The following is a 560,538-nucleotide window of genomic DNA, read 5'->3' on the forward strand; positions in this document are numbered from 1 at the left end:
AACGCGACTCCGGCGGGAGGGGCGGGGGAGCGTCTGACATTGGTAACCAACGGCAACAGCAGCAGCCGGAGCGTCAGCTCAGTGCCATTCAGAGCGGCAGCCACAATTCCATCCATGGACACGCTTGCATCAGGCAGGAGTGTGACAGCTGGAAAAGGTGAGCATTTATTTGATCTAAAGTGCTTCTATTCGTCACTGTAATGAAGCAATGGTGGTGGAACAAAATTCCAAAGAAAACAGCTTTTCTCCAGCTTGTATTTGCCCCCGGCCTGTCTCCTGTTCTGTGCACAAGAAGCAGAAAACCCAAAGGGAGACGCAAAGGATTTCTCAGAACTGGCTGTGACAGTAAAAGAAAGTCACAAACCTACAAACTTTGAGTGGAAGTGAGATGTTTGCATACCTTGACACATACTATTGCTGCCAGAGCTGCAAACACTCAACTTTGCAATTTTCAGACTGGCAAATATTGAGGGATCTCTGTTGATTTCAGAATCGCTGCCCCCAATATTAAGCCAGCGTTTCTTGTTCAAACTCCAGGTTTTCAGATCCCCAACAGCAGAAATCTCGGGCCACCTCAGAAGGACCAGCATCCCCGTGAGGTAACAATCCCAGACAGCAGAAGGATTTTCCTGCAAAAGGTAGGTTTTGTGGTGAGTTTCTGCACATTTCAGACACCGTCATGATGTTGATATTTACATATAATGCGTATGTCAATAAGTCTAGCAGCTCTATAGAAATGATGAATAGTTCAGTACTGCTGCTACTAGAAGAAGCTACTTACAGGAGAATCAGTGGCTGAGGTGCTCAGTCCTTGCTTGGCACACTCATGGTGGACAAAATTATACACAAAAAGGCGGATGCAATAAAGTGCACGTAAAAAAACATGTTTATTTATTTATTTATTTATTTATCTGTTTATTTATTTATTTTTATATACCTGCTTCTATGAAAACAAAAAAGTCATGGGATAGGAGGTGATGTCCTTTCGTGGATTACAAACTGGTTAAAAGACAGGAAACAGAGAGTAGGATTAAATGGTCAATTTTCTCAGTGGAAAAGGGTAAACAGTGGAGTGCCTCAGGGATCTGTACTTGGACCGGTGGTTTTCAATATATATATAAATGATCTGGAAAGGAATACGACGAGTGAGCTTATCAAATCTGCAGATGATACAAAATTATTCAGAGTAGTTAAATCACAAGCAGATTGTGATACATTACAGGAGGACCTTGCAAGACTGGAAGATTGGGCATCCAAATGACAGATTAAATTGAATGTGGCCAAGTGCATATAGGGAAAAATAACCCTTGCTGTAGCTACACGATGTTAGGTTCCATATTAGGAGCTACCACCCAGGAAAAAGATCTAGGCATCATAGTGGATAATACTTTAAAATCGTCGGCTCAGTGTGCTGTAGCAGTCAAAATAGCAAACAGAATGTTAGGAATTATTAGGAAGGGAATGGTTAATAGAACGGAAAATGTCATAATGTTTCTATATCGCTCCATGGTGAGACTGCACCTTGAATACTGTGTACAATTCTGGTCGCCACATCTCAAAAAAGATATAGTTGCGATGGAGAAGGTACAGAGAAGGGCAACCAAAATGATAAAGGGGATGGAACAGCTCCCCTATGAGGAAAGGCTGAAGAGGTTAGGGCTGTTCAGCTTGGAGAAGAGACGGCTGAGGGGGGATATGATAGAGGTCTTTAAGATCATGAGAGGTCTTGAACAAGTAGATGTGACTCGGTTATTTACACTTTCGAATAATCGAAGGACTAGGGGGCTTTCCATGAAGTTAGCAAGTAGCACATTTAAGACTAATCAGAAAAAAATATTTTTCACTCAACACACAATAAAGCTCTGGAATTTGTTGCCAGAGGATGTGGTTACTGCAGTTAGTGTAGCTGGGTTCAAAAAAGATTTGGATAAGTTCTTGGAGGAGAAGGCCATTAACGGCCGGAGAGCACTGTTAACCCACGATTGGACACGCATTTTCGATGCGCTAGCCTTACCCCTTATTCAGTAAGGGGTAATAGCGTGTCGAAAACGCGCGTCCAACCCCCTCGAACCTAATAGCTCCCACAACATGCAAATGCATGTTGATGGCCCTATTATGTATTCCTGCGCGATTCAGAAAACAAAATGTGCAGCCAAGCCGCACATTTTACTTTCAGAAATTAGCGCCTACCCAAAGGTAGGCATTAATTTCTCTGGGCACTGGGAAAGTGCACAGAAAAGCAGTAAAAATATCATGGCGATATTAAGTCGGAGGTCCTGAAAAAATTTGAAATAGGCCCATGGCTCGCGGGTTGAAAACCGGACGCTCAATTTTGCTGGCGTCCGGTTTCAGAACCCGTGGCTGTCAGCGGGCTCAAGAACCGACACTGGCAAAATTGAGCGTCAGCTGTCAAACCCGCTGACAGTCGCCGCTCCTGTCCGCTCTCCCGCGATTTTTACTGTATCGGCCCGAATGTTAGATAAGTCTAGGCTTTCCAGAGCCTTTGGCATGAGGTCTACTAATTCGTCTTGATGACATGGTTTTCTGTATTCAATGATAGATTTCTGAGTAAGGGTATCGCATTTGGGGTAATGTATCTTGAGGTTTGCAAAGATTAGTCAGTGATCTGACCAGGGAATTGGTAAAATTGTGGGAGCAGATGCATTTTCTACTTGAGAATTGATGAATATAAGATGCAGTGTATGACCAGCTCTGAGTTGGAAGATGTATAATTTGCTGAAAGCCTAGAGCATACATGGTGGATAAAAATGATTCACAGTTGGAGGACAGTGGTTCGGCATCCACATGCAGGTTAAAGTCTCCAAGTATAATGGTATGGAGATCTATATTTATGTTGTTAACAATAAATTCTATTAATGGAGAGATATTAACTTCTAATAATCCAGGAGGGTCATAAATTAAACAAATTTGCAAATGATTTCATTTTAGTAGAGTAATTTTGAAACAGGTGGGGATGTCCACTGATTGAAGGGCGTTTAAATTATTTTTTTATCATCATCAATAAACCTCCGCCTCTTTTATTAATTCTGGGAACGGAGTAAATATCAAATACATTTTTAGGCAATTGGTTTATCAGCACAGTATCTGATTTCTTGAACCATGTCTCTGTTACCCCACAGAAGTCAGGTTTGTTTTCTAGTATAAGATCTGTAAAAACCGGTATTTGTTTTTTAATTTTATATTTCTTCATTTTACAATCAATTGAAGCTTAAATTTTCTTAAATTTATCACAGGTTATTAAAAACATTTTAAGGTATACACTTATAAGAAAACAAAAGATATATATTACATTCCTCATTATAATTAATCCAATTTTTACATAATCATATTTTCTTACTCCATATATTTTATTACACAATTTTCAACCAAAACATTTTTCCATATATCTATACTCTTTCATTGATTTTATCTACCTGTGTCTAATCCACATTTGAATCCAAGGTACACATTACCCAAACATTATCTAATTATTAACATTAAATACACAACTAACTGGAATTACCCTTACTTTTACTGGAAAGATCACGTCATATCACATATGACTGGGTTAGATGGGTTTTGGGGTAGAGCTGGTGGTACGGATCATTTTACTTTGAATAAATTGTGTTAACTGATCAGGTTGTAAAAATACATAAGCATTGCCCTCAGACTTTATGAGGCATTTGCATGGGTATTTCAAGATAAGTAGCATTCCCATTTGAATTATTTGAGACTTCAGCACAAGAAATTGTTTTCTACATCTTTGTGTTATTGGCGCTAGATCAGGAAATAATTACACTTTGCACCCCATAAATTCCTTAAATCTATTCAAGAAAATTTTTTTAAAAATCCAATCTTTATCTGACTCTAGCATAAAGGATAGTATTAGAGTATAAAACCGGTATTTCTTTTTACAAGTGATTGGGCATTGATTAGTATTAACGACAACATTGAAAGCCCCAAGATTTTTGAATTAGTGATTAGGGGAACGGGAATGAGAACTCTCGATCTATGGCATAATTGTGATTGGTTGGTTTTAAATTTAGGATTCAGTCTAGAGAGAGTAATAATCGTGGGTATTTGAGTGTTTGCCATGATGGTAGCTGGCAAGCAAATTGACCCAGCTGGGATGAGAAGTTGTTTTAGATCTATTGATTAACAGACAGTGGATGAGCAAATCTTAGAAGTTTGTCCAGCAAAGACAAGATGGAAGCGGTACAGAGAAGGGCGACCAGGAAGGTGGAGGATCTTCATCGCATGACGTACGAGGAGAGATTGAAGAATCTAAATATGTACACCCTGGAGGAAAGGAGGAGCAGAGGTGATATGATACAGACTTTCAGATACTTGAAAGGTTTTAATGATCCAAAGGCAACGACAAACCTTTACCATAAGAAAAAAATCAGCAGAACCAGGGGTCACGATTTGAAGCTCCAGGGAGGAAGATTCAGAACCAATGTCAGGAAGTATTTCTTCACGGAGAGGGTGGTGGATGCCTGGAATGCCCTTCCGGAGGAAGTGGTGAAGACCAGAACTGTGAAGGACTTCAAAGGGGCGTGGGATAAACACTGTGGATCCATAAAGTCAAGAGGCCGCCAATGAAGAGTGGGTGACTCGCCAGAATGATGGCTACTGCCTGGAGACAATACCCTTATTCAATAAACATACACATGGTTACTGTGACTCCAACATCACTCTAAGCTTCAACAGCAAGAGGAAATGTGGAAAAAAGGATTTGCACTCACAAAGACGGGAGTAGCTGGCTTGTTACGGCGGTTACTACCCCAAACCAAATATCCAAATTACTACCTCCACCTTCCTCTATTCCTGATGCCTTTCAACTAGCTTGATCACTCCATTCTTATACTTCACTTCAATGCATATCCAGCATAGTTCTCTGCTTCAACAGCAGGGGAAAAGAAAAACTGTTACTTCACACATCCAGCAGAGCTCTCTGCTTAAACGGCAGGGGAGAAGAAAAAAGGATTCACACTCACAAAGCGGGGAGTAGCTGGCTTGTTACGGCGGTTACTACCCCAAACCAAATGTGCCTGATACTTCACTTTCAATGCATATCCAGCATAGCTCTCTGCTTCAACGGCAGGGGAGAAGAAAAAAAACTGATACCTCACGCATATCCAGCATAGCTCCCTGCTTCAACGGCAGGGGAGAAGATAAACAACCAATAAGGGCTGTATAACATAATCTGGGTAAAAACAAATAAGCATGGGTGTAGCTTGCTTATTGCGGCGGTTACTACCCCTACTACCTCTAACTACTCAAGCTAGATATTTCACTTGGATGCAGCTCCATCATCGCTCTCTACATTAATGGTGGGGGTGGAAGGGAATTAGAACCAAGAGCTAAGAGAAACAGATAAGTATGAGAGAAGAAATGAGGGAAGCTTGCTGGGCAGACTGGATGGGCCATTTGGTCTTCTTCTGCCGTCATTTCTATGTTTCTATGTTTCTATGTTAATCGGGGACAAAAACAAAGGGGCAAAACTAAGGTGCAGGCCCCTTAGTCACGCTCCTTCGGTGCGCGACGCCCGGCATGCGGCACCTCCGACCCTGTGCTGGTGCTTTTGGCCTCCTCGTTGAGTTGATGACGTGTTCACGACAGTGTCAGTGTAATCAGCTGAGGGGGAAGGGCACTGCGGATCTCACCAGGAGCCGAGGATCGTTGCCAGGAGCAAAAGCTGAGCAGGGAAAATGGTAATCCAAGCCTCAGATGAGGCAGAAACATGTGTCCAAACTGTGCATGTTTTTTAATGCGCACATGTCCATCTTTTCTGGGCACCTGATGCAATGTGTAAATGAGCTGCTGCGCTAAAATGGACACAGTAGGGATAAATTGTGTGTCTCTTGCACATACATGGCATCCAGTACCCAGGAGTCGAGAATGTGTACTGGTTGGGAAAACAGATGCTCAATTTATGAGCATCCATTTTTCCCGCGGCAGCTATTTTATTGGCACAATCGTGGGCCCCAAAATAATTTTATTAAGTCAAGACTTTTTTTTTTTTGCATGATGCTTTCTGTGGTTCTTTCTACTTAGTATCGTGACAATACTAAGTAGGAGCAACCACAAAAAAGCAGGTTTTTTTTGTTTTTAAGTTGAGCCCTTGACGTGTGTGAAGACTTTATGCCTGCTCCAGGGCAGGCATAACATTTTACGGGTTAAAAAGTGTGCCTCAGGCGCATGGGGATTTTTTGCATTGCGGGGTAATAGCTAATAGCCTCATCTACATGGCATTTACAAGTGAAGAGCGCTATTAGCTACGCCTTTGTTTGGACACACGTTTTGGACGCGCTGATGACCTTATTGCATTAGGGATTATGGATGCGCGTCCAACTGCTCATTAAGCTGTGCACTACGCTGGGTGCACTTTATTGCATCGGCCCCAAAGCTCTGTGACAGGAAATAGTAAAGCTCCTAAGCTTTTCCTAGACTAAAAGCGCCCCCTGCAGGGCACAAGAAGCACATTCAGCACCATTCATTTCATTTGGCTGATAATGATCAAATCGGAGATTATTTTCCATGCTAGGAAAAAGAACATGGACCGGATTAGAAAGAAAATACATTCTTTTTTATTTAATTTGAACTGGGGCCAGATCCCATGTCTTTGGAAGTCTGTGCTTTTTTATGATGAGTTTCTATTTTTCTACGGCTGCAGCTAGATAGGATTGAAACAAAACTGTTTTGTTTTTTTTTTAGCTCCACACAACATATAATGGATTTGTAATTGTTTCTCAGAAGCACTCTCTCTGGAAAATGAGGCTAATGGCGCAAATGCTCTGTTAGAAAATGAAGGTGCTTTGCTTAGCAATCAGTGCAGCACTTTTCTCTATTGGTTAGGCTTCTCTGTACTTCCACCTTTCTTTGTTTAATGGCAGATGATAGAACATGGGGACATAGTAGATGATGAAAGGAAAAGACCAGTTGATCATGTTCATAAAAGTTATGTTTCAGTTGCCAGCCACAGAAACTTGAGCACCTGTACTGGATAAATGAGCACATGAGGCCCCAGTCATAAATCCCGTCTCTCCCACCAAGCTTTGTGATAAACCAAAGAGGCTGGTTGGCAGTTCACAGAGGTATAAATCTGATTCCCCTCCACTTCTTACTGGGTGAACAAGTCACTCATCTCCTTGTGCTAAAACTTAGGACTTCATTTACTAAGCTTGTTTTTTTTTTTCCATAGACCCAGAATGGGGAAAAACACCTTAGTAAATCAGATTGTAAGCTTTTTGGTGTGGGAATAATGAAAGCATAAGAACATAAGAAATTGCCATGCTGGGTCAGACCAAGGGTCCATCAAGCCCAGCATCCTGTTTCCAACAGAGGCCAAACCAGGCCACAAGAACCTGGCAATTACCCAAACACTAAGAAGATCCCATGCTACTGATGCAATTAATAGCAGTGGCTATTCCCTAAGTAAACTTGATTAATAGCCGTTAATGGACTTCTCCTCCAAGAACTTATCCAAACTCTTTTTGAACCCAGCTACACTAACTGCACTAACCACATCCTCTGGCAACAAATTCCAGAGCTTTATTGGGCGTTGAGTGAAAAAGAATTTTCTCCGATTAGTTTTAAATGTGCCACATGCTAACTTCATGGAATGCCCCCTAGTCCTTCTATTATTCGACATGGAGAGTTAAGGAGTCCCAAATATAAAAGTCAAAGTATGCTAATGCAGGAGGCGGTTGATCAGACCGCTGTATTCCTGACAGGGAGCCAGAAAGCTGAGCTGCACAACCTGTTTAACAAGAACATGTTTATCCTACACTCCACCCTTGATCAATCATTCTCCAATGCAGGCACCACTGCATACGAAGCCACTGTAGTGGTATATTTACTTTGACGTGCTATTTTATGCACTCGATAGGTAAGATAACATGTACACACTAGGCACAGGAGGCATACACACATTGCAATAAGGATAGGATGAAAAATCCAATTCAGAGTCATTGTGGCAGTAGAGGAACGTTCGAAAAACACATCCCACCAAGAATGAGAGGTGTCTTTTATCAATTGTTGTTGTAAATGTAGTAGGCGTTCCTTGGCAAAGTCCGCTCGAAGCAGGGCACCAGTTACAGCAATGTCCATATGTCTCAGGGTCTGTTTCAACGAATCTGAGGTATTCAATACCTTTTGCAGTTTAGTCAAATCCAACAATGGGGTCTTAAAGAATGATAAGTCCAACTTTACCCCCAATTGCGCATCAGCGATGTCCATTGGTGGTAAATAATATTGTCGAGAACCAAAAGTAAACCAAGTAACATTATACAGGCATCCTGTAAAAGTCAAATTATATACAAATTATATATAAAAGTCAAATTATATTTAGTCTCACTAAATCCAACAAAAGAGATCATATAACACCAATTCTAAAGAAGCTCCACTGGCTCCCAGTCAAATCTCGAATCCTGTTTAAACTTCTATCAATCACCCACAAAGCCATATTCAACAACACTCCACTGGACCTCAGAATCCCTCTTCAGCTTCACACGTCTTCCCGACCGCTAAGATTAGCACAAAGAAGAACTCTACATGCACCTCCCATGAAAACATCTTTAAGTAAAAGAGCTCTATCCACAGCAGGCCCCAAACAGTGGAATCTGCTTTCTCCGGAGCTAAGGCTGATACATTGCCCCAACACGTTCAAAAAAAGACTCAAGACATGGCTATTCGGTCAAGCATTCCCTTAACTTACTTAGTCTTCCACAGCTCCCATAGACTGTTTTCATACTGTTGACGTCCAGAACCTATGCTCATGTTTTCACTCATCAATAAGAAATTTCTCCCTCCTCCCCCCCTCCACGAACAACCTTCCTTCCCCCTCCCCCCCATTAGCAAACCTCCCTCCCCATGCGCTAGTCTCGCTCTAATAGTGCATACTGCTACTGTTCCTAGTTATGTTATGTTATATTATCCAAGTTGTTCACTCCCTTGTTCATTGTAAGACATATGTTGTCATTGTTTTCTACTTGTTATAATGTAAACCGGAGTGATAATTAATTCTGTTACCTGAACTTCGGTAAAAAAAAAAAAGTTATAAATAAATAAATAAATAAATATACACATACAGTTTCAGGGAATGGAATTATGAAACCAGTTACATTATCAGGTAATATTAGAAGGCTACAGTGTGCCAAAGGTTGCTGCAACGAGCAATCATCGGGTAATGTGGAATACATTAAAGGGCAAGCCAATCCCATTAGTGTAGGGGTACATATTGTATTGTCAATAGTGTGATTATTCGTGGACCGTATCCAATTGTTAGTATGTAAATCTTGTATTAGCACACTTCCTCTTTCAGGAAGATAGACTGGGAAAGGAAGTGATGTAAATTTACATACAGTATCTGTTAATGTATTGGAGGCGTTATAAAACGTGATTTGGCCTGTACACCAATTTGTGTCGCATATCGTATACTGTGGCTGTGGCAGCCAGCCTACAGGATATTGGTATGGTACATATGATTGGAACAATTCCTTCCAAATAGGAGAAATACTCATGTATAGTTTGGTTTGTATCATCTCTATCTGTTGTTGTAGATACAAAGCTTGCATACAGGATTGTGTCCAATTAACAAATGCAGTCAGATTATGTCCCATTTCCCAAGTGGCATTCCACCCTTCTATAACCAAATCATTATTTAAATGCAAATACTTCTGCACATACTATTGCTTGTGTGCGCGGTCGGGAATCCAATTTGCAATAATGTTAGTGATGAGGCCTGTATCCCCTCAGGCCGTGGCAATTCTGTTCGCTAATACCTCTATGTCCATAGTATTTAATGCTCCCATTCCTGTACCCAATCCTCCCAATAGTGTATCATACCATGCTCGTTTATATCGTGTAAGTTTGGGTCGGTGGGGAAATGTTATGTTAAATTTCAACACATGTTTTGTAACATATGGTATAAAAGGAATGCATGTCTCGGGGAATCGGACCACCAGCTGGGAATGACTAGTAACTTCTTTTATAGGTAGCATCATCCAAAAGTACCCAAAGCGGGCCCGATTTGTAATTACAGTAGCATTTCCACATACATTGCACCCAGTCATTAATACTAGTAAGTGTCATATTGAGTGATTGGATTGGGGTGGAATTGCATATCTTCTCCTTCCACATAGCTCGGCTATATTGTAGACAAGGAGCTGAATAGTTACGACACTGTATGGCGGTGTAACTGGCTATAGAAAACTGATCCCCGATGTGATACTTGACGAGTAATCCAGTGATTTTGTCCTGTGTTGTCTTTGCTTTCACTACTTTTGCAGTTGTGGTGATGTTCCAAACCACACAAGCATCGTATGCTTTACATGTGAAATTATCCTGCGTCCGAGAGGAGGTGCTGTTCTTCCACTTGATAGTCCCCCGTCCGGAGGTTACTTCTACAGGCTGATATAGGGTGCGCACCATACCAATGATGGCAAAGAGGTTGATCGCCATAAATGGGAGGTGCAAGCCAACTTGTAGCGAGAGAACCCATCGTTAGTTATTCCCTTAGTTTACATCGGATACTGGGTACCTGTATCCAATGTTCATCTCCTTCTGGTAGTACAGTTAGTACTGCATCTTTGCCAACAGCTAAAATTTCACCTTTCCTAGGTTCTCTATGAGGTGTGAAGATCCATATTTTAGCTCCTGGATGTAGTTTACTTGGATTGGAGGTGCTTCCAAAGGCACCTTGTCCTCGGGGAGTGGAATTGGGAATTCCCCATACCATTTGGTCTGTTACATAGGGAATAATAATCAATTGTACCATTTTGGTTTGGGCAGGAACGTAAATTTCTTTATTCGTCAAGTTGTGATACAGTACATATATGGGACCACGGTAGTCAGAATCAATGATTCCCCCCAATACAGTTATGCCTTGTTTTGCCCAACTAGATCGAATACACAGCCATCCAAAATATTGCTTAGGGATGCTGCACCCAATCTGTAAATCATACAATAAAGATTCATGGGAGGTATCACTATAGCGGTGGGATTGGTTACATCATATCCCGCAGCTTCATAACTATTTTGGCGAGGCAATTCGACATTTCCTGAAGCCGTGGCCCAGCAAATGATATTTCGGATCTGAGTAGAAGCGAGTTCCTGATTATATAACTTCTGGAAAGGAGTCTTTCTGTCCTTTTTTAAAGGTCTACTATTTAGCAGCTGTAGAGCTGTGAACAATACAGATTTCCACCCCTTCATGGTGGCAGATTTTGTAAGAGAGCGTAACATAGTTTTTAATAACCCATTCATACGCTCAATAAGGCCGGCAGCTTGTGGATAATATGGAATGTGAAAGATCCATTCAATGTAGTTGTCTCTAGCATATTGCTGCACTAAGTTACCAGTAAAGTGAGTCCCTCTATCGCTCTGAACTTGTTTTGGTATTCCATAATACCGACTCATTTCATTTAAAAGTTTTAACGTAGCTTTCTGATTAGCCTCTGGTGCAGGCGCAGCCATCATGATTCCACTAAATGTATCTACTGCCGTACATAAATATATATCTCCTCCACATTTCATAAAGGGCCTATAAAATCTATTTGCCAAATAGTGGCAGGACTTAAACCACAATGGATATGCCCCTGTTCAATAGCTTGTGGTGACCTTGGATGTGTCAACTGACAATATTCACATTGTGTGAGTATGTTTTGAAAATCAGGGAGGGATCCTGGTATCCCTCTGGCTTGGGCCCACCTGTGAGTAGCTTCCGCCCCCAAGTGGCCACTTTTTTCGTGTGCCCATTTCCATAGCCCCTGCTCGTTTTTGGTTGTGACACTGGCTCGGATTTTTGCATGTTTATCTGCAATGGAATTGTACAGATTAGATAAAGAAACATCTTTCACATGTGCGTCTACATGGAACACTGTAATATGCTTTTTGTGACACTCAGCCCAGATATTTTGCCAAATGTCAGCGCCCCATACCGGGCGGTGATGTATCTTCCATTGATCTTTATGACATTTTGGCATCCACTGAGTCATTCCTTTCATGACTGCCCAACTGTCAGTATAAATGTGGCAATCCGTTTACCCTTTTTGTAAAGCCATCCATATGGCATAAAGTTCAGCAAACTGGCTAGATTTGCCTTTCCCTTCCTCCTGACTTACTTCGTTTGTATGGGGATTATACACTACAGCCTTCCATAATTGCTCGGTTCCCTTCATTCTAGCCGAACCATCTGTAAACCAAGCATGTAACTGCTGTTCTTTGGGTAGTTGGTCGAATGGTACCCCGGTAGTAACTGGAGAAGGAGGAATATCCAATGTTTCTATCTGTTCTTTTTCTTGATTAATAGGAATTTCCGCTACCTGTTCATGGAGCATGGAGTGCCCAGCCAAGCCTGATTTCGCCCTGTCCTGGATATACCATTTCCATTTTACAATGGAAGCTTCTTGCGCATACCCTATCCGATGGGTATGTGGGGTGCTGTGTACCCACTGCATAATTGGGATTAAAGGGCGCAAAAGGATTTCATGGTTCTGAGTTAATTGGTGCGTGTCTAACAAAGCCCAGTAACATGCTAGTAACTGCTTCTCAAAGGCTGAATACTGCCATGCAGCATCAGGTAATTTCCTGCTCCAAAACCCTAACGGTACTCGTTTACCGTCTTGTTTCTGCCACAGACTCCCGTCCGCATGACAAGATGAAAATGAAACTTGTAATTCTACTGGCCCCTCCCTGATAGGCCATAAGTCTAATGCTGTTTGGATAGCTACCTTAGCCTTATCAAAAGCATCTTGTTGTAATCGTCCCCATTCGAATTTTTCCTTTTTTCGAGTGACTTTATACAATGGGGACAATATTTGCCCCAAATATGTAATGTGCTGTAGAGATGTGAATCGTGTGCCCGATCATCTTAACGATCGGGTTCGGCTAGAGGGGGGGAAAAATCTGATTGTGGGTGAAGTGAATCGGAATTGGTTCCGATTCACATCGTTATTGGTTCCGATTCACATCGTTATTTTTTTTTTAGTGAGGCCCGACCCTTTAAAATTAACCCCTTACCTTCCCCCACCCTCCCGAACCCCCCCCTAAACTTTTTACAATTACCTGGTGGTCCAATGGGGGCGCGGGGACCGATCTCCCGCTCTCGGGCCATCGGCGCTATTTTGGCTGCCACTCAAAAATGGCGCCGATAAAAAAAAAAAAAAAAAACCCACCCGACCCTTTAAAAACGACCCCTTAGCTTCCCCCACCCTCCCGAGCCCCCCAAAACATTTTAAAATTACCTGGTGGTCTAGTGGTGGTCCCGGGAGCGATCTCCCGTTCTCGGGCCGTCAGCTGCCACTCATAAAGATGGCGCCGATGGCCCTTTGCCCTTACCATGTGACAGGGTATCTGTGCCATTGGCCGGCTCCTGTCACATGGTAGGAGCTCTGGATAGCCGGCGCCATCTTTAAATACGGCGGCGGCCATCTTTACGACAGCGGCTGCCATCTTTAAATACGGTGGCGGCCATCTTAAAGATGGCAGCGGCCATCATTAAAGATGGCGCCGGCCAGCCAGTTCTCCTACCATGTGACAGGGGCCGGCCAATGGCACGGATACCCTGTCATATGGTAAGGGCAAAGGGCCATCGGCACCATCTTTATGAGTGGCAGCCGACAGCCTGAGAACGGGAGATCGCTCCTAGGACCATCACTAGACCACCAGGTAATTTTATAATGTTTTGGGGGGATCGGGTGGGGGAAGGCTAAGGGGTCGTTTTTAAAGGGTTGGGTGGGGTTTTTTTTTTATCGGGCCATCGGCGCCATTTTTGAGTGGCAGCTAAAATGGTGCCGATGGACCGAGAGCGGGAGATCGGTCCCCGCACCCCCACTGGACCACCAGGTACTTGTAAAAAGCTTTGGGGGGGTTCGGGAGGGTGGGGGAAGGTAAGGGATTCGTTTTATAGGGTCGGTGTGGGTTTAGGGGCTTTTTTGGTGTGCCAGTTTTCCCCGCCCTCCCCCCTTCCCCGATTTACGATTTTTGACGATAAATCGGGGGAATTTCTATTGTATCGCGACTCTTAATGATTTTTGACAATTTAAAATATATCTGACAATTGTTTTATATCGTCAAAAAACGATTCACATCCCTAATGTGCTGTCGCCAGAATCCAAATAGTCCTATAAACTTCTGGACTTCTTTTTGATTCCGCAGCGGGGAAAACAACAATATCTTATCCTTTGCCTTTGGTAAGATTTCTCTTTTATCATTCGACCACTGTATCCCCAAAAATTTCACAGTGTTGCTAGGTCCTTGTATTTTATTCTTGTTAATTTTCCAACCTCTATTCTCCATATTTTCTACTACTTGTGCTAGAGCTATCGCACCTTGCTCTTCTGTATCCCCTTGTATCAATATATCATCAATGTAATGAGTTAATTGTATGTCTTTTGGACAATCATACCTTTCTAAATCTTCTGCCACCTTCCGGTGACATAAGGTAGGGCTTTGTAAGTATCCCTGAGGTAGTCTAGTGAAGGTATACTGTCATCCTTCCCACGTGAAGGCAAATTGTTCTTGGTTTTCTTTATAGATAGGAATTGTGAAAAAAGCATTTGCTAAATCAATTATGGCGTACCACTTCCCCGAATGTTGCTATATCTGCTCTACCAATGTTACAATATCGGGGACCGCAGCAGTCAGAGGGTCCGTATTTTTGTTCAAAGTCCTGTAATCTACTGTCATTCTCCATGAACCATCGGATTTCTTCACTGGCCAGATGGGATTATTCCAACCGCTAGTGGTTGGAATTAGCACCCCCGCTTCCTGTAAATCCTTAATTGTTTCTGTTATCTCTTTATGTCCTCCAGGTATCTGGTATTGCTTTTGGCATACTGGACCCCTTGTTTTAGGCAAAGCTATTTCTGGTCCTACAGTTGTACCCACTATTATTGTTCTGGATAGATATACTGGTCTATTGTTTTCAAATGCTACTTTCTTACTTGGCGCCTTTCCAAACACCATTTGCCCACATGTTGTATTCAACTTAAGTCCCTGTAACAGATCCATCTCAATTATATATTCCTTAATGGGTACAATTACTACCTTAGCTTGAGGAATTTTGTATCCTCCCACGACTAAAGAAATTATGGTTCGTTTTCCTATCACAGTTTTTCCTCCGAGACCCGCTAATTCTACCTTTTGCCCCCCATGTTTCTTGGGATTTCCAAATATTAAAGTGGCCTCCGCCCCCGTATCTACTAAAGCCATCACCTGCTGTTCCCCATTTCACCATTGTATTTCTAACCCAATATGGGGGCGATTATCCACGGTGACGGCAGCAATTTGGGGGGGTATGGCCTTTTTCCTAATGTGCCCAGGATAAGTCCGGATACAGTCTGGTACTATTGGCCTCCTGAGGTGGGGCGCTGGGTTGTACGGACTCAGACTCATTTATGAAGGGGTTTGTAGCATTTACCTCTTGCTCTTTTTTCTCTTGCAACAATTGGTTCATCTTGGTTAGTAACACTTTTCCCCAGTCTTCCTCCCTTTCCGCGTAAACTTTCTTTTGTTTACCCTTGCATTTTTGCAGATACAATTTATACATGTCTTTGGTTGGAATACCAGCTATTTTCTCTTAAGCCACTCCGGCAGCTATCAATGCTGCAAACATATCTCTCCTTGACACCCATGCGTCCGTATCTCGGTTTCGGAGATCCCTGTATCCCTTTCGAATACCTTCTCCTCTGTCACATACTTCGCCTTTAAATGTGAAAGTCTTATCATTGCGCTCTTGTATCCCTAAATCTAGGACCTCTCTGATTGCCCAAATCAAATCTCCAATTTTCTTCCCAGCCGTATTTAATAGCAAGGTCAACATAATGGACCTGTGTGCCGGGATTACGGTACGCATAATCTCTGCCCAAGCCGTACCGGGAAGGGGTAGGTCCAGGAAATCTCCCTGCAAATTCCTCAGATACCATGTTTGCATGGTAATTTCTTTGGTACGCTGTATGATATCATGCATATTATATAATGGTTTGTTACTGACGGGCCAATCTAATACAGTGCTATACCTTGTTTTAGTGGCAGCGGCAACTACTCGAAACAAGTCCGTCATGTCCCCTTGCCAAACTACTGTTCTGATAGCTGCCCTTACCTCGGGATCGGTAGAAATCATAGTGAATCTTTTAACATCTTTTTGATGAATCATAATGTCTCCCACCCCTGATTCATATAATCTCACTAGCCAGCGGTCAATAGGTTCTCCTGGTTTTTTCCCCATGCGATCCAATATCTCACTTCTTGTTGGGTGAAGTCCTCCATTACTTGTGTACCCTCCTGTTCTATAGCTCTACCATCTCTGGTCTGCTTTAATTTACGCCTGACTATGGGACAGGCTTGCTCTAGGGGGGAGGGGGTATTAATGCCTCCTCCTCACTGTCCGTAGAGTCCCATATGTCCTTGTCCCATATCTCTGGATCCCAGTCATTTTTCATAATACATGCTCGTATTTTGGAATGATTTACTCTTCCTCTTCGTTTTCTATAATTGTGTTGTGCTACCCGCACAGCGGCTCGTTTGGCCACCGTCTGATAATGTTCTGCCTTCTGTTTAAACATCTCTAAGTGACACCTAAGCATAACATTATCTTTGAGGAGGTTGTCTATCTCTCGCTCTAGTTCTACTAATTTCTCTTGCAACATGCTTTTTTGTTCATGACATTTCCTATATCCTGTTAATACTACCCATCCTCTCCGTCCCACTGTCCCCAATTCTTTTCCTTTTATTACGGGGACCTGTTGGAGTTGATTTACAATATCTAAAGGTTCTCATCCTATATCCCAAGCCTCCACGAGCCCTGTATTCGTAGCCCATTCCTGGGCCAACATTTTATACGGGGTTTTTTCCCATCCAGGAATTTTTAGATCCACCAGGCTTGGTGGTTTGGATGTCTCTCTTCCGTTTTTCCTTTTAAATAGAGACATCCTGTTCAGTGACGCCAAATGTTGGGAATGAGAGAGTAAGGTATTCTGACACAATATCTATGACATCATTTATTAATGTGACATCATGGTAATAGACGTTATTTACAGAAAGTTATTTACATACCACACGATTGCATATGCCATCCAGCACCCTTCGTGTCATCAGCCTTGTATCGAGGAGTCGTCAGGTTAGCAAAGGCGAGAAGGGAGTTTTCAGTGTCCAACACTCTATATGTCTATAGAGGCAATATCTCCTACTCCCGCCGGACACTGGAAAGTCCTGCTCTTTTATACCGTGCCGTAAACAAGTGTGCGTGCGAGAGAGAAATGATTGATCACTATCCCCCCATGTTATGTATCAACAGTTGCTACTACCCATTCGGACTCATCCTGTCCTGGCATGTAGGCGGTTGATCAGACCACCGTATTCCTGACAGGGAGCCAGAAAGCTGAGCTGCACAACCTGTTTAACAAGAACATGTTTATCCTACAGCACCCAAACAAGAGCTGCATGATTATGTAGTAACAGGAAGTCATACTCTCTTTTAGAATCATCCTAGTAAGAGCTACATTGGTATCTTTACACTTTTTTTAAAGAAATACATTTCAAAAACTGTAAACAAAATGCAGAAGTCCAGGCTCTGAGTCCTAATCTGAACAAATTGTCTTTCTCATGGAAGCCACAGAAGGCTATCAGGGCATTCTCGCTATCAACAGAAGGATAAGTGATAGACTGCTCTGTTGTCAATCTCCTAAACACTGCTCCCTGGGAACAGCTGCTACTTTGCTGGTATTGTGAAAAGTGCAGCACGATTTCCTACCTGCTGGCTCACTGTCACCACATGCTAGGGATTTAGCTGTGCAGTAGTTGGTTCTATAGCTTTCTAACTTCCATCTCCACATGTGTCCTCTTATTTTCACATTAGAAAGGAGCAGTGTATATTCAGCTGGCCTTCTGCCTGCAATGCCATGTGCAGTGCAAAAGATGAGCCAGACCATAGCAAGCCACAAAGGAACTTTTCTCCACAGCACACTGACAGGCCGATACAGTAAGGAGCGGTAGGAAGAGCTGCGTTAGTGCCGGGCGCACCTGCGTTTGCCGCATGCACAGTCCTGCTCACCTACCGCTCGATACTGTATTTAAATAGCTTGCAAATGCAAGCCGCGTCCAAGAAGCGTCTGTGACGCGTTAGGCCCGTGCAACCCATTTTACTGTATAGGCGCTTAATACAGCGCCTATACAGTATCCTGGGTGCGCTGGTACCTGTCATTACAAATGTCATTTCAAATGACATTTGAAATGACAGGCACCAGGAAGTGGATCCCAACTTTAACCCATGAAAACTTATTTTTTGTTGCTTTCAGCCCCTTCCCTTCTCTGCCGTCCTCCGGAGGGGGCAGCCAGTGGCGAAAGCAGCTTGCAGCGGTCCCCCCCCGCGCAGGTCCCGGTTCTCCATGCTCAGCCCTCATCTGAAGATTGTGAAGTCAGGTAAGAGCCAACTGTTCTGTGCCCTCTCCAGTCACGGCGCGAGCGGAGCGAAGCGAAGCGTACTTTCATTGGCTTGAGCGCCCTTCAATTTAGGCGCTCAAGCCAATGAAAGCACATGGACGGGCGTGCGTGACGCATGCCGTGAAGTCACACCCGCCCGTCCATGTGCTTTCATTGGCTTGAGCGCCCGTCAATTTGGGTGCTCCAGCCAATGAAAGCACATGGACGGGCGGGCGTGACATCACCTGCCCGTCCATGTGCTTCATTGGCTTGAGCGTCCGTCAATTTGGGCGCTCCAGCCAATGAAAGCACATGGACGGGCGGGCGTGACATCACCCGCCCGTCCATGTGCTTCATTGGCTTGAGCGCCCAAATTGACGGGCGCTCAAGTCAATGAAAGTACGCTTCGCTCCGCTCGCGCCGTGACTGGAGAGAACACAGAACAGTGGGCTCTTACCTGACTTCACAATCTTCAGATGAGGGCTGAGCCAGGAGAACCAGGACCTGGTGGGGGGGACCGCTGCAAGCTGCTTTCGCCGCCGGCTGCCCCCTCCGGAGGATGGCAGAGAAGGGAAGGGGCTGAAAGCAACAAAAAGTAAGTTGCTAACATGTCAAGTCGCTTCGGGAGGAGGGGATTTTACGTTTTTAGGTTTCCTTTTGGGGGAAAGTTTGCCGTCTACCCTTACCCCTGCCTCTAACGCAGAGGTAGGGGTAGGCGGTAAATTAGCAGGTTAAACGCGCGGCAAAACGGCAGGGTAAAAAAGCGATAGTCGGGGCGCGCGTTACTGTATGGGAGGGAATAGCTAATTCGATCGTTTACATGTAATATACATGCCGCGGGCGGAAGGGGTTACCCAGTGATTTAAAGAGGCGGTAAGAGTAGGTTAAAGGGGATAGTGTATCGCGGGTTGGACTAATGCGGCCGAAAAGTGAGTAGAAAGCGGTTTAGGAGCAGGGTAACCGCGGCCGCACTTTACTGTATTGACCTGTTAGAAAGATAAAAAGCAACTTTGTTTTGTTTGTTACTCTCTGCTGTTGGCATTGTCTCTCTCTGAGAAAGCGGGCCACCTTGTGCACTTTTGGTTCTCTTCTAGCCCTTGCACTGAATGCGTGTGCAGTGACATGAAAAGTACGGCAACAGATAAGGACCCTTGGTCCACACAGCCTGCCCATTTGTGCCTGGCTACTGGGCTTACTCAGTCTGTGGCCTTAACATGTAATGTACCAAGAGCATGTATTAACATAAGTAGAAATTTTCATTTATTCATATTCTTTTTGTATCTAATTAAGATGCACAGTTTGCCACTCTGGTGGATTTGGGATCCTACATTTTCCAGGCTGCTGCAGTGTAGAGAGTATTTCAGATTCAGATGGGTTGGTAATGCCTAGCGTGGTGTTCAGGGGTTCTGTGTAGTTTCTATGAGATGAGGTAAAGGACAACTGAGACAGGAGAATCAGAGGCTAGGACTGGGATGTGTGTGTTTACGTGTGATACGTGGAATAAGTGATTATTGCTCTATGCAGGTTATCCCAGTCAACACAAGTTACCCTTTTCTTGGTCTCCATCATTCAGCCACTACGAATCCTCTGTTTTCTTAGTTTCTAGTCAGATGAATCCAAAACCAATGGGTTATGCACCTCTCCCGGCAGATGAGATGGAGCAAAGTGACATCACAGTGTCAGCGAGCGGGGAGGCCACCCTCCATCCTGGGCCCCCGCAAGAAGTGAACACCATCTTAAATAATAAAAAAGAAACGGAACTATCATCAGGAGGTGAGGGGAAATGGGTGACTGCGATGTGTGACCATGCCCCTCCCCCGACGTCAACTCTTTGTGCTTCATTTACTATTTTTTCTTTTACGTTTTCTGTTAAGTAACCTTTTTTCAAGTTCCTACCTTATGCCTTTGTTAACAATTTTATTATAAATGTTCTCTGTATTTGACTATGGAAATATTTTTTCCTGCTTTTTCTGTTTTATGTAAACCGGTATGATTTGCATTTTAATGTAAGAATGTTGGTATATAAAAATTATAAATAAATAAATAAATAAATCGCAGTATATATCTACTCCTGCAGTGACATCAGCCCACCAGTATTCTCCAACTCCAGCAGCTGGTGGACATGCATCTCCCTACTGGGGATTGCTTTAAGTTTTAGAAAGAGAAAAGAAGATGGAAATGAATTTGCCCATTCTCCTGTGGTGATACCTTATGGTCCCTCTCTCAGTTGAGAATTCCTTAGGTGATTTCCGTGGTCCCTCAGATGAGTGCCTTGGTCCGGTAGCTGATTTTTCAAACTGGCTTGGACTTAGCTGTAAAAAAAAAGAATAAAACTGAAAGCAAGTGGGTGCAGGAAGCTGAGTGCAGTGATGAAGGTTTATGCCTTCTCCTCCCCACAGCCGGAGACCGACCTTGTGCTCAGCTGGGATGGGCTGAGCTCAGGTAAAGGTATTTAAAAAAATTGGTAAAGAGAAGGGGAGTTGAGTAGGGATTCCCCCCCCCATGGTCTTTGTGCTTGGCATGCGATTTGACAATTGTTCCCCGCCTCCGGTGGAGTTCAGGGGATGGGAGCAGCCTGGCAGGTTGAGGAGCCCTTGCGGCTAGGCCCCGCTCCAAGGCTCATCTGGTTCGCCATGTTTTTGCACATTTTTTATGTGCTGCAGACTGCCCTTTTCCATCGGATCGTTCTTGTGCGCCCGACTGTGCAGCCTGTTGTACATTTGGTTGGGCTCCTAGTTGGGCGCATAAGAGTGCCATTACCCGCTATTAATTAATTTGACAGAAAATAGCCACTGCTATTACTAGCAATGGTAACATGGAATAGACTTAGTTTTTGGGTACTTGCCAGGTTCTTGTGGCCTGGATTGGCCACTGTTGGAAACAGGATGCTGAGCTTGATGGACCCTTGGTCTGACCCAGTATGGCATGTTCTTATTCTCCTGACAATAGAGTCCCTCACTAGAAGCTGCTGCTTCTTTTTGTGGGATCCTCTGTCACTCTTGTGGTCTCTTCTATCCCAGGACATACTCTTCCACTCAAGCCATATAAAAGCTGTGTAGTGGAATCTGGTGGTTAGGAAATGCTTTTCTGCTTTACTTCTTTCAAGGGTACCATAGCCCATCTGTTTTATATTCTGAATGTCATTGGAGGCAGTGGTGAGTAAAATCCTATCATTAAATACCATTGTTTATCTTTTTAAAAAAAAAAATTGAACACTCATTAGCAGTTCTTAAAGCAGACTGCTATAAGGTGTACATTAAAGACAAATCCTAAATATGCCAAGACCAAACCTTAGATATTGATAAATAGTTGGCTGTATTTCTGTTGATCATTTCTGTTTCATTCCAACCTTCAGGTTTTCTCACCCTTTAGGGAGTGACTTTGGGAAGCAACTCTTGTGCCTGGAATGTAGAGATCTGGAATCTCGTACTTTATTTGCTATTTTCAACCCAAGGAATCCACAGAACTGTAGAAACGAAGGGGGAATTTCCCCATTGCTCCACAGATCATACACCCTAAACAGTAGCTATAAATTGCATCAGTAGCATGGGATCTTCTTAATGTTTGGGTAATTGCCAGGTTCTTGTGGCCTGGTTTGGCCTCTGTTGGAAACTGGATGCTGGGCTTGATGGACCCTTGGTCTGACCCAGCATGGCAATTTCTTATGTTCTTATGTACCAGAGCGCCCATTTGAGTGCGCACACATGTGCCTTTTTTATGCGCATGCACACGCATGCACATTTTGTGCACATTATCTGAGTGTCCTGGGGAAGTTCAGTTTGGACACTTATATAGGCACAGTGTTGTGCGCCTTATCTGTAAACGCCTAATTTTTTTTTGGGTGCACTATGGTCATGTGCCTGTTAGGGCTTATTGACAGACTGATGGCGCCCATACTGAAGAAACCTAAGCGCCTTGCCCTATGTGTTGCTTGTTATATTCAGGCATCCCAACCTGGCGTTTCCTCGAATTTGTGTCAGCACAGTTTGGAGGCTCAGGGAGAATTACTTGCTTTTAATTTTACTGAACCTGGTTCTTCCCAGCCTGGTGCAGGAATGGGAGCTACCAAAAGGGTCACCTAATTTGGAGCTCTCCTAACTGGTACTTGTGACTTGGATTGGCCACTGTTGGAATCAGGATACTAGGTTTGATGGACCCTTGGTTTGACCCAGTATGGCATATCTTATGTTCTTATGTTTGTCAGCAGGGGAATGTAGTTCAGTGGGCACAGGATAGTTGCCCCTTGGTTTTGACATGGATTCTTCTCCCTTTTCATGGGTAAAAATTTTTCAAAGACTGCACTCCTTCCTTCAGGTGCAGTTCCCCAGCTCCAGCCAATCTTGACAGGTCGGGGTGAAATCCAGCACTCTGGATGCTACGGGTAAGCATCGGGGTACGCCTGTAGCTGGTCTTCCTAATAGGGACTCAGATGACATGAATGATGAGACTGATCCTTACTTCTTGGAGGATGGGGAAATTCCTCCGGGATTGGAGCCCTATATAACTGTGTTGAGGTTCTTTCATAAAGATGAGTTATGGGCTCTGATTTCCCAGACATTGAAGATGCTGAGAGTTCCTGGGGCTGAGCCAAGGAAAGATCCTATTTTGATTTCCTTGCATAAAGCCTCATGCTTCTTCCCTGTTATGGAAGCCATTCAAGAATTAATTGGTCTTGAATGTGACGCCCTAGAAGTGAATTTTAAAGAGGATCGAATCTTGGAAGGACTGTACCCTCTGGATCCAGTTGCGAGAGAGCAATTACGGTTTTCGAAGGTGGATGTGCTTGTGTGTTCTGTTACCAAGTAGACGATTATTCCTGTAGAAGGGGGGAGCAGTCTTGAAGGATGTGTAGGATAGGAGAATTGAAGCTATCCTTAAGCAGGCCTTTGAAGCAATGGCAATGAATTTGCAGATAGCTTCCTGTTATTCCCTGATGGCTTGCTCTTGTTTATTGCTATCAGGAGATTGATGAATCTAGTGTGAATTTCAGGGCAGTGATGGAACCAGCAGCCGCCTTTTTGGCAAAAGCTGGCTGCGATTTGATCCACACTTCGGCCAGAGGGGTTGCTTCAGTAATAGCAGCTAGGCATCAGTTATGGCTGAGAAATTGGTTGGCTGATACAATCTCAAAATCTAACCTTACAAAGTTGTCCTTTAAAGGCTCACTCTTATTTGGGAGCGAGCTGGAGAAAATGGCCAATAAGTGGGATGAGTCCCTGGTTCCTCGATTATCAAAGGAAAAAAAAAGGCGCTGCGATCCTTCATCATGCGAGGTCATGCTAGTGGGTTCAGACGTTTTTGACTCTACTGAGGAGTGACTTTTCAAAAGACTCAATCTTTGGGTAGATTTCAGTCCTTTTGTCCCAGGCAGCCCAGATGGGGCGCAGGCTCAGGTAGTGGATCACCCCGAGCCTCCCAATGAAGGTGTGCTAATCCACCTCCAGGATCAAGAGATAGGAGGTTACATCTTTCTTTTTTATCGGCGGTGGGTCGAGATCACGACAGACCAGTGGGTGCTGGAGGTGATAAGGGATGGCTATGTGCTGGAGTTTCACAGTGTGCCTCTGGATGTGTTTATGGTGTCTCCCTGCAACTCTCCACATAAGAGACAGGCAGTGGAGGTTATGTTGTCAATATTCCTCAGGGCTGTAATTCCAATGCCCACATCTCAAGAAAATAGAGGCCAATATTCCATTATTTTGTGGTGCCCGAGGGAGGGTTCTTTTTGTCCCATCCTGAATCTCAAAGGAGTCACCCGTCATTTGCGTGTGACTCATTTTCACATGGAAACCTTGCGCTCAGTGATAATGGCAGTACAGTCAGGGGAGTTTCTGATGTCTCTGGATCTGTCTGAGGCATACCTGCATATTCCCTTCTGGCTAGAGCATCAACAATTTCTGCATTTCATGATTCTGGGAAGTCATTATCAGTTTCGAGTGTTACCTTTAGGTTTGGCCACCATGCCCAGAACCTTTTCCAAGGTTGTGGTGGTGGTAGCAGCAGAATTGAGAAAAGATGGGATCCTGGTGCACCCATACTTGGATGACTGGCTGATTCAGGCCAAGAGTCTGTAAGAGAGCCTCCGGGACTCGCACAAGGTAATCTTGTTACAGAAGCTAGGTTGGGTTGTGATCCTGGCCAAAATCAATCTTCAGCCATCACAGTCACTGGAGTATCTTGGTGTTCAGTTCAACATGAAACAGGGCAGGGAGTTTCTGCCAGAGGGCAGTATTCAGAAGCTGATGGTAAAGGTGCGTCTATTGACGAACACAATATGCCCAACAGTGTGTTCCTACCTTCAGGTGCTTGGATTGTTGGCGGCAACCCTGGAGGTGGTGCCATGGGCGAGGCACACTCTGCTATCTTGATGGAGCCCACAGTGAAGATTATTTGATGAGGCTTCACCTGCCGACTGAGGTCTACTCTTAACTGCAGTGGTGGTTAAAAGTGGATCATATAAGAAAAGGGGTTTCCGTAAGATCACCAGACTGGCTGGTACTCACGACAGATGTGAGCCTCCAGGGTTGGGGAGTTCATTGTCAGGAACTGACAGCACAAGGGCAGAAGAGTGCAGAAGAGTCTTTCTGGAACATCAATTGGCTGGAAGCCCATGCGATCCAGTTGGCATGCTTGCGGTTTGGCGACAGATTGCAGGGTCAAGCAATCCAGATAATGTCGGACAGTGCAACGACAGTGGCGTACATCAATTGGCAGGGAGGAACCAAGATCCAACAAGTGTCACAGGAAATAGCCCAACTTATGGAATGGGCAGAAGTGCATCTTCAGGAGATCTCAGCCTCGCACATTGCAGGAAAAGATAATGTAAAAGCAGGAGAATGGGAATTTACAAGCAAAATATTTCATCTAATAGTGGCTCGCTGGGGCCTTCCTTTTCTAGACCTGCTGGTGACTTTTCGCAATGCAAAAGTTCCTCGATTCTTCAGTTGCAGGAGAGATCCAAAGTCCTTGGGCATCGATGCACTCATGCAGGAGTGGCCGGAGGGCAAGGTGCTATATGCTTTTCCCCCTTGGCCCATGTTGGGAAGAATGGTTCGGAGGATCGAGAGTCACAGGAGGATGATGCTTCTGGTGGCACTAGATTGGCCCAGGAGACCATGGTATGCAGATCTGGAAAGGCTCCTGGTGGAATCTCCCCTCCCGGTTTCCACTGCATAGAGATTACTACGGCAGGGGCCTGTTCTTCACGAAGATCCAAATCGGTCTGTTGTTCACTAAGTTCCAAATCGATTTTGTCTTATGGTATGGCCTTTAAGGGTCGCTCCCTGTGACATAGTGAGGGCAAAAGCGATCGGCGCCATTTTGAAACCAGTCCAGCAGCACCGGCACCGAGGGTATGATTGAAGGGATGGCTCCCGGACCCCCCGCTAGACCACCAGGTACATGTAAAAGGTTTTTGGGGGGGTCGGGAGGGTGGGAGAAGCAAAGGGGTAATTTGTAAAGGGTCTGGATGGGTTTTTTTTTATCGGGCCATCGGCGCCATTTTTATCAGTGGTAGCCAAAATGGCGCCGATGGCCCGAGAGCGGGAGATCGCGCCAGGACCCCCCCCCCCCCCCCCCCCCCCACTGGACCACCAGGTATTTTAACATTTTTGGGGGGTTCGGGAGGGTGGGAGAGCAAAGGGGTCATTTGTAAAGGGTCGGGGTAGGGTTTTTTAAATCTGCTCAGGCCTCACTAAAAAATTAACGATGTGAATTGGAATCGGAACCAATTCCAATTCACATCGATCCGATTTTTTTCTCCCTCCATCCGAACCTGATCGTTAAAACGATCGGGCACACGATTCACATCTCTAGTTACCAGTGCCCTTGTGGAGTCTTAATCTAATTTTGGATTTTTAGTGGGCCCTACTTTTCGACTGATATATAACCTTTCTTTGAGGTTACTGTCCTTAAAAACAGTGTTCCTTGTGATAATTTGTTCTGTTCTTTGAATATCTGAACTATAGGCATTGTCTTGCCAGGAGCCATTTCTACAAGTGACTCTAGGGGCAATACAGCTGCATACTGTACCTTCTCTTTTGCCAACAGTGTCTCGAAATTTCACTTGAATTCGTCTATTTCCCTGCTGTCTCTGGACAGGGAAAGAGATGCGGATAAATATCACCTGTTACGGGCCTTGAATATCAAGAGGCATATTTTGAGGTATTTAGAGGTTTCTGAACCTCTCAGAAATACGGACCGGATGTTTATACTTCATAGTGGGAGCAAGCAGGGTGAGCCGGTTTCACAGGCTACAATAGCCCACGGTCGCATATGTGGATGCTGAGCAGCTGTTGACTAGTCAGATTAGGGCTTATTCTACTAAGGCTCAGGTTAGATTGTTTTCTCCCATCGATATTTGTCAAGCTGCGACATGGTCCTCTCGTCACACCTTTTCCAGGCATTATCACCTGGATGTGTAGGCCCGGGAGGATACAGCCTTTGCACGTGTGGTTTTGGCTGGATCGCAGGCAGCCTTCCATCCTATTTAGGAGTAGCTTTGGTACATCCCACTGGTTTTAGATTCACCTGTCTGCACACTAAGAAAAAAGAAATTACTGCTTACCTGATAATTTTATTTTCCTTAGTACAGACAGGTGAATCCAACTTTTCACCCTTGGCGCCAGGTCATACGTTTCCTAAATTTGGAAGAGGAGGAGATCTCGCCTATTTGTCCCCTCTACATGTTGCGACCGTCGCTGCCCGACGTCTCCACTCCACCCACCTTACCGCATTGGTGACTCCCTCCGGGGTTGATGGAAGGCTGGCTGCCGCAGCGATTCTCTTTCGGCCGTCCTCGTCCGGCGTCCCCCAACCGGCCCGACGCTGCAATCCGCCATGTTGACTGATGCCAAGGGGCGCGTGCGCGGCGCAGCCCCGCCTCAAGTACCAGAAGTGGCGCGAACCTCAGGGGCGTCCCCCTGAGATGATGTCATCCGCTTCAGATATTTAAAGGTCTCTGAATTGCTAACAATTCGAGTTAGCAAGGATAAGGATAACAGATAAGGATTCGTTCTATCTACGCTACTCTGCCTCCTCGGACTTACCAGGGGTACCCGCTCCTCGGGGGCCTTGCTCTCTCTCTTACTTTGTAGGTTGCAGTCTGGAACTGGTACTCGCTCCTCGAGGGCCCTCGTTCCCGGACTTCTTCGGAATTCACTTCTGCCTGGAAGTCATCGCTGCCTACTACATCTGTGAGTTACCATCGCTTTCTCAGAGCTTTCCCTGGAACCAGGTACTCGCTCCTTGAGGGCCTACTTCATTCCAGCTCCTGGGCTTCTATGAGACATTGTGTGAGTGTTACCATCAGGTTCTGTCGATGAACTCTGCATACCCTGCCTACTCACTATATTTCAGTTTCTCTAAAGCTCAGCCTCCAGGGATGCTGTTCCAGTATCTGAGGGACTACAGCCCAACCGGGCATTCCAGCTCACTACTGCCACCTCTGGTGGTTCAGTATACTGTCTAATAAAAGAACTAGTGTGTGTCTGTCTCCTAACTCTGAGCCTGACCGGTGGTCCCTCTCGGGATCTTCCCCCGGGGGCATGGTCATCTGCCATCGGTCCAAGGATCCACCCACAACTCTCCTAAATAATAACACTACAGTAATTCTATTCTGCCCAGCTGTACCTTTTCTTCGGCCCTCAAGGACTGGCGTGTGTGTAACCTGATTTCTCTGGTGCATCTATGGTGTGAAGAGGAGGGGGAGGGGGTGGCTCCATTCTCTATGTTAGTTGAGGATTTCAGCATTGACCAGAGTTCGGAGGCCCACTACTCACGGCTATGTCAAGCTATCTGTGGGTGAGTGCCTTTAGATCGCCCTCTTCGGCCCTTGAATCTAACAAAGCTTTTCCTGGGATACCTCCTCAAAATCCTCTACTTCCTGATGTTGGTCCTGACTGTTCTCTTGAAGCTTCATATTATGAACTCTTGTTCTACAGTTTTCTTTCCATTAAAAAAGGCGTGATTCCTGTGCATTAATACCTTTCAGCTATTCCTGAGTATTGAAAATGTTAATGGAGGTAATTAAATATAAAGGTCGACTCTTATATAACCAACTTCATTATCAGATTTCAATTCTTTTGTAAATTTTCTTTGAATTTCTCCTAAGTAATCTACACAGAAATCTCTTGCAAGTATTGCCTCTATGATGTTTTAGCAATGACATAGGCTGAGATAAGATATAATTTTCTTTTGAAATATTTTCTCTGTTTGATTGAGGATTATCAAAGTGTTATGACATGCTATTGTATTTCATGTGCAAAGTGAATTTATTTACTTTGTAAATGTTACAAATTTAATAAAGAGATAATAAAAAAAAAATCATGAGAGGTCTAGAGCGGGTAGATGTGAATCAGTTATTTACTCTTTCAGATAATAGAAAGACTAGGGGGCACTCCATGAAGTAAGCATGTGGCACATTTAAAACTAATCGGAGAAAGTTCTTTTTCACTCAACGCACAATTAAACTCTGGAATTTGTTGCCAGAGGATGTGGTTAGTGCAATTAGTATAGCTGTGTTTAAAAAAGGATTGGATAAGTTCTTGGAGGAGAAGTCCATTACCTGTTATTAATTAAGTTCACTTAGATAATAACCACCACTATTACTAGCAACGGTAACATGGAATAGACTTAGTTTTTGGGTACTTGCCAGGTTCTTGTGGCCTGGTTTGGCCTCTGTTGGAAACAGGATGCTCGACTAGATGGACCCTTGGTCTGACCCAGTATGGCATGTTCTTATGTACCCAATGCTCAAAAAGAGCATCAGTAAAGCCGATCTTAAAACAAGTCCAATTTGGCATTGATGATTTTAATAATTATCGACCAATTTCTAAACTACCTTTTTTTTTATCAAAGATCTTAGAATGTCTTGTTTTAACTCAACTTGAAGTATTTGTGGATAATTAGATTTTAAATCCTCATCATTATGGATTTAGACCTGCTCATAATATGAAAACCTTGCTGTTGTCATTAGTTCACATTTTTCTTAGGGTTTTTGGTCAGGGCCAGGAGTATTTTTTAGTACTCCTGGACCAAACAGCTGCTTTTGATTTTGTTGACCATACATTGTTGCTGGAATGACTTAACCAAATGGGAATTGGTGATACTGTGTTGAAATAGTTCTAATCTTTCCTAACTGGTGAAACCCAAGGAATTGTGAATGGTGGCCACAAGACTTCTGTTTTTTTTCAATTAAGGCAGGTGTCCCACAAGGCTCTGCCTTTTCAACCTTGCTATTTAATTTTTACATTGTGCCTGTATGTAAAATCATGGCCGACCTGGATGTAGGCTTTAAACTTTATGCTGACAACATCCAGTTCTTTGTCCTGATACAGGGTTCATTTTATGATGCCATCAGTCAAGTTTCCATTTGCTTAAAAAGAGTAAGAACATGGGGGTGGGGGGTCACATGACGGGATGAGCTAAAGAGGACATTTCTTCTTGAGCTCCGGGTGCCCCATCCCTAAATCAACTATTAATCTGCAATCTAAAGAGCTTTTTCAAGAAAGGAACCCGAGTCACCAGCAAGGCATATGTTGATTGTGCCATATATGCAAAAATCTCCATCAGATATGCCCATTAAGGGATCAAAAAAGGAGAAAGAAAAACCTCAAGGCTCAGAGGCAAAAATGGTAGCCTCGCCGGCAGCAGGAGAATTAATGGACATCAACGACGCTGCCCTTGCCAGTATTAAAGCCGTAGTGCTATCCGCGCTGGAAGAAAAACTCACCAGCATATCTACTCAGCTGGAGGTTAAACAAGCCCTCGCAGACATGAATCCATAGAAACATAGAAATGACGGCAGAAGAAGACCAAACGGCCCATCCAGTCTGCCCAGCAAGCTATGCACTTTTTTTTTTTTAATTTCTCTCATACTTCTGTTACTGTTGGCTCTTAGTAACCTTTTGGTTCTATTTCCCTTCCACCCACACCATTAATGTAGAGAGCAGTGTTGGAATTGCATCCAAACGAATATCTACCATAGTTAGGGGTAGTAACCACCGCAATAAGCAAGCTACACCCATTGCCTTTGTTTACCCAGACTATGTAACTCAGTCCTTGTTGGTTATTGTCTGTATATAGATCCACCTTTCTACGTTCCCCCTGCCGTTGAAGCAGAGAGCTATGCTGCATGTGTTTTGAAAGTGAAGTATCAGACTCTCTCCCCTGCCGTAGAAGCAGAGAGCTATGTTGGATATGCGTGAAGTATCAGACTTCCTCCCCTGCCGTAGAAGCAGAGAGCTGTGTTGGATATGCGTTGAAAGTGAAGTATCAGACTTTCTCCCCTGCCGTAGAAGCAGAGAGCTATGTTGGATTTGCTTGAAGTATCAGACTTTCTCCCCTGCCGTTGAAGCAGAGAGCTATGCTGGATGTGTGTTGAAAGTGAAGTATCAGACTTTCTCCCCTGCCGTTGAAGCAGAGAGCTATGCTGGATGTGTGTTGAAAGTGAAGTATCAGACTTTCTCCCCTGCCGTTGAAGCAGAAAGCTATGCTGGATATGTATTGAAAGTAAAGTATCTGGCTTATTTAGTTTGGGTAGTAACCGCCGTAACAAGCAAGCTACTCCCCACTTTTTGTGAATGCAAATCCTTTTTTTCCACACTTCCTCTTGCCGTTGAAGCTTAGAGCAATGTTGGAGTCACATTAACTGTGTGTATGTTTATTGAATAAGGGTATAATCTCCAGGCAGTAGGCATCATTCCTGTGAGCCACCCACTCTTCATTCACGTCCTCTAGACTTGATGGATCCACAGTGTTTATCCCATGCCTCTTTGAAGTCCTTCACAGTTCTGGTCTTCACCACTTCCTCCGGAAGGGCATTCCAGGCATCCACCACCCTCTCCGTGAAGAAATACTTCCTGACATTGGTTCTGAGTCTTCCTCCTTGGAGCTTCAACTCGTGACCCCTGGTTCTGCTGATTTTTTTCCGACGGAAAAGGTTTGTCGTTGTCTTTGGATCATTAAAACCTTTCAAGTATCTGAAAGATTGAATCATATCACCTCTGCTCCTCCTTTCTTCCAGGGTGTACATATGTAGATGAAGACCCTCCACCTTTCTGGTCGCCCTTCTCTGGACCGCTTCCATCTTGTCTCTGTCTCTTTGGAGATACGGTCTCCAGAACTGAACACAGTACTCCAGATGAGGCCTCACCAAGGACCCGTACAAGGGGATAATTACTTCTCTTTTCTTACTCGATATTCCTCTCTCAATGCAGCCCAGCATTCTTCTGGCTTTTGCTATTGCCTTGTCACATTGTTTTGCTGACTTCAGATCATTAGACACCATCACCCCAAGGTCTCTCTTCTGCTCCGTGCACATCAGCCTTCCCCCCCCCCCCCCCCCCCCCATCGAATACAGTTCATTCGGATTTCCTCTTCCCATATGCATGACTTTGCACTTCTTGGCATTGAATCTCAGCTGCCATATCTTCGACCACTCTTCCAGCTTCCTTAAATCCCGTTTCATTCTCTCCACTCCTTCCGGCGTGTCCACTCTATTGCAGATCTTAGTGTCATCCGCAAAAAGACAAATTTTACCTTCTATCCCATCCGCAATGTCAAGCTGAAGAAGGATCTCAGTCCTAGAAGACGGCACAAGCAGTCAAATTGGTGGCCCTAGAGCATTCCCTGGCAGCGAATGAAGAAAAAATTGGATGACCTAGAGAACAGATCTAGGCGGTCCAACCTGAGGTTCTTAGGGCTTCCTGAAACCATCGAAGATAGGAACCTTAGTACCTTCCTAGAATCATGGCTCCCGGAAAGCCTGAATCTGCCAGACCTGCGCCAGTCTTTCTCTATTGAAAGAGCATATAGACTTGGGCCCCGCAAAGAGAAGGAGACGAGATCACAGATCGTGATTGCAAAAGTTTTAAAATTTGCACACAAGCAAGCTATCAATCAGGCTTATCGCAAGAACCTAGATCTGAGCTATAATCTGTAGAAAGTCCATATTTTTCAGGACTATTCAGCCTGCGTGACATCGCTGTGGAAGAATTTTATCCCAATATGCGATCAGCTCTTTAAGCAGCATATTAAATTTGCCCTGCTCTTCCCTGCAAAATTAAGTCTGGAAGGATGGGCAAGCTAAAGTGTTCGACTCTGTCCAAGAGGGGCAACTCTACATCGGTACCATCAACAGTTAAGTATCAGGCACAAATACCCATTAAATGTCTGCGGCAAGAACTATGATTTTCTCAGGCGCTTGATGTGGGCTCTTCATCTATAAAGAACTAGGTGGATATTCCTCTCGGACATAACGCACAGTACCTAATCAGGCACGAGCGGTTAAGCCCTACTCTGCTGCAGACAGAGGCCCTGACTTTCGACTGGCGACCTTTGTCACCTTGGCTGCATGATTAGCCTCCATCTTGCTGCTCTGAGCGTTGGCCTGATTTGGACGACCCAGACAGTGCCTGAATGGTATAGGACCCGAAGATGGGATGGCCAGAAGCACAGAGAAGGAGGTTTTTTTTTTCTGCCTTTACCCTTTTTGTCTTTTTTCTTTTTCTTTTTTATGTTGTCACTACTGAGGCTCTAGTTGCTTTCTGGACTCTAATGTTTAGTGGTGCGCAGACAGTCCTATTTACTCTGCTTTGGGGTTACAGTGCGGGAACTCGAGATAGCATCGCAGTTATGCTCTATACAGGGATATGGAGGGGGGCACCCGTTCCCGTCTTATAATGCCCCAACCAGCCCATATAGTTTGGGGACCTTTTTGAATCTATTGGGGGAGAGGGAGGGAGGTGGGTTTCAGTGTCAAGAAACATCCTATTTCCACAATTTCTTTATCTAATCAGTATAACTGCTCAGCTTGGAAAAAATAGAACAGAGCCCAATGTTATATAAGCTATGAGATCCTTATATGGGATGCGATCAACGGATTGTTATTTATTTTGGGCATACGGAATGGTTTTGCTGCATGTGGGGCTGGCTGGGGGTCCTGCATGGGTTAAATCTCTAACATTATTCTTTATACCCACAGAACCAATGTCTTGCTCTAATGTCAAGTGAGAATACTCATATTATTTCCTGGAACATGAATGGTGTAGGTTCCCCAATAAAGAGGAAGAAGGTGCTATAGCATCTGAAGAAGTGCAAGGCCAACATTGCTTGCATTCAAGAGACCCATCTGTCTGATTCAGAATCCAAAAAGCTTCAAAGGGATTGGGTCGGCTCCTGTCTATATTCGGAAGTGAAAGGCAAAAAAAGAGGGGGGGTCGCTATATTAATTCACAAGAATCTCCAGTTTCAGGTACATAACTCTTTTCGTGATGCGGAGGATAGATTCCTGTTAGTAACGGGGCTACTTAAAGGATATCCAATTTCTTTATGTTCACTATACGCCCCAAACAGCTACTCTCACTCCTTTTTTAATTATGTACTACATCAATTGGTTTTGAATGCCCAAGGATCAGTTTTGGTGGCAGGGGATTTTAACTATGTATTAGATCCATCGATAGACAAAAGCCCCCCAGGACCCTGTCCTTTACCATCCAGAGAAAAAGGAGTTGCATTCTTGTTAAAGAATACAATTTACTTGACCCATGGAGGTCGCTGCATCCGGTAGAGAAAGATTTCACTCACATATCTCGTGCCCACTCTTCCCTTTCTTGAATCATCTACATATTGATAACACAGGCAGACTTTGCAATGGTAGCCTAAGCTGAGATTAGATCACAGGCGATTTTGGATCATTCCACAATTAGGCTTGATCTCCGCCTGGGGAAGTGGGACTCTGGGGAGCGTATTTGGAGGTTCCCTAGTTATTTAAAAGATGACACAGATTTCCAATCCTATTTGAAGGAAAGGTGGCACAATTAGGCTTCCTTTACACAGCATGCTGACTCCCCTCTTTCATTTTGGGAAGCTGGGAAAGCTGTACTAAGAAGTGACATTATAGCTTATGTAGCTAGGCATAACCGGAGGATACACCAATCCATCCTAGATCTGGAAAAGTGTCTAAAAGTAGTAAAACGAGCCATGGTGACCCACCCCACAAAAGAGACAAATAAGGCATACTTTGAAATCTTATAAGAGCTGAATCTTTGCTTACACCAAAGATCGCTGAAGGTCCTGCAGGCCTCAGAGCTTAATTTTTTATGCTTTGGGAATAAGGCAGGGAGGCTCCTGGCCAACTTAGTTCATTCTCACAAACAAAAATCGTACATTGAATGCATGAAAATGACTAGCAGTCACACAGTCACAAAGAAATGTGAGATTTATGAGATCTTCTGCAAATTTTATGAAACCCTTTACACTGACGATTCCCTAGGATCCTCCTTAGACGAAGAAGCCTTCTTTCACAATATTTCCCTCCCTAAAATAAATGTAATACAATTGTCCTTTCTTAACAAACCCATACAAACGGAAGAAATTCTCTGGGTTATAACTACTAGTAAATCGGGCAAAGCCCCAGGCCCAGATGGGTTCGCCTACGACTTTTACAAAATATTAAAACCACAATTAGCAGAAACCCTGTCTACATATTATGCGAAGGCATTAGAAAGCAACACTCTCCCACGTGACTTTAACACAGCTCACATCATAGTTCTCCCTAAACCCAGTAAAGATCCCTTACTTCTCTCCTCCTACAGACCTATTTCTTTCTTGAATTCTGACTTTAAAATATTGGCAAAGGTGCTGGAAGAGAGAATGAGCGTTGTGCTTCCCCAGCTTATTTCCATACACTGAGCGGGCTTTGTAAAAAAACCGAACAGCTAAAACTCATATTCTTAAACTATTAACCACAATCTCCCCTGTACAGGAGAAAACCTGTTTGGGGATAAGATCCAGGACGCAGTGGCCCAGCTTAAATACCATCATGAAACCCTGCGTCAACTGTCACCTCAGATACACCTTCCGTAGCCCGTAGGAGCACAAGTAGGGACACTAGAAAACAATTTTTTTGACCATGTAGGTACTATCCTCCTACATCCCATGCTCAGACAGCTCAGGCCCCTCAGAGAGGACATACCCATCAACAGAGGACTCCTAGAGTGCAGCCAGCTCCCCAAGCTGGTCTTGCAGCTGGATTTTGACTCCTATCCAGAGAGCAGCAGTCACCCCCCCTGATCCCACAGCCCAGTTCACCAATGGGAGGCCTCCTTTGCCACCTCACAACTAATTGGCGCCCAATTACCGCAGACCGATGGGTACACACCATCAATACCCACGGTTACCTCCTAAATTTTTCAGCAGTACCCCCGAACTCCCCACCCATTCCAGCATGGAGCTGGGATGATCACACACTAATGTTTGAGTCAGAACTCTCAACCCTTCTTTATACCAGGACCGTAGAACCGGTTCCCTCGACTCAGCAGGGGAGAGTGTTCTACTCCTTGTATTTTCTAATCCTAAAAAAGACCGGCGGCCTCCGACCTATTCTAGATCTTCGTGCCTTGAACAGATTTCTCCACAAAGAACAGTTCAGAATGGTGTCCCTGGGTACCATGCTCCCGCTCCTTCAGCAGGGGGATTGGCTCTGCTCTCTGGATCTTCAAGATGCTTATGCCCATATTGCAATCTTTCCTCCTCATTGAAAATACCTACGATTTGTAGACGGACAAAGACACTATCAATACAAGGTACTGCCATTTGGCCTTGCCTCGGTGCCCCGAGTGTTCACAAAATGCCTGGCAGTTGTGGCAGCACAGTTATGCCTCAAGGGTGTCCATGTCTTCCCTTATCTGGATGATTGGCTTATAAAAAGACTATCCAGAGAAGGAGCTCCTGACTCCCTCAACTTCACCACACGACTTCTCCACTCATTGAGATTTCTGATAAACTACCCGAAATCCCTCATGACACCGTCTCACCATCTCTCCTTTATTGGAGCATGCCTAGACACTACAGTGGCCAAGGGGTTCCTACTCAACGACTGCGCAACCACGCTGTCCAATCTTGCCAGCTCAATATGTCGTCGGCACGTAGCATCGGTTCGCCAGCTACTCACGTTGCTAGGCCATATGGCATCAACGGTCCAAGTTACCCCAATGGCTCATCTAGCCATGAGAATGACACAATGGACCTTGAGATCTCAGTGGAACCAAGCCACTCAGCCACTCTCATCCCTAGTCCACATTACCAGCCAACTTCGTTTATCTCTTGCCTGGTGGACACAAGGCCAACTTGCAGAAAGGTCTTCTCTTTCAGCAATCAACTCCTCAAGTGACCTTGACCACGGACGCCTCCAACCTAGGTTGTGGAGCCCATGTCGAAGGCCTGCAAACCCAAGGGATTTGGACAAAAGCCAAAGCAAACTGTCAGATCAACTTCCTAGAGCTTCGAGCAATGCGGTACGCCCTTTATACATTCCGGTATTGCCTGTGCAACAGGGTTGTCTTGATTCAAACAGACAACCAAGTAGCAATGTGGTACCTGAACAAACAGGGGGGCATGGGCTCTAACCTGTTCTGCTAAGAGGCGGCGAGAATTGGGCCTGGGCCCTGTCACACTTAATACTACTGCGTGCCACTTACCTGGCAGGCACACAGAATGTAGTAGCGGACCGCCTCAGCTGGACATTCCAGCCCCACACGTGGTCTCTGAATCCCTTGGTTGCGAGCAGGATCTTCCACCGATGGGATCAGCTGGACATCGGCCTATTTGCGTCCAAGCTGAACTGCAAAGTGGAACGATTCTGCTCCCTACATAGGGACCAAAGAGCACTAGCCTTGGATGCCTTCACCCACCCCTGGAATACAGGCCTGCTATAGGCGTACTCTCTGATTCTGCTAATAAGCAAGACTCTTGTGAAACTACAACAGGACCGAAGCTCAATGATACTCATAGCCCCGTATTGGCCATGCCAAGTCTGGTTTCCCATTCTTCTTGACCTCTCTGTCCAGGAACCCATTCGCCTGTGCACGGAGCCCAACCTCATTACACAGAATCACGGCAAGTTGCGCCACCTGAACCTCCAGACCCTGTCTCTAACAGCCTGAATGTTGAAAGGTTGATACTACAGCCCCTCAACCTTTCTAGTAACGTATTTCATGTCCTAGTAGCTTCACGAAAGCCTTCTATGTGAAAGTCTTATCGCTTTAAGTGGAAGAGATTTACCTTGTGGTGCACACAGAAAGGCATTGATTCCTTTTCTTGCCCCACGCTGAAACTCCTAGACTATCTCTGGCACCTTTCGGAATCTGGTCTCCAGAATTCCTCCATACGAGTAAATCTGAGTGCCATCTCCGCTTGCAATTGAGGAATAGGGGATGCCCCCATATCGGCTCAACCCCTTGTGGGTCGCTTCAAGAGAGGCTTACTACAGCTTAAGCCTCCTCTATGCCCACCAGTCATGGCCTGGGACCTCAACTTGGTACTTGCACGGCTCATGCGTCCTCGATTTGAACCCCTGCGCTCCTGCGAACTCAGATACCTTACATGGAATGTCATTTTCCTAGTAGCCATTACATCCACTCGCAGGGTCAGTGAGTTGCAGGCCCTTGTAACCTACTCGCTGTATACAAGGTTCCTCCATGACCTGGTGGTTCTCCGCACTCACCCTAAATTCCTACCTAAGGTGGTAACTGACTTCCACTTAAACCAGTCTATTGTCTTGCCCACTTTCTTTCCAAGACCTCACACTCACCCGGGTGAGCGAGCTCTGCATACCTTGGACTGTAAGCGTGTGCTTGCCTTTTACTTAAACTTTCCAGCAGAGTACAAACAGGCTGCAGAATTCTGGGTGTGGGGCTAGCTCTGTGGCACAGTTGTTCAGAGTGAGAGTCAGACTCCTATGAACAGCTTCTAAAGTACAGGCCCCTGTTCTGCAAAAGTTAGAATGCAAGAAATCCTGTAAAGGAGTAAGTCTCCACAGGACAATGCCAAATATTCCAGCTTGCCCCAAGATTGTATTCCTAACATGAGAAGTTTACCACAGGACAAATATCTCCAGGTATTCAGGCTTATGTGAGATTCAGGAATTTATGTTGAATTTTGATAAATTGTGTTCCCAAGGCAAAAGAACTGTGAGAGTCTGCAAAGATCCAACCATTGAACTTTTTTCTTCACAGGAAAAATTCAGAATAAACCAGACAAAGACAGGCAAGATGGATACCACATGGTTTGGCATTAAAGTGCTCTAGTCTTGAATGAGGCGACAGGGTTCACAAAACAAAAGATACTGTAGGAACCATGTCAGCCAGTCAAGTCACATGATCTGACTGTTATGCTCCGCAGCCGCAGGCGGCTGCGGCCGCTGTTGCTCACCTCTTTGTTTGCTGCCTTAGCTCCATTAGGGAAACTCGCAGCCTCTGCCAGCTACCACCGGCCTTCCACTCTCCGTTCTCGGGCCTCCTTGAGCGGCATGGCCGCCGCCAACCACCATCTTACCCGCGGGGTTCCCTAGGCGCATGCACGCACTCCCCGACCTGCTTTAACCACGTCATGGCAGGAACCTCGGGGGCGTCCTCACCAGATGACGTCACTCAACCTGGATAAAGCTCACCAGCCCAGACAGACAGCGACTTGGCAATGAGTTCATTTGCTACAACTATCTACTCTCTTTGCAATGCTGTTCCGGTTCCTACTTCCGTGTTGGAGACTATCAGGTACCCGCTCCTCGGGGGCCCTATCTCGTCTCTTGGCTATCCGCTCATCAGAGGGTCTTCACACGGATTCCTGCCTGCCTCGCTCCCCGAGGCTTCTCCGGACTTGCTACTGCCTTCAGTCGCTGTGAGTATTACACTGCGGTTCCTGTTGTATTCTCTACATGGGAACTCTCTCCGGTGTACCCCGCTCTGCGGACCACTACCGTGACCTCCCACCAAGGGCCCCTCTTGTATACCGTCTCTACGGACCCAGTGTACTTTAGTGACTGTACTTCTACCGGCACCCATGCTACTCGGGTAGTTCTATTACTATTTGTCTACTACAGTTCCCAAGCTGAGTGTGACATCAGCAGCTGCGATGTCACTCCGTGGCCCACCTCCAGGGATCACTCTCTCTCTCATTCTACCCGCTGCTGTATCCCATCCCGCAGCCGAGACTCCACCTCCTGACGGTGAGGCTCAGTGGGGCTCCTCCCCCTGGGCGATTCCACCTCTCGTCTCGGTCAAAGGGTCCACATACTTACAAATCCTAACACTGACCTTTCTCTGCATATTGTCCTGTTGGTTTATAAACTCTTCTGAGATTCCCAGTTGGCTCTCTTTAATGTTTTAAATGCTATTGGCCACCCTTTGTAGCATCAGACAAAATGCACTAGGAGGAAATAATGAAACAGATCTGAAGTTTTTCTCCGATGCAGAACATGCTCTAGTTTGGACCTTGTGGTTCCCACTGACCCCCCCCCCCCCCACCTCCAACTGAATACCAGGACATTTTCACTGTGGAATCTGGAACAATTGTAGTGCTGGAATACAATGTTTGATGTGTTCTAGGAATGGAATGGAATAGACTTAGTTTTTGGGTACTTGCCCGGTTCTTATGTCCTGGATTGGCCACTGTTGGAAACAGGATGCTGGGCTTGATGGACCCTTGATCTGACCCAGTATAGCATTTTCTTATGTTCTTCTTATGTTCTTATGATATATCTGACCCAATAACAGCTCAATAAAGTGATCGCTGTCATGCTATATCCCAGAAATATTGCCTTGTGAAAAACAGGAGCAGAGTCTTGCTGTCAAAAACTTGTATCACTCTGATGAGTAAATATTGACCAAGGTGAGGAAATGCTGAACAAAAGACTTGCCAACAAAATATTTTATAAACTCCATTCAACAGCATCTGACCATTTACATCCCCTCCTGTCTGCCTCCAACACTGAGGAGCCCGGCAGCCTGTGTGTCTGAGGCTTGATCCCCACCATCTTCAGAGCTATAGCCAAGTTGCAAAACAAGACAGAGGCACTCACTCCAACTGATCTAATGCAAAAAGTTTCTTGTAATTACAAAGGAGGGGTGGGGAGGCAGGAAACTAGCTGGCTCCAGCATTTCAGCCTCCCTGTGGCTTGGCTAGGGTTACTTTATGCATTAGATCAATTAATATTTTATGCTTTATGCATTAGATCAACTAGATCAACTTTATGCATTAGATCAACTTTATGCATTAGATCAACTAGACAATAATGCTTATGACACATTTTCAATCCCATGCAAGTCCCGAAGAGGAGGAGGTCTACTCCTTATTATAAAAAAAACACTTCTCTATGAAAGTGATTCCACACAATTTCCCAAAACAATATGAAATATCTCTCTTTGACTCACAAAACCTACAAATATGCCTAGTATACTGCCCACCCAAACTTCTAGATAACAATATCTCTCCGCTCCTGGAATTCCTAATAACAAACATCAGCACGAAAAAACCTACTATCATTCTTGGCGACTTCAATCTTCACACAGATACCAATCCCAGATCACAAAATTGCCAAACCATGCTAGACATGCTATCAAGTCTAAATTTCAACCTACAAGTGAACAACCCAACACATAAAGCAGGACACACACTGGACTTGATTTTCACTAATAACTATTTCTCAGAAACATCTATTTCATACAGGCCAGTACCATGGTCCGATCACTTCCTCTTACAATGCAAGACGCAAGCAAACATCAACAACACGGCAACAACAAATGATTCACGATCTTTCAAATACCGACCTCCTTTCCAAACCAACCTTCTCCAACAAGAACTTGGAAAACAACTAGCAAATCTAGACATCTCAAATACAAATAATGCTGTCCAATCCTGGTTCCAAATCACAGAAGACACCGTAAATAATATAAACCCTGAGAAATTTAAACAACTAAAGAATTGCAGAGAACAACGGAACCCATGGTTCAACTCTCAATTAAGAAATATGAAATCCAACCTCAGAAAAGTTTAAAAAGAATGGCAAAAAACAAGTGCCCTGAAACCCTGTAGAGATACCGCACACAACTAGCCGCTTATAAAAAAATGATTCTGAATACTAAACGTGACTACTACAGTCAAAAGATCAAAAAATCCACCAATAACTCCAAATCCCTTTACAACATAGTAAACAACCTCATCTCTGAAAACACCAAATCCGACACAACCGAAAACAAAATTTAAGCCAGGACTTAGCTACGTTCTTCAAGAACAAAATAACCAAAATAACCGATGCCTTCAACAACTCCTCGGTCAAAGAAAACCAAATATCTACAACAAATATAACACCATGGTCTAATTTCGAACCTATCTCCACCACGGAAACAGAAAAAATGCTAAGAAAAATAAACCCAGCCGGACATACCATCCCCACTCGAGAGCTAAAGGAAATTGCTCATTCCGTAGCACCAACAGTAGCAGCAATTATCAATAAATCTCTCAAAGAAGGTGAGCTACCAGTAAAGTAAAAAATCGCAACAATCAAACCAATACTAAAAAGGAAAAACCTGAACCCAGACGACTTGAACAACTACCGTCCGATATCAAATTTACCCCTACTTGCAAAAATGACAGAGAAAGCGGTCCTGAAACAACTCAATGAACACCTCGATAACTACAAAATACTATATCCCACCCAACACGGCTTTAGGAAAAACCTCAGCACATAAACTCTACTACTCAGTCTATCCAACAATATACTAAGAGGCTTTGATAACAAAATAAGCCATCTACTAATCCTCCTCGACCTTTCCGCAGCATTTGACACAGTTGACCACAAAAGGCTAATATCAAGTCTAGCAAACATAGGGCTCTCAGGCAAAACTCTTAGCTGGTTCACTTCATTCCTAAAAGACAGATATTTCAAAGTCTCCATCAATAACAAATTATCAGAAGCCATCCCCCTTGAAACAGGTGTGCCACAAGGGTTGGCTCTTTCGGCCACACTCTTTAATATTTATCTACTTCCCCTATGCCAACTCCTATCAAGCCTAGGCGTAACTTACTATATGTATGCTGACGACATACAACTCCTCATTCCAATTACTTCCACCATCGAAGATGCACTGACACTAGCTGCCTCTCATCTTGAGTCGATTAGAAATATGCTGAACCACCTAAAATTATGTCTAAACATGAGCAAAACCGAATGCATTCTAATATAAAGAAAAAACTCAGGATCAAAAACCACCCCATCCTTCCAAATAGACAACATCTACATACAACTTAAAGACAACGTAAAAGACCTCGGGATTTGGATTGACAGTTAACTAAACTACAAAAAGCACATCACAACAAAAACAAAAGAGGGTTTCCATAAACTCCAAATACTTAAACATCTAAAACCGATGCTACACCACCAGGAATTCAGAACAGTCTTACAATCTTTTATTTTCACCAGCCTCGACTATTGCAACTCTCTCTTGATAGGTCTACCTAAAGTGGCCTTAAAACCACTTCAATTATTACAGAATGCCGCAGCTAGAGTCCTATCGGGCAAAAAGAAATCAGACCACATCACCCCTGTGCTCAACAGTCTACACTGGCTACCGGTAGAAAAAAGAATTGAATTCAAAATACTAACAATATTACACAATGCTATATACAAAGCAGATAACACGGCCCTTGACAATGTCATACATATACACAGATCGCAATGTACGACTAGAACAGCAAGTCAAGTACAACTAGAAATACCATCACTACCTTTATTTATTTATTTTTCATTTTTATATACCGATGTTCCTGTAAAGAATACATATCGCACCGGTTTACAAGGAACTGAACAGTCGCCTCCAGGGCGGAAATACATTAAAACAGTCGCCTCAAGGCAGAATACATTAACACAAGTATACAGGAAAACTATTAAAGAGAACTTTCATAAACTCAATTAAATGTAACTGGGAACCATAAGCCAAGCTATCCACCTTTAGCCAAGCTATCCACTGGGAACCTTTAGCCAAGCTATCCACCACAAGGAACAGAGCCATATCCATTGTGGGTCCGAAATTATGGAACTCACTACCAGAACACTTGAGCTCACAAAGCAACATTAAATCATTTAAAAAAAGAGCTCAAAACATGGATATTCAGTCAAACATTCAAGGATGATATTGGTTAATACCACATAACATTTTCTAAAGCATAACCTTTTTCGGAAATGTAATATCACCCCTAAGACGATGACACAGAACATTTTAAGCTAATAATGTTTTCGAAAAAACTTATTGATCATCACCCTGACTTGTTCACCCAATATACAAGGTTTGATCAGTTATACCCTATTATAAACGTTGATGTTGTTTATTATAAGTAGTTTTTCTGGTTTCAGTTTACTGTTAAATGTAATAGGTTGTTGTACTTGTAAACCGGAGTGAAGGCTGCTAGCTATACCTCGGTATAAAAAAACTCTTAAATAAAATAAATAAAAAAATATAAGTGCTTCTGTACAGTATGGCAACTTGGAATTACCAAATGTCAGAAAACATGCACCCTGTCCAGCAGAAGTAATAACAGGGCAGAGTGAGAAATTAATCATAAAGATCAGTTTCTATCAAGAGTTATACAATCATAATTCCAGTATAAAATATAACCTCTCCTAAAGAGTTTCACTCCATTTTTTTCTCAATGTTCTTACATCTTATTCATGGGCTTTAACCAAGAATTGCAATGAAACTGAAGGCTTGTGATATCCTGACTATGAAAGTGACTGCAAAATAGCAGCTGAGAATCAGGTTTGCAATCTACATGCATCCTGAAGACTTCTGTAGAGGGGAGAGGGAAGACAGGCATATGCACCGAAGCAACCATGAAAATGTGGCTTACAGTAGGAAAGAAAGCAGTCTCATCACATAAACCTGTCCTTTAGAGAGGTACAGTCACTCCTCTGCTTTATGTGTATCATTCGTGACCTTTCAGACACGCTAACATGCTTTAGAATTTGGGCAAAGCCCATTATCCCAGGACAAGCAGGATGATAGTCCTCACATATGGGTGACGTCACTGGATGGAGCCCTATCATGGAAAACTTTCTGTCAAAGTTTCTAGAAATTTTTGACTGGCACACTGAGCCCACTGAGCATGCCCAGCATGCCATGATCCCTCGAGCCACAGGGGTCTCCGCTCAGTCTTCGTTTTTCCGCGTTTTGCCTCTCACTCTGCCTCAATGCCTTGGAGTGAGAGGCATTGAGGCGTTTTCCCTCAATGCCTCTCACTCCAAGGCAATCCCCACTGGTAATGGTGCCGGGTACCGCGCCACCACAGGGACCTGTGGAAGAGCCGGTTCTACCTTCTCTGCCACCCCCTATAGCTGCTCTGACCTCATCAGCTATACAGGAGGAACTGGACGGTTTTATCCACCAGGCAGTCAAAGATGCTCTACAAGACCTTCAACCTTCAGGACCGATGCCTGCACCGACGCCATCTCAACCATCGATGCCTGTACCGATGCCACTACTGATGCCCGCGCCGATGCCGCTGCCGGACCTTTCAGTCTTCGCACCAATACTCTCGAAGCTTGATGCCCTCATCGGTGCTCTCCCGATGCAACCCTTACCAATGGCACAGAAAATGCCGATTCCCGTTAGTGAAGACGATGCCTCCGGGGCTTCTCCGATGCCCGACCCGTACCTGGGCCATCTGGAATTTCTCGGCCAAGAACTCCGGTGTCTCCATTGATGCCATTTTTTCCTCCATCGATTCCACCGCAGAAATCATCAATGCCATCGATGCCTATGTTCATACCTCACTCTACTCCTCCATGACGTCCTTCATCAGACACCTAGGATGACGGAGACACTGATACTTCATCGGAAAATATACTGTCTGAACCATCCCCACCTGAAAAAAGAAGGAAGTCACCACCAGAGAACCTCTCCTTTTCAAATTTTGTAAAGGAGATGGCTGATACCATTCCTTTCCAACTAGTGGCAAACGAGGACACGAGGCAAAAGACCCTGGAGGTTTTGCAATTTGTTGATCCGCCTAAAGAAGTTTTAGCAATACCGGTCCATGACGTCCTGGTTGACCTACAACATAGGCTGTGGGAGCACCCCTGTTCAATCCCATGAGTGAACAAGAGAATGGATGCCACCTACCTAGTACAACATATACCAGATTACCAAAAGTCCCAACTCCCACACCAATCTGTGGTGGTAGAATCCGCCCAAAAGAAGTCAAAGGGGGATCCATCAACACTCATCTATACCTCCTGGCAAGGAACAAAAATTCTTGGATACTCTTGGCAGGAAGATTTTCCAAGGTTCAATGCTTGTCTCCAGGATAGCATCATATCAATTATATATGATCCAATATCAACACAATCTATGGAAGCAGATGCAACAACTGTCTGAGTCCTTACCTCAACAATATCAAGCTCAGTGAATAACATCATACACAAAGGTCTAGAAGTAGGCATGCATGAAGTCTGTGCAGCCTATGACAGTTTTAAAACCTCGTCCAGGATGACGGCAACTGGAATTAGTGCCCATAGGTGGGCCTGGCTGAAGGCCTCTGACCTCAGGCTTGAGGTTCAGGAAATGTTGGCAGATCTGCCTTGTGCTGGTGACAACCTTTTTGGGATAAAGGTTCAAGATGCAGTGGCGCAGCTAAAAGAGCATTCTGAAACTCTGCACCAACTCTCCACTGTTCCACCAGAAATGCCCTCTTCTGCAAGTAGAACAGTGAGATAGGACACCAGGAAACCATATTACAGGCCACGAAGGAATTATCCACCAGCACCCCATGGTAGGGCATCCAGACCAGCACAGAGAAGTCAACCTAGACAACCAAGAGTTTCTAGGCCTCAGCCTCCACCTTAGACAGGCCCAACATCAGGATTTTAAAAACTCCCAGAGGACAGCAGCCACTGCACCAACCCAATCCCAGATCTACCAGTGGGAGGTCGGGTCTCTTTCTTTCAACCCAATTGGTCAAACATAACAACAGATCAATTGGTACTATCCATTATAACACAAGGTTACCGACTGGATTTTCTCACAGTACCAAACAACTCTCCACCAAAGTCTCTTTGGATGCACATAGATCATATCCCTCTCCTGCAAACAGATTTATCCACCCTACTGAGAGCCAGTGCCGTGGAACCAGTTCCCCGACCTCAGCAGGGCAGAGGATTCTACTCCCGCTATTTCCTCATTCCAAAGAAAACAGGAGGCCTACGTCCCATCTTAGACCTCCGAAATCTCAATAAATTTCTCCGAAAAGAAAAATTCAGAATGGTCACCTTAGGCACAATGCTTCCCCTTCTTCAAGCAGGAGATTGGCTCTGTTCTCTGGATCTACAAGACGCTTATGCTCACATTCCAATATTCCCTCCTCATCGCAAATTTCTGCGCTTCCTGGTGGGGCATCAGCATTTCCAATACCGGGTTCTGCCATTCGGACTTGCCTCAGCACCCCGAGTATTCACAAAGTGCCTAGCGGTGGCAGCGGGCCATTTGCACAAGGAAAGTATACACGTCTTTCCTTACCTGAATGACTGGCTAATCAAAAGTCAGTCAAAACAAGGAGCTCTCAACTCTCTCAGGCTCACAATCAATCTGCTCCACTCATTGGGATTTCTAATCAATTACCAAAACTCCCACTTCATACCAATTACCAAAACTCCCACCTCATACCAGTTCATCGGAGCAGAGTTGAACACCACAATATCAAGGCTTTCCTTTCAGAGGAACGCGCAGAGACACTCTCCACATTAGCAAAATCTGTGCACACAAAGAAACTTGTGACAGCCCATCAGTTTCTAACTCTGCTCGGCCACTTGGCCTCCAAAGTCCATGTCACTCCTATGGCCAGATTAGCCTTGAAAATAACCCAATGGGCATTAAGATCACAGTGGATACAAGCCATTCAACCACTGTTGTCTCCAATTCAAATAACCCACAATTACGTTCATCTCTCCTCTGGTGGGCGAACGCCCAACAATCAGTTCCGCAAGTGACTTTAACTACAGATGCATCCACCTTAGGTTGGGGAGCACATATAAGCAATCTCCAGACTCAGGGTACTTGGACAAAACTCAAAGCAACATTTCAAATCAATTTCCTGGAGCTTCGAGTTATACATTATGCTCTATATGTGTTCAAGGACTGCCTTTCACACAAGACTGTTCTTATACAGACAGACAACACGGTAGCCATGTGGTACCTGAACAAACAAGGAAGCATAGCCTCTGCCAAGAAGCCGCACAGATTTGGGATTGGGCCCTGACACACTCCATGTTTCTCTGGGCCACTTATCTAGCAGGCAATCACAACGTAGTTGCAGATCGCCTCAGTTGTCAGTTCCATCCCGACGAGTGGTCCCTGGATCCTTTGGTAATGACCAGAATATTCCAACGTTGGGGCTAACCAACCATAGACCTCTTTGCATCCAAACTGAATCGCAAAGTGGACAGATTCCGCTCCCTATACAGGCAGACCAACAATTTTGCCAGGGACGCCTTTGCAAGCGCAAAGGCGTCCCTGGACTTCAGGCCTTCTATACATGTATCTTCTGATACCGCTGATAACCAAAACTCTAGTGAAACTACAACAGGACAAAGGGACAATGATACTCATAGCTCCATATTGGCCTCAACAAGTATGGTTTCCCATACTTTTCAACCTTTTGATCAGAGAACCAATTCACCTGGGCACAGCTCCCACTCTCATAACTCAGGATCAGGGCAGGTTGCGCCATCCCAACCTTCAATCCCTATCTCTAACAGCCTGGATGTTGAAAGCTTGATCCTGCAACCACTCAATCTTTCAACTAATGTGTCTCGTCACTTCACGTAAACCTTCCATACGAAAATCCTATCGTTCTAAGTGGAAAAAATTCACAACGTGGTGTGCACAGAAAAGTATTGACCCCCTTTTCCTGCCGCACATCATCTTTATTAGACTATCTCTGGCACCTTTCAGACTCTGGTCTACAGACTACGTCAGTAAGGGTACACTTAAGTGATAGCTCAGCTTACCATAATACAGTAGGGGATGCTCCGATATCAGCGCAACCCCTTGTCAGTCGATTTTTGAGAGGTTTACTTCAGCTTAAACCCCCGTTACGGCCACCAGTCACAGATTGGGACCTTAATGTAGTACTAACGAGACTCATGTGTTCTCCCTTTGAACCCATGGATTCCTGTGATGTTAAATTTCTTACATAGAAAGTTCTTTTCCTAGTCGCTATTACATCTGCTAGAAGGGTTAGTGAGTTGCAAGCACTTGTCACATACTCACCCTATACAAGGTTCCTACATGACCGAGTGGTACTCCATACTCACCCAAAATTCCTTCCCAAGGTAGTTACGGAATTCCACTTGAATTAGTCCATGGTCTTGCCCACATTCTTCCCAAGACCTCACTCTCACCAAGGTGAGAGGGTTTTGGACTGTAAACGTGCGCTTGCATATTACCTAGACTGCACTGCAGTCCATAGGAAATCCACCCAGCTTTTTGTTTCTTTTGACAAAAACAAACCGGGTAAAGCAGTGGGCAAACAAACACTCTCTAACTGGCTAGCAGATTGTATAGACTTCTGCTATGAAAAAGCAGGCTTTCCTCTCCAGGGACGAGTAAAGGTGCAATGGCAACCTCAGTCGATTGCTGACATATGCAAGGCTGCAACATGGAGCTCTCCACACATTTGCAGCACATTACTGCTTGGACAAGGAAGGACGACAAGATTCAGCCTTTGAACAATCTGTTTTAAAGAACTTATTTCCAGTATAATCCCAACTCCTTCCACATCCAACCTGCTGTGACTTCAGGCTGCCTCATGTTTTCCAACAGTACCAGTTGTTGTGCCTGTTGCACAAGTTGTTTGATGTTGGTCCAATACAAGAATGACTCAGCCTGTAGCTTGCTAATCACCCATATGTGAGGACTGTCATTCTGCTTGTCTTGGGATAAAGCAAAATTGCTTACCTGTAATAGGTGTTATCCCAGGACAGCAGGATGTAGTCCTCACAAAACCCACCCGCCACCCCGCGAAGTTGAGTCCGATATGTTTTATTATTTTATTTTCCTAACACTTATTGCTGCACACGAGACTGAAGGGAGACCCCTGTGGCTCGAGGGATCATGGCATGCTGGGCATGCTCAGTGGGTTCAGTGTGCCAGTCAAAAGTTTCTAGAAACTTTGACAGAAAGTTTTCCGTGATAGGGCTCCGTCCAGTGACGACACCCATATGTCAGGACTACATCCTGCTGTCCTGGGATAACACCTATTACAAGTAAGCAATTTTGCTATCCACCAAAATGATTGACTTCCTTCACCAATGACTGCTTCACATTTCAGCTCATCCTCACAGTTTTCTCTAGCAGCTCACAGACTCATGGGGCAAATCCACCATGGGCTGCAAGTTTTGTTTGGGGGAGGGGGTTGCATTTTACAGCTAAACCTGAAAGCATTTTTTGCATAGCCCAAATAATTGGAGCAAAGTGTAAAACTGTTAAACTGATGCAGCAGAGCTGTCCTGTGCTGTCTGGGATCCTGTACCTGCAAATGAGGCCACACAGTAATGAACTAACAGCAGACTGGCAGAAGCATGTATAGTGCCTCTTACCTTCCCCTGGAGGATAGTCTTCACTGATTTCCCCAGTAATTTTAGGCATGGTCAGACAATGGTACCATGATTCACTTTAAAATGTTGTGGGGTGTCCAGTCCACAGGGCTCCATTGGCTGCCCCGTTAGATGATAGCTATATGCGCCACTGATGCAAGCAGTTTCACAGCCCTGGCGGTCCATGTGAGGCTGGTCAGGTTCTCGGCCAGCATTGGTCTTCCTCCCACGTCTGCAACTTTCACTGCCCTGAGGAAGCTGTGGCACAAAAGCTGGGCCACCGAGATGCTACCGGGTAATGTCTGATCTGTCTACAAAGGAGGGGGCAGCAGCACTGTCAGTGCCCGGGGCAGGAACAACCTAAATCCTCTGCTGGGAATCTCAGTAATTAAAAGTTATGTCTAAAGTCTGACCCTTATTTCTTTATGAAGTCTCGCCACATCGGATGTACAGAATACCAGGCCACAGACAGACCTGTAGAAAAGCAGAGACACACTATCGTTCATCCCCTAATACTCTTCTTGAAATAGCACATGACCAGAGATTATTGTTACCCTGACATCATCTATTCTCCCACAATGGGACATTTATACTAAGCTATCTGTTTCCTATGGCAGCATACATTTAAAGTTTACCCACACACACATTGTTAACGGTCAAAGAGTAATAGGTTTTACACTAATTGCATCTTATATCTTAAATTCGTGGTTTTCTATTCTACTCTGACATCACAAGTTCTTAATATCAATAAACCTTGTCAGCAGAGTCCACACGAAGGTAATGTGGGATTAACTGCTATCCTGAATACTCATGGTTTAAAACCACCATAAAACTCCAAGTTCAGCATTTAATTCACGACTGCTAAAACTATGATTTAGATAAAATCATTTCATTAAACATAATTTTCTAATACCATGCAAATGTTCATATAATTCAGCATCGCACATCTTTATATTAAAAAGCACTGGTATTACATTGAATGAATCTGTAAAACACAATGAAATATTTTTCATGATCAGCATCTCACGGCACTCGGCAATTAATACTTCCCTCATGTATGTCAACATAATTAAAACTTCCATTTAATGGAATAGATAAGAACCATAATTTTATGTAAGATAAAATCCGTGCAAAGTCCAAAATGATCTTGTTGGAAGGCAAAGGTTGAAGCTAAGCTTTCAGTTAATATTCTGACCAGTCTCATTTATTAAAATGCTGGAAGCTTTAAACATTAGCCCTCTCTGTGTATGTAAAACATGAGGCGGCCAATATTCAGTAAGCCAGTTAGTGGACAAGATATCCGGCTAAAGCTAGCTGGAAAACTTGTCCATATATTCAGCAAGATAAACATCCCGCTGAATATACTCAGCTGATGTTATCTGGCTGCATGTTTGACTGTAATTGGTTAGGTTTTTTATCCAGCCTTGTCTGTCCAGATAACTTCCTACTTATCTGGATATCTTCAATAGATATCTGATTAGGTACAGCTGTCAAAGCCTAAATAAATAAATAACGAGGCCAGCAGCCCAGATCCCCTTCCTCCCCCACCAAAATGTTAGACATGGCCCTCTTGGGCCGTGCATCCTGCATCCCCCAAACCTCTCTTACATATTAAAACTGCTTGGGTTCACAGGTGTGCGGTTTAGGCCCTCCCTGCCCCAGTTTTCTCAAGCAATGCTCATCGGGCTGCCTCCCCTCCCTTCCCTTCCCCACCTCTACCCACCTGCAGTGCTGATGTGGCGTGGGGCCTCCCCTTAAAATAACCTGATGGGAGCAAGATACACACTCCCTCACTTCCAGCTATCCAGTTAAGTAAGAAGTTGTCCAGCCAGACAAGGCTCTGAAGCCGGTCTGAACTTATCTGGCTAACTTATCCGGTTACAACTAAAAATCATCTAAGTTAGGTGGATAAGTTAATCATGCCCTGGAACATCCCCACAACACTTCTTTTTTTTATCCTGCTAATTTATAGGTGGATAAATGGCCATATATTTAAAAACTAAAAAAAAAAAAAAAAAAATGCTAAAATTACACAATGATTTCCATGTTCCTGCAGAAGTAAATTGTGCTTTGTAACCTGAGGGTCTAGTTTAGCCAGGATAATGTCCATTTTAGAAACAGAGACAGCCAAAACATGGCTGAATTGCTCCTTGAGTTCCCATATGCCATCCACAGTTACCACCGCTGGTTTCGTAAGCTTGCAGGATATCTCGCCCACTTCCAGATTAATGGAGGGGTCCTGCCCCAGCATCAAATTCAATGGCAACAACACCCTGAGCATCCAAAATAGGCAATGATATCACTCCTCCATTCAAGCTTGGAATGAAACTGGGGAAAATCGAACAAGCCGAAGTGAACAGGGATGTGACAAACTCCTCCACCCCCTCCCGCACAGGCGCCGAACTCGCATCATTGATCGGATGCGTTGAGTCTTTGAGGCGGCAGTGTGTCTTGCACCCGGGGGCTGAGGGAAACCTCCTCCCCTAGCTGGATTGATGCTCCCTCAGCAAAACCAGCAATGGGGGCATCCCTGGCTCAGATGCTTTGAACATGAAAGACTGGATAGACTGCTGACAGGGTGAGTGAGTGGGCTCAGCAGGATAAACCCTCACTTTAGCAGCCATAGCCAAAGGGAAAAAAGAATAAGTGAGAACCGAAGTACAGGGGCAGCGTCTTCCCAAGTAACCTCTTGCGGCCATCTTGCTCTGCCCCCTCCACCCGAGCTCTTATACTTAATTTTTAGGAGCTATCTTAGAATTATCATTGGCGGTATGGACAGGTATTCTCTCTTTTTGGTGCTAGGAGAAGGGTTTGCTGCCTTTCTTTTATTTGTTTGGGGGTGTTTTTGCATTTTGTATTGGTTTTAGTGTGTGTGGTATTTTAAAATAGTGCGAACTAAAAACAAAACCCATCCACCTGGTTTAGAAACAGCCCTCCTGGGATTTCTCCTACCACTGGTGGGCCGCACTGGACTTCCCTTTAACTTGCTGTGTTGTGGGGGCCTCAGAGAGATTTCCAGTCACTCCTGCCCTGCCAGGCACTCCAAAACTTCACCGTGTACCAGAATGGTGCCAGCCTCTTGTTTAGGCAGCACCTTTATGAGAGAGAGCACCAGCAGGGCAGGAGTGACCTGGGTATCACTCCTGCTCTTGTTATGTTCGGGTTTTCGTGTGCCCTTGGGCCTTGGCCCAACCCCAGACGAGTCCAGGACCGAACCGAGGGTTGGCGGTGTGTCCCAGCATGGCGGAGACAAGGTCTTACCCTCTGCCAGCCTGCAGGCTCCCGGATCCAACAAGAAAATGTTGGTAAAATGAACAGTCCTCCGACCGTTCCCAGCCCTTTCGGACCTGCCGCTTGGCAGATGGAAGCTCTGGTGATAGAAGACATCTGGGACTAGTGAAGATGAAATCTCCAGGCAAGAGGAATGTCCGAGGCAAGGATGACTCTTACGGACCTTGGAAAATCCAGACGAGACAAAAAGGACTTGGAATACTTAGGCGAGACAGGTGAGCACTGTTCCTCAGGGCGCCCTACACAGCCCACTACTCAGCGCGGACCCAATGGGCTGGTCATGGACCACCCTGTTCTTTATGCGCCCTACTCAGCCTAAGGAGGCTGGACACGGACCACGCGGGAGCGGGGCAGGCTCAGGAACGGAATCCAGCTGGCAGGGGCTCCAGTGACCAGAAACAGGAACCAGACGGAACGGATTTACCCTCGGAGAGGCCACCTGGAGAACTCGGAGAGCTGGAACATTGCAGGAACAGACATCAGGAAGATCAGGTACGTCAAGGACCTCTAGCCATCGAGGACATCAGGACTTCAGGAACATCCGGAGAGCAGAGACGGAGGACGTTAGGAACATCAAGACATCAGAGACCTGGACGAGGACCTCAGGAGATGAAGACATGGAACAAGAACCGATGAGACATGGAGCTCCAACAAAGAACATGAAAGACCTGATGGAGCGCTGGAAGATAAGGACTTCCAGGAGCGAAGTAACTCCGATGCAAGGCAAAGGTGGAATGCAGGAGCAGCCCTTTTTTAGGGCTGGCGCAGGAAATGGTCTCTAGGTGGGGCCCAGGGCATATCCGGCCTTGGGCCCTTTAAATATTGAAGAGAGGTGCGGCCGCGCGCCTAGGGATGGAAGCAGGAAGCTGTGCAGGACCGTGGACAGCGGCCCTACTCCGACGTCGGCGTGGAGAAGCAGGGCTAGGCCGAGGAGCAGGCCCCGACGTCAGCAGTGGCTCCCGCTGCTGCAGAAGGATCAGAGGGCAGCTCTGGCCGCCAGGCAAGCCCGAGGACTGCAGCCTCCGGCCGCGAATATGACCATGATGTCGGCAGCAGCTTCAGCCATGGATAACCATGGCGGCAGGCCTGCCACGCCGGGGAGGAAGCCTGCAGTCCGCGGCTCCCGCCGCTGAGAAGAGGAACGTGGTGGGCGGCCTCCAGGCCGCAAGAGGCCAACTGAGTCCGAGGCTCCGGCTGCGCAGAAGGCCCAACATCGGCTGCAATGGCGAAGGCAGCAGTAAGGTGAGGGACCTGCTCATGGGAGAAGTCCGCGGCAGGATTCATAACAGCTCTGGGCGAAGGGGCCCCTGCATTGTGGTAAGTTAAGAGGCGATCAACAGGGGCTGCGGGGAAAACCCCGATGGGGTGTTGTTTTGTTTTTATGCTGGCATGAAATGAAAACCAATAAACAAAACACTACCGTATAAAATGAAAACCAAACATTTCTTTTTCTTATATTTTGAAATGAAATTAAGAAATACTGTTTTTTTTTGTTTTTTATATTTTAATATTTATTAATTTTCAATATTCACTTCCAGCAAATATAATACAATGCGTAGATTATCATCCATCATATAATTTTTAAACAATAAGACTTTTCATCTCTTACTCAGTCATTCATAACATTTTTATCTACTTTTCCAAGAAATTGGGGGAGACATTAAACATGGCGGTTTACAAGAAATTTTTACATATTTTGCAAAAGCATTTTGACCGTCGTGAGAATGTAACAGAAACTTCTATATTAGCTACGATAACTACAGGTTCTGGGGGTTACTAGGCTCAAGAAACCTCTGTAATTGGGCAGGTTCAAAGAAAATATATTTCGCATTTAGATGCTTGATTACACATTTGCTGGGATACCTCAGACTAAAACTGGAGCCCTTGGCCACAACATCAGACCTGAATGCCAAAAATTCTTTCGTCTCTCTTGTGTCATTCGAGATATGTCCGGGTATATCCATATTTTACTCCGATAATATACTTCCTATTTCTCATATATCTCTTTAATATAAGATCCCTATCTGAAGGAAAAGTACATTGAAGAAATAAGGTCATTCTTCTCTTAACTTCTGTTTCGGTGGACATTTCCAGAATCTGAGTCAAATTCAATACATTTTCTTCTTCCTGAGGTGGTTCTTTCCCTTTTTCTTCCTTATTCGGTAGATAGTATACTTTTGAGATCACTGGTAATCCCTCAGCCGGAATCTTCAGAATCTTTATCATGTACTCCTTCAGCATATCGTATGCAGATATCTCTTTTATATATGGGAAATTCAAAACCCGAAGGTTCAGATATTTAATTTGATTTTCCAAGTTCTCTAGTTTCTTCACACTTATATTCTCTACTCTCATAGTCTCAAATTGAGCTTTTTCCACTTTCCTCCTGTCATGGGAGGGATACGGACCAGAAGAAAACTCTTGGAAACCTTTGGCTAATATCATGGACAAAGAGATGCTTCATCAATTTCATCGATCCTCAAAAACCAAGACCAGGTAGGGGGTCTGGAGGGTACTGTTGCATCTGTCGGTCTCAGATGGCTTTGACCTCTGTGCCTCACCTTTCTTCCTTCTCTCTCCTCAAGCCTTGGGAAGATGGCTGCTGCCCCGTCTTCATGCTGCTCTCTCCAGTGACCCCGGAATGGAAACGGCGACATTGTTCGCCATGGATTTCCTGAGGACCTCCTAGGGTGTGTGCGTGCACGCCACTCACGTCTTTATCCACATCATGGCAGGAACCTCGGGGGCGTCCCTTCCAAGTGACATCACGCCATCCAGATATTTAGCCTGCCCTTCATTTGCTAACAAATCGAGTTAGCAAGGATTGGATTGAATTGCCTCCAGTCTAAGCTGCTCTGCTGCTTCCTTGCTGCCACTGGAAGTTGTCTCTGCCCTCCGGGCCTTTCACCTCTAACCTGGGTACCTGCTCCTCGGGGGCTTTCTTTCAGGTGCCTATCTGGGGTACCGGGTACTCGCTCCTCGAGGGCCTGCTCTCCCTGCCTTGGTGCCTGCAAACCAACTACTTCTGCCTGCCAGGATCTTCATTGAATACAGCCATCTATTCAGTGAGTAAAGTAACCTTGTCAGCTTGTCTCCCCTTCAGCTTCAGCGCTGCGAGTCTACATCTGGGACTCTCTCCTCTACCCAGCGCAGCCTACCATCATTGGAGTGTGGGACGGGTCTCCTCTGCCGAGGACCCCTGGACTACTCTACTGGGTTACCTCACTGCTGCCACCCCTGGGCAGTACCACCAAGTTGTACAATAAACACGAATTCTCTGCGTGTATAGAGTCTAGCGTAGTACTGCCATTCCTCATGGGGCTCCTCCCCAGGGGAGTGGCCATCTCCACAGTACCCAAGAATCCACTCAAACACCTCGAAACCATAACACTGGCTACCACGTCAGTTTGAGTGCATATCATTGCTATTGTGGCTTTTCATCACCCTCACAATGGCCTTCCCATTTCCAATCATCCTTTGGTCTCCATATTCATGTGGGGCATGCTTCACCTCCCACCGCCAGTGACAAAGCCACCTGTACCCTAGGATCTAAACATTATCCTAGAGCAGTTCATGATGTCTCCCTTCGAGCCTTTAGACACATGCCACATAAAATACCTCACCTGGAAAACGGTATTCCTGGTGGTCATCACATCAGCTGGGAGAGTGAGTGAATTGCAAGCCTTGATTCACTTCCCTCCTTATTTTGAGTTTTACCACAACAAGGTTATCTTTCGACCTCATCCCACCTTCCTTCCCAAGGTGGTCTCCGCTTTTCATCTTAATCAGACCATCACACTACCATTCTTCATGCCAAAGCCTCATTACAATGAGCGAGACCAACTCCTGCACTCACTAGACTGTAAACGAGCTCTAGCTTACTATAAATAAAAATCTCAATCTCCTTCCAGACCTTCTCAGCTCTTCCTTTCCTTTAACCCAAATGACCCTGGTCAACCAGTCTCTAAGAGAACCATTACCAGTTGGTTATCACAATGCATTCAGTTCTGCTATGACAAGCATTCAATCAAACTTGACAAGAAGCCTCAGACACACCAGATACACGCCACAGTAGCATCAGTTGCCCACTTGAGAAAGATTCTGTTACTGGAGATCTGCAAAGCAGCTACTTGGTCCTCCATTCATATCTTCACATCACACTATTGTCTTCAACAACAAGCGGCTTCTAATGCGGCACTAGGCTCAGCAGTCTGGTCAACCCTTCAAAACCGATGAGACTGTCTACTCTTCCTAAGGGTTGGTGTCCTGACCTTCTAAAACATACTACATGGACACAACCCAGAAGCTTGGGATTCCCAGACAGCATGGCTAATTCAACCCTGCTATCAACGGGAAAAAGCAAGTTTGCTTACTGTAAATGGTGTTTCCGTACATATCAGGTTGAATTAGCCATGCGATCCTGCCCTCCTCCCTAGGCAGTCACACAAAGAACAGTTCAATTGTTACTTCTTGCTTGGCTACAAAGAGACTGAGGGAAAATGGAGGTTTATGCAGAAAAACTCACTGAGGAAAACTCCACCTACTTCCGGTCGCATAGATGCTCCCAGACAGCATGGCTAATTCATCCTATCTACGGAAACACCATTTACGGTAAGCAAACTTGCTTTTCTCACCTCTGAAAGAGGGAAAAATTGCATATGATTGAGAGCTGCTCAGATTTTTATCTTTTTTCACAGGGATGTCTTGCTGAATTTGCTGAATTTGTTGGCTCTGACCCTGCACACGCTCGGCATGGCCAGAGTCTTTTGGCTCAGATCCTAAACATGCTTAGTGTGGCTGAAGGTCAATTTTAAGTTAAGTGTCCTGTTTCTTCCCCCCTATATTCAATTCAAGAGAACATAAAGAAGGTAAATGCAGCTGTCAAGATTCCCCGTTTCTGCATGGAAAATCTGAGGTCCAGTTCTGAGATCTGTCATAGCAATGATACACAAGGGAGAGTTCTTGGCATCTCTCGCCTTGACAGAGGGGTAACTGCACATAGCTATCAGGCCGGAGCACCAGAGATTCCTGAGATTGATGGTCCTAAGGGAACTTTTTCGGTTTTGAGCCCTTCCCTTCAGCTGGCGACGGCTCCACATATCTGTACCAAGGTGATGGTGGTGGGGGTGGCCACATTGCAAAAGGGGGTGTGTGTTAGTGTATCTGTATCTGGATGACTGGCTCATTCATGTGAAATCAGAGGACCTCTGTCGACAATCAGTACAAAAGGTATCGATGAGTTTGAAGTCTCTAGGATGGGTGGTGAATCGAGCAATGAGTCATTTAGTCCTCTTTCAAATTCTGAAGTATTTGGGAGCTCAGTTCGACATGCTAGTGGAGAGAATGCTTCTCACAGAGAAAGATTGCTAAAATTGCAGAGTCAGGATAGGCTTCTGCTAGAGCTTTTGGTGCCCAGGGTCTGGGGCTATTTACAGGTCCTGGGTTCTGTGGCATCGACATTGTAATTAATGCATACGGCTTTTGTGCATATGTGGCCTCTGTAGGAGGCTCTTCTCATCTGCTGGAATCTGTTATTGGAAGAGTTTCATCTTCCTCTTCCATTAGAGGGGGAAGCCAGGGACAGTCTTTCGTGGTGGCTTACTGGCACCAATCTTGTGGTGTAGAACTGGAGGTTCCAAATTGGGTAATAGTCACTACAGATGCAAGCATCTCCATATGGAGGGCAGTATGACAAGATCAGTCAGCACAGGGTCAGTGATCAAAACAGGAGACCTCATTGTCTATGAATCAGTTAAAGGCAAGAGCAGTGCATTTCGCGTTGCTTACCTGTCTGCCAAGGTTACACAGCTATCCAGTATGGATCCTGTCAGATAGTGTGATAATGGTGGCCTCCATCAACAGTCAAGAAGGAACCAATAATCAAGCAGTGGCTTGAGAGGCCCGGGAGTTGATTCTCTGGGTAGAGCAGCAGTTGTAGCAGCTGGCAGCATCTCACATAATCAGAGTGAACAAATTACAGACGGATTTTCTCAGTCAGATAAAGTTTGACTCCAGGGAATGGGAGCTGTCGATGCAGCGATGTGTCTCATTCATGGAAGATGGAGGTATCCTGACCAGAGAACACCAAGGTGTTGCAGTTTTACAGGCGCTGAACAGAACATGGTACAGAAGGAATCGATGCTCTGGTTCTGCCGTGCACTCAAGGGATTCTTCTTTGTCTTCCCTTTGTGGCCTCTGGTGGACAAAGGATCACAGGTATAGAAAAAAATCCGGGTAATGTGATCCTGGTAGCTACAGAGTGGCCACATCAATCATGTTTCCCAGATCTGATCAGCATGGCCATAGATGGGCCGCTGAGGTTTGGACATCGGTCGACTGTTTTACACCAGGGCCCAATATTTTTGGGCCAGGAGGCTCACTTCTGTCTCGCGGCTTCGCTTCTGAGAGGAGGCAACTGAGTTACAGAGGATATTTCAAAGCAATTATTTCTACCTTATTGCAGGCTGGGTGATCTTCTTCATCCTTGACATATGTGCGAATTTCGAGGATCTTCCTGGTCTGCTGTTGATGGAGTGTAGCCTCAGCCTGTTCAGGCTATGGTGTCGCATATTTTGGCTTTTCTACAGAAAGGTTTTGGTCAAGGGACTGGCCTTTAACTTTCTGAGAGCCCAGGTAGCGAGTTGGGTTCTCTAGGTAAGGTGCAAGGGTATCCTCTGTTTGCACATCTGGATGGTATATGTTTCCTCTGGAGAGCTAAGAACTTGTGTCCTCAGGTGTGGAACATTTATCTGTCTTGGAATCTGAATTTAGAGAACTTGGTTTGAACCTCTAAAGAGAGCTACGGTTAAGGGCTTGACTCTTAAAGTGGTTTTCTTGGTGGCTATTTGTTTGGAGCTCCAAGCATTGTCATATCAAGATCCCTTCCTACGGATGTCAGATTCAGGGGTATCAATGCAGGGTGTCTTCTTTTCTGCCTGTGGTAGTCTCGGCTTTCACTTTAGTTGGACAGTGGAGCTTCCAGCTTTTCTGGATTTTGAATTCCTCTATGCCTTACGTGGGGGAGCTTAGGCTCTTAGATAGGAGGCATGCATTATTAAGGTATCTAAAGGTCATTTATGATTCCTGTAGATCGGATCACCTCTTTGTAGATCAGATCACCTCTTCGTACTGTGGTTTGGTCCAAAGAAGGGAAGTAAGGTGTCTAAGGCTACAATTGTGCAGTGGCTGAAGGAAGCAATCAAGTTGACTTAAATTTCTAAAGGGCGCCTGCTGCCGGGGAGTTTAGGGGCACACTCAATGCATTCTCAGGCAACTTCCTGGACTGAGTCACAACAGATGTCTCCTCATGAAATTTGCTGGGTGGCTACTAGAAAGTCATTGCACTAGTCGTTAGCTAGGCATTATCGCTTGGATATCGGAGCTCTGGGCTTCCATATGCTTTGATTAGAGTGTTCCTCTCATCAAAGCATATGAGTTAAGGGGAGCTTAGGTACATCCCAGGAGTCTGGACTGATCTGAGTACGTACAGGGAAAGGAAAATTGGTTCTTACCTGCTACTGTTTGTTCCTGTAGTACCACAGATCAGTCCAGAGACCTGCACAATTACTGGGGGGAGAGTCTACCACTTGTACTGTTGTTTTGTATGTAGTGCAAAGTTGTTGGAGGTTTTCACTGCTGATTGCTTATGTTAAAATTTGAGAAATGAGTTTTTCATTGTCTTTTTGTGCAACTTCACCTTCTTTTGGCACGTTCGAGAGGAGGGAGTTTATTTAGAAATTTGCTTAGAAATGTATGGTTGTTGCTGCATCTTGGCTTGGTTACAGGTCAATGCTTAGGGTGATACAATGGGTTATGTACAGTGTCAGTGAAACTTTCTATCTGCTGGCAGGGAGGCAAAACCCAGGAGTCTGGACTGAAATGTGGTACTACAGGAACAAAAATTAGCAGGTAAAAACCAATTTTCCTTTTACAGTTCAGTAGTAAACTCGTAGATCCATCTTACTCCAACTTCATTTTTACGACGTAGATTATAGCTCCAGGATTTTAAAGCATACTCTGCTCCCCAGCATACCTAAAGTCCATTTTGGACCTGATTCTCTCAGACACAGAATGGGAGAAAGGCTTCTGTGAATGGTTCCTTTGTGTCTGTAAGGCAAATGCTTGGTACAATTGGACTTGTTTAACCAGCAGATCAGCCTTGTACCTCTCTGTGAGCCAGATGTGCTGAGTGTTGTTCTCATAGACAAATAATGGGAAAGCCCGTAGTCTATCAGGCCCCATCTCCTGTTGTTTAAAGTAAAATATTGATCTGAGAAAGTGGAGAATATTGATTTTAAAAAGGGTTATTCTTTGCAAATAACTAAAACTTGGTTCTTTATGCCTTATTGATATAAATCTAAATGACAGTTGACACACTACTTAAATTTAAACCAAACAAGTGTAAATTATGTTTGTACTTTCTATTATTACTTTTGGTTTACATTTATGTTAATAACTGACATGTTCTGTGATATACAGCTCACAATTAACATTTCACCTGAAAGTTTGTGCTTACCCTTTCTTCCTGGAGATTGTCGAGAGTCTTAAACTGTTCTTGGTATGCAAATATATGTTCATTGAATAAGAGTATAAAGGCTATTACTCAGTGACTCATTAGTAATGATTAATGCCTTGATTACTATTCAAATTGGTCTTATAAATGTAAGAGATTGTGCAGGGCACCTCTCATAGCTGTATTCAGTATCTGATGAGGTCCTTGGTAACATAGCATACTCACCTGAAAACATGACAGTAACTTGGAGAAAAGCATCTTCAAAGCCCAGAATCCCTCTAAGTGACCATGAAATCATTTTTGTGGCTCTGAACATTATTTTTGTACTAGTTTGCACTGGATTAATTGTGTTCTCGTGGATGGTAATTAAGGATTTGCAGACAGGTGAGTAACATTTCACTCTTACATACCTCCCCCCTAGATGTTCCTACTTACAGCCCGGTTGAATTAATGCTGAGATTTCTTTTTATACTGTACTCTTAAACCCTGATCTACCTTCCTAATGGCTAAGAAGTTCCATTGGGCTGAAGGATCATCTCTAGTGTTCATGGATTATCCAGCAGCTGAATAAATATTACAACAGTTTACCAGACTGTTTAGCAAACTTTTCACTCCAATACGCACTTTCCCTGAGCCCTCTTCCTGTCTTAACTTATGTCTACAATGCATAAAGATTGTTTGTTTGCTTGAAAAATTTATTTTCCTCTGTAACAAACACTTACCAGATTTACAAACACTAGATAGGATGTGATGCTTTCGATAGAAATTATTAATACTTTCCTAGTACTAAATCATAGTAATGATGGCAGAAAAAGACCAAAATGGTCCATCTAGTCTGCCCAGCAAGCTTCCCAAGGCAGTCACTGCTGCTCCGTGCAGGTTTCCCCCATGTTTCTCTTAAGGTTAGTAACTGCTGCTCCATGCCAGTTAAGCTTTTTTATTTATTCCCATCCTCTAGCCTTTTAGGGATCCACAGTGTTTATCCCATGCCCCTTTAAATTGTTCACAGTTTTAGTCTTAACCACTTCCTCTGGAAGGGCACTCCAGGCATCCACCACCCTCTCAGTGAAGAAATATTTCCTGACATTGGTTCTAAGTCTTCCTCCCTGGAGTTTCAAATCGTGACCCCTAGTTCTACTAAATTGTTTTCAATGGAAAAGGTTTGTTGATGGCACTCCCACTTGTTTACATTGTTGGGGGTAGAAAGGTTTTGACAATGGGCAATTCTAGTAGTGAAAACTGGGTTAGAAGGCACTAACTATAAGCCTGGGGAAACTTGAAGGCTCCTAATACAAGGACAGAACAAAAGAATTTGAGCCTGAATCGAGGAGTTAAGGTTTATCTGAAAATACAAGTTGCTTTTTGGACTTGATATTATTAATGAAAGACCTGTAATGCTTCACAATCATATATAATAGGCTTAGGTGCAACAGAAGGAGCTGTAGCCTAATGGTTAGATTAGTGATCTGAGAACCAGAGAGACTGGGTTGAAATCTCAATCCCACTTCCCCTACTGATACTCCTTATAACCTTGGGCAAGTCATTTTTCTCTTGTTGCCTCAGGTACACATACAGATTGTAAGCTGCTTTGGACACAGACTTATTGCATCTGTAAGCCTATCTTCAGCCTTATTTGGAAATGTGAGCTAAAAATCCAGAATTATTATTCATTGCAAAGAAAAACTAGGAATTATTCCTGTGCTGTTAACTGACCTTGGTATTGTGATGAGAATAGATTCAGAGCTCCTCAGCCAGGGTCCCTGTTTAACCAGCAATGTCTTAGTCCATGAGAAACCTTATCCCCATGACGGCAGTGCTCTGTTAATTAGCTATGACAGCATCTCAGTAGTAAATGACTTTCAAAACTTTGAAGACTTAAATATGAAATGAGAAATAATGAAAAACTTGATCCTTTGGGTTTTGGCTGTCCTACCTGCCACCTGACTTGCTAAAGCTTGCTCTAGTAGATATTATGAAGGTTTGTCATTTTTTGAATGCAGTTACTCTAATGTTTCGTAAAAGTAAACAGTGAAACATTGTTTTATTGCAGCCCTACTTTCTTATTGACATTTGTGCCTTTGTTTGTAAATAAAGCTAACTGCTGTGGTTTTGTTTATTTCTAGCTAATTACAACGACACTTGCAGTAACAGTACAAGCCATGGAGTCAGAGGTGTATTTAGGATCTTAGCTGGAGCAACATATGGACCAAGTTTGCAGAACAAATCTTCTCTGGATTTTAAGGTTCTTGCCTTTGATGTCCAAAAATTGGTAGGATCCATTCATTTCAACTCTTATCATTTCAGTGTTTACATGATTAGAGGAAAATATATTTCTAGAGATCCATATTCAAAAGCATTTGCCTAGATAATTTAGAAATTATCTGGCTAAATGGAAATTTGGCCACTTGTCCTGCTAAATTCTTACCAGATAATTATTTCGCTGGCTAGAATTTGACTGGATAAGTCAGGAGTGGTCCAGAGGCATTTCAGGAAGGTTGTGAGTTAGCCGGATAACAGATCCATTAGGCTAGCCAGGTATATTTAGCAGCACAGCTGCACCCCTGAATATACTGCACAAGTTAGCCAGGTAAGTCTTATGCGGCTAACTAGCAGAGCCACAAAGCAGCTGAATATGGACCAGGTGGTGCACAATATTCAAATGCCTGATATAAGTATTACATTTTGCCTGGTTAATATTAGTTGTTTTTTAATTTTTTTTTTAATTTTTATAGACGAATGAAATCTTCCAAACGAGTGACCTGAGGAATGCATACAAATACACGGAAGTGTTACATTTTCAGTGAGTATGTGATGTTGTAAGCCAGGATGTGCCTTTGATAAACTCTGCTCCCTGTACGTACCCAGATTAGTCCAAACTCCTGGGTTTTGCATCCCTGCCAGCAGATGGAGACAGAGAAAGTTTTACTGACACTGCTACTGACACGTGTGCCACCTGCAGTTCCTCAGTATTTCTCTGTCTCCAGCAGATGGTGAATAGTGCAAAACCTGCAGTTCTGCAGTCCGGAGAATACTTTGATTTTGTGAGCCTTCCAGCCAGGGGCTTTTTGGGTCCTGTTGGATCCTTCCTTGTCTGATTGAGGTGGATGAGCTGGAGGTTGGTGACCTTTTTGTATGCTCGCTCCATTGTCCTATGGGGTGTAAATCTGGTGGTCCAGATTCCTCCCCTTCACGAGGCTGCTAAGGTGGCTGTGGACTCAGGGCAGCTGAATTTCTCAGTCAGCCTCTTTTTGTTTGAATTTGGCTGATCTTCCTGAGGTGCTGGATAGCTCTGTGTTCCATGCTGAGGAATGTTTATGTTAAAGTTTGTTTAAGTTAAAAAACGAACAAAAAAGAGTGCAGAAGGAAGATCTAGCCAGACAGGGCCTTGGTAATTTGAGGATGGCTCTCTGCTTTTGTGTGGTTGGCGGCAAGGGGAGAGGGTGCATTGCAGGCTCAGCGAGGGGTTTCCCGCTGAGTTCTTCATGGTGCGCGGCTTGTTGTGCTGCTCATGCGGCACAGCATCAGTGCGTCTGAGCCGCATTGGTCTATGTGTGGCTTGCGTTTCAGGTGGAGAAGGGCCATCGATGGCCCAGTAGCCGCCAAGAATCATAGAAGGTCTCCCGCAGTGGCTGTCCCTGCCCGCCGGGGTTCGGAGTGAGTTGGGGACTATCTCCGTTGGCGCAGGAATGATAGCCATTTGGTACTGTCTGCACGAATGGAAGGGGAGAGTATTTCCCTCTGAGGCTTTCTCCGGTCTGCACGAGCTCTGTGGAGTGGGTCGAAGAGAGGTTCCCAGGCTTCCAAGGTTCCCACTGCTTGGTGGTTCAAGGAAACCATTGGGTCGACGTACATACTTGCCGGGCATCAGGTGCCTGAAAGTTTGAGAGCACAATGTATGGCGGAAGCTCAGCTGGTTTCACCACAGGAAATTTGTAGAGCAGTGACTTTGAAGTCAGTGCATACTTTTGCAAGACACTACCGTCTAGATGTGGGGGATCCGGTGAGAGTGTTTTGCAAGTGGGACTCTCCAGGTCCCACCCTAAGTAGGGGGCTTTGGTACATCCCAGGAGTCTGGACTGATCCGGGTACATACAGGGAAAAGAAAATTGGCTCTTACCTGCTAATGTTTTATTCTTGTAGTACCACAAATCAGTCCAGAACCCGCCCGATCTGTGGAGGTGGAGAGTTATCCGCTCAGCTAGATTTATTGGGATGGAGTACAGGGTTTTCATGTTATGGAATACAGACTTGTTATAAAAGTTTTTTCCCTAAATTTTGTGATATTGTTGCTGTTTCTAATGGTTTTTTATGCTTGGGTACAGGCAATACTGAGAAACTGCAGATGGGACATGTACTTATGTAGCAGTATCGGTAAAACTTTCTCTGTCTCCACCTGCTGGCAGGGATGCAAAACCCAGGCGTCTGGACTGATCTGTGGTACTACAGGAACGAAAATTGGCAGGTAAGGAACAATTTTCCTCTATTTGATCTTGTCGAATGTAAACAGCAGCATTTGCACAAGTTGGGTGAGGCTGGGCATTTCCTAGATTCTCGTTAACTCCACCAAATCACTTTTTTTACCCTCCATGCCGAGATCTTTGTGTATAAACTTTATGCATAAGTGGAGTATTTTTCTGACTGTATCTGATTATACAGCTAATAAATACCTCCTATGTATGATATACATTCCTTATCATAGTTTGTGCCTGATGCTGATTTAACAGCTTGTGACTTTTACATATGAAATATTGCATTGCTCGGTGTGTGTGCCAATTGCCCTCTAAACCCAGGCCTATCAGAAAGATGGTGTTAAAAGAATACAGTCACTCATAGGGCCTGGTAGGATATCAGAATCCATTTGTAAATTAAATACAGGAATCTTTTCAGACATTGTACAGAAAACAGGACTAACCACAGTGTGCCAAAGTTGCTGCTATTTCAGTGTCAATGTTTTGGCTCGAGCGTTTCCAAATGAGTTACCGCCTGAATTCCAAATAATCTTTCTTCCACTCGGGAAACAGAACACAAGCTCAGCAAACTTTCAAAAACTCCCTGTCTTCTTACTAAAAGTGTCAGCATTGATTATCTTGATTCAATGCCCCAACACAAGTAAGCAGGAGAAACATAAGAACATAAGAAAATGCCATACTGGGTCAGACCAAGGGTCCATCAAGCCCAGCATCCTGTTTCCAACAGTGGCCAATCCAGGCCATAAGAACCTGGCAAGTACCCAAAAACTAAGTCTATTCCATGTTACCATTGCTAATGGCAGTGGCTATTCTCTAAGTGAACTTAATAGCAGGTAATGGACTTCTCCTCCAAGAACTTATCCAATCCTTTTTTAAACACAGCTATACTAACTGCACTAACCACATCCTCTGGCAACAAATTCCAGAGTTTAATTGTGCGTTGAGTAAAAAAGAACTTTCTCCGATTAGTTTTAACTGTGCCCCATGCTAACTTCATGGAGTGCCCCCTAGTCTTTCTACTATCCGAAAGAGTAAATAACCGATTCACATCTACCTGTTCTAGACCTCTCATGATTTTAAACACCTCTATCATATCCCCCCCTCAGTCGTCTCTTCTCCAAGCTGAAAAGTCCTAACCTCTTTAGTCTTTCCTCATAGGGGAGCTGTTCCATTCCCCTTATCATTTTGGTAGCCCTTCTCTGTACCTTCTCCATCGCAACTATATCTTTTTTGAGATGCGGCGACCAGAATTGTACACATTATTCAACGTGCGGTCTCACCATGGAGCGATACAGAGGCATTATGACATTTTCCGTTTTATTCACCATTCCCTTTCTAATAATTCCCAACATTCTGTTTGCTTTTTTGACTGCCGCAGCACACTGTACCAACGATTTCAATGTGTTATCCACTATGACGCCTAGATCTCTTTCTTGCATACTGGTAAAATTTCAGGGAGCAAGCTGTGAAGCAGTATGCTCCCAGCAAGTTAGTGCTGGAACTGCAGCCTGTGACAAACCTGCCCAGTTCACATCTCCAGACTGGTCCTGCAGCTGACTAGATTCTGATTCCAATGTGATTTTCCATCAGTGTTATGCTAATATGGCTAGTACATACATTAAGCTGGATTCTGAAATTTCAAACATTTCCACTTTAACTTATTGAAAACCATTTCCTACAAACTAATCTTTCAAATAATGTAAGTAGCAAACAGAATAACAGTGTATATGGCACATAAGAGGAGACAGTCTTGTTAACACTGTGGCCCTGGTGCATGGCATTGGGCTCACTAGAATTTCTTGAAACGCACACAAGGTCAGTTTTGCAAAGCTTACACAGGAAGTTTTCCAAGCTGAGAGCAAATTGATTTCTTGGCAGACAAAAGAACACTTCATTTGCAGGTAACAACCAGAATAATTGAAGTTGGAGAAATCTACAGCTGGGTCTGGATTCATCAAAGGTTTTCTCATGTGATTTTGGGAAAAACCTTTGATAAGTCAGGTCTATTGTATGACTATTTGATTGGCAGAGAAAATTCAATCTTGGTAGTGGTTGGGGAGCTCAAAGTTAAAGGAGTAACATAGTAAAGCAAAGGCCATGAGTTCCTGTAGCTTTACCACAACAAATCTTGTTGTCAGTCCAGCTGTATCACAAGCATGCTTCTGGGTTATCCATTATAAGCGCATAGATAAAACTTCTATATGTGTATTATGTGCAAGTTGATGTCTTCTACAGAGCCTATGTTAGTCACCATCTCATTTGTTCTATGTATTGAATAAATAATAGGGATGTGAATCGTTTTTTGACGATTTAAAATATTGTCCGATATATTTTAAATCGTCAAAAATCGTTAGAGCCGCGATACAATAACAATTCCCCCGATTTATCGTCAAAAAATCGTAAATCGGGGGAAGGGGGAGGGGAAGGGGGAGGGCGGGAAAACCGGCACACTAAAACAACCCTAAAACCCACCCCGACCCTTTAAAATAAATCCCCCACCCTCCCGAACCCCCCGAAAATGCCTTAAATTACCTGGGGTCCAGAGGAAGGGTCCCGGTGTGATCTTTTACTCTCGGACCTCCTGTGCGTTGAAGAAATGGCGCCGGCGCTACCTTTGACCTGTCATATGACAGGGCAAAGGTAGCGCCGGCGCCATTTTGTTTTTTTGTCCCCCGATGGCAGGAGCGTAGGAGATCGCTCCCGGACCCCCGCTGGACCCCCAGGGACTTTTGGCCAGCTTGGGGGGGCCTCCTGACCCCCACAAGACTTGCCAAAAGTCCAGCGGGGGTCCGGGAGTGATCTCCTGCCTTGAATCGTTTTTCCGTACGGAAAAACGATTCGCGTGCAGGAAGTCATTCCCGGACCCCCGCTGGACCCCCAGGGACTTTTGGCCAGCTTGGTGGGCCTCCTGACCCCCACAAGACTTGCCAAAAGTCCAGCGGGGGTCCGGAATGACCTCCTGCAGTCGAATCGTGTTGCCGTACGGCCGGCGCCATTTTGCGCAAAATGGCGCCATTTTCCGTACGGAAAAACGATTTGCATGCAGGAAGTCGTTCCCGGACCCCTGCTGGACTTTTGGCAAGTCTTGTGGGGGTCAGGAGGCCCCCCCAAGCTGGCCAAAAGTCCCTGGGGGTCCAGCGGGGGTCCGGGAGCGATCTCCTACGCTCCTGCCATCGGGGGACAAAAAAACAAAATGGCACTGGCGCTACCTTTGCCCTGTCATATGACAGGTCAAAGGTAGCGCCGGCGCCATTTCTACAACGCACAGGAGGTCCGACAGTAAAAGATCACACCGGGACCCTTCCTCTGGACCCCAGGTAATTTAAGGCATTTTGGGGGGGTTCGGGAGGGTGGGGGATTTATTTTAAAGGGTCGGGGTGGGTTTTAGGGATGTTTTAGTGTGCTGGTTTTCAATTTACACGATTTACACGATATTTAAAAAACCCAAACTGCGACGATCCGATTCTCTCCCCCTCCCAGCCGAAATCGATCGTTAAGACGATCGATCACACGATTCACATCTCTAATAAATAATTCCCTTTTTTGGACCTGGCTAGATGTGCTACACATTTTTCGTATAGACACAAAATGGAAAACCCTTTAGTACCTTAGGCCCATTGTGAATGATTTCTTTAACATCCTACAAGCCCAGGATGCTACTTATCCCTGCTTCTGTCAAAACACTTTTGTTTAGCTAGCATTCAACTGATTTGTGTCTTAATATTCTCATGAAGAGACTGTTAGTAGTTTGTTCTGTTTTGTTATATGTTATTTATTTTATTATATGTTTTGTTATATGTTTGCTATATGTTGGAAAATTAAACTAAAATAAGATTAATAAGAAACCATTCTGGTTCTCAAAGGAGATAGCTGAAATAATAAAGGTAAAATGAACAGCTTTTCAGAAGTATATAGGATCCCAAAAAGAAACCAGAGAAGAATACCTGGTGAGACTTAGAAGGAAATCAGAAAAGCAAAATGTCAAGTGGAGATCCGAGATGGCGCACTAGCGTTCCGGCTGTGAGCATTCTCTTTGCGTCTTGTTAGTTTTTTCCTGAATGCTGCTTTCTGCACGTAAGCAGAGGGTGAGAGAGTGTGTTGGCTCAGCTGCTCTCTCCTCCACCCCTCTGACTGGTCCTATGGATGCTCATGTCCGAAGGGGAGCTTCTGCTCTGGGAGTTGGCTCGCTGGAGGAGAGATGGGCGGAAGTTGAGCTCGATCCCCTCCCTGAGCTATCGGCATCTTTGTCCTCAGAGAACTGGACTGCCCCTGTCAACCCTGCAGAGGCACATGTGCAGTCCCAATATCGAGATCGGGAGCCAATCAAGGATTTGAGCGGCAACCGATCTTGTTCTGAGCCTGAGGGACTGCAGGAAAGTGTCTCAGCCTTGCAGAAGACCTTCGATGAACCAGGGGAAGTTGCTGGTCATGCTGCTCTGCAGCAGGCTGGTGGAAGCCTAACTGAATCCCACAATTTCATCCTGTTGTGCTGGTAAGGCCTGCTATGTTCAATTTGGAGGTTATCTGGGAAGCAATTCAAACTTTAAACTCTAATATCATAGCTCAAATGAATCCTCTCTTTGAGAGTGTTAGAAATTTGGACTCTCTTTTAAACAGTGTGGAGAAAGAAACCAGGGAGAACAAGGAATCTTTTGGAATCTCTTAAAGTTAGATCTGAAAGCTGTTTAGGTTTACAACAAGCATTAAGAAAGGAAAACCAGGATCTGCAATATAAATTAGAAAATATGGAAAATCAAATAAGAGGAAGAAACCTTCGGTGTATCAATTTTTCCAAAGTACCACAATTCCTACCTAATGATATGTGGAAAAGGTACTTAATGGAAATACTTAAGATTTCTGAACAGGTTCTTCCTCTAACTTTAAGGGTATATTATATTCCATCCTTTAAGAAAAGACCTCCTGACATCCACCTTCACTCCCCCCCCCCCCGCTCAATCCCTCTCAATCGCTGCCCTAACTCTTATTTTGTCCCCCCTTACTCCCCATTCTATTCAGGCCCTCTCACGATATAGACCTCCTTCCCCTCTGCTTTCTTACATCAACCTGAATTACATACCATCATGATCACAATGCAATTTATGACAAATAAACAGTAATCCACGCACACAGGAAACTTTATAACAAGAGACCTGCCATTCACCCTAGATCCCTAATCCCAATCATAATTTCCCCCATGACCCAACTGCTCGGCCTCTCTTTATTCTCTCTTATACTATTCAATGCCCAATCCCTAGTGAAAAAGACCCCAATCCTACAAGACATCCTAACAGACCACATTCCCGACATATGCGCCATCACAGAAATGTGGCTCAAGCAAACAGACATAGTCCTAACCAACCAGCTCCCAACTCACATTTATGACATCATCTCTGTCCCTAGGATCAAAAAAGAGGAGTGGCCTTCTACTAGCCACAAAGAAAGAACTCGACATCAAACTGAAAGCTACTCACGCAGCCCCTAACTATGAAATTGCCTACTTCAAATCCAATCAACTCCAAATCTGCCTACTATACACCCCACCAGGTATCCTAGAATGCAATGCCTCCCCCCTTATTGAATTCATCACTCAAAACATAGACATAAACACCCCTGCCATCATCCTAGGTGACTCCAATCTACACATTGACACCATTCCCTTAACCCCTTCCTGCGAAGCTATCCTCAACTCCCTCTCAGCCATAGGTTTTAAACAAATCATTGACTCCCCCACTCACAAAGCAGGGCACTCCCTAGACCTAATCTTCATAAGCACACACATACAAACCTCAAAACCCCCCTCTTGTACTCCTGTTCCCTGGTCCGATTACTTGCTAATTCATGAAAACCTCTCCATAAACACACCACCCCACTCCTCTCCCAAACACCTCCACTATTCAATTCAGAAAACCATGGAAAACAGATGACCTGACTGAAGCGCTCCCTCCCGCACTAAACAACTTATACTTAACCAACACTAATTCCACCCTCGCCACATGGAACACCATCACAAATAACATTGCCAACCAATTCTGCCCTCTAATAACCAAAGACATAAATTCCTCCAAGCATAATAAAAACACTTGGTACTCACCAGAACTAAAAAAACCTAAAACAAAACCTCAGAAAAATCGAAAAGAAATGCCGAAAATCCCACACCCCCAGCCTTCTGACCACATATAGAACCACTCTACACAACTATAGAACAGCAATCCTCAAATCAAAGCACGATTATTACTCGAAGAGAATACATGAGTTCCAATTCAACACTAAAGCCCTGTCTCCAAACTACGTCTCCAAACTCACAAAAACATCATCATCACTAATACCAAACAATGAGTCCAAATCAAAATGCAATGAACTTGCCCTCTTCTTCAAAGATAAAGTCACTAACATAATGGCCAAACTCGCCCCCACCACAGCAAACAAAATTACCCTACCTAAAATCCCAAACGCCATCCTTGATGAATTCGAGAATATCTTCTCCTCAGAAATAGAATCACTCATTAGAATAATCAACCCTGCATCACATCCAGCCGACGCAATCCCAATTAAACATCTAAAATCTATCCCAAACATCATAGCCAAACCCATAGCAGACATCATCAACACATCCCTGTCTTAGGGACATGTACCAACTGACATAAAAGAAGCCCTAGTCAAACCCATTTTTAAAAAACCCCAACTGAACCCCTCAGAACTAAATAACTTCAGACCCATATCCACCCTCCTTTTCCTTGCTAAAATTCTGGAAAAAGTAGTAAACAATCAACCAACGGAACATTTAGAAAAACACAACGTACTACATCCCTCCCAATTTGGCTTCTGTAAATTTTTCAGCACAGAAACACTATTACTCTCCCTCACTGATACCATCCTCACAGGTCTTGATAAAGGACAACCTTTCACCCTAGCTATGCTAGATATCTCAGCAGCCTTCGACACCATTAGCCACAACATCCTCATTGACCGACTAATTGAAATTGGACTATCTGGCATCACACTGCAGTGGTTCATCTCATACCTAGAAAACAGACAGTACAAAGTCAAAATTGGCAAGAATGAAACCGAGCCCATCAAACTAACTCAAGGCATCTCACAAGGCTCCTCTCTGTCATCCAAGCTCTTCAACATATATATGCTCCCCTATGTAAACTCCTAACCGACCTAGGACTCACCTTCTTCATATACGCTGATGACATCCAAATCCTCATTCCCATCCCTGAATCCATTTCCAAAGTCTTACATCTCTGGGACAACCTCCTCACCTCCATTAAGCAACTCCTCAATCAAATGAACCTCGCACTCAATACCAACAAAACTGAACTCTTAATAATAAGCCATAAATCCAATGATATAATCCTCCCTGAAACTTCCCCCACACCAAGTAAAACCCCCAATTACAAAAGAGGTCAGAAACCCTGGCGTCACAATAGACAATGAGTTAAACCTAAAAAAATTCATACACTCAACTATAAAAGACTGCTTTTACAAACTCCATGTGCTAAAAAAAACTAAGGCCCCTCCTCCATCAAAATGACTTCAGAACAGTCCTACAGGCACTCATCTTATCCAAATAGACTATTGCAACTCCATACTAGGATTCCCAGCAACCTCCCTAAGCCCCTGCAAATGCTTCAAAATGCCACCGCCAGAATCCTCACAAACACCAGAAGAAACAAACATATCACCCCTATACTAAAAATACCTGCACTGGCTCCCTATACAACTCAGAATACACTTCAAGAGTCTCATGCTTATTCATAAAACACTATACAACCAAAATATAAACTGGTTCAACACCTCCATCCACTTTCAACCCCCCTGAAGATCCACAAGATATGCCAATAATGGCATTATACCCATAACCTCTCCCAAACTCACTAATCTATCCTCGACGTGGGAAAGTGTACGTTCCCTTACCGGCCCCACCATTTGAAACACAATGCCCCTTGACTTAAGAGTTGAATCGAACACTCAAAACTTAAAAAAAAAACCTGAAAACCTGGCTCCTTAGACAAGCCTACCAATAACTCCCTCACGCACTCGCACTCAGACACACAAACTCTTCCCCCCCCCCCCCCCACAAGAACGTTTCCTGAAACTGTTATCCCCCCCATAACATGTTCCTCTCTGCTTTTGGTCTCGTATGTTCCTGTTAGGAGCGCGGAGGCATATTCCCAGCTCAAGGGAGGATGTGAGCCCTTGGATCACAGGGCGGCTCATGGAGGAGCCCCAAGACACACCACGAGAGGTGCGCAGGTATGAGCACAGGTGGAGCAGGAGCAAGGCTGGACTGAAAGCAAGGCGAGGATTATCCAGAACAGGAACAAGGCAGGCTCAGCCCTCCACTGGACCTACACGCACCAATGAGACCCAGCAATGCAATGCTGGTCTCAAGAGTAGCCCTTCGGCCACTCAATAGCCTTTCCAGACCCGCCACTTGGGAATGACGAGTGCATAAGGCAAGACAGAGGCTGAGGCAGGAACATGAAGACTTAGACGAAGACACAGGATACTCGGAGAATTCATAGACTTGGATACTCAGAAGTCTCAGATGAAAACTTGGATACTCAGAAGATTCAGAGGACTCAGGCAAGGACTCAGGATACTCAGAAGACTTGGACAAGGATTCAGATTACTCAGAAGACTCAGACAAGGATTCAGGTTGCTCGGAAGTTTCAGGCAAGGATTCAGGAGTCAGGTGAAAGTACTGGGTGAGAACTGCATCGCAGCACGTCCTACAGAGCCGCCCGTGGCTGGTCGCTGTTAGGTTTTGCTCCTCCAGAGGGGGAGGAGTTAGCAATCTATTGTAATCTGCTGCTGAATACTCCTGTAGTGGGAAGAGTAGCAAACTATTATCAGTCACCATGCAGAGTTGCAATCTGTTAGGGGCTGGCTCCCATGGAAGGAGGAGTGTAGCAATCTGATATGCTCCGTAGGTGGAACTAGCAATCTTGTTATGATATAGACTGATGAGATGGCCATCTGTACCAGCGGAGTGCTAGAGAGGGTACTCAGCTGGAAAGGAATGTAAATAGGTGAATCCTTGGGCTGATGGCAGATGACAGCGTCCCCAGGAGGATATCCTGAGAGGGACCACTGGCTAGGCTTGGGTATGGAGACAGACACAGATAGTTCTTTTATTAGACAGGTTAGTAGAACTACTAGAGGTGGCAGTAGTGAGCTGATATGCCCGGCAGGGCATATCAGCTCACTACTACTTCAGATACTAGAACGCAGTTCTAGTATCTGAAGTCCCTCAGATACTAGAACTGCAATCCCAGGGTTGCTGAGCTGTAGAAAGACTAAAGATAGTGAGTAGACAGGGTATGCTGTATACATAGCCAGTAGTAGATGACAAACTCACATAGGTTCTTAAGGAGGCTCAATAGCTGGAAAGAGTTAGGACCTCGAGGAGCGAGTACCTGGTTCCAGGGAAAGCTCTGAGAGAGCGGTGGTAACTCACAATTGTCTGCATCTGCGATAGCTTCCAGGCAGTAGAGAATCTTCAGAGTGTTCAAGAACATGGGCCCTTGAGAAGCGAGTACCGGTTCCTATTATAATCTGAAATAGAGAAAAGAGAGCGAGGCCCCTGAGGAGCAGGTACCCCTGGTAAGTCCGAGGAGGAAGAGCAGCGTAGAGAGACTAGTGAGTCTAAAACAATCCCCGCTATCAATCCTTGCTAACTCAAATCGTAAGCGAAAGTGAAGACCTTTTATGTTGGAAGCGGATGACGTCAATACAGGGGGACGCCCCTGAGGTTTGCGCCCTTGCTGGTACATACTTTGGAGCGTGCGCCCTACATCATCAGGAACATGGCGGATCCGCAGCATTGAGCCGGTCCGGGTACGCCGGAGAGAAGCGGCATAGAGACGCCGCGGCAGCAAGCCATCCATCAGGCCCGGAGGGAGTCACCACAGAGGTAGACAGGGTGGAGCGAGGGCTCAGAGCAGCCACGAATGCAACAGTCGCAGACCACGCTGAATGCGAAGCTGGCGCCAGATGAGGTAATGGAACTTGAGATTGGAACATGACGAAAATTCAGTAGAGGTCTGCACCGGGGCGCGCCCTAAATAGCCGCTTGTGGCTGGTCACGGACCACACTGGAGCGGAGCAGGTTCTGGCAGAGTCTTAGGCATGGATGGATGCAGGCACAAGGGATTCCGAAGACTAGGACAGGATTCTAGGAAGTAAGGCATTAGAAACAAAAGTCTTCTGGAGGCTTGCACTGCAGATGAGAAGAAGGCCTTGTACCATGAGGCGCCCTACACAGCCCCCCATGGGCTGGTCATGGACCATGACGGTGGCACTACAGGAGAGGTGGACAGACGAGGGACCTGGGAACTGGATGAAGAGCTGAAGATGAGACGGATGGAGTCAAGACAGGAACATCGAACATCAGGAACATGGCACCTTGGGACACGGGACATCAGGACATCTGGACACAGAACAGCTCAAAAATTGAAAAATTTGCAAACAACCCAAGAACACTATTTAACATAATAAAAAATCTGATTAATGATAAAAAAAGAGGCGCCCCAAACCCCACAAGAGAATAAATGTAACGAAATAGCACACTATTTCTCAGACAAAATCACAATCCCAAAAACGAAGATCCCGAACTAAACAAAACAGGAAATTAAGATGCACGAAAGAGATGTGACACAATGGTCCACATTTGACGAGGTATCCAAGATCGAAATGGAATCCATGCTAAAAAAATTTAAATCCAGCCCCACATAAAATCAACACCATTCCCACCATGGACATTAAAAAACTAGATGATACAGCTTCCCATACAATAGCCAAAATAATTAACCTATCCCTTAGCGAAGGATCAATGCAGACTTACTTAAAGGTGCAATAATAAAACCAATACTGAAGAAAAAAAAACAGTGACCCAAATGTCTTAAGTAACTACAGACCAATTTCAAACCTACCTATGCTTGCTAAATTAATAGAAAAAATGGTACAAAAACAACTAGCAGAATATCTAGACAACAATAGCATTCTTTCCCTGTACGTACCAGGATCAGTCCAGGACACCTGGGTTGTGACTCCGCACCAGTAGATGGAGACAGAGCAAAACTTGTGGGCGGAGCCATATATGCCCCTGTGCCAGTCACAGCCCCTCAGTCTTACTCTGTCTCCAGTAGATGGTGCAGGTCCGGTCACAGCCCTGCCTGCCCTGATTCTGGTAGTTAGTCAGGGTTAGGGTTTTTCTTTTGTGATCAGTTCTTGAGCCTAGTTAGTGGTTTTTTTTGCCAAATTGGGGTTTGTTCTTTTTGATTGAAGAGTCAGATCCCGGCTGCCCTGCCTCCCAGGGGGGTTGAGAGGTCCTGAGGGGACTACCCCCCCCTGGTCGAGGCCGCTGCTAGGGTCGAGGACCCGGCTCCACAAGTAGCAGCGTCAGGGGTGACACCGGGGAGCCCGGTTCACTCACCCCTGCAGGTACAGGGCTCCAGGACCCGGGACAGCGACAAGCGTCAGTAAAAAAAAAAAAAAAAAAAAAAGGTTTTTGCTTTTGTTTTGTGTTCGGCCGGCTCTCCGTTTTCCTTGCGTCGCCGCTCGCCGCTCCGTTCGAGGGGGGTGCCGCTTGCAGGGGGGGAGGGCGCCGAATTAATTAATTAATTTTCTATTTCTGAAGCGCATCTTGGTCTTCCTGCGTTCGCCGGCGGCCGCGCGGCTCCCCATGCCGGGCCTGCGGCTCGGCGCGCGCCTACCTCGTGACGGTTTTTTGTTCTTCCGGCGTCCCGGGCGGGGAAGGGCCGTCCGGGACCCCTCGGGGGTCTCGCTCCCGGATCGCGCGTTCGCCGCCGCGGGTTGGAGGCGCCATAGGTAGGCCTCAGGACCGGTTCCCGCGGGAATGGCGGCCATTTTGGCACAGAAAGAGAAATCGCGCGGGATGCGCCGGGGGATTCGGCCTTGCCTCCCGCGTTTTTTCCCCACTGCGGGGCGCGGCGGGAGGGGGCTCCTCAGAGGGGCTTCGGTCCGGGGAGGTTTCCGGGGCCGATTCTTCTGGGTCAGGTTCTTTCTCGCAGGACTTTGCGCTATTGCTACGAAAGGTACTTGGTACTAGCGTAGCAAGCGCAGCCGAGGCGGGGATCCCTACAGAGGGTCCCCACAAGCTTACTCCACGGACGAGGGCTGCGGAGGGCGTCCAGGAGCCCTCAAGGGGGAATCGGGCCCCTCGGGGCATGCCGCAGGAATCGGATTCGGAAGATTCCCCCGTGGAGGTTACTGATTTTCCAAAGAGCCCCTGACGGGGGCCGAGGAGGCGGCGGCGGATGGCTCCGCCCAGCCCAGCACGGGAAAGGGAGTACAGACCATGGAAGGGGATGACCCCAAGGTAGTCCGACTGTTCCACAGGGAGGAACTATTGCCCCTTATTCCGGCCATCCTCCAGGAGCTGGGGATAGAGGCCCCACCTGTGGTGGTCCGCCAAGAGGCCAACATGGATCCTGTTCTGCTGGGCCTTACGGGTCCGGCAGTTGCCTTCCCGTTTCATTTTCTTCGGATATCTTCTTCTGCGCAGGGGATACTCCGGAATTAAGATTGGAGGTCAGCAAGGCCATGATTAAGCTCTATCCGCTCCCAGAGGAGGCGCTGGACCTTCTCCGTCTTCCAAAGGGGGATTCAGCGGTCTCCGCGGTGACAAAGATCTACTATCCCGGTCACAGGAGCTACGGCACTCCGGGATATCCAGGACAGGAAGTTGGAAGTGCAGCTTACGAAGATTTGAGGTATCCGCCCTGGGGTGCGGGCCACCATCTGCACTAACTTCGCTATGAGAGCTAGTCTGCGCTGGGCCCAGGACCTTCGGGCGAAGGCGGGCCTGTCTGCGAAGGAGGCTTCTCAGGCAGATAGGTTGGAGGCGGCGATAGCATATGGAGCGGATGCCCTGCATGATCTGCTGCGTACATCCGCTAGGTCCATGGTGGCGGCGGTGTCTGCGCGTCGTCTCCTATGGCTGCGCAACTGGGCTGCGGATGGTTCGTCCAAGGCTCTCCTGGGGGGCTCTGCTTTTCAAGGGGAAATTGCTGTTTTTGGCATGGAATTGTGTGATTTGATGTTTTCTCTGGAAGAGAACAGGGCATTTAAACTGCCCGAGGATAGACCAGATCGTGGTCATCTTTTCCTGCCAGATCCCGGCTTCGGGGACCCAGGACATCGCCCCTTCAAAGATCCACCGGCCCTTTGTGTAGGCCGTCTTCCTCTCGGAACCTTCAGTGGTAGCAGTCCTTTCGGGGAAACGAGTCTTCGCCATGAAGTTCGAATGGTCCATCCCTCGCCGCGCCGGCAGCACGTCATTCCACAGGTTGGAGCGCGGTTAACGTTATGTTTCGAGGAATGGACCATAGTGACGTCGGACCAGTGGATCCTCGACGTGATAAGACACGGCTACGAGTTGGTTTTTTGCTCGCATCCCAGCGTACAAGTTTCTGGTCTTACCCTGCAAGGACCCCAAGAAAAGGGCGGCGGTGCTGGACTCCATCCGACGATTGGAAGGCTTGGGGGCCATTTCCCCCGTCCCTGTCGATCAGCGAGGCAGGGGCAGGCACGCCATTCACTTCGTGGTTCCCAAGAACGACGGCACGTCACGGCCAATCCTGGCTCTAAAAGGGGTAAACAGATGCCTTCGTGTTTCCCACTTCAAAATGAAGACAATTCACTCGGTGATAGCGTCGGTGCGTCCGGGCGAATTTCTGGCGTCCCTAGATCTCACAGAAGCGTACCATTCACATGGGCATCCAGCAGGTTCTGCAGTCTAGGAAGGCACTACCAATTTCGAGCACTCCCTTTTGGGCTCGCGACCGCTCCTCGGACATTCACGAAAGCGATGGTGGTAGTGGCAGCGCGGCTCCGTCGGGAAGGACTCCTGGTTCATCCTTACCTGGACGACTGGTTGGTCCGGGCAAAGTCAGAGGATCAGTGTCGGCGGGCGGTGGCCAGAGTGTTACAGCGCTTGCAGTCACTAGACTGGGTGGTCAACTTCAACATGAGTCAACTGACTCCCACTCAATCCTTGGAATCTCTGGGAGCCGTATTCGACACGAAGCGGGGCTAGGTGGTCCTATCTCAAGATCGGATATGCAGGCTGCAGTCTCAAGTGCGGCGTTGGTTCGCCCTCAGCCGCCCGCGAGTGTGCGATTACCTGACGGTTCTGGGATTGCTGGCTTCAACGCTCGCGTTGGTACCCTGGTTTTCTACCTACCGCTCCCATTCGCGGGCCAGGCGCGGTCCAGCCTGCTCTGGTGGCTGGATCCCAGTCATCTGTCCGGTGGAGTGTCACTTCTTGGGCCCAGGTGGACGATGGTGACCACGGATGCCAGTCTCTCCGGCTGGGGAGCAGTTTGCCTAGGGAAATCGGTGCAAGGATTTTAGTCAGTCGCAAGCCCGGTGGCCTATCAACCGTCTGGAGACCAGAGCGGTCCATCTGGCTCTTCAAGCCTTCCTACCGGTGCTCTGGGGAAAGGCAGTCCGAGTTCTTTCGGACAATGCGACTACAGTGGCCTACATCAATCACCAAGGCGGGACGAGACGTCCGCGGGTGGCACGGGAGGCGCAGTCCTTGATGGCTGGTCGGAATACATCCTCAACAATGTCGCAGTATCTCATATTGCCGGGGTCCACAACGTCCAGGCAGATGTCCCCGCCTGGATTCCGGCGAGTGGGAGCTGGCGGGAGAAGCGTTTCTCCTCATCTGCAGGAAGTGGGGGGTTCCCCACATGAATCTGATGGCCACGTGGCACACCGCGAAGGCTCCGCGATTGTACAGTCGGCGTCAAGAGAGGGGAGCAGAAGGCGTCGACGCGTAGGTGCTTCCCTGACCGACGGTTCTCCGTGTTTCCTCATGGCCCATGATCGACAAGATGCTGCGGCGCATAGAATTGCACCCGTTCAACGTGATCCTGGTGGCGCTGGAGTGGCCGCGCCGCCCGTGGTTCGCAGACCTCTTCAAGTTGTCGGTGGCGGCTCCCCTTCGTCTACAGGGGTTCACGGGGCTGCTTCATCAGGGCTCCGTCTGTTTGGAGGATGCGGATCATTTTGTCTCGCGGCATGGTTTTTGAGAGGAATCGGTTGCAGAGAATAGGTTACTCGGCCGCGGTCATAGCTACGCTGTGGAGTTCCCGGAAGCAGTCTATGTCCCTGGCGTATGTCCGGGTATTGGTACTCTTTGAGGAATGGTATGTTGAGCGGGGTTTGAACCCCACTGTCGCTGCCGTTTCCGATATTCTGGTTTTTCTCCAGGCCGGGCTGGCCAAAGGCTTCGCGTGCAGTTCGCTACGGGTCCAGGTGGTGGCGCTTGGTTGTTTGCGAGGGAAGGTCCGGGGAGCCTCCCTGGCTCTTCACCTGGATATCGCCCGTTTCCTGCGGGGGGGCTAAACACCTCCGTCCTCCCTTGCGTTCACCTTGTCCGTCTCCGCCGTAGGCTCGGCACCGTTGGAGCCCTTGAAGCGCGCTACGGTCCAAGCTCTCACGTTGAAGACCGTATTCCTAGTGGCGGTTGCTTCGGCACGCCGTGTTTCGGATTTACGGGCGTTGTCATGTGTTTCGGATTTACGGGCGTTGTCATGTAGGGAGCCGTTTATGCGGATCTCTGACGTAGGGGTTTCCTTACGGGCTGTTCCTTCGTTTCAGCCTACGGTAGTGTAGGTTTTTCACGTGAATCAATCAGTGGAGCTTCCCGCTTTCGCGGTCAGGGAGTCTTCGGACCCGAAATCGAAAGAATTGCGAAAACTGGATGTGCGGAGGTCACTTCTTCACTATCTAGAAGTCACTGATCCTTTTCGGGTGACGGATCATCTGTTTGTCCTGTTTTCGGGCCCACAGACAGGTTCTGCGGCGCCTCGCACAACGATCGCCCGTTGGATCAAAGAGGCCAGTGGCTCAGCGTACCTAGTGCGGATAACTTGCGCCAGTGGGTCTCAAGGCTCATTCGACGCGGTCCCACGCTGCGTCTTGGGCGGAATCTTCTCAGGTGTCGCCTCAAGTGATTTGCAGGGCGGCTACCTGGCAGTCATTGCATACCTTCTTCACACATTATCGGTTGGATGTTCAGGCTACTGAGGCCGGAGGGTTTGGAGAGAGGGTATTCCGAGCGGGACTCTCTGCTTCCCACCCTCGGTAACTTAGCTCTGGTACATCCCAGGTGTCCTGGACTGATCCTGGTACGTACAGGGAAAGGAAAATTAGTTTCTTACCTGATAATTTTCGTTCCTGTAGTACCAAGGATCAGTCCAGGATCCCGCCCGCAGTGCTACAATCAAATAACGGAGAGTCCGCTCATAGTTCTTTAAGATTACAGCTCTCTGCTTGTTTCTTTCGCTCTCCCGGTTGGGGAGTCTGGTTCCCGTAGGGGTTGATATTGTTTCCATTTAAGTGGCGGGTTTTGCTAGTTGGCTATGGTTGCCTTATTGCTTTCTACTTTGACATTACGTATGACTGAGGGGCTGTGACTGGCACAGGGGCATATATGGCTCCGCCCACAAGTTTTGCTCTGTCTCCATCTACTGGTGCGGAGTCACAACCCAGGTGTCCTGGACTGATCCTTGGTACTACAGGAACGAAAATTATCAGGTAAGAAACTAATTTTCCTTTATCCCTCACAACATGACTTCAGAAAACATTATAGCACCGAAACATTACTAATCTCTCTAGCAGATAATGTACTACGAGAATTTGATAGAGGAACACACTACATTATGATATTATTAGACTTGTCAGCAGCATTTGACACAGTAAACTATATCATACTACTAAAAAGGCTAGAAGAAATAGGATTACAAAACAAAACAATTGAATGGTTCAGATCCTACCTAAACAATAGATTTTTTCAAGTACAGATAAAAAACACAATGTCAGACAAAATCGAGTTAAAAACAGAGGTACCCCAGGGTTCAACACTATCGGCGACACTATTTAACATTTACATGCTGCCTCTATGCCACCTCCTGACAGGACTAGGTATCATACATTACATATACGCTGATGACATTCAACTAATTTTACCAGTAGATGAAACAATTGAAAAAACATTAAACCTAGCAATGATGTACCTAGATATAATTAAACAACTACTAAACCAAATGGAGATAGTAATTAACATCGAAAAAACAGAATTTATACATCTAGAATGAAAAAACATTGAGTTGATTCAAAACCCCATCAAACTTAAAAATGAGCAGAAAGTGGAGCTAGCCGAGAAAGCTTGAAACCTAGGAGTAATAATTGACACGGAACTCAACCTTAAGCAACACATATCACTGAAATTTAGAGAAGGCTACGCCAAACTAATGGACCTCAGGAAGCTAAAACCCTTATTAACCCAAGCACACTTTCGAACAGTTCTACAAGCACTTATATTCGCTAGCACAGACTATTGTAACACACTATTCCTGGGATTACCGTATTCAACATTAAGATCATTACAAATCTTACAGAACTCTGCTGCCAGAATACTTACTGGAAAAAGCAAAAGAGATCACATCACTCAAACACTTGCCGAACTACACTGGCTGCCAATAGAACAAAGAGTGCAATATAAAACACTATGCACAATTCACAAACTAATCAACGAAGAAAAATCTGATTGGCTAAACACAGCGCTACGCTTACATGTCCCCCAGAGAAATCTAAGATCAGCCAATAAAGCTCTACTAACCATCCCCTCGGTCAAGTCAGCAAAACTGACCCAAGTGAGAGAGAGAGCAATATCCTTAGCCGGCCCAACATTATGGAACACAATGCCACTCAAAACAAGATTACTGAGAGATTTAAAACTCTTCAAAAAAAAAGTTTAAAAACATGGCTTTTTAAAAAAGCTTTTTACAGTGAGAATGGAGAATAAGAAGTATAAATGAACAAGCAAAAGAACATCTACACACAGCACAAAGTCACCTAGTAGCGTAATTGCATACTTTATTATTTTTCTCATAATTAAATACTAATATAAGAGATTTGCAGTATAAAGTATAATACTTATATGGTTATCCTATTAATTAATCATATAAATGTAAAACTTCCAGATCACTTATCATATACCTTATGCTTATTTTTTTTAGTTTCTGTTCCATGTAAAGGCATCGCCTATTAGTTCTGAGTTAAATGTACACCGATACGATGTGCAAACGGCTGTCATTATATAAAAAAATGTTAAATAAATAAATAAATAAATAAATAAATAAATAAATAAAAATAAATACCTTATATTATTAAAACATGTAACCGAAAATCTATTGGCACTTTGTTAGATAAATTTTAACCAAACTTATTTTTACATGCCGCTCTGAAAACCGTTGCGATGGTACTTTACTAAACGACGGTATAGAAAAGATTTTATATAAATAAATAAATATGGACATCAGGAGAACTGGACATCTGGAACATCAGGAACGGGAAACAGGCAACAAGGGAGCTCCGACGAGGGATGAGACCAGGAACATCAAGGAGACGAAGTTCAGGAATATGACAGACATGGAACGAAGATCCATCAAGGCACAGGAAGACCACGGAGGACCTAGATCCAAAGAAGACCACAGATGCTATGCAGACTGGATCCAAAGGCCCTGAGGAACAGAAAACAAGAAGGAAGTCAGTCTAGCAAAGCCATGAGGGATGAAAACAAGGAGATGCCGAAGGTCCTCAAAAGAAGTTTATTGAAAAACAATTAATCCGTGAAAGCCCGACTCTAGGCCTGAGTTTTGCCCAGTGAAGGGCTGCTTCAGGGGCTGTTAAAACCAGGTTTTGTAATTAGACAAGAAGCATTTTAGTTTCCTCATACCTCATTTAAAAAGGTCATCAACAAACATAAGAACATAAGAAAATGCCATACTGGGTCAGACCAAGGGTCCATCAAGCCCAGCATCCTGTTTCCAACAGTGGCCAATCCAGGCCATAAGAACCTGGCAAGTACCCAAAAACTAAGTCTATTCCATGTTACCATTGCTAATGGCAGTGGCTATTCTCTAAGTGAACTTATTTTATTTATTTATTTAAAATATTTTCTATACCGTCGCTAAGTTATATACCATCACAACGGTTTACATGTAGGCACATATTTAATGTAGGTAAAAGTGTACTATAGTACATTCTAACAGGTACCGTCAAACGTTCGGTTGCAATATATCATTAGACAAAATAATTTTTAGAGAAGTGGGTCATGACCGAGTGTACTGAAAGTACTTTTACGGGTAAATTTATCATACATAGGGGCAGATTTTAAAAAGTTGCGCGTATCTTATCATACATAGGGGCAGATTTTAAAAAGTTGCGCGTATCTTATAAAATCAGGCGTACTTTTGTTCGCGCAGCAGGCGCGAACAAAAGTACGCCTGATTTTATAAGATACGCGCGTAGCTGCGCGTATCTTATAAAATCTGGGGTCGGCACGCGCAAGGCTGCGCAAAATCGGCAGCCTGCGCGCGCTGAGCCGCGCAGCCTGCCTCCGTTCCCTCCGAGGCCGCTCCGATTTCGGAGCGGCCTCAGAGGGAACTTTCCTTCGCCCTCCCCGCACCTTCCCCTCCCTTCCCCTACCTAACCCATCCCCCCGGCCCTATCTAACCCCCCCTTACCTTTGTTGGCAAAGTTACGCCTGCTAGAAGCAGGCGTAACTTTGCGCGCATCGGCTGGCAGCCCCGCTCTGTCCTCTGGTCCCTGGGGCTGGTCCGGAGGCCTCGACCACGCCCCGGGCCGGAGCCACGCCCCTGGACCTGCCCCCGAAACGCCGCGTCAGTAGGCCCCGCCCACAACACGCCCCTGACACGCCCCCTTACAAAAGCCCCGGGACTTACGGGCGTCCCGGGGCTTTATGCGCGCCGGCGGCCTATGCAAAATAGGCACGCCGGCGCGCAAGGGCCCTGCGCGCGTAAATCTGGAAGGATTTACGCGCGCGGGCCTTTGAAAATCCGCCCCATAGTGTTATCAATATGCTAGTTGTGATGTGGGGTTCATAGACTACTCTACTGTATTGTCCTAAGTACTGTGTGTCGGTGCTTATCTGCTTATTCCTGAATAATTTCTATTCTCCCGTCTCCTTGTAAAATGCCTGTTTAAAAAGCCATGTTTTTAAACTTTTCTTAAATGCCTGAGATCACTTTGTAATCTGATCTCTGGAGGCATTATGTTCCAAATTGTGGGTCCTGCTAATGATAAGGCCCTTTCCCTCACTTGGGTTAGTCTTGCTGTTTTAACTGAAGGGATGGTTAGGAGTGCTTTATTTGCTGATCAAAGATTTCTGTGTGGGACTGGTACCCGTAATGCTGTGTTTAGCCAGTCTGATTTCTCATCATGAATTAGTTTATGGATTGTACATAGGGTTTTGTATTTAATTCTGTGTTCAATCGGTAACCAATGTAGTTCCGCTAGGGTTTCGGTTATGTGGTCCCTCCTCCTTTTTCCGGTTAGTATTCTAGCTGCTGTGTTCTGAAGTATTTGAAGTGGTCTTAATGTAGTATTTGGTAGTCCTAGCAGCAGGGCATTACAGTAATCCATGCTGGAGAAAATTAGTGCCTGTAGAATTGTTCGGAAATCATTTTGAGTTAGTAGTGGTTTTAGTTTTCTGAGTACCATGAGTTTTGCGTATCCTTCCTTTACTTTTAGTGATATGTGCTGTTTTAGATTGATTATTATTGTTATTATTCCAAGGTTACGTACTTTTCCAGCTAGTTCAATTTTCTGGTTGTCTTTGAGGATTATTGAGGTTTGGCTGATTTCAGTATTTTTCCGTTCTAGGTGTAGAAATTCTGTTTTATCAATATTAATAACAAGTTCCATTTGTGTCAGTAGTTGTTTTATAATGCTTAGGTACATGTTAGCTAGATTTAATGTTTTCTCTATTGTGTCATCTATAGGTAGAATTAGTTGGATATCGTCAGCATAAATGTAATGTATAATTCCTAGTCCTGCCAGTAAGTGGCATAATGGCAGCATGTATATGTTAAAAAGGGTCGCAGACAGGGCTGATCCCTGCGGAACCCCTGTTTTGAGGTTGATTTTTTCTGATAATGTGTTATTGATCTGAACTTGGAAAAACCTGTTTTTTAGATATGAGCTGAACCAGTTTAATGTTTTGCCTTGTAGTCCGATTTCTTCTAATCTATTTAGTAGTATTTTGTGGTTAACTGTGTCGAAGGCTGCCGATAGGTCGAGCATTATTAGAATATAGTGTTTACCGCTATCAAAGCCTCTTAGAATGTTATCTGTTAGAGAGAGGAGCAATGTCTCAGTGCTGTAGTGTTTTCCAAATCCATGTTGCGATGGATACAGTATGTTATTGTCATCTAGGTGTTCAGATAGCTGTTTCTGTACTGTTTTCTCAATTAGTTTAGCTAATAAGGGAAGATTTGATACTGGCCTGTAGTTGTTCAGGATAAGGGGATCACTGTTTTTTTTCTTAATGATTGGTTTTATCATTGCTCCTTTCAGTATATCTGGCATTGTTCCTTCTTCAAGGGATAGGTTTATGATTTTAGTCAGTGTATCGGTGACTGTGTTAGCTGATTTCTTAAGTTCAATAGTTGGTATTGCGTCAATTTTGTGTGGGGCGGGGTTTACATTTTTTAGCATTTGTTCCACTTCCATTTCAGATATCTCAGTGAATGATGTCCATTGGTTGACATCTCTTTTTTGCATTTTGATTTCTTGGTTGGCAGCGTTTGGAAGTTTGTCTCTTAATTTAGTAATTTTGTCACTGAAAAATTTGGCAATCTCATTACATTTTGCTTCTGGTAGGTTTTGTGGTGATTCTTGCTTGGTTAGGTTCGAAACTATTGAGAATAGTGTTCTTGGATTGTTCGCAAATTTTTCTATTTTATTGCTGAAATATTCTTTCTTAGCATTGAGTATTAAATGTTTGTAAAGAGCTAGCTGTTTTCTGTATTTGGTTAAGTTATCGGTAGTTTTGTGTTTTCTCCATCTTTTTTCCATTGATCTGAGAGTCCTTTTTGCATCTTTTACTTTTACATTGTGCCAGGGGTTTTTTTTGTCTTGGTTCTTTTTCCTGTATTGATTTGATGGGGTTTATTTCGTCAGCTATTTTTTTGGTTGTTTCTAACCATGTTTCTGTGGCAGAACTACAGTTCCTGTAGTCAATATCAGTTAGTTTTTCTTCTAGTTTGTCGTTTAGTTTTTCGGTATTAAAAGGTGGTCTGTATTTAAATTCTATAGGTTTATGATTTTGTTTGATTTGAGGTTTAAGGAATTTTACATCGGAAAGAATAAGGAAGTGGTCAGACCATGGAATTTGTGTGTATTCAGTTTTACAGTGTTCTAAACAGCTGTGGTTAATAAAGGTGAGATCCAGTGAACGTCCAGCTTTATGTGTTGATTTGTTGGTTATTAGTGAGAAGCCTAATGCTGTCATAGCGTCTAATAGTGTTTGGCATGCATTTGTTAAAGGGTGGGCGTCCATGTGGCGTCCATGTGAAGATTAAAATCTCCTAGCACTATGTTTGGTTTAGAGATGTTTAAGTGCGTGGTAAGAACTCAATTAGCGGTGATATATTTAATTCTAGGAGGCTTGGTGGGCAGTAAATAAGGCATATTTGTAAATTGTTGGTATCAAAAATGGCAATTTCATGATTTTGGGGGGGTGTTATTTGGATAGGTTTGCATTTAAAGGTTTTTTCAATATTAATAGTAGGAGACCTCCTCCGCGTTTATTTATTCTGGGGACTGAAAATACTTCATAATTTTTGTGTGCTATTTGATTTTTTAGAACTATGTCTGTTTTTTTTAACCATGATTCCGTTATTGCAACAAAGTTTGGTTTATTGTCATACAGTAAATCCGTAATGATTGGCACTTTCTTTGCAACTGAATGTGCATTTACTAAGATGAATGTAGCATGATCAGTTCGTTTATTGCAGAAGTTTTGGAAATAGCAGGTAATGGACTTCTCCTCCAAGAACTTATCCAATCCTTTTTTAAACACAGCTATACTAACTGCACTAACCACATTCTCTGGCAACAAATTCCAGAGTTTAATTGTGCGTTGAGTAAAAAAGAACTTTCTCCGATTAGTTTTAAATGTGCCCCATGCTAACTTCATGGAGTGCCCCCTAGTCTTTCTACTATCCGAAAGAGTAAATAACCGATTCACATCTACCCATTCTAGACCTCTCATGATTTTAAACACCTCTATCATATCCCCCCTCAGTCGTCTCTTGTCCAAGCTGAAAAGTCCTAACCTCTTTAGTCTTTCCTCGAAGGGGAGTTGTTCCATTCCCCTTATCATTTTGGTAGCCCTTCTCTGTACCTTCTCCATCGCAATTATATCTTTTTTGAGATGCAGCGATCAGAATTGTACACAGTATTCAAGGTGCGGTCTCACCATGGAGCGATAGAGGCATTATGACATTTTCCATTTTATTCACCATTCCCTTTCTAATAATTCCCAACATTCTGTTTGCTTTTTTGACTGCCGCAGCACACTGCACCAACGATTTCAATGTGTTATCCACTATGACACCTAGATCTCTTTCTTGGGTTGTAGCACCTAATATGGAACCCAACATTGTGTAATTATAGCATGGGTTATTTTTCCCTATATGCATCACCTTGCACTTATCCACATTAAATTTCATCTGCCATTTGGATGCCCAATTTTCCAGTCTCACAAGGTCTTCCTGCAATTTATCACAATCTGCTTGTGATTTAACTACTCTGAGCAATTTTGTGTCATCTGCAAATTTGATTATCTCACTCGTTGTATTTCTTTACAGATCATTTATAAATATATTGAACAGTAAGGGTCCCAATACTGATCCCTGAGGCACTCCACTATCCACTCCCTTCCACTGAGAAAATTGCCCATTTAATCCTACTCTCTGTTTCCTGTCTTTTAGCCAGTTTGCAATCCACGAAAGGACATCGCCACCTATCCCATGACTTTTTACTTTTCCTAGAAGCCTCTCATGAGGAACTTTGTCAAACGCCTTCTGAAAATCCAAGTATACTATATCTACCGGTTCACCTTTATCCACATGTTTATTAACTCCTTCAAAAAGGTGAAGCAGATTTGTGAGGCAAGACTTCCCCTGGGTAAAGCCATGCTGACTTTGTTCCATTAAACCATGTCTTTCTATATGTTCTGTGATTTTGATGTTTAGAACACTTTCCACTATTTTTCCTGGCACTGAAGTCAGGCTAACCGGGCTGTAGTTTCGCGGATCGCCCCTGGAGCCCTTTTTAAATATTGGGGTTACATTTGCTATCCTCCAGTCTTCAGGTACAATGGATGATTTTAATGATAAGTTACAAATTTTTACTAATAGGTCTGAAATTTCATTTTTTAGTTCCTTCAGAACTCTGGGGTATATACCATCTGGTCCAGGTGATTTACTACTCTTCAGTTTGTCAATCAGGTCTACCACATCTTCTAGGTTCACCGTGATTTGATTCAGTCCATCTGAATCATTACCGATGAAAACCTTCTCCAGTACGGGTACCTCCCCAACATCCTCTTCAGTAAACACCGAAGAAAAGAAATCATTTAATCTTTCCGCGATGGCCTTATCTTCTCTAAGTGCCCCTTTAACCCCTCTATCATCTAACGGTCCAACTGACTCCCTCACAGGCTTTCTGCTTCAGATATATTTTAAAATGTTTTTACTGTGAGTTTTTGCCTCTACGGCCAACTTCTTTTCAAATTCTGTCTTAGCCTGTCTTATCAATGTCTTAGATTTAAATTGCCAATGTTTATACATTATCCTATTTTCTTCTGTTGGATCCTTCTTCCAATTTTTGAATGAATATCTTTTGGCTAAAATAGCTTCTTTCACCTCCCCTTTTAACCATGCCAGTAATCGTTTTGCCTTCTTTCCACCTTTCTTAATGTGTGGAATACATCTGGACTGTGCTTCTAGAATGGTATTTTTTAACAATGACCACGCCTCTTGGACATTTTTTACTTTTGTAGCTGCTCCTTTCAGTTTTTTTCTAACAATTTTTCTCATTTTATCAAAGTTTCCTTTTTGAAAGTTTAGCACGAGAGCCTTGGATTTGCACACTGTTCCTTTTCCAGTCATTAAATCAAATTTGATCATATTATTTATTTAATTTATTTATTTAACATTTTTATATACCGACCTTCATGAAAGAAAATTCATATCAGATCGGTTTACAGATAACATGAGGGGAATAACAAAGTCAACCATATAACAAGAAATGAAAGTTACATATAACTTTCATATTATGTTACATATAACTTTCATATTATGTTACATATAACTTTGTTATATGTTATGTTATGTTATGTTATGTTACATATAACTTTCATATTATGTTACATATAACTTTCATAATATAACCCATATTATGATCACTATTGCCAAGTGGCCCCACCACCGTTACCTCTCTCACCAAGTCCTGTGCTCCAGTGAGAATTAGATCTAAAATTGCTCCCTCTCTCGTCGGTTCCTGAACCAATTGCTCCATAAAGCTATCATTTATTCCATCCAGGAACGTTATCTCTCTAGTGTGACCCGATGATACATTTACCCAGTCTATATTGGGGTAATTTTGAGCTGTAAGACATCCTGGTTGAAGGTTTCCGAGAGTTGTAATGGCTGGAGGATTATGCACTCAACATCCAAGCCATGAGGGCCAGGGCCTGGAGGTTCAGGTGGTGCAGAGTGCCCTGGTTCAGTGATATGAGGTCAGGCATCATCCCAAGCAGGATGGGCGCGCTCACCGACAGGTCCTGGAGAAGTGGGAACCAAACCTGCTGAGGCCAGGAGGGTGCCACGAGAATCATGGTCCCCCCATCCTCCTGAAGCTTCAACAGAATCTTCGAGAGGAGCAGGAGAGGCGGGTACATACAGGAGGCCCTGCCCCCAGTGACGAGAGAAAGCATCGCAGCCAGATGGCCATTCCCTGCTACTAGGGAGCAGAATCTGCTCACCTTGTGGTTGAGAGGGGATGCAAACAGGTCCACATCTGGCGTACCCCAGTGGTGGAAGAGGCCAGCCACTACTGCAGGGTTGAGGGTAGAATCTAGGTATGTTCCTAATAGGTGTCCACATTTGCAAGATGCCTCCTTGTTGTCAATCTCCAGAGTTGCTATTGCCAGATTGCAGGAAATAAGGAACAGGGCCTTTTTCTGTATAGTACCACTTTTGTGGAATGGCCTCCTGGAGAAGATCCGGCAATTACAAGATTGTAGCACCTTTCATAAGCAAGTAAAGGCTCACTTATTTTGTGAGGCTTTTAGGTGAGTTACATGCTGGTTTTGTTGATTTGTTTTTATGTTTTTAAAATGTTTTTTTGTTTTATAATGTGTATAAAACAAACATTAAGCTCTGGAATTCATTTCTAGAGGATGTAGTTAAGGCAGTTAGTGTAGCTGGGTTTAAAAAAGGTTTGGAATACTTCCTGTAGGAGAAATCCATAAACTGCTGTTAATCAATAGTGTATAGCCACTTCTTATTGCCAGCATCAGTAACATGGGATCAGTTTCATGAGTACTTGCCAGGTACTTGTGACTTGGATTGGCCACTGTTGGAGACAGTATATTGGGCTTAATGAACCCTTGGTCTGACCCAGTGTTGCGTGTCCCGGACCATCCTCGCTCGTGGCTGTGGGCAGCCATCTACGCCTCCTCTTCTGTTCCTGGCTCCTCTGCGGACCTCCTCAGCTCCCGGCGGGTCTCCCCGCATGTGCCGCGGGGAGACACCGTCGTCCAGCCTCCTGTGGGCCCTGGCTTAGGCGTGCGTCCGCGCCTCTCACACCTTTAAAGGGGCCACAGTGGGAAATTAGCCCGCAGCCCCGGATGATGACATCATTGGGCCCTGCAATATAAGCAGGGCCCGCTACTAGTTCCTTGCCTTGTCAGCGCATACAACAGAGATGTTGCTGGTACGCCCGTTTCAGTCCAGCCCCTCGTTGACTGTTTCATGTGGGGTCTCCTCCAACTGAAGCCCCCTCTTTGGCCTCCAGCAGCATCCTGGGACCTCAATCTTGTGTTGTCGAGACTGATGTGGCTTCTTTTTGAGCCTCTGAGTCTGTTGCGCCCGTTGGTCGCAGATGGCTGTGACCTCTCATGCTCACCTCTTTTTTTTCCTGCACCATCAGTAATGGGAAGAATGGCAGCCTCCGCCAACCAATGCCAACATCCCGGCATCCCTGGGACGGCATGGGCGCTGCCGACCGCCATCTTACTTCCGGAATCACCAGGGTGTCCCCTCCCGATGACGTCAACCCCCTGGTGTACTTAAGCTGACTGACCCCTGCTAAGACGAGTTAGCAATGAGTCCTCTCGTTGTTAAATCCACTCTACTCTTGGATCTCTTGTTCCAGTTTCTCCTCGTGGCATACGGACGCTCTGGGTAACCACTCCATGGGGGCCCTTTCGCATCTTGGCTATCCGCTCCTCGGAGGGCCTTCCTGCCTTGGACACCTGACCCACTCCTCGGGTCTCTCCTGAAATTTCCTTGTGTGAGTACCTTCTTCAGTTTCCTATGATACCAACTTTGCTGAAGTCTCCACGGTGTACCCCGTGCCTTGGGCCACTACCGTTCTTCAGCACTTTCGCTTCTACATATCCTGAGCTACAGGGTATTGCTGCTGCTGCTCAAGATCCTCTACTTGGTTTCTGTATCTCAGACCTCATCTACCTCGTCACCTACAGTACAGCCATCTCGGCTTACCCCGCTCTGTGGGCCACTACCGGATCTGCATTTCTGAGGTATCTCCATCAACCTGAAGGAACCTCCTGGTGTACCCCACTCTGGAGGCCACTACCAGACCTTCTCATCTGCAGTACCACTCTGGGTATATCTTACTGCTCAAGAACTATGTTTATTGCATTTCCCGCTCCTCGGGTTATACCTTATCTTTTCTCTCTAATAAAGTCTCTCTCACAGCTTTGTCCTACATCGCTGAGACCGTGCCCACCGGCAGTGAGGCTCACGGGGTTCCTCCCTGTGGGCGGAGACATCGTTCATCTCGGCCCGGGGTTCACAATTTCCTACATAACCATAACACAGTCCTGTGACCTGAAGTTCCTCATTTGGAAAGTTATGTTCCTGGTGGCGATCAGTGAGCTTCAGGCCCTGGTTACTTACACACCATACATGAAGTTCTTCCACGACCGTGTAGTCCTGTGTATGCATCCTAAGTTCCTGCCCAAGATGGTGAATGATTTCCACATCAATCAGTCAATTGTTTTACTCACCTTCTTTCCGAGGCCTCATTCCCACCCTGGGGAACGTGCTCTTCACACCCTGGACTGTAAATGGGCGCTAGCATTCTACTTAGATCGCATGGCGAGTCACAGAGAGTCCACCCAGCTCTTCGTGTCATTTGATCCCAACAGGCTGGGTGCAGTGGTGGGTAAGCAAACCCTATCAAACTGGCTTGCAGATTGCATCGTCTTTTGCTATGCGCAAGCAGGCCTTCAGCTAGCCGGCAGGGTGTGCGGGCCATGGAAACATTGATGGCCCATTTGCATGCAGTCCCCGTCGCAGAAATTTGCAGGCTGCAACCTGGAGTTCTCTCCACACATTTGTAGCTCACTACTGCCTTTACAGGGATAGCCATCAGGACAGTGCCTTTGGTAAGTCCGACCTGCGCAACCTGTTCCAGACCTGAACCCAACTGTCTCCACTCGTGCTCCTTGTGGAACCAGACCGCCCCCTGTTTTCCCCACAGCGCCCCAGTTGTGTTGTGCCCGTTGGCACCTTGTTCGGCCGCTGTTGGTCTCTCTGGTTGAATGGGGAAGTCTGGAGTTCTGTACTTACCCACATGTGAGGACTAACATCCTGCTTGTCCTAGGACAGTGATGGCCAACCTTTTGAGCTCAGTGTGTCAAAATTCATTTAAAAAACGAGCATAACTCGGGTGGTGTGTCACTTCTAGAAAAATCCATAATTTTGTGATATTTGTAGCTCTAATAACAAAAAGTAATAATTTTAATATATGTACTGTATTTATTAATAAAGCAAAAACAAATAATTCTTTACCTTACCTGCTTAGTGACTTTTTTGTTGCTGAATTTCATTGGCTAAATCTTCAATTAAAACACTCTCTCCCCTTCCACCCCTCCCCCCCCCACACAAACTCTTACTCCCCTGGATTTTCTCATACACACTCCTGCTCTCACACTCACTGGCTCTCTCACATACACACAAACACACACACCCAGGCAGGCTCCCAGTCATATACACACACACACACTGAGCCCCAGGCAGGCACCCATTCATTTTCACACCACTCCCGCTCCATCCTCCAGGCAGGCACCCATTCATTTTCACACATACACTCCCAGGCAGAGTCCCATTCATACACATGCACACACTAAAGGCAGACCCCCCTCTCTTTTGCCAGCAACCTCGGAACCTCTCTCATTCCTCTGCTGCCACTGTCACTGCTGTCACATGGCTATTGGGGAGGTGCCGATTTGCTGCTACTGACACTGAAGCCCATTCTGCTGCCTCCTCTGTGCAGGCCCCATGGGCTTCCACTTTCTCCATGCTGATCTCATACATTGCGAGATCCGTATAGACAAAATGCTACTCTTGCATATTCCCAAAGATTACATGTGCCAATCAGTAAAAAGTAATTTATTTATTTTTTTTACCTTTGCTGTCTGATCTTAGTTTTCTAATTGGTTGGTCACAGGCTTTTTTCCCCACCTTCCCTTTCTTATTTTTTTTTGCCAATTCCTTTTATATTGTCTTTTTTTCTGTTTCTTTTCTCTCCATCTTCTTCCCTCAAACATTCAGTCAGGTTCTCATTCTCACATGCATTTCTCTCTCTCACACACACTCAGGCTCTCACTGTCACATGCTCTCTCTCATATAACCATTCATACACACAGTCTCTCACTGGCACATGCTGTCTGACTCTCACACACCCAGGCTCTCTCTCACTCCCACATGCTGTCTTGCTCAAGCACAGGCTCTCCCTGTCACATGCTGTCTCTCTCACACACATAGAGGTTCTCACATGCTGTCTCTGCAAACATTCAGGTCCTCACTCTCACACACAATCTCTCAACTCATCTCATACACGCGCACACACACACCCTCTACAGACCCTCAGCCTCTCTCTCACCTCTGGGCCTCCTCTTCACGGGTCGCCACAGGATGAGCTCTGCAGCGGCCCTAATCTTCTCGGGCCGCGGTGGCCCTGCTACTGGGCCTCTTCCACTTCTCGGGCCACTGCAACTTGGGATTCACGGCGGCCTGTAAGCGCAAGCGCTGCTTCTCTTCTGCACGTGCTGATGCTTCTCCTCCTTCCTGCCCACGCGGCTCCGGCAACGTTTACTTCCGGGGCCGCACAGGCAGGAAGGAGGAGGAGCATCAGCACGTTTAAATGCAATCTTTTTCTTCGGGCCGTGGTGATGTGAGCTTCACCACGGCCCTGCCTATTTGCCTGTTGCTGCGCCGCATGAGCCTCCCTGTGCCCGGGGGCATTTGGGGGGGGGGGGGGGGGGTCCGGAGGGTGGAGGGATACTAAAAAGCTAACTTTAAAGGGTCGGCGCAGCCGATTAAAAAAAAAAGGCTCGGCGCAGCCTATAAAAAAAAATAATAATTTCCCGATAGTCCACGAAACGCTGTGCGTGTCAGCAAAAACGTCTCGGCGTGTCACCTCTGACATGCGTGTCATAGGTTAGCCATCACTGTCCTAGGAGAAAGCACAGTTGCTTAACTTTAATAGGTGTTCTCCTAGGACAGCAGGATGTTAGTCCTCAGGAATCCCGCCAGCCTCCCCACAGTGTTGGGTTCACCTTCGGTTTCCTGTTTTTGTTTTTCGCTCGTATTTTTGCTATGTTACAAGACTGAAGAGGGACTTCGCATGGATGCGTGGATAGTAGCAGGTAGGGCATGCTCAGTCTGCTGGCCAAAGGTTCTAGAAACTTTGACAAAAGTTTTCCGTGCCTGGCTCCATTGGATGATGTCACCCATGTGTGAGGACTAACATCCTGCTGTCCTAGGAGAACACCTGTTACAGGTAAGCAACTGAGATTTCTACAGTGCTAAGACAGCATGGAACAGTTTCAAAATGCCACAGACACTGTGTCTTCCCTCATTTGGGAGGGAAGACACAGTGTCTCATCAGACCTTCAAGCTTTACATTCTGCAGCAGATACAAGGTAGATTTTAATTTATATGTTCCCTTCACATTCTTTCTCTCCCAGGAATGGCAGTGTAATCGTTGTATTCAACATTTATTTTGCACACCTGATATCAGATGAAAATATAAAGACTGTGCTGGTCTCGGGCATTGAAGCAAATGCAAGTGATCTTCTGAAGACCTTCAGAATTGACCCGAGCACCATAGTGATCACAGGTAATTCTCAAACACTTTACAATTCCCCCAGATTTCTATAGCATGGGAAACCAAATCTGCAGTTCCTGTTCATACCCCTGATCAGTCCAGACAAGTGGGATTCGCATCCCTACCAGCAGATGGAGGCAGAGAACTAAAAGCTTTGAGGCCCTGCTACATAACCGAGAGAGAAACCTGCAGTCCCTCAGTATTTCTCTGTTTCCAGCAGGTGGTAGAGGTGCAAACCTGTAGTTAAGAAAAAAGACAGAAGGAACAGAAGAAGAGAAGTTAGAAGACGCTTCCTGAAGTGTTAGGTTCCTTTGTGGGCCATCCCTCAGGTTGAGCAGGGCAAGCAGGGGTTGGTAATCCCTGATTAGCTTTAGCCCGCAGCAGATCCAGGGGTCTGACATCCAGGGGTCCTGGTTACCTTTTACCCCCTGAAGGCTGCTTCCCAGAGGTGTTGCCAGCAGCAGGGAAGTCTTCCTTTTTTCGCTTGAATTTCTTTCTTGCTGTGGCTGCTGTTTCTTTAAAAAAAAAAAAGTGTTACATTTTTCTTTCAGCAGCAACTGTTGGGGTTGTTTCTGGTTTGATCATCAGGGCAGGCCCGGGCTGGGGAAGGGAGCAGTGTAGCTCCTCTGTTTGCGACTTCGGGCTGCTCTGGGAGCCAGAAGCTGAGTTGGGGCGTGTTCTCCTCCTCTTCCGCATGCCACGATCCCCTTCTCTCCCGTGCGCCACTATAACACAGCTTGTGTTACTCTCTGCAGCAGGCCTGGCCACATGGAGATGAGATGGCTCCAACAGCATTTTCCCAGCACGGAAAAGCTTGTTGGGCCAGTTGCCTGGCTCAGGGACAGCTGAATGCAGCGGCCCTATGCCGCGATTCATTTCTGGAGAGGAGGGGGCCTTCCGGGGGGAACGAGCCCCAGGTTCCCAAGGCCCTGTCAGGATCAATACTGGGAACCTAAATAGCCTGTCAGGCAGGAGAAGGCCTACATCTGGGACCAGGGACTCTCCTCCCCTGTTATCTCCAGCGATCCTATCCCCGGGGGGGTGGAGGAGGTGCGAGCTCTGGGCCAGACAAGGGAGAGGATGACGTACAGTTTTCCTCAGAATTTGTCTTGTTTATGCATAAGGCTTTTTCAACCAGGAAAAGCACTGGCTATAAAAAGGCATTTCTGTCAGGTGTCTTGTCCTGCAAAGAGGCCGAGAGGCTCCTTGGCCAGGTAATCAGGGGACCTCCTTCACAGGCTGGGCCTGTACCATCCTGAGGGGCCTGGCAGCTCAGATGATTTGGACCTGGATGACCTGGAAGATAGTCTTAAGGTTGGTCCGGGGGTGGATCAGGATGACCCAGCAGATCTCATGGTAGATGTCAATCAGGATGGGGATAGGGACAGGGACATGGCTGATCTGGAAGAGGTCCCGATAATGGAGGGAGATGACCCATGGGTGGTTCTTCTGTTCCGTATGGAGGAGTTGAGGCCCCTTATTTCACATGTTTGGAAGGAACTGAGTATTAAGGTGGTCCAGGAGGAGTCTGCAAATGAAGGGGTGGATCCTGTGTTAGTTGGACTCTGGGTCCCACCAAAAGCCTTTCCTCTCCCTAAAAAGATCAAGAAGTTGGTGAACTAGTAATGGAACTTCCCAGAAGCAAGCCCCAAGGTAGCTAGAGCCATCGCAAAGTTTTGTCCCCTCACGGAAGATAACCTGCAGCTGCTGGTATTGCTGAACTCCTCTGCAACCTCACTATGCCCCCAAGTTTTTTGTTTTCTTTTCTAGTTAGAATCTTCTCCTCCTCTCTATGCCATCACTGTTTACAACCCTTACCCCTTCCCCTGTTCTATGTACTTTCTATCTTAGTTATGATGTAAACCGATATGATGTAACCACTAATATCGGTATAAAAAAGCTGTTAAATAAATAAATAAATAAAATAAATAAAGGTGCATGCTTCAGTCTCAGCGGACGCTAACGAGACCACCATTCTGGTTGAGGGTTTGGCAGCGTTCAAGGCGCACAGGACTGTAAGCTAGAGATTCATCGGGAGAGGATGTTTGAAGTCTCGATGCTGAGCTTGTGAGCGACGATCTGTGGAAGTCTGATGCAGAAGGCCTGTTCATGCTGGGGCCAGAAGTCTCAGAAGTCTGCAGCAGATGCTGGTGTTAATAGCCAGGTAACTCAGGTGGAGGCCGGGGTTGCATATGAGGCTGACGCGCCTTATAACTTGAGCTGGACTTCGGCCAGGAATATGGTCGCAGCGGTCTCGGTGCAATGTCCGCTGTGGTTGCGGAATTGGTAAGCTGATATATGGTCCAAGTCTCAGCTCTGTAATCTTCCCTTTAAAGGAGGGAAAATTGTTGTTTGGAGAGGATCTGAAACAAGTGATGAAGGTTTTGGGAGAGTCTAAAGGGAATAAGCTGCCAGAGGATAAGATGACAGTCAGGAAGTCTTTTTCACCTCGCCCTAGGTTTCAGGAAGTGTAGAAGTTTTCATCCCAATAAGGGTTCTGCACTGTCTTCGGGGGAACAACCAGGGGGTCGGTAGGCAACAGTCCTTTCAAGGCACCTGTAGACTTCCCTGAGAGAGCTTCGACCAGGAGGCTGGCGGCGGTAAGGCTTCTTAAGTTGGCGGTGGAAGGCCATCTATCACAGTTTTATGAAGATTGGACCAGGATTACCTCAGACCAATGGGTCCTAGTGGTAATAAGGAATAGCTAGAATTTTTTCACCCCATCATGGAAGCTTTCATGGTGTCTTATTGCAGTGGCAAGGCAAGCAAGCAGCGATTTGGAACACATTATGTTGCCTTCAGTTGCTGGTATGATAGTACCAGTTGTGGCCAAGGAGCGTGGTCATGGGAAGTACTTGATTGATTGTGTTATGCCAAAAAGGAAGGAGCCTTTCGTCCCATCCTCAATTTGCAAAAGGTGAAATGTGATACTGTGAGTTCCACGTTTTTCCATATGGAAACTTTGCAGACGGTGATAGTGGCAGTTCATCGTGTGGAGTTTTCCAGGCCTCGCTGGACATGACGAAAGCCTATCTGTACGTCCCATTCAGGAAGAACATCAAAGTTGTTATGGCCGTCGGCAGTGGCAAACCGTGACCGGGGCCGACCATCATGGCCGCCGGCCGTAGCGGTCCGCGGCGGGGACCGGTAACTCACCCGCGACATCGGGGGGACCCGGAGGCTCCTGATGGAGCAGGGAGCTCCCTCAGACGTTCTTCTCGTGGCCTCGGCCGCTGCCTGGGCCAGCCGTGGAGCCCAGCAGGGCTGAGATGACTCCTCCTCCTTCCTGGTTGCTTACGGCCGCACGCGCGGCTGAAGAATAGATTTAAAGGGGCCATGACAGGAAATGTCGTGGCTCCCTTCTGAAGCTGCTTCCTCTTTTCGGGTATTTAAGGCAAGGTCTGCCTCTCAGACCTTGCCTTGGTATTGAGGCTCAGTTCCTGGTTTCCTGTTTGGTGTTCTGGATCCGCTTCTCGTCCCGCTTCTGCTCTTCTCCCCGTTGGATTGATTCTTTGGCTCCTGACCTTTGGACTGGTGTTGGTGACTTCTCTGGCTTCGACGTGGACTGGCTCTGGACCCTTCTCCCTCTTGTTCCTGGATTGGCTTCAGATCATTCTCCCATCTGCTCCTGGACCGGCTCTCAACCTCTCTCCGGACTTCGACCCTTGGATTGGACCATTCTTCAAACCTACTCCCCGACTTCTTACGACCTGCTGGAGGCGCCAGCCGTCTGGAAACCACGACCTGCAGGAGGCGCCTGCATCCAGACCATCTTCATTCTTCAGGGAGTCTCCTAAGTCCCAGCGGCCGTGCCCCTATGGGCTCCTCCTGGGGGGGCCACGAGCTTCCAGGGTGAAGTCTTCAGCTCTACCTCTCCAATAGGCCTTGCCATCCAATGGTAGGGGCTGACAAGGGTTAACTCCCCTCTCGGCAGCGCTGACTCTACTTCAGAACAGGGGTCCACTCTCCAAATCATAACAAAAGTTTTATTTATTTTTATTTATTTTTAATTTCCTTGTTTTCTAATTTCCTTTAATTTCCTTTAATTTTTATTTTATTTAATTAAATTTTATTTAATTTCCTTGTTTATTAATCTTCTTCCTTATTAATTACTCTGTTCTATAATTTCAATTGTAAAGCGCCGTTGCTATTTCATGTTAAATGGAATCCGATGTGATGTTACGAAACGAATGTCGGTATAGAAAAACCCTCAAATAAATAAAATAAATAAATGTTATGGTCCTGGGGCGACTTTTCCAGTTTTGAGCCCTTCCATTCAGTTTGGTGACTGCACCTCACATGTTCACAAAGGTGATGGAGGTGGTGGTAGAGATTCGCCACAGGGAGGGGATCCTAGTTCTTATCTGGATGACTGGCTTATCCAAGGGAAATCGGAGGAGGTATGCTGGCAGTCTGTGCGCACGATGATGCATATGTTGTGGTCCTTGAGCTGGGTGGTGAATTTGGCGAAGAATCACTTGAACCCTACCCAGATGCTGGAATACTTGGGGGCAAAGTTCGATACTCAGCTCGGCAGAGTGTTTCTCACCTCAGAGAGGGTTCGGATGCCAGGGCCCAGGGTTTAGGATTATCTTCAGGTCCTGGGTTCAATGGCATCTATGTTGAATTTGGTACCATAGGCTTTTGCCCACATGCGCCCTATACAGGGGGAATTACTGTCGCGCTGGAACCTGTTGTCGGAGGAGTTTCATCAGCCTTTACTGCTGTAGGGTACTTCTAGATCCAGTCTCTCGTGGTGGCTGTGTCAGCCCAATTTGGAGAAAGGGATGGGACTGGAGTTTCTGGATTGGTTTATAGGGATCACGGATGCCAATCTCATTGGGGGGCGATCTGTCAAGAACGAATGGCACAGGACTATGTTTGCCAGTGGAAGAATCCAGGTCTATCAGTTGCTTGGAAACAAGAGCAGTGTACAGGGCATTGGTGGAATTCCTTCCACAAGACCAAGGTCAAATTGTCAGAGTGTTTTCAGGCAATGCAACAACGGTGGCTTATATCAATTGGCAAGGGGGAACGAAGAGTCTTACAGTTCCCAAGAGCCCAGGACCTTTTTGCCTGGGTGGAGTGACATTTGCAGGAGATAGCCACTTCGCATGTTGCGGGAGTGGACAATGTGCAAGCGGACTATCTCAGCAGGCAACAGTTAGACCCGGGAGAATGGGAGCTGGGGCAGTCCCTGTCTGGATCTGATGGCATCAAGAAGTAATGCCAAGGCAGCAAGTTTCTTCAGCCGCAAACGATAGATCACAGCCGAGGGCATAGACATTCCGGTTCTTCTATGTCCGACAAGGATCCCTTTGTGACCGTTAATAGGTCAAGTGTTTAGGCACATCGAGAGGCATCTGGGCTTGGTGGTACTGGTGGTGCTGGAGAGGCTCCATCTTCTGTGGTTTGCAGATCTGGTTCAGCATGCAATTGCCGGGTCCCTGAAATTGGCTCATTTGCAGGGGCTGTTAAGGCAGGGTCCTATTTTCTCAGATCAGGTGGATCACTTTTGTCTTGCGACTTGACTTTTGAGAGCAAGCACTTGCGACAAAAATAATATTCTGAGCCCGTGATTTTCAAGGGCTCAGTTTACAATTCCTTGTGGGTTCAGGTAGCAGCCTTGGGGTGTCTCAGAGGCATACTCCAAGGAAAAGGTCATTGGCCTCACATCCGGATGTTATGAGGTTTCTGAAGTGGGTCAAGCATCTGGGTCCGGCATGGAGTTTAAACTTGGTCTTGCGGGTGCTTTTCGGGCCTCTGTTTTGAGCCATTGAGGAAGGCGTTGTTACCCTGAAGGTGGTATTTTTGTTGGCGATTTGTTCATTCAGAAGGATCTCGGAGCTGTAGGCTTTGTCCTGTAGGGTATTATTTCTGAAGATTTCTGATAAGGGGATGTCTGCGCATGGTATCCTCATTCCTATCTAAGGTGGTATCTTCGTTTCACCTGAATCAGACTGAAACATATAGAAATGACGGCAGAAGAAGACCAAACGGCCTATCCAGTCTGCCCAGCAAGCTTCACACATTTTTTTTCTCATACTTATCTGTTTCTCTTAGCTCTTTGGTTCTATTTCCATTCCACCCCCACCATTAATGTAGAGAGCAGTGATGGAGCTGCATCCAAGCGAAATATCAAGCTTGATTATTTAGGGGTAGTAACCGCCGCAATAAGCAAGCTACACCCATGCTTATTTGTTTTACCCAGACTATGTTATTCAACCCTTATTGGTTGTTTTTTCTTCTCCCCTGCTGTTGAAGCAGAGAGCTACGCTGGATATGCGTGAAGTATCAGTTTTTCTTCTCCCCTGCCGTTGAAGCAGAGAGCTGTGCTGGTTATACGTGAAGTATCAGTTTTTCTTCTCCCCTGCCGTTGAAGCAGAGAGCTATGCTGGATATGCGTGAAGTATCAGTTTTTCTTCTCCCCTGCCGTTGAAGCAGAGAGCTATGCTGGATATGCGTGAAGTATCAGTTTTTCTTCTCCCCTGCCGTTGAAGCAGAGAGCTGTGCTGGTTATGCGTGAAGTATCAGTTTTTCTTCTCCCCTGCCGTTGAAGCAGAGAGCTGTGCTGGTTATGCGTGAAGTATCAGTTTTTCTTCTCCCCTGCCATTGAAGCAGAGAGCTATGCTGGATATGCGTGAAGTATCAGTTTTTCTTCTCCCCTGCCATTGAAGCAGAGAGCTATGCTGGATATGCATTGAAAGTGAAGTATCAGGCTTATTTGGTTTGGGGTAGTAACTGCCGTAACAAGCCAGCTACTCCCCGCTTTGTGAGTGCAAATCCTTTTTTCCACATTTCCTCTTGCTGTTGAAGCTTAGAGCGATGTTGGAGTCACAGTAACCATGTGTATGTTTATTGAATAAGGGTATTATCTCCAGGCAGTAGCCGTCATTCTGGCGAGCCACCCACTCTTCATTGACGGCCTCTTGACTTTATGGATCCACAGTGTTTATCCCACGCCCCTTTGAAGTCCTTCACAGTTCTGGTCTTCACTACTTCCTCCGGAAGGGCATTCCAGGCATCTACCACCCTCTCTGTGAAGAAATACTTCCTGACATTGGTTCTGAGTCTTCCTCCCTGGAGCTTCAAATCATGACCCCTGGTTCTGCTGTTTTTCTTTCCTACGGAAAAGATTTGTCGTTGTCTTTGGATCATTAAAACCTTTCAAGTATCTGAAAGTCTGTATCATATCACCTCTGCTCCTCCTTTCCTCCAGGGTGTACATATTTAGATTCTTCAATCTCTCCTCATAAGTCATTTGATGAAGACCTTCCACCTTTTTGGTCGCCCTTCTCTGGACCGCCTCCATCTTGTCTCTGTCTCTTTGGAGATACAGTCTCCAGAACTGAACACAATACTCCAGGTGAGGTCTCACAAGGACCTGTACAAGGGGATAATCACTTCTCTTTTCTTACTCGATATTCCTCTATGCAGCCCAGCATTCTTCTGGCTTTAAGTATTGCCTTGTCACATTGTTTCGCCGACTTCAGATCATTAGACACCATCACCCCAAGGTCTCTCTCCTGCTCCGTGCATATCAGCCTTTCTCCCCCCATCAAATACAGTTCATTCGGATTTCCACTCCCCATATGCATGACTCTGCACTTCTTGGCATTGAATCTCAGCTGCCATATCTTCGACCACTCTTCCAGCTTCCTTAAATCCCGTCTCATTCTCTCCACTCCTTCCGGCGTGGAAGGAGTGTGAAGGAGTGAGAAGGAGTGTGAAGGACTGTGTGAAGGAGTATGAAGGAGTGAGAAGGACTGTGGAGCTCCTGCCTTCCCAAATTGGTCTGCTGAGTCTCCGGAGGCAAAGGTCACAAACAGTTTTCAGCAGTCGGATCATTTGTTTGGCTTGTCTGGAGGTGCCAGAAATGGATGCAAGGCCTCCAAGGGCATGATAGTTCATTGGCTGAAGGAGGCTATTGTTTTGGCCTACCTTTGTAAGGAGAGAAGAATTCCAGAGGGGTTGCATGCGCACTCTACTAGTGCGCAGATAGCGTCATGGGCCGAGAATCGCCACAGAAGATTTGTAGAGTGGTGACATGGTTACTGTTTAGATATTCAGGCTCCAAGCGAGCCAACCTTTGGTGAAAGTATGTTGAGAGGGGCTCTTTTGCGGGCCCGCCCAGTGTAGGGATGTGTTGGGAACCCTGGCAATCCGCGACTCGGTCCCCTTACCTGCCTCGGCAGGCAACGGCTGCGGACTCCCCTTCTGACGGCGCAGCCTGGCCCCGAATCGCCTAACGGCGTCTCTCCCACAAGGCTTAGCACACCACCGACTTCCTTCCAGCATGTGCTTCCCTAGGCGCTCACGTGCGGGACATGCCAATATTTAAAGGGGCCATGGTGGGAAGCTTCGGCCCGGCCCCCGAAGATGACGTCGCAGCTCCAGGCTATTTAAGCCCGGCTCAGTTTCCTGCACTTTATCTTGGTAACAGGTTCTGCTCGTCTGAGTGTGTTGTTGCTTTGATCCTGAGTTCCTGCTTGTTCCTGATCCTGATTTCTTGCTTGTTCCTGATCCTGATTTCTTGCTTGTTCCTGATCCTGAGTTCCTGCCTGTTCCTGATCCTGAGTTCCTCCGTGCTCCTGATCCTGAGCTCCGCCCCTCGGACTGTTCTCCTGGTTCTGACCTCGGTTTGGCTTCCTGACTCCGCTTGTCTGCCGCCTGTCCTGACCTTTGACTTGTCTTCCCGTATTTGCTTGCTCGCTGCCTTCCCCAACCTCTGGCCTGGTTCACCGTGCTGCCTGTTCGCTGCCAGCCCTGACTCCTGGTCTGCCCACGACTTCCCCTGAACTCCACCTGTCTCGACCTGTACCTCCTGATGCTGCTTCATAGAAACATAGAAACATAGAAATGACGGCAGAAGAAGACCAAATGGCCCATCCAGTCTGCCCAGCAAGCTTCCCTCATTTTTTCTCTCATACTTATCTGTTTCTCTTAGCTCTTGGTTCTAATTCCCTTCCACCCCCCGCCATTAATGTAGAGAGCGGTGATGGAGCTGCATCCAAGTGAAATATCTAGCTTGATTAGTTAGAGGTAGTAGGGGTAGTAACCGCCGCAATAAGCAAGCTACACCCATGCTTATTTGTTTTTACCCAGATTATGTTATACAGCCCTTATTGGTTGTTTATCTTCTCCCCTGCCGTTGAAGCAGGGAGCTATGCTGGATATGCGTGAGGTATCAGTTTTTTTCTTCTCCCCTGCCGTTGAAGCAGAGAGCTATGCTGGATATGCATCGAAAGTGAAGTATCAGGCACATTTGGTTTGGGGTAGTAACCGCCGTAACAAGCCAGCTACTCCCCGCTTTGTGAGTGTGAATCCTTTTTTCTTCTCCCCTGCCGTTGAAGTTATGCTGGATATGCGTGAAGTATCAGTTTTTCTTTTCCCCTGCCGTTGAAGCAGAGAGCTATGCTGGATATGCATCGAAAGTGAAGTATCAGGCACATTTGGTTTGGGGTAGTAACCGCCGTAACAAGCCAGCTACTCCCCGCTTTGTGAGTGTGAATCCTTTTTTCTTCTCCCCTGCCGTTGAAGTTATGCTGGATATGCGTGAAGTATCAGTTTTTCTTCTCCCGTGCCGTTTAAGCAGAGAGCTCTGCTGGATGTGTGAAGTAACAGTTTTTCTTCTCCCCTGCTGTTGAAGCAGAGAACTATGCTGGATATGCATTGAAAGTGAAGTATAAGAATGGAGTGATCAAGCTAGTTGAAAGGCATCAGGAATAGAGGAAGGTGGAGGTAGTAATTTGGATATTTGGTTTGGGGTAGTAACCGCCGTAACAAGCCAGCTACTCCCGTCTTTGTGAGTGCAAATCCTTTTTTCCACATTTCCTCTTGCTGTTGAAGCTTAGAGTGATGTTGGAGTCACAGTAACCATGTGTTTGTTTATTGAATAAGGGTATTGTCTCCAGGCAGTAGCCATCATTCTGGCGAGTCACCTACTCTTCATTGGCGGCCTCTTGACTTTATGGATCCACAGTGTTTATCCCACGCCCCTTTGAAGTCCTTCACAGTTCTGGTCTTCACCACTTCCTCCGGAAGGGCATTCCAGGCATCCACCACCCTCTCCGTGAAGAAATACTTCCTGACATTGGTTCTGAATCTTCCTCCCTGGAGCTTCAAATCGTGACCCCTGGTTCTGCTGATTTTTTTCTTATGGTAAAGGTTTGTCGTTGCCTTTGGATCATTAAAACCTTTCAAGTATCTGAAAGTCTGTATCATATCACCTCTGCTCCTCCTTTCCTCCAGGGTGTACATATTTAGATTCTTCAATCTCTCCTCGTACGTCATGCGATGAAGATCCTCCACCTTCCCGGTTGCCCTTCTCTGTACCGCTTCCATCTTGTCTTTGTCTTTTTGTAGATACGGTCTCCAGAACTGAACACAGTACTCCAGGTGAGGCCTCACCAAGGACCTGTACAAGGGAATAATCACTTCCCTTTTCTTACTCGATATTCCTCTCTCTATGCAGCCCAGCATTCTTCTGGCTTTTGCTATCGCCTTGTCGCATTGTTTCGCAGACTTCATATCATTAGACACTATCACCCCAAGGTCCCTCTCCTGCTCTGTGCATGTCAGCCTTTCCCCCCCCATCGAATACAGTTCATTCGGATTTCCGCTCCCCATATGCATGATTTTGCACTTCTTGGCATTGAATCTCAGCTGCCATATCTTCGACCACTCTTCCAGTTTCCTTAGATCCCGTCTCATTCTCTCCACTCCTTCCGGCGTGTCCACTCTGTTGCAGATCTTAGTGTCATCCGCAAAAAGACAAACCTTACCTTCTATCCCGTCTGCAATGTCGCTCACAAAGATATTGAACAGGACCGGTCCCAACACCGATCCTTGCGGTACACCACTTAAAACCGCTCTCTCTTCAGAGAAGGTTCCGTTTACCATCACACATTGTCTTCTGTCCGTCAACCAATTTGCAATCCAGGTCACCACCTTGTCACTCACTCCCAAGCTTCTCGTTTTATTCACCAGTCTCCTGTGCGGAACCATATCAAAAGCTTTGCTGAAATCCAAGTATATGACATCGAGCGCTCTTCCTTGATCCAATTCCTTGGTTACCCAGTCAAAAAGTCAATCAGATTTGTCTGACAGGATCTTCCCCTGGTGAATCCATGTTGCCTCTGGTCCATCAATTCTCCGGACTGTAGATAGTTCACTATTCTCTCTTTCAGCAGAGACTCCATTACTTTTCCCACCACCGAAGTGAGGCTAACCGGCCTGTAGTTGCCAGCCTCCTCCCTGTTCCCACTCTTGTGAAGCGGGACCACCACCGCTCTTCTCCAATCTCTCGGCACCACTCCCGTTTCTAGGGATCTATTGAACAGGTCACACAGCGGACCCGCCAGAACATCTCTGAGCTCCCTCAATATCCTTGGATGAATCCCATCAGGCCCCATGGCTTTGTCCACTTTCAGGTTCTTTAGCTCTTCCCACACATTTTCTACTGTAAAAGGATTTTCATCTATTCCACTTCCCTCCAGTTTCTTGTTGTGTAGAGATGGTCCTTCTCCAGGGTCTTCTTTAGTGAACACAGAGCTGAAGTATTCGTTTAATATATCTGCCATTTCTTCGTCTGTCTCCACACATTGATCATTACCACCTTTCAATTTCACTATACCACTTTGGACCTTTCTCTTTTCGCTGATGTATCTGAAAAATGTTTTGTCTCCATTTTTTATCTCCTTGGCAATCCTCTCTTCTGCTTGATTTTTTGCCAACTTGATTGTTTTCTTCGTCTCCCTCAGTTGATACAAATATTCTTCTTTGTGCTCCTCCCTTTGGGATCCTTTATATTTCTTGAATGCTGTTCTTTTAGCTTTAATTTTGTCAGCCACCTCCTTTGAGAACCAGATAGGTTTCAATTTTCTTTTGCTTTTCTTTATGTTTCTAACATATAGAGCAGTTGCCTTGGTGATTGCTCCTTTTAGATTGGTCCACTGCTGATCCACATCTCTCTCGTTCTCCCATCCTTTTAGTTCTTCCTCCAGGTACTTTCCCATTTCCTCAAAGTCTGTGTTTTTGAACTGTAAAACTCGGGTCTTTGTGGTTCTTTTCCCTATTCTATTAGTCTTCTCCTTGGACTCCTCTCCACGAGAAGACCCACACTTAAGTTCTTCTGGCCCCGGCACCCAAGGACTCAACCTGCAGGGAACGAGGTCTGGTATAGATGAAGCTCCAGCTGGGTCTTCTCCACCAGTACCGCCTCCCGGCGACGAGGACCACTGGGGGCCATCTCTTGGTGGTGGTTCCAACCCTTGTCCTGGCTCAAGGGTCCACACGCCCAACAGGATGCTTTGTTACATCCTACTTGTCTGGACTGATCTGGGGTACGAGCAGGAAAGGAAAATTATCTCTTACCTCCTAATTTTCATTCCCCGAAGTACCATAGATCAGTCCAGAGATCCAGCCCCTTAATGTTCTCAAGACTGTTACAACAAGTCCGTGTTCTGGCATGCTTACTGGGAAGAACTGTCAGAATGTATGTATACAGAACCTAAAGAAGCTTGCCAGGTTGTGGTTAGCCCCTTGGGTTAATTTGTGGTTTTTCTGTCTGGGGGGCTCCAACCTTTGGGTTTGGTGTTCGCACTCATTTAGGGGTTTGTTGAGGAGTTACTCTACAATTGGCTTGGGTACAGGTCAATACTATGGGACTGCAGGTGGCACTCTTGGTTATGTAGCAGTGCCTCAAAGTTTTTAGTTCCCTGTCTCTATCTGCTGGTAGGGATGCAAAACCCACTTGTCTGGACTGATCTGTGGTACTTCAGGAATGAAAATTAGAAGGTAAGAACCAATTTTCCTCTTTTGTTTCTCATCACGTTCATGAGTCGTCTATGACAGCATATTTCTCACTAGGGAGAAAGCATTACACCATTGCTTGCAGTTTAGGAAAATGATTCATTGAAGGAAAGGGAGTGGAGAAGAATTAGGAAGTTTTGCCTCTGTACGTTTCTGGGAATCAGGAAGAGATGATAAATCTAACGTCTAACCCAGGCCTGCCACTACAGCTGTTAGGAACCTCAGCCCCTCTGGCCCGTGACCAGGTCCCCTCACCTGTGCCAGCCGGAGGCCTGACTCTGCTGCGGCCACTCCCAGCCACCAACTTCGACCACGGCCTGCTCTTGCGGCACCCCGAACGCCGCCAACTTCAGCTCCTCATGGTCTCCCCTCTAGGAGTGTGTGCCGAGTCAAGGGATTTAAAGGGCCAGTGGTGGGAAAGTTCCCCGCAGCCCAGGCTGATGATGTCAGACTAGGCGGGTATTTAAACCCTGCCTCTCTGATCCCAGTTTGCCTTGGCAACGGGTCCTGCTCTCCTGAAGAGTGTGAGTTCTCTGCATTCGTGACTCAGCCTCGCCTCCGGTCCCTGCCTTGCTTCTCATCCCTTGGATTGCTTTCTCGGTTCTGACCCCTTGTCTGGTACTTGACTCTGCTTGATCTCCGCTTGCCCTGACTCTTTGCCTGGTACTTGACTCTGCTTGATCTCTGCCTGCCCTGACTCCTTGCCTGGTACTTGACTCTGCTTGATCTCCGCCTGCCCCGACTCCTTGCCTGGTGCTTGACGCTGCCTGATCACCACCGGCCTCTACCCCTGCACTTCTCCACGCTGTCTCTCTCCGCCTGCTGGTTCCACGCCCGGGAAGACTCGCACCTAAGTCCTGCTGGCCTCGGTACCCAAGGGCTCAACCTGCAGGGAACGAGGACTGGTATAGGTGGAGCTCCTGTTGGGTCTTCCCTCCCAGAATTGCCGCCCTGGAGGTAGCAACAACCTCACCTCAGCTCAAGGGTCCACTTTTCCAACAGATTGCTGAGGCCATGAACCCAGCGGACCTATCCGGCCTAGAGGCCATTCCTGGCCTAGCCCAGCGACTGCAGCAGCAACAGCAGTGCTTGGATGTGTTAGCTGCCACCGTGGAGCACCTGGCGAATCGACTAGATTCCAGTCCCCAGCTGGCCCCAGTTCCAGCACCCATGTCTCCCGCAGCGAACCTCCATCTGCAGGCGCCACCTCGCTATGCAGGAGATCTCTGGCAGTGCCGTGGCTTCTTAAACCACTGTTTCATGCACTTTTCCTTACAGCTGGTCCAGTTCACCAACAACAGAATCAAAACAACCTTTATTCTGTCACTCCTGGACGGCAAGGCACTCTTGTGGGTTTCCCCCCTCTGGGATCGAGGCGACTCCTTGCTTCAGGACCTCCCATGCTTCGTCCAAGTGTTCATACAGGTCTTTGATGAGCCTGGAAGACAGTCTACAGCCTCTTCCGAGCTTCTGCACTTACAACAGGGGTCACGCCCTTTGCTGAGTTATGCAGTAGAGCTGGGGTGACGGGAGGGATTTGTCTTCAAGAAGTAAGGACGAGCTGGCTGTCCGGGACCTTCCAGAGGACTTAAAGGCTCTGATTGACCTTGCTGGTCAGGTCGACCGAAGACTACAGCAACGCCTCGAAGAATTGCACCCCTCACGCAGGCCAGAGGTGCGAGCTCCTCCTTTTCATGACCCATAATGCCACCTACCATGACGTTGCCCAAGACACCCCTTATGGAGGAACCCATGCAGCTGGGACGGAGCCATTTGACCCCTGAATAAAGGCTGTGACGGTGTACTTTAGGCCTATGCCTGTACTGCACTGGTAAAGGCCACTTGGCCCAGTTTCCCAAGAGGCTGGGAAACGCCAGAGCCTAGGAGTCAGCGGAGAGATGACCCTGGGCTGCACCAATTCTGCTCCCCAATGTATTGTGCCTGTGACCTTCTGCCACGCCCATGGGGACTTCTCTTCCTGGAAGGATCAACCGCACTACCACTCCAGTGAGACTCCGCACCGGGGTTCTTCACAAAGAGGAGCTCACCTTCTTCATTCTGGATAAAACGATTCACCTGGTAGTATTGGGTCTTCCCTGGCTCCAGAAACACTCCCCTCGCATTGAATGGCAGATGCTGCAAATAGCCTCTTGGGGTCCTCTGTGCCATTCTTCCTGCCTCCAAGAGGTGTCTTGCCCTGGTCTTCTTGTGGCTACTACCCCACTTACCTTGCCTTTGCAGTACGCTGATTTTGCAGATGTTTTTTCCAAGGAGAAGGCCAAAACACTCCCTGAACATCATCCCTTTGACTGTGCGATCGACCTCCTTCCAGGTCCATGCCCCCTCAAGGGTGAGTCTACCCCCTATCACTACCAGAGACTCAAGCCATGTCCAAGTACGTTCAGGAGAACTTCGACAGGGGCTTCATCTGGTCATCCACATCACCAGCGGGAGCTGGCTTCTTTTTCGTGGCAAAAAAGGATGGGTCATTGCGGTCCTGTATTGATTACCGTGGGCTGAACACCATCACCAGGAGAGACCGGTACCCACTACCATTCATTCCTGAACTCCTGGATCGCCTACAGGGGGCCAAACTATTCACGAAGTTGGACCTCCTAGGGGCCTATAACCTTGTGTACATAAAGCTAGGCGACGAATGGAAGACTGTCTTTAATACAAGAGACGGCCACTATGAGTACTTAGTGATGCCCTTCGGCCTTTGTAACGCACCAGAGGTGTTCCAACACCTTATGAATGAAGTCTTCCGGGAAAGGCTCCACTCCTACGTCATTGTGTACCTTGATGATGTACTGATATTCTCCAAGGATCTAGCTTCCCATCGCAAGGAGGTCAGACAGGTACTTCATTGCTTACGGGACCACAAGTTGTTGCTAAACTAGAAAAATGCCTGTTTGAACCGGAGGCGCTTCCCTTCTTGGGCTTCATTATCTCATCCACAGGATTTCACATGGACCCTGAAAAGGTTTCTAGCACCCAGAATTGGCCCCAACCTACAGGACTCCAGGCCCTCCAGTGTTTCCTCGGGTTTGCCAACTTCTACAGGCACTTCATGCTGCAATACTCGGCTCTCCCCGCTTGTTCCCCGGACTGCTGCCTCCTGTGTGATCAGCACTTAGCCGCCGGGGTCCCAGGAGCCTCCTCGAGCCATGCGGCCGCCCTCAGACCCGTTTTCCTCCGCACGCAGCCTGTGACCCACCCCTCCGAGAGCGTCATCACCGGGGCCGGAGGAAACTTTTAAAAGCCGCGCCGACTGCAGGTACCTTCCTTCTCGGCTCTCCTCGCTTGTTCCCTGGACCGCTGCCTCCTGTGCGATCGGCACCGACCCGCCGGGGTCCCAGGAGCCTCCTCGAGCCATGCGGCCGCCCTCGACCCCGTTCTCCTCTGCACACGGCTTGTGACCCGCCCCCCCAGAGAGCGTCATCACCGGGGCCGGAGGAAAATTTAAAAAGCCGCACCGATCGCAGGCGTTGCGTGCCGAAGGGGCACGACTAAGGGGCCTGCCCCTTAGTGTGCCCCTTTGTGCTCCCCCTCTTGCTCCCCCCTACCCCACAGTCCCTACCGCCCAGCTCCTTTCCTCCTCTCCCTCCTTGTCCCTTATAACTTTTTAGCCTCTCAGCGCTTATCTGATTAAACCATTGTAACTAGAACCGTTGCTATAACTCGCTGCCCCCTGCAGATATACCCTCATTAAAGTACAGTACCACTATTGTTTACCTCTATCTTACTACATTATTCGCCATCCCTAAGGTAATCCAGCTTTCCATTGTTAATTGTACCTCTATCCTACTACAGTATTTCTATTGTTAATTGTACCTCTTTCTTACTACAGTATTCACCATCCCTAAAGTAATCCAGCTTTCCATTTTTAATTGTACCTCTATCCTACTACAGTATTTCTATTGTTAATTGTACCTCTATCTTACTACAGTATTTCCATTGTTAATTGTACCTCTTTCTTACTACAGTATTTGCCATCCCTAAGGTAATCCAGCTTTCCATTGTTAATTGTACCACTATTGTCACACCACTATTGTTGCACCACTATTGTTTACTACTACCTCTCCTCTGTTACATAGTTGCACCACTATTATTTACCTCCATCTTACTACTGTATTTGCCATCCCTAAGGTAACCCAGCTAATTATTGTTATCTGGACCTCTACAATTCAACTTTCCCCACTACTTTGTCCCTTCTCTATTCCCCCCCTCCCCCCCGGCTGTCTATCACTGCTATCACTGCTCTCAGTTGTTTCCTTGCTCCCTCTCCCGGGTCCTATAATGACAACCTACCCAATCCCCCGCATTCACTACCCTTCCCACAGACCCCCATTTCTCCCTCATATCAACTCTCCCGCTCATCGCAAATCCCTTCTCCCTATCCTCATCTCCCCCCTGACACAGCTACTAGGACTTACAACCCTAACCATGGTTCTTGTCAATGCTCAATCTCTCTCTAAAAAAAACCCAATCCTTAACAATCTACTACTTGACTGCAAGCCTGAAATTTGTGCCGTCATAGAAACCTGGCTCAAGGATTCTGACATTGTCCTCTTTAATCAGCTCCCACGCTCTCTTATGATATCTTCACCATCCCTAGACCTAAGAAAAGAGGAGGAGGCCTCCTTTTAGCAGTTAAAAAGCATCTAAAACTCAAACCTGTCAACATTGACACCACTCCCAGATTTGAAATTGGCCTGTTCAAATCCCCTGAACTCCAAATCTGCCTTTCTATACCTCCCCCTCCCCCCCCCCCCCCCTGGCCTTCTAGACCTCAACCCTTCCCCTCTTATTGAATTCATTTCTGACAACATCAACATCGAAATCATACTAGGAGACTTTAATCTCCATGTAGACTCCTCCCCCCTCTCATCGTCCTGTGAAACCTTACTTAATTCACCCCACGTCATTGGCTTTAAACAACTCATCTCTTCCCCCACCCATAAAGCCGGGCACACCCTAGACCTTATTTTCATTAATTACTGCATCCATTTGCCTAACATACCCTATTGCACCCCTGTTCCTTGGTCAGACCATTCCCTCATCGAAATCCTACTCTCCATAAATGCCCCAACCATTTGCAACCCTGCACAAAGTACCACCATTGTCTTCAGAAAATCCTGCTCCAGTGAGGACCTAATCTCAGCTTTCTCCAACTCTCTGTCCAAACTCGACTGCACCAATCCTGAAGCTGCACTTGCCTCGTGGAGCAACCTCACCCATGACATTGCAAATGATTTATGTCCGGTCACCAGCCGAGACTTGCACCCAGCATCAAAAAATAAAAAACCATGGTACACCGCTGAGTTAAAAATAATGAAAAATAATCTCAGACGGAGAGAGAGAATCTGGTGTAAAGACCCCTCACCTCAACATGCTTCCATCTACAAATCTGTCCTGCACTCCTAAACACTCTCCACACTTAAGTCCAAATGCGACTTTTATGCATCTAAAATACATGAATACATGTACAACCCCAAAGACCTTTTCTTCTACGTTGTGGATCTCACTAAGTCCTCCCCTCCCCCCACCCCTGACAACTAAGCTAGTAGCAAATGTGAAGAACTAGCACTCTACTTCCACAAAAAAATAGCAAACATCCTCCTCAGATTCCCCCTCACCCCATCTTCCACTCCTCCTGGTCCAAGCTTAACCACTGCTATCCTTGACTCCCTTGACCTTACCTCTTCCAAGGAAATTGAATCCATTCTTAAAAAGACTAAACCTGCATCCCACCCCACAGACACCATCTGCACCAAAGCACTCCTAACCATTCCTAACACTATCGCCAAATCTCTAGCTGACATCATTGTTGCATCCATCGCTGCTCGATACCCTCACTCCGCCCTCTCTACCTCTGTGGCGACTCCCTCTGGGTCTGATGGACGGTTTGATGCTACGGCTTCTTCTTGCCTCTCTCTCCGGCGTCCCCGGACCAGCACGACGCTGCGGATCCGCCATGTTACTGATGACGTAGGGCGTGCACGCATGCTCTGATTGATCTACCAGCAAGGGCGCGAATCTCGGGGGCGTCCCCCGAGATGACGTCATCCGCTTCCAATACAAAAGGTCTCAGTATTTGCTAACAACTCGAGTTAGCAAGGATTGATAGCGGGGATTGATTTGGACTCGCTTCTCTCTAAGGCTTTAAACAACTCATCTACTATTCTGCCTCATCTACTACTCTGCCTCCTCAGACTTACCAGGGGTACCCACTCCTCGGGGGCCCCACTCTCTTTTCTTTATTTCAGATTGCAGATAGGAACCGGTACTCACTCCTCGAGGGCCCATGTTCCTGAACACACTGAAGATTCTCTACTGCCTGGAAGCTATCGCAGATACAGACAATTGTGAGTTATCATCGCTCTCTCAGAGCTTTCCCTGGAACCAGGTACTCGTTCCTTGAGGGCCTAACCCTTTCCAGCTACTGAGCCTCTTTAAGACCTTATGTGAGTTTTGTCATCTAGTTCTGGCTATGAACACAGCATACCCTGTCTACTCACTGGGGCGGATTTTAAAAGGAGCGCGAATAGCCTACTTTTGTTTGCGCTCCAGGCGCAAACAAAAGTACGCTGGATTTTAGTAGATACGCGCGGAGCCGCGCGTATCTGCTAAAAACCTGGATCGGCGCGCGCAAGGCTATGGATTTTGTATAGCCGGTGCGCGCCGAGCCGCGCAGCCTACCCCCGTTCCCTCCAAGGCCGCTCCGAAATCGGAGCGGCCTCGGAGGGAACTTTCCTTTGCCCTCCCCTCACCTTCCCCTCCCTTCCCCTACCTAACCCACCCGCCCGGCCCTGTCTAAACCCCCCCTTACCTTTGTCGGGGGATTTACGCCTCCCAGAGGGAGGCGTAAATCCCCGCGCGTCAGCGGGCCTCCTGCGCGCCGGGACGCGACCTGGGGGCGGGTCCGGAGGGCGCGGCCACGCCCCCGGGCCGCCCCGGACCGTAGCCACGCCCCCGGGCCCGCCCCCGGAACGCTCCCGACACGCCCCGAAAACGCCGCGCGGTTCGGGCCCGCCCCCGGCACGCCCCCCCCCGACACGCCCCCTCCGAAAACCCCGGGACTTACGCGAGTCCCGGGGCTCTGCGCGCGCCGGTAGGCCTATGTAAAATAGGCTTACCGGCGCGCAGGGCCCTGCTCGCGTAAATCCGCCCGGTTTTGGGCGGATTTACGCGAGCAGGGCTCTGAAAATCCGCCCCACTATCTATAGTTTCTCTGCAGCTCAGCAACCCTGGGATTGCTGTTCCAGTTCCTGAGGGACTTCAGCCCTGCCGGGCATATCAGCTCACTACTGCCACCTCTGGTGGTTCTACCAACCTGACTAATAAAAACTGTGTCTGTCTCCATACCCAAGCCTAGCCAGTGGTCCCTCTCAGGATATCCTCCTGGGGACGCTGCCATCTGCCATCGGCCCAACGACCCACCTATCTTCTTTCCTTTACAGCCGAGTGCTCTCTCCAAACACTCCGCTGGTAACAGATTGCTAACTCCTTATGGAGTCTCTAACAGATTACTAACTCCTCCCTTCTACAGGAGCAAGATTGCCAACTCTTCCTACCACGGGAGCATATTCATAACTGATTGCTAACTCCTCCCCCATCAGGAGTCATCAGCATCAGTTTCATAACAGATTGCTACCTCCCATCTGCTTGCTCCTCCCATCAGCATAGCAGATCCTAACAGATTGCTAACTCCTCCCCTCTGGAGGAGCAAACCATAACAATCATCAATTGCTCCCTCTCCTTTGGCACAGTCCCAGATACACTCAAGCATGCAGTTGTCAAACCCCTGCTCAAAAAACCTTCGCTAGACCCCAATGACCCATCCAATTTTTCGTCCTATCTCAAACCTCCCATTTATTGCCAAAATCATGGAAAAGGTAGTCAATACCTCGAAAGCAACAATATCCTACACCATTCACAATTTGGTTTTCGCAAGCACTTCAACACTGAAACCCTCCTTCTCACCCTCTCTGACCACCTCATCAGAGGCATGGACCAAGGTCACTGCTACTTTCTTGCCCTACTTGACATCTCCTCTGCGTTCGACACAATAAGCCACAACCACCTCCTCTCCCGCCTATCTGACATAGGCATCTCAGGCTCAGCCCTTCTTTGGTTTAAATCCTACCTTTCCAATAGACAATTCTCTGTCAAAATAGGCAACGCTGAATCTACTCATTAATCCCTCTCCCAAGGAGTTCCAGAAGGTTTCTCCCTCTCATCTACCCTATTCAATATTTACCTCACTCCCCTCTGCCAGCTCCTATCCGACCTTGGCCTCAAATTCTACCTATATATATATATATATATATATATATATATATATATATATACCTAGACATCTCAAACCCAAACACAGCACTAACCTCATGGCACAGCATCACCGAAGCGGTAGCTAATAAACTATGCCCTCTGACAACCAAAATAATCAATCCAGCTGCAAAAAATAAACAACCCTGGTTCTCCAATGATCTCAGAAAACTTAAACAAGACCTTAGACAGAAGGAAAATAAATGGCTCAAGACCCCTTGCCCTGGTACTCTTACGGCCTATAAATCTGCTCTTCACTTTTACAGGAATGCAACTCTATGAACAAAAAGAGATTTTTATGCTACCAGAATTCACGATCTCATTTTCGACACTAAGGCCCTGTTCTCATATGTTTCAGAACTTACAAAAACCACCATCCCGGCCATTCCGGACGACCAAGCTCAATCTAAAGCCAATGATCTTGCAACTTTCTTCCAGAGCAAAATCTCCAACCTTCTTACTAGTCTACCCCCTAGCTCTACCCCTCCCCCCTTTTCCAGCTCTTACATCACAACTACGACTGCATCTCTCAATTCATTTGAACCCACTTCCACCTTGGAGATAGAAAACATACTAAAAAAATGAAACCCTCCACCCACCCTGCTGACCATATCCCATCTAAGCTTCTTCTATTGGTACCAGACACCATCGCCAAGTTTTTGACCGACATCATAAATTGCTCTCTTTCGCAAGGAATTTTCTCCGACGCCCTAAAACTCGCCACCATCAAACCCTTGCTTAAGAAACTGAATCTGGATCCTAAGAACCTGAACAATTTCCGCCCTATTTCAAATCTTCCTTTTGTCGTGAAAATCATGGAAAAATTAGTCAACGCTCAACTCTCAGAATATCTCGAAGACCACAAAATACTCCACCCCTCCCAATACGGATTCCGCAAATCGCTTAGCACTGAAACACTCCTCATCTCCCTCACAGACCACCTCATCATGGGCTTAAAGGGCACTCCTTCCTGCTGGTTCTCCTTGACATCTTGGCGGCCTTCGACACGGTGAACCATAACATCCTCCTAAATCGACTTTCTGACATTGGGATAACTGGAACAGCCCTTAGTTGGTTCGACTCTAGGGATGTGAATCGTGTCCTCGATCGTCTTAACGATCGATTTCGGCTGGGAGGGGGAGGGAATCGTATTGTTGCCGTTTGGGGGGGTAAAATATCGTGAAAAATCGTGAAAAATCGTGAAAAATCGAAAAATCGCAAAACCGGCACATTAAAACCCCCTAAAACCCACCCCCGACCCTTTAAATTAAATCCCCCACCCTCCCGAACCCCCCCCAAATGACTTAAATAACCTGCGGGTCCAGCGGCGGTCCGGAACGGCAGCGGTCCGGAACGGGCTCCTGCTCCTGAATCTTGTTGTCTTCAGCCGGCGCCATTTTCCAAAATGGCGCCGAAAAATGGCGGCGGCCATAGACGAACACGATTGGATGGCAGGAGGTCCTTCCGGACCCCCGCTGGACTTTTGGCAAGTCTCGTGGGGGTCAGGAGGCCCCCCGCAAGCTGGCCAAAAGTTCCTGGAGGTCCAGCGGGGGTCAGGGAGCGATTTCCCGCCGCGAATCGTTTTCGTACGGAAAATGGCGCCGGCAGGAGATCGACTGCAGGAGGTCGTTCAGCGAGGGTTCCGGCGCCTCGCTGAACAACCTCCTGCAGTCGATCTCCTGCCGGCGCCATTTTCCGTACGGAAACGATTCGCGGCGGGAAATCGCTCCCTGACCCCCGCTGGACCTCCAGGAACTTTTGGCCAGCTTGTGGGGGGCCTCCTGACCCCCACGAGACTTGCCAAAAGTCCAGCGGGGGTCCAGAAGGACCTCCTGCCGTCCAATCGTGTTCGTCTATGGCCGCCTCCATTTTTCGGCGCCATTTTGGAAAATGGCGCCGGCTGAAGACAACAAGATTCAGGAGCAGGAGCCCGTTCCGGACCGCTGCCGTTCCGGACCGCCGCTGGACCCGCAGGTTATTTAAGTCATTGGGGGGGGTTCGGGAGGGTGGGGGATTTAATTTAAAGGGTCGGGGGTGGGTTTTAGGGGGTTTTAGTGTGCCGGCTCACGATTCTAACGATTTATAACGATAAATCGTTAGAATCTCTATTGTATTGTGTTCCATAACGGTTTAAGACGATATTAAAATTATCGGACGATAATTTTAATCGTCCTAAAACGATTCACATCCCTATTCGACTCCTTCCTCAGTAATAGAGGATTCAAAGTCAGTCAATAACAAAGAGTCCCCATGCATCAGTTCCCCACTAGGTGTACCTCAGGACTCTTCGCTATCTCCCACGTGCTTCAACATCTACCTCCTTCCCCTCTGCTAATTGTTAACAAATCTAAAGCTGAAACACTATCTATACGGTGATGACATGCAAATTCTGATTCCTATAACTGAATCCCTGACAAAAACACTTAAGTTTTGGGACAACTGCCTCCAATCCATCAATCTCCTCACCAGCCTCAATCTGATTCTCAACCCTGCCAAGATGGAACTCCTCCTCATTTCACCGGAAAACGATACTCTCCAGCTGAACCAACCCAATACCCTAATCACTCAAGCAAGAGACCTGGGAGTAATAATCGACAGCCATCTGAACTTAAAGAAATTCATCAATCACACCACCAAGGATTGCTTCTATAAACTTCGTGTTAAAAAGAATTAAACCTCTCTTTCATTTCCAAGACTTCAGATCAGTTCTCCAGGCCATCCTGTTCTCCAAAGTAGACTGCTGCAACTCCATTCTGCTTGGTCTTCCTACCGCCACTACCAAACCGCTTCAGATGCTCCAAAACGTGGCCGCTAGAATCCTGACGAACACCAACAGAAGAGAACATATCACGCCCATCCTCAGAGATCTACATTGACTTCCAATAAGCTACAGAATCCTTCACAAATCCCTTACCACGATTCATAAAACCATTCACCACCAGCTCCCCATTGACCTGCAACTCCCACTCAAACTCCACACCTCTTCAAGACCCATTAGGGAAGCCTACAAAGGATCCCTGCACGTCCCTTCTTCCAAATCTACTCATAGAAACATAGAAACTTAGAAATGACGGCAGAAGAAAACCAAATGGCCCATCCAGTCTGCCCAGCAAGCTTTCGCACTTTTTTTTCTCTCACATACTTATCTGTTTCTCTTGGCTCTTAGTAACCTTTTTTTATTCTATTTCCCTTCCACCCCCGCCATTAATGTAGAGAGCAGTGTTGGACCTGCATCTAAGTGAAATAGCTTAATTTAGTTAGGGGTATTAACCACCGCAATAAGCAAGCTACACCCATGCTTATCTGTTTATTCAGACTATGTAATTCAGTCCTTGTTGATTGTTGCCTGAATATAGATCCACCTTTCTTCATTCCCCCTGCCGTTGAAGCAGAGAGCCATGCTGGGGCTATGCATTGAAAGTGAAGTATCAGTCTTGCTCCCCTGCCATTGAAGCAGAGGGCTATGCTGGATATGCGTGAAGTGTCAAACTTCCTCCCCTGCCATTGAAGCAGAGAGCTATGCTGGCTTTGCATTTAAAGTGAAATATCAGACTTGCTCCCCTGCCGTTGAAGCAGAGGGCTATGCTGGATATGCGTGAATTGTCAAAATGTCCTCCCCTGCAGTTGAAGCAGAGGGCTATGCTGGATATGCATGAATTGTCAAAATTTCCTCCCCTGCCATTGAAGCAGAGGGCTATGCTGGATATGCGTGAATTGTCAAAAATTTCCTCCCCTGCTGTTGAAGCAGAGAGCTATGCTGGATATGTGTGGTGTCAAACTTCCTCCCCTGCCGTTGAAGCAGAGAGTTATGCTGGATTTGCGTTGAAAGTGAAGTATCAGGTATTTTTTTGGTTTGGGGTAGTAACCGCCGTAACAAGCAAGCTACTCCCCTGCTTTTATGTGGTTGCAAATCCTTTTTTCCACATTTCCACATTGCCGTTGAAGCATAGAGCCATGTTGGAGTCGCATTATTGAATAAGGATATTCATCTCCAGGTAGTAGCCAACATTCCCTCAAGCCACCCCCATGCTTCTTGTCTTCATTCACATCCTCTAGACTTTATGGATCCACAGTATTTATCCCACGCCCCTTTGAAATCCTTCACAGTTTTGGTCTTCACCACTTCCTCTGGAAGGGCGTTCCAGGTATCCACCACCCTCTCCATGAAGAAATACTTCCTGACATTGGTTCTGAGTCTTTCTCCCTGGAGTTTTAAATCGTGACCCCTGGTTCTGCTGAATTTTTTGCAATGGAAAAGGTTTGTCATTGTCTTTGGATCATTAAAACCTTTCAAGTATCTGAAAGTCTGTATTATATCACCCCTACTCCTCCTTTCCTCCAGGGTGTACATATTTAGTTTCTTCAATCTCTCCTCATAAGTCATTTGATGAAGACCCTCCACCTTTTTGGTCGCCCTTCTCTGGACCACCTCCATCTCACCAGAGAATGGGCCTTCTCAACAGCGGGACCAGCCATTTGGAATGCCATCCCTCCTGATCTCAGACAGGAACCTTGTCTTTTGACTTTCAGGAAAAAACTTTAATCTTGGTTGTTTCATCAAGCCTTTCACCCAACCTAGGCCGGCATCAACACTGCCACAGATCACATACTAAATCCGCCTTTTTAGGGCACGCTACCTTGAACAATGCTTTTACTTTGTTATAGTTATCGAGTTACATCTCAACCTCTGGTTGCTTCTCCTTCCTAGTTCCATTACCCCTGTTCATTGTAACTTTTGCATCTGCCATCCTCTTTGTTGTTGTTGTTAATCCCCGTTCCATGTAAACCAATTTGATATGATTGTATCATGAAAGTCGGTATATAAAAGGTATAAATAAATAAATAAATATATGCCGATGACGTCCAAATCATCATACCAATTCATGACTCTATCTCCGAATCTCTAAAATTCTGGGAGAAATGTCTCGCTTCCATTAACACCCTACTCACGAATCTCTACCTCGCCCTAAACACCACTAAAACTGAACTGTTCTTCATATCCCAACACCAAATTCTAAAACCTTCCCTTGCAAACGACCCGGCATATAGTTCCATCTCCTCTCAGCCCTTTGTAACAGATCTTGGTGTCCTGATTGACCAGCAACTGAACCTGAAAAAATATATCAACACTATCCTCAAGGAAGGTTTCTATAAGCTTAATGTTCTGAAAAAACTAAAACCTTTACTCTATACCCATGATTTCCGTCATTCAGGTCACCCTCTCATCCAAAATGGACTACTGCAACTCCCTACTCCTAGGCCTCCCCTACTCCACCGTAAAACCGCTTCAAATGCTCCAGAATGCGGTCACGAGAACTATCACAAATGCCTGTAAATCTGACCATATTACCCCTATCCTTAAAGACCTTCATTGGCTCCCGATCCCTTCGCCCATCCTCTATAAAACCCTTACTATTATTCACAAATTCATCTACAGACACAACTCCAACTGGCTTGATGAGCCGTTCCGTCTCACTCTCTCTAACCGCCCTACCAGAGAAACCAATAAAGGAACCCTCCACATCCCTTCCCTCAAGAAGGCACACCTCACCTCCACAAGGGACCGAGCCCTCTCCATTGCTGGTCCCATCCACTGGAACTTACTACCCACAAACCTCCGACTTGAGCCTTGTACCATCAAATTCAAAAATAAATTAAAGACCTGACCCAGATTAGATCCCCTACGTCTTAACCCCTTTGCTGCATCAGTACGTGATTTGAACTTATCTATTAAGTTATGTTACATTGTTTAACATGTTATTTTCTACAGTCTGATTTCTTGTTTGCCAGTTTCCGGCTATTTTTCTCCCCTGTTCTCTGTAGTCTCATCCCCTGTCCCTGTTTGATGTGTTTTCCACCTTCAGTTCGGATGTAAACCGGTATGATATAACCACTAATATCGGTATAAAAAAGCCTTACATAAATAAATAAATACTCCCGGTTGGTAGCACCCCTTACTACCATCACCAAGAAGGGGGCCAATACCAGACAATGGCCACTCGAGGCGATAACCACCTTCGAAGACCTGAAGCGTGCCTTCCTCCAAGACACCTGCCTGTGGCACCTGGACCCCACACGCCCATTTGTGGTGGAAGTAGATGCCTCCAACACAGCTGTGGGGGAAGTCCTGAGCCTACATTCTCAGAAAGGAGCCCTACTGGCCTGTTCTTTCTTCTCCCGGAAGTTCACGCCCGCTGAGAAGAATTACAGCATTGGCGACAAGGAGCTTCTAGCCATCAAGATGGCATTCGAGGAGTGGCGGCAGTGGCTCGAGGGGGCTCAGCACATCATTCAGTCTTCACAGACCATAAGAATCTTCAATACTTCAGCCACACCCAACGATTAAATACCCACCAGGCCCGTTGGTCATTATTTTGCAGCAGATTCAACTTCTCCCTCCGCTACCAACCGGCCTCTAAAAATACTCGGGCTGATGCTCTCTTGAGAGCCTTTGAGGCAGAAGACTGTCAGTTTCCCAGTACATTATTGACCCAGCGAAGGTGCTTCTCGCTGCCACCCAGACTGCTCCGTCAGGGAAGATGGTAGTGCCTCTTTGACTCCGACAGAAGGTCCTGTCCTGGGCCCCCAATTCCCTCACAGCCAGATACCCTGAGAAACCCCGCACACTTGAGTTGCTGCAATACTACTACTGGTGGCCCCAAGTTGAGAGGGATGTCAAGGCCTTTGTTGACTCCTGCCCAATCTACACCCGACAGAAACCCCTTGCTGGATGACCGTGGGGTCTACTCCAACCGCTACCTTTTCCCAAGGAACCATGGACCTATCTATCCACGAACTTCGTGGTGGACCTGCCATCCTGCAATGGTCATCATGTCATTTGGATGGTCGTATATAGGTTTTCAAAGATGGTCCATCTCACCGCCCTTCCCGAACTGCCATCAGCCTCGGAGTTGGCCCACCTATTCACCCAACATAACTTCCGACTACATGGACTTCACCAGCACATTGCGTCGGACCGCGGAGTGCAGTTCACTGCTAACTTTTGGCGCTCTTTGTGCAAGAAATTTGGGATCCAGCTAGACTTTACCACAGCGTATCACCCGCAGGGTAAAGGCCAAGCCAAACACACTAACTGGACCCTAAAGGACTTCCTATGCGCCTTTGTGAACAACAGACAGGACAACTGGTCCTCACTACTCCCATGGGCCGAGTTTTCACACAACTCGAACGACCATTCTTCAACTGGCTCTTCGCCTTTCTTGGTGGTCTATCGTAGGCAACCAGCTCCGCCACTTCCCATGACCCTTTTGGTGCCATCGCCTGCTATGCAGCTTACCGCCAAGCAACTGCATACCCTTTGGACCCACACACAGGACCACCTTCGGGCGGCCGAGGAAGCGGAAAAAACGGCCAATAAGCACCAGTGGCCCGCGCCTTTCTTCAAACCTGGAGATCGGTTATGGCTTAGCACCCACTACATGTGGCTTCAAGTACCTTCGATGAGACTGCCCCCCCCCCCCCCCCCAGTATATCAGACCCTTCTCCATCACAGAACGAATCAGTCCGGTCACCTACCGCCTGAGGCTGCCCTCCTCATTAAAAATATACAACATGTTCCACGTCTCACTCCTTAAGCCCCTGGTGTCCTCCTGGCAATGCCGGAAGATTCCGGAACCCCAGGACCTATCTGCTGAAGAAGAAATCTATCAGGTAAAAGAAATACTGGACGTACGACGTCATCACAGGAGATGGGAATACCTAATTGCATGGGAGGGTTTCGGCCCCGAAGAAAACACTTGGGAGCCCGCCTCCAACATACTCAATAAGGCTCTTGTTCGCCAGTTTCACACCATGCATCCTGACACACTCGGGCCTTCTAAGTGTAGGCATAAAGGAGGGGGTACTGTTAGGAACCTCGGCCGCACTGGCCCGTGACCAGGTCCCCTGCCAGCCGGAGGCCCGCTCTGCTGCCGCCGCTCCCGGCCTCTGACTCTGTCCGCAACCTGCTCTTGCGGCACCCCGAACGCCACCAACTTCAGCTCCTCGTGGTCTCCCCTCTAGGCAAGTGCACGTGCCGAGTCACATGATTTAAAGGGCCAGCAGCAAGAAATTTCCCCGCGGCCCGGGTTGATGACATCATGCTATGCGGGTATTTAAACCCTGCCTCAATGCTCCCAATTCACCTCAGCAACGGTTCCTGTTCTCCTGAAGTGTGTGAGTTCTCTGCGTTCTTAATTCCTGCGTTCCTGACTCATCCTTGTTTCGTTCCTGATCCCCAGCTCCAGCATTCCTATTCCTTGCCTCCGGTCCCTGGTTTGCTCCTCGTCCCTTGGATTGCTTTCTCGGTTCTGACTTCTTGCCTGGTACCTGACTCTGCTTGATCTCCACCTGCTCTGACTCCTTGCCTGGTATTTGACTCCGCTTGATCTCTGCCTGCCCCGATCTCCGTCTGCCCTGACTCCACTGCCATATCGCCACTGGCCTCTACACCTGGACTTCTCCGACGCTGTCTTTCCCCGCCTGCTGGTTCCACGCCCGGGAAGACCCGCACCTAAGTCCTGCTGGCCCCGGAAACCCAAGGGCTCAACCTGCAGGGAGTGAGGGCTGGTATAGGTGAAGCTCTTGTTGGGTCTTCCCTCACAGAACTGCCTCAGCGACGACGAGGACCTCCAAGGGTCGTCTCCTGAAGGTAGCAACAACCTTGCCTCGGCTCAAGGGTCCACTTTTCCAACACAGCTGGCCACAGGAAATGTAGTATATGCTGAAGAGTGCAATATCTTTCATTTATAGAATATATTGGAGGGTGTCATATATTTTTTTCATCTATAAGATGATAATTTGTAAGGCAATAGACCTCTTATTTAACCAAGAAGTGGAACAAGGCAGACACATCAGAAGAGAATTGAGACATGGAAAGTAAATAGAAGGTATCAAGGCCAGTTAGCCAGACCTAAGATAAACCTAAACTCTGTCTTTGCTCCTCAGGCTACCCAGTACTGGCACTGCTGCTGAAGCAGCCTCTTTTTCTAAACTGCCTTTCTTCTTGGAAAGGACCCAAGGCAGAATATAACACACATTCTTGGGCCAACAGTTGCCTATTTGTTTGGTCCCTGCCAGTTCCTTGGTTGACATCCCTATAAACTTGGAGCCTGTTTGTAATCGCTGCTTTAGGCTGCTTTTTTTTTTTTTTTTTTGCTGTGGTTTTGTGTGGTCCTCTGATTTCTATGAAATACTGGGAACTGGCCATGATGGAGCTCCGAAGAATGACGGCTAGGAAGGAATAAACAGAAAGACATTGCAGAGATGTCCTCCCAAGTATTCTATATTTTCCGTGGCAATATCACAGCTTAGCTACAGTTCAGTTCTCCACTAATTCTCATTGTACCGTGCAAAACTATTCAATGCCTATGGATAACACCAGGAAGAAAAAGCTTCTTTTCCCATGTTTAACAGCTGGGCTCCTTCTTGTCAGTTTAAAGTAGGATCATCTATTCCTCATTTTTTAAAGAGGATGTGCTTGAGGTCTTGGTTCTTTTGTTTTAAAATATTGCATTAATAAGTGCTGGGCTGAAGATATGAAAAGCTGAACTACCTCAATCCACAGAGGAAAAATATAGTCTAGTAGCATCAGGAAATCTCTCCCTACACTATACTTCCAGTGCACCTTAATCCTACTCTAGAAGACCCACCACTGGCAGGAGATGATTATGATCTGCACCAGTTCTAGTGGATTTCCCATGTGAAGTTTTCTCAGAATATAAGTGGTCTTTATGAAATGCTACCACGGTTACCCAGTTAGCACTGTTAATGCTGTCATTATCTCTGCTGCTGCTATCTGCTTTTATTTTGGTTTTCTTCTCATGCTTTTCTGTCCTTTTACAGCAACCCAACAAGAATTCACTACAGCTAAACCTCTCACAGCAGCAGGTAAGTGATGGGGCTGTGCTGGGGGAATGCTATATCACCCCATAGGTTAGGGGGGTAGCCATGTTGGGAATGCATCATGTATTGAGAACAGAAGGCAGAGCTCCACTGATACCCCTCCTTTACGCCCCCTCTTAGCAGGCCCGGGTTTACTTGGGTGGCCCTGGTGAAAGGTTTTAATCAGATCCTTGTCCAAGATGTTGTGGGTTGGCTCCCAGGCTTTCTCCTCGGGGGCCACTGGGGAGGAGGCAAGACACACCTTCTGTGGATTCAGGATGTACCGGGGATTCTCAGATGTCTCTTCAAGCTCGGCGGCTCGAGACAGTGCGTCAGCCTGGACGTTTTTGGAGCCGGGGCGGTATCGTAATGTGAAATTAAATCTGTCAAAAAACAGGGACCAACGGGCCTGCCTGGGATTTAGGAGATGAGCCTGACTGAGATAGGCGAGATTCTTGTGGTCGGTATAAATAGTGATAGGGTGGTTGGCTCCGTCCAACCACTGTCTCCATTCTTCTAGGGCTAGTTTCACCGCCAGCAGTTCCTTATGCTGTAATTACACTCTGCCGGAGTAAACTTCAGAGAGAAGTACGAACAGGGAAGGAGTTGTCCCGTATCCATATGTTGACTCAAAACAGCACCGGCTGCGATATTGGAGGCGTCCACTTCCACGATAAATGGCCGGTTCGGATTAGGATGGCGGAGACAAGTGTCTTGAAGGAACGCCTGTTTAAGCTCCTTGAAGGCTTGGCAGGTGGAGGCAGGCCAGTCCGTCGCATTGGCCCCTCTGCGGGTAAGGATAGTTAGTGGGGCCACAATGCGTGAATAGTTGGGAATGAAGTGTCGGTGGGTAGCGATCCTGCTTAGTGGTAACAGAGAAGAGTAAAAGAGTGGGAACAGAGAAGAGGCTGGTAACTACAGACCGGTTAGCCTCACTTCGGTGGTGGGAAAAGTAATGGAGTCACTGTTGAAAGAGAGAATAGTGAACTATCTACAGTCGTGAGAATTGCTGGACCAGAGGCAGCATGGATTCACCATTGGAAGATTTATTTATTTATTTATTTAACATTTTTCTATACCGACCTTCATGGTTAAATACCATATCAGGACGGTTTACATCGAACAGGGGTAAAAAAAACTAGGTAAAGGAAGAGACAAAGTTACATTAAACGAGGACCGTGAACTTGGAAGCTTAGGTAGCTTGAAGAAAAAAGATAAAGTTAAGTTAAAAGGAGAAATAACAAATTCCGGACTAGAGATAGTTCAGATTAGAGTTAGTCCACATGTTAGAGTTGGTATCCATGCTGTCCAGGTAATCAGAGGAGGGGAGGTATAATTGATCGTGAGTAGATAACGTCTAATGTGTATCCCAAGGTTCTGGGAAGGCTAGGCGGAACAGCCACGTTTTGAGTTTTTTCTTAAAAGTTAGCAGGCAAGGTTCCAGCCTGAGTTCAGCAGGGAGGTTGTTCCAGATAGCTGGGCCTGCTGTCGAAAATGCTCGGTCCCTGGATGCAATGAGTCACGTGGCTTTGGTTGGAGGGGCTTGTAGTGTTCCTTTGGATATTTGATCCTGTCAGACAAATCTGATTAACTTTTTTGACTGGGTAACCAAGGAATTGGATCAAGGAAGAGTACTCGATGTCATCTACTTGGATTTCAGCAAAGCTTTTGACACTGTCCCGCACAGGAGACTAGTGAATAAAATGAGAAGCTTAGGAGTGAGTGCCGAGGTGGTGGCCTGGATTGCAAACTGGTTGACGGACAGAAGACAATGTGTGATGGTAAATGGAACTCTCTCTGAAGAGAGAGCAGTTTTAAGCGGTGTACCGCAGGGATCGGTGTTGGGACCGGTCCTTTTCAATATCTTTGTGAGCAACATTGCGGAAGGGATAGAAGGTAAGGTATGTCTTTTTGCGGATGACACTAAGATCTGCAACAGAGTGGACACGCCGGAAGGAGTGAGAGAATGAGACGGGATTTCAGGAAGCTGGAAGAGTGCTCGAAGATATGGCAGCTGAGATTCAATGCCAAGAAGTGCAGAGTCATGCATATGGGGAGTGGAAATCCGAATGAACTGTATTCGATGGGGGGAGAAAGGCTGATGTGCACGGAGCAGGAGAGAGGCTGATGTGCACGGAGCACGGATCTGAAGTCGGCGAAACAATGTGACAAGGCAATAGCTAAAGCCAGAAGAATGCTGGGCTGCATAGAGAGAGGAATATCAAGTAAGAAAAGGGAAGTGATTATCCCCTTGTACAGGTCCTTGGTGAGACTTCACCTGGAGTATTGTGTTCAGTTCTGGAGACCGTATCGCCAAAGAGACAGAGACAAGATGGAGGCGGTCCAGAGAAGGGCGACCAAAAAGGTGGAAGGTCTTCATCAAATGACTTATGAGGAGAGATTGAAGAATCTAAATATGTACACCCTGGAGGAAAGGAGGAGCAGAGGTGATATGATACAGACTTTCAGATACTTGAAAGGTTTTAATGATCCAAAGACAACGACAAACCTTTTCCATAGAAAAAAAATCAGCAGAACCAGGGGTCACGATTTGAAGCTCCAGAGAGGAAGATTCAGAACCAATGTCAGGAAGTATTTCTTCATGGAGAGGGTGGTAGATGCCTGGAATGCCCTTCTGGAGGAAATAGTGAAGACCAGAACTGTGAAGGACTTCAAAGCGGCGTGGGATAAACACTGTGGATCCATAAAGTCAAGAGGCCGTCAATGAAGAGTGGGTGGCTCGCCAGAATGACGGCTACTGCCTGGAGATAATACCCTTATTCAATAAACATACACATGGTTACTGTGACTCCAACATCGCTCTAAGCTTCAACAGCAAGAGGAAATGTGGAAAAAAGGATTTGCACTCACAAAGCGGTGAGTAGCTGGCTTGTTACGGCGGTTACTACCCCAAACCAAATAAGCCTGATACTTCACTTTCAATGCATATCCAGTATAGCTCTCTGCTTCAACGGCAGGGGAGAAGAAAAACTGTTACTTCACGCATATCCAGCATAGCTCTCTGCTTCAACGGCAGGGGAGAAGAAAAACTGATACTTCACGCATATCCAGCATAGCTCTCTGCTTCAACGGCAGGGGAGAAGAAAAACTGATACTTCACGCATATCCAGCATAGCTTCAACGGCAGGGGAGAAGAAAAACTGATACTTCACGCATATCCAGCATAGCTCTCTGCTTCAACGGCAGGGGAGAAGAAAAACTGATACTTCACGCATAACCAGCACAGCTCTCTGCTTCAACGGCAGGGGAGAAGAAAAACTGATACGTCACACATATCCAGCATAGCTCTCTGCTTCAATGGCAGGAGAGAAGAAAAATAACCAATAAGGGCTGAATAACATAGTCTGGGTAAAACAAATAAGCATGGGTGTAGCTTGCTTATTGCGGTGGTTACTACCCCTACTACCCCTAACTAACCAAGCTTGATATTTCACTTGGATGCAGCTCCATCACTGCTCTCTACATTAATGGTGGGGGTGGAAGGGAAATAGAACCAAAGAGCTAAGAGAAACAGATAAGCATGAGAAAAAAAATGTGTGAAGCTTGCTGGGCAGACTGGATGGGCCGTTTGGTCTTCTTCTGCCGACATTTCTATGTTTCTATGTGTCTATATTTCTATGACATCACGCATCCCGATACAAATAGCCTACGTGATTGCTAGCCGTCGAGTTAGCAAATGTTTCCTAACGGATGGGATTCGCTCTTCATACCTAGCTACTCTGCCTCCACTATTGGACTACTCTATTTGGGGTACCTGCTCCTCAGGGACCTCTCTCTCTCTTCTCTTTCGGTCACTGTCTGGAACCGGTACTCGCTCCTCGAGGGACCATGATCCTGGACTCGCTACCTGGACTTCTCTTCTGCCTGGAAGACACCGCTGCCTATACCATCAGTGAGTTACCATCTACTTCTCTCAGAGCTGTTCCCTGGAACCAGGTACTCGTTCCTCGAGGGCCTGCCTTTAATCCAGCTCCTGTGCTCCATACCGAGAGACCACTGTGTGAGTACTATACCAACGAGGCTCTATTCTTGAACCCTGCATATATTGCTTGTACTCACAATCTCAGTTTCTCTCCACTACAGCACAGCCATTGTGGGATTGCTATTCCAGAGCCTGAGGGACTACAAGCCCAGCCGGGCTACATTCCTACTCACTACCGCCACCTCTGGTGGCTCCTCAATACTATTTAATAAAAGATCTAACTGTGTGTCTGTCCTAAAGCTGAGCCTGACTTGTGGCCCCTCATGGGACTTCCCCCTGTGGGCGTGGTCAGCAGCCACAGAGTCCAGAGGTCCTTATAAACAATAACAGGGTGATACCGGGGAGCCCGGTTCACTCACCCCATAGACGGCTGCGACTTCTCATGCTCACCTCTTTTTTCCCCACTCCATCAAGTCTGGGAAGAATGGCAGTCCCTACCAGCCCATGCCGACCTCTCTAGCGTTCCCGTGACAGCGTGGGCGCTGCCGACCACCATCTTGGATCCGGAGTTACCTAGACGTGCGCGCAAGGGCCTCATTTGAACACATCATGGCGGGAACCTCGGGGGCGTCCCCGCTCAATGACGTCAACCTGCCAGTGTATTTAATCTGACCTGCCCTTGCCTTTCTTGAGTTAGCAAGGAGTTCCGTCTTGCTGAATTCTCCACTTCAAGGACTTCCTGTTCCTGACTCAGTCTTGGCATACAGACGATCTAAGTACCCATTCCTCGGGGGCTCCCCTGCGTTCCCGGCTATCCGCTCCTCGGAGGGCCTTCCTGCCTGACTGCTACTGAACCTACTTCTCTGGTCTATATTTCGCTCCAGGAACCTCTTACTGTGAGTACCTCTATTGACTTCTACTTTACAGACTGCATTGAAGATTCCACGCGGTGTACCCCGATTCTCGGGCCACTACCACTTTCCTTCTGTGGGAGTCGTTCACCTTCCTGCTCTACAGAATACCTACATACCATCTACAGGAGCCACTTCCAGGTTCCGGCATCGCTACCAGTCCTTCAACATCTGACTGTACAGACATCCACTACCGGATCTTCCCTGCTGTGTCTCACTCTGGGTAATTCTCATTGCCCAGGACTGAAAGAACATTTCCATTTCTGTGGAGACTAATTCTTCCTTCCTATTTAATAGTCTTCATCCCTAGCTGTGTCCCACTTCACTGAGACTGTGCCTGCTGAAGATAAGGCTCACAGGGTTCCTCCCTGTGGGCAGAGACATCACTCATCTCAGCCCAGGGGTTCACATTCTTCTTTAAACATAGCAGACCGTGGAGGGGGAAGGGAATTCTCCTCCTCCCTTATCCCTGCAGCAGGGGGAGGGGGCGGGCTGATGGAGGACTTGACATTCGCGGCAGAAGAAACCCCGGGGGAGCTTTAGAATCCTCCTCCTCCTTTTCCTCCGACTTTATTCTGCTGCTTCACAAGGCTTTTAAAGCCAGGAAGACAGCTAAGAGGCATTCGAGAGGAAGCTCTCTCTCTGCTCAGCAATTGGCCAAAACAGGGATCCAGGCCATTAAGAGACCCAGGCCTCCGGAGGGGGATGGGGTCTCAAAGTTAAGCGCCCCCCTTTGTACTGCCTCGTCCCGCCCGGTGGAGGGCTCCTCCTCTGAGGTTTTGGAGCCAGAGGAACAAGAACCATGAGGGTGACCAGGACCATATTTCCATTCATGGTCCCCACATAGTTGAGGAGGATGACCCTAAGATGGTCCTCCTCTTCAGAAAAGATGAGCTAGGTGCTGCGGTCCGGTCCGCAAAGCTCATGTTCTGGCCCTTACCTCGAGGGTCTTTTCCAACTGGGAACGAAGCGGAGTTGGGACCTGGGCTTCCCCGCGGGGGAGACGGCATTGCTGGCCTGCCTCTAGGTGCGTGCGCGTGGCTGCCCCGCGCTTTTCTAGGCAGTTTCCCGCCCGAGGGTGGCTCCACCCCTGGTCTGATGTCAGACGCGGCGGCCTACTTAGGGTCACCGCGGACACCTGATCAGCGCCTTGCAACAGGGTTCCCTTGGTCCCCCGTTGCCTCGAGCCCCAGAGTCCACCAGCGCTCTGGCTACTCCGTTCCTGCCTGCCTGCCTGCCATGCTGGTACTCGCCTTGCTCTTTTGGCCGGGTTCCTGCCTGTCTACAGCCCCAGCCGGGTTCTTGCCTGTCTACAGCTCAAGCTGGGTTCCTGCATGTCTACAGCCCCAGCCGGGTTCCTGCCTGCCTCGTCCAAGCCTGGTACTCACCTGTTTCCACTCCATTGGCTGTCGTACCTATCCTGGGTGCAGTCCCGAGCCTCACCTAAGTCCCAGCGGTGGGGTCCCTACGGGCTCCTCCCAGGGGGGCTCCGACTTCCAGGGTGAATCTCCTAAGTCCCAGCGGCTGGACTCCCAAGGGCTCCTCCCGGGAGAGTACCAGCTTCCAGGGTGAAACCATCCCCCACCTGTCCGCCAGAGGTCTGCCTCCCGGCCTGTTCAGTCGAGACCAGTGAAGCCCTTCCCAAGTCTCCTGTAGGCCGGCCCAAGGGTCCACTAGTCCATTGATCACAACACTAGGCCCGATTATTCCCATGGTTCTGGAGGAATTGGGCATTGACACCCCTCAGGAGGACTCTCGGATGGGGGTCATTGTTCCAGTCATGGTGGGTCTTTGTGGTCTGACCCGGTCTTTCCCTTATCATCTTTCTGTCACTGACTTGTTTCAGGAGTGGGACACTCTGATTTAGGTTTGAAGGTCAGTAGAGCGATGGATAAGCTGTACCCCTTGCCAAAAGAAGCCCCTGATCTCCTCAGATTTCCCAAGGTAGATGTGGCGGCATCAGTAGTCACCTAGAAGACCACCATCCTGGTGATGGGCATGACGGCCCTCAGGGATCTCCAGGATAGTAAGCTTGAGGTCCAGCTCAAGAAGATATTTGAGGTGTCAGTGCTTGGAGTGCGGGCTGCCATGTGCAGCAGTTTTTCCTTGAGGGCAGGCCTTCGCTGGGTAAAACAATTGCAGAATAGCACGTCTCTTTCAGAGGAGGAGGCTGTTCAAGTTGGGCAGCAGGAAGTTGCGATTACTTACAGTGCAGATGATCTGCTACGGATTTCGACCAGGTCTATGGTTTCAGCTGTCTCTGCCTGCAGGCTACTCTGGTTGAGGAACTGGTCTACAGATGTCTCCTCCAAAGCTCATCTGGGCTCTCTGCCTTTCAAGAAAAAGCTAATCTTCAGGAAGGACTTAGAAGACATGATTCAATTCTTGGGGGAGAACAAGGTCCATCGGCTACCGGAGGATAGGCCCAGGATGAGAGGTTCCTTTCCTCCTCGGTCACATTTCCGGGGGAATCAGAGATTCCGATCTTCCCAGTCATCGGGCTCCTTGTCTAGGCAAACCTCCGGAAGACAACAGTGCTGATCCCCATCCTTTCAAGGGCTTCGCTTCAGTAGAACCGTGACCCCCCAATCTGCAGGAGGAGTTAAGTCCTCCCAATGAAGCAAGGCTGGTCCATTCCTCTGTTCCAGTTGTAGGAGGCAGGCTGTCTCTGTTTTACGAGGAGTGAACCAAATTAATTTCGGACCAGTGGGTCCTCAGTGTAATAAGACAGGGCTACGCTTTAGATTTTGCTTGGCGCCTTCGAGACCACTTTCTTGTTTCCCCATGCTCATATGAAGAGAAGCGTCAGGCGGTGCGGGACACATTACAGTGCCTACTCAAGCTCGAAGCCATTATACCAGTTCTTCCTGTGGAACGGCAGAAGGGCCACTATTCCATTTACTTAGTGGTGCCTAAGAAAAAGGGCACATTCCGGCCCATCCTCAATTTAAAAAGGGTCAATAGGTGTCTTCCAGTTCCACGGTTTTGCATGGAGACCCTGCGGTTCGTTATTAGAACATAAGAATATGCCATACTGGGTCAGACCAAGGGTCCATCAAGCCCAGCATCCTGTTTCCAACAGTGGCCAATCCAGGCCATAAGAACCTGGAAAGTACCCAAAAACTAAGTCTATTCCATGTTACTGTTGCTAGTAATAGCAGTGGCTATTTTCTAAGTCAACTTAATTAATAGCAGGTAATGGACTTCTCCTCCAAGAACTTATCCAATCCTTTTTTAAACACAGCTATACTAACTGCACTAACCACATCCTCTGGCAACAAATTCCAGAGTTTAATTGTGTGTTGAGGGAAAAAGAACTTTCTCCGATTAGTTTTAAATGTGCCACATGCTAACTTCATGGAGTGCCCCCTAGTCTTTCTATTATCTGAAAGAGTAAATAACCGATTCACATCTACAAGATCTAGACCTCTCGTGATTTTAAACACCTCTATCATATCCCCCCTCAGCCATCTCTTCTCCAAGCTGAAAAGTCCTAACCTCTTTAGTCTTTCCTCATAGGGGAGCTGTTCCATTCCCCTTATCAATTTGCTTGCCCTTCTCTGTACCTTCTCCATCGCAATTATATCTTTTTTGAGATGCGGCGACCAGAATTTTACACAGTATTCAAGGTGCGGTCTCACCATGGAGCGATACAGAGGCATTATGACATTTTCCGTTTTATTCACCATTCCCTTTCTAATAATTCCCAACATTCTGTTTGCTTTTTTGACTGCCGCAGCACACTCCAACGATTTCAATGTGTTATCCACTATGACGCTTAGATCTCTTTCATGTGTGGTAGCACCTAATATGGAACTTAACATTGTGTAACTATAGTATGGGTTATGTTTCCCTATATGCATCACTTTGCACTTATCCACATTAAATTTCATCTGCCATTTGGATGCCCAATTTTCCAGTCTCACAAGATCTTCCTGCAATTTATCACAATCTCCTTGTGATTTAACTACTCTGAACAATTTTGTATCATCTGCAAATTTGATTATCTCACTCGTCGTATTTCTTTCCAGATCATTTATAAATATATTGAAAAGTAAGGGTCCCAATACAGATCCCTAAGGCACTCCACTGTCCACTCTCTTCCACTGTGAAAATTGTCCATTTAATCCTACTCTCTGTTTCCTGTCTTTTAGCCAGTTTGCAATCCACGAAAGGACATCGCCACCTATCCCATGACTTTTTACTTTTCCTAGAAGCCTCTCATGAGGAACTTTGTCAAACGCCTTCTGAAAATCCAAGTATACTACATCTACCGGTTCACCTTTATCCACATGTTTATTAACTCCTTCAAAAAAGTGAAGCAGATTTGTGAGGCAAGACTTGCCCTGGGTAAAACTATGCTGACTTTGTTCCATTAAACCATGTCTTTCTATATGTTCTGTGATTTTGATGTTTAGAACACTTTCCACTATTTTTCCTGGCACTGAAGTCAGGCTAACCGGTCTGTAGTTTCCCGAATCGCCCCTGGAGCCCTTTTTAAATCTTGGGGTTACATTTGTTATCCTCCAGTCTTCAGGTACAATGGATGATTTTAATGATAGGTTACAAATTTTTACTAGTAGGTCTGAAATTTCATTTTTTAGTTCCTTCAGAACTTTGGGGTGTATACCATCCGGTCCAGGTGATCCATACTTAATTAAAAAAATAAAACAAATAAATATAGAAAAATCACACATATCTAATTTGAAGACCAGAAGCTTGCTAGCCTCGACTTGAGAATTAAAATAAAACATCCAATTCTATATATGTCTGTTTCAAAAGTTCCATTCTTAAAACTGACTAAAATGTCTAAAAAGGGAGTATTAAAACAATTAAAATTCATAGAAAACTTTAAATTGTTGTCCAATGTATTGATCCATTTATAAAAACCTTGAAGAGTGTCTGAATTACCTTTCCAAATCACAAAAATGTCATCTATGTACTGTTTCCAAAGTAAAATATTCTCTTTGTACTGATGTTCTAGCAAATATAATTTTTCAAATCTAGCTACATAGAGGTTGGCGATAGATGGTGCCATGTGTTATGACTGGAAAAATCCGGAAGTGGATCCTTGGACCGGCCGACGCAGGAGGACGGTCGGAAGGCAGAACACTCACTGGTCAGACTGGACTTCACCTGGAAACCCGTGACCCCTCCAGAGGAGCTGTGGGAGCCCGCGTTGCTAGGGCTTAGGAGTCTTTGCCCTGGAAGCCCGAGGTCCCCCCAGGAGGAGCCCGTAGGGACCCGGACCGCTGGGACTTAGGAGATGGACCAGAAGAGTGGAAACACGAGCCGGAGCCAAGGCCGGCGGTAGACAGACAGGAATGAAGACACGGACCGGGGTCGAGGCAGGCGGCAGGCAGGCAGAAGTCAGAGTCACGGACCGGGGTCGAGGCAGGCGGCAGGCAGGCTGAAGTCGGAGTCACAGACCGGAGTCAAGGCTGGAGACAAGCAGGCGGAAGTCGGAATCAGAAGGACAAGCGAAATCCAGGAATCAGGCAGGCAGGCAGGCAGGAGTTGAAGACAGGCAGGCAGAATCCGGAGACGAGCAGGCAGAAGTCAGGAACCAGGCAAGTAGGAACGGCAACTAGCACTCGTGAGAGAGACCTCGTTGCAAGGCAAAGTAAGAGTTCCCGGGGCCTGTTTAAATCCCCTTACCGGCGTCTGACGTCATCTGGAGGCGTGTCAGCACATCCAGGGCTGCTTGCTTAAAATGCCGGCCCTCGCGCGCGCGCGTTCCCCTCCAGAGGGGCGGAGTCTTCGGAGACGTCTCCCTCGTGGAGACGCCGCTGCCACGCGGCTCGGGAGGCCCAGGACCCGGCGTTTCGCGGCGCTACTGGAGGAGGTAAGGGCCCGGTCACTAACCTAGTGACCGGGATCGCAACAGTACCCCCCCTTTTACGCCCCCTCCGTAGAGGACCGGGCTTTCCGGGATTGTCCAGGTGATATTGGGTCAGCAGGGACTTGTCCAAAATATTCCGTGCAGGCTCCCAGGAGTCTTCTTCAGGACCACAACCCTCCCAGGCTAGTAAGTACTCCCATCAGCGGTTACAGAAGCGCACATCCCTTATTTCATGTACCTGTTAAACAGGTTCTTCAGGTGAAGTGACTGAGACCGCATCATGAGTAAGTCGATGAAAGCGAGAGTACACTACAGGTTTCAAGAGAGATACATGAAACACGTTGTGGATGCGTAAGGATGAGGGCAGACAGAGTCTATACGAAACCAGTCCTATTCGTTCAGCCACGGGAAACGGAGCACAGAACCTGGGAGCCAACTTGCGGGAACGACCTGGGAAGTGAAGGTTCTTGGTGCTTAGCCATACCTTGGTGCCAGGCAACAATTCAGGAGCTGGACGTCGGTAGCGATTCGTATCTCTTTGTGCTCTCCGGGCTGCGGTAGTGAGTCGCCACTGTAGAACTCTCCAGAGTCGATGAAGTTGCGTGGCTACTGTCTGAGCCGCTGGTGAAGGAACATCCACAGGAACTGGAACAGGAGACCTGAGATGGCGTCCGAAGACAGTTTGGAACGGAGACTGGCCCGTAACAGAATGTGTGTGATTATTGTAAGCGAACTCGGCCCAAGGCAACAGGGAGACCCAATTATCTTTTCTCTCAGAAATGAAGCTGCGAAGAAATGTTTTGAGAGAACGATTCATCTGTTCTGTCTGCCCATTGCTCTGTGGATGGAACGCAGTGGATAAATTCATTTGTATTCCGAATTTCTTGCAAAGGGCGCGCCAGTAACGGGCAGTAAACTGAGGCCCCCGATCTGAGACAATGCTCTGCGGGAGACCATGAGCCCGGAAGATATGCTGCGTAAACAGCAATGCCAGTTCTGGTGCTGATGGAAGCTTGGGCAGAGGAACCAAGTGAACCATCTTAGAGAACCGATCCACTGTGACCCAGATTACTGTGTTACCTTCTGATGGAGGTAAATCCACCACAAAGTCTGTGGCGATGTGGGTCCAAGGTTCGGTGGGTATCGGCAAGGGTTGTAGGAGTCCCCAGGGTCGTCCAGTGAGAGGCTTCTGTCTGGAACAGGTTGGACATGCTGCAACATACTCTTGCACATCCTGTCGCACTCGAGGCCACCAGTAATACCGGTTCAGGAGGGTTAGCGTTCTTTCCCGACCGGCGTGACCTCCCGTGAGGGAGTCATGGGCCCACTCTAGGACCTTCCTTCGGTCTCGTCGAACAACCACTCTCCCTTGCGTGGATACACTGGTGCTGGCAAGAAAGATCCTGGCCGGATTGATGATGTACTGAGGAGGATCATCCTTTTCCTCGAAGATGGTGTTTCGTGATAAGGCATCGGCCCGAACATTCTTTGAGGCAGGCCGGTATTTAAGAACGAAATCAAATCGACTAAAGAATAGTGACCACCGGGCTTGCCTGGGGTTAAGGCGTTGAGCTTGTGACAGAAACTCGAGATTCTTATGATCAGTATAGACAGTGACCTGATGTTGGGCTCCTTCCAGCCACTGTCTCCATTCTTCGAAAGCCAATTTAATGGCTAAAAGTTCCTTATCGCCTATTCCATAGTTGCTTTCGGCAGGGGAGAACTTTTTGGAGAAATAGGAGCACGGTAGCAATCTCCCGGTGCTGGAGTACTGAGAAAGTACCGCTCCCACGGCCACACTAGAAGTGTCTACTTAAACTATGAAAGGACGCAGCGGATCTCCAACAGAAACGCCTTTTTCAAGTCCTGAAACGCTTTACACGCTTCGGAAGTCCAGTGTCGGGTATCCGCCCCCTTTCTAGTTAGAGCAGTCAGTGGTGCCACCAGTCGCGAATATCCAGGTATGAAGTGTCTGTAAAAATTCGCGAAGCCCAGAAAACATTGTAACGCTTTTAAACCAACAGGTTGAGGCCACTTCTGGATAGCGGATACTTTTTCGGGATCCATGCTGAACCCTGTAGCGGAGATAACATAACCCAAGAAGGGCACAGAGTCCTGCTCGAATAAACATTTTTCCAGTTTTGCGTACAGGTGTTGATCCCGGAGAATCTGGAGCACTTGTCGAACCTGGCGTCGATGAGTGTTCAAGTCCTGTGAGAAAATGAGGACATCGTCTAGATATACAATGACACATGAGTATAATAGTTCCCTAAGGATCTCATTCATGAGATGCTGGAATACTGCTGGGGCATTGCATAAGCCGAATGGCATGACCAGGTACTCATAGTGTCCGTCCCGGGTATTGAAAGCGGTCTTCCATTCATCCCCGGGACGGATACGGACCAGGTTATAAGCCCCTCTTAAGTCCAACTTTGTAAATACTCGGGCCCCCTGAAGTTTGTCTAGTAGTTCCGGAATTAATGGTAGCGGGTAACGATTCTTTTTAGTAATAGTATTCAAACCCCGGTAATCGATGCATGGCCTCAGTGATCCATCTTTTTTAGCCACCAAAAAGAATCCCGCCCCGGCAGGCGACTTAGACGGGCGGATGAATCCCTTGGCGAGGTTTTCTCTGATGTATTCAGACATAGCTTTAGTCTCTGGTTGAGAGAGAGGGTACACTCTCCCGCGTGGAGGACTTGTACCAGGAAGTAAGTCTATGGCACAGTCGAAGGGACGGTGTTGAGGTAGTATTTCCACCTTTTCCTTGGAAAAGACGTCAGCGAAGTCTGCGTAAGGCGCTGGGAGTAGGGCCCCAACGTGGGCCAAAGGAATGGGTGGAACCACCGCAGTTTTAATGCAGGAATGAAAACAATGAGAACTCCACTGGGTAATCTGAAGGTCGTCCCAGCGAATCACCGGTGAGTGTTGCTGCAACCAGGGCAGGCCGAGGACTACCGGGTGTACCGACCTCTCCAAGACCAGGAATGAAATTGTCTCTTCGTGTAGCAACCCAGTCTGAAGTGTAAGCGGAGTTGTAGCAACAGAAATGCTTCTGGGCAAAGGAGTACCTTGAATGGAAGTAACCCGCAGTGGTGGTTCCCGGGGTTGTGTGGCTAACTGAAGTTGTTGGACAAGTGTCCGGGTGATAAAGTTCCCTCTGGCTCCGGAGTCAATAAGAGCCTGCGTCTCGAAGGAACCCCCAGGAAACTTTAGAATTATAGGTACCGTATATTGAGGAGCAGCATTAAGACAGCCCAGGAGACACTCCTCCATTTCCCCTAGGCGCGAGCGTTTTCCGCCCGTTCCTTACATTGCGAAAGGAAGTGTCCCTTTCCACCGCAATACAGACACATTCCAAGGGTCCGGCGGCAACGTCTCTCCTCCTCCGTCAGAGAGGTTCTTCCTATCTGCATGGGTTTTTCGGAGGAAGGTTCGGCTGAAGCCCCCGTGGATCGAGGACTCGGCGTGAGCGGCCTCAAGAAGGCGGGAGCCAGAGGCGTCATGCGTCGAGGAGGGCGTACCTCCCTGGCCCTCTGTTGCAGGCGTCAGTCTATGCGTCCAGCGAGTTCAATGAGGGCGTTAAGATCCTCGGGAATGTCTCTGGCAGCTAGTACATCCTTGATCCGACCCGCAAGACCTTCAAGAAAGATCCCACGGAGAGAGTCATCATGCCAGCCCACTTCCAGCGCCAGCGTGCGGAATTCTAAGGCATATTCAGCCAAAGTGCGTGCTCCTTGTCGGAGTTGCAGTAACTCTGAAGTGGCCGAGGTCTGACGAGCGGGCTCATCGAAGGCTGCCTTGAAACTGGCCACAAAGTGATCCAGGTTAGCGAGAGTAGCGTCATTCTTCTCCCACATTGGTGATGCCCAATTCAAAGCCCTGCAATCCAGTAAGGAAAAGATGTATGCCACTTTGACGGAGTCAGTGGAAAATTGATTAGGGAGTAAGGCAAACCGCACAAAACACTGGTTTAAAAAACCACGACACGCCTTAGAGTCCCCCGCGTATCGGGAAGGAGCGGGAAGCTGCGTAGGCGTCTGAAGTGTGACGACCGGAGCGGCCGCCGGTACTGGAGCTGGAGAGCAGGGGGTTCGGCATCCATGCGGGTTGCCATGCGCTCCACCGTGGCTACCAAAGAGTCTAGCACCTGCTGCTGTTGTACCAGCCGTTGGGCAAGTCCCGGAATGGCCTGGAGCCCAGCGAGGTCTGCCAGATCCATGGCCTTGCAAACTGTTATGACTGGAAAAATCCGGAAGTGGATCCTTGGACCGGCCGACGCAGGAGGACGGTCAGAAGGCAGAACACTCACTGATCAGACTGGACTTCACCTGGAAACCCGTGACCCCTCCAGAGGAGCTGTGGGAGCCCGGGTTGCTAGGGCTTAGGAGTCTTCGCCCTGGAAGCCCGAGGTTCCCCCAGGAGGAGCCCGTAGGGACCCGGACCGCTGGGACTTAGGAGATGGACCAGAAGAGTGGAAACACGAGCCGGAGCCAAGGCCGGCGGTAGACAGACAGGAATGAAGACACGGACCGGGGTCGAGGCAGGCGGCAGGCAGGCTGAAGTCAGAGTCACGGACCGGGGTCAAGGCAGGCGGCAGGCAGACAGGAATGGAGTCACTGACCGGGGTCGCGGCAGGCAGGCAGAAGTCGGAGTCACGGACCGGGGTCGAGGCAGGCGGCAGGCAGGCTGAAGTCGGAGTCACAGACCGGAGTCAAGGCTGGAGACAAGCAGGCGGAAGTCGGAATCAGAAGGACAAGCGAAATCCAGGAATCAGGCAGGCAGGCAGGAGTTGAAGACAGGCAGGCAGAATCCGGAGACGAGCAGGCAGAAGTCAGGAACCAGGCAAGCAGGAACGGCAACTAGCACTCGTGAGAGAGACCTCGTTGCAAGGCAAAGTAAGAGTTCCCGGGGCCTGTTTAAATCCCCTTACCGGCGTCTGATGTCATCTGGAGGCATGTCAGCACATCCGGGGCTGCTTGCTTAAAACGCCGGCCCTCGCGCGCGCGCGTTCCCCTCCAGAGGGGCGGAGTCTTCGGCGACGTCTCCCTCGTGGAGACGCCGCTGCCACGCGGCTTGGGAGGCCCAGGACCCGGCGTTTCGCGGCGCTACTGGAGGAGGTAAGGGCTCGGTCACTAACCTAGTGACCGGGATCGCAACACCATGGGCGACCCCATAGCCACGCCCTTTATCTGTAAAAAAAATTGTTATTAAATGAAAAAAGGTTTTCTTCAAGGCAATTTCTGCCAATTCAATTAAAAACTGATTAGGTATTCTCTTATGTGTGTTGTGTTCTCTAAGTTGTTGTATATTTAAATCAAGAGCAGCATCTTGTGGAATGTTTGTATATAAGGATTCGATATCAAGTGTTACCAAGATGATTTCTCCAGCGATGTCTTTAAAATCATTTAAAATAGTGATAAAATGAGCTGAGTCCCGGATGTAAGAAGGTATATTCTTAACTTCTGGTTTTAAAAAAGTGTCAATTAAAATGGAAAGAGGTTCAAGTAGAGAACCATTGCCGGATATAATGCCTACCGGGGCGATTGGTGAGGGATTTGTGGATTTTAGGTAAAACGGAAATGGTGGGTAGTACAGAAAATTTGACAGTTAAAAATTCATATTCCTTATTTGTTAAAAAGCCATTGTCTTTTGCTACTGAGAGTAAATTGTCAATGTCCTGTTTAATCATTGTCGTTGGATCCTTTTCCAAGGCGTTTTTGCACTGTACTTTTTGCTCCTTGATTCATTTCGTCTTTCCCTTCACTTCAGCCTGAGTGTTCTTTATGATTTTGCTCCCTCATGTGTTACCTGTTTTCACACATTTCAATGTTTTAAACATCTTTAAGTTTTGTTTTAATTTTATTTATTTATGTATGTCCTGTATTGTTTACATTGATTTTATTTATTTATTTTAGCCCCTGAAGCAGCCCCGGTGTGGGGTGAAACTCGGCCTGAGTCAGGCACATACACATATTTTTGTCTCCATTCAAATAAAGCTCAAACTTGGACAACTTTCGGCGGCTAAACTACATATTTGCCTAAACGGCTTTCTTAGATAGCCTACCCTCTTGTTTTTTTGATCCTGGAACCAAGAGTTGGCCAGTGGCGATCGAGGCTCAATAGTTGATAAGCTGGGTGGAACAGCACCTAGTCAGCTTGCAGCCTCTCACATCACTGGGGTCGACAACGTTCAAGCCAATTTTCTCAGTTGTCATCGACTCAATCTTGGGGAGTGGAAGCTCTCCAAAGAAGCATTCTGTCTCATATGTGACAAGTGGTCCAGACCAAGCGTGGACTTGATGGCAATGTTTCGAAATGCCAAGGCCCCGCGCTTCTTCAGTTGGCGCCGGGAGCCAGGAGCGGAAGGGTTTGATGCCCTGGTTCTCACCTGGCCAAAGAACATCCTACTGTATCTGTTCCCACCTTGGCTTCTAGTCAACCTAACGGTGGAAGGACCCCATAGGTTTCGGGGGCTCCCGTATCTTCTACATCACGGGCCCGTTTGTTTGGAAGAGGCAGATCACTTTTGTCTAGCGGCATGGCTTATGCGAGGCAACGACTGAAGAGCAAAGGTTACTCAGACGCGGTGGTGGCTACCCTTTTGCATTCAAGGGAAACCTCTACTTTCCTGGCCTATGTCGGGGTGTGGGGGATTTTTGAGTGTTGGTGCATAGAGCACAAGGTGGAGCCTACTCGGGCTTTGGTGGCTGATATCTTGGCCTTCTTGCAAGCCAGCCTGGCTAAAGGCTTACCTTGCAGCTCTGTAAGGGTGCAGGTAGTGGCCCTCGGTTGTTTTTTTGGTAAGATACGAGGTGTAGCCTTAGCCGCACATCCGGATGTGGCTTGTTTTCTCTGAGGGGCAAAACATTTGCATCCTCTGGTCTGGAATCCTTGTCCTTCGTGGAGCCTAAATTTGGTTCTCCAAGCTCTGTTTGTGGCACCTTTTGAGCCTCTGAAGAGGGTGACACTAAAAGATCTTACGTTAAAGGTGTTTTTTCTCATGGCTATTTCTTCAGCTCGGAGGTGTCAGAGATTCAGGCTTTATCCTGCAGGGAGCCCTTTTTAAGAATTACGGATATGGGAGTCTTTGCGGATGGTTTCTTCCTTTCTCCCAAAGGTGGTATCCTCCTTTCATTTGAATCAGTCGGTGGAACTCTCATCCTTTCCAGACTTGGACCGCTGTGATCCCCAGTCTAGAGATCTGAGGAAGCTGGATGTGCGTCGGATTCTGTTGCGTTATTTGGAAATTACAAATAGCTTCCGCATGTCGGACCATCTTTTTGTGCTGTGGAGTGGCTCCAAAAGAGGGCATAAGGCATCTAGGGCTACGATCGCCCGCTGGTAGAACTAGGCTATTGGTTCAGCGTACCTGCTTCATGGCCTGCAGCTTCTGGTCAGCCTTCAGGCGCATGCTACCCGTTTGCAGGCAGTCTTGTGGGCGGAGTGTCAGTAAGTTTCGCCGCAAGAGATTTGTAGGGCGGCTACTTGGAAGTCTTTGCACACCTTTGCTAGGTATTACCGGTTGGATGTCCAGGCCCCAGGCTCTGGGGGGTTTGGAGAGGGTGTGCTTCGAGTGGGAATCTCAAGGTCCTACCCACGTAGGAGAGCTCTGCTACATCCCAGGAGGATGGACTGATCCGGGTACGTACAGGAAAAGGAAAATTGATTCTTACCTGCTAATTTTCATTCCTGTAGTACCACGAATCAGTCCAGAGTCCCACCCATTTGAGCGATGGGATAACGGAGAGTCCGCTCGTTCAGTATTTCTTTGTTTTTTTCTGCAGATTAGTTCTCAGAGTTATAATGGGTTCGGTTCCCACTTAGCATTCGTGACCAGGATGTTTTTGGCGTTGCAGGGTTTCTCCTCCCCCTGTCCATGAGGGGTTAAAATTTTTGTTTCATGTAGATTTTAATTGTTCTGCTTTGATACAGTGTAATACTGATGGACTGTAGGTGGCACATCAGGGTATAGGGCAGAGTCAGTCAAAACTTCTCTGTCTCCATCTGCTGGAGGGGAGGCAAAACCCAGGAGTCTGGACTGATCCGTGGTACTACAGGAACGAAAATTAGCAGGTAAGAACCAATTTTCCTTTCCCTAAACTGCAGTAACTCTCCCTACACTGTACTTCCAGTGCACCTGAATCCTACTCTAGAAGACTCCCCACTGGCAGGAGGTGATTATGATCTGCACCAATTCTAGTGGATTTCCCATGTGACATTTTCGCAGAATATAAGTGGTCTTTATGAAATGCTACCACGGTTACCCAGTTAGCATTGTTAATGCTGTCATTATCCCTGCTGCTGCTAACTGCTTTTATTTTGGTTTTCTTCTCATGCTTTTCTGTCCTGTTACAGCAACCCAACAAGAATTCACTACAGCTAAACCTCTCACAGCAGCAGGTAAGTGATGGGGCTGTGCTGGGGGAATGCTATATCACCCCATAGGTTAGGGGGGTAGCCATGTTGGGAATGCATCATGTATTGAGAACAGAAGGCAGAGCTCCACTGATAAAGCAAGCACAACAAAATCCACATTCCCTAAACTACAGTAACTCTCCCTACACTGTACTTCCAGTGCACCTTAATCCTACTCTAGAAGACTGGCAGGAGGTGATTACGTTCTGCACCAGTTCTAGTGGATTTCCCATGTGAAGTTTTCTCAGAATATAAGTGGTCTTTATGAAATGCTACCACGGTTATCCAGTTAGCACTGTTAATGCTGTCATTATCTCTGCTGCTGCTATCTGCTTTTATTTTGGTTTTCTTTTCTCTTTTTTTTTAATTCTTTATTTATTCATTTCCATTTACAAAGTAAATCCCTTGATTTGTATCCAATTTTTACATTGAACTTTTTAGGAATACAATAGGTTCAAATACAATTTAACAACATAAAACAGTTATTCATAGTTTACCTAGTTTCCAGTTACTAAATATCTTGGGGAGCCTGATGAGCAAGCCATTTATATCAAGGAAACAATTCCTAACAAAAATATGACAGAAGTAATACAGACACTTCTCAAATTCCAACAAAATTCAATTTGAGGGATCCGCCTCCCCTCCCTGTATTCTATGTTCTTCCAAAAACCTTTCTAAGTCTGAAGGATCATAATACACATATCTTATACCATCCACCTTCATAGTGCATTTGCATGGAAATCGTATAATAATCTGTATCCCAAATGTTCTGGCCAAACCAGCTAGGGCAATAAACTTCTTTCTTCTCAATTGGGTATCCTTTGCTACATCAGGATAAACCCATAACTTCTGGCCTAGATAGAGAAAGGATCTATTTTGCATAAACTGATTTAATACTTTATCCCTGTCCGAGAAGAGGGCAAATTTAACAATTAAAGTTCCCCTTTTTTCTATATGTGCACTATATGATAGAGATGTGAATCGTGTCCTCGATCGTCTTAACGATCGATTTCGGCTGGGAGGGGGAGGGAATCGTATTGTTGCCGTTTGGGGGGGTAAAATATCGTGATATATCGTTAAAATCGTTAAAACCCGCTAAAACCCACCCCCGACCCTTTAAATTAAATCCCCCACCCTCCCGAACCCCCCCCAAATGACTTAAATTACCTGGTGGTCCAGCGGCGGTCCGGAACGGCAGCGGTCCGGAACGGGCTCCTGCTACTGAATCTTGTTGTCTTCGGCCGGCGCCAATTTCCAAAATGGCGCCGAAAAATGGCGGCGGCCATAGACCAACAGGATTCGACGGCAGGAGGTCCTTCCGGACCCCCGCTGGACTTTTGGCAAGTCTTGTGGGGGTCAGGAGGCCCCCCCAAGCTGGCCAAAAGTTCCTGGAGGTCCAGCGGGGGTCAGGGAGCGATTTCCCGCCGCGAATCGTTTTCCGTACGGAAAATGGCGCCGGCAGGAGATCGACTGCAGGAGGTCGTTCAGCGAGGGTTCCGGCGCCTCGCTGAACAACCTCCTGCAGTCGATCTCCTGCCGGCGCCATTTTCCGTACGGAAAACGATTCGCGGCGGGAAATCGCTCCCTGACCCCCGCTGGACCTCCAGGAAGTTTTGGCCAGCTTGGGGGGGGGCCTCCTGACCCCCACAAGACTTGCCAAAAGTCCAGCGGGGGTCCGGAAGGACCTCCTGCCGTCGAATCCTGTTGGTCTATGGCCGCCGCCATTTTTCGGCGCCATTTTGGAAAATGGCGCCGGCCGAAGACAACAAGATTCAGTAGCAGGAGCCCGTTCCGGACCGCTGCCGTTCCGGACCCCCAGGTAATTTAAGTCATTTGGGGGGGGGGTTCGGGAGGGTGGGGGATTGAAGGAGGTAGGATTTGGCAAGGAAATGTTTAAGTTATTTGGGGGGGGGTTCGGGAGGGTGGGGGATTTAATTTAAAGGGTCGGGGATGGGTTTTAGCGGGTTTTAGTGTGCCGGCTCACGATTCTAACGATTTATAACGATAAATCGTTAGAATCTCTATTGTATTGTGTTCCATAACGGTTTAAGACGATATTAAAATTATCGGACGATAATTTTAATCGTCCTAAAACGATTCACATCCCTACTATATGATGATTCTATCAAATCGGTAACATTCAGGGTAGACTCTTGTGGTGGCAGGTTGAGATTTTGATTTCCTTCGCTCAAAAAATATGCACATTTAACTAACGGAAGATTATCAGAAGAAAATGACAAAACTTCAATAAAATAATTTCTAAGCTGTTCTACTGGGGAAATCATTTTACATTTGGGAAAGTTTACAAATCTAAGATTTGAATAATGAACCACATTTTCTAAATTTTCAACTTTTCTAGATAAAATATTTTCTCCCTTTATTATTGATGTCTGTACCTCTTTTATCTTAATAATATCTGTTTCTACCTTCTTAAGAGTCATCCCATTATTTATTACCATAGGGCTTAAATTCAACAATGATGTTTGCACATCTTTAATATTAACATTCAATTTTTCAACATTCTTTTGTAAAGACATTATTGCAGACCATAACATTTCTTAAGATACCTGTTTAGTTTCACCAGGCTTAGCATTAGGGGTAGATGGCTTTCTCAATAAGTTTATAGGCTCTTGTTCTGAAGTCTTCCCAGAAATAGGGGCTGGCGTGCCTCCTCCAGTTGCCATAGATCTCCCATTGGCTACTCAGTTCTCTGATCCTTCATTTGAAAGGATGGGGGTGTCCCCCCCACCTTTCCTGGCATTGCAGTTTTCCCCTCCTGAGCTTCCTCTAACGGGTTCACCGCAATATACTCTGTCCGCAATAACGGTGAACCTAGGCCAATGGTTTCTGCAATGCTCATTGGTGGTACAGGAGTTGTTGGTACCCCGGGACTAAGACTTACTTCTCCCGACAACGGGGTTACTTGCTCAAAATCCCCCATTGTAATGGGACACTCCAGGGTCATAATAGCTGTAGGTGTGTAAAATCCTGTTAAAGTTGTTTGTATTGGACCCGGCCTGGCAGGGGTAGAGGCATCCTGCCTGACTTTGCCTTTTCTTTTTGTATGAGGCATAAATGTTAAAGTAATAAGCAAGATAACACTTTAAAGGGTTTACTCACTCTTCCGTCATTAACATCAAGGTATAGGAGGCAGTAGGGGATTCTCGGTCTGATACCAAAATTCGTGGCAGCCTTCCTGCCTACGCCGGCCTAAGCCGGACCAAGCCGCGCGCCCCTTCGGAGCACGCAGCTTAGGCAGCGCACGCCGACAGCGGCGGTGCGCCGACCACTGCCCAATTTGTAGGAGCGGACGTCACTCCAGCCTCGTTCCCGAGGATCATGTCCTCTCAGGTGTTCCGGGGCTACGACCTGCGATGACCTGGGTCTATCGAGATAGCGGCGAAACCTGGAGGCCCCTCTCACCTCCGACTCAGGCTCTCCAGGTAATACAGTGTCCACTGCCCAATTTGTAGGAGCGGACGCTCCGGTGACGTCACTCCAGCCTCGTTCTTGTTCCCGAGGATCAAGTCCTCTCAGGTGTTCTGGGGCTACGACCCGCGATGACCTGGGTCTATCGAGATAGCGGCGAAACCTGGAGGCCCCTCTCACCTCTGACTCAGGCTCTCCCTTGGTTTTCTTTTCATGCTTTTCTGTCCTTTTACAGCAACCCAACAAGAATTCACTACAGCTAAACCTCTCACAGCAGCAGGTAAGTGATGGGGTTGTGCTGGGGGAATGCTATATCACCCCATAGGTTAGGGGGGTAGCCATGTTGGCAATGCATCATGTATTGAGAACAGAAGGCAGAGCTCCACTGATATAGCAAGCACAACAAAATCCACATTCCCTAAACTACAGTAACTCTCCCTACACTGTACTTCCAGTGCACCTTAATCCTACTCTAGAAGACCCACCACTGGCAGGAGGTGATTATGATCTGCACCAGTTCTAGTGGATTTCCCATGTGAAGTTTTCTCAGAATATAAGTGGTCTTTATGAAATGCTACCACGGTTACCCAGTTAACACTGTTAATGCTGTCATTATCTCTGCTGCTGCTATCTGCTTTTATTTTGGTTTTCTTCTCATGCTTTTCTGTCCTTTTACAGCAACCCAACAAGAATTCACTACAGCTAAACCTCTCACAGCAGCAGGTAAGTGATGGGGCTGTGCTGGGGGAATGCTATATCACCCCATAGGTTAGGGGGGCAGCCATGTTGGCAATGCATCATGTATTGAGAACAGAAGGCAGAGCTCCACTGATAAAGCAAGCACAACAAAATCCACATTCCCTAAACTACAGTAATTCCTGTCTCTTCTCCTATGAGCTCACCAAAAGCAAAGTTTTCCCATCAGCAGGTAGGTATTGCCTCTAGATGAAGGATCAGCCCAAAGACTTCAGAGATCAGCAAATATAGATACGAGTGAATGTTTCCAGAGTCTGCATGTTCTAAGAATGTCGCATTTTCAGCTACAAATTGTTCTTGTTAAAATTCACCCCATTTCTAAATACAAAGAAACAGCAGGGGATTGAGTCTAACTGTACTTCTGCCACTTGCATTAGATATTTTCCACTTCTCAGCACTTGAAACATGATGTTGCCACACTACAGCACCCAGCATGCTTGCATGTTAACACAGAAAAAGTGCAACAGATCAGGTGTCTGATTCTGCATGTCACTGTTGCACTGAACACTGATTCGTTTAACCATAGTGTGAAAGAGTGTGCACTTCCCTCTGGCCACCAGATGGCGCTGCCCATTTGTTTTCTGTATTCTCTGCACTGAGAATTAAGGGTCAGCAGACAAGCTGTAGGTGAGACTTTTACATTGGACTGAGTACATCTGTGACAAGTTTCCTAGTTATCCTTTCTCCATCATTTCTATGTATTCAAGTCAACTAACAATTCCGTGCACTGACCATAATGCCAGAATTTAATATAAGGACAACATAACCCCAGAAAATCTGCCAGATTCCTCCAGATCAAAGTATTTGATTCCCCTTAAGACTGGAAGGTAAGGGGCTCTCCTAGCTGGAAAGGAATCTCTCACAATGCTTTTTTTGAAATACAGCAAATGAGCAATGCCATTTACTCAGCACAGCTCCAAAAATTTTCCCATGTTCTCTTCTTTCTGTATCTCTTAATCATTAATCCAAGAACCACAGGAGAATACTTCAGTTCTTTCTATATTTATTGGTAATAAAGCCAATGCAGGCAATTAAACTGTGGAGTAATTAAGACTGGAATACTTCCCTGGGGATATGGAGTCATATACTGTACTGACCCCCGCTACAAACAGTGGCTTTTATGCCATTGGGCTAGTAGATTTTGCTTTAATGATATCAGGTACTTTGCTCAAATGGATTCCTCCAGGATCTGGTACACAGACTGAGGGGGTCCTGACCCCAGGTTCAGCGAGAACCTGTCTGTCACCAAGGACAGAGCCAGTGTTAGATTTAGGCACAGACTACCTGAACTGCAGTTAGGACCCAAATTATGAGGGGGCCACTGAACACAAAAAATTAATCCTTTCTTGTTTTATAAGTTCTGGTAATTCTGTGGGGATCTCTTAACTTTGACATAGTTTAGGGCCTCACGTTTTCAGAGCTGATCTCTCTTCATTGTGTAATGCTTATTTTCCTTCCTTATCACAGTGCAGTGTCTCCCGTCTTTTAAGCTTTGCGCTGATGCTGTTACCTGCGTGAAGCAAGATCTCTTTTGTGATGGCTTAGCAGATTGCCCAGATGGACTGGATGAGGCTGAGAAAACCTGTGGTATGAACTGAAGGATGCACTCTTTCCCCTTTATTACCCCACTAAGTGTAACTTTTACCGCAGAGCGACAATTTACAATGGGAAAAAGCTGGGACACTTTCACTGGACACCTTTGGGGGTAATATTCAGTCACTGGCCAATTACAAAGTTAGCTGAATGAACGTGTCTGGATATTCAGTGGTGCAGCCGCACTATAGTATATAGCTGGCTAGCTTAAAGACAGATGGATAAGTCTTGCGCTCAGGGGTGGACCCTTGTCCTGGGGCAGAGATAGAACGCCTCCTGAAAGGGAACAGGAGGTAACTGGCCCCAGGGAGCGGAGCACTGAAGGAGACAGAGGCTAGGAAGAGCTTCACCACTGGAAGCCCGAGGTCCCCCCCGGGAGGAGCCCATAGGGACCCGGGCCGCTTAGACTTAGGTGGGCTTCGCAGGGTTTCCTGGGAAGCCCACCTAAGTGCCCACAGACACAGAAGGAGGGCGGTCAGGTTCGAGCTGGAGCAGGGAGAACCAGAACAGAGTTGGTGATGACAAGGCGAGGAACAGAGCCAGAATCCGGAGGCAAGGTCAGGCAGACGAAAGGTCAATGTCCATAGGTCAGTCCAAGGAATGGTCAACGAGGCAAGGGTCAGATACCGGAGGTCAGAGGTAGTCAGAGGCAAGCAGAGGTCTAGAGGCAGGTGGCAGACAGGCGAGCAGGTCTGAAACAGGCTGAGGTCTAAAGGCAGGCGGCAGACAGGCGAACAGTTCCCTGTACGTACCAGGATCAGTCCAGATGGTGGGTTATGTCCCCCGTCCAGCAGATGGAGTCAGAACAGACTTCGAGGGACGTCACCAGTATAAGCCAGTGCACCCTCTGCTGGAGCTCAGTATCTTTCTGACTCCAGCAGATGAGAGTTGGGGGCATCCACGGCTCCCCCAGGCTGACAGGGCTTTAGGTTTTTTTCTACTTTCTTCTCTTTCCTCCTGTCATGTGTTTCTGAGCTATTTTGAATCAAGTTTAAAGTCTGATGTAAAAAAAAAAAAAAAAAAGTGCCCTAGCTTTGGAGGCGTGTCTGTCTTCTCTGCCTTCTCGGCTTGCTTCCTCCGTTGCGGGTGGTAAATTTTTAGGGGTTTCTCTGTGGATTTCTTCTTTTTCAGGGAATTTTTCTTTGTTCCAGCAGCGTCCCGGTACCCCATGGCTGCCGGTGGTGCCGGCCTCGCCATGTGGTGGTAGTCGGTCCCGCGGCCTATTTTTGCGGGGTTTTTAGCCTGACAGGGCTTCTCTTCGGCGCTGCAGGAATTTTCTTCGGCGGGTTGCGTAGGCCCTCCGGGCCCCCCCCCTCCCCCGAGGCATTTTTCTGCCTTACCCCGGCGTTTTTGGTCATGCCGCGGCCGTCCCGATGCGCGGCCTGCGGCGAGCCGGGGTCCCGGATTTCGCGGGAGGGGATTTGCACGAGGTGTCTCCCGGGTGGGGAAGGCACCTCGCAGCCGCTCGCTTCATTTTCATTCCTCCCCTCCCCCCGGCACGGGCGGCGCGGGCCAGCCATTTCGCCGCCGTTGGCAGGAACGGCGGCCATGTTAGATTTGCAGCACATTGCTGCAGCTGAGGCGGCATTAGAGCGGAGGGATTTTCGGGAGGTCTCTCCCCCGAATTTATCCCCGGAGGGGGGATTGCCAGTTCCAGAGCCATCGGAGGTCCCCTCCTCGGGCCCCCCTCCCAGCTTGCCGCGTTTCTCGCCTGAATTCATCCTGCTTATGCACAGTGCGTACTTGCAGGGGTTGGGGTCCCCGGGGGTTCCCTCCAAGACCCCCCACCGGCCAAGACCCCTCGGGTTTCATCGGCTCACCCTGGTGCGCCCCCCGACCTGGTAGGCTCGGTGTCAGGGGCCCCGGGTCCGCTTCCTCGTCCTCGGGTTGCCCCGGGAGGTACAGGAGCGGCTTCTCCATCAGGGGGAGCCTCCCCAGATCCTTTGGATTCTGCGCTGTCGGATTTGCTGTCCAAAGGGGACGACCCGCTGGCGCTTCGTATTTTCCAGAGGGATGAACTGAACGATCTGATCCAGCAAATCCTTCAGGAACTGGACCTGGATCCTCCACCGGATCCGCCGCTCCCGGTGGCGCCCGCAGTCGTCACATCGTCCAGGAAGGGGGACCCGGTGCTCGCCGCTCTTCGTCCTAGGCCTCGGGCTTTTCCCATCCATGATTCTTTCCTGCAGCTCCTCACCAGGGAGTGGGATACTCCTGAAGCCTTGTTGAAGGTTACGCGGGCCATGGAAAAGTTGTACCCGCTCCCAGAAGATTTCTTGGATCTCATTAAGGTTCCCAAGGTAGATTCGGCCGTTTCGGCGGTCACCAAGAGGACGACGATCCCGGTCACGGGCGGCACGGCGCTCCGGGATACACAGGATCGCAAACTGGAAGTCTTCCTGAAGAGAGTTTTTGAAGTTTCCGCCTTGGGCATGCGGGCAGTTATGTGTACCTCGCTGGCCCAGCGGGCCAGCCTTCGGTAGGTCCAACAACTACTCACTTCGCAGTTGTTACCTCCAGAGGAGGCCACGCAGGCTGACCGCTTGGAGTCCGCCATAGCCTATGGCGCCGATGCCCTTTATGACCTCTTTCGAGTTCAGGCGCGGTCCATGGTATCGGTGGTGGCGGCCAGAAGGCTTCTCTGGCTCCGCAATTGGGCGGCGGATGCATCTTCTAAGTCGAGCTTGGGCTCCTTGCCGTTCCGGGGCAAGTTCCTTTTTGGAGATGACTTGGACCAGCTCATCAAGTCGCTAGGGGAGAATGCAGTCCATCGGCTTCCTGAAGACAGACATCGACCTTCCAGGGCGTTCGCTTCTACCCGGACCAGAGCCAGAGCGCAGAGGCGCTATAGGTCTTACAGGCAGTCTGGGGCCTGCGCAGGCTCTTCCAGACCCCAGGCCTGGCCCCGGTCCTTTCGGGGCCAGCGACCCGCGCGGGACGGCGCCGGGCAGGGTAACCCCCCGCCAAAGTCGTCCCAATGATGCCAGATGCACCCACTCCTCCACTCCCAGGATAGGAGGTCGGCTAGCAGACTTCTACGAGGAGTGGGTAAGGATATCCGCAGACCAGTGGGTCCTGGACACCATAAGACACGGCTACGCATTGGAGTTTGTCCGCCCTCCAAGGGACCGGTTCCTCTTCTCTCCCTGTGGCTCAGATCTCAAGAGGGCGGCGGTGCAACAAACCCTGGATTGGCTGCAGAGCATAGGGGCCATTTCCACCGTCCCCTTTGGCGAGGTGGGCTTGGGCCACTATTCCATCTACTTCATCGTACCAAAGAAGGACGGTTCCTCTCGGCCCATCCTCGATCTGAAGGAAGTCAACAAGTCTCTGCGAGTCAGCCGGTTCCGAATGGAGACACTGCGATCCGTGATTGCGGCGGTTCACCAGGGGGAGTTTCTGGCCTCCCTAGATCTGACGGAGGCCTACCTGCACATTCCCATCCTGCCGGCGCATCATCGTTTTCTCCGCTTCAAGATCCTGGGTCAGCACTTCCAATTCACGGCCCTCCCGTTCGGCTTGGCGAAAGCACCTAGCATGTTCACCAAGATCATGGTGGTCGTGGCAGCAGCCCTGAGGAGGGAGGGAATATTAGTCCATCCCTATCTGGACGACTGGCTGATTCGGGCGAAGTCCTTCGTCCATGGACAGGCCTCGGTGGCCAGGGTGGTCCAGGTCCTACACTCCCTGGGTTGGGTGGTGAACTTCTCCAAAAGCTCCCTTGTTCCCTCTCAGCGCCTGGACTTCCTGGGGGCCAGTTTCGACACGCTCCAGGGCAAGGTGTTCTTGCGCCCGGACAAGGCTCAATCATTGCGAGAGCATGTCTGTCGTTTTTCAGCGTTGCCGGAACCCACCTCCTGGAATTATCTACAGTTGCTGGGAGTGATGGCCTCCACCATCGATATGGTGCCCTGGGCATTTGCACATCTGCGTCCTCTGCAGGCGTCTCTTCTCTCCAGGTGGAAACCCGTGTCTCAGGATTATCAAGTGATCCTTCCCCTCCCACCAGTCGCCAGGGCCAGTCTGGACTGGTGGTTGATCCCGGCGAATCTGGCACGGGGAGTCTCTCTCGAGGTACCCAATTGGGTGGTAGTCACCACCGATGCCAGCCTCGTGGGCTGGGGCGCCGTCTGCGACCGAAGCGCCACGCAGGGGACGTGGTCCCCGATGGAAGCAACGTGGCCGATCAACCGCCTGGAAACCAGGGCGGTGCGTCTGGCACTACAACGGTTTCTTCCACTGGTTCAAAACAGAGAAGTACGGATTCTCTCAGACAACGCCACCACGGTGGCTTATATCAATCGACAAGGGGGCACAAAAAGCAAGCATGTCTCCCTCGAGTCGACCCCCCTAATGGAATGGGCGGAGATGCATCTCGTCCGGATCGCGGCCTCACACATCGCCAGGGTGGACAACATCCAGGCGGACTTCCTCAGTCGTCAACAACTGGATCCAGGCGAATGGTCTGTCTCCGACGAGGCGATGCGGCTATTGATCCAACGATGGGGCGCGCCACACTTCGACTTGATGGCAACTGCCACCAACGCCAAGGCGCCACGTTTCTTCAGTCGCCGGAGAGAACACGGCGCGGAGGGGGTGGATGCCCTAGCCCTGCCGTGGCCGGCTCATCGGCTGCTCTACATCTTTCCCCCGTGGCCCTTGGTGGGCAAGACGCTCCGCAAGATAGAAGATCAGCGGGGACCTGTGATTCTCGTCACCCCGGAGTGGCCGCACCGGCCTTGGTTTGCGGATCTTCTCCAGCTGGCGGTGGACGGGCCGCTACGTCTAGGTCATCTTCCTCGTCTACTGCACCAGGGTCCAGTATATTTCGACCAGGCCAAACTCTTCTGTCTTGCGGCATGGCTTTTGAACGGCGTCGCCTCCGACGCAGAGGATACCCTGAGTCGGTAGTTTCAACGATGCTGCGGGCCCGAAAATCTTCGACTTCTGTTGCTTACGTACGAGTCTGGAGAATTTTCGACATCTGGTGCTCTACCCGAGGGATTAGACCCACGGAGGCATCGGTTCCGTCAATCCTGCAGTTCCTTCAAGATGGTCTGGATAAGGGGCTCGCATATAATTCCCTTCGAGTCCAGGTGGCGGCCCTGAATTCCCTTGCGCAAGTGAATGGTTCTCTTCTTCTGCAACCGGACGTTGCACGTTTCCTCAAGGGGGTCAAGCACATACGACCTCCAGTGCGGGATCCTTGTCCCTCCTGGAGCCTCAATCTTGTACTTCGGGCCTTGTCAGGGGTGCCTTTCGAGCCAATACGTGGAGCGACCCTCAAGGATCTTACTCTCAAAGCGGTCTTCCTCGTGGCCATCTGTTCAGCGCGTCGTATCTCGGAGCTGCAAGCATTGTCCTGCAGGGACCCTTATCTCAGATTTACAGATTCCGGAGTCTCTCTGCGCACCATACCGTCCTTTCTCCCGAAGGTAGTCTCGTCTTTTCACTTGAATCAGACTGTGGAGCTTCCGTCCTTTGGACCCAACGAGCCCTGGACTCTTCGTCTTTTGGATGTCAAGCGCACATTGCTCCACTATTTGGAGGTGACCAATGACTTCCGGCTCTCCGATCACCTCTTCGTTCTCTGGTCGGGTCCGAAGAAGGGGTGCCAGGCCTCAAAGACAACGATTGCGCGATGGCTAAAGGAAGCTATCTCAGCATCCTACATTGGAGCAGGGCGAACTCCTCCTCGCGGGGTTATCGCTCACTCCACCCGCTCACAAGCTGCGTCCTGGGCGGAAACTCGTTCCGTCTCCTCACAGGAGATTTGCCGGGCAGCGACGTGGAAGTCGCTGCACACTTTTTCACGACATTATCGACTACACCTGGCTTCCTCATCCACTGGACATTTTGGCGGCCAGGTTCTCCGAGCAGGGCTTTCAGGGGCCCACCCGGTGTAGGGAAGCTTTGATACATCCCACTGTCTGGACTGATCCTGGTACGTACAGGGAAAAGAAAATTATTCCTTACCTGCTAATTTTTGTTCCTGTAGTACTATGGATCAGTCCAGATGCCCACCACTTTGGGTTTTCTTGCTTCTGCTCGGGTCTGCTCACTGTCGATAACTTCTGTATTCCTCAGTTCGTTCTTATACCTGTTCACAGCTCCCTACAAGTTGGATGCCTTGCCGCTAGTTGGCGGTTTATTGTTATCTATGGTTAATTCCTGTTTTAATGTATGTTAAGTGACTTGATTCAAACTCTTTCGGGTCCTTTTGGGCTTTGCTATACGTGATACTGAGCTCCAGCAGAGGGTGCACTAGCTTATACTGGTGACGTCCCTCGAAGTCTGTTCTGACTCCATCTGCTGGACGGGGGACATAACCCACCGTCTGGACTGATCCATGGTACTACAGGAACGAAAATTAGCAGGTAAGGAATAATTTTCTTGTCTGGAGCAGGCTGAGATCTTGAGGCAGGCAGCAGATAGATGAGCAGGTCTGGAACAGGCTGAGGTCTTCGAGGCAGGCGGCAGACAGGCGGCAGGTATGGAACAGGCTGAGGTAGAGGACAGGCGGAAGACAGGCAGATGAGTCAGGAACTAACTGGGGTCGTAGACAGCTGGCAGACAGGCAGGCAGGTCAGGAACAAGCCGAGGCCACTACCAGTAAGACAGTCCGAGGGTAACATAGAAACATAGAAATGACAGCAGAAGAAGACCAAACGGCCCATCCAGTCTGCCCAACAAGTTTCACACTTTTTTTTTTCTCATATTTATCTGTTACTCTTGGCTCTTAGTAACCTTTTGGTTCTATTTTCCTTCCACCCCCACCATTAATGTAGAGAGCAGTGTTGGAACTGCATCTAAGTGAAATATCTAGCTTAATTAGTTAGGGGTAGTAACCGCCACAATAAGCAAGCTACACCCATGCTTATTTGTTTACCCAGACTATGTAATTCAGGCCTTGTTGGTTGTTGTCTGTATATAGATCCACTTTTCTTCATTCCCCCTGCCGTTGAAGCAGAGAGTTATGCTGGACATGCATTGAAAGTGAAGTATCAGACTTTCTCCCCTGCCGTTGAAGCAGAGAGCTATGCTGGATATGCGTGAAGTATCAGTCTTTCTTCCCTGCCATTGAAGCAGAGAGCTATGCTGGATATGCATTGAAAGTGAAGTATCAGACTTTCTCCCCTGCCATTGAAGCAGAGAGCTATGCTGGTTATGTGTGAAGTATCAGTCTTTCTCCCCTGCCGTTGAAGCAGAGAGCTATGCTGGATATACGTGAAGTATCAGACTTTCTCCCCTGCCATTGAAGCAGAGAGCTATGCTGGTTATGCGTGAAGTATCAGTCTTTTTCCCCTGCCGTTGAAGCAGAGAGCTATGCTGGATATGCGTGAAGTATCAGTCTTTCTCCCCTGCCGTTGAAGCAGAGAGCTATGCTGGATATGCATTGAAAGTGAAGTATCAGGCTTATTTGGTTTCGGGTAGTAACTGCCGTAACAAGCAAGCTACTCCCCGCTTTTTTGTGAATGCAAATCCTTTTTTCCCCATTTCCTCTTGCCGTTGAAGCTTAGAGCAATGTTGGAGTCTTAGAGCAATGTTGGAGTCGCATTAACCATGTGTATGTTTATTGAATAAGGGTATTATCTCCAGGTAGTAGCCGTCATTCCCACGAGCCACCCACTCTTCATTCACGTCCTCTAGACTATGGATCCACAGTGTTTATCCCATGCCCCTTTGAAGTCCATCACAGTTCTGGTCTTCACCACTTCACTACCAGGGAAGGCAGATAGACGAACACAGGAACAGGCAGGACTCAGGAATGAGGATGCAGGAACAAGTCTGGAATGGAGCTGGAACAGAAGGATCCTGGAACGAGACTAGGAACAAGCGCAGTGACAACCTAGCATACAAGCCGACCCGATTGCCAAGGCAAGGAAGTGAAGTCAGGAACTTCCTTATATTGTAGATCAATCAGGGCGCGCCGTGGAACCTAGGCCCGCCCTCGGCCCTACAAGTATTGGGGCAGGCTGTGCGTGCATATGGGTGTGGCTAGCATGGAGGAAGACGTTGAACCTCGGCGTGAGGCCTGGTGCACAGTGGAAGGCCTGGCGACCATCGCCGCGGGACACCGGGGCATGGCTGGGCTAGCCACTATCGCGAGGGAGGTCGTCCCGGTACCCGCTGAGGAACTATGCAGGTGAGCAGTCCCATGCGCGGGACAGCAGTGGGCACGGCACGTAACAGTACCCCCCCTTCTACGCCTCCCCCTACGCGGCTGTGGTTTCTCAGGGTGCATCCTATGGAAGGACTTTAGAAGATCCTTATCGAGAATATTTTGAGATGGTTCCCATGAATTCTCATCGGCCCCATAGCCCTCCCAGGCTAAGAGATATTCCCACTTGCCTCGGCGTCGCTGGACATCGAGGACCTCTCTTACCTGGATAAACGTGTCTGCTTCTGCAGAGACACAGGGAGCAGGAGGGTCTTTATGAGGGGGCCAGGAGAGAACCAATGGCTTCAACAGGGACACGTGGAACGTGTTGTGGATACCCAATGAACGAGGTTCCTGGAGTTGATAGGAAACGGCTCCTACTCTTCTGATTACCGGAAATGGTCCTATGTATTTGGGAGCCAGGTGGTGAGAGGGTAGCTTTAGGTGGATGTGTCAAGCACCCAAGCATACTTTCTGGCCTGGACGAAAGTGTGGAGCAGGTCATCTATGAAGATCAGAGGTGCACTTGGCGCATTCTGCAACTTGCGCCAGTTGCTCCTTTACTCAGGTCCAAATGTGGCAAATGGTTTGAGCCATGGATTGAGCCGCTGGAGACGGAACTGTCAGAGGTACAGGAAGAGGCAGTTGGGGCTGCCGTCCGAAGACTACGGCAAACGGAGATGTGTCGGTGGCTGCTGCAACATGAGTGTTGTGCGACAGCTCAGCCCAGGGGAGGAGCTCCGACCAATTGTCTTGCTGATCATTAACGTAGGAACGTAGAAATGTCATCAAGGTCCGATTGGTCCTCTCGGCCTGTCCATTCGCCTGAGGATGGGAGGCCGATGTATAGTTCAGGGTAATATTGAACTTTTGGCACAAGGAACACCAATACTTGGCTGCAAACTGTGGTCCCCGGTTGGACACAATCTCCTTGGGGAGTCTGTTAAGATGATATTCTTCAGAAAGGGGCGGATTTTAAGAGCCCTGCTCGCCTAAATCCGCCCAAAACCGGGCGGATTTAGGCGAGCAGGGCCCTGCGCGCCGGTAAGCCTATTTTACATAGGCCTACTGGCGCGCGCAGAGCCCCGGGACTCGCGTAAGTCCCGGGGTTCTCCGAGGGGGGCGTGTCGGGGGCGGGCCCGGTCGTCGCGGCGTTTCGGGGGTGTGTCGGCAGCGTTTTGGGGGCGGGTACGGGGGCGTGGCCGCGGCCCGGGGTGGTCCGGGGGCGTGGCCGCGCCCTCCGTACCCGCCCCCAGGTTGCGGCCCGGCGTGCAAGGGGCCCGCTGGCGCGCGGGGATTTACGCCTCCCAGAGGGAGGCGTAAATCCCCCGACAAAGGTAAGGGGGGGGTTTAGACAGGGCCGGGCGGGTGGGTTAGATAGGGGAAGGGAGGGGAAGGTGAGGGGAGGGCAAAGGAAAGTTCCCTCCGAGGCCGCTCCGATTTCGGAGCGGCCTTGGAGGGAATGGGGGTAGGCTGCGCGGCTCGGCGCGCGCCGGCTATACAAAATCCATAGCCTTGCGCGCGCCGATCCAGGTTTTTAGCAGATACGCGCGGCTCCGCGCATATCTACTAAAATCCAGCGTACTTTTGTTTGCGCCTGGAGCGCAAACAAAAGTAGGCTATTCGCGCTCCTTTTAAAATCCGCCCCAAAAAGTCTAGCGAGTTCCAGGGCTGAAGGGAGACCCGATAAAGGGATAAAGTGTCCCATTTTCGAGAAGCGGTCGATAATGACCCATATCACCGTGTTGTTCTGGGAAACAGGCAGATCTGTAATAAAATTTGTAGAAATGATGGACCACAATTCAGTAGGTGCTGGGAGAGGCTGAAGCAAGCCACAAGGCATCCCTGTGGGTGATTTTTGCTGAGCACAAGTAGGGCATGCGTCCACATAGTTTCGGGAATCTTGTATCATAGTTGGCCACCAATAATGACTTCTCAGCATCTCCAAGGTCCGGGCATGACCGAGGTGGCTTGCCAGTTTGGAATCGTGAGCTCACCTTAACACGCTCACTTAACCGGCGAGGAACAACGGTCTTCCCAACTAGAACTGTGGTAGTAGCCGCCAGAGTAATACAAGTAGGGTCAGTAATGAAACTGGGGACCTCTGGAACGTCCTCCGGCTCAAAGGATCTGGAGAGCGCATCGGCACGCTTCCTGGACGGAAGCAAAGGTTGAAGTTAAACCTCTCAAAGAACAAAGCCCACCGGGCCTGATGGGGGTTCAGAAGTTGAGCATCTTTGAGATGTTCAAGGTTCTTGTCGTCCGTGTAGCTGGTAAACTTAAGTTGCGCCCCTTCCAACCAGCGGTGCCACTCCTGAAGCACCAACTTGACCGCAAGGAGTTCGCGGTCGCCAACTGTGTAACATTTCTCCGTGGGGGAAAACTTATGAGAGTAAAATGAGCAGGGTACTAGCTTGCCTGTGGGAGAATGTTGACTCAGGATGGCTCCGGCGCTGACTGCGGAGGCGTCAACTTCCACAATGAATGGACATCTGGGATCGGGGTGGTAGAGACAGGGACCGGAGCTGAAGGCCTCTTTAATTCTCTGAAAAAGCAGCAAATAGCTTTTGGCGTCCAAACTCGGGTGTTAGCAGTGAGTGGGGCAACTATCGAAGAGTAGTTCGCAATGAAGCTCCAGTAATAATTAGTGAATCCTAAGAAGCGTTGTAGCGCCCAGAGGCCTATTGGCTGAGGCCAGTCGTGGATTCCCTGAAGCTTCTCTGGGTCCATCAAGAATCCCCGATCAGAGATGATTTATCCCAGGAAGGGTAAAGCGGTTCTGCTCAAACAAACATTTTTCTAGCTTTGTGTACAGGTGATTCTCCCTCAGACGTTGGAGAACAATGCGGACGTGCTCACAGTGTGACTCTATATCTTTAAAAAAGATCAGGATGTCATCGAGGTAGACGACTACAAAATTGTACAGGAGATCTCGGAAGATTTCATTCATGAGGCGCTGAAAGATGGCTGGAGCGTTGCATAGCCCAAAAGGCATTACCAATAATTCGTAATGGCCATCTCTGGTATTAAACGCCGTCTTTCAGATATCATTGGGTTGAAAGCGTACTAAATTGTATGCACCTCTCAGATCCAATTTGGAGAAGATTTGTGCCTCTTCCAGACAGTCGAACAACTCGCTGATCAGGGGTGACGTGTAGCGATCCTTACGGGTTATCACGTTGAGACCCCAGTAATCAATACAGGGATGGAGTCCACTGTCCTTTTTCTTTACAAAGAAGAACCCCGCTCCTGCGGGGGAATCAGGACAAATGAACCCTTTTTCAAGACTCTCCTTAATATATTCCGACATGGCCTGGGTTTCAGGCTGAGACAACGGGTAGGTTCTGCCTTTGGGAGGCACGGTGCCCAGCAGGAGTTCAGTAGGACAGTTGAACTTGCGTAATGGGGGTAAGGGATCCGCTTTCTGCTTAGAGAACACATCACTGAAGTCAGAGAACTGTGGAGGTAAACCTGGAAGTGTAACCGATTTCAAAACAGGTATCACGGGGGATACTGGATACAAACAAGTCATCAGGCATTTTGGGCCCCACTGTACCAACTGCAGGGACTGCCAATCAAACTGAGGTTCTTGGGCCTGGAGCCAGGGGAGCCCCAAATGGGTAGAGCGTTTTAGGACGTAGAAGGATGTTTCCTCCTGCTGCAAAATACCTATAGTGAGATGGATCGCCACTGTCTGGTGAGTAATGAGACCTGGAAGATGTTCCCCCTGGATGGAGGCAATACGAAGACTCACCTCAAGGGTTGAAGAGGTATTTTCAGAAGTTTGACGATGTCATCCATTATGAAACTACCGCTCGCTCCGGTATCGATTAGAGCAGTGGTCGCGAAGGTGTGGGCCTTAACGCCCAAGGTTACAGGAAGCAAGAGTTGAGGGCCAGAAACAGTCGCGCCCAAGCTCAGGACCCCCGCCGGGCTCAGATGTTGCAATTTTCCGGACGGACCGGGCAAATTTGCAGACGATGTCCAGAAGTGCCCCAGTAAAGGCAAAGCCCTTCCTTCCTCCGACGGAGATTTTCGGTCGGGGATAATCGCCCACGATTCACCTCCATGGGTTCCACGGTGGAAGAAGGTGGTAACACCGGGTTCTTCACTGGAGAGTGAGATGCACTTGTGGAGCGTGCAGCAGAAGGGCGTGGAGCCTTTACTTCTAGGCGTCTTTTATGAATATAGTGGAGTTTAGAACTCTAGCTACTGTTAGGTTGGTAAGAAGACTGCCTGCGGGCACTCTACCTCGAGGGACTGTCTCCTGCCCTTAAGGATAAACTAGCCGTCTGCAAGATCCCTGTATCTCTGGAAGACCTGATCTCCTTGGTCGGTAGAATCGACTACCGCCTTTGACAATGGCATCAGGAGGTAAGGGTCTTTCGACCTCCTGCCCTACAACCACCCCGTTCGGCGAGTCCTTGGTTGAAGGCCTTACCAGCAGCCCCTCAACCTCCCGAGGAGCCTATGCGGCTGCCTGACCCCAGAGGAACATCTCCAACACAGAAAATATGGTCTCTGCTTCTATTGCGGCGGTTCCGGACACCTTCTTCAGACTTGCCCTGGGCATCCAGAAAACTTCATAGCCTGAGCCCGGCGGGAGTCCCGAGCTTGGGTGCTACAGTTTCTGGCCCTCAACTATTGCTGCCGATCTCCCTCCTTAGGGAGTCATGTTCATTCACCACCACTGCCCTCGTGGACACTGGGGCGAGTGGCAATTTCATTATGGAAGAAATCATCAAGCTCCTTCACATACCAGTCCAACCACTGGAAGTACCACTACGTATTGCCTCAATTCAAAGAGAACCTCTCCCTGATCGGATCACTCACTGTACCATGGCCATTCGCCTCACTGTTGGGATCCTCCATGATGAGGAGATCTCCCTTCTGATCTTGAAATGATCAACTCATCCCATAGTCCTTGGACTTCCTTGGCTTCAGTTATATGAACCCCACTTCAACTGGCAATCCCTGCAATTCACCCAGTGGTGTCCTCGATGTCAAACTCACTGTTTAAGGTAAGTGTCTCCATCAGTGATAGTTCTAAGCTCTACAACCCTTCCTGGGTTACCTGCTCCATACTCAGATTTTGAAGATTTGTTCTCCAAACAAAACGCTGATATCCTGCCTCCACTCCGGAAGTTTAACTGCCCCATAGAACTCCTACCTGGAACCATGCCTCCCAAGGGCAGAACCTATCCTCTTTCTCTCCCAGAAACCCAAGCGATGTCAACAAAAATCAAGGAAAATTTGGCCAAAGGGTTCATAAGACCTCTAATTCCCCGGCAGGTGCCAGATTCTTCTTTATACAGATTCTTCTTTATAAAGGATGTAAAGGATGTAAAGGATGGCAGTCTAAGACCATGCATAGACTACAGAAGGTTGAATGCAGTAACCCATAAGGACTGGTACCCACTGCCACTTATTAGTGAACTGTTGAACCACCTACATGGCGCACAAATCTTTACTAAACTAGATCTATGGGGGGCATATAACCTAGTACGGATCCAACCGGAAGACATATGGAAAACCACCTTCAACACAAGAGATGGTCACTACGAGTATGTAGTAATGCCCTTCGGGCTTTGCAATGCCCCTGCAGTCTTCCAGCGGCTAATGAACGAGATTTTCCAGGACCTTTTGTACTCATTTGTCGTGGTGTATCTGGATGATATATTAATCTTCTCCAAAGACCTGAAGTCTCATCGTTCCCACATTCAAACAGTCCTCCAACGCCTTAGAGACCATCATCTCTATGCTAAATTGGAGAAGTGCATTTTTGAGCAAGCCAGTCTCCCATTCCTAGGCTACATCATCTCCAGGCGTGGGTTCACTATGGATCCTGACAAACTCCAGGGTATTTGAGATTGTCCTCTACCAGTGGGTATCCAAACCCTACAAAGATTCCTTGGATTTACAAATTACTATCGAAACTTCATCGCCAATTACTTCACGTTGGCCACTCCACTCACCGCTATGACAAGGAAGAGATGTGACCTTCGAGTCTGGAGCCCCAAGGCCCAATCAGCCTTCCGTGCCTTGGAAGAGGCCTTCTATACCGGCCCGTGTCTACGTCACCCTGATCCTAACCGCCCCTTCATAGTTGAAGTCGACACATTCGCCATTGGAGCAGGAGCGGTCTTGAGTCAATACTCCACCAAGGGAATCCTAGTTCCATGTTCTTTCTATTCACATAAATTCTCCTCCTCAGAACAGAATTATACCATAGGGGACCGTGAACTCCTAGCAGTGAAACGTGCCCTCCAGGAATGGAATCCCTGGCGTGAAGGGCGCAGCACAAATTCACAATATTTACCGACCATAAAAATCTGGAACACTTAAAGGAGGCCCAGTTACTTAACCCAAGACAAGCCCGCTGGGCCCTGTTCTTTGAGCACTTCAACTTCGAGCTCCGCTATCGCCCAGCGGTGAAAAACCTCCGTGCAGATGCACTCTCTCGCTCCGTCGAGCCAGAAGACACACCCGAGACTCCCAGGCACATTATTAATCCAGCTTGCATATCAATTGCAGTCACCACCACAGTACCAGCCGTCTCCGTGAATGCGTGCTCTGTTGGGCTCACGATTCCAAGTTGGCCGGTCACCCCGGCTGAGCCCGGACTCTCGAGATGCTCCAAAGGCTCTATTGGTGGCCTGGTATGACTAAGGACTCCCGAGAATACTTGGACTCCTGCCTGGTTTGCGCACAGCAAAAACCCCTGACTGGCCGCCCATGGGGGCTTCTTCAACCACTTTATGCGCCCACCGAACCCTGGTCAAGTCTCTCCACAGATTGTATTGTGGATCTGCCTCCTTCAAAAGGAAATACTGTTATCTGGGTCATCATTGACCGCTTCTCAAAAATCGCCCGCTTTGTCCCCTTACCTGGACTCCTATCAACTCCAGAGCTAGCTTGACTCTTCTTAATCTACATATTTCATCTGTATCGACTACCACAAGAAATCGTCTCCGATCGTGGCCCTCAATTTGCCATTAAATATTGAAGGTCTCTCTGTAAAAAGTTCAATATTACGTTAAACTTAACATCAGCCTATCATCCGCAAGCAAATGGCCAGGCCGAGAGGACTAATCACTCTTTGAAAACCTTCCTGCGATCATATGTCAACAACCAGCAAGAAAACTGGGCTGACCTCCTGCAATGGGCAGAACTATCCCATAACACCCATATCACCTTTGCCATGGAAATTTCACCCTTTGCTGTAATCTTTGGCCATCAACCGCGCCTATCCCTGCTGGTCCCATTCAGTGTACCCTCACCTGCAGCCCAATCTACAACACAAACCATACACCGGCTCTGGAACCAAGTAATGGAGCGGCTTTGCCAAGCAGCTGACCGGGCCAAATGCTTCACAGACACCCATCGTCGGACCACGCCTCTGTTCCTGCCTGGACAAAAAGTCTGGCTTAGTACTAAGCACATCAGGTTACAACTGTCTTCCCAATGGTTAGCTCCCAAATTTATTGGTCCATTTCCCGTCCTTCGATGCATAGGAGCAGTCACCTACCAGCTAAAGCTTCCAGCTTCCATGGGAATTCACAACACGTTCCATGTGTCACTACTCAAACCGTTGGTCCTATCTTGGCCTTCCCGAAGGCCTCCTCCACCTACGCAACATGCAGCAGAACCTGAAAACACCTTACAAGTCAAGGAAGTCCTGGATGTTCGACGCCGTCAAGGCCACTGGGAGTACCTCCTGTCGTGGGAGGGCTTCGGCCCAGAAGAAAACTCCTGGGAGCCTTCTCACCATATTTTTGACAAAAACCTGCTCTTGGACTTACACCGAGATCATCCAGAAAAACCCAGACCGGTAAGGGGGAGGCCTAGAAGTGGGGGTACTGTTGCACGTCCCGGCCGTGTGGGTGCCGCGACTGGGCCTGCTCACCTCATGATGCCCTCGACTAGCTCCGTTCTCACCGCTGCTGCCAGCTCCCACCGTCCCCATCGCTCACCAGGCCCTCTCCGGCTTCCTCCACGCCGTAAGCCTCTCAGTGGAGTTCCCATCGGGGCCCCACGTCTTCGGCTACCTCGGCCCCGCCCCTAGGCACGTGCATGGTCGACGTGCTCTGATTTAAAGGGCCAAGCACGGGAACACCGATGGGGGTGCAGATTGATGACATCACTTGAAAGCCCTATATATAGTGAGGCCCTGTCCCCAGGACCTTGCCTTGACAATCGGGTCGACACCGTAGTGTAGTAAGCTTGCCTAACCCTGCGGTCCAAGTGTCTTCTTGTTCCAGGATCTCCTTGTTCCAGCGACTCCTTGATCCAGTGTCTCCTTGTTCCAGTGTTTCCTTGTTCCTGAGACTCCATGTGTTCCTGTATCTGTACTCAGGTAGTACCTCCTCGGACTGATCTCAGGTACTGACCTCGGCCTGCCTGACCATTCTCTTCGTCTGCTGCCTGGAACTGACCACTGCCTGCCTGACCATTCTCTTTGTCTGCTGCCTGCAACTGACCCTCCCTTGCCTTGACTACGCTCGGACTGACCTTGGAATTAGACCCCTGCTTTGGCTGACCACTTCTGGACTGATACTCTGGCTCTGACCCTTGTGCTTCACTCGGACACTCTCTTCTGTCCTACTGAGGCTACCAGACCAACCTGCTTGGAATCCACCCACAGCCTTCACCTGACCAGACCCGCAGGTGCTGCCTGCCTCTCCCGGAGAACCTTCCTGAACTGTTACCTCCCTGAGGTCTCCGGAGCTTCCATTTCGGGTCTGGTCTATCATCTCTACATCACCCACGCACCCTTGCTCGTGGTGGGCACACCCCTCCACTATCTCTCCGGGAGACCATCCGAGGCCCACCTAAGTCCAGGCGGTCTGGATACCCAAGGGCTCAACCTGTGGAAACCCCGGACTGTTATTGGCGAAGCTCCAGCTAGCCTCTGTCTCCTCCTGTGCTCCGCCTCCTGGTGGCAGGCGCTCTCTGGGTCTGACCAGAGGGCCGTACCAATCCTGCACCAGGCCAAGGGTCCACCTCCAGCGCAACAGCAATATGCTGGCATCGTCATGGATGATTATCACGGATTCATTACTGGTCCTATAATGTTTCTTCAGCACTTAGTTATTTTTTTTAAATTGAAGACTTAAGTACTATAGACTATTATCTCTACAACAAATATTCTGTTCATTTCTTCAGCAGATATAATAATTGTATTTACAAGTACAGAATACATTTTCCACCGTGAGTTTTCAAACTGGTTTCAGGCCTGCTTTAGACTAAAAAAGGAACCATCTTCAACCATAGTGGAAGCATTTAAAGCTGTTCTGAAAGTGGTTTAGTGGGAAGATTAAATGAAGGCTGTAAAATAAACCGGAGCTTTCCTACTTTGCAGCTACTCTGGGTGTCCTAAAGTGAACTTAGAAAAGCACGGTGAATCCACTAGACCAAAAATTTAGAAAAACCCTTATAAAGCCTAATCTTTGTCCAGATCGTGTCCATTGAAAGTTAGTGCCTGGCTGTCCTTCCGTGTCTAGTGCTGTATTTCCACCTTCGAAGGTCACACGCTAACAGAATGCACAAGCTGCATTACCTGATAGAAAGCAAGCCAGAGAAAGCTGCTTTTTGGGAGCAGAAAGCTCCCTTATACATGGATGGTACTGAATTACTTCTTGCATCTGTGATCTCTTTCCCAGGTACCCCATGTGATGGAAGCTTTATATTGACTGCTTCCTCAGGCTCTTTTCACTCAATCAATTATCCAAAACCTTACGAGGCAAACACCGTGTGTCGCTGGATAATACGGTGAGTATCCAGACTGAAGATCCTGCTGGTTCCAGGAGTTATCTGCAAGACTGAAACAAGAACCTGGTAACTTCTTGAAAATTTGTGAAGGAAATTCTAGTAACCGTGATTCCTTTTCATACCCCGATCAGTCCAGACAAGTGGGTTTTGTATCCCTACCAGCAGATGGAGGCAGAGACTAAAAACTTTTCAGGCACTACTACATAACAGAAAGTGCCATCTGCAGTACCTCAGTATTTCTCTGTCTCCAGCAGATGGTGGAGGTGCAAATCTTCAGTCTGAATTAGAAAAAAAAAGAGAGAAGAAAGGTTTTCAGGAGAGGTGTTACATAGCTTCGTGGACAATCCCTCAGGTTGAGCTGGGCAAGTGGGGAGTTGGTAATCCCTGAGCATCTTTAGCCCGCAATATCCAGGGGTCTGAAAACCAGAGATCCTGGTTCCCTTTTTTCTCCTGAAGGCTTCTTCCCTGAGGTTTTCTCCAGCAGCAGGGAAGTACTTTATTTATTCTGCCTTGGGTTTCTTCTTTCATGGCCGCTGTGTCTTTAAAAAAAAAAAGCAAGTGAGTGAGCGACTGGCCTTTGGGCTGAGCAGGAGCATAGCGGACATTCAGGGGGAAGAGGCTGAATGTTTGCGCTGGCCGGTGAGTTTTGACAGTGCTTTTAGCTCTTATAGAGTGTCGGGGCTGTGTACTCAGCAGCAAATTTGTGCCGTGATCAGGCCATTTTAGCGTGGCAGGCAGTTTCAGGCGCCTCCGAGTGCAGGAAACTGTGTCGGGCCTATGGCACCAGTCGTGTTTGGCTTGATTCAGCCATGCTATGCCTGGAATGTGCTAGGGGAGGGGAAGGTTCCTCCTAGGGCGTGACAGGCATTAGACGAGCCACTCATGCCGAAGGCCCTGACAGGGAAAGCCCAGGGGGTGTTTGCAGCCTGGCAGCTAGGATGAAGGCATGCAACAAAAGACAAGCAAACTTGGGAGCCTAGGGATTCCCCTTCCCTGCTTTCGCCTGCAATCCAGACCGGGTTGGATGATCAGGGAGAGGATGTTCAGGCTGAGGGATCTGTGCCTGATAAAGGGGACGATGATGTAGAAGATTTTTTCCACAGATTTTGTCTTGCTTCTTTACAAGGCCTATCTGGCCAGGAAAAGTGCAGAAGGCAAAAGGATGCTGAATCATCAGCCACAGCGTCCATCTAAAAGATCTAAGGGGGTCCTCAAACAAAGGATTGGGGAACCTGCTTTGCCATTTGGGCCATCCTGATGGGGATTTTGAATCAAAGGAATCAGATGACTCACAGGATGGGCTGGGCAGGGCCAGTGCTAGCTTTGTTGCTGCCCTCCTCCCGCCCAGCCCCACAATTCATTCAGTCTCTGTCCCAGGCCTGTCAAATAAAGCCCAGCTCCCTCCACCAATCTATATTAAAATTTGACACCTATCCATTTCTCCACAGAACCCCTGGTCAAGGGAAGGGTATTACATAACCTAGGGAAACCTTACAGCCTTGCACACACACCACTCCCCACACTCCCACAACCTCTATAGTCACACAAAATTTAATTAAGCACTTGTAACAAAGTTTACATGATAAAGAACATTCACAAGTACAGTCTTCTTAGGCAAAATATCACTTTCACTATATATATTATTTTTACATGCCCTGCTGTGGTGCCAACCAGAAAACTGCATAAAAGACAGTTGGAACTCCTATGGAATTTATAATGGCACCTCAGAAAGCCATGAATAATCAGAATTACCATTACAATATAGTAAACTTCCCATACCAAAACAATCCTAACTACAGCACTCAAACAGTAGCAACCTTATCTAGAAAAAGGCAACACTGCAAATATTACACCAGGCCCTAGAACACTTATACATGTCCTATTAGGAAAACAGAACAAGCCAGGCTGCTATAGATCCCCATCCAGAAACTACATGCTAGCAAAATAGCTCTCCTCAGTCACATAATCAGATTCCCTGTATGTACCCAGATCAGTCCAGACTCCTGGGTTTTGCCTTCCTTCCAGCAGATGGAGACAGAGAAAATTTTGCTGACATTACTACATAACCTAGTGTGCTACCTGCAGTCCCTCAGTATTTCTCTTTCTTCAGTAAATGGTAGAGGTGCAAAACCTGAAGTCTGGAAATTAGGTTTAAAAAATAAAAAGTAAAGATATATATAGATAGATAGATAGATAGATAGATAAGAGATGATTGTTGAACATTTCCACCCAGGAGGTTGGCCAGGTCCTGGTGGGACCATCCCTCCTGGTTCTGAGGTGGATGAGCAAAGGCGTGGGGACCCTTATTTAGCTCGATTTTTTCCTGCCAAGGGTAGACATCTGGTGGGTCAGTTCCCCTCCCGCAGAAGGACTTGTGGAGCCTGCTGCCACGTTTCACCTTAACGGGAAGTAGCCTTTGTCTGTTTCTTAAAGTTAAAAAAAAAAGGGAGCTTGTTTTCTTTTTGCTGCTGGAGACCAGGGATCAGAGTGGAAGCCCGGCAGGGGCTCGGCTGCAGCGGCTCTCGCAGCATTGTTTAGGATCCTCTTGCGGCTGACTGTACATGTGGTCCAGGCAGGCTGAAAGCCCCATGGCAGTAAGTGCACCGCATGCGGTAATGCGCATGCATGGCTGTCCCATGCAGGATTTTGTTCCCTCTGCCTCTCTGGGGAAGAGGCATTTCAGGAACAACCGTGGTGGCGTCAGGAAAGCAGCGAGGGCCTAGGGAGCTCACAGGTGCATTGAGTGAAGCAGCAAACCCTGATTAGCACGGGAATGATGGCCATTTTGCCTTCACTCATGGCTGTTTCAGAAGCTGCGAAGGGGGGAGGGGGATCACACTGTGCCGCAGACATCTCAAAAATGTTTGAGATGTCTGCTCTAGCCAAATGTGCTGCGGTGTACAGCAATTTTATGCTTTGTGCTGGTCTGCGCTGGGTACAGCAGTTGCAGGCGGAAATGTGATATCTGCATCAGAGGCGAAGCAAGTGGAGTGGCTACAGGCTATGGTAGCCTACGGAGCCGATGCATTATATGACCTCACTAGCGGGACCCGGCCACGCATTGCAGTGGCAGAGTCAGGTTCTTTACCCTCCCTCCCCCTTCCCCTTGCTCATTTACCTCAGTCACTCATCCTCCTCCCCCTTGGTCACTCACCCCCCCTTCCCTCCCCTGTCCCCACTCCAACTCTCTCCCCTCACACTCACCTCTCCCCTCATTCTCCCTCCCCTGAAATGTATGCTTTCTTAGGTAAGAGGACCCAGACTGTAAGAAGCAGCTAGGATGCCGATTGAGAAAAAAACACCGAAATAGAAATTGGTGGTGGTAAACGTGGTCCGTCAGTGGGAGGTTGTGCGTGTTCTGTATCAAAATAGGGGAGTGCCTAACCAAGTTAGCACTCTCTATTTAGTTAATTGTTTTGTAGAGGGCTAATTTGGTGCCTTTCCGAGATCAGGGACGTTTTGTGTTTGTGTTTGTGTGTGCCTTCCGTCTTTCCACCCCAAAAGAACCCCACCATAAACCCCGGCGAAATACAGTAACCCACCCTCCCACCCCCCGCGAGAGTTGCAGAATGGCCGAAACACCCCCCCCCCCCCCCCCCGAACACTCGCGCAAGAAAATAACTACGGCCCCCCACCGTGCAGCCCCCGGATACCTCTGCAAACAGTCAGTCGGTGGAGCGAGTGTTCGGTTCGGAATCGAAGTCTTGGGTTCGGGCCGTCAGCTGCTAGCAATGAAAATGGCTCCGACAGCCCTTTGACCTGACTATGTCACTGTGGAGGAGTAATGGGAGCGCTAGGTTCCCTGACATAGTAAGGGCAAAGGTCCGCTGGCTGCCAGTCCTGAAAATGGCATCGACGGACCCTCGCACTTACTATATCACATGGGCTACTGCCGCCATTGTTGTCTCCGAGTGGCATAGTAAGGGAAAGGGCCGTTGGCGCCATTTTGATTGCTGGCAGCCGATGGCCGTAGTGTACGTGATGTGTCCCGGACCGTTCTTGGCCCCTCGCTGGAGCAGCGCGGACTTGTTTCCGCGTTTGTGTGTGTTCGGAGGGTGTGGGCAGTAAGTAGAACAGGCATGTGCATGGGGGGTGTGAGGAGGGTGTTTTTGTGTGAGTTCGTAGGGTGTGGGAATTGCCAACATGTGACATGTGCGTGGCCCCCCAGTGTAGCAGCCTGAAATTTGGTGCGTTTTGGTGTGTTTTGAGAGGGTGTGTGAAGTGTCCAACTGGCATGTGTGTGTGTGTGTGGGGGGGGGGGGTGTGAGGAGTGTGGATTTCTGTGTGTTCGGAGGGTGTGTGAATTAAATACATTTGTCATGTGTGTGGGGTGTGTGAGTGTTTGTGAAAGGTGTAAGAGGTTGTGCTGACGTCTGACGACCACCAGATGTCACTGTTTTGTGGAACCAATTTTTAAACCTTTTTTACCTGTCACAGGTGTGACATATATGTAATGTAAGTACAGAAGAACCTTCCCGTATGCGAAAGGAAGGTTGTGTCCAAATTTGAAAGCAATCGGTGCAGTGGTTTCTGAGATTAGTGATTTTGTACAAACTATTTAACATTTTTATTTATATAGATTAGAACTTTTTCCAGAACGATGATGTCAATGGAACTGGTCGGTGGACGTTTGGTCCAAGTCTCAGTTAGGAGTGTTGCCTTTTAAAGGAAAACTACTCTTTGTGGAGGACTTGAAGGAGCTGATGAAACAATTGGGAGAGAATAAAGGACATAGATTGCCTGAGGATAAGCCAAAAAGGAGAAAAGAATCTTTTCGTACGTGTTCTCGCTGTAGGGTGAATAGGCGTTTTTGGCAGAATAGAGTTTCAGGGGGTGCTCAGAGGCAAAGCACTGGGAGACAGCAGTTCTGGAGCTAGTCCTTTTGAGGTCAAAAGCTGAACAAAGATGGTTCTGGCCAGGGTGCTGGTGGAACCAAATCCACCACTCCTCGGTTCCAGTTATAGGGGATTGGTTGACTTTTTTATGAGAAGTGGTCCAAGATCACATCAGACCAGTGGGTCTTAAATGTGATAAGATAAGGATATGCTTTAGAATTTGCTCGCCCACTAAGGGACTTGTCCATGGTCTCCCCTTGTGCTTCCGTGACTAAAAGGTGAGTGGTACAGTAAACCATTAACTGTTTACAGATACTGGGGGCCATTGTTCCTGTCCCCCTAGAGGAGCGAGGGTGTTATGAGTGCACCCAGCGGGCCCTGGAAAGGGACACGGAGGTGCGATCACTTGCTCCTGAGAGAGAGAGTGAGCCCTTGGCTCACGGGGCGACCCAGGGAGGAGACCCAAGACATACCCCGAGGGAGGTGAGCATGTACAGGCATGGGCAAAGCAAGAACACAGGAGTAGGAGGAAAAGGGTCAGCCCCCCGCTGATCCAACAGGCACCTGAGAGGTCAGACGGAGGCAGAGGGCTGGAGACAAGAGACAAGGAACCGGAGTAGACGGCTCCGGATCCTAGAGTATGTAAGAGAGTCTGAATACATGAAGAAGACAAGAACTCCTGGAACTTGGAAGAGACGAGGACTCCTGGACTAGGGTGAGACGAGACGAAGCTCTGGAGACTTAGACGAGACGAGATGAGACTCTGGAGACTTAGATGAGATGAGACTCTGGAGACTTGGATGAGAAGAGAAGAGACTCTTGGAGACTTGGACAAGATGAGACTCTTGGAGACGAAGGAGAGATAAGATTCTTGAAGAATTGGAAGAGACGAGACTCTTGGAGATGAAGAACAGATGAGACTCTTGGAGATGAAGAAGAGATGAGACTCTTGGAGACAAAGAAGAGACGAGGCTCTTGGAGACTTTTGGAGACGAAGAAGAGACGAGACTCTTGGAGGCTTGGAAGGTGCTGTCCCTCAGGGTGCCCTACACAGCCCAATGTGGACTGGTCTCGAACCACCCTGTCCCGCTGCGCACCTTACACAGCCAGGGGGGCTGGTCATGGTCCATGCAAGCACAAGATGGAGAAGAGTGTCTGGGCAGCACTTGGGAGAAGTCCAGCCGGAAGAGGATTCCAGTCATCTGAAGATGGACACCGAATGAGGCAGATTACTCCTGAGAAGGTTGGCTGGAGACGGTCTGGGGGACAGTAAGGCTGCTAACGGATTCTTCAGGATCAAGGTGAGGAGTGAAGGAAATTGGTGCACAAGAGAAAGGTACCTCAGGTGCTAACCATCTGGACATCTGGACCCCTGGACATCTGGATCTCAGAACGAGTAGACATCTGGACATCTGGGCTTCTGGACATCTGGACAGACAGACAACAGGAAGAGTGGGCTTCTGGACAAGAGAGATCAGAAAGCCTTAGACAAGAGGACGAACGGACATCAGGTCGAAAGATGTCTGGACACCTGGACATCTGGATCTCTGAACGAGTGGACATCTGGACATCATGAGGACGATCCGATGAGGGATGAAACCTGGAGCGTCAGAGACAACAGGAACAAGAAGACATAGAACATGAAGTCTTCTGGACAGGAGCAGCAAGATGGACCATGATTGAAGCGGTGGAACTCCATGGATGAAGGAGAAGCTCCTTGGAGTGTGTAATGAGTGGGATGGAACTCCATCTGAAGGTCTTGAGGAACTGAAGCAGGGCCTTTATATAGGGCAGGACCAGGAAGAGCCCTGAAGACGTCATCTGGAGGGCAAACGAGTACTTCCTGTCTCTGGCCTTTTAAGAAGAGGAGAGGTGCGTGCCCACCCCTAGAGGGAGCCCTGAGGAAGATGGGAGGAGCCAAGGCCTGCAGCGGCATCCTGCTGCATGGTGGAAGAAGGAGAAAGCCGGAGGCAGCTCCTGCTGCTGAAGAGGAGCCATGCTGGGGCCGCCTGAAGAAGAGGACGAGGCGGCGGCGGCTCCCTGCCGCTGAAGAGGATTCCGGTGGCGCATGGGTCGCAGAGGAGGAGGGAATCCTGGCGGGGGATTCCCCCATAGGAAGAGTTGGCAGCACGGCTCCAGCCATGCAGGAGGGAGCAGCAGCAGCAGTGGCAGCAAGGCCACGAAGATGCAGGGAGGCACGGCTCAGCGGCGGTCCGGGCTGTGCGGAAGTCGGCAGCGTCAGGCCAGCTCGGAGAAAAGGTTAGGGCCTGTCCGTGGGATGGGGTCTGTGGCCAAGATCATAACAGAGGGTTGGGAAGGTATTCCATTTAATTCGTGGTTCCAAAAAAGGAGGGGACCTTCTGTCCAATTCTGGACTTAAAGAAGGTAAACGTGGCTCTCAAAGTTCCTCGATTTTGGATGGAGACCCTGCACTCAGTCATTGCAGTGGTGCCCAAAGGAGAGTTCTTGGCTTCCCTGGATTTGACTGAGGCATACTTGTACATAGCGATCTGACCAGACCACCAGAAGTTCCTGCGGTTCATGATCTCGGGACACATTTTCAATTTTGTGCCCTTTCATTTGGATTGTCTACTGCTCCAAGGACCTTCACCAAGATGATGGTTGTAGTGGCACTGGCTCTCACGAAGGAGGGCATTCTAGTTCACCTATATCTGGACGATTGGCTAATTCGAGCAAAGCCAGAGGTCCTTTGTAGACAGGCAGTGGCATTGGGGCTGCAGTGGTTGAGATCCCTGGGTTGGGTAGTAAATCTGTAAAAGAGTCATCTTACCTGTTGCGATCCCGGGTCATGCTCCGGGATCTCCATTCACCTCCGGTCTGCCGAACCCGAGACGCGGCCACCTGAGACGTGGCCTACCACGACGTCCCTCCTGCGAGGGAAACGCCGCTGGCAATCCACAGCTGGCCCTGCCACCTAGGCACGCGCGCGCAGGGGCTCTCTGTTTAAAGGGGCCAGCGCGGGAAGACAGAGGACGCCTCCCTGCTGACGTCAGACGTTGCCGGGTTATTTAAACCCGGCAGCCACAGCTAGCCAGTGCCTTGCAACGAGGTTGACTCTTCGGAGTAGCTAGTTGTGCTTCCTGCTTCCCAGTTCCTGCTTGTTCCTCTCGTCTGATTCCTGGCTCCTGACCTTGCTTCGTTCTTCGACTCCGGCTTCTGCTTCCATCCCTGGTTTTGGCATTCGATATCTGACTTCTGGCTCCCAACCTTGGCTTGTTCCTGGACTTGGGTTTCATCTCTTTCCACTGCCGCAAGTACTTGTTCATCATCGCCCGGAGGGTACTCCTAAGCCCCAGCGGCTCGGGTCCTCACGGGCTCCTCCCGGGGGGGACTGCGGGCTTCCAAGGGTGAAGTCTCTTCTGACCTCCTGGGCGTCTTCTCATCGTTGGATTACCTCAGCAGGCAGCCCTTCTGATCCTTGGTTGCATAGGATCCACCTAAGACCAAGAGGCCTGGGTCCCTACAGGCTCCTCCTGGGGGGACCTCGGGCTTCCAGTGGTGAAGCCGTCTTCGAAGTCTCTTCTCAGTGCCGCCTCCCAGCTGCGACGCCCACTGTGGGTATCCACAGCATGACATCTGCAGTCTCAGCCAGCCCAAGGGTCCACGAACATAACAGTTTGCAAGGTCATGGACCCGGTGGTCCTCTCGACCTTGAAAGCCATCCCGGGAATTGCACAAAGGTTGCAACAACAACAAACTTGCCTCGACTCACTGGTGGCAACTGTGCAGAGGTTAGCAGACCGGGTGGAAGGAGCCGCCACTTCCGGTTCCCCTGTACCGGTAGCCATTCCTAATGCAGGGCCGTCTGCACCCATACAGATGCTAGCACCTTCGCGGTACTCAGGGGACGCGAAGATGTGTCGCGGATTCTTGAACCAATGTTATATCCGCTTCAACCTATTGCCAGCGCAGTTTCCCACTGACCAGATCAAAACGAGCTACATTATATCCCTCTTGGATGGGAGGCCATTGGCTTGGGCCCCTTCCCTATGGGAGTGCCAGGATCCACGCTTAGCCAACTTAGTTCAGTTCATCACTTCTATCCGACGGATTTTTGACGAGCCCTCCTGCGGACTCACGGCCGCATCTGAATTACCCCAGCTACGGCAGGGTAACAGTCACTTGGCGGAGTATGCCGTAGAGTTTCAGACCCTAGCTGCCGAGATGAATTGGAGAAGCAATAGCCTGCATGGCATATTCCTGGAGGGGCTCTCTCCATGACTTCAGGATGAGTTGGCGGCCAGAGATCTCCTGGATGACTTGAATGATCTTATTGCCCTGGCCGGCTGCGTAGACCGCCACATCCAACGCCAGTTCTGGGAGAGGAGACCCACTTGAGAACTCGGGAGCTCCGGAACCACGCTTCCCCGAACCAGGCATTCTCCTTCGGCTTCCCCGGGGCTGCACGATGCTGAACCCATGCAGTTGGGCCGGGGTCTGATTTCCCAAGAGGAGAGGAGAAGGCGCTGGTCCCATGGCCTGTGCTTTTATTGCGGCGGCAAGGGGCATTTTCTTACCCACTGTCACGAGCGTCTGGGAAACGCTCGGACCTAGAGTCAGTCAGGGAGTTAACTCTAGGTAACACTACCTTTGCCTCCCCATGTACTGTTCCAGTAACCTTGATTCTCCCAGACGGGAACTTCAACACCGTAGCCCTGGTGGATTCCGGAGCCGGGGGGAACTTTATCCTCCGGGACCTGGTAGAGCAACTCCAGCTTGGGGTCTAACCTCAGAAACCCCCCTTACGTGTCTCTTCGATTCAGGGGACCCCACTTCCTGGAACCATTTCCACTCGTACTCAGCCATTAATGCTCTGCACTGTTCTCCTACACCTCGAGGAGATCTTGTTCCTCATCTTGGAGAGATCTATACATCCAGTCGTGTTAGGCCTGCCATGGCTTCGGAAGCACTCTCTCGTGATCAATTGGGACTCCCTCCAGATTACATCCTGGGGGCTGACCTGCTTTAAGGAATGTCTGTTGTCCCGGCCTCGACCGCTAATACCACTCTTGACAACACCACTAGCGCTACCACCCCAGTACCATGCCTTTCGAGACATATTCTCAAAAGAGAAGGCCGAGCTACTCCCCGAGCACCGGCCCTTCGACTGTGCGATCAACCTGATCCCCGGCACCATGCCACCTCGAGGGAGGGTCTACCCACTATCACTCACAGAGACCCAGGCCATGTCCGCCTATATCAAAGAAAACTTGGACCGAGGGTTCATCAGACCGTCCAACTCCCCAGCCGGAGCCAGGTTCTTCTTCGTCGGTAAGAAGGACGGGTCCCTCCGACCCTGTATTGATTACTGCGGCCTGAACAGCATTACACGGCATGACTACTACTCGCTACCCTTGATTCCAGAACTATTGGATCGGCTACAATAAGCCAAGGTCTTCATGAAATTGGATCTTCGGGGGGAATATAATCTGGTGAGAATTCGGCCCGGTGACGAGTGGAAGACCACATTCAACACAAGAGACGGCCATTACGAATATCTCGTCATGCCCTTCGGCCTCTGCAATGCCCCGGCTGTGTTTCAGAACCTCATGAACGAGGTACTCAGGGAAATGCTGCACACCTCAATGATTGTTTACCTTGACGACTTCTTAATATATTCCAAGGACTTGGAAGCGCATTGCCAAGATGTCTGTCAAGTACTTCAGAAACTGCGAGACAATCGGCTTTATGCCAAATTGGAGGAATGCCAATTTGAACAGGAATCATTACCCTTTCTGGGGTATATTGTATCCTCCACAGGGGTCCATATGGACCCAGAGAAGGTTGCCGCTATCAAGAATTGGCCTCAACCCATGGGAATCAAGGCACTGCAGCGGTTCCTCGGCTTTGCCAACTTCTACCGGCAATTTATCCCCCACTATTCCAGCATGGTGGCCCCCTTCTGACAGCTCTTACGAAGAAGGGGGCCAATGCTAAGAATTGGTCGGCCACGGCCGTACAAGCCTTTCAGGATCTGAAGAACGCCTTCCTCCAAGACACCTGCCTCTGGCACCTGGACCCTCAACGCCAATTCATCATGGAGGATGACGATATAGCTGGAATATACAATGTGCAAACGGATTTTCTCAGTCGACAACAGCTGGATCCCGGAGAGAGGGAGTTGTTGGAGGAAGCAATCTATCTCATCAGTTACAGATGCGGCAAGCCCCACATGAATTTGTTGGTAACTCAGCAAAATGCCAAGTCACCACGCTTCTTCAACTGAAGAAGGGAAAGCGGAGCAGAAGGAGTCGATGCCTTGGTGCTTTCTTGTACGTGTTTCCGCCATGGCCACTGGTGGACAAAATATTGCGACGAGTAAAGATTCATCCAGGAGAGGTGATTCTAGTGGTGCTGGTGTAGCCTCGGTGGCTATGGTTTGCATATCTGGTCAAACTAACGGCGGACGGGCCATTGAGGCTCACCCATCTATCAAAGCTTCTACACCAAGGTCTATTATTTTCAGATCAGGCAGCTCACTTCTGTCATGCGGCTTGGCTTTTGAGAGGAAGCATTTAAGAGGGAAAGAGTATTCTGAGGATGTCATTTCCACGCTGCTGCAAGCTAGGAAGACTTCCGCCTCCTTAGTGAATGTGAGGGTCTGGAGAGTTTTTGAGTCTTGGTTTACAGAGCAGGGGGTTGAACCTATTCCATCCATGGTGCACATTGTGACCTTCTTGCAATGAAGGCTGGTGAAGGGTTTGGTTGTTAACTCTCTCAGAGTTCAGGTGGTGGCATTGGGCTGTCTTCAAGGCAAAGTGCAGGGAACGGCTCTGGTTGCACATCCTGATATGGTGCGTTTTTTCCAAGGGGGGGAGGCGAAGCATTTGCGTCCCCTGGTGTGGAAGTTGTGTCCCTCCTGGAGCCTTAACTTGGTCCTTAAAGTGATTATGCAGCTTCATTCAAGCCTCTTAGAAGGGCAAGTATGATAGATCTCACCCTGAAGGGGGGTTTTCTGGTGGCAATTTGTTCCGCTAGAAGGATTTCGGAACTTCAGGCTTTGTCACTTAGGGATCCCTTTTTGAGGATAAGAACAAATGAAAATGCCATACTGGGTAAGACCAAGGGTCCGTCAAGCCCAGCATCCTGCTTCCAACAGTGGCCAATCCAGGCCACAAGAACCTGGCAAGTACCCACAAACTAAGTCTATTCCATGTTACCATTGCTAATGGCAGTGGCTATTCTCTAGGTGAACTTAATAGCAGGTAATGGACTTCTCCTCCAAGAACTTATCCAATCCTTTTTTAAACACAGCTATACTAACTGCACTAACCACATCCTCTGGCAACAAATTCCAGAGTTTAATTGTGCGTTGAATAAAAAAGAACTTTCTCCGATTAGTTTTAAATGTGCCCCATGCTAACTTCATGGAGTGCCCCCTAATCTTTCTACTATCCGAAAGAGTAAATAACCGATTCACATCTACCCGTTCTAGACTTCTCATGATTTTAAACACCTCTATCATATCCCCCCTCAGTCGTCTCTTCTCCAAGCTGAAAAGTCCTAACCTCTTTAGTCTTTCCTCATAGGGGAGTTGTTCCATCCCCCTTATCATTTTGGTAGTACCTTCTCTGTACCTTCTCCATCGCAATTATATCTTTTTTGAGATGCGGCGACCAGAATTGTACACAGTATTCAAGATGCGGTCTCACCATGGAGCGATACAGAGGCATTATGACATTTTCCGTTTTATTCACCATTCCCTTTCTAATAATTCCCAACATTCTGTTTGCTTTTTTGACTGCCGCAGCACACTGAACCGACGATTTCAATGTGTTATCCACTATGACACCTAGATCTCTTTCTTTGGTTGTAGCACCTAATATGGAACCCAACATTGTGTAATTATAGCATGGGTTATTTTTCCCTATATGCATCACCTGCAATTTATCACAATCTGCTTGTGATTTAATTACTCTGAACAATTTTGTGTCATCTGCAAATTTGATTATCTCACTCGTCGTATTTCTTTCCAGATCATTTATAAATATATTGAAAAGTAAGGGTCCCAATACAGATCCCTGAGGCACTCCACTGTCCACTCCCTTCCACTGAGAAAATTGTCCATTTAATCCTACTCTCTGTTTCCTGTCTTTTAGCCAGTTTGCAATCCACGAAAGGACATCGCCACCTATCCCATGAATTTTTACTTTTCCTAGAAGCCTCTCATGAGGAAATTTGTCAAATGCCTTCTGAAAATCCAAGTATACTATATCTACCGGTTCACCTTTATCCACATGTTTATTAACGCCTTCAAAAAATTGAAACAGATTTGTGAGGCAAGACTTGCCCTGGGTAAAGCCATGCTGACTTTGTTCCATTAAACCATATCTTTCTATATGTTCTGTGATTTTGATGTTTAGAACACTTTCCACTATTTTTCCTGGCACTGAAGTCAGGCTGACCGGTCTGTAGTTTGCCGGATCGCCCCTGGAGCCCTTTTTAAATATTGGGGTTACATTTGCTATCCTCCAGTCTTCAGGTACAATGGATGATTTTAATGATAAATTACAAATTTTTACTAATAGGTCTGAAATTTCATTTTTTAGTTCCTTCAGAACTCTGGGGTGTATACCATCCGGTCCGGGTGATTTACTACTCTTCAGTTTGTCAATCAGGCCTACCTCATCTTCTAGGTTCACCATGATTTGATTCAGTCCATCTGAATCATTACCCATGAAAACCTTCTCCATTACGGGTACCTCCCCAACATCCTCTTCAGTAAACACCGAAGCAAAGAAATCATTTAATCTTTCCGCGATGGCCTTGTCTTCTCTAAGTGCCCCTTTAACCCCTCGATCAACTAACGGTCCAACTGACTTCCTCACAGGCTTTCTGCTTTGGATATATTTTAAAAAGTTTTTACTGTGAGTTTTTGCCTCTACAGCCAACCTCTTTTCAAATTCTCTCTTAGCCTGTCTTATCAACGTCTTACATTTAACTTGCCAATGTTTATGCTTTATCCTATTTTCTTCTGTTGGATCCTTCTTCCAATTTTTGAATGAAGATCTTTTGGCTAAAATAGCTTCTTTCACCTCCCCTTTTAACCATGCTGGTAATCGTATTGCTTTCTTTCCACCTTTCTTAGTGTGGAATACATCTGGACTGTGCTTCTAGAATGGTATTTTTTAACAATGACCACGCCTCTTGCACACTTTTTACTTTTGTAGCTGTTCCTTTCAGTTTTTTTCTAACAATTTTTCTCATTTTATCAAAGTTTCCCTTTTGAAAGTTTAGCACGAGAGCCGTGGATTTGCACACTGTTCCTCTTCCAGTCATTAATTCAAATTTGATCATATTATGATCACTATTGCCAAGTGGCCCCACCACCGTTACCTCTCTCACCAAGTCCTATGCTCCACTGAGAATTAGATCTAAAATTGCAAAGCAGGATTTCGGCAAGCAGCGCAGTGGCGCTGAATTTAGATGAATGTGGCAGTGCGGTGGCGTCCATAAAAACAGCGGACGGAAGAAGAGACTCGCATGGTGAAGCAGCATCGCCGAACAAGTAGGCTATAGTATTACTCATACGCCAGTAGAAGAACCTGAGCGGGACTTGCATGACAGCAAAACTTCGCCTTATCGAGGGAAGTACTTTTTCCACATATTTACATGAATATATATAAAAAATGGAAAAATTATAAAAATAACAAAAAAGACTGTTTAAGTTTTATAGGACCAATGATTAAAGATGACCCAAAGTGGCTGAAAACACAGGCATAAAATGCATGCAGTCCACGGGTGTTATGACGGTCCTTAATAAGTTAGTAACTGAATTATATTTAGAAAAACACACACATTAAATTTGATATAATACTGTACAACGTGTTTTTCAGCGGTAATTGAAGTCTCCCATTATTACTGCACTACCAATTTGGTTAGCTTCCCTAATTTCTCTTAGCATTTTTTTTTAAATTCTTTATTTATCATTTTTCACTTACAGCAAAGGAAATTATAATAGGTATAATTACAGATTTCTGAATATCAGGTAAATTAAATTTAAAAATAAGAATTATTTCCATACATGAAACAAATTGAAAATCCAGTTTCTTCTCTTGGAACTCAAAGTTAAAAAGTAACTCCAACGTAATTACTACCTTTTAACAATTCTGTCTTATATTACATAGCAATCCCCTAATACTCAAGGAGGCAAAGAAAACAAAGTGAGAGAAATTTAAGAATTAATAATACTTCATAGCATTAACATAGGACTAACTGGAATCATAACTTTACAATGTCCCTTACTAGTCAGCCGGGGAAGATGTAATTGGTCTACGGGCATCTATGAACTGACGAAGCTGATCTACTTGAAAGAAAATAAAGCATTCATCTCCCTTCCTTAAAGTACACCTGCAAGGATAATGAAGTATAAAGGTGTTGCCTAGAGATACAACATCCTGCCTTTAGGATAGAAATTCTCTCCTTCTAATTTGTGTGATTTGTGCTAGATCTGGATATATTCTTATGGCTTGACCATAAAATAATAAAGGAAATTTTCTAAAGTAATTTCGCATAACTCCATTTAGGTCTTGCACAGTTATAAATGCCTCAAGTAATGTACTCCTTTCTAGTACATCTGTTTCGGAATTTTCTAAGAAGCTGGTCAAATTCATCGGGATAGCTGGAGCAGAAGCAGACCCTGTAGTAGAAGGTCTGTTATTCAAAAACTTGCAAAAATTAATTGACTGCATATTTTCATCTGTATATCCCAGACCTTCCCTAAAGAGTCTCTTTAATGTCAGAAAAGGAATTTCTCCAGCTACTTTAGGGAAATTCAGGAAACGTAAGTTCAAATGCCTTATGTTGTTCTCTAAGACTTCTAAGCGTCTAGAACAAGCCATCTGTTTTCTCACGACCGCTGCGTTTACAGCCTGAAGAGACTAAATTTTGCTTTCAGCCTCTGAAACTTTATTTGTGGTCTCAGTGGCTTGTAGTTGGATTTCAAGTATTCTTTGTTGAAAATTGTAATTTAGAGAGTCCATTTTATTCTCAAGTCTTTTCATAGCTTGTCCTTGACCAGCCATTAAATCCCACAGTGACTCAAGCGTCACTGCCTCCGGTCTAGATATTGAAATTGGGGACTCACCATCGACGCCGGGTGGTGTTTTCATTAAGGCTCCATCTGGTAATGCCTCCTCCTTTCCCCCTCCAAGGCAGGCCACCAGCTCTGGATTCCTCCGGGTTCCCGCTCTGATCGTACTACTGCCTTCTCGGGCGGGCTCTTCCACACTCAGCGTCTGTTCCGGGTCAGCTTCCACCCCCCCCCCCCCCCCCCCCCCCGTCGCACCGGCCGCGTCATCGACCTGCGACTGGGGAGTGACTCGGTCGGGGTCACGCTGCGCCGGAGGCGGCCTGGCATCAGGACTGAGAGACACCTCATCCGCAGGAGCTCCCCGCTCTCCCCCGCAGGGGCTCACATCGGAGTCTCCGGCTCCCTCGTTGAAATCCAGCTGGCGCATATATCACAGGATGTCAAGTTGCCCCAGAGGTGGTAAAGATTCCGGTGGAAAAATCCTTACTTTACCTTTCCTTTTCGAAGGCATAACTTTGATGCTAAAAAGTAAAAAGGAGAAAAATCGGGCAGCTAGCGATCAGCGTCCTGCCTATGCTGCCATCTTGCCTCCTCAACACTCTTTCCAGTCTTTCTCTTAGCATTTCACTGTCCGTCTCACCATCTTGACCAGGTGGACGGTAGTATACCCCTATGACTATAGTCTTCCCTGACACACAAGGGATTTCTACCCATAAAGATTCAATTTTATATTTAGTCTCATGCAGGATGTTTATCCTGTTGGACTCTATGCCATCCCAGACATAAAGCGCCACACCTCCTCCCGAGTGCTCCTCTCTGTCATTGCGATATAATTTGTACCCCGGTATAGCACTGTCCCATTGGTTATCCTCTTTCCACCATGTCTCTGAGATGCCAATTAAGTCTATGTCATCATTTACTGCTATACATTCTAATTCTCCCATCTTACTTCTTAGACATCTGGCATTAGCATACAAACATTTCAAAGTTTGTTTTTTGTTTGTATTTTCATTCTGCTTTTTAATTGTTAGGGATAAGTTGGAATTTTTTAGCCCAGGTGAGTTTTTAGTTACAGGCACTTGGACTACTTTTCTAATTATTGGAACCTCACTGTCGGGATGCCCTAATTCTAATGCATCATTAGTATCCTTTAAAGATACCTCTCTCCGAACCATGCGCTGCTGAGCGACTGTCGGCTTTCCCCTTTGTTCTAGTTTAAAAGCTGCTCTATCTCCTTTTTAAAGGTTAGCGCCAGCAGTCTGGTTCCACCCTGGTTAAGGTGGAGCCCATCCCTTCGGAAGAGACTCCCCCTTCCCCAAAAGGTTCCCCAGTTCCTAACAAAACTGAATCCCTCTTCCTTGCACCATCGTCTCATCCACGCATTGAGACTCCGGAGCTCTGCCTGCCTCTGGTGACCTGCGCATGGAACAGGGAGCATTTCAGAGAATGCTACCCTGGAGGTTCTGGATTTAAGCTTTCTACCTAAGAGCCTAAATTTGGCTTCCAGAACCTCCCTCCCACATTTTCCTATGTCGATGGTGCCCACATGTACCATGACAGCCGGCTGCTCCCCAGCACTGCCTAAAATCCTATCTAGGTGACGCGTGAGGTCCGCCACCTTCGCACCAGGTAGGCCTGTTACCAGGCGATCCTCACGGCCACCAGCCACCCAGCTATCTACATTCCTAATAATCGAATCACCAACTATGACGGCCGACCTAACCCTTCCCTTCTGAGCAGTAGGCCTTGGGGAAATATCCTCAGTGCGAAAGGACAATGCATCACCTGGAGAGTAGGTCCTTGCTACAGGATCCTTTCCTGCTGCACCTGGTTGGTGCTCTCCCATCATGAGACCTTCTTCCTCCAAGGCAGCACCAGGGCTGCCAGTCTGAAGTTGGGACTTGACTACTATGTCCCTGAAGGTCTCATCTATATACCTCTCTGTCTGCCTCAGCTCCTCCAGGTCTGCCACTCTAGCCTCCAGAGATCGGACTCGTTCTCTGAGAGCCAGGAGCTCTTTGCATCGCATGCACATGTACAACTTCTCACCGGTGGGTAAAAAATCATACATGTGACACTCGATGCAAAAGACTGGGAAGCCCCCCTCTTGCTGCTGGACTGCTGCCTTCATCTCAATTTTGATCAGTTCCTAGTTAAGTTTTAGGTTGCTATGGGAGTAGGAATTTGTCTAACGTCCTTTAAATGTATTAATGAATTCACTATGTGTCTGGTAGTGGCCTACTGGGGTCTGATCAAATTCTCAATAAAGTTTTTGTTGATGTTTTTTTTTTTTAAAGTGGCACCTGCCTATAAATTAAGGGATGAGCTAGGGGTGGGTGGGCAAGGGGTGGGAGGGTTGGGTAAATACAAACAGTCTATCTTCAGTTAGTCAGCCTGAGTGACTCACTGTTCTCTTGATTAACAAATGTTGGTCCCTATTCAAACCCAATCACACTACCTCAACACCTTTCCAAGGTGAGTAACTGAGCTGAACTATTCAACTTTTTTACTTAGGTATACACTGCTCCTAGCTTATTTCTATCTTCTGGCTACTTTTGGGTGGGGGGGGGGGGGGGTTGGGGTTTTTTTTTCTCAATACAAGCACTCAGTTAGTATTAAATACAAACACTCAGTTCTTTAAAAGTCTGGAGAACACTCAATTCTGCAGACTTTTAAAAATAAACACACTACCTACTGCTACCTTATTGACTGACTAAAAATACAAAGTCTAACTTGTTTATTCAGTGCCTACCTACTGCTACCTTATTGACTGACTATTTAAAAATACAAACAGTCTAACTTGTTTATTCACTGCCTTTCTGACTATTAAAGGCACAAACACACAAACACACTAAATAATATTCCCAAATAGTTAACTTTGCCCCAGTACTTTTAAAAAAGACAATGTCCCAAGCAAAAACTTACTGATTCCTTTCAGCCACCAGCAAGGTGATCCTCTCCTCTCAGTGTTCCCACTGGAATGGATTCCAGAGTCTCACTGCGTGCGGTTCCTTCCTTCCTTCTGAAGGTTCCTTCGAATAATAGAAGGACTAGGGGGCATTCCATGAAGTTAGCAAGTAGCACATTTAAGACTAATCGGAGAAAATTCTTTTTCACTCAACGTACAATAAAGCTCTGGAATTTGTTGCCAGAGGATGTGGTTAGTGCAGTTAGTGTAGATGGGTTCAAAAAAGGTTTGGATAAGTTCTTGGAGGAGAAGTCCATTAATGGCTATTAATCAATTTTACTTAGGGAATAGCCACTGCTATTAATTGCATCAGTAGCATGGGATCTTCTTAGTGTTTGGGTAATTGCCAGGTTCTTGTGGCCTGGTTTTGGCCTCTGTTGGAAACAGGATGCTGGGCTTGATGGACCCTTGGTCTGACCCAGCATGGCAAGTTCTTATGTTCTTACTCTACTAGCTCCTGTCTCCTCGGACCTGTTGTGGCTGTCTCGGACCCTTCTTGGACTCTTGTCCCTGACTCAGGTACCCGCTCCTCAGGGGCCTGTGTGTGCTCTCTCCGGAGACTAGCCCTGCGCCTTCCAGGAACTCTACCAGCTGGCTCCCCACTCCTAGGGGTTGCCGCTGAGATGCCCTTGCCACTTGGGAGACCCTTCGCTGTGCTTCCATGCTCCTCGGGGCAGTGCCTATGTTCTACTACAGAGACTGAGCTTCCCCGCTCCTCGGGTCAGTGATTACGTTCCACTCCAAAGACAGTCCGCGTGTAACTACAGACAGACATCGTGTAACTACAGCAATGGTTATTTTTCCCTATATGCAACACCTTGCACTTGTCCACATTAAATTTCATCTGCTATTTGGATGCCCAATCTTCAAGTCTTGCAAGGTCCTCCTGTAATGTATCACAGTCTGCTTGTGATTTAACTACTCTGAATAATTTTGTATCATCCGCAAATTTGATAACCTCACTCGTCGTATTCCTTTCCAGATCATTTATATATATATTGAATGCACCGGTCCAAGTACAGATCCCTGAGGCACTCCACTGTTTACCCTTTTCCACTGAGAAAATTAACCATTTAATCCTACTCTCTGTTTCCTGTCTTTTAACCAGCTAGTAATCGACGAAAGGACATCGCCTCCTATCCCATGACTTTTTAGTTTTCGTAGAAGCCTCTCATGAGGGACTTTGTCAAACGCCTTCTGAAAATCCAAATACACTACATCTACCAGTTCACCTTTATCCACATGTTTATTAACCCCTTCAAAAAAATGAAGCAGAGTAGCGATGGAACTCGTTGCCAAGTCGGCTAGCAGGAGAAGAACCCAGATCCAATGATATCATCAATCATGGACGCCCTTGAGGTTGTCACCGTAGCAACTTCAAAAGAAGTTGCTACGGTGACAACCATAGGGGTGCACCGAGGAAGGCCCAAAGTCGGCATAGATGGCGGTGGCGTCCAGGCTGCCACGAGGGACCATGAGATATATGGCGGTAGAGGCTGGCTCCTGCTGCGAGCAGGCCCAGAGGGGGAAGCAGGACAGTACAGGACATGATTAGGCACAGTCGCAGCCGTCTGTGACCGATGGTCATAACAGTACCCCTTCTCTTAAGCCCCCCCCCCCGGGGGTTTGGGTTTGCGAGGATGCGTGGCATGTAACTGCCGGATGAAGTCTTTGTCCAAGATATTGGCGGCAGGTTCCCAGCTGTTCTCCTCAGGCCCAAAGCCCTCCCACGAAAGGAGATATTCCCACTTTTTATCACGTCTTCTAACATCCAGGACATCTCGAACTTGATATGTGATGTCTGCTTCTGAGGACAGTGGTTGAGGTTCTTGTGGTTTCTTAGAAAATCCGGAGAGCACCAATGGTTTCAGTAGAGAAACGTGGAAAGCATTGTGAATCTTAAGTGAGGAAGGCAGCTGGAATCTGTAAGTGACTGGACCCAGATGATGGAGCACAGTGAAGGGGCCACTGTATCTGGGAGCGAAGCAAGCCGAAGGCAACTTTAGTCTGATAAACCTGGTGCTGAACCATACTTTATCACCAGGTTGGAATTGGGGTGCTTTGCGATGGTGTGCATCAAAGGACCTCTTCGATCTCTGGACAGCCTGCTTGAGTAGCTGTTGGGTATTGTGCCATAATTATGCAACTCTTGAGAGGTGGACTGCACTACTGGTGAGGCTACGGACAGCGGGAGCGGTAATGGTGGCAATGGCTGGCGTCCATAGACCATCTGGAAGGGGAACGAGCCGGTGGACGCAGACTGATGAGAGTTCAGTGCAAATTCTGCCCAAGGAAGGAGGTCAGCCAATCGTCCTGCCATAGGCTCATGTAGGCCCGCAAGAATTGCTTTAAGGTTCTATTAGTCCTCTCGGTTTGCCCATTGGCTTGAGGATGGTAAGCCAAGATAAAATCTAACAAGATGTCGAATTTCTTGCAGAGAGATCTCCAAAAGCATGCAGTAAATTGAATCCCACAGTCCGAGAGGATATGCTTGGGGAGCCTGTAGAGCTGGAAACACATGCCGTATGAACAGCTTGGCCAGCTGTGGCACCGAGGGAAGACCGTGTAGAGCCACGAAGTGGGCCATCTTAGAGAAATGGCTGATGGTGACCCATATGGTGTTTTACCATTGGAGACAGGCAGATCCACAATAAAGTCCGTCACAATATGTGTCCAAGGCTAGCTTGGAACGGGAAGTGGTTGTAAAAGTCCCCATGGTCTTCCTGCTGGAGGCTTATGACGGGCACACGTAGGACAGGACTCTACGTAGGCTTGCGTGTCCTTCCGTTTAGTGAGCCACCAATAGCACCGCTGGAGTGTAGAGTTCTGGACTGGTCCGGATGTCCTGAGGTCAAGGAGCCCATTGAAAAACCCTCCGTCGTAACTAGTGAGGGACTACTATCTTTCCCAGTGGAACTGGAAAGGTGGCAGCCAGAATGACTTTGGCAGGGTCTTTTATGTGCTGCGGGGTATCAGGTACATCCTCTGCGATGAAGGATCTGGAGAGAGCATCGGCGTGACCATTTTTACTGGCTGGGTGGTAACGCAGCAGGAAATTGAATTGGGTAAAGAAGAGGGCCCAACGGGCCTGGCGATCATTTAAATGCTGAGCATGATGTAAATACTCGAAATATTTGTGATCTGTGTATACTGTGATCTGGTGTTGGGCTCCCTCAAGCCAGGGTCACCATTCCTCAAAAGCCAGCTTGATGGCCAGTAATTCTTTATCCCCAATGGTGTAATTACGTTCTGCCGGAGAGAAGCACCAGGTAAAAAATGAGCAAGGGTGCAGAGTATGGGTGGTTGAGTATTGGCTCAGAACGGCTCCTACTCCAACGTCTGAGGCATCGACCTCAACTACAAAGGGTCCCGTAGGATCCGGATGACGGAGACATGGTTCCTTGAGAAAGGCGGTCTTAAGATCCTGGAAGGCAGTCATGGCTTCGGGCAACCACTGAGAGGGGTTGGCCCCCTTGTGAGTCATGGCCGTAAGTGGTGCAGTCAGAGTAGAATAATAGTGAATAAAAGAGCGATAGTTATTGGCAAAGCCAAGGAATCTCTGAAGGGCCTTGAGGCCAATAGGCTGAGGCCAATCGTGGATGCTCTTCAATTTCTGATGGTCCATCCTGAATCCCTGGCTGAACACCACATAGCCAAGGAAAGGAACAGTCTCTTGCTCGAAGGAGCACTTCTCGAGTTTGGCAAAAAGTTGGTTGTCTCGCAGATGCAGGAGAACATGAGAGACACCCTGGCGATGGCTTGAAAGGTCTTGCAAGAAAACTAGAATGTCGTCGAGGTACACGACCATGCACTAGTAAAGCATATCTCTGAAAACCTTGTTCATCAAGTTCTGAAATACCGGGGGAGTGTTGCAAAGACCGAATGGCATCACAAGATATTCGAAGTGGCCGTCAAATGTGTTAAAGGCGGTCTTCCACGCGTCACCTTTGTGAATCCGGACCAGATTGTAGGCTCCCCGGAGGTCCAATTTGGAGAAAACTTTTGCTTTTTGAAGCCTGTCAAATAGCTCCGAGATCAGAAGCAGTGGGTAGCGGTCCTTTAGAGTGATTTCATTTAGGCCTCAGTAATCGATGCAGGCATGGAGGGAGCCATCTTTTTTCCCTTCGAGGGCCGGATGAAGCCTTTGGCCATGTTCTTGCGGATGTACTCAGACATGGCTTGGGTCTCAGTCTGAAATAGAGGGTAGATCCTACCCCGAGGAGGCTCTGTGTTGGGCAGCAAATTAATTGCACAATCGTAGGAGAGGAATGGGGGTAGAGTATCCGCGGCCTTCTTTGAGAACACATTGGCAAAAGAAGCGTATTGCGGTATAAGGCCAGGAAGAAAGAGCGAGGTAGTCCCACAAGGCAGAGGCGAGACGGACTCTAGGCACTTCTTATAACAGGACGAACCCCAACGAGAGAGTGGTAGTGTAGCCCAGTTGAATTGCGGAGTGTGTTGCTGTAGCCATGGCAGTCCTAGGACCACAGGATGAATGGCTTTGTCCAGTATATGAAAGAAATGGTTTCCAAGTGTTGAGTCCCGGTGCGAAGCTGAATGGGAGCCATGATGTGGGTAACCTCACCAGGAAGAGGTTCTCCATGGATGTATGAGAGTAGTAATGGTACAGGGGAGCAGATGGTGGGGATCCGCAGATGTTCCTTTAGTTGTTTTAGTATGAAGTTCCGACCAGCTCCGGAGTCCACCAATGCCAGGGTGTGGAACTCCTGGTTATCCATTTTAATGGAAACAGGGACAGTCAATGTAGGAAATGGTGAAGTCAGGCCTAGGAGTAGTCCTCCGGCAGAACCTAGGCCTGGGAGTTTTCCGGTCAGATGGCATGAGGCTATGACTTGTCCGGATTGGCTGCAGTATAGGCAGAGGCCGGATTGCTGGCAGCGACATCGTTCCTTGGAGAAAATCTACTCCGGCCCAATTGCATGGGTTCATCCTCTGCATTACTCTGAGCTGTGTTCATTCTGAGTGAAGATGAACATCGAGTTTGAGATGAAGGGGATGGAACAGCTCCCCTATGAGGAAAGGCTGAAGAGGTTAGGGCTGTTCAGCTTGGAGAAAAGACGGCTGAGGGGGAATATGATAGAGGTCTTTAAGACCTGAGAGGTATTGAACGAGAAAATGTGAAGTGGTTATTTACACTTTCGGATAATAGAAAGACTAGGGGGCATTCCATGAAGTTAGCAAGTAGCACATGAAAGACTAATCGGATAAAATTCTTTTTCACTCAACGCACAGTTAAGCTCTGGAATTTGTTGCCAGAAGATGTGGTTAGTGCAGTTAGTGTAGCTGTGTTTAAAAAAGGATTGGATAAGTTCTTGGAGGAGAAGTCCATTGCCTGCTATTAAGTTGACTTAGAAAATAGCCACTGCTATTACTAGCAACAGTAGCGTGGAATAGACTTAGTTTTTGGGTACTTGCCAGGTTCTTATGGCCTGGTTTGGCCTCTGTTGGAAACAGGATGCTGGTCTGACTCAGCATGGCAATTTCTTATGTTCTTATGAACCTGAGGTGGACTTCCGGGACATTCTGGACTCTTGAGAGCGTTCTTCTCAGACGGCGATCGATATGTCCAGTAAGGTCTAACAAGGAGTCCAACAACGCAGGCAATTAATCTGGGGGCTCAAGCCTTTGAGGAAGATGGAACGTAAACAGTCTGGGTCCCAGTGAAGCTCTGAAGAAAGGGTTTGGAACTCAATAACGTAGTCTGTTAATGAGCGAGAGCCTTGATGGAGATGGAGAAGTGAAGACCTGGAAACAGCTCTTTGACCTGGATCTTTGAAGATGGAACAGAAAAGGGCTAATAACCCCGGGAGTTCACGAAGGACCGGGTCAGCATGTTCCCAAAGAGGTGACGCCCAGGCCAAGGCCTTACCATCCAAAAGGGAAAGGACGTAGGTAGTCTTGGTGATAACATCTGGGAAGTAAGCTGGTTGCAGGCAAAAGTGCATATTGCATTGATTCAAGAAACCCATGTACATAAGAGGGTTCCCTGAGAAGCGTGGAGGTGCCGGCAAGGGCACGGTAGGCCGTGGAGTTGGCATTGAGATGGAGGTACTGAGCTTGACAGACATTGTGGTGGCAGTCACAGTGGCGTCTAAGCGGATGCTCAAGTTGTCGATGGCCACTGCCAGAGACTCCAGGAATTTCTGCTGTTTGCTGATTCTTTGCGCCAGGCCAGGGATGGCCTGGAGGGCCAAGACCTCTGCCGGGTCCATGAAATTGGCAATCTGTTATGATTTGAGGGTTTTGTGGGCCCTTGGCCCGAGGTGGAAGATGTAACCACCTGTGGGGAGGTTTGGTACAGCAGGAGCTCTAGGAGAGCCTAGGTTCAACCGGCGTTGAACGTAGGCACTACCCCGAGGAGCGGGGAAGCACAGACTGTCTCTGGAGTAGAACGTAGGCACTGCCCTGAGGAGCGGGGAAGTACAGACAGTCTCTGGAGTAGAATGTAGGCACTGCCCCGAGGAGCAGGGAAGTACAGACAGTCTCTGGAGTAGAATGTAGGCACTACCCCGAGGAGCAGGGAAGCACAGCGATAGGTCTCCCAAGTGGCGAGGGCATCTCAGCGGCAACCCTGAGGAGTGGGGAGCTGGCGAGTAGAGTTCCTGGAAGGCGCAGGGCTAGCCGGAGGAGCGGGGGAAGCCAGGAGACCAAGTCTCCGAGGAGAGCACACACAGGCCCCTGAGCAGCGGGTACCTGAGCCAGGGTCCAGAGTCCAAGAAGGGTCTGAGACAGCTACAACAGGTCTGAGGAGACAGGAGCTGGTAGAGTAGCGAAGGAACTCGTTGCCAAGTCGGCTAGCAGGGGGTGAAGGCAGTGCTTAAGAACCCAGATCCAATGATGTCATCAATCAGGGACACACTTCATCGAACCCATTCCCATTCTCCGATGACTATTTATTTATTTATTGGTTTTTATATACTGCCGCTCATCAAAAATATCAAGTCGGTGTACATAGAGCAAGGAAATACGCCTGGGTGTTTGACAATAAACGAGTTAGAAAATAGGGAAATTAAAATATGATATGAGGATATATTATAACGAACATCGGTAAGTAGTCATTTACAGAGTTAAATGATAATTATAGGGAATAACTAAAGAACATGGTAACATAATATGATATAGTATAACATAACTAAAAAGCATCGAGAATGTGGAGTAACAGAATAACAGGATATATACATATTGCTATGTTTTAGAACATAAGATTAGGAACTCTTACGTACAGTCTGAAACTTCCACCAGAAATGAAGATTCAGAATGTGTTCCATGTCTCACTACTGAAACCGCTAGTCCTTAGCGAGTTCTCCAACAAGACACCTGAACCTACACCTATAGATGCAGAAGAAGACATTGAATATATGGTAGACGCTATCCTTGATGTGCAAAAGAGAGGCAGAGTATGGGAATACCTTCTGTCATGGGAGGATTATGGACCTGAAGAAAACTCTTGGGAACCTTTGGCAAATATCATGGATAAAGAGATGCTTCAGTAATACCACAGAATGCATCCTCAGAAACCAAGACCAGGTAGGAGGTCTGGAGGGGGCCCTTTGAAGGGGGGTACTGTTGTGTCCGTCAGTCTCAGATGGCTTTGACCCTTATTTATTTATTTATTTAGAACTTTTCTATACCGACTTTCCAGTAACAGAATTACTGATCAATTCGGTTTACATTTTGAACAATAACAGTGACAAGTAAATGTCTTACAAAGAACAGGTATAAATAACTTGGAAATAAATATATGGGGTTAATAACAAGAGATATAATATACATTGCCTAAGTAGGCAGAGTTTTGGACTGCCAAGGAGTTGAAGTTGAATTGCATAATTCTTTAGAGAATTCTTTGTGGTGTTCTTAGGTTATTCTTAGGGTATTCATAAATATATGGGGTTAATAACAAGAGATATAATATACATTGCCTAAGTAGGCAGAGTTTTGGACTGCCAAGGAGTTGAAGTTGAATTGCATAATTCTTTAGAGAATTCTTTGTGGTGTTCTTAGGGTATTCATAGAGGGTTCAAAGAATTTTTAGGGTTGTACTTGTCTGGTACTTGTCTGGTTCTTGTGTAGTTCTCTTGTAGGTTATTGAAAATAACTGAGGATCTTGTTCTTGTGTAGTTCTCTTGTAGGTTATTGTCTGGTTCTTGTGTAGTTCTCTTGTAGGTTATTGAAAATAACTGAGGATCTTAAATAGTTCTCTTTATAAATAGTTCTCTTTATAATTCGATTGGAAATGACCTAAAGGGGACCTTGGCAGAGATAGTTCAGCAGACTGATGTTATGGAAAGGCTTGGTGGAAGAGCCAAGTCTTAAGTCTTTTTTTGAAGATAATGTGGCATTGCACTGATTTGAGTTCCGGCGGGAGCGTATTCCAGAGTTTGGGACCAGCTGTGGAGAATGCTCTTTTGCTTAACGTTGATTTCATTCGTGGTATCTGGAGATTGTTTCTGTAGGCTTGTCTCACTGGTCTAGTAGAGGTGTGGAGTTGGAGAGGGATTTTGAGCTTCAGTGGGGCCAGGTTGTGTATTGCTTTGTGTATTGATGAAAGCACTTTGAAGAGTATTCTGAAATTGACGGGAAGCCAGTGTAGGCTTTTTAAGATGGGTGAGATGTGGTCTCTTTTGTTTGTCTTGGTTAGGATCCTTGCCGAGGCGTTTTGCAACATCTGTAATGGTTTTAAGGCGTTTGCGGGGAGGCCTACTAGAAGAGAGTTGCAGTAATCTATTTTCGTGAGTATGATTGCTTGTAGAACCAATCGGAAATCCTGAAAATGGAGGAGTGGTCTAAGTCTTTTTAACACTTGTAATTTGAAGAATCCGTCTTTTACTATATTATTGATGAGAGCTCTGTAATTCATTTGGTTGTCAAGTATAACTCCTAGATTTCTGACTTGTGGTGACAGTGTCAGTTGAGTGGTGAGGTTGGTGCCGGGAAGTGAGTGAGTTCCATCTGGAGAAATGAGTAGGTATTCTGTTTTGTTTTGATTAAGAATAAGATTTAGACTTGTGAGTAAGTTGTTGATGGCTTGTTGGCATGTATTCCAGAAATCTAGAGTTTTTTGGAGAGATTCAGGTAGGAGGTCTGGAGGGGGCCCTTTGAAGGGGGGTACTGTTGTGTCCGTCAGTCTCAGATGGCTTTGACCCTTGTGCCTCACCTTTTTCTCCACTCTCCCCACTAGCCTTGGGAAGATGGCTACCGCCGCGTCTGCAAGCCGCATCCTCCGGCATCCCTGGAACGGCTATGGCAAAGCCTTACGCCATGTTTCTCCTAAGGGCCTCCTAGGGTGCACGGGCGCATGCCACCCATGTCTTTATCCACGTCATGGTGGGAACCTCGGGGGCGTCCCTCTCGAGTGATGTCACGCCATCTGGGTATTTAGCCTATGCTTGTTTGCTAGCTCGAGTTAGCAAGGATTGGACTCGTCCGGTCTACTCTGCCGCTTCCGTGCTATCGCTGGAAGCCCTCTCTCTGCCCTTCAGGGTATTCTCTAACCTGGGTACCTACTCCTCGGGGGCCCTTTGCTTTCTTTCAGGTGCCTTACTGGGATCAGGTACTCGCTCCTCTAGTGCCTGCTCTCCCTGCATCGGTGCCTGTTACCATCTACTTCTGCCTGGTGGAATCATCAACCTTACAGCTACCATCTAGTGAGTAATCTAATTCTCAGTCTGTCTCATCTACAGCTCTGCCATGCTGGGAAACCTACACCTGGATCTCTCTATACCATCTTGGTGGACTGCTACCTCTGGATCACCTCACTACTGCCACCTCTGGTGGTACACATCAGCTGTACAATAAAAGACAAAACTCTGTGTTTGTGCATCCTGAGTCTAGCCCAGTTCTGTGGGTCCCCACGGGGCTCCTCCCCGTGGGCATGGTCATCTCCCACAGTACCCAAGAATCCACTCAAACACCTCGAAACCATAACACTCTTCGGGGCATGGTGGGATGAGCTCCACCATGGCTCCGCGGGCTCCTCTTCTCTTAGGGCCATGGTAGGATGAGCTCCACCATGGCCCGGCAGGCTCCTCTTCTCATCGGCCTCAAGGGGGGAGTTGGCACTGAAGTGGGAAAAGTTATGTGTGGGAGCACATGCGGGATATTTTCAGGGAACATTGTGGCGGTGCAGTATTTCCTCTTCAGCCGCCGGCAGGCTGAAGTTTGCGGTGGCTGGCATCCTCTCTTCCTCTTCAGCCCTGTGGCCTCTTTTGCCACCACCGCCTCCCTGGATGTGCTGCCCCATGCAAATGCACGGTATTCACACCCAGTCAAGCCGGGCCTGGGGCTGGGTGTTGATCTGGGGGATGATCCTGGAGACGACCCAGCAAGCAACATAGTGGGTGGGAGCCACATTGGGGACAAGGATCTTATGGACCCAGACAAGGTTCCGATTACAGAGGGTGATGATCCACGTGTGGTTCATCTGTTCCGCAAAGAGGAGTTGAAGCCCCTCATTCCCCAGGTGCTAAAGGAACTGGGTATTAATGAGATTTAGGAGGAGTCAGATAATGAAGTGGTGGATCCCATGCTGGATGATCTGCAAGGCCCGCCAAAGACTTTTCTGCTGCCTAAGAAGGTTAAGAAACTGGTGAACTGGGAATGGGATTTTCCAGAAACAGGCTCAAGGTGGCCAAGATAATGGTGAAGTTATACCCTTTAATGGCGGATGCTTTGCAGTGGTTAGTCTTGCCTAAAATGGATGCTGTGGTGTCAGTGCTCACCAAGAAGACGACTTTTCTGGTGGTGGAGTCGGCTGTGTTAAAGGATGCTCAAGATCATATGCTGAAAATACAGCTGAAGAGGATGTTTGAGGTCTCGGCTTTGAGTCTAATGGCGGTGATCTGTGGTAGCCTCATGCAAAGGTCCTGTTTGCGCTGGGTGCAGAAGTCTCAGGAGAAGAGCTTAACCGATTCCAGTGACATTAGGCAGACGGCCCAGGTTGAGGCTGGGATTGCATATGTAGCTGATGAATTACATGATTTGATCAGGACCTTGGCTAGGAGTATGGTTGCGGCAGTATCAGCGCACCAACTTCTGTGGTTACGGGATTGGTCAGTGATATGTGGTCCAAGTCTCAACTCTGTACTCTTCCTTTTAAAGGAAAGTTTTTGTTTGGAGAGGATCTGGAGCAGTTGATGAAGCATTTGGGGGAGTCAAAGGGGAACAAGCTGCCGGAAGATAAAAAGACTGGCAGGAAGACTTTCCCGGCTCATATCGCGGCTCAGGATGTGAGACAGTTTTGTCCCAACAAGAGCTCTTCAGCATCCTTGTAGAAGCAGAAAGTGGGAAGGCAGCAGTCCTTTCAGGGTTCCCAAAGACCCCTCAGAGAGAGTTCCTGTCAAGGCACCGGAACTGTTTGCAGTGAATCCAGGTTAGTCCACTCTCCCAGGGAGGCTGTCAGGGGATGCCTAACACAATTTTACATGGAGTGGACCAAAATCATTTTGGGCCAATGGGTGTCAGAAGTGATAAGAGACAGCTTCACTTTAGAATTTTCTCACTCCATCAGGGAAGTTTTCATGGTCTCACATTGTGTGTCCCATGAAAAGCAGAAAGCCATTTGGGAGATGTTGCGTCACCTTCAGCAATTGGGTGTGATCATTCTGGTGCCATCAACGGAGCAGGGTCAAGGGAGATACTTGCTTTACTTTGTGATTTCCAAAAAGGAAGGGACCTTTCGGCCCATTCTTGACCTGCAGAAGGTGAATGCGGCACTGCAAGGCCCCATTTTTGTATGGAGATGTTACAAACAGTTTTAGTGGCGGCCATCAAGGAGAATTTTTGGCTTCGCTGGACTTAACAAAGGCATATTTGCACATTCCCATACTTGCAGATCAACAGAAATTTCTTTGTTTCATGATGCTGTGGCAACATTTCCAATTTTAGGCCATTACATTTGGTCTAGTGACAGCGCCACACACTTTCACAAAGGTCATAGTTGTGGTGGCAGCAGCACTCCGAAGGGAAGGGGGTCCTAGTTCATCCTTATCTAAACGACTGGCTTATCCAGAAGCAAAGTTGGAGGGCGCATGTCATCAGTCAGTTCGGAGGGTACTGGAGATGTTGCGATCTCTGGGCTGGGTGGTGAACCTAGGGAAGAGTCACCTGGTTCCAACCCAGTCTTTGCAATAATTGGGAACGAAATTCGACACCCGATTGGGCAAAATGTTTTTGACTTTAGAGAGGATTCTGAAGTTACAGTCACATGTGGTCCGGCTTCATCAAATGCCAGTGCCCAGGACCTGGGATTATCTTCAGGTGCTCTGTTCTATGGCATCTACACTGGATTTGCTGCCATTTATTTATTTATTTATTTATTTATTTATTTATTTATTTAAAGAATTTATATACCGGGGTTCCTGTATAGTATACATATCACCCCGGTTTACAAGGAACCATAACTATCGCTAAGGAACCGTAACTATCGCTTCATTTAGCGGTTTACATTGAACATTTAGTGGTTTACATTGAACCTTTGCCCATAATCATCTACTCCAGAGGGTGCTTCCATCCTGTTGGAATCCATTGTTGGAGGAGTTTCAACAGCCCTTACCGATTCAGGGGGTCTCCAGATCCAGTCTCTCATGGTGGCTGTCTCGGCCCAATTTGGATAGGGGAGTGGTTCTGGAGATTCAGGACTGGCTCGTGGTGACATAGATGCCAGCCTCAGATGTTTGGGAGTAGTCTGCTAAGGGCGGATGGCACAAGGACTGTGGTCACTAGAAGAAGCTGCCTGGTCTATCAATCGCTTAGAAACAAGGACGGTGCACAGGGAATTGGTGGAATTCCTTCTGCAGGTTTGGAGTCGAATGGTCAGATTGTTTTTGGAATATGCAACAACAATGGCGTATATCAATCGGCAAGGTGGGACGAAGAGTCGAGGTGTGGCTCCGGAGATTCAGAAATTGTTTGTCTGGACAGAACAATATCTGAAAGGGTTTGTGGCATCTCATGTGGCTGGAGTGGACAATGTACAGGCAGATTTTGTCAGCAGGCAGTTATTGGATCTGTTATGATCCCTGCCCGCGGAGCTACTCTCTGCGAGCAGGCTTCTCACCTTACTCAGTCGCCACCAGCGCTGGACCCGCCTTGCGGCAGTCACAGCCTGAACTGCCGTGCTGCCGACCTCCAACGTGGCCTAGGGCCGCTGCTGCCAATGCCCTCCAGCTCTTCTTGCGACCTGCCTCCGCCGCAGGGAGCCGTGACTTCATCGCTGGGGTCCTCGTCGGCCGGCAGGAGGCCGTCCTGGGGCCTCCCTGCTCTGTTTCCTTCGTGCAGCTGGGCGCCGCTGTCCATGGTGCTTCCTGTTCCTTCCTGCTTCTTCTTAGGTGCCAGCGTGCGCCTCTTCTCTGCATTTAAAGGGCCTGTGGCCGGATATGCCCCGGGCTCCTCCTGATGACAGTTTCCTGCTTCAGCCCTATTTAAGGGCCTCTCTTCAGTCACTCCTGGCCTTTGGATCGGGTTTCACTGTGTCTTATGACTGGTCCAGGTCCTCCATGGTCTTCTCCTGCTTTGACGGCTTCGTCTTCATGTTTCTGATGTCCTTCGTCCAAGTCTTCAGTCGTCTTTATGTCCCTGATGTTCTTCGTCCAGGTCTCCAGTCGTCTTCAGATTCCTGATGTTCCTCGTCCGTGTCTTCAGATGTCTTCATGTTCCTGATGTTCTTTGTTTGTACCTCCTGATGTCCGACGTTCTTCCTGTCGCCTTTGCCTTTGCCTCTGCCTCCATGCCTTGGTTCCCTGATGTCCACTTTCCTGGCGTGCCGTTGTCCTGGTCCGCGACCAGTCCCACGGGTGGGCTGTGTAGGGCACCTCACGGTACAAAGGCCATCCTCATTTCTGTAGTGCAACCCTCCGGAAGACTTCTGCTTCAGTCTTAAGTTTTAATCCTTGAGAATCGTTGAATCCTGTGCTTGAATCCTGTCCCGGTCTTCGGAGCCTATTGCAATTCGTGTCCGTCCATGTTAAGACTCTGCTTGAACCTGCTCCGCACCAGCGTGGTCCACGACCAGTCCCGCGGGTGGACTGTGTAGGGCATGCCCCGGTGAGGCCTCTTCAGTATCTTTGTCATGTTCCGGTATCAACTTCCATTATCCCTCCTAGAGTCTGCTTTGATCCCAGCGTGGTCCGCGACCAGTCCCGCGGGTGGACTGTGTAGGGCGTGCTGCATCACAGTCTCGACCCAGCACTTTGGTCCCATGCCTTGAGCCTTCGTCTACAGTGTCCCCGCTTCAGCCTTCATCTACAGTGTCCTCACTTCAGTCTTCGTCCCAAGTCTTCTGTGTTCTAAGGACTCCATCTGCCCTCGTCCTCTGTCTGGCCTGCCGCCTCTTGCCGTACCCAGCGGCAAGTCCGAAAGGGCTTGGAACGGTTGGAGGACTGTTCATCGATCAACACTGCGTTGTTGGTCATCCTGGGGCGTGCAGGTCCGGTAGAGGGTTGGACCTTGTATCCTTGTCTCCGCTTCAGCCTTGTTCTGCTCTTCGTTACCCATGCTCGCATCAGCTCACCTCCCGCGGTGCGTCTTGGGGCTCCTCCCTGAGTCATGCCATGGCCCAAGGGCTCACAACACCTGCTTCAGAAACGACCGTGCCCTTGGTTCGTAACAGTAGCCGAGACTGCGCTCATAACAGGATCCGAAGGCCCTCAAGCCTTCGGGTCGTAACAGGATCCAGGGGAATGGGAGTTGTCAGCAGAAGCTTTGGGACTCGTTTGAGCCAGGTAGGGCACACCCCAGCTAGATTTAATGGCAACACAAGCCAATGCCAAGGCAGCACGGTTCTTCAGTCACAGAAGAGAGATAGGAGCCAAAGAGACTGATGCTCTGGTTCTTTCGTAGTTAATGGGAATCCTGCTGAACGTGTTTCCTCAATAGCCACTCGTGGATCGAGTGTTGCGGTGCATAGAGCGACATCCGGGCAGGGTGGTTCTGGTAGCGCCAGAGTGGCTGTGGTATCCATGGTTCACGGATCTGATTCAGCTCCCTATGGACAGGCCCCTATAGTTGACTCATCTGCAAGGCCTGCTCAGGCAAGGACCTATCCTTTTGGATTGGGTGGATTGCTTTTGTCTCGCAACTTGGCTTTTGAGAGGAAACATTTAAGATCCAAAAGGTACTTGGAGTTGGTTGTGGCTACATTGCTACAGACAAGGAGGCCAGCTACCTCGCTGGCTTATGTCAGAGTATGGAGAGTGTTTGAGTCCTGGTGCATGGAGGAAGGCCTGGATCCGTTGCGGGTGGATATCTGCACATCATAGCTTTTTTACAGCAGGACTTGTCAAAAGGTTTAGCCTACAATTCGATTTGGGTGTAAGTGGTGGCTTTGGGTTGTCTTTGGAAGAAGTTACAGGGAAGACCTTTGGCTTCTCATCTAGATATCATACGTTTTTTCAAGGTGGCCAAGCATTTGCGTCCACCAGTGAGAAGAACATGTCCACCGTGAAATCAGAACTTGGTTTTACAATGTCTTTGTGGTCCTCTGTTTGAACCTTTATGGAGGGCATTGCTGAAGGACCTCACCTTGAAAACAGTGTTTCTGGTGTCGATTTGTTCGACCAGAAGGATTTTAGAGCTTCAGGTGCTATCCTTTTCTGAGGATTTTGGAGGATGGAGGGACTTTGCGTATAGTACCTTTGTTTTTACTGAAAGTGGTTTCTTCTTTCCATTTCAACCAGACAGTGGAATTACCAGTATTTCTGGATTTGTCTACAGAGCAAGCACATGCGAGAGAGCTTCACTTATTGGATGTGTGGCAGACCTTGATGCATTATCTTAAGGTCAAATCATCTGCTTGTCAGGGGGCGCAAATAAAGGGTAAGCCACTATTGCTCAGTGTTAGAGGAGACTATTTGTTGGCCTATCTTTGTAAAGGCCGGATAGTTCTGGAGGGATTGCAAGTGCATTTGACTAGAGCACAAGCGACTTCTTGGGTGGAGTGTCAGTTGGTGTCACCTCAAGAGATCTGTAGAACGGCAACTTGGTCTTCCCTTCATACTTCCAACAAGCATTACCGCTTAGATGTGGGGGTGCCAGAGGAGATGAGCTTCGGTGAGAGTGTTCTGAGATAGAGTTTTTTGGTGCCCTGCCCAGTATAGGGAGTTTGGGTATATGCCACATGTCTGGACTAACCTGGGGTATGAACCAGAAAGAAAAATTGTTTTTTACCTGCTAATTTTCATTCCTGAATTACTATGTATTAGTCCAGAGAACCATCCCCTGGTTCTGAAAGACTGACAGGATTGTGATAACTGTTCTGCAGAGCTTATGATTTTTAAATGTATATAGTTGGAGTTTTTAGTACTGTTAGGTTTCCAGGTCCTTGTTGGATGTGAGGGCTCTATGTCAGGGGGCCCCAACTGTGATCGCTCTGATAGGGGTCATTGTTCATTGAATTTGAGTTTATGGCTCTACTTGGCTTGGATACTGGTAAATACTGAGGGACTGCAGATGGCGCTCTCGATTATGTAGCAGTGCCTCAAAAGTTTTTATTCTCTCCCTCCTTCTGCTGGTCGGGATTCAAAACCCATTTGTCTGGGCTGATTCCTGGTATTTTAGGAACGAAAATTAGTAGGTAAGAACCAATTTTCCTAAATTATGTAAAACAGGACAGATATCATCCAAAGTGCTGGTTACACTCAAAACCCATATCACATACCAGCTGTGCATATCATACCGCCAGCCTCAAATTCCAGACTCAGTATACATTACCTCTCAACAGCTTGAGATAAAGATCACATCGAGCCAGCTATAAACTGTGCTACAGAATAAAGAAAATCACTCTAGACATTTGCAAACTGCGTTTCCGCTTTCTGATAATCTATTGAGTGCTCAGCAGATCAGGATCACTCTTGTGATCATCCATCTGCTCTGTGTAACACATCACCTATAAGTGAAGGAGACCTTTTTTAAGAGAAGAGTTGCATATAATTACAGTTTACGTATTACTGGATTGGAGAAAGGCAGTTGCCTGTTTTATCTTTTCCAGGGTGAAGGATGGCTCCTCCATCAAACTGAACTTCAGCTCTTTTGACACTGAAACCTTTATGGACACTTTGAGCATTTATGAAGGCTTTGGACCAAGGAAGATTTTGAGAGGTAAATGTCTGATAGGCTGGCTTTGGGGCCAGGTAGAATATGCACAAGAACTGCATTTGATACAGAGGGAGAGCTCGCCAGCTAGATCTGAGAGAAACGCATAGGGGCTAAAATGTGCACTCATGTTTCACAATGTGTATACTTTTAGCTGCATTACAGACATTTGCAGGGTGTGTTTAGGTCAGTGGAGTAAATTGTATGTGCATAATAGAACTTTGCAAATGTACATGTGATGTTTCCTCCGTGTATTTCACCCATAGCTATATCAGGTGGAATGTGCATGGGTACTTTTGTGCCAACATTGTGCAAGTGAATAGCTTGTTTTTGAAAATTACCTTACACTTAATGTGGATGTCTACACAGTATAGGCAGCTGAAAGGAGCACCAGTGAGATACAGTCTAAGCTGCAGAATCCCATCAGACCCTTCCCCTTAAAGGCACCAAAACTGCTGGAGTCATTTCAAGCACTGTAGAATTGCCATGCTCTTACATACAGTTTTCCAAGCCAATTTATGTGCGTAAGTTTTCTTTAACAATTTCCCTGCAAACTACCAGTGGAACACTACTTCTGAATGCGATGCCTTAGCTGCTTATTTTTACCTGCATATCGGGCAGCCAATTTTATTAAAGGCCATTTCCATGGGTAAAGAGAGTCTGTGGAAGGAGGGTAAAAGGGTGAGGTGGTGGATGCATGGAACAGACTTCCAGTGGTGGTGATGGAGATAAGGATAGTATCTCAATTCAAGAAAGCATGGACAGGGGATCTCTGAGTGAGTGGTAGGGATGGTGGCGATGGGCAGACAAGATAGGCCATATGGTCTTTTTCTGCTGTCATATTTCTGTTTCTAATTTGCTACTTTACCTACAAAAATGTCTTTAAAAAAATTACCATATAAATTACATCAGTTTGGAAAACAAATTTATGCACATAAGTTTACATTGAAAATTATCCTGGGAAGTTTTCCTAAACAAGTTGCAGCTGCTTATTTGTGTGGGGCATTTTTCTGTGTAAATCAACGCCCCAGAGCGCCTCTCCACCCACCAGATGCATAAAATTACACACGTACTCTGTGTGTGTGTGTGTGTGTTGTGTGTGTAAATCCACTTCCCAGAGCGCCTCTCCACCACATGCATAAAATTACACACATATAGTATGTGCACTTGATCTTCACCAGGATCATTTCTGTGGTTACAGTACTGATTTACCTGCAGAAGTGTTTTGAAAATTAACTCTCCATGTTCACTGTTGCAATGACTGCAAACAGAAACAATATATGGGAAGTTAGCACAAAAGAATTATAAAATTAATTACAAGCGTGATTTCTTTTACCACCAAAGTAGTATGAAATAATCCCTACAAATAGGAAGACATGGTGGAATTTGTCCCTATCATGGTGAAAGGGAGAAATACAGATGAGAAAAGTGTATTGAGCCTCAAGGAGATTCCCTCTTGTATATCTACCAGGATTTTGGTTAATATGACTAATGATATTAGTTTTCCAGTCTTAAGACTACATGACTTTAACTTTTTGCTTATGTTTACCATCCTTAGCTTCACTGTGGGGTAAAAATCCTGGCACGGTGCGAATATTTTCTAATCGTGCAACAGTGGAATTTCTTACGGATGACAAGGAAAATTACAATGGTTTTTCAGCATTATATTCATCCTTCAATGCGAGTGATCTCAGCAGTAAGTGTGCTATTGCTGGCTATTCCTTATCCACTGATCTGAGGTTTCCGACAGTAAGATCAATTGTCAGGTAATTTTCTGAATTCTGAAAATTCAGATTCCAGTGGGAAAATGCAACATTTATATCATCCACATACAGCATCCAAGTTTTGTTATCTTTATTATTGCACATTTTATAATATTGTCTTGTGCAGTGAGTAGATGATGTATGGGGAGGGAGGAGAGTTAATGATTTCTGACAGTGGCATAGTCTTAGTATCACTACACAAACTAGTCCTCCTGACTACCAGACATCTGATGTTCAGGGTAACCAAAATAATTTTGAAAATATACAAATTCACCAGGTTCTTAGGCCAGACCTGTGCAAATATATCTCATGAGCTTCCATTATAGATATCCTGAACAACAGACCTGTATGGGAGTTGCAGGGAACAGGTCTATCTGCTCGTTAGCTTGCCGTAAGACATGTTTGTCAGCCTTTTTTCACTGTACTCATCTGCAGATGAAGAGAAAATTAACTGCACTTTTGAAGATGGGTTTTGTTATTGGATGCAAGATCTAAGTGATGACGGTGAATGGGAGAGAATAAGTGGGCCCACGTATCCCCCCACTACTGGGCCCAATGATGACCATACATTTGGCAATCAGTCGGGTAAGAACAAGAGTTCATTTTCATGCAATGTGTTATAAAGCCTCAGTGAAGAGCGGTTATCAGCAGGACTGGGATAAGGTAATTAGTGAGTCTTCCTGTATGGAAGGAAAGATAAAGCTTCTCTTTCTTTCTTGTAGTCTGGTAACCCTTAACATTTCATACTTCATACCTAGGCTTGGTGTAGTTTGCACCTTTATAAGTCCATGCTTATCGCAGCAATCATTTTTGGAGAATGTTATAGGTAGGTACAAAGGCTGACCTGAAATGCCACAAGCAGCTCTTTGCAGCTGGAATATGGCAGCACATCTGATTTTTACTCACAAGTCCCACAAAAGCCTGCCCTCAAAGTAATGACACTTAACATCACATGAAACCTTTCTGTAACTTTCTCCGCAACAGCAAGAGATGACCCAGAAAATGTCTATATTCCCTAAAAAAAACCCTGAACTCAAAACTTTTTTCCAATTTCTGCCTAGATAAGGCAAATAAATAGATTTAATGGAAATTAATTCCATGAAAGACTTGGCAGTGACTTTCAGAGCAATGTAAAAGATTCATTTGTTGCTATATTTCCTGTCTTCCTGGGCTAGATCCAAGCTGACAGGACTGAATGATGTGTTCCCATGATTTCAGCATTGCTGGTTTCCTCTGCACTTAGGCAGGTCCCGCCACACATGGGTTATGCACCTCTACCAGCAGATGGAGATGGAGTAAAAGCTGATGTCACAGACATATAGCCCCACTCCGACATCAGCCTTGCCAGTATTCTCCATCTCCAGCATTTCCCTTCTGGGGAAAAAACTTAATAAAAGAAAAGGAGAAAATGGGAACATTTTCAAACACTACTTGAGCTCCTGAGGTGAGACCAGTAGGCCCCTCAGTTGAGCATTTTCAGTCCAGGAGCCTGCCTCATGGTAGACTTAAAAAAATAAATAAATAGAAGTGGATGGAGCCAGAGGGAGTGCTTGGCAGTGAAGGTTTGTACTCTCTCCCCCCTGTAGCCAGAGACCCGTTCATTTTCTCAGCCAGGAGGACTGAGTTCAAGCACAAAAAAAAAAAAAGGAAAAAAGAGAAGAGAGCTTACGGAGGTTTTTTCCCTTCCTTATTGGGTCTTCTTCCCTCGATGTTAAGTGTTCGGTGTCCTTTCCCTCCTTCCCTCTCACTTTCCTTAGTGTAGAGCAGGTAGTTCAAGCTCAGCAGGTTGAACAGCCTTGTCTAGGCCCCACTCTTAAGGCTGTATTTTCTTCAGCCACGTGGAGGGTCATAGCGGTTTTCCCACGCGCCAGAGTGTGTGCACGCTGCGTGGCAGTGCACTGACGTGAACGTGCAGGTGCACATGTGCTTGTGCGTGTAAGATCATGATCTATGTAGAGCAGAGGTATAGTGGCAGCACATACTGTTTTAGGCGCATACTGAGCAGACACTGTCTGAAAGCATACTGAGCTCACCGAGCGCCTACTGAGCACCTGCTGGGCACTTGCTATCTGGGCACATTCTCACTTTGTTTGGGCGTTAAATGTTTTAGCGTATACTGTTTAGATGCTTAATGTACGAACGCATCCTGTCTGGCACATCTTGCCAGAGCGTATTCTGTCTGGGTACATACTGTCTGAGCGCGTAGTGTTTGAGTGCATTCAGTACAAACGCATTCTATCTGGTCGCATGGTGTCTGAGCGCCTACTATTTGTGCACTTACTGTATGGAACCGTGGCCCTTTGCAGGCTTGTGATGACAGTTCTCCCAGAACAGTTATGGTGCCAGGGACATAGAGGTTTCAGTATCTATATAGGCTGGCCTAGAAGTTAAGATTCCAGTCTTCAACCTTGCAGCTGATGCTGGTTCAAGCCCCATTGGGGATCCTTTCTGGACAAGCAGTTTTCGCAGGAGTTTTCAAGGGAACCTGCTCTAATGAAGTCATATAAGGACAGTTTGCACTGTGTGTATGCTGTAATTATCTTTATGTGGCTTGCCATATAAGGGCAATGGAGCCATCGCCTTCTCTGTGTCTGTGTCAGCGCTGGTTGGACAAGATCATTTACCTACTATGGTTTTTTGTTGACACTAGCCATCCCCTCAGTCTTAGTGGAGAAGAATATTTTATTTATTTATTATTTATTTAAGGTGTTTTGTATACCGTCATTCGGTTTCGCCATCAAAACTGTTTACATAAAAATGTAACAAATTGTTGTATGTGCTGTTACATATACCAGTTATTTCTTGCATCATTAAATTCTTGCATCGTTGTTACATACTGCAAGTTACTTCATACATACTGTTGCGTACTCCTTCTTATTTCTTTTTCTTTCTAAGGTCGTGTTATCTACATCATATATATATATTCTTCTGATTTCCTATTTTTCTTACCTAGGGTTATATACATCAGGTAACATTCAGTTCCATAGTGCTAGTTGAAAGGTATTACATATTGTTACATAACAAAGGTATTACATAAAGGTACATAAAGGTATTACATAACTGTATTACATAAAGGTACATAAAGGTATTACATAAAGGTATTACATAAAGGTATTACATAACTGTATTACATAACAAAGGTATTATATAACTGTTACATAACAAAGAAAGTTGAAAGGTATTACATACTGTTACATAACAAAGAATATATCTCCTTCTTCTTGACTTCCCGTGACCGAAATATATACGAGAGATATGAGTCAGTCTAGCAGTGTTAGTCTTGGATCCATCCTCCCTTTCCTCGTTGGAATCCCAGGATCTTCAGATATTTTCTGCAGGTCACCCAGCAGAGACTCGGGGTTCCCACTTTTCAACCACTGCATGCAAGCGCCGCGGTGAGGTAGTCCTGGTAATGTTCAGGAGGATGTGCTTGAGGATATGTTGGATGCCTCCAACAGGGATTTGAGTTTCCCCCTTCTGGACAAAGGGGAGATTCCTCCAGATTTGGAACCACATTACACTCTGGTCTTTCACAGACTTGAGTTGCCAGGTCTGTTGTTTCAAACTCTGGAGATGTTCGATTTGGCTGGGAGTGATTTTATTTATTTATTTATTTAAAAACTTTTCTATACCGTCACTAAGTTAGGTACCATCGTAACGGTTTACAATGAGGCACAAATATTAATATTGGAAAAGATTATGAATTCTATCATTATACATGTGCCAAGACTTTACGGTAACAAAGTAGTAATAAAAAAAAACAAACTCATAATTGGATGTGTTATGTTATGTTCATTTATTTTGAGCGAGAATAAAAGAGAAATTATGTCATCTTATTCTAGATATTTGAGATTAATGATTAAAATAGAATATGTACCCGTGTTGATTTGGGTAGTGTATTTAGGGTGTGATGCCAATCGCTTTTCTTTTTCCCCAGTGTTCTACTCTCCTTTCTCTTTGTTGTATGCCTGTTTGAATAACCATGTTTTTAAATGTTTTCTGAAGGTTTTGATGTCTCTTTGTAAGTGGATCTCGACGGGCATGGAGTTCCATAGCATAGGACCTGCTAAGGAGAGCGCTCTTTCCCTTACTTGGGTTAGTTTGGCTGTTTTGATTGAGGGAATGGACAGTAAGGCTTTATTAGCTGATCTCAGGTTTCTGTTAGGGACAGAAACTTCTGTTAGGGACAGAAAATGCTGTTTGGCTGTATTCAGCCAAACAGCATTTTCATTATGTATTAGCTTATGTATTGTATAAAGGGTTTTATACTGTATTCTTTGCTCAATGGGTAGCCAGTGTAATTCCATCAGGGTTTCCGTGATGTGGTCTCTTTTACTTTTACCAGTCAGAATTCTGGCGGCCGTGTTCTGCATTATTTGGAGTGGTCTAATTGTTGTGTATGGTAAACCAAGTAGGAGGGCATTACAGTAATCCGTGCTTGCGAAATCAAGAGCTTGTAACACTGAATGGAAGTTACTTGTCAGTAGAGGTTTTAATCTTCTGAGGGTCATGAGTTTGGCGTATCCTTCCCTTACTTTTAATGATATGTGTTGTTTTAGGTTCAGTTCTGTGTCAATTCTGTTGGTGTGTCAATTTTGCTGGTGTGCAGCAGGAGGACCCTTTACTGGTTACCCAATACGAAGTGTCATGTTTTCTTTCCTCTTCTGGTGTGATTTTAGGATTGACTGTCCTTGAATGGAGCGCCTCTGAGCATAATTTCATTGGAGGGCGCATTTTGGCTGTATTGTGCCTCTTAATTGAAAATGAGGGTGCTCTACACGATGCTCAGGATAGGTTTGAGACTTAGGCAGGTCTTGCGGGCATGGCGATGTATTTGCAGATTGCATCCTGTTGCTCCCTGATAGTGCGAATTAGTTGTGTCTCTCTAGAGTCAAACAAGGATAGAGGTTCGAAAGCAGTGCGGAACCGGGGGAACCGAATTCTTAGCCAGTGCAGGCTGTGACATGGTGACAATCTCCAGGTCCAGTCTCACAGTTACCCTTTTTGGGTTTTTCTTTTCTGAGGCATCCTCCGGTACTGGAGTTCCTCGATCTTCACAATGAAGGTTCAAAGACTCACCTACTGGCTCAGAGGTGGATCCAGATTAGTCGGACCACTAGGTCTTTGACAAAAAGGATGGCTATGCTTCTATAATCTCTCTCTGCAACTCTCTACTAAACAGAGTGCCGATAAGACTACCTTAATAAGGCTGTTGGACTTGAAGGCCAACATGCTTGTTCCCAGATTGTAAATTTAAAAAAATGAAAGAGAGAAAATTGTGGGCCACTGTCCCCCTTTTTCTATCATTCTTAAGGAAGCTGAGCATCATTTGTGTTTGATTCATAACGGAGAAAAATTATGCGTTAGAGAAGTTTCTCATGTCTTCGTTTCTGATGGAGGTGTTGCGGACGTAACGGTGGACCCTTGAACTGGCCTGGCGGAGTGGGCTGGAAGAAGAAGAGCACTCCGCTGTGACGAGGTAGGCCGGAAGGCAGAGCCAAACTGGACGTAGAGCCAAAGTCTTCATCCTGGAAGCCCGAGATCCCCCCGGGAGGAGCCCGTGAGGACCCGGGCCACTAGGACTTAGGTGGTAGCGAGGCTGGAAGAAGAAATGACGTCTTCACCCTGGAAGGGCTGAGATCTCCCCCCCCCCCCCCCCAGGAGGAGCCCGTGAGGACCCGGGCTGCTGGGTCTTAGGCGAAGGCAGCGAATAGACGAGAAGACAGACCAAGGTCGAGGCGGGTGGCGGACATGGAGAGTCAGAAGCAGGCTGAAGTCAGGAAACGGAAGCAAGCCAGGAGGAGTCCGGAACGGAAGCTGAAGATCCGAAGCTGGAACTGAAGCGGAAGAAGGAGCTAGAACAGAAGATCCGGAGCTGGAACTGAAGCGGGACCAGGAACAGGAACCAATGGAATATCCAGGCAAGGAAGAGAACAGCACACTTCAGCTAACACCCAGCAGGGAACCTCGTTGCAAGGCAATTTGCTCAGTCAGACGCCGGACTTAAATACTTGCCGGCATCTGACGTCACTCCTGTGGGCGGCCCACGGTCTGGCGGGAAAAGCCCATTAAAAGGTACATCCTTGCGCACGCGTGTGCCTAGGAGAGGAGGGGCCTGGTTTCGAGGCTCGGCGGCGTCTCCCTCGTGGAGACGCCGCCGCGAGAAGGCCTGAACAGGCCCAACCAGCAGCGGGTCCTGTCGTTGATGGACTGGGGAAGGGAACACGAGCCCAGCGAGCAGCGGGTCCCGTCGTCGGCACCCCGGAGGAGGAGGTAAGGGCCCGGTCGCGAGACTTGCGACTGCAACAGTACCCCCCCTCTTACACTCCCTCCTAGAAGGACCAGGTTTACCGGAGTGATGCAGATGAAATTGATGAAGCAGGGATTTGTCCAAGATGTGACGGGCTGGCTCCCATGTGTTTTCTTCAGGGCCACACCCCTCCCAGGCCAGCAGATACTCCCATCGCCGATGGTGAAAACGGACATCCAGAACATCACGAACTTGATAGATTGGATCAACCTGAACAGACGTGTCCATGGGATCTGGAATTTTATGATGATACCTGGATAGAATGAGAGGTTTTAGCAAAGAGACATGGAACACATTATGAATGCGCATGGAAGAAGGAAGACGCAGACGGTAAGACACCAAGCCCACTCTTTCTGCAACACGAAACGGGCCACAGTACTTTGCAGCCGATCTTCGAGATGGGACCCAAAGTTGTATGTTCCTGGTGCTGAGCTAGACTCAATCGCCGGGAAGAAAGACTGGTGCAGGTTGGCAGTGTCGATCTGCCCACTTTTTAGTTGTGCATGCCGCCTTGGTGAACTTGCCTTGGATAGAGACCCAGAGAGCGTGCAGCTGTTGAGCAGAGAGTTGAACTGCTGGCGAGGAACTAGGCATGGGCAGAGGCAATGGTGGTTTGAGTTGCTTGCCAAATACTGTTAGAAAAGGCGATTTCCCCGTAACTGAATGGGTATGGGTATTGTAGGAGAACTCAGCCCAGGGTAGTAGTCTCACCCCGTTGTCCTGTCTTTCATTGGCGAATGTGCGGAGAAACGTCTTCAAAGAACGATTGGTCGTTCCGTCTGCCCATTACTTTGGGGGTGAAAGGCTGTGGACAAATTAAGTTGCACATCAAACGTTTTGCACAATGCCCTCCAGTAGCGAGCGGTGAACTGGGGTCCTCGATCAGACACTATATCTTGCGGGAGTCCACGAATTCAGAAGACATGTTGTGTGAAGAGCTGAGCCAGTTCTGGTGCAGATGGTAATTTGGGAAGTGGAACAAAGTGGGCCATCTTGGAGAAGCAATCCACGGTTACCCAGATGACTGTGTTCCCTTCAGAGGCAGGCAGGTCTACCACGAAATCTGTGGCGATGTGTGTCCAGGGTTCTACAGGTATGTGCAAAGGTTGCAGCAACCTCCATGGTTTTCCAGATCGCAGTTTTTGTTTAGTGCAGGTGGGACATGAACTGACGTTGGCGCGGACATCTTGCCTTATGGTGGGCCACCAGTAATAGCGATTTAACAAATCAAGTGTTCTTTCATGGTCAGCATGGCCGCCTGTAAGGGATTCGTGGGCCCAAATCAGAACTCTCCTTCGAGAACGTCGTGGAACCACAGTCCTCCCCAGAGGACTTACAATTGTACTGGATAAATTAACTTTTGCAGGATCTAGAATATACTGAGGAAGTTCCCCCTCCTCCTCCAACTCCGAAGTACGAGATAATGCTTCTGCTCGCACGTTTTTGGATGCGGGCCGGTAGCGAAGCACGAAGTCAAAGCGGTTGAAAAATAGAGACCAACGGGCTTGCCTAGGATTTAAGCGTTGTGCCTGACATAAGAACTCCAAGTTCTTGTGGTCGGTGTAGACTGTGACAGGATGCGCAGCCCCCTCCAGCCATTGTCTCCATTCTTCGAAAGCCAGCTTGATTGCCAAAAGTTCTTTATCTCCTATGCTGTAATTACATTCGGCTGCAGAGAATTTCTTAGAGAAGTATGAGCATGGTAATAATTTCCCCAAACTGGTGCTTTGGCTAAGCACGGCTCCTACTGCTATATTGGAAGCGTCCACCTCCACTATAAAAGGGTGAAGGGGGTCTGGGTGACATAGGCAAATATCCAGTAAAAAGGCCTTCTTAAGGTCTTCAAATGCCTGACAAGCCGCCTCCAGCCATTCCACGGCATCGACCCCCTTTCTAGTGAGTGCAGTGAGTGGTTCCACCCTGAGGGAGTAGTGAGGAATGAAGCATCTGTAAAAGTTTGCAAAGCCAAGAAAACGCTGCAAGGCTTTTAATCCTTTAGGACGAGGCCAATCTTTAATAGCTGCCACTTTCTCGGGATCCATCTGGAATCCGGTTGCTGATACAATATATCCCAGAAAGGGAAGAGACTCCTGCTCGAACATGCATTTTTCCAACTTAGCATTTAAATGATTGTCTCTGAGGATTTGCAAAACTTGTCTTACGTGTTGTCGATGCGACTCCAGGTCCCGGGAATAAATTAGTACTTCATCCAGATATACAATGACTGAAGAATGTAGTAGATCACAAAGTACTTTGTTCATTAGGTGTTGGAAGACTGCCGGGGCATTGCATAACCCAAACGGCATGACAAGGTACTCATAATGCCCATCCCTGGTGTTAAAGGCAGTCTTCCACTCATCACCAGGATGAATCCGGACCAAGTTATAAGCACCTCGCAGATCCAACGTGGTGAAGATCCTGGCTCCTTGTAACCTATCTAGGAGTTCAGGAATCAACGGAAGGGGGTAGCAATCTCGCTTGATAATGGCGTTAAGGCCTCTATAGTCGATGCACGGCCTCAGGGAACCATCCTTTTTCCCTATAAAGAAAAACCCCGCCCCTGCAGTAGATTTGGAGGGTCTGATGAACCCTCTAGCAAGGTTCTCGGCAAAGTAATCCAACATAGCTCGTGTCTCTGGCAAGGATAATGGATACACCCTCCCAAGAGGTGGCGAGGTTCCCGGTAACATTTCAGTCACACAGTCAAAAGGACGATGTTGTGGCAGAATCTCTGCCTTTTTCTTGGAAAATACATCTGCAAAGTCTGTGTAGGGTGCAAGCGGTGAAATGGAAGTGTGCTAGAGGGAGATGCATGGTGCACACGGAATTTTGAGACAATTGGTGAAACAAAAGGGACTCCATTCCACAATTAGTAAAGTGTCCCAATGGATGACTGGAGAATGTAGCTGTAACCATGGTAATCCCAGTACCACAGGGTGGACGGCTCTCTCCAAGATGAGAAAAGAAATTTCTTCCAAATGCAGAGCTCCGGTACGGAGAGTGAGAGGAACAGTGGAGGCAGAGATGTTTCCTGGAAGGAGTGTTCCTCGGATAGAGGTAATTCGTAAAGGAGGTTCATGTGGAAGGATGGGAATTCGTAGCTGTTGTACCAGGTCTGCCAAGATAAAATTCCCACCTGCCCCAGAGTCAATGAAGGTGAGAGTCTCAAAAGAACCACCAGGATATTCCAAAGTAATAGGTACCGTACATTGAGGAGCAGAGTTGACACAGCCTAGGAGCAGCTCCCCAACACATCCTAGACTCTGGAGTTTTCCGGGCGCTCCTTACATTGGGCTAAAATTTGGCCTTTGTTGCCACAGTAGAGACATAAGCCCAAAGTTTGGCGACGTCGCCTCTCTTCAGCAGATAATGGAGTACGCCCCAACTACATGGGCTCCTCCACTGAACCCTCAGATTGCGCTGCTCCTTGGCTCGACCCCGATGTCATGGGTCTAGAGAACACAGGGGCTAACGGCACTGTATGCCGAATCGGGCGCCCCTCCTTTGCCCTGTGTTACCCAGCCAAATCAATGACCTCATTAATATCGTCAGGAATATCCCGAGCTGCCAATTCATCCTTGATATGTGCCGACAGGCCCTCCAAAAAGACTCCTCGTAGACTATCCTCCCACATCCTACTTCTAGGGTGAGGGTACGAAATTCAATAGTGTAATCTGCCAAGGAGCAGGACCCTTGTCGTAACTGCAATAGCTCCGATGTGGCTGTAGATAAGCGTGTGGGTTCATCAAAGGCTTGTTTGAAGCTGGCTATGAACTGCGGCAGGCTGTTTAGCAAAGGATCATTACGTTCCCACATGGGAGAGGCCCAAGTCAGCGCCTTCCCATCAAGCAAAGACAGGATGTACGCCACCTTCACGGAGTCTGTAGGAAACTGGTTGGGTAGAAGAGAGAACCTGATGTAACATTGGTTCAAGAACCCTCGGCAAGCTTTAGCCTCTCCAGAGTAGCGAGATGGTGCCGGCAGCTGAGTAGGCATGTTCACACTAACCACAGGAGCAGGAAGTGACCCCTGGGGAGGTTCTGGATGTGTGGCATCCAAACGGTTCACCAAGCGTTCCACAGTAGCCGCAAGAACATCCAGGCAATGTTGCTGCTGCTGCAAGCGCTGAGCCATTCCAGGGATGGCCTAGAGGCCAGGTATATCCGCCAGGTCCATGGCCTTGCAAACTGTTGCGGACATAACAGTGGACCCTTGGACTGGCCTGGCAGAGTGGGATGGAAGAAGAAGAGCACTCTGCTGTGTCGAGGTAGGCTGGAAGGCGGAGTCAAACTGGATGTAGAGCTGAAGCCTTCACCCTGGAAGCCTGAGATCCCCCGGGAGGAGCCCGAGAGGACCCAGACTACTGGGACTCTGGTGGTAGCAAGGCTGGAAGAAGAAATGACGTCTTCACCCTGGAAGCCCGAGATCCCCCCGGGAGGAGCCCATGAGGACCCGGGCCGCTGGGACTTAGGCAAAGGCAGCTAATAGATGAGAAGACAGACCAAGGTCGAGGCGGGCGGCAGACATGGAAAGTCAGAAGCAGGCTGGAGTCAGGAACCAGGGAAGCAAGCTAGGAGGAGTCCGGAACAGAAGCTGAAAATCCGGAGCTGGAACTGAAGCGGGACAAGGAACTAGAACAGAAGATCCGGAGCTGGAACTGAAGCGGGACCAGGAACTGAAGCAGAGGATCCGGAGCTGGAACTGAAGCGGAACCAGGAACTGAGGAAGACGATCTGGAGCTGGAACTGAAGCGGAACCAGGAACTGAAGCAGAAGATCCGGAGCTGGAACTGAAGTGGGACCAGGAACAGGAACCAATGGAATATCCAGGCAAGGAAGAGAACAGCACACTGCAACTAACATCCAGCAGGGAATCTCGTTGCAAGGCGATTTGTTCAGTCAGACGCCGGACTTAAATACTTGCCGGCATCTGACGTCACTCCTGAGGGCGGCCTGTGGTCTGGCGGGGAAAGCCCTTTAAAAGGTACCTCTTTGCGTGCGCGCGCGCCTAGGAGAGGAGTGGCCTGGTTTCGAGGCTTGGCGGCATCTCCCTCGTGGAGACGCCATCGCGAGAAGGCCTGAACAGGCCCGACCAGCAGCGTGTCCTGTCATCAGCGGACCGGGGAAGGGAACATGAGCCTGGTGAGCAGCGGGTCCTGTCGTTGGCGCCCTGGAGGAGGAGATAAGGGCCCGGTCGCGAGACTTGCAACCGGGACCGCAACAGGAGGCATGGCTGTGCATTTCCCAGGAACATCAGCATTTCCTGAAATTGGTCATTCTGAGACATCATCATTTTCAGGCATTGACCTTCAGGCTGGTGGTTGCGTACATGAACCTTCTACAAGGTCATGGTGGTAGTACTGGCATCTCTGCGTAAAAGAGGCACGTATCTAGCCTTAGACACTGGAATATTTTGACATGTGGCCAGTGTTGAGCGTCGCAGTCAGGAGTTCATTGTTCAATTCCTGGGGTCGATAGCGGCCATTTTGGACATTGTCCCTGGTCCGTAGGCATGCTTGCAGCCTTATAAGCACACATTCCTTTCTCAATGGCATCTGCGCTTGCAGGAGTGTATAGTGTGATTTCACTTGCTCCTGTCAGTGAAGGTCCAGTTGCAGTGGTGAATACAGGCAGCTCATCTCAGGGAGGGGATTTCCCTGGAGAAACCGGGCTGCAAGGTTCTCATCAGATGCGAACCTGCTTAGTTATAGAGCTCCCTATCAGGAATTGGGAGCATGTGTACTCTGACTGGCATGTTTGTGCTTCACCGAGTGGCTGGAAGCTCGTCTAGTCACAGTACTGTCAGACAATGCATAGACAGTAGCCTACATCATTCATCTAGGCAGAACGGAAGCCTTTCCACTCATGTTAGTGTGTTGGGGTAATCTAATCTTGCGAAAGTACCACAATTCTTCAGTCGGTGGTCCAAGAGTGCAAACGTTTGGTGCTTCCATTCAAGTGTGGCCACAGGGTAGGATATTATAAGTCTTCCTGCCAGGAACATAAATAGACAGCATCTTTCTCAAGATTGCTATGCAGACCACAATCATACATCTGATATCTACAGTTTGGCTGTGGAAGCCGTGTTTTTTGATCTACAGAGACTGCTAGTGGGCAGTGCTCCAGGGACCCTTTCACTTATTTATTTATTTATTTATTTATTTATTTATTTATTTATTTATTTAAAGTCTCTTTTATACCGATAGCCGTTCGCACATCGTATCGGTTTACATAAAACAAAAAACTTTTGGGCGGAGCCCTTACAAGTAACCGAAGAATACAATTAACAGGAAGAGTGGATAATACTTAAAGGCATAACAAAATCAATAATCATTAATTAAATAAATAAATAATGATAAATAAATAACTTAATGATACAGATCAAATTTGCCTTATGGTTTGGCCCTTGAGAGGTTTGGTTGCTGAAGTGTGGTTATTCTTCTGCAGAGTATTCTATCTCTCTGGCTTATGATACAGTCAGAGTCCTTCCAGGCCTGGGGTGAGGAGCGGGGTTCTCACCCTCTCAGAGAGAAATTCATTTTCTTTTGGAATTTCCTGCCAGAAGGTTGGCTTAGAGGCTAGATCTTTACCATCCTGAAGGTTCAGGCAGCAGCTCTCGCTTGTGACAGAGGGCGAGTCTTTGTTGGACTGGAGGAGTCCCGGTTCATGAGGGAGATAACTGTATTCGGCTTCCCTTGCAGCTACCAGTGCTGCTGCGGAACCTTAATCTGGTCTTGACTTTGGTGAGTCCCACCTTTCATCCATTGTGTGGATGTTCCTTGCAGCTACTTACCTTTGCTGGCAGTTTTTTCTCATGGCAATCTGGTCAGCATGTCAGGTTTCCGAGCTGCAAGATCTTCTTGCCATCTTCTTGCTTGTGCGTGACTTCTTGCCGGCAGTGGTTTTGGGGAGTTTCAGTTGACTCGCTCTATTTCCCTTACCACGCTGGAGGAGGTTAGTGATGAGAGTGGGTCTCATTTTTTGCATACCTTGGATATCAAGTGGCTTCGGATGAGGTACTTGCAGTTTTCTGGCTCTTTCAGATAGTCTGACCGATTGTTTATGCTTCATGGTAGAGATTATCAAAGGGGATTCCAACAAAGTGGGAAGCTATATTTCAGATGCTGAAATTTCTTTCTCTAAGTAACTTAGAAGGAGAAAATAACCAACTCTCTGCACACGATACTGCTGGAGCTCTAGTAGACTGCACTCTAAGATTTCCTGGGCAGTGACAGGATATTGCACAACTTCCAAGTATATTTGCTTAGACATTCAGGCTGCGTGGTAGACTTCAACAGTGTTTTTCGTGCGCTTTCAAAGGGGTCTTCTTGCCGTGCGTCAGTGCTATGAGGTGGTCTGAATGGAAGTATTTTATATCATAGAACACATACATACAAACTTGTAAAAGCAAAACTTAGTTTACTGAATATGACAAAAATTGTATAAAGATCAGCAAAGACAAATATCAAAAGTGAATATCAATAATAAGCACAGAGCATCACAATAAGCACTGCATAGATTAATCAAAGCAAATAGTTATTGCAATAACAAAGCTAGGACTAAAGAAACATTTTTTACAAAGAGTACTTCCCTCATAGATCTTCCTTTCTATGAGCCAATGTATTCTGTGAAATGAAAAACTGTATGGGCCTGGGATCTTCAGGAACAAGTAGCCTGCTTGTGTCCATGGCTCATCCAAAGAACACTGCCAAATGCAATTCCTTATATTCTCATTTTCTGGCTCTAATCCAGCATCTGCAAGTGTTGTGTTCTGACTTGCAATCATAGCTCTGACAATAGCCATCTGTAGCTTGTTAAGCTATGGCTAATTAAAACTCACAGTTACAATAAGATTTATGGCCTGGATATGGCTGTCAAGGAGGTATCCTGTCACTACCAAATCCAGGCACCGGCTTTCACTGGCCATATCTGGCCGAGAACAGATGTGTTCCTTGCTCTTAAATCAGTGCCTGTTACTGAGCAAGAGAAGTAAAGAAAAACAGTATACAATTTAAAAATGTCTTATACTAAGCTGTGCCATATATATTAATCCACATTTATCAATTTATTGGTGATTGCCTAGATCCACTATTAACCCCACCTTCGCATATAATAATCTTCTGATCCACTTCACTAACTTCCTGAATAAATGTCCCACAGGCACAAACGTGCACGCTTACTTGACGCTTAAGACCGTATTCTGTTTGTGCACGCACTTCTGCGGTCTGCTGGTGTGCGCATATTAAAGCACTTTTTGAGTGTATAGCTGAGTGTGTATTGTATTGTATAGCGCCGATGTCAAAGAAGTTGAAGCGCTTAGCAGTTTGTGCTGCTTGCCATATAAGGGCGATATAGCCAAGGCTTTCTGCAAGTTTGTGTCAGTGCTGCCTGGATCCTTTCTATTGATTTTGCTGATGCTGATCCATCCCCTCGGTCAGAGGGGTGTGGGCTGTAGGTGACACAACAAGGGTGTTCCCTTCTTTGGTTGATCCCATGACAGAGATGTCTCAGGAGATATTTGCTTGGAAGCCTGGTATGGACACATTCTCCTTTTTCTAGAGGGAATTTTTCCATAAACTACATCCTTTTTTGCAAGGGCACTCTTCAGAGCCTGTAATACCTCCTAAATCAAGATCGCATAATTAGGGTCTCCACTTGTTCATCACTGCATGTAAGCGTTGTGGTGCAGTAGTTCCTGATGATGTTCAGGAGGATGTGGATCAAGATCACACTGATGATGATTTGGGTTTCTCCCCCCTGGAGGAAGGGGAAATTCCCTCGGATTTAGAACCACATAGAACTCTGCTCCGTTACTTTCATAGAGATGAGTTTGTTATCTCAGACTCTGAAGACACTTGGGGTAGCTGGGAGTGACTCTACGAGTGTACAGAAGAAGGACCCCATATTGGTCACCCTACACAAAGTATCATGTTTATTTCACCTCCTGGATGCAATTCAAGAGTTGATTGACCTTGAATGGAGTGTGGAAGAGACAAGCTTTAAAGGAGGGTGCGCCTTGGCCGGTTTATATCCCTTGGATCCGATGGCAAAAGAGCAGTTGCGATTCCTGAAGGTGGATGCGCTATTGTGTTCTGCTACTAAGTGAACCACTATTCAGGTGGAAGGAGAGCAGCTCTAAAGGATGCTCAGGATAGAAGGATTGAAGCCATGAGGCCATGGCAATAAATTTGCAGATTGCCTCTTGTTGTTCCCTTATGGCTAGAGCGAGTCTGCTTCTTTCTCAGGAGTCTGAGGGAGCGAGATTGGATAACAAAATGGTAGTGGAACCAGGATCCACCTTAATAGATGATGCGGGCTGTGACTTTGTTCACATTTCTGCCAGAGGGGTTGCTTCCCTGATAGCAGCTAGGTGTCAGCTGTGGCTGTGAATTTGGTCCTTGGACACCACTTCTAAGTCCAATCTCACAAGATTTCCCTTTAAGAGTTCTCTTTTATTTGGCAGTGAGTTGGAGAAGATGGAAAATAGATGAGGGAAGCCCAGGTCCCTTGTTTGCCGGAGGATAAGAAGCCAGCTTTGAGCCTATTTGGGCACATGGCAGCTCTTGAGACTATAGGCAATTTCATCGTTATTAGGGGTTGTCTACTCAGAGACCTCATCCCTTCAGTAGGTCTCAGTGCTTTCACCTCAGAAAGCCTCAGAAGGATGCAGGCTCAGGGAGTGGAGCCTCCCAATCTTCTCAATGAATGTTTTTGGACTCACATGCTGGGGCAGGAAATAGGTGGGCGTCTATCTCGAGGTGGGTCTAGATCACATTGGACCAATTCATTCTAGATGTGGTAAGGTATGGCTATGCTCTCAAATTCCTTCGCATTCCTCCGGATGCCTTTATGATTTCTCCATGCAGCTCCCTTCAGAAGAGGGTGGCAGTGGAGGCTACCATAAGGAAGCTATTGGACTTGAAGGCCATAATTCCTGTTTCTGAATCTCAAGAAAATATGGGCCGCTATTCCATTTACTTTCTTGTACCCAAGAAAGAAGGGTCCTTTCGACCCATCCTGTATCTCAAAGGAGTCAATCGACATTTACGAGTGACTCATTTCTGAATGGAGACTTCATTCTGTAATAATGGCTGTACAATCAGGGTAATATCCCACATCTTTGAATCTGGTGGAGGCATATCTGCATATTCCCTTTCATCATGAACATCAATGGTTCTTTTGGTTTGCTGCTCTGGGATGTCATCGTCAGTTTCAGGCCCAGGCTAGCCACTGTGCCCAGGACCTTCTCCAAGGTCATGGAGGTAGTGGCAGCATCCTTGCGCAAGGATAGCATCCTTGTTCACCTGTATCTGGATGACTAGTTGATTCAGGCCAAGAGCGTGGAGGAGAGCCACCTGGCTTCTCGTAGGTTGGTCTCCTTGCTGCAGGATCTAAGCTGGATGTGAACTTGGCCAAGAGCTGCCTACAGCAATCTCAGACGCTGGAGTATCTCGGCATTTGTTTCAATACAAAGCAGAGCAGAATGTTTCTGCCAGAGTGTCACATTCAGAAGTTGATTGCTCAAGTTCGACCCTGAGAAGGACTTCCCCTAACATTGTGGTCATTTCTACAGGTCCTGAGTTTGATGGCAGCCATGTTGGAGGTTGTACCCTGGACAAGTGTGCATATGCAGCTTCTTCAGCGCACGTTACTTTCCCAGTGGAGTCTGCAGGCGAAGGATTATGCAGTGAGTCTTCATTTACCATTGGAGGTGAGTATCCAATTGCAGTGATAGTTACTGTTGGATCATCTCAGGAAGGGAGTTTCCTGGAGACACCAGATTGATTAGTGCTCACGATAGATGCGTGATACGATTCCTCCTGTAGCTGTGCCACAGGAGGCATCTCACCTTTTTCTGGAGGCCGCTCCGAAGCCAGGGCCTCGCCTGAGCAACCATCCGGATCCTGCTTCACGGCCTGGGAGGCCTTCGGTGTTGTTCGGGGCCTGCTCTACTGCAGCCTGGATGCTCTGGTGTGGACCATGCCCTTCTCCTAAGGGGCAGGCCCGCGGCTCCTCTCCACTTTTATAGAGCCAGCGAGGGACGGCCCATCTGGACTTCTCCCAGGGAGTTGCCTGCTCCTGGGCTATAAAAACCTTGCTCCAGCACTCATGCTATGCCTTGCATTGGCATTACACCTCTCTGGATGTCTTCTCTTCCAGCGCTCCATCAGGCCTCCGTATTTGCTTCAGCTTGGTGTCCGTGTCTTGCATGCCCTGATGTTTCATGATGTTCCTTGGTTTTTGTTCCTGACCCTGAATTTTTAACTTGCTTCTGACTGCCGGTGTGCCCTAACCTGCTTTAGACTGCCGATGTGCAGTACATTTCCCTGGACTGCTTTGTGCAGCATTTCCTTTCCTGCACTGGTTCCGCTCCCGCGGATGTGGGACAGGGTGGTCCATGACCAGACCAGTCATACTGGCTGTGTAGGGCACCCTGAGGGACAGTGCCAACGTCAACCTTCCTACTTGTTTCAGAGTCTACGCCTACAGTATCTTGTTTTAGAGTCTACGTCTACAGTCTATGGTTCCCGCGTCTTCGTCTATTGTTTTTGAACATTCATCTGCCCACGCCCTGAGTCCGGTCTGCTGCCTCTTGCCATCCCAGCGGCAGGTCCGAAAGGGCTGGGAACGGTCGGAGGTCTGTTCATCACCAACACTCCACCTGTTGGTTCCAGAGGCATGCAGGTCCGGCTGGGGGTTGGGTCCACGCTACACCTACCCTTGGTGCGGGATCGTGCCAGGGGCCCAAGGGCACACTTTCTCTAATGGGGACCACTCTCCTAGCACTCCCCGGTAACAATGCGAGCCTTCTGGGTTGAGAGGGCTCATTGTTGTAAGTTTCTGGTGCAAGGTCACTTGAAGGACTGAGCTACAAAGTCTGGGCAAATAAGCATGGGGGTAGCTTGCTTATTGCGGCGGTTACTACCCTAAACCAATTAAGCCTGATACTTCACTTTGAATGCATATCGAGCATTGCTCTCTGTTTCAATGGCAGGGAGAAATGTGGAAAAGAGGGTTTACATTCAAACAACATCCAACAAGGCATTGATCTGTGCAATCTGGGTAAACAAGCATAGGGGTAACTTGTTTGAGGAGGCAGTTACTACCCTGAAACATTAAGCCTTATGCTCACCTTTGATGCAACTCCAACATTACTCTCTGCAACAATGGCAGGGGGGGCAGGAAATTTGAATCAAACAGTTACTAACAAGGGCTCTGAACTTGGTGATCGGTGAAACAGATAAGTATGGGGAAATAAGTGTGAGAGCTTGCTGGGCAGACTGGATGGGCTGATTGGCCTTTTTCTGCTGTCATTTCTATGTTTCTATGAATGCTGAGGAACAGCAGTGGAGCATCAATTGCTTGGCAGCACTGGCAGTATGGCTGGTGTGCTTGCAGTTTGCCACGCATCTACAGGCTCGGGCAGTCAGGATAATGTCTGATGTTCTACATCAGTCATAATGGCAGAACCAGAAGCCAACAGTTGTCAGAGGAGATAGATGCGCTCATGGTATGGGCAGAGTAACATCTTCAAGACATCTCCACCTCCCACATTACCGGAAAGGACAATATAAGGGATGATTTTGTCAGCAGGATGAGCTCAGACCCAGGAGAATGGGACTTAGCGGACGAAGCCTTTCAGCTCATAGTGGCGCACTGGGGTTGCCCATATCTAGATTGCTGGTGACTTCCAGCAATGCGAAGGTTCTGTGGTTCTTCTGTCACAGAAGAGATCCAAAAGTGCTGGGTATCGCTCTCATTCAGATGTGGGCCGCAAGGCAGGGTGTTATATGCTTTCCTGCCCTGGTCACTGATAGGCAGAATTGTTCAAAAGATTGCAAATCAGGTGAAACGGTACTTTTGGTTGCTCCAGATTGGCCACAGAGGCTGTAGTGTTGCGTCCGTCGTTGCTCAATGCCCTCACTCCGCCCTCCTTACCTCTGTGGAGACTCCCTCCGGGTCTGATGGACGGTTCGCTCCCGCTGCGTCTCCTTGCCTTCTTCCTCCGGCGTCCCCGGACCAGCACGATGCTGCGGATCCACCATGTTCCTGATGACGTAGGGCACGCGTGCGCTCCGATGTATGTACCAGCAAGGGCGTGAACCTCGGGGGCGTTCCCCTGAATTGACGTCATCCACTTCCAATATAAAAGGTCTCAGTATTTGCTAACGAATCGAGTTAGCAAGGATTCGTCCAAGCTACTCTGCCTCCTCGGACTTACCAGCGGTACCCGCTCCTCGGGGGCCACACTTGCTTTTCTCTATTTCAGTTTATAAATAGGAACCGGTACTCACTCCTCGAGGGCCCATGTTCCTCAACACTCTGAAGATTCTCTACTGCCTGGAAGCTATCGCAGATACAGACATTTGTAAGTTACTATTTCAGAATACAGATAGGAACCGGTACTTGCTCCTCGAGGGCCCATGTTCCTGAACCCTCTGAAGATTCTCTACTGTCTGGAAGCTATCGCAGATACAGACAATTGTGAGTTATCATCGCTCTCTCGGAGGTTTCCCTGGAACCAGGTACTCGCTCCTCAAGGGCCTAACCATTTCCAGCTACTGAGCTTCTTAAGACCTTATGCGAGTTTTGTCATCCAGTTCTGGCTATGTACACAGCATTCCCTGTCTACTCACTATCTATAGTTTTCTCTACAGCTCAGCAACCCTGGGAACACCGTTCCATAGAAACATAGAAATGATGGCAGAAGAAGACCAAACGGCCCATCCAGTCTGCCCAGCAAGCTACGCACGTTATCCTTTTTTTTTTTTTTTTCCTTTTTCTCTCTCCCACCTGTTACTATTGGCTTCCAGTACCCTCCAGCCCTAATTCCCCTCCACCCCACCACCAATGTAGAGAGCAGCACCGGATCTGCATCCAAGTGAACATCCAGCTCAATTAGGGGTAGCAACCGCTGCAACAAGCAGGCCACACCCCTGCCCCATACTCTTACCCACCCCTGGTTTTTGTTTTTTTTTTGGAGATGGCAGCCCTCCATCCTTCCGCTTCGTGAAGGTGGAACACCAACCACTGGCATCCCGCTCCGTGAATGCCTCTGTGGCTACTGCCACTCCGTGCAGTGTTTCGCTGCCTCCCCTTTATTCACGTCCTCTAGACTTGATGGATCCACAGTGTTTATCCCATGCCCCTTTGAAGTCCTTCACAGTTTTAGACTTCACAACTTTCTCCGGAAGGGCATTCCAGGCATCCACCACCTTTTCCGTGAAGAAATACTTCCTGACATTGGTTCTTAGTTTTCCTCCCTGGAGCCTCAGCTCATGACCTCTGGTTCTGCTGATTTTTTTCTGACGGAAAAGGTTTGTCGTTGTCTTTGGGTCATTAAAGTTTTTCAAGTATCTGAAAGTCTGAATCATATCACCCCTGCTCCTCCTTTTCTCCAGGGAGTACATATTTAGATTCTTCAATCACTCTTCGTATGTCATCCGATGAAGACTCTCCACCTTCCTGGTCGCCCTTCCCTGAACCGCTTTCATCTTGTCTTTGTCTCTTTGTAGATACGGTCTCCAGAACTGAACACAGTACTCCAGGTGAGGCCTCACCAAGGACTTGTACAAGGGGATAATCACTTCCCTTTTCTTACTCGATATTCCTCTCTCTATGCAGCCCAGCATTCTTCTGGCTTTTGCTATCGCCTTGTCGCATTGTTTCGCAGACTTCATATCATTAGACACTACTACCTGTCTAATAAAAGAATTATCTGTGTCTGTCTCCATACCCAAGCCTAGCCGGTGGTCCCTCTCAGGATATCCTCCTGGGGGCACTGTCATCTGCCATCGGCCCAGGGATCCACCTATCTACATTTCTCTACAGTTGGTGCCCTCTCTAAGTACTCCACTGGTACAGATTCCTAACTCCTCCCTCTACAGGAGCTAGCTCATAACAAGATTGCTAACTCCTCACGGAGTCTCTAACTAGATCGCTAACTCTCCTTCTTTAGGAGTCATCTCTAATCACTATCTGTTTGCTCCTCCCATCAGCATAGCAGAGCCTAACAAGATTGCTAACTCCTCCTTCCACAGGAGCAGATTTGCTACAGATTGCTAACTCCTCCTTCCACAGGAGCAGATTTACAACAAGATTGCTAACTCCCTAGCAGATTTACAACACGTAGTATGCTGATCTACAGAGATTGTTGGTGGGAAGTCCCCTCAAACTGCCACTCCAGAAGGATCTGTTGTGGCAGGCACCCATTTTATACAATGATTCGGGTCGATTTTGTCTTACAGTTTGGCCCTTGTGAGGACTCGGTTGTTGAAGCATGGCTATTCTGCTGCAATGATTTCCACTTTGCTTCGGGCCAGAAAATTTTCTAGGTCACTGGATTACATTAGAGTCTGAAGAATTTTTGAGGTCTGGTGTGAGGAGCTTGGTTCTCAGCCTCTCAAGGTGGAAATTACATTAATTTTGGAATTTTTGCAGGATAGATTCCGTAAAAGCTTGGCCCTTAACACATTGAATGTTCAAGTGGCAGTTCTCACTTCTTATAGGGGGCAAGTCACTGGTGGGCCTTTGTATTGCTTCCAGATGTGTCTCGGCTCTTGAAGGGAATTAAACATCTTCGTCCTCCATTGCAGCTACCGGTTTCTCTGTGGGTCCTTAATCTGGTCCTGAATTTCTTGGCAGGTCCTAATTTTCGGCCATTACGTGGCCTCTCCTTGCGGCTGCTTACCTTGAAGACAGTTTTTCTAGTGGCAGTCTGTTCTGCACATCGGATTTCTGAACTGAAGGCTGTTTCTTCTTGTGAGCCTTTTCTGCATGTGACTCCGGGAGCGGTGACTTTTCTGCATGTGACTCCGGGAGCGGTACAGCTTCGGACTGTGCCTTCCTTTTGTTGCGTTCATGCCTGTTCTTGCCCTTGCTCCACTCTCTCTACCTCTGAGGTGACTCCCTTCGGGTCTGATGGACAGATGCTGCCACGGCTTCTCCTCGACGTTTCTTCCCGGAGTCCCCGGGCTGGCCTGACGCTGCGGATCCGCCATGTTCCTGATGATGTAGGGCGCGCACCAAGTTTGTACCAGCAAGGGCGCAAACCTCGGGGGCGTCCCCCCATAGTGACGTCACCCACTTCCAACATAAAAGGGCTTTGCTTACGCTTACGAATCGAGTTAGCAAGGGATTGATTGCAGACCCGCTTCATTCTCCGCTGCTCTGCCTCTTTGAACTTACCAGGGGTACCCGCTCCTCGGGGGCCCTGCTCTCTCCTCTTGTTTTCAGATTGCTAAGATGGGATCCTGTACTCGCTCCTCGAGGGCCTATGTCCCTGAATGCTCAGAAGACTCCTTACTGCCTGGAAGTGATCGCAGACGTGAACATTGTGAGTTTCCTTTCCAGTTGCATATAGGAACCGGTACTCACTCCTCGAGGGCCTATGTTCCTAAAATCTTCCGAAGAATCCCTTCTATTTCAGAAGTTATTTCATATACAGATATTGTGAGTTCTTATTACAGTTTGCCTAGAAACCATTACAGAGATAATTAACTGTGAGTTACCATTGCTCTCTCACAGCTGTTCCTGGAACAAGGTACTCGCTCTTCAAGGACCCAACTCTCTCCAGCTACTGAGCCTTATTAATATCTATGTGAGGGTATCATCTACTTCTAGCATCTTCTGGCAACAAATTCCAGAGCTTAACTGTGCGTTGAGTGAAAAAGAACTTTCTCCGATTAGTTTTAAATGTGCCCCATGCTAACTTCATGGAGTGCCCCCTAGTCTTTCTACTATCCGAAAGAGTAAATAACCGATTCACATCTACCCGTTCTAGACCTCTCATGATTTTAAACATCTCTATCATATCCCCCCTCAGCCGTCTCTTCTCCAAGCTGAAAAGTCCTAACCTCTTTAGTCTTTCCTCATAGGGGAGTTGTTCCATTCCCCTTATCATTTTGGTAGCCCTTCTCTGTACCTTCTCCATCGCAATTATATCTTTTTTGAGATGCGGCGACCAGAATTGTACACAGTATTCAAGGTGCGGTCTCACCATGGAGCGATACAGAGGTTCTACTACCTGTCTAATAAAGAACTAATAAAGAACTATCTGTGTCTGTCTCCATGCTCCAGCCTAGTTGGTGGTCCCTCTCTTGATATCCTTTTGAGGGTGCTGTCATCTGCCATCGACTCAAGGATTCACCATTCTACATTAGAGTTCTCATCTCTCACACTTCAAGAGCTGAGTACAACAAACTTCTACCTTGCAGTCTACCCTCAACTGTTCCTAACATCTTCTTCCTCAGGAACTGTATCATAACCAATTACTACTTCTTAGCAGGAACCATACAGAGGGGCCTTCACCTCCCTTCAGGGAGACTCTCGTATATCAGGTTGCCACTCTGTGTGGAGATCCATAACAGATACTATTTCTTCCTCTCTGGAAGAACAGATCTTAGATGGTTGCTGACCTCTCCACTCTGGGGAGCAACTCCATAGCAGCTTCTATTACAGATTGCTACGCAGCAGTCCTAACCTATAACAGACTGTTAACTCCTAGCAGACACTCTAATTCCGCCTCCTGACGGGGTGATTGACAACAGATTGCTAACTCCGCCCTACTGGCGGAGTGACCACTCACAGATTGCTAACTCCTCTCTTCTACAGGAGTCAGAATTACAATAGATTGCTAACTCTGCCCTCCTGCCAGGGTAAGCCACAACAGACTGCTAACTCCTCCCTTCTTGAGGAGTGAAGCATAACACCTTGTTGCCAAAAGTGGTTTTGGAGTTTCATTTGAATCAGTTTATTTCCCTGTCCATGTTGAACAGGGACATCCTTTAATTTATAGGCAGGTGCCACTTACAAAAAAACCAAAAATAAAAAACCTTATTGAGAGTTTGATCATTCCCCTGTAGGCCACTACTAGACATATAGTGCATTCACTAATACATTTAAAGGACATTAATTAGACACATTCCTGCTCCCATAGCAACCTAAAACTTAAGTAGGAACTGAACAAATTTGAGATGAAGGCAGCAGTCCAGCACCTTCCCTGTCTTTTGCATCGAGTGTCACATGTATGATTTTTTACCCTTTGGTGAGAAGTTGTACATGTGCATGCGATGCAAAGAGCTCCTTGCTCTCAGAGAACGAGTCCGATCTCTGGAGGCTAGAGTGGCAGACCTGGAGGAGCTGAGGCAGACACAGAGGTATATAGATGAGACCTTCAAGGACAAAGTAGTCAAGTCCCAACTTCAGACTGGCAATCCTGCTGCTGCCTTGGAGGAAGAAGGTCTCATGATTGGAGAGCATCAACCTAGTGCAGCAGGAAAAGATCCTATAGCAAGGACATGCTGTCCAGGTATTGCATTGTCCTTTCGCACCGAGGATATCTCCCCAAAGTCGGCCATCATAGTTGGTGATTCGCTTATTAGGAATGTAGACAGCTGGGTGGCTGGTGAGCGTGAGGATCGCCTGGTAACATGCCTACCTGGTGCGAAGGTGGCAGACCTCACGCTTTATGTCCGGGATGGCATAGAGTCCAACAGGATAAACATCCTGCATGAGACTAAATGCACAATTGAATCTTTATGGGTAGAAATCCCTTGTGTGTCGGGGAAGACTATAGTAATAGGAGTATACTACCGTCCACCTGGTCAAGATGGTGAGACTGACAGTGAAATGCTAAGAGAAATTAGGGAAGCTAACCAAATTGGTAGTGTGGTAATAATGGGAGACTCCAATTACCTATTTTGAAACACGTGGTATTTAGAAACTTAGACAAATTACAACGCTGTGTATAACAATATTTTCACATATTCAAAATATGAGTTTAAGGACCGTCATACCACCCACTGTGCTCACAAGTTAACTTGTATTTCATGCACTTCATTGGGGTCACTTTTAATCATTTGGTCCGAGTAGCTAGCATCAAAAACGTCAATGTTCAATTTTTTGTTTTTTTGTACAATTTTTTCGCTATATATTAAAAGGTTTCAACTTCCCTCCGACTAGCTTCAACTTCCATCCGACTAGCTTCAAGACCAATTTACCTGTGGGTCAGTTTCTGAGATTGAGGAGACTGTGCACAGATCAAGATGATTTTAAAAATCAGGCTGAGGACATGGCTAGCCGTTTTTTACAACGAGGTTACCCGATGCAATGCATTAAAAAAGCTTATCGGCGAGCACTTTACTCTAATAGAGAATTTTGTTTTTGCCAAAAAATCCTGAACCAGGATCAAACCCACAGACCATGGTATTGAAACACACTCTTCTGTCGGCTCCTATCAGCAGAGCCATGAGAACACATTGAAAGATCATTCAGCAAATCCACCCCTTGTTAAATCAACCCCTGCGGATTGCGTACTCCCGGGGTAAAAACATCCGAGATCATGTTGTACGCACAAGTTGTTCTAAACCCATTTTGAATAAGGAACCCGTTAAGGTCTGTGACAAGTGCAACTTCTGTTCATTAAAATCTTCTCAGACTCACATTACTATACCATCGGGCAAAATCATTATGCTACCTGAATTTTCTTGTCACTCAACTCATGTTGTTTACGCCATCTTCTGCCCATGTCCATTGATTTACGTGGGCATGACAAAAAGACAAGTCAAAATTCGTCTCACTGAACACAAATGTTGCATTAATACTAATCGAGTAGAGGAACCTCTAGTCGCACATTTAAAGAATTAGGACATGAGTTTGATGACATAAAATGGACCGTTCTGGAAATAGTTAATCAACATTGGAGAGGCGGGAACTGTGTGCAGACATTAAGACAATGTGAACAAAAGTGGATCTTTCAATTGAAATCAGTCACCCCTGGTGGACTGAATAGAGACATTGAATGGTTTCATTTTTGGTGATTGCCCACCTAAATCAGGAATCGACTGTCAGGTGGACCTCAAAGGCAACCTTATTTAAAATCAGACCGAACCGAGCCACTCCACCGCTAAAAACTTTAAGCGGGGAAATGGTGTCAGGTTCGGTAAGTCAGATTTGTCTAATTGTTTTTCCCACCTGCAAGTACACATCGTTAAATATCGTTTTTAAAGAAGTTTCAAAGAAGTAAAAACGCTGTATTAATTTGTTGAAAATTACTTTAATTATAAGTTTTCATATCTTAGAAAAATTGACGGACCTACCAGCATCGCTCAAGTTTCTTGCATGAATTGGCACCGCTCAAAGATCTGCCTGTATCCCCGGGAAAAAAAAGGGGAGTGCTGGATTAGGAGAGTCTAAACGGATGTCTCTGAAGCAGCCTATGTTGCGAAACGCGCGCGTCGGACGAGTGACCCCGACAGCTACGAATAAGGGAAGTTGAAACCTTTTAATATATAGCGAAAAAATTATACAAAAAAACAAAAAATTGAACATTGACGTTTTTGATGCTAGCTACTCGGACCAAATGATTAAAAGTGACCCCAATGAAGTGCATGAAATACAAGTTTAACTTGTGAGCACTGTGGGTGGTATGACGGTCCTTAAACTCATATTTTGAATATGTGAAAATATTGTTATACACAGCGTTGTAATTTGTCTAAGTTTCTAAATACCACATGTTTCAATATAAGTTTACTCTAATCGTGGGATTAGATATTAAGAGAATTTTTGTATTTAGACTCCAATTACCCCAATATTGACAAGGTAAATGTATCATCGGTACATGCTAGAGATATAAAGTTCCTGGATGGAATAAATGACATTTTTATGGAGCAATTGGTTCAGGAACCGACAAGAGAGGGAGCAATTTTGACTGGAAGGGGGACAATAAGCAAATCCACGACTCTCGTGCTTCTTTCAAAAGGGAAATTTTGATAAATTGAGAAAATAGTTATTGAGAAAAATAGATAGAAAAAAACTGAAAGGAGCAGCTACAAAGGTAAAAAGTGTGCAAGAGGCATGGTCATTGTTAAAAAATACCATCCTAGAAGCACAGTCCAAATGTATTCCACACATTAAAAAAGGTGGAAAGAAGGCAAAATGATTACCGGCATGGTTAAAACGGGAGGCGAAAGAAGCTATTTTAGCCAAAAGATTTTCATTCAAAAATTGGAATAAGGATCCAACAGAAGAAAATAGGATAATGCATAAGCGTTGGCAAGTTAAATGTAACAAATTGGTAAGACAGGCTAAGAGAGAATTTGAAAAGAAATTGGCTGTAGAGGCAAAAACTTACAGTAAAAACTTTTTCAAATATATCTGAAGCAGAAAGCCTGTGAGGGAGTCAGTTGGACCGTTGGATGATCGAGGGGTTAAAGGGGCACTTAGAGAAGATAAGGCCATTGCGGAAAGATTAAATGATTTCTTTGCTTCACTGTTTACTGAAGAGGATGTTGGGAGGTACCTGTACTGGAGAAGGTTTTCATGGGTAATGATTCAGATGGACTGAACCAAATCACGGTGAACCTAGAAGATGTGGTAGGCCTGATTGACAAACTGAAGAGTAGTAAATCACCTGGACCGGATGGTATACACCCCAGAGTTCTGAAGGAACTCAAAAATGAAATTTCAGACCTATTAGTAAAAATTTGTAACTTAGCATTAAAATCATCCATTGTTCCTGAAGACTGGAGGATAGCTAATGTAACCCCAATATTTAAAAAGGGCTCCAGGGGCAATCCGGGAAACTACAGACTGGTTAGCCTGACTTCAGTGCCAGGAAAAATAGTGGAAAGTGTTCTAAACATCAAAATCACAGAACATATAGAAAGGCATTGTTTAATGGAACAAAGTCAGCATGGCTTTACACAAGGCAAGTCTTGCCTCACAAATCTGCTTCACCTTTTTGAAGGAGTTAATAAACATGTGGATAAAGGTGAACCAGTAGATGTAGCGTACTTGGATTTTCAGAAGGCGTTTGACAAAGTTTCTCATGAGAGGCTTCTAGGAAAAGTAGAAAGTCATGGAATAGGTGGTGATGTCCTTTCGTGGATTACAAACTGGCTAAAAGACAGGAATCAGAGAGTAGGATTAAATGGACAATTTTCTCAGCGGAAGGAAGTGGGCAGTGGAGTGCCTCAGGGATCTGTATTGGGACCCTTACTTTTCAATCTATATAAATAAAAATGTTAAATAGTTTGGACAAAATCGCTAATCTCAGAAACCACTGAACCGATTGCTTTCAAATTTGGACACAACCTTCATTTTGCATACAGGAAGGTTCTTCTGTACTTACATTACAGATATGTCACACCTGTGACAGGTAAAATGGGTTTAAAAAATTTTCCCAGAAAACAGCGACATCTGCTGGACGTAAGCGCCATCTGTTACAGCTTACACTAACACACGCTACACTAATCATTTCGCCAGTCCAGGTCCACGTTTCACTTCCATTTTAACACATTCGCGCACTTTTTTCGCCGGAAGATAACTATTTCCTTTACAGATAAAATACACCCACCACCCTCCTCACACCCCCCACACACATGCCAAATTGATTTACTTCCCACAGCCTCCCAACACACACATAACCACCCTCCTCACACCCCCCAAACACATGCCAAATTTATTTACTTCCCAGACCCTCACAACACACACAAAACCTGACAGAAGTCCGGGAAGCTTCAGCGGGGGCCAGGACCAGTCCGGGACACATCTTCTGCACTACGGCCGTCGGCTGCCAGCAATCAACATGGCGCTGACAGCCCTTTCCATTACTATGCCACTCGGGGACACCAATGGCGGCAGTAGCCCATGTGACATAGTAAGGGTGAGGGCCCCTCGGCGCCATTTTCAGGACTGGCAGCCTGCGGACCTTTGCCCTTACTATGTCAGAGGACCTACCGCTGCCATTGCTCCACCCCACTGACATAGTAAGGGCAAAGGGCCGTCGGAACCCGTTTCAGTGCTCGCAGCCGACGGACCAACGCCAATACATCGTTCCTGGACCGCTCCTGAATGCCCGCTCCACCGACTGACATTTTAATCAGGTCTCGGGGGGGTCTGGAGGGTGGGGGGTGGTAATGAATTTATTGCGAATATCTTGGGGAGGGGTCACGAGGGGGGGGCAGGTTTCATTCATTCAGCAACTCGGGGGGGGGGCAGGGGGGGCTACTGTTTTTCACGGGGCTGGGGGGGGGGGGGGGCAGGAGAGTGTGGGGTGGTTAGTTTAAGAGAACTTTTCTCATAGGGTTGTTTTTTGGGGGAAGGGGGAGGTTCACACACAAATACATACACTAAACTTGCACGATCTCGGGAACGCACCAAAATAGCCCTCCCCAGACCACAAAACAAATTTGGAAGTGCAAATTTGGTTAGGCACTCCCCTATTTGGCTACATAACGCGCACAGACGTCCAGGGACAGACCACATGTAGCACCAACAATTTTAATTTCCCAGGACTTGGGAGGGGGAAGGAGGGTGGGGGGTTATTATTTGATTTAAAGGGTTGGGATTGGGGGTTGTTTTTTTTGGGGGTGGGGGGTTCCCACAGAAATAGAAAGACAAAGGTTTTCTGATCTGAAGGGTAGTCAGTAGGCGGAGGAGGTGACAGTGAGGGGAGGGAGAATGAGGGGGAGGTGAGTGTCAGGGGAGGGAGAATGAGGGGAGAGGTGAGTGTGAGGGGAGAGAGTTGGAGTGGGAACAGGGGAGGGAAGGGGGGGTGAGTGACCAAGGGGGAGGAGGATGACTGACTGAGGTAAATGAGGAAGGGGAAGGGGGAAGGGGGAGGGAGGGTAAAGAACCTGACTCTGCCACTGCAACGCGTGGCCGGGTACCGCTAGTATATTTATAAATGATCTGGAAAGAAATACGACGAGTGAGGTAATCAAATTTGCAGATGATACAAAATTGTTCAGAGTAGTTAAATTACCACCAGATTATGCTAAATTGCAGGAAAACCTTGTGAGACTGGAAAATTGGGCATCGAAATGGCAGATGAAATTTAATGTGGATAACAGCAAGATGATGCATATAGGGAAAAATAACCCATGCTATAGTTACACAATGTTAGGTTCCATATTAGGTGCTACTACCCAAGAAAGAGATCTAGGCGTCATAGTGGATAACACATTGAAATCGTCGGTTCAGTGTGCTGCGGCAGTTAAAAAAAGCAAACAGAAGGTTGGGAATTTTTAGAAAGGGAATGGTGAATAAAATGGAAAATGTCATAATGCCTCTATATCACTCCATGGTGAGACCGCACCTTGAATACTGTGTACAATTCTGGCCTCCGCATCTCAAAAAAGATATAATTGCGATGGAGAAGGTACAGAGAAGGGTGACCAAAATAATAAGGGTAATGGAACAGCTCCCCTATGAGGAAAGACTAAAGAGGTTAGGACTTTTCAGCTTGGAGAAGAGACAGCTGAGGGGGGGATATGATAGAGATGTTTAAAATTATGAGAGGTCTAGAATGGGTAGATGTGAATCGGTTATTTACTCTTTCAGATAATAGAAAGACTAGGGAGTACTCCATGAACTTAGCATCTGGCACATTTAAAACTAATCGGAGAAAGTTCTTTTTCACTCAACGCACAATTAAACTCTGGAATTTGTTGCCAGAGGATGTGGTTAGTGCAGTTAGTATAGCTGTGTTTAAAAAAGGATTGAATAAGTTCTTGGAGAAGTCCATTACCTGCTATTAATTAAGTTGACTTAGAAAATAGCCACTGCAATTACTAGCAACAGTAACATGGAATAGACTTAGTTTTTGGGTACTTGCCAGGTTCTTATGGCCTGGATTGGCCACTGTTGGAAACAGGCTGCTGGGCTTGGTCTGACCCAGTATAGCATGTTCTTATGTTCTTATTTTTTGCGTACCTTGAATGTCAAGCGGCATCTGATGCAATTTTTGGAGGTTACTGAATCTGTCCAGTAGTCTGATCAACTGTTTTTGCTCCATGGTGGAGGTAAACAGGGGGAATGGGTGACATAGACAACTATAGCCCGTTGGGTTAAGGAAGTCATCACAACCACCTAAGTGAATGCCAAGATTCCTTTGCCAAAGCAGATTAGACCACATTCCATGAGGGCTCAGGCGATATCGTGGACGGTGATTCAGCAATTGTCTCCTGTTGAGATTTGCTGAGCAGCGATATGGTCATCCTTATACATCTTTTCCAAGCATTACTGTAGTAGGCCAGATTGACAAATTAAAGAGAAGCAAATCACCTGGACCGGATGGTATGCATCCTAGGGTACTGAAGGAACTAAAAAATGAAATTTCTGATCTATTAGTTAAAATTTGTAACCTATCATTAAAATCATCCATTGTACCTGAAGACGGGAGGGTGGCCAATGTAACCCCAATATTTAAAAAAGGCTCCAGGGGCGATCCGGGTAACTATTGACCAGTGAGCCTGACTTCAGTGCCGGGAAAAATAGTGGAAACTATTCTTAAGATTAAAATTGTAGAGCATATAGAAAGACATGATTTAAGGGAACACAGTCAACATGGATTTACCCAAGGGAAGGCTTGCCTAACAAATCAGCTTCATTTTTTGAAGGGGTTAATAAACATGTGGATAAAGGTGAACCGGTAGATATAGTGTATTTGGATTTTCAGAAGGCGTTTGACAAAGTCCCTCATGAGAGGCTTCTAAGAAAACCAAAAAGTCATGGGATAGGAGGTGATGTCCTTTTGTGGATTACAAACTGGTTAAAAGACAGGAAACAGAGACTAGGATTAAATGGTCAATTTTCTCAGTGGAAAAGGGTAAATAGTGGAGTGCCCCAGGGATCTGTATTTGGACCGGTGCTTTTCAATATATATATAAATGATCTGGAAAGGAATACGATGAGTGAGGTTATCAAATTTGTGGATGATACAAAATTATTCAGAGTAGTTAAAGCACATGCAGATTGTGATACATTACAGGAAGACCTTGCAAGACTGGAAGATTGGGCGTCCAAATGACAGATGAAATTTAATGTGGACAAGTGCAAGGTGTTGCTGTTGCATATAGGGAAAAATAACCCTTGCTGTAGTTACACGATGTTAGGTTCCATATTAGGAGCTACCACCCAGGAAAAAGATCTAGGCATAAGGTGGATAATACTTTAAAATCATCCGTTCAGTGTGCTCCAGCAGTCAAAAAAGCAAACAGAATGTTAGGAATTATTAGGAAGGGAATGGTTAATACAACGGAAAATGTCATAATGCCTCTATATCGCTCCATGGTGAGACCGCACCTAGAATACTGTGTACAATTCTGGTCGCTGCATCTCAAAAAAGATATAGTTGCGATGGAGAAGGTACAAAGAAGGGCAACCAAAATGATAAAGGGGATGAAACAGCTCCCCTATGAGGAAAGGCTGAAGAGGTTAGGGCTGTTCAGCTTGGAGAAGAGATGGCTGAGGGGGGATATGATAGAGGTCTTTAAGGTCATGAGAGGTCTTGAACGAGTAGATGTGAATCGGTTATTTACACTTTCGAATAATAGAAGGACTAGGGGGCATTCCATGAAGTTAGCAAGTAGCACATTTAAGACTAATCGGAGAAATTCTTTTTCACTCAACGCACAATAAAGCTCTGGAATTTGTTGCCAGAGGATGTGGCTAGTGCAGTTAGTGTAGCTGGGTTCAAAAAAGGTTTGGATACGTTCTTGGAGAAGTCCATTAACGGCGATTAATTAATTAATGTATGTATTTATTTAATTATTTTCTATATCGACATTCATGACACCTGTCATATCACATCGGTTCACATCGAACAGGGGTAAATTAACATTAACTTAATCGTAGCTAGGAAGCTAATAATAGAGTTAAGGGAAGAGGTGAGTTATAGTGAACAAGGGTTTCTGGAACTTGGAGGATGGAAGGAGAAAGGAGAGAGGGACAATTAAGTAGTAGTCTAAATATTGAATAACCGCGGAAGGGGACAGATGAAATTTGTTATGACAACAATATACATAGGAAAAAAATATACATTATACAACACTGTATGTAACATTAAAGATAATAGGTTAGGGATAGGCTTGTTTGAACAGCCATGTCTTAAGTTTTTTCTTAAAGGCCAGCGGGCAGTGTTCCTGGTGTAGGTCTGGAGGCATGACGTTCCACAGAGATGGCCCAGCTGTGGAGAAGGCACGTTCCCTGGTGGATGTGTGGAGAGTGGATTTGGTGGGAGGGGCTTGATGGGTTCCTTTATAGGCCGTTCTAACCGGTCTATTTGAAGTATGGAGTTGTAGCAGAATTTTTAGCTCGAGCGAGTGCTGATTGTGGATTGTCTTGTGAATAATGGTGAGAGATTTATGAAGGATTCTGAAGCTTATGGGGAGCAATGGAGATGCCTGAGGATGGGTGTAATGTGATCTCATCGGCTAGAGTTGGTTAGGATTCTTGCAGCGGCATTCTGGAGCATCTGCAAGGGTTTTGTGGTGGTTGCGGGGAGGCCAAGAAGAAGGGAGTTGCAGTAGTCGATTTTAGAGAAAAGGGTAGCTTGGAGAACCATCCAAAAGTCAAAGAAGTGGATGAGAGGTGTAAGTCTTTTCAGAATTTGTAGTTTGTAGAAGCAGTCTTTAGTTGTGTTGTTAACACATTTTTTTAAGTTCAGTTGGTTGTCCAGTATAACACCGAGGTCTCTAGCTTGGGCAGTTGTAGCAGTTAAGGGGCCAGGGAGGGAAAGGTTATTGTGGTTCGGGGAAATGATGAGGAGTTCAGTTTTGGCCGTATTGAGGACGAGGTTGAGACTTGTGAGGAGGAGGTTGATGGAGTGAAGGCAGTTGTCCCAGAACTTGAGGGTTTTGGGGAGGGATTCTGTTATGGGAATAAGTATCTGCACGTCATCGGCGTATATGAAATGAGTTAGATTTAGTTTTGCGAGAAACTGGCAGAGGAGCAAGAGATAGATATTAAAGAGGGTGGGGATGAGGGAAGAGCCTTGGGGTACTCCAAGTGTTGAGCTGATGGGGGGGGGGGGATTTTTTGTTGCTTATTCTGACCTTATAGTATCTGTTGCTGAGGAAGGACTCAAACCATCTGTGGACAGTACCTGAGATACCTATGTCTGAAAGGCGGTTTAGGAGGAAGGAGTGATTCATGGTATAAAAAGCGGAGGAGATGTCGAGCAGTACCAGTAGGCATGGTTGTCCTTTGTCTAATCCCATGAGGAGGGTATCCGTGAGAGAAATTAGAAGGGATTCTGTGTTTAGGAATTTACGGAAACCAAACTGAGCGGGGTAAATAAATTTACTTAGGGAATAGCCACTGCTATTAATTGCATCAGTGGCATGAGATCTTCTTAGTGTCTGGGTAATTGCCAGGTTCTTGTGGCCTGGTTTGGCCTCTGTTGGAAACAGGATGCTATGCTTGATGGACCCTTGGTCTGACCCAGCTTGGCAATTTCTTATGTTCTTATAGTTGTTCAGGCTCAGGAGGTCGCCGCCTTCACATGGGCAGTGTTGACTGGACCGTGGGCATCCTTCTGCTGGGTTCGGGAGTAGCTTTGGTACATTTCACTTGTGTTGCTTGACCTGCCTGAGTGCAGAGGAAGGAGAATTGCTACTTAACTGATAATTTCCTTTCCTCTAAGGAAAGCAGGTCAATCCACAACCTGCCCTCAGATGCCTACTTGCCTTTCATTTGTCCCTTCTTGTGGACAATGCAGACTGTTATTCTGTTCATTCATTGAAGGACTGGTAAGTGACATAAACAGCCTCTGAGATCAGTGCATGTTAATGCTTTTGGTTGAGTTCTGTGTTCCTGATTGTGTGGAAACATGGCTGGTTGACTATTAATAATCATGTTCTTGTATATCCAGTTTGTCCACAGTTCAGCTTTTCTAGAGAATACTGGTAAGGATGATGTTGGGGCAGGGCTATATGTCCATGATGTCAGCTTTTACTCTGTCTCCATCTGCTGGTAGAGGTATATAACCCACTTATGTGGATTGATCTGCCTTCCATATGTGAAAGGAAATGATCAGGTAAGTAGTAATTGTTCCTGTGCATCATTAATGCAACCAATATTCGAGCTGTTCCTTGTGATAGTAATATTTATGAGTGTTGATCAGTCACAACTGGAGAATTAAAATATGACACAGAAAAGGAACAATCGGAAGGCCTAAAAGAGCAAATGGAGTTCACTTTTCAGTGGGTATTAGGTTAAGCTGTGCACATCTTCAGGCAGGGCAGAGCATGTTCCAGTATCCTGTCTCCAATAGCGGCCAACCCAAGTCACAAGTACCTGGCAAGTACCCAAACATTAAATAGATCCTATGCACTAATACCGGCAACAAGCAGTGACTGTTCTCCTAGGACAAGCAGGATGGTAGTCCTCACATGTGGGTGACATCATCAGATGGAGCCCGGCACAGAAAACTTTTGTCATAGTTTCTAGAAACTTTGACTGGCAGAATGAGCATGTCCAGCCTGCTGCTATCCGCGCGTCCACGTGAGGTCCCTCTTCAGTCTCTTCTTTTCCGCGGTGCAGTAGTCTCGCAGTTGTAGAGTTCCAAACTCTTGCAGCATTCTTTTGTGTTTTTCGGGGTTTTTTCTTCTGCGTCGGGTCCGCAATTTGCGGTCAATTCCGGACTCCATTTCTGGGTCCCTGTCGATCATCGACCGCCCGCGGGGCTCTTTTTCAATGGCATCATCGGGTTTTCGACAGTGCCTCCAGTGCCCGCGGACCATGTCCATCATGGATCCGAATGAGGTATGCATCCTCTGCCTGGGGGCCTCGCACGATGTCCAAGGGTGTCATTTGTGCAACCACGCCTAAGGACCATGGGGAACCGTCACTGTCTCTCCCCCTGGCAGTCCTGCATTCCAGTACCCCTAAGGATCGCATCTGGACGTCCTTCTTGGCACCCTACCGATGCAACTGGTGCCCAAGAGGCCCCCGATGCCTCCTCTTCTACAGATACCCTCCACCAGAGCGATCTCGATTCCTGGAACCTCTGAGGAGGATGAGGCCACTGGGACCGGGAACCTGTGCCCACGGTTCCCCAGGCCGCCACGGTTTCCCCCCGGTGTACCACAGCCAATGCCCAAGGGCCCATCGATGCCTTCGGTGCCCAAGCCTGGTGCCCCTCCTGGTTCCCACCCTCAGCGTCCGGACCCTAGTGAGGAGGAGGGCCCCTATGACCCGTGGGGCAATGATTCCTCGGACGCATCATCCAAGTTCTCCAACGACCCCCTCTTGGAGCCTTCCCCTCTGGAGGAATGGCATCACTCCCCCCCGAAGGACCTATTTTTCACCAGCTTCATGAGAGCAATGGCAGAGGCCATTCCCTTCCAACTCCTGTCGGAGGAGGACTCCCGTCATAAGATGCTGGAGATCCTCCAGGTCATCGATGCTCCCAAAGAGGTTGTGGCAGTATTGGTCCATGACATCTTTAAAGAGCTCCCCCTCTGCATATGGGAAAACCCAGTGTTGGTGGCCTTGGGGAACAGGAAAGCTGATGCGACTTACCTGGTCCAACAGGCAGTGGGCTTTCAATGGCGGAACTGAAGGCCCCGCTTTGCCCACCGGTAACCCCGTGGCATCTTAACGTCCTTGCAAGGCTCAAGTGGCATCCTTTCGAGCCTCTCAAATCCTGTGCCCTGAAGTTCCTCACCTGGAAAGTTATGTTCCTGGTGTCGATAACTTCCGCTCACAGGGTTAGCGAGATCCAGGCCCTGGTTACGTACTCTCCTTACACAAAATTCTTCCATGATTGTGTAGTGCTGCGCACGCATCCAAAATTTCTGCCCAAGATGGTGACTGTTTTTCACATCAACCAGTCAATCATCCTACCCACGTTCTTCCCATGGCCTCACTCTCACCCGGGGGAACGAGCTCTACACACCCTAGTCTGCAAGCGAGTAGTCGCTTTCTATTTAGACCGTACTAGGAGGCACAGACAGTCCACCCAGCTCTTTGTGTCTTTTGACACCAACAGGCTAGGAACAGCAGTGGGGTAGTAGACCCTATCCAATTGGCTAGCAGATTGCATTGCTTCTGCTACGAGCAGGCAGGCCTCCAACTGGTTGGCAGGGTGAAGGCTCACTCTGTGCAGGCTATGGCAGCATCAGTGGGCAATCTGCATGCAGTCCCTGTTGCTGAAATCTGCAGTCCGTGACCTGGAGTTCTCTCCTTACATTCACAGCCCATTAGTCACCAGGACAGCACGTTTGGCCAGTCTGTCGTGCACAATCTATTCCAATCCTGAACCCATCTGTTCTCATCGTGTCTCGGTGTGATCAAACTGTCCCTGTTTCCCACAATGCTGCAGTTGTGTTGTGCCCGTTGGCACCTTGTTTGGCCACTATGGGTCCCTCTGTTCTCAGGGGGTTGTCTGCAACTCTGTAATCACCCACATGTGAGGACTACCATCCTGCTTGTCCTAGGAGAAAGCACAGTTGCTTACCTATTTATTTATTTATTTATTTTTTAATTTTTATATACCAATGTTCCTGTATAGCATACATATCGCACCGGTTTACAAGGAACTGAACAGTCGCCTCAGGGACGGGATACATTAACACAGTCGCCTCAGGGGCGGAATACATTAACACAGGAGGACAGGAAAACTTTAAGGGAGACATTCGTAAACTCAATTAAATGTAACTGGGTGCCAAACTCGGAAACATAAATACAGAGGAGCACCTGTTCTCCTAGGACAGCAGGAAGTTAGTCCTCAGGAATCCTGCCCACCTCCCCATGATTTATTTTTATTTTATTTATATATACTGACATTTGATCTCAATTGAGATATCACACCAGTTTACATTCAGATACTGTAGGTATTTCTTTATCCCCAGAGGGCTTACAATCTAAGTTTTTGTACCTGAGGCAATGGAGGGTAAAGTGGAGTGACAGCAGGCTTTGAACGCTGGTCTCCTGGTTCATAGTCCACTGCTCTAACCACTAGACTATTCCTCCTCCTTTATGATGTTGGGTTCACCTTCGTTTTATTGTTTTATTTATTCGCTCATATTTTGCTATCTTACGAGACTGAAGCGGGACCTCACGTGGACATGTGGATAGCAGCAGGCTGGGAATGCTCAATATGCTAGTCAAAGTTTCTAGAAACTTTGAGAAATGTTTTCCGTGCTGGGCTCCATCTGATGATGTCACCCACACATGAGAACTAACATCTTGCTGTCCTAGGAGAAAACCTGTTACAGGTAAGCAACTGTGCTTTTCCTATTGATTGATAGCAGTTTATTTTATTTATTTATTTATTTATCAAGTTTTAAAATACCATCATTCGGTAATGCTATCACAATGGTTTACATATTAAAACAAGGGATATGAAGGTTTACAAATAACAAAAAGGGAGAAATAGATAAGTAATACAGAGATTATCATCAGGGTAAAAATAAGGTAATGTACAGTCAGATTAAGGTATAGCAGGTAAGGTAAAGAGGAGTAAGGTAATAAAAAGTATGGGAAAGGTTATGTTCTCAGCTGGAGATGGTTTAGAGTTAAGTTGATCTTGGTAACTGAGCATGTTTTCAGATCATTTGAGAGTTCAGTTGATGAGATGATGTTGTGAGAGTTAAGGATTCATTATAAGCTTCATTTATGGACTTCTCCTCTAGGAACTTATCCAAATCCTTTTTAAACTCAGCTACACTAGCTGCCTTAACCACATTCTCTGGCAGTGGATTCAAGGCTTAATTGTGCGTTGGGTGAAAAATAATTTTCTCTGATTTGTTTTACATGTGCTACATGGAGTGCCCCCTAGTCCTTGTATTATCCAAAAGAGTAAATAATCATTTCACATTTATCAGTTCAAGTCCTTTCATAATTTTGTAGACCTCTATCATATCCCCCTCAGTCATCTCTTCTCCAAGCCATAGGGGGAGCCATTCCATGTCCTTTATCATTTTGGTTGCCCTTCTCTGTACTTTCTCCCGTGCAGCTATATCTTTTTTGAGATGCGGCGACCAGAATTGCACACAGTATTCAAGGTTCATTCTAACCATTCAGCGATACAGAGACATTATGACGTCCTCAGTTTTATTTGCCATTCCCTTCCTAATAATCCCTAAAATTCTATGTGCTTTTTTGACTGCCAGATCATACTGAGCCAATCACTTCAAAATAATATCAACTATGATGCCCAGATCTTTTTCCTGGGTGGTAACTCCTAACATGGAACCTAACATCGTGTAACTACAGCATGAATTATTGTTCCCTATATGCTTCATCTTGCGCTTGTCCACATTATATTTCATCTGCCATATGAATGCCCAGTCTTCCAGTCTCACAAGGTCCTTTTTAATTTGTCACAATCCGCTTGTGATTTAACTATTCTGAATAATTTTGTATTATCCACAAATTTGATAATCTCACTCATCATATTCCTTTCCAGATCATTTATAAATATATTAAAAAGCACCAGTCCAAGTACAGATCCCTGAGGCACTCCACTGTTACCTTTTTCCACTTTGAAAACAGACTATTTAATCCTACTTTCTGTATCCTGTCTTTTAACCAGTTTGCAATCCACAAAAGGACATCTCCTCCTATCCCATGACTTTTTAGTTTTCGTAGAAGCCTCTCATGAGGGACTTTGTCAAATGCCTTCTGAAAAATCCAAAACTACCATATCTAGATGTTCACCTTTATCCACATCCTTTGTATTGTTAGAATGAATATTTTCACTCCTGTCATCAGCCCTTTGGGATAGGGATTTGTTCAGCTGGCTAATGATATACAGGACACATGTGGTAGCAGCCTGAAATTACCAGCCTCATGCAAACTACCACCAAAGAACCAAACAATATGAGCCCTCAGAGTTGGCCTCTGGATGTTGACAATTTACCGTGTTTTATACATCTGGTGAACTGGATTTAGCCATTCCTGCATAGATGAATATTTCATTTTACATTCAATTATTGGTAGACTTGAGGATATCCTCTGGTTGCCCACTCCCAGTGGTAAGCCGAAATGGATCTTCTCTTTGGGAACCGCCAGGTGCTTCCTAGAGATCTGAATTGGCTACTATTGGTGACAGGATGCTAAGCTCAACAGAACTTTATTCTGACCCAGTACAGCATTTGTTATTTTAAAAAAAAGAGGACATCATTGAATATCCGGCTATGGTCAGTGGATACCAGATAGGTGACTTATCGTGTTAAGTTTTTAGCTGGATAACTCAGTTGGAGAATGGGCACATTGGGGAGGAGTCGAGTTAGCCAAATATGTTATCTGGCTAACTCTGATATTCATAGTTAGCAGGATAACTTATTCACTTGCTCTGGCTGGGCCACAGTCTTAATGTTAGCAGGACAGTCGGAAACTTATCTGACTAACTTTAAGAACGTTAATATCTTGGCTAAGTTAGCCAGGTAAGTGTATCCTGCTAACTTACTGAGCGGCTCAGTGTGGATCCTCTTGATTTCTTAATACTTAATGCTTTCATTTTAGGTGGTTGATGCATGCTACAGTTGCCTGAATCCCTTGCTGATTTGCCTGTAATATGGTTCTTCTTGTACAGGGTATTATATTACGACTCCCATAGGACCTGGAATTGGCCAGCGAGTCAGACTGACAAGTCTGCCCATACCTCCTGCCCTGGAGCCGCTCTGCCTTAGCTTCTGGTAGGTTGCTGACATCTGCTGTGGAGATCAGTATCTGATTATTAGTGTTTAGCTGCAACTTTAAATGCTCCTTTGTTGAAAAGTTCCTGTCATAAAATGCAAAGCTAAGGGTGATTTTTTCTGGAGCCCACACCAGACAGTTGGATAGTAGGAAGGCAGTGAAAGGGTCTTCAGAAGTCCTCCTGCATTCTTACCCCAAAGTAGCAGATTGTGTAAACAAATTTCCTTGTACGTACAGGGCCGGTGCAAGGGGATTGGGTGCTCTAGGCACCTTCAGCCTTGCCCCCCCCCCCCCCCCCCGTCGTGCCACTCCCAGCCCTGCCCCCGGTCGCAGCCCCTCCAGGGGCAGGGACCACATGCTGCCACTCCCCCACACTCCCACACTCCCAACCTCCCCCCCCCCAACCCCCCCAAAAATACTCACAAAACACCTGGTCCGGCTGCCACTAGTAAAAATGGTGCCGGTGGCCTTCAGCCCCTACCATGTGACAGGGGCTACCGGTGCCATTGGTTGGCCCCTGTCACATGGTAGGGGCTGAAGGCCACCGGCGCCATTTTGGTTAGTGGCAGCTGAGGCCCCGGGAGTGGCAGATTGCTCCCGGACCCTCCGCTGGACCACCAGGGGGGCGTCGGGACGGTGGCATGACAGGGGTGAGGCGAAGGCTGGTCAGAATTTTGAAGGGACACTTTTTGCCCTTTCAAAATTCTGCCACCTGAAGTGGCCTCAAGCACCCCCTCTTAATCTGGTGTGCCACCTGCTTCTCTTCAGTATTTCTCTGTCTCCAGCAGATGGAGGTGGCGCAAAACCTGTGGTTCTGTACCCGGTTTAAAAAAAAAAGAAAAAATAAGGCAAAGAGAAGATTGTTAGGTCTAGCCTCCCAGGGGTTGCTTAGGTCCGGGTGGGACCATCCCCCCTGGTTGTAGGCATACAGCGAGCAGGTGCTGGGGTGATACCTGGGGGATCGGCTCCCTCCCCTTCAGCCTGCAGCCTGCAGCCACTGTCTTGGTATCAGGGAAGTATCCCTTTTCTTAGAACTTTTTGGGTTTAAAAAATAATTAATTAATTAATTTAAAAAAAACCAAAAAACTAACTTTACAGTTTTGCGGTGGCAACGAAGGTCGAACTGTGGTGGGGGGAGGCCCGGCCTGCATGAAGGTTCGTGTGTGCAGCTGGGAGAAATTTGAAGGTGGTCGCAGTTTCCTTCCTCTCTCTTTCTCGCCCCCCCCCCCTCATTTTCAGCGCAGGAGGGCATACTGCGTTCAAATTGCTGCTCTCTGTGAGGCACACGTCTCCTGAGCCTCTCGTCCCCCAATCCCTGTTCTTGTTGCCTCCCCAGTGGGGAGGGGGCTTCTGGGAGTGTGGCAGCAGCTTCAGTTCTGCTGCGGTCAGCCGCGCAGGCACAGGGTGCTCCTGAGTCTCGGGCCAATCCGTTCCCCCTCAGTGTGGGAACTGCGGCCATTTTGGATGCCTTCCACGTGGCTGAGGAGAGAGCAGCAGGCGGAGGGGATCTCCCTCCTCACTTGTTTCCCGTGGACATGAGACCCGATGAGACCTGGGGGGCCTTGGGACACTGGAAGAGGCAGATTTTGAGCCTGTTGAAGGGGAAGGAGGGGGTCCCTCAGGGTTTTCCCCAGAGTTTGTCCTCCTCATGCACCAGGCCTTTTTAGCCAGCAGTGCTTTTAACTGAAAAGGGGCCCCTTGGAGTGAGGGGAGTCATGAGCCCCCTTGCAAGTTGCCCAGGCCAGGGGATACGCCGGCCACTTTCAGCCTCTGTACTGTCCAGGCCCTGTGGTGCGGGGGGTAGCGCAGGAGGTCTCATTGGAGGGCTCAGTCCCGGATTCGCACTTAATTGAGGCATTTCCTCCCCCGGTGGATCCGGATGTTGGAGATGATCAGGTGCAGTCACCTACCGTGGAAGGGAATGACCCTAGGGTACTGCACTTATTCCAGCGCGAAGATTTGGCACTCCTTATTCCACATGTCCTAACGGAGTTGGGCATGCCAAGCACAAATACTGTGGATTTGCTCATGGCGGGCTTACGGAGTCCGGCGCAAACCTTCCCTTTTCACAAGATGATGAGGCAGAAGATGGTCCGCAAGTGGGATACTCCGGAGACGGGCCTTAAATTCAGCAGATCCATGGACAAGCTGCACCCGCTGCCAGAGGATATGCTGGAGCTGCTGAGGCTCCCCAAGGTGGACGCATCGGTTTCAGCTGTCACTAAGCGAACTACTATTCCAGTCGCTGGAGCGGCAGCTTTGAAGGATTTACAGAATCACAAGCTAGAGGTCCATCTTAAATGAATTTTTGAAGTCTCCGCTCTGGGCATCAGAACAGCGGAATGTAGCAGCTATATGCTGCGGGTCAGTTTGCGAAGGGTTCAGCAGTTACTGAGCGCCAGGAATCTCCCTCCTTAGGAAGCAAAGCAGGCGGAACAGTTGGAGGCCACGGTAGCCTATGGTGCAGATGCCCTATATGACCTTATGCGTACCTTGTCCAGCACCATAATATCGGTCGTTTCGGCAAGGAGGCTTTTATGGCTGCGAACTGGGCAGTGGATGTCTCCTCCAAGGTGTAGTTCGGGACATTACCCTTCAAGGGAAAGTTCCTTTTTGGTGAGGATCTGGAGCAACTGATCAAGCAACTGGGAGAGAATAAGGTACATAAGCTTCCAGATGACAGGCCGAAGGGTTCAAGAGGCTTCCCGCCTCGCTCTCGTTTTCTGGGCCAGTGACTTTTATGTCAGAGCACAGCTCAGGAGACAGGACAGAGGCAGGCTTCGGGGAGGTCTCAGGCTTGGTCCCAATCCTTTCATGTCCACAGATCCAACCGAGACTGACCCGCCTCGGGAGCAAGCGGCGCCAAAACATCACAATGAAATGCAGCCAACCCATTCCTTGGTCCCGCTCTTTGGGAGTCAGCTGACTCTCTTTTACCAGGAGTGGGTCAAAATCACATCGGACTGCTGGGTTCTAAGCATGATAGAACATGGTTACCCATTAGAGTTTGCTCGATCACTGCACATCCTGTTCCTCGTGCCTCCCTGTGGCTCCCCAGAAAAGAAGCAGGTCATCCAACAGACCCTCCTCCGACTCAAAGAACTAAGGGCCATTGTTCCAGTGCCCCACCAAGAACAAGGCCAGGGAGATACTCTATCTACTTCGTAGTTCCTAAGAAGGAGGGATCTTTCCGCCCCATCCTGGATCTGAAGAAGGTCAATGTAACCCTCAAAGTGCCCCGCTTTCGGATGGAGACTCTCCGTTCGGTGTTAGCAATAGTGCACAAGGGGGAGTTCTTGGCCTCCCTGGACCTGACAGAAGCCTACTTGCACATCGGGATCCACAGGGATCATCAGAGATATCTCAGATTTATGATCCTTGATCAACATTTCCAGTTTTGCGTCATGTCGTTTGACCTGGCCATGGCTCCCCGAATCTTTACAAAGGTCATGGTCATGGTGGCAGTGACTTTGCGTAGAGAAGGGATTCTGGTCCATCCCTATCTGAACGATTGGCTGATTAGAGCAAAGTCACAGGAGTTGTGCATGTAAGCGGTCAACACAGTGTTACTCTGTTTGCGCTCCTTGGGCTGGGTGGTCAACCTAGCCAAGAGTCATCTCACTCCTTCCCGGATCTTGGAAAGGGTTTTTCTCTTGGAAGAGAGGATTCTCAAGTTGCGAGCTCAAGTCCAGAACCTGATGCAAATTCAAGTGCCCAGGGTCTGGAACTATTTACAGGTTCTTGGTTCCATGGCATCAACTTTGGAGCTCATCCCATGGGCCTTTGCTCACATGAGACCTCTTCAGAGAGTGCTGTTGTCCCGTTGGAATCTGTTGTTGGAACAATTTCATCTCCAGCTCCCCCTTCCAGAAGTTCCCAGATCCAGTCTCCTTTGGTGGCTGGCGCCAGGTCATTTGGAACATGGTGTGGACCTCGAAGTACCTCAGTGGATAGTGGTGACCACCGTCACCAGTCTCTCTGGCTGGGGAGCTGTATGCCAGTCTCAAGCAGCACAGGGAGAATGGTCTGCAGAGGAGGTGACCTGGTCAATCAACCATTTAGAGACGAGGGCGGTGAGACTGGTTTTGGAGAACTTCCTTCCCCTTCTGCGCAACAAGGCAGTGCAGGTCCTATCGGACAATGCGACCATGGTGGCTTATATCAACTGTCAAGGGGGAACCAAGAGCCATGCAGTAGCTCTGGAAGTGGAGATGCTAATGTCCTGGGTCAAAAGTCATTTGACAGTGCTGGCAGCCTCCCATATAGCGGGAACCTCCAACATTCAGGTGGATTTTCTCAATTGGACCCTGGAGAATGGGAGTTAGAGGAGAGCGCTATGGACTTAATCTCCCACCAGTGGGGTCAGCCGCATGTCGATCTAATGGTGACCCGTGGCAATGCCAAGGCGGAGCGATTCTTCAACCTCAGAAGAGAGCACAGAGCGGAAAGAGTCAATACGCTTGTCGTCCCTTGGCCTCAGGAGGTCCTCCTCTATGTGTTTCCTCCTTGGCCCTTGATCAGCAAGGTCCTCAGGAGATTAGAACCTCATCCGGGCCGGGTGATCCTGGTGGTTCCGGAGTGGCCGCGTCAGCCATGGTTTGTGGAACTGATCAACCTGGAACTGGACGGACCCCTGCGGTTCGGTTATCTCCCAAATCTCCTGTGTCAAGGCCCTATATTTTTGGATCAAGTGGATCGCTTTTGTCTTGCGGCCTGGCTTTTGAGAGGAGGCAGTTGAGAAAGAAGGGTTATCCAGAGGATGTTATTTCTACTCTGTTACGAGCCCGGAAGCCCTCTATGTCCATGGCATATGTTCGGGTGTGGAAAATCTTCGAGTCTTGGTGCAAGACACAGAATGCGGATCCTCGTCAAGCCTCAGTGACCATGATCCTCTCTTTCTTGCAGAATGGCCTTATGAAGGGCCTATTGTTCAACTTTTTGAGGGTTCAAGTGGTGGCCCTGGAATGCCTGACAGGCAAGGTTTATGGCTCTTCACTTGCGGCTCATCCGGATGTGATACGTTTTCTTCAGGGAGTGAAGCATTTGCTTCCTCCTGTCCATCGGGTGTGTCCTTCATGTAGTTTGAATCTGGTCCTTAGGGGCTTGTGCGCAGCACCCTTCGAACCACTTAAGAAAGCCACCTTGAAGGATCTGATGCTGAAACAGTATTTTTTGTGGCAATCTCTTCCGCCAGAAGGATCTCGGAGCTGCAGGCTTTATCCTGTTGAGAACCGTTTTTAAGAATCTCTCCTTGTGTACGGTCTCGTTCTTTCTTCCGAAGGTAGTGTCGTCTTTTCATCTCAGTCAGTCGGTAGAGCTCCCAGCCTTTTCAGACTTGGAGTTCAATTCTCCTCATTCCAGGGATTTAAAGCACCTTAGATGTGAGAAGAGTTTTATTGCACTATTTGGAGATTCCAACAATTTACGACTGTCAGATCATCTTTTTGTATTGTGGCACGGTGCTAACAAGGGACAGAAAGCTTCTAAAGCTACATTAGCATGTTGGTTGAAGGAGGCGATTGCCTCTACATTGGGGCGTGCATTCGTTTGCAACATATTGGCAATCCGCAACGTATATGCCATATTCGTTGTATTCGTGGGGGTCACGAAACATATGGTGAACCCCCACAAATACAACGTATCACTAACAAATAAACTCCCACCCTCCTGATCCCCCCAAGACTTGCCAAAAGTCCCTGGTGGTCCAGCGGGAGTCCTGGAGCGATCTCCTGCATTCGGGCTGTCGGCTGCTGGTATTCAAAATGGCACCGATAGCCTTTGCCCTTACTATGTCACAGGGGCTACCGGTGCCATTGGTCGGCCCCTGTCACATGGTAGGAGCACAAGATGGCGCCGACCATCCATTGCTCCTACCTATCCATTGCTCCTACCTATCGGTCCCATTTTGAATACCGGCAGCTGACGGCCCGAGTGCAGGAGATCGTTCCAGGACCCCCGCTGGACCACCGGGGAATTTTGGCAAGTCTTAGGGGGGGTCAGGAGGGTGGGGGGTTGTATTTAATTAAATTTAAAGGGTTGGGGTGGGGTTTTTTTTTGGGAAACTAATACATATGTAACTAATGAACGGATTGGGGTCCCCTGAGAACGGATGCAACGGATTTGGGTCCTGACGAATACAAATACCGAATGGGACGAATTCGTCCCTGCTGCACATCCCTACTCTACATATGTATCTCAAGGTCGCCCTGTCCTGGAGGGTTTAAAGGCCCATTCCATACGTTCGCAAGTGACGTCTTGGGCAGAATGTCAATTTGTTTCTCCTCAGGAGATTTGCAGGGCGGCTACCTGGAAATCTCTACACACCTTTCCCAGGCATTACCGCCTAGATGTTTAGGATCCCGAAGTCTGTCATTTTGGCAATCGAGTTATTCGAGCGGGACTCTCGCAGCCCCGCCCTGTCTAGGGAAGCTTTGTGAAGTCCAGGAGTCTGGACTGATCTGGGTACGTACAGGGAAAGGAAAATTGGTTCTTACCTGCTAATTTTCGTTCCTGTAGTACCACAGATCAGTCCAAACGCCCGTCCACTGCAGATATTCAGTTTACTGTGTTCGAGTGTAACTAAGAGTCCGCTCATCTAATATTTTTTTCATGCTTGCCTGATCTAGGGCATGCAGTCCTGCAGTCTTAGCTGCCAAATTCAATTGCTTTTTTTGTTCCTCATCCTCTGCTTGTTGTGGTATTGAGGGATACCGTTCTTGAGTTCTTGATTGTTCAGTTATTCAGTTGTTGTTTTTCTGCTTGTGTACATAATTTCTGTACTCAGGGCCAGGGTAACAAGAACACTTAGACTCAGTAAAAAGGTATAAAGTAAATTTTATTTGACATTATAAGTGTTCCTGGGAGATGCTGTATACTGGGTGCCCTTTGTCTTTCAAAACAACCAGCATCTCATCGAATGCAGGAAGTAACCCTTCTTTTATAGTTAAACATACAGTATTGCCAAAACTTCTAGAATCATGTGACTGCCCAAAGACTCATTTACAGAGACACATCATGCTGTTCACATGACAACCTATCCCTGAACTGCCCTGACAGGTTTTTCAGGTGTAGCTCATTTGCCATCACTTTCTAGATACTCCTTCTGTCCAGTAGATGATCTTGTCCAGTGAGGGTTCAACAGAATAGTGCCTGAAGCTCTCGCTGTTGGTTTCTTCTGATCTTCCTTTGATCTTCTGTGTTGTGTAAACAGGTAGTAGGTCTGTGTTCTGAATAGACAGTAGGCCTGAATTCTGTTGCTGGTGCCAGGACTTTAATTAAAGCTGTAACCTCAGGAAATCTTCATTCACCTGGCTCCTGTTACTAGAGATAGGCATCTGTGAATCACAAGCTTGTATGTTGGTTTCGTGAGAACCAAGCTTCCTTGTATTATGAGTTAAATATTGCCATTGATGCCCACCTGGCCTTTAATTATAGGCTTTGCAGAGCATACAAGTTTCCCAGATCTTCCACATTCTTGAGTCTAAGATGGTCAGAAGGTCACTGTATTTCAACAGTGTCAGTGTGAATCAGTCAGCGAGGATTCTGGGACTGGCTGAATGAGCCAAAGTTCTGAACCAAAGTTATCACTTGGGTATTGATCAATACTGAAGAGAAGCAGGTGGCACACTGGACTAAGAGGGGGTGCTCTCGAAGTTTTTCTCTGTCTCCATTTTCTGGAAGGGAGGCAAAAGCCAGGAGTCTGGACTGATCTGTGGTACAACAGGAACGAAAATTAGCATTTTTAAAGATGGCGCCAGCCGACCACTGGATGGTCCGCGCCATTTTTAAAGATGGCGCCGGCCATCCAGTGCTCCTACAATGTAACAGGGGCCGGCCAATGGCACGGTTACCCTGTCACATGGTAAGGGCAAAGGGCCATCAGCGCCATTTTTATTAGTGGCAGCCGACGGCCCGAGAACGGGAGATCGCTCCGAGGGCCCATTCGACCACCAAGTAGTTTTAAAACGTTTTTTGGGGGGTTGGGAGGGTGGTGGAGGCTAAGGGAGCGGTTTTAAAGGGTCAGGGTGGGTTTTTTGTTTATCGGCCGACAGTCCGAGCGCGAGAGAACACTCCCGGGACCCCCGCTGGACCACCAGGTAATTTCAAAACATTTTGGGGGGGGGTCGGGAGGGTGGTGGAGGCTAAGGGAGCGGTTTTAAAGGGTTGGGTGGGTTTTTTGTTTATCGGATCGGGCGCAGCCAATAAAAAAAAAACTGATCGGGCCGGACGAAAAAAAATGCACGATTTGAATCGGAACCGAACCGATTCCAATTCCGATTCACATCTCTACTTTTTAGGGCTTCAGGCAATCCGTTACACCCTCTGGGCGTTCCGGGACCGGTTGTCACACAAGGAAGTTCTGATTCAGATGGACAACCAAGTTGCGATGTGCTATGTCAACAAACAGGGAGGCATGGGATCGTTCCTCCTCTGTTGCGAGGCGGTTCAGGTGTGGTCCTGGGCCCTGTGACCGGGGATTTTGTTAAGAGCAACGTACCTGCCTGAGACTCTGAACGTACTGGTGGACCAGCTGAGCCGCTCCTTTCAGCTGCACGAGTGGTCCCTAAATCTGGAGGTAGCGGCCAGAATGTTTCATCGGTGGGAAACCCCAGATGTGGACCTCGTTGCCTCCCCATACAATTACAAGGTGCGCAGTTTCTGCTCCCTGTTGCCGGGGGGGGGGGGGTGGACATTTGGTCAGCGACGCCTTTTCCCTTCACTGGGGGAGGGGCCTTCTGTAGGCATACCCTCCTCTTCCGCTCCTCTTGAAGACCATACTGAAGAGTGGCAGCAACCAGCATAGCAAACTAATGCGCACAGGGAACCTGTTGCTGAGGCAAGGGACGCTGGTAGGAGGGCACCTACATGAGGATGCCCCCAGTGTGTTCACGCCAAGACGCATACTTTAAGCCCATTCTGAGTGGGTTCTGTCATTGGCGTCTGGCAGCATCTTTTCCCGACATCGTGGCTGGAGCCAGGTAAGTGCATCACTCTCTTGAGCCTGAGGATCTAACAGTTACCCCCATCCCGGCCCCTCACAAGGGTCTAATCATGTTTTCTTGGGCCTGAGTTTAGAAGGGGGCCGTTGGTGAAATTCATGAATTTATTGGGGAGCTTAGATGTGAGCGGCAGGCTCCCAAGAATTTTCTTCTGGCCCATAACCTGCCACCATAACCTTTCCAAGAGATGAACTAAAACAGATTCTTCCACACCCACTTGGCATTGAGGATCTCTGCTGTTTCATATTATCATCTTCAATGAGAATAGCTGGGGGCTTGGGGGGAGACCTTGATGGCTAGGACAGAACTGCAGGTTTCAACAGTGATACATGGAACATGTCATGGATTCGAAACTTGAGTTTATAGGTTACATTCCCCAGTCACAGTGCTACTAGAAAGGTCCCATGAAGCGAGGGGCAAACTTTAAGGATGGCAAGCGGAGTTTGAGATTGCGTGTACTGCTCCATACCAAGTCTCCCAGTCAGAATTGTGATGCTGGATGTCATTTTCTGTCTGTCTGCTTTTTCAGTTGGGTGGTAGCTTGTTCCAAGAGTCAATATGTAATCTGCCAGAGATTGTGCAGCTTTTGCTTCTTGAGATTGGCTGCTGGGCAAGCTACTGTGCTTCTGTGGACAGAGATGTTTGCAGGTGGTATCTGAAGACCAGGTAAAAGGAAGAAGCCCCTGTGGCCTGATTTAAGAACATAAGAACATAAGAAATTGCCATGCTGGGTCAGACCAAGGGTCCATCGAGCCCAGCATCCTGTTTCCAACAGAGGCCAAAACCAGGCCACAAGAACCTGGCAATTACCCAAACACTAAGAAGAACCCATGCTACTGATGCAATTAATAGCAGTGGCTATTCCCTAATTGATTAATAGCCATTAATGGACTTCTCCTCCAAGAACTTATCTAAACCTTTTTTGAACCCAGCTACACTAACTGCACTAACCACATCCCCTGGCAACAAATTCCAGAGCTTTATTGTGCGTTGAGTGAAAAAGAATTTTCTCCGATTAATCTTAAATGTGCTACTTGCTAACCTCATGGAATGCCCCCTAGTCCTTCTATTATTCAAAAGTGTAAATAACTGAGTCACATCTACTCGTTCAAGACCTCTCATGATCTTAAAGACCTCTATCATATCCCCCCTCAGCCGTCTCTTCTCCAAGCTGAACAGCCCTAACCTCTTCAGCCTTTCCTCATAGGGGAGATGTTCCATCCCCTTTATCATTTTGGTTGCCCTTCTCTGTACCTTCCCCATCGCAACTATATCTTTTTTGAGATGCGGCGACCAGAATTGTACACAGTATTCAAGGTGCGGTCTCACCATGGAGTGATACAGAGGCATTATGACATTTTCTGTTTTATTAACCATTCCCTTCCTAATAATTCCTAACATTCTGTTTGCTTTTTTGACTGCTGCAGCACACTGAGCCGACGATTTTAAAGTATTATCCACTATGATGCCTAGATCTTTTTCCTGGGTGGTAGCTCCTAATATGGAACCTAACATCGTGTAACTACAGCAAGGGTTATTTTTCTCTATATGCAACACCTTGCACTTGTCCACATTCAATTTCATCTGCCATTTGGATGCCCAATCTTTCAGTTTTGCAAGGTCCTCCTGTAATGTATCACAGTCTGCTTGTGATTTAACTACTCTGAATAATTTTGTATCATCCGCAAATTTGATAACCTCACTCGTCGTATTCCTTTCCAGATCATTTATATATATATTGAAAAGCACCGGTCCAAGTACAGATCCCTGAGGCACTCCACTGTTTACCCTTTTCCACTGAGAAAATTGACCATTTAATCCTACTCTCTGTTTCCTGTCTTTTAACCAGTTTGTAATCCACAAAAGGACATCACCTCCTATCCCATGACTTTTTAGTTTTCGTAGAAGCCTCTCATGAGGGACTTTGTCAAACGCCTTCTGAAAATCCAAATACACTACATCTACCGGTTCACCTTTATCCACATGTTTATTAACCCCTTCAAAAAAATGAAGCAGATTTGTTAGGCAAGACTTCCCTTGGGTAAATCCATGTTGACTGTGTCCCTTTAAATCATGTCTTTCTATATGCTCTACAATTTTGATCTTGAGAATAGTTTCCACTATTTTTCCCGGCACTGAAGTCAGGCTCACTGGTCTATAGTTACCCGGATCGCCCCTGGAGCCTTTTTTAAATATTGGGGTTACATTGGCGACCTTCCAGTCTTCAGGTACAATGGATGATTTTAATGATAGGTTACACATTTTAACTAATAGATCAGTAATTCATTTTTTAGTTCCTTCAGAACCCTAGGTTGCATACCATCCGGGCCAGGTGATTTGCTACTCTTTAGTTTGTCAGTCTGGCCTACTACATCTTCCAGGTTCACAGTGATTTCGTTCAGTTCATCTGACTCATCACCCTGAAAACCATCTCTGGAACTGGTATCTCCCTAACATCCTCCTTAGTAAACACGGAGGCAAAGAATTCATTTAGTCTTTCTGCAATGGCCTTATCTTCCCTAAGAGCCCCTTTAACCCCTCTGTCATCTAATGGTCCAACCAACTCCCTCACAGGTTTCTTGCTTTGGATATATTTTAAAAAGTTTTTATTATGAGATTTTGCCTCTATGGCCAACTTCATTTCAAATTCTCTCTTCGCTTGTCTTATCAATGTTTTACACTTACCTTGACAATGCTTATGTTTTATCCTATTTTCTTCAGATGGATCCTTCTTCCAATTTTTGAAGGATGTTTTTTTGGCTAAAATAGCCTCTTTCACCTCACCTTTTAACCATGACGGTAATAGTTTTGCCTTCCTTCCACCTTTCTTAATGCGCTGCACCTCTAGGATTGTATTTTTAAACAATGTCCAAGCCTGTTGAACACTTTTAACCTTTGCAGCTGCACCTTTCAGTTTTTTTCTAACTATTTTCCTCATTTTATCAAAGTTTCCCTTTTTAAAATGTAGTGTTAGGGCTGCAGATTGTCCCCCTTCCAATTATTAGTTTAAATTTGATCATGTTATGATCACTGTTGCCAAGTGGCCCTACCACCATTACATCTCTCACCAAATCTTGGGTTCCACTAAGAATTAAATCTAAAATAGCTCCCTCTCTTGTTGGTTCCTGAACCAATTGCTCTATGAAGCAATCATTTATTACATCCAGGAACTTTATCTCTCTAGCAAGTCCTGATTTTACATTTACCCAGTCAATATTGGGGTAATTGAAATCTAAACAAACAAACTGGGAGTCAGTAGATAACCACAGAAATAATCTAGTAACAAAAATTGTGGAAATCGCAATATTGTAAATGTTAGCCTAAGAAGGTGTCAGCAAGCCTGACGTTATATGTCTTTATAGCAGACACTAACCGGTCTACTCAATCATCCACCTTCATCATTTTTTAATGCTTTAATACTACAAAAATTATTTTTATAGAACTTTTTTCTTTTTAATTAAAATTGTCCTCCATGGAATTCAAAGTGTATCAGACTCTTATCGGACAGCTCATTCTTATTGCCCTACACGGGCCGGTGTTTCACTTCCTCAGCTTCGTCAGGGGCACATCAAAAGATGTTTTAGCAAGAGTCAGTTACCTACAATAACCATATAATAATTAATTTATATATCGAAAGAGGAAAAAATAGTACTTATCTTAATAGAAGCAAGGCTACCGTTCAAAATGGACCTCACGTCTCAGCCATCTTGTCAAAAGGGATTTGGAGGAACTGAAACCGAGGTTCAAGGCTCTTTAAATTCACCTGAATTCTGACGTCAATGACCTAGGTCAAGTGTGGTTGAGATATCATGAATTGAACAATGAAAAATCATTTAAAGAGCATAATCACCCCAAAAAAGCATGCAGTTCTAATTCATTATTTAACCCAATTGGATACACAGTATTAAGTAGGGATGTGAATCGTTTTTTGACGATTTAAAATATCGTCCGATATATTTTAAATCGTCAAAAAATCGTTAGGGCCACGATACAATACCAATTCCCCCGATTTATCGTTAAAAAATCGTAAATCGGGGGAAGGGGGAGGGCAGGAAAACTGGCACACTAAAACCCCCTAAAACCCACCCCTGACCCTTTAAATTAAATCCCCCACCCTCCCGAACCCCCCCCCCCCAATGCTTTAAATTACCTGGGGATCCGGCAGTGGTCCAGAACGGCGGCGGTCCGTAACGGCCCCCTCAATAGAATCGTGTTGTCTTCAGCCGGCGCCATTTTTCAAAATGGCCGCCGCAAAATGGCGGCGGCCATAGACAAAAACGATTCGACGGAGGAGATCGTTCCGGACCCCCGCTGGACTTTTGGCAAGTCTTGTGGGGGTCAGGAGGCCCCCCCAAGCTGGCCAAAAGTTTCCTGGGAGTCCAGCGGGGTTCCGGGAGCGATTTCTCGCCGCGAATCGTTTTCGTACGGAAAATGGCGCCGGCAGGAGATCGACTGCAGGAGGTCGTTCAGCGGGGGTTCCGGACCGCCGCTGAACGACCTCCTGCACTCGATCTCCTGCCGGCGCCATTTTCCGTACGAAAACGATTCGCGGCGAGAAATCGCTCCCGGAACCCCGCTGGACTCCCAGGAAACTTTTGGCCAGCTTGGGGGGGCCTCCTGACCCCCACAAGACTTGCCAAAAGTCCAGCGGGGGTCCGGAACGACCTCCTCCGTCGAATCGTTTTTGTCTATGGCCGCCGCCATTTTGCGGCGGCCATTTTGAAAAATGGCGCCGGCTGAAGACAACACGATTCTATTGAGGGGGCCGTTCCGGACCGCCGCCGTTCTGGACCACCGCCGGATCCCCAGGTAATTTAAAGCATTTGGGGGGGGTTCGGGAGGGTGGGGGATTTAATTTAAAGGGTCGGGGTGGGTTTTAGGGGGGTTTAGTGTGCCGGCTCACGATTTTAACAATTTTTCACGATAGTTTACACACCCAAACGGCAACAATACGATTCCCTTCCCCTCCCAGCCGAAATCGATCGTTAAGACGATCGAGGACACGATTCACATCTCTAGTATTAAGTCTATATATCCAGCGCTGTTCAGCTTGCAATAAAAGGCGATGTCGATCTCCCCCACGCCAATGCGGTAATATATGATCTATAGCACAGAAACATAGATCAGCAAAAGTATGTTTATGTTCTTGACAATGCAATACCAGCGGTTCGTCTTCTCGATTGTTTTTGATATTAGAACGGTGTTCTATCATTCTGGTCTTTAAAAGACGCTTAGTTTTCCCAACATAGAGTAATGAGCACGGACATTGAATCAAATAGACCACCATCGAAGAATCGCAGGTAGTGTCATGTTTTAAAAATATTTTATATCCTGAAGGTAACAATAATAGGGATGTGAATCGTTTTCCATATCGTCTTAACGATAGAAATCGTGTGGCAGGGCAAGAAAATCGTCTTAGGCACGATTTTTTAGTTAAAAAATCGTTAAAAATCGTTTTTTCCGATTAGTGCGCACTAACTCGAGTTAGTGCGCACTAACGGGAGTTAGTGCGCACTAACTGGGAGATAGTGCGCACTAACTGAAAATGATACAATTTGACACTTTTCAGGTCAGTTAAAGTCAGTTTAGGAATGAATATGTATTCCTATTGGCTGCCCTCTTATTTATTCATGTTACCAAGTTTCCTACTGACAGTATATGGGGGATGGGAAATGGAAACAGTTGGTAGCTTGACAAAACAAGTAATGTGATCAGTCAATGTGACTAGAACTTGTGACCTAACCCTGATACCAGGGGTATTGTGATCTTCCTGCACACAGTGCCCTATCCCTATTAATACCAGGAGTGTTGTGATCTTCCTGCACACAGTGCCCTATCCCTAATACCAGGGGTGTTGTGATCTTCCTGCACACAGTGCCCTATTCCTGATACCGGGGGTGTTGTGATCTTCTTGCACACATCCTGATATCAGGGATAGGGCACTGCATGCAGGAAGATCACAACACTCCTGGTATTAATAGGGATAGGGCACTGCATGCAGGAAGATCACAACACTCCTGGTATTAATAGGGATAGGGCACTGCATGCAGGAAGATCACAACACCCCTGGTATCAGGGATAGGGCACTGTGTGCAGGAAGATCACAATACCCCGGAGGAGTGAGGGTCAGGCAGCTCCCCCCTGTCTGTGAAGCCAGCCTCTCACTAGTAATGCAGGGAGGGGGCTGTCTCAGACTTCACCATCCTCCCCCCCCCCCCCCTTACCCACACACCATTCACTAGCTGGGACATGGGGGAAGTCAGGAGTGAGGGTCAGGCAGCTCCCCCCTGTCTGCGAAGCCAGCCTCTCACTAGTAATGCAGGGAGGGAGCTGTCTCAGACTTCACCATCCTCCCCCCCCCCCCCCTCACCCACACACCATTCACTAGCTGGGACATGGGGGAAGTCAGGAGTGAGGGTCAGGCAGCTCCCCCCTGTCTGCGAAGCCAGCCTCTCACTAGTAATGCAGGGAGGGAGCTGTCTCAGACTTCACCATCCTCCCCCCCCCCCCCCTCACCCACACACCATTCACTAGCTGGGACATGGGGGAAGTCAGGAGTGAGGGTCAGGCAGCTCCCCCCTGTCTGTGAAGCCAGCCTCTCACTAGTAATGCAGGGAGGGAGCTGTCTCAGACTTCACCATCCTCCCCCCCCCCCCCCTCACCCACACACCATTCACTAGCTGGGACATGGGGGAAGTCAGGAGTGAGGGTCAGGCAGCTCCCCCCTGTCTGTGAAGCCAGCCTCTCACTAGTAATGCAGGGAGGGAGCTGTCTCAGACTGGTATCAGGGTTAGGGCACTGTGTGCAGGAAGATCACAACACTCCTGGTATTAATAGGGATAGGGCACTGTAAGAGATGACTGTAGTAGATTGAATAAAGATCTGATGTTTCTGCTCTCCTCACACCAAACAAAAACAACACACAAGCAGAGAAGCCCTTCTTACAAAGCTGAGCTAGTGAGTTAAGTAGGAGGAAAAGTAAACATACTGGTGCCAGTGTGGCTACTTAAAAAATACACTTACCAACAATCAATTACATATATTTGAACTGTGTACAGTTCCAGCCAGGACCACCTTTCTAAAATGCACAGTGATTGGCAAATTCAACATGCACTAGCATTTCAGGTGCCTGCTAACAAAAATAATAAACAAACAAGTTCTAGTCACGTGAGTACTGATCATTACATTACTTTTTTTGTCAAGCTTCCAACTGTTTCCATTTCACATCCCCCCAACCATATTGGTAACATCAATAGATAAGAGCACAGCCAGCCAATAGGAATACATACATACATATTCATTCCTAAGTGACCTTTACTGACCTGGGAAGTGTGAACACTTTGTTTCATTTTCTGTTGGTGTTCGTTAGTTTCCAGTTCCATTTCCCATCCCCCCAACCATCACCTCAGTGGTAACCTTGGTAATATCAATAGATAAGAGGGCAGCCAGCCAATAGGAACACATATTCATTCCTAACTGACCTTCAGTGACCTGGAAAGTGTTTATTTGTATCATTTTCAGTTAGTGCGCACTAAATCGAGTTAGTGCGCACTAACTCGAGTTAGTGCGCACTAACACGATTTAACGATTTTTAACGATAAATCGTTAGAATTTCTATTGTATCGTGTTCTATAACGATTTAAGACGATATAAACATTATCGGACGATAATTTTAATCGTTGAAAAACGATTCACATCCCTAAACAATAATTGATCTTGAATAGACATCGATGATTGGCACACAGAACAGGTGTGACATGGGTGATGTGATCCAGAGGTATGACTAGGTGGAACTGACGTCACAGAACTGTCAGATTTTACTAACAGATTTCTCAAGTTTGCAGCGCGAGAGAAAGTGATACGTGGTGGAAGATGAAAAATCTCATGTACTTGTAAAACATGCCAATATTTCAGAATTGACTCTCGAATTTTTGAAGCAGCAGAGGAATAGGGTAAAATGCAAGTCTGACGTTCAGAGTCATCTACTGTACATGGAAGGAACAGGTAATCCCGATGAGAGTATTTTGCACGAAGGTAAGCCTTCCTGATACATGACCGAGGATAACCTCTTACAGCAAAACGTTCATTTAATATTTTGGACTGCATTTCAAAATCTGCTGCTGATGTACATAGACGTCTCAGACGAATATACTGACTTACCGGCAAGTTTCTCTTTAAATTCCTTGGGTGAGCACTAGTATAATGAAGGTAAGTATTTGAACAAACAGGTTTACGGTATAATGAAGTAACAAATTTCCTATCGATCAAAGTGATATGAATATCCAAAAATGTAATTGTTTGTGAATCAATTGAAGCAGTGAATTTCAAATGAGAATTACAGGAATTTAACCAAATCAAAAATAATTGAAATGTCTCCTCATCTCCTCTCCATAGAACAAAAACATCATCGATGTAACGCTTCCAGGAAACTAATTGTTGCATAAATGGATGGTTAGTGAGCCAACTGTTCTCAAAATGATGCATATACAGATTTGCCAAATCTGGGGCCATGGATGCCCCCATAGCCGTGCCACATACCTGTAAATAAAATTCTTGATTGAAAGCAAAAAAATTTTTCTTTAAAGCAATCTGTAGAAGTTGTGACAAAAAGTCAACCACACTTGACCTAGGTCATTGACGTCAGAATTCAGGTGAATTTAAAGAGCCTTGAACCTCGGTTTCAGTTCCTCCAAATCCCTTTTGACAAGATGGCTGAGACGTGAGGTCCATTTTGAACGGTAGCCTTGCTTCTATTAAGATAAGTACTATTTTTTCCTCTTTCGATATATAAATTAATTATTATATGGTTATTGTAGGTAACTGACTCTTGCTAAAACATCTTTTGATGTGCCCCTGACGAAGCTGAGGAAGCGAAACACCGGCCCGTGTAGGGCAATAAGAATGAGCTGTCCGATAAGAGTCTGATACACTTTGAATTCCATGGAGGACAATTTTAATTAAAAAGAAAAAAGTTCTATAAAAATAATTTTTGTAGTATTAAAGCATTAAAAAATGATGAAGGTGGATGATTGAGTAGACCGGTTAGTGTCTGCTATAAAGACATATAACGTCAGGCTTGCTGACACCTTCTTAGGCTAACATTTACAATATTGCGATTTCCACGGTAATTGAAATCTCCCATTATTATTGCACTGCCAAATTGGTTTGCTTCCCTGATTTCTTTTAGCATTTCATCATCTGTCTGACCATTTTGTCCAGGTGGACGGTAGTATACTCCTATCACTATACTCTTACCCAACACTCATGGTTATTATGGTATATCCCTGTTCAAGGGAATAAGAAGGCCCACTTGACTTGGCATTGATTAAAGTACGAGTGCAGGAAGGTCTTGAGGGATTGGTTTGTACATTCTGCTAACTCATTAGTCTGGGGTTGAAAAGCGGAGGAGAAATCTAGGATAATCCCACATTTTTTATATAAGCTTCTCCAATAATGGGCAGTGACTTGGACACTCTGGTCTGAAAGAATGTGGCAGGGAAGGTCATGTAAGCAGAAGACATGCAGTACAAACAACTGAGCCAGTTCCAGGGCTGAGGAGAGTCAAGGTAGAGGGACAAAATAGGCCATTTTGGAGAATCTGTCCACAATTATCCAAATTGTAGTGTTGCCCCCTGATGGGAACAGATCAGTAATAAAATCAGTAGCCAGATGCATCCATGGTTCTTCAGGAGTGGAAAGAGGTTGTAGCAAGCCCTTGGGTCAGGTTTGGGAACTCTTGTTGGCTGCGCATGTGGGACAAGAGTCTACATATCGCTTGATATCCTGTTTCCAGTTAGGCTGCCAGTAGCAGCAGGAGAGGAGCTCTTCAGTGCATAGGACTCCTTGATGTCCGGCCAAGGGAGCATCATGAGCCCAACTGAGCACTCGTTCTTGCAGACGTTAGAGAACTATGGTCTTCACCATGGGTATGGTGGTGGCAGCAGCAATGGAGATCCTGGCTGGGTAGGCAGAGTAAAAAGGTAAGCTGGCCAGGTCAGAGAGCCGAGGTGACTTAATGAAGAGCCACTGAGGTATTGGACAGGCTGAGTTAAGTAGGCTGAGGCTTGGATGTTTTGTAATCAGTGAGGAGGTAACTGGCAAGGTGATGAGCAAGGCTCACTGAGGATCCCTGGTGGGGAGAATAATACATAGCAGGCTGAACCTTGTCATGGGGAGACTGCACTACAGCAAAACCAATGCAGTACCCTCCCTTTAAGACCCCCTTCTCTTGGATCCCATTTGCCATTGGGGTTGTGGTTGTATTTACTAGGTTTCCTTGAATTGCAGTCAGTGGTGTCCAGAAGGGAGACAAAGGTGCTTGGAATAAAAGTGTCTCTCTGAGGCAGTGGTCTTGAACCAGAGCTCTCTTGGCACTGAAGCACAGAATCAAGTTGTCTGGGACGCTGAAACAGTGGATCAGGTTCTCTGGGGCATTGAAGCATGAAATTGAGTTCTCTGGGGTGCTGAGGTCCTGAATCAGGGTTTCTGGTGTGCTAAAGTGTTGAATCAGGTTCTCTGGTGCACTGAAGCACTGATTTAATGTCTCATGAGTGCTGAGTTATGAGGCCAGAATCTCTCTGGCATCCCTCCAGCATTGGACGCTGACTCGAAATGTCTCCAAGACTGGACAGCTGGCTCGGAGTCTCTTTGGTCCTGAGTCAGCTGAAATGGCCGAGTTGGACTCCTCCTGGAGCAAGTTGGCTGGAATGGAATCCCTCAGAAGAAGATCTGCTGGCCTGGGCCTCTCCTGGAGTGGAGTTAATGAAATGGATGAGTCCTGGAATTGTGGCAGAGCTGAGACCAGCAGGATTTCAGTTGGAATTACTATTCCCTAAGACTGGGAAGATAAGCTAGGATGTGCAGAAGGCATTAACGATGTTTTCTCATTGCAAAATGACTGAACAGAGGCACAGGACTTCCCTGGAGACTGAATTGCACCAGTGGTGGAAACAGCAATCTGAAGTGGGTTATGTGTAGCAGAGTTGGAGTTAGGAGGGATCCAGAGAAGGCCAGTTTGAGAAAGGTATACATTGCTTTCCTATGAGTCAGAGCTGATCTTGTTAGCAGTTTGCTACATGCAGCTGAAGACAGCTCTCTTTGTCTCAAAGCTTCTGCATACCGAGGTAGTGGTTAAGGAACTTGATTACCCAGTGCATTCTCTCACTCCTGATTGCCTGGCTGGATCTAGAAGCCAATTTTGCCTTAGCAGGTAAATTTTTAAAAACTTTTCCTGGCAGTTTATGGCTGTGATTTTCAAAGAGGTTGTCCTGAGTATTTCTTGAAAAGTAATTTTCCTGCTTTTAGAATCTAAGGTTTCCTTAACAGGAGCTGACTTAGAAACTATGGGTTTCAGAGAGGTTGGATGTAGAAGCTGATTTTGCCTTTAGAAGTAAGGTTTTAAACTTTCCTTGGCTAAATTTACTTGTGTCTTGGTGTGCTGTGGTTTTCAAGGGAGCTCAGTTGGTTGCAGAACAAATTAGGCAGGCTCTGTCAGGAAGCGTATACCCAGGTAGGCATTTACATTTCCCCAGGTGGGATTGAGGAAACCACATCCCACACAATCTGGAAATATGGGAGAATTTTTAGCTAGTCATATGCTGCACTTCCAATAAGCTGGGGTCTACAGTGCAATCGTATCGTCAGGGTGGGGTGCAACACAGGTACTACAGGCATTTACAGACACAGTGTTGATAAAACAGCAGTCTTTAAAGTCCCACAATCCAAAATTAGGAAAATGACAAGCAATGCATTCTAGATAATGTGAAGGATTCCAAATTTGGCAGACAGGACAAACATAACGAGGTATAGAACCTGAGAAGGCTTGAATTGCTGGGGCAGGAACAGTGTCAGTAATAGAATGATTAAAATCTGTTCCAGACTCACCAAGTTGGCAGGAAGCCTTGCATCCCAAGGGGGTTGTTTGGCCTCTTCATTCTGTCATGGACTGGCAGGTTGGAGTTGGGGCACCCCTGCAGGAGCAGTACAGGACTCCTAGCCAGCACCATCCCCCCAGGTGTATCCCTTGGGTTCTGGGGGCCGGTAGAGCTTAACTCCTGCTGAACATCATGGCAGTAGCTGGATACAGGCATTGGCTGGTAGAGAACAAACAGAACAAGAATAGGACAGGGCTAGAGATGTGAATTGGTTCCGGTATCGTGTTCGTAGAACCACGGGAAATCATTTCCCGTGGTTTTTGTTCGGCTGTCCCGAGCCGGAAAAAAAAACCCCACCCTGACCCTTTAAATCTAATTATTTAGAATCCCCCACCCTCCCGACCCCCCCAAAACTTTCCTAAAGTACCTGGTGGTCCAGCGGGGGTCCCAGGAGCTCGCGGATTGTTGGCTGCCAGTAAACAAAATGGCACCGATGGTCCTTTGCCCTTACCATGTGACAGGGGCTATCAGTGCCATTGGCCAGCCCCTGTCACATGGTAGGTGCAATGGATGGCCGTCGCCATCTTAAAAAATGGCGCAGGCCATCCATTGCTCCTACCATGTGATGCGGCCGGCCAATGGCATCGACAGCCCCTGTCACATGGTAAGGGCAAAGGGCCATCGGTGCCATTTTGATTAGTGGCAGCTGACAGCCCGAGAGAGGGAGATCGCTCCCGGGACTCCCGCTGGACCACCAAATCCTTTAGGAATGTTTTGAGGGGGTCCGGAGGGTGGGGGATTCTAAATAATTAGATTTAAAGGGGTGGGTTTGGGGGGGTTCTGTGTGCCCTTTCTTCCCCCCCCCCCCCAAAAAAAATGATAAGAAAACCACACAAAAATTTTATGGGGTTTTCCTATCGCTTTCGGGGATCCCCCGATACTTGACAGATTAGAAAATATCAGGGAGCCAAAAGAGGGAGAGCGGACGACCCACCGAGTCCTGCAGGCGCCGGCAATTGTGAGAACTGATCGCAGCTGTGAGGGCTGCGTGTGCCGGGTGTCATCAGCCTGTGCTGGGGCTTTAAAACCCCGAGAGAGCCAGAGTGTGTTGGAGCCGAAAGAGGGAGAGCGGAGGACCCACCGAGTCCTGCAGGCGCCGGCAATTGTGAGAACTGATCGCAGCTGTGAGGGCTGCGTGTGCCGGGTGTCATCAGCCTGTGCCGGGGCTTTAAAACCCCGAGAGAGCCAGAGTGTGTTGGAGCCGAAAGAGGGAGAGCGGAGGACCCACCGAGTCCTGCAGGCGCCGGCAATTGTGAGAACTGATCGCAGCTGTGAGGGCTGCGTGTGCCGGGTGTCATCAGCCTGTGCCAGGGCTTTAAAACCCCGAGAGAGCCAGAGTGTGTTGGAGCCGAAAGAGGGAGAACGGAGGACCCACCGAGTCCTGCAGGCGCCGGCAATTGTGAGAACTGATCGCAGCTGTGAGGGCTGCGAGTGCCGGGTGTCATCAGCCTGTGACGGACTATAAAATCTCGCGAGAAGCGGCGCTTAGTCGCCGCTGGCGCATCGCCTAAGCCGCGCGCGCCAAAGGGGCGCGCGCGGCTTAGACCGGCTTTGACTGTCTTTGGCTGGTTGGTGTCTGAATCCTCCTTAAATTGGATTTATGGGGCGGAAAAGGAAGGCCAGAGCTTATACATCTTCTCCGGTCACCCCCAGAATCGGACCGATGGACACTCTTCTAAGCAGACTCAATAGGCCATCAGAGGACGTGGATAGAGACTCTTTTGAAGTCTCATTAAGTCCTGGCCTGAGACCCACACCCTCCCAACCCCCGGGTGCAGCAACCGTGGAAGGATCCACAGGAAGTGAGACTGCAAACGTAAGTAGAGCTGAAACCCCTCCCGAAGTGAAGGGAGCGGAAGCTCTACACCATTTGTCTTCTTTACAACAGGAAGGTGAAAGTGGAAATATATCTCCACTTCAAGTAAGCATCCAAGCTGTTGACTTGGATGCATCCAAAGGTACGTTAGGGGATCTTTGGAGGATGTTATTGAGACTTGATAACAATGTTACTCAGATGAACTCCTCTCTTTCAATGATGGTTAATAACAATAAGGTATCTATTGCTGAACAGGGTAAAAAATTATTGGATATAAATGAGAGAGTGAATAATTTGTCAACTAATGTTCAAAGTATACAGAGTGTAGAAACAATACGAGTAGCTGATAATGTAATGTTGCATAATGACATTGAAAATTTGGAAAATTTAATGCGGATTAAGAACCTCAAATTTGTTAATTTTCCATATACAAGACTATTATCCCCATATGAAATGTTTGTTAAATATCTTAAAGAAAATTTAACCTGTAGAAATGAGGAAATACCTCTTATATCTAAGATTTATTATTTCCCATTTAAAGTTGATAAGCCAGGTGGACTGGAGGACATGCAGTCCCCAGGCATATCAACTTTTCTAGAAGAATCCTTAGACATAGTAAATAAAAGAACAACTTTGTTTGTCTCTTTTGTTCAGGAAAGGGACAAGGAGTTTATTTTTGAGAAATCTCTAAAAAACCGAGAAATGTTATTTTGTGGTCAAAAGGTGTATACCTTTCCTGATGTTTCCAAAGCTACACAGGCTCGCAGGAAACAGTTTTTAATGTTGAAAACTAAAACATTAGAGCTAGGGACAACTTTTTATTTAAAGTTCCCCTGCCGATGTTTTGTTAATTACCAAGGAAATAAGTTTATTTTCTCGTTACCTGAACATATGGAGAAATTTATAAGAGATAAAGAACTTGAAAAATTGAATCAAGCCTCAGAAACTACAGTGGGTTAGAAAAGTAATGTGTCCTCCTTATCTCCATACTTAAAATTTCCTAAGAGTTTATTGCTATTTGGCTCCCATTATATTTTAAATAGTGCAATAATTGTATAATTTTGTGGAAATTTATTGTGAGTTTATGTAATTGCACATTTATTTACTTTTGATTGTGTAAGAAAATTATTAATCATGTAAGAATGATAGAAAATATCGTACGATATTTTCATCTGTCAGAAAAATGATGCACATCCCTAGACAGTACTACACAGGCAAAAATAAACAGGAAAGCCCAACAAGGCACAAGGCTAGCTAGGAGAACCTAACAGGCCTGATCACCACAAGGTGAGGCTGAAAGGCCCAGGAGGCCACAGAACAAGGCAAGGAGGCCAGGTAGTCCACAGAGCAAGACAGGAGGCCTGGGTAGGCCACAAGGTAAGGCTAAGTAGGGCTGAAGCTTAGGCATTGTGTAATGAGCAAGGAGGTAACTGGCAAGGTAACGAGCAAGGCTTGCTGAAGACCCCTGGCGGGGAGAAGACTGCAGTATGCTGAACCTTGGCATGAGAAACTGCATCACAGGCAAAACCATGACACAAATCCTTTGAATATTGACCTCCTTATTTTTATAGGACATTTGTTGTTCAAACTATTGCTTATATGTGATTCATATACTAATTATGTTCTGTATCCACAAAGACCAATCTGACTTGGTGAGGATCTTTGTGTTTCCACTTTAGGTATCACATGTACGGCCTTCAGGTTTATCGTTTAAGTATTGCTGTCACCAATGGACAAGGCACGGAAACAATTGTGTTCCAGAAAGAAGGAAATTATGGATTCTACTGGAATTATGGACAAGTCACATTAAATGAAACATCACACTTTACGGTTTAAGTGATTTTCCGTCAATCAGTATAAATATTTTTTAATGCATCTTTAATGTAATCTCTAGCGCTTTCCATCTGCTGTTCAACAAAGATAAATGCTTGGTTATCTAAACTTGATTTATCTAATTATCAACCATAAAGTGCAAAGACTGAGAGCTTTGCTAGTAGAGTGAATGAATGACAAGATGGATGGGTGGAGAGAAAAAACATCCCTTGGTCCTCAATGGCCAATACTCAGTTGGCATGTGGGGAAGTGAAGAAGGGACTGGATTCTAGCAAATATGTGGAGATAAAATGGGAGCCGGATGGATAAGCAGAAATTAATCTATACTTCTTCCTTGTAGAGCTGCATCGCAATTGAAGAATAACTGGAATTTTTTAACTGGAATTTCAGATTGCCTTTGATGCCACTAAAAACCCTGGTTTTAGTGACATCGCATTGGATGACATTGGCCTGACAAGTGGATGTTGTAATGACAGTGCTTATCCACAGCCAACTCTGGTTCCTACCACCCCTGCCATTACTGTGCTCCCTAGTAAGTAAGCCACACGTTTGTCACTGAATATGTGGTTGATTCCCCAGTCTTTCATTCTCCAGGCTGTGGAATGCAGGTTTTGTTATTCCACAAACAATCATCTGCAAGTCTTCTTAGTATAAGACCCAGGCAAAAGAAATGTGCTTCAGATTATTGGAACAAACCTGCAACTTCTCCCACTTGTGTGCTTGAAGTTACTGTATGACTCAATGCTTTTAAAGGCATCTTTGTTATTAAATCATGGTGAATAGATTGGTACTAGTTTTAATGTGTTAAACATCTTTCAGATGTGTGCTTTATTGCTATTCTGTTCCATACTAGGACTTTTGACACATACTCTCAGATAGCCAAAGCCTTTCACTTGAGTCCTTTACTGTGACTCACAGTCACCTACAGACTAACCTTTCAGATTGTCCCCCTGCTACATACATTGTACACTAGGCGTACTATCCACTAGGGATGTGCACAATTTTTTTTTCGGTTCGTTTTCAGGTTCGGGGTGGGCCATTTTGGTCCACTCCCTGAATCCGAAAACTTTTTTAGTTTTGTTTTCGGAAATGAGTAAAAAAAAACCCCCAAAAACCCACCCCAACCCTTCAAATTTACTTAATTGAACCCTCCCCACCACCATCCCGATCCCCCCCCCCCCAAGACTTACTAAAAGCCCTGGTGGTCCAGCAGGGTCCCAGGAGCAATCTCTCCATCTCGGGCCATCGACTGCCACTAATAAAAATGGTGCCGGTGGCGCTTTGCCCGTACCATGTGACAGGGGCTACCGGTGCCATTGGTCAGCCCCTGTCACATGGAAGGAGCAATGAATGGCCCGTGCCATTTTTTAAGATGGCACCGGCCGTCCATTGCTCCTACCATGTGACAGGGGCTGACCAATGGCACCGGTAGCCCCTGTCACATGGTAAGGGCAAAGGGCCACTGGTGCCATGTTGATTCCTGGCAGGCCCGACGGCCCGAGAGCAGAAGATCGCTCCCAGGACCCCCGCTGGACCACCAGGGCTTTCAGTAAGTCTTGGGGGAGGGAATCGGGATAGTGGGGGGGCTTGTAATTAAGTGAAATTGAAGGGTTGGGTTTTGTTTTTTTGTTTTTTTAAATAAATGTGCCTCTCCCCCCCACGCTAACCAGAAAAACAAATTTTTCCCGAATTTCGGGAAAAATCCGTTTCGGGATTCGGGTCTCCCAAACCAGGATGAATTAGGCAATTTAGTTGCAATTGCCTAATTTATTCTAGACGAATGCACATCCCTACTATCCACAAACCAGTCGGCACAGCAGCATTCAACGGATATAGCAGAATATCAATAATTAATATTTCAGGGTTTCATAAACTACAGCACTACTCTTTGTGAATCTGGAACAAGAATACAATGTTACTCCAGTATATCAGCTAAAGGAAGGCAGCAAAGCAATTGAGTAGAGATTAGTGAATATTTAAAGAAACAAGCTTTAGGATCACTAAGCATGTTGATGTTCTTTCAGTTATTTGTATACAAAATGATGAGAATGTGCCTTGGTCTTATCCTATAATGAGAAGATACTTCTGTACAGGTTGGGTTGGGTAATATACATGAAGCCAAAAACTTAACGGGGATATCCAGCGGCCAACTTTAGGACAGCCCTACAATGGCTAACTATGGTCCGCCCTGAAACGTCTCTGAATTATGCAGCTAGAAATATCAACTTCAAAGTTTTTATGAGTCAGTATCCACCAGTGAGGCCTGCTAGAGTTTTCTTTTAAACAGAAAAGCTCAGATTGCTTGGCCGTGTTCCAAACAATGATTTTATCATTAGCAGACTTACAGAGATAGTTACAATGTTATATTACAATATTCCTGCCTAAACATTATATTGCAATGTTTAGGCAGGATTTTGTACCACTCATCTGAATACCAGCACAGTACCATCCTATTCCTTGTTGAGTTTGAAACGTTTTCCATTTGAGTTTCAAGCATTTTGAAGTAAGCAGATTTGAAACTTAAATGCAAAGTATTTCAGCTCCAACTCAATAAAAGTTCAATGGGGACTGGACTGTAGATTTTATTGCTGTTCTCCATTCAGGCAAATTCAAATGCTAATAGAAGCAGAACTAAGAGATTGTACAAAAGAATGCACATTGATTGATTCATACTGGAAAACACTAAGTACAGAGAGAGCATTATGCACTTGTGTGGTGCAGTAAACAGCACCTTTGGCAAGAGAGAGGTTTCTGTCGTTCTATCTTTGCTCTGTGATCATAATCCTTTCTTCTAGCAAAGTACTTTATAATGATGATACTTGAAATCTCATGACAGAGTACATGTGCCAATGGTGGTGAATCAGGGATGAAACAGAATGTAGCAGATTTACTACAGGACACCTGCACTGAGCTCCTTTGACAGATGTGGGATTGTAAATTAAATGAAACGCAGTGAATCGGTTTCTTTTTACTGAACAATTCATAAATATGAAGCTGTAGTGAGGGCAGGAATGGCACCTTAATATAAAAGGCTTCCTAACAAAAGGAGACTAGAGAGGACACTCTGAAGACTTCTAAAAGTTCTGAAGAGAGCCATTCCCTTAACCTGTCCAAACCACATCTGGAAAGATTTGAGACCTAGTTGGAGAAGACCAACGTTTTACATTTCCTGTCCCACAAATTCATTAACTGGATAAAACTTGCCCATACAAAAAAAAGGCAGTGTGAAGCTATTCTGGGGGCATAGCTTATGCTTAGCTGGGAACTGCTGATATTCAATACTACCTGGGTTAAATGTAGCCGCATAAGTTTGCTCGGAGTTGAGAGCAGGTCCAAAGTTTTTCAGATAAACTTTCATGGATCACTTCAACCTTAACTGGTTATAATTATGGAATTTGCTTCCTTCCGAATATTTGAGCAAATTTTACCCAGATAAATTCACTTGAGTAATTTACTGCTCACCAAAATTGACCTCACAGAGGCGAGGTCAAGCACACGTAGGGACTGCTGCAATGCTTGGTTCATGGGGAAATGCTTTGTGTTTGCTACAGCACGATCACGATACATGAGGAGACCTTCTGACTATTGATCAGCAACTGGCTGCTCTGACCATGAACCTCTTAATTCATCTTCATCTCTAATAATTATGTTACCTTTACAAGATTGTGTCTGCAAAATTGCATATCTCCATCATTTTTATGGACTAAGTGCCAAAGTTTGCTACATCTCAAATGAAAATGTCTCCAGAATAAAACATGAATATTCATATCCACAATCCTCATAAAACTGTTATTCCCTGAAGCAATATTATCTAATTGTCTATAAGTTACATTGAGTGATCAATTCACAAGTAGTGATCAATTCACAAGTAGTGGTGAAGTCTAAAACTGTGAAGGACTTCAAAGGGGCGTGGGATAAACACTGTGGATCCATCAAGTCTAGAGGACGTGAATAAAGAAGAGGCAGCAAAACACTGCACGGAGCGGCAGTAGCCACAGAGGCATTCACGGAGCGGGATGCCAGTGGTTGGTGCTCCACCTTCACGGAGCAGAAGGATGGAGGGCTGCCATCTCCAAAAAAAAACAAAAAACAGGGGTGGGTAAGAGTATTTTATTTTATTTATTTAAAAGTATTTCTATACCGTCTTTACAAACAGTGTTTAGTCAAAACGGTTTACATATATCAAAAATAAAATGGAAATAAAAGCAATTAAAATTAAAATAGGAACAATGATGATTGAAAGTAGATTGACGTATAAAATATAAAATTACAAAAAATTTTCATTAATATAAAATAACAAATTGTTTAAAATAAAATAGGTAGCATAAAGAAATCAATAAACAGAACAAGAGAACGTTGGGTGCCTAACTGAATATATGTGTTCTGGAAGTGTGGAATGATTATTTAGTGGGTGGTATCTGAAATGCAGTTCGGAATAAGTGAGTTTTTAAAGATTTTTTGAAATGCTTAGGATTAGATATGGATCTGATGGGGTCTGGTAAAGCATTCCATAGAATGGGACCTATGACTGAGAAAGCTCTTTTTCTAGTAATATCAAGACGGGCTTGTCTGGGTGAGGGAATGTCAAGAAGGTTTTTTTCCAACGATCTTAAGTGTCTAGTCGGTTTGTAAATTCGAAGAATGGAGCATAAAGTGACTGAATTAGGAGTGTAGATAAGAGAATGTATAATGGACAAAATTTTAAATTGTATTCTATATTTAACTGGTAACCAATGTAAAGACTGAAGTATTTATTTATTTATTTATTTAACATTTTTATATACCGGGCTTCATGCAGGATTGCATATCAGCTCGGTTTATATTGTAACTGAAAAAAGACATGCATAAAGAACGCAATTTACATAGAACAGGGACTAAAAAACTTGGAACGAATACATGGGTAAAATTAACTTAACATAGTATAAAAAATGTGAAAACTGGAAATTATCTTGATTGTGAAGTGTTATGTTTCAGGTTTGATTGAGAGTCTATGGATGGAATGTTTGCTAGTGCGTGGAAGATGAGGTGCTTTATTAACATGATTCGAACGCTTGAAGTATTGGGGTAATGTGGTTTTTTTTTGAGGAGTTTGTTAGGATACGTGCTGCTGCATTTTGGATTAGTTGGAGTGAGTGAAGTGTGTTTTCTGGAAGACCTATATATAGAGAATTACAGTAATCCAATCCAGAGAAAATGAGTGATTGAAGAATAGTCCGAAAGTCGTGAAAAAAAAGTAAAGGACGTAGCCGTTTTAAGAGTTGAAGTTTGTAGAAGGAGTTCCTAGTTAACATGGATATGTGTTGTTTTAATGAAAGGTCTGTATTGATAGTTATGCCTAGATTTTTTGCAGATTTTGAAATGGGGATGGTTGTTCCATTGAATATAAGTTGAGAAGGGGGGGCCTATAGATGAGTCAGTGATTGATGAGAGGTGAACTATTTCTGTTTTTTTTGGATTTAGTTTCAGATGATTATGGGATAACCATGTATCAATGGTTGTAAGATATAGTGATACTAATGATAGTGTGTGGGTCCAGGAGATGTTATATGGTACCATGAACTGTATATCGTCAGCATAGATTTTGAATTTTATATTTAAAGAGGCTAATATACGGCAGAGAGGTAGCAGATAGATGTTGAAAAGAATAGGAGATAAAGAAGAACCTTGTGGAACACCTGATGTAATGGAATATGGATCAGAGGAATAGTTGTTTATATTGACTTGTTGGATGCGGTCTGATAGAAATGAAATAAACCATTGTAATACAGTACCTGTAATGCCTATAGATTTAAGAATGGAAATGAGTATTTGGTGATCAATGGTATCGAATGCTGCTGATATATCCAAGAAAACAATGATGTGATCCGTGTAAGAGTCAAAAGCCCAGAATATAGAATCAAAAGAAGTTAGGAGAAGGGTTTCAGTGGAGTGACCTTTGCGGAATCCGTGTTGATTTGTATGTAATATGTCATTTTCTGATAAATAGTCTGATAGCTGAGTATGGGGCAGGGGTGTGGCCTGCTTGTTGCAGCGGTTGCTACCCCTAATTGAGCTGGATGTTCACTTGGATGCAGATCTGGCATTGCTCTCTACATTGGTGGTGGGGTGGAGGGGAATTAGGGCTGGAGGGTACTGGAAGCCAATAGTAACAGGTGGGAGAGAGTAAAAGATAAAAAAAAAAAAAAGGATAGAGTGCGTAGCTTGCTGGGCAGACTGGATGGGCCGTTCGGTCTTCTTCTGCCGTCATTTCTATGTTTCTATAACCTTTCCGCTTTTCTCTTTCAGCTGATTGTGGAGGTCCCTCTGAACTCTGGGAATCAAACAGCTCCTTCAGTTCTCTGAATTACCCCGAGAAGTACCCTAACCAAGCCTTTTGTGAGTCCAAGACCTCTTCCAGTCCTCAACTGCACATGAGTAGAAATTCCCTGCAACGCCTAGATCCAGATGTTTATCTTCAATGCTTTTGCTGTTTATTGAATTTAATATCTAGAATACTGTTTATTAGGGGTGTGCATGGAAAAAGATTTCATGTGTCATTTCATTGTGCTTTTTCCATATATATGATTTATTTGGTTTACATGGTTTGAGCCATTCTATATTTTACAGCACACGCACTTTACTATTCATGACAATGCTTGGTCTTTACTAGATTTTGTGACCATTGCATGCTGAAATACTGTAGCACATGCTTAAACAGCATTAATAAGATTTTTTTGGATTTTTGTGTGATTTTCAGATGTGAAATGACAGAAGACAATATAAGCATTATTAATGTTTTCCTTGTTTAAAATGACAGTACACTCCTAATGGTTTTCTTTGTATCATTAAGGAATCAATTTAAAGGCCTGACACTGTCCCAGAACACCTTTTGCACAGAGTGCATTTTTTAACTTTTTTTTTCCCCTTGTTTTGCTTTAATTTTGCCCAATGCTTGAGTCTTGCCCTAAATCCTCTGCTGACCCAGGTGCACAAATTCCTGAGACACGTTTTTTTAACATTCTGTTTGCATATTTGATATAAAACTAGCAGCAAACAAAAATAAATCTTCTTTTTCTTTGTAATTCTTCAGATTTGCCCTGTGACCGGAGCAGTTTCACCATTGTTTCTTCTCACGTTCCTCTCCAGGCGTGTGGAACTTGAATGCAGATGCAGGGAAGAATATTCAGCTTCACTTTAAAGATTTTGATCTGGAAAATATTTACGATGTTGTTGAAGTCCGAGATGGAAAAGGGGCAGATTCTCTGTTTCTGGGTAAATACTGAGAGGATCCACTTTCTAAGGCTTTCAAATGTTCTTTCCAGGGCCCTAAAATGGCAGAAGGTATTTTGAAAGGAGAATTCTTAATTCTGCTGCAACCTGCTTAATACTTACCTGAATGTAACTAGCCATAAGTTACCAATGAAAAGGCATGAGATGAATACACAAATGCATAAAATGACTTAATTTTCAATGTATCTTGCATTAAAGATTGCTGAAAATATTTCAGCCACAGTCTGATAAAGAACCTCCTAATGTGTGGAGATGCAGTGTACACCTTGAAATGAAGACTGGAAAATTCTGCTGATGTTGTTTGTTTGTTTATTTATATTCCTGTTCATACCCCTGATCAGTCCACACAAGTGAGTTTTGCATTCCTACCAGCAGATGGAAGAAGAGACTAAAAACTTTTAAGGCACTGTTACATAACTGGGGCCTGGATTTATCAAAATGCATTAAATATCGCCTGTGATAGAAAAAGGGGCATATTTTATGGTAATAGGCAGTTTATCACAATTAGTGCTAATACCTATGTGAAGAGCTAAGTTACTGCAACTTGTGATAACTTTTTCCTAACCACTGGAGGGACCATGTTTTATGAGAGAGAGAGAGAAAGAGAGAACCTAGCCATAATGCCTGCACCCTAGATAGGTATTTATATCTCTATGGGAGGTCCACCTAGTAACTCAAGGTGAGGTTTAGGTATTAGTGTAGGGGGTGAGGGGCCACTTTGTCATTCAAATTGAGATGTACGAACAGAACAGTGCTCTCTTGTGAAGATTTGATGACCCTCGGAGTGAAGAAACTCACTCAAAGATGATATTTGTGCAATGTTCTCTACCTATCTAGGGTGAGGGCATTATGGCTAGGTGCTCTCTCTCTTTCTCTCTCCCCCCCCCCCCCCCCCCCTGACGGCCTGGATAGCTAGGCTGGTACTCCGGGAGCTTCAAAGCTACTAACACAGGCCTTTGAGAACACATCACAAAATGCAACGCAACCTTTCGCACAGCTTAACACTACTGAAAAAGGTGTAGCTAAAATCGGCATTAAAGCCGTGCAATAGGACTTCACAAAATGGTTAGCCCATTCCCACCCCTAACTCCTCCTCTTTTTCGGATTTGCATTGCACCATACGTTATGGTGCTATCGCATGCGTTAAAGGCATTTTCGCATGTGTTAACGGCACTTTTCGCATGCGATAAGCCCTTAATGCATGCAAAAACGCCTTATAGCATTTTGATAAATGACCCCCTGAGTGTGCCACCTGCAGTCCCTCAGTATTTCTCTATCTCTAGCAGATGGTAGAAGTAAAAACCTGTTTCCATCAACATCTATTTATTGATTTATCTGCATTTAACGCACGCCTTTCCATGGGAACTCGATGAGGAACATAATAAATACAGAAAACTTATTTCTCCTAGGACAAGCAGAATGGTAGTCCTCACATGTGGGTGACATTATCCGATGGAGCCCAGCACGGAAAACTTTTGTCAAAGTTCTAGAAACTTTGACTGGCACACTAAGCATGCCCAGTATGCCACCATGCCACTATATGTGCGTCCACATGAGGTCCCCCTTCTGTCTCTCTTTTTCCGTGGTGCAGTTGCCTCGCGGTTCTGGAGCTCTGCTTCTATTGTGTCCGTTCCATCGTTGGGACCCCCTTTGCAGTCGGTTCCTCTCCTCGGCGCAGTAGCTGGAAAATATTTTTCTTTCCATTTTGCGGTCGATTCCCAGTATCCCACTTCTCGGTGGCCCCTGGTCATCGACCACTCCCCGGTTATTTTTCATGGCATCGTCCAGCTTTCGCCAGTGCCCCCAGTACCCACAGACCATGTCCATCACGAATCCACATGAGGTTTTCATCCTCTGCCTGGAGGCTGAGGGTGTCAGCTGTGTGATCAGATGACCTCCAAGGGCCGTCATGCATGCTTGGACAAAATGGAGAAACATTTTGGTTCCAAAAAGTCCGCTCCATCCACACTCGCGTCGGAGTCCTCAATACCCGGGGGTCAAGGGGAGCTTCTCAATATGCTCTCCCTCGCTATTTCTCCAAATGCAGCTTCACAGGACTGAGGGAACGGTGAGCGATCTTTAATGATCTCACTGATTTCCAGGACTTTGGGATCCTCAGCTTCCTCAGCACCAGGGAAAGACTGTGCTGAGTACTGTGGGAGATCCCGCAAGCATCAATACTGGTCGCCATTGGTGCATGGCTCTGGTTCCAGTGAGGTACTGGCAGTTGCCGTACCGCCTATGAAGTGACCCCATGATCAGAGGCCCCATTCTCCAATATACCCTGGAGTCCCAGGTGTTCCCCACTGACATTGGTGTTGGGCACCGTGCCTTCTCGGAGAACCGAGGAAGCACCGGTGACGCCTCGTTCCCCCTCCCTCAGTCCTGGCTTCACCGGACTTTCAGGAGGAGTTGGACTGCAGGGTTCAGAGTGCTGTTCTCTGAGCTCTGAAGAGCATTGAGCTACCACCGGCCCCCATACTGGTGCCCGAGCCTGCACCGTCTATCTTGGCGCCCCTGCTTGAGCATCTGGGCCGATTCCACAACCCTCGACTGGTGAGGGAGATGCCGCCTTTTGAATCCCAAGGCCTTTCGAATCCCAAGGCCTTCTCCACACCCTCCTGACGCAACCAGTGCCTGAGGGACCTTCAGTTCCCCAGCAGCCACTGATGCCCCCCTTGGGTTAGATCCCTATTATTGAATCCTCCGAGAAGGAAATCGTGGCTGGTGCCACATGTCCGAGGTCTTGGTTCCCCGAGCCTTTGCCTGAGCCCTCTGGCCTCCAGTGGCCCCCAGTCCCCCCATTACCGGGGAAACTGTCAATTCCCGCTGGTGCCTTCGAAGCCTTCAGAGCCCAGGGCTAGGGTCCTCCACAGGCCTTGCCCGCGCCAGCCTCGCAATGGCTTTAGTGAGGAGGAAGGCCCTTATGACCCGTGGGAGGATGATTCCTAGGAGTCTTCATCCGAATTCTTGGACTAGCCCCTTTCCGAGCCTTCCCTGCCAGAGGAATGATGTCAGTCCCCCCCCAAAGGATCTTTCCTTTGCGGGGTTCATCAGAGCAATGTCCGAAGCTATTCCCTTCCAACTGCTCACGGAGGAGGATGCGCAACATAAGATGTTGGAAGTACTCCAATTTGTCAACGTTCCTAAGGAAATCGTGGTGGTTCCCATCCATGACATCTTTAAGGATCTTCTTCGGATGTGGGAACACCCGATCTCCAGTCAATAGGAAGGTGGACACCACCTATTTGGTACAACAGGCCTTGGGATTCGAAAGGCGGCATCTCCCTCATCAGTCGAGGGTTGTGGAATCGGCCTTCAAAAAGGCCAAGCGCTCCCGTACCCATGCCTCTGCCCCTCCATGGCAAGAACATAGGGAGCTCAATGCTCTGGGTAGAAAGGTCTTCCAGGGCGCTATTCTTATCGCCCATATTGCCGCCTACCAGTTGTATATGACCCAATACAACTGGAACCTGTGGAAATGAGTCCAGGACCTCGCAGAGAGCTTGCCACAGCAGCAACGAGTTGCTCTCTGCCATTGTCCTGCAGGGTCTACAGGCTAGCAAACATGAGGTGAGATCCACCTACGATGTGTTTAAGACAGCGGCTCAAATAGCCACCGTGGGCATTGGTGCCCATAGAATGCCTGGCTCTGGGCTTCTGACCTCCATCCAGAGGAGCAGGAGAAGTTGGCTGACCTCCCATTCACAGGTGACAAACTCTTTAGGGATAAGGATGGGATGCAGTGGCTCAGTTGAAGGACCACCACAAAACCCTCCAGCAGCTCTCCGCCTGCACTTCGGATGCCCCTTCCTCTGCCAGGAAATCTTCCAGACCAAGTTCCAGGAAGCCGTTTTACAGGCAGAGGAAATATTATCCTCCTGCCTTTCAGGCTCACACTCTGTGCACTGGCTCCAGGGGCCGCTCCCATCAACAGCAAGGACCTAGGCCTCAACCAGTGACCCAGCAAACCCCGAGTATGGGTTTCTGACTGGCGGCGAGGGAGCATGAGTCAGCCAAGTGTACTCCCAGCACCGGATCCCCCAGTAGGTGGTAGGCTTATCTGCTTTGCCAACCACTGGAGGGCCATCACTTCGGACCAAAGGGTCCTTGCCATAGTCCATCAGGGGTACTAGCACAATTTCAGACAGCTTCCAGAGAACTGTCCCCGTGATCGTTTTGGAGTTTGTCCGCCCAGCAGGTCATATTCCGGACAGAACTCTCCGCTCTTCCCACTGCAGGAGCGGTAGAGTCCGTTCTTCACCCTCAGCAGGGCCGAGAGTTCTATTCGAGGTAATTCCTCATTCCAAAGAGAAACAGAGGCTTGCGCCCCATTCTTGACCTCAGGGCGTTGAACAAATTCCTCTTAAGAGAAAAGTTCAAGATAGTTTCTCTGGACACTCTGATACCCCTCCTCAATAGAGGAGACTGGCACTGCTCCCGCGATCTCAAGGAAGCTTACGCTTACATAGCTATCTTCCCCGGTCACAGAAAATACCTCCGCTTTGTGGTGGGGAAGGCTCACTATCGGTAGAAGGTACTGCCCTTTGGCTTGGCCTCAGCCCCTCACATCTTCACCAAATGCCTAGCCATGGTGGCTGCATACCTTGGGCATCGTGTGGTGCACGTCTTCCCATAACTAGATGATTGGTTGATCAAGAGCAGTTCCCATATAGGAGCGCTGCACACTTTAGCCCTGACCATGCAGATACTTCAATCCTTGGAGTTTGTAATCAACTACCCAAAGTCTCATCTCTGCCTGTCTCCCCAATTGGACTTTATAGGAGCCAGGCTGGACATGGCACAAGCGAGAGTGTTTCTACCCCGCGATCAGGCTCTTGCACGCACCTCATTGGCAACTTTCGTGCGCAGCAGCCGGCAGATGAGTGCCCGCCTTCTGCTCCATTTGTTGGGCCACATGGCGGCTTCGGTCCATGTTACCCCTCTTGCCCACTTGTGCATGCAAAAGGCACAATGAACCTTGTGGTCGCAGTGGCAACTTGCCTCCCATGACCTCGAGACCTGTCTCTCAGTCACAGAAACTCTGAGGGCATTTCTGTCTTGGTGGAAAAACCTCTCTAATTTGGAGCAAGGAATTCCCTTCCAGGCTGCCCCACTTCAAGTGGTCCTCACCACCAACGCCTCTTCTCAGGGCTGGGGAGCCCAGGTGGACGGCCTTCACACTCAGGGTCTCTGGACCACTCACGAAGCCCACTGTCAGATAAACCTTTTAGAGGTTTGGGCAATCAGTTACGCCCTCTGGGCGTTCCAGGACCAGTTCTCACACAAGGAAGTCCTGATTCAGACGGACAACCAAGATGTGGTATGTCAGCAAACAGGGAGGCATGGGATATTTCCTCCTCTGTTGCGAGGCAGTGCAGATGTGGTCCTGGGCCCTGTCATGGGGGATGTCGCTATGAGCGACATACCTGCCTGAATGTACTGGTGGACCAGCTGAGCCGCTCCTTTAAGCCACACGAGTGGTCCCTAAATCGTAGTTAGTGGTCAGAATTTTTCATTGGTGGGAAACCCAAGATGTGGACCTCTTTGCTTCCCCGTACAATTACAAGGTGCGCACTTTCTGCTCCATGTTGCCAGGGAGCATACCCTCCTCTCTCGCTCCTCTTGAAGACCCTACTGAAGCTTCAACAGGACAGAGTGACCATGATCCTTGTGGCACCTTATTGACCTGACAGATCTGGTTCCCTCTTCTTCGGGATCTGTCAATCAGGGTCCCCATTCGGGTGGGGACTGCGCCCAAGCTGATAACTCAGAAACAGGTCACCCTGTGCCATCCGAATCTCTGGGTGTTGGCCCTGATTTTGTGGATGTTGAGCGCCTAGTTCTTCAGTCCCTGGAACTCTTGGACAGTGTCTCCCAGGTGCTGGTGGCTTCTAAAAAGCCTTCCACCAGGAAGTCTTACAGTTTGAAATGGAGAAGATTCTCCACCTGGTGTGCAGAGCATGGCTTGGATCCATTCCCATCCCCCCTTCCCAAGCTGTTGGACTACTTTTGGCACCTTTCCGAGTCTGGGCTTCAAACCAGCTCAGTCAGGGTTCATTTTAGCGCTGTTAGTGTGTACCATCGAGGTGTCGCTGGCACACCTATATTGGTGCAGCCTATAGTAGGTCACTTTATGAGGGGTCTGGTTCAATTGAAGTCCCCTCTTTGGCCTCCTGTTGCATCCTGGGACCTCAACATTGTCCTGGCATGGCTCATATGACCTCCCTTTGAGCCGTTGTGTTCCTGCGGACCGAAGTTCCTCACCTGGAAAGTTATATTCCTAGTGGCGATTACTTCGCCTCGTAGAATCAGTGAGCTTCAGGCCTTGATTACATATCCACCATACACAAGGTTTTTTCATAATTGTGTAGACTTGCGTATGCACCCTATCTTCCTCCCTGAGGTCAAGACTGATTTCCACATCAATCAGTCCATTTTTTTACCTACCTTCTTTCCCAGGCCTCATTCCCTCCCAGGGGAACAGGCTCTTCATAGTTTGGACTGCAAGAGGTCCTTGGCTGTGTATTTAGAACACACGCCGGTCACAGGCAGTCCACTCAACTCTTTGTGTCCTTCAACACCAATAGACTGGGAGTGGCAGTGGGTAAACAGACTCTATCCAACTGGCTAGTAGATTTCATCGCCTTCTGCTATGTGCGAGCGGGCCTTCCGCTGTCAGGCCGAATCAAAGCTCACTCTGTGCTGGCTATGGCATCGTTGGTGACTCATCTGTGAGTGGTTCCTGTCGTTGAAATTTGCCGTGCAGCAACGTGGCGTTCCCTTCACACGTTTGCGGCCCACTACTTAGAGAAAGATGGTCGGCAGTACAGTGACTTCGACCAGTCCATCCTCCTCAATGTCTTCCAGACTTAAACCCAACTCTCCCTGCCTATAGCTCCTGGTTGGGTGCCAGAGCATCCTCTGCTAGCCAACAGTACCACTGTGGTTGTTGTGCCCATTGGCAATTTGTTTTGGTACCTATTGGCCGCATCCTGCTTGTCTTAGGAGAAAGCGCAGTTGCTTACCTGTAACAGGTATTCTCCTAGGACAGCAGGATGTTAGTCCTCAGGAATCCCGCCTGCCACCCCACGGAGTTGGGTTATCCTTCCGTTTTGTTGTTATATTTTTTTCGCTCGTATTTTTTCTCTATGTTATGTGACTGAAGGGGTACCTCGTGTGAAGACGCGGATAGTGGCATGCTGGGCATCAGATGATGTCACCCGCATGTGAGGATTAACATCCTGCTGTCCTAGGAGAACACATGTTACAGGTAAGCAACTGCACTTTCCTCTTCATCCAGGCAAGCCAGTCCACATCAGTGGGATGTGCTGTCGGGCAAGGAGCTTCCCGGGAAGAGTCTATGAATTGCTTGCTTCAGAAGTCTCACTCCTTAGGACCTAGAAAGCATTTGAGGGGTCCTTGTCTCCTTCCAAGAGGAAGAAAAGAAGGAGGCAGATGAAAGAAGTAGAAGTTGAGGACAGGGATCCTTCAGGAGACTCAGATGGGGAGTCGGAATCCTCGGGGGGGGGGGGGGAATCCCAACAATCCATTAATAGAATAGGGGGAGATTCCCCTGATGCTGAGCCTCATAGAACTATACTGCGGCTTTTTCACAGGGACAAGATGTCCGGTTTAATTTTGCAGACCTTGAAAGCCCTTGAGTGTGAGGAGATCTTGCTGGCAGCAGCCAAAGATCTGAAGCCAACCCCTGTAATGATCAGCTTGCGCAAGGCATCCTGGTTTTTTCCTCTGTACAAGGATAGAATGGAGTGTACTTGAGGCCAATTTTAAAGGAGGTCACTCCTCAGTGGAATTGTATTCTATGGACCCTAAAGCAAGGGAGCAACTCCAGTTTCCTAAAGTGGAGACATTATTCTGTGGGGTGACAAGGCGGCCCACCATTCCAGTGGACAGAGGTGCAGCTTTAAAAGACGTTCAAGATCGGAAGATTGAGGCTATTTTGAAGCAGGCCTTTGAAGCAATGCTTGCTGTTGAATGGTGGCCAGGACCAGGTTGCAATTAGCCCAGGAAGCTCTGGAAGAGAATGGCCCATATGTGGAGCCAGGAACTGCCTTCCTGGTGGATACTGGCTATGATTTGGTGCGCACAGTGGCTCAAGGGGTGGCTTCGGTGATTGCAGCTCGAAGGCTTCTGTGGCTACGGAATTGATCTGCTGATACTATTTCAAAATAGTGCCTTACAAGGGGTGCTTGTTGTTTGGGGAGGAGTTAAAGAAGATGGCAGATCAATGGGAAGAGTCAAAATTTCCTCAGTTGCCAGAGGATAAGAAGTCGACTCCCTGGTTTTCTCAAGCCAAGGGGCAATTTTGGAGCTCTCGGCATTTTTGCTCCTCCAGAGATTCGAGTAGTCAGAGGTCTCGGACATTTAGGAGATCTCACTCCTTTCAGCCAAGGAAGCCAGCCAAAGATGGCACCTCCAGCTCCAGTTAACCCTGTATTGCTCCCAGTGAAGTTTTGGGGGTCCATCCTCCGGAGCCACAGATAGGAGGTCGCCTGACTCAATTTTATCGGAGGTGGACTCACATTGCTTCTGACCAGTGGGTTTTGGAAGTGGTGCGTGATGGATATACTTTGAAACTTATCCATCCTGTCTGACACTTGGGCATGTGCTCATATGCATCCTCTGCAGTAGTATCTCCTTTCTCGATGGAATCCCCAGTCTCAGGAGTACAATATGATGCTGGCCTTGCTGCCAGAGATGAGGCAGAAGCTTCTCTGGAAGTTGAGAAGGAAGCATCTAGAAAAAGGTATGGATGTGGAGTCTCCCGACTGGTTGCTGGTTACCATGGATGCGAGTCTCCAGAGCTGGGGAGCAAACTGTCAGGAGTTGGTGGTGCAAGGAGAGTGGACTCCTGAAGAGGCGACTTAGTCCATCAATCAACTGAAATCATGGGTGATTCGACTAGCCTTCTTTCAATTCGTGGACCGGTTAGAAGGAAAAGTGGTGAAAGTTATGTAAGACAACGCGACTGCGGTGGCGTACATAAATCACCAAGGAGGGACTCAAACTCGAAAAGTCTCTCTAGAAATGGATAGCCTTCTGCTGTGGGTGGAACTTCATTTACAGGCACTGTCAGCCTCCCATATAGCAAGAATATCTCAGTCATCACGAGTTGGATCCAGGAGAATAGGAACTGGCTCCTGAAGTGTTTTGTCTTATTGTGGATTTCTGGGTGTGTCCTTTCCTGGATCTAATGGTGACTCGCAAGAATGCAAAAGTGGAGAGATTTTACAGTTGGACAAGGGATCTTCAAGCTCTCAGAGTGGATATCCTAGTCCAGGCATGGGCGCAAGAGAAGTTACTCTATGCATTTCCGCTGTGGCCCATGATCAGCCGTTTGTTGCAGAAGATAGTGTGACATCCAGGCATGCTTCTGGTGGCCCCGGATTGGCCGCACAGGCTCTGGTTACATGGATCTGCATCATCGTCTGATGGAGGACCCTTGGCAACTCTCTCTTCTTGGGGTGCTGTTATAGCAGGGACCAATTTTTCATGACCATCCGAATCAGTTTTGTCTTATGGTTTGGCCCTTGAGAGGTCTAGACTCTTAAAGTGAGGTTACTCGGGGGCAGGGAAACGCTTTTCAAAGCATTCAAGTTTTGCACCTCCTTGGCATATATTCACGTTTGGCGGATGTTTGAGCATTGGTATCAGAATCATGCTTCTTTGCCCATTTGGCACCTGCCCTTTAATCTTGGAATTTTTACAAGAAGGTCTGAGTAAAGGATTAGCCTTGAACACACTAAAGGTGCAGGTGGCTGCTATAGCGTGTTATCAGGGCTGCATTTGGAGAGACTACACTCTTCTCACCCAGACATAACTAGGTTCTTGAGGGACGTAAAATAACTTAGACCTCCCTTGCGTTTCCCGGTACCCTTGTAGGATTTGAATCTGGTTCTCTCCTTTCTGGTGAATCCAACTTTCGTCCTTTCTGTAGTATTTCCTTGCAGTTACTGACTCTGAAGATGGTGTTTTTGGGCGCTATTTGTTCTGCAAGGTGGATTTTGGAATTGCAAGTCTTGTCATGCAGAGATCATCTTTTGATTATCACTCCGGATATGGTGCAGATTTGGACAGTACTTACCTTTCTTCCGAAGGTGATTTCGGAATTTCACTTAAACCAGTCAGTTGTGTTACCATCCTTTGAACAGGATATGGATGGTTAGGAATACAGGAAATTGAAGCCGTTTGACATGCGGCCGGCACATTTTACATTTTCTGGAGGTTGCGAACAAGTTTCGGAAATTGGACAGGATTTTTGTTCTTCACCGGTGGGTGAAGAAGGGGGAGGCAGCTTCTCGGGGCATGGTGGTTCATTGGATTAAGGAAGAAGTGTCAGAAGCCTATGTGAATTCCAGGAAGCCTCTTCCAAGACAAGTCAGAGCGCATTCAATTTGGGCTTAGGCAGTTTCCTGGGCAGAATTGTGTTTGCTTTCTCCAGCAGAGATTTGTAGAGTGGTGTCGTGGTCTTCTTTGCATATGTTTGCCAGGTATTACTGACTGGATGTGGTGTTTGCGCCTCAGGCAGCCTCCCGCTCTTTGGGGAAGTAGCTTTGGTACATCCCATTGGTGTGGACTGGCTTGCCTGAATGAAGAGGAAGGTGAAATTACTTCTTACCTTATAATTTCCTTTCCTCGAAATAAGGCAAGCCAATCCACCTTCCCACCTGGGGCTGCCTTAAGGTGGCCGACTTTCTTCTGTGTTGTTAGATCTTTGTCCAGAAAGGAATGAGTTTCCAGGATATTTCATGGAGCTGGACTCCCCCAAATTGGGTAAATGAGTTCCGTTCTTCTTCTAAGATACTCTGAATGTCCTAAGGAACTATCATTAGTGGAGCTGAGTCCAATGTTTCATTGATGTTAAAAAAATAATCCAGAAGGTTACGCTGAATAGTGTTTGTAGAATGCAATATTATTGTTAATGTTTAGTGGTTAGTATCCACAGTTTGCTTTTGAAGAAATACTGGCTGGCTGGTGTCTGAGTAGAGCTATATGATGGTGATGTCAGCGAGTCTTTGTTCTCCATCTCCACCTGCTGGTTGGAGTGCACAACCCACTGGTGTGGGTTGCCATGCCTTACTTTGAGGAAAAAAAATATTCAAGTAAGATATAATTTTGCCATTTTAGTTAGATTACATTTTGTATAGATAGACCTTCATTTTCAGTTTTTATTATATTTTTCCTGGAAATTTAAATATTCAGTGGAAAAATAACTTTGTTATAACACAGAAAAGAAAAACTGCACTGATTTTTTTTGTTCTATCATTGAAAATCCCAGGAAAAATAAAATAAAAACTGAAAACAAAAGTCCCTATCTAAAGAGAGAGAATATCGTAGCTAGGTTTATATATTGTATAGAGCAGGAGTGGCCAATTCCAGTCCTCAAGAGCCACAAACAGGTCTGGTTTTCAGGATATCCAAAATGTAATATACATGAGGTAGATGTTCATGCACTGCCACCATTGTATGCAAATCTATCTCATGCATATTCATTGTGGATACCCTGAAAACCTGGTCTGATTGTGGCTGTCGAGGACCGGAGTTCGCCACCTCTGATATAGAGCAAACGTTTTGGTCTAAGTAGAGATGAATAGAAAATTTGAAATTGTTGAATTTTAGCCTGACTTTAGTTAGACAAAATTATTGGGTTTTCCTCAGATTTCAAGGAAATATTCAGTGAAATCTATCCAACAGATCTGGGAAAAACCCAATCAAATTTGATGCCAATTCACCGATTTGTTTCAGTCAAAAGTTTGGGGCATTCAACTTATTTTTGAAAGTGAATATTATATACAGTCCGATAATCACATAAGATCCTTGGACAGCCCTTTTCTGTACTCTCCATCTATAGAGTACATTCAACTGGGGGTATCAGGTTAAATAAATAAAATTTGGCAAATTGATGCACCCAACTTGTGTTCTTTCCATGGGTTCCACAAACTAGTTTGGAAACTTGTTTTAAGTTCACGCTTTGGGTTTAAGTTGCTGAGATGTTTCATTTATCAGCTACTACAGCCCTGCACTATAGACATGCAAGGGAGCTTTGCCTATCAGATGAAGAATATTTTAGAATTATGGACAATTGCTTAAATGTAGCTACGGTATTTAAATAAACACTTGGAACTCAGTTTTTTCAGCCTGCTTCAAAAGTTTGAAAAGGAAAATAATTTCCATGCATTTGTCTGTCAGAGGAACTGGTGCTGAAAAGCAGTCAAACGTGCATTAATAACCCTGAGGTTTTTTAGTCTCGCTTGTTTTGCATCTTTTTCTGCAGATGTACTGCCTCTGGATTATTGTTTGGAATTTAATTTATCACAAATTATTTTAATTACATTCTGGTTTACAGACATGCTTTGTATTCATGAATATGGCTTTTCCCTGTTATGGGTATGCAGAATTGTTTAATAAAAAAGGTTTATTTGCTTGCTGGAAAAAACCTGTAGCTTCACGATCTCCTTTCTGGATTATATCTCAGAAAACAGTTAGGTAAAAACATGAATTTTACAGAAAACATACTAATTTATAATTTCAAAAAGAGCAAGCTTTGCTAGAAACCTCTTTTATTATAACGTATGTAGAAAAATATAGATGAGACCTTTTTATTGGATTAACTTAATATACTAATGACTAACTTTCAAAAGGTATGCACCTTCATTAGCTCTATTGAAAAAGGAGGCAGACATGAAGGGGGTAAAGCTCTTGAAAGCTTGTGACCATCGTAGTGCATTAGTGCAATACAAATGTCTCACTCACAGCTTATTAGTTATGTTTCTGTGTATTCAGGTGGACTAATGTGGCAGCTTCACTGCTTTTTACTGGTATGCAGAAAGGGTGTCTTGGTTCTGACATTCTGCTTTTCCTTGTGAGCAGCTGTGTACACAGGGAGTGGCCAGGTGCCAGATGTGTTCTCCACAACGAATCACATGACGGTGTATCTCATTACTGACCAGTCAGGAACCAGAGGTGGATTCCTAGCTAATTTCACTACAGGATACCGTCTTGGCATGCCTGGTATGTGTATGTCATTCTGAGGCTGGTGTTGAATTTTATCATTTTTCTGGTATAACAAAACTGACTATATTTTGTTTTAAAAAATGAGCTTCCAGTAGCTGGCAGTTCCCTGTACGTACCCAGGTCAGTCTAGAATCCTGGGTTTTGCCTCCCTCCCAGCAGATGGAGACAGAGAAAGTTTCACTGACACTGTATATTACCCAGTGTGCCACTGATCTGTGGTACTACAGGAACAAAAATTAGTAGGTAAGAACCAATTTTCCTATACTATGATTAAATTCATTCCTTTCAAGGATGTTCCACCACAGTGAGACTGGAATAGATCCAGCTCTCAGGCTTGTCCCTTTTCAAAAACCCACACTACCTCCAAGTAACAGGAAGAAGTCGTGTTTATAAGAATATAATCCATAATTTGATTGAGCAAATATTAAATATTGCTCAATGGAAGAATTCTTCCTGTTGAAGTATTTAATGGAGTAATCCCTTCTCGCAGACTGTGAACACTGTGTTCGTCTGGTAGGGTACAGTTAGGAGCTGTGGTGCCACATGCAGGGACTTGCCACACTACATATTTAGATAACTGGTCTCCATTTGTCATTCTAGCTTAGCTGTTCTAGGATAGGTCTGTTTTTTTTTAGGATATTTTGGCACTTATATATCCGAAATGAAAGTCTGTAAAACATATATTCCCCCTGCTGTAACCTGGACTTTATTTTTTAATTCCTAATATAACTTGTGTTTTTTCTTCTCCTGTACAGTGTTATGTACACTGATGGTGCTCTGTAAATGAATAGTGTTGGGTTGCTTAAGAAGAGAACATGTAGATGAACACATTGGATTTGTCCTTTCAGAGGGTAGAGGTTTAATGCCGAGTCCTTCTCTCTGTAAATGCAGGAAGTTCTATGGCTGATGCTATAGCTCCCAGGTTCAAAAGCCATTTCTCTGTATTCCTCCAATACTGTGCCTCTTGTTCAGGAAGGGGGAAGCCTGCTTTCATGAGTATCTACTTTGAGGTCCATATTCAGATGCAGTCCGGCTAGCAAATTTAGCCAGATAACCTTATCAGACTAACTTTGAGGTATATTCAATAGTGAAACTGATCTATTAAATATAGCTGGCTAACTTAAGGTTAGGAGGATAACTATAGCTTCCTAACTTTAGGACAGTTGTTTGGACTGATCAGACTAACTTCTGGCTAACTCAACTCCTCCCAGTTACACCCCTGGAATGCTCCTAACTTAGCCGGCTGAATTCTAGCAGGTTATCTTATTAGCCAGCGAGAATTTAGCTGGCTAAGTGCCCAGATATTCATTTAGCTGGCTAACCTCTGAGTTAGTAATACTAGAGAGAAAATAAAAAAATTCCCAAAATATTTAAACAATATCACAACTGTGGGAATCATATTTCAATTAACATCTCTTATAAACATATCACTCATCATAACTCCAGTAACTCATAATGTCAAAGTATCTATAAAGTTGTTTATTAAATATCAATACAAAAGATTCTGTTTTTTTCACTTTTTTAAAAATATTAGTTCCACAATTTACATTATATATTATGTAAATATCACTGTAAGTTGTCGCTCATAAACCTTAAAGACACACAAAAGTCATATATTTCACCACTAGACATAACCGTGAACATGTATTATATGTTAAAATACATCAAAAATACCCTATAAGTACCAAATCCCAATCCCCACATTCACACACATATACTCATCAAGCATTTCACATTCACATACTCATTCATATAAAAAGATCACTAGAATCCTCATGTGGAACTAGGGGCTGTATTGTGAAGAAAAAGTGATTTAAGGAGTACCCCTGAGGAAGCCCACCTGGGCAAAACAAGGCACCTTGTTGGGATACAGATGAAGATTGAAGAAGGGTTTTTTAAAAAAATTCTTAAGAAAAATATTGCTGTAATAGGGTTGTAGTGATTAATAAGTAAGGGAAAGTATATATATTGTGTGAGGGGATTATATATGGTGATCTTTTTATATGAATGAGTATGTGGATGTGAAATGCTTGATGAGTATATGTGTGTGAATGTGGGGATTGGGATTTGGTACTTATAGGGTATTTTTGATGTATTTTAACATATAATACATGTTCACAGTTGGTTATGTCTAGTGGTGAAATATATGACTTTTGTGTGTCTTTAAGGTTTATGAGTGACAACTTACAGTGATACTTATTTACATGATATATAATGTAAATTGTGGAACTAATATTTTTTAAAAAGTGAAAAAATAGAATCTTTTGTATTGATATTTAATAAACAACTTTATAGATACTTTGACATTATGAGTTACTGGAGTTATGATGAATGATATGAGAATATGTTTATAAGAGATGTTAATTGATATATGATTCCCACAGTTGTGATATTGTTTAACTTCTGAGTTAGCCAGCTAAATGCTTTTGAATATAGACCTCATCACTTCTAAACTGGCAGTAGACTACCAGCTTCTGTCTCTTTCTGTGCACTTAAAGAAGTTGCTTAAAATCAGTGCACACATTGCTACATAAAAGACTTGCATGACCACTGTACCAATTATTCTCCTGTTGGTATCGTTTTTCTTGTATATTTCCTCGTGCTTGTGGAAATGCATGTCTTTGCAATAAAAATGATTTTGCAAAAAAAAAAACAAAAACCCCACAATTCCATTAAGAACCTACATTTTTCTTGCATTGGATAAATGACTAGTTTTCTCCTTTCCTCATTGTTTCACAGAGCCCTGCAGACAGAATGCCTTTCAGTGTGGCAGTAAGGAATGTGTAGCGCTTGTCAATCTGTGTGATGGGTACCAGCACTGCAGAGATGGCTCCGATGAAGCAGAATGTGGTAAGGAACACAAAGAGGTTAGACTCTGATAAGGCTTGTCCTGAGAGTAATATCACCCACCCAGAATGCCAAGGAACAAACACACGAAATTAAACTATGGAATTTAACTATTTTAATATTCAAAATACCACATTCCTGTCATACCCCGGATCAGTCCAGACAAATGGGTTTATGCATTCTTACTAGCAGACAGAGGCAGAGAACAAAACTTTGAGGCACTGCTACATAATCGAGAGTGCCACCTGCAGTCCCTCAGTATTTCTTTGTCTCCAGCAGATGGTAGAGTTGCAAACCTGTAGTCTGGAGTTTGAAGAAAAAAGATAAGAAGTGGATTTGGCTCCCCGAGGTGTTAGGTTCCATGGAGCAGGGCGAGCGGTGGGTGGGGGGGGGGGCGGTTTGTAATCCCTGTCTGGACTCGGCCCTTCTTGACAGGAGGGGATAGATAGCCAGGGTCCTGATTCTCACTTACCCTCTGGGCCCTTCTCTCCCTTGGTGCGCCTGTCTCCTCAGCCTCCTTTCTCCAGAAGCAGGGGTGTAGTTCTTTCCCCTTTTTTATTTGTGGCCTGTCTCTTTAATTTAGTTTAAAAAAAAAAAAAGGAAAGACTTGAAGCAGGGAGACGGGCAGCAGTGGAGGCTCTGTGCAGGGCTGAGGAGTGGGTAAATATTTGTTTTCCTGCTGAGAGGCAGGCCAGAGGGAGCGGGCTGAATGCCTGCCTTCATCGGGGTCGGGTAAGTGCTGAGTTTCAGCACCAGAACAGCGGTGAGTGTGATTGGGGTGGCTCAGTTTATTTTTAGGCCTGACCGCGTGTGCAAGCTCAACCATCCTGACATGCCGGCTCCCACCAGTGCAGCAAACTTTGCCACGACTGCGGATTGAAGCAAGCTTGCCTCGATATGGCCTCGTTTTGCCACAAATGTGCCTCAAGGAGGGGGAGGGGGACCTTGGCAGGACCCCTGGGAAGCGGCACAAAGGTGCAGGCGGCTGGGACGGCCCCGGAGGCTCCGGGGGGGGGGGGGGGGGGGGTCAAAGGAGCCAGCAGCCATTTTGGCAGCACATGCTGAAGTGCAGGCTGCCATTTCTGAGCCTGCCTGTGGGAAAGGGCCCTGCTGGTGGCAGGGGACGGGGAGGGGCTCATGAAGAAGCCGATCAGGAATCTTTCTCCTCGGACCAGGAGGCTTTTTCCACATAGTTTGTGCTTTTCCTTCGTAAGGCTTATTTAGCCAGGAAGGAGCTAGGGGCAAAGAGGCCCTTGCCTAGGAAGTCCTGGATGGCCAAAAAGGCTAGAGAGCCCGCAGAATCAGGAGGGATCCTGTGTAAGGTGGGATTCATATTCAATGAATCGCCCTGGAGGAGGGCGATTCATTGAATAGCCTGGATGATCCTGAACAGCTTCAAGGGGTCTGGTGTGACTGGACAAGGACCCTGTTGGTGCCCTAGGAGATCCAGGACAGGACCCGGACCAGGATCCATTGGATGCTTTGAGAGACCCCATACAGGATCCAAACACTCAGGACCCGGATGCTGTTCCAGTCATGAGGGAGGACCCACGAGTGGTTCAGCTGTTCAGTAGGGAGGAACTGGGTCCGTTGATTCCCCAGGTTCTGGAGGAGCTTCGGATCAAAGCCGCCCAGGAAGACTCGGACAAGGAAGGGGTGAACCCGCTCCTGGAGGGATTGTGGGGAACTCCTACCACTTTCCCATTGCCGAAACAGGTGAAGAAGTTGGTGGATCGGGAGTGGGAATCTCTCGAGGCAGGCCTGAAGGTTGCTAGGGCTATGGGGAAATTATATCCCTTGCCGGAACAGAACTTGGAGTCATGGAAAATTCCCAAGGTGGATGTAGCCATGCCGGCGGTTAGTAAAAAGACGACCAACCTGGTAATGGGAGCGGCAGCTCTCAAGGATGTCCAAGATAGGAAGCTGGAGATCCTACTCAAGCGGCTTTTTGAAGTCTCTGCTTTGACCCTTCGGGCAGCAGTGTGCAGAAGACTGATGCAGAGAGAATGTTTGTCCTGGGTGCAGAAGGCACATGGCAAGCGTTCAGGAACGGCGTCTGAAGCAGTGCAGGTGACCCTTTTAGAGGCGGGGTAGCCTGTGTGGCTGATACACTGAATGACATGGTCCGGACTTCTGCCAGGAGAATGGTCTCCTTCGGTATGACAACACAAAGGGTCAGGATCGCCAAATCTTCTTTAACGTAATACGTAAATCACACACAATAGAAGAAGTAATAATTTATAATGGTTTTTAAGCATTTATTTGTGCAATCACATATTAAACACCTGTCTAAACAATTAAAATCTCTCTAACACACACACACACACCCTCACACACACATTACACATAAAACCATGTTCATACGCAAGCTCATTACATTTTCATAAATGCTTTTAGACAATACAAGTTGTTAATTCATAATCAATTCAAATAAATGAATATTATGTAAATTTATCCAAAAAACATGATATTCTGAAATCTACTCCTTATTCAAGAAGCACAGGATATTTAGAAAACAAATCCACAAGTCCTACAAAGATCTTTGTTTCACCCCCTTATCTTGAGGGCTTCCTCAGGGACGGACTCAACACAAAACGTTCTTCAAGATATCTTCAATAGAGAGACTCCAACGGAATAAAATTGATCTTACTATTCCTCTCAGCAATGTGACTTCTCCAATCACTAAAGCTTAATAAATCTTCATTGTCAATTTCAACAAGGTAATTCAGGAATCCACAAATATCTGCCTCCAATAAATTTCCTCACCAAATAGAGATGTCAAACTGCGACAAAAAATCACAGACAAATCTCATAAGATCTCATATACCACTGGCCATCCGTTATCGAGTGTTCAAAAGTGCCACTGCATACACAAACATCAAATGGATGTGAACAATTTTTCAAATAATTTTTCAAGAGATTACGACTAATTCACCGTATCAAATCCGAATGTTAATTCACCATCCGGAACTGACGTATTCCCATCAATTCGAAAGAGCGCTCTTTCGAATCGATGGGAATACGTCAGTTCCGGATGAAAATAGGCCTCTTTGGAATCGACGACATTGGCTTACATCAACCGTTAAGGTGGAACCAAGAATCAGGCAGTGGCTCAAGAGCCCCGGGAGTTCATTCTCTGGATAAAGCAGCACTTGGAGCAGCTGGCGGCGTCTCATATCAGAGAAAAATTTAGACCCCAGGGAATGGGAGCTGTTGGAGGCAGCGATGTGTCTCATTCATGGAAGATTGGGGGTATTCCCATATGGACTTAATGGCAACCAAAGTGAACTCCAAGGCCGCTCCGAAATCGGAGCGGCCTCGGAGGGAACTTTCCTTCCACCCCCCTGCACCTTCCCTTCCCTTCCCCTACCTAACCCACCCCCCGGCCCTATCTAACCCCCCCCTACCTTTGTCGGCAAAGTTTTGCGCGTGCCGGGCCAGCTGCCGCGCTCCATGTTCCGGTCCGGGGGCTGGTCCAGAGGCCGCGGCCATGCCCCCGGAACGCCCCCGGGCCTAAACCACGCCCGCGGCGCCACCCCCGAAACGCCGCGTCACTCGCGACACACCCCCGAAACGGTACGTCACTCCCGGCACGCCCCTGACACGCCCCTCCATGCAAGCCCCGGGACTTATGCGCGTCCGGGGCTCGGCGCGCGCAGGGGGGGGTTTGGGGTAGGTTTTCGGGGAGTACGCGCGTATCTTATGCGCGTACCCCTTTGAAAATCTACCCCATTGAGAAACATTTGGGCAACACGTTCTTGGTAGCTCCAGAATGGGCATGTCGACCATGGTTCCCAGATTGGATAACATGGCCATAGACAGGACGCTGAGGTTCGGACATTTGTCAACTCTTCTCCACCAGGGTCCAATATTTTTGGGTCAGGCGGCTCACTTCTGTCTCGTGGCTTCACTTCTGAGAGGAGATGACTGAGGCAGAGGGAATATTCCGAAACAGTTATTTCCACCTTATTGCAAGCTAGGCGACCTTCTACATCCTCGGCGTATGTGCAAATTTGGAGGGTCTTCGAGTCCTGGTCTGCCGTTGATGGAGTGCAGCCTCAGCCTGTTCAGACTACAGTGTTGCATATTTTGGCTTTTCTACAGTATGGGGCATATTTTAAAACTTACGCATGCGGCGTACATTTGTGCGCGCAACTCGGCATGTTATAAAATCAGGGATCGGCATGCGCAAGGGGGTGCACACTAGTGCACCTTGCGTGCACTGAACCCTCGGGGAGACCAGTTGGCTTTCCCTGTTCCCTCTCCCCCTCCACTTTCCCCTCCCTTCCCCTATCTGTCCTGCCCCCCAGCCCGAAAAAAAACCCCCGTACCTTTGTCTCAGAAGTTACGCCTGCCAGCTGACTGCCTGCGCACGATCCTCCAGCCCAGTGGCCTTGCAGAGGCCTCTGGCCACACCCAAGACCGCCCCCGCCCCTACCCGCCCCCGGACCACCCATTTTTTCAAGCCCCGGGACTTACATGTGTCCCGGGGCTTTATGCGCGCCGCTGGGCCTTTTGAAAATAGGCCCGGCATGCATAACCCCCCTACGCGCGTAAATCCTCCTGGATTTACGCGCGTAGGACTTTTAAAATCTGCCCCTATGGTTCTGGTGAAGGGACTGGCATTTAACTCTCTGAGAGTCCAGATAGCAACATTGGGTTGTCTTCAGGGTAAGGTGCAAGCTGTCCCCTGTCTGCACATATGGATGTTATAAGGTTCCTTCGGCGAGCTAAGAACTTGTGTCCTCAGGTGCAGAACATTTGTCCATCTTGGAATCTGATTCTAGTTCTTAGAAGATTGTGTGAGGTTCGGTTTGAACCACTAAAAAGGGCCTTGTTTAAGCCCATGACTCTTAAAGTGGTTTCTTGGTGGCTATTTGTTCAGCAAAGAGAATTTAAGATCTCCATGCACTGTCGTGACGAGATCCCTTCCAACAGATTTTGTGTTTGGGGATATCTTGATGCATGGTGCCTTCTTTTCTGCCTAAGGTAGGCTTGGTGTTCCATCAAAGACAGACATTGGAACTTCCAGCTTTTACAGATTTGGATTCCTTTATGCCTCACATGGGGTAGCTTAGGCTCTTAGATGGGAGGCGTGCATTATTGAGGTATCTAAAGGTCACTAATGATTTCCCTAGATCAGATCACCTCTTTGTACTGTGGAGTGGTCCATATATGGGATGTAAGGCATCTAAGGCTACAATTGCGCGGTGGCTGAAGGAGTCGATTTACATTTCTAAAGGGTACCTGGTACCAGTGAGATTTAGGGGGCGCACTCCGAAGCGTTCTCAGGCGACCTCCTGAGCTGAGTCACAACAGGTGTCTCCGCATGAAATTTGCAGGGTGGCTATTGGGAAGTTGTTACACAATTTTGCTAAGCATTATTGTTTGGATGTTGGGGCTCCAGCTTCATGTGCTTCAGTGAGAGTGTTTTATGAGTGGAACTCTCCACCTGAGTTAAGGAAAGCTTAGGTACATCCCAGGAGTCTGGAATGATCTGGGTACGTATAGGGAAAACAAAATTGGTTCATAACTGCTAATTTCATTCCTGTAGTAGCACAGATCAGTCCAGAGACCGACTGTTTACTTGAGGGAGAGTCTGCCACTCGTACTGTTGCTTGGTATATAATGCAGAGTTATTAGAGGTTTTCAATGCTGATCGCTTATGTTATTGGGAAATGAGTTTTCCATTATCTTTTCGGGCAACTTCACCTTCCTCCGGAGGGGAGAGAGTTTACTTAGAAATGTATGGTTGTTGCTGTCATCTTGGCTTGGGTACAGGTCAATACTGAGGCACTGCAGGTGGTACACTGGGTTATGTACAGTGTAAGTGAAACTTTCTCTGTTGCCATATGCTGGCAGGGAGGCAAAATCCAAGAGTCTGTACTGATCTATGGTACTACTGGACCGACAATTAGCAGGTAAGAACCAATTTTCCTTTTCTTGTTGTTCACAGTATTCAATAGCCCTTGCTTATTTTAAAAATAGATTAACAAAGCCAAAACAAAGAAGCAAACCAGTGAGTAGCACAGATCTGCTCTCAAGCTAGATAAAGGTTTAGAGAATCTCTCATCCACATTGGATGGCCATGGATATGCAGCCCTCTTGGGGTTGATGACTTGGAAGAACATCTCTGGTGCTCTGATTACAGTAAGAGGGAGAGGAGAGATGAGAGACGTTACGTTAGCAGCAGTTACAGAGGGTAGAGTAGGAGATAAAGTGAGTTGTGTAATACTACACATAGGGCCAATTGGAAAGGGGATTTCAAGTTTGTTATAGGAGTCCTCCTGATTAATCAACAGAATGTGCGCTGTCTCCAAGAAGTGATAGTTGCAAGGTGAAGCAAGGAAATTTTTGGTTCCTCAGTAATATCCAGAGGAGCCCAAATATGTCCGGATCTAAGTTACAGCAGACTGCAGGTTGTCTGCATGCTGGTCTTTATAAGAAATACTCCCTTCCTCTGATACTGACCCAGAAGCTCCCTGGAATGCTCCCTGAACATGACACAGGTTTCCACTGTAGATGTGGATGACAGCTTATTACGCGCCCTGGCCCGCAGCTGTCCTGCGCACAGGCCCGTTGGTTCCACAACGGGTTCCGAGACAACCTCCCTTGCGGTATTTGCCAGCCCTGCTAGGCCCCGGCGTCCCACGGCGGCGGTCGCCGGGCCTTCCACTGCACGCCAGGCTTCACGCCGAGGCTCAGCATCCTCTGCCATGTTAGCCACGCCCCTACGCGCGCGCGGACCGCCCGGACTCATGTAGGGCTAAGGGCGGGTCTTAGCTCCACGGTGTGCCCTGATTGATCCTTCGATATAAGGAAGTTCCTGTCTATGCTTCCTTGCCTTGGCAATCGAGTTCGTTTATTCTAAGATTGCCTCTGCGTTTGTTCCTGCTCTTGCCTGTTCCTAGTCTCGTTCCAGGATCCTTCTGTTCCAGTTCTGTTCCTGACTTGTTCCTGCATCCTAGTTCTGTGTCCTGCTTGTTCCTGTGTTCGTCTGTCTGTCTACCCAGGTAGTACTCTCGGACTGTTTTACTGGTACTGACCTCAGCTTACTCCTGACCTGCCTGCCACCTGCCTCAAAGACCTCAGCTTGCTCCCGACCTGCCTGCCGCCTGCCTCAAAGACCTTAGCTTGCTCCTGACCTGCCTGCCTGCCTGCTTCAAGACCTCAGCCTGCCTTTGATCTCATCAGTCCTCCGGTACCTGACCCCTGCATTACTGACCATTCCTCGGATTGACCTCTGGATCTTGACCTTTGCCTGCCTGACCTTGTCTCCAGATTCTGGCTCTGTTCCTCACCTTGTCATCACCAACTCTGTTCTGGTTCTCCTTTTTACAACCAGCCTGCAACTTTGAACCCGATTGCGCTCCCCCTGTCTCCGTTGGCACGCTGGACTTACATTCTCTCAGGAAACCCTGCGAGGCCCACCTAAGTACAAGCGACCCGGGTCCCTACGGGCTCCTCCCAGGGGGACCTCGGGCTTCCAGTGGTGAAGCTCTTCCTAGCCTCTGTCTCCTTCAGTGCTCCGCCCCCTGGAGGCAGTGACCTCCTGTTCCCTTTCAGGAGGCGTTCTGTCTCTGCCCCAGGACAAGGGTCCACCCCCGAGCACAACACAGCTCATTCTCATACTCAGCATACAACTGTCCCATGATACAATCTGTATGGTTTACTTTCTACAGCTATTTTTCATTAGGTGTGCTTTTTTTTTAATCAGTTGAACAATTACAAAGCAATACAGGAAGTGAAGTTAGCAAAATAGGAATTGCGGTTATAGTAAAATATGTTGCAGTTAGAATGGTGATGGTTGTAAAAGTATAAGCCCTGGATACCCTCTATCCCCCCCACCCCCACCCCCAAAACTTAAAATACTGCACAGCATCTCTATGTCCCCTACATAAACAATGCAATCCCGTTCACAGGAACTGTACAGCCTGAATATCTGTGGGAATCCAGTTATATATTTCCAATTTTACTATTTCATTGAGTCAAAAAGATACAATAATATACCAGTGAAAGTCTATGAGTTCCTCGCTATACAAAGGTAATTGCCTTCATATGCATTATTAAAGCCAAATAATCATTCACAAAAGCCATACAAAGCTAATTAGTTCTGGAAACCTTGTGACTCTATGCCCCCAAATCTAATTATTTTTAAGAGCTGCTCTACAATAATAATTCAATAAGAAGAAATACTCAGCTCACAGGTTTGTAAATATAGTGGTTTAGACCTCCGATATTCTTGCCCTTGGCATGTATTTACTTGAACGTTGTTTGACCTCTCCTTTTGTTCCACGTACAGTACGACTCATTAATGGCTCCATGAGCACCAATGGGCTATTGCAGTTCCGGCTTCAGGACGAGTGGCGCTTGGCCTGTGCAGATGATTGGAATGACCAGATCTCAAATAACCTTTGCCATCAGTTAGGACTTGGGTAAGTAAAAGCTGTGCTCTGTCCTCTCCCCTGTAGATAAGAGGCAGGAATAAGTGAGGCCTGCGTGGAATGGGAAGCAAGAGCAGGGAAGGGAAGCGGGCCGGGGGGGGGGGGGGGGGGGGCGGTGAGTCAGTCAGCCTCATGTATGTTGCCTCATTGCTACTGGTGATAAATTTAAATTACTGAAAACATTAAAAACAAATAAAGCCTTGGGAAGTAAATGGTTAATTCAATAGGAACACAAGATGGGTTGTTTCACAGCAGTAACTATTTGATCCATTCCATATGGCCTGCTCTTTTATTGGGTACTGAAGAAGCAGGGCTAGAGTCCAAGGTGCCAGAACAAGGGCAGAATCCTAATGTCAGTGGATAGAGAGAGGTTGGAGTAAATATACAGAAAAAGGTAAAAGAGGACAAGGGATGAAAGCTTCATTTATAAATACGATGTGGGAGACAGAAGAGAGGCGTGGATGGGCAAAGCCAATTTTAAGAGTAAAAGTAACCATGGAACATGGGAGCAGATAAAGCCCCGTGCACATTCCCAGGAGGGAAGAGATTTTGAAGGAATCAGACCCCTCATCAGTGCACATTTGAAAGGCACTTCATTCACATACATGTATGTAGATTCCTATTTTTTTCTTTTCCCCTTTCCCCCTTCCCCTTTCCCCTTTTTCCTTCTTTTCCCCCTCCCTCTTTCTCCTCTTATTACTGTATCAACACTTCTGGGTTTCAAATATTTCTTGATGCTCACTTTTCTTCACTCTGTGTCCCCTTGATCCTCTCTGTATAGGAGATGCAGTGATTTTATCAACCTGCTTCTTACCATTCATATACCATAACTCAACAGAATCAGCAACAAGACTTGTCTCCATACCAATATGGCAAAAAATGCTTCTAAACTACAAAAATGACGCCCACATATTTAAATGTGACGCCCACATATTAAATGTGACCCCCACATGTTAATTGTGATGCCCACATATTTAAATGTGACGCCCACATATTTAAATGACGCCCACGTATTAAGAAACCTACATTGGCTCCCAATCAAGTACAGAATCCTATACAAAACACTAACGATCATTCACAAAACCATCCACAAGCTCACCCCACTGGAACTCAACATTCCACTTCAACCACATCTACCAACCAGACCGACAAGAACAGCATACAAAAACACTCTCCTAACAACATACATCAAAACCTCTCTAAGCAAACGAGCCATGTCAATAGTAGGTCCAGCACAATGAAACTCTCTACCGCCAGAACTCCGCTCAGAACATTGCCCAACCAACTTTAAAAAAAGACTAAAAACATGGCTATTTGAGCAAGCGTTCCAATTATGATAACAACAGACCTCAACTCCATCACACTAGCCTTCATGCTAAATTAAGACTATCCAACCATGCCACCCTTACATTTTAATAACCCCTCGCTACATCAACTTACCCCAAAGTTTTATGTCGCTCATATTAAATATATGCACCCAATAATACAAATATGTGTTTTTCCCCCTTTATTATGTTCCAAGTTTCCCCATGTATTCTGATCCAAGTTTTATGCCCTGTTCTATGTAATTGCATTCTCACATGCCTGTTTTTCAGTTACAATGTAAACCGAGACGATATGTAAAATTTTACATGAATCCCGGTATAAAAAAATGTTAAATAAATAAATAGATAAATGCCTCCTCGACCAATGGGAGGGCATATGATTTATATGAATTTGATAATTATTGAGGAAATAAAAGTTGCTGTTACAGTATTTAACATTTTTTGTGAGGTAACAATTTATGTTGCAATAGGTACTGTTCTAAGCGAGGTGATATTATAACTGTATCTTTACATTTTCTTCAGGATCCCATGGCTCCTAGATGAACATATGATGTATACATTTCTTTTAACAGGAGCCTTTGAAACTTTCTTGCTGAACATTTAGAAAGTGGTTTTACTTTTCCAGACCATATGTTTTCTATAAAACTCATATTCTTCAAAACACATGGAATTTTCTGGAATTCCTGGATGCTATATTCCCTGTGACACTAGAGAAAAAGTTGAATCCTTGTTATGCTGAAGGAATGTAAAGTAGTATATAGGTATCAAGGTACACCAGCATTTATAGAGAGAAAAACTTGTAATGAAATAATCCAGTTTCTTGCCTCAGTCTACTCTGCAGGATCTGGATTCTTGTTACTATACTCTGTATAGGAGATGGCTGCATAAAACAATGTGAATTAGGGATGTAAGCTATCTACCAGAATTCACAGAAGTTCATTTTTAGGGGAAAATTATAAAAACCAGTGTTCAATTTCTAAAACAAGTTTTAAAACTCAAACTCACCTCTTGATCAGGAGAAGATGATGTGACTCGCGCACACTCTACACTACAGCACTGCCCACTGACCTCATGAGTCAAATCCCAATTTCATCAGAGAACACACTCAACTACCTCGGAGCTCAGTTCAACACCAGGCAGGGCAAGGTGTTTCTCACGGAGGAGAGAATGAACAAGTTATAGTCCCAAGTTCGCTGCTTGTTGGCATTGAGGGTACCTCGAGCCTGGGATTTTCTACAGGTACTGGGGTCATAAAACGAAAAGATGATCAGACCTTCTGAAATCATTAGTAACCTTGAGATACCGAAGCAAGGCCCTGCGGACATCCAATAACCTAAGCTCTCGAGCATATGGCACAGAAGCATCCAATTCTGGGAAAGCTGGAAGCTCGACCACCTGAATAACATGAAAATTAGAGACCACCTTCGGAACAAAAGAAGGAAACGTACGATATTTGAAGGAAGGGTCTCTGCACGACAACGCCTGCAACTCCGAAATCCTCCTGGCGGAACAGATGGCCAATAAGAAAACAACCTTGAGAGTGAAGTCTTTAAGATTTGCTCTCCGAATTGGCTCAAAGGGAGCATCACACAACACTTGCAGAACTAGATTAAGGTTCCAGGGGGGACAGACCTTATTAAAGGCCATCAGGTTGCGCTGGGTTTACAGGCCCACTCGACTCGAGCTTGGGTGCCTTCGTGGGCAGAGGCTCAACTGGTGTCTTCGCAGGAGATTTGCAGAGCGGCGACTTGGAAGTCACTGCATACATTTGCGAGGCATTACCAATTGGATTTGGGAGATCAAACTAGCTCCCGGTCCTTTGGTGAAAGTGTCTTGCAAGCGGAACTCTCCAGGTCCCACCCTCTCTAGGAAGCTTTGGTACATCCCAGTAGTCTGGATTTATCTGGGTATGTACAGGGAAAGGAAAATTGGTTCTTACCTGCTAATTTTCGTTCCTGTAGTATCATGGATCAGTCCAGAACCCACCTGGGTTGAAAGGGGAGAGTCTTCCGCTCAGCTATAATCCTTTCAGCATATTTCTTTTCTTTGTTTGTTCAAATTTTTTACCGGTTTTTATCAAGTTGTTATCAAGTTTTTTGCACATAATGTTTTTGGCTTGGGTACAGATTAATACTGAGCTACTGCAGGTGGCACCAGGGCTTATCAAGTAGTGTCAGGGAGGCTTTTCTCTATCTCCATCTGCTGGCAGGGATGAATATACCCAGGAGTCTGTACTGATCTGTGGTATTACAGGAACGAAAATTAGCAGGTAAGAACACATTTTCCTTTTAGTGGGTTTTTAGATTGCAACCACTCTGAATCATATAATACATTATCAGCTTTGCTACCATATGCTTGAACTTCAGTGGGAGCACTGAGAGGAGAGGATCACCTTGCTGGTGGCTGAAAGGAATCAGTAAGTTTTTGCTTGGGACATTGTCTTTTTCAAAAGTATTGGGGCAAAGTTAACTATTTGGGAATATTATTTAGTGTGTTTGTGTGTTTGTGCTTTTAATAGTCAGTAAGGCAGTGAATAAACAAGTTAGACTGTATTTTTAAATGGTCAGTCAGTAAGGCAGCTAGTAAGCAGTAGTTAGTGTGATTATTTTTAAAAGTCTGTAAGGCAACTAGGAAGTAAAAAAAAAAAAAAGTAGCCAGAAGCTAGAAATAAGCTAGGAGCAGGGTATACCTAAGTAAGAAGGTTGAAAAGTTCAGTTCAGTTACTCACCTTGGAAAGGTGTTGAGGTAGTGTGATTTGGTTTGATTAGGTACCAGCATTTGATTATCAAGAGAGCAGTGAGTCACTCTGGCTGAGTAACTGAAGTTAGACTGTTTGGATTTCCCAACCCTCACACCCCTTGCCTACCCACCCCTAGCTCATCCTTTAATTTATAGGCAGGTGCCACTTTCACAAAAAAAAAAAAAACCAACAACAAAAACTTTACTGAGAATTTGATCAGCCCCTTGTAGGCCACTACCAGACATATAGTGAATTAACTAATACATTTAAAGGATGTTAGTTAGACACATTCCTACTCCCACAGCAACCTAAAACTTAACTAGGAACTGAATAAAATTAAGATGAAGGCAGCAGCCCAGCAGCAAGAGGGAGGCTTCCCAGTCTTTTGCATCGAGTGTCACATGTATGATTTTTTTACCCGCCGGTGAGAAGTTGTACATGTGCATGCAATGCAAAGAGTTCCTGGCTCTCAGAGAACGAGTCCAATCTCTGGAGGCTAGAGTGGCAAACCTGGAGGAGCTGAGGCAGACAGAGAGGTATATAGATGAGACCTTCAGGGACATAGTAGCCAAGTCCCAACTTCAGACTGGCAGCCCTGGTGCTGCCTTGGAGGAAGAAGGTCTCATGATTGAAGAGCATCAACCGGGTGCAGCAGGAAAGGATCCTGTAGCAAGGACCTGCTCTCCCGGGTGATGCATTGTCCTTTCGCACCGAGGATATCTCCCCAAGGCCTACTGCCCAGGAGGGAAGGGTTAGGTCGACCGTCATAGTTGGTGATTCGATTATTAGGAAAGTAGATAGCTGGGTGGCTGGTGGGCGTGAGGATCGCCTGGTAACGTACCTACCTGGTGCAAAGGTGGCGGACCTCACGCGTCACCTAGATAGGATTTTAGACAGTGCTGGGGAGGAGCCGGTTGTCGTGGTACATGTGGGCACCAACAACATAGGAAAATGTGGGAGGGAGGTTCTGGAAGCCAAATTTAGGCTCTTAGGTAGAAAGCTTAAATCCAGAACCTCCAGGGTAGCATTCTCTGAAATGCTCCCTGTTCCACGCGCAGGTCACCAGAGAGGCAGAGCTCCAGAGTCTCAATGCGTGGATGAGATGAAGGTGCAAGGAAGAGGGATTCAGTTTTGTCAGGAACTGGGGTACCTTTTGGGGAAGGGGGAGTCTCTTCCAAAGGGATGGACTCCACCTTAACCAGGGTGGAACCAGACTGCTGGCGCTAACCTTTAAAAAGGAGATAGAGCAGCTTTTAAACTAGAACAAAGGGGAAAGCCGAAAGTCACTCAGCAGCGCATGGTTCGGAGAGAGGTATCTTTAAAGGATACTAATGATGCATTAGAATTAGGGCATCCCGACAGTGAGGTTCCAATAATAAGAAAAGTAGTCCAAGTGCCTGTAACTAAAAACTTACCTGAGCTAAAACATTCTAACTGATCCCTATCAATTAAAAAGCAGAATGTAAATACAAACAAAAAACAAACTTTGAAATGTTTGTATGCTAATGCCAGAAGTCTAAGAAGTAAGATGAGAGAATTGGAATGTATAGCTCTGAATGATGACATAGACTTAATTGGCATCTCAGAGACATGGTGGAAGGAGGACAACCAATGGGACAGTGCTATACCGGGGTACAAATTATATCGCAGTGACAGAGAGGAGCACCCGGGAAGCGGTGTAGTGCTTTATGTCCGGGATGGCATAGAGTCCAACAGGATAAATATCCTGCATGAGACTAAATGCAAAATTGAATCTTTATGGGTAGAAATCCCTTGTGTGTCGGGGAAGACTATAGTGATAGGAGTATACTAACGTCCACCTGGTCAAGATGGTGAGACGGACAGTGAAATGCTAAGAGAAAGTAGGGAAGCTAACCAAATTGGTAGTGCGGTAATAATGGGAGACTTCAATTACCTAGGAACACTGGTGCAAGTAGAAAGATACAGTTCCATTCAATCAGTAAACTGTATTTTTATTGTGAACATTCATAATACATTCACTGTGGCAACTCCGTTAGTGTGACAGCAAGAAGCTTAAAGTCCCCCGACACGGTCCCGTGTTTCTCGGTGGCTGCATCGGGAGGGACCAAATGATATTCAAAATCTGAAATAAAATATGAGTAATCAGGAACGGAACAGAAGGCTGCCATATGTATATAATAGTAATAGTTCACATACCTTATACAAGACCATCAGGAGCGCGAACGCCCGCTGAAGTCAACTCATATTTAAAACTCTCAAAATGGCGCGAAAGAACAGGCTCTCGCGAGATGCTGGGAATGACAGAGGAACACCTGTGATCATATTAACATATTAGACAGAATGGCTAATAAAACAGATACCACTCTATATCCTTATTAAGACCATGGGGGGAAACTGAGTTAAGGATAAAGATCCATCGCTGCTCCCTCCGACCTAGCATACAGGCGAAATCTCCTCCCCGCGGGGACGGCGAGACCACCTCCAATACCTGGAAGGAGAGATCAGCGATGGAGTGTCCGGCATGTGTCCAATGAGCCACTAAAGGTTCATCAATCCTGGATAATCTGATATTAGAACAGTGTTCTATAATTCGTGTCTTAATCATGCATGAGGTTTTCCCCACATAAACCAATGAGCAAGGGCATGTAATCACGTAAATTACTCCTTTTGTGCAACAATCTGACTGGGAATGTAGATTGAACACACGTCCTGACCCAGGGTGTTTGAAAACTGTGGAGGTCTCAGTGCATCGGCCACAGGGGCTATGTTGGCCCCTAGTCCGACGTAAGTCTTGTACAGGCGCCAGCGATGTGTGCACAAGCCGGTCTCTCAAATTTGTGGCTCTTTTAAAGGTGACACGTAGGGGACCATGCATTAAATCAGTAAGGGACAGGGCTGACCAATGGCGTTTAATCATGTTCACAATAGACCTTCCAATGGTAGAGAAAGGGAGAATACAGTTAAAGCATACATCATCACACTGTGTGGAAGAGCTGAACAGCCAGTCCCGGTGCGTGTATAACGCACGTTTAAAGGCTCTTTTCACAATTCGTGTTGGGTAGCCCCTTTCAACAAACCTGGTGAACATGCTTCGGGACTGAGAGAGAAATTCCTCCCGTGTAGAGCAAAGGCGACGGAGCCGTAAAAATTGCCCCGTAGGTATATTATCACGGAGTGCCCAGGGGTGACAGCTATTATAAGCCAGCAAAGTGTTCCGGTCAGTGGTCTTACGGAAAAGAGTGGTCTCGAAGCTGTCCCCCTTCCAAGTGATCCCCAAGTGATTCCAAGTGTCCCCCTTCCAATCTCTCCTTCCAGGTATTGGAGGTGGTCTCGCCGTCCCCGCGGGGAGGAGATTTCGCCTGTATGCTAGGTCGGAAGGAGCAGCGATGGATCTTTATCCTTAACTCAGTTTCCCCCCATGGTCTTAATAAGGATATAGAGTGGTATCTGTTTTATTAGCCATTCTGTCTAATATGTTAATATGATCACAGGTGTTCCTCTGTCATTCCCAGCATCTCGCGAGAGCCTGTTCTTTCGCGCCATTTTGAGAGTTTTAAATATGAGTTGACTTCAGCGGGCGTTCGCGCTCCTGATGGTCTTGTATAAGGTATGTGATCTATTACTATTATATACATATGGCAGCCGTCTGTTCCGTTCCTGATTACTCATATTTTATTTCAGATTTTGAATATCATTTGGTCCCTCCCGATGCAGCCACCGCGAAACACGGGACCGTGTCGGGGGACTTTAAGCTTCTTGCTGTCACACTAACGGAGTTGCCACAGTGAATGTATTATGAATGTTCACAATAAAAATACAGTTTACTGATTGAATGGAACTGTATCTTTCTACTTGCACCAGTGTTCCTATGTACTTGCTTATGTGCAAGGTTTGCTTCTGCTCAATATTAGACTTCAATTACCCCAATATTGATTGGGTAAATGTATCATCGGGACACGCTAGAGAGATAACGTTACTGGATGGAATAAATGATAGCTTTATGGAGCAATTGGTTCAGGAACCGACGAGAGAGGGAGCAATTTTAGATCTAATTCTCAGTGGAGCACAGGATTTGGTGAGAGAGGTAACGGTGGTGGGGCCGCATGGCAATAGTGATCATAACATGATCAAATTTGAATTATTGACTGGAAGAGGAACAGTATGCTCTCGTGCTAAACTTTCAAAAGGGAAACTTTGATAAAATGAGAAAAATTGTTAGAAAAAAACTGAAAGGAGCAGCTACAAAAGTAAAAAGTGTGCAAGAGGTGTGGTCATTGTTAAAAAATACCATTCTAGAAGCACAGTCCAGATATATTCCACACATTAAGAAAGGTGGAAAGAAGGCAAAACGATTACCAGCACGGTTAAAAGGGGAGGTGAAAGAAGCTATTTTAGCCAAAAGACCTTCATTCAAAAATTGGAAGAAGGATCCAACAGAAGAAAATAGGATAATGTATAAACATTGGCAATTTAAATGGAAGACATTGATAAGACAGGCTAAGACAGAATTTGAAAAGAAGTTGGCTGTAGAGGCAAAAACTCACAGTAAAAACTTTTTAAAATATATCTGAAGCAGAAAGCCTGTGAGGGAGTCAGTTGGACCATTAGATGATAGAGGGGTTAAAGGGGCACTTAGAGAAGATAAGGCATTGGCGGAAAGATTAAATGATTTCTTTTCTTCGGTGTTTACTGAAGAGGATGTTGGGGAGGTACCCGTACTGGAGAAGGTTTTCATCGGTAATGATTCAGATGGACTGAATCAAATCACGGTGAACCTAGAAGATGTGGTAGACCTGATTGACAAACTGAAGAGTAGTAAATCACCTGGACCAGATGGTATATACCCCAGAGTTCTGAAGGAACTAAAAAATGAAATTTCAGACCTATTAGTAAAAATTTGTAACCTATCATTAAAATTATCCATTGTACCTGAAGACTGGAGGATAGCTAATGTAACCCATTATTTAAAAAGGGCTCCAGGGGCTATCCAGGAAACTACAGACCGGTTAGCCTGACTTCAGTGCCAGGAAAAATAGTGGAAAGTGTTCTAAACATCAAAATCACAGAACATATAGAAAGACATGGTTTAATGGAACAAAGTCAGCATGGCTTTACCCAATGCAAGTCATGTCTCACAAATCTGCTTCACTTTTTTGAAGGAGTTAATAAACATGTGGATAAAGGTGAACCGGTAGATGTAGTATACGTGGATTTTCAGAAGGCGTTTGACAAAGTTCCTCATGAGAGGCTTCTAGGAAAAGTAAAAAGTCATGGGATAGGTGACGATGTCCTTTTGTGGATTGCAAACTGACTAAAAGACAGGAAACAGAGAGTAGGATTAAATGGGCAATTTTCTCAGTGGAAGGGAGTGGACAGTGGAGTGCCTCAGGGATCTGTATTGGGACCCTTACTTTTCAATATATTTATAAATGATCTGGAAAGAAATACGACGAGTGAGATAATCAAATTTGCGGATGATACAAAATTGTTCAATAACAAGCAGATTGTGATAAATTGCAGGAAGACCTTGTGAGACTGGAAAATTGGGCATCAAAATGGCAGATGAAATTTAATGTGGAAAAGTGCAAGGTGATGCATATAGGGAAAAATAACCCATGCTATAGTTACACAATGTTAGGTTCCATATTAGGTGCTACTACCCAAGAAAGAGATCTAGGCGTCATAGTGGATAACACATTGAAATCGTCGGTTCAGTGTGCTGCGGCAGTCAAAAAAGCAAACAATATTGGGAATTAATAGAAAGGGAATGGTGAATAAAATGGAAAAAGTCATAATGCCTCTGTATCGCTCCATGGTGAGACCGCACCTTGAATACTGTGTACAATTCTGGTCGCCGCATCTCAATAAAGATATAATTGCGATGGAGAAGGTACAGACAAGGGCTACCAAAATAATAAGGGGAACGGAACAGCTAAAGACTAAAGAGGTTATTATTTTTCAGCTTGGAGAAGAGACGGCTGAGGGGGAATATGTTAGAGGTGTTTAAAATCATGAGAGGTCTAGAATGGGTAGATGTGAATTGGTTATTTACTCTTTCGGATAATAGAAAGACTAGGGGGCACTCCATGAAGTTAGCATGTGGCACATTTAAAACTAATCGGAGAAAGTTCTTTTATACTCAACACACAATGAAACTCTGGAATTTGTTGCCAGAGGATGTGGTTAGTGCAGTTAGTATAGCTGTGTTTGAAAAAGGATTGGATAAGTTCTTGGAGGAGAAGTCCATTATCTGCTATTAATTAAGTTGACTTAGAAAATAGCCACTGCTATTACTAGCAACGGTAACATGGAATAGACTTAGTTTTTGGGTTCTTGCCAGGTTCTTATGGCCTGGATTGGCCACTGTTGGAAACAGGATGCTGGGCTTGATGGACCCTTGGTCTGACCCAGTATGGCATGTTCTTATGTTCTCTAATGTGCAGCAGCATCCCCAGCATCTGGAACTGGGTGGAGGAAGTGCTCTAAGTATACTACCCTAGTGTCATCAGTTTGCACTGAAGACAAGAAACTGACACTTGTCTACACTTTACTCATTACTAGAGCCAGAAACACTGGGGCCCAGGGCAGAAACTATGGAGGGGCCCAATCAGCGACAGGTGCCCTGAAGATCTGCTTCTGTGACATCACTCATTTTCACCATGAGCTTCCTTCCGCATTTGCCTAGTTTCCCCCTTCCCCCTTCTCCCTCCCATCCTAAGCTAGGCCTACACATTATAACACCAGAATGAAATATTCCCAGAAACACACAGTTCTACTCTGCAGAAGCTGTCACTGGAAAGGAATAATAGAGAACGCTCCACAATAGATAGGCACATGCTTCATGTATGTGGAAATCAGAAAAAAGAGACTTCCTGCATCTTGCGAGAACAAGTGAGAGTACAGGTCACTTCAAAAATTGTTTTTGAGGAGTCTGGCATGCACTCAATAACTGCCTTGGTAGACCTATGGGCATTAGTACAACACCCTTTTAATCTGGCAAATGGTTATAGATAAAAAAATCTAACAGCTAGGGAAAGACAGTAACAGAAGGACATCCAGAATGTACAATTAACTCATGTCATCTTTCCATCTCAAAACAACACACAAGGAAGCATTATCTTTTACACCTACCCAGCAGAACTTTATTCCATGAATCCCAAACAAACATGTGATCCTACAAGGCATCATGGCAGATCTTCACTACCGCATCCATCAGCAAGTATTTTGTGTATGGTGTGAAAGCTGGTTGTGAGTGTTATGCTTATCTAAAATTGAACCCAGAATGCAGCGGGGGAGCCACAGACCCTGTGAAGGGAGTGCATCTGCTGGCAGGACATTTGTCTACTTTCATTTTTCTGTAGGAAGAGTTACTGCAGCTGTGAGTTCCAAATTGCATTCCTTGTTCAATAGATAACATGACTGTGCTGCCACCAGTCAGCAAGGAAAAGAGGACATTTAACAAATCAACCCATTGTATTGGATACAAGGAAAATAAATTTACAAAACGGAAGGTGTTATAGTAGCTATCACGTTCACAGACTAAGTGACTTTCACAAGCACAGAAACTGTCATATTTCAGTCCTGAGGGACAGGGATCTCGGGCAGTTCTCATCTCTTCCTTATGACTTCAGGCTACAGAAGAAAGATTACTTTTTTAGCTGGTGAGTTGCACATTAACGGCTACAATACCATTTTACAACAGAGGACAATAGCAATTATTAAACTGCCATGTTAATTAGTGCCTACTTAGGAAATATCCTTGGTTTTGTGTAGACTCTCTTTATAAATTATATCATTTTCACACAATTGCTAAAAATGCTTTGCTTATTGCAAACATATAATTTAGTTAAACAGAGGTTTGGAAGTAAGCATTACAGTTTTTCTTAATTTGGAAAAATGAGAAGGTGAATAACTTGCAGTGATGTCTTCCTTTTTTCAGAAATTCAAACAGAACAGTGCCTCTGGTTTTTGATGGAAAAGGTCAATTTCTAAAAGTCAGCAGAGCCGAAAATGGCAGCCTGACACTAACCCCAAGGTAAGTGGTAGAGTATGGCCCTTACGTTCGTTCCCTCTTCCCAGCTCACGGTGCAGGCAGTTGCAGGGCATTCACACATTTTCGCAATCTTTCCTGCAAGCCCCCATCCCCAGACACTGAATCCCTCTCCTGCTGTGCCTCATTCATGTCTCACTCACATGAAGGATTCAGTTCAGGGACAACATTGTGGATGTCTACATGGAAGAAACATTATTCCACTGATTTTTTTCAGTTTCTAGACTCCTGTCCTGCTACTCTCAGCCATAAAACACACTGATAATAAGGGAGCACTGCCATGGCTCAGGTGATTGGGTATCCAGTTTACTTCCTAATGGCCCTCCAGTGAGGCCAATTGGAAACGTTCAATATTTCTCAGATTCTTTAATATGTGACAGCAGAATGTGTGGCTACGATGCAGAGAGCCCAGGATCAGCTCCCTGAGCTGGTGCACTGGGCCATGTCACATCACATGCCTGAGTATTCGCACTATTTGCAAGACTTGTTACACTGATAAGGCACTCCTTAAAGCTTTGATATCTCCTTTACAGATGTTGCTGCTGGCTATAGAGATGTCTTATCAGCCACCCCCATATATATTATATTCTAGCCATGGACACTGATAGGTATTAACTGAAAGATGAAGACATGCCTGTGTCTTACTGGTTAGGCAAAGGCATTAATGTAAATAAGCAGCCAAATTGAACTCTTGTTCTAATGGTATTGACCCATCAGTTCCTTCTATTCCTGAATGTTGCATACCTTTAGCCTTGTGCAGAGTACCATAAGATTTGTGTGCAGTATAAACCTGCACGAAAGGAAAAGGGGCCAGAGGCTCAGAATACAAAGAAAGCCAGTATGGGGTTTACTGAGAATGTATAAGAAACAGTAATTTGCAGCCAGTAATTCCTTGAAACATCCTGTCCTGTCTGCTGAGAGAATGGAAGCAGGAGCACCTGGCACTGCTGCACAGCACCAGGGAGACACAGGCACCGCGTTAGGAGCTCAGCAGCCTGACTATACCTCATGCAGAATCAGAGGGGGTACCCAGAAAGGAGGCTAGAGGGGCTAGGATGGCTCAGGTGAGGAGGAACTTCACATCCAGCCAGCCCTTGTTCTTCTGCCACCCTGGGAGGAATAGTCCTGTGCTTTATAGCAGTCAAAGCAAGAGAAAGCAGAGAATGCTTAAAAGAAAAAGCAGGTAGGACTCAAGCATGTGACATTAGGGACAGCTGCCCAGATGAAGAAAAGGCAGAAAGAGGAACACCACTTACATACATTGACACAGAGAGATCCTGGCCAATCAGGTTAGGACAGGGAGTTGCCCCTGAACAATAGATTTGCAGTCAGATCCAGGAGAGGAGGAAAATGCCCCATTCTGAAATGGCTAATTCTGTTTCTAGATTTCTCGCCTCAAAAACTAGACGGGGTTAGCAGTGTGCAGCTGGGTCAAGGGAAGCTCTTAGCAGGCTCCCAATCAATAGTTGGCTAACTGCAGATTCCCTTATAGCTAGCTCAAATGCAGCCACAAGCTAAAGGAAGCACAGCCTAGTTGTTGGCACGTTGGACTGGGAACCAGGGAAACCAGGGTGCAAATTCTGTTGCCGCTGCTTGTGACCTTGGGCAAGTCACATCACCTCCATTTCCTCAGGTACTAACTTAGGTCCTCATTCACTAAACATTTTTCCTATAGACACAGAATGAGAGAAAAGTCTTAGCAAATCAGGTCCCCTGGGATAGGGAAAATACCTCCTGTACCTGAATGTAACGGGCCTGGAACTACCAATGAAAAGGCGGGAGCTAAATCCACCTTAACTAAAGAATAAAATTCATTATTTAGAATAAACTGACATCTAGTGGTCAATGCACTGAAACAGTTTTTAAAAAAATAACATAAGTAGTTGTCAGTCCAAGTCCCAGATACCTAACAAATCCCATAAAGTAGATCTAATTCCTGTTACTCCCAGGGATAGCAGGAGCTTTCTTTACGCTCCCTGGCTAATAATGTGTTATGGACTTTTCCTCCAGGAACTTGTTCATAACTCTTTTAACCCCTGCTATGCAAGTCGCTTTGTCCATGTCCTCTGGCAACAGATTCCACAGCTTGTGTGCTGAGTGACAAAAGTACTTTCTATTTGTTTTAAATCAGCTGGTTGTTAGTTTCATGGAGTGTCCCCTTGTTTTAGTATTATTTGAAAAGATAAATCATCACTCATGATTTTATGAACTTCTATCATGTCCCCTCTCAGCCGTCTCTTTTCCAAGCTGAAGAGTCCAAGTGCTGTGATCCCAGTCACGGCTCCCGCAACCAAGCCTTTACCTGCTCCACCAGTCCCGATGATTGGCCGGTCCCCCCGACGCGAGTCTAGACAAGCACAGGCCTCTCACTGCTGCGGCGTCTCCATGAGGGAGACACCGCCGAGTTCCCGGACCTGGCCCTGCCCACCGCATACGCACGTGCGCGAAGAAGCAGCTTTTAAAGCTGCAGGCGTGGGAAACCTCGGCCGGCCCCCAGAGTGACGTCAGATGCCAGTAGGGTATTTATACCCAGGCCCTGTACCAGGAAACTGCCTTGCAACGAGGTTCACTCCAGTGGGAGTATCTAGTTGCTGTTCTGTTCCTGCACCAGCCTTGATCCTGCTTCTGTTCCTGCTCCAGCCTTGATCCAGCTTCCTTTCCTGATCCAGCTTCCATTCCTGATCCAGCTTCCATTCGCTAATTTCTATAGGCAATTCATTCCACACTACTCCCGCAAGGTGGCTCCACTGACAGCGCTTATGAGGAAAGGGGCTGACGCAAAGAATTGGCCTTCAGAGGCGTGCCAGGCATTCGTGGCTTTGAAAGAGGCTTTCTTGGAGGACACCTGCCTTCATCACCCAGATCCCCTAAGACCATTCATTGTGGAGGTAGATGCCTCTGATCTCGCTGTGGGCGCAGTTCCCTGCCAAACCTCTAAGAGCGGGAGGTTAATTCCATGCTCTTACTTTTCCCGAAAGTTCTCTGCTGCAGAAATAAACTATGGGATCGGTGACAAAGAGCTACTGGCCATCAAACTGGGATTCGAAGAATGGAGGCAATGGTTGGAGGAAGACCAATACCCCATTATAGTATTTACGGATCACAAGAATCTAGAGTTCTTGTGTCGGGCCCAGCGCCTGAATCCCAGACAAGCCCGCTGGTCCCTGTTTTTCAGCCGCTTCAATTTCTCTTTGCATTACCGACCAGCAACAAAGAATGTACGAGCAAATGCTCTATCTCGCATCACCGAGCTGGAAGAGGAGAGTAGCCCTCCCCGGTACATTCTAGACCCAGCAAGGGTCAGTATGGCCAGCACTATGGTCACACCTGGAAGCAATATGGTAGTACCCCGTCGTCATAGAAGGAAAATGTTGTCATGGGCTCATGACTCTCTCACTGCCGGGCATTCCGGTAGGGCTAGAACTTTAAATCTTTTGATGCAATACTACTGGTGGCCTCGCATGAGGCAGGATGTCAACCTTTATGTCAGTTCATGTCCCACCTGTGCCAAACAGAAACCCCTACAGGTCGTCCATGGGGATTGCTCCAACTTCTACCAATTCCCGTGGAACCCTGGACACACCTTGCCACGGACTTTGTAGTAGACTTACCCCTTTCTGAAGGGAAGACCGTAATTTGGGTAACAGTGGACCGGTTTTCTAAAATGGCCCACTTTGTTGCTCTGCCCAAACTGCCTTCAGCTCTGGAACTGGCTCAGCTCTTCTTACAATACATCTTCCGAGCGCATGGCCTGCCATCACATATCTTTTCAGATAGGGGCCCAGAATTCCACCGCAAGATATTGGAGAGCTCTATGCAAAATGTTTGGGGTCCAGTTAGATCTCACCACGGCGTTTCACCCACAGAGCAATGGACAGGCGGAATGCACTAACCGCTCACTGAAAACTTTCTTACGAACCTTCGCCAATGAAACTTAAGACAACTGGGTGACCCTGCTACCATGGGCTGAGTTCTCTTATAACAACCATACTCATTGTGCCACAGGTCAATCTCTCTTTCTGCTGGTGAATGGGAAACAACCCCAGATACCTTTACCACTGCCAGTAACAGTCCCCTCACCAGCTGCCCAAATGACAGCTCAACGACTTCACAAACTCTGGAACATGATCCAGAGTAAACTTCGGCATTCAGCAGCATCAGCAAAGCGGTTCGCCGATCGCCATCATCGACCGGCTCCAGTTTTCCTGCCAGGAGACAAGGTTTGGCTAAGCACCAAAAATATTCATCTTCGCTTGCCTTCCAGATGCTTGGCACCCAAGTACTTCGGACTTTACAGAATAGCAGAGAGAGTAGGTGCGGTATCTTACCGACTTTGGTTGCTTTCCACAATACGGATTCATAATGTATTCCATGTTTCCCTTCTCAAACCAGTAATTCTCTCCAAATTTCATCACAACCCACCCGATTCCTCGGAGACGCCCTCTACGACTGACACGATATATCAGGTCCGTGAAGTATTGGATGTTTGCTTCTATCATCGTAGATGGGAATATCTTCTCTCATGGGAGGGATGCGGTCCTGAGGACAATACTTGGGAACCTGCCCACAACATCCTGGACAAATCGCTTCTTCTTCAGTTCCATCAGGACCACCCTGGGAAGCCTGGTCCTCCGAGGAGGGGGCGTAAGAGGGGGAGTACTGTTGCGATCCCGGTCGTGGCTCCCGCAACTCGGCGGCGTCTCCACAAGGGAGACACCGCCGAGTTCCCGGACCTGGCCCTGCCCACCGCATACGCACGCACACAAGGAGGCAGCTTTTAAAGCTGCAGGTGCGGGAAACCTCAGCTGGCCCCCAGAGTGACGTCAGACGCCAGCAGGGTATATATACCCAGGCCCTGTACCATGAAACTGCCTTGCAATGAGGGTCACTCCGGTGGGAGTATCTAGTTGCTGTTCCATTCCTGCACCTGCCTTGATCCTGCTTCTGTTCCTGCTCCAGCCTTGATCCAGCCTCCGTTCCTGATCCATCTTCCGTTCCTGATCCAGCCTCCACTCCTCCTCCAGCCTTGATCCAGCTTCCGTTCCTGTTTCAGCTTCCGCTCCTGCTCCAGACCTCCATTCCAGTTCCAGCCTTGCCTTGCCCTCGGACTGTCTTTCTGGTTCCTGATTCTGGTTCGTCTATTGGCTTCCCTTGTCTGCCGCCCGCCCTGAAATTAGACCATCCTACATGCTGCTGACCTGTCGTCCCTGGAGACCTCTCTTAAGTCCCAGCAGTCCAGGTCCTCACGGGCTCCTCCCGGGGGGACCTTGGGCTTCCAGGGTGAAGCTCCTGTTTGGTCTCCCGGCTTCGTGCCACCTCCCAGCCATTCCATCTCTGTGGAGTCTCCTGCACGTTCTGCCACCGCTCCGCACGGCCGGCCCAAGGGTCCACTACCCCAGTCATAACACCAAGTCTGCGTAGTCTCTCATCATAGGAGAGAAGTTCCATCGCCTTTATCATTTTTTTAGCCTCTTCTGCACTTTTTCTAGTTCTGCAATGTCTTTCTTGAGTTGATGAGATCAGAACTGCACACTCAAGAGTCGGTTGTACCATGGCTCAATACAGAGGCAATATGATATTTTCCATTTTTTTCTCCATTCCTATCATTTTATTTGCTTTTTTGATCGCCACTCCAGCAATTGAGATACTCATTTTGTTTTTTAATTACATTTTGCTTCTTAAAACATTACTAATTATTTTTGGTGCCTCATAAGGTTCTCTAGCTGTCTCTGTCATCCTCTCTCCTTCTGAAAAGGCCAAACTGTTAACATAAAAGTGCAGATGTTCTGACTGAGTAAAATTAAAGTTACTTAAAATGTCTCTTGGAAAAAGGCTTCCTAGCGTTGCACAGGAAAACGATTATTTAACTCCCTGATGCAGAGAAGACACACATGAGAATAGTACCATATAGGGATACAAAATATACTACTTCTCATTTCTAGAGCACTGCTAGACATAGGAAAGGAAAGGGAGTTGTAAGCTTGGTATAGATGTTAGTAGATTTTAGGTCATTGCAAGGTAGCTCTGCTGGATTTGGTGGTAGGGGAATGGTTTGTCATCTCAGTTTATGGGTTCTGTGCAGTGAGGTGTTCCCCTCCATGGGTATTAAGTGAGCTGTTGTAAATTTCTGGCCAATGAATGCAATGCTGATTAATAGCTGCCCTTCTCTTCCAGTGACCAATGCTTCAATCATTCTGTGATTCATCTGCACTGCAACAATAAACGTAAGTAAATCTCCTTCTGGGTAATAAAACAAAGCTCTATCTTTCATTCTATGTAACCTGCATTGCTGGGAAGTATTTGCTATCCAAGGAAGCAGTGAGATGCATCCATAACCATTTTTTTAATCCTTTTTTTTTTCCTGTCCAACTAAGCGTGTGGCACAAGGTTACTAGTCCCCAAGACCAGTTCTAGGATTGTCGGTGGAAGTGATGCTACTGAAGGCGCCTGGCCATGGATAGTCTCACTGTATAATGGTGGAAGGCCTATGTGCGGAGCATCGCTCCTTAACAGTGAGTGGCTGGTGTCAGCAGCTCACTGTGTTTATGGGTAAGGTTCATCTATCTCTCCTTTCTTCGCCATGACACACATCCTTTATCCTGAACTTGTAACCTTTCCTCTTTCCTTTCATGAGGGAACAATGGTAAAGAAAGCAAGCACATCCACAGCTACTGAGGAAATTAATACTGAAGATTACAGTCTTCCCTTGAACATCTGTGAAGCCAATAGTGAAACACTACTTAGCCAGATTAGTAGCATTTATCTGGCTAAGTACATAGCCTGATAATCAATGGGCAGGGAATGAGCAGATTGGGGAAGCACTACTTCCTGTTAACTGCATAAGTGCTGAGTTAATCAGATCTAACTTAGCCAGATATAACTTATCTGACTAAGTAGAAACTTATACACGGATATCCAACAGCATAGCCATGCTGCTGAATATTCCATTTAACTTAACCGGACAAATCTTATTCAGTTAACTTAACATTTATTCTCCCAGGACAAGCAGGATGGTAGTCCTCACGGATGGGTGACATCATCAGATGGAGAGCCCTGTCATGGAACACTTTTGTCAAAGTTTCTAGAACTTTGACTGGCACACTGAGCATGCCCAGCATGCCACTAACCCTGTGGCCATATGGGGTCCCCCTTCAGTCTCTTTTTTTCCACGCAGCAGTTGCCTTGCGGGTCTAGGAGCTCTGAGAGATTTTCTCTCACACTTTTCCTAATGGAATATTCAAAGTTTATCTTCATATTTCCCCCATCACCGGGGTCCCCCATTGCATACCGAACTCCTCCGTCATTAGTAAGTCAATACCGCGTTTTTGCATTTTTTCTCCATTCCTGGCGGTGTACTTCTCGGTACCCGACAGCCACCGATCACGCGCTGCCCATTTTTTTCAATATGGCAACTGGTTTCCGTAAGTGCCCCGAGTGCCCGAGGACTATGTCCATAACGGACCTACACGAGGTTTGTGTATAGTGTCTCAGGCCTTCCCACGACGTCCGTCAGTGTCCAAGTTGTGCACAGATGATCCCCAAAGGCCGGCGCGCCCAACTGGAGAAGATGGAGCACTTGTTTGGCTCCATGCGCTCTTCTCCATCGACCCCAGGTAAAGGTGCGGTGAGTCGAGGGGGCCCATCTTCCTTGGACCCCTCTCCATCGACACCTCACCAGAAGGACAAAGGAGCGGATAACCGTCTGTCACCAACGTCGACCCATTCCAAAACCTCTGCATCATCGTCCTCGGTGCCAGAGAAGGATTGGGCCGAGCACTGAGGGAAACCGCCACCGGCACCAATGTGCATCACCGTCTGGTGTCGGCACCAACACCGGAGCGGCATCAGCCTCGACCGAGTCACCTCCGAAGAGGGCCCGGGAAGAGGAGCCCCCATCCTCCTCTGGAACTGGGACTCCGAGGCTTTCCCCACTGGTAATGGTGCCGGGCACTGAGCCTCCACATACCCCTGTGGATGCTCCGGTGAAGCCTAGCCGACCTCCTACCCTAGGCGCCGTGCTATCCACGTCAGCCTTTCAAGGGGAATTGGACCGCATGGTCCAAGAGGCAGTGCTGAATGCCCTTTAGGGCTTCCAGTCACCACCGGCGCCGGCTCTCATACTGCCGCTGGAACCGGCGCCTTCGATGTTGGCTCCACTCCTCGAGCGCTTAGACACCCTCATCGGTGCCCTGCCATCGATACCCATTCCATCGGGTTCTTTGCCACTGAGCCAACCAACAATCCATACCCTGGTCTTGATACCGATTCCGGGTTCTTCGGAAGAAGAGGATTTGGGCCCAGGCCAATCTCCTCTACAGAAACCACTGATGCCAGAGCCAGGGCCAGGACCATCAGGTCTCCCAGTGTCTCAGCGCCCATCACTGGCACCGGTGCCATCGGTGCTGGTGCCACCGGCTTCGATACTAGTGCCACCTATTTCGATGCTGCTTCACCGTCCATCGGTGCCACCTTCCCACCCTCTCGGATTTGGGTTTCTTCCTCCATCTGTAGGTCTGGTGGGTGAAGAGGAGCCTCCCTATGACCCATGGGATGATGCTTCCTCTGAACACTCCTCACAAGTTTCTGAGGAGCTTCTTTTGGAGCCTTCACCCCCGGAGGAAAAACACCGCTCCCCTCCGGAAGACCTCTCCTTTGCCAGCTTCATTAGATGTCTGAGACTATCCCATTCCAACTGGAAACGGAGGAGGATGCTAGGCACAAAATGTTGGAAGTCCTACAAATTGTGGATGCTGCAAAGGAAGTAATGGCAATCCCTGTGCACGAGGTTCTTTTAGACCTCTTGCCTCCTGGCAATCCCACCAGCTATCTTTCATCGGAGCAGACCTAGACACCACCTTGGCCAAGGCATTGCTCCCCAGAGAACGCACAACCACACTATCCAACCTGGCCAGCTCAATCCTCCTGTTATGGTTATAAGGTGTTGGAGCGGATTCTTGGGTACTGCGGTGATGGCTACTCCCACGGGGAGGAGCCCTGTGAGGAACCACAGTACTAGGCTAGACTCTATACACGCAAACACAGAGAAGTTATATTTATTGTACAGCTCGATGGTACTGCCCGGGGAGCAGGCAGCAGTGAAGGTAACCCATTGAAGTAGTCCAGGGGTCCTCAGTATAGGAGACCAGTCTCACACTCGAGTAGGATAGGCAGTGCAGCGTAGCAGGGCCAGGTCCCGGATGTAGATTCAGAGCGCTGAAACTGAAGATGAGACAGACTGAAAGAGTTTGTACTCACTGAAGCAGAAGCTGTATGGTTGAGGTCCTGGCAGGCAGAAGTTGTTCAGTGGCAGGCACCAGATTAGGGTGAGCAGGCCCTCGAGGAGCAAGAACCCGGTATCCCAAGATAGGTACCTAAAATAGAGCAGAAGGGCCCCTGAGGAGCGGGTACCCAGGTTAGTGAAGAGTTACCCCGAAGGGCAGAGAGAGCTTCCTGCGGCAGCTGGGAAGCAGCAGAGCAGCTTAGACCGGAGGCAAGCCAATCCTTGCTAACTCGGTTTGTTAGGAAACGAAGGGCAGGTTAAATACCAGGATGTGATGACGTCACTCGGAGGAGACGCCCCCAAGGTTCCCGCCATGACGTGGATAAAGACGTGGGTGGCGAGCGCGCGCGCACCCTAGGAGGCCCTCAGGAAAATCATGGCGAACACCGTCGCCATTGCCGTTCTTGCGACGCCGGAGAGAGCGGCATGAAGACGAGGCAGCAGCCATCTTCCCAAGGCTTGAGGAGAGAGAAGGAAGAAAGGTGAGGCACAGAGGTCAAAGCCATCTGAGACCGACAGATGCAACACTGCCATTGTCAGACAGCCTCTGCTCGTCTGCTCCTCACGTTGCTGGGACATATGGTATCAACGGTCCACATCACCCCAAAGGCTCGCCTCGCCATGAGGGTGACACAGTGGACCCTGAGATCTCAGTGGTCCCAAGCCACTCAAAAACTCTCAGTGGTCGTCCAGGTAACCAGCCAGCTTTGACAATCCCTTGCTTGGTGGACAAGGGAGTCCAATCTATGCAAGAACATAAGAACATAAGAAATTGCCATGCTGGGTCAGACAAAGGGTTCATCAAGCTCAGCATCCTGTTTCCAACAGAGGCCAAACCAGGCCACAAGAACCTGGCAATTACCCAAACACTAAGAAGATCCCATGCTACTGATGCAATTAATAGCAGAGGCTATTCCCTAAGTAAACTTGATTGATAGCCATTAATGGACTTCTCCTCTAAGAATTATCCAAATCTTTTTTGAACCCAGCAACACTAACAGAACTAACCACATCCTCTGGCAACAAATTCCAGAGCTTTATTGTGCGTTGAGTGAAAAAGAATTTTCTCCGATTAGTCTTAAATGTTTTACTTGCTAACTTCATGGAATGCCCCCTAGTCCTTCTATTATTCGAAAGTGTAAATAACCGAGTCACATCTACTCGTTCAAGAGCTCTCATGATCTTAAAGACCTCTATCATATCCCCCCTCAGCCGTCTCTTCAAGCTGAAAGCCCTAACCTCTTCAGCCTTTCCTCATAGGGGAGCTGTTCCATCCCCTTTATCATTTTGGTTGCCCTTCTCTGTACCTTCTCCATCGCAACTATATCTTTTTTGAGATGCAGCGACCAGAATTGTACACAGTATTCAAGGTGCGGTCTCACCATGGAGCGATATAGAGGCATTATAACATTTTCCATTTTATTAACCATTCCCTTCCTAATAATTCCTAACATTCTGTTTGCTTTTTTGACTGCTGCAGCACACTGAGCTGACGATTTTAAAGTATTATCCACTATGATGCCTAGAGCTTTTTCCTGGGTGGTAGTTCCTACCTTGCACTTGTCCACATTAAATTTCATCTGCCATTTGGATGTCCAATCTTCCAGTCTTGCAAGGTCCTCCTGTAATGTATCACAAACCGCTTGTGATTTAACTAATCTGAATAATTTTGTATCATCTGCAAATTTGATAACCTCACTCGTCGTATTCCTTTCCAGATCATTTATATATATATTGAAAAGCACCAGTCCAAGTACAGATCTCTGAGGCACTCCACTATTTACCCTTTTCCACTGAGAAATTTGACCATTTAATCCTACTCCCTGTTTCCTGTCTTTTAACCAGTTTGTAATCCACAAAAGGACATCACCTCCTATCCAATGACTTTTTAGTTTTCTTAGAAGCCTCTCATGAGGGACTTTGTCAAACGCCTTCTGAAAATCCAAATACACTACATCTACCGGTTCAACCTTATCCACATGTTTATTAACCCCTTTGTTAGGCAAGACGTCCCTTGGGTAAATCCATGTTGACTGTGTTCCATTAAACCATGTCTTTCTATATGCTCTATGATTTTGATCTTGAGAATAGTTTCCACTATTTTTCCTGGCTCTGAAGTCAGGCTCACTGGTCTATAGTTACCTGGATCGCCCCTGGTGCCGTTTTTAAATATTGGGGTTACATTGGCCACCCTCTACTCTTCAGGTACAATGGATGATTTTAATGATAGGTTACAATTTTTAACTAACAGATCAGAAATTTCATTTTTTAGTTCCTTCAGTACCCTAGGATGCATCTTACTTCTTAGACTACCCTTACTTCTTAGACTAGCCTTTCAACCACCAGAACCTCAAATAACATGGGCTCCCCAGCCTAGGCTGGGGAGCCCATGTCAGTGGTCTTCAAACACAGCGAGTGTGGGCCAAAGCTGAGATGGACCACCAGAACAATTTCCTGGAACTCTGGGTGATATGGTATGCCCTCTTCGCTTTCCAGGACTGCCTATCCAGCAAGGTTGTCTTGATTCAGACAGACAACCAGATAGCCATGTGATATCTAAACAAACAGGGGGGCACGAGCTCTTACCTGCTTTGCCAGTAGCATTCCATGCTACTGCGAGCCACCTACCTAGTGGGCACAAAGAATGTGATGGCAGACCGTCTCAGCCAGACTTTCCAGCCCCACAAGTGGTCCTTGGATCCCTCTGTCACGAGCAAAATCTTTCATCAGTGGGGTCAATCAGACATCGACCTCTTTGCGTCCTACCACAACCGCAAAGTGGAACGATTCTGCTCCCTGCACAATAGCCGCAGGATACCAACTATGGATGCCTTCGCCCACTCCTGGAGTACGGGTCTGCTGTATGCGTACCCTCCGATTCTGCTCATAAGCAAGACTCTCGTGAAGTTACGACAGGACCGGGGCTCAATGATCCTCATAGCCCCGTATTGGCCGCGCCAAGTCTGTTTCCCATTCTTCGCAACCTCTCTGTCCAGCAGCCTATTCACCTGGGCACGGCACCAAATCTCATAACGCAGGATCAGGGCAAATTGCGCCATCTGAACCTCCAGTCTCTGTCTCTGACAGCCTGGATGTTGAAAGGTTGATTTTACAATCCCTCAACCTTTCTGCTGATATCTCACAGGTCCTAGTAGCTTCACGAAAGCCTTCTACACGGAAGTCTTACTGGTCGAAGTGGAAGAGATTCTCCTCATGGTGCATGCAAAAAGGTCTAGATCCCTTCTCCTGCCCCACGACAAAACTCCTGGACTACCTCTGGCACCTCTCGGAGTCTGGTCTCCAGACTTTCTCTATCCGGGTACACCTAAGTGCCATAGCCACTTACCATTGGGGGGATAGGGGATGCCCAGGTATCAGCGCAACCCCTTTTAAGATGCTTTACGAGAGGCTTACTACAACTGAAGCCTCCACTACGTCCCCCAGTTGCGGCCTGGGACCTCAATGTTATGCTGGCATGACTCATGTGACCTCTGTTTGAGCCCCTTCATTCCTGCGGGTTGTGACATCTCACTTGGAAAGTTATTTTCCTTGTGGCGATAACATCCACTCACAGAGTCAGTGAGCTACAATCCCTGGTAACGTACCCGCCTTACACAAGGTTCCTCCATGACCGGGTGGTACTACGCACTCACCCTAAGTTCTTACCAAAGGTAGTGACTGATTTCCACTTGAATCAATCCATAGTACTGCCCACCTTTTTTCCGAGGCCTCACTCTCACCCAGGTGAGCGGGCTCTGCACACCTTGGACTGTAAGCGTGCACTCGCCTTTTATTTAGACCGCACTGCAGCCCACAGGCAGTCCACCCAACTCTTTGTCTCCTTTGACAAGAATAGACTCAGAGTTGCAGTGGGCAAGCAGACCCTGTCTACCTGGTTGGCGGACTGTATTGCTTTCTGTTACCAGCAAGTAGGCCTTCCGCTAGAGCAGTGGTTCTCAACCCTGTCCTGGGGACCCCCCCAGCCAGTCGGGTTTTCAGGCTATCCACAATGAATATGCATGAGAGAAAATTTGCATGTTATGGAGGCAGTGTATGCAAATTTTCTCTCATGCATATTCATTGTGGATAGCCTGAAAACCCGACTGGCTGGGGGGGTCCCCAGGACAGGGTTGAGAACCACTGCGCTAGAGGGACATGTGAAAGCACATTCAGTCAGGGCCATGACAATGTCAGTTGCACACTTCCATTCAGTACCCATTGCTGACATCTGCAGGACTGCAACTTGGAGCTCTCTCCACACCTTCGCAGCCCATTACTGTCTGGACAAGGCTGGTAGGCAAGACAGCGTCTTTGGCCAGTCTATCCTATGTAATTTGTTTCCAGTGTAAGAACCTAAATCTTCCTACCTAGGGCCCACTGTGAATTTCAGGCTGCTCCTTTGTTGCTAACATCACCCCTGTTGTTGTGCCTGTTGCACATTTTTGGGTGCTGGTTGGCCCGCTATGTTCTCAGGCAGCCTGTAGCTTGCTATTCACCCATCTGTGAGAACTCCATCCTGCTTGTCCTGGAGGAAAGCAGAATTGCTTACCTGTAACAGGTGTTCTCCCAGGACAGCAGGATGTTAGTCCTCAAGAAACCCACCCGCCACCCCACGAAGTTGGGTTCACCTACGGTTTGTTATTTTATTTTTTGCTCGTACATTTGCTTTAAAATGAGACTAAGGGGGACACCGTGTGGCCACAGGGTTAGTGGCATGCTAGGCATGCTCAGTGTGTCAGTCAAAGTTCTAGAAACTTTGACAAAAGTGTTCCGTGACAGGGCTCCATCTAATGATGTCACCCATCTGTTAGGACTAACATCCTGCTGTCCTGGGAGAACACCTGTTACAGGTAAGCAACTCTGCTATTTTGAATAATGGGCCCCTACATTTTCTAAGCAGTCAAAGTAAAAATAAAAAAGGGAAATGTTATGCAGAATGCTGAGCAATTCTAGATCCATTAAACAAAGTCAAAAGCAGGGTTTGGCACAGTGTGAGATTACTAGATTCAAATCCCCTAGAAAGGACAGAGAGGCTACTCCATTTATTACGAGGCATACAGAAATATCATGATCTATAATTGGATTCCTAATCTTCGCTATGAGACATTTTCAAGCTGACAAGGCAACTCCAGAGCAAACTGGTAGGAGTCTGCCAAGTGCCAGAGGGCTGCTGTGGTGATGGTGCTATATGTGAGCTCCTTAATGGCCGTCAACATGCCTTGTGTGTGGCTTCTGTCCACAAGATGAGGGATTTTTTTCATGTTTTTTTTCAGCATAATTCTTGAAAGAAACAACTTAATTTATGTAATTAGTTCTCTAAAATTGTATTTTTCATGGCATACATCAGTTCACCATAAGAGAAGTTAATTGCCTTTAAATTAAATAACTTCCAAATATGTGAAGCAAAGCTCAGAGGAAAAGTGCTGGGTACTGCCGCTCAGTGATTTGGATTTTATTTTTTTGTATCCATCAATGTGTCGAAAATCATTTGATCTCATTATTGTGATCTTTTGAACTTCATGCCTTAAATGGGAAGAAAACCATTGTAGAAATGTTGGTCTCTTAAGCAGAGTCACTGATCATTTGTATGGAAGGAGGGGAGCTGCTGACTAATTGCAGGGCATATTTTAACTTGGCTTTTTAAAGAATGATAAAAACAAAGGTAATAGTTGTTCCATAAATGCATTGTTGTTTTAGCACTGTAAAGTAAATCATTCAGCATTGGCTGCATTCCAGGAACCCACCAATGATTCCATGTTCTGAAACATCAAGCCTGTGGCACTGTTAGAAAAGCTGAAGTGCTCTCCAATTATTCTGCACTATCCCACCTAATCAGATAGAAAATACAAACTATGCACTGTGCCAAGAGCTCAAAGATTAGCACAAATAAAAATTCGTCCATCCAGACCATCCTTTGATCACAAATAAATCCTGAGTTTTCTCTGTGTTCCCCAGAAGGAATTTCCCGCCATCTCAGTGGAAGGCAGTGCTTGGTCTGCACTCCCATTTAAATCTGACCAGTCCTCATACAGTTACTCGGTCTATTGATCAGATCGTCATTAACCCTCACTATAACAAGAGGACAAAAGACAGTGACATCATTCTGATGCATCTTCAGCAGAAAGTGAATTACACAGGTAAGAATTTACATCAACTCATGGCATCTAATGGGGTCCAAACTCTAATGGGGTCCAGAGTCTAATGGGCTCAATACAGAGCCCTCATTAGGTAAAGCATCTGGTCACTTCCAGAGCATCTGTTTAAATATTTCAGTAAAATCAGCAGCTTTCTGAGGGAATCCTCACTCCAGGGTATGGTTCATATGTGTTATGCATTCATGTTTTTTGTAGTGGCCAGATAGATAATTGTACATGAATACATGCAAAACCGTGTCTTGGCCTTTTGTTGTTCACCATGTTTCCTACTTACAATCCACCACTGGGATTGATTTTTGGGCCAATGATCACAGTGATGACCCAGGATAGTAAGTCAGGTAGCTTAGACTCTGTCGCCATATTCATAACATGCAATAATAATGCGTCCCTCTTCTAATAATGGTATCACATTATAAAGCATTTATAACATACACATCATTGTCAAAGAATTGCCCACAAAATTTGAATATTTCAAAAGGTTTCCAGATTTTTAAGATTAATTCAGTTGTTCTGTGTGAAAGTTTTGTTTTAATAGATCTTCAACCAGTGAACATTCACATTAGACTTTGTGTAATCTTTCAAATTAGAAATATCAATGAGCCTTAGAACATAAGAAAATAGGACTTGCCATACTGGGTCATCAAGCCCAGTATCCTGTTTCCAACAGTAGCCAAACCAGATCACAGGTACCTGGCAGGATCCCAAGGGATAGCTAGATTCCAAGCTGCTTATTCTAAGAATAAGCAGTGGATTTCTGCAACTCTTCCTTAATAATGGTTAATGGACCTTTCCTGCAGGAACTTATCCAAATCTTTTTAAACTCAGCTAGCTTTCACCACATCATCTGGCAACAAATTCCAGAGCTTAATTAATCAATGAGTAAAAAAATATTTTTTCTTATTAGTTTTAAATAACTTCATTGTGTGTAGTTTGGTCTTTGCACTTTTTGAAAGAGTAAACAACTGATTAACATTTACTTTTTCCATTCCACTCATTATTTTATAAACCTCTATCATATCTCCCCTTAGCTGTGTCTTCTCCAAGCTTAAGATCCTAACCTCTTTAGCCTTTCTTTATAGGGGAATTGTTTCATTCTTTTTATCATTTTAGTTGCCCTCCACTCTACCTTTTCTAATTCTGCAATATTTTTCTTGAGATGTGGTGACCAGAACTGCACCCAATACTCAGGATGAGGTTGCACTATGGAGCGATACAGAGGCATTATGATGTTCTCTGTTTTATTCTCCATCCCTTTCCTAATAATTCCTAGCATTCTATTTGCTTTCTTGGCTGCTGCTGCTGCACACTGAACAGAACATTTCAATGTATTTTCAGTGATGACACCTAGATCCTTTTCCTGAGAGGTGACTCCTAATGTGGAACCTTTCATTAGGTAACTATAAGTTCAGTTCCCTGTACGTATCCAGATCAGTCCAGACTCCTGGGTTTTGCCTCCCTTCCAGCAGATGGAGACAGAGAAAAACAACAAAAGCACCCCCCTCTTAATCCAGTGTGCCTCCTGCATCTCCAGTATTTCTCTGTCTCCAGCAGATGAAGGTGGTGCAAAACCTGCGGTTCTGAACCGATCTTAAGGGTTAAAAAAAAAAAAAAAGAGAATCAAGCAGGACAAGAAGAAATAGAAATTCCTCCCAGGGGTTGGCAGGTCCTGGTGGGACCATCCCCCCTGGTAGCAGGTATTAGAGGAGCAGAGGTTGGGAACCCAATTTGCTCGTGGTCTTGGGCGCATGGGGTGACAGCCTGTGGTCTGGCTCCCTCCCCCTCCAGCTTGGATCCAGAGAAGCCTTGCCCTCTTTGCTGCTAAAGTTACTTTAAAAAAAAGAAAAGAAAAAGTGTACATTGCGCTTAGCTGCATGGCAGCAGCAGTCCTGTCACTGGAAGCGGTCGGAGGTAGGGCACATGGGCAGGCTGCAATAGAGGATCCCGGGTCCTGCTCTTCAGTGATCCTTTGTCTGCGCCTTCTGCGCACTCGCATTCGCACCGGCTATGCCATGTGCTCATCACTGCTCTGCTTGCGGGGAGCCAGCTTCCCAGCTCTCCCGGGTGGACCTTTGCTCCCGCTGCCTCCCCAGAAGGGAGGGTTCATCAGGGGCGGCTGTAGTGGCAGCTGGGAAGAACCAAGGTGTAGGCAAGCTGCACAGTATCCCGGAGAGTGAGGCTGCCCCATTCCCACTGAGTGCGGGAACAGCAGCCATCTTGAAAACTTTCAAGGCTGCTGAGGAAAGGACAGCAAGGGGCAGGGGTCTCCCGCCAGATCTGTTGCTGGCTGACTTGATCCCTGAGGAGTCTCAGGAATCCCTGTATGAGCTCTCAGAGGAAGACCCTGATCCCCTGGAAGGGGATTTGAAGAGTCCAGCTGGTTTTACCACTGACTTTGTGCTTTTGATGCACAAAGCTTACTTGGCCAGTCAGTCCCAGAAGGGAGGTTCTTCCAGACGCTGGCCCGTCGAGGGGCCCCTCAGGAAGGTCCCCAAGTGAATGGAGCTGCAGGGGGCCATTAGGATCCGGAAGGTCAGGGGCCCCTAGCCAAGGGCTGATAAAAGTGACCCTTCTTCAGAAGAATCTGACTACAGGAGACCCTTAGGAGAGGATCCCTCCACGCCCCCCCCCCTCCCTCTTTAGTGGGACGGATCAAGAAGAGGAGCCGGAGAAGGTTTCGCTTTGGATGGAGACAATCCAAAGGTCGTTCGCCTGTTTCAGAGTGAAGAGCTGAATCCTCTGATTCCGCATGTCCTGGCAGAGCTGTGCATAGCGGTCCCACAGGACGATCCAGACCAGGTCACGGTAGAGCCGGGCATGGCAGGTTTGTGTGGTTTGGCCAGGACCTTCCCATTTCATAGAATGGTGCAGCAGCTAATAGTCTGGGAGTGGGATACTCCGGAGACGAGCCTGAGAGTAGGCAGGGTTATCTATCCCTTGCCTGAGGAGACACTGGAGCTTTTGAGGGTGCCTAAAGTGGACACTTCCGTGTCAGCTGTCACGAAGAGAACCACCATTCCGGTAGCTGGGGTGGTGGCCCTGAAAGTCCTCCAGGATAGAAAACTGGAGGTACATCTCAAGAAGATATTTGAGGTTTTGGCCCTCAGTATTCGGGCTGCAGTCTGTAGCAGCTTCATGCTTCAGGCGAGCCCAAGTTGGGTTCAGCAGTTGCTGAGTTTTAAAGACCTTCCACCTCAGGAGTTGGCACAAGCAGAGCGCCTAGAAGTGGCAGAGGCCTATGGGGCTGATGCCTTATACGATCTCCTTCGTACTTTCTCCAGAATTATGGTGTCGGCAGTCTCGGTGAGGAGGCTTTTATGGTTGTGCAACTAGTCAGCTGATGTTTCCTCTAAGGCTCAGCTTAGTGCGCTTCCTTTTAAGGGCAAGCTCCTTTTTGGAAAGGACTTGGAGCAGCTGATAAAGTTTGAGGGCAATAATACAAGCCACTGTTGGAAACAGGATACTGGGCTTGATGGACCCTTGGTCTGACCCAGTATGGCATGTTCTTATGTTCTTAAGCTGCCGGAAGATAAGCCTAAGGGGACTAAAGGCTTTCTTCCAACCTGCTCTCACTTTTGGGGGCAAAGACGCTTCCGCCAGAGTAGGGTGCCTGAAGCGGGTCAGAGACAGACCTCGGGGAAGTCCCAGTCCTGGTCTCAGCCCTTTTGCGGATGTAGAGCAAGCCAAGATGGTGCCGGTCAGGGGTCCTTCGGCTCCAAGTCATCTCAATGAGATGGGGCCGACTCATTCCTCGATCCTAGTAATCGGCGGATTGCTGTTCCTTTTTTAGGAGGAATTTATTTATGTATTTATTTAAAATCTTTTCTATACTGTCACTAAGTAATATACCATCGCAACGGTTTACATGTAGGCATATAAATTAATGTAAGTGGGTGCATACTATGATACATTCTAACAGGTGCCACAAAAGGTTCAGTTACAATAAATCGTTAAAGACAATCACTTGTTTAGTGAAGTAGGTCATGACCAGGTGTACCTGTAAGGTACTGTTCATGGGTAAAAGTCATATATATAGTGTTTACAATTACGTTTCTGAGGTAGATTTCATAGAATATTGAGATGCGCATTCTTAGAATAGTGCTGTGTGCTGGTGTTCTTCTTCTGCCTATTCCTGTATATTTTCATTCTCATTCTCCAGTCTCTTTATAAAATGCTTGTTTAAAAGCCATGTTTTTAAACTTTTCTTAAAGGTTTTGAGATCTCTTTGCAACCTGATCTCTAGGGGCATTGTGTTCCAAAGTGTGGGGCCTGCTAAAAATAAGGCCCTTTCTCTCACTTGAGTTAGTCTCGCAGTTTTTTCTGAGGGAATGGTTAAGAGTGCTTTATTTGCTGATCGAAGGTTTCTGTGTGGGACGTGCACTCGTAAAGCTGTAGGTCAAGATAATGTCAGACCAGTGGGTTCTAAGTGTCATAGAACGAGGCTATGCCTTAGAATTTGCTCGGCCTCTAAGAGACCTTCGGCTCCATGTGGCTCACCAATGAAGCAACTTATTGTTCGGCAAACCATTCACCGGCTAGAATGCATGGGGGGGCCATTGTTCCCGTTCCCCAGGAAGAGTGGGGAACGGGACATTATTCCATTTATTTCATGGTGCCAAAAAAGGAAGGGTCTTTCCGTCCGATTCTAGACCTGAAGAAAGTGAACAGGGCCCTCAAAGTCCACGTTTCCAGATGGAGACCCTGCACTCGATTATTGCGGCGGTATACAAAGGGGAGTTCTTGGCTTCCCTGGATCTGACGGAAGCATATCTGCACATCGGTATCCACAGGGATCATCAAAGGTTTTTCCGATTCATGGTCCTCGAAATGCTTTTCAAGTTTTGTGCTCTCCTATTCGGCCTGGCTACAGCTGCAAGGACTTTCTCCAAGGTGATGGTAGTAGTGGCAGCAGAAGGGAGGGGGTGCTAGTTCATCCGTATGTGGATGATTGGCTCATTCGAGCAAAGTCGGAGGAACTCTGCAGGCAGGTGGTAGAAACGGTCTTGCACTAGTTGAGATCCCAGGGCTGGGTCGTCAATCAGACCAAGTCATCTTCATCCTTCTCAGGTCCTGGACTTCTTAGGAGCATGCTTTGATACCCGAGAGGGCAAGGTATTCCTTTCAGAGGAACAAGTTACCAAACTGCAGAGGCAAGTTTGGCTCCTCTTGGATGAGTCTGGGATTATTTGCAGGTCCTTGGCTCCATGGCGTCCACTCTGGAGTTGGTCTCGTGGGCGTTTGCTCATATGCAGCCTTTACAGAACGTGTTGCTCTCCCATTGAGACCCAATGTCAGAGGAGTTTCAGATTCCTTTACCGCTTCAGAGTCTGGCAGATCCAGTCTTGTTTGGTTTGCTTGCCCAAGATTACTTGGGGTGCAGGGTTGACCTCGAGGTACCAAAGTGGGTGATAGTGACCACAGACGCCAGTCTCTCCGGTTGGGGAGCAGTGTGCCAGTCTCAAAATGTCCAGCAACAATGGTCGATGGAAGAAGCAATGTGGTCCATCAATCGTCTAGAGACGAGAGTGGTGCGCTTTGCATTGAAGTGTTTCCTTCCATTCCTGCGCAACCAGGCGGAGCTAGCGGCATTGCACATAGCGGGGACCAACAATGTGCAAGTGAATTTTCTGAGCTGCCAACATTTAGACCCAGGAGAGTGGGAGCTGTTGGAAAGTGAAATGACCCTCATTTCCCACAGATGGGGCGCTCCTCTTATAGACTTGATGGCAACTCAAAAGAATGCCAAGGCTCCGCGTTTCTTCAGTTGCAGAAGGGAGCATTTAGCGGAAGGGGTTGATGCTCTAGCACTTCCTTGGCCACACAAAGTTCTGATCTATGTGTTTCCTCCATGGCCTTTGGTGGGCAGGATCCTTAGAATAGACGTTCATCCAGGGAAGGAGATTCTGGTGGCTCCGGAGTGGCCACAAAGGCCTTGGTTCATGGACCTAGTCAACCTCGCAGTGGACAACCCTCTGAGACTGAGTCATCTTCCAAATCTGTTTCAAAGCTCTGTATTTTTCGATCAGATGGATCGCTTTTGTGTAGCGGCCTGGCTTTTAAAAGGATGCAATTAAGGAAAAAAGGATATCTGGAAGATGTCATTGCCACCCTACTTTGGGCTCATAAGACCTCTACCTCCCTAACTTATGTCAGGGTATGGAAGGTCTTCGAATCTTGGTGTCGGGTGCAGGGTGTTCTTCCTTGACAGTCCTTGGTGACACAGATTCTAGCGTTCTACATAAAGGCTTAAACAAAGGGTTGTCGTTTAATTCCCTGCGGGTACAGGTGGCAGCCTTGGGCTGCTTGAGAGGAATGATTCAGGGAGTGGCCCTGGCGGTGCATCCTCTCAAAAGCCAAGCCACTAGACAAAAGCAATCCGCTTGATCTGAAAATATAGGCCCCTGCCTTAGCAGATTCCGTAGATGGCCCAGAGAGGGCCATCCACTGTTAGATTGACCAGAGTTGCAAACCATCTTCGTGGCCACTCCGGCACCATTAGAATCACTCTTAGAACATAACATAAGAAATTGCCATGCTGGGTCAGACCAAGGGTCCATCAAGCCCAGCATCCTGTTTCCAACAGAGGCCAAACCAGGCCACAAGAACTTGGCAATTACCAAAAAACTAAGAAGATCCCATGCTACTGATGCAATTAATAGCAGTGGCTATTCCCTAAGTAAACTTGATTAATAGCTGTTAATGGACTTCTCCTCCAAGAACGTATCCAAACCTTTTTGTACCCAGCTACACTAACTGCACTAACCACATCCTCTGGCAACAAATTCCAGAGCTTTATTGTGCGTTGAGTGAAAAAGAATTCTCTCCGATTAGTCTTAAATGTGCTACTTGCTAACTTCATGGAATGCCCCCTAGTCCTTCTATTATTTGAAAGTGTAAATAACTGATTCACATCTACTCGTTCAAGACCTCTCATGATCTTAAAGACCTTTATCATATCCCACCTCAGCCGTCTCTTCTCCAAGCTGAACAGTCCTAACCTCTTCAGCCTTTCCTCATAGGGGAGCTGTTCCATCCCCTTTATCATTTTGGTTGCCCTTCTCTGTACCTTCTCCATTGCAGCTATATCTTTTTTGAGATGCGGTGGCCAGAATTGTACACAGTATTCAAGGTGCGGTCTCACCATGGAGCGATATAGAGGCATTATGACATTTTCCGTTTTATTAACCATTCCCTTCCTAATAATTCCTAACATTCTGTTTGCTTTTTTGACTGCTGCAGCACATTGAGCCGACGATTATCCACTATGATTCCTAGATCTTTTTCCTGGGTGGTAGCTCCTAATATGGAACCTAACATCGTGTAACTACAGCAAGGGTTATTTTTCCCTATATGCAACACCTTGCACTTGTCCACATTAAATTTCATCTGCCATTTGGATGCCCAATCTTCCAGTCTTGCAAGATCCTCCTGTATTGTATCACAATCCGCTTGTGATTTAACTACTCTGAATAATTTTGTATCATCCGCAAATTTGATAACCTCACTCGTCGTATTTCCTTCCTGGGTGGACTTCTATTCTCCTTAGAACCATGCCCACCAAAGACTATGGAGGAAACACATAAATCAGAACCTGTGATGCCAAAGCAGAACCAGGGTGTTGACCACTTCGGCGACTGAAGAAGCGTGGTGCCTTGGCATTCATGCAGGTCGCCATCAGGTCCACATGAGGCTTGTCTCACTTGCTCAAAGTTTCCTCCTCCGACAGCGCCCATTCTCCTGGGTCCAGTTGCTGCCTGCTTAGAAATTCCGCCTGCACATTGTCTGCTCCCACTATGTGAGACGCTACTATCAGGGCGAGATGCTGCTCCACCCAGGACATCAGCATCTCCGCTTCCCATGCCACCGCTTGATTTTCGGTACCCCCCTTGTCGACTGATGTAGGCCACCATTGTCGCATTTTCTGAGAGAACTTGTACCACCCAATTGCTCAAGAGTGGGAGGGAGGCCTGAAGCGCTAACCGCACAGCTCTGGTTTCCAACTGATTGACGGACCACGACACCTCTTCTGCCGACCACTGCCCCTGCACCGCTTGGGACTAGCACACAGCTCTCCAACCAGAAAGACTGGCATCGGTAATGACCGCCATCCACTGTGGTACCTCGAGGTTCACGCCATGGCTCAAGTGGTTCTGCACAAGCCCCCATGAGAGACTGGCTCTGGCCGTCTCCGTAAGGGGAAGAAAACGATGACATTTTTCTGATCTCGGATCCCACCAAGAGAGGAGTGCCCTCTGTAAAAGTCTCATATTAGTAAATGCCCAGGGGACCAACTCCAGAGTTGAGGCCATCGAGGCTAGGAGCTGCAAGTAATCCCAAACCTTGGCAACGCGGACCTCCAAGAACCTCTGAAGTTGTGATTGCAGCTTTTGAATTCTGTCCTCTGAGAGATAAACCATCCCCGCATGGGTGTCGAAGCGTGCGCCCAAGAACCTGTGAGGGCACAAGATGGCTTTTGGCTTGGTTGATGACCCAGCCTAAGGACGTCAATTGATCCATGACCAAGTTCACTGCCTGACAGCAAAGGTCCTCCGACTTTGCCTAGATGAGTCAGTTGCCTAAATATGGGTGAATTAGCACACCTTGCTTCCTGAGCACCGCAGCCACCACCACCATGACCTTGGTGAACGTTCGAGGAGCCGTAGCTAGGCTGAAGGAAAGAGTGCAAAACTGAAAATGTTGTCCGATGATCATGAACCTTAGATATTTTTGATGATCCCGGTGTATTCCGATGTGTAAATACTATGCTTCCGTCAGGTCCAGGGACACTAGGAACTCCCCTCGTCGTGCAGCTGCTATGACAGACCTCAGAGTTTCCATCTGGATGCAGGGGACCTTGAATGAACATAAGAACATAAGAAATTGCCATGCTGGGTCAGACCAAGGGTCTATCAAGCCCAGCATCCTGTTTCCAACAGAGGCCAAAACCAGGCCACAAGAACCTGGCAATTACCCAAACACTAAGAAGATCCCATCCTACTGATGCAATTAATAGCAGTGGCTATTCCCTAAGTAAAATTGATTAATAGCCATTAATGGACTTCTCCTCCAAGAACTTATCCAAACCTTTTTTGAACCCAGCTACACTAACTGCACTAGCCACATCCTCTGGCAACAAATTCCAGAGCTTTATTGTGCGTTGAGTGAAAAAGAAATTTCTCCAATTAGTCTTAAATGTGCTACTTGCTAACTTCATGGAATGCCCCCTAGTCCTTCTCTTATTCGAAAGTGAAAATAACCGAGTCACATCTACTCGTTCAAGACCTCTCATGATCTTAAAGACCTCTATCATATCCCCCCTCAGCCGTCTCTTCTCCAAGCTGAACAGCCCTAACCTCTTCAGCCTTTCCTCATAGGGAAGCTGTTCCACCCCCTTTATCATTTTGGTTGCCCTTCTCTGTACCTTCTCCATCGCAACTATATCTTTTTTGAGATGCGGCAACCAGAATTGTACACAGTATTCAAGGTGTGGTCTCACCATGGAGCGATATAGAGGCATTATGACATTTTCCATTCTATTAACCATTCCCTTCCTAATAATTCCTAACATTCTATTTGCTTTTTTGACTGCTGCAGCACACTGAGCTGACGATTTTAAAGTATTATCCACTATGATGCCTAGATCTTTTTCCTGGGTGGTAGCTCCTATTATGGAACCTAACATCGTGTAACTACAGCAACGGTTATTTTTCCCTATATGCAACACCTTGCACTTGTCCACATTAAATTTCATCTGCCATTTGGATGCCCAATCTTCAAGTCTTGCAAGGTCCTCCTGCAATGTATCACAGTCTACTTGTGATTTAACTACTCTTAATAATTTTGTATCATCTGCAAATTTGATAACCTCACTCGTCGTATTCCTTTCCAGATCATTTATATATATATTGAAAAGCACCGGTCCAAGTACAGATCCCTGAGGCACTCTTTACCCTTTTCCACTGAGAAAATTGACCATTTAATCCTACTCTGTTTCCTGTCTTTTAACCAGCTTGTTATCCACGAAAGGACATCGCCTCCTATCCCATGACTTTTTAGTTTTCGTAGAAGCCTCTCATGAGGGACTTTGTCAAACGCCTTCTGAAAATCCAAATACACTACATCTACCGGTTCACCTTTATCCACATGTTTATTAACCCCTTCAAAAAAATGAAGCAGATTTGTTAGGCAAGACTTCCCTTGGGTAAATCCATGTTGACTATGTTCCATTAAATCATGTCTTTCTATATGCTTTACAATTTTGTTCTTGAGAATAGTTTCCACTATTTTTCCCAGCACTGAAGTCAGGCTCACTGGTCTATAGCAGTGGTTCTCAACCCTGTCCTGGGGACCCCCCCAGCCAGTCGGGTTTTCAGGATATCCACAATGAATATGCATGAGAGAAAATTTGCATGTTATGGAGGCAGTGTATGCAAATTTTCTCTCATGCATATTCATTGTGGATATCCTGAAAACCCGACTGGCTGGGGGGGTCCCCAGGACAGGGTTGAGAACCACTGGTAGTTACCTGGATCGCCCCTGGAGCCTTTTTTAAATATTGGGGTTACATTAGCCACCCTCCAGTCTTCAGGTACAATGGATGATTTTAATGATAGGTTACAAATTTTAACTAATAGATCAGAAATTTCATTTTTTAGTTCCTTCAGAACCCTAGGATGCATACCATCCGGTCCAGGTGATTTGCTACTCTTTAGTTTGTCAATCTGGCCTACTGCATCTTCCAGGTTCACAGTGATTTCGTTCAGTTCGTCTGACTCTTCACCCCTGAAAACCATCTCCGGAACTGGTATCTCCCCAACATCCTCATTAGTAAACACGGAGGCAAAGAATTCATTTAGTCTTTCTGCAATGGCCTTATCTTCCCTAAGAGCCCCTTTAACCCCTCTGTCATCTAATGGTCCAACCGACTCCCTCACAGGTTTCTTGCTTTGGATATATTTTTAAAAGTTTTTATTATGAGTTTTTGCCTCTATGGCCAATTTCATTTCAAATTCCCTCTTCGCCTGTCTTATCAATGTTTTACCCTTAGCTTGAGAATGCTTATGTTTTATCCTATTTTCTTCAGATGGATCCTTCTTCCAATTTTTGAAGGATGTTTTTTTAGCTAAAATAGCCTCTTTTACCTCACCTTTTAACCATGACGGTAATCGTTTTGCCTTCCTTCCACCTTTCTTAATGCGCGGAATACATATGGACTGCGCCTCTAGGATTGTATTTTTAAACAATGCCCTGTTTACTTTCTGTAAGTCTAGGATAGGCCAAAAGGAACCCCCTCCTTTTTTTGGCATCACAAAGTAAATGGAATAACGCCCCTTGCCTCATTCTTCCAGGGAGACAGGGACTATAGCCCTTAGCATTCCCAACCTTTGGATGGTGTGCCGAACGACAATCTTCTTTACCGGGGAAGCACAAGGAGACACCATGAATAGGCTTCATAGTGGATGAGCAAATTCTAATGCGTAGCCACTTTCTGGCATGCTTAGAACCTACCAGTCTGAAGTCATCTTGGCCCACTCCTCATAAAAGAACGTCAGCCAACCTCTGACAGTTAGTACCGAGTGGGCCCGCCAGTCCTCATTGCGCAGACTTGGATCCGGCTGGTCCCTGGGCAACGCCATCATGATTGGCCCTGCAGCTCCAAAAGGACTGGTTCTTGGCCTGAGACCTCCCCGAAGTCTGCTTCTGACCTGTTCCCGGAGCTCTGTTCTGACGGAAACGCCTTTGGCTCCGAAAACAGGAACGAACTGGGAGAAAGCCTCTAGATGTTTTCGGCTTGTCTTCGGATAACTTGTGCGCCTTATTGTCCCCTAAGTGCTTGATGAGGTACTCCAAATCTTCGCCAAACTGAAACCTGCCCTTGAAAGGGAGGGCTCCCAGCTGTGCCTTGGAAGAGACATCCGCTGACCAGTTCCGCAACCATAAAAACCTCCTAGCTGAAACCGCCGACACCATGGTTCTTGACGAAGTGCGGATAAGATCATACAGGGCATCCGCCCCATAAGCTGCCGCTGCCTCCAGATGCTCTGCTTGCTCCGATTTCTCAGGCGACAGCTCCTTGGCACTCTGTAACTGCCGCACCCATCTCAAACTGGTGCGGAGCACGAAACTGCTGCACACTGCCGCCCTGATACCCAGGATGGACACTTCAAAATCCGCTTGAGATGAACTTCCAGCTTTCTATCCTGAAGATCCTTCAGGGCTGCCGCAGAAACAGAAGCATACACCACTGGCAATCTCAACAGCTCTAGTGTGTCTTCAGGCAACAGATATAACTTATCCATAGTCCTACTGACCTTTAAACCAGTCTCTGGAGAATCCTATTCCCTGACTACCAATTGTTTTACCATCTTGTGGGAAGGAAAGGTAGTGGTCAGACCTCTCAAAACAGCCATGACTGGAACCACTGTGTCCTGAGCTACCTCCTCCTGAGAGACCGCCATTCCTAGCTCTGCCAGGACATGCGGAATCATAGGGGCCAGTTCTTCTCTCTGAAACAAGCGGACCACTTTGGGGATCATCCCCTTGAAAGAACGGACCTGCCCCAGCCTCATCTGCCTGAGGGTCTTGAGACTTATTGGATGACCGACCTACCGGGGAGGCCTCTGTATCTGGCCCCTGATCGGATTCTTCAGAGGACAAAACATCTTCGGCCAAATGCTTCCCTGCTTCTCTCACAGTTTGGGTCCTAGTGGTCCCAGCGGGCTCTGAAGCCCTGGGCCTCTTCTTTGGGGGATCCCTCAGGACTGTGTGTTTGAGAGGGCCCCAACCCTTGGCCCTCCTGGGCCAAATATTCTTGGTGCATTAGCAAAAGAAAGTCTTGTGGAAATGGTGGAGGATTCCTATCATCCCCTGCCAGGGGATCAGGGTGACATTCCTCCTGACCCGCCTTGGCCCCCCAGGCCACCTTCAGGGTACAAATCGGCGGGAGATAGCACTTGCGGTAGATCCCCCTTCCTCATGCGCTCTCCTCTCTTGAACTGCAAAAATTTCCAAAATGGCCACCGTTCCCATGCTCAGTGGGAACGAGTCGGACGGCTCCTCAACGGCAGCCTGCGAACTCCCAGGTCCACACTGCTGTGACTCTGCTGCTGTTCCCCGTGATGGATCCTCCCCCCCGCCCCCCAGGGAGGCATCGGGAGCACTTTCCAGTCTCTGATAGTCGCAAGCCACGCTCTCCACATAGAGCCCAGTGGTTCGAGCAAGGCATGCCTCAGCGCAGCAGAGCAAACGATCACGTTGACAAGTCACCCTCGGGACCAACCAACCCCTATTCCTGGCTGCCTCCATTAAGCTGCTGCCGAAATCGCCCGGGAAACTGGGTCCTGCTTGATCTGAGGCAGCCGGAAAGCAGGAACCCCTGCTTCTTGCACACGGTCCTCTTTCTTTTTTTTTTTTTTTAAATAGAACTTTAACAGAGCAAAAGTACTTCCCTGGAATCAGAAGACTGGCAGAGGCTGCAGTGACAATCCTGGAGGGGAGGGAGCCAGACCACTGTCACCCCCTGAGCAAATTTGGGGTCCCCAATCCCTGCTTGTCCTGACCTTCTACCAGGATGGATGGTCCCACCAGGACCTGCCAACCTCCTGGGTGGTCTCTTACACACAGAATTCTTGCTCTAATCTGAATTTTCGGCTCTAAATTTTGTTATTATTATTTTTTTTTTAACGACTAATTAGGGTACTGAACAGCAGGTTTTCTACCACCTCCATCTGCTGGATGTTGCGTCCGTCGGTCTCAGACTGCTTCAACCTCTGTGCCTCACCTTTCTCTCTGCTCTCCCCGCTAGCCTTGGGAAGATGGCTACCACCACGTCTGCATGCCGCTCTCTCCGGCACTTTGGCAAGGCAATCCGCCATGTTTCTCCTAAGGGCTTCCCAGGGTGCATGCGTGCACGCCACACACATCTTTATCCACATCATGGCAGGAACCTCGGGGGCGGCCCCCTCGAATGTCGTCACACCATCCGGGTATTTAGCCTGCCCTTCATTTGCTAACAATTCGAGTTATCAAGGATTGGACTCGTCCGGTCTAAACTACTCTGCCGCTTCCCTGCTGCCGCTGGAAGTTCTCTCTGCTCTTCGGGGTAATTCTCTAACCTGAGTACCCGCTCCTCGGGGGCCCTTTGCTTTCTTTCAGGTGCCTATCAGGGATCAGGTACTCACTCCTTGAGGGCCTGCTCTCCCTGCCTTGGTGCCTGTATTCAACTACTTCTGCCTGCTGGGATCTCCATCTGTACGGCTACCAACTTAGTGAGTAATCTAACATTATCAGTCTGTCTCATCTACAGATCAGCACTGGGAACCTGCATCCTGCACTCCCTATACTATCACTGCGAGACGGGTCTCCTCTGCCGAGGGCCCCTGGACTACTACCTCTGGATCACCTCACTACTGCCACCTCTGGTGGTATCATTCTGCTGTATAATAAAAGACAAATCTCTGTGTTTGCGTGTCTAGAGTCTAGCCTAGTATTGTGGATCCTCACGGGGCTCTTCCCCATGGGAGTGGTCATCACCACAGTACCCAAGAATCCACTCCAACACCTCAAAACCATAACAGATTGCTAACTCCATGGATTCGGCTCAGCTCACCACATTGCAGGCCATTCGAATCTCCAAACAAATCTCTGTATTTGCATGTCTAGGGTCTAGCCTAGTACTGTGGATCCTCACGGGGCTCCTCCCTGTGGGAGTGGTCATCACCACAGTACCCAAGAATCCACTCCAGCACCTCAAAACCATAACAATGGAGACAGAGAAATACTAAGAAGATGCAGGTGGCACATCAGGTTAAGAGGCGGTGCCTGCAAAACTTTCTCTGTCTCCATCTGCTGGAAGGGAGGCAAAACCCAGGACTCCGGACTGATCTGGGTACTTACAGGGAATAAGGATTAACTCTGAAGGTAGTTTTTTTGGTAGCAATTTGCTCAGCTAGGAGGATATCTGAAGTTCAAGCCCTCTCTTGCAGGGAACCTTTTTTAAGAATTTCTGATTCCAGAGTCTCGCTCAGAACAGTTCCTACCGAAGGTCGTCTCAGCTTTCCACATAAATCAGTCAGTGGAGCTTCCAGCTTTTCCAAATTTGGATATGGATTCGCCTCACACAAGGGAATTGAAGTGTGTGGATGTCAGGAGAGTCTTGTTGCGCTATCTAGAGATCACTAATGGTTTTCGACTCTCGGATCATCTTTTTGTGCTATGGAGTGGCACTAAAAAGGGTCATAAAGGGTCAAAAGCAAAAATAGCACGTTGGTTGAAAGAGGCCATTGCTTCCACTTATATTTGTCGCGGACAGCCTGTCCCAAATGGTTTGAAAGTCCATTCGGTCTGGTCGCAGGCCGCTTCCTGAGAAGAGTGCCAATTGGTCTCGCCACAAGAAAGTTGCAGGGTAGCAACCTGGAAATCTTTACATACCTTTGCCAGGCACTACCGTTTTGTCGTTCAGGCTCCGGACGACAACAATTTTGGAGGGAGTGTCCTCCGAGCGGGACTCTCACAGTCCCATCCCAGATAGGGAAGCTTTGGTTCATCCCATAAGTTTGGACTGATCTGGGTATGTACAGGGAAAGGAAAATTGGTTCTTACCTGCTAATTTTCCTTCCTGTAGTACCACAGATCAGTCCAGAAGGCCGCCCATTGGGGGTGACCAGTATTTTACTTGAGAGTCCGCTTCATCTATCTTAACAGTTTTTTATTTCTGATACACTAAGGAGTGAAGAAGGGTACAGGTTCTCCTTATCCTGCTCATATAATCCAAATGTAAATAGTTTGAATTGTCATTTCTCTCGTCCCTTGCTGACATAGCAGTTGATTCATTAATAAACGTTAAGTATTTCTGCTTGGGTAGTAATATTTAGTACTGAAGAGATGCAGGTGGTACACCAGATTAAGAAGGGGTGCTTTTGAAATTTTTTCTGTCTCAATCTGCTGGAGGGGAGGCAAAACCCAGAAGTCTGGACTGATCTGTGGTACTACAGGAACAAAAATTAGCAGGTAAGAACCAATTTTCCTTTACTCTTCCCTAAGTGCAACACTTTGCACTTGTCCACATTAAATCTCATTTGCCATTTGCATGCCCTTTCTCCCAGTTTTGCAATGTCCTCTTGCAATTTTCCACAATCCTCTTGTGTATTAATAAGCCTTGAAGTTAAGCAGCATCTAATGCCACTCTATAAGTATTACATTAACAAAAACAGCATTTCAAATTTAAATATAGAGCCTTCATATGGCACGGGTTCACATGTACACAACGAGTACAATCCATTTATAGAGCAAAATATAAAATCTCATGATCAATGATAAATCAGAGACATGGGAACACCATGATCTGCAACAGTACTGAGTTAGTTCCTTTGTAAATGTGCGCTCGACCATAGACTCTGTGGAGACCTCGTTAGAGAGATGTACATTTTGAAACTTTTGGGATTGTGCATTTTGACTATTAGGCTCCTAAAAGCTCCCCCTGATAAAGAGATAAGAATATTTGGAAATGCAGTACTGCCTCACTGTCTCCAATTTATCATTGATCATGAGATTTTAAAGTGCGCCCAATTAGAGAAAAAGTAAGATATGGGACAATGATTATATTTTGCTCTACAATTGTACTCTATATGTGAATCAGTGCCATTGACATGCAAGTCTTATATTTAAATTTGAAATGCCATCTGTGTTAATGTTATATGTTGCTTAACTTCAAGGCTGATTGCAATTACTAAATTTTGAAGGATTATGCAAAGTCTAACATGAATGCTAGTTGGATGAATATTGATCATACTTTTTTACATTCACTAAAATGGCTCTTTCTTGTTAATTGTTTTAATAGATTACATCCAGCCCATCTGTTTACCTGAAAAATATCAGGAGTTTTTACCAGGAATTAATTGCTCTATTGCTGGCTGGGGGAGAACCGAAAACCAAGGTAAGGTATTCCGGTTCATACCCCATATCAGTCCAGACCAAGTGGGTTTTGCATTTCTACCACCAGATGGAGACAGAGAATAAAAACTTTTCAGGCACTGCTACTTAACCGAAAGAGCCACCTGCAGTCCTTCAGTATTTCTCTGTCTCCAGCAGATGGTAGGAGATGGTAGAGATGCAAATCTGTAGTCTGAACTTAGTTAAAAAAAAAAAAAGAAATAGATCGTTAGGAAATGAGAAGAAGAAAGAAGTGAAGGCTGGTGCTCCCAGAGGTGTCAGGTTCCTTCATGGGCCATCCCTCTTATTGAGCAGGGCGAATGTGTGTGTGTGTGTGTGTGGGGGGGGGGGGGGTTGGTAATCCCCAGCCAGGCTCAACCCTTGATTTCCAGGGGGAGAGGAAGCCAGGGGTCCTAGTTCCCTCGCTCTCCCTGAGGCCTTCTCACCTGCCCTGTCGACTGGACCAGACAGGAGCACCCAGAAGCAGGAAAGTATATCTTCCCTTTGTTTTTCTATCTGGGTTGCTCGGTAGCTGTTCCTTTAAAAAAAAAAAGAAAGGTGTAGTGCAGGCCTTCTTATGGAGGTGTGAGTAGCATCTAGGGCGAGAAGGGAAGCACGTGCGGCTCAACTTCAGTACCCGAGGCCAGGATAGTGCCGGCAGCGAAGTCGGAGTTTTTCCTCCCGCTTGGGGCTATTTTTGGCCGTGGGCCGTGACATGCTTCATGGCGCCTCCTGCAGAGCATGGGAAAGTTTGTCAGGCCTGTGTTTATTTACTTATTTATCGAGTTTTATATACCATCATTCGGTTTCGCCATCATAACAGTTTACAAGTTTTGATCGAAGTAGAACATCTTAGAGAAGTAATACAAGCATTATAATACAAATAAGATGAAAGTTATAATTGGAATTAATCGAAGCATTATAATAACGAAGAAATACAAGTTATAATTAGAAGCATGCAATTGCAATAAAATATGATAAGGGTGGAAATAAAAGTTGTCATGGCTGAGAGAGATAAAAATAGTGAGGTCCAGTATTGGATGATAATCATGCATCCTCCTCACAATATATACCTCTTTTGTGAGGAGGATGCATGATTATCATTGGGTGTTTTGATAGGCTTTGGTGAACAGCCAGGTTTTCAATTCTTTCTTGAAGGTTTTCAAGTTGGGTTGTAGTCTTAATTCGATTGGAAGTGTGTTCCACAGTTTGGGGCTAGCGAGAGAGATGGCTCTTTCCCGAACTGAGATAAGTTGTGCGGTTCAAACAGATGGAATTGTCAGAAGGCCTTTGTTGGTTGAGCGGAGGTTTCGCTGTGGTGCATGGAGTCTGATAGCTGTGCCTAGCCATTCAGTTTGTTCCTCATGTATTAATTTGTGTAGAATGGTCAGAATTGTGTATTCTATTGAGAATTTTATTGGGAACCAATGTAGAGATATAAGAATTGGAGTTATATGTTCATATTTTTTTGTGCCTGTTAGGATTCTGGCAGCTGTATTTTGTAAAATTTGGAGTGGACGAATATTGGAAAGCAGTAGTCCAAATAAGGAGTTGCAATAGTCCAAGATGGAGAATATGAGTAATTGTAGTACTGATCTGAAGTCATTTGGGGTTAAAAATGAATTTAAACGTCTCAATGTTAGTAATTTGTGATATCTCTCCCTTATTTTGGTTGTGATATGATTCTTGAAGGATAATTCACTGTCAATGATGACTCCTAAGTTGCATGCATGTGTGACCGAGGAAATTGATGCCATTTGATTCTCAAGATTGAGAGGTGGTGGAGGTGATTGACTAGTTTTTCTTTCCAGGATTATTATTTCTGTCTTTTCGATGTTAATTCTGAGTTTCATGTGCGTTAACAGTTGTTTGATTAGAGAGAGATACATGGCTGTTTTTTTATAGATTTCATCCAATGTATTTTGAATTGGGATTAGTATTTGGATGTCGTCAGTATAGAGGAAGTGAGTCAGGCCAAGTCCAGCTAGAAAGTGACATATCAGAAGTAGGTAAATGTTAAAGAGCATTGCAGATAGAGTGGAGCCTTAGGGGACTCCAGTGTTTAGATTTATTTTTTTAGAGAGAGTATTATTAGTTATTTGTTATAGAAGGGAACGCTAGGAGAGCAATCCCAACTTGAGGGGATTGTGTGCCCTTTAGCCTCGGCATGACCCCAGACGAATCAAAGACAGCACCGAGGGTTGGCAAGGCATGTCTCAGCATGGGTGAAGACAAAGTCTGACCCTCTGCTGGACCTGCATGCTTCTAGAAGACCAATAACACAATGTTGGTTAGTGAACAGTCCTCCGACCGTTCCCAGCCCTTTCGGACCTGCCGCTAGGTATCGGCAAGAAGCAGCAGGCCGGACAGAGGATGAGGGCTGACGAAGGCCTTGTGACACAGAAGACTCGAGACAAGACGAGAAGACTTTGGATGTGGACCAGGAACTTGGAAGAGTCTTGGACGAGACGAGAAGCTGGGAAGGTTCGGACATTGGCACTGACTCTCAGGGCACCCTACACAGCCCACCATCATGGGCGGATCCAATGGGCTGGACGCGGACCACCCTGTCCCACTGCGTGCCCTACACAACCTGAAGAGGGTGGTCATGGACCACGCGGAGACCGGGACAAGCACAGGAATGGAATCCAGCTGAGACGAAACTCCAATGACGAGGCTAGGTGTCATCTGGAGAACCACAGGAGCTGAAGGGTCAAGAGGACTCGGAAGCACAAGAAGGGAATCCAGCTGGGACGAGACTCCAATGACGAGGCAAGGTGTCATCTGGAGAACCACAGGAGCTGGAGGGTTCGGAGGAATGAGCAAAGGAGGGTGGTACCTCGGAAACATCAGGAAGAGGAATATCAGGAAGCCTGGAACATCAGGAGGTGAAATATCAGGAACCCTGGACTAGGAACCTCAGGACATAAAGACATGGAACATCAGGAAGCCACGGACACAGGAAGCAGACGAGACATGGAGCTCCAACGAAGAACGAAGACCTGCTTGAGCACTGGAAGACGAGACATCCAGGAGCAAGTAACTCCAATGCAAGGCAAGGCAGGATTGTTGGAGAAGCCCTTTTATAGGGCTGAGACAGGAAACAGTCATCAGGTGGGGCCCAGGGCACATCTGGCCATGGGCCCTTTAAATCCTGTGAAGAGACGCGGCCAGCGCCTTAGGAACAGGAAGTAGGAAGTTGTGCAGGACCATGGCCAGCAGCCATGCTGCTGCTAATGCCGAAGAGCAGGGCGGGGCCAAGGAACAGGCCCAGCATTGTCGGCAGCTCTCAATCCACAGAGGGCAGACTGAGGAGCGGCTCCAGCCGCAAGGAAGACCGGGGACTATGGCCTCCAGGCAGAGAGAAGGTAAGAGGCTGCCCAAGAGGGCAGAATCACAACATTATTACCTGGTAACTTCTGTTTGATAGGTAAGATGCAAACCATAGCAGAGTTTTCTCAGTTAATCCTATTTCCATCAGGCGGTCAAGAAGGATTGTGTGGTTTACCGTGTCAAACGCTGCTGATAGATCTAGGAAGATTAGTAGGTAGCTTTGTCCATTGTCGAAACCTCTGAGGACAGCGTCGTTTAGTGAGAGGAGTAGTGTTTCAGTGCTTAGGTGTTTCCTGAAACCAAACTGGGCAGGATATAAGATGTTGTTCTTTTCTAGATGATCGGTGAGTTATGAGTGGGTGACCTTTTCAATGATCTTGGCAATGAGTGGTAAGTTAGATATAGGGCGATAGTTTAGTGGGTTGTCTGGATCAAGATTGTTCTTTTTTATGATGGGCTTAATTACTACTGATTTTAAGCAATCAGGGTACTTTCCTTCTGCAAGAGATAAGTTAACAATCTCGGTTACAGTCTTGGTTAAGGTGGTTTCTATGGCTTTGATCATTAGTGTAGGAATGGTGTCAAGGGGGTGATTGGCTGGATTCATTTTTTTGATGATTGTGGCGATTGCGCCTCAATGGAGCCTTGCTATGCGCCAAAAGTGCCTCCGGGGGTGAAGGGGCCTCAGCAGAGGGCTCAGCAGGTGGACACTGCATGCAGTCTGCAGGCCCCATCCAGGAGGCCCCAGGGGGGGGGGGGGTTGAAGAAGACGGCAGCCATTTTGCCTCCACGTGGCAGGAGGCCTGTAATGGATACGGAGTTCAGAGTCTCCTCTCCCCCACTTTCTACAGTACAACATGGGTCTGAAGAAGACAGAGAAGAGGCAGGGAGCCAGAAGAGGACCTGGCAGATAAGGAAGACAGTGAGTCTGACGGATTTTCCACAGATTTTGTGTTATTGCTACATGAGGCCTATCTCACTAAGAAAGAAGCAGAGGGTAAGCGGTCAGCCACCCAGAAGTCCCAGAGCTCGGCTAAGAAGCCTCGAGCTGAGGCACCCCCCTGGTCGGGGAGCAATCTTTGCCTACTGGGTCTGGGATGCTCAGGAGTGGAAGAGAACACTTCAGAAGTTTTGGAGGGAGATAGTCCTCAGGAGGATTCATGAAATGACCCAGGTACTGATCCGGGTGCTGATCCTGCTACTGCCCCGGTCTGCAGTGACCTTGATGTGGAGGATGTTCCTCTCGCCGAAGGGGTCGACCCTAAGGTGGTGAGATTGTTCTGTAAGGAGGAGTTGAGACCTCTCATCCCCCAGGTGCTGAAAGAACTGGGGAACAAGGTCATGCAGAAGGATTCAGACAAAGAGGGTGTGAATCCTGTATTGGACGGGCTGCGTTAAGAAGATTAAGAAGCTGATTGACCGGAAATGGGATTTTCCTGAGGCAGGTCTGTAGGTGGCCAGGGCTATTACCAGGTTGTATCCTTTGCCGAAGGACACTTTGGAGGTTTGGAAGCTTCCGAAGGTGTATACAGCAGTGTCTGCTGTAACCAAGAAGACGACCATTCCCATGGCAAGGTCGGCAGTTCTAAAAAATGTCCAGGACCGGAAGCTAAAGATCTTGCTAAAGAGGCTGTTTGAGGTATCGGCTCTGAGCCTTAAGCTGCGGTCTGTGCTAGCCTAATGCAGAGAGCTTGTTTGTGCTGGGTACAGAAGGCACAAGAGAAGATAGTGGGGACTACTGCTGATTCCAGCTAGGAGGCTCAGTTGGAAGTGGGGGTGGCCTGTGAGGCGGATGCCCTATATGTTATGGTTCAGACATCAGCCAGGAATATGGTGTCCACAGCATCCGCTTGAAGACTACTATGGTTACGTAATTGGTCAGTGGATATGTGGTCAAAAGCGCAGCTTTGTAATCTCCCCTTCAAAGGAAAGTTGTTGTTTAGGGAGGATCTGGAGATTCTGATGAAGCATTTGGCAGAATCTAAAGGGAATAAGTTTCCTGAAGAAGAAAGTGAGCTAGAAGACTTTTCTGCTACATGCTCATTTTCAGGAAATAAGATTTCACTCCAACAGAAGTTCTTCCAGATCCATGCAGAAGCAGAGTTCAGGAAGGCAGCAGCCCTTTCCAGGGACATGTAGACCGGCTGGAGATAGCTCCAGACAGGGTTCCGGAGGTACTAAGCCCGTCCAATGAAGGCAGGCTGGTCCTCTCCTCCCTGGAAGCTGTCGGAGGAAGGTTTCCTGGTTTTATGAGGAGTGGACCAGAATTACATCCGGTCAGTGGGTTTTGGAAGTGTAATAAGGGACGGCCATGCCTTAGAATTTTCACACTCCATCAAGGAAACCTATATGGTGTCCTGTTGTGCTTTGCCTGTCAAGTAGGTGGCAGTGCGGAACACGTTGCTAAGGCTGCAGCGCTTGGAAGCCATCATCCCAGTTTCTCGCGGAGAACAAGATCAAGGAAGATATTCAGTTTACATCATAGTTCCAAAAAAGAAGGGTTCCTTTCGGCCCATTCTAGATCTGCAAAAGGTCAATGCGTCCTTGTGGGTGCCACACTTTCGTATAGAGACATGGACAGTGATTGCAGTGGTGAGCAAGGGGAGTTTCTCTAGTCCTTGTATCTAACGGAGGAATATCTGCACATTCCCATTCGTGCAGACCATCAGAAGCTTCTGCGTTTCACGGTGCTAGAACATTTTCAGTTTTGAGTGCTTCCCTTTGGGCTTGTGACCACACCAAGAACGTTCACAATGGTGATGGTTGTGGTGGTGGCGGCGGCACTCAGAGGGGAAGGCATACTAGTGCATCTGTACCTAGATGATTGGCTCATTCAGGCGAAGTCAGAGATGGAGTGTCACTGTTCCATTTGACGAGTTACAGAGTGCCTAAGGTCCCTGGGCTGGGTAATAAACCTGGCGAAGAACTACCTGGAGCTGTCTCAGTCATTAGAATATCTGGGGGCACAATTTGACACCCAGTTAGGCAAGATGTTTCTTACCCCAGAGAGGGTGGTCAAGATTCAGTTGCAAGTGGTTCGGCTGCTGGATCTGTTGGTTCCCAAAGTCTTGGATTATTTACAAGTGCTAGATTCCATGGCATCCACTCTAGAATTGGTGTCATGGGCCTTTGCTCACATGTGACCTCTTCAGAAGGTTTTCCTGTCCTGTCGGAGTCCGTTGTTGGACGAGTTTCAGCTACCATTGCTGCTCCAGGGGGAATCCAGATCCAGTCTCTTGTGGTGGCTGTCGCGTCACAGTTTGGAGAAAGGCATGGATCTAGAGGTTCTGGACTGGGTGGTTGTGACCACGGATGCCAGCCTCAATGGTTGGGGAGCGGTATTTCAGGGATCGATGGTCCAAGGACAGTGGTCACCAGTGGAGGCATCCTGGTCCATCCACTGCCTGGAAATGAGAACGGTTCGCAGGGTGTTGCTTTCATCCTCAGATTCAGGGGCATGCGGTATGTGTGTTCTCAGATGAAGCGATGACAGTCAATCATCATGGCAGAACGAAGAGTCATTTAATGGCTCAGGAGATTCAGGAACTCTGCCTGGGTGGAGCAAAATCTAGCAGTACTAGCAGCTTTGCACATGGCAGGTGTGGACAATGTGCAGGCAGATTATCTCAGCAGGCAGCAGTTGGACCCGGGTGAATGGGAGCTCTCAACGGAGACCTTTGTCCTCATTTAGCGCAGATGGGGCGAACCCCAGTTTGATCTAATGGCAATTCAGAAGAATGCCAAGGTGATCAGGTTTTTCAATCACTGGAGGTAATTTGGCTCCGATGGTATCGATGCTTTGGTTCAGCCATGGCCAGTGAAACTTCTGCTGTATGTGTTTCCTCTGTGGCTGCTTATAGGTCGGGTGCTATGTTGCATCGAACAACATCCAGGAAGAAGGATCCTGGTGGCACCAGAATGACTGCACCGTCCATGGTTTGTGGATCTGGTTCAGCTAGCTGTAGACTGTCCATTCTGGTTAAGCCCCCTGAGGGAGTTGCTTCGCCAAGGGCCCATCTTTTTGGAGCAAGAGGATTGCTTCTGTCTAGAGGCCTTGCTTTTGAGAGGTGGCGCTTCCACTTGAAGGGATATTCAGAGCCAATTATTACTACTCTACTTCAGGCTCGAAGGTCTTCTACTTCTTTGGCATATATCCAAGTCTGGAGAGTGTTTGAGTCCATGTTTCTTTGCAGGTGAGCATTGCCGAGGTCTTGGCCTTTTTGCAAGATGGGTTGTCAAAGGGTTTAGCCTATAATTCTCTCCAAGTAGCAGCTGAGGGAGGATCAAGGATGGTCATTAGCATCTCATCCGGACATAGTACATTTTCTTAAAGATCAAAGCATTTGTGTCCTCCAGTTTGTAAAATGTTCCCAATTTGGAATCTTAATCTGGTTCTTCGGGTATTGTGTGCGGCTCCTTTTGAATCATTAAGATGGGCATCTTTGAAGGACCTTACCCTGAAAACTGTGTTCCTGGTGGCAATTTGTTTGGCTAGGTGAATTTTGAACTACAAGCCTTATCGAGTAGAGTTCCTTTTTTGTGATTTTTGGACGATGGAGTCTCGTTGCATGTGGTGCCTTCCTTTTTACCCAAAGTTGTGTCGGCCTTTCATCTTAGCCAGACAGTGGAATTACCAGGCTTTCCGCACCTGACATCTGATTCACCCTATGCGAGGGAGCTTCACCTTTTGGATGTGCATCAGGTCCTATTGCAGTATTTCAAGGGGACAATTGACTTTTGGAGATTTATTTATTTATTTTTAGATTTTTATATACCGGTGTTCCTATATGAAATAAAGATCACATCAGTTTACATTGAAACAGAACATGAAAATTGCCAAAAGGCATTACATAGAACAAGGTTATGAAACTTGGAACAGAGTACATAAGTTCAAAATTTAACAATAACGTTGTAACATTGATGACCAAAAGATAAAGGAAAGAAAAAGACTTAAACAATTAAGTTGACAGGTCTTATTGAGCATAAAAATTATAACGTATAAGTGAGAAAGTCTCAAGTGTCCTGCAGCAAGAGATTAGATACTGAAGTAGGTAGTGGTATGGAAAATGGGGGTTTGTGAAGAAGATATGCTCTTGCTGGTTGGAGGGGAAAAAATGATGATCATGGTCCTGGAAAAGCTTGGCTAAAGAGCCAGGTTTTAAGTTTTTTTTTGAATGAAGAGTGGCAGAGCTCAAGCCGAGATCAGACTCTTTGTTTTCATCAATTGTCCAAAGAAGGGTTGCAAAGCAGCTAATAGCACGATTGCAAGATGGCTGAAGGAAGCAATTATTTTCGGTCTAAATCTGTAAGGGTCGGTTGGTCCCAGAAGGGCTGCAGGCTTATTCTATTAGGGCACAGGCAGCCTCCTAGGCAGAGTGTCATTTGGTTTCTCCACAGGAGATTTGTCGACCAGTAACTTGGTCTTCTTTGCACAATTTTACTAAACATTACTGTTGCATTACTGTTAGAGCTCTGGAGGAGGCCGTTTGGTGAAACTGTGCTGTGTGTGGGTCTTTCCGCTTGGGTACATTCTACTTGTCTGGACTGATCTGGGGTATGAACAGGAAAGGAAAATTGGTTCTTACCTGCTAATTTTCGTTCCTGGAATACTCCAGATCAGTCCAGACCCGTGTCCCCTTATTGTTATGAAAGACCTTTCCTGCTTCTGGATGCTGCTGGTGATGCAGAATTTGAATGAGTGAATCAGAATTTGAACAATATTGTACATAGTTCAAGATATTTTGAGATTGGAAGTATTTTCATTGCCCTGAGTTGAGGGTTCAGTTTTGTTGGGAATTCCAACTTATTCTTCAGCTTGCTCTCAAGGGAGAAATCCTTGAAGTTTGAGGAAGTAGTCATCTTTGCTTGGGTACAGGTCAATACTGAGGCGCTGCAGGTAGCACTCTCAGTTAAGTAGCAATACCTGAAAAGGTTTTATTCTCTGCCTCCATCTGCTGGTAGGGATGCAAAACCCACTTGTCTGGACTGATCTGTGGTATTTCAAGAACAAAAATTAGCAGGTAAGAACCAATTTTCCTTTCTTCCCTCCTAGAGACACACACTATCCACAGCATGCATAAGATTTAAATCTTGCAGCATTAAAATGGTAGTGGGGTTTTTGTTGAAGATGTCACATGCTGAGATGGGTTTGGAAGAGAGTGTATCAGCTTCCGAGATTCTGCTGTGGACCCTGAGTGGAAAGGTTTGAGCACCATTAGGTGCATTTGCAGGGCATAAAAGACCCAGGGAGCACTACAAACTCTTATAATATACTCTGGGCTTCTTTCGCAAATTAGTGTTGCCACTGGAAAAAAATATGGGTGTGCATTCTTCTAAAACAGGATTGCAAAGGTCATGCAGACCAGTTCTGAGGGGCACAGTGGTTTGGCTTCATGTGTCTGAAATTAAGATGTAAATGGCGCTCCAGCTGAATGACCGCATTCAATTCAAATTAATTCATCAGCAGCAGGGTTAAAGGAACAAGTTACTGCACCCTTTCTGTAATAGAAGTGTTCTTAAGGTCTAAGCAATTGGTAAGACTTGATGAGGTTGAAGTTATATTTAAGTGGACTTCATTAGCTGCATTGAAAACAGTGTAAGTTAATCTCAGCTTTGAAAGATACTGGTAGATCTCCGGTTTGCAGAAAGCCTAAGCCATGTGAGTGGGCGATAGGCTGGAGCTGAATAGCCCACAGCACTGCCTCTCTTGGTGCAGAAGAGAGATGGAGGGAGGCTCAGCTGGTCCCATGCAGCTGAGCCAGAGAGCAGAGCTCTCCAGAAAGACAGTTGAATTGTAAGAATAAGCCTGATGTGTGCTGATTATTTCATGTACATTATTCAGGTTCTACTGCCAACACCCTACAAGAAGCACAGATCCCCCTCATAACCAATGTCAAATGTCAGCAGCAGATGCCAGAATACAGCATTACAGGAAATATGATGTGCGGAGGCTACGACCATGGAGGGATAGACACGTGTCAGGTAAAACTGCACACAACCTGAGCATAGGATAATGTACTCATAACTAGAACCAAATGACCTATATAGTCTGCCTATCCACATGCACTGCTCAGCTTTATAGTCTCTTCCTCTCGCTTGTCATATGCATTCTTGAAATCTTATCCTATCCGAGTCTCTGTCACTTCCACTGGGAGACTGTTCTTGCATCCACCATTTGAAAAGAAAATATTTGCCTCAGGCTACCCCCTTTCACTCTCATTCCAGAGTTTCCTTTCTGTTGAAAGAGACCCCTCTTGTGCATTTATTCCTTGGAAGTACTTAAATGTCATAAAAACAAAAGGGCAATGGGGTATCTGACAGTAGCCAGTCCAGTTCACAAAAACACCTGATAGATCACTGAAAGTACATTTTCCTTGTTGCTCCCTTCCAGTGACAGTGGCTTCTTTCCCTAGTCTGCCTGGCTAATAATGTGGTGTTCTGGATTTGTCCCAATCCTTTTTAAACTCTGCTTTTCCAGTCATTATTCTACAACTTGATTATGTGTTGTGTGGAAGAGTACTTTCTCATTTGTTTTATTTCTGCTGGTGTTAGTTTCATGGAGCGTTTCCTCATTTTAACATTATTTGAATTACCCTTTCCCTGTAAGTACCCAGATCAGTCCAGACTCCTGGGTTTTGCCTCCCTGCGAGCGTATGGAAGAGAAAGTTTCACTGGCACTGTACATAACCCAGTGTACCACCTGCAGTCCCTCAGTATTTCTCTGACTCCAGCAAATGTTAGATGGTGTAAAACCTGCAATCTGGAACAAGAGAAAAAAAAAGTTTAAAAAACAAGAACATTTCTGGATCCTCCCATGGGGATGTAAGGTCCCAGTGGGGCCATCCCCCCTGGTTTGAGGCAGACGAGCAGGAGGTTGATGACCCTTCTAATACCTCGGTCCAGGGGTCCATGAAGTGGACATATGGTGGTCCAGATCCCTCATCCTTCATGAGACAGCGGTGGAACCTTCTGGCAATTCTTCACTGCAAGCCCAGTGGAGCAGGGAAATATCTCTTTTGTATGGCTTGTCCTGGGCTAGGTTGCTAAAATTTGGTGAAAGGAGATGGATATAGCCAGTAGTCTGGCTTTTTTCTGATCTGCCATGCTGCCTGTGTTCCTGGAACCAGAACCTCTGCACCAAAGGAAAGTATTGGTTCCTGTTCATACCCCAGATCAGTCCAAACAAGTGGGGTTTGCATCCCTACCAGCAGATGGAGGCAGAGAATAAAAACTTTTCAGGCACTGCTACATAACCGAGAGTTCCATCTGCAGTCCCTCAGTATTTCTCTGTCTCCAGCAGATGGTAGAAGTGCAAACCTGCAGACTGGAGTTTAAAAAAATAAGGAGAGAGAAAGAGTTTTAAGTTTGGAAGAAAAAAGATTCCTAGGAAGTGGGCTCCCCGAGGTGTTAGATTCCTTCGTGGGCCATCGCTTGGGTAGAGCAGGACTAGCAGGGGGTTGGTGATCCCTGATCTAACTCGGCCCTTGTCTTCCCATGGGAGTGAAAGCCAGGAGTCCTGGTTCCCTCACCCTCTCTGGGTCCCTGTCACCCTCAGCTATCAGCTGCCAACGTCCAGAAGCAGGGAAGCATTTAGTTTTATTTCTTCTGCCTTTGGGTGCTTCTGGAGGTCTGTTCCTTTATGAAAAAAAAAAAATAGAAAAGGAAAGGAAAGCAGTAAGTTAGGCTGAGTGGCTTGAATGCCAAGAGGCAGAATCGGCTGAGTGCGGTACAAGACTCTGCCGACCACCGAGCCAGGTATCTGAGCAGCGTTGAGACGTGATGACTGTACCGGCAATAGCCTCCTTGCGCAGGGAGGTATTTTTAGCCCAGACCGCAGCTTAATGGCACCTACCACTCAGCACGAGAAAGTCTGTTCCCTGTACGTACTCGGATCAGTCCAGACTCCTGGGTTTTGCCTTCCCTCCAGCAGATGGAGACAGAGAGGAAAGACTAAAGAAGTTAGGACTTTTCAGCTTGGAGAAGAGACGACTGAGGGGGGATATGATAGAGGTGTTTAAAATCATGAGAGGTCTAGAACGGGTAGATGTGAATCGGTTATTTATTCTTTCGAATAGTAGAAAAACTAGGGGGCACTCCATGAAGTTAGCATGAGACACATTTAAAACTAATCGGAGAAAGTTCTTTTTTACTCAACGCACAATTAAACTCTGGAATTTGTTGCCAGAGGATGTGGTTAGTGCAGTTAGTGTAGCTGTGTTTAAAAAAGGATTGGATAACTTCTTGGAGGAGAAGTCCATTACCTGCTATTAAGTTCACTTAGAAAATAGCCACTGCTATTACTAGCAACAGTAACATGGGATAGACTTAGTTTTTGGGTACTTGCCAGGTTCTTATGGCCTGGATTGGCCACTGTTGGAAACAAGATGCTGGGCTTGATGGACCCTTGGTCTGACCCAGTATGGCATGTTCTTATGTTCTTATGCCCTATACCCCAAGGTGTATAGAAGCCCTATACCCCGAGGTGCCACCTACAGTCTGTCAGTATTCTCTGTTTCTAGCAGATGGTGGAGGTGCAAAACCTACAGTCTGTTCTTAGTTAATTAGGTGTTTAAAAAAAAAAGACAAATTTTAGACAGGGAGATTGTTTATTTTAGACTAGCTCTTTAAAAAAAAAAAAAAAACAGCTACGTGAAGAGGATTCCCTTCAGCCTCCCAGGGCGTTGCCAGGTCCTGAGGGGACCATCCCCTCTGGTGCTAGAGGCAGTTGAGGCTAGGGGTCGAGGGCCCTATTGCCTAGTCAGAGCCACTCTGGGGGTGATACCGGGGAGCCCGGCTCACTCACCCCAGGAGGGCCAGGATCCACAGAGGATTGCCGGGTAGGTTGGGAAAAAAAAAAAGAAAGTCTTTACTTTTTGCTGGATTGGGCTCTCCCTTCCCTCGCTACTGCTGTTTCTCTTTCACGGGCGAATTTTGCAGAGCTCCATGGTTCCCTCAGCGATGCTGCGGAGAGCAGTTTGCCGGGCTTGCGGCTCAGCACACGCTCGGCTTTCATATATCGGCCTGTATTCCTCATGTCTTCATGGAGGGGGAGGAACTTCCGCAGCGGCCGGGGGTGATGGGGGGAGCACTCGCACAGCTTCGATGGGGGTGGATAGACCGCGGTCCCCTTCTCCTGCCAATTTAAGCTCTTTCAGGGCAGCGACGCGAGCCGTGGCAGGGGAGGGGATTCTCCTGCCTTCTTTATCCCTGCAGCAAATGGCCCCCAGGGGGAGGCCGAACACCAAGGCATGGCTCGGGTGCGACACAGGACAGCCCCGAGGAGGCGTCTGACTCCTCCTCCTCGTCCTCCTTCTCTTCAGAATGTATTTTACTGCTTCACAAGGCCTCTAAGGCCAGGAAATCAGTGAAAAAGCAGGCTGGGGAGAAAATTTATTTTGATCTGCCCATTTCAAATGCTTGAAAGCAGTCCAAGCCTAGAGGGAGCGCTGGGTCATCAAAAATTAAGCGCCCCTTATGGCCTGTGGCATGCCATACAGGCACAGATTCCTCCTCAGATGCTTCTGACCCAGATGACCAAACCCTGCCATCCAAGCCTCCTCTGGAGGTAGACGGGGATGCAGATCAGCAGCAGGATTCAGTCCGGAACTTCCATGTTGTTGAGGGGAATGACCCAAAGGTGGTCCGCCCTTTTAGAAAGGAGCAGCTGGGTCCACTTATTCCTGCAATTTTGGGGGAGTTAGGCATCGAAGTGCCGCCAGAGGAATCCCGGATGGCAGCTATTGATCCGGTGTTGTTGGGCCTGCAGGGTCCGACCACTTCATTCCCTTTTCATTTTTCGGTCACTGACTTCAGGGAATGGGACATCCCTGACCTCGGGTTGAAGGTCAGTAAAGCAATGGATAAGCTATACCCTCTGCTGGAGGAAGCTTTAGACCTTCTTCAAGTTCCCAAGGTGGATGCAGCGGTGTCCGCAGTTACCAAGAAGACTACCATCCTGGTCACTGGGGCGACAGCCCTCAAGGACCTGCAGGATCAAAAGTTGGAGCTCCAGCTCAAGAAAATATTTGAAGTCTCAGCACTAGGAGTGTGAGCTGCCATGTGCAGCAGTTTTTCTTTGAGAGCTGGCCTGTGCTGGATGCAACAACTACAAGCCAATGCCTCTCTTTCAGATGGGGAAGCTCTACAGGCAGGCCATCTGGAAGCTGTAGTCGCTTACAGTGCCGATGCTCTTTACGACCTGTTGCGGACTTCGGCCAGGTCTATGGTTTCTGCTGTCTCGGCACGCAGACTTCTATGGTTAAGAAACCAGTCTGCGGATGTTTCTTCCAAAGCTCAGCTGGGTTCTCTGCCTTTTAAGGACAAGTTGTTTTTTGGAAAGGACTTGGAGGACATGATTCAATCCCTGGGCGAGAATAAAGTACATAGATTGCCAGAGGATTGGCCCAAATCAAGGGGCTCTTTTTCTACTCTGTCTCGCTTCCGTGGGAATCGGAGATTCTGAACGCCCCGGTCTACCGGTTCCTCTTTTTCAGCAAAATTCGAACAGACAGCAGTCATGGTCTCATTCCTTTCAAGGCCGACGTTTTGGTGGATCCAGTAACCCCCAGTCTGCTCCTGAAGTTAAGTCCCTGCAATGAAATGCAGCCGGTCCATTCCTCAGTACCGGTCGTGGGGGGCAGACTGTCAATCTTTTATGAGGAATGGGCCAAATTAACTTCGGACCAGTGGGTCCTCACCGTCATAAGACAAGGTTACGCTTTAGATTTTGCACGTCACCTTCAGGACCGGTTTCTGGTCTCCCCATGCGCTTACAAGGAGAAATGAAAGGCGATGCAAGATACATTACAGCGCCTTCTTGAACACAGCACCATTACGCCAGTTCCTCCTGCGGAACAGAGAAGAGGCCGCTATTCCATTTACTTCGTAGTTCCCAAGAAGGAGGGAACCTTCTGGCCCATTCTAGATTTAAAACGGGTCAAAGGATGCCTTCGGGTGCCTCATTTCCGCATGGAGACCCTGAGGTCAGTTATTGCCTCAGTGCGAAAGGGAGAGTTTCTAGCATTGCTGGATCTGACGGAGGCATATTTACACATCGGCATCCAGGCCACCCACCAGAAATTTCTAAGGTTTTTCATCCTGGGACATCATTATCAGTTTGGAGCTCTGCCTTTCGGGCTTGCCACCGCACCCAGGACCTTCACCAAGATAATGGTTGTGGTAGCAGCGCAACTCCTGAGGCAAGATTTTTGGTGCATCCATACCTAGATGACTGGCAGATTCAAGCGAAATCAGAATTGCAATGTCATTTGGTGATCCACAGAGTACTTCAGCTATTGAGATCACTCGGTTGGATGGTCAACCTTGCCAAGAGTCATCTGGTACCCTCCCAGTCCTTAGAATTCCTGGGAGCCCTGTTCGACACGCAACAGGGGAGAGTTTTCCTTACTACGGACCACATTTGCAAGCTGCAGGGACAGATTCAGACTTATTGTCCAAACATCCTCCCAGAGTAAAGGATTACTTGTGGGTCCTGGGATCAATGACTTCCACTCTGGAGTTAGTGCCATGGGCCTTTGCTCATATGCGTCCTTTGCAATCAGCATTGCTTTCCTGGTGGAACACAGTCTCCGAGCAATTTCATCTGCCCCTTCCTCTTACAGATTCTGCAAGATCCAGTCTCGATTGGTGGCTCCTCTCGGACAACTTAACCCGCGGAGTTCCCTTGGTAGTGCCCAAGTGGACAGTGGTTACTACAGATGCCAGCCTCTCCAGCTGGGGAGTGGTTTGTCTAGGGAAATCCGTGCAGGGGCAATGGCCCCAGGAAGAATCTCAGTGGTCGATCAATCAACATTACAAGCTTTCCTTCCACTCCTCCAGGGGAAGTCGGTCAGAGTTCTATCCAACAATGCGACCACGGTGGCGTATATTAATCGCCAAGGAGGGACCAAAAGCCAACCAGTGGTGGTAGAAGCTCAACAGTTGATAAGCTGGGCGGAGCAGCATCTGGTCATCATTGCAGCATCTCACATAGTCGGCATCGACAACGTTCACGCAGACTTCCTCAGTCGTCACCGTCTCGATCCCGGAGAGTGGGAGTTGGCTGACGAGGCTTTTCAGCTTGTATGCGACACATGGGACACACCCAGCATGGATCTGATGGCGACATTCAGGAATACCAAAGCCCTGCGCTTCTTCGGTCGCCGCAGAGAGACAGGAGCGGAAGGAGTGGATGCCCTGGTTCTTCCCTGGCCAACAAATGTCTTGCTGTACATGTTTCTGCCTTGCTCTGATCGGCAAAGTGCTCAGGCAAATAGAACTCCACCCGGTGGAGGTGATCCTCGTAGATCCAGAGTGGCCGAGATGTCCATGGTTTAGATTGAGCGGATCTGCTCAATCTAACAATGGCGGGGCCCCTGCGTTTTTAGGATTTCCCGGCCCTTCAACATCAAGGACCCATCTGTTTGGAAGAGGCAGATCACTTTTGTCTAGCGGCTTGGCTTTTGAGAGGCGGCGTCTAAAGAGAAAAGGTTATTCTGATGCGGTAGTGGCTACACTTTTGAGATCCCATGAGCCATCCACTTCCCTGACTTATGTTTGGGTGTGGAGAGCCTTTGAATCTTGGTGCTTGGAACGTGAGATGGTTCCTACCCGATCATCAGTGTCAGATATTTTGTGTTTCCTACAAGCCGGACTATGCAAGGGTTTATCGTGTAGCTCCCTCAGAGTGCAGGTAGCAGCTCTCGGTTGTTTATGTGGTACAATTCAGGGAGTAGAGTTAGCTACGCATCTGGATGTGACTCGTTTTCTTCGGGGAGCGAAGCACTTACGGTACCCGGTCAGACACCCTTGTCCTTCTTGGAGCCTAAACTTGGTTCTCACAGCTCTGTGTGCTGCGCTCTTTGAGCCTCTAAAAAGGGTGACGTTGAAAGATCTCACGTTAAAGGCAATCTTTCTAGTAGATTCATCTGCTTGTAGGATGTCAGAGCCTCAGGCATTATCTTGCAGAGAGCCTTCTTAAGAATTTCTGATTCTGGAGTTTCCTTACGGACAGTTCCTTCTTTTCTTCCAAAGGTGGTTTCCTCTTTTCATTTGAATCAATCCATGGAGCTCCCGTCTTTTCCAGAAGTGGACTGGTCAAATCCCCTTTCTGGAGACTTGAAGAAGCTAGATGTTCACAGGGCAATACTGCGTTATCTGAAGGTTATGAACAGTTTCTGTATGTCTGACCATCTTTTTGTGCTGTGGAGTGGTCCAAAACGAGGTAATATAGCATCTAAGACCACAATAGCCCGCTGGCTGAAGGAGACTATAAGTTCAGCATATTTGTTGCATGGTAGACCCCTAACACTTGGACTCCGGGCCCATTCTACCCGTTCGCAGGCAGCATCTTGGGCGGTGTGCCAACAAGTCTCACCACAAGAGATTTGCAGGGCGGTTACATTGAAGTCTTTACAAATCTTTGCAAGGCATAACCGGCTGAATGTCCAGGCCTCGGGTTCTGGGGGATTTGGAGAGGGTGTGCTCTGAGTGGGCCTCTCCGGGTCCCACCCAAAGTAAGAAAGCTCTGGTACATCCCAGGAGTCTAGACTAATCTGGGTACGTATAGGAAAAGGAAAATTGGTTCTTACCTGCTAATTTTCGTTCCTGTAGTACCACGGATGAGTCCAGAGTCCCACCCGCTTTATGCATAAGAACATAAGAAATTGCCATGCTGGGTTAGACCAAGGGTCCATCAAGCCCAGCATCCTGTTTCCAACAGAGGCCAAAACCAGGCCACAAGAACCTGGCAATTACCCCTGGGACCGGAGGACGGAGCGGGGCTGCCGGCGACAAAGGTAAGAGGGGGTTTAGATAGGGCCGGGGGGGTGGGTTAGGTAGGGGAAGGGAGGGGAAGGTGGGGGGAGGGCGAAGAAAAGTTCAGAACAGACAGGCCGCGCTGGGCTCGGCGCGCGCAGTTTGCACAAATGTGCATCCCCTTGCGCGCGCCAACCCCGGATTTTATAAGATACGCACGGCTACGCGCGTATCTTATAAAATCTGGTGTACTTTTGTTCGCGCCAGTGGCGCCAGTGGCGCGAACAAAAGTACCGGCGCGCGTATTGTTTTAAAATCCGCCCCCTATTGAAAAGCACCGATCCAAGTACAGATCCATGAGGCACTCCACTGTTTACCTTTTCCACTGAGAAAATTGACCATTTAATCCTACTCTCTGTTTCCTGTCTTTTAACCAATTTGTAATCCACGAAAGGACATCGCCTCCTATCCCATGACTTTCTATATACTCTACGATTTTGATCCTGAGAATAGTTTCCACTATTTTTCCCGGCACGGAAGTCAGGCTCACTGGTCTATAATTACCCAGATCGCCCCTGGAGCCTTTTTTAAATATTGGGGTTACATTGGCCACCCTCAAGTCTTCAGGTACAATGGATGATTTTAATGATAGGTTACAAATTTTAACTAATAGATCAGAAATTTCATTTTTGAGTTCCTTCAGAACCCCAGGATGCATAGCATCCGGTCCAGGTGATTTGCTACTCTTTAGTTTGTCAATCTAGCCTACTACATCTTCCAGGTTCACAGTGATTTCGTTCAGTTCATCTGACTCATCACCCCTGAAAACCATTTCTGGAACTGGTATCTCCCCAACATCCTCATTAGTAAACACGGAGGCAAAGAATTCATTTAGTCTTTCTGCAATGGCCTTATTTTCCCTAAGAGCCCCTTTAACCCCTCTGTTATCTAATGGTCCAACCGACTCCCTCACAGGTTTCTTGCTTTGGATATATTTTTAAAAGTTTTTATTATGAGTTTTTGCCTCTATGGCCAACTTCATTTCAAATTCTCTCTTCGCCTGTCTTATCAATGTTTTACACTTACCTTGACAATGCTTATGTTTTATCTTATTTTCTTCAGGTGGATCCTTCTTCCAATTTTTGAAGGATTTTTTTTTGGCTAAAATAGCCTCTTTCACCTCACCTTTTAACCATGATGGTAATCAATTTGCCTTCCTTCCACCTTTCTTAATGCGCGGAATACATATGGACTGCGCCTTTAGGATTGTATTTTTAAACAATATCCAAGCCTGTTGAACACTTTTAACCTTTGCAGCTGCACCTTTAAGTTTTTTTCTAACTATTTTCCTCATTTTATCAAAGTTTCCCTTTTTAAAATGTTGTGCTACAGCTGCAGATTTACTTATTGTCCCTCTTCCAGTTATTAGTTTAAATTTGATCATGTTATGATCACTGTTGCCAAGTGGCCCCACCACCGTTACGTCTCTCACCAAATCTTGCATTCCGCTAAAAATTAAATCTAAAATAGCTCCCTCTCTTGTTGGTTCCTGAACCAATTGCTCCATGAAGCAATCATTTATTATATCCAGGAACTTTATGTCTCTAGCAAGTCCTGATGTTACATTTACCCAGTCTATATTGGGGTAATTGAAATCTCCCATTATTATTGCACTGCCAAATTGGTTTGCTTCCCTGATTTCTCTTAGCATTTCATCATCTGTCTGACCATTTTGTCCAGGTGGTAGTATACTCCTATCACTATACTCTTACCCAACACACATGGGATTTCTACCCATATAGATTCTACTGAGTATTTACTCTCTTGTATGATCTTTATCCTGTTGGACTCTATACCCTCCCTGACATAAAGTGCCACACCCCCACCAAGTTGATCGTCCCTATCATTGCAATATAATTTGTACCCTGATATAGCACTGTCCCATTGATTATCCTCCTTACACCAAGTCTCTGTGATGCCAATTATGTCAATCTCATCATTTGGTGCTATACACTCTAACTCTCCCATCTTACTTCTTAGACTTCTGGCATTGGCATACAGACATTTCAAAGTGTGGTTTGCATACAGTTAATGGAGAGTCCGCTCATTCAGCATTCATTTGTTTTGGATCTGCAGATTGAATTTGTTCTCAGTGATCAATGGGTTCTGTTCCCACTTGGAATTAGTGAGCCAGTTCAGGAAAGGTGTTATTTGTATATAGTTAATTTTGGTTTTGAGCCATTCTGCTTTGATACTGATTCATACTGACAGACTGTAGATGGCACCTTGGGGTATAGGGAGAGTCTGTCAAAACTTCTCTGTCTCCATCTGCTGGAGGGGAGGCAAAACCCAGGAGTCTAGACTTATCCGTGGTACTACAGGAATGAAAATTAGCAGGAAAGAACCAATTTTCCTTTGCAGCTGCAGGCTGAAGTGATTGCACCTCGATGCAGCCGCATTCTGCCCAGATTATGTCTCCGGAGGGGTTGGAACCTCTGTGGGACTAACCGGGATGGTTGTTCCACTCGATCTGCTGGGCCGGTGCAGGAGACCCTGAGTTGGGAGGGAAGGTTGGAGGAGATGGCGGCCATTTTAACTCCACATGCTAGGAACCAGGCTTCTGCATGGGAACCTTGGGACTCCCCTTCCCCGCTCTTTCCTGTTGATCAGTGCCCTGTTGGGGACAGGAAGGGGGGAAATCAGGATCAGCATTCCACTGATTGTGAGGAATTCTCCACAGATTTTGTCCTCCTCCTCCATAAGGCCTATTTGGCTAAGGAGGAGGCAGGAATAAAACAAAAATGGTGAAGGATTTCAAAGGGGCATGGGATAAACACTGTGGATTACTAAAGGCTAGAATATAGAAATTAGGAAAAGAGCGCATGGGAGTAACTTGCTAGTGTAGCGGTTACTTCCCTTAACCAACAAGCCTTCATATTGTTGATGCAACACAGTATTGCTCTCTGCTTTAACGGCAGGGGGAAAAGAGGAAAAAGGTAGTTGCAGACAACAACCAATAAGAACATAAATTTTACGGTCTGGAAAAACAAGCATGGAGGCAACTTGTTGATGCAGCTGGTACTACCCTTAACCAATAGAGGTGTGAATCGTGTGATCGATCGTCTTAACGATCGATTTTGGCTGGGGGGGAGGGAAATCTTATCGTCGAGTTTTTTTGTTTTAAAAAATCGTTAAAAATCGTAAATCTGGCCACGGCTGCGTTGAGAAATGGCGCCGGTGGCCCTTTGCCCTTATCATGTGACAGGGCAAAGGTAGCGCCGGCGCCATTTTGTTTCCTGGCTCCCGACGTCAGGCCTGCTGGAGATCGCCCCCGGACCCCCGCTGGACCCCCAGGGACTTTTGGCCAGCTTGGGGGGGGGGGCCTCCTGACCCCCACAAGACTTGCCAAAAGTCTAGCGGGGGTCCGGTCTCCCGTATGACATAGTGAGGGCAAAGGTAGCGCCAGCGCCATTTTGAAGATTGGCAATACGGCCCGCGTGCGGGAGGTCGCTCCCGGACCCCCGCTGGACTTTTGGCAAGTCTTGTGGGGGTCAGGAGGTCCCCCCCCAAGCTGGCCAAAAGTCCCTGGGGGTCCAGCGGGGGTCCGGGGGCGATCTCCAGCAGGCGTGACGTCGGGAGCCAGGAAACAAAATGGCACCGGCGCTACCTTTGCCCTGTCACATGATAAGGGCAAAGGGCCACCGGCGCCATTTCTCAACGCAGCCGTGGCCAGAGTGAGAGAGGGAGATCGCGTCGGGAACCCCCAATGGACCCCAGGTAATTTAAAACATTTTGGGGGGGTTTGGGAGGGTGGGGGATTTCTTTTAAAGGTTCGGGGTGGGTTTTAGGGTTTTTTTGGTGTGCCGGTTTTCTCGCGCCCTATTTAACGATACAATACAAATGCCCCTGACGATAAATCGGGGGCATTTGTATTGTATCTGCACTCTAACGATTTTGGACGATTTTAAAATTATCTGACGATAATTGTAATCGTTCAAAAACGATTCACATCCCTATTAACCAATAAGCCTTATACTTGTGATGTAACTTCAACATTGCTCTCTGCTTCAATGGCAAGAGATAACAGGGAGTTGGACTCTGACAGCAACCAACAAAGGCCCTTACTTTAATGGCTTGGGAAACTAAGTATGAAGGTAACTTGTAAAGCACGGCAGTTGCCATCCCCTGATGATACCTTTATGGGGGAGACCTGTATGGTGCGGCTAGTGCTATCATAAGCTTGCTGAGCAGACTGGATGGACCATTTGGTCCTTTTCTGCCGCCATTTCTATGTTTCTTTCCTTTTCTAACAGATGCTGAATCCAGCATAGCAACACTCTCGCCAATTAGCTGGCAGAAATGGCCCTGAAGCGTGATAGAATTAACCGAAAAGATATACTTCAAAATCATTTCTGTCTTTGTCCTGGGAATTGTGATCCTTCTGGCCAAGGCTACCACATCACATCCACCTTCGGAAATTGAAAAAGGCATTCCTGCAATTTCAAAGGTGATGGATACAGCTTGCTAAGAGCTATTGGGTGTCTGTATCCTGCTTCTGGTGAATCCCATTCAGCCAATAGCATGGTTACAATCTCTGAATGTAAAGGAAGCCACTCCTGATGTGTTATTGACCCAGCTGTCAGGGCACTGCAGCCACCTCCTACTGATACGGTAGTCATTGCAGGTTCCTCAGAGGAGGAAGCTCCACCCAGGGTGGCATAACACAGGAGCCTGAAGCCCCCTGTGCAGCTCTGCCAGTGCCTGCACCATTGGACAAAGGCCAAGCGCCTAGAGCCCATCCCATGTTGCTTACATTGAGGATGAGGATCCTTTTGACCCCTGGGGAGATGACACCATGGAGTCCTCCTCCGAGGACTCTGAGCACCTCCCTTCAGATCCTTCTCCTCCAGAAGAATGAAAGAAGTCTCCAACTGAGGACTTAACCTTTGCAGGGTTTGTGAGGGTGATGGCGGAAGCCACCCCATTTCAATTACTGATGGAGGAGGATGCTAGGCACAAAATGCTTGAGATCCTCCAGTTTGTGGCGCCTTCTAAGGAGATCATGGTGGTCCTGGTACACGATATCCTTAAGAAGTTGAGGATATGGGAGCACCCCCTCACAGTGTTAAGAAGAAGGCTGATAGGGTCTACCTCATCCAGAAGGTTGCTGGATTTAATAAGCATCAGCTGCCCCACCAGTTAGTGGTGGTCAAATCCACTCTCAAGAGAGCCAAGTGTTCTCAAACCCATTCCTGGGCACCCCTAGGGAAGCACCACAGAGCGATGGATGCTCCTGAGAGGAAAGTGCTTCAGGGGACCATGCTCATTGCCTGCATAGCTTCCTATCAGGTCTACATGAACCAGTACTCACGGGACATCTGGAAGCAGGTGCAGGAGGTGGCTGAGCAGCTGCCTCATTAGCAGCAGGACACTCTCATGTTGCTGGTGCATAAGGGCCTGGAATGCGGAAAACTAGAGGTCCAAGTGACCTGCGATGTTTTCAAAACGACATCGAGGGTCTCTGCAACGGGAATTGGCACCTGTAGAATGGCATGGATGGGAGCCTTGGATTTCTGACTGGAAGAACAGGAATAACTCACTGACGTGCCATTTACTGGAGAGAATCTCTTCAGAGATAGGGTGAGGGATGCAGTGGCCCAGCACCGGGACACCATGAAACGCTCCAGCAACTCTCCGCCAGCACTCCAGACCTCTCCTCCTCCTCTAGGAGGTCAATGAGATTGGGGCAGAGGAAGTCTTTCTTTCACCAGGAGAAGTACTATCCTCTGCCCCCTCACTCCCATCAACAGCATCAGGGCTCCCATGGCTGTCCCAGGCAGCATAGAGCCCCCAAGCCCCAGCCAGCACATCAGTCAACACCAGGGGCAGGTTTTGACTGGGTCGTAGGGAGCGTAGGCCAGTCGCCCATACAAGGGACATTGGACCCTCTGGTCAGGGGCAGGCTGCAGTTCTTCGCGAACCAGTGGCCCAGTATAACTTTGGACCAGTGGTTTCTTTCCATCATCTTTCAAGAGTACCAATTGAATCTATTGGGTGTCCCACCAAATTGCCCTCTGAGCCCATTTTGGGGACCGGTAGTGCATCAAGAGAACATATGAAATTGCCATGTTGGGTTAGACCAAGGTTCCATCAAGCCCAGCATCCTGTTTCCAACAGAGGCCAAACCAGGCCACAAGAACCTGGCAATTACCTAAACACTAAGAAGATCCCATACTGCTGTTGCAATTAATAGCAGTGGCTATTTCCTAAGTAAACTTGATTAATAGCAGTTAATGGACTTCTCCTCCAAGAACTTATCCAAACCTTTTTTGAACCCAGCTACACTGTCTGCACTAACCACATCCTCTGGCAACAAATTCCAGAGCTTTATTGTGCGTTGAGTGAAAAATAATTTTCTCCGATTAGTCTTAAATGTGCTACTTGCTAACTTCATGGAATGCCCCTAGTCCTTCTATTATTTGAAAGTGAAAATAACCGATTCACATCTACTCGTTCAATACCTCTCATGATCTTAAAGACTTCTATCATATCCCTCCTCAGCCGTCTCTTCTCCAAGATGAACAGCCCTAACCTCTTCAGCCTTTTCTCATAGGGGAGCTGTTCCATCCCCTTTATCATTTTGGTTGCCCTTCTCTGTACCTTCTCCATCGCAACTATATCTCTTTTGAGATGTGGCGACCAGAATTGAACACAGTATTCAAGGTGCAGTCTCGCCATGGAGCGATATAGAGGCATTATGACATTTTCCGTTTTATTCACCATTCCCTTCCTAATAATTCCTAACATTCTGTTTTTTGACTGCTGCAGCACACTGAGCCGACAATTTTAAAGTATTATCCACTATGATGCCTAAATCTTTTTCCTGGGTGGTAGTTCCTAATATGGAACCTAACATTGTGTAAGTACAGCAACGGTTATTTTTCCCTATATGCAACACATTGCACTTGTCCACATTAAATTTCATCTGCCATTTGGATGCCCAATCTTCCAGTCTTGCAAGATCTTCCTGTAATGTATCACAGTCCGCTTGTGATTTAACTACTCTGAACAATTTAGTATCATCCGCAAATTTGATAACCTCACTTGTCGTATTCCTTTCCAGATCATTTATATATATATTGAAAATCATCGGTCCAAGGACAGATCCCTGAGGCACTCCACTATTTACCCTTTTCCACTGAGAAATTTGACCATTTAATCCTACTCCCTGTTTCCTGTCTTTTAACCAGTTTGTAATCTATGAAAGGGCATCGCCTCCTATCCCATGACTTTTTAGTTTTTGTAGAAGCCTCTCATGAGGGACTTTGTCAAATGCCTTCTGAAAATCCAAATAAACTACATCTTCCAATTCACTTTTATCCACATGTTTATTAACCCCTTCAAAAAAATGAAGCAGATTTGTTAGGCAAGACTTCCCTTGGGTAAATCCATGTTGACTGTGTTCCATTAAATCATGTCTTTCTATATGCTCTACGATTTTGATCTTGAGAATAGTTTCCACTAATTTTCCCAGCACTGAATTCAGGCTCACTGGTCTATAGTTACCCGGATCACCCATAGAGCCTTTTTTAAATAATGGGGTTATTCAGTCTTCAGGTACAATGGATGATTTTAATGATAGGTTACAAATTTTAACTAATAGATCAAAAATTTCATTTTTTAGTTCCTTCAGTACCCTAGGATGCATACCATCCGGTCCAGGTGATTTGCTCCTCTTTACTTTGTCAATCTGGCCTACTACATCGTCCAGGTTCACAGTGATTTCGTTCAGTTCATCTGACTCATCACCCCTGAAAACCATCTCTGGAACTGGTATCTCCCCAACATCCTCATTAGTAAACAAGGAAGCAAAGAATTAATTTAGTCTTTCTGCAATGGCCTTATTTTCCCTAAGAGCCCCTTTAATCCCTCGGTCATCTAATGGTCCAAACAACTCCCTCACAGGTTTCTTGCTTCGGATATATTTTAAAAAGTTTTTATTATGAGTTTTTGCCTCTATGGCCAACTTCATTTCAAATTCTCTCTTCGCCTGACTTATCAATGTTTTATACTTAACTTGACTATGCTTATGTTTTATCCTATTTTCTCCAGATGGATCCTTCTTCCTATTTTTGAAGGATTTTCTTTTGGTTAAAATAGCCTCTTTCACCTCACTTTTTAACCATGAAGGTAATTGTTTTGCCTTCTTTCCACCTTTCTTAATGTGTGGAATACATATGGACTACGCCTCTAGGACTGTATTTTTACACAATGTCCAAGCCTGGTGAACACTTTTAAGCTTTGCAGCTGCACCTTTCAGTTTTTTTCTAACATTTTCCTCATTTTATCACAGTTTCCCTTTTGAAAGTTTAGTGTTAGGGCTGCAGATTTATTTATTGTCCCCCTTCCAGTTATTAGTTTAAATTTGATCATGTTATGATCACTGTTGCCAAGTCGCCCCACCACTGTTACCTCTCTCACCAAATCCTGCATTCCACTAAGAATTAAATCTAAAATAGCTCCCTCTCTTGTTGGTTCCTGAACCAATTGCTCCATGAAGCAATCATTTATTACATCCAGGAACTTTATGTCTCCAGCAAGTCCTGATGTTACATTTACCCAGTCAATATTGGGGTAATTGAAATCTGTCAAAAAAGAGGGAAACTGATTTTTAATTTATAATATTGCCTATAGTGACGGTGTCATCAAGCCAGACATTGTGATTCAAACCTAATCTTTAATTATTTTTGTATGAAAACTATTTTTGTGTATTTTTTTCTTTTTCAATATAAAAAATAGTCCAAAAGACTTCTGTATTTCACTCCATTGATAACGTGAAGATGAGAAATAACAAGCATTCTCTCAATGCATAATATAAATAGCCCATTATTATTGCACTACCAAATTGGTTTGCTTCCCTGATTTCTCTTAGCATTTCATCATCTGACCATTTTGTCCAAGTGGACGGTAGTATACTCCTATCACTATACTATTACCCAACACACATGGGATTTCTACCCATATAGATTCTACTGAGCATTTAGTCTCTTTTATGATCTTTATCCTGTTGGACTCTGTACCCTCCCGGACAAAAAGTACCACACCCCCACCAAGTTGATCATCCCTATCATTGCGATATAATTTGTACCCTGATATATCATTGTCCCATTGATTATTCTCCTTTCACCAAGTTTCTGTGATGCCAATTATGTCAATCTAATCATTTGCTGCTATACACTCTAACTCTCCCATCTTACTTCTTAGACTTCTGGCATTGGCATATAGACATTTCAAAGTGTGGTTTTATTTTGTTTTAACAACCTGCTTTTCAGTTGTTTGGGATAATTTGGAAATCATTAGCTTCTGTGATTTTTTACATATAGGCATATGGACTATGTTTGCTTTTAATGGAACCTCTCTGTTGGGATGCCCTAACTCTCCTGTTTCATTAATATCCTTCAAGGATATATTTCTCTGAACCATGCACTGCTGAGTGACTGTCGGCTTTCCCCGTTGTTCTAGTTTAAAAGCTGCTCTGTCTCCTTTTTGAAAGTTAGTGCCAGCAGATTGGTTCCACTCTGGTTAAGGTGGAGCCCATCCTTTCGGAAAAGTCTCCCCTTTCCCCAAAAGTTTCCCCAGTTCCTTACAAAGTTGAATCCCTCTTCCCTGCACCATCATCTCATCCACGCATTGAAACTCTGGAGCTCTGCCTACCTCTGGGGACCTGCACATGGAACAGGAAGCATTTCAGAGAATGCTACCCTGGAGGTTCTGGATTTCAGCTACCTACCTAAAATCCTAAATTTGGCTTCCAGAACCTCTCTCCCACATTTTCCTATGTCGTTGGTGCTCACATGTACCACGACAGTCGGCTCCTCCCCAGCACTGTCTATAATCCTATCTAGGTGACGTGTGAGGTCTGCCACCTTCGCACCAGGCAGGCAAGTTACCAGGCGATCCTCACGTCCACCAGCTACCCTGCTATCTAAATTTCTAATAATCGAATCACCAACTATGTTGGCCGGCCTAACCCTTCCCTCCTGGGCAGTAGCCCTGGGAGACTTGTCCTCAGTGCGAGAGGGCAATACATCACCTGGAGAAAAGGTCCTTGCTACAGGATCACTTCCTGCTACACCAGGGTGATGTTCTCCTACTGGGAGACCTTTCTGATCCAAGGCAGAAGTGGGGCTGCCAGACTGGATTTGGGACTTGGCTACTATGTCCCTGAAGGTCTCATCAATGTACCTCTCTGACTCCCTCAGCTCCTCCAAGTCTGCTACTCTAGCCTCCAGAGATGGGACTCGTTCCATGACAGCCAGGAGCTCTTTGCACCGAGTGCACACATACAATTTCTCACCGGCAGGTAAAAAATCATACATGTGACACTCAATGCAAAAGACTTGAAAGCCCCCCTCTTGCTGCTGGACTGCTGCCTTCATCTTAGTTTTATTGAGTTCCTAGTTAAGTTTAGAATACTAAGGGAGTTGGAATGAGAGTACTTTAAATTTACAGGTGATTTTACTAATTAAACAGCTAGTGTCCTACAAGGGGATGATTAAACTTTCAATAAGGGCTGGTATAATAGCTGATTTAGATAAGACCCTGATCGATTTTTAATGAGAAAGTGTCTCGTGCCTAAAAATCAAGGGTTGAGTGCGTGGGAAAGACAGACACTAGAATTAACTATCTCTGGCTTGCTTATTAAGTCAGACACACACAAACTCTAAAGAATATATCCCTTAATTTCACCTTTTACCAAACTTTTATAAGTCCAAAAATTTCTGAAAGCAATACTTACCAATCCTCTTTAACCACTGTTAAATTAATCTTCACTCAGTTAATGGAAGGGTTTGAGATTCGGCGCGCGCTTCCGGTCCTCCTCTACTGCAAAGGGTGCGGGGCCTCTGGAAGCTGGGGCTGTGGAAGTCAATCCCTGGATCGCTTGCAGTGACCTCTGTACTCCTCTCCCAGGGGATGTTGGGAGCAGTATGCAGATGAGCCTTCCGGTTAAAAGGGAGGTGAAAGAAGCTATTTTAGCCAAAAGATCTTCATTCAAAAATTGGAAGAAGGATCCAACAGAAGAAAATAGGATAATGCATAAGCATTGGCAAGTTAAATGTAAGACATTGATAAGACAGGCTAAGAGAGAATTTGAAAAGAAGTTGGCCATAGAGGCAAAAACTCACAGTAAAAACCTTTTCAAATATATCCAAAGCAGAAAGCCTGTGAGGGAGTCAGTTGGACCGTTAGATGATCGAGAGGTTAAAGGGGCACTTAGAAAAGATAAGGCCATCGTGGAAAGATTAAATGATTTCTTTGCTTCGGTGTTTACTAAAGAGTATGTTGGGGAGATACCTGTTCCAGAGAAGGTTTTCATGGGCAATGATTCAGATGGACTGAACCAAATCACAGTGAACCTAGAAGATGTGGTAGGCCTGTTTGACAAACTGAAGAGTAGTAAATCACCTGGACCGGATGGAATACACCCCAGGGTTCTGAATGAACTAAAAAATGAAATTTCAGACCTATTAGTAAAAATTTGTCACCTATCATTAAAATCATCCATTGAGCCTGAAGACTGGAGGATAGCTAAGGTAACCCCAATATTTAAAAAGGGCTCCAGGGGTGATCCGGGAACTACAGACCGGTTAGCCTGACTTCAGTGCCAGGAAAAATAGTGGAAAGTGTTCTAAGCATCAAAATCACAGAACATATAGAAAGACATGGTTTAATGGAACAAAGTCAGAATGGCTTTACTCAAGGCAAGTCTTGCCTCACAAATCTGCTTCTCTTTTTTGAAGGAGTTAATAAACATGTGGATAAAGGTGAACCGGTAGATGTAGTGTACTTGGATTTTCAGAAGGCGTTTGATAAAGTTCCTCATGAGTGGCTTCTAGGAAAAGTATAGGTGGCGTTGTCCTTTCGTGGATTACAAACTGGCTAAAAGACAGGAAACAGAGAAAAGGATTAAATGGACAATTTTCAGTGGAAGGGAGTGGGCAGTGGAGTGCCTCAGGGATCTGTATTGGGACCCTTACTTTTCAATATATTTATAAATTATCTGGAAAGAAATACGAGTGAGGTAATCAAATTTGCAGATGATACAAAATTGTTCAGAGAAGTTAAATCACAAGCAGATTGTGATAAATTGCAGGAAGACCTTGTGAGACTGGAAAACTGGGCATCAAAATGGTAGATGAAATTTAATGTGGATAAGTGCAAGGTGATGCATATAGGGAAAAATAACCCATGCTATAGTTACACAATGTTAGGTTCCATATTAGGTGCCAACTCCCAAGAAAGAGATCTAGGCGTCATAGTGGATAACACATTGAAATCATCGGTTCAGTGTGCTGCGGCAGTCAAAAAAGCAAACAGAATGTTAGGAATTATTAGGAAGGGAATGGTGAATAAACGAAAAATGTCATAATGCCTCTGTATCGCTCCATGGTGAGACCCCACCTTGAATACTGTGTACAATTCTGGTCTCCACATCTCAAAAAAGATATAATTGTGATGGAGAAGGTACAGAGAAGGGCGACTAAAATGATAAGGGGAATGGAACAGCTCCCCTATGAGGAAAGACTAAAGAGGTTAGGACTTTTCAGCTTGGAGAAGAGACGGCTGAGGGGGGGATATGATAGAGGTGTTTAAAATCATGAGAGGTCTAGAACGGGTAGATGTGAATCAGTTATTTAGTCTTTCAGATAATAGAAAGACTAGGGGGCACTCCATGAAGTTAGCATGTGGCACATTTAAAACTAATCGGAGAAAGTTCCTCTTCACTCAACGCACAATTAAACTCTGGAATTTGTTGCCAGATGACGTGGTTAGTTCAGTTAGTATAGCTGTGTTTAAAAAAGGATTGGATAAGTTCTTGGAGGAGAAGTCCATTACCTGCTATTAATTAAGTTGACTTAGAAAATAGCCACTGCTATTACTAGCAAACGGTAACAGGAAATAGACTTAGTTTTTGGGTACTTGCCAGGTTCTTATGACCTGGATTGGCCACTGTTGGAAACAGGATGCTGGGCTTGATGGAACCTTGGTCTGACCCAGTATGGCATGTTCTTATGTTCTACTGCTAATGGAGTTCCCCTCCATCTTAGCGGCCAGAGCAGTTGAGCCTGTCCCACCAGGGTAGAGATTTTACTCCAGGTACTTCCTGATTCCAAAGAAAACAGGGGAACTCCATCCCATCCTAGACCTAAAGACCTTGAACAAATTTCTGAAAAAAGAAAAGTTCAAGATGGTTTCCCTGGGCACCTTGATCCCCCTTTTGCAAAAAGGGAACTGGCTATGCTCCGTCAATCTAAAGGCCGTGTTTCACTCACATCAAGATCTTCCCCAGTTACAGAAAGTATCTCTGATTTGTGGTGAGAAAACAGCACTTCCAGTACCGGGTGTTGCTGTTCGGGCCAGCGTCAGCCCCATGAGTCTTCACAAAATGCCTGGCCGAGGTGGTGGCACACCTCCGCAGGCTGGGGTGCATGTTTAGCCTTATCTGGATGATTGGCTGGTCAAGAGCACATTTCAGGCAGGGGCTGTCAGATCCATGCGCTTGATCAGCCGGGTGTTAGAGTCGCTCAGATTCGTCATCAACTATCCAAAGTCCCATCTCAGCCCATTACCTCAATTGAAACATAGAAACATAGAAATGACGGCAGAAGAAGACCAAATGGCCCATCCAGTCTGCCCAGCAAGCTATGCACTTTATCCATTTTTTTTCCTTTTTCTCTCTCCCACCTGTTACTATTAGCTTCCAGTACCCTCCAGCCCTAATTCCCCTCCACCCCACCACCAATGTAGAGAGCAGCGCCGGATCTGCAACCAAGTGAACATCCAGCTCAATTAGGGGTAGCAACCGCTTAACAAGCAGGCCACACCCCTGCCCCATACTCTTACCCACCCCTGGTTTTTTTTGTTGTTTTTTTTGGGGGAGATGGCAGCCCTCCATTCTTCTGCTCCGTGAAGGTGGAACACCAACCACTGGCATCCCGCTCCGTGAATGCCTCTGTGGCTACTGCCGCTCTGTGCAGTGTTTTGCTGCCTCCTCTTTATTCACGTCCTCTAGACTTGATGGATCCACAGTGTTTTTCCCACGCCCCTTTGAAGTCCTTCACAGTTTTAGACTTCACCACTTCCTCTGGAAAGGCATTCCAGGCATCCACCACCCTCTCCATGAAGAAATAATTGGACTTCATAGGAGCCCTGCTGGACACGGCTCAGGCCAATGCCTTCCTGCCTCATCAAAGATCTGTCACTTTGATGACCATCGCAGCATTCAGTAGAGCCAGCAGGAGTCAGCTTGGTACATGTTGAGGCTGTTGGGCCATATAGCCACAACCATTCATGTGACTCCCTTTGCACGATTGCACATGCGCAAGGCCCAATGGACCCTGAGGTTGCAATGGAGCCAGGCCACGCAGAACCTCCAGGATTCTATCTGATTCACACCATCCCTCTGGGACTTATTGTCCTGTGGTGGATACTTTCAAATGTGGAACGGGGGATCTCTTTTCAAAGTCCTCGTACCCAAATTTTCCTAACCACGGATGCATCCACCCTAGGCTTGGGAGCTCATGTAGATGGGCTCAACACCAGGGTCTCTGGTTTACTCAGGAAAGCTGTTGTCGTCAACTTCCTGGAGATTCTGGCGATAAGGTATGTGCTATTGGCTTTCAGAGATCGGCTGTCCAACAAAGTTGTCCTGATCCAAACCAAAAGCCAGGTGGCGATGTGGTATGTCAACAAGCAGGGAGGTATGGGATCGTACCTCCTGTGTCAGGAAGCGGTCCATATCTGGCCATGGGCCCTGTCCCACAGGATAGTGCTCAGGGTCATGTACCTGGCCGGGATGGAGAACGTGGCAGTGGACAGACTGAGTATTGCCTTCAGACCCTACGAGTGGTTCCCGGACCAGGGGATGGCGAATCGGATATTCTGCCTCTGGGGGAGAGCCTGAACATAGATCTGTTCACATCCCCTTACAACATGAAGGTTCCTCAGTTCTGCTCCCTGTACAGGTCAGATAGCAAACCAGCCTTGGACGCCCTTGCTGTCATTGGGGCAAAGGTCTTCTGTACCGTATCTTCCAATTCCCTTAGTGGCAAAGACTCTTTTGAAGCTTCATGAGGACAAGGGGCCTAGGGGGTTAAACATTTGGATAAAGGTGAACCATTAGATATAGCATGTTTAGATTTTCAGAAGGCATTTGACAAAGTCCCTCATGAGAAGCTTCTAAGAAAATTAAAGTGTCATGGGATAGAAGGCAATGTCCTTTTCATGGATTACAAACTTGTTAAAAAATAGGATACAGAGAGTAGGATTAAATGGTCAGTTTTCTCAGTGGAAAAGGGTAAACAGTGGAGTAGGGGTGTGCATTCGGATTGACCGCATTAGTAAAACGCAACTCATATTTTTTTTTTACTTAAAAAATTGATTCGACATAAACGATCGGATTTCCCACATATCGAACATAGATATGTTCGATATGTGGGAAATCGCGATTGTTGAGCCAAAATAAAAATATAAACCCCCTCACACTCCTTAATCCCCCTCCCCCGACTTACCACAACTCCCTGGTGATGGAGCGAGGAGTGAGGACGCCATTTCTGCAATCCTTGGCGAGAAGCATGTGACGTCGGCGGCACGTCGAGTGACGCCGGCGTCACGTGATTCCCGGCTCGTTCGCGCCGGACGGCTCGTTCGGCCCAAAAAGAATTTTTGGCCAGCTTGGGGGGGCCTCCTGACCCCCTCAAGCTGGCCAAAAGTTCTTTTTGGGCCGAACGAGCCGTCCGGCGCGAACGAGCCGGGAATCACGTGGCGCCGCGTCACTCAGACGCGACGTCACGTGATTCCCGGCAAGTTCGCGCCGGACGGCTCGTTCGGCGCGAACAAGCCGGGAATCACGTGACGCCGACGTCCCGTGATTCCCGGCAAGTTCGCGCCGGACGGCTCGTTCGGCCCAAAAAGAACTTTTGGCCAGCTTGAGGGGGTCAGGAGGCCCCCCCAAGCTGGCCAAAAGTTCTTTTTGGGCCGAACGAGCCGTCAGGCGCGAACGAGCCGGGAATCACGTGACGCCGCGTCACTCGACGTGCCACCGACGTCACATGCTTCTCGCCAAGGATTGCAGAAATGACGTCCTCACTCCTCGCTCGATCACCAGGGAGTTGTGGTAAGTCTGGGGGGGGGATTAAGGAGGGTGAGGGGGTTTAATTTTTTTTTTTGCACATATGTACATATACCCAACTCATTGGATTTTTTTTATGTCCATATTGGCCGCAAGTGGGACCCCCTTTCGGACATAAAAAATATGAACATAAAATTTTGCTCTGCACATCCCTACAGTGGAGTACCTCAGAGATCTGTACTTGGACCAGTGATTTTCAATATATTTATAAATGATCTAGAAAGGAATATGACGAGTGAGGTAATCAAATTTGCAGATGATATCTAATTATTCAGAGTAGTTAAATCACAAGCGGATTGTGATAAATTGCAGGAGGACCTTGCAAGACTAGAAGATTGGGCATCCAAATGGCAGATGAAATTTAATGTGGACAAGTGCAAGGTGATGCATATAGGGAAAAATAACCCATGCTGTAGTTACACAATGTTAGGTTCCATATTAGGAGCTACCACCCAGGAAATCGACCTAGGCGTCATAGTGGATAATACATTGAAATAATCAGCTCAGTGTGCTGCAGCAGTCAAAAAAGCAAACAGAATGTTAGGAATTATTAGGAAGGGAATGGTAAATAAAATGGAAGCTGTCATAATGCTTCTGTATTGCTCCATGGTGAGACTACACCTTGAGTACTGTGTACAATTCTAGTCACCACATCTCAAAAAAGATACAGTTGTAGTGGAGAAGGTAGAGAGAAAGGTGACCAAAATGATAAAGGGGATGGAACAGCTCCCCTATGAGGAAAGGCTAAAGAGTTTAGGGCTGTTCAGTTTGGAGAAATACGACTGAGGGGGGATATGCCAGAGGTCTTTAAAATCATGAGAGGTCTAGAACGGGTAAATGTGAATTAGTTATTTACTCTTTCAGATAATAGAAGGACTAGGGGACACTCCATGAAGTTAGCAAGTAGCACATTTAAAACTAATCAGAGAAAATTCTTTTTCACTCAACATACAATTAAGCTATGGAATTTGCTGCCAGAGGATGTGTTTAGTGCAGTTAATGTAGCTGGGTTAAAAAAGGATTGGATAAGTTCTTGGAGGAGAAGTCCATTACCTGCTATTAATCAAGTTGACTTAGGGAATAGCCACTGCTATTACTGACATCAGCAGCATGGGATCTACTTAGTGTTTGGGTACTTGCCAGATATCTGTAGCCTGGATTGGCCTCTATTAGAAACAGGATGCTGGGCTTGATGGACCCTTGGTCTGACCCAGTATGGTAATTTCTTATGTTCTTATCTTCATAGCCCCTTATTGACCAAGACAGGTTTGGTTTCCACTCCTATGGGAATTTTTCATCCGGAGACTGATCAGACTGGGAACTTCCCCAGATCTCATCATACAGGACTGAGGCAGGTTGCAACATCCCAATCTCCAGGCCCTGTCGCTTAGAGCCTGGATGTTGAGAGGCTAATTCTGTAACCACTTGATCTCTCAGAGGATGTGTCTCGGGGCCTGGTGGCCAGAAAGCCTCTTCCACTAGAAAATCCTATGGACTAAAGTGGAGGAGGGTTTCCATGTGATATGAGCAGAAGGTTCTAGATCAGTTCTCCTGCCCCAGACAAAAACTGCTTGATTACCTTCTACACCTATCAGAATGTGGCTTATATACCAACTCTGTTAGAGTTCATCTCAGTGCAATTGGCGCATACCATGTTGTAGATAGTATGCCCTTCTCTGTACAGCCTATAGTTGTATGATTCATGCAGGGCGTGCTTCAGTTGAAGCTTCCCCTAAAGCCTCCAGCTTTGTCTTGGGACCAACGTGGTGTTAGCCAAGCTGATGAAAGCCCCTTTTGAGCTGCTGCGCACCTGTGACCTGAAGTACTGACCTGGAAGATCATATTATTGGTGGTGGTCACCTCAGCACACAGGGTCAGTGAGCTCCAGGCCTGGTGACTTATCCACCTTATACTCAGGCCTTGGTGACTTATCCACCTTACACATAGTTTTATCAAAGTGGTCTTGCTTACACACCCTAAGTTCTTGCCTAAGGTGGTGACGGACTTCCTTCTTAACCAGTCCATCATCCTACCAATATTCTTTCCCAGGCCTCATTCACATCAAGGTGAACGAGCACTGCAGTTTGGACTGCAAGCAAGTCTTAGCCTTCTATCTGGAGCGGATAGAAGTTTATAAGATAGTCCACCCAACTTTTTTATTTCTTTTGATAGGAATAGGTTGGACGTTGCCGTTGCCAAACAGACACTATCCATTTGGCTGGCAGATTGCATCTCCTTCTGTTATGCCCAGGTGGGACTGCATCTTGGGGGGTGAAGTCGAGGCTTATTCTGTCAGAGCCATAGCAGTGTCAGTGGCCCACTTGCGAGCAGTTCCCATGAAGATTTGCAAAGCTGCAGTGTGGAGTTCTTTCTACTGATTCACATCTCACTATTGCTTGGATAGCAATAGCCGACGCTGCAGTAGGTTTGGCCAATCTGTATTTCAGAATCTATTTGAGGTGTAGAGCCCAACTCTCTCCTGCCTAGGGCCCATTGTTTGGATTCAGGTTGTCTCCCCCTCTTGTTACCAACAGTACCATTATTGTTGTGCCTATTGGCACCTGGATGGGTGTCGGTCGCCTTTTATGTTGGGGAGGAGCCTGTAGCTAGGGATTCACCCATGTGTGAGGACTACAGTCCTGCTTGTCCTCAGAGAAAGCAGAGTTGCTTACTTGTAACAGGTGTTCTCCGAGGACAGCAGGATGTTAGTCCTCACAAAACCCGCCTGCCACACCACAGAGTTGAGTTTCTCCTATTTTTGTCTTTTATATGTATAACTCTATGTTATAAGACTGGAGAGAGACCCCTTGTGGATGTGCGGTATAGAATATGCTGGGCATGCTCAGTGTGCCAAGTCAACGTTCTAGAAACTTTGACATAAGTTTTCCATGTGGAGGCTGAATCTGATGATGTCACCCATGTGTGAGGACTAACATCCTGTTGTCTTCGGAGAACACCTGTTACAAGTAAAGAACTCAGCTTAATCCTCCTCTGCTAGTAATAATGGAGGAAAACAGTTAGGCTGAGCCTGACGAACCAGGATTTTCTATTTTCTGCTTTATGGAGCCAGCCTGTGCAACAAAAGCCTTGGCTGAACAACCATCTAAGTCCCCCTTGGTTTGCAATGCCTGGAAAGCCTGGTGCAAGAAGTTAAAATAAAATTCAGGGAAATACTCTTCTCTTGAGGGAGCCTCACTATCACCTGCTGTCCTCAGCTGAAAAACATCCTCTGGAATAAACTTCAGAAGGCACTGCAGCGAAGTGAAACTTCCCCTGCGTGGAGCAGCTGACTCACGCAGCAACTTTAAGATGGGAGCCGCATACTTAGCAACTGCTGAACCATCGCTCTCAAATGATTTCTTCCTAGCTGCTTTCTTTTAACAGCTCCTGATTATCTAGAAACTCCCTTCACAGTGTGAGACTCTTTGGAGGAGGACTCAGACTCCATCAGAGGGAGCAAATAGCAAAAAACTGCTAACAATTTTATCACTATGGGGAGTAGCACAGTTGTTAATGCCGTGAAGCTGAGGTCACCGGGAATTCCCGGAGCTATTTGCAGTACAAAAATCCTACCTTTACCAGTATTAAGATGTTAAACAAGGGAGTATTGAAAATTAAATATGACTCATTCTTCAAAAAGAGTGCCTGCAAAGAATGGAATCTTCTTGGTGTTTGGGTACTTGCCAGATTCTGTTGGAAACAGGATGCTGGGCTTGATGGACCCTTGGTCTGACCCAGCACGGCAATTTCTTATGTTCTTATGTTCACAAGCTCGAATGGCTTTCACCCAAAGTGAAAAAGTGAACTGGTTCAAAATGGATGGCACACGTCATTGCAAGAGACTGGCCACAGCTTAAGCATAGATACTCAGTATAAAGGCAAATATAGCCAAATCTTCTCCTAAAACTAAAATAAATTAAAATATCTGGTGAGCTTGTGCCACAACTATCAGGCCAGTAGCTGGAGGTAGAGCTCACTGGCTATGGAGATTCCACATGCATAGGTGATGTTATCAAAAGAACTTTCAACTCTGCCTCCAGGAGGGAAGATACCCACATGTTTCTGGACTGGTGGAGCATAGGACAAGGAATCTGGGTTTAAAAAAGTTTAGGACATTGCTAAAGGACAGGCCCATTAATAATTATTAGTCAGCTTTGAGATCCCCACCTCAGAGTTCTGGGAGTTAGCAACAGGAAAAGGATCTCCCCATGAGGACACGCCCGGTACTTCCCAGTGGCCACCGTCAAGACAGGATGGCCCATCTCATGTTCTTAGAATTATTTTCTTTACTTTTATAAAAAAGTAGAAATATTATTTTCCCTAACCTTTTTCTGATTTTTAATCTTTCAGGGAGATTCTGGTGGGCCCCTGATGTGCAGAATGAATGAGCGCTGGTTCCTCGCAGGAGTCACCTCATTTGGCTACCGGTGTGCACTGCCCCATCGGCCAGGGGTGTACGTGCGTGTTACACAGTTTGTGGATTGGATACAACCCTTCCTCCGTTAACACCACTGTGACTACGGGTGAAGACAGAATCACAAAGGCATGAAGGGGAGAAATGCTAAGTTCCCATTTCTAATGTGATGTTGGACCAACCATCTACAAGAAAGTTCTTCCCTCAGAAAACCTTGCTTTCATGTTAACAATCTATTTGAAATACAAAACAAATAGGAAAACACCTTTGGTCACTGTAGAGCAAGAACTTGAACTGTTGCCTGTATTAGTGCAATCTGGAGCAAGCTTCTCTCTTGTTGCCAGCAGATGTTGGTCCTGTATATTTTGCTGTATATGCTCCTTTACAGTTACTACTACATGATCAGTCTGCTGTTTTCTAGAGTTTCCCCTCCTCATCCATGCTGTGGTGACATTGACGGTCCAGTTTATGCAAGTTTTTATATTCTCCCCTCAGTCACCCTGGTCCCTCGCTTCTCTCCTTTGGCTCCCTCTTCTCGTTTCCTCTGCGACTCCCACAATGCAAGCTTGCTCTGCTTCCTTCCGCCCCCTAACCACTGGTGGATCATCTTCTCACTTATCTTCCTTCTGAATCTTGCTGAAGGATTTAGCAAAGCACTTTTTTTTTTTTACTTCTGGGTTCTCTTCCAGTCACTCCTGGACCATATGATGCGTTCATTTCTTAGACTTCCATTCTTATACTGGGTCTCGAAATAAAGCAGAATAATTATTCTGTTTCCTTTCTCATAAAAAAGTCACACTCTGGAATAAAACACAGCAATAATTAGCAACTGAAGTGCTTTTTCTTTAATTAACAAGTGTTTATTGAAGGCAAAAGAATCGTATGATTTAGCTTCCATTAAATAGCACCTGGGAAAAAATGTGTTGAGTCTTCAGGAAAGCTCCAGTGCTGATGTATTAAGATGTGGAGGTGTCCTCCACCTGTAAGTATAGCGTTTACAAATATAGTGCTTATCTGCTTTATAGCAAACAAATGTAAGGGGATTTCTCCTTATTTGTAAAGGATTGGTGCATTGACAATCAACAAATCACGGTGTTGGAAATATAATTTTGTAAAATTACACTAGGTTTTCCTGCTGTCCTGTCTCTGCGTGTCAGTTAATAGCTCTTCTTTCTTTGGTACATGATACTTTCATTGTGTGTCAGCCAAATTAGTTTTACTGGGTATCAGACAGCTCCCTCCCCACAACGTTTTCTCAGCAGGCACCGCTGGCAGTCTGCATGCAGGAAATAGTCCGCCAGCATGATTTCTGCATAAATACCTAGCTACAGTAACAGCCTCCAGGGTATAGCAAGATTTTATTTCAAAGGCACTGAAACTTTCTGTTACTTTGCTGGGAATCTGCTCTCCTACAGCTAGAAACGCAGCATACAGAAGATCTCTTGCTTTCACAAACTTTTCCAGTGGAAAGGGAGCTGTACAAGAAGGAGGTCATTATATGAAGCTCTAGGTAGATTCAAACAATCAGGACATTTTTTTTCATGGAAAATTGTGGTTGGTGCTTAGAATGTGAAGCCAAAAACTGTAAAATAATTTAAAAGGGCATGGATTAAAAATACTGAACAAGAAGAAAGCAGCGTCCTCTTCTGTTATTAGTCAATAAACAGGAAAACCGGGAAGAGGTTTAGCATATAATTGTATAATCTTATGATAAATTTAACCAAAATTCAAAAGAGGAATATTTATTTCTATAACATAGCTAACATAGCCACAGCATCAGACACGAAGTGTTTAAATTCAATAATCCATCTCTTGCTTCGCAATGGGCTACAGACGGTGTCAGAGGTAAGCACAAACTCATCAATCATTTGCTGATAGGCAAAAAACAGCTACTATATGCTCAAGAAAAACTTTACTTTACTGAATAAGAGTTGTCTTCGAACAAGATTGTAGAAACAGTGTCAACACTGTATATTTATACACATGATTTCAACTACAAACATGTCCTGTAGCCCGACACAGGCCCATGTTTCGGCAACCACCACCTGCCTCAGGTCTTATTATCTCTCAATGTATTATGTCTAACTCAGCCTCTCTTCTCTGTAGCCCATTGTGAGGCAGGAGATGGGTTACTGAACTTAAACATTTGGTGTCTGATGCTGTGGCTATGTTATAAAAATATTCTTTTGAATTTTGGTTAAATTTATCATAAAATTATACAACCTATATGCTATATCTCTTCTTGGTTTTTCTGTTTATGGAATAAAAATACACAGGATCCCTAGTGGCAAGAGGATGATGATAAAGCATTGGGATAACCTGCACAAAGCAGCAGTTACAACCCTAAACATCTTGTTGAAAAGATAGAATAGACCGATTTGGTCTTTTTCTGCTGTCATTTGCTGTGGTATCTGCCAGCAGCCACAGATCCACTCTCTAGGAAAGAAAGCTATGTGTGAAGGTGAAATGGAACCAAGAGGAAAAACAGCAAGTAGTTCAGCAGCTTATTAGCACAAGACAAACCCTACTGCAGTACTGGTGTTAGAATCCCACAAGGGGTAAAGCCACCAAAACTACACAAGCAAATGCATTTTCACTAGAAAGTTCTCCTCGTTAGTGTGTAGCACTACATACAGCAATATAGTGTTGTCAGCAAGTCTGTGCCACAGCGTCAATACCATTCACTATAGAATGATGCAATTCCTGCATACAGCCATTGGGGAGGGAGCACAAAAAAACCCAAAAACTTTGATCTACATCCACATGCTCAGCCAGCTTGAGAACTGAAGAGCAGATGTTACCCTGCATTCTTCAGTAAAAGTCAAGGTAGCCATTTTGGTTTCTTTTCTAAACAAACCTTTCAGAAAGTGCTGGAAGAGTGTCAATGCTTTGTGTCTCAACCCTGAAACAGAATTTCAGTTTAATCAGAATATTAAAGGACAAACTCCCTCAGATCATGATCCGGCACCCTGGGCCCGTGGTGACACATTAAGGCCAGAATCCTTCCTAAGGCTCCCAGATTACAGGAAGACTGACTTGTGCTATAAAGTGCAAGGATTAAACATGCAAGCAAATAAACAGAGCAATCTGTGTATCAAACATTTATACAAAGACAGACCAGGTCATATCATTTCCATAGAATGTACAGTACTACAGTACCACAAAGGAGAAAAACTAACAAAACCCTGTCTGGAAACTATTTTCAATACACAGGAACAGTCTCTCATGTAAGTTTTAAATGTTATGGTCCAAGAGCTGCAGCATCTTTCCACTGCCAAAATAAGCATTAGGGTTCTTTGGCACAGCAACGGTACAGGAAGAACCTGTGTGAGCCCTGAGCTTGCCTGCAGGGGGAGCCCTCGTCTTGCTGATAGAGCAGATTGAAGCCATTCCAAGCCCGTGCTTTGAGGTGCTGACAGGACAGTCCTGGAGTAGGACTGCCCCTATTAAACCTCCATGCCGTTCTCCTTCCTGGGATGTTTGGAAATCCAGAGCGTGGATTGTGCAGGACTGTTTTTTGTGCTGTCTTTCCTGAAGATGAAAAACGAGCATGGACTGCTTTGGTACAATGATTTTAAATCACAGTAGAGTTCTAGCCATGAGATTTACGTAATCATTCACTTTTATGATCTGTCCATACAACCAGCTCCAAACAAAAAATAACATAAAACAGTAACAAAATTAAACAACCTACCGTGGTCACAGAGAAGGATAACTTTTCAACCAACTGCATGCGGTATTTAATCGCTATTTAATAGAGCCTATTCATAATAACCACTCCCCCCCCCCCCCCCCCCCCCTTGGAAATCATCAGACATCTATTTATGCGACTTTTAGCTGATTCCCTTGAACAATAGCCTTCAGTGCAGAATCTTGTATATAGTTTATCCGTTTCATTTCACGTCATAGTACTTGCTTCATTTTATTTCTTTTATTAGGCTACCTATCTGCCGTCTGGACCCTTTTTTCTTCCTCTAAATCCCCATCTTGTTCCTTTGCATCCCTGTTTCATGTAACTTTATTTTTCACTTCCTAAATCATTTTGTATTATCCCCGTTAACTGTAAACCGATGTGATATGCAAATGAATGTCGGTATATAAAACTTCTAAATAAATAAATATTATAAGATGTGTTACGGTTACTCCACAACATACAAGCGAGTAGTTTGATGCATTGAATGTACATACTTTACCCACCTATTTTAAAAATATACACATAGCTTTTACACACAAAGGACTTACTTGTGTAAGTCGGTGTATTTTAAAACACACGTGCGTGAAAGTACCAGTTTTCTCAATTAGTCCACCAGTTTTCCCAGATTTCCCACCCAGTCAGTATTACACAATAAACATGTTTAATATCACTTGTGCCAGATAATTAGCAGGTGTAAAATTATGTGCGTCAGTTGGCAAATGCACGCATGTAAATGTCTTTTAAACTAGTAATTTGTGCACATAATTGGCTCCCGCCTGGGAATGCCTCTCAACCTCCCATTTTTTACATGCATATTTTGGAGTTTTGCTAATTTTTAATTGTATAATGTCTGCTTGCTTTCTATGAATTGGAGATGTAGATTTTGGGCTCTCCAGGAGCAGAGCACAGCCCTCTGCCTGTGGCACTCTGTGGACCCCAGGGACTCATGGCTCACAAGCCTACATATGCATTACATAACTTTCAAATAATCTTTCTCGCTGGTTTCCCTTTGAATATTAGCAGCCATGAGGTGCATTACCCAAATGCTTAGCACCTGCTGATTGTACAGGCTGCCTGCCGGCCGAGCAAGGACAAAAGAACCTGCCTTTGATCATGGAATATAACAGCGTTTTCACTCCCTCGACCTACACGCAGGAATAGTTTTTTTAATGTGACTAAAAGTTTACATGCTAGGGAAAGCCCCACAAACTTTGAGGAGTGCAGCTATGACAGAGCAGTGTACTCAGGAAAATCACTGTTCACCCTCCCTATACCACTGTAAAATTGCTTGATTATAAAATAAATAAATTTTAAAAAAAATTGCTTGATTATGTTCATTGCTTTTGTGCTAAAGATTGGCCTTTTACAGCACTCCCCTGAATTCAAAGGATGTGAAATCATCCCTAACCAGTCTGTGAGTACTAAATAAGGGCCAACGAAAGAGCTTCATAATGAGAAGGTGGCAGGGCACAGGGCACAGCTCTGTCTGTGATGTGTTTATTAATTGTAACCTTTGTAAATGTTGCAGCAGGAATGTTTGAAAGTTTGAGTGATGCTTTGCATGGGAGTCGGAATCAGATCTGAGGCAGTGACAGCCCTGTGAGGCCCAGCTGGCAGGGCAGGGATATGCTGGCAACATTGGTAACTTGCTATTCCCAGTATGTACCCAGATCAGTCCAAACTCCTGGGTTTTGCCTCCCTGCCAGCAGATGGAGACAAAGTTTAACTGACAATGTACATAACCTAATGTGCCACCTGCAGTCCCTCAGTATTGACTTGTATTTCTCAGTCTCCAGCAGATGGTAGATGGTGCTACAACCTGCAGTCTGGAGTGTATATAAAAAGAAGAAAAAGAGAAGAGAGATCTCCAGTTCCTCCCAGGGGGTTGTTATGTCCTGGTGGGGCCATCCCCCCTGGTTTGAGGCAGACGAGCGGGGGGTTTGTGACCCTTGATGGTAGCTTGCTCCGAGCTTCCGTGGGGGTGTATATCTGATGGTCCAGATCCCTCACCCCCCACGAGGCACCAATGGTTCCGCTGGCAGCTCTGCATTTCGGTTCCTGTCTGAGCAGGGAAGTATTGAATTTCTGTTCTGGGGCTAGTTCAGCAGTGGATCTTTTAAAACAAAAACAAAAAAAACCAATCAAGAGCGACCAGGAAGCAGTAGAATCGTAATTCCGGTCACTTGTGGCCTTGATCGCTGCTTCGGAACTGGTCACCCGAGGGTTTTCTGAAGTTCAGGGAAACAGAGTGGTGATAGCAGTGCGCTGCTCAGGCCACATGGCAATGGTGCAAAGCACACAATGCCATTCGTGTGCAGACTCGGTCACACCTAAATTCAGATGGCTTGATTTCTGTGTGCAACCCTGGTGGGAAAGGCACTTCGGGGGAGCCCAGCGCTGGACCAAAGGTTAAACAAGCTTAACAACATAAGAACATGCCATACTGGGTCAGACTAAGGGTCCATCAAGCCCAGCATCCTGTTTCCAACAGTGACCAATCCAGGCCATAAGAACCTGGCAAGTGCCCAAAAACTAAGTCTATTCCATGTTACCATTGCTAGTAATAGCGGTGGCTATTTTCTAAGACAACTCAATTAATAGCAGGTAATGGACTTCTCCTCCAAGAACTTATCCAATCCTTTTTTAAACACAGCTATACTAACTGCACTAACCACATCCTCTGGCAACAAATTCCAGAGTTTAATTGTGCGTTGATTGAAAAAGAACTTTCTCCGATTAGTTTTAAATGTGCCCCATGCTAACTTCATGGAATGCCCCCTAGTCTTTCTATTATCCGAAAGAGTAAAAAACCGATTCACATTTACCCGTTCTAGACCTCTCATGTTTTAAACACCTGTATCATATCCCCCCTCAGCCGTCTCTTCTCCAAGCTGAAAAGTCCTAACCTCTTCAGCCTTTCCTCATAGGGAAGCTGTTCCATCCCCTTTATCATTTTGGTTGCCCTTCTCTGTACCTTCTCCATCGCAATTATACCTTTTTTGAGATTCGGCGACCAGAATTGTACACAGTATTCAAGGTGCGGTCTCACCATGGAGCGATACCGAAGCATTATGACATTTTCTGTTTTATTCACCATTCCCTTTCTAATAATTCCCTACATTCTGTTTGCTTTTTTGTTAGAACTGGGACTAGTGCAGAACTTTTCCCCCTCAGCACGGAATGGCAGCCATTTTCGATTCCCTAGCAGCATTGGCAGGAGAGGCAGGGTAATCGCCTCCTTAACTATCGCCAGTGGTTCCCTGTCCCATGGAGGTTCAGAAAAGCACTTGCACTGAGGAGTCGTCTCTGGTTCTGGTAGAGGTCTTCCACTGGTTTTAATTTGCTTATGTGCAAAGCTTGCTTAGCGGAACAGGCAGCAAGGGATGCTCGCTCTCAGCCCCAGTCCCCAGGGATTCTTGGCCATTCTAGAGGTCTGAGTTGTTGAGAAGCTCTTCAGGCCTTCGGTGATTTTTGGTGCCAGATGATAAACGGATCCAGGCCTAAACGCGCTTAAGGTGCAGGCAAGCTTTGCTTAGCCATGTGGTAGGCCGTAGCAGTGGTTCTTTTCCCACTCGCATAAGCAGTTGCGCGCATTCTCGCCGTGTGCAATTGCATGTGCAAGAACCTGTGCTTCGATGGCCGTGGCCTGATTTGAGCGCATACATCTGTGACGTAGACTTGAGCGTGTATTTGCATGGATACTTGTACACATAAGACTGTGACCTAAACTTGAGTGCGTCTTTGCACAGGAACTTGTGTGCATACGACCGCGGCCTAGCCAAGCACCTAGTTGCATGTGTACCTGTGTGCGTATGACCTCGACCTAGTCTTGAGCGTGTATTTGTGCGCATCCTGGAGGGGTGCATGCATATGCCCTGGTGGCATTGATGTGCGTGCAGAAGGCCACCTAAAGCTGAAGTTCAGGAAAGCTATGCACTGGGGACAAAAAGGTCCAAATGCCTTGCTATCTATGAGACTTGCGTTCTGAGAGCAATTCAGTCCTGTCTCTCTCTGTGTCAGCACTGTTTAGATGCTCAAAGCGATTTGACTACTGCAGCTTTTGCCCATGTTGGGACATCCCTTGGCCTATGGTGTCTCTGGAGGGGAGTGGAGGGGGAGGCGAGGCAACAGTCAGTCCTCCTCTTCCCTTTTTCCCAAGGGCAGAAGTTTCTCTGAGAGAGAAAGGTTGGCTCCGGTATAGATCCATCATCCTTCTCCTGGGTAGAATGTTTCCAGGGCCTGCAGCTCTTTCTGCAAGGGAGCCCAGCGAAGGCAAAGTAACCTATTATGTAGGGATTGCATGCTTGGGCCTCCCATTTGTCAGTCCATCTCTGGTAATATTGAAGGGGATGTGGATCATGAGACATCGGAGGATTCAGATGGGGAATTGGTTTTCTCTCCTCTAGAAGAGGGAAAAATTACATCTGATTTAGAGCTTCTCAGATTATTTTCCTTTTTCGCAGCGATGTCTTGTTGAATTTGTTGGCTCAGACTCTGAACTTGCATGGCGTGGCTCAAATCAGTTGGCTCAGACACTGAACACGTTCAGTGTGGCCGGAGGTCAATTTAAGTTAAGAGTCCTGTTTCTCTTCCCCCTGTGTCCAATTCAGGAATTAATTGGCCTTTAGTGGAATGTCCCAGAGGCAAATTTTACAAAGAGGGAGAACCGATTTTCCTATATTCCATTTTTTAATGATTCCAGAAAAAAAAAAAGGAAGGGACTTTTCGGCCGATACTGGATTCAAAGAATGTAAATGCAACTCTCAAGGTTCCCCGTTTCCACATGTAGACTCTGAGGTCCAACTCTGAGGTCCATCATACTGGCTGTACGCAAGGGTATAGTTCTTGGCATCTTTCAACTTGTCAGAGACATATCTGCACGTAGCCATCAAGCCGGAGCACCAAAGATTCCTGAGGTTCATGGTCCTTCCCTTTGGCTGGCAACAGCTCCGCATACCTTCACCAAGGTGATGATGGTGGTGGCAGACATATTGCAAAAGGAAGGGTGTATTGGTGCATCAATGTCTGGAAGACCTCTGTCGACAATCAGTACAAAAAGTACCAATGTGATTGAAGTCTCTAGGATGGGTGGTGAACCTAGCAAAGAGCCATTTAGAACTCTTTCAAACTCTGGAGTATCTGGGAGCTCAGTTCAACACGCTGGCGGAGAGAGTGTTTCTCACAGAGAGAGATTGCTGAAATTGCAGAGTCAGATTTGGCATCTGCTAGAGCTTTCAGTGCCCAGGGTCTGAGACTATTTACAGGTCCTAGGTTCTATGGCATCAACATTGGAATTAATGCATTAGGCGTTCGGGCATATGCGGCCTCTGCAGGGTGCTCATCTCCCGTGGAATCCATTACTGAAAGAGTTTCATCTTCCTCTTCCATTAGAGGGGGAAACTAGAGACAGTCTTTTATGGTGGCTTACTTGCACCAATCTCGAGCATGTTGCAGAATTGGAGGTTCCAAATTGGGTAATAGTCACCACCGATGCAAATCTCTCCAGATGGAGGGCAGGGTGTCAAGATCATTTTGCGTAGGGCCAGTGGTCAAAACATGAGGCCTCATGGTCTATTAATCAGTTAGAAACAAAAGCGGTGTGTTTCACATTGCTTGCATGTCTGCCATGGTTACACGGCCATCCAGTATGGATCCTATCGGACAGTGCAACATCGGTGGCCTACGTCAACTGTCAAGGTGGAACAAAGATACAGGCAGTGGCTCGAGAGGCCCAGGAGTTTATTCTCTGGGCAGAGCAGTACTTGGAGTTGCTAGTGGCATCTCACATTGCTGATGTGGACAATATTCAGGCGGATTTTCTCAGCTGCAGAAAGTTATACCCTGGAGAATGGGAGCTGTCGGAGGCAGTGATGTGTCTCATTCACGGAAGATACCCCATATGGACTTAATGGTATCCAAAGAGAACAAGAAGGTGTCGCGGTTTTATAGCCATCGAAGAGAACATAGTACGGAAGGAATCAATGCTCTAGTTCTGCTGTGAAGAGATTTTTTGTCTTTCCTTCGTGGCCTCTGGAGGACAAGGGATTACAGTGGATAGAGAAGCATCTGGGCAATGTGTTCTTTGTAGCTCCAAAGTGGCCATATTGACCATGGTTCCCAGATCTGATCAACATGACCATAGATGGGCCACTGAGGTTTAGACATTTGTCAACGCTTCTCTACCAGGGCCCAATATTTTCGGGTCAGGTGGCTGTCTTCTGTCTTGCAACTTCGCTTCTGAGAGGAGATAACTGAGATGGAAGGGATATTCTGAAGCAGTTATTTCCACTGTAGGTGACCTTCTACATCCTCGGTGTATGTGCGAATTTGGAGGATCTTCGAGTCCTGGTTTGCTGATTATGGAGTGCAACCTTAGCCTGTTCAGACTACAGTGGCTTTTCTACAGGAAGGTTCTGGTCAAGGGACTGGTCTTTAATTCTCTGAGAGCCCAGGTAGTGACATGGGTTGACTCTGGGATAAGGTGCAAGGCTATCCTCTGTCTGCACATCTGGATGTTATACAGTTCCATCGGGGACCTAAGACCTTGGGTCCTCAGGCACGGAACATTTGTCCATCTTGGAATCTGAATCTAGTCCTTAGAGAACTATGTGAAGCTCGGTTTGAACCACTAAAGAGGGCTACGTTTAAGGACTTGACTCTTAAAGGGGTTTTCTTGGTGGCTATTTGATCAATCAGGAGAATTTCGGAGCTCCAGGTGCTGTCATATCAAGATCCTTTCGTACAGATGTTGGATTTGAGGTATCTTTATGCTGGTGCCTTCTTTTCTGCCTAAGGTAGTCTTGGCATTCCATCTTAGTCAGGTAGTGGAACTTCCAGCTTTTCCAGATTTGGATTCCTCTATGCCTCACGCAGGGGAGCTTAGGCTCTTGGATGGGAGTCATGTATTATTGTATCAGATCAACTCTTTGTAGATCGGATCACCTCTTTATACTGTAGAGTGGTCCAAAGAAAGGAGGTAAGGCTTCTAAGGCTACAATTGCGCAGTGGCTGAAGGAAGCAATCGAGTCGCCTCACATCTGTAAAGGGTGGGCAGTGCCGGGGGTTTAGGAGAACAATTGACGTGTTTTTAGGCAACCTCTTGTGCTGAGTCACAACAGGTGACTCTACATGAATTTGCAGGGCTGCTACTGGGAAGTCGCTCACTTTTCCTAGGCATTATCACTTGGATGTCAGGGCTCCAGCTTCCATGTGCTTTAGTGAGAGTGTTCTATGAGCCAAACTCTCCAGGACCCACCCGAGTTAAGGGGAGCTTAGGTACATCCCAAGAGTCTGGACTGATCTGGACATATAGGGAAAGGAAAATTGGTTCTTACTTGGCAATTTTCATTCTTGTAGTTTGAAAGATCGGTTCAGAGATCCACCCATTTACTGGGGGAGGAGAGTCCACTGCTTGTACTGTTGCTTTATACATATAGTGCAGAGTTGTTGGAGGTTTTCAATGCTGATCGCCTATGTTAAATTTGGGAAATGGTTTCCATTGTCTTTTTGGGCAACTTCACCTTCTTCTGGCTCATTGGAGGGGAGGGAGTTTGCTTAGAAGTTTGATCAGAAATGTATGGTTGTTTCTGTCATCTTGACTTGGGTTCTGGTCAATACTGAGGGACTGCAGGTGGCACACTGGGTTATGTACAGTGTCAATTAAACTTTCTCTGTCTCCATCTGCTGGCAGGTAGGCAAAACCCAGGAGTCTGGACTGATCTGTGGTACTACAGGAATGAAAATTAGCCGGTAAGAACCAGTTTTTCCTTTTTTTAAACATTCAGAAAACCTCTGGAGAGGTAACTGGAAGTCATCTGAATTTCTTTCTTTACAAAAGAGGCTCCCTGTTGTATGACTGTCATTTTTAAAAGGCTGGAGCTTTCTACCCTTTTCATGAGAATCAAAAAAGTTAAGAACATAAAAACATAAGAACATAAGAAAATGCCATACTGGGTCAGACTAAGGGTCCATCAAGCCCAGCATCCTGTTTCCAACAGGCCAATCCAGGCCATAAGAACCTGGCAAGTACCCAAAAATGAAGTCTATTCCATGTTACCATTGCTAATGGCAGTGGCTATTCTCTAAGTGAACTTAATAGCAGGTAATGGACTTCTCCTCCAAGAACTTATCCAATCTTTTTTTAAACACAGCTATACTAACTACACTAACCACATCCTCTGGCAACAAATTCCAGAGTTTAATTGTGCGTTGAGTAAAAAAGAACTTTCTCCGATTAGTTTTAAGTGTGCCCCATGCTAACTTCATGGAGTGCCCCCTAGTCTTTCTACTATCCGAAGTTCTATAACTAGAGCAGGGGTTCTCACCTCAGACCTTCTCATACACCTAACCAGATAAAGCCTCATATTTGTTTATTGAGTGTATCCTGAAACCTGACTGGTTTGGTAACCCCGTGCTCTAGTAAGTGAGCCCTTCTTGTTATGGTTTAGAGGTGTTTGAGTGGATTCTCGGGGTACTGTGGAGATGACCACGCCCTCAGGGAGGAGCCCTGTGAGGAACCACAGTACCAGGCTAGACTCAGGATGCACAAACACAGAGATTTGTCTTTTATTAAACAGCTGATGAGTTCCACCAGAGGTGGCAGTAGTGAGGCAATCCAGAGATAGCAGTCCAGGGATCCTAGGCAGAGGAGACCCGTTTCACAGAGGTGGTTAGGGAAGTTCGGTTGCAGGTTCCCACAGCAGCAGAGCTGTAGATGAGACAGATTGACAAGTTAGATTACTCACTAAGATGGTAGCTGTGTGGTAGCGATTCCAGTAGGCAGAAGTCGATGGTTACAGGCACTGAGGCAGGAAGAGCAGGCCCTCGAGGAGCGAATACCTGATCTCAATAAGGCACCTGAAAGACAGCAAAGGGCCCCCGAGGAGCGGGTACCCAGGTAGAGAATACCCCAAAGGGCAGAAAGCGCTTCCAGCGGCAGAGTAGCACAGACTGGAGGCTTCCATCCAACATGAACCTTGCTAACTCGATGAGCTAGCAAACAAGGGCAGGATAAATACCTCCAGAAAGGGGCAGAGACCAGTGATGGTAGGCCGGCCTTCCTGTGTTGGACTACCCAGACGTGGTCCTGGGAAGTCCAGAAAATTTTTAATCAAGATTCTGCACAGAATGGTCCCCATTGGATCTGATCGGGAGAGGACCAATCAAACTGCGGCCAATGTTTTTGCAGCCAAGGTAACCCCAAGATTATAGGGCTCACTGCGTCGGGTAGGACGAAGAAGGAGAGATGTTCGATGTGATTCATTCCAGTCTTCAAGGGTAACAGCTGAGTGACACAAGTGACCTTCCTGGGAAGAGGGTATCTGTGCACTGACGAAAGAACTAATGGAGGATTCACTGGTGAGGTGTGAATTTGATAATATTCTACGAGGTCTTGCCGAATGAAATTTGCTCCGGCGCCCAAATCCACCAAGGCCTGCGTGAGGTTATTGGAAGTAGACAACTCCAGAGAAGCAGGCAACAGGAATAAGGGTGAGGCCGCCGTAAGACTGCGGTTAACAACCTCCACATTCTCTGGACACCACAGCTTCTTCTTTAGTTCTGGGAGCGTGAGTATGGAGGATCTGGAGTTCCCAACACATCCTGGTTGCGGGTGAGGAGTGGTTACAGCTGCCGAAACATGGGCTCGACCTAACTGCATTGGTTCCTCTCCAGGAGAAACAGGGTTTTCTAACAGAAGGAGAGACACAACCACCTCGTCTTGCATGGTTCTCCTGCGCTTGTTCTTGAAGTCTCCGATCATTCTTACCCATGAGGTTTATAAGGGCCTCAAGGGAAGTGGGGAGTTTCCACGCTGCCAGTTTGTCCTTGATCTGTGGGGACAATCCTTCCAGGAACATGGCATTAACACAGTTCCCCTGCCAATTTAACTCCATAGCCATGGTACAAAATTCTATACCGTATTTGCCGAGGAACTGATACCCTTGCCGGAGGCGAAGCAGGTTGGATCCCATCGTAGGAATCCTGCCGGGTTCTTCAAAAATCTCCTTAAAGGCTGAAACAAACAGGGACAAGTTGGATAGTAGGGGATCCAAGTGCTCCCACAATGGTGAAGCCCTTGCCAAGGCTCTTCCATCCAGGACGGAAAGAATGAAGGTAGTCTTTACCAAGTTGTTTGGGAACAATGCGGGCTGAAGTGCAAAGTGCATATGGCATTAGTTTAAAAAACCTTGGCAGCGTCTTGCATCTCCGCAGTAGCGAGGTGGGTTAGAGAGAGGGATTACCTCATGATTAGATCCAGAGGGAGCGGAAGAACTAATTACCAAAGTAGAAGCATAGAATTGCTTCAGGACGTCCTGACGAAGGGTTAAACGCTGGACGTCCGTCATCACTATTTCCAAGGAAGTCTGAATAAGGCCAGGTAGAGACTGGAGTATCTTCAATTCCTCTGCTTGAGAATCTAGTTGAGCATTCAGATGGTCTACAGCCATCAACAGTGTTTCCAGAATCCTTTGATGTTCTTAGCCTCTCTGGGCCAGACCTGGGATGGCCTGCAATGCGGTGAGCTGAGCCAAATCCATGGAGTTAGCAATCTGTTATGTTTTAGAAGTGTTTGAGTGGATTCTCGAGGTACTGTGGAGATGACCACGTCCTCAGAGAGGAGCCATGTGAGGAACCACAGTACCAGGCTAGACTCAGGATGCACAAACACAGAGATTTGTCTTTTATTAAACAGCTGATGAGTTCCACCAGAGGTGGCAGTAGTGAGGCAGTCCAGAGAAAGCAGTCCAGGGATCCTCGGTAGAGGAGACCCGTCTCACAGAGGTGATTAGGGAAGTCCAGTTGCAGGTTCCCACAGCAGCAAAGCTGTAGATGAGACAGACTGACAAGTTAGATTACTCACTAAGATGGTAGCTGTGTGGTAGCGATTCCAGTAGGCAGAAGTAGATGGTTACAGGCACCAAGGCAGGAAGAGAAGGCCCTCGAAGAGCGAGTATCTGATCCCAATAAGGCACCTGAAAGAAAGCAAAGGGCCCCCAAGGAGCGGGTACCCAGATACCCCGAAGGGCAGAAAGAACTTCCAGCGGCAGCAAGGAAGTGGCAGAGTAGCACAGACCAGAGGCTTCCAACACGATCCTTGCTAACTCGATGAGCTAGCAAACAAGGGCAGGCTAAATACCTCCAGGAAGGGGCGGAGAACAGTGGTGGTAAGCCGGCCTTCCTGTGCTGATCTTCTTTAAAAGAAGGGCTGACTTCACCGCACATGTCTAGAGGACGTCGGGGGCGGGGCTTCCGCTGTGATGGCGTCCCGAGTGCAGGGGTAGGCCTTTCGTCGTCGCAGTAGCCCCGGGGATCTGGAGCGTGTTGGACCAAAGCCGGAAGGGGTAAGCTTGGTCGGCCTCCTCGGCCGTTATTTTGGATTGGCTTGGAACTGGCTCAGATCCGTCAGCTTTTATAGAACTTTTTGTGATTCCCATTAAAAGGGTAGAAAGCTCCATCCTTTTCAAGAATGAATTTATGCAGTGCTGTATTTGCATAACCCCCAATATCCCTTGTTTCTATTCTACAGCCAAACCCTTTATTGAGTAAAAAGAGAGAATCTCTTGATTGACTTGTTTAGAGGTTTTCTGAATGCTTAAAAGCAAAATTAAAAATGTGAGAATAGTATCATGTTTACAATTAGTCATTGATAGAACAGAAATTTGGGAATTAGCTATTTTTCAGACTACCTAAAGATTTGCAGCTGGTTCAAAATGGGGGGGGGGGGGGGGCGGAGTTGGAAGAATGGTTGTTGATGTTAAAGCATCACTTATAGAAGGTACAAAACTTTCACTATTATAAGGTGATCCACATGGTAACACTGCAGCGTCAGATTCCATTGTCAAGTGGACAACCATCATCTTCAAGTTTTAATCATTGATCCACCTATATTTTTTTTAGCTATTTTATAATGCACTTAAACTTGGCTTAGAAGTTTTGATCTTAGAGGTGTTGATGCAGCTTCTATTTTCTATCAGACAGGTCTGGACACTGTCTGATTGTGTTTAGTATGGCTAATGTAAAAAGAGGAGACACAGTCTTTGCATTTAATACACAATGGGGTAGATTTTAAAAGACAAGCCAATTTTATAAAATACAATACCCACGCGCACCTGCGTGGCTAATTTTTATATTGGCACAAACATGTGCGGGTGGGTGGCATCTCGCGCGCACAAAAGGGGGAAATGTAAAAAAAAAAAAAAAACTTGCAGTGACCCAATCCAGCCATTCCCAGTTCTCTCCCTGTCCGCTCCAATTAAGGAGCCGACTGGGAGGAAACTTCCCTATCCCCCCTTGTCCCCTCTCCACCCCGACCCCTAATCCCCATTCAACTCACATTTTTTTTTTTGTTTTAAAACTTACTTTGTCTTCGGAGGTGGAGTAAGTTCCAGGCACCGGGTGGCTGCAGGCGCGCGCTTCCCCGGGTCAGGGCCTAATGGCTGCTGTCCCTCCCGGCCCCAGCCCACTCCTTTCACAGACCCTGGCACTTCCACGTGTACTGGCACATACGCACATGGCCTGACCGTTTCAAAAATGCGCTTGGCATGCGCACGGCCCGGCCACGCACGTATCTCCCGGTATTTGCACGCGCCAGGCTTTAAAAATGTACCCATGTTTAAGTGCATTATAAAATTGTTTAAAAAAAGAAAAAGGGTCAATGATTAAAACTTACACCATTGTTTGCCCACAGTATTCTGATATACCACTTTGAAGTCATGATCACCTTATAATAATGATACTTATTATGCATTCGTTACAGTGAATATTTGTTCCCTGTATGTACCCGGATCAGTCCAGACTCCTGGGTTTATGCATCCCTGCCAGCAGATGGAGATGGAGAAAGTTTCACTGACACTGCTTGATAAGCCCTGCTGCCACCTGCAGTTCCTCAGTATTTCTGTCTCCAGCAGATGGAGATGGAGAAAGTTTCACTGACACTGCTTGTTAAGCCCTGCTGCCACCTGCAGTTCCTCAGTATTTCTGTCTCCAGCAGATGGAGATGGAGAAAGCTTCACTGACACTGCTTGATAAGCCCTGCTGCCACCTGCAGTTCCTCAGTATTTCTGTCTCCAGCAGATGGAGACGGAGAAAGTTTCACTGACACTGCTTGTTAAGCCCTGCTGCCACCTGCAGTTCCTCAGTATTTCTGTCTCCAGCAGATGGAGACAGAGAAAGTTTCACTGACACTGCTTGTTAAGCCCTGCTGCCACCTGCAGTTCCTCAGTATTTCTGTCTCCAGCAGATGGTAGATGGTGCTAAACCTGCAATTTGTGATTTGGACAGTTTTTGTTTTTGAGCCTTCCTCCTGGGGGTCTTTTTTGCTTTTTGGAATCCTAAGGGGTTCTACCCTGACCAGTCGAGGCGGGCAAGCCAGGGGTCTAGGACCTCTTTTTATGCTTGACCTATGCACCCGTGGGGTGTAAATCTGATGGTCCAGATTCCTCCCCGTCACAAGCCCGCTCTGGCGGCTGCAGGCTCTGATACCCCTTTTTTTTCTCCAAAAGAGGCACTCTGTTCTTTTATATTTCAGGTCTAGGCTGCTGCCTCCATAATAAAGTTTTTGTTTAAAAAAAAAAAGCCAGAAGCAGAAGTTTTGAGCACAGGCAAGGCTTGCTGTGCGAGTGGCATCCTCTTCCTTTCAGGCTTCAGTGTGGGGGTCTGATCTCGGAGTAAGGTAGGTTTATTTCTGGCACAGGTAGTCCCCCTCTCTGGTGCAATGACCCGCGGGTTGGCATGCAGGGCCTATGGCTCTGCTCGAGTGAGGCTCAGTCGGCAGGGCCTTTGTGCGGGGTTCTCTGACGGCGGAGTGGGCTCATCGCAACCATTTTGTTTTCTTCAGCGGCGGTTCCCGCACCACGGGGGGGGGGGTTGAGTGGGGATGCTCCCCCACACCTGCCCCTGGCCTGTTTCAACTCCGGCCTCGATCAGGGGGATGGGGTTGAAGAAGTAAGCCATAGGTTGCTGGTTCCCAGCCCCCTGCAGGGAGAGGGAGACCTGCTGAGGCCTTTTTCTCTGGATTTTGTCCTGCTGCTGCATGATGCCTATTTGGCAAGGCAGCAAGTAGAGTGCAGAGCTCAGTTTTCCAGGTCCCTGCCTGTCCACCAGGCCAAAAGCCCTTCAGGGCTCCCCAGGCAGCATGGCTCCAGGCTCAGTCAAACCTCCCAGGTCCAGCGGTTGCTCAGTCCTCCTTCGGGTACCGGTCAGGAGGAGTCAGACATTACGCTCGAGGTTCCTGGGGAGAACCCTGATCAGGATGTCCCAGTCAACCCGGTGGATCCGAGGATGGGAGAGCCAGACCCAGGGGACAGTTTGCTCGCCTCAGTCCCTGAGGGGATGACCGAGGGTGGTTCTCCTTTTTTGGAAGGACGAACTAAAGACTTTATTGCCTTTGGCCTACCAGGTCCTGGGGGTTAAAATCCCTCAGCAGGAGTCCGATTTGGAGGGGGCTGATCCTGTTTTGGATGGTGTGCGCAGCCCTCCTACCATACCACATATCAGTGAAGAAATTGGTGGAGGAAGGATGGTGTTTTCCTGAATCTGGTCTCAAGGTGGGGAAGGCCATGTCAATGATTTATCCGGTGTTGGAGCAGGCATTGGAATTTTTTGCTCTCCCTAAGGTGGACGCTGTGGTTTCCGCGGTCACCAAGCAAACGACTATCCCGGTGATAGGTTCCGTGGCTTTGAAAGACGTTCAGGATCGCAAATTGGAGATCCATCTCAAGCGGAATCTTTGAGGTCTCAGCCTTGGGCTTGAGACCACTATTTGTTCTAGTTTTATGCAACGTGCATGCCTCCACTGGGTGCAGCACTTGCAGGAGAGACTGCCCAAGTCAGGGGAGGACGCAGACAAGGCTGGTCGGATTGAAGCAGCCATGGCTTATGGGACGGATGTGTTTTATGATTTGGTGCGTACCTCCTCTAGGGTAATGGCTTCGGCTGTTGCAGCCAGAAGATTATTTTGGTTGCGTAACTGGGCCATGGATGTCTCCTCCAAAGCACAGTTAGGATCGCTTCCCTTCAAAGGTCGCCTCTTATTTGGGGAGGATCTTGAGCAGCTAATGCAGTCTCTTGAAGGATAAGCCTAAGGCCCAAAGGTTTTTTCAGGTGTGGTCTCGGTTTCGCTCCAATTGGAGATCTAGACCCTAGAGGGCCAAGCCCAGTTCTCAGAAGCAGTTCTCTCCTTGGGGTCAGTCCTGGGGGCAGTCCTTTCGGGGTGCCGGAGGCCATTCCAAGGAGCTGCCAGAGGGTCTATGGCTGAAGATAAGTCCTCGCAATGAGGCGAGGCTGGTTCACTTCGTCATTCCTATTATAAGAGGTCTCAATTCTACGACAAGTGGACCAGAGTTACACAGGACCAGTGGGTTCTCAGTGTGGTTAGAAACAGCTACGATTTAGAATTTGCTCAGCCCATTCGCAAACTGTTTCTAATTTCCCCCTGTGGTCCCGTGAGCAAGCAGTCAGCGGTAGGGGAGACCCTAGATCATCTCCAAAATCTGGGGGCAGTAATTCCAGTTCCCTCGGCGGAAGTTCGCAAGGGAAGATATTTCATCTATTTTGTGGTCCTGAAGAAGGAGGGCATGTTTCATCCAATTCTCGATTTGAAAAAGGTAAATGTAGTGCTCGAGGTGCCACACTTCTGGATGGAGTCCTTGCAGTCAGTGATAGTGGTGATTCGAAAGGGAGAGTTTCTGGCTTTGCTGGATCTCACTGAGGCCTATCTCTACATTCCCATCCATCCAGACTCACAGCGTTGTCTCCGCTTCATGATTCTGGGAAAGCTTTTTCAGTTTCAGGCCCTTCCTTTTGGCCTGGCCACGGCCCTGTGCACTTTCACCAAGGTGATGGTGGTGGTAGCAGCGGCGCTGGGGCAGGAAGGTGTTCTGGTGCACCCATATCTGGACAACTGGCTAATCAGAGTGAGGTCAGAGGCCCTTTGTCCCCAATCAGTTCACAAGGTTCTTGATCTTCTCCAGTCCCTCGGTTGGGTAGTGAACGTGGCAAAGAGTTGATCCCGACACAATCTTTGGAATATCTGGGTGCTCAGTTCGACACCTTGGTTGGCAAAGTGTATCTTTCAGAGGAGAGAGTATTGAAACTGCAGAGTCAGGTTCGCTGGTTGTTGCAGTTACATGTTCCCAAGGTCTGGGATTATTTGCAGTTACTGAGCTCAATGACTTCCACCCTGGAGTTGGTGCCATGAGACCCTTGCAGAGGGTGCTTTTCACTCATTGGCAGCCGATATCCGAGGAATTTCAAATATCGTTGCCCCTCGAGAGCTTCAGACTTCCAATCTTGTTCGAGGGGTGGATCTCAAGGTTCCGGATTGGGCGATAGTTACTACTGATGCCAGTCTTTGTGGATGGGGTGCAGTTTGTCAGTGGCACTCGGTCTACGGTACTTGGTCTGCGAGAGAATCTGCTTGGTCTATCAACCGGTTAGAGACCAGGGCGATCCATTTAGCCTTGCAGGAGTTTCTGCCATTAGTCCAAGGTCAGTCAGTAAGGATTCTTTCAGACAATGCAACCACAGTGGCTTATATCAATCGGCAGGGCGGAACCAAGAGCCAAGCAGTAGTTCGGGAGGTACAACAGTTGATTCTTTGGGTGGAAAGGCACCTGGAGCACATAGCTGCATCCCACATAGCCGGGGTCAAAAACGTTCAGGTGTTCTTCCTGAGTCGAACTCAGTTAGACCTGGGCACGTGGGAATTATGGGATTCCACGATGCAACTCATTCAAGATCGATGGGGATTCTCCTCATGTGCATCTCATGGCGACTCGTCAAAATGCCAAAGAGTTTCGTTTTTTCAGTCGGAACGTCAGCACGGGGCTGAAGGAGTTGACGCACTAGTTCTACCTTGACTGCAAGGGGTCCTTCTCTATGTCTTCCCCCCTGCCCCCTGGCCATTAGTGGGCAAGGTGTTGCGTTGCATAGGAAAACATCGTGGAGAGGTGGTATTGGTTGCTCCAGAGTGGCCGCGGCATCCGTGGTTCGCGGATCTGATCAACCTGGCAGTGGATTCACTTTGGGCATCTGGAGGGTCTCCTTCATCAGGGCCCCATATTTTCAGACCAGACTGCTCACTTTTGTCTAGCAGTGTGGCTTTTGAGAGGCGAAGGTTAAGGAGTAGAGGTTATCCTGAAACTGGCATTACCACCTTATTGAAAGCCAGAATATGGCTTACGTTAGCGTATGGAAGGTGTTTGAGTCCTGGTACGCTGCTTATGGAGTATGACTTCTCAAGTCCTCCGTCTCGGCCATTTCATCATTTCATCATTTCTTCAAGACAGTTTTGCTAAAGACTTGTCTCCTAGCTCTCTTAGAGGGCAGGTGGCAGCCTTGGGCTGCCTTCATAGTAAGATCGAGGGTTCCGCTATTTCCGCTCATCCGGATGTTGTTAGGTTCCTTAGAGGAGCAAAGAATTTGCATCCTCCAGTAAGAAGTGTTTGTCTATCCTATCCTGGAACCTTAATCTGGTCATATGAGGTTTGTTTGCAGCGCCTTTTGAGCCCCTGCGGAGAGCGTCACTGAAGGACTTGACTCAAACTGGGGTTTCTCGTCACTATATGCTCGGCTAGAAGAATTTCGAGTTCTAAGCTTTGTCTTTTCAAGACCTCTTCCTTCAAATTTCGAGTTTAGGGGTGTCATTGAGGACAGTGCCTTCTCTTTTGCCGAAAGTAGTTTCCGCATTTCATGTGAACCAGACAGTGGAGCAACCAGACAGTGGAGCTTCCAGCCTTCCCATCGGTAGAAGCATCCACTCCACATGCGAAGGAACTCAAGCGGTTAGATGTTCGGCGAGCTCTATTGCACTATCTCAAGGTGACGAATGATTTCAGGAGGTCAACCACATTTTTTTGTTTTGTAGATGTTGCAACCGTCCCTTCCCGACAGCTGCACTCCTCCTACCTCTTTCCTTTTGCTCCTCCTCTTGCTGTTAATGGACGCCTGGCTGCCGCGACGTCTGTCTGCCGTCCTCTCCGGCGTCCCCAGACCGGCTTGGGCGCTGCCTCCCGCCATGCTCCATCTGTACCTTAGGGCGTGCGCGCCGCGCAGCCCTCGCTCTTATTTCCTACTTGGCGCGAACCTCAGGGGCGTCCCCCTGTGATGATGTCACGCTGCCCGGATATTTAAAGCCTATACTGTTTGCTAGCCTGGAGTTAGCAACGGGGAATTCTACGGATGGGATTCGCTCTCCATATCCAGCTACTCTGCCTCCAATCTTCATTGGATTCTTAACGCTAACGGGGTACCCGCTCCTCGGGGGCCTCACTTGCTTTTCAGGTCGCTATCAGGAAACCGGCCCATGTTCCCTGACTTGCTGCTTGCTCCTACCTTCTCTTCTGTTTGGAAGGATTCACTATCTTCAACACCAGTGAGTACTACCATCTCCACCTCAGAGCTTTCCCTGGAACCAGGTACTCGCTCCTCGAGGGCCTGCCTCCGTTCCAGCCCTGGTGCCATCTCCTACGTGGAACCGCTGTTTGAGTACATTACCCACAAGCCTCTCAGCTCTCAGGGACCAGGTACTCACTCCTCGAGGGCCTGCTCTTCCTATCCTGGGGTTCTCCATACTGGGGCTTGTTCACATTCCATTGTACTCATTATTCTCAGTTCTTTCCACTACAGCACTGCTACCGGAGGAGTCGCTGTTCCAGCGCCTGAGGGATACTAGCCCAGCCGGGCTACTTCAACTACTCATCACTGCCACCTCTGGTGGCTACACATTGTTTAAATAAAGATCAATCTCTGTGTTTGAGTGTCCTCAGCTGAGCCTGACCTGTGGCCCCTCACGGGACTGCCCCCCGTGGGTGTGGTCAGCTAGCAAAGTGTCCAAGGGTCCACCCAAACCTCACTAATTATAACAGTAGAGCGGTGCAAAGCGAGGTTTCAAAGCTTCTAAGGCTACTTTTGCGCGTTGGTTGAAAGAGGCGATTGGGTCCACTTACATTACAGGAGGTTGTGAAATCATTCTACGTGTTCACAGGCGGCCTCCTGGGCGGAAGCGCAGCTGGTGTCTTCTCAGGAGATTTGCAGGGCAGCGACTTGGAAGGCGCTACATACCTTTGTGCGACACTATTGTTTGGATGTGGGAGATCCAGGTTCTCCTTCCTTTGTCAAAAGTGTTCTGAGAGCAGGACTCTCCAGGTCCCACCCTAAGTAGGGGGCTTTGGTACATCCCAGGAGTCTGGACTGATCCGAGTACATACAGGGAAAGGAAAATAGGTTCTTACATGCTAATTTTCGATCAGTCCAGAACCCGCCCGATTTAAGTAGGTGGAGAGTCAGCCGCTCAGTTCTTTTTATTATGGAAGGCCATTTTATTGGTATAGTTTAAGAAAGATTTCATACAGTTTAAGAAAGTTTTCATTAGTTTGGTTTTTGCAACTGTTTTTTATTGCTTGGGTACAGATCAATACTGAGGAACTGCAGGTGGCACTAGGGTTTATCAGCAGTGTCAGTGAAACTTTCTCCGTCTCCGATGGAAAGGCTGGAAGCTCCACTGTCTGGTTCACATGAAATGCAGAAACTACGTTCGGCAAAAGAGCACTGTCCTTAATGAAACCCCTAAACTCGAAATTTGAAGGAAGAGGTCTTGAAAGGACAAAGCTTAGAACTGGCAGGGATGCATAAACCCAGGACTCTGGACTGATCCGTGGTACTACAGGAACGGAAATTAGCAGGTAAGAACCAATTTTCTTTTCTCTTTTTCATTGTTGGTGCTACCTACTTTGGGATTTTGTGTTGTGCATTAAAAATTGTATTTGTTTGATATTTTAACACGTCTTGTATGTAGCTGCCCATTACAGCCTGTGCCCAACTTGAAGAGTTGTTGAAGTCAAGAAATATGAAGAGAAGTTGGACCTGGAACTGAGACCGGAAGCAGACTTTTTTATGCATGCCAAGATTCCAAATACATTGTACTTACCTCTTATGAATCATCTGGAAACAGCAACTCCCAAATGCCACCAATATCAGCAAAAGCAAAGGGATAGTTGGTATAATTACATAAATTAAATTTGGAATTATACCTATGGAGAAAGATGATAATATTTTATCACTGTCTAATCCAACTTTGTCACTAATAGTCATTAACTTTTGTGTTATATAACCCTCACCACCTTGATCACAGTGAGAGAGCACCACACTAACATAAGAGACATTTTGGGAATCAGAAGTATCTTAACCCACTTCTGAACTAAAAATACAACCCAATTCTTTTTTGAATAGAAAACACAAAAGCTAAGACCCATGCTAGCTTTTTAGTAACAGCTTTGAAGAATAGAAAACAACTTTTTGTGTCCCAGAAACAAAAGTTAATAAGCACCTCTTCCAGACACAAAAGTTAATAAGAAAGACTGCCAGACACAAAAGCTAATATATAAATACATTCTCCCAGACACTAAAGCTAATATATATGTGTGTGTATGTATGTGTGTGTATACACACACTCTTCCAGACACTTAAGTTAATAAATTCAGCTACACTACCCACATCCTCTGGCAACAATACATTCTCCCAGACACTAAAGGTAATATATATGAATGTGTGTGTGTGTGTGTGTGTGTGTGTGTTTATATACACACACACACACTCTTCCAGACACTAAAGTTCATATATACAGTGTAGGGCCGAGTGATTGGAGGAGAGTGATGGTGGTCCCGCTTCACAAGAGTGGGAGCAGAGAGAAGGCTGGAAACTACAAGCCGGTTAGCCTCACCTCAGTGGTGGGAAAATTAATGGAGACTCTGCTAAAGGAAAGGATAGTGAACTATCTACAATCCGGTAGGTTGCTCGATCCAAGACAGCATGAATTCACCAGAGGAAGGTCCTGTCAGACGAATCTGACAGATTTTTTTGATTGGGTGACTAGAGAATTGGATCAGGGAAGAGTGCTTGTTGCGATTTACTTGGATTTTAGTAAAGCTTTTGATACGGTCCCACATAGAAGACTCACGAATAAAATGAGAAGCTTGGGAGTGAGTGCCAAGGTGGTGGCGTGGATTACAAACTGGTTGACGGATAGAAGGCAGCGTGTGATGGTAAATGGAACCTGCTTTGAACAGAAAACGGTGTTAAGAGGAGTGAAACAGGGATCGGTGTTGGGACCAGTTCTGTTCAATATCTTTGTGAGCATCATTGCGGAAGGAATAGAAGGTAAAGTTTGTCTATTTGTGGATGATACTAAGATCGGCACCAGAGTGGACACACCGGAAGGAGTAAAGAGAATGAGACGTGATTTAAGGAAGCTTGAACGGAAGATGAAGTTATGGCAGTTGGGATTCAATGCCAAGAAGTGCAGAGTCATGCATCTGGGGTGTGGTAATCCAAAATAGCTGTATGTGATTGGGGGGGGGGAGGGTTGTTTTGCATGGAACAAGAGAGAGACCTGGGGGTGATAGTGTCTAGCGATCTAGACAGCTAAGCAATGTGACAAGGCAATAGCAAAAGCCAGAAGAATGCTGGGCTGCAGCGAGAGAGGAATAACCAAAAGAAAAAGGAGGTAATAATGCCCTTGTACGGCACCTTGGTGAGGCCTCACCTGGAGTATTGTATTCAGTTCTGTAAACCGTATCTCAAAAGGGACAGAGACAGGATGGAGGCGGTCCAGAGAAGGGTGACCAAAATGGTGGTGGGTCTCCATCAAATGACTTATGAGGAGTGGTTAAATGTTTTAAATATCTATACCCTGGAGGAGAGGAGGTGCAAGGGAGATATGATACAAACCTTCAGATACCTGAAAGGTTTTAATGATGCACAATCAATGACAAACCTTTTCTGTTGGAAAGAAATCAGTAGAACTAGGGGGTCATGAAATGAAACTCCAGGGATGATGACTCTGAACCAATATCAGGAAATATTTCTTCACAGAAAGGGTGATGGATGCCTGGAATGCCCTTCCAGAGGAGGTGGTGAAGACAAAAACAGAAAAACATTTCAAAGGGCCATGGGCTAAACAATGTGGATCCCTTAAGGCTAGAGGATGTGAATGAAGAAAAGAGTGCATTGGGGTAACTTGCTGGTGTGCTGGTTACTACCCTTAACCAATAAGCCTTTATGCTGTTGATGGAACTCCATCACTGCTCTCTGCTTTAACGGCAGGGGGAAAAGAGGAAAAGGGAACATAAGAACATAAGAACATAAGAAAATGCCATACTGGGTCAGACCAAGGGTCCATCAAGCCCAGCATCCTGTTTCCAACAGTGGCCAATCCAGGCCATAAGAACCTGGCAAGTACCCAAAAACTAAGTCTATTCCATGTAACCATTGCTAATGGCAGTGGCTATTCTCTAAGTGAACTTAATAGCAGGTAAAGGGGAATTAGATTCAGACAGCAACCACAGCAACCAACAAGGACATTGAATTGCACAGTCTGGGAAAATGAATAAGCATGGGAGCAACTGGCTGATATGGTGGTTATTACCCTTAACCAATATGATGTTGATGCAACTTTATGATGTTGATGCCTTTATGATGTTGATGCAACTCCATTGCTCTCTGCTTCAGTGGCAAGAAGTAACAGGAAATTGAACTCAAAACAGCAACCAACAAGGCCCTGATTTTAACAGTCTGGGAAACTGATAATTATAAAGGTGGCTTATATGGCCAGTAGTTACAACCATAATCTTGCTGGGCAGACTGGATGGACCATTTGGTCCTTTTCTGCCATCATTTCTATGTTTCTATGTTACAGTTCATGGCTAATGGTTTATGGAGTTTTCCTTCAGGAACTTTTTTTAACCCAATTACAGTAACTGCTTTCATTACATCCTGTGGCAACACATTGCACAGTTTAATTGTGTAGTGAGTGAAGAAATACTGGTCCAATTTGTTAATAAACTGCTACCTTTGAGTTTCAGGAAGTGTGCCCTAATCCTAGTACCAGTGAAAAGGGAAAATAATCCTTCCGTTGCACTTAAGATTTTATTTGATTTTATTTGGTTTCTTGTTTGATTTTAAAGCATTTAGAAAGAAACAAAAGCCTTCTGTTTTTATTTATTTATTTATTTTTAATTTTTATATACCGAGGTTCTTGTATCAAATACAAATCACTCCGGTTTACATAAAACAATGAGATGCCCAAAAGAAGGGAGGGGCTTTACATATAACAATAGAACAATGTACAAATTGAACCTAGAAAAGTATAGTTACAAGAAACGTTTGAACTCAGTAACAAAGTATAGTAGCAACTAAAACAAAAGTATCATAGTATAGTGATAAATAATTTTCTGCTTTTAACTAAGATATTGTGGATTCATGTTTGTTGTTTTTTATTTGTAATGTTTTGATTACTATTGTATTTTATGTGAAACTTGTAATCTGCTCAGGATAACTTTGTTACTATTGGAGGAATACAAATATTTTAATAAATAAATAAAATAAATTACACTTCACTCTATACTTCAGGCTCGAGCACTAAACTGTTTAGCCTTTCCTCACAGGGGATCTGATGCATTCTCTTTTTCATTTTGGTTGGCCTTCTCTGTACCTTTTCAAGTTCCAGAGTGACATTAATTGTTGAGAGAGGACATTTAGATACTGGGCCAAGAGTAAAAAAAAAAATCATATCAACAACGTTTAAATAAACCAGAGATTGAATTTGAGCTTTTAGACTGCTGGCTTCTAATCAGCCACCAGAAGCTCCTGGAAGGCAGCTGATCCCCTGATGATGTTCTCTACTCCCAGACAAGAACAAATATAAGTTCTAAAAATTCTTTACTGAGAAAGCCTCCCTACACCAACAGTTGAGACCTGGGTTAGTAACATGGAGGCTGTGGATTCAAGCCCCCACCAAGTCAGTAACAACCTGAATTCCAGCCTAGTTGCTAGCAGAGGGTGTTAGTCCAAGTGCAGGTAGTTTTAGTAAAATGTTGGCCATTTTTCATAGTAAAATCCCCAGATGGTGGTGGCTCTTAATACTTATTAGGATTTAACTGGATATACTTGGCACACAGGTCTAACGCCCTCCTCCTCCACCCACACACCTGCTCTAGTCCCACCTAGCTTCTGACTAAGATAGACTAGAACCCATGACCTCCTATATTCAATTACAGCCCTCTGAGTCATCCATTTTAGCTGCTGAGCCACCAGTCAGTTGGCTACAGTGAGTCTAGGTTTTTACCCCTTATCCTTTTCTTTCTCCAACTCCATTTTAAAACTAGTTAGGAGCTCCTCATAGCAAAGGATTTGAACCTATAAACCCTGCTTTATAAAGCAGGTTCTTATCTCCATGAGCCACCACTCAGCTGCTCTGGGGTTTTATCCCTTGTAACTCTCTTTCCATGACTCTGCACTTAAATACCCACAACTAAAGGATTTAAACCCACCACCCCTGCTTTATAAAGCAGGCTCTTATCTCACTCAGCTCATGACCAGCCATCCAGGTTTTTACCACTTATTTATACCTGTGAAATAAAAGGATACTATCTGTTATAGAGAGGATTGGAACCCACAACTCAACCAATATTAAGAAAAAATGTTTCAGCACACTGGATCACCAGTCTGTTGATGCCACATTTGATTTTTGTCCTCTTTATACCTCTCTATGCCTGACTCTGTAGTAAAACAAAAGGGGACCTTTTTTTTATACAGGGGATTTTGATCTTCTCCTGCCCTCATTCCCACACCTCACGTCAAAGAAATCCAAAAGCACCCACTAGGAAACATGTTTGTCTCATTTTGTCCTTTAATGTGGCTGAAAAGCCTGGCTTGGTCAATCTGAGTGGAAAATAGGACCCTTAATGAACTGAAATTATGTATAATTTAAACTTCCTCTTAGAAAATGTTATTTCCAGCTGCTTCTCAGTTTTATTGTATGATCCAGTGATTAGCAATGAAATGAAAATACATACTGTCTGTAACAATCTGTGTAAGTGTCATTTGTAATGCTATTTTTTAGGGGGTCGAATACTTTTGTAAGCCACTGTATATACAGAATTCCAGACACAAAAGCTTGACAGTATATATTAGCTTTAGTGTGAATGACTCTTCCAGACAGAGAAGCCAAATGTCTAATAGTCCCTCTAGACAACAATACATAAGCCAATAACAAACTCTTCAAAATACAAAACATATATTCCTTATAGCTTTTGTGAAACTGAAAACATTCTAAATCCCTGAATGAGAGAGAAACTGGACAGAAAATGAAAGATGAGAACGTTCTACAAAATGTTACAAAATAAATTACCAAATGGGTATGCTCTTATAAATTGTGCCCCAATCTAATCATCAGCTCCTAGCGATTTAAAAGTCTGTTTGGAATCGTGTGTGAATATGTTAATACTTTTGTTCCTGTTGAACCCCAGATCAGTCCAGACAAGTGGGTTTTGCAACCCTACCAGCAGATGGAGACAGAGAACCAAAGAGTTTGAGGTGTTGCTACATAACCTAGAGTGCCACCTGCAGTCCCTCAGTATTTCTCTCTCTCCAGCAGATGGTAGATGTGCAAACCTGCAGTCTGGAGTTAAAAAAAAAAAAGATTTGAGAAAGGTTAGCAAAGAGGAGATGCTCCCTGAGGTGTTAGGTTCCTTCGTGGGCCATCCCTCAGGTTCAGTGGGGAATTGGAAATCCTTGAGCAGCTTGACCTGCAGCAGTTCCAGGGAGCTGACAGCCAGGGATCCTGGTTCAATCTGCGTCCCTGAAGGCTTATTCCTAGATTCCAGCAGCAGGAAAGTATCCTTAGGAGTTTTTTGGACTTTCTGCTGTGGTTTTTCTTAGTGGTTCAGCTGCTCCTGCCTCTAAGAAGTTTACAGAAAAAAAAAAGAGAGAGAGCCTGAGCAGCACCGTTTGGCTGTTTCCTGGCAGGTTGGCTCTGGGGAAGCAGCATTTGGGGTCCGCAACTCACAGCGATCAGCTTTGGGAGTCAAGGGTTGAGCTGCGTGGCTATTTTACCTAGCTTGCCTGTCTCTGTTTAGTTTTCTCATGTGTCACAACTGCGCGGTGAAGTGCAGGCCCAACCACACATGTCTATTTATGGCATCGCCGGCTGAATCGCAGTGAGGGAAAAGCTGCCACTCGTGCGGGCGACCTCGGGGGCAGCTTAATTTAGTGGCTTTATGCCACTTCAGGCGGGGAAATTTCCTTGGGGGGATGCAGAACCACTCGATCCCGGGGCCCTGTGACTGACTTGGCAGGGGATTTGGAGGGTCTTGCAGTTAAGGGGAAAGCAAAGGCCAGAAGGAGAACTGACTCAGGGCATGGAGATTCCCCTCCCCCGTTGTCGCCATTTTTTTTACCTCAGTGCAGGAGTTGGGGGGGGGGGGGGGATGATCAAGCCAGCCCTGAGTCTGATGAGGAGGAGGATGTGGGTTTCTCCACAGAATTTGTTCTCCTTATGCACAAGGCATTCCTGGCCAGGAAGAGCATGGGGGATAAACGATCTGCAAGCCCTCAGGTTTGTACTGCTCCGAAGTCTGGAGACTTTCTCCGCCACCTCAGACTGGATCATCCAGAAGATCATAGTGGTTCAGGGGACTTGGACCGGATGATGATCCCTGGTTTGTGCCTATGGACCCTGGGAACCTGGTGGATCTCAATCAGGGGGTAGATAAGGACATGGGAATCCAGAGGAGATTCTGGTAGCGGAAGGGGGTGATCCCCATGTGGTGCAACTGTTCTGTAAGGAGGAACTGGCCGCTTATTCCCCATGTTCTGCAGGAGCTGGGAATTAAACTGGTCCAAGAGAAATCAGGCAATGAGGGGGTGGACCCGGTATTGGATGGTCTCCTGTCTTCTCCTACAGCTTTTCCACTGCCGAAGGTCAGAAAACTGGTAAGCCAGGAGTGAGATCTCCCGGAGTTATGCCTGAAGGTGGCCAGGGCTATGGCAAAATTGTATCCTCTGACTGAGGAAGTGCTTCAGCTGTTGGAGCTGCCCAAGGTGGATGCTTCAGTGTCGACGGTCACCAAGAAGACATCAATCCTGGTGGTGGGGTCAGCAACCTTATAGGACATGCAGGATTGTAAGCTGGAGATTCATCTGAAGTGCATGTTTGAGGTCTCAGCTTTGCGTTTGCAAGCTGCAATCTATAGTAGCCTCATACAAAGGGCGTGTTTGCGTTGGGTCCAGGGGAGTTTTCAGCCGCGACTGATGCTGATAGTTAGGCAGCCCAGGTGGAGGCCGGAACTGTGTATGTGGCGGATGTTCTTTACAATTTGATCCAGACTTCGGCCAGGAGCATGGTTGCAGCAGTCTCAGCCCAACGCTTGTTATGGCTACGAAATTGGTCAGCTGACATGTAGTCCAAGTCACAGCTCTGTAATCTTCCCCTTAAGGGAAAATTGCTGTTTGGGGAGGACTTGGAGCAGTTGATCAAGGTGCTGGGAGAATCCAAGGGCCATAAGCTGCCAGAGGATAGGAAGGCGGCTCGGAAAACCGTTACGCCTTGTTCCCTTTTTCAGAAAGGTCGCCGTTTTCGTTCCCTGAAGATTTCTACCCCGGGTGGGGGGGGGGCCCCAGAGGCAGAGTTCTGGGCAGCAGCAGTCCTTTCGAGGAGCCCCCTAGGAATCCCAGAGAGGGCTCTGGCCAAAGGGCTGGGGCTGTTAAGTCCTTTCAATGACGCCTACGGGGTCCACTCTCTCGACATAGTAGTAGGAGGTCGTCTATTGCTTTTCTACAAGAAGTGGACCTGGGTTACCTCGGATCAATGGGTCCTAGAGGTAATAGACAGCTATGCTTTAGAATTTTCTTGGCCCATCACGGAGGCATTCATGATCTCTCGCTGTGGATCAGGAGGAAGACAGCAAGCAATTTGTGCTATTTTGGAGCGCCTTCAGGGCGCCGTTCTCGATTTGCAGAAAGTGAATGTAGCACCCGGTGTGGCACTCCAGGTCTGGATTTTATGGCGTCCGGGAGCAATGCCAAGGTGGCAAGATTCTTCAGTCGCAGGCAGGAGGTCAGAGCCGACGGCATAGACATTCTGGTTCTTCCGTGGCCTCTCATAGACCTGGTGTTACAACACATTGAGAAGCATCCGGGTCAAGTGGTGCTGGTCGCACCAGAGTGGCCGTGTCGTCTGTGGTTCGTGGATCTGGTTCAGCCCTGAGATTAGCTCATCTGCAGGGGCTATTGCAACAAGGTCCTATTTTCTCAGATCGGGTGGATCGCTTTTATCTCACAAAGAGGAGACATCTGCGGTTGAAAGGTTACATGGAACCAGTGATTTCCACATTGCTTCAGGCTAGGCGACTGGCCACGTCTATGGCGTATTTCCAGGTGTGGAGAGTTTTCAACAATTGGTGCGTAGAGGAAGGTTTTGACCTTTCTGCAGCACTGCCTTTCTAAGAGTTTAACTTACAATTCGTTACAGGTTCAGGTGGCAGCCTTGGGGTGTCTCTGAGGCAAGTTTCGAGGGAGGTCATTGGCCTCGCATCCGGATGTGATTAGGTTCCTCAAGGAGGTTAAGCAACTTCTTCCACTGGTGCGTAGGTTGTGCCCAGCGTGGAGTTTGAACTTGGTTTTGAGGGTGCTTTGTGGTCCTCCTTTTGAGCCGTTGAGGAAAGCCTCGTTGGACCTCACTCTGAAAGTGGTTTTTCTGGTGGCCATTTATTCAGCTCAAAGAATTTCGGAACTGCAGGCTTTGTCCTGTAGGGAGCCTTTTCTGAGAATCTCAAATGAGGGGGTTTCATTGCCTACAGTTCCCTCCTTCTTACCTAAGGTAGTTTCCTCCTTCCATCTGAATCAGACAGTAGAGCTGCCTGCTCTCCTGAATTGGTTGGATGAATCGAAATCCAAGGAGCTCCATCTTTTGCATGTTAATTGGGTCCTGTTGCATTATTTAAAGGTCACCAACAATTTTCGATGGTTGGATCACATGTTTGTGATTTTTGGAGGGGCAAGAAAGGGTTGCAAGGCCTCCAAGGGCAAGATAGAACATTGGCTGAGCGAAGTGATTGTCTTGGCCTACATTTGCAAGGGAAAAAGGATTCCAGTTGGACTGCATACGCACTCTAATGGGTGCAGGCAGCTTCTTGGGCTGAGTGTCAATTGGTTTCACCACAGGAGATTTGTAGAGCAGCGACGTGGTCATCTTTGCATCCTTTTTCTCGCCATTACCAGTTGGATGTTCAGACTCCGGGTGGGGGGGTCTTTTGAGACCCGCCCAGTGTAGGGTTGCTTTGGTACATCTCACTTGTGTGATCTGGGGTATGAACAGGAAATTAAAATTGATTCTTACCTGCTAATTTTCATTCCTGAAGTACCACAAATCAGTCCAGAGACTCATCCCTGTGTAATTTTTGTTCAAGATCATTGGGGCAAATCCATCTTATGTCTCTCTTTGTGAAAAGAACCGTCAGGTTGTACATATTCATAGCCTTCAGAAGATGGCCTGATTGTTTTGTTCTCTCTTGGGCTGCTAGTGGTTATGCTATGTTCAGGGGGTTCCTATTGTTGGAGTTAAGTGTTTCCCCTTATTTACACATTAGTTGGAGTGGTAGTTCTTTAATCTGGCTTGGGTATAGGTCAATACTGAGGGACTGCAGGTGGCCCACTTGGTTATGTAGCAGTGCCGCAAACGTTTTGGTTCTCTGCCTCCATCTGCTGGTACAGATGTAAAACCCACTTGTCTGGACTGATCTGTGGTACTTCAGGAACAAAAATTAGCAAGAACCAATTTTTCTGTACTGTGAAAAATAGTTTTATATTTTAGGTGCATGCAAAAGACAGTGAACAGTATTTTAGAGTCTGGTTTCATACACTCCATTCCAAAATGCCAAGACTTATCTTGAATGGTAAATCCAGCTCCCCCTTCTGAAATAATAGAAGAATCATACAATTACCTGTTTCAGTAACAGGGACATGAAAAGGATCCCCTGCATTGTCAGGTGCTGGCTTTTCTGCTGTCTCTGTAGAAGGAACTCCTGAAAACAGAAAAATAGTAAATATTTTACAAAGACAGAGGACCTTCAGCAGGCCACAGCACTTCATAATTCCTTCCATGACAAAGATTAAATTGGAGATTTCAGGCTAATTACCATAGTCTGGCTCTCCTCTGTCTCCTAGTTCCTTTTCTAGAATATTATCTGTTAAATGCAAACAGAAAGTAGCGCTTAGATGGGTGGAACAAGGGGAAACCAGTTAAGAAGATGTTCTCGAGTGGACAAGTTTCTAGAAGATTTTCCCTGAGTAGCTGAGGGATTTTGGCCTAGCAGGTAGTCTAGGGGAATATGCCATCTTCTTCAACAGAGGAAGGGAGGAGGAATAGCCTAGTGGTTAGAGCAGTGGGCTACAAACCAGGAGACCAGCATTTGAGTCCCGCTGTCGCTCCTTGTGACCCTGGGCAAGTCACTTTACCCTCCATTGCCTCAGGTACAAAACTTAGATTGTAAGTCCTGGGGGGATAGAGAAACACCTACAGTACCTGAATGTAAACTGATGTGATATCTCAGATCAAATGTCAGTATATAAAAAATAAATAAAAAAATAACAGCAGCTAAAGTCCCTCAGCTGAGAAGTGTATGCAACATTTGGTTGTGAGGCAGGGTATGTTAACACTCATTACTTGGCATAAGAATGGGGTAAACATTTCCATACCTGGACTATACTTGCAGATGAAGTTATGCTTCATATTGCATCTGTCATCATTCCATCTATACAAGTAAAGACCCCCTAGCCCTGGGCTTGCAGTTGGCTGGTGGTACATTACAACACAAGCTTCATTTCCACAGGAGGGTTCATCTATGTACCAATTCCTATGTGCACAAAAGTAGCAAAGTTTAATCACAGTGCCCATACATTCAAGAACCGGCATTCCTGTGTAGTAATGATTACAGCCTAAGGAAAGTTTACCTGAACTGGGAAATGCTTCCATCAGCCCATTTGTAGAGGTCTGGGCAAGCTCCCGAGGACACCTGCCCCTCTCCACTTCGCCACAGTCCAATCCAAAAATCCCCATCTGAAACCCCGGATCCTGAGTTAGTGAGGTTCTGTAACATTCTCTCTATGAGCTTCTGTTCCCCTGCCTTCTCGAGGCTCAACAAATCTCCTCCATCAATCTGACAAGCCTGCCGAGCCTCCTGGAAGCCCACCCTCTGTGGCAGGTCCTGGAAATAGGCAATCTTGTAGCAGGGGTGATGATAATCGGCATAACACACCTTTTGGCCTAGAAAATAAATACAAAATAAATATACTGTTTAAATCACAGTTCAGACAAAGTGACTCACATGGATTGAATCTCCTAAAAAGTGCACTGCTGAAATCTCCTGCTTCTTATTGATTTCATGCTGAAATTCCCTTGGTCTATAAACAGAAAAAGCTCTGTCTTCCATTGCATGAGCAACAGAAAGAAATAGCCAGGGCTACAGATGCTACAAGCTCCACCCAATCAGATTAATTGTGACCATTCTGCATCTTCTCCCATTCCATCCTCGTTAATCTCATTTATAAGGAGAAATTCTATTGACAGAACCCTGGCATCATACTCCTAAAAATCAGCACATTCATTTGTAAAAGTACTTTCTTAAGCAGGTTTTACCAACATCCTAACATTACATCAAGGCAGTTTCAGCACTGAAATTAGAGATGCCTGCCCAAAAGAAAGCTACACATTTTGTTTGCTTCTTTGCATTTAAAACCATGGACCTAAACTCTACGCTCCTGCTCAGCCCGCCATTAAACTAGGCTGTTCATAAAGTGCTCACGATTTGGGGAGGGGGCTGGGGGCAGGAGAAATTAAGACCGAGTAAGGCTTGGAGGGGTGTTGAAGATGGGACAGGGCAAGGTCCCCGCTTCCTTCGGGTTAAGCAGTCAATTGAGAGCCCAGGTCGTGGTCATCCTCTTTCTTCTCAGCCAGACAGGCAAGGCTGACATCTCCTTCCCTTCCTGTTACCGCCTCCTACCTTCACCTCCTGCACTCTCAGGGTCGTCCTGCTGCTTCCCCGCCACTCCGCCTCCAGCCATCACCTCAACCCTCCCACCACTTTGTGTGTGCATGGTTAGGGTACTTGTGTGTGTGTGTGTGTGTGTGTGTGCGTGCGCGCATAGAGGAGTAGGTAGGTGATAGAGGTGAGTGTACACACTTTTTACCCCCTCATACACCGCTATGTAGCCCTTCTCCCTCCATGTGTGTGTGATGTAGGTGAGATGTGTGGGGAAGAGCTGAGACGCTGTCATTGACATGAGTCGCTGCTGTGAATTACAAGAACACATTTTCTGACCCTGAGGTAGCCTATGTGAGCAAAACATGGCCAAGTTGATTGGTTGAGCTTTTATGTGCTGTCTGAGGTTTCTTCCTTTTCATATATTCTGCAGTCCTATCTGTAAGGAAAGACATGAAGGAAGGGTTTCTATTAAATTGAATTTCTAAATAAAAACATGTAAAAAAAATAAAGGAATAGGACATCTTTATTGCTTTTCACCAGTTTGTTTTGATAGTTGATTTTGCACTGGTGTGTAAGTGAGTTTTGATTTACTATCTCATATTCTGACATGACCTATGTACTACATTATGGCCTTTTTGCATGCAAGGTGTTTTAGAATGTGAAAATTGCCTGAATGCATGGTGCAAGGCTAATTTCTATTCAAGTGGGCTAGCTTTGCAGTTTGCAAAGCCATACTGCACAAAGAGAGCATAATTATAAAGACTGTCTAGTAGTTAGGTATTTATACCTCTATATGAGGCCCACCTAGTAACTCGAGGTGAGGTTTAGGTATTAGTGTAGGGGTTAGGGGCCACTTTGACATTCAGAGTGAGACGAACAAACAGAACAGTACACTCTTGTGAAAATCTGATGACCTTTGGAGTGAGGAAACTCACCCAAAGATGATCTTTGTACAATGTTCTCTCAACCTAGCTTGATGTTACCCAGGTTGAGAGTCCATCAAGCTAGGTTGAAAGAACATTGTACAAATCTCATCTTTGGGTGAGTTTCCTCACTCCAAAAGACATCAAATCTTCACAAGAGTGTACTGTTCTGTTTGTACGTCTCACTCTGAATGTCAAAGTGGCCCCTAACCCCTACACTAATACCTAAACCTCACTTCGAGTTACTAGGTGGGCCTCATATAGAGGTATAAATTCCTAAACTACTAGACAGGCCTTATAGATAATTTCTCTCTCTCTCTCTTTCTCTCTCTTTCTCTCTCACCTGAAACTGCATTTTGCTGCCGCTACTTTTCTCACTTCTCCAACAATCCTCCATGCAGCCTGTCAACAGCTTTGCAGTGTTCAGTATCATTGTCATGGCCATTGACTCCATGATAGGAACTTTTATTATAGTAAGATAATTTTTAAGAACAAAAACTGCATTGGTGTGTTGTCTCCTAACCATTATTTTCACTTGTGAGATTTGCAATTTTGATTTTGATGCAAGTCTCATTTTGATGACTATTACCCTGAATGAGGAATAGTGATTATCAAATATTGCTTTGTAATTCTATTTACTGTAACATATTACCATACCGTGAGCACTGCTAGAGAGACAAAACCTCTCACTCTGGAAAGCAACCAGTGAGGGGCTAGCAAGCATTAAGGCGTAATAGCTCTGATTAATACACTAGTCCTTAAATGGAAAGTAACAAGATTAGACTCTTCTTTCTTGCCCAGCAAATACTTTCAGTAATTAAATCTTTGTGAACTGCATTCTCATCACTTTCTATTCTTCATGATGTCATGGGACAGCCCCTGCAGCCCCTGCAGCCTGTAGCACATCTCCATGACCTGGCTTCAGTTAATATCTCGCAGAGCTTCCATCCCTGCAGAACGAAGGCTCAACCTGCACTTCTGTGGAAGTGAGGGACCAGACCTACAAAAATTCCTTCTGAGCTGATTAACCGATGCCAACAGTTAGGAAAGATTTGCTTCTACACTAATGCAATTTAATAATGTGCTGTATTTTACATTATTGCCTCCTTTTGTGTGTAACTGCTAAAACATTTGCATTGACACTGTACAGTGTCTGGACTTTGTGTTAAGAATTACTTTCATTACATTGGGAAAAGGGATTTGTGTAACTGGATCCATTTTGGCGATTTACAAATTGGCTGGAAGGTGTGTTGGCTCATGACACAGGAAAACTTTGGTTAAAGTACTGTGATGCAGTAATAAAATGCTACAGTGCTCCTTTAGAAATCAGTAGTTCCACATTTGTCCAGGCTTCAGGACTAGAATCGCACCCTGAACATTTCAAAACAGCAACTCCACCCTAAAGGCCACAACAGAGAAGCTCACTGAGTCACTGAAAAACTGAGTGCACCCACAACCCAGAAAAGCACTGCAAGGCGTTCCCTTGTCTACAATCTGTTCTCCCCATCATCTACCATCTTTTGGCAACTATAGCACTTGCTCCTTCTTGTGGCTGCCTGCTTTTATGAAATGTCATTTCATCCTTGCACTAAAGGATTGTCTTTAATGAGCTATAATACTGGGGAGTAATGTCAGCAGGAGGTTTCATCCTGCTTTCTCTTACAATGACTGCAGGAGTCCAAATCCCTTCTGCTCCACATATTTCCAATTTCAGGGACCGAATGTCTAAATCATGGCGACTAATCACCAGGCTGAATAGGGTTTTGTTTTTTTTTACTACATCTCTCTTTCACTGTACTGTGGAATAAGTCATGAAATAAGCTGGTAAGATAGCAATAAAGAAAGATGACGGATGAGTGGCACAGCAGGAAATCAGTCAATATGTCTCGGGTTCCAGCCAAGATTGCTGGAAAAACTGCTGTCAAATCAGACAGGGAATTCTCTAGTTTCATAAAATTTAGGAGGTCATTAATAATGTCTCATTATACTTCCTTCTTTAAGACCATACACATGAGAGGGGAAGTGGCATATACATAGTAAGTCTCCTGTAATATTAATGCAGCTACAACATCTCTAGCAACTTGCTAAAGCACAAGTTCAAGCCAGAAAAGAAGTTTGGGAACTTCTGCTGACAGGTCAAATAAAATTCACTCGCTTGCTTCTCTTCCTAAGGAAATATTCCTATTTAGTTACTGAAACCTCCTCCTGTACAACCACTTCCACATTTGTTAAATAAATCAGGTACTGCTGTGCTAAGCCATTTCAGAAACCCATGCAAGTGCCACACTGCCTCATGTAACACATGAATACAGCATGGACAACCGAAGAGCAGATCTTCATCAGAAACCCATGCAGGTGCTATACTGCCTCATGTAACATATGAATACAGCATGGACAACCAAACATCAGATCTTCATCAGAAACCCATGCTGATGTCACTCTGCCTCATGAAACACATGAATACAGCACGGACAACCAAAAAGCAGATCTTCATCAGAACCCATGCAGGTGCCTCATGTAACACAAGAATACAGAGTGGACAACCAAAGAGCAGATCATCAGAAACCTATGCTGGTGCCACACTGCCTCATGTAACATATGAATACAGCATGGACAACCGAAGAGCAGATCTTCATCAGAAACTCATGCAGGTGCCACACTGCCTCATGTAACACATGAATACAGCATGGACAACCAAAGATCAGATCATCAGAAACCCATGTTGGTGCCATATTGCCTCACATAACACATGAATACAGCATGGACAACCAAAGAGCAGATCTTCATCAGAAACCCATGCTGATGTCACTCTGCCTCATGTAACACATGAATACAGCACGGACAACCAAAAAGCAGATCTTCATCAGAACCCATGCAGGTGCCTCATGTAACACATGAATACAGAGTGGACAACCAAAGAGCAGATCTTCATCAGAAACCCATGCTGGTGCCGCACTGTCTCATGTAACACATGAATACAGCATGGACAATCGAAGAGCAGATCTTCATCAGAAACTCATGCAGGTGCCACACTGCCTCAAATAACATATGAATACAGCATGGACAACCGAAGAGCAGATCTTCATCAGAAACCCATGCAGGTGCCACACTGCCTCATGTAACACATGAATACAGCATGGACAACCGAAGAGCAGATCTTCATCAGAAACCCATGCTGGTGCCACACTGTCTCAAATAACACATGAATACAGCATGGACAACCGAAGAGCAGATCTTCATCAGAAACCCATGCTGGTGCCATACTGCCTCGTGTAACACATGAATACAGCATGGACAACTGAAGAGAAGATCTTCATTAGAAACCCATGCAGGTCTCACAGATGAATCCATATTTTACACGCAGCATGGACAGCTGACGAGCAGGTGGCATGTAATGCATGAATACAGCAACCCCAGCTGAAAATGAGCATCATCAGAGTCCAGTACAGACATTGCAATGACCGTAACGCAGGAATACAGCATGATAAATGAAGGAACTGAAGGAGGAGGGATGGTAGAAAGAGGGAATCCTTGCAATAAAAGACCTGTACATTTTCTTGCAAAAAGTTTAAAAACGATAAGAAAATGCATTAGATCAAAAAGACACCTAAAAGAACAAAACAGTACAGCTGAAGAAACAACTTTGTGCAATTTGATTCATGCAGGACGTCTTAGTACTGCTGCTTCCAAATTGCAGCCTCAAGGCTCAATACATCCCCCCGAGCTATCTGAATGCTCTCTTCAGAGACCCGGTAGCTTGTACTTTTGACAGTGATCTATCTCAGTGTTCGCCCAGCCCCCTTGCACGGTTCAAGAGTGGGGACCCGACCTCAAGGTAATAGCAGGCGGGAACCGAGGGAGCCCCCGCCGTACTCACCGCTGAGGAGCCGCAGGGCGCAGCCGATCTGGGCCCCCAGGCAGGCACCGAGCAGCAGCAGCAGCGGCAGCGGCAGGGACGACATGTCGGGGGGCCCGTGCTCCGGGCTGCCGTAGAGTCCGGGAAATGCTGCGAGAGCGCGAGCCGAGCACAGATGCCGGGACTAAGGGGGCGGCACCCGCGCCCGGTGGCTCCGCCCCCTCCTGTTTATAAAGGAGCTCCCAGGGGGCAGTGCCGGTCACAGCGGAGAGAAGCGACTGCGCCTCGGGGATCCGGAGCTCCCATCTGTGCCACCACCTCAGGAAGCCCCAGCAAACCACAGATAAAAGTGGAAAGATTTTAAGAAAGAGTTGCGGAACCTTTGGGCTCCCCTTCCTTTGTCTGCAAACCGCAATACTGAGATGTGGTAAAAAGCCGACCTGAGCTTTTTCAATCTGCAAAACCAGCTCTCGCCACATAAACGCGGAAAACTAGAAAGCAACCTTCTACAAATCGTTTACAATGATGTTTTCTAAATCTTGAATGCCATTCTCAGGAGTGTATGCACGGATGGCCGTGATTACAGAGATTCTGTGGATCCTTTAAGATAATTTCTACCCGAGGGGATATCCTAACAATTCTCTGCCAGCCTTTAACAAACTCCCCTGCCATAGATGCTTTATGGCTGATGCTGAGCAAACTCTTCCAACAAACATCCCTGACAGGACATCACCTCTCTGCTTAGCAGGATTATTTTCTGCCAGGGATTCTCCACTTCATTCCTGGCCCAGGGCCAGAATAATAATAAAACCCTAATACCCAACTGATTAATTGCTCTATAATTGTTACTACAGTGTAGTAGTAATATAATATAAAAGCCCTTATGCTAGTAAAAAATTAATCCTTGAGGATTTCTTTTTCCAGTACTTCGTGCAGGGTTTCATTCACCATCTGATTGTAGATATGGCTATTCTGCCACTCTTTTCCTGAAGTCTAAAAGGATCCTTTCCCAGCTTTAAGCACACAGGGGCCTGGCAGTCTTCTGCCATCTTCAGCCTTTGCCTCTGTGCTACAGTCAGAGGTTGGGATTGCTGTGGTGGTAGCGCTCACAGCCTTGGAAAAGGAAGCACTAGGTCTGGTCAGCTGATGAGCAGCAATTGCACAAGATCAGAGGACAGGAGTGAGATGGGAGCTAGTCGGGCGGGGTGACTCAGTGTCTTACCTCTGCTAGCATACAGACTCCAGCTAGAGATGGGCAGTGCTAAAGAGGCTAAGTCAGAGCTCACTTAGGATTAGTGTTTGATGAGCTGTAAAGTTTTCAGTGGAAACCAGTGTACGGAAATCAAAACAGGGTCACAATCTAAGAAAGCAGTAACATAGTGAATGACAGCAAATAAAAACCAAAACGGTCCACCTAGTTTGTCCAGCAAGTTTTTTGTTTTTAAGGATGGTAGCAACTGCCACTCCGTGCAGGCTATCCCAAAGCCTAAATGTAAACTCTAGGTGTAATAGAAAAGTTAAGCCATTTCTTTATTTCCATCCTCAAGCCAGCAGGGACCCTCTGTGTTTATCCCATGCCCTTTTGCATTCCATTATCATTTTCCTCTTCTGGGAGGGCTTTCCATGCATGCACCACCCTTTCCATGAAGGTATCTGAAGGTCTGTATTGTATCTCCCCTGCCTCTCCTCTCTTCCAGTGAATACAAATTAAGGTCCTTCACACTAGGGATGTGAATAGTTTTTTGACGATTTAAAATATCGTCCGATATATTTTAAATCGTCAAAAATCGTTAGAGCCGCGATACAATAACAATTCCCCCGATTTATCGTCAAAAAATCGTAAATCGGGGGAAGGGGAGGGGAAGGGGGAGGGCGGGAAAACCAGCACACTAAAACAACCCTAAAACCCACCCCGACCCTTTAAAATAAATCCCCCACCCTCCCGAACCCCCCCAAAATGCCTTAAATTACCTGGGGTCCAGAGGAAGGGTCCCGGTGTGATCTTTTACTCTCGGACCTCGGTGCGTTGTAGAAACAAAATGGCGCCGGCACTACCTTTGACCTGTCATATGACAGGCCGGCGCCATTTTGTTTTTTTGTCCCCCGACGTCAGGAGCGTAGGAGATCGCTCCCGGACCCCCGCTGGACCCCCAGGGACTTTTGGCCAGCTTGGGGGGGCCTCCTGACCCCCACAAGACTTGCCAAAAGTCCAGCGGGGGTCCGGAACGACCTCCTGCAGTCGAATCGTTTTTCCGTACGGAAAATGGCGCCGGACATACGGTGTATGGTCAGCGCCATTTTCAGTACGGAATGGCCGGCGCCATTTTGTGCAAAATGGCGCCGGCCATTCGGCAACACTTTTGGCAAGTCTTGTGGGGGGCAGGAGGCCCCCCCAAGCTGGCCAAAAGTCCCTGGGGGTCCAGCGGGGGTCCGGGAACGATCTCCTACGCTCCTGACATCGGGGGACAAAAAAACAAAATGGCGCCGGCGCTACCTTTGACCTGTCATATGACAGGTCAAAGGTAGCGCCGGCGCCATTTTGTTTCTACAACGCACGTAGGTCCGAGGTCCAAGAGTAAAAGATCACACCGGGACCCTTCCTCTGGACCCCAGGTAATTTAAGGCATTTTGGGGGGGTTCGGGAGGGTGGGGGGATTTATTTTAAAGGGTCGGGGTGGGTTTTAGGGATGTTTTAGTGTGCCGGTTTTCGATTTACACGATTTACACGATATTTAAAAAACCCAAACTGCGACGATCCGATTCCCTCCCCCTCCCAGCCGAAATCGATCGTTAAGACGATCGATCACACAATTCACATCTCTACTTCACACTAATCTCATGTGGCTTTCCATGCCCACCCCACACCATTTTGCTTGCTTTTCTGTGGATCGCTTCCATTCTATCCTTATCCTTTCTGAGATCAGGTCTCCAAAAGTGAACTCGGTATTCCAGGTGAGGCTTCAACAAGGATCTGTTCAGTGTTCTAAAAAGCTCATGTACATCTCTGGCTGATTCTTAGGTTAGTCTAAGAATAGGTTTCAGAGCCTGAGAGACTTCTAGAGCTCTGCAGAAGTTAAGAGAGAAAGTCAGCAGTGATACCCTGTAAAATAATTGGTTCCTCCCCACATTGCTACTTAGAACTCATTACCCTGCTCTGCGAGGCTGTGCTGAGCAGGAACTAAATACACCAAATAGGAGACATTTCCTATTAGTCACACACCTCCCCCTCTCTAATCTTTCTGTGCCCTGTCTCCCATATATCTGAGACACCCTTATGAACACCTATAGTAATACTGCTGTATGGTACTGGAGATAGATAATATTTCATTGATTTGCACTTTAAACCTGGAGAAATGTATCCTTTTAAGTGACACTGTAAGTAATCAATAAGATTTATTTAAAATCTTTTCTTTGGCACTGTAAAAGAAAAGGAGAAAACCTTGATATTGGCAGCCAAAATATTATAAACTGAAGTCCAGTTAGCCCAGCAAAAGAAACCCAATGCATTCAATATTGAAGATCTGGCACACAATTATAACTAGGGGTGGAAGGATAATAAGCACCCATCCCAAATGTACCAGCATGGCTTTGGGCCTTCGGGAATTGACTTCTTAAGATGACTGGACAAGTATCAGCTATGAAGGACCCAGAACTTTCTAATCAATGTACAGGATGCAATGACTGAACATGGAATGCTTTTTTAACTTGTACATGAGCAGATGGAAGCAGCTGTTGTGTGTCCCAGCCACAGCAGGCCCGCACCAGCCCTACTCGCCCCCGATGCCCAGGTCCCAGACCTGACCCTTTTCCTTAGCAGCAGTAGGCAGCCACCTACATGCCCGCGTTCCTACTACTTCCCCAGGTTCCTCCGGCTGCTCCACTGCCTCCTCCAGTTCCAACCGTGTCTCCCCACGTGTGCGTAGGGGAGACGCCGCCACCACATAATCTCAGCCATTTGCCTTAGGCACGCGCGCCTGTGCCTTTCCTGACTTTAAAGGGGCCGCGACGGGAAACCTTCCCATGGCCCCAGATGATGACGTCGCCAGGCCCTGCTATTTAAGGCAGACCCCGCCACTTCATCTTCGCCTTGGCAACAGGTCTCCACATTTGTCGTGTGCTTAGTTGCTACTCCTTCATTCCTGTGCTCGTTTGTTCAGTCCTGCGTTCCTGTTTCCAGTTCCAGAGTTCCAGTACCTGCTACCTGTTCCTGATGACCTTGGACAGATTCCTGGCTTTGACCCTTGCTTCTCCTGACCATGCTTTGGACGGATTCCTGGCTTTGACCCTTGCCTCTCCTGACCATGCTTTGGACGGATTCCCAGCTCTGACCTGTGCTTATACCTCAACCTTGTCTCCAACTGCCTTGCCTGACTTCAGCCTGTATTTGACCTTGTCTCCAGCCGCCTGTCCTGACTTCAGCCTGTATTCGACTTCGTTTCCAGCCGCCTGTCCTGACTCCAGCTTGAACCCAACTCTGCCTCTAGCTTTTTTACTTGGACTTGGCCTCTTTTAGGCTCCGGCCTACTTACAAGCCCGGACTTAACTTGTTCCTGTGCTCTAGCCTGCCTCAGCCTGTCCGGGCTTTGGATCCAGGCCCTGTCTTGAACTCTGCTGCTTCCTGGCTCCCTGTCTTCCACGCGGAGGCCTGCCTAAGACCAGCCATCCCAGTACCCAAGAGCTCAACCTGCGGGGAACGAGGGCTGGTATTGGCGAAGCTCCAGTCGTCTTCCGCTTCCCGGTCTGCTCTGCCTCCCAATGGTGGGGACACGTGGGAGTTTCCCCACGGGTAGCATCAATTCCACCTCGAGCCAAGGGTCCACCTCCGCAACAGCAGCTCCACATGAAGACCCTCTGTGTAAGTTAAGGAAATATCTCCCATTAGCTAAGGGCCTGATCATTAAGCAGCCTGTCCTAAGCCATCTTATGAATAATATGTGCAAGCTAAAAAAAAGTGTACCCAACCGCAGCAGTTTGTGATATAACATGGAACCAAAACCTTTTTCATGCAAATCTTCTTTCTTAGAGGTTCTTTAGCTTATCTGGAGTCAGTGTCTATTTACTTAAGAAAAGGACATAAAAGCTAACTCTCTAGTACGCTTGAGTCTCACGGAGGCGTGCTGGGCTGGGCAATAGTGTTTTACTCACAAATGCATGCAAATCTTGATGCAGCAAGGAGCTCTGCGCACAAAACCTGTGCCCACAAACCAGCGCTCCTCCATTTCAATGTCATGGTCACAAAGGCACTCCTCCATGCACATAAGCTTAATTGATGGATTTTCAGCACTGGAAATGTAACTCCTGCTCAGAACTGGACTCAGTCTATGGAGCCGAACCCAAATTGCATGGTACAGAGGTCCCTCTACTTGGAATTTGTGTGTATAAAACAGATTTGTACAGAAAGCACATTTAATGCACAAAGGATACACTTTCTACACAAATATTTTATTTTTATGAGCACAGGTCTTGTTCTATATGCAGACACTGTGTACAAAATATATTTTTCTGTGCAGAAAACCTGTGTTATGTGCATACAGTTTTGGGTTAGCCTGCCGATTTTTTTTTAACTCTCAATGCATTAGCAAATAATTAGCTTACTGATTCAGGCATGCATTTTTACCATGTGAGTAAAGAAAACGTGAGCTAAAATTGAGATGACATTTTATTATATTGAGCCCTGAATGAGAGGCATGTGCTTTCAGAATGTGAAAATTCTGCTTTCCTTTCACAGGCTAGTACTATCTTTGGACAATGGCAGAGCTGCAGAGATATTCTGAATAAATGCTTTTGGAGTTTCAGGTAACCTTTCTTTCAGCTTTAGTTTACAGTTTTTAGTTTCAATTAGAAAAACTGCAATTAGCATGATCGCTGAAGCTCATTAGCTGCCCAAACAATCGTGAGGTTTGTTTACGCCCATCTCTGTAGCCTCTTTCTGCCTCTCTCTGCCTCTCTCAGGTCTCACCTCCTTTATTTATTTCCCATAACCACTCTTTTCCTCCTCAGCCCCACCTGTCTGTCCTGACCTAAGCGTTCCCTCAAGTATCCTAAGTATTTGTAACAAAGCCGCCATTTTCATCCCCTTCTCACCCCTTTAACCAACCCCGCCATACCGGCTTTTTCACTCTTCGAGTACATCTCACCACGCTTTCACTTCACCTTCTCCCATATGTTGTTTTTACAAGTTTTATCTCCACTGTTCAATGTAATTCAAAATACGTTCACTGTTTTATCCCAAGTTATGTTTATCCAGGTTTCTCCACTTTGTTCAATGTAAGACAAGACTATGTAATTGTTGTCGTTTGCTGGTTGTAATGTAAACCGAAGTGATAATTAATTCTGTTAATTGAACCTCGGTATATAAAAGTTATAAATAAATAAATTTGTACAGTAGTTCTTCCATTTGTGTTAATGGAAAGCAGGGAAGACAGGCTCTTTTGCCTTCCATACTACATCAGGAAGAAATGTTCTGTTGCGTGTGCCGGCCGCAGCAGGCCCATGGCCCGGCCCTCTCACCTTCCTTTGCCACATCCAGCATCTACCTCCACGTCTCTGGTGGTGGTGGGCCGCCGGCTCCACGTCTCTGGTGGTCCTCGGGCCACCCCCAGTGCTCCAGCTACTGCAACAGGCCTCTGTGCTCCACGACGGGTCCCACCGCGTGGCCCGCAGGGAGATACCACCATTCAGTGCCGTGCTCCTCCCTAGGCTATTTTGCTTGACTACGCTACTGCCTATCTCCAAACCCAGACCTCTGGTTCGTTTATGCTTGACTGTCTCCATGATCAGACCTCAGCCTTGCTTGCCACTGCCTCTGGATTGCCACCAGCCCTGACTCAAGCCTGTTCCTCGACGCTTCTCCAGCTTACTTCCTGGACTTGGTCTATTCAGGCTTCGGCCTGCTCTTGCTCGGGCATCCCCTGTCTGCCTCCGTTCCGAGTCTCCAGGACACTACCTTGTCCAGTGTAAGACTGTACCATCTCTCACCTGCTGTCTCTGGGCTGAACCGATCTCTACATCGACTACATACAGAGGCCCATCTAAGTCCAGCCGGCCCCAGCACCCAAAGGCTCAACCCGCGGGGAACGAGGGCTGATATTGGTGAATCTCCAGCTGGCCGCTGTTCATCAGCCCACTCCGCCTGCCGATGGTGGGGACCCATAAGTTCCTACCTATGGGTTGCTTCAACCCCCCTCCTCAGCCCAAGGGTCCACCTCCGGCGCAACATGTTCTGTAGCCATAGTAAATAAATCATCCATTCAAAAGTGAATAATCCAAAATGTTCCTCAATAGGCATCTGCTCCAGGAAGACAACATGGGCACTTCGCCAGCATGTGGGAACCAGAGATTCAATCACCTTTGCATGAGCCAGCAACCAACCAGATATTCTGTTTTATTGTCCTCCTTAAAAAGTAGAAAATGTTAGATCAGAATAAGGAGGTGAATTACTATATCTGCTGCTGTCTGGGTGTCTTCCTGTCCTACTTTCTCACTTTCTCTATTAGGTCAGCAGAGTTGGGTGTGAGGGTCAAGATTCCAGTCCTAGCAAGGATCCCATGTAGGACCATGGCCCTATCAGTGCTGGAGGGTGGTGCAGAATACAACTTTCACCCTTCAATCCAAGAAAATATTTATATTATTCACGGCAATTTAAATGAAACTGTTTAGGCTAATGAATCAATTCATTTATAACATCAAAGAAATTAACCCTAGTTTTAAAACATAAGACATCACAATTGTATGATGGTTAGAAGTCAATTCATAGCCAGATTTTTTTAAGATCAAGATTTATTTATTTATTTAAAACTTTTTATATACCGACATTCATTTACATATCACATCAGTTTACAAGCAACAGGGAAAATAAAAACATAAATTACGAAAGTGAAAAATAAAAAGTTACATGTAACAAGGTGGGAAGAGGAGAGAAAATAAAAAGGTCAAGAGGACCTAGGTAAGGCGATTGTAGATGAACTTGAAACCATAACTAAATTAAACTTATAGGTTTGAGGGATGGGGAGGGGGCAGGGAAGGGGTGGGGGCTGAGGAGCCTATTACCAAAGGGGAAGATGGTTGAATTTATGTATAAGCCAGTTTGAACAGCCAAGTTTTTAGTTGGTTTTTTTTTTAAGTCCTTGTACAGTGTTCTTGGCGTAGATCAGGGGGCATAGAATTCCATATTGTTGGTCCCGCTATGGAAAGCGCACGTTCTTTGGTGGAGATGTGTTGGGTGAGTTTGTGAAAGGGTGTGAACAGGGATCCTTTGAAGGCAGATCTGGTGGGTCTGTTAAAGGTATGGTAGTGAAGGGAATCATTAAGCCAATGAATATTCTGGTTATGAAGGGTTTTGTGAGACTCTTATGAAGAATTCTGGAGGGGATCGGGAGCCAATGGAGGTCTCTAAGAATTGGCGTGATATGTTCTATTCTTCGGGAGTTGGTGAGGATTCTAGCAGCGACATTTTGCAGCATTTGGAGAGGTTTGATGGAAATTATGGGAAGGCCTAACAGTAGAGTGTTGCAGTAGTCGATTTTGGTAAATAAAGTGGCTTGGAGGACTGTCCGGAAGTCTTTGTGATGGAGGAGGGGTCTTAGTTTCTTTAGCACCTGCAGTTTGTAGAAACAATCTTTGGTGGTGGTGTTGATAGTTTTTTTTAGATTGACTTGGCTGTCGAGAATGACACCTAGGTCTCTTACATGCTGGGAAAAGGAAAAGGATTGATCTGAGGGAGAGGGGTTGTAGTGATCTGGGGAGATGAAAAGGAGTTCTGTTTTTGACGTGTTTAGGGCGAGGTTGAGGTTTGTGAGGAGGAGGTTGATTGATGTGAGGCAATTGTCCCAGGTCTTGAGGGCTTTAGGAATAGATTTGGTGATGGGGATAAGTATCTGGACATCGTCCGCATAGATAGAGTAAGACCAAGGTCGCGAGGAGTTGGCAAAGAGGCAGTAGGTAGACATTGAAGAGGGTCGGGGAGAGGGATGAGCCTTGGGGAACCCCATGAGTTAAGTTAATGGGGTTGGATTCATGGTTGCCAATTTTGACCTTGTAGTGTCTATTGTTGAGGAAGGATTCAAACCAGCTAAGGGCTATTCCGGAGATACCTATTTCAGAGAGACGATCAATTAGTATGTTGTGACTGACGATGTCGAAAGCGGATGAAATGTCTAGCATGGCTAGAATGTACGATTGGCCCTTGTCTAGTCCTTTGAGGAGGGTATTTGTGAGGGATATTAAAAGGGTTTCCGTATTGAAGAATTTCCGGAAGCCGAATTGTGATGGGAATAAAGTGTTGTGTTTTTCCAGGTGATCGGTAAGTTGAAGGTTAACAACCTTTTCCATAAGTTTAGCCAGGAATGGGAGATTAGAGAGTGGCCGGAAGTTTGAAGGGTCATATGGGTCTAGGTTAGGTTTCTTTAAAATGGGTTTGAGGATGGCTTGTTTCCAAGTGCTGGGGACATGTCTGAGGGAGAGGGAGCAATTAATAATTTCTGATAATGGTTTGGCTATAATGTCGGGGACGGTAAGAAGGGATTTTGTAGGGATGGAATCTTCTGGATGTGAGGATGGTTTCATTTTCTTTAGAAGTGTTACTATCTCGGAAGAGGAGGTAGATTCGAAGGAGTCAAGGGTGATATTAGGGTTTTTTGGAGTGGCATAGGAGTGGGGGGAGGATGGTAGGAATTGTGAAATAAGCTTGGCAATTTAATTATGTTTATTATCTAGTTTGAATCATAATTGTTTCAATGAATTATAGCACTTTTATTTTTGCAGGATATACATTCTTCCCAATCTGCATTTTGTCAATCAGTAAGGTGATAATCTTTGAGAAATGCAAACCTAATGCTTTGTAATTTAGCTACCAAATTCCTAGGGGTAAAAGCTAGATATGATTTGAAAGGTTTGATAGTAAAGTTTTGAATTTTCTAGAAAAATGACTGTGGTAAAAAAAAGGGGAACACTAAAATGTCAAAATCTAAACAGTGAATCCAGGGCAAGATTTATTTAATTTATTTAAAGTCTTTTCTATACTGTCGTTAAGCGGTGCCATCACAACGGTTTACAATATGGCACAAAAACTATGTGTTAGATCCAGTATCTGGAATTCTAAACTCTTAAACAGGTGCCGTTAATTTACTGTAACATAGTTTCATAAAAAATATAATGTGGTGAGTGTTATAAGTCATGTCCAGTTTCCTTTTACTCGGTTATGATATATTGTATTCCTTTATTTTGGTTCTTTGTTGTTTAAAAAGAAAGAATAGTTTTAGGATAAAGTAATGAGAGGCACACACTTAAAGAGACAAGGTGTGTGAGTGTGAGCTAGGCTAACTACAACCAAAATTTCCCTGTTTTTCTGCTCTCAGTTCTCTTTGTGGTATGCTTGCTTAAATAGCCATGTTTTTAAACTTTTTTTGAAGGTTTTGATGCTGCTTTGTAGTCTGATTTCTAATGGCATATTGTTCCATATTATCGGTCCTGCTAGAGATAGGGCCCTATCCCTTACCTGTGTTAGTCTGGCCATCTTTACTGAGGAAATAGTTAGCAGTGCTTTGATTGCTGATCTCAGATTTCTATGGGGGGTATGAACACATAGGGCTGTGTTCAGCCACTCGGCTTTTTCGTCGTGTATTAATTTATGTATGGTGCATAAAGTCTTGAATTGTATTCTTTGTTCAACGGGTAACCAGTGTAGTTCTATTAAGGTTTCGGTGATATGGTCTCTTTTGCTTTTTCCAGTTAAAATAGTAAAGATAGTCTGTCTGTGAGGTATAATTCTGTACAAGACCATATGATGGTACAATGTGGATATATATTAATAAAACATTTACATTCTGCAATATGCAAATACATTTTGTTCAGTGAGGATCACAAATTTAAATACTTCAAACAACATAGAACATATTAATATTTTGGGCCAAATTTTCAAAATAATTTACATGCTTAAAACTGGGTTTTTGAAATTTAAGAACATAAGAACATGCCATACTGGGTCAGACCAAGGGTCCATCAAGCCCAGCATACTGTTTCCAACAGTGGCCAATCCAGGCCATAAGAACCTGGCAAGTACCCAAAAATTAAGTCTATTCCATGTTACCGTTGCCAGTAATAGCAGTAGCTATTTTCTAAGTCAACTTAATTAATAGCAGGTGATGCCGTTGAATTGTCCATAGGTTTTACCCACGTAAATGCACTTTACTTGAGTAAGTAGACTTTGAAAATTGCTAAAATATATGCCATTGAATTGTCCATAGGATTTACTCACATAAATGCCCTTTATTTGAGTAAGTGGACTTTTGAAAATTGATCCAATATATGCCAATGAATTGTCCATAGGTTTTACCCGTGTAAGTGCACTTTAAGCGGGTAAATGGCTTTTGAAAATTGTTACAACAATAGTTACATTTACACATGTAAATCCTTTTCAAAATGATCTTCTTTATGTGATAATACTCATATAATGAGAAATTACTACTTACCTGATAATTTCCTTTTCCTTAAGGTGGATAGATGGATTCAGGACCAGTGGGTTATGCACCTCTACCAGCAAATGGAGATGGAGCAAACTGACGTCACAGTATATATACCCCTGCAGTGACATCAGCCTGCCAGTATTTTCCTCAAAAGCAACTGTGGACAGACTAGCAAAAACTTGATTAAAAACAGACAACTATTTCTGTACTTAACCAACAAGAAACACTGAACTCAGGTAAGAACATTGCATACTAGCATACTAGGGACTGGATGACCACTTACCAGTAATCACCTGGAACACGAAGCCATACAGGAGGAACATCACACAATCATTAGGCAACCCAGAGCGGGAGGCTGAATCCATCTATCCACCTTAAGGAAAAGGAAATTATCGGGTAAGTAGTAATTTCTCAATTTCTAGCACATAGATAGATGGATTCAGGACCAGTAGGATGTATCCAAGCTACTCATGAATTGATGGGAGGCTGCCCGCGGTCAACACCACATGTGCAAAGGCTGCGTCCTCCTGGGCGTGCACATCCAGATGATAATACCTGGAAAAGGTGTGTAAGGAGGACCACGTTGCAGCTCGGCAAATGTCAATGGGAGACAACAATCTAACCTCCGCCTATGAAACTGCCTGATCCCTAGTGGAATGAACCCTAACCAGAGTAAGCAACAGCTTTTCAGCATCCACATACGTGACCGTGATCACCTCTTTAGTATAGCAAGCTATTGTAGCCCACATAGCTGATTTGCCCCGTTTTCCTCCATCATGAAGGACAAACAGGCGAGCCATCTTTCAGAAAGGTTTAGAAACCTCCAAATAACCTCACATATCTCTTGGCATCCAAGGGATGCAACAGGCAATATTCTTCCGCATCTCTTTCCTTATCCAACGATGGCAAGGAAATGGACTGATTCAAGTGAAAATCTGAGACCACTTTAGGCAAGAATGAAGGAAAAGTATGCAGCTCTATCGCTCCTGGAGTCACTCGAAGAAACGGCTTCCAGCAAGACATGGCCTCCAGCTCAGAAATTCAACTCGCAGAACATATTGCTACCAGAAACACTGTTTTCAAGGTCAATAACCACAAGGAAAGCTTATGCAGTGGTCGAAACATAGGACCCACCAAGAAATCCAACACCAGTTTAAGACTCCAGAAAGGAACCGGTAACTGCAAAGGAGGATGAAGATGTTTCACTCCCCTCAAGAAGTGAGCCACATCAGTATGAGACGATAAAGATTCACCATTCACCTGGCCCCTGAAGCTGGCAAGAGCCGCTACCTGTACCTTCAAGGAATTAAGGGCCAACCCTTTATTTAACCCATCCTGCAAAAATTCCAAAATGAGCAGGATCTTAACTGAACAAAGAAGAACACTTGATCCTCACTGGTGATTGCCTCCTTGCTACGAGCTTGAAAGTTCTCCACTTCCTTAGCCAAGCTCGTAGCAAGGTGGCAATCACCACAGAATATAAACACTTCAACAAGAAAGCCCTCTCAAGGGCCATACCATAAGACAAAACAGAGTCAGATCTTCATGAAGGACAGGCCCCTGTTTCAACAGAAAGACAAAGGGGGGTCTCTACCAGGATTCTTCGCAGATCTGCATACCATGGTCTTCTGGGCCAATCTGGTGCCAACAGGAGCACCATCAATCTGTGGTCTTTGATCCTTCAAGCTATTCTGCCCAACATGAGCCATGGGGGAAAGGCATACAGCAGCTTGTTTTCCAGCCAGACCTGCATGAGAGCATCAATACCCAAGGACTTTGGATCTCTCCTCCGACTGACGAATCCAGGAACTTTTGCATTGTGAGAAGTCACTAGTAGGTCTATAAATGGAAGGCCCCAGAGATCCACTAACAGCTGGAATGCCACATCTGACAAACCCATTCTCCTGATCCAGACTCTCCCCGCTGAAAAAGTCTGCTCTTACATTTTTTCCTGCAATGTGCAATGCCGAAATCACCTGAAGATGAATTTCCGCCCATTCCATGTTCTTGGTTCCTCTCTGTCGACTGATGTAAGCCACTGTCATCACGTTGTCCAACATTATCTGGACCACTTGACACTGCAATCTGCTGCTGAACTGCAAGTATGCCAGCCAGACCACCTGGGCTTCCAGCCAATTGATGTTCCAGAGAGACTCCTTTGTGTTCCAGCACTGTTGTGCCATTAGTTCCTGACAGTGAGCTCCCCAGCCTTGGAGGTTCGCATCCATCGCGAGTTCCAACCAGTCTGGCAATGTCAGAGAAACTCCCTTTCTCAGATGATCTGCTTGTAACCACCACTAGAGGTGAGAGCAGACTTCCATCGGCACGTGGAGCCAAATCGAATAGTCCTGACACTGCAGGTTCCAACGAGACAGCAGGGAGCACTGAATGGGATGCATATGTGCCCTTGCCAACTGCACCACTTCCAGGGTTACCATCATCAACCCAAGTACCTGTAGATAGGACCACACTGTTGGGCATATAGTGCTCACCAAGAGACGCACCTGAGACACCAACCTTTGTAAACAAGCCTCTGGCAAAAAACACTTTGCCCTGCATCATGTCGAATTGCACACTGAAAACTCCAACGACTGAGGTGACTGAAGACTGCTCTTGGCTAGATTCACCACCCAACCGAGCTCCCATATCAGAGAGATCACATTGTGGGTCACCAGATGGCTATCTTCTAGAGACTTAGCCCAAATCAACCGGTCATCTAAATACGGGTGTACTAGTATCCCATCCTTTCTCAATTCTGTCACTACCACCACCACCACCACCACCACCATATTCTTGGAAAAAATTCTGGGAGCAGTAGCTAGACCAAAAGGCAGCATCCGAAACTGATAATGGTACCCCCAACACTGCAAAATGCAGAAAATGTTGGTGCTTTATTCGGATAGGAATATGGAGATAAGCCTCAGACAGATCCAAGGAAGTCAGGAATTTCCCCAACTGTACGGCCATTATCATTGAGAGCAATGTTTCCATGTGAAAATGAGTCATCCGCAAATGAAGGTTGACCCCTTTGAGATCCAGGATGGGACGAAAGGAGCCCTCCTTGGGTACAACGAAATAAATGGAATATCGACCCATATTGTCTTGAGACGTGGGTACTGGAACCACAGCCCTCAGACTGAGGAGCCTTGATAGTGTACACTCCACCACCTGCTTCTTCTCCGGGGAGTGGCAGGGAGACACCATGAACATGCCCCAAGGAACACTGCAAAATTCCAGTGCATATCCTTCTCATATCACTTCTAAGACCCACTGATCTGATGTGATCTCGACCCACCTCTGATAAAAGAGAGAGAGGCCTCCTCCTATCTCCTGTTCCTGGGGGTGGGTCGGGAGGTTGCATTACCTGAGCCCCCGTCCCACTTGGATTGTCTGGGACGAAAGGACTGAGGCCTGCCAAAAGGCTGAGTCCTCTGAAAGGTCATCCCTCTGTAGGAATGAAAATGCTTGGAACCTCTGAGACGATCCCTCATACCAAAGGGGCACGGTGAATGCTTCTTATCCTCCGGTAACCAAGGAACCAGGGATTCGCCTCACTTACTGGCCAGCTTCTCCAACTCACTCCCAAACAAGCGCGAGCCTTTAAAAGGCAATTTCATAAGATTAGTTTTGGAGGTTGCATCAGCTGACCAATTCCTCAGCCATAACTGACATCTGACCACTATTCCTGAAGCCACTCCTCTGGCCAAGGTGTGGCCCAAATTGCAGGCCATATCTGCTAATAAGGGGGGGTGGGTTCCATAACTGCCCTGGAAAACACTCCAGAATCATCAACCTCCTGAGAGAGGAACAAACAAAAGCGAGCCACCAGGGAACAACAGGAAGCTATTTGCAAAATCATTGCCACTGCTTCAAATGCTTGATTAAGGATGGCCTCAGTTCTCCTATCATGTGCATCCTTCAAGGCTGCTCCTGCTTTCACAGGGATAGTCGTCCATTTAGAGATAGCATATACCAGCGCATCCACTTTTGGAAAACACAGATGCTGTCTCACCACTGGATTTAGGGGGTACAGGCCTTTAAAATTTGCCTCTGGGGCATCCAAGTCAAAATCAATCAATTCTTGAATGGCCTCCATAATCAGGAAAAAACATCAAAGACATCAAAATGGGATTTTTCTTTGGCTCAGACATGGAATCTGCTCCAGGAACTAGCATTTTCAATGTTTGGGAAATCAGGGCTGGCAATTCATCTCTATGAAAGAACAGCAACATAGTCCTATACAGTTCTAGTCCCAGAGGAAATTCCCCATCCTGCAGTGAGTGTACCTCATCATCAGATTCCTGTCAGGAACACCTGCAGCTCAAGGAGTACTTCGGCACTTAAACGTAGCACCAGAAGAGGGAGAGGCCACCACCTGAGGGACTGACCTGAGAAGATGGGATGCGGCTGAAGAAAGGATTGCAATTCCTGAAAAAATTGTACACTAGAAATTGCAAAAGGATCCATGCCAAAACCAGGAGGCACCTGTGCTGTGCCCACTGAGCTGCCATCCCCTGCTAAGGAACCAGTAAAGGGAGTTCCAATATCAGGTGCTTCTCCTGACTTATCTTTACCCATAACATCATCAGGCTGGGAAGAACCAGGCTTAGTAAAATCAGAGAATGAACATTTTCCCTGAGCCTCAAAATTGCGCTGATAGAAGTTAGAGGGCACACCAGGCTGAGATGCTCGAATATGACAGGTTCTTAGGCTTCTTAGCTAAAGGCGTCATAATATATATACATATTATTTTTTAATTATGTGCCCAAAATTTAGGCAGCCAAGAACTGGGCATCCCTAAACTAGGTACTGCAAGGATAGGCATTTCAACTTAAGTGCACACGCCTTGGACAGTGCGTGTCCAAGCCGGATGCTGCCTAACCTGGATGCCCCAGCTGACTCTCAACTAAGCGTCCAAAGGCTGGACGCACAACCTGGACGCACACTGAGCCACACCGCTGAACCGACATCCTATAGAGGTCTGCCAAACGCATAGGCAAAAGCACGCAAAAACAGTGTTGCGGCCTACCACACAATGCGCAGTGGAAAAGCCTCAGAGCGGGACATAGCCAAAAAGGCCGCTGAACTTGCCAGGCTGCCCTCGTCCCTGAACCTCCCTTGGGGTGGGACAAACAACCAATTGTCTCTGTAAGGTATCTTATCTTTTTTTTTTTTTGAAGTTTACTTGAGCTCAGCCCTTCCTGGCTGAGTACAAAGACAGTTTCTGGCTGCGGGGGGAGAGGGCATCTGCTGTCACCGCCGTACTCAGCTTCTTTCACCCATTGCCTTCTAAAATCTGAAGCAATTCCCAGTAGGAAGATGCACATCCACCATCTGCTGGAGATGGAGAATACTGGCAGGCTGATGTCACTGCAGGGCTATATGTACTGTGACGTCAGTTTGCTCTGTCTCCATCTGCTGGTAGAGGTGCATAACCCACTGCTCTTGAATCCCTCTATCTACATGCTAGAAAATTGTACATTGCATTTGTTTTCATCTTCTAGACTTGCAATGTGATTTTGATCATGGTCAGTTGTGACCTGAAATAAAGAAATTATTTGATAAAACCATCTAGCAGCCATGAAGTGACACTAACCTCTCTCTTTTAAATGAAGAGCAAAGTGTTTGACAGGGTGAGTGCTGGGTGGGCATCTAAACCCCAGCTTCATCAGACAATGTGGAGAAACTCAACACATGACTGACATTATTCAGTAAAGACCAAGATAAAAAATATAGTAGAGTTGCAGTAAAGAAACAGACATGCAGCTAGGGAGGAGATAGTGTGTGTTATTAGGGGAAGGGGGATCATGGAAAAGAATTACATTTATGAAGCTAGAGAAAAGCTTGAGTTGCAGCTGCTATGAAAAGTACAGGGAGGATACAAAATGCACAAGTTCTGCACTGCTGTGATGGAACTGCCAGATGATTACACAGAGTAACCACCTATTTTAAATAAAATGCATCACAGAATCGACACGGGTGTGATTTCAGAAGAATATATATACATAATGTCACCCATATGTACTGCACAATGCCAAGTTACAGGATGCTGTATAACATTGTACATTCAAAGGATAACAAAAGAAGAGCTATGAGGAAAGAAAACTGAATAAGCTGATGTGCAGCCTGCTAATCATGAGAAGAGCTGAGGTTGTACAAACAAATCCAGGAATCTGAGTTTCTCTCATTTGTAAGGAAACATTTACAACTATGAAGCAGTACTGTTGCCAGGTTAGTCCTCTTGAATGAACTGAGGAAGAGAACAGCTCCTAAACGCAAGTCAAGAAACATATTACATTAGTCCAGTCAAAACGGATCAGCTGATATTTTTGGTTTATTGACCTTCATTTCTACATAATTATGAAGTGAAACTTTCTTCTTGCTTCACACTGTGGAAACATTTTTAGGGACATATTTAAGTTTTGGGGAAACTTTGGGGCCCAAAAAGAGTATAAAAATTTTTTAAAGTCAGGTTATTTGCAAAATTTTGAATTAGTCACCTTTTTTCCTGGGATGTACTTTCCTGCAACTTTCGGAAGGGGATAAACATTCACAGAGGAAACCACAGAAGCAAAAAGCACTGCATGACTTTTGTTCAAAAAAACGCATCTAACCGTCTGGCATCAGTTCCACGGCATGGTTTGTGCAAGCTCTGGCTTGCACCGTTATTTTCTGAGGAAGTTTTCCTTTGCACAAGCTGCAGAAATGCGATTTTTAAGCAAAAGATGCCTTTGGGGGGGGGGTGGGGGGGGTTGCTCTTTTTGGACCTGACCTTAATTTCTAAAGCTTTTCATGCAAAGAGCACAGACGGTTGGATTTCGGCACAGGAAACAGAGGCATGAGCCTAGGGTGCCAAATTCTGAAGCTGGCTAAGAACTGCGATTCCTCACAACACACACACACACCCCTCCCCACAGGTACTATAATCTCAAATCCGGCCCTGGGCACAGGATGACATAGTTTGTATTTGATTCTTTAGATCAGGGCTAGACAAGGATCAGACATGGGCTAAGAGTCTTGGAGTACTTATTATAAATATGCCCGAGGCTGCACTCTTGACTTAAATAATTTCCAGTCTTATCTCTGCAGAATTACTTTTAGAAGCAAACCAGAACAGCCCAGAGGAAAGATGCAGCTGATTGAGGGAGTTTTAAATATTGGTCTTTGCAGAGAGCACAAGAGCTGAAGGAAATAAAAGAAGAGAAGAGAAGAAAGGAAATGAAATGAACAAAAATTAAGAGTTTAGATATTACTGGCATATAGGGGTCAATATTAAAAACTCTCCTGTTCAACCATGCTTACACAGAATAACTCCTTCCACTCCCCCTCGCAGTCCCCTTTCAGGTAACCTCCTTATTAAGGAGACTTTCATTGTAAATTGTTTTGGTTATTACCTTCTTGTTCTCCTATCCTTCCTACTGCCTTTCTGTTCTTCCCCCGCCCAGTTACATTCCCCTGTTGCAATGTATTTTCCAATCTTTCAGTTACTATGTGAACCGGTATGATGTCCCCACAAATACCGGTATATAAAAGTTTCTAAATAAATAAATAAATAAATAAATATTCAGCCACGGCAGTGGACAAAGTTAACTTAAATCTGGCCATTCAGCTGCATTTAACTGGCTCAGTGTGTGGTGGAACATCACAACTCTAACCACACAAAGGGGCCCATGCAATATATTTTCGCGGAAAGCGGGCGCTGAAAAGTCAGCGCCCGCTTTCCTAACGTGCGCATGACGCCTGCAAGGGGGGGGCGCCATGCAATATCTAAATTAGGGGGTCGTGCTAGCAAGGAGGTGCTAGGGTTGTTTGCGCGACCTTAGTGCCTCCTTGCTAACGCGACCCCACCGCGGCTGTCGGTTATGAAGACCGACACCGAGTTTGCTGGCTTCGGTCTTCATAACTCGGCGGTCTGCCAAGTTTTTTTGTTTTTTTTTTACTTAAAAAAAGTACAGAAAAGCAGTTTTTTTCTGCTTTTCTCTACTCCTTTTACCTGCGCTCAGCTATTAACGCCTGCTCCAGATAGGCGTTAATAGCTGAGCGATAGATGTGAGACTGAGACGCACATTTATTTTTTTGCATGTGGAGTGAATGAGTAATAGGCTCGTTCACATGCATTTGCATGTGATGAGCGCTATTACATTCACTCCATGTCCGATGCGGGTTAAATAGGCGCTAATCCCCCTATTGCATTAAAGGGTGGATTAGCGCCTATTTAACCCGCGTCAGAGTGCAGGTTATACAGTGCGCTCAGTTGAGCGCACTGTATTTCATCGGCCCCAAAACTTGAGCAGCTAGTTTTAAAGCAGTCATTTGTGTGGATGGTGTGGGCTGCAGAAATGCAGCTAGCTAGCACTGAATACTGAGCTAACCAGCAGCTAAATATGAAAAGCCTGTCCTGGACATGCTACACATGGGGTAATAAGAGAGGGTATCACCATCAGGAAGAGCAGTGTAAGTGGATCCAACCCCCCTCACTCCTTATCTCTGATCAGGATCCCTCTTGCTCCTTTCATCTTCTAATCAACCTTCCCTCCCCTCCGCTCCCATCCTTGATTCCATTCCCTCCATCTGCTGTCCCTCTGCCCCCTACCCACCATCCCTAGTTTGTATTATTTATTTGTTTATTATAAGGCTTTATTGCTCACTTTTCTACCAGAGAACTCAGAGCGAGGTACAGAGTTATCAAGAGGTTTGCATCTGTAGGACAGAGAAGACAAAATAAATAATCCATCGGGAATGAGGAGAGGATTTACATGATAAAGAAGCAATGCAGTACATGTTATAGAAGTCAAGTTGATGTCATGTAGCATGCAGGACATGGTATAGAAGTCAGGTTGATGTCATGTAGCATGCTGGACATGATATACATGTGCAGTGTACTAGGGTCAATGCTGGCAACAATGAAGATCTGGAGAAAGGCAGATCTAGGGAGGGGGGTACTACCAGAATTCACTGGTTATGGGATAGCTAGGAAGGGTAGCTTGGTGAAAAAGCCATTTTTTTAAATAACTCTAGTAAGTTTTTTTGGGCATACATAGCACACACAGAACCATTACAAATCAAATTTATCACTTACAGGAATTAGCATAAGACCTCAGCATTAAACATATGAACAATACATGAAACTTAAACTTTCTACACAAAAAAGTCACGAATAAGTTATAAAAAAATATCAATTCTTCAAGGTATAGTAGGCAAAGAATGACCATAGGGTTGATGGTATATTCCCCAAATTTTCTTATATTTAAAGAATTCCCCCTTTAAGTCAAATTTCAATTTTTCAAGGTCTGCAATATCTCAAACCTTCAGTAATCCAAACTGGGAGTAGATTTCCAGAAGGTTGCAATAATAAAAAGCGCAGCTAGTAGCAACTGCCCAACCAACTTCTGAAATTTCACTGGACCCAAGGACCCATGGACCCATTCCACTTCCCCAAAAGATGCAGTCATGGCTGATAGGGATGTGAATCATTTTTTGACGATTTAAAATATCGTCCGATATATTTTAAATCGTCAAAAAATCGTTAGGGCCACGATACAATACCAATTCCCCCGATTTATCGTTAAAAAATCGTAAATCGGGGGAAGGGGGAGGGCAGGAAAACCGGCACACTAAAACCCCCTAAAACCCACCCCGACCCTTTAAATTAAATCCCCCACCCCAATGCTTTAAATTACCTGGGGATCCGGCGGTGGTCCAGAACGGCGGCGGTCCGGAACGGCCCCCTCAATAGAATCGTGTTGTCTTCAGCCGGCGCCATTTTTCAAAATGGCCGCCGCAAAATGGCAGCAGCCATAGACAAAAACGATTCGACGGAGGAGGTCGTTCCAGACCCCCGCTGGACTTTTGGCAAGTCTTGTGGGGGTCAGGAGGCCCCCCCAAGCTGGCCAAAAGTTTCCTGGGAGTCCAGCAGGGTTCCGGGAGCGATTTCTTGCCGCGAATCGTTTCCGTACGGAAAATGGCGCCGGCAGGAGATCAAGTGCAGGAGGTCGTTCAGCGGCGGTCCGGAACCCCCGCTGAACGACCTCCTGCAGTCGATCTCCTGCCGGCGCCATTTTCCGTACGAAAACGATTCGCGGCAAGAAATCGCTCCCGGAACCCCGCTGGACTCCCAGGAAACTTTTGGCCAGCTTGGGGGGGCCTCCTGACCCCCACAAGACTTGCCAAAAGTCCAGCGGGGGTCTGGAACGACCTCCTCTGTCGAATTGTTTTTGTCTATGGCCGCCGCCATTTTGCGGCGGCCATTTTGAAAAATGGCGCCGGCTGAAGACAACACGATTCTATTGAGGGGGCCGTTCCGGACCGCCGCCGTTCTGGACCACCGCCGGATCCCCAGGTAATTTAAAGCATTTGGGGGGGATTCGGGAGGGTGGGGGATTTAATTTAAAGGGTTGGGGTGGGTTTTAGGGGGGTTTAGTGTGCCGGCTCACGATTTTAACGATTTTTCACGATAGTTTACACAGCCAAACGGCAACAATACGATTCCCTCCCCCTCCCAGCCGAAATCGATCGTTAAGACGATCGAGGACACGATTCACATCTCTAATGGCTGAAGCCAGGTTTTAACCATACAACAGAGCACTAATATATTGGTGACAAATTTATGCTCTGTCAGGGGAGAGTTCCAGAGCCTGAGTATGAACAGAAAGGTGGTATACTTAGGAGATCAGAGCAACTTGGAGTCTTTGGGAACAGGGAGTCAAAGGAGAAACCCTTGAATTGAATTGCACAGAAGACTCGGGTAGTGATTATTTCCAAGTCATAGGACTTATAGCACCACATCTCTGAGACAAAATTACCCAAATCTGCCTCTGTTAGGGCTTTCACATCTGGAACATTAATATTTGCGCAGAGTTGTCCATTCTTTTTTTCCCTTCTCCTTGTCCTCCCATTTTTTTTACAAGGGTGTTTGTGGAATTCCTACCATTGTGTTCTTCTCTGAAGCAAAAAAGTCTGAGGTTGTCATCAGTTCCTGCTAAGTGACCTCCTGCATATCTCTCCAGCTAGAATACAACCTATGCTCTTCTGTGACCCAGTCTGCTCTGCACCAAGAAAAGATTGGTTCTAAATTTAAGAACATAAGAAAATGCCAATCTGGGTCAGAACAAGGGTCCATCAAGCCCAGCATCCTGTTTTCAACAGAGGCCAAACCAGGCAACAAGACCCTGGCAAGTACCCAAACACCAAGAAGATCCCATTCTACTGATGCCAATAATAGCAGAGGCCATTGTTGGGCATCCTGGCCGCGTGGGTGCCATGACCGGGCCTGCTCACCTCACGCTGCCCTCATCTAGCTCTGGTCTTGCCGCTGCTGCCAGCTCCCACCCTCTCCGGCTTCCTCCATGCCGCAGGCCTCACAGCGGAGCTCCCGTCAGGGCTCCACGTCTTCGGCCACCTCAGCTCCGCCCCTAGGCGTGCACGCGGCCGATGTGCTCTGATTTAAAGGGCCAAGCACGGGAACACCGATGGGGGTGCAGATTGATGACATCACTTGAAAGCCCTATGAATAGCAAGGTCCTGTCCCCAGGACCTCGCCTTGGTAATCGGGTCAACACCGTGGTGTAGTAAGCTTGCCTATCTTGTGTTCCAAGTGTCTCCTTGTTCCACCGTCTCCTTGTTCCAGCATCTCCTCAGTCTGGAATCTCCGTGTGTTCCTATATCCTTACTCAGGTAGTATCTCCTCAGACTGATCCCTGGTACTGACCTCAGCCTGTCTGACTACTCTCTTGTCTGCTGTCTGGAACTGACCACTGCCTGCCTGACCATTCACTTTGTCTGCTGCCTGGAACTGACCACTGCCTGCCTGACCATTCTCTTCGTCTGCTGCCTTGAACCGACCCTCACTTGCTGTGACTACGCTCAGACTGACCCTGGTATTTGACCCCTGCTTTGGCTAACCACTTCTGGACTGATACTCTGGCTCTGACCCTTGTGATTCACTCGGACACTCTCTTCTGGCCTGCTGTGGATACCAGACTAATCTGCTTGGAATCCACCCGGGGCCTTCACCTGACTAGACCTGCAGGCGCTGCCTGCCTCGCCGGGAGAACCTGCCTGAACTGCTACCTCCCTGTGGTCTCCGGAGCTTCCAGTTTGGGTCTGGTCTATCCTCTCTGCATCAGCCACGCACCCTTGCTCGTGGTGGGCACACCCCCTCCGCTACCTCTCCGGGAGACCATCTGAGGCCCAACTAAGTCCAGGCGGTCCGGGTACCCAAGGGCTCAACCTGCGGAAACCCCGGACTGTTATTGGTGAAGCTCCAGCTAGCCTGTCTCCTCATGTGCTCTGCCTTCTGGTGGCAGGCGCTCTCTGGGTCCGACCAGAGGGCCGTACCAAACCTGTACCAGTCCAAGGGTCCACCTCCAGCGCAACAGCCATTCCCTAAGTCCAACTTGATTAATAGCAGTTAATGAACTTCTCCTCCAAGAACTTATCCAAACCTTTTTTGAACCCAGCTACACTAACTACATTCTCTGGCAACAAATTCCAGAGCTTAATTGTGCATTGAGTGAAAAAGAATTTTCTCCAATTTGTCTTAAATTTGCTACTTGCTAACTTCATGCAGTGCCCCCTAGTCCTTCTATTATCCAAATGTGTAAATAATCGATTCACATCTACTCGTTCAAGACCTCTCATGATTTTAAAGACCTCGATCTCCCCTCAGCCATCTCTTCTCCAAGCTGAACAGCCCTAACCTCTTCAGCCTTTCCTCATAGGGGAGCTGTTCCATCCCATTTTGGTTGCCCTTCTCTGTTCCTTCTCCATCGCAACTATATCCTTTTTGAGATGCGGCGACCAGAATTGTGCACAGTATTCAAGGTGCGGTCTCACCATGGAGTGATAGAGAGGCATTATGACATTTTCCATTTTATTAACCATTCCCTTCCTAATAATTCCTAACATTCTGTTTGCTTTTTTTGACTGCTGCAGCACACTAAGCCAACAATTTCAAAGTATTATCCATTATGATGCCTAGAACGTTTTCCTGGGTGGTAGCTCCTAATATGGAACCTAACATTGTGTAACTACAGCAAGGGTTATTTTTCCCTATATGCAGCACCTTGCACTTGTCCACATTAAATTTCATCTGCCATTTGGATGCCCAGTCTTCCAGTCTTGTAAGGTCCTCCTGTAATGTATCACAATCTGCTTCTGATTTAACTATGAATAATTTTGTATCATCCGCAAACTTGATAACCTCATTCGTCGTATTCCTTTCCAGATCATTTATAAATATATTGAAAAGCACTGGTCCAAGTACAGATCTCTGAGGCACTCCCCTGTTTACCCTTTTCCACTGAGAAAATTGACCATTTAACCCTACTCTCTGTTTTCTGTCTTTTGACCAGTTTGTAATCCACGAAAGGACATCGCCTCCTATGCCATGACTTTTTAGTTTTCTTAGAAGTCTCTCATGAGGGACTGTCAAACGCCTTCTGAAAATCCAAATACACTACATCTACCGGTTCACCCTTATCCATATGTTTATTAACCCCTTCAAAAAAATGCAAATTTGTTAGGCAAGACTTCCCTTGGGTAAATCCATGTTGACTGTGTTCCACTAAACCATGTCTTTCTATATGCTCTACGATTTTGATCTTTAGAATAGTTTCCAGTATTTTTTCTAGCACTGAAGTCAGGCTCACTGGTCTATAGTTACCCGGATCACCCCTGGAGCCCTTTTTAAATATTGGGGTTACATTGGCCACCCTCCAGTGTTCAGGTACAATGGATGATGTTAACGATGGGTTACATATTTTAATTAATAGATCAGAAATTTCATTTTTTAGTTTCTTCAGTACCCGAGGATGTATACCATCCAGTCCAGGTGATTTGCTACTCTTTAGTTTGTCAGTCTGGCCTACATCTTCCAGGTTCACAGTGATTTGGTTCAGTTGGTCTGACTCATCACCCTTGAAAACCATCTCTGGAACTGGTATCTCCCCAACATCCTCATTAGTAAACACGGAAGCAGAGAATTCATTTGGTCTTTCTGCAATGGCCTTATCTTCCCTAAGAGCCCCTTTAACCCCTCTGTCATCTAACGGTCCAACCAACTCCCTCACAGGTTTCTTACTTCGGATATATTTTTAAAAGTTTTTATTATGAATTTTTGCCTCTACGGCCAACTTCATTTCAAATTTTCTCTTCGCCTATCTTATCAATGTTTTTCACTTAACTTGACGAAGCTTATGATTTATCCTATTTTCTTCAGATGGATCCTTCTTCCAAATTTTAAAGGATGTGTTTTTGGCTAAAATAGCCTCTTTCACCTCACCTTTTAACCATGCCGGTAATTGTTTTGCCTTCCCTCCACCTTTCTTAAATCGTGGAATACATCTGGACTGCGCGTCTAGGATTGAATTTTTAAACAATGTCCATGCCTGTTGAACACTTAACCTTTGCAACTTCACCTTTCAGTTTTTTCTAATTATTTTCTTTATTTTATCAAAGTTTCCCTTTTGAAAATTTAATTAGAGCTGTAGATTTACTTATTGCCCCCCTTCCAGTTATTAGTTTAAATTTGATCCTGTTATGATCACTGTTGCCAAGTGGCCCTACCACCGTTACCTCTCTCACCATATCCTGTGTTCCAGTAAGAAATAAATCTAAAATTTCTTCCTCTCTCATTGGTTTCTGAAACAGAAAGTTTCATTGCCATAAACAGTAAACCAAAGTTTTTATGTTTATTGTTACTAGTTGACTTAAGTCTTGTGTTTATTGTATAGTAACTTGACTTATTAGTTGTTTATGAATGTGTTTTATTGTACTACCACCTGGATAACATGTTTTTATAGGTAGGATATAATATTTTAATAAATGAAATAAAAGTTACATTAAAAGATGAGCCTTTTTTTATACAATCTTTATGTATTCTTCAAATGTCTCCTCTCTGACAGAGCGTGACCGCACTGATACATTTATTTTTAATCCAATTCCTTTGGTAATAGACATCATGATTGCTATGGACTCAGATATTGTAGGCACCGTGACAAAGTCAGGGCTATTAGTTAATGTTCAGACTGATATTGATCAGTTATTTTAAAAAATAAATGCAGCTGAACCAAACATTGGTTTGCTCAATTATTTTCTGTGGCAGAAGAAATCTTACACTTTAGATTTCTATTTTATTAGGATTATTGTATATTTTGTACCTTGGGGAGGGGGGCGTTTCTCCCAGTTTTTAGGTAGATATCAAACAGATGCCTTTGTTATCTTGCACAGTTAACTTTCTTATTCCATAATATCTGTTTTCAACTAAAGCACAGATTTTAAAAGGGCTACGCGCGCAAATTTTGGGGTTTATGAGCGTGGCTGGGCCTTGCACGTGCTGCGCATATTTTACAACAGGCCCGGCCACACATGCAAACCCCGGTATGTGCAGAAGTGCAGGCCGAGGGAAAAGGGGCGGCCTGGAGGGCATGGTCTGGGCAGGGAGGGACAGGGCGGGGGGCGCGGGCCAGGACAGCGCCATTAGCGACTGTCCCGGGAAAGCTCACACCGGCAGCCAGCCAGCACACTCAGATTACTTCTGCTCTGGAGGAGCTGTAAGTATTAAAATAAAAAAAAATTAGGGATAGTTAGGGTAGATTTAGGGGGCGGGGAGGAGAGGGGAAGAGGGAGGAAGGATAGAGTTAGGTGTAGGAAAGTTCCTTCCCAGTCCGCTCCTTAATTGGAGCGGACTGGGAGGGAACTGGGGGAGGCCCAATTGCATCGTCGCGCATTGCTTTGTAAAATTCCCACCCCTGCATGCGCGAGTCTCGGGTCGCCTGCTGGATTTTAAAATCCATGCGCACGTGTGCATGGCCATCAGATTTTATAACATGCACACTGGCGTGTGCATGTTATAAAATTGTCATGTTCATTTTAAAATCAAGCCCTACATTTTTTACCCTGTACAATCTATGGGGCAGATTTTCAAGGATTTACGTGTGTAGGGGGGTTACTCGCACCGGGCCTATTTTCAAAAGGCCCGGTGGCACACGTAAAGCCCCAGAACGCATGTAAGTCCCGGGGCTTGAAAAAAGGGGTGGGGCGGGGGCAGGCCAGGGCAGGGCCAGGGGCTCCTGGCACAGTGGCCATTTGCTGCTGTGTCAGAGATCGTGTGCCGGCAATTGGCCGGCGCGTGTAACTTGCGCCTGCCAAAAGGTAAAATAAAGATCGGGGAGGGGGGGTCAGGCTAGGGGGAAGGGAACGGAGGAAGCCAGTGCAGCTCGGCGCATGCAAGGTGCACAATTCTGCACCCCCTTGCACGCGCCAACTCTGGATTTTATAACATGCACGCGCCTGCACTCGCATGTTATAAAATCGGGCGCATATGAGCGCGCACCGGGTAGCACGCACACATATAGGCCACATGCACTTCTTTTAAAATCTACCCCTATATATGTAAAGAGGAAGCATAAAAGAGCCTAATTAAGAACATAAGAACATAAGAAATTGCCATGCTGGGTCAGACCAAGGGTCCATCAAGCCCAGCATCCTGTTTCCAACAGAGGCCAAAACCAGGCCACAAGAACCTGGCAATTACCCAAACACTAAGAAGATCCCATGCTACTGATGCAATTACTAGCAGTGGCTATTCCCTAAGTAAAATTGATTAATAGCAGTTAATGGACTTCTCCTCCAAGAACCTATCCAAACCTTTTTTGAACCCAGCTACACTAACTGCACTAACCACATCCTCTGGCAACAAATTCCAGAGCTTTATTGTATGTTGAGTGAAAAAGAATTTTCTCCGATTAGTCTTAAATGTGCTACTTGCCAACTTCATGGAATGCCCCCTAGTCCTTCTATTATTCGAAAGTGTAAATAACTGAGGCACATCTACTCGTTCAAGACCTCTCATGATCTTAAAGACCTATCATATCCCCCCTCAGCCATCTCTTCTCCAAGCTGAACAGCCCTAAACTCTTCAGCCTTTCCTCATAGGGGAGCTGTTCCATCCCCTTTATCATTTTGGTTGCCCTTCTTTGTACCTTCTCCATCGCAACTATATCTTTTTTGAGATGCGGCGACCAGAATTGTGCACAATATTCAAGGTGCGGTCTCACCATGGAGCGATATAGAGGCATTATGACATTTTCTGTTCTATTAACCATTCCCTTCCTAATAATTCCTAACATTCTGTTTGCTTTTTTGACTGCTGCAGCACACTGAGCAGACGATTTTAAAGTATTATCCACTATGATGCCTAGAACTTTTTCCTGGGTGGTAGATCCTAATATGGAACCTAACATTGTGTAACTACAGCAAGGGTTATTTTTCACTATATGCAACACCTTGCACTTGTCCACATTAAATTTTAGAGATGTGAATCGGAACTGGAATCGGTTCGGTTCCGGTTCCGATTCAAATCGTGCATTTTTTTTCGTCCGGCCCGATCGGTTTGTTTTTTTTATCGGCTGCGCCCGATCCGATAAACAAAAAACCCACCCCGACCCTTTAAAACCATTCCCTTAGCCTCCAGCACCCTCCCGACCCCCCGAAAAACATTTTAAAATTACCTGGTGATCCAGCGGGGGTCCCGAGAGCGTTCTCTCGCGCTCGGGCTGTCGGTCGATAAACAAAAAACCCACCCCGACCCTTTAAAACCGCTCCCTTAACCTCCACCACCCTCCCGACCCCCCCAAAAAAATGTTTTAAAATTACCTGGTGGTCCAGTGGGCCCCGGGAGTGATCTCCCGCTCTCGGGCCGTCGGCTGCCTCTAATAAAAATGGTGCTGATGGCCCTTTGCCCTTACCATGTGACAGGGCAACCGTGCCATTGGCCGGCCCCTGTCACATGGTAGGAGCACTGGACGGCCGGCGCCATCTTTAAAAATGGTGCGGGCCATCCAGTGGACGGCCGGCGCCATCTTTAAAAATGGCGCGGGCCGTCCAGTGCTCCTACCATGTGACAGGGGCCGGCCAATGGCACGGTTGCCCTGTCACATGGTAAGGGCAAAGGGCCATCGGTGCCATTTTTATTAGTGGCAGCCGACGGCCCGAGAGCAGAAGATCACTCCTGGGGCCCACTGGACCACCAGGTAATTTTAAAACGTTTTTGGGGGGGTCGGGAGTGTGGTGGAGGCTAAGGGAGCGGTTTTAAAGGGTCAGGGTGGGTTTTTTGTTTATCGGCCGACAGCCCGAGCGCGAGAGAACGCTCCCGGGACCCCCGCTGGACCACCAGCTAATTTTAAAACATTTTTGGGGGGGTCGGGAGGGGGGTGGAGGCTAAGTGAGTGGTTTTAAAGGGTCGGGGTGGGCTTTTAGGTTGTGTCCTAACTCCCGTTAGTGTGCACTAACCCGATTAACGATTTTTTCACGATAAATCGGTGGAATTTCTATTGTATCGCACTCTTTAACGATTAATGACAATTTGAAAAATATCGGACGATATTTTAAATCATCAAAAAACGATTCACATCCCTATTAAATTTCATCTGCCATTTGGATGCCTAATCTTCCAGTCTTGCAAGGTCCTCCTGTATTGTATCACAGTCTACTTGTGATTTAACTACTCTGAATAATTTTGTATCATCCGCAAATTTGATAACCTCACTCGTCGTATTCCTTTCCAGATCATTTATATATATATTGAAAAGCACCGGTCCAAGTACAGATCCCTGAGGCACTCCACTGTTTACCCTTTTCCACTGAGAAAATTGACCATTTAATCCTACTCTCTGTTTCCTGACTTTTAACCAGTTTGTAATCCACAAAAGGACATCGCCTCCTATTCCATGACTTTTTAGTTTTCGTAGAAGCCTCTCATGAGGGACTTTGTCAGACGCCTTCTGAAAATCCAAATACACTACACCTACCGGTTCACTTTAACCTCTTCAAAAAAATGAAGCAGATTTGTTAGGCAATACTTCCCTTGGGTAAATCCATGTTGACTGTGTCCCATTAAATCATGTCTTTCTTATAATATTTCTCTTTTGAACAGGCAGTGGAAAGTTAAATTTCTCTTAGTCAGAAGCAGATGAGCTGTGAAGGAAGTTACCTGTATCTGACCTGAAGAAATATTTGCCAGTATCCCTTGGACATAGTTATTTGGTTCAGCGATGTCAAGAAGAAATATTGTACAATTATTTGCGTTTGCTTGGCAGCCCAAGGATCAGAGATTCATCATAAGGGAACTTCATGGATAACATAGGCCTTCAATAGTCATGTTCTTATGTGCTATATAATGGGGATCTACCTTGGGTTTACATGGTAAAACCCCAAACTCCTGGTTACTGCAAAGGCCATCTTGCTGTATTCTGAAGCTTCTCAGCAGATTCACATTATCTTCTTAGTGGGAGCAGACACCTCCTGCTGATTCACAGTATAGCAATGGCAGTTATCATATCCACTATGCGGAGAAGAATATATTCATAAAAGAGAGACTGCAGGAGAGTAATGGCAAAAAATAACTTGTGAAACCGAAATGCCCCTGCCTGTAAATGTCTGGAGTGCGAGACACTGGAGTACATTTGTACTGCTTTATTTGATTATTGCAGGGATGCTGTTTGGTATCAAGGTATCTCCCATAATTGATGTCCTTTTTAAATCTTTCCTCAGGCAACACCAAGACTGAGTAATGGACAGGTTCATCCATGTGGCCAAATTAAAATTATTTACTGCCAGGTCTAAATGAGACAAGATGAGCTTATAAAGAAGAAGTTCAGCTAATCTGCCTTTATTGATGAAAACTAAATGATTTTCCCCTTAGCATCAGCCTCTACTGCTAAAACCAGGAGTGGCAGAACTATTATTATTATTATTATTATATTTATTCTAGAACTACTAGGCAATGCAAAGTCTCCTCATAGTGATGCCTTTCTGGTTACGTTTTCAGCTTCTTTTCAAATGAATCATTTCTACTTGTAATTTAGGAAGCGTTTTAGGAGAAAATCTTCTGAAAAGCAATAGGAAGAAGCCACCCGAATTCACAGGTCTCGTGGTAAGCTAGATGGTTCCTTTCCAGGTAAAAAACACAATTTGAGCTTTATGTGCAGAACTGAATGGACATGGACTAAGCCAGATTCAATACCTAATGTTCTGTGTGCTTGGAACAGAAACCCTCCCTTTCACGGAGTTACCATCCACCCCTGCAGCCAAAATTTGCTCTGAATTACTTTTAATATCAGACTTCAGCCTTTCAGAGTACTATATAGGAGACCCAAGGTATGAACCGTATAAAAGTATTAAAGGTGTGCTTGCTAAAATCACCTTTTCTTTTCATGATTAGGAAGAGCCTCATGGTGATAAATATTATTTTGTAAGATGAACTCTGTGACTACGCTGGGATCTTCTGTTAATATCCATCCACTTTCCTGATTATGTTCCATTTTATCATCTCATTTTCTGTCTAATGAAAACACAAGATTAAATTTGGACCATACCATTAGCTGACATCATTAGACAGCTGATATCTGGATCCTACCTCCCGGATGACATCAGCCCTTGAAAGACCCTGAGTAGCTGCTTGATCTTTGTTCTCTCTCTAGATCAGTGCCTCTCAACCAGTGTGAGAGACTTCCCCCCAGCCAGTCTGGTTTTCAGGATATCCACACTGAATATGACCGAGATAGATTTGCATGCACTGCCTCCACCGTATGTAACAAAACTGGTTTCCTGTAGGCAGGAATCCCTCATAACTAATGAGTTTAACATCTGCCTAAGATCTACACATGTGCAAATACAATCACATACCCCATGGACATGGATAATGTGAGACAGAAATGATAGCCACATTAGCATTCGATATCAGCAATTTCCCAAGTTAGCTCTGGCATTACAGGATACCAGTGAGCCCATGGAAGCTAAAGCCTTGATAACAGCCGCACAGTCAGACTTCTGGCTGGCAGCTTATTAAATGCAGATGTTATGCATTGTGAAGCTCCAATTGTCATTTCACACTGTGTTTTCAGTAAATGGGCAGAAATGAGACGAGGATGCTGCAAATTTCTCCAAATTACTCCACTTTTGCAAATGGATTCCTATTGATCCTGCAAATGCATCTTGCAAACTCAGTCTAGCCCTGCTACTTACATTTAATTGCCATAGAGTAAAGGCTGCAGGAGACTGAAACCAATTTTCTCAGTCCAAAAGTGAAAATAGTGAAGAAATATTCTGAGCATAATCCTGTAAAAGCAATTTGATTATTTTCCCATATATTGTTTTTTGACTTCTTCCCTGCAGTAGGCTAGGGGAGGATTTAGCACTCAGTGCCTGTATTGAATCATTAAGTTAATAAATGTTAATTGTATCCAATGAATGGATTATACAGTGTATATCAGGGATAGTGAAGAACAGCCCTCAAATGCCACACATACACACACAACTATATTCAGAGTAATCACAAGCAAAAGTCCTTCTATTCAAATAAATCTCATAGGCAGAGCCAGTTTCACACTGTTAATTTGCTTATTAATGTATTTATACTGTACTTTAGGGAGTTATCCTAGACTTTGATGTATTGTATCTTACTGATATTTTGTATTACTGATGTATTATTATATGATGTATTATTATATTTTATTGATATATTGTTTTACTGATATGATGCATTTCTTTATTGAATTATCCTTCTTATTGTAAGCTGCTTTGGGTCAAACTTTTGAGAAAGACGGTATATAAACAGGGCCAGATTTAAAATTATGGTGCCCATAAGACAAAGGGCTCAGCAGGAGGATTTTCCCCAAGAAATCAGATAGCAGTGGGGAGCGTTCCAGTTTTTGTGTGCTTCAGAATTTGGTGCCCAAGGCACATGCCTATGCCTAAATCCAATGCGGTACATAAGTGCAACTTGCACATAACACAACATAGTCCTGGTAGTTATCCTGGAAATCAGAAAGTGTTTCTAGTCTCACACCACCATCCCTTGCAAAAATTTGCATTTCTATCTGTGAGCTGCTCAAATGTTTATTACATTTCTTTTCAGCACGATTTTACATCTCCCTAAATGTTCTTTTATCATTTTCTTTAAGCCTATTAGAAATGTGCATCAATCTGCATGGGGCCTTACTAGAATCCCGTGCTCCTCTTTCTCTGCCTCACTCGCTTCCCTATCTCTCCATTACCCCTCACAATTGCTGCTTCCCAAACCGCCTCCACCCCAGCTCTCACATTAACTAAAGGAATAAAAAATCTAAGAGCTTGGCAATTAGAGTTATTCATTGCCTAATGTATTAAAAACATTAGAAAAGTACTTTTACACTCCCATCAAACATATCATCAGTGGCTGCAAACTGAAACTTAACCTTTCTGTAAATTAGGGCTGTGGAAAGTACAATTACATTCACTTCTTGAAAACCCCAATGTGCACATTTGAGAAAAACTCCAGCTCTTACGGAAGTTAAGTTCATCGCAGTCCTAATGAGGAAACCTGACAAACTGGAACTGTTTAAAGTCAATTAGTAATGGTCAGTTTTACTGAAGAAACAAAATGATTCCAACTTCCAGTGCACATACAAATCCCTTAAAGTCCATTACTACCTGCAATCAGTGGATTCAGATATCTGGCACCTGCTTACTTCATATGCAGGCTTAATAAATTGAGTAATTAAAGTGTAATTAGCTCCTTTTGTTTAAGGATGCACAAGAGAAACAGCCATTTCTTTTGGCAAATGTTTAATCTGGACGCAAACACAAATGGGGGTGAGAAAATGCTTCAAATCCAAATAGAGCCCAAATTCATTTTATCTTATTATTTATATCTGGCATGGTTAATATGTCACTATATCCAAGTTAAATAGTTAAATTATACAGATTATATTACATAATTTTATTAATTACAATGTTAAACTATACTATATTATTTATTATCATTATGTTAAATTGTCATCCAGTTATATTGTTCCATATGTGCCACTGTTCTATGTAAAGCCCCTTATCTCTGTTGGGCAGTTTATCGTTATATGTAAACCGGAGTGATTTGTAGTCTCTATAAGAACCTCGGTATATAAAAATTAAAAATAAATAAATAAATAAATAAATGAGGCTACAGAAACATATTCTGCATCACAAGAACCAATCATTGACCCCCAAAATTTCACAAACAGGCAAAGGCTATGTGATCGCCTCAGTCCCTCATAGGTGAGGAAGAAATGTCCAGACATTGACCACTGTTTCACATGCTTCAGGGCACAACAAAAATGAATAATATTTCTCTGAGAAAAAGGGCTCAAAATTGGCCAGAATCAGTCCTGAAGTCAGATGCAGAGTAGCCAGAACTAGGTGTATACAGTCTGACCAGCGGCAAAGGCATTCTTCCATTTTAAACTCCCGAGAGCTGATATCACCGAACACCAGAACCCGACAGGTAGCTGAAAGTCCCCAATCACTTCAATGTCTCAGAAATCGCTGAAAACCAATACAAAATCAGCAAAAACTTAAATCAAGACAACTTGTAAAAATACAGCAAGATCTTGCTCAGAATTGGCCTAGGTGAGGCCAATTAATAGTTCAATTGACAGAGCAAAAGTGGAGATCCCTTAGGGAATGGAAAATTGGTTCTTAGCTGATAATCTTTGTTCCTGTAGTACCACAGATCAGTCCAGACTCCTGGTTTTGCCTCCCTGCCAGCAGATGGAGACTGACACTGAATATAACCCAGTGTGCTATCTGCAGTCCCTCAATAATGACCTGTACCATGCCAAGATGACAGCAACAACCATAAATTATTAAGCAAACTCTCCTCCAACGAGCCAGAGGAATTTGAAGTTGCCCCCCAAAAAAATGGAAAACTCATTTCCCAAATTTAACATAAGCGATCAGCATTGAAAACCTGCAACAACTCTGCACTATATACAAAGCAATGTACAAACGGCAGACTCTCCCTCCCGTAAATGGGCAGGTTTCTGGACTGATCTGTGGTACTACAGGAACGCAAGTTAGCAGTTATGAACCAATTTTCTTTTCTCTGTAGGTACCCAGATCAGTCCAGACTCCCCTTATCTCAGGTGGGACCTGGAGAGTTCCACTCATAGCACATCCAAGAGATGATGCCTAGCAAAAGTGTGCAACAACTTCCCAGTAGCCACTCAACTAATTTCATGTGGAGAAACCTATTGTGACTCAACCCTGGAAGTCTCCTGCAAATGCGTTGAGTGTGCTTCTAAACCAGCCGGCAGCGGGCGCCCTTTAGAAATGTAAGTCAACTCGATCGCTTCTTCAGCTAACTGCACAATTGTAGCTTTAGATGCCTTACTTCCCTTCTTTGGACCACTCTACATACAAAGAGATGCTCCAATCTACAGAAATCATAAGTGACTTTTAGATACCTCAGTAATGCATGCTTCCCATCTAAGAGCCTATAAGCTCCCCTGTGTGAGGCTTAGAAGAATCCAAATCCAGAAAAGCTGGAAGTTCCACTGTCCAACTAAGATGGAACGCCAAGACTACCTCAGGCAGAAAAAAAGCACCATGCATAAAGATACCCTTGAATCCGACATCTGTAGGAAGGGAGCTCCATATGACATCACCTAGAACTCCAAAATAATCCTGGCTGAACAAATAGCCACCAAGAAAACCACTTTAAAAGTCAAGTCCTTAACAGTTCTCTTCAGTGCTTAGTAGTTCAAACCAAGCCTCACATAATCCTCTACGAACTAGAGGACGCAAGTTCTTTGCTCCCCAAAGGAACCATATAACATCCAGATGTGCAGACAGAGGATACCCTTGCACCTTACCCCAGAGACAACCCAATGTCACTCCCTGAACTCTCAGAGAGTTAGCCATTCCCTTGACCAGAACCTTTCTGTAGAAAAGCCAAAATTTGCAACACCATAGCCTGAACAGGCTGAGGCTGCACTCTGCCAACAGCAGACCAGGACTCGAAGATTCTCCAAATTCGCACATACATCGATGCTGTAGAAGGTTACCTAGCTTGCAATAAGGTGGAAATAACTGTTTTGGAATATCCACTCCATCTCAGTCATCTCCTCTCAGAAGCAAAGACAGAAGTGAGTCACCTGACCCAAAAATATTGGGCCCTGGTGGAAAAGAGTCGACCGATGTCCAAACCTCAGGGGTCTGTCTATGACCATGTTGATCAGATCTGGGAAGCATGGTGGATGTGGCCATTCTGGAGTTACCAGGATCACGTTACCTGGATATTTCTCTATCTGCTGTAATCCCTTGTCCACTAGAGGCCACAGAGGGAAGACAAAGAAGACTCTGTTGAGTCCATGGCAGCACCAGATCTCCGATTCCTGTTCTGTTCATTGGCTGAAAAACCGTGATGCATTGGTGCTGTCTTTGGTCAGGATACCCCCATCTTCCATGAATAAGACATATTGCTGCCTCCGACAGTTCCCACTCCCCAGTGTCTAACTTTCTCTGAGAAAATCCATCTGAATGTTGTTCACTCTGGTGATATGAGACCCTGCCAGCCACTCCAATTGCTGCTCTGCCCAGAGAATCAACTCCCAGGCCTCTTGAACTACCTCCTGATTCTTGGTTCTGCCTTGACGGATGATGTAGGCCACCGTCACATTGTCTGATAGGATCCATACTGGATGCTGCATAACCTTGGCAGGCAGGCAAGCAATGTAAATGCACCACTCTTGTCTCTAACTGATTGATAGACCATGAGGCCTTCTGTTTCAACCACTGGCTCAGAGGCAACTGACCTTGCCACATTGTCCTCCATCCGGAAAGGCTTGCATCGGTGGCAACTATTACCCGATTCATATCCTCCAAGTCCACACCACGCTCGAGATTAGTGTGAGTAAGCCACCAGGAAAGACTTGTCCCTGGTTTCCCCCTCTAATGGAAGAGGAAGATGAAACTCTTCCAATAATGGATTCCAGCGGAAGAGAAGAGCCCCCTGGAGCAGCCATATATGCGCGAACGCCCAATGCATTAATTCCAATGTCAATGCCATAAAACCCAGGACCTGTAAATAGTCCTAAACCCTGGGCACCAAAAGCTCTTGTTACGATCGCGACGTATGGGTCCTGATACGGGCACGGCCGCTAGCTCATGGGAGAGCATGAGCCCCTGGACCACAGCGCAGCTCAGGGAGGAGCCCCAAGGCACACTGTGGGAGGTGAGAGCATGCAAGCACGGGCGGAGCAGGAACAAAGCAGGACTGTGAACTAAGGCAAAAAACTCGGAATAGGAACCAGGCAGGATCAGCCCTCCACTGGACCTACACGCACCAGTGTGACCCAGCAATGTAATGCTGGTCACGAGAGTAGCCCTCCGGCTACTCGATAGCCCTTTCGGACCCGCCGCTTGGAAACAACGAGTGCGTGAGGCCAGACGGAGGCTGAGGGCAGGAACAAGACGAGGACTTGGAACTTGGAAGGACTCAGATGAGGACTTGGAACTTGGAAGGACTCATATTATTCAGAAGACTTGGAACAAGGATTCGGGTTACTCAGAAGATCACAGGCAAGGATTCAGGATTCAGATGAAACTACTGGGTGAGAACTGCAGTGCAGCGCACCCTACACAGCTGCCCATGGCTGGTCGCAGACCATGCTGAGCGCGAAGCAGACTCCAGGAGAAGTAAGAACATAAGAACATGCCATACTGGGTCAGACCAAGGGTCCATCAAGCCCAGCATCCTGTTTCCAACAGTGGCCAATCCAGGCCATAAGAACCTGGCAAGTACCCAAAAACTAAGTCTATTCCATGTTACCATTGCTAATGGCAGTGGCTATTCTCTAAGTGAACTTAATAGCAGGTAATGGACTTCTCCTCCAAGAACTTATCCAATCCTTTTTTAAACACATCTACACTAACTGCACTAACCACATCCTATGGCAACAAATTCCAGAGTTTAATTGTGCGTTGAATGAAAAAACACTTTCTCCAATTAGTTTTAAATGTGCCCCATGCTAACTTCATGGAGTGCCCCCTAGTCCTTCTATTATCCGAAAGAGTAAATAACTGATTGATATTAACCCATTCTAGACCTCTCATGATTTTAAACACCTCTATCATATCCCCCCTCAGCTGTCTCTTCTCCAAGCTGAAAAGTCCTAACCTCTTTAGTCTTTCCTCATAGGGGAGCTGTTCCATTCCCCTTATCATTTTGGTAGCCCTTCTCTGTACCTTCTCCATCGCAAATATATCTTTTTTGACATGCGGCGACCAGAATTGTACACAGTATTCAAGGAGCAGTCTCACCATGGAGCGATACAGGGCATTATGACATTTTCCATTTTATTCACCATTCCCTTTCTAATAATTCCCAACATTCTGTTTGCTTGTTTGACTGCTGCAGCACACTGAACTGATGATTTCAATGTGTTATCCACTATGACGCCTAGATTTCTTTCTTGGGTGGTAGCTCCTAATATGGAACCTAATATTGTATCCTAACCTCTTTAGTCTTTCCTCATAGGGGAGCTGTTCCATTCCCCTTATCATTTTGGTAGCCCTTCTCTGTACCTTCTCCATCGCAAATATATCTTTTTTGACATGCGGCGACCAGAATTGTACACAGTATTCAAGGAGCAGTCTCACCATGGAGCGATACAGGGCATTATGACATTTTCCATTTTATTCACCATTCCCTTTCTAATAATTCCCAACATTCTGTTTGCTTGTTTGACTGCTGCAGCACACTGAACTGATGATTTCAATGTGTTATCCACTATGACGCCTAGATTTCTTTCTTGGGTGGTAGCTCCTAATATGGAACCTAATATTGTATAACTATAGCATGGGTTATTTTTCCCTATATGCATCACCTTGCACTTATCCACATTAAATTTCATCTGCCATTTGGATGCTCAATTTTCCAGTCTCAGAAGGTCTTCCTGCAATTTATCACAATCTGCTTGTGATTTAACTACTCATCTGCAAATTTGATTACCTCACTTGTCATATTTCTTTCCAGATCATTTATAAATATATTGAAAAGTATGGGTCCCAATACAGATCCCTGAGGCACTCTATGGCCCACTCCCTTCCACCGAGAAAATTGTCCATTTAATCCTACTCTCTGTTTCCTGTCTTTTAGCCAGTTTGTAATCCACGAAAGGACATTGCCACCTATCCCATGACTTTTTACTTTTCCTAGAATCCTCTCATAAGGAACTTTGTCAAATGCCTTCTGGAAATCCAAATGTACTACATCTACCGGTTCATCTTTATCTACAAGTAGTGGAACTTGAGACTGGAAAATGTCGAAGATTTAATAGAGGCCTGCACCAGTGCATGCCTACACAGCCTCCTGTGGCTGGTTGCAGACCCCGCTGGAGAGGAGCAGGTTCTGGCAGAGTCTTGGGCATGGATGGAAGCAGGCAAGGAACTCCAAAGACGGGACAGGATTCAAGACTCCAGATTCAAGACTCGGAACTTGGAACTCAGAACATTAAAAACAAGTGTCTTCTAGAGACTTGCACTGCAGACGAGAAGAAGGCCTTGTACCACAAAGCGCCCTACAGAGCCCCCCAAAGGCTGGTCACAGACCACGACGGTGGCACACCAGGAAAGGTGGTCGCAGGAAACTGGGAACAGGTTGCAGAGGTGAAGAAGGCATCAGGACCAAGACATCAGGAACATGGAACATCTGGAATGGAACCATGGAACATCAGGACATCTTCAACAACAGGACTTTCAGGAACGGAACCATGGAACATCTAGACATCAGGACCAAGGAACATCAGGACATGGAACATCAGGACTTGGAACAGGCGACGAAGGAGCTCCAATAGAGGACAAGACCAGGAACATCAGGACGAGGAGACCAGGAACACGGAACAAAGAGCCATCAAGACAAGTGAAGACCACGGAGGACCTGCACCAACACAGAAGAACATGGACGACCACGGAGATTGATCCGAAGGCCCAGAGGAACTGGAAGTGAGCCCTTTTATAGGGCTGAAGCAAGAAGTTAGCTGACAAGGACTTCCGGTGGAGCCGCGGGCTTTTCCCACCGCTGGCCCTTTAAATAGCTTGAAGAGGCGCGTGCCAGCACCTAGAGGAGGACCCAGGGAGGAACAGGACCATGGACAGTGGCGTCCCTGCCGCACGGTGAGCAGACAGAGGAGCAGGCCCTGACAGAGGCACTAGGCCATGAAGATGACTTCCGGGTGGCGGCGTCTTCCATGCCGCGAGAGCAGTGGCAAGAGCGGCTCCCCTGCCGTGTAGAAGGCAGGACTAAAGGCAGCCTCCTGCCGCGAAGGTAAAGAGGTCCCAGCGGCGGCTCAGGGCTGCAATGAAGGAGGCAATGCTGGCGACAGTAGCGGCTTCCCTTGCCACTCAGGGAGGAGGAGATGGGCGGCTTCCTGCTGTGAAGGCAGCAATCCGGGCAGCGGCACCTAGCCGCGGAAGATGGAAGGAGTCAGCAGCAGCCCTCCTATCATGGAGGGCAGTATCAGGAGCGGCTCCCTGCTGTTCGGGAAGGATGACCGCAGCAGCAATGGTGGCGTCAGAGGCCTCGATGGTAGCGGTAAAGTTAGCCGGGCCATGGGGATCGGCAGCGTCGGCCGGGGTAAGTGAGTGGCCTGCTCATGGGGATTAGCTCTGCGAGCAGGATCGTAACAGCTCTAGCAGAAGCCTAATCTGACTCTACAATTTCAGCAATCTCTCTCCATGAGAAACAGTCTTTCTGTCAGTGTGTCGATACGCCAAAGTTTGAAAGCGTATTAAATGGCTTATTGCTGGGTTCACTACCCATCCTAGAGACTTAAGAACATAAGAAATTGCCTTGCTGGGTCAGACCAAGGGTCCATCAAGCCCAGCATCCTGTTTCCAACAGAGGCCAAACCAGGCTACAAGAACCTGGCAATTACCCAAACACTAAGAAGAACCCATGCTACTGATGCAATTAATAGCAGTGGCTATTCCCTAATTGATTAATAGCCATTAATGGACTTCTCCTCCAAGAGCTTATCTAAACCTTTTTGAACCCAGCTACACTAACTGCACTAACCACATCCTCTGGCAACAAATTCCAGAGCTTTATTGTGAGTTGAGTGAAAAATAATTTTCTCCGATTAGTCTTAAATGTGCTACTTGCTAACTTCATGGAATGCCCCCTAGTCCTTCTATTATTCGAAAGTGTAAATAACCGAGTCACATCTACTCGTTCAAGACCTCTCATGATCTTAAAGACCTCTATCATATCCCCCCTCAGCCGTCTCTGGCATGAGGTAATGATAGGAGAATGATCCCGGTCTTGGGGCATCCTGAAACCTTTTTTGGGGAAACCTATGTTGCTCCATCCAATCTTGGGACTGGGGTTCCGAGTCTGCCACTAAACCAGGTGCAGAAAACCTGGTGCATAACCAGAACAAAAATCAGGCAAGAATTCCTTGGAACAAACGCCAAAGCAGTCCCTGGCTGACTTTAGCCCAGACTTCAAGCGCATCAGTACCTTTTGTACTGATTTTTGACAGAGGTGCTCTAATTTTGCACGAATGAGCCAATCATGCAGTCATGATTGTACCACACACTCTCATTTTGCACTGTGGCCGCCCCCACCACTAACACTTTGGTGAAGGTACGTAGAGTTGTCACCAGTCAAAGGGTTGGGCTCGAAACCGAAAACGTTCTCTTAGAACCATGAACCTCAGGGATCTCTGATGCTCCAGCCTGATGTCTATGTGCAGATACGCCTCTGAAAGATGAGAGATACGAAGAACTCTCCCTTGTATACCACCGCTATGATGAACCTCAATGTTGAACCTCAGTTTCCATGCGGAAACTGGGAACCTTGAGAGTTGCATTTACCTTCTTTAAATCCAATATCTCTTGAATTGGATATAGGGGGAAAAGAAATAGGACGCTTAACTTAAAATTGACCTCTGGCCATACTAAGCATGTTCAGGGTCTGAGCCAACAGACTTGGGCCATGCCGAGCATGTTCAACAAACACCAACAAGCTCAGCAAGACATATGAGCAGAGTCCAAAGCAGCTCTCAATCATTTGAAATTTCTGCCTCTTTTAGAGGTGAGAAAACCAATTCCCCATCGGAATCCTCCAATGTCACCTGATACACATCCCCTTGAACATTTCCAGGGTCAGCCTCCCTGCAGTATTTGCCCACTCTGACTGACAAAAGGGAAGCCCAAAACATGATCTCTATATAGTAAAGTGCTTCGCCTTTGCTGGGTACCCCTGCAGAAAGGTTTGCAGGCCCTAGAAACAGTCCACCCAGGAGAAGGAGGATGGATCTATACCGCAGCCCATAGGCCCAATCTTGCTCTCTCCAACCTCTCTCTCTCAGGAAAACTTCTACCCTCAGGAACAAGTTAGGAAAAGAACTGGCTATTGCCTCACCTCCCACTTTACTCCCCTCCAGAGACACCATAGGCCAAGGGGATATCCCAACATGGTAAAAACTGTAGTAGTCAAATCACTTTGAGTATATAAATAGCACCGACACAAACGGAGGGAGAATGAGGACTGGAATTGCTATCAATGGCAAACCTCACAGATAGCAAGGCGCTTGGATCTGTTCATCCCTGGCACCTAGTTTCGAATAATAGAAGGACTAGGGGGCATTCCATGAAGTTAGCAAGTAGCACATTTAAGACTAATCGGAGAAAATTCTTTTTCACTCAACGCACAATAAAGCTCTGGAATTTGTTGCCAGAGGATGTGGTTAGTGCAGTTAGTATAGCTGGGTTCAAAAAAAGTTTGGATAAGTTAGAAACATAGAAACATAGAAACATAGAAATGACGGCAGAAGAAGACCAAACGGCCCATCCAGTCTGCCCAGCAAGCTTCACATTTTTTTCTCATACTTATCTGTTTCTCTTAGCTCTTTGGTTCTATTTCCCTTCCACCCCCACCATTAATGTAGAGAGCAGTGATGGAGCTGCAACCAAGTGAAATATCAAGCTTGATTAGTTATGGGTAGTAGGGGAAGTAACCACCGCAATAAGCAAGCTACACCCATGCTTATTTGTTTTACCCAGACTGTGTTATTCAGCCCTTATTGGTTGTTTTTCTTCTCCCCTGCCGTTGAAGCAGGGAGCTATGCTGGATGTGCTTGTAGTATCAGTTTTTCTTCTCCCCTGCCGTTGAAGCAGAGAGCTATGCTGGATATGCGTGAAGTATCAGTTTTTCTTCTCCCCTGCCGTTGAAGCAGGATATGCATTGAAAGTGAAGTATCAGGCTTATTTGGTTTGGGGTAGTAACCGCCGTAACAAGCCAGCTACTCCCCGCTTTGTAAGTGCGAATCCTTTTTTCTTCTCCCCTGCTGTTGAAGCAGAGGGCTATGCTGGATATGCGTGAAGTATCAGTTTTTCTTCTCCCCTGCCGTTGAAGCAGAGAGCTATGCTGGATATGCGTGAAGTATCAGTTTTTCTTCTCCCCTGCCGTTGAAGCAGAGAGCTATGCTGGATATGCGTGAAGTATCAGTTTTTTCTTCTCCCCTGCCGTTGAAGCAGAGAGCTATGCTGGATATGCATTGAAAGTGAAGTATCAGGCTTATTTGGTTTGGGGTAGTAACCGCCGTAACAAGCCAGCTACTCCCCACTAGAGCGATGTTGGAGTCACAGTAACCATGTGTATGTTTATTGAATAAGGGTATTGTCTCCAGGCAGTAGCCGTCATTCTGGCTAGCCACCCACTCTTTATTGACGGCCTCTTGATTTTATGGATCCACAGTGTTTATCCCACGCCCCTTTGAAGTCCTTCACAGTTCTGGTCTTCACCACTTCCTTCGGAAGGGCATTCCAGGCATCCACCACCCTCTCCGTGAAGAAATACTTCCTGACATTGGTTCTGAATCTTCCTCCCTGGAGCTTCAAATCGTGACCCCTGGTTCTGCTGATTTTTTTCCTACGGAAAAGGTTTGTTGTTGTCTTTGGATCTTGGAAGTTCTTGGAAGTTCTTGGAAGAGAAGTCCATTAACTGCTATTAATCAAGTTTACTTAGGGAATAGCCACTGCTATTAATTGCATCAGCAGCATGGGATCTTCTTGGTGTTTGGGTAATTGCCAGGTTCTTGTGGCCTGGTTTGGCCTCTGTTGGAAACAGGATGCTGGGCTTGATGGACCCTTTGTCTGACCCAGCTTGGCAATTTCTTATGTTCTTATGTTCTTATGTTCTCCTGAATTTCAGCTCTAGGCAGCCTCCTGTATGCACACCAATGTCACCTAGGCGTACACATACACCTCTCCAAGATGGGCGCAAATACATGCTCAAGGCTAGGTCGCAGTCGTACGCACACAAATACATGTGCAAATCTGCGCTTGTATAGGCCGTGGTCATATGCACATAACTATCTGTGCGATTATGTGCTCACATTTAGGTTGCAGTCTTATGCAAACAAGTACCCACACAAATATGCACTCCAGTTTAGGTTGCACACAAGTACCTAGGCAAATACACACTCAAGTTGCTGTGCAAACAAGCACTCGTCTAGGTCGCAGACGTACACGCTTGAATCTAAGCAATGGTCTTATGCACATAGGTCCCTGCACATGCAAATTGCATGTGGCGAGAATGTGCGCACCCTACGCACATGGAAAAAGAACCGCTGCCATGGCCTACCACATTGCTAAGCAAAGCCTGCCTGCACCTTCAGTGTGTTTAGGCCCAGATCCATTCGACATCCAGCACCGAAAATCAATGAAGGCCTGAAGAGCTTCTCAACAGCTTAGGCCTCTTGACTGGCTGAGAATCCTTAGAGATTGGGGCCGAGAGCCAACATCCCCCGCTGCTTGTTCTACTAAACAAACTTTGCACATAAGCAAATTAAAACAAACAGAAGACCTCTACCAGATCCAGAGACTCCTCCTCGGTGCAAGTGCCTTCCTGCACCTCCGTGGGACAGGGAACTGCCGGCGATAGTTGAGGAGGGGATTCCTCTGCCTCTCCTGCCGATGCTGCTAGGGAATCAAAAATGGCTAGCTTCCTCGTTGATGGGGAAAGCCTCAGCGCTAGATCCCCCCGTGAGGCTCATTCTACCTGTGCAGCCATGCTCGATCCCCAAATGCCATGCCACTTTTGCCGCACACACGCTGTTGTTCCTTCCCGCGGCATCACTAGCACCTCAACGCAAGCAAGTCCCTCAGAGCCATGGAGTCAATATCCAGTCTCCTCCACAAGCAGAGAAGCTGCTGAAAAACCCCATCACTGAGCTTCCTGAGCTGCTAAGATACCCTGATGCTGCACAGATTCCTCTAACTAGTTTCTTGTTCTCTCTTTTTTTTTTTTTTACTCTCTGGAACAAATAAAGATCCATAGAAACCAATACTTTCCTTTGGCGCAGAGGTTCCAGTTCCAGGAATGCAGGCCACATGGCAGAATAGAAAAGAGCCAGACCACTGGCTATATCCATCTCCTTTCACCAAACTTTAGCGACCCAACCAGGGACAAACAGTATAAAAGGGATACGTCCCTGCTCTTGGCTTGCAGTGAAGAACTGCCAGCAGGTTCCAGTGCTGTCTTGTGGGGGATGAGGGATGTGGACCACCAGATGTCCACCGGACGGACCTCCGAATAGAGCTATCAGAAGGGTCACCAACCCCCTGCTCGTCTAACAAGGGGGGATAGCCTCACCAAGACCTCATAACCCCCTGGGAGGATCCAGAAATGTTCTTGTGTTTTAATCTTTTTTTTCTTTTTATTTTCTTTCTCTCCAGACTGCAGCTTTTACATCATCTACCATCTGCTGGAGACAGAGAAATATTGAGGGACTGTAGGTGGCACCCTGGGTTATGTACAGTGCCAGTGAAACTTTGTCTCCATCTGCTGGCAGGCAGGCAAATCCCAGGAGACTGGACTGATCTGGGTACGTACAGGGATTGAGACATTTTATAAGAGGTGGCATTGTCAAGTTAGCAGTGGTAACTTGCCTTTATCTTTCAAAGGACTACGTTTTGAGAATCAGAATATTTTTACCTGCACAATTTTTTTCTATGGATTTATATCCTATTCCAGAAGCTGCAGGAAATTAAACCCTCAGGCAAAAGTTGCAGTATTTAAAATCCATGCCCGTGCTCTTTCTGGAGAGAGGATGAATGACATTTCCAGGCTTCAGGTGCCTTTTCTCAGAGCTCGTGGATGACGTTTCCAAGCTTCAGGTGCCTTTTCTGAGAGCGCGTGAATGACGTTTCCAGGCTTCAGGTGCCTTTTCTCAGAGCGCGTGGATGATGTTTCCAAGCTTCAGGTGCCTTTTCTCAGAGCGCGTGGATGACGTTTCCAGGCTTCAGGTGCCTTTTCTGAGAGCGCGTGAATGACGTTTCCAGGCTTCAGGTGTCTTTTCTGAGAGCGCGTGGATGACGTTTCCAGGCTTCAGGTGCCTTTTCTGAGAGCGCGTGAATGACGTTTCCAGGCTTCAGGTGCCTTTTCTGAGAGTGCGTGGATGACATTTCAAGGCTGCTGGTACTTTTTCCGGAGGGCGAATGAATAACGTTCCGGGCTGCTGGGGCTGAAGTACTGGTGGATCTGTCCTGTTGACCTTTTACAAGCTAACCTTTTCATGCTACCTTAAGTACAAGGAAAAGCATTTCCTGTTCCATTAGTCTGTATCATGTATTCCTTTTAGGACATGCAAAATCAGTATGATCCTGTAAATAAAATGGAACTATAACCTTCAACAATGAGGTTATAAAACTGAGGGGAAAAGTTTGTGTAACCGAGCTATGGTCTATTTAGAACAAAATAAGAGGAAACAATATGTTGAGGATTATATCCCCCAGTACAGGGATGGATACATGCCGGGACACACTGTCAAACCTTGGGTGAAAGTACAGCTAACTCCCTAAGTGGACTTTTAGCTGCACAGAAAAAAAAGAGATTCTTGGGTGCGAGGGAGTGATTGGGAGGCATTTCGGGGGGGGGGGGGAGGATCTCTGGATTCTATGCATGCACATCAAACGTTGTAGGCATGTCGCTAATGCACCTAACTCATGTCATCGTTTGGAAGCCTTAAGTTCCTGCATCCACTTTTTGCCACATAGCAATGCGATGCTCAAGCACAGTGAGGCTTGTGTCCGAAACCCAGCTGTTGTGCACATACACTACAGAAAATTTACCTACAATGTAGAAAAGGTACAACTTAAAATGAAGGCCGCAGGTACAATTATGCATTTCAACTATTTCAGTACCTAATTTGTAAGATGGGGGTTTTCCATTTTTACACTGAAGTAACTGTTCCTAGTTATTATCATTGTAATTATTTTACCACTGATGTGCAGGAGGTACCTGTTTCCACAGCCAGTTATCACGCTCTCCTTCATCTCACTGGGGTCACCTTTCCTTCCTCTGGACCCCTCTCCTCTTAGAGACGCACCCTGGAAGAAGAATTTGGCTTTGGAACAACGTCAGTTTATGCTTGTTTAATAATACCAGGGCGTTCAGGATTTGTACCTTGAAACAGGGACCATTGTGACACCCACAATGATTACAACACATTCTCCTGAACACAAGGTCTTCTATTTATTTTCTGAAGTGTGCACTTTTCTCTGTGAGCCGCAGTTTGGGCACAGTCTCTCCAAAGCAGGGCCAGGGCAGAATGAGAAGGGATTAAACCCTTGCCACACTCATAGGATTCCTCAGTGTCTGAAAGCCGCTCAGGCTCCTGCCCAGCCTCCCTGACCTCTGAGTGAGGTTTTCTCCTGGAATTTAGTTATTTAAAATATTTCTTAGCCGCACCCTCCAAAGTTCGGGTAGGTATTCAGGCCCGTGGGGAGATATTTTATTTCAGTTCCTGCTTCTGGGGAGACCCTGTTACTGTAGGATGAAGCACGAATTGAAGGAATGTTCAATATTTCACATACCTCAGCAGCCCGGAGATTCAGGGACAGACCCAGCTTACCTGACCTGCTCCGTATCTCAGAGCTGAGGTGCGTTCATTTAATACTAATTTCAGACATGGATGGCTTAGTGCTGTCAAAACCCCAGGAGGGATGACTTGGCAGGCCGCTTCTGGCAGCTGGGCAGCAGGGAAGCTTCGGAAAGGGAGAGGGAACAGTGTCACCAATGATTCATTAAACTGGTCGTTTATAAAAAGAATAAGATTGTTTTTCATTTTAGCGGGAGGTTCCCATCCCTTATCAGTTCTGAATTGCAATTAAAACAGTCAGTATGGTCGAGGCTGTAAAAAATAGGGCATGTGAAAAACTCTCTGCCTAATACAACATGCGAGAAACCTCTATTACTGGCTGCCTTTAAGATGTTGGAAGTAGCCTGAACTTGGAATTCAGCTGAGGATTTAGGATCCAAGGGACTGTCCACAGACCCTGTCAGTGCTGTTATCCAAATAAAAATCAGGATGAGGTGATATATACAGACCACTTAAGTAAAAGGACCCCTTCAGCACAGCTGAGATGCTAACCGGCAGCTTAGCAGAGCACTGAGGAAAATCAATTTTAATTAGTATTTTTGGCTTTAATGAAAAGTGATTACAGAATTGGCATTTTAGTTAATACTGCTGAGATTTATGGAAGGGCGAACGCTAATTAATTTTCTGTTGAATTGCTGTGAGCCATGAATAACTGCAATAAAACAGCAGATCTGCTGATATCAGGATTATACCAGCACTTTGGTTTCTGAACAAAAAAGGCTTAATGGGTTGTAGGTATATTTTACGTACATTTCCATAAAGCAGACGTTGCGGCTTCTATGTAAAAGGTGTCTCAGGAAGCCAAATTCTTTGCATTCATTAATTCTGGTTGGCTTCTTAAACTTCCTGTCAAACATTACCTTATAGGCCCTCACTGAACATGATTTCCCCATCAGCACACGCCAGGGAGAAGGGAACAGCCTGTACCCAGTGTCAGATGGAGGGATAGAGCACTCGCTGCCACTCATCTTGGTTTGTAATTTACTGCTCAGCATTTGGGGGTGTACTCAAGTAAATCTGGATAAATCTACTGTAATTTATTAAGTACTTGTCTACAAAAACTCCAGGCAGGCATATAACACACAACAAAAAAAGCACAGCTTAATTCAACAAAATTAAAACAACATAACCATCCAAGATAAAAAATAAAGAATGAACAAAACTCCAAATTAAAATATAAAGATTCAAAATGCAAAAACCAACCACCAAACCCTTGAAGGAGATCTACTGTCATCTTAACAAAGCCACACCTTACAGTGCTTATGAAAGTGCAAAAGACTGGTTAAGTCTGGCAATTCCCTTGGAACCTAAGTCCCAAAAAAAGAGAAGGCCTTCCTCCTTGTTTCCATCCAACAAACTCCTGCCCAGATTGAAGGGACCTCAATAGAATGTAAGGTAACCATTTGTTCTTCTGATAATATGGACCCAGATCATTCACGCACTCTGAGAAAAGGTGTAGGAAGCCATTGGAGAGCCTTCAGAACTGGGGAGATGTAGTCAGGAGGAAGCAGGCAGTCATATTCTGAACAAACCTTTTACAGCATGGGAGATATGACTATGAAATGACAATGCTCAGTCTACAGTCACACCTAAGATACAAGAACATAAGAACATAAGAAATTGCCATGCTGGGTCAGACCAAGGGTCCATCAAGCCCAGCATCCTGTTTCCAACAGAGGCCAAAACCAGGTCACAAGAAACTGGCAATTACCCAAACACTAAGAAGATCCCATGCTACTGATGCAATTAATAGCAGTGGCTATTCCCTAAGTAAAATTGATTAATAGCCATTAATGAACTTCTCCTCCAAGAACTTATACAAACCTTTTTTGAACCCAGCTACACTAACTGCACTAACCACATCCTCTGGCAACAAATTCCAGAGCTTTATTGTGCGTTGAGTGAAAAAGAATTTTCTCCGATTAGTCTTAAAGGTGCTACTTGCTTTGATACAAACTTTCTTTGACTTGTAAGAGCAGGTCTATCCCATCAAAGGAAAGAAGAGGGGCAGTAACCATGCTGTAAGACCACTTCAGGATTGACCTTCAACTTATTAGAGCCCGACCATGAAACAATAGTTGATATACCCTGGGAAATTCTCTGAAGGGCCTCAGCATAAGAAGGGCTTAATTAACAATGCAATTGGAAATTATCAGCGTAATTATGGCACTTGTGACTCTGATTAGCCACCTTCCCAGCCCCAGATTCTGATCTGAATCAAACCGGCTCATCTATTCCTATCTGATCCCCTGCAAATGACTTTTATGATCAAGGCTGCTATGTTGTCAAACTGAAGGTGTTCAAAAATTATTGCCCACTGGTAAGTCCATCATGGGACAGAGCCAAATATCTTACAAGCCAGCCCAAATACTCTTGTTGCAAGCTGAAAGAAAATGCCAAGAGTTAAAAACCTCTAGATATTTGTGTGGCTCAAAATCTTTATTGAACTGCAGAGTTCAGGGATTTTGCAGACTCTGCTCTTACTTAAAAATATATTGTAATAAATAATCCAATTTTCGCTTATAACAATAAATCTCTTTGGGCCAGAGCAGCTACTGTTACTGATTCCTTTGGGTTCTCTTAGCTTTGCCTCAGTTCTTCCAAGTCATCTATTAATAAGGAGAGTAACAGTGATATATTCAGAGAGAATTATTACTTAAATATAATTTTGCATTAGCAAGAAAAAAAAACTTTACAAAATATCACACTGTGGCAAAATGAATGTCCAAATATTATTTCAATAATTTTCTAAGCATTTTTACAAAGTTTCCTTTTATATTTTCCATTGTTGGACTATAATCTAGACTAGAGCAAAAGTGCATGAATCATACTGTTCAGTAATCCCTAGTATAAGTCAGATCTTCCACTTCCTCTTGTCCCTTGGCAGGATTGCAGGTTTAACAAACCAACTGATCATACGGTCAATAGAGTCATTAGCCTGGGCCATCTATCATTTTAGCCTTGTCTGCTATGCCGCAATAAAGAAATGCCAAGTCATCTAGCACAACAGCTACTTGCCACACTGTCCCAGATAGCTGCGAAGAGCAGTGCACCAGCAAAGCCACCTCTTCCTGGCCAGACAGAGCAGGAGTTCAGGATTTCAGAGCCAACTTGTCCATACCACAAAGACACATTCTGCTGTAGTTTATTTATATTCTGCTTTTTCAGGTGGATAACCTTCAGGTACTGCAGGTATTACCCTATCCCCCAGAGGGCTCACAATTTAAGTTTGTACCTGAGGTAACAGAAGATAAAGTGAGCCCTGGTTTCCCACCCTGAGGCTCTAACCAGTAGGGTACGCCTCCATTCCAGTCTTGTACTTTTAACTGTGCTGTTTTAAGATCTACATTTTAGAAGTATATCCTCAACGGTTATTACTCTGACGTACATGTTATAACAGCTAAGGGCTGTGGATGGGCAGGCGACCATTTCTACAATTCAGCACACAACAAGGAACAAAGATAAAGGAATAGCAATAAAGTATTCTCAGTACTGTGCCATCTTCCTATAATGGGATAAACCCTTTAGTACTTCCAGTCCAAAGACAGAAGTAGCGCATTCACAGGTGGTAATGTGTAATCCAGAGGGCAGTGGCACATTCACAGGGGGTAATGTGTAATACAGAGGGCAGTGGCACATTCTCAGGGGGTAATGTGTAATACAGAGGGCAGTGGCACATTCACAGGGGGTAATGTGTAATACAGAGGGCAGTGGCGCATTCACAGGTGGTAATGTGTAATCCAGAGGGCAGTGGCACATTCACAGGGGGTAATGTGTAATACAGAGGGCAGTGGCACATTCTCAGGGGGTAATGTGTAATACAGAGGGCAGTGGCACATTCACAGGGGGTAATGTGTAATACAGAGGGCAGTGGCACATTCACAGGGGGTAATGTGTAATCCAGAGGGCAATGGCACATTCACAGGGGGTAATGTGTAATCCAGAGGGCAATGGCACATTCACAGGGGGTAATGTGTAATCCAGAGGGCAGTGGCACATTCACAGGGGGTAATGTGTAATACAGAGGGCAATGGCGCATTCACAGGGGGTAATGTGTGATTCAGAGGGCAGTGGCACATTCACAGGGGGTAATGTGTAATACAGAGGGCAGTGGCGCATTCACAGGCGTTAGTGTGTGATTCAGAGGGCTGTGGCGCGTTCACAACTGGTATTGTGTTGTACAGACAGCGGCACATTCACAGGAGGTAATGTATTATACAGAGGGCAGCGGTGTACAAACAGTGGTGCATTCACAGGCGTTAATGTTTTCTACAGAAGGCGACTTATTCACAGGCTTTAATGTGTTATACAGAATGCCACGGTGCATTCAGAGGTGGTAATGTGTTTTAGAGAGTGCCAGGGTGCAATCACAGGCAGTAATTTGTGAACAGAGGGCAGTGGCACATTCACAGGTGGTAATGTATATTCCCTGTACGTATCCAGCTCAGTCCAGACACCTGGGTTTTTCCTCCCCTCCAGCAGGAGCAGAGAAAGTTGTGCTGACAATGCCATATACCTGGTGTGCCACCTACAGTCTCTCAGTATTTCTCTGTCTCCAGCAGATGGTAGATGTGCAAAACCTGCAATCTGGAAATTAGTTTAAAAAAAAAAAAGAAAAGAAAAGAAAGAGAATCAGAGAAGATTCTTGGAAGATTTCGTTCCGAGAGGTTGGCAGGTCCTGGGGGGACCATCCCTCATGCTTCTGAGGTGGACGAGCAGGGGGCTGGGAACCCTTATTTAGCTCGGTCCTTTTGCCGCCGGGGGTAGACAGCGTGTGGGGCCAGTTTCCACTCCCCAGGAGGACTTGCAGAGCCTGCTGCCCTTCTTCATCTTAAAGGGAGGTAACTTTTTGGTGTAAGTGTCGGTCGTCCCAGGGTGGAGATCGGGGCGGCAGCCTTGCAGGGGTTCGGCTGCAGCAGCTCTCATGGCGCTTTTTTTCTGAAGTTCTGTGCAGCAGTAAGTGCACCCCGTGTGGCGAGGCGCGCGAGCAGCTGTCCCATGCTGGCTATTGTTCCCGCTGCCTCTCTGGGGGAGGGGCAGCTCAGGAACGTTGGCAGCTTTTGGGAAGAAGCGAGAGTCTGGAGGGCTCGCAAGTGCATCGGATGCAGCAGCGGACCCCTTCCCGATTAGTGTGGGAATGGCTGCCATTTTGTCTTCTCTTGCAACAACTTCTGAAGCCACGGCGGGAGGGGGATCTCCCTCCGCAGTTGTCCCCTGCTGTTCAGAGCCCCGTGGAGGACTAGGGGGATCCTGGGAGCTGATGAGGACCTCCTGGGGAAGGATTCTGATGATCCTTCAGCCTTCTCGTCAGATTTTGTCTTGTTGCTGCACAAAGCGTACCTGGCCAGGAAAGCCACAGGGCAGCATATTTCCAGGCAAGAGGGGTCGACAGGGCCACAGCCCAGGAAGAGATCCAGGGTTTCACGGGCTAAAGCCTCGATGGCAATCAGAAGCGGCTGACGAGGCCTCGGAAGATTCAGAGGATGGGGATCCTCCAGCGGAGGTTCCTCCTGAGGCAGATAGGATCTGGAGGAGGGCCAGGGACAAACCCTGGCTGTTGAGGGGGACGATCCGAAGGTGGTTCGTCTTTTCCACAGGGAAGAACTGTGGCCCCTGATCCCCTATGTCCTTAAAGAGTGGGGATAAAGGTTCCGTGAGAAGAATCGGATCAGGTGGAGGTGGATCCAGTCATGGATGGCTTAAGAGGTAGCGACACATTCACAAGCTGTAAGGTGTTATACAGAGGGCTGCGGCGCATTCACAGGTGGTAATGTGTTATACGGAGGGCCTCAGTACATTTACAGGCAGTAATGTGTTATAGAGAGGGCTGCGGCGCATTCACAGGTGGTAATGTGTTATACGGAGGGCCTCAGTACATTTACAGGCAGTAAGGTGTTATACAGAGGGCTGCGGCGCATTCACAGGCGGTAATGTGTTATACGGAGGGCCTCAGTACATTTACAGGCAGTAAGGTGTTATACAGAGGGCTGCGGCACATTCACAGGTGGTAATGTGTTACACGGAGGGCCTCGGTACATTTACAGGCAGTAAGGTGTTAATAAGAGGGCTGCGGCGCATTCACAGGTGGTAATGTGTTATACTGAGGGCCTTGGTACATTTACAGGCAGTAATGTGTTATAGAGAGGGCTGCGGCGCATTCACAGGTGGTAATGTGTTATACGGAGGGCCTCAGTACATTTACAGGCAGTAAGGTGTTATACAGAGGGCTGCGGCGCATTCACAGGCGGTAATGTGTTATACGGAGGGCCTCAGTACATTTACAGGCAGTAAGGTGTTATACAGAGGGCTGCGGCACATTCACAGGTGGTAATGTGTTACACGGAGGGCCTCGGTACATTTACAGGCAGTAAGGTGTTATACAGAGGGCTGCGGCGCATTCACAGGTGGTAATGTGTTATACTGAGGGCCTTGGTACATTTACAGGCAGTAATGTGTTATAGAGAGGGCTGCGGCGCATTCACAGGTGGTAATGTGTTATACTGAGGGCCTCGGTACATTTACAGGCAGTAATGTGTTATAGAGAGGGCTGCGGCGCATTCACAGGTGGTAATGTGTTATACGGAGGGCCTCGGTACATTTACAGGCAGTAATGTGTTATAGAGAGGGCTGCGGCGCATTCACAGGTGGTAATGTGTTATACGGAGGGCCTCGGTACATTTACAGGCAGTAAGGTGTTATACAGAGGGCTGTGGCGCATTCACAGGTGGTAATGTGTTATACGGAGGGCCTCGGTACATTTACAGGCAGTAAGGTGTTAATAAGAGGGCTGCGGCGCATTCACAGGTGGTAATGTGTTATACTGAGGGCCTCGGTACATTTACAGGCAGTAATGTGTTATAGAGAGGGCTGCGGCGCATTCACAGGTGGTAATGTGTTATACTGAGGGCCTCGGTACATTTACAGGCAGTAATGTGTTATAGAGAGGGCTGCGGCGCATTCACAGGTGGTATTGTGTGGTATAGACAGCGGTGCATTCACAGGTACTAAAGTGTTATACAGAGTATCACGGCACATTCACAGGTGGTAACGTATTATAGGGAGGACCTTGATACATTCACAGGCAGTAATGTGTTATACAGAGGACAGCAGAGCATTCACAGTGTCATAATCAGGGCAGCGGTGCATTCACGGGCAGTAATGTGTAATACAAAGGGCCGCGGTGCATCACAGGTGGCAATGTGTTATACAGAGGGACGCGGTGCATTCACAAGTGGTAATATGTTATACAAAGAATCACGACACATTTACAGGCAGTAATGCATTATACAGAGTAATGTGTTGTACAGACAGCAGCGCATTCACAGTCTGTAATGTGTTATACAGAGGGCCGCGGCGCATTCACAGGTGGTACTTTATTATATAGAGGGCCACGGCGCATTCACAGGCAGTAATGTGTTGCACAGAGGCAGCAGCACAGTCACAGTAATTTGTTGTACAGACAGCGGCGCATTCACAGTCTAATGTGTTATACAGAGGGCCTGGCAGGTGGTAATGTATTATACAGAGGGCCACGGCGCATTCACAGGCAGTAATGTGTTATACAGAGGGCCATGCAGGTGGTAATGTATTATATAGAGGGCCACGGCGCATTCACAGGCAGTAATGTGTTGTACAGAGGCAGCAGCACAGTCACAGTAATTTGTTGTACAGACAGCGGCGCATTCACAGTCTAATGTGTTATACAGATATAGTTGCGATGGAGAAGGTACAGAGAAGGGCAACCAAAATGATAAAGGGGATGGAACAGCTCCCCTATGAGGAAAGGCTGAAGAGGTTAGGACTGTTCAGCTTGGAGAAGAGACGGCTGAGGGGGGATATGATAGAGGTCTTTAAGATCATGAGAGGTCTTGAACGAGTAGATGTGACTCGGTTATTTACACTTTCGAATAATAGAAGGACTAGGGGGCATTCCATGAAGTTAGCAAGTAACACATTTAAGACTAATCGGAGAAAATTCTTTTTCACTCAACGCACAATAAAGCTCTGGAATTTGTTGCCAGAGGATGTGGTTAGTGCAGTTAGTGTAGCTGGGTTCAAAAAAGGTTTGGATAAGTTCTTGGAGGAGAAGTCCATTAATGGCTATTAATCAATTATACTTAGGGAATAGCCACTGCTATTAATTGCATCAGTAGCATGGGTTCTTCTTAGTGTTTGGGTAATTGCCAGGTTCTTGTGGCCTGGTTTTTGGCCTCTGTTGGAAACAGGATGCTGGGCTTGATGGACCCTTGGTCTGTCCCAGCATGGCAATTTCTTATGTTCTTATGTAGAGAGGGCCATGCAGGTGGTAATGTATTATACAGAGGGCCACGGCGCATTCACAGGCAGTAGGTAATGAGTTGTACAGACAGCCGCTGCACGTTCTTTCCCTCAGTCCTTTTGTTTGTTTTCTGTTATATATGAGGCAAGGTGTTTCTTTTCCTGCACACATTTTGTAGCTAATTCTCAAAGAGAAAATCCCCAGAAATTTCTGTTGAAAAGAAATTTGAATTTTTTAATATATTCCATGCTTATCACAGGAAACCATTTCAAGGAGATGCAGTAAGGCCTGTGCTCGCTGCAGTTGCTCTCTACGTGAGGGCGAGTGGGCTGTATAGTATGTGAAATTTTGAAAAAAAAAGCCAAGTCTGCAAGCTGCTTTCCTGTTTTTATGCTAACTAGAAGTGCGCATCCCATGGAATCCCACTGTTATGAACTGCGCTGCCCGCGGGCTTCCCCGCGAGCAGGCACTCACCGTGTTGCTGCCCTTCTTCACCCGACGCAGCAGGACTCCGCCGTCGGGCTTCCTCCGTGGCTGGAGCCGTGGACTGTTGCTGCCCACGCAGCCTGGAGGCTGCCCTGAATGTCTTCCTCTTCCGTGGTCGGAGCCGCGGCCTGCCTGCCTCCCCCCTGGGGCCGGGACGGTCCCCGACGCCTTGTCCATCTTTGCGGTGCTAAGGCCACTGTCCACGGTCCTGCACAGCTCCCTGCTCCTGCTTGCTTCTTAGGCGCCGGTGCCCGCCTCTCTGCTTGATTTAAGGGCCAGGCACAGGAAGTGTGCTGGCCCCACCTTTAATGGGACTTCCTGCTTTAGCCCTTTAAAGGGCTGCTTCGTCAGTCTGTTCCTGGCCTTGCATCGAACTACCATCGTCCTCTGGAGGCTCCTGCCTGCCAGTCTTGTAAGGTCTTCTGTTCTTCGTGGAGCTCCTTGTCTCGTCTGCCTTCTACCATGTCTTCATGTCTTGGTGTTTTGCCTGAAGTCCCGGTCCATGTTTTGATGTCTCGTCATGATCTTCCTCATCCTGATGTGCCTGCCTTTCTGGATGTTCTTCCCTGCGTCTTCGTCTGGTGCTCCTGAGCCTTCCCTTCCTGCAGAGCCGTGGTTCTCGGATGATGTCGTGCCCGAGAATGGAGTGGCCTGCAGGTGGGATTCGTCCCTGTGCTCCTGAGCCTCTGTTCCTGCCAGCTATAGAGGGAGCTTCGGATGACACCGGCTTCGTCATTGGAGTTCCTCTTTGCCTGTATCTTCCCCACGCTTGTCCCGCTCTCCTCGTGGTCCGTGACCAGCCTCCAAGGGCTGTGTAGGCGTGTAGTGGGAAGAGGGAGTTCCGCGACCAGCCCATTGGGTCCGCCCGTGAAGGTGGGCTGAGTAGGGCGCCCTGAGAGACAGTGCAAAGGTCCTTCCTCCCAGCTGTCGCCAAGTACCAAGTGTCTTCGTTAGTGATGCCGTCGCATCAACCAAGTGTCTTCGTCAAGGATGCCGTCGCATCAACTAAGGGGCGGATTTTAAGAGCCCTGCTCGCGTAAATCCGCCCGGATTTACGCGAGCAGGGCCTTGCGCGTCGGCGGGCCTATTTTCCATAGGCCCGCCGGCGCGCGCAGAGCCCTGGGACTCACGTAAGTCCCGGGGTTTTTCGAGGGGGGCGTGTCAGGGGCGGAGCCGATCGGCGCGGCGTTTCGGGGGCGGGACGCGGCGTTTCGGGGGCAGGCCCAGGGGCGTGGTTTCGGGCCGGGGCGGTCCGGGGGCGTGGCCGCGCCCTCCGGAACCGCCCCCGGATCGCGTCTCAGCGCGCGTGGATTTACGTCTCCCTCCGGGAGGCGTAAATCCAGGGATAAAGGTAGGGGGGGTTTAGATAGGGCCGGGGGGTTGGGTTATGTAGAGAAAGGGAGGGTAAGGTGAGGGGAGGGCGAAAGGGAGTTCCCTCCGAGGCCGCTCTGATTTCGGAGTGGCCTCAGAGGGAACGGAGACAGGCTGCGCGGCTCGGCGCGCGCCGGCTGCCCAAAATCGGCAGCCTTGCGCGCGCCGATCCAGGATTTTAGCAGATACGCGCGTATCTACTAAAATCCAGCGTACTTTTGTTTGCGCCTGGTGCACCAACAAAAGTACGCGCTCGCACTGTTTTATAAAATCTACCCCTATGTGTTTTGTCAGCGATGCCGTTGCATCGACCATAGTCCTGTCTTCGTGTCAAGGCCCATCTGCCCTCAACCTCAGGCCAGGCCTGCTGCTCCATGCTGCTCTGCAGCAGGTCCGAAAGGGCTCGGAATTGTCGGAGGACCATTCAACTTCCAACATCCTTGGATGTTGGCCTTGGGAGCTTGCAGGCCTGGCAGAGGGTCAGCCCGTTAGCCACGCGGAGCCCACCGTCAACCCTCGGCTTGGCCCTGAAGGTCTGGGCCCGAGCTGAGGCCCAAGGGCACACTAAACCATCAGAGTGTAACTGAATGCAAGGCCTTTCGAGGCCCTACACAATACCCACATGGAATTTCAGGCAATATTTGGCCAAGCCAGTCTACCCAGGTAAATAAATGTCAAAACCGCATGCCACAAAACTCATTTGCATAAACAACTTAACTCATGGCTATGGAAATGCATAAATTAACTCAAGGCTATGGAAAGCAGAAATTCATTTAAAGTTCTTATGAGGCTATGGAAGCAATAATTATAATCAGCAGTAAGACAAATTTATGACTGAATTCCAAGCTGGAACTTTGGTTTAATTACTTATATTGAATGATAGCTGCTGGTATTGAGTAAAGAGAAGCAGCAGATACAGCACCCCAGCACTCAGCCAGTCCTTGTGAGTTTTCCAGAGATAAATCTTCAATTGGAAACTCTAGGACAATAGCCCAATATTAAAGTTAGCTGTAATTTCATAAGCAGGTTCTGCGGTAAGTAGATAGCAGAGGGAGTAGGAAGGAAGGAAGCATCCTACGCTTTCCTGATGGAGGCAGGTGAACTGAACATTGCTCACATGCTTACACTTTCCAGCCAAGTCAGTGCACTTTCTGCAAGGAACACATCACGCATCCATCCAGGCTCAAGGGCTGTAACACCACTGTGTGCTATTCTTGGATATTCACAAGACACATCCTTCACTTTTGCTACACCCTCTGGTTAAACAGTGAAACACAATCACGTCCATAAGTATTCTGACATATCCTTGCACCAACTGATTCTTATTCTTGGATTGGTCCTAAAAGTACCTCATTTTAGAGTGAAACTCTTTCAGTCATCACTGTCACTGGTCCTCTGCAGCCAAGGACACTGTGCTAGGGATCTGTGCCTGCCATATGCTACCCTCTGCTGGTTCAGGATCTAGTATACATGGTCACGATTAAATGTAACTTGATGACCTTTTCTTCTGAAAACCAGATTTCCAGGGCAGAGAAAGATATTTTTATGGCATATGGGATTAAAAGATTAAATATCAGCATCACGCGGCTGTGCTGCAGTTTGTGTGGGTCATTGCCACTGATGAAACAGTCTCTGGTGAGTGCTGAAAAGTTTTGTTTTTAAAAGCTGTGCTGAGACTCAGGATCAGGGAAGCCTAAGGGAGAGAAGTAAAAAGTTCAGGCACGTTGCAGTGACAGTTACTAGTGACGTCATGAACCTCCCACGATTTCTGAAGGGGGGGACACCAATTTAGTGAAAAATAAGGAAAATTAGTCAATGTTAAACTGAAATAAGAGTAGCATGCAAGTTAGGGAAAGTTATTGACCTGTACGAATATAGCAAACATCCTCTGAAAAGGCTTTTAATTATTCTATTTGTAATAGTTATTTTTAGACACAGGGGTTAAACAGGGAGGAAATTACAAGCAGAAACCCTTAAAGAAAAATATAAGGAGTACAGGAAAATAAAAATAAGAATTCCAAGACCAACAAAATTTAAATTCAAAAAATTTAAATTTTATTCAACACCTAAGTACATATTAAAAGGTACTGATAAATAAAGGAAAATTAAATAGTAAAGAGACAATTTTTGAAAAGTAAGGAAATGTTTTATGGAAATAAAAAGAAAAGAAAAACCTTTCTAAAAAGAGCAATTGGTATAGACTGCAACCCCCAGAAAACATAGTATAGTCAGGCACATAATCATCAGCTTAGCGTTAATCCCTATAACCAAGCTAGTAGGAGATGTCGTATCTAGGGACACGTGTCATTGGCTTCCTTGGATACGAGAAAAGAGGCCAGTGTAAGAGTATTAAAACTAGTTAAAGCGCAAAGACTGAATTTAAAATTAGTGATCTATTAAAAGTCAACAAAGCTACCTAAAAATAAACAAGGACATCAGTATGTAATAATAATAAAAAAAGGAACTAACAGACAATATTAAAAGGGAGAAACAATTAGCTCCCAGAACTTTTGATGGAATTACATCATCAAGAGCAGGGATAACCTTGCAATGATAGCAAGTAACAGTTCATAGAGTAAGTCAGTTAGGAGCTGGCCCTTGAATGGAGAGGAACTGCTGACTGAGTTCTCTTCACTTAAGGCCTACTAAGTATAGGAAAGTAGAAATAAATATCAGAACAGCTAAGAATGATTGAGAAAAGTTTGGGAAGTATGAATGTAATGATTTTCATTACAATTTAAGTAAGTTTATATAGGTTTAGTTAAAATAATTTATAAGTGACTCCACATATTATTGTCACTTTAGTAAGGGATAGTAAAAAAAAAACAAATGAGTGAATGTTCCATATTAGCTGTTCTGTAACTTTAGAGTTAGGGATAATAATTATTCTTTATTTTAATATAGTTAGCACAAAGTTTCATTAAGTCAACAGAGACATTCACATTAGGGTACATTTCAGACCAAGCTTTCGGAAGATCGAGGAGCGGTATAGGGAGTTAGTCTTATTTTTTTTGAGTTGTTTAAAGAGAGGATAGCAGGAAGAAGAATGAAGAAAGAAGATATAACTTGCCAGCAACTAAAGAAAATGTAGAAGAACAAGAACAGATAAGTAACTTTGATTGTGCACTATAGTGATAGCCAGGCCTGAGCTCACAATTGAAATAATTCTTATAGCAAGAAGGAAAAGAAAAGAAAGACTATCATCAATCTTCTGCATATGGTCTGTATTATTATCTTTACTAGGAGAGAAAAGTCAGAACAAAGTACCAGATAATTATATCAAGAGACTATTAATAATTATCTTTTGAAAAAATCTAAAATAAAAAAAAAAAACATGCAGTTACTTATTTGATATAAAATGGCTATATTGTATTATTTTATATGATTCAGTTTATATAGGGTTTCATTTATAACATTTGATCTGTTATAAAAGCAAATTCTGTAGAAATAAAAGTAAAATATTACTATTATAATAGTGAAGTTGTTCCTTTATAATTTAATGGTAAACTATATTCCTGTGTATTGAACATCAAACTTGTTGCCACGACTTTACTGACACTACTCGGCCACAAGGAGTCTTCCCACAGGGATTGGTTTACCAATTACATATTCTTGGGGAATGGTCTAGAGCAGGGATGGTGAACTCCGGTACTCGAGTGCCACAAACAGGCCAGGTTTTCAGGATATCTACAATGAATATGGATGCAGAGTATAAGTTTACATTTGACCCCATGATGGTCAAGTGTTCAGTGAGTCACGCCTGTAAGCGTTATCTGCCAGGTGTGTCCCAGCAGAAAAAAGGTTGAGAACCCCTGCTCTAGAAATTATTAGGAAATGCCTCTGTATCACTCCATGGTGAGACCGCACCTTAAGCATTGAGCACAATTCTGGTCACCACATCTCAATAAAAGATATAGTGGATTAGAAAAGGTACAGAGAAGGGTGGCAAAAATGATAAAGGGAATAGAACGATTCCCCTACAAGGAAAAGCTAATGAGGTTATAGCTCTTCAGTTTGGAAAAGAGACGGCTGAGGGGCGATATGATACAGGTCTATTAAATAATGAGTGAAGTGGAACAGGTAAACATGAATAGGTTGTTTACTCTTTCAAAAAGCACAGACTAGGGGAGATGCAATGAAGTTACAAGGTGATACATTTAAGAAATATAGAAGAAAATATTTTATTTTACTCAATACATAATTCCTGGAACATACCCAGATCAGCCCAAACTCCTGGATTTTGCCTCCCTGCCAGCAGACAGAGACCGAGAAAGTTTCACTGACAGTGTACATACCCCAGTGTGCCACCTGCAGTCCCTCAGTATTTCTCCCTTTCAAGCAGATGGTTGATGGTGTTAAAACCTGCAATCTGGAGTACATTAAAAAAAAAATAAAATAGATATTTATTTATTTATTTGTTTGTTCAGTTTTATATATCATCATTCGGTTCAGCCATCATAACGGTTTACAAAAATCAAACAGAGAATAAACCATTAAAAACATTGATGCATAAATTAATAGTGGAAAAGAAGAAGGGATCGGGGAGAGGTTGGTGGTGAAAAAGGGAGCATAAGGAAAAGAAGGGAAAAGGATAGTGGTAACAGTGTTGGTATTTAAGTATATTCAAGATGGTCTTCTAGTGTTAATTATAAGTTCATATTGCTATTATGATGGTCGTTGCCAGACGATATTTCATTATCTCTTTTGCATGAGTATGGTTGGTAGTCCTGGTTAAAATTAGATTGTTGAAATAAATAATCATTAACATAGACTTTATGAAAAAGAAAAGTCTTTAGATCTTTTTTGAAAGTTTTGATATTCGTTTGAGTTCTTAAATAAGGTGGTAAGGAGTTCCATTTTTTAGGACAGGCTATGGAGAAAGCTCTATTTCTTGTTGTTGAAAGATGAGCATCTTTGATGGGTAGAATTATTAGACGAGAGGTATTATTTGATCGAAGATTCCTGTTGTTGTTCTGTAACGTGATTTTTAAGCTTGTTTGTTTGTGTTGATCGGAATGAATTAATTTGTGTATAATTATTAAAATCTTATAATCAATTCGTGATTTAATAGGGAGCCAGTGTAATGAAGATAATATAGGGGCAATGGGATCATTCTTTTTTTTTTCCAGTTAAAATTCTTGCTGCAGCGTTTTGAAGAATCTGTAAAGGCTTGATGTTGATATATGGAAGTCCAATCATAAGGGAATTACAGTAGTCAATGGTTGAGAAGATAATTAGTTGTAAAACTGTTCTGAAATCTACTAAATTTAGAAAAGGTTTTATCCGCCATAGAATTAGGAGTTTGTGATAACCTTCTTTGATTTTGGTGGTAATGTGGTTATTATAAGATAGATTGTTGTCAATTATTACTCTAAGGTTTCTGGCGTGATTGACAGGGGATATTGGCTTAATTTGATTGTTAGTTGTGAATAATGGTGGTGGTAATACAATGGGTTTTTTGTTCATTATAAGTATTTCGGTTTTATCAATGTTGATTATGAGTTTTAATTTTGTAAGGCGGAGTTTGATTGATTCAAGTAATAAAGACGTGTCTTTATAAGTATCATCAATGGAGTTTCTTATGGGAATTAAAAGTTGTATGTCACCAGCATAAAGGTAGTGGGTGATTTGCAGATCATTTAATAGCTGGCAAATTGGTAAGAGGTATATGTTAAATAAAGTCGCAGATAACGCTGAACCTTGAGGAACTCCAGTATTGAGGGTAATTTTTTTAGAGATGCTGTTATTAAATGAAACTTGATAAGTTCTTTTGGAGAGATAAGATGAAAACCATTGTAATGTAGTCTCAGCTAAACCAATTTCAGATAGTCGTTCTAGAAGAATTTGATGATTAACTGTGTCAAAAGCTGCAGAGAGGTCAAGGAGTACTAGTAGATATTGCTTTCCATTATCAAATCCTCTTAAAATAGTATCATTTAGAGAGAGGAGAGTCTCAGTATTTAGGTTTTTTCTGAAACCATATTGGTTTGGAGATAGGAGGTTGTTAGTTTCCAGGTAATCATCGAGTTGAGAGTGAACAACTTTTTCTATGATTTTGGCAATAAAGGGTAGATTTGAAATAAGCCGATAATTTGATAAGTTATTCGGATTGAGGAAGAGAAGAGAGATCTCCATTTCCTCCCAGGGGGTTGTTATGTCCTGGTGGGGCCATCCCCCCTGGTTTGAGGCAGACGAGTGGGGGGTTTGTGACCCTTGATGGCAGCTTGCTCCGAGCTTCTGTGGGGGTTTATATCTGATGGTCCAGATCCCTCATCCCCCACGAGGCAGCGTTGGTTCCGCTGGCAGCTCTGTATTTCAAGTCCCGTCTGAGCAGGGAAGTATTGAATTTCTGTTCTTCATTGTTCCAGGGCTAGTTACAGAGGTGGATGCAGTTTTAAAGCTTGTTTTAAAAAAAAAACAAAAAGCAAGCAAGAGTGAATGGGAAGCAGTGGTGTCGTGGTGCCAGACACTCGGGGCCTTGTTCGCTGCTTCAGAACTGGTCACCCGGGGGTTTCCTGATGTTCAGGTAAATGGGGAAGCGATAGCAGTATGCTGCTCGGGCTGCATGGCAATGGCATGACGCATGAAACATTCATGTTCAGACTCGCGGTCACGACTAAATTCAGACAGCTTGTATTCTGTGTGCATCCCTGGTGGGGAAGTTTTTTCGGGGGGGCGGGGAGCCCAGCACTAAAGCGACGGCTAAATGAGACTCTTGGATGACAGGGTCTAGTGCAGGAACAGCAGCCATTTTCGATTCCCTAGCAGTGTCAGCAGCATCGGTGGGAGGGACAGGAGAACTATCACTGGCCCACAGAGGAGCAGAGAGGCATTTGCACCGAGGAGGAGTCTCTGGTTCTGGTAGAGGTCTTCTGCCAGTTTTAATTTGCTTATGTGCAAAGTTTGTTTAGTGGAACAGGCAGCGGGGAATGCTGGCTCTCGCTCCAGTCCCCAGGGGTTCTCGACTAATCAAGAGACCTGAACTGCTAAGAAATTCTTCAGGCCTTCAGTGATTTTTGGTGCTGGGTGTTGAACGGATCCAGGCCTAAATGCGTTGAAGGTACATGGTGGCAATTCTTTTCCATGCGGGTAGGCGTGTGTGCACATTCTTGCTGCGTGGAAGCTGCATGCACAGGGACCTGTGCATAAGGCCACGGCCTAGATATCCACATAAGATCATGACCCTAATTTGAGCACGAATTTGCGCAAGTACTTTTGCGCATGTACAACCGCGGTCTGGACAAGTGCGTATTTGCATATGTACGTGACTTAGTCTTAAGCGTGTATTTGCACGCATCCTGGAGAGGTGCATGCATATGCAGGAACTTGCCTAGAGCCAAGGAGAGCTAGGTGCCGGGGATGAACAGGTCCAAGTGCCTTGCGATGCTCAGTGATTTGACTACTACAGCTTTTGCCCATCTTGGGACATCCTATGGCATCTCTGAAGGGGAATGGAGTGGGAGGCGAGGCAACGGTCAGTTCTCCTCCTCCCTTGTTACCAATGGCAGAAGCTTCCTCAAAAGAAAAGTTGGAGAGAGCAAGATTGGGCCTGTGGAAATTGTCGGTTCAGTGTGCTGCTACAGTCAAAAAAGCAATCAGGAATTATTAGGGAGGGAATGGTGAATAAAATGGAAAATGTCATAATGCCTCTGTATCATTCCATGGTGAGACCACACCTTAAGGGGCGGATTTTCAGAGCCCTGCTCGCGTAAATCCGCCCAAAACCGGGCGGATTTACGCGAGCAGGGCCCTGCGCGCCGGGAAGCCTATTTTACATAGGCCTCCCGGCGCGCGCAGAGCCCCGGGACTCGCGTAAGTCCCGGGGTTCTCCGAGGGGGGCGTGTCGGGGGCGTGTCGGGGGCGTGTCGGGGGCGGGCCCAGTCGTCGTGGCGTTTCGGGGGCGTGTCGGCAGCGTTTTGGGGGCGGGTACGGGGGCGTGGCTATGGCCCGGGGCAGTCCGGGGGCGTGGCCGCGCCCTCCGTACCCGCCCCCAGGTCGCGGCCCGGCGCGCAGGAGGCCCGCTGGCGCGCGGGGATTTACGCCTCCCTCTGGGAGGCGTAAATCCCCCGACAAAGGTAAGGGGGGGTTTAGACAGGGCCGGGTGGGTGGGTTAGGTAGGGGAAGGGAGGGGAAGGTGAGGGGAGGGCAAAGGAAAGTTCCCTCCGAGGCCGCTCCGATTTCGGAGCGGCCTTGGAGGGAACGGGGGTAGGCTGCGCGGCTCGGCGCGCGCCGGCTATACAAAATCCATAGCCTTGCGCGCGCCGATCCAGGTTTTTAGCAGATACGCGCGGCTCCGCGCGTATCTACTAAAATCCAGCGTACTTTTGTTTGCGCCTGGAGCGCAAACAAAAGTAGGCTATTCGCGCGCCTTTTAAAATCCGCCCCTAAGTGTACAATTATGGTCGCTACATCTCAAAAAAATATATAGTTGCATTGGAGAAGGTACAGAGAAGGGTGACCAAAATGATAAAGGGGATGGAAAGGCTAAAGAGGTTAGGGCTGTTCAGCTTGGAGAAGAGATGGCTGAGGGGAAATATAATAGAGGTCTATAAAATAATGAGAGGTAAGAATGGGTAAATGTGAATTGGTTATTTACTCTTTCAGATAATAGAAAAAGACTAGGGGGCACTCCTAAATGGCCCTATAGCTGAACGAGAAATTTATTCTGTGATCCAGAAACTAAAATTGGGCAAAGCAGCGGGGCAAGATGCTCTAGGTACTGAGTTTTATAAGATGTTGAAATTTGCTTCTTGTCCCCTTTGCATAAGTACTATTCTGAGCTACTGATCACCAATAAGATCTCCGGGGCCTCCAATCAATCAGTTATTGTAGTCCTTTCTAAATCATGGAAAGATCTCCTGGAGGTAGGCTCCTATTGCCCCATATTGCTGCTCAATGTTGATGTAAAAATTCTAGAAGCCGTCTTAGCATCCCGACTAAATAACATCTTACCCCTACTTATCCATGAAGATCAAACTGGCTTTGTCAAGGGTCGACAGGGGGTACGGAACATGCGTCATCTCCTGGCTGCGCTTAGTTATCAGGCGGAGGCAGAAGCACTGATCCTCAGCTTAGATGCTGAAAAGGCCTTTGATTCTCTATCATAGGACTACATGTTTTGGGCGCTGTAGAGATACGTCTTTTCCAGAGAGTTTCTGCAATGGCTAAAGGTTTTATACAGTAACCCAAGCGCCACTATCTTAATCAACGGGGCACCCATGGACTCTTTTTTCTTGCACTGCGAGGTCCGACAAGGCTGCCCCCTTTCCCCATTGTTGTTTGTGTTAGCCATAGAGCCTTTAGCTATTCGCTTACGGGGGGAACCAAATTTTAGCAGGCTTAGCATGGGGGAGCATCCCTTAAAAACTGCCCTGTTTGCTGACGATATTTTATTGTTTGTGGGGAAGCCACGTACCAGTGTGCCTGTTATCATTACTCTTTTTGATCAATTTCAAAAGGTAGCCGGCATAAAGATCAATTTTGCTAAATCAGAGGCTTTGGCCTTGAATGCCCGACTGCCAGGCACTTGGGATGGTCCTTTTACTTTCCAATGGGCCCCGGACAAGCTTAAATATCTAGGCATATAGATTCCAAGGCAACTGGAGCATTTGTATGACTTGAATATTTCTACCTGTTTCGCTCGGCTTCGGACACAACTAGCGGTGTGGAACCCCCTCGCACTGTCGCTCTTTGCAGATGTGCTTTGAGAAAAATGGTGCTCGTACCCAAGATCTTATACCTTCTGCACATGATCCCCTGCTAGGTGACGGTTGGTGATCTTCTTTGGTTGCAAGCTAGTATACAATCCTTTCTTTGGAAGGGGAAGCGAGCTCACCTGGCCTACATTGTGTTAGAACGCCCCCGGGAACAAGGAGGGTTCAATATGCCAGAGTTTCGGTTGTAACGCCCGGGAGTGAGGTGTACCGTGAATTACCCCAAGGTGCTGCTATATCCGTGCATTCGTGCTTGGAGGTGGCTGTGCAAGCTTAGTAAAATGACAGGTGTTGCCTCCCTTTTAATGCCCTTTTTGGGAAATGTGGGGTTTTTGCCGGGGAGGGACAGTGGGCAAGCAACGGGGTGCTATTTGCATTTCATATGTTTGACCCTGAATCTCAATTGATATTGGACTTTGACACCCTGGCAAGAGCCTTTCAGATACCAGCAAGACAATTCTATGGTTACCTTCAAGCTCGTCATTATTTAAAGTCCTTTTCTTGGTCACAAGTTGAGTTGGTGGCCAAGACTGCTTTTGCCACTAAAGTCTTTGACACAGCCTATCTCGCGAATACTATAACCGGTTGGAAAAAGATGAGACAACAGCTTCGGAAAGCCAACTGCATGGACTATTTGGCAACCCAATGGTCTACTATACTACACTCTACAAACAGATGATAACCTGTTTCACAGCTTTATATAAGCAGCTCCCAGATGTTGGCCTCCGCGAAGTACAATTTAAAATCCTGCACTGTATCTATTATGATGATGTCTGTCGGTTTCGGATGAAGCTGACCCAATCCCCTCTCTGTATTAAGTGTGGCACAGTGGACGAAACGCTTTTTCATCGTCTGTTTGCATGCCCAACGGTGATGGCCTTCTGGGTGTCTGTACTGGATGTGATAAACAAATGTACTGGCAATACTACATGTACCACAGCGCATGTTTTATTGATGAGCTTGCAGACTGGATCACTCCCTGGTAGTCGCTCTAAGGTGAAATTTGAGTGTATAGCTGTTATTTTAGCCTGTCGCACCATATTGGCGGATTGGACAGATTCGGTGGCAATGCCCTCACTTGCTGCCTGGTTCGGCAGAATGGTCTCTCTCCTGCAGCTGGAAAGAATGGACTTTCTAGGCGACAAGAGGAAACCAGATAAACTATACTGAGCCTGTTGGTATGCCTGCTTTGCTTTGTTCTCTTGCTTTTGGCCTGAGCAATAATGGTTACACGCCAGCATGGTCATAATAGAGGTTCAGGGAGGGTGGGGGGTGGGTAGTGTATGACTGGAAGATGACTGACGAATGAATGGTGTGTGGATTTGTGAAGCTACATTGGTAGGTTACTGATTACAAGGGCAGGGGAGGGTGGCTAGAGGGGGAAGGGGAGAAAGTTAACATAAACCAAAAGGGGAGAACGCCTGCTGTGGGATATCTTGCTGTTATATGTTTTCACCATTGCAGTGAACTTTAATTGTTGATTGTTCTCTTTGATATGTGTATGCTGGTCTCTGTGAGTGTGCGATGTTATCCTTGCTAATAAAAATTATTTTGAAAAAAAAAAAAGAAACACAATACTGGGCTTGATAGACCTTTAGTCTGACCCAGTATAGCAAATCTTATGTACAGCACTAGCTTGAGTAGGTCTGGAGACATCAGGAAAAATATTAATTTTCTGACCACAAAATAACACATCTTTATTTTTAAAAAATTTCTCAAAGACTAAGGGGTAGATTTTAAAAAAGAGCGCGATCACGTACTTTTGTTCGCACAGCAGGCGCAAACAAAAGTACGCTGGATTTTATAAGATACGCGCATAGCCGCACGTATCTTATAAAATCCTGGATCGGCGCGCGCAAGGCTGCCGATTTTGGGCAGCCTGCACGCGCCGAGCCACGCAGCCTGCCTCCGTTCCCTCCGAGGCCGCTCCGAAATCGAAGTGGCCTCGGAGGGAACTTTCTTTCGCCCGTCCCTCACCTTCCCCTCCCTTCCCCTACCTAACCCACCCCCCCGGCCCTATCCCCCCTTACCTTTGTCCCTCGATTTACGCCTGCTAGAAGCAGACGTAAATCTACGCTCGCCAGCGGACTGCTGGCGAGCCGTCATCTGACCCGGGGGCTGGTCCAGAGGCCTCGACCACGCCCCCGGGCCGGCGCCATGCCCCCGGCCCCGCCCCCGAAACGCCACGTCCCGCCCCCAAAATGATGCGTCATTCGGCCCCGCCCCCGACACGCCCCCTTAAAAAAACCCCGGGACTTACGTGCGTCCCGGGGCTCTGCGCGCGCCGGCAGCCTATGCAAAATAGGTGCGCCGGCGAGCAGGGCATTTAAAATCCGCCTGTAATTCTTTATCTCTTTCCATGGAAAAATAAACTAACAATGTGGCTCTCTTATTAATAAAATCCAACAATTCTTCTAGAAAGGTAGAAATTCCAGGACTATTCTTACTATCCTCTCCAACTATTTTACTAGATTGGCTAGGAAAATAAAAAATTTTAGAAATAAGAGGGATCTTATTCTCTTCATATAAAAGTATTTCTTGGAGAAATTTTTTAAACATCTCAAAAGGAGACAGCAATCTCGTTAATGGAAAATTAACAAATCGCAAGTTTTTTGATCTCATTAAGCTCTCAATATTTTCCATTTCTGCATGTATTGTTAAACTATCACTAATATGCATATTTTCAACATTTTGCATACTGTTATGAACCCTCCTGTAGCGGTGCTACAGGAGGCTCCTTACCTCTTCCTGGAGGTCGCTCCGAAGCCGGGGTCTCGCCTACGAACTATCCAGGATTTGCTCCAGGGCCTGGGAGGCCTCTATGTTCTTGGGGCCTGCCTGAGGCTGCTTGTGTTGCATGGACTTCCTTGTTTGAGCCACGCCCTTCTCCCTATGGGCTGGCCCGCAGCACTAATCCGTAGTTATAGGGTCAGCTAGGTGTGGGCCATCCAAACTCCTCCCAGGGAGTTGCCGGTCTGCAGCCCTATAAAAGGACTTCAACTTCCAGTCAGCCTTGCCTTGCATCAGAGTTACTTCATCTCTGGAAGCTCCTACTGTCCAGTGCTCTGACAGGCCTTTGTCTTCTTCGTGGAGCTCCTCATCTCGTCTGTGTCTTGAATCATGTCTTCATTGCCTGAGGTCCCCGTCCAGGTGTCCTGGTGTTTCAGCTCCTGATGTCTCGCTTCCTGATGTCCTAGCCCTCCTTGGTGTTCGTGCTTGCTCCAGAGCCTTCTGTTCTGCCAGCAGTGGATCTCCGGGTGACGCAGCTTCGTCATGGGAGATGCCGGCGGTGGATTGGTGTCCTGTGCTCCTGAGCCGTCATGTCCTGCCAGCCTTTGTGGTGCTTCGGGCGACATCTGGCTTTGTCGTCGGAGTCCCACTTCGAGTGGATTCTTCCCTGTGCTCGTCCCGTTCTCAGTGTGGTCCGTGACCAGCCTCCTCGGGCTTTGTAGGGCGCGCAGTGGGACAGGGTGGTCCGTGACCAGCCCATTGGGTCCGCCCGTGAAGGTGGGCTGTGTAGGGCGCCCTGAGAGACAGTGCCAATGTCTTCCTTCCCAGCTTCTCATCTCGTCTGGACTTCGTCAAGTTCCTCGTTTCTGATGCCGTTGCATCAGCCCTGGTGTCATGTCTTCGCTTTAACCCTCTTCTGTGATGCCGTCGCATCAACCTTGCTGTCATGTCTTCGTGTCAAGGCCTCCGTCTGCCCTCAACCTCAGGCCAGGCCTGCTGCTCCATGCCGATCCAAGCAGCAGGTCCGAAAAGGCTTGGAATGGTCAGAGGTCCATTCACATTCCAACATCATCCTGTTGTTGGCCTTGGGAGCTTTCAGGCCTGGCAGAGGGTAAGACTGTCAGCCATGCTGGAACACGCCGTCAACACTCGGTTCGGTCCTGGATCCATCTGGGGTTGGGCTGAGGCCCATGGGCACACTAAACACCCCGCTACGTAACACATATTTTGAACCTTTAAAGACAGAGCCTTAACAAAGGATTCTAACTCATTTAACTTTTTACCTTGTTCCTCAATAGATATTCTATTAATATTTATCAAAGAAGAGAGATGAGAATTAACCTGAGATACATTAGCATCCAATTTAACTAGCATCCTCCACAAATCACCTAGTGTGACACTGGATGGTTCTTCAATGTTCATTTGAAGATTTCCAGTGTCCACAGGAAGATTCCCACTAGCTATTCCTTGTAAAGGTAAAACCGAGTGGGCTATTGCAGGAGAATTCACCATAGAAGACTCCGACAGACCCCCATTCAGATTTGAGGATTCAAAACCAGAGGAACCCTCCACAGCTGTATTACCTGGAGGTTGGGGAGGTATAGGACCGTTGCCAGGACTTAAGAAGACACTCAAATTGCCCCCTACACAGTCCTCCTGTGGCAGAGTAGACAACCTACTCACATGAGCATCCATAGGGCTGATATTACTAAGGCAGGCAGGGAAGGAGGTAATCATCTTGGCCTTCCTCTTCTTACCCTTAACACTAATAGTTCCTCAAAATCAAAAAAGAAGAGTCAGTCTCTCCCAGTCAAACAGCCAAAGTCGGACGAAGCTGGACAAAGCTGCACGCCCCTTCGGCGCACATGGTTTAGGCGGCACGCCAGCAGCGATGGTGCGCCGCTCCCCTGTGAGATCTAAAGGGCCCACGGTCACCTGCTGATAGATGTCGACGGCTGGCACATAGACCAACAGGGGCTCAGGATGAAAACAGCTGGGTTACCTCCGTTGAACGCCCCTGGGGCTGGCTTGCATGCAGGGAGAGTTCTCGCCAACAACTTCGTCTCTCCTCCTCGAAGTCCCCGACGGTGCCTCGCTCCCCTGCGGGCTTTAAAGGGCCTACGGTCACCCGCTGATGACGTCGGCAGCCAGCACTTAGACCAACAGGGACTCAGAATGAACACATCTGGGTTGCCTCAGTTGAATTCCCCTGGGGCCGGCTTGCACTTAGGGAGAGCTCTCGCCATCAACTTCCTCCCTCCTCCTCGAAGTCCCCCCATACGGCCTTTTTCTGCCATCACATTTTTATGTTTATACATAGGACTTCAGCTATAAATAGACAGGCCTTCTCCTGCTGCTGAGCCTATCAATAAACAAGAAGTTATTCTTCTCATCTGTGCAGTAACATGAGGAAACTAGACAGAAACAAAGAGCAGGAGCTGAAGTCTGAGCAGCTTCTACATATTAAGGAACACTACTGTGATCAGGCCAGAATTTGGAGGTGAGAAATCCTTGTGCCTGCTTAAGAGATTTTGGCAAGGGGGATGCCCTACACTGGTGGTGTCATTCTGCTCTGCAGCTGAATGGTGGAGAGGAACAGTGAGGCACTAATCTTCCCAGAACCATCAGTACTTACATCAAAATGTTCCTTTACAGTCTGTCCATGTCACAGAACCCTGCCTGACTGACTGGACAAAATCTGTCATTTCTCAGATCTCCTTGTCCTTTCCCTGTCTGGATTCTCTTCTTTGTGTTCTAATGCCCATAGTTATTATTGAGTACAGAAGGGACATGCCATCGGCTCCAGCAAGAGCCACTGATAAAGACAGTGTCCTTATTAAACCAAACAGCCAAAGTTAAAGGCAACTCAACTTGTCAGTTTCCTTAATTGCGAATGTTTTCTTCTTGTAAAAACAGTTGTGGTTTTGACTGTGATCTTTTCTATTTGTTCCTAGGTTCTCCAATCCCAGTTGACATCTATGTGCAAATAGGAAGCATTGCCAGCATTTCAGAAGTCAACATGGAAAGGGTAAATCTATTTACTACAAGCATCTGACTCTCCAGAGACCTGCAGTACATGGCAGAGACAGACTCTTTCACTAGTGAACTTGAATTTGCAACAGTTCTGGGACAGAACATGGGACCCTTTTGTAGAATCTCCCTTCAAGGTATTTAAACTTATTTGATTAAGACACACAGCTACACACATTACACATTGGATCCAAGAATAGTCTTCAAATAATACATATCACATTACCAGAATAAATAATAATTAACAGAAATTACAGATAAGAAGAGGATTGAGAGATTGGGTGGAAGACCCAAGAAGGGAGTCAGTGTTGGCTTGTATTTGGGAATTTTATATGCACAGATAGCAAAAGAGGGTGAATCTCAGCTGAGCAGACTCTATGGGCTATTTTGATCTTTATCATTTACTAAGGGATAACTCAGATGTGAATGCTGTCAGTTACGGAATGCCTTTTTGTAACCTTGAAACAATAATTGCACAATGCCTGAAAGCAAGAGCTGAGCAATCCAAGATTTCATTCTTTCTCATCTCTCTTTTGAATGCTGAAGGATTTTACAATGACTTTATGCCTCATACACTACTGGAAGGATGAGCAGCACTCCTTTCCCAGTACTATCAACAGAAGTATGACCTTTGATGGAAGACTCATAAAAAAGATCTGGGTTCCAGATGTGTTCTTTGACCATTTCAAAAGATCATTCATCCATGGCACGACTATGGAGAATATCATGCTCTGGGTCTATCCAGATGGGAATGTGTTATTCCGTCTCGGGTACAGACTGTTTTTGCATCTAGCAATCAGCAAAGAAAAGACCAAGATTTAAGAGTGAAGTCAAAATAAATTGCAGAGCCCTAATCAATGGGATTATATACACCCACTGGAGGATTTATTTATTTTATTGGATCACAACTAATTCCCAGTCAAGATGGATAGTGCATTACTAGCAAACCAGCAATGGAAGAAGCATGATCCAGATAGGAGTTCAGTGACTGAGGGAACTGCAGTAAGCAGCACCAAGTTCCTGGACCAGAGAAGACACTCAGTGCTTTTACCTCCATGCAGATGCTTATAATGAGGACCTGAAGCTGTACTGAAAGCAAGGAAACCACTCACTGTGTGCCGATGAACAGATGTCTCTGTCTCAGTTCTTCATTGATGATTTCAGCACCTCAAGTGGATTGGCGCGGTACAGCAGCACCGGCACTGTGCGTTTAGAATGATGTGTTGGGAAATATGCAGAACAAGGACTATTCTGCCATCCACTGGGGCTCTTATGGTACTTCAGAACAATTTATTTCTAGAAATGTCAAGTTGCAGATGTTTATTCTTTAGAGACAGTGTTACTACAGGCAGCACTATCCTGTTTGCTGTTGAGTGAGTTTCCATTCTGCTCTACATTTTCATGTTACTGTCTTGCTATAGTTTGGTTGTATCAAAGAAATGACAGCCAACCCATCTAGACCAACGGGACACATTTCATAATCTGGTTCCCAACTAGGGGCCTGATTTACTATGGCCTCTCTCTCATTCTGTTTCCATTGGAAAAAATCTCAAGTGAAGCAGAGCTTGGTTTATGACACACACACAGCAGCCATGTCACACAATTACGTCTTTTATCCCTGCCTAAGTGGTTTGCTCTGAGAGGTTTTCTCTAAGGTGCCATGAGAAGGTGTGCTGAGATTTTTTTATCAAGGTAGTCCCAGTTGTAACCTCATAGTTTGCCTGGCTAGGAACAGAACCCAGACTAATTAAACAGGCTGATGTTTCTTGTGGAACAGCTGGTCTGGTACCTGTGCAACAGGGGCAAGCTTTGTCTGGGGGTAGTAGGCTAGGGATACAGGGGAATTTTCACCATCCTGGCTTAGGAGTGTTACAGTTCAAGCATTCTTGGTAAACTGAAACATTTTTCTTCTGACAGCTACTGCATGCATGCCCAGGATTTCAGGTCTGAGAGCTGACAGGCTAGACAGTCTTGGTAATGTGGGTAATTCAAAGTTTGACACGTACAGGTAAAATACAGCTGAGTATCAGAAATGTTGCTTAGAGCAGAAAAAACAGTTGACTCACTGAACTGATGCAGACTCCTGACCCTATATCTGGAGGTGGATGGCTTTGGCATGCTGTTACGGTTTGGGGTTGTAGCCTGGTGTGGTGAACACCACCTGCAGGAGTGGCACAGGATAGGAGGACGGGAGCAATAGCAGGTGATCTGGTGAGGCTGCGTAGAGTCTCCGGAGCCAGGTACAGGATAAGAATCCCTGGTGCTGGGTGCTGGCTGAGAAGGGTCTCTGATGCTGGGTGCTGGCTGAGAAGGGTCTCTGGAGCTGGGTGCTGGCTGAGAAGGGTCTCTGGTGCTGGGTGCTGGCTGAGAAGGGTCTCTGGAGCTGGGTGCTGGCTGAGAAGGGTCTCTGGTGCTGGGTGCTGGCTGAGAAGGGTCTCTGGAGCTGGGTGCTGGCTGAGAAGGGTCTCTGGTGCTGGGTGCTGGCTGAGAAGGGTCTCTGGAGCTGGGTGCTGGCTGAGAAGGGTCTCTGGAGCTGGATGCTGGCCGAGTGGAGTCTCTGGAGCTGAGAGTGTGGGGGTAAGGGTGAACTTCAGGAAACACTGGAACAGCATGTGGGTACGTGTGGATGTGAATGCAGGTAAGCGTGAACTGTTACACTGGAAGCGAGTGCAGGTACGCGTGAGGCTGGATGCAGGTAAGTGTGAGCTAGAGGAGGGGAAACAGAGCAAGGAATACAGACAGACAATGACAGGACTAGACAAAGCAGGACAAGGACTACACTGAACATGAAAACAAAAAATGCCCGAAGGCAGCAAGCAAGGAAGTCCAAAGGAACCAGGGGGAAGCAGAAGAGTAATAGAAGCTACAAAGGGATTCAGAGAGAGAGGGGACAAGAAGGCAAGGAAGAATTAAATGCCTGTAGACCACAGAACAAGATCAGCAAAGACCCATAGGTCACAGAGCAAGCAGGATGCCCGAAGGCACACAAGGCAAGGAAGAGATGGCTAAAGCAGGGAGCCCAAAGGAACTTGATGCCAAAGCACCGAGACATGGGCAAGGCGGGGTTAAAAAGAGAGTTCTGGACACGGAGCAGGTAGGCAAGGAAGGCCGGGCCAGCCAGGGGAACCTGCTCATGTGCGGCCTCTGGTGGTGAGGAGGCTGCACAGCAGCCAGAGTCCTAACAATTACAGGGCCGGTTATGGTAAAGGCCCTTTCTCTAGTAAAGCTGAGCCAAGCTAGGTGCAGTGAAGGAATGTCTATGAGATTATACAAAGCTCAGGATGGAGTATATAGCTTCAGAGTTGAAGAAATCTCAGGTGAAGTTACGTTAGTGAGAAGACTGTGTATTAGGACAGCTAATTTCTATTAAATCAGCAATGGTAGTACTGGAGATGTGTGTTCTCAAACAGCACTTCTGGTAAGCATATGTACTGCCGCGTTTGGAATTATTTGAAAGGATGTGAATTCTTTTTTATTCTTTTAAAAAAAAGAAGGATTTGAATTCTAGAGAAAGCCTGTGTTTAGTGAGTTGCAACAGTCAAAAGCATTGAGGACCAATGTTTGAAGAACTGTTCTGAAATCTGGAGGATCTAACAAAGGCTTCAAATGATGAAGTCATCATAGTTTGGCAAAAGAATTCTGGACAACAGCATTGACAGGGAAGGATCACATGTTATGCCAAGATTGTGAATTTTCTTAGATATGTGTATCATGAGAATCAAAATGGAAGGTTGCTTCTGAAGCATCACGTCACTGGGAATCACACGATAGCAATTCTGAGATGCCCCACTGAACAAATAAAACTGCATTTCATGTACCAGTGCACTGGGGGAAATTAATTTCTTTTAGAGGAACAATGTGGGAAAATTGAAACTTTCTTTCGTTCAAATAAGAGTGAGTCTTCCATAAAAGGCAAATTATAAAATCACAGTAAATGAGAGTTGGATCGGACCTCATGAGGTTATCAGCTCTACACCCTGCCTCCAGTCTGCATCCTCTGCACCTAAACCAGTCGAGAAAGATTTTTGTTCAACCTGCTCATATGAAGCTGAGAAAACCATTCCTACCCCAAGCCTGTACTTTACAACTACTAATGAACTGACTGTTGTCTCTCTTGCCAGATGTTGAACCTGGAGGCAGTGTAGAGCATGGCATTCGATGGCTGTAACACTGACCTGAATTACTCCATCCATTCCGAGAGGCTCATGTCCCAGAACAGGGCATCCCTAACCTGGACGCAGAAAGAAACATCAGCATAATTATTCTGCAGAACAATCATATCAACGCTTATTCCCAGGATTATCTTTCCAACATAATTTTTAACTTTTTTCTACTGAGGAGTATTATCTATGAATAAGAGTAGTATATGTGGACACATGCAAAAATATACATTTGTGTTTGATATTTTTCATTTTAAGAAAAGTAAAATTGGGGATCGTAAAAGAAAAAAAAACATAAAAATAAATTGAAGTTGAGTGTGAGTTCAAGCAAAACATTTATTAAAGATATAATAAGTTTGACAAACCATTGCTAACTGCTCTTTTGATGGATTTTAGGTTTGCAAGCCAAAGAATAGTATAATTATAATCCAATATGTCTGGGTAGGATGTAAGATAAATTGCAAATTATTAATAGTATTGCTTTTGTTTCAGCTTTTGGAATCTCAGAAATTCCCAGGTATTCCTGTAATAGTTTTCTTTGACACCGAGTCACAAGTAGATGTGACTCGGTTATTTACACTTTCGAATAATAGAAGGACTAGGGGGCATTCCATGAAGTTAGCAAGTAGCACATTTAAGACTAATCGGAGAAAATTCTTTTTCACTCAACGCACAATAAAGCTCTGGAATTTGTTGCCAGAGGATGTGGTTAGTGCAGTTAGTGTAGCTGGGTTTAAAAAAGGTTTGGATAAGTTCTTGGAAGAGAAGTCCATTAACTGCTATTAATCAATTTTTCTTAGGGAATAGCCACTGCTATTAATTGCATATGGAGACAGAAACTGGAATGGAAAACCAAAAAAGCCACTCTGCATGCAGTGCAAACCTGGAGAAATGGAAAGAGAAATATAGCACCTAACAGACTCTCAGGATTTCCAATAATGCACACAAACTAACCCACACAAAGTTACACCTGTATTATGGAACTCACGCAAACAGTAACAACCCTACCTATGAAATACAAGTATTAAACCAGGCCCTAAACACTAACACATTTCCTATTGGTAAAACAGAATAAGCCAAGCTGTTACAGATCCTCATACAGAAATAATTGTAAAGCTATACTAAAAATGTTACAAAACAGCTGCTGAACAGAATAACATCCAACAATTAAAAACTCATAAAAATTATTAAAACATGTCCAAATATCAATAAAATATTTCAAAACAGCAGACATCGCATAATACCCAATAATTAAATGCCAGTCAATCAAGAAAAATAAATTTAAAAAGCCACCTTTACTCACCCTCTCCAGCAACTCTCCTACTCCTTTCCCTTCCAGGCCAATTGCACTCACCAGAAGCAGCAAGGGCTGCTGAAGCTCTGTTCTCACAGTCCTGTTCCTTAGCACCCACAACCAGTCATTCACTCACACTCACACACACACACAATTAGACCCCATGACCAGTCTTGGTCTCTCTCTCTCTCACACCAGTCATCTTCCTGACCAGTCTCTCTCTCTCACACAGAAACACATCACCATCCTCACCAGTCTCTCTCTCAATCACACTCATGGTCTCTTATATACAAGCTCTCAATCACACACAAATGCTCTCGCACCCATTCACACCAGCTCTGACCCAGGCTTCAATTCACACCCACAGACACAAGCTCTCACCCATGCATCCATTCACACCAGCTCTCACCCTGGCACCCATTCACACCCACACACACACAAACTCTCACCCAGGCACTCACACACACCCAAGCTCTCACCCATTCACACCCACAGACACAAGCTCTCACCCTGGCACCCATTCACACCCCCACACACAAACTCTCACCCAGGCACTCACACACACCCAAGCTCTCACCCATTCACACCCACAGACACAAGCTCTCACCCATGCATCCATTCACACCCACACTTAGGCACCCATTCACACCCACAAACACAAGCTCTCACCCAGGCACCCATTCACACCCTCAGACACAAGCTCTCACCCAGGCACCCATTCACACACAGACACACAAACTCTCACCCATGCATCCATTCACACCCACAGACACACAAGCTCTCACCCATGCATCCATTCATACCCACAGACACACAAGCTCTCACCCATGCATCCATTCATACCCACAGACACACAAGCTCTCACCCATGCATCCATTCATACCCACAGACAAGTTCTCACCCAAGCACCCATACACACAAGCTCTCACCCATTCACACCCACAGACACAAGCTCTTACTTAGGCATCCATTCACACCCACAAACACAAGCTGTCACCCAGGCACCCATTCACACAAGCTCTCACCCAGGCACTCATTCACACAGACACACAAGCTCTCACCCAGGCACTCATTCACACACAGACACACAAGCTCTCAACAAAAACTTCTTCTTCCTTCACTGCAAGGATGGGCTCCAATTCTGCCGCGGCTTTACTCCGGTGGGCCTTCTTTTTTCGTCACCACGGGGATGGGCTCCCATGGTGGTCTTGCTTTATCAGGGTTCGACACTGCCATTCCTCCTACCCTACTCCCAGGCTATGTGATGTCTGCCTCACCGGCCAATCAAAGGCTTCTTCCCTTATTCCTACTCCCACTGGCAGGTAGAAGGGAGGAGGCTTCCAATTGGCCTGCGCAGGGGCAGGCAGAATGAAGGAGGCTTCCTATTGGGTAGTGGGGGGGGTAGGAAGAAAGGAGGCTTCCAATTAGCACACGGGGGCTGGAAAAAGGGAGAAGGAAAGTACAACGGGGCAGTGGGACACCGGGAGATGCGACACACCGGTTGAGAAGCGCTGCTTTAAAGGGCAATTTAGACTTTGAAATTGAATCGGCCAACTCATGCCTGAGCCATAGATGACGCTTGGCTGCTACTACCAAAGCACTACTAATCTGATCTGCACTTCAGCCATCCCTCTGGCTGAAGTGTAGACCAGATCACAGCCCGCATCTGCCAAAAAGCAGCTGCTGGTTCCATTGCTGCCCTGAAATTCACACCAGATTCATTGACTTCCTGAGAGAGAAATAAACAAGAGCGAGCCACCAGGGAGCAACAAAAAGCTATCTGCAAATTCAATGTGATCGCTTCAAAGCCTGCTTAAGGGTGGCCTCAATTCTTCTATCTTGTGTCCCATCAAACCATGTCTATCTAAATGTTTTGTGATTTTATTTTTTATAACAGTTTCCACGATTTTTCCTGACACTGAAGTCAGGCTCACCAGTCTATAGTTTCCCGGCTCACCACGGAGCCCTTTTTAAATATTGGGGTTACATTTGCTATCCTCCAGTCTTCAGGTACATCGGATGATTTAAATGATAGGTTACAAATTAACTGAAATAGGTCTGAAATTTCATTTTTTTAGTTCTTTCAGAACCCTGGGGTGTTTACCATCCAGTCCAGGTGATTTACTACTCTTCAGTTTGTCAAACAGGCGTACCACATCTTCCAGGTTCATCGTGATTTGATCTGAATCATCACTCACGAAAACCTTCTCCAGTATGGGTATCTCTCCAACATCCTCTTCAGTAAACACTGAAGCAAAGAAATCATTTAATCTTTCCTTGATGGCCTTATCTTCTCTAACTGCCCCTTTAACTCCTTAATCATCCAACGGTCCAACCAACTCCCTCGCAGGCTTTCTGCTTCAGATATATTTTTAAAATTTTTTATTGTGTTTTTGCCTCTCTGGCCAACTTCTTTTCAAATTCTCTCTTAGCCTGTCTTATCAATGTCTTACATTTAACTTGCCAATACTTATGCTTTATTCTATTTTCTTCTGATGGATCCTTCTTCCAATTTTTGAATGAAGATCTTTTGGCTAAAATAGCCTCTTTCACTTCACCTTTTAACCATGCCAGTAATCGTTTTGCCTTCTTTCCATTTTTTCTAATGTGTGGAATATATCTGGACTGTGCTTCGAGGATGGTATTTTTTAACAATGTCCATGCCTATTGCACACTTTTTACCTTTGTAGTTGCACCTTTCAGTTTTTTCCCAACTATTTCTCTCATTTTATCAAAGTTTCTCTTTTGAAAGTTTAGCACTAGATCTGTGGATTTACTTACTGTCCCCCTTCCCGCATTAATTCAAATATGATCATATTATGATCATTATTGCCAAGCAGGCCCCACCACTGGTACCAAATCCTGCCCTCCACTGAGAATTAGATCAAAAATTGCTCCCTCTCTTGTTGGTTCCTGAACCAATTACTCCATAAAACTGTCGTTTATTCCATCCAGGAACTTTATCTCTATAGCATGCGCTGATGTTTCACTTACCCAGTCAATATTGGGGTAAGTAATTGAAATCTCCCATTATTACTGCACTACCAGTTTGGTTAGCTTCCCTAATTTCTCTTAGCATTTCACTGTCCATCTCATAATTTTGGCCAGGTGGACGGTAGTATACTTCTATCATTATACTCTTCCCCAACACACAAGGGATTTCTACCCATAAAGACTTAATTGTGCATTATGGGCCTGATTTTAAAAAGCATTTACTCGAGTAAAAACCAGGTTTACTGGAGTAAATTCACTTTACTTGAGTAAGTGGGTTTTTGAAAATTGCTACAATATATGCCATTGACTTGTCTATAGGATTTACTCACATAAGTGCACTTTACTTGAGTAAATGGCTTTTGAAAATTGCTACAATAGTAGCTACATTTACGCATGTAACTTCTTTTGAAAATTACCTCCTTAGTCTCTTGCAGGATGTTTATCCTTTTGGACTATGTCATCCCAAACATAATGCGCCACCCCACCACCAAGATGCTCCTCTCTATCATTGTGATATAATTTGTACCCCAAAATAGCACTACCCCATTGATTATCTTCTTTCCACCATGTCTCTGAGATACCATTTATGTCATCATTCATTGCTATACATTCTAATTCTCCCAGCTTACTTCTTAGACTTCTGGCATTAGCATACAAACATTTCAAAGTGTGTGTTTTGTTTATATTTACATTCTGGTTTTCAGTTGACAGGGATAAATTAGAATCTTTTAGCTCATGTTACTTTTTAATTATAGGACTACTTTTCTTATTGGAACCTCTCTGTTGGGATGCTCTAACTCTAATGCTTCATTAGTATCCTTTGAAGATACCTCCCTCCGAACCATGCGCTGCTGAGCGACTGTCGGCTTTCCCCTTTGTTCTAGTTTAAAAGCTGCTCTATCTCCTTTTTAAAGGTTAGCACCAGCAGCCTGGTTCCACCCTGGTTAAGGTGGAGCCCATCTCTTCGGAAAAGACCCCCTTCCATAAAAGGTTCCCCAGTTCCTTACAAAACTGAATCCCTCTTCCTTGCACCATCGTCTCATCCACGCATTGAGACTTGGAGCTCTGCTTGATTCTGGGGACCTGCGTGTGGAACAGGGAGCATTTCAGAGAAAGCTACCCTGGAGGTTCTGGATTTCAGCTTTCTACCTAAGAGCCTAAATTTGGCTTCCAGAACCTCCCTCCCACATTTTCCTACGTCATTGGTGCCCAAATTTACCACAACAGCTGACTCCTCCTCAGCACTGTCTAAAATCCTATCTATGTAACGAGTGAGGTCTACCACCTTCGCACCAGGTAGGCATGTTACCAGGTGATCCTCACGCCCACCAGCCACCCAGCTATCTACATTCCTAATAATCGAATCACCAACTATGACGACTGACCTAACCCTTCTCTCCTTGGCAGTAGCCCAGGGAGAGACATCCTCAGTGTGAGAGGACAGCAGGTCCTTGCTACAGTATTATTTCCTGATGCACCAGGTTGATGCTCTCTGATCATGAGACCTTCCTCCTCCAAGGCAGCAGCAGGGCTGCCAGGCTGGAGTTGGGACTTGGCTACTATGTCCCTGAAGGACTCATCTACATACCCCTCTCTGTCTGCCTCAGCTCCTCCAGGTCTGTCACTCTAGTCTCCAGAGGTTGGACGTTCTCTTAGAGACAGGAGCAATTTGCATCGGATGCACATGTACAATTTCTCACCGGCGGATACAAAAAAAAATCATACATGTGACACTCAATGCAAAAGACTGGGAGGCCCCCCTCTTGCTGCTGGACTGCTGCCTTCATCTTAAATTTGTTAAGTTCCTAGTTAAGTTTTAGATTGCTATGGGAGTAGGAATGTATACAATTAGGGTCCTTTAAATATATTAGTGTACTCACTATATATCTGGTAGTGACCTACAAGGGAATAATCAAATTCGTGATAAGGTGTGGGGAATTTCTGAGTTTAAGTTAAAAGGCTGATTTTTTTTATTTTATTTTGTTTTAAGTGTGAAAGTGACACCTGCCTATAAATTAAAGGATGAACTAGGGGTAGGTGGGAGAGGGATAGAAGGGTTGGGAAATACAAACACACAAACTTCAATTTGTTGCTTGTTTTTCTGACTACCTATTTAAAACAAAACACACAAACTTTTGTTTGTTGCCTGACTTTCTATTTAAATCAAAAACACACTAACACACTAAGGGGCGGATTTTCAGCGCCCTGCTCGCCTAAATCCGCCCAAAACCGGGCGGATTTAGGCGAGCAGGGCCCTGCGCGCCGGTAAGCCTATTTTACATAGGCCTACCGGCGCGCGCAGACCCCGGGACTCGCGTACGTCCCGGGGTTTTCGGAGGGGGCGTGTCGGGGGCGTGTCGGGGGCGGGCCCGGTCGACGCGGCGTTTCGGGGGCGTGTCGGCCGCGTTTTGGGGGCGGGTACGGGGCGTGGCTACGGCCCGGGGGCGTGGCCGCGCCCTCCGTACCCGCCCCCAGGTCGCGGCCCGGCGCGCAGCAGGCCCGCTGGCGCGCGGGGATTTACGTCTCCCTCCGGGAGGCGTAAATCCCCCGACAACGGTAAGGGGGGGGTGTAGACAGGGCCGGGTGGGTGGGTTAGGTAGGGGAAGGGAGGGTAAGGTGAGGGGAGGGCAAAGGAAAGTTCCCTCCGAGGCCGCTCCGATTTCGGAGCGGCCTTGGAGGGAACGGGGGGAGGCAGCGCGGCTCGGCGCGCGCAGGCTATACAAAATCGATAGCCTTGCGCGCGCCGATCCAGGATTTTAGTGGATACGCGCGGCTCCGCGCGTATCTACTAAAATCCAGCGTACTTTTGCTTGAGTCTGATGCGCAAGCAAAAGTAGGCTGTTCGCGCGCCTCTTAAAATCTACCCCTAAATAATATACCCCAAGAGGTAGATCTTTAAAAAGTACGCCGGATTTTATAAGATACACGCGTAGCCATGCGTATCTTATAAAATCCGGAGTCGGCACGCGCAAGGCTGCGCAAAATCGTCAGCCTGCGCGCCGAGCCGCGCAGCCTGCCTCCGTTCCCTCCACGTCCCCCCACTTTCCCCTCCCTTACCTAACCCACCCCCCGGCCCTACCTAAATCACCCCCTTTGTTGGGCAAGTTACGCCTGCTTGAAGCAGGCGTAACTTGCGCACGCCGCCTCGCATCCCCCGGCACAGGCCACAGTGCTGGGGGACTCGGGACCGCCCTCCCGGCCCTCCCGGCCCGCCCCCTGAACTGTCACCACACCCCCGGACATGCCCCCGGACACGCCCTGGACCCCGGACACGCCCCTCCCGCCCCTTTTACGAAGCCCCAGGACTTACGCGCGTCCCGGGGCTTTGCGTGCCCCGGCGGCCTATGCAAAATAGGCGCGCCGGCGCGTGAGTGCCCTGCGCGCGTAAAGCTGGGAGGATTTACGCGCGCAGGGCTTTTAAAATCTAGCCCAAATAGTTTACTTCTCCCCAATACTTTTAAGTTTTAAACTTTTCTCCAAGCAGTACTTACTGATTCTTTCCAGCCACCAGCAAGGTGATTCTCTCCTCTCAGTGCTCCCACTGGATGCACATCCACCATCTGCTGGAGACTGAGAATGCTGGCGGGCTGATGTCAGTGCAGGGGTATATATATATATCGTGACGTCAGCTTTGCGCTGTCTCAATCTGCTGGTAGAGGTGCATAACCCACTGGTGTGGATCCACTTACCTGAATGCTATGAAATACCAGAATAGATTATAAGTGGGCTAATCATAATGGCCTTCCAGCTGGGAATTTACTGTCCAGTATTTTAGGAAGCAGCAGACCGAGTAGCTCAGGTCTTGTCATAATCCCAGTTTGAATACCTTTATCTGCCTTGCTCCCCAGAAGCTCTCTTCCCTGAAGACTAAAATGGAGCTCCTATCTATATTCTGTGTGTTAGGCCTTGTGCATCTGCTCCTGCCAACAAGCAAGACTCCAGCAGACCTCTAGACCAGTGGTTCTCAACCTTTTTCCCATCATGACACCTCTGACTGACAACGCTCACATGTGTGATACACTGCTCATTATAATCCATGGCAGAAAAAAAAAAGGCCCAGTATTACTTTTATTGTTAAGAATGACACAAGGAAAAGATAAGTATTCTTTCTGAACAGAAATTACATAAATAGTAAACCTCCTATACCGGAACAGCACCAACTTCCAGCAGTCAAACAGTAACCACCTTACCTAAGAAAAGGCAACACTGAAAATATTACAGCAGGCCTTAAAATTCCAGTACTCCTCCTATTGGGAAAAAGGAACAAGCCAGGCTGCTATAGAGCCCTACACAGAAACTACATGCCAGCAGAGAACCTCACCTGAATCACATGTGCTGACCCTCACCTAACAAAGAATAAAGAGACTATAAAGCATAAATAAAAACATGAAGACCAAAACTGAACTGGAAACAGCAATATTTTATTTTATGTTTATGCTGATGGGTTTTTTTTACTATTGATTTTATGAATTTATACCGGTGATTTATTGTTTTTTTATTTTATGTTATTTCTTTGTAATCCATTACAGAAATATAATAAATCAATAAATAAATCAGAGACAGTGCAACAATGGAAAAAGAGAAACATCACCAGTTCTCTTAAAACTACGGTAATCAAGAAATATTAAATCAATAGCAGTAAAACCATACTAATAAAAAGAGAGATTATTTCAAAACATCTGATGAATGGAATACCCATTAATTAAAAACACATATGAAAAACTTCCAGACACAAAGACAGGATAATTAAAAATCATACAGATAAAAAAATGCTCTGCTCTCCATACCTGGAAATGTTCATTCACAACAATCTCAGGGCATCTGAACCCTGAAATTGTTATGAATTGGAAGGGGGTGGGGGGTTGCTTACAACTTTCTTCTCTTTTGCACACACTCTCTCTCTCTCTCACTTACATAGGCTCTCAATCACACAATTACACATGTTCTCTTATACACTCAAGCTCTTTCTCGCTCACTTACACATATAGGTTTTCAATCACACACACAGGGCCTGAGACACATATGACCGCTCACTCACTCACTCGCAATCTCTCTCTCCCCCACCGAACTAACGGCAGCAACACACTCCTCCTCTTCCAGCCCTTGTGGCCTCGATAAAGGAGTCCCATCAGCCGAGGAGGCTGACATTGCTCCGGGAGCGCTGCTCTTCTCCTTTGGGCTGATGCTGCATGCACTTGTACCTAGTGTGAGAAATAAGAACACTATTCCCTCTTGGGAATAATAAGGCTATGAACAGAAAAGCTTCAGCGAAAGAAATCTTTTATTGTATCATTATAACATTTGCAAATGGGCGCTGGCAGCAAGCACACTTTTCTATGGACAGACAGGAGCTCTTATACTTTTTCTAAGTTGTATCTTTCAGCTTTGCGGTTAACATATCCTGGCATTTTCTTATCTTATTCTTGCCACATGTAAAAGGCTTCTTTTTCTGTTTCTACTACAAGCTTGTGCAAAAGGGGGGGGGGGGGTATGTGGGCGAAGGGGGGTTTATGGCTGCCCTCTCTGTACCTGGGCCTGAACATAGGGATCTCTTATCTTGACAGTTCTACATCTGTTTCCTTGGAACAAAGGAAGGGGCCTGTACAGAGGGGGCTGCTTTCAGCACTGCTTTTCTTCACTAGAAACTTAAGGGAAGTTGCTTAATATGGTTAACTGCCTCTGCAGAAGGAGGTGACGTTACAAGAGCTGTGCAGGCAAATATGGTTCTGTGTCTTTTGCAGAGGCCTTGCTTGGCTCATAGGCCCACATTATGGCCTTTATGATCTGGAGGGATTTATTCAGGTTTTGTGTTTCTAAGAAGGGTTTTAGGGAAAGGTGTTCAGGTTTTGTTTTCTGCTAGGATGAGGCCTCCTGGGTTGGCCAGCTTCCAGCAGCAGCTCTGCACATCCTGCCAGTTTCCTCTTTTCTGCAGAAGCAAGGATTATTCTTTCTTAACTTTAAGCAAAAGCTACAATTTAAACATTCTTTTTATTTATTTATTTATTAAAGGCTTTTATATACCGACTTTCTTGATACAAATCAAATCAACTCGGTTTACATCAAACTAAGCAGTAACTATAACCAACCAATTAACAAGAGACAATTTAAAGGAGCATAAAATTTACATTATAACAAGGAAGCTTTAACTGGGAGTAGGAAATAAAGAAAGGGAGAACGAAGATAAGTACTATATACAAGGGAGGGAGGCAAGGAGTCGACCTCTTGAAAGCTAATAAGCTTGATTTGGTGATTGTTTGTTTACATAAGTGAGATTTGGTGATTGTTTGTTTACATAAGTGAGTAATGGAACAATTCTAAGTCAGGCTGTGGAGCTTGTAGTGGGGAAGGCTTGGCAGAACAGCCATGTCTTTAGTTTCTTAGCTCTATCTACTGTGTTTAAAAAAGCTACAAAGATATTCCTAGTATCAGTTCTTCCTACCCTATTCCTAGCAGCATTCTGAATTTATAGCAGCACAGAGTAAGCCTTTTTAATATCAAACACATAAAGCAACTTAGAAAAACTTATATCTGTTATTTTCTATGTAATAGCAACATTTAAACTTCATTTCTCACACTAGCATGGTCTCTTCTTCCCGTGTGCACAGCCGCTGGGGGAGTGGGAAGAAGAGACAATACTGAGTGCTTTTTCAGCTCTCCTGCTGCGAGTGGAAAGAAGAGACAATGCTGAGTGCTTTTTCAGCTCTCCTGCTGCGAGTGGAAAGAAGAGACAATGCTGAGTGCTTTTTCAGCTCTCCTGCTGCGTTTCGCCCGGGCTATCAGCATTTAAGAATGGGTGTAGGAAGTTTGCATCTCGCTGGAGCAGGGAGAGCAGCTGTGCCAGTGGGGGACCGGGAATTGTGGCGACACACCGGTTGAGAACCACTTTTCTAGAGGGGGCATGCTAACATCCCAAGCCATGAGTGCTCAGCCATCAACAAGAAATTCACTACATAGGATGCAGGTTTTGAGGGCCTACCATTCAATCTGTCTGCAGTTTTGGAAGAACATAAGGATTCCTTGTCCTGCAACTTCTGCGAGGGAGAAAAAAAATGTACATATCAAAAGGTCTCTTTTGCTTGGGGGGCTGGTTGGTTCGTCCATTCCTAGGGGCCGATGCAATACAGTGCGCTCAGCTGAGCACACTGTTAATCCGCAGTCGGACAAGGGATAAATAGGCGCTAATCCACCCCCTAAGGCAATAGCGCCTACTTAATGCGCTTCTGACACGGAGTGAATGAGATAGCACTCATCACATGCAAATGCATGTGAAAGAACCTATTACTCATTCACTCCAAATGCAAAAAGATAAATGTGTGTCTCAGACACACATTTATCGCTCAGATATTAACGCCTGCATGAGCCTAATTTATCGGCCACTTTCATTACTGCCAGACGGCCGGTTATGAAAACCGACGCTGAGTTTACCAACATCAGCCTTCATAACTCGGCGGTCTGCAGAGTTGTTTTTTTTTTTTTTACTTTAAAAAACTGGCAGCCGCGACCCCCCCTAATTTAAATATTGCATGGCGCCCCATGCACGCATTAAGAGAGCGGGTGCCGACTGTTCTGCGCCCCTTTATTGCATCGGCCCCCTAGAAAGTACAGACCTTTAGTTGGGCATTAACTGCTAGCGGCCAGATTTACAATTGCAACCTTTTAGAAATATAACCCTCGGATGGATTATTGGCGGGACCAAGTTCGAGATGTCTTGAACGTTTTGCCATGAAAAATGAGCTGTTTAGGTATGAGGTGGTATAAACTTAGTTGAGTAAAGATGATGCTTATGTTAACCTGTTTTGGTTTGATACTCGTACGCACAGATCTCATGTGTTATAAACTTCGGTGTGTTATGCCTACTGTTTCAAGAAAACAGTATTATATGCGTTTTTATTACATTTCTGTATGCAATCCGAGAAGAGTTATAAATAAAAAAAGTCTCTTGCTTCAGTTCTACAATCATCAACGGGGCAAATGGAGGACAGTTTTTAACTATGTTGGTTTTTTTTCCTTCCAGCAGTTGCAGGATATTAAACTCTCCACCCAAAGAAAGTTTTATTTCACAAAACATTTTATATTTAACCTTCCGAACAAGCACGCAGAGGGACAGCTCACAAGACTACATTTGGGACTTGGTTCAGCTTCCTGCACGCCTGAGCTTCAAGACCCTTCCGAAACCTGCCCGTGCCCCACGCAGTGCCAGTAAGGGTGGAGCAGGAAAAGTCGGAACTTGCTGCCGCCATGTCCTAAAGTAAAGCCGCACGTGTTTCAAAGAGGAAAAGAAATACATGAAGCTAAGCACCAGCGATATTAGAACTTGGAAGCAACCGAAAGACGCTGCGAATTAGCGACTGTAAGCTCGGGCACTGCATAGGAGGCCCCTTCCTGGATATTATGCAGGCGTCCTAGCATTAGCAAGCCCCCGGAAGCAGAAGCGCGAGTCCCGGTCCCGCCGAGTCGCTAGTAAAAGTAAAGCAGAGGGCTGCGGCCGGCTCCCGCTGCATTTCGGGACTTGTAGTCGTGATAGCTCACAGTGCGGAATGCCAGCAGGCGTCCCCTAATCACCAGCAGAGGCTGCACCAGGGCCGGATGAAGATCTCCCGAAGCCCTAAACTTGCCTAAAAAAGTGTGCAAGTTGGAAAGTATTCCTTTGTATGTATTTAAAGGCTCCTCCTAATTTGAGGCCCTAAACCGTAGCGTGGGTAGTTTGTGCGTACACGTGGCAGCGCCTGTACCTTCGCTGACGGAAAGAGGGCACGCGCGGTACTCGAGAATATCCTGCAGGAAACTTTTTTTTTTGGCACAACTTTTATGACTTGCTTTGGTTTTGAATTATTTGTTTAAAAAAATTGGCTAAACTACCTTTTCATCCCAGAGTCATAATGAGAAGCACAGAGAGAGGAAGGTCCACAAATAGGACTTTAATGACCAAACCCAATGAACGCTGCACAAAGGTAATCCAAGATAAGAAATAAATAGACATCAAGGTGGGAATCGCTTGTGGCTGGCTGGAACGACCTGGGGTGGCTGCTCATTCTTTTCCCTGCCCCGGGGCTTGTGCCTCGGCCGCTGGGATTGCGGAGCGCCGCCACGGCTGGCAGCAGGAAGGTTTCTGTCCCCCGGAATACGAGGTTGCAGTACCGGCAATGGCCACGAGGTGGCGGTAGCAGCATGACATTTTTATTTCTTAGGAGATGGAAAGGGGGCACTAGTACTGACGGAGGGGAATAGGCATATCTGGGAACTTTTGAGTTCTGCTCGCCCTGAGATTTCTCAAGATTAGCAGAGGGAGGGAGGGAGGAAGGAAGAGCAGGTACAGCGACATAACACACTTTATTCCTTCCCCTAACAAACAACAGGCATTCTTTACCACGAGCCCCTGCAATTCTTGTGCACAGGATCGGTGCAAAGGTCTGTAGCGCCCTAGGCAGACAAATGTAACCGCCCCTCGCCCTGACTGGAAAGTGCCCCTCTTATAGTGGTAGAGACTCACGTTCTCCCTGTTACAGTGCTTGCTCTCTCGCTCCTCCCTCCATGTTTCACTCTGCCACTTCCTCCTGCTTCTTGCTCTCATACCTCCAGAGGAGGGCCTGCAGCTTCTTCACCTCCGGTCATCGTGGATGCTCTGCTTCACTGTGACATGGGCCAGAAGTTAACCAAGAGCAGTGAAAGAAATAGCACCATCCGGACATTTTATGGTCCTTCTCGGAGACCTGGTAATTTTCCTAAATTGCCAGAGGCTCCGGACTAAATCCGAAGAGTTCCCAGTTATGGGGATAAGAGAAGGTACCCCTGTTAGAATACAATTAGACGTATCCTATGACTGTAAGCAAGGCCAGATTTTTGACAAAATTAGTATTTCTGATCATCAGCCTGGTTTTACACCTCTACAGCTTTAACTTAATGAGAAGTTTTATTGGTCTTTGGTGAAAGAATAATTAGAAATCTTGTATATAAAAAATACTGCTACAATAAAGATACCAGATTAACTGTACATGTTTTGTTGGTTTCTGGTTGAATATTACATCATTACATGAACATTTCAGATCTTTGATAGACAATATTAAGCAATGCTGAATTCTGGAAAAGCAGATCTTTCCCTCTACGTACCCGGATCAGTCCAGACTGTGGGTTGAGCCTCCTGTCCAGCAGATGGAGACAGACCAAAACTGAAAGGGTATCCTATACCAGGACAGAGACTACCCTGCAGCCCTTCAGTCTGTCTCCAGCAGATGCAGGCAGCTCATCATGCGGTTCCCTTACCTTACTACTTTACTCTACTCTGTGTGGGTGTCTCTCTCTTTTGACTAAGATCAAACAAGTATTATTTCCTTTTATTGGATTAAAAAAAAAAAGTTTTTGAAATTACTCTGTCAGTTCAGAAGATAGCGCTGTCTCCTCGCACTTGGGGAGCCTAGGGGGGCTTGCCCCTTGAATTAGCAGCCTAGGCTCTCTTTCTGGTGACCTTAGGATTTGGGGCGATACTGGTGGTCCAGTCACTCCCCCTATAAGCTGCCTTGGGCCCCGGGATGTTTCATTCCCTGGTTATACTAGCAAGGAAATTTCATTCCCCTGTAAATTAAAAAAAAAAAAAAAGCACAAGACATTGCATTAATACGGCAGAAATTTAAGCGGCAGCTTTTTCCCTGTACGTACCTGGATCAGTCCAGACACCTGGGTTTTGCCTCTGCACCAGCAGATGGAGACAGAGCAAGATTTGACTGGCTCAGCCACATATAGCAGAGTGCCACCCACAGCCTCTCAGTCTTACTCTGTCTCCAGCAGATGGTGCAGGTGCAAAGCCACAGCCTCTGGGATCCACAGGAGGCTAGTTGGTGGTTAGTTAGTCAGGGTTTGTTTAAAAAAAAAAAAAAAAAAGGCAGAAAAGGAAGAAACCGGAGAAGACAGAAGAGACTGAAGTTTGCAGTCAGATCCTGGCTGTGAGAGTCTCCCGGGCGAGTGGAAGATCCTGAGGGGGTCATCCTTCCCTGGTTGAGGCAGCTGCTAAGGGTCGAGGACCCGGCAGTGGCGGGTTAGCAGCAGCGGGGGTGACACCGGGGAGCCTGGTTCACTCACCCCATACTGGAGCAGGAGCCCAGCACCGCGGCCAGCGCCGGCAAGTAAAAAAAAAAAATTTTACTAAGTAGAAGCGGGCGTCATTTGTTATTCTCTCTCTGCGCGCCGGCTCTCCGTTACCTTAGTTTGATCGTGGCTGTGCTCCTTGTTTGGTGTTAGCAGTGGGGCGGCCGGCGGAAGATGCCACGAGGCTTGGCTTGTCGTGCGTGCGGTTCGGCGCGTGTCGGGATGTGCGCTAGTTGTGTGCAGGGCGGTGAAGGGCCGTCGGAGTCCGGTTGGGGGAGTCGGTCCAGGACGCCGCGCGAAGGTAGGCCCGCCGAGGACTGTGCAGATCTGTTCCCGCTCAGCGCGGGAACGGTGGCCATTTTAGATTCCATTAGGGAGGCCACGCGGGCGGCATCGGGGGATGGGCCGATGCCTCCCGCGCTTTCTCCTCAGCAGCTGGCCTGGGGGGGCGGGGCTGCCTCCCCCGTACCTGAGGATAGCCTGGAGGAGGCTTCCTCATTGGGGGATTCGTCGTTTTTCGTCGGACTTTGTGCTTTTAATGAAGAAAGTCCTGAAGCACAGAGTCCTCAGGAAAAAGGCAGAGAAGAGAGCTCCTGAGGGCATTGGGAGGCAGTCCAAGTCCCAGAAGAGGCGGGATAGGGATAGGTCCCACAGGGACGTGGAACCCCCAAGAGAGAAACAGCCCTTGCGGATGGTCCCTCAGGGCACGGACACGGAGTCCACGTCTCAAGAGGAGACGGATCCGCTCCCGAGACCCCTGGGGGGGGGTTTGACGAGTCGGATGGAGAGGGGCCGGTGCAGCCTGGTACCAGCAAGGGGCTGCCGGCAGTGGACGGGGACGATCCGAAGGTGATCCGGCTATTTAAAAAGGAGGAGCTGGTTCCACTCATTCCGGCCATACTCCAGGAGCTCGGTGTGGAGGCGCCTCCGGTGCAGTCCCGTCCGGGGGCCAAGATGGATCCGGTGTTGTTGGGTCTCAGGGGTCCACCCGTCGCTTTCCCATTCCATTTTGCGGCGACGGACATTCTGTTCCGGGAGTGGGACACTCCGGAGTTGGGTCTGAAGGTGAGTAAGGCCATGGATAAGCTATAGCCACTTCCGGAGGACGCTCTGGAACTTCTCTGCCTTTCTAGAGTGGATGCAGCGGTGTCGGCTGTGACAATGAGGTCAATGATTCCGGTAACGGGGGCTACAGCCCTCAAGGACGTCCAGGACATGAAGTTGGAGCTTCAACTTTAAAAGGTGTTTGAAGTTTCGGCCCTGGGAGTACGCGCAGCGATCTGTAGCAATTTTGCCCTGAGGGCGGGCCTGCGCTGGGCTCCGCAGCTTCAAGCCAATGAGGATCTTTCGGAAGAGGAGGCTGTTCAGGCGAATCGCTTGGAGGCAGTGATCGCCTACAGCGCGGATGCGTTGTATGACCTCTTGCGCACGTCTGCCAGATCAATGGTGTCTGTGGTCTCGGCGCGCCGTCTCCTCTGGCTTCGACATTGGGCAGCGGATGGTTCCTCCAAGGCCCATTTTGGAGCCCTTCCCTTCAAGGGGAAGTTGTTGTTTGGCAAGCAGTTGGATGATCTGATGCAGTCGCTCGGTGAAAATAAAGCGTTTAAGCTACCGGAGGACAGGCCTAGACCTCGGGGTTCTTTCTCCAATAGGACCCGATTTTGGGGGAACAGGAGGCCCCGGCCAACGAGATCTTCAGGATCGTCTTACCATGCAAGCTCGTCCCGACAGCTGTCATGGTCTCAGTCCTTTTGTGGCAGAAGAAGTGGGAAGCAAGGTGGTTCCCCAGTGAGATTGGGGGCTAAGGTCTCCCAATGAAGATCATTTGGTCCATCCCTCGCGTCAGATGTGTTGCCCTGTGCCAAATGTGGGGGCCCGGTTGACGCGATTTGCCGAGGAATGGACCAAGATAACGGCGGACCAGTGGGTCCTATCCGTGATAAGTCAAGGTTACGCTTTAGATTTTGTACGGATACCTACAAGCAAGTTTCTCGTCTCGCCTTGCAAGGACCCAGAGAAGCGAAGTTCGGTGCAGGACACGCTACAACGACTAGAGGATTTGGGAGCAATCACCCCGGTGCCGCACGGTCAGCAACGCACGGGCCGGTACTCCATTTACTTCATAGTCCCCAAGAAGGAGGGCACGTTCAGGCCAATCTTGGATCTGAAGAGCGTCAATCGGTGTCTACGGATTCCACCCTTCAAAATGGAGACGATTCGCTCGGTGGTTGCCTCAGTGCGTCCAGGCGAATTCCTGGCTTCTCTGGATCTGACGGAGGCGTATCTTCACATAGGCATTCAGCCATTTTTCCAGAGGTTTCTTCGGTTCTGCATTCTGGGCAGGCACCATCAGTTCCGAGCTCTCCCTTTCGGACTCGCCTCCGCTCCTCGTACGTTCACCAAGGTGATGGTAGTGGTGGCAGCTCAGCTCCGGAGGGAGGGGTTCCTGGTGCATCCCTACTTGGACGATTGGTTGATTCGGGCGAAGTCCAAAAGGCAGTGTCAGGAGGCGATCACCAGGGTTCTCCAGCTCTTGCGCTCCCTAGGATGGGTGGTCAATCTTGCCAAGAGTCATTTGAAACCCACTCAGTCATTGGAATTCCTGGGGGTGCTGTTCGACACAAGGCAGGGAAAAGTGTTTCTCACCTGGGAGTGGGTGGTCAAGTTGCAAGGTCAGGTGCGACGTTTATTGTCTCTGTGGATGCCTCAAGTGAGGGACTATCTTCCTCCATGGCGTCCACGCTGGCTTTGGTGCCCTGGGCTTTCGCTCATCTGCGGCCTTTACAATCGGCATTGTTGTCCCGATGGAATCCGGTGTCCGAGCAGTTTCATCTGCCGCTTCCCCTTACGGACCAGGCGAGAGCCAGTCTCAGCTGGTGGCTAGAGTCCAGTCGTTTGACGTCGGGAGTGTCCCTGGTTATGCCAGTCTCTACGGCTGGGGAGCGGTCTGTCTTGGACGTTCAGTGCAGGGACAGTGGTCCAGGACACAGTCTCGGTGGTCCATCAACCGCTTGGAGACCAGGGCGGTGGCTCTGGTGTTGCAATTTTTCCTCCCGTTAATTCGGGGGAAGGCGGTCAGAGTGTTGTCAGACAATGCGACCACAGTGGCGTACATCAATCGCCAGGGCGGAACGAAGAGTCAGCTAGTGGCGACGGAGGCCCGACAAGTGATGCGCTGGGCGGAGCAGTATCTCAGCCACCTGGCGGCGTCTCACATAGCCGGGGTGGACAATGTTCAGGCGGACTTCCTTAGTCGTCATCATCTAGATCCCGGGGAATGGGAACTAGCAGAGGAAGCTTTTCAACTTGTCTGCGAAAGGTGGGGCACGCCTCACATGGACCTGATGGCCACTTTTCAGAATGCGAAAGCCCCGTGATTTTACAGTCTGCGGAGAGAGAGAGGGGCCGAAGGTGTCGACGCGCTAGTGCTTCCATGGCCCACAAACATTTTACTTTACGTGTTCCCTCCGTGGCCTCTGATCGGCAAGGTACTTCGACGCATAGAACTACACCCGTCGGACGTGATCTTAGTAGCGCCGGAATGGCCGAGATGTCCGTGGTTCGCGGATCTCCTTCACTTGGCGGTCGAACCACCCCCTTCGCTTTCGGGAGTCCCAAGCTCTTCTTTACCAAGGCCCCGTATGTTTGGAGGCGGCGGATCGCTTCTTTCTCGCGGCATGGCTTTTGAGAGGAAACGCTTAAAGAATAAGGGATATTCGGATGCAGTGATAGCCACATTGTTGAGATCTAGGAAACAGTCTACATCTTTGGCCTACGTTAGGGTCTGGTCGGTGTTTGAGGATTGGTGTAGAGATCACAGGCTGGACCCTATGGGAGCTGCGGTGTCCGATGTCCTAGCCTTCCTAAAGGCTGGCCTCTCGAAAGGTCTCTCTTGTAGTACCCTTCGCGTCCAGGTGGCAGCGCTGGGGTGCTTAGAGGTAAGGTTCACGGGGTGTCCCTGGCTTTACACCCAGATGTCGCTCATTTTCTTCGGGGGGCTAAGCATCTGCACCCTCCATTGCGTCACCCTTGTCCGTCCTGGAACCTCAACTGGGTGCTTTCGGCGTTATGCTCGTCGCCCTTTGAGCCTCTTAAGCGCGCGACGTTGAAGGACCTTACGCTGAAGGTGGTGTTTCTAATTGCAATTACTTCGGCTAGGCTAGTATCTGAATTACAGGCTCTGTCGTGTAGGGAGCCGTTCTTACGGATCTCGGAATCCGGGGTCTCGTTGAGGACGGTTTCTTCCTTTCTGCCCAAGGTGGTCTCCGCTTTTCACTTGAATCAGTCCATTGAGCTTCCCTCCTTCCCTGAAGGAGATCGGTCAGAGCCCAGAGTGCGAGATTTACGGAAACCGGATGTCCGCAGGGCCTTGATACGTTATCTGGAGGTCACGAATCCCTTCCGTGTTTCGGACCATCTATTTGTTTTGTGTTCTGGGCCCAAGAGAGGAGGTGCTGCTTCCAAGACCACAATCGCTTATTGGCTCAAGGAGGCCATTGGCTCGGCGTACTTGTTGCGGGGGCGGCCTGTTCCCGTAGGTCTTCGAGCTCATTCTACGCGGTCTCAAGCCGCTTCGTGGGCGGAATCTTCGCAAGTGGCGCCTCAGGAAATCTGTAGGGCGGCTACTTGGAAGTCGTTACATACCTTTGCAAAACATTACCGTTTGGATGTTCAGACCACAACTTCGGGTGGTTTTGGTGAGGGAGTACTCAGAGCGGGACTCTCTGGATCCCACCTTAGGTAAGTTGGCTCTGGTACATCCCAGGTGTCTGGACTGATCCGGGTACGTACAGGGAAAGGAAAATTAGTTTCTTACCTGATGATTTTCGTTCCTGTAGTACCACGGATCAGTCCAGGGACCCGCCCGTATATTGGTGTGTATCTACGCTGAAGGAGAGTCTATGCTGAAGTAACGGAGAGTCCGCTCGTGAAATTTTTTCCTGGTTATTAGTTCTTGATTTCGTTGATTTCGTTTACTCCATTGGTTCTGGGAGCCTTGTTCCAGTTGGGGGTTTGAACTTGACGTTGTTGGGTTAACATAGGTAGTGTATGTGTGTTCTTATAATCTGCTTTGACATTACGTAAGACTGAGAGGCTGTGGGTTGCACTCTGCTATATGTGGCTGAGCCAGTCAAATCTTGCTCTGTCTCCATCTGCTGGTGCGGAGGCAAAACCCAGGTGTCTGGACTGATCCGTGGTACTACAGGGACGAAAATTATCAGGTAAGAAACTAATTTTCCTTTAACTCTGAGTCAGTGAAGGGAGCGTGCAGGGTTCGTTCTCCTGCACTCGCTCCTTCAGGGCAGCACTGCTCAGCTGATTTTCCCCTGCTTCGTTGTGATTTTTCTCTTCAGTCATGCCGCGATCTCACCTCTGCTTTGCCTGCGGGGAGCCTGCCTCGTGGCTCTCCCACGAAGGGCTTTGTTCTGGGTGCCTACCAGGTGGGGAGGGTCCCTCCATGGCGCCGAGTCAGCCAGTGACCCTGGGGAGGTCGTCGCGTGGCTAGGCCATTCCCGACTCGGGAAACCGCGGCCATCTTGGGGATCAGTGCAGCTCCCGATTTGGGGCTGCAGGGGAGAGAGGAGCCAGATTTTTTCGTTTCTCTTCCAGATTTAAGCCCTGTACCCCCTCCCCCTCCTGCCTCTGGGAAATCCAGGCCACGTTTTTCATCAGAATTTGTGCTGTTAATGCACAAATCCTATTTGGCTAGCTTGCAAGAGGAGGAGGAAACCCCCCCCCAAGTCCTCCTCCCACTAAGATCCTGCTGTTGCCCACCCCGCTTGCCCCTGCGACGCCAGATGTGCAAGGCTCCATGAGAGTTAGGGTGGTCCCCCCCCCCCCCCTCCGGATTCACCTCAGCCACCTGCGGCTCCAGACCAGGATCCAGATGAAGATTTGTCCTTGCCGGTCCCCCCTCTCGAGCGGGAGGAGCTGGAGCCGCTCATTCCCTTCATCCTACAGGAGATGGGAAGTGAAGTCCCTCCAGAGGATACAATTATGGTCGCGATGCCAGCTCATGTGGACCCGGTCCTGGCGGGACTCAGGGCACCTCCATGCACTTTCCCGTTCCATCCCATGCACAAGCTGCTGCTCCTTTGGGAATGGGAGGCTCCCGAGACGGGGCTCCGAGTGGGTAGAGCTATGGACAAGCTCTACCCTCTTCCCGAGGATTGCCTGGAAATGCTTAAAATTCCCAATTTGGATTCTTCCGTATCTGCTGTTACCAAGCACACCACTATTCTGGTAGTGGGAGCCACAGCTTTGAAGGATGTCCAGGACCGTAAACTTGAATTTTATCTCAAGCATATCTTCGAAGTCCTGGCCTTAGGAGTCCGGATGACGATCTGCAGCAGACTCATGCAGCGGGCAAGTCTTAGGTGGCAAGCCCAGCTCAGCACCCAGGACCTCCCGTCTGCAGAGGCGGAGCAGGCTGAGTGACTGGAGGGTACTGTGGCGTATGGAGCGGAAGCTCTCTACGACTTACTCCGCGTACAGGCCAAAGCGATGGTCTCCGTAATGTCGGCCAGAAGTCTCCTCTGGCTGTGCAATTGGTCGGCGGATTCTTCTTCCAAGTCTCAGTTGGGCACACTGCCTTTCAAGGGTAAGTTGCTTTTTGGAGAAGACCTGGAACAGCTTATTAAATCTTTGGGAGAGAACAAGATCCATGGACTGCCCGAAACAGACGTCTTTTTTTCCCTACACATTCCCGTTTCAGGGGTCAGTGGAGGTATAACAATAGGGCGAGGGGTTCCTTTCCTAGGGGGAACACTTCCATGTCTCAGTCCTGGACTCATTCCTTTCGGGGCCGCCATGCCTTCCGAGATGGCAACACTCAACTGCAAAGCCCTCCTCCCAATGAGATCCGGCCAGCCCATTCCTCCGTTCCAAATTTAGGTGGACATCTCTCCCTGTTTCTCGAGGAATGGGTCAAGATCACGTCGGACCAGTGGGTCCTCGAGGTGATAGAGAAAGGTTACGCATTAGAGTTTGCTCGGGACCTGCCCGATTTGTACATAGTCTCCCCTTGCGGACACAGGAAGCGGCCGGCTGTCTGCCAGACTCTTGCCAGGCTCCAGGAACTAGGAGCCATAGTCCCAGTCCCGGTGGAGGAACAAGGCGCCGGCCAGTATTCCATCTACTTCGTCGTTCCCAAAAAGGACAGCTCCTTCCGCCCAATTTTGGACCTCAAAAGAGTCAACCGAGTCCTCCGGGTACCCCATTTTCGAATGGAAACCCTGAGGTGGTGATTGCGGCAGTTCGCTTGGGTGAATTTCTGGCCTCCCTCAACTTGATGGAGGCTTACCTACACATCCCTATACGACGCGAGCATCAGAAGTATCTTCGCTTCAATATTCTGGGCCAACACTTCCAGTTCCGAGCGCTGCCCTTCGGCCTTGCCACCGCGCACCTTTACAAAGGTCATGGTGGTGGTGACGTCTGCTCTCCGCCGAGAGGGAGTCCTAGTCCATCCTTACCTGGACGATTGGCTCGTGCGGGCCAAATCGGAGACTCTCTGCAGGATAGCAGTCAACCAGGTCCTTGCCCTCCTCACCTCCCTCGGGTGGGTAGTCAGTTTTTCCAAGAGCAATCTTCAGCCTTCCCAGGTCCTGGAATTTCTGGGGGCGCGCTTCGACACCCGGGTCGGCAAGGTATTTCTGCCGGATGCTCGGGCGTTCAAACTGATGGACCAAGTGCAAAATCTCTCGCTTCCGCTTCCTTCAGCGAGGGACTACCTTCAAGTCCTGGGGACCATGGCTTCCACTATTGACCTGGTTCCCTGGGCTTTTGCACATATGCGACCATTACAGAAAGCTTTGCTGTCCCGCTGGAAGCCAGTATCGGAACAGTTTCAGATGACTCTCCCACTCCCTGACTCTACCATTGCCGACATACAATAGTGGCTATCGCTAGTGCACCTCCTGAAGGGAATGTCCTTACAGACACCGCAGTGGATGGTAGTCATGATGGATGCCAGCCTCTCTAGGTGGGGAGCATTCTGTCAGTCCCAGGCTACACAGGATTACTGGTCCCCAGTCCAATCCCGATGGCACATCAATCGATTGGAGGCCCGAGCGTTTCGCCTGGCTCTCAAGGTTTTTCTTCCTCTGATCCAACGCAAAGCGGTGCAAGTGCTCTCGGACAACTCCACCACGGTGGCTTATATCAATCGACAGGGGGGCACCAGGAGTCGTCTGGTGGTCCTAGAAGCCAGAAAGCTCTTCGCCTGGGCGGAGCGGCATCTAGATCGCTTAGCAGCTTCCCACATAGCAGGCAAGGAAAATGTACAAGCCGATTTCCTGAGTGATCAGCGTCTCGATCCCGGCGAATGGGAGTTATCAGACGGAGCGATGGAGCTGATCATCCACAGGTGGGGTCCACCTCACCTGGACCTGATGGCTGCCTTGAACAATGCTAAGGCTCCCAGATTCTTCAGCCGCTGGAGGGAGCACTGCTCGGAAGGAGTGGATGCACTGGTCCTTCCCTGCCCTCATGATGTCCTTCTATACGTGTTTCCTTCTTGGCCCCTAGTGGGAAAGGTTCTTCGAAGAATAGAACTTCACAGCGGTTCGGTCATTCTCGTGGCACCAGAGTGGCCCCACAGACCGTGGTTTGCGGATCTGGTAAACCTGGCGACAGATGGTCCTCTCCGCCTCGCCATCTTCCACGCCTGCTCCGGCAGGGTCCCGTATTTTTTGACCAGGCAGATCGCTTCTGTCTAACAGCCTGACTTTTGAACGGCGAAGATTAAGAAAGAAGGGATACAAAGAAGAAGTTATATCCATTCTACTGCGAGCCCGTAAGCCATCTACTTCGCTCGCCTATGTCCATGTTTGGAAGGTTTTTGAGAATGTGTGGAATCGGATGTTGCGGCGCAGTCAGCTCTGGTATCCCTGGTTCTTTCTTTCCTTCAGAGAGGCTTCTCCAAGGGCCGGTCTTTGTTAGTTGCGGGTGCAGGTGTCCGCACTCTGCTCCCTCTTAGGCAATATTGATGGTTACTTGGTTGCATCTCATCTGGATGTTGTCCGTTTCCTTAAGGGCACCAAGCATTTGAATCCGCCTATCCATACCACTTGTCCTTCATGGAGCCTTAACTTAGTCCAGGCCATCTGCGAGGCACCTTTCAAACCTCTCCGCTGGTCTAATCTTAAGGATCTGATGCTCAAGACGGTTTTCCTAGTTTCTATCTGCTCCGCCAGAAGGGTGTCAGAGATTCAAGCATTGTCCTGTAGGGAGCCCTTCCTATGGTTTTCTGATTCCGGGGTTTCCCTTAAGACTGTACCTTCTTTCTTGCCTAAGGTTGTCTCTTCTTTTCATGTCAGTCAGTCGGTGGAACTCCCTGCGTTCTCTCCTGATGATATAGCAAGTATGGTGGGGGGCAATCTTCGTCACCTTGATGTGAAGCGTGTCTTAATGCGTTATCTTTAGGTTACAAATGACTTTAGGGTCTCAGATCATCTTTTTGTCCTCTGGAGTGGCCCAAATTGGGGCAACAAAGCCTCTAAGGCTACGATCGCTCGGTGGTTGAAGGAGGCGATTTCCTCGGCCTATATCTTTGAAGGCCGAGTGGTCCCGGAGGGCCTAAAGGCTCATTCCTTACGTTCTCAGGCTATTTCTTGGGCGGAGAGTCAATTGGTCTCTCCACAGGAAATATGCAGGGCGGCTACGTGGAAATCCCTGCATACTTTTTCTCGGCATTACCGCCTGGATGTTCATGTGTCAGTGTTTGGTTCCTTCGGTCGGCAGGTGCTTCGAGCGGGACTGTCTCGGTCCCACCTTCTGTAGGGAAGCTTTGGTACATCCCACGGTCTGGATTGATCCGGGTACGTACAGGGAAAGGAAAATTGGTTCTTACCTGCTAATTTTCGTTCCTGTAGTACCACGGATCAGTCCAGACACCCTTCCCTGTACTTTTCTGCCAGCCGCTCGAAGTCTATTTCGAGCGGCTGGCAGAAAAGTACAGGGAATAGCTGAATGTTGCTATCTGTGATTATAGTTAGACACCGGCAGCATCTCTGTATATGATCGCTCTTGCATAGATATCCATATGCAAGAGCGATCATGTACAGAGTTCATTCAATGTTTTTTCAATTGTTCATTTTTTTCTGAGCTCTATTGTTACTTGCTTGATCTCTTTACTGATGTCTTTATACTTATCTGCTTTGACAATGGTTATACTGAAGGGCTGTAGGGTAGGCTCTGTCCTAATATAGGATACCCTCACAGTTTTGGTCTGTCTCCATCTGCTGGACAGGAGGCTCAACCCACGGTCTGGACTGATCCGTGGTACTACAGGAACGAAAATTAGCAGGTAAGAACCAATTTTCCTGTGCTTAACCTATAGACTGGAAGTTTTTAGTTGCCTCTAAAGGTCCAAATAAACAAAATCTTCTAATCTCTGTGCATTCAGATAGTCTCTGAGTTTTAGTGACATCAGATTTTCACAGACTTGGTACTGGTTTGGATACCCAACTCTATACTGTAATTAGCTTTCATCCAGTTAGGAATCCAGCATGTTTTACAATCTGAAATGCAGAAAATCCCATACCTACTTATTGCTTTTCTGGGTGCAGCATTATCCTTGGCATTTTTTAAAGCATTAAAAGGTCTAATAATACTTGGTGGTGAAAAGTAATCAGATACTTATTTTGGAGTGGAGTAGCCTAGTGGTTAGCGCAGTGGACTATGAACAAGGAGACCAGGGTTTGAGTCCCACTGTTGCTCCTTGTGACCCTGGGCAAGTCACTTTACCCTCCATTGCCTCAGGTACAAACTTAGATTGTGAGCCCTCTGGGGATAGGGAAATACCTACAGTGCCTGAATGTAATCTGCTTTGAAATGCTGAAAAAATTGTGAAAAACAGAATACAAAAAAAAGATACAATAACTCACTGCCCCAACCTGACTTGCCCAAGGAGGAAGAGGATCTGAACCCTGGCTTTTTGGCCCACTGCACTAACCGCTAGGCCACTAACTAGTCATCAAAATCTTGAGTTTTTATTAACTGTCCTGGAATGTTGTCATTTGAATACCCCTACAATTAAAAAAATGGCATTTTTTGAATCCAGGATAAAAACGGTATGCTTTTCCAGGTAAACTGAGAAACCCGTGTTAGAAATATCTAATCTTCCTTGTAATTTACACAGGAAATGCCAAAAAAAGGATTGAAGACTGCTGAAGGAGAAAGTGACCCCATGCCTTGCAAAAAAGCCAAGCTGCAGATGGCATGCCCTCTCTCCCCTCTGAACTTTCAGAGCCCTGCCAGTCTCTTTGCAAGTCTGATCTCTCCTATCAGCCATGAGGAATTCTTCCAGCATTACTGGGAGAAAAAACCCTTGCTCATCCAAAGAGAGGACTCTGCCATGGCAGACTGCTACCAGGCCCTCTTCCAGTTGGCAGATCTAAAGGAACTGTCCAGCCAGGGCATTTTTTATGGAAGGGACCTCAATGTCTGCCGCTGTGTGAACGGGAAGAAGAAAATCCTAAATAAAGAGGGCAACATCAACTATGTGCAGCTGAAAAGAGATTTTGATCAGAAGAAAGCCACAATACAATTTCACCAACCTCAGAGGTTCAAGGTAAGTTGTCATCACGGCCTGAACTAAGGGAAACAAAGCTGGTATTATTTAGAGAGGAAGACACAAAATGGCTTTTTTTTTTACCTTCTGTACCCTGTGTAATGTGTAAAATGGATCTGATATAGAAATGATCTTTGAAACTTGCCGTGCTGAGGCCTGTGCTTTCCCCTTTCTTTTCACAGGATCCGTTGTGGCGGCTGCAAGCAGAACTGGAATGTTTCTTTGGCTCTTTGGTTGGCTCCAATGTTTACATCACCCCTCCTGCAGCCCAGGGTTTGCCTCCTCACTATGATGATGTGGAGGTAAGAGAATGGTAATTTTGAGGTTCTGTGCTGAAAGCAGAGCTGTAACATTGCTGAAGGTGTGGTTTTTCTCCACAAGGTTCATACAGCGGTTTTGTGATCTAGCTAGAAGTTGCAGCAAAAGTGCCTCACAGTTTGGACTAGCATGTGGCATATTTCAGTGGGCTGGTTATGTACGGTGCTGCTGCTTACTGTTGGTTTGCCTGGTGGCATGATCATCCCTATCATTGACCTTGGTTGGGGAAGCCTTGTGCCTATCTTTGCCCCACCAAAGAAAATATCTGTTAAAGGAAATAAAGAGGACACTCGTGTGTTTTTCTTTAATTAATTATTATTGTTTTATTGCTGCATTCAGTAGACAGAAACAGATGGAAGGGTCTCTGTTTCCGAGTTGCCAGCGCTCTGCCTCGCTTTGTCTTGTATCTTCCCGGGAATGTTTACCTCGCAGGCAGGTAGGGAACCTTTTCTGACGCATCATCATGTGCTGCTGCGCAGGTCTTCATTCTTCAGCTGGAGGGGCAGAAGCACTGGCGTCTCTACAAACCAACAATCCTGCTGGCACGAGAGTACAATGTGCAGTCCGAGAGCTGCATTGGGAGTCCCACACACGAATTCATACTAAAGGTACTGCTGTTCTCTGCTGCTGCTGCATTAGTTGGGATTCATTTTGTACCAGTCCAGTTAAAAACTCTCTTTAAACGTGTAAAAAAGCAGCAATAGCAGTATTTCCTTCTTGGGCTGCTCGCTCCCGGGTTCTTGACCTTGCCTTTGACAGCCTGGCCACTGAGCTGTTATCACATGGGAGGATCGTAAGACCTCTATAAGCCCTTCTCCCAATGGATTTTGCTCTTGTGTTTTCAGCCAGGAGATTTATTATACTTTCCCAGAGGAACCATCCATCAGGCAGACACTCCTGCAGGGGGCCACCACGCTACTCACCTCACCATCAGCACCTACCAGAACAGGTGAGGACTGGCAGTGTCAAGAGCTGCATGGGCAAATATGGACGTCACAATTATTTCATCTGCAAAAAATTCCTTTTTCTTTAATGTATGTTCAGATTTTTTACAATTCCAGTCTAACATTTTTACTGACAAATACATTGTAGAATAGCTGTGAGAAGCCTGGTGTGGTACACATTAGGGCAACACCTGCTGTACTCAACAGTTCTAACACTTTTAAAGCATATAGAACTTGTCTTTTTTATGTTAATGGAGCAATCCCCTGGTTGTAGCACCTGAAGTCCTGTGTCCATTGGACGGCTGCAGCACTGTAAAAGATTGTTTTGCCTGGTACAGACCGTGCCCTGTACAAGTTGATTCAGCAGCCCAGAAACTTGCTCTTCTCAGTTTATTACCTTATATTTAGGACCCTTTGTTTTTCAGTTTTTTTTTTATTTTGCTTGGGAATTTCACAGTTTATTACAAGAGAAATCAGTGGAAAAAAATAACTTGTCATCTTTCCACATCAATATATTTATTTAAAAGAAGTAACATATTTGGGACCGGCCCGACGGCTAACCTGCTCCGATTCCCATGCACGGGTGACCAAGGCTGTGGTTGATGCTAAGACTGGGAGCGTGTCCCAGCAGTCAGAGTGGGGATATGGAGTGACTAGACCCTGGGTGTTTGTGGACCCTGGGTGTTTCTGGAGGGGAGCCTCAATGTGTCGGCCTGGTCAGTGACTCTTGCTGCGATGGCTGAGAGAGAAAGGTTACATTGGGAAAACCTGGGGAGTTGTGGATAAAGACTGCTGCTGCTATGCCAAGCTGGAAACCCAAAGGAAGCTGCTAGGTCAGTAAAAGAAGTAATTTGTTGAAAACCAGCATGAGGATCAGGAGATTTAGCTTAAATCTGTGGTGGGGGACGTCCTGGGTATTAGGGTATCGGTCTGTGTGACTGAGGTAACAGGTTAGGCCGGGCTGGTTCTGTTGCTGTGTGCAATGTGTTGTATAAATGTTCTGTTGTTTTGGCTGTGCTATGCAGTTCTTGGGGAGATTACCTGTTGGATGTGATTCCTGGACTCGTCTTTGATGGGATGAAGGACAATGTGGAGCTGCGCAAAGGGGTGCCGAGACAGCTGCTTATGGTAAACAGTAACCATGCGAGTCCTATCACGTAGTGCTTTCCCACGTATGCCAAGGTTCATGTCTTGGTGTTCCTCGGACTTCAGCAGGTGGATGCAGGAGACTCGGCCCAGAGATTAAGTGGCCTTCTGCGGAGTCTTGCTGACCAGCTGGAAGGTAGAAAGGAGCTGAGGTCATCCGATATGAAGAAGGATTTCATTATGAATAGATTACCTCCTTTCCTGGGCCATAACCCCAGCTTCTTGCTACCAGGTAAAATGTTCCCCGTGGCATGGGAGGCATTAGAACAGAGCCAGGGGGTTGGAGGGGTCAGTACTAAGCCTGGTTCTTCACAAGCTCTTACGCCATGACTTGTTCGAGGAGAACTTACATTCGCGCCACGCTTAGTATAACTGAACGGGGAAAGATTTTCTCGGAGGCTTCGAACAGGCTTTCCTTAAATATTTCTCTCTTCTCTGAAGGTGGGCAGGTGCCTCGATTAGAGAGTAAGATCCAGACGCAGTTGCAGGATTATACTTTAATTACTCTGGAACCAGATCGAGCCAGTTCCGTAAGTACAGCCTGCCGCGCTCACCCAGCATGTTATACATAGGGGAGGGGAAGATGTACTGCCAGGGAAGCCTCGAGTGTAAGTTCTTTATTCACTTTTAACCCAGAAAGGAAATTCTCAAGGCCTGCTGGAATAAAGTGCTTTTTTCCATTTTGGGTCTATGGGAAAAATACTCACTATTAGTGTCCTATTTGCAGTATTTAAGAAGAGGGGAGGCCTGTTAAAGAGCCTTGGCTGCTCCGTGCTCTGCACACATTCTTGGCTCTGAGGTGCTAGAACCGCTAACCCTGCTCTCCTGTCCTCTCAGGAAGAGACTCAAGAAATGATGGTCTACGTTTACCACTCCCTGAAGAATCGCCGAGAGACTCATATGATGGGGGGCGAGGATGACTGTCTCGTGGAAGACCCTCCGCAGGTTTGTGTGCAGCAGTTTCCAAACAAAAGCTCTCTGCTAGATTAACACCACAGTATGAATTGCCAGAAGCTCAGGTACATTGGAGAGCACAAAGCCCGCCTGCTGGCCTAGTCTGACATCCTTTCTTTGCACTGTATTGATTGAGGTTTGCTTTAAGGGACTGTCTGGGTTGGTAAAATTAAAATTTGAAATGACACTACTGCTGCACCATGATTGGCGAAAAGATGCAAATTGAATGATGAGGGTGGGCTGACCTCTGAGGCGCAGCAGTCTGTGTTGCTTGCTACAACTGTGGCTGTAAAGAAATCCCAGCTTCCCTGTACGTACCTGGATCAGTCCAGACAGCTGGGTTATGCCTCCTGTCCAGCAGATGGAGTCAGAGAGAAGCTGAAAAGCACCCCCTAGATATACTGGTGTGCCACCTGCCATCCCTCAGTATTTCTCTGACTCCAGCAGATTGAGAGGCATAACCTGCGGTGGTTGTACAGGTTGGAGTGACCCTGACTAGATCAATTAGTGGGTTTAGACAGTGTTTAAAAAAAAAAAAAAGACCAGAAGGAAAAATTTCTTTTAATGCGCTGCGAGGGGGTCTTGTTCAGGGCAGGCTTGGCAGGGCAATGCCCTAAGGCCACATACCCGGAGATAGTTCCTAGGGGACCGGGGGGAGTATTTACCGGTGGGCCGGTCACTCTCCCCCCTTCCCCCAGTTTGCATATATCAGAGGTTTCCCTCTGAAGGGGGCTCATTGCTTTCACTGTTGGACCCTTGTGAGTAGAAAAAAAAATCTACTTCACTAAAGCAAGTGCCAGTAAGTCCTGTTGGGGACAGGCAGGGCACACTTGTTCTCAGCCCCGGCCTGCCGCCTTCGGTCCCGAGACTCCGGAGGGGGTGGCTTAGTCACCCGGCGCGTTTCTCGGCTCTGTTGGCTGTGCTTACTTGTTTGGCGCGCTTTTTTGTGGCTGCACTTCCCGCGGCTTCATGCCGCGATCTTCTTCCTGCACAGCCTGCCGGGGGGGGGGGGCGTGACTCTCCCGAGAGGGTCTCTCGGGGGCCGAGCGCTGCCCGCAGTCAGTCTTCGCTGAGAGCTTCAGTTCCTTGGCAAACGGCCCCACCTCCCGTCGACGAAGGAGCAGCAGCCATTTTGGCCACACCGCACTCGGAAGAGACAGCGTCGGAGGAGAGGTTCTTCCCTCCTCCCTCTTCTCCGGCCCTGAGCCCGCAGTGCATTCACAGTTTTGGGGCACCTCCCGACCCGCGGGGGACACTTTTAAAAGGCCAGCCCCGTTTTCTTCACAGTTTATGCTCTTAATGCACAAAGCTTTCTTGGAGGCAGAAGCGGGCTGGGAGGTCTCTGGGCCCTCCCCGCTTAAGATTCCGAGGACGACCCCGGACCAGGGCAGGGCGGGGGCTCGTTGTCCCCATCCACAAATAGACTTGGAGATTCCGGAGCCCTTAGATCCCTCACAGGACCCTTTAGTCGCAGTCGGGGGAGGGGATTTGGACGGACAGGTGCCCGTGGAGGGAGATGATCCCCAGAATCTGCGCTTATTTAGCAAGTACGAGCTCAATCACTTGATCCCGTATGTTTTGAAGGAACTGGGAATCCCGGCGCCTCCCCAGGAAGCGGATTCTTCTCCAGGGGTGCAGTTTTGGCAGGGCTCCGTGGACCCCCACAAACCTTCCCATTTCACCCTAAATTGTTTCAGATTGTCTCTAAGGAATGGGAACTTCCAGAAGCTTCCTTGCGGGTCAGCAGGGCTATGGATAAGTTGTATCCCCTACCGGCTGAGTCCTTAGACCTCCTCAAGATTCCCAAAGTGGATTCAGCGGTCACGGCGGTGATAAAACACACTACCATCCCCGTGATGGGGGGAACAGCGCTTAAGGATCTCCAGGATCGGAAGTTGGAGATTTTATTGAAGCGCATTTTTGAAGTTTCGGCACTAGGCGTCCAGGCGGCCGTTTGTAGCAGTCTCATGCAGCGGGCCACGCTTCGCTGGGTCCAACAATTGCTTACAGCCCAAGACCTTCCACCGGAGGAAGCGGAACAGGCTAACCGCATGGAGGCTGCGATCACCTATACAGCAGAAGCCTTATATGATCTTCTTCGGACTTCGGCACGCACTGTGTCCTCGGCTGTATCCGCCAGGAGGTTGCTCTGGCTTCGTCACTGGGCGGCGGATGCTTCCTCTAAGTCACGTTTAGGTTCCTTTCCCTTCAGGGGGAAATTGTTGTTTGGGGACGAGCTGGAACAGCTCAGTAAGGATGTAGGGGACAACAAGGTTTATAATTTACCCGAGGAGAAGCCCAGACATTCTCGCCCCTTCGGGAATTCAAGGGGTTGGTTTCGGGGCCAACGTCGTTTCCGTATGGGGAGAGGGGGCTCCTTCTCTCAGAGGCAACAGGCGTCTAGGTCACAATCTTGGTCACATTCCTTTCATGGCAGACGGCCTCAGCGATCGGGAACATTGCATGCCATTACGCGCATGACCCATTCCTCCATTCCGCGCATCGGGGGTCGACTGTCCCTATTTTGGGAGGAATGGGTCAAGATAACCTCGGACCAGTGGGTCCTCGACGTTTTAAGTCACAGTTACGTTTTGGATTTTGCTCACCCGCTCCGAGATCTGTTTCTTGTGTCACCCTGCGGGCCTCCGGCAAAATAGCAAGTGATTGCGCAGACGTTGGACCGTCTACAGGCGCTGGGGGCGGTGATCCCAGTTCCACCTGCCGAGCACCGAACCGGCCAGTACTCCATTTACTTCGTGGTCCCAAAGAAGGAAGGGACATTCAGACCAATCGTGGACTTAAAACAGATCAACAGAGCTTTGCACGTTCCGCGTTTTTGCATGGAGACGCTAAGATCTGTCATTGCGGCTGTCCACAAGGGAGAATTTTTGGCTTCTTTGGATCTAACTGAGGCGTATCTCCACATTGGAATCCAGGAGCATCATCAGAGATTCCTCAGGTTCATGGTTCTGGGGGACCATTACCAGTTTTGCGCACTGCCGTTCGGGTTAGCGACAGCCCCCAGAATTTTCACCAAGGTTCTGGTGGTAGTAGCAGCTTCTCTTCGCCGTCAAGGGATATTAGTGCATCCCTATCTAGACGATTGGTTCATTCAGGCCAAGTCAGAAGCTCTGTGCAGGCGAGCGGTTCTGTCAGTGTTGGAACAACTACAGAAGCTAGGTTGGGTAATCAACTTTGCCAAGAGCCTTCTAGACCCAACTCAGCAATTGGAGTTCCTGGGAGCCCGGTTCGATACTTCAGTGGGCAAGGTATTCCTTCCCCATCAACGGATGGTCAATCTAATGGCTCAGGTGTGGAACCTGTTGGAGCTGCCATTGCCTACGGCCTGGGATTATTTGCAAGTAATTGGGCATATGGCTTCTACCCTGGAAATGGTCCCTTGGGCGTTTGTTCATATGCGACCTTTGCAAAGGGCGCTACTTTCCCGCTGGGATCCCAGGTCCGAGGACTACGACATGCTATTACCCTTGTTGGAACCGGCCCGGTCCAGCCTCACTTGGTGGCTGATTCCGGACCATCACCTTGGGTTGTAGTGACAACGGATGCCTGCCTATCAGGGTGGGGGGCGGTATGTCAGTCCCGGGCAGTACAGGGACATTGGTCCCCTCGACAGGCCACTTGGTCCATCAATCGCTTGGAGACCAGGGCAGTTCGTCTGGCCTTGCGTCAACTCCTCCCGTTAGTGCACCGTCGGGTGGTGCGAGTTCTGTCAGACAATGCGACCACCGTGGCATACATCAACAGGCAAGGAGGCACAAGAAGTCGCCCGGTGGCGACCGAAGCGGCTTTGTTGATGACCTGGGCGGAACGCCATCTGACCCGCATCACGGCATTCCATATTGCAGGCGTGGACAACGTTCAGGCAGATTATCTCAGTCGACAGCATCTGGACCCAGGAGAGTGGGAGCTGTCGGCCGAGGCAATGCAACTCATAACTCGACGTTGGGGGATTCCACACTTGGATTTAATGGCGACGCGCCTAAACGCCAATGCGGCTTGTTTCTTCAGCCAAAGGCAGAAGCACAGTTCGGAAGGGTAGATGCGCTAGTGCTTCCGTGGCCTCCTCACATCCTTCTTTATGTGTTTCCCCCTTGGCCTCTGGTGGGAAAGGTTTTAAGGCGCATAGAATCCCACCGGGGTCTGGTAATTCTAGTGGCCCCAGAGTGGCCAAGAAGACCGTGGTTCGCGGATCTGGTCAACCTGGCGGTAGACAGGCCTCTACGTCTCGGTCATCTTCCAAATCTCCTACGTCAGGGCCCGGTATTTTTCGATCTAGCGGATCGCTTTTGTCTAGCGGCTTGGCTTATGAGCGGAGACAACTAAGAAAGAAAGGTTACCCAGAAGCGGTAATTTCTACTCTCCTTAGGGCACGCAGATCTTCGACTTCTCTTGCCTATGCTAGAGTTTGGAAGGTTTTTGTCTCCTGGTGCAGTGGTTTACAGCTGTCCCCACGGAAGGCTTCTCTGGGGCATATTCTCACATTTTTGCAGGACGGTTTGAAAAAGTGCTTGGCGTACAGTTCTCTTCGGGTTCAGGTAGCTGCACTGGGCTGTCTGAGGGGCAAGATTGATGGTTCTTCTCTTGTATGTCACCCTGATGTCGCACGTTTTTTGTGCGGGGTTAGGAATTTGCGTCCCCCCGTAAGAACTCCATGTCCATCCTGGAGCTTGAATTTGGTCCTCCGTGGTCTCTGCGCTTCTCCTTTTGAGCCTCTTAAGAGAGCCACCTTGAAGGATTTAACTCTCAAGACAGTATTCCTAGTGGCCATTTCGTCCGCGCGTCGCGTTTCGGAACTTCAGGCTCTGTCGTGCAGAGAACCGTTTTTGTTTTTGCGTATTTCTGAGTCCGGAGTTTCCTTACGCACAGTACCTTCCTTCTTACCTAAGGTGGTGTCGGCCTTCCATGTTAATCAGACTGTGGAATTACCTTCCTTTACGGAGGAGGAGCTCTGGCCTTCTCAAGGTCGGGATTTGAGGTGTTTGGATGTCCGTCGGGTACTCCTGCGGTACTTGGAGGTGACTAATGAATTTCGAAGGTCGGATCATTTATTTGTGTTGTGGAATGGGCCCAAGAAGGGTCTTCAGGCTTCCAAAGCTACTATCGCCCAATGGTTGAAAGGCGTGATTGCTTCCACATACATTGGGTGCGGAAGACCTGTGCCGAACGGACTTAAGGCTCACTCTCTGCGTTCTCAGGTGGCTTCGTGGGCTGAAAGTCAGTTTGTGTCTTCCCAGGAGATTTGCAGGGCGGCCACTTGGAAATCCTTGCATACGTTCTCTAGACATTATCGCTTGGGTGTTCGTGGTCCGTCGACTGATTCCTTTGGTAGCAGTGTACTTCGAGTGGGACTCTCTGGGTCCCACCCCATTTAAGGTGGCTCGGGTACATCCCAGCAGTCTGGACTGATCCTGGTACGTACAGGGAAAGGAAAATTTAGTTTCTTACCTGATAATTTTCGTTCCTGTAATACCTAGGATCAGTCCAGACGTCTGCCCAAGTATGTTACGGGAGAGTCCACTCGTATTTTCTTCTGTTTCTTTGTCTCCTTACAGTTACTATGCCTGCAGAGCATCGGAATAAGTGTTGGTTCATTGTTTCTGGCAAGTTATACAGGGTTTCCTTTCTCCTTTTGGGATTAGGGAGACAGGATTGTTTGTGTTTTTAGGGCAGTGGTCCTACTTGATGTAGTCATTGGTTGGGTTTAAACAGTTTATTATTCAGAGGAAGTGTATGATTATATATTTCTTCTGCTTTGATATTCTTTATACTGAGGGATTGCAGGTGGCACACCAGTATATGTAGGGGGTGCTTTTCAGCTTTTCTCTGACTCCATCTGCTGGAGGGGAGGCATAACCCTAGGTACTACAGGAATGAAAATTATCAGGTAAGAAACTAATTTTCCTTTAAGGGAGCATGGCCCACTGCAGGGTTTCATTAACAAGCTACACCTGTAAGTTATAATTAAGTGGGTGCAAGCAGTGACTCGGGGGTCAACAAGCTTAACCTTTCACAGGTTTTCAGATCTGCCCTTTCCCCATAAGGAACAGAGAAGACGCTGTGGCAGGGACTGTCCATGCTCTGCTCCTGCCATGTAACTTGGGAAGAGTATTGCCCCCTAAACCAAAGCAAGCCAAGTTAAGAAAGTGAACTTTAGGCTGCCAATAATACCTAGCAAACCAACCCACCAATGTTTTTGCAGTAGTGACAGCAGAGGGAGCTCTGGCTCCACACAGCTCATCTTCATTCTGAAATCAAACTGCAGAAACAAAGCAAAGGTGGAGTGCAGGTTCTCTGCATTCCAGGTTTAATGTGGCTTTTCTATGGGACAGCTAAAGGATTTGTATTTTCAGACAAGTGCTGATGTGCTCATGCAACTGGGAATGCAGAGCTGCCATCACAGCCAGCTCTGAGGAGCAACAGCACAGGCCCATTCAGCAGAATAAATCATCCAGGTTTGGGTGTGCAGTGTCATTTTCTTTTGCTCTCATTTCCTCTCTTGTAGGCCCATGGGCTGCGCTTTCCTCTGTCTCATTTGGAAGCTCTGAGACAGATTTGGAGCTGTGATGGGGTGTGTGTTAAAGATCTGAAACTCAGCACTGATGCCAGTAAAGAGAGCCTCGCGCTGGCCCTGTGGGCTGAAAGTCTTATTCGGGTGCTGTAACCACGCTCCATTTCTCTTTCGCGTGGAGAAGAATTTTCTCTCTTACTAGTCACTGCATTCCTTTCACGCAGGAACGGTATTTACAAGTCTAATAAAGTTTAATCTAAAAGCAACGCTGGACAAAGAAGAACTGTTTCCCAAGCATTTCAGGCGCACAGAGATGGCTCGTGCTAGAGCGCAGCAGAGGGAATTTCTATTCAGTAGGCAGCAGAAGCTGTGGCTGCACCCTAGCAGGCAAGGTTAGGCACAAACAGACTGGACCCTGCTGCTGCTGCTGCTGCTTCCTCTTCAGTCCTCTGGCCCTAGACAGTCACACATGTGTGGTCGGTCACCGGCTTCTTCTCCTAAGCCAGGCCTGTCATTAAAAGAAGGTAAAGTAGCAACATCACAAGGGGTGGAAGTGGTCACCACCGGCAATGGCCGATCTCTTTCCTAAAGCACAAGGAGCGGGAGCACACAGTCCACTCCCTCCCCAGTCCTGGTTAGGGGAGCGCAGGGGCAGCAATCCTGCTTCTAAAAATACATGAAGGTAACTTTTACCTACTTTCCTAATTGGTTTTGGCTACCTTACTTCCGCTTGGACACCCTGTATCATTCCCTGTGGTCAGGGTGAGGAGCGTGCTTTAGAGCTGCTCATATACCATGGTGGGGGGAGGGGGGTGTTCCCTGTACGGATCCTGATCAGTCCAGACTCCTGGGTTTTGCCTCCCTTCCAGCAGATGGAGACAGAGAAGTTTTCAGACAAACTCTGCCTTATATCCTAAGGTGCCACCTACAGTCCGGCAGCATTTCTCTGATTGCAGTAGATGGTGGAGGTGCAAAACCTACAGTCTGTGCTGATTGCTTAGGATTTTAAAAGGATTTTAGTTAGGATTAAAGAGTTTGTACTTTAAAAATTATACTTTTTTTTTTTTAAACCAAAGAGAGACAGCTCTGTCTTTAGCCTCCCAGAGGGTTGTGAAGTCATGAGGGGACCATCCCCCCTGGTCTTTGAGGCAGCTGCAGCCCAGGGTTGAGGCCCCTATTGCTAATATCTAGCAGCTCAGCGGCTGATACCAGGGACCCGGCTCACTCACCCCAACAAGATCAGGACCTTGCACCACTGCCGGGCAAGTTTTTGAAGTAAAAAAAAAAGCAAAAAACGTTGTGTGACCGATCGGTGTTACAATACTGCGGCTCTCCCTTCCCCTCTCCGTCTCGCTGGGATTTCCTTTTTTCAGCGCTGTTTTTCTCTGTTTAAATTTGCTTTTTTCGCCGTTTCTGCTCCCTGCTGCCGCGCATGCGGCTCGGCGTGTGGGCGTCTTTCCAGAAACGGTCTGTGTTTGGCGTGCCTCCCCAGGGGGAGGGATCCTCCAGTGCCCCGAAAATTATTTTAAATGTGATTTGCAGAGCTCCTACAGCAGTAGGAACATCGGGGGCTTCAGGGGCTAATGGAACGGAGGCCACTTTGGGGTTTTTTTCGGGCAGCTACACAAGCAGCGATGAGGGAGGGGATCCTGCAGCCTCCTCTCTCTCCTCAGCAAAGACTTCCCAGGGAGTGAAGCTTTGCAGCATACCTCACCTGCAACGGAGGATAGCTCGAGGGGGCTTCAGATTCCTCCTCCTCTGAGTTCATTTATTACTTCACAAGGCTTTTAAAGCCAGGAAGTCAGGCAAGCAGCAGGCTGGGAGTAAATCTTCCTCAGTGGGTCCAAGGTCAAATAAACGGAAGCGATCCAAGCTTAAGGGTGTCTCGGGGTTGTCAAAAGCTAAGCACCCATTCCCTGTACGTACCCGGATCAGTCCAGGACAGCTGGGTTTTGCCTCCCCTCCAGCAGATGGAGACAGAAAAAGACTTTGCGTACTCTGTCCTATACCCCTGAGGTGCCACCTAGTGTCTGTCAGTATTTTTCTGACTCCAGCAGATGGCGGAGGTACAAAACCTAGTGTCTGATAGAGGTGCTGAATTTAGGGTTGGGTTTGGTCTGACTTTAATCTCTTAGCGCTTGATTTTACAAGGGAAGCTTAGTTTAAGGAGCCCTTTAAATTTAAAAAAAAAAGAAAAAAAGTTTGGTTAGAGCAGTGAAGGGACAGTTGCGAGTAGCCTCCCAGGGGGTTGGCAGGTCCTGGTGGGACCATCGCGCCTGGTATTCGAGGCTGGAGAGCAGAGGGTTGGGAACCCTGAAACTGTCGCGGCGAGGGCTGATACCGGCGGTTCCGGCTCACTCACCCTCAGCCAGCCTGTCTTCAGCCAGGTAAAAAGAATAAAAAAAATATATATATATAAAATTGTGTGTTTGGTGTTTGGGGCTCTCCGGCCGTGTGTCCGCTCTGTTTTTGCCGTGTTTTCGTTGATTTTCGCCGCTTTCCCGGCCCGTTTTTGACTGGGAAATCCGTCCGTTCGTCGCAGTTCTTTTTTCGGGGAGAGCCAAATTGGAGGCTGGGGATGTGCCTCGTGGTGCGGCCTGTGGCAGTGAGCGCGTGGATTTCCCATGCTGGGGTCTGCTCAGCCTGTTTGTCAGGCCTAGAAGGTCCATTGGCCCCCCCCCCCCCCCCCTTCCTTCCAATGCTGTTTTCGCCGTCCTTTTCAGTTCCAACGAGCTCCCGGAGGTTTGTCTTGGTCGCGCTGGTTCTTTTTTCGGGCCCTGATCCTAATTTAGCTCAGGGATCATGCCGCATGGTGTGGCCTGCAGGCCGGAGTTTGTACTGGGTGCTTGTCGGGAAGGCTCTTCGGAGAAGCTGATTCCAGCGAAATCGCATCGCAGCAGCTCTAGAGCACGCAGGGACCCTGGGAGGGCAGAATTGCTGCGGCAGCCTCAGGACCCTTTTCTTCTCAGCGCAGGTACTGAAGCCTCACTGTGAATGTTCAGGGAGCAGGAGAAGGTTGTCCTGGGGGAGGGAAGCTCTCCTCCACCTCTTTCACTGCGTCCTGCTGCCCCTGGGGGGGTGGCGACTTACAGGCAGCGCAGATCTAAGACTCAGATGAGTCTTCTTCCTCGTTCTCTGATTTTGTTTTGTTGCTGCATAAAGCCTTCAAAGCACGAAAAGCAGCAAAGAGCCAGGGTACTAAGGTACCCCGTGAGGTCTGGGACAGGAGCTTCATCACTCCACAAGCGTACCAAGTCATACAGTGGCATAGAAGCCCCCAAGCCCAAATGCCCTCTCTGGTCCTTTTCCTGTCAGGTGGACAGTTCAGTTACGGACGGGGTGGATGAAAACGAGTCTCCTCCGCAAGCCCCTGGTGAGGGACCGGGTGCGGATCAGGATCACCAGCTCCAGCCGGCCAATCCAGTAGATGCGCCTTAGAAGGTTTCCGGCTCTTTAAAAAAAAAAAAATTTACTCAAGATTGTGAAAACAGCAGCATAAGGCGCAACAAGTTCCTTTGAGCCTCCCAGGGGGTTGGCAGGTCCTGGTGGGACCATCCCCCCCTGGTATCAGAGACAAAAGAGCAGGGTGTTGAAGACCCAGGGACTGCTACACCCGGCGGGTGATAGTGGGAAGCCCGGCTCATTCACTTGTGGCAGGCAGCTCAGCACAGCCTTCGGAGCACTGTGGAAAAAAAAAAAAAAGGTAAGATTTTTTTCTGGTTGGCCAGTCCAGCATTCTCTCCAGCTCCTCTCTGCCTGCCTTAACGCTGCGTTTTGGCTCGCGCGAAGGCCCCTGCCGCCCGGTCTATTTTTGGCACACTTACCTTAGCTGATTGGAGCTAAATTTAGCCCAAGGCTATGCCTCGTGGTGTGGCCTGCTCCGCGTGCGGCAGCACACACACACACCTGCCTCTCTAGAGCCGGCATTTGTGCAGATTGTGGCTCGGGAGGTGAAGGGACCTCGGGGACGTCCGCTGAGGGGAATCCCCATGGCAGCAGCAGTTCTTCGCGACGCCCAGAGCCTTGGGAGGCTTACAGCTCAGCCACAGCTGCCTGATCCGTTCCTGCTTAGTGCAGGGACGGAGGCCATTTTGAAAACGTTCAGGGATGCAGAGAGAGCAGAGATGGAGGCACGGAGTTCCCCACCACCTCTCTCCCTGTGACCGGGGGGGGGGGGGGGGGGGGGGGCGCAGGTCGCAGGAGGATCGGGCTGATACTTCGGATGGTGATCCTGAGGTAGCTTCAGATGGGTCGTCTTCGTCGTTCTCCTCGGTGAAGTTTTTTCACAAAATGTTCAAGGCACGGAGAGCGTCCAAACGCAAGAGGGCAAGGTCTCTGAGGTTCCCTCCTCCCGTAAGCATCCTAAGTACCCACCGGTGGGGGGGCATACTAAGTCTAAGCGCCCTCTCAGATCCGTGGCAGGTCCGGATGATTCGTCTTCATCGGATCTAATGGAGGAGGCCCTTCCCTGCAAGACCTTCAGGGGGTAGGCACAGGCCAGGATGGTCAGCCCCTGGTGCCCAAGCAGGGAGGAGCTTCTGCGGTGGTGATGATCCCAAGGTGGTACGCTTGTGCCAGAGAGATGAATTGAGTCTGCTTATCCTGAATATTCTGGAAGAGCTTGGAATTGAAGTTCTGCAGGAGGATTCGCGAATGGGAGTGGTGGATCCCGTGATGTTAAGTCTAAGAGGTCCGGCTCGCTCTTTTCCCTTTCATATGTCGGTCACTGACCTCTTGTTCTGGGAGTGGGACACTCTGGATCTAGGTTTGAAAGTCAGCCGTGCTATGGATAAGTTGTACCCTCTACCGGAGGATACGCTGGAGCTGCTCAGGGTACCCAAGGTGGATGCGGCAGTCTCTGCAGTCACTACAAAGACCACCATCCCAGTCACGGGAGCGACGACCCTAAAAGATTTGCAGGACCGAAAGTTGGAGGTACAGCTTAAAAAGATATTTGAGACCTCCTCCCTGGGAGTGCGGACGGCCATGTGCAGCAGTTTTGCTCTGCGTGCGAGCCTGCGTTGGGTGCAGCACTTACAATCTGGGGCATCCCTTTCGGAAGTGGACGTGGCTCAGGCTGGTCGTTTGGAGGCGGCGGTGGCTTACAGAACGGACGCACTGTATGATCTCCTGCGCATGTCGGGAAGAATAATGGTCTCCGCCGTTTTGGCCCGCAGGCTCCTTTGGCTCAGAAATTGGTCAGCGGATGTCTCCTCGAAAGCTCAGCTGAGTTCCTTGCCTTTCAAGGGAAAGCTGCTCCTCGGCCTACAGTTGGAGGACATGATTAAGTCTCTGGGAGAGAATATGGTCCACAAGCTGCCAGAGGACAGGCCCAGGAGCAGAGGCTCTTTTCCTCAGAGGTCCAGATTCCAGGGGAATTGTCATTTTCGGGCCTCATGTCTTCTGGATCCTCCTCTCGTCAGGCTACCAGCCGTGATGGATTCGGCACATTCCAGTCTTCTTTGGTGGCTGTGTCCAAATTACGACAGGGTGTGGATTTGGAAATTCCCTCCTGGATAGTGGTAACCACCGATGCCAGCCTCTCCGGGTGGGGAGCGGTTTGTCGAGGAACAGCAGTGCAAGGTCAGTGGATGAGGTCGGAGTCTTCTTGGTCGATCAATCGGTTGGAGACCAGAGCGGTTCGGTTGGCGCTACAGGCCCTCCTTCCCTTAGTAGAGGGGAGATCAGTGCGGATTCTCTCAGACAATGCAATGACTGTGGCTTACATCAATCATCAGGGCGGAACTCAAGAGTCGTCTGATGGCGATGGAGGCTCAACTTTTAATCAGCTGGGCGGAACAGCACCTGTACAGGATATAGCAGCCTCTCACATTGCTGGAGTGGACAATGTGCAGGCCGATTTTCTCAGCCGCCACCAGTTGGATCCAGAAGAGTGGGAACTCTCAGATGAGGCTTTCAGTCTCCTGTGCAACAGATGATCCAGGCTCGCGATGGACCTGTTGGCGACATATCGCAATGCCAAAGCTCCTCAATTTTTCAGTCGTCGAAGAGAGCCAGGAGCGGAAGGTGTAGATGCTCTGGTGCTTCCCTGGCCAAAGGACATTCTGTTGTACGTCTTTCCGCTGTGGCCGTTGGTCGGCAAGGTTCTACACCGCATAGAGGCTCATTCGGGCAAGGTGATACTCATTGCGCCAGAGTGGCCGAGGCGCCCGTGGTTTGTGGACCTTTTCAATCTGGCGGTAGACGGCCCGTTGAGATTTCATCCGTCCCCGAGTCTGCTGTGACAAGTTCCTGTTTATTTCACAGAGGTAGATCGCTTTTCTCTAGTGGCATGGCTTTTGAAAGGCGGAGATTGAGAAATAAGGGTTACTCGGAGGAGGTGATTACTACACTTTTGCAGTCCCGTAAGCCACCTACCTCCATAGTCTACGTCAGAGTTTGGGGTATTTTCAAAGACTGGTGCCTGAACCACGCGGTGGAGCAGTCCAGGACTACTATTCCGGATGCTCTGGCCTTTCTGCAGGCAGGTCTAGTAAAAGTTCTAGCCTTCAATTCCCTACGAGTTTAGATGGCAGCCCTTGGTAGTTTTCGGGGAAAGGTACAGGGCCTTGCTCTAGCGTCTCATCCGGATGTGGTTCGTTTTCTGCGTGGCGTTAAACATCTTCGTCCTCCAATTCGGAACCCCTGTCCTTCGTGGAAGCTCAACCTGGTTCTCCGTGCCCTTTTGTAATGCGCCTTTCGAGCCGCGGGTGACCTTGAAAGATCTGACGTTGAAGGTCGTTTTCCTCGTGGCTATTGTATCTGCACAGCGTTATTTCGGAGCTACAGGCCTTATCTTGTCAGGAGCCCTTCTTAAGGATTTCTAATGAAGAAGTTTCTTTATGAACGGTTTCCTCCTTTCTTCTGAAAATAATGTCCTCTTTTCATTTGAATCAGACGTGGCGCTCCCATCTTTGGCGGGCCTAGATCTTTCTACTTCCGAGTCTAGGGAGTTAAGACAGTTGGACGTCATACCTTTGCCAGACAGTGTACTCCAAGCAGGACTCTCTCAGTCCCACCCTGGTTAGGAAAGCTTTGGTACTTCCCAGCTGTCCTGGACTCATCCGGGTATGTACAGGGAAAGGAAAATTGGTTCTCACCTGCTAATTTTCGTTCCACCATGGATCAGTCCAGATGCCCACCCGAGGGAAAATGGAGAGTCCGCTCGGCCGGTAGCTGATCAATTTTTCTGCAAGTTTTATTGAATGCCCCCCTTTTCAGGGAAAGGTTTTGGGCATGTTTTTCATTCATTCAAAAGGTTTCAGGTGTTTTCATTTCCTCTGCTCTTCAGGGGGAAGTGGTTTTGTGGTTGCCTTTATGGTTTTTCTAATTTCTGCTTGGGTACAGTATAACACTGGCAAGACACTAAGTGGCACCTCAGGCATATAGGACAGAGTCCACGAAGTCTTTTTCTGTCTCCATGTGGTGGAGGGGAGACAAAACCCAGCTGTCCTGGACTGATCCGTGGTACTACAGGAACGAAAATTAGCAGGTAAGAACCGATTTTCCTTTAAGGTCAGGGGCCCCCCATACTGACACAGAGTCCTCCGGTCAGGATTCTGATCCAGGGAACCAGAATCAAGTCTCCACTGGGGGTGGATGCGGACTCTGGTCGGCGTTCTCATATTGTGGAAGGAGATGACCCCAAAGTGGTCCAACTCTTTAGGAAAGAGGAGTTGGGTCTGCTTATCCCCGCCATTCTCGGGGAGCTTGGTCTCGAGGTGCCACTAGAAGAGAACATAAGAACATAAGAAAATGCCATACTGGGTCAGACCAAGGGTCCATCAAGCCCAGCATCCTGTTTCCAACAGTGGCCAATCCAGGCCATAAGAACTTGGCAAGTACCCAAAAACTAAGTCTATTCCATGTAACCATTGCTAATGGCAGTGGCTATTCTCTAAGTGAACTTAATAGCAGGTAATGGACTTCTCCTCCAAGAACTTATCCAATCCTTTTTTAAACACAGCTATACTAACTGCACGAACCACATTCTCTGGCAACAAATTCCAGAGTTTAATTGTGCATTGAGTAAAAAAGAACTTTCTCAGATTAGTTTTAAATGTGCCCCATGCTAACTTCATGGAGTGTCCCCTAGTCTTTCTACTATCCGAAAGAGTAAATAACCGATTCACATCTACCCATTCTAGACCTCTCATGATAGCTGTGGGCTATGGGTCCTGTGTTGGGCCTGTCCCTGTCTTTTCCCTTTCACTTCTCCGTGATGGACTTGCTGTTCAGAGAATGGGATACTCCTGATCTGGGATTGAAGGTTAGCAAAGCTATGGGTAGGCTATATCCTCTGCCAGAGGAAGCTCTAGCTCTGTTGCGTGTGCCCAAGGTGGTGGGGGGAGGGTGTGTGTTCTTCACAGGGCCCAAACCATGTGTTACCTGTACGTACGCAGATCAGTCCAGACTGCTGGGTTATGCCTCCCTTCCAGCAGATGGAGACATAGAAAAACTTGAAGGGCATCCCCTCTTCGTCTGGTGTGGCACCTGCGATCCTTCAGTATTTCTCTGACTCCAGCAGATGAAGGTGGCAGAACCTGCGGTCCTGATCCTTTAAAAAAAATTTTTTTATATATATATATATATATATAAACACACCAAAGAATCAAGTGAGGAAAGCACTTAGAAATTTTATTTTACCACTGCCTAGTTCAACCAGTTAAAAAAAAAAAAAAAAGCAGGAGTACAAGTCCTCCCAAGGGGTTAGAACCATCCCCCTTGGTGACAGACAAGGCTGGGGTTGGGGACCCTGAGAGCCCACTTTCCCGGAGCACTTCTTTCCACACCGGTGAGTAGGGGGATTTACCGGTGGGCTGGTCCTTCCCCCTGAAGCCCAAAGGTGGTTCATTCCCCTGGTGAGAGCAAAATTAAAAAAAAAAAAGCAAGCCCAGAGACATTTAATTCCTCTGGTGTCATTTTAAAAAAACCTAACAGCAGGTCGCCCGGGGCACTTTTTTCAGTTTCCCTCGTCGCAGCTCTATTTCAGCGATGCCGCGGGGATCGCGGTGTTCTGCCTTCTGGGAGCCGGCTGAGTGGCTCTCTCGCGATGGCCTCTGCTCCCGATGTCTTCCCAGGGGAGAGGGCCCATCGGGAGCGAGGGGGAGTGACAGAGGGAAGTCCCCAGCTCGGTCCCGCAGTGCGGGAAAGAAGCTGTCTGCTCGGGGGACTCGGCCTGCACAGTTCCAGATTAGTGCGGGAACGGCGGCCATTTTGAGTCTTCTTGACTCTAATGCAGCTCAGTGTGTGGGGGGAGGGGATTTCCTGCCACAACTTTCTCCACCGAATCTGAGCCCTGAGAGTCCTCAGGGTTCAGTGCCTGCCTCCCCCCGTGGTTTGAAGTCACCCCGGGGGGGGCGTCTTAGAGACAACACCGTTTTTCTTCTCAGTTTGTGCTTTTAATGCACAAGGCATATCTGGAGGCAGAAGCTGATTCAGCAGAGCCCCCGGCAGCAAGGGTCCCCAGACCTGCAGATGTGCAGGAGACCACTAGAATTAGGACGGTCCGAGGGATTTCGTATGCGGCAGGGACTCCACTCGCTGAGCAGTTGGACCTTTCAATGCAAGAAAACCCCCCCCCCCCCCCCATGCCGATGTGAACAAGGACCCTGAAAAATCCGTCCCGCTCGAGGGAGATGATCCGTGGGTGCTGCGATTGTTTTCGAGGGATGAGCTTGATCCCATGATTCCACATGTCCTTGTTGATCTGGGGATTCTGGTTCCACAGCCAGTTTCGGGGCCTTAAACGGTGGATCCTGTCCTGTCAGGTCTTCGGGCCCCGCCTAGATTTTCCTTTCCACCTGATGCTATTACAGCTCATGTTCCGGGCGTGGGACACTCCGGAGGCAAGTCTGCGAGTAAGAACTATGGAAAAGCTCTATCCGCTACCTGTAGAGTCGCTAGAGCTTCTCAAGGTCCCTAAGGTGGATGCGGCTGTATCTGCTGTCACCAAACAGACAGCTGTTCTAGTGGCAGGAATGGCTATGCATAAAGACCTCCAAGATAGGAAGCTTGAAGTCCTCCTTAAGCGGATTTTTGAGGTATCAGTGCTTGGCATCCGAGCAGCAGTCTGCAGTAGTTTGATGCAGTGGACAGCCCTGAGATGGATTCAACAGCTCCTCCCTGCCAAGGATCTTCCCCCTGCAGAGGCGGAGCAGGCAGAGCCAGCAGTAGCGTATTGCGCAGATGCCTTGTATGATGTTCTCTGTACTTGATCGCGCACAATGGTCACTGCAGTCTCGGCCAGGAGACTTTTCTGGCTCCGCAACTGATCGGCTGATGTCTCTTCCAAGTTTCAATTGGGGGCGCTTCCTTTCAAGGGAAATTTTTGTTTGGAGACTATCTCGAACAACTCATTAAGTCCCTAGGAGACAAGAAACTGTATAAGCTTCCGGAGGACTTCTAGAGCCTTTGATCCACCCCGTTCTCGATTTCAGGGTCGGTACCATTTTTGTCAGAGCAGCCTTCGGTGAGATCCCAAACTTGGGCTCATTCCTTTCGCGGTCATAGGCCTTCCTGCGATGGAATCTCTCAGGGCTCTTCAAGCACCAAGTCTTCCTAATGAAGGAGCGCCGGCCCACTTCTCCATACCGGTGATAGGGGGTCAACTCTCCCTGTTTTTTTTGAGGAGTGGGTCAAAATTACTTCGGCCCAGTAGGTTCTAAGCATCATAGGCTATGCTTTAGATTTTGCTCGCCCGCTCCGAGACCTGTTTTTGGTGTCTCCCTCCGGGTCCTGGGAAAAGCAACGAGTTGTGAGCTAAACTCTGTGTTGGTTAAAAGACCTTTGAGCTATTGTCCTGGTTCCTCCAGCCGATTGCAGGATCGGCAGGTATTCAATATATTTCATGGTTCCCAATAAGGAAGGCTCCTTCCGTCCGATATTGGACCTGAAGAAAGTGAACAGAGCGCTTCGGGTACCCTGCTTTCGGATGGAAACTCTGCAGTAAGTCATTGTGGCCGTCCGCACAGGAGAGTTTTTAGCTTTGCTGGATCTGACACAGGCTTATCTGCATAGGGATCCGCGAAAATCATTGAAGGTTCCTGCGGTTTATGGTCCTAGGTAAGCATTATCAATTCCAGGCGCTTCCATTCGGATTGGCAACCGCTCCCCGCACCTTCACCAAGGTGATGGTGGTGGTGGCAGCTCTCAGACGGGAAGGAATCTTGGTTCATCCATACTTGACGATTGGCTCATTCGGGCGAAGTAGGAAGAACTTTGCAAGATAGCGGTTTGCACGGTTTTTAATCTTCTTCACTCTCTCGGGTGGGTCATCAATTTTTCCAAAAGCCATTTGATCCCTTCCCAGGTGCTGGACTTCTTGAGAGCTCGGTTCGACACGAGTGTCGGTAAAGTTTTTCTCATGCAGGAGAGGATCGACAAGCTGACGTCTCAGATTTGGCGTCTGATGGCCTTGCCCATGCCCAAGGTATGGGATTACTTACAGGTTGGTTCTATGGCATCTACTCTGGAATTAGTCCCCTTGGCCTTTGCTCATATGAGGCCTTTGCAGAGGGTGTTGCTTTCCCACTGGGATTCCAAGTCAGAAGAATTCCAGGTACCCATACCACTCAAGGACCCCACCAGATTCAGTCTCAGTTGGAGGTTGGTCCCTGAGTACTTGCGACATGAGGTGGACCTGGAGGTGCCCCAGTGGGTAATCGTGATAACGGATGCCAGCCTTTCCGGTTGGGAGGGGCAGTTTGCCAATCGCAGTCTGCACAGTCAATGGACACATCAGGAGGCACAGTGGTCCATAAATCGCTTAGAAACAAGAGCAGTACGCCTGGTGCTGCGCAGCTTTCTTCCTCTCGTGTGTCATCAGTCTATACGGATTTTGTCCAACAATGTGACGACGATGGCGTACATCAATTGTCGAGGGGGAAACGAGTCGTCCAGTGGTCTCTGAGGCGGACAAGCTGATGGCATGGGCCGAGCGGCATCTCCTTTGTCTGGGGGCCTCTCACATTGCCGGGACGGACAATATTCAAGTGGATTTTCTGAGCCGCCAGCATCTGGATCCAGGAGAGTGAGAATTGTCAGCAGAGGCAATGACACTCCTCTCTCATCGGTGGGGCACTCCTCATCTGGACTTGATGGCAACTCGAGCAAATGCAAAAGCTCCACACTTCTTCAGTCACAGAAGGCAGCATGGAGCGGAAGGTGTAGACGCCCTTACTTTCCTTGGCCCCACAATGTTCTCCTCTATGTCTTTCCCCCATGGCCGCTGGTGGACAAGATCCTGAAAATAGAGACTCAACTGGGATTGGTCATCCTCGTCACTCCAGAGTGGCCACGGAGACCGTGGTTTGCAGACCTAATCAAACTGGCAGTCAATGGCCCACTTTGCCTAGGTCATCTTGTTGCGTTCTTGCCTGTTCTCGTCCTCGCTCCACCCTCTCTACGTTGGTGGCGACTCCCTTTGGGTCTCATGGACAGATGCTGCTGCGGCTTCTCCCGGAATCCCTGGGCTGGCCTGACACTGCGGATCCGCCATGTTCCTGATGATGTAAGGGCGCATGCGCGCTCCAGAGTTCGTACCGGCAAGGGCGCGAACCTCAGGGGCGTCCCCCCTTAGTGACGTCATCTGCTTCCAACTTAAAAGGTCTTTGCTTGCAACTACGGATCGAGTTAGCAAGGGGGATAACTCTGCTGCTCTGCCTCCTCAAACTTACCAAGGGGTACCCGCTCCTTGGGGGCCCTGCTCTCTCTTCTTGATTTCAGATTGCTAAGACAGGATCCGGTACTCGCTCCTCAAGGGCCTACATCCCTGAATGCTCAGAAGACTCCTTACTGGCTGGAAGCGATTGCAGACGTGAACACTGTGAGTTCTATTACAGATAGGCCCTCGTGGAGTGAGTACCGATTCCTATCTGCAATAATAACTCATGATCTCCGTACCTGCGATAATATCTTAGACAGAAGAGAGTCTTCAGAGATTAGGAACATAGGCCCTCATGGAGTGAGTACAGATTCCTATGTTCCTAGTCTCTGAAGACTCTCTTCTGTCTAAGATATTATCGCAGGTACGGAGATCATGAGTTATTATTGCAGATAGGAACCGGTACTCGCTCCATGAGGGCCCATGTTCCTAAAATCCTCCAAAGACACTCTTCTATTCCAGAAGCCATCTCATACACAGATATTGTGAGTTCTTATTCCGGACTGCATATAGCCTATGGCTCCTGTTCCTGAATATTTTGTTTATTTATTTTATTTAGCATTTTTCTATACCGACTTTCCAATAACAGAATTACTGATCAATTCGGTTTACATTTTAAACAATAACAACAATGACAAGTAAATGTCTTACAATGAACAGGTCGAATTAACTTGGATTAAGATATATGGGGGTGATAACATAATTAACATGTACGGAGCCTAATATAGGCTAGAGGTTGGGTTTTGATAATAGACTGCCAAAGATCATGTGATTTCTAGAGAAGATCTATATAGTTCTCTAGCGTGTTACCACTGAGGGGATATTGGCAGGGATATTTCGCAGGTTGATGTTATGGGAAGGCTTGGTTGAATAACCAAGTCTTGAGTCTTTTTTTAAATGTAGTGGAGCATTGCACTGATCTGAGCTCTGATGGGAGAGTGTTCCAGAGTTTAGGCCCAGCTGTGGAGAAAGCTCTTTTACTTAATGCTGACTTCATCGGTGGAATTTGAAGGTTGTTTTTGTAGGCTTGTCTCACTGGTCTGGAAGATGTGTGGAGTTGGAGAGGGAATGTGAGCTCGAGTGGTGCCAGGTTGTGTATTGCCTTGTGGGTTACTGAGAGCACTTTGAATAGTATTCTGAATTTGACGGAATATACTGAAGACTCTCTGTTGAATATACTGAAGACTCTCTGTTGCATAGAAACCATTATAGATATCTACAATTTTGAGTGTATCATCTACTACTGGTTATGTATCTAGCATACCCTGTCTACTCATTACCTATAGTCTCTCTCTACTGCTCAGCAACCCAGAGATTGCAATTCCAGTATCTGAGGGACTTCAGCCCTGCCGGGCACATCAGCTCACTACTGCCACCTCTGGTGGTTCTACTTCCTGTCTCAAAGAACTGTCTGTGTTTGTCTCCATACTCCTGCCCAGCCCTCTCAGGATATCCTCCTGGGGGCGCTGTCATCTGCCATTGGCCCAAGGATTCACCAATTTACATTAGTGTTCATTCCTTACACTACTAGAGCAGTATCATAACAGACTGCCATTCTGTGGGGAGCCAACCCACAACAGATCACTAACTCCATCTACGGAATACAACGGACTGCTGGCAACTCTCCTCGGGGGAGCAGATTCCATAACAGATTGCAACAGATCTACATCAGGTTGCTAACTCCTCTCCTCTGGAGGAACTGATTACTAACAATCTGCTAACTCCTCCTCTCTGGGGGAGCAGATCAATAACACATCTTCCACACCTGCTACGGCAGGGTCCAGTATTTTTCACTCAGGGAGATCACTTTTGTCTAGCGGCCTAGTTTATGAGATGAAGCAAGAAAGAAAGAAAGTGTATCCTGATGCACTGATCTCTATTCTTCTGCGAGCATGGAAAACCTTGACTTCTCTCACCTATGTCCGAGTGTGGAAAGTCTTCGATTCCTGATGTGACGGGCGGGGTGTCCCCCCTCGTTACACTCCTATAGTGCAGATCCTGGCTTTCTTGCAGGATGGTTTAGCCAAAGGATTAGCTTATATGGGTGCAGGTAGCGGCCTTGGGCTGTCTTTGTGGCAATATTGAGGCGTCGTCCCTGGCGGCCCATCCGGACGTGGTGCATTTTCTTAGAGGGGGCTAAGCACTTAAATCCTCTGATCCGTGCCGTCTGTCCTTCGTGGAGTCTAAATTTAGTCCACCAGGTGTTGTGTGACCCTACCTTTGAACCCCTCAAGAGGGCCACTTTGAAAAACTGTTTTGGGTGGCCTTATGCTCTGCCAGGAGGGTCTCGGAGATTCCGGCCCTCTCTTGCCGAGAACCTTTCCTGTGTTTTTCGGATTCTGGGGTATCCCTTAGGATGGTGCCGTCTTTTCTGTCGAAGGTAGTTTCGGCTTTCTACGTTAATCAGTCTGTGGAGTTGCGGGATTTCCTGATCTGAATCGGGAGGATCCCCATGCTAGGGAATTGCGCAAGTTGGATGTAAGGAGGGTGCTTTTGCGTTACCTGGAGGTCACCAATGATTTTCGAATTTCAGCTCATCTTTTTGTTCTGTAGAGTGGTCTCAAGAAGAGCCTTAAGGCGTCAAAAACTACCATTGCTCGTTGGCTGAAAGAGGCTATTGCTTCAGCGTATATTTTCCACGGGCATGCAGTCTCAAGGTTCATTCAATCCAGTATCGAGCTGCTTCATGGGCAGAGAGCCAGTTGGTGTCACCACAGGAGATCTGTAGGGCAGCGACTTGGAAGTCTCTACACACTTTCACCAGACATTATCGTTTAGACGTACGTGCATCGGAGGCTGACAGCTTTGGAAGCAGCGTGCTTTGAGCCCAGATAGGGAAGCTTAGGTACATCCCAGCAGTCTGGACTGATCCGGGTACGTACAGGGAAAGGAAAATTGGTTCTTACCTGCTAATTTTTGTTCCTGTAGTACCACGGATCAGTCCAGACGCCCACCCAATTCAGGGTGGTATTCTAATCTGGAGAGTCTGCTTGGGTTTTTTTCCTTTTTATTAGCAGCTGTTTTTTCTTTAGCTTCTGCAGAGTATAACAAAGATGACCAAAGAGTACTTCTTACATGTACCTAGTTTCGAAGTTCAAAGTGTACTGTTTTTGATCTAGCCATTGGTTCTGAAATTTTGTTCATTCTGCTATGCTATTGATTATACTGAAGGATCGCAGGTGGCACACCAGACTAAGAGAGGGTGCCCTTCAAGTTTTTCTCTGTCTCCATCTGCTGGAGGGGAGGCAAAACCCAGCAGTCTGGACTGATCCATGGTACTACAGGAACGTAAATTAGCAGGTAAGAACCAATTTTCCTTTGGGCAGCTGCTGCTGCTGCCCAAGGAGGTGATAGAGTGCCAGAACTGGGAATCAAACAGGTAATTCCTTTCTGCTCCAGTGCGCCTCCAGTTCATTTGGAAGCAGAGCTGGAATTGGGCTCCCTGAGCCTTGATTCACATTGACTGGTGGGGTTTCTTCCCCTTTCAACTTTAGTCAAATCACTGCCCTGACAGCCCTTGGCTGGGGCCAGGGGCCAGGCACTAGCAGGATGCCGTCAGTGGCTGTGAGCAGCTGTCACTCTTGGATGGTAACTACTTCTGCAGCAGAGCAGGGCTAAGCCAGTTTCAAATATTATGAGAGCATAGTAAAAACTGTAAAGAACAGGGTTTATCCAGCTGCACTGTCCCTCTCTGCCAACACTTTTTCAAGCATTTAATAACCCATGATCTTATCTGCAAG

At 46.7% G+C, this 560,538-nt stretch overlaps 3 protein-coding genes across 6 annotated transcripts; 2 read left to right on the top strand and 1 right to left on the bottom strand.

Moving 5' to 3' along the window:
- Positions 1-54,208: 54,208 nt before the first annotated feature.
- On the top strand, positions 54,209-389,882 carry TMPRSS15 (transmembrane serine protease 15). The gene is made up of 27 exons (XM_029579188.1): positions 54,209-54,451; positions 64,379-64,446; positions 97,257-97,408; positions 128,384-128,428; positions 147,477-147,521; positions 151,201-151,245; positions 151,644-151,688; positions 153,189-153,308; positions 171,138-171,246; positions 207,105-207,214; positions 208,767-208,904; positions 209,407-209,556; positions 249,608-249,710; positions 274,139-274,289; positions 274,683-274,824; positions 280,578-280,667; positions 281,418-281,543; positions 294,456-294,596; positions 297,339-297,449; positions 305,749-305,881; positions 317,877-317,972; positions 324,162-324,211; positions 324,362-324,536; positions 333,223-333,404; positions 350,257-350,352; positions 360,523-360,662; positions 388,978-389,882. Exons 1-27 carry the CDS (start codon positions 54,209-54,211, stop codon positions 389,131-389,133), a joined length of 3,162 nt encoding a protein of 1,053 aa, XP_029435048.1. The 3' UTR covers positions 389,134-389,882.
- Positions 389,883-389,898: 16 nt separating this feature from the next.
- Positions 389,899-429,462, bottom strand: CHODL (chondrolectin). The gene is made up of 7 exons (XM_029578903.1): positions 429,353-429,462; positions 423,522-423,834; positions 423,267-423,424; positions 422,708-422,755; positions 422,513-422,593; positions 412,663-412,765; positions 389,899-392,572 (listed from the first exon to the last, which is right to left on the bottom strand). Exons 1-7 carry the CDS (start codon positions 429,435-429,437, stop codon positions 392,488-392,490), a joined length of 873 nt encoding a protein of 290 aa, XP_029434763.1. The 5' UTR covers positions 429,438-429,462; the 3' UTR covers positions 389,899-392,487.
- An 89,818-nt stretch (positions 429,463-519,280) lies between these two features.
- Positions 519,281-544,517, top strand: RIOX2 (ribosomal oxygenase 2). Of its 4 annotated transcripts, none has more exons than XM_029578948.1 (10): positions 519,281-519,331; positions 533,812-534,243; positions 534,426-534,545; positions 535,041-535,169; positions 535,407-535,510; positions 536,531-536,633; positions 536,718-536,883; positions 537,093-537,181; positions 537,489-537,596; positions 544,129-544,517. In XM_029578948.1, exons 2-10 carry the CDS (start codon positions 533,815-533,817, stop codon positions 544,285-544,287), a joined length of 1,407 nt encoding a protein of 468 aa, XP_029434808.1. In that variant the 5' UTR covers positions 519,281-519,331; positions 533,812-533,814; the 3' UTR covers positions 544,288-544,517. The 4 variants fall into 4 exon arrangements, with proteins under 4 accessions (XP_029434808.1, XP_029434805.1, XP_029434807.1 ...); XM_029578945.1 differs by lacking the exon at positions 519,281-519,331 and adding an exon at positions 519,673-520,540; XM_029578947.1 differs by lacking the exon at positions 519,281-519,331 and adding an exon at positions 519,675-520,212.
- Positions 544,518-560,538: the final 16,021 nt, after the last annotated feature.

This window comes from Rhinatrema bivittatum, chromosome 15 (genome assembly GCF_901001135.1).
Source record: "Rhinatrema bivittatum chromosome 15, aRhiBiv1.1, whole genome shotgun sequence".
NCBI lineage: Eukaryota > Metazoa > Chordata > Amphibia > Gymnophiona > Rhinatrematidae > Rhinatrema > Rhinatrema bivittatum.

Bases quoted from the DNA above. Each gene is read 5' to 3' on its own strand.
- TMPRSS15 (XM_029579188.1), top strand. From the start codon at position 54,209: ATGGCGGCAGGCCTGCCACGCCGGGGAGGAAGCCTGCAGTCCGCGGCT. The intron at 128,429-147,476 runs GTAAGTGATGGG...GTCCTGTTACAG, and splicing joins TAAACCTCTCACAGCAGCAG to CAACCCAACAAGAATTCACT. The intron at 147,522-151,200 runs GTAAGTGATGGG...GTCCTTTTACAG, and splicing joins TAAACCTCTCACAGCAGCAG to CAACCCAACAAGAATTCACT.
- RIOX2 (XM_029578945.1), top strand. From the start codon at position 520,469: ATGAGAAGCACAGAGAGAGGAAGGTCCACAAATAGGACTTTAATGACC. The intron at 520,541-533,811 runs GTAATCCAAGAT...TAATTTACACAG, and splicing joins CCAATGAACGCTGCACAAAG to GAAATGCCAAAAAAAGGATT. The intron at 535,170-535,406 runs GTACTGCTGTTC...TTGTGTTTTCAG, and splicing joins CACACGAATTCATACTAAAG to CCAGGAGATTTATTATACTT.
- CHODL (XM_029578903.1), bottom strand. From the start codon at position 429,437: ATGTCGTCCCTGCCGCTGCCGCTGCTGCTGCTGCTCGGTGCCTGCCTG. The intron at 422,594-422,707 runs GTAATTAGCCTG...TTCTGTTTTCAG, and splicing joins CAGAGGAGAGCCAGACTATG to GAGTTCCTTCTACAGAGACA. The intron at 412,766-422,512 runs GTAATTGTATGA...CTTTCTCCATAG, and splicing joins TGTCCCTGTTACTGAAACAG to GTATAATTCCAAATTTAATT.